The sequence below is a fragment of the Lissotriton vulgaris genome, chromosome 9 (genome assembly GCF_964263255.1).
Source record: "Lissotriton vulgaris chromosome 9, aLisVul1.2, whole genome shotgun sequence".
Lineage (NCBI taxonomy): Eukaryota > Metazoa > Chordata > Amphibia > Caudata > Salamandridae > Lissotriton > Lissotriton vulgaris.
The window spans coordinates 786784054-787360769 of record NC_141697.1 but is presented as its reverse complement, the minus strand read 5'-3'; the positions used below and the strand labels follow the sequence as shown (position 1 = coordinate 787360769).

Genomic DNA, 576716 nt, shown 5'->3' with positions numbered 1-576716 from the left:
TTCATTTGGATTTACAACATCCATGTTGTGAAGGTAGGGGCCAGCGTATGCCCCACATGTTCTGTCAATTGTCCTGTGAGTCTGTTCGTATGGTGCATTTCCCTTTGTGCCAGTATGTCATGTCACTGTCACGTTGCTTCCTCAGGGACGGTGGAGAACACTCTGGTGCAAGCCTTCTCGGTAAGTGGACGAGAAATTATATTTCCCATGAAGCCAAGAACTTGACGCTGATGACATCACGATGTTGAGCGGAAGCGCATGTAAACACTTCTGTGGCACCAGTTGGGTGCCGTTAATTCCAGGATTCTCTTGTGGCGTTCTGCATATCCTGGTCACGGTAGGGGTGCTTTTGCACCACCGCTCCTTGTTATTCTCTGTTGAATTCCGGCCCGGCAGCTTGTTCTGTTGGGCATTCCGAAGCCCAGTTGGACGAGCCGATGACTGGCTCTTGCGAAGCTTCCTTGTGTTTACCTAATTCCCACCCTTGTTGGACGAGCTTCTTAAGGCTCTTGCGGGGGCTGGGTAATATCCCTTCTTGACCCTCACTGATTCCCTGGGGGAACTACGGATTGTCCGCTTTGTGTGAGACGCGCAGCAGCACATTAGAATTACTGTTTATTGGACTTTATTTATGCACTGTGAATTTCAGGATTACCGCAAGGCTTTACTTGCGTTGAAGCAGCCAGCAGAGCGTTTTACCACTGTCTGTGAGAAGTTGGCCTGATATATGATGTTTCCAATTCTGGAACCACCTTGTATCAGTCCAAACAATCCCTTATGGTGTCTGGTTGTTAGACAAGCTATCTTAAGGGTAGCATAGACTAAGCAGCCTTAAAGGCTTAACTCAAGGGGTTGTGTTAAGCGAGCTGTTTTACCAAACACAAGACTGTAATATCAAATGAAAGGACACCACACAAGTATATATTATAAAAATATATGTATTTATTTCTAAATTAATCCCCAGTACTCTTTATGAGCAAAGGGGCCAAGCGTTAAATCAAAAGCACAGTATAACATACAAAGTTGCACAGTTATGGATGAGGGCGGGTGGCCACTCAAACCATATATTAAAAAAGTGGTATAAGAGATACCAATCGAACAGTGGTTAGGCCTAGGGCCTAGGGAATCACTGGGAGCAGTTGGGACAAGCAATGCTGAAGTCGGGAAAAACCAGCGGGATTCGGGTGCAGCGCTTAAAGCGCGGCTTGCACCATTGCAATGTCAATGGTGCGTAAAAGTTACACAAATAGAGTTTAAGGACACTTCCGCTGAACCTAGAAGAACCAAACTTTAGACACAGACCCTAGAGGTGTGTACCAGTGTGGGAACACCGGCGTTGCAATGTTACCTCACCCACAGGAAGCGGGTGCATAGGGTCGAAGTGGCATCGGGTTTTGACATGCAGGCTTTTGGTGCTTGAAGCTGAAGATGCTGCAGGCGAAGTGAAGGAGAAGTGTCCGGTGTGATCCAAGGGTGGATCAGAGTAGAAAAGTACCTGAAAGCAGAGGGGACCGAGTCTGGGTCACTCAGCAGTGACCAGGGTGGAACCAGGACGGAACCAGGCAATGTTGGGCGCAATCAGGTGGTTGTCGAGGAGTTTCTCTCTGCTGTCACGTGGACTCTGGGGCATCTGCGATGTCCAGGAGCAGGTAACCATCTGTCCCACGCAGGCTCTCACCGTCGGTGCAGTCGGCTTCAAGATTGGAGCAAACAACACTTGGCAAGAGCACTCCACGCAGTACCGGGGGATTGCTTCTCACTCGAACCAGGAGGGTCAGAGCGGGTGCTCCTTTTCAGAGGAGCTGGTGCAAGTTTGGAGCAACCAGAATCGCAAGTCGGTTTTAGGTTTTTGTTGGCACAGGGACCACAAGCCAGCTGGCAAGTGACCGGGCCAACGCGTCGAGCCAAGGCAAGCAGAAGGGCCCCACGCAGCACTCGTCGAGTGTAGAGGGGTGAGCTTCGGTGCAAGAGTGGCTCAGGGTTGGGGCTTCTCAAACCCCGGTGTACAGCTTCGAGGGTCACTCGTGGGCTGCACGGTCAGTGTCTCGTAGTCTTTTCAAGATGGCGTGCCCCACGCTTCCGGTCGCCTCCACGGGTCTCAGCTCTGCAGGGACTGTGGATCGGGCTGTAAGAAGGCAGGCAAGCTTGATCTCGTCAATCTCTGTTGCTCGAGTTCTGGCGGGAACTGCAACAAAGCAGACGTCAAGGTGCTGGATGGTGCCTGTTTGCACAGGGTGGTCACTCCTTGACCACAAGGGAGATTCTTCAGTCTTCTACGTTGAGTAGGATGTCGAAGGGTCCAGAGTTTCATTTCAAATGTTTCATCAGGATAATCTGAGTGCGTTGGCACTGCTCCCATTATTATACCAATCTAGGGGGCTGGATTACCTGCTAGGTCCCCTCCTATGGGTTGGACCCAGGAAGGGGGTGGATACACCCCTTTCCTTTGATCCAGGCCGCGCTGGGACTGGGGCTGGTGTGCCCCAGAACCGGTTTGGCTGGATTATGCAAGGGGCAGCCTTGTGCTCCCCAGGCAGTGTCTGGTTTCTTTCAAACCTCCCTGCTACAATCCACTATCTCCTGTCTGGGGTGGTGTGACACCTCCCTGTGACAGGAAACCCTTTGTCCAGGCCTCCTCTGCTGAGTTTCGGTCGGCAGCAGGAGGTCAGACTTGTGTCTGTGGCAGAAGCATCCATTTTGTGGATCTGAGGCGCTTTTAAAAATCAACCGCGTTTTAGCAAAGTAACATGTCGTCTCCCTCTAGAGGGGTGGAATGCTACCCCCGTCGCCAGGACTGGTGAGGGGGGTAGTATTCCAAATCGTATGACACCTTACACGACATGTTTTGATAAAGCCAAACCAAAGTTACCATATAACCGCGAGGATTATAAGGCACTTAAGAGTATATGGTATGGCATTATCCCGGAACAGCTTAGGGAATTGGTCCCGACAGCTGCAGACAGGCTCAGCTCATGCTAGAGCACCATCTCACATAAAACCAAGCACTCTGCCTCCAGGATTGTTAAGGCCTGCCATAGGAGTGACTGATAGGTATATATGTGTCCAGATAGGTTTAGATATAGGCATACTATATCTAAGAAAGGGGTGATTACACCACCTTGCCCCAGCTGAGTGATCAGCTAGTTGTGTCAATTTTAGATAGCCAGCCAGGAGTGGCAAAAGATATGCTGCAGCCCCTGGTAGGCCTTGGATGCACCTATGCCCTGGGCACCTATAGTGCTCTGTACAGGGGCTGATAAGGTGACCCAAGCCAATCTAGTTATGCACCTAGGGTACATGGAATCCATTTTTACAGAGAGAGCAGATAGCCTGGGTGTCAGGTTTACTCCACGGGATCCAGTCGATGCAAATATGGTTCCACCTCCAAATGTCACCAACACCCTGAAGTGGAAACACAGGGTGTTCGAGCCATTAGGCGAGGGAGAAAAATAACAAACTAAAATAAAAAATGTAGGATGGGTAAAGGTAGGGTCAGCAGGGAAAGGACGCCTGTAACAGAAGACAAGACAGATTTCAGTTAAGTGCTTAATAGCATGCAGTACTACTCTCATATAGTCTCACTAATAAAGCATGAAAACAGATAAGTACCTGAGCAGAAAGAAAACCCGACCTTTGCTAGAAAACACCTACAATCCTTCTGCCATAATCTGTGAGGAAGGCCTAAGGAACACATAGACATATGGTAAATGAACACAGTCCTGTCTTAACAGACACACACACGCCGTACTGAGACACTTAACCCAACACTCACAACATACCACAGAATTGCCAGAGGACTCAATGTACAAGGGGGTCCAAGGTATCCAAAGACAGTAAGTTCGCTCCAACACAAAGTAAGAGGGATACGGTAGTGTGTAGGAAGCAAAAACTACAACACTCCGCTCTCTAAATAATGACCCAACAGTGTATGCATGGATAATGCCAAACAGAAAAACGTAGTTGCGACCACCACTGAATTCTGTCAACAATACACCCAATGAATGACAGAACAATGAGACCTGGGGAACCTGTAGTTTCCTCACTACATGCCCAGCTCCTTATTTCCACATGAATACACTGTATATAACGGAGACGCGTAGTTGTCCTCACTACAGCGCCCCGCTATCTAAGTTCCAAGGAAATATCAAGGTGTACGGTAACACGTGGTTTCGACCGCCACAGTGTTCCGCCACATCCAAATAGCCCAATAAGTAATTGCAGTGCTATGACCTGCCAACTGTTAACGCAGTAAGTCTCCGAGCTCACGAAGACAGGAAAACAAACAGCTGACCGCGGAAGCGGCCAGAGAGAAAAGAACAACAGTACCTGCGGGCGCCGAGACTGTCACCAGCAGGGACAGTAAGCGGAAGCTCTCCCCACGAGCCTTAGGAGAGAGAGAGCCCACAGGAGTCACGAAATGGCTGGCGTGCAGAGCGGCCACTCTCACGCCGAAGGCAGAACAGAATCCAGAATAACGCGCAACCGGAAGCGCGTCGGGTCCCGAGATAAGCTTCCTGCGGGACCCCGCCGACTCATGGGAAATGTAGGTTTCCCAGTGCGGTAGGCGCGATGGAGCTGCGAAACCTGACAGTACATCCCCCTTTCCTAGCGCCTCCTAGGACCAGGGCGCTGGGGGCATCTACGATGGAAAGCACGTACAGCCGCCGGTGCATGAATGTTCCCCACAGGCTCCCAGGAATCATCCTCCACCGAGTAGCACTTCCATGACACCAGATACCAAAGGACGCCTCTGCACAGTTTGGAGTCCTTGATACACCGCACCTCGTATTCAGCCCCAGCATCTCGAAGCACCGGAGGGGTGGCCTTTCTTCTTGCCGAATGAGCTGGTTTCAGCAAGTGACAATGGAACACTGGATGAATACGCAAAGAACCAGGCAGTTTCAATTTGAAAGCAACAGGGTTGATACGTTTCACAATGGTATAAGGCCCAATGTATCGTGGATGAAACACACTACGCAACTTGAACCGAATGTTGCGAGTCGTCAACCAGACCTTATCACCAACCTGGAACGAGGGGCCCTCCTTACGATGTTTATCCTCCCATTTCTTGTACACTGCTTTAGCCTTCTCCAGATGCGCCCTGACCTTCTTGTGCAGAACACGGAGCTTCCGTACTTGTCCTAGGACTGTAGGCTGTCGAGACACTTCCTCCGGGATGCGCACAGGAAGGATGCGTGCATCAAACCCATAGTTAGCATGGAAAGGTGAGATCCCCACAGAACAGTGCCAAGCGTTATTATAAGCCATTTCGGCCATCATTAACAGGGAAACCCAAGACTCCTGGGCATCCTCAGCAAAACACCGCAGATATTTTTTCAATGTTTGATTTAACCGTTCTGTTTGCCCGTCCGTCTGTGGATGGAAACTGGTCGAGAGGGAAGACTGTATATGCAATGCCTGACACCACGCCTTCCAGAACCTCGCAATGAACTGGGGGCCCCTGTCAGACACTATAACCTCTGGGACTCCATGTAATCGTATGACGTTGGTTAGCAACAATTGAGCCGTCTGCCCAGCAGTTGGTAAGTTGACACATGGTATAAAGTGGCCTAACTTAGTGAGGCTGTCAACGACCACCAACACAGCCGATTTGCCCTGATCAAGAGGGAGTCCTGTGACGAAATCCAGACCTATGGTCTGCCAAGGTTTCCTAGGGGAAGGCAATGGCATCAACAACCCTTTTTTCTGTCCGGTTGTGTTTTTAGCCCTGGCGCATGTCTCACACTGCCCAATCCATACAGGGACATCGGTGTTAACTGACTCCCACCAGAAATGCCGTTTCATGAGCCGCATGGTTTTTTGCACCCCCTGATGTCCTGCCAAAGGGGACTCATGACACCACATGAAGGCCTTTTTACGCAATGCTGGAGAGGGAAGAAACAATCTGTTATCTTGAAAAGGCAACCCATTCACCAAAGTGCGATTTCCCCCATATGTGGCCCAACTGACCCAGGCATCATGATTCTTGGCTTGTCGGACAAGGTCCAAAAAGGTATTGGCCTGTATTGCGCAAATCACCTTCTCGGGACTGACTATTGACGCTTTAGCGTCTCCATTGTCCTTCTCCTCCGACTGGTCTCGTCGGGATAGGGAATCGGCTTTCAAGTTGTCCGTCCCTGGTCTAAAGGTAATAGTGAAGTCGTATTCCGCAAAGAAGAGCATCCACCTCATCTGTCTTTGCGTGAGGTGCTTTGCGGTCTTCATATACTGAAGGTTGCGATGGTCTGTATAGACGGTGACAGGGGATCTAGCCCCCCAAAGGTATTGTCTCCATTCCTGAAATGCTCGTTTGATAGCTAGCAGTTCCTTCTCGGAGATGGTATAGTTCTGTTCGGGAGGGCTTAGTTTTTTGGACAGATACGCCACGGGGTGGAGCTGACCTGTGTCCTTATCCCTTTGAGACATTACTGCTCCTATAGCTTCGTCGGAAGCATCCGCTTCAACAACGTAAGGATGTTCCGGTCTAGGATGTGCCAGAATTGGAGCCGTCGTGAAAGCCTCTTTTAGATACTGAAATGCTGCTGTGGCTTCGGGGGACCACGCAAACTGCACACCTTTACGTAACAATCTCGTCAAGGGAACTGCTACTTGGGAGAACCGCGCAATAAATCGGCGGTAATAGTTGGCGAAGCCTAAAAATCTTTGCATGTCCTTCACACAGGTAGGGGTAGACCACTCCTGTACCGCCTGTACCTTTCTATCTGACATTTGCAGTCCCTCGTGACTTAGCATGACTCCTAAGAACTCGACCTTGTCCACACTGAATTCACACTTGCTCAACTTGCAGAACAAACGGTTTTCTCTCAATCTTTGGAGTACCTCAGTTACATGTCGTGTGTGATCCTTGACGTTTTCCGAGTAAATCAGGATATCGTCAATGTATACCACAGCACTGATATCCACCACATCCTTCAAAACGTCATTCAAAAAGTATTGAAATGCCGCTGGGGCGTTACACAGCCCGAACGGCATCACAGTGTATTCATACAAGCCGTATCTCGTTTTGAAGGCGGTTTTCCATTCGTCCCCCTCGCGGACACGGACCAAGTGATATGCCCCCCTTAGGTCCAATCTGGTAAAAACCTTGGCATACCGTACTTGGTCCAGCAAAACAGAGATAAGCGGCAGTGGGTATCGATTTCTGATGGTGTTTTTATTCAGCATTCGATAATCCACACAGGCCCTTAAATCTCCGTTGGCCTTTTTGATGAAAAAGAGGGGCGAGGCAGCAGGGGACCTGGATGGGCGAATAAAGCCGATGTCCACATAATGGTCCAAGTACTCCTTCAAATGAGTAGTCTCAGGGTCGGACAATGCATAAACCCTACAGGATGGTATGGTAGCTCCCTCCACTAGATCAATCCTACAATCATATGGCCTATGTGGAGGGAGATTCTCAGCCTGACTTTCGCTGAAGACATCCCTGTAAGCCCTATACTCCAGGGGTAGACACACATCTTTCTCTGCTGCTGTTGCTACCACCAAAGGAAGAACAGACGGAGAGAACCCGACGCCCTCTTCCATATGTTTTTTGCATTCCTCAGACAAGAAACGAATCGACTTCTCCTTCCAGTCGATTGAGGGATTATGATGACTGAGCCAAGGCATACCGAGAATTATCTCGTATTGAGGGGCTTCAATGATGTTAAGTACCAGTTCTTCCCTATGCCTGCCGTCGATTACAGCAACAGAAAGTGTTACCCTCTCAGTTTGTTCCGTTATGAGTCCAGATATTAGTGGTTTTCCATCAACCGCCAAGACTTCCTCAGGGGTGTCTCTTGGTACCCTGTCTATAGACAAAGAGGTCACAAGCCCGCTATTGATGAAATTCCCTGTGGCCCCCGAGTCTATCATAACCGTGACATTGTATACCTGTAACTGACACTCCAGCCTCATGGGCAACAGTATGTGGGATTCAGATTCACGTAGTGTTAACACCGTTAACGATGGCACCTTCCAGGGCTGTGGTTCCTTCTGGTCTCTCTCTCCCTGAGTACCAGCTTCCTCTAGAGCGTTGCCCGCGGCTATGGCTACTCTTTTATTTCGAGACCATGACCCAGTGTTTCTGGATTTGGAAGGGCAGTCCCTTACATAATGACCCTTTTTGCCGCAGTACAGGCAAAGTCCTGCAACACGACGACTTTCCTTTTCTTCCCTGGTTAGTGGGGACCGAACTGCACCGATTTCCATTGGTTCAGGTTGTGCATCTGCAGAAGGCAAAGGCCTACGTGGACTCCATTCCGAACGGGGGGGGCCCCTGTCCCATCTTCTCCTATCCCCTCCTCTGTCTGTCATTCTGCCATCCAGTCTCAGAGTCAGATTCACCATATCTACGCAAGTGGTGGGTTGAGGATCAATCTGAGCGATGACGTCTTTAAGACCATCCCTCAAACCTTGGTAGAATAAGGACATTCTTTTTTCCTCCGGCCACGAAGTTTCAGACACCAGACGGTTGAACTTGGTAAGGTACGTTATCAAATCCGACCGCCCCTGCCTTAGTTCCAGGAGTTCTCTATCTGCACTGAAGGTGGTTGCCCTTCGATCAAACACCTTCTCGAACTCAGTTCGGAAAGTTGCCCAATCGGAGAGCATTGGGTCGTCGTTCCGTACCAAAGGTACAGCCCAATTGGCTGCATCCCCTGTCAGGAATGAAATCGCAAAAGCTACCCTGGAATGGTTGTTAGGGAACGAGGCAGGTTTACACGAAAAGTGCAACATGACTTGCGTTATGAACGCCTGAGTTTTGGATGGATCCCCGGAATACCTCTCCGGACTAGCTAGAGGGATAGGGGGAGGAACCGTTACTTGTACCTGAGGTACCGAGGTAGAAAAGGGATTCCTAGATAGCTTATCTACTTTTTCTCTGAGAGATGCTGCCTCTGCTTTAGAGGCGGCAAGCTCCTGCTGCACTAAAAGCAGAGCCTGCAGAACATCCTCCATGGTGGCCATATTGCAACAACTGGACCGGGCAGAGCAACGTTCGTGGGCGCGTTATTCTGTCAGGCTTACTCCACGGGATCCAGTCGATGCAAATATGGTTCCACCTCCAAATGTCACCAACACCCTGAAGTGGAAACACAGGGTGTTCGAGCCATTAGGCGAGGGAGAAAAATAACAAACTAAAATAAAAAATGTAGGATGGGTAAAGGTAGGGTCAGCAGGGAAAGGACGCCTGTAACAGAAGACAAGACAGATTTCAGTTAAGTGCTTAATAGCATGCAGTACTACTCTCATATAGTCTCACTAATAAAGCATGAAAACAGATAAGTACCTGAGCAGAAAGAAAACCCGACCTTTGCTAGAAAACACCTACAATCCTTCTGCCATAATCTGTGAGGAAGGCCTAAGGAACACATAGACATATGGTAAATGAACACAGTCCTGTCTTAACAGACACACACACGCCGTACTGAGACACTTAACCCAACACTCACAACATACCACAGAATTGCCAGAGGACTCAATGTACAAGGGGGGTCCAAGGTATCCAAAGACAGTAAGTTCGCTCCAACACAAAGTAAGAGGGATACGGTAGTGTGTAGGAAGCAAAAACTACAACACTCCGCTCTCTAAATAATGACCCAACAGTGTATGCATGGATAATGCCAAACAGAAAAACGTAGTTGCGACCACCACTGAATTCTGTCAACAATACACCCAATGAATGACAGAACAATGAGACCTGGGGAACCTGTAGTTTCCTCACTACATGCCCAGCTCCTTATTTCCACATGAATACACTGTATATAACGGAGACGCGTAGTTGTCCTCACTACAGCGCCCCGCTATCTAAGTTCCAAGGAAATATCAAGGTGTACGGTAACACGTGGTTTCGACCGCCACAGTGTTCCGCCACATCCAAATAGCCCAATAAGTAATTGCAGTGCTATGACCTGCCAACTGTTAACGCAGTAAGTCTCCGAGCTCACGAAGACAGGAAAACAAACAGCTGACCGCGGAAGCGGCCAGAGAGAAAAGAACAACAGTACCTGCGGGCGCCGAGACTGTCACCAGCAGGGACAGTAAGCGGAAGCTCTCCCCACGAGCCTTAGGAGAGAGAGAGCCCACAGGAGTCACGAAATGGCTGGCGTGCAGAGCGGCCACTCTCACGCCGAAGGCAGAACAGAATCCAGAATAACGCGCAACCGGAAGCGCGTCGGGTCCCGAGATAAGCTTCCTGCGGGACCCCGCCGACTCATGGGAAATGTAGTTTTCCCAGTGCGGTAGGCGCGATGGAGCTGCGAAACCTGACACTGGGGCCCTGATTAGCAGGGAACCAAGCCAACTGAGTCGAAAACCAGCTAAACACAAGGCAAAAAATCTGGGGTAACCATAGTCAGGTAGCCACCTTCCTGCACTCTCCACAGCTACCACTTGGATAACTTTCTAAGGTTATCTTTGACCTCTTAAATCATCATAAGGGCTGTTTGGACTGGTGCAAGGTGCCCACTTTAATTAGTGGACAGCTTATACCAGGCCAACTTCTCACACTGCAGAATAAGCATGATTAGAACCAATTGCTGGCTGTGCAGACCCATCAGTGTAAATTATACATTTATACTGATCAAGAGGGATTAGGGATAAAGGAAGAGGATGAACATGTTCATACTGTAACAACTCTTGTGTCTGCAAAGAAGGATCAAAGATAAAATTGACATCAGCCAAAGTCAATGAACTAGCCCATTATATCCAACGAGGATGCAGAGCTTTAGAACACCCTCCAAAACTGGCACAGGCGAGACGATGAAAATGTGTTTGCCCTGAGCCAGAGAGTGTTCTTTCAGAATTGCCTTCTGTACTGCTGTCAAAAACTTTTCGGTAGAAGAAAAACGCATTTCAGCAGGAGTATATAAATGCGATTTATAAGCAATGGGAACTGTGTCCCCTTCATTAAAAGTCACGTAGGTGAAACCTAATGTCCCTAGTACAATCCTTATGACCAAGTTTGTAATATTATCACGTGTCAACTAAAACTGAGTAGTAGGCAGATCTGACTGCAAAGACTGCAGTACTGGGGTGTGTTCCGGAAGCCAACTGGAAGACGAGAAAGAAGGTTGTATCAAGGCATACAGCTGTTTGATACGCTGACCATAATCTGGAATGTAAATTCTGCCAAAATTAAAGAAACCCAGCAAAGACTGTAACTTTTTGAGGGTAGATGGAGGTTGCAATTGAGCACATTTTTCCCAAAAAGTTGGGTGCTAAACCCCTACCTTCATTATTCTTTTCATAACCAAAAAAAAAGAACTGCTAAAAAGGCAATTTGTGATTTCGCAAAGTTGAATTTGTAACCTAAAACAAAAAAATGTGTAATTAGGCGATCTACACGCATCTATATTTTACCTTCGGTTTCAGTTTTGTAGCCTGTCTTAGAGGCACTGTGTTATTCACTAAATGGCCTTGGCGTGCATTTGCTTTTCTATGCTGAGATGTCACGATGACATGTTAGATTAATGTCTTCTTATGGCCACAATGTAAAGACATGTGCACACATAGGCTTTCAAAAATATGTTACAGGAATACTGACCCTTCACCAAAAGTATCTACTACACTAAATTATGTTGCATGTGCTTTCTAAGTTCATCACTTACAACATGAACATCATCTTCTAACTCCTTTAAATAACAGTCCTCTTGAGAGCACATTTTAGCTTTGCTACGGCTGTCTGTTCACCAAAGGGCACTTACTCTCACCTGAGGCCAACACGCACAAAGTTGCAGAAATAATAGCAAACACCTGTACTAAATATAAGACCAGATATGTTGGCTTTGCCTGTGCTTGCTCTTTTTGTTGGGTCGATAGAAGTTAATTCTCCTGTATGACAGTAGGTGATAAGCACTGATGCCCAACCCGCGCTCAGATACTTAGATTGTGAGCCTGGCTACATCTTATCTACTGCCCTGCATTACAACCACTAGGCCTGACTCTCTCCAACTGCCTACCAGACTGATGTTAATAGGTCTCTACTGCCCTGTAGTACAAATACTAGGCCTGCCTCTCTCCCACTGCCTACCAGGCTTATTTAATTGGTCTCTACTGCCCCCTGCAATACAAATACTAGACCTGCCTCTCTTCCACTACCTGCCAGACTGATGCAACCAGGTCTCTACTGCCCTGTAGTACAAATACTAGGCCTGCCTCTCTCCTACTGCCTGCCAGACTGATGTTAATAGGTCTCTACTGCCCTGTAGTACAAATACTAAGCCTACCTCTCTCCCACTGCCTGCCAGACTGATGTAACCAGGTCTCTATTGCCCTGTAGTACAAATACTAGGCCTGCCTCTCTCCCACTGCATGCCAGACTGATGTAAACAGGTCTTTACTGCCCTGTGGTACAAATACTAGGCCTACTTCTCTCCCACTGCCTGCCAGACTGATGTAACCAGGTCTCTATTGCCCTGTAGTACAAATACTAGGCCTGCCTCTCTCCCACTGCCTGCCAGACTGATGTAACCAGGTCTCTATTGCCCTGTAGTACATATACTAGGCCTACCTCTCTCCCACTGCCTGCCAGACTGATGTAACCAGGTCTCTATTGCCCTGTAGTACAAATACTAGGCCTGCCTCTCTCCCACTGCATGCCAGACTGATGTAAACAGGTCTTTACTGCCCTGTGGTACAAATACTAGGCCTACCTCTCTCCCACTGCCTGCCAGACTGATGTAACCAGGTCTCTATTGCCCTGTAGTACATATACTAGGCCTACCTCTCTCCCACTGCCTGCCAGACTGATGTAACCAGGTCTCTATTGCCCTGTAGTACAAATACTAGGCCTGCCTCTCTCCCACTGCATGCCAGACTGATGTAAACAGGTCTTTACTGCCCTGTGGTACAAATACTAGGCCTACCTCTCTCCCACTGCCTGCCAGACTGATGTAACCAGGTCTCAATTGCCCTGTAGTACATATACTAGGCCTGCCTCTCTCCCACTGCCTGCCAGACTGATGTAACCAGGTCTCTATTGCCCTGTAGTACAAATACTAGGCCTGCCTCTCTCCCACTGCCTGCCAGACTGATGTAACCAGGTCTCTATTGCCCTGTAGTACAAATACTAGGCCTGCCTCTCTCCCACTGCCTGCCAGACTGATGTAACCAGGTCTCTATTGCCCTGTAGTACAAATACTAGGCCTGCCTCTCTCTTACTGCATGCCAGACTGATGTAACCAGGTCTCTATTGCCCTGTAGTACAAATACTAGGCCTGCCTCTCTCCCACTGCCTGCCAGACTGATGTAACCAGGTCTCTATTGCCCTGTGGTACAAATACTAGGCCTGCCTCTCCCCCACTGCATGCCAGACTGATGTAAACAGGTCTTTACTGCCCTGTGGTACAAATACCAGGCCTACCTCTCTCCCACTGCATGCCAGACTGATGTAAACAGGTCTTTACTGCCCTGTGGTACAAATACCAGGCCTGCCTCTCTCCCACTGCCTGCCAGACTGATGTACATACGTCTCTACTGCCCTGCATAACAACCACTGGCCTGCCTCTCTCCCACTGCCTGCCAGACTGATGTAAACAGGTCTTTACTGCCCTGTACTACAAATACCAGGCCTGCCTCTCCCACTTCCGGTCAGAATTGTGTAAATAGGTCTCTACTGCACGGTGCAGTAAAAACACTAGCCCTGCCACTGACTGTCAGGCTGGAGTAAATAGGTATTTACAGTTCAGACGCCAGGGTTCCCTGCCTCCATCTATGTTAATGTCTGTTGGGTTGTGTACAAGGGTATTTCCCGCCCAGAAGACAGAAGCACAAACGCAAGACCTAACTCTCTGCCTCTCGCTGTTATACGGCGTGCATGGGTATGTCCTGTCCTTCAGAACAGACGCAGGCCCTCCCTCCCTCACCACTGCTTCTCTAAGGCTGATGTCATAGGTTCCTCCATCCCTATAAAAAGAAAGCGCCTGTCCTCGCAGTCTCCCCCTCCCCCTGGCTGCCTCTTTGTCTCGGAGGCTGATGTGATGGATATCCCCTGACCTGAACAACATACAGATGACCGGCTGTGGCCCCCTCCTTTCCCCTGCCTGTGAATCTCCTTCAGTGATGGATCTCTGCTGCTCCACGGTGCACGCAGGGAGCCCTCTATGAATCAAGACATGCTGCAGTGTCTTTAAGAGGCATTAGCATGTTTTAATCAGCTGGATAGGGGACGCCATGATGGATTCGCCTCAGCTGGCAGGGAACCGTTCTCTAGGGACATGGTGGAAGGAGATGAGGGTGGACGGGGTACACACAATGAGGAACGGATAGGAAGGAAGAGAAAATGAAGGGGAGATATTGGTGGAACGAAAGAAAAAGAAGGTTGGGACGACACGAGGGGAAAAGAAAGGCAATAAGAGTAGGAAATGAGAATTGGGAGGGGGTGGAATGAAAAGTGGGCAGGGAAGGAAGAGGAAGGAACGAAGAAAGCAGGGAAGGAATGAAAGGAATGTAGGAAGGAAAAGGGCAATGAAGAAGGAATAGGATGGAGGAAGGTGCAAGGAAGAGATTGAAAGGAAGACAAGGAACGAGAGAAAGAAGAAACTTAGAAGGGAATGACAGAAGGGAAGGGAAGCGGGTTGGAGGTAGAGAAGGACGTTAGATAAAGCAAGAGACGGAGGGAGAGAGAAAGGACATAACAATGGAACCATGTCTCTTCTGCCGCCAAGGAAGACCGACAGGAGCGAAGCCAGGGGGCTATTAACAGGAGGAAAGGGAATGAAGCGACTGCGAAAGTAGAGAAATATTAACTGAGATAGCCGGATCAATACACCAGAGATAAGGAAACGAAGTGGGGATTGAAGCTAGGACAGCGAGGATTCGAAGGGTAAGCACGAGACATTAATCTCTGCAGAAGAATTGTCAACCCACCCTCACTGGATGTATGTCGTTACTACACATGCTTTTACAACGCATGCCTTTACCACGCAGGTTTTACAACGCAAGTTGTTACAACGACTTGCGTTGGGGGGCGCTGGATAGTGAATAGTTTAATTTACTATTCCAACTCCAGTCCCCGTGGATAGTAGGGAAGGTTTTGGATAGTAAATTAAACAATTCCCTATCCTACAGCGCCCCCCAGCGCAAGTCATTGTCACGACTTGCGTTGTAAAAGTTGCGTGGTGAAGGTACTGCGTGGTAAATGTTGCGTTGTAAACGCTGTTCCCCCCTCACCCCTTCCATGGCCTTATACATAGGCAGACGTCCTCCAAACACTTAAATTATCCTAGGGTGCAGGCACCCAAACCTGGGTGCAGACCCAGATTGATTTTCTATACAGCTTCTAACACTGTACAGTTCACACCACGCACTACGTTGTCTTTAGGCGTGAATACCAAATGTTATCATTCGCCCAAACTCGGTGGTACTCCCTTCTTTGACATAGGAAGGTTGAAAGGCCTAATCCCCTCTGCTGGAATTAGGAACTGTGACCTGTAGGTTGTACAGAGAACCCTGGAGCGCATCTACAACCCACTGAGCCGTATCACTGTGTGTAGTGTCAGGGCAACCAGCAACTGTACTCAAAGGCAGGGAATCTGTAAGGCGTGCATTGGCTTGTTTCATATAAGGCACACACCCCATCTTCAGTTTTCTTCTTCTTCTTCTTCAACCCACAGTTCAACTAGATAAAGTCATGTCCTGACAAATTTATCCCACTCCTCCCATTCAGGCAGTCCGAAGCTGTGAAAGAAGAACCAGCTTGGGGTCCCATATCTGGGTAGCACAGTGGGGCATTGGAGCTGTTTTCGTGTTGGCTAAGGAGGGAGCAATTTGGGATACTAGGATTAGGGGACTGGTCCAAGGTTTAGGTATTTCTGCTGAGCCTGAATCCCCACATGCCTAGTGTGGTTCCAGTGGGATTCTGGTAAGGCAAATATCTGACAAAGTGTCCCCCACACCTTTATAACAAACCCCAAAAATGGTCTGCAGAACTGGACATTATATGTATGCCACCTGGATAGTGAATCTAGAATATTGATGTACCCAAATATAAGGGGCAAATATTGAACTTAAAATACTGAAGGGTAAGTATAGATTTTCTATACCTAACTTCACATTTATGCACCTTTATGATATCTATCTATCTATCTATCTATCTATCTATCTATCTATCTATCTATCTATCTATCTATCTATCTATCTATCTATCTATCTATCTATCTTCTACTGGCGGTCGCCATTAGATAGTTATAGTTAGGACCTAGATTTGATTGAAAAAAGTTTTTTGTTTTCCCATTAACTTTGGTGCCAGTTGACGAATGTTCATGAAATTTTCAAAACTTGTGTCCGGCTCCGGTCAGCTCCTAGCCTGGAAATGTCGGGGTGATTTGCCAAGCGGGGGCCGAGAAAAAAGGGGGTTCCAAAAGTGTTTTCTCCATGTTATTTTCCATAGGAAACTTTAGACACGGCTGCAACCCGAACTACTGAACGGAATTACACCAAATTTGGCAAAAAGGTAGCGCTTGGTTCAAAAACGCCCTTTTTTTTAAATGGTGTAAATCCGTTCAGTAGTTGCTGAGAAAATAAAAAAATAAAAGTTTCGATATATAGAGGTGCAGTGGATCCGCAGACCCTCCCGACCACAAGCTTTATTCTAATTGGCTGTCAGCACTCCAAACCCGGAAGTGTAACCGAGGCACAAGAAAAAAGAAAAACAAATGCGAAAAAGAAGAAAAGGGGGCAGGGTAGAAACACCCTGACCCCCTAGGCCAGCTCAAGGGGTCCCACAAGGACCCCCAGGGCCCAAAAAAGCATTAAAAAAAATAAATCAGCGAGATTCCCGCACCCAACGCGAATTTCGGCCGAAAATTAAAAAACGAAGCGCAGGCTCCCGCGCTTAATTATTATTTAGCCCCCGGGTGGGCCAAGTCCTGGGGGCATGCACCATTGTAATTGCAGAGGCCTCCCTGGGCTTTCCTTAAATAGTTGCGGGGGTACACGCTCCCCCGCAGCCCCGGGGACCGCCACCCCCAGGGCTTGTTTTTTTATGTGTGGGAGGCCTCTAAGGCCCCCCCAATCGCCGGGGACCACCGCCCCCGGGGCTTTTCTTAAATATTTGGTGGGGCACATGGCCCCCCAGCAGCCCTGGGGGCCGCCACCCCCAAGGGCCGGTTCCTGCAGTGTCCAGGCTTTCTTTAAACATTTGCGGGGGGCACATGGCACCCCCTGCCGCCCCGGGGACCGCCACCCCGGGCTTGTTTTTTTAATGTGTGGGGTGGCATCGAAGGCCCCCCAAGCCCCGGGGACCGTCGCAACCGGGGCTTTTCTTAAATATTTGGTGGGGCACATGGCCCTCAAGCAGCCCCGGGGACCGCCACCCCCTGGGGCTTTTCTTAAATATTTGCGTGGGGCACAAGTACCTCCGCAGCCCGAGGACCGCCACCCCCGGGGCTTGCTTTAAAAAAAAAAAGAACCCCGGGGACCACCACCTCTTCACGTTGAGAAAGGGGCAGCATAACACCCCTCCTGCAGCCCTTGATGGCCCTGGTGACCGCCACCGCTCAGGGCCGGCTCCTGTGGCACATTTTAAGTTGGGGGATTAAGTCCCCTTGAATCCTGAGGGTCCCTGGGGTACAAGTAGCCCAACAGGTACCTCCAGTAAGCGCCACAGACCTGCGTTGCAGAGAGGTGAGGTGTAAAAAGGGGTATGGCCCCTGAACCCCTCTCTGCAACACAGCTCCCTGGCACATACTGGAGGTACCTGGTGGACTAGTTGGACCCCAGGGACCCTCAGGATTCAAGGCTACTTAATCCCCCAACTTAAAATGCGCCACAGGCGTGTTTGCACAGTGGTGAAGGGAGGGGGTGGGGCCTGAGGTGACCTATGTGCAAACACGCCCTGTGGCACATTTTAAGTTGGGGTATTAAGTCCCCTTGAATACTGAGGGTCCCAGGGGTCCAACTAGCCCATCGGGTACCTCCAGTAAGTGCCACAGAGCTGCGTTGCGGAGAGGTGTAAAAAGGGTCGTGGCCTTTGAACACCTCTCTGCAACACAGCTCCCTGGCGCATACTAGAGGTACCTGGTGGGCTAGTGGGACCCCAGGGACCCTCACGATTCAAGGGGACCTAATCACCCAACTTAAAACACACCATGGGGCGCGTTTGCACAGTGGTGAAGGGAGGGGGTGGGGCCTGAGGTGACCTATGTGCAAACACGCCCTGTGGCACATTTTAAGTTGGGGTATTAAGTCCCCTTGAATACTGAGGGTCCCAGGGGTCCAACTAGCCCATCGGGTACCTCCAGTAAGTGCCACAGAGCCTACGCAGCGGAATTCCTGAGCTTTAGTTGCACACCCAGCACCCTTTCTCCTGCACTCTGCAAATGTGACTACTAGTTAAAATAGCATATTTCTGCACCTCTGACTTAGAGGTAGCTTTAATCCCCCTGCCCTGTTATGTACTAGGGCCTTACAGAGGTGGTCATGCTTATCACAGGGGTAACCCAACGCATAGCGTTCCTTGGTATATGTAGGTGTTTTCACTGTATTTTAAGTGTCTTTAGCATAGCACTGGCTCTAGGCCTGGTTAGTCAGATTCAGGGACCACCAGTACCCACCTGAAAAAGTTGTGGGCACAGGATTATTTTGCAACAAGGCCTCTTTCTGCTCCTCTGTTGGTTCTTTCTGTACATCTCTTCTTCTTCCTGCACTTTTCTTCATCTTTCTGGACTTCTGTTGCCTCATTCTGCATTTCTCTTGCTTCTTTCTGCGCTTTTCTTCCTCTTTCTTCACATGTCCTACCTTTGTAGGCATAGTTAGAAATTAGCATTTAAAAAACCTTTGAAATTCACAGTAAAAAACATAGGTTTCAGGCACAATATAGTTAGAAATTAGCATTTAAAAAACCTTAGAAACTTAGTTGGAGATTTCACTCGTAAAAAACCATAGAAATTCGGCTGTTATAGTTAGTAGACCTAACTATAACTTGTGCCCCCGCAATGCACTGCTGATGACGTCACATTTTACATCACTCATGACATGCTCAGTGACATCACTGATGACATCTCAAATGACATCACTGATGACATTGTTTTTTTGCTCACCATGCCATTCTCTTCAAGGGCTATCATCAGTTATGTGTCACCCGCATAGGAACAGATACTGAATCCCCATTTCTCACTGATTTTAGCCAAAGATGATACATAGGCGTTAAGCCTGGGGCTCAGGGAGGCTCCTTGCGGGACACCATAGCTGATGTTTTTTGGGCTTGAGGAAAACACGCCCATTTGTACAGTTTGTGTTCTGTTGCTCAAAAGGAGTTGAATCACTGAAGGGTTTTGGCATGTATACCCTTTTCGTGTAAGGTGTTCAGCAGCTCTCCATGTGAAACCGTGTTGAACGCCGCCGACAGGTATAGTAGGATCAAGGCTGTGGCTTTCCCCTGATCAATTAAAGCTCTTAAATTGTCTAGGACAGCCAAGAGGGTTGCCCCTGCACTGTTGGTGGCTCTGAAGCCAGTTTGAGGTGGGTCTAGCAATTCATTGGTTTCAAGATAATTGGATAATTGTTTATTAACCAGCTTCTCCGTAACTTTAGATAGGTAAGGGAGTTGGGAGATTGGCCGATAGTTTGCTGGATTGTGAACATCGGTGCCTGCCTTTTTCAGCAGAGGGATCACAATGGCTTTCTTCCAGATTTCTGGAAAAACTTCATTGTCCACGTCCTACTGCCCAAATCCGCAAACCACCTACCTATAGCACTAAATCCATGTCCAACTGAATCCCAAACACCTTCTGTTGTCAATCCACTCAATTCATTTTGTATGTAAGTAATATTCTTTATGTACTTCTGTAAGGTCTTACTTTTTGTCTGGGATGTAAGTACAACACTGTTTAAACTTCAACAACCGGCAGACTCTGCCCCCCTTTGCGAGCAAAATGTCTAACGGAAGACGGTTATTCAAAACCATAGCCCTGATAGCAACCATCTCATTATTTACAAGCAGCAACGCTCCAGCCATACTAGTAGAGAATTGATCAACTACTGTGAAAAGTTTTCTGATCGTAATGCCATTCATTATCACCCCTACATTCGGAATTATAGAGCCAAAAATATCTCCCAGAATCTCTCCCAAACTGGCACCTCATTTGGACCTCAATTTCTCCTCCCAAAGAGGATGATCAAAATTCTCTACATGATAAATCTTTGGAAACACTACCCCTACATACCTATGTTCCATACCATTTATTTGGCAACTTAAAATAAGCATTCTTGCCACAAATAAAATAAACCCCAGTAATCACAGGGTCAGTTCCATTAAAGAACAATTTACAAGATCCTCAAACCTCAAAGGTATGATCACACTCACTTTCCCCTACAGGAATAGTATCAAACTCATTCTTATCATTGGGTATGCACAATTAGCCTTGGTGTTGCCAATCTAATGTCAATGCTCTAGTATTCACTAGTGTTTGGTGATCTATCTCTTCCTGGGACCAACTTGTTACATAAGTTCCTTTAGCTGCATTAGTCTATACTGCTCTATATCTATGTTCTACTTGATGTAAAAATGTATTTCCGATGTCAGTAAGATCACAGGTCAAATTATGCATATGTGCATAAGTAGTATCTAACATTTTAATCTGTGCATAATATCTACTAACCGTTTCATCAACCTGAGCATATGAATGTATATTTAAATGTTTGAACAGCGGAACTTCTGAAAAGACCAAATCATAATTTGGGCTGGGCGTAGTTGCGAAGTGCCACTACACACTACGCAGAATTTTGGAAAAAATGTGTGGAAAACAAGGGCACGTCCTGAGGGTCTGTGTGTCCAGGCCAGGGGTCCCTCGTGCTTGGGCAGGCTCCCCTATCTCCCTGGCCTGGCTGGGTTGGAAAGCAGGGACCAGCCCCGGGGCCTGGGTTTCAGTCAGGGCCTGGGGTTTGGGAGCCCCCGTCCTGCGGCCTGCCAAGAGTCCATCTGCCTGGGACAAGGGTCCCTGGTGCAGAGCCCTGGAGACCTGCAAGGCTCCATGGGTCCCGGGCAGTTCTCTCCCTGGCGGCTGGGCCCCAGGAGCGCCTGCAGGCCTTCCCATGCCTGAGGCCCAGCGTGGGGTTTCAGAGCCCCCCTGAGCCCTGCAACCCCGGAGCCCTGCAGCCCCTGAGCCCTGCAGCTCGCGGGCCCTGCAACCCCCGAGCCCTGCAGCCCCTGAGCCCTGAGTGGGTAGGCGGGAGCCCTACTGCGAAGGCTCGGGCGGGCAGCTGGGAGTCCTTTCGGTCCCGGCCATCTGGTCGCATCTTTCCCCATCGCGCATCTGGTCGCACGCAATGCTTTCCAATGGGACGACCAGATGGCTGGGCTTCCCTGAAAGTCCTGATGAGGGGCCATTCGCCTCCCTGATCCCAGTGAGGGCTCCAGGAGGTCGGGTACCTCCGCGCCCTGGGTCCCCTCCGTCACTCGATGTGTGTGGGTTCCCAGAAAGAGGGGTAGCCTTCCTCCGGATTACTAGGGGCAGGGTATGCCGGGACACCCCTCCAGTGCTGGTGGTTCTCTGCTGGTGACCAGATGGGCTATGCTCGGACAACACCTCTCCTCTGTCCGGGGGTCTCCGGCCCACGGCGTGGCAAAGTGCCTGGGACAGGCTCCATGGGTCCCAGGCAGTCCACCCCCGGGAGTCCTAGCCCAAGAGCTCCGGTGGTCCTTCCCGTGCCTGAGGCCCAGCCGGGGCCCCCAGGAAGTGGAGCACCCGAGCCCTGCGTGGGCAGGCGGGAGCCTTACAGCGAAAGGCTCGGGTGGGCAGCTGGGAGTCCTTTCGGTCCCGGCCATCTGGTCGGACCTTTCTCTTCGGCCATATGGTCACATGCAATGCTTGCCACTGGGGCTACCATATGTCCGGGCTTCCCTGGAAGTCCAGATGAGGGGCCATTTGCCTCCCGGATCCCAGCCATGGCTCCAGGAGGTCGGGCGCGTTTGCGCCTAGGGTCCCCTGAGCCTCGCAGTGCGCATGAGTTCCCAGAAAGAGGAGTAGCCTTCTTCCGGATTACTAGGAGTAGGGTATGCTGGGACACCCCTCCCGGGCTGGCGATTCTCTGCTGTTGACCAGATGTGCTATGCTCGGACAACACATCTCCTCCGTCCGTGGGCTCCAGCCCACGGCGTGGCAAAGTGCCCGGGATGGGCTCCATGGGTCCCGGGCAGTCCTCCCCGGGCGTCCGGGCCCGAGAACTCCGGTGGTCCTCCCGGTGCCTGAGGCCCAGCAGTGGTCCCCAAGCCCCTGGGAAGCGGAGCGCCCGAGCCCTGCCTGGGCAGGCGGGAGCCTTACCGTGAAGGCTCGGGCGGGCAGCTGGGAGTCCTTTCGGTCCTGGCCATCGGGTCACACCTTTCTCCCTCGGCCATCTGGTCGCACGCAATGCTTTCGAATGGGGCAACCAAATTGCCAAGCTTCCCTGGAAGTCCCGATAAGGGGCCATTTGCCTCCCCGATCCAGAGAGGGCTCCAGGAGGTCAGGCCCCTCCGCGCCCTGAGTCCCTTCAGTCACTTGGTATGCGTGGGTTCCCAGAAAGAGGGGTAGCCTTCCTCCGGATTACTAGGGGCAGGGTATGCCGGGACACCCCTCCAGGGCTGGTGGTTCACTGCCGGTGACCAGATGGGCTATGCTCAGACAACACCTCTCCTCCGTCCGGGGGGCTCCGGCCCACGGTGTGGCAAAGTGCCCTCGAGGGCTCCATGGGTCCCCGGCAGTCCTCCCTGGGCGTCCGGGCCCCAGAGCTCCGGTGGTCCTCCCCGTGCCTGAGGCCCAGCCGTGGTCCCCAAGCACCAGGGAAGCGGAGCCCCCGAGCCCTACCCTGCATGGGCAGGCGGGAGCCCTACAGCGAAGGCTCGGGCGGGCAGCTGGGAGTCCTTTTGGTCCCAGCCATCAGGTCGCACCTTTCCCCCCTCGGCCATCTGGTCACATGCAATGCTTTCATATGAGGTGACCAGATGTGTGGGCTTCCCTGGAAATCCCGATGAGGGGCCATTCGCCTCCCCGATCCCAGCGAGGGCTCCAGGAGGTCAGGTGGCTCCGCGCCCTGGGTATCCTCCGTCACTCGGTGCACGCGAGTTCCCAGAAAGAGGGGTAGCCTTCCTCCAGATTACTAGCGGCAGGGTATGCCGGGACACCCCTCCCGGGCTGGCGGTTCTCTGCTGGTGACCAGATGGGCTGTGCTCGCACAACACATCTCCTCCGTCCGGGGGGGCTCCGGCCCAGGGAGTGGCAAAGTGCCTGGGATGGGCTCCATGGTTCCAGGGAAGACCTCCCCCGCGCATCCGGGCCGAGAGCTCCGGTGGTCATCCCCGTGCCTGAGGCCCAGCCGGGATCCCCGAGCCCCCGGGAAGTGGAGCTCCCGAGCCCTGCCCTGCGCGGGCAGGCGGGAGCCCTACCGCGAAGGCTCGGGTGGATAGTTGGGAGTCCTTTTGGTCCCGCCCATGCTTTCCAATGGGAAGCCAGATGGCCGGGCTTCCCTGGAAGTCCAAATGAGGGGACATTTGCCTCCGGGATCCCAGCCAGGGCTCCAGGAGGTCGGTCGCGTCCGTGCCTATGGTCCCGTCCGTCTTGCGGTGCGCACGTTACCAGAAAGGGGCTTCCCCTGTGCTTCTGGGCCTGGAAGTTCCGGCTGGGTCCACAGGCCCGCCGGGCCCTGGGTCGGGTCGGGTCGGGTTAGGTGCACCGGCCCTGGGCCCTGTACCCCAGGCTGCTGCACTGCCAAAGGCCCAGGACAGGGTTCTGTTGTGCCTGGGGAGCCTCCCCTTGCTTGGCTGGGTTCAGGAGCTCTGGATGGGTTCCCTGAGTGCCCAGGGAGGGTGGCCTCCCCACCCTGGGCTCCGTCCCTGTTCCTACCGCATGGCAGGGGGTCCAGGACAGGGTCCAGAGGGCCCGGGGAGGCGTCCCCTGCCCCTCCGGGCTTTGGAGACCCGGCTGGGGCCAGGGGCCTGCTGCTCCACCAAGGGTCCAGGACAGGGGTCCGTTGGTCCCGTGCAGGCCTCCCCTGCTTGTCAAGGTGTCCGCAGTCCCCAGGTCGGAGGGCCCTTTGGGTCCCCCCTCACAGCTTCCATGACTGGGCCCAACTGGGGCCCTGGGCCTCTGGTCCCCCATGCCCCAGCGCCCGCTCACTCTTTCTTTGGGACACATAGTGACCAGATGGCTTCCCTTTCGTGCCCGGCCGTCTGGTCGCACCTTTCCCCTCGGCCATCTGGTCGCACCGATCCTCTCGGCCATCTAGTCGCATCCAATGCTTTCCTATGGAGTGACCAGATGGCCGAGCTTCCGAGCGTGCAGGCCTCCCCTGCTTGTCAAGGTGTCCGCAGTCCCCAGGTCGGAGGGCCCTTTGGGTCCCCCCTCACAGCTTCCATGACTAGGCCCAACTGGGGCCCTGGGCCTCTGGTCCCCCATGCCCCAGCGCCCGCTCACTCTTTCTTTGGGACACATAGTGACCAGATGGCTTCCCTTTCGTGCCCGGCCGTCTGGTCGCACCTTTCCCCTCGGCCATCTGGTCGCATCGATCCTCTCGGCCATCTAGTCGCATCCGATGCTTTCCTATGGAGTGACCAGATGGCCGAGCTTCCCTGGAAGTCCCGATGAGGGTCCATTTGCCTCCTCGAGCCCAGCAAGGGCTCCTGGAGGTCGGGTACTTTGGCGCCTTGGGTCCCCTCTGTCACCTCATGTGCACGGATTACAAGAAAGGGGGGTAATTCTCATCCGGATTACTAGGGAGAGGGTCAGTCAGATCTCTTTGAGGTCCGGCGATTCTGAAACAGGGGAAGGCAGACCCCGGGCCCGCCTGCCAGGGCCCCCAGAAGCCCGGGTACGCACCTGCCTTTCAGCCCCTTGCCGATGGTCTTTTTTCTCCGAGTTTGCTCAGGCAGACCTCCGTGAGGTCTGGCGATACTGAAACAGGGGAAGGCAGCAGCCGGGCCCGCCGGCTGGGGCCCCCAGGGGCCCGGGTATGCACCTGCCTCTCAGCCCCTTCCCGATGGTCATTTTTCTCAGAGTTTGCTCAGGCAGACCTCCGTGAGGTCCGGCGATGCTGAGACGGGGGAAGGCAGCACCCCAGCCCTCCCGCCGGGGCCCCCAGGGGCCCGGGTACGCCCCTGTCTCTCAGCCCCATCCCAATGGTCCTTTTTCTCTGACTTTGCTCAGGCAGACCTCTGTGAGGTCCGGCGTTGCTGACACGGGGAAGGCAGCACCCGGGCCTGCCCGCTGGGGCCCCCATGTGCCTGGGTATGCACCTACCTCTCTGCCCCTTCCCGATGGTCCTTTTTCTCCGAGTTTGCTGAGGCAGACCTCCGTGAGATCCAGCGATGCTGAGACGGGGGAAGGCAGCACCCGGGCCCGCCCGCCGGGGCCCCCAGGGGCCCGGGTTTGCACCTGCCTCTTAGCCCCTTCCAGATGGTCCTTTTTCTCTGAGTTTGCTCAGGCAGACCTCCATGAGGTCCGGCAATGCTGAGATGTGGGATGGCAGCACCCGGGCCCGCCCACCAGGGCCCGGGTACGTACCTGCCTCTAAGCCCCTTCCCGATGGTCCTTTTTCTCCGAGTTTGCTCAGGCAGACCTCTGTGAGGTCCGGCAATGTTGAGATGGGGGAAGGCAGCACCTAGGCCCGCCCGCCAGGCACCCAAGGGGCCGGGGTATGCACCTGCCTCTCAGCCCCTTCCCGATGGTCCTTTTTCTCAGAGTTTCCTCAGGCAGACCTCCGTGAGGTCCGGCAATGCTGAGATAGGGGAAGGCAGCACCCGGGCCCACCTGCCGGGGCCCCCAGGGGCCCGGGTACACACCTGCCTCTCAGCTCCTTCCCAATGGTCCTTTTTCTCTGAGTTTGCTCAGGCAGACCTCCGTGAGGTCCAGCGATGCTAGGATGGAAGAAGGCCTCCACACTGCGGGCGTTAGAAAACACTATGACTATGCGCCATTTCACTTTGTGCACACACGCTGGGACCTCTTCAAGTCACCACACAGACAGCATTTATTTGACTTAAGACACCTTACACAACTTATCCCCCACTCCTGGTCAGTCATAATAAACACCAGTAATTACTAATATCTGCAACTTACATGAGAAGCAAAGCTTATCCGTGTGGCGCTATATACATCAGTGATAATGCCAAAGCAATACTATTTTTTCCAGCCTATGCATCCCACTGATCGTTTCATAAAGGAGTTCCCCGCCGCTGAAAAGTAACTAAATTTGGTATGTAATGCTCTAGCTCACCAATTGTATTTATCTGTAAAGAGTACACATATAAATAGTGTTTCACTAGCTGCTGATTTTTGATCACACAGGTACTACAAGTCCTCCTTGAGAAAGATTAACCCTGATGAAGACCTTTGCTATAAGAAGTGCCATCTAGAAGGTCGAAACGCGTTGGTCCATATTTTTGAGAGGCTCGCTCAAGCACCTAGCCCTAATTTTGGTCCCGGGTTTGGACACAATAGAGCCTATGGCGTATGGCCCTATACTAGGTTTAAGACATTGGTGCGACCTCCCCTTGGCACAAAATACTAGTGTACTTTGAGGACATTAATGAGAGGAGTCCCTGTACTGTCCACTAAAAAAGGACTTGTACTGTCCACTAAAAAAGGAATTGGACTATTATTGGCCTGGTGAATTGTACAGTCTTTGGTGCTTGACAGCATCAATATGTTTCATGTTTGTAAATTGTATAGATGTTTGTGCATTGTAAAAATTGTCCAGATGTACATAAAGTATGTTTTCTTTGTCTACACCTCATATACAAAATTAGACAAAAAGGTAATTTTCTAGCTAGTCCTGCATAGGGTGAATGTGTTTTGGGAAAAGTGACTAAAAAACGTTACTTATATTTAATTATAATCCAGGGATAAATAAAAAATCCAACTGGAGAAAAAGAAAATTTGGATCTATGGTGTCAGAGGTAATTTGTTTTTGCACATAGTTTAGGATTCCGACCTCTGTACCCCTCTGTACCCCTGAACCGAATCATTCCCCTGTTCTTTATCTGCTCTTAGAGTAGGCATGAGGGAAGCTATATACAGAAGAGTCACACAGCATATTGTAGATGCCAGCGAGAAGGTAGTTGTAACCTTCAGTTATAAAGTTCCCAAGACAGCCGTTGTTCCCCCTTTGCAGTACACATAACAAGTTAGGATTCATACACTTACCACTTCAATGTCCAGTTTTAACGTGAGCATTGCACCAAAAAACCTATAGACTAGAACACCAACAAGTCTACTTCAGGTCAGAATTAAAGACTCTAAGCATTGGGAAAGATGACATTGAGGAACTATTGAAGTGCCCCTCAAAACTCAACCCAAATAGTACTTCGATAAATCCTGGTCAACAGTCTGATTTGGAAAAAATCACCCGATTGAAGAAGAAACAAGTATGTACGGCCCTACATGGCGAAGTGCTGCTAGAACATCTAAGAGGAGGCAGAATACCAGCTGGTCTCCAAGTGAAAAATGTTCCGGTAATATTTACAGATGAACCCGACTACCTAGCCAGTCTCAGCCACATAGGGACAAAATGTTCACAAGACTGGATATTTCACTCTATTAAGACAGCGGAGCGATTGTGTCTAAAGGAACTAGAACTTATAAAAGAATTGGAAGAATAATTTCTAAACAACTCAGCAGTTCAAAAAACCCACGCACTCTTGGCTAAAATTAAAAAAGAGAACGAACTGGCACATGCATCAACAATGCCATTTGCAATTCCTTATTAGCGAAAAATAAGGATTCGCTAATAAGGAATAGCAAAAGGCTATGCATGAAGAAATCGCTTAAAATATAGCGATTTCTAAACATTCCTTAATTGCAACTTGCATATCGCGAGTCGCAATTAAGGAATACCTCCCCATTCATTCCTATGAGACTAGAGGCCCATAGGAATGAATGGGAAGACATTCTCAATTTGTGATTCTCAATTAGAGGATCGCAAATCGAGAATGCAATTTCAAGGGTACCACGGTGTCAAAAGGACACCCTATTGCACCCCTGAAATCCGTATATGAGTACATCTTTCACACACACATGCCCCACTTTGAAAAATGCATTTTAGTGCATTTTTCAAAGTTTTTGCAAATTACCATGAAGTTCAACTTCATGGTAATTTGCGCCCCTAATTAGTGAAATCGCTAGTATTTTGACTTTAATGCATTGCATTTATTAATCTCAGTTTGCAATTCCTTAAATGCAATGGCAATTTAAGTAATCGCAATTTAGAGATTACTTAAATAGTGATTTTTGCATTTGGGATGATGCATCCCAAATGCAAAAATACAGGTCGCAAATGGGAAGATTCTGAGAATCTGCCCGTTTGCGACCGTTTTTTGCTTTGATGCATGTGGGCCGAAATCTTTAAAAAGAACACAGAGGATATAAAGAGATCAAAACTTCAAAAAGATATCAGTAATTTTACAGAAAAGAAGACCAATCCTTACCTCGAGAAGGAATATTACAAACAGCCTGCCAACCGTGGTATGCGGCGGCAAGAAGGAGACAATACACCACATTCTCTGACGCCTCTTTGTATTCAGATAATTCGAGTGATTCAGAACCTTCAACCAGCAATAATGGAAACCAACCTAGACAATTTTACCAACCGGGGCCTTTTTTAGTGAGAGGACACAGACGACCAACAGGAAGAACAAGACCAGCACAGTGGTAGAATTGTCCACCCCCTCCTCAACAATACCAAGGAGAGATCACGACTCGGAGGAGAGTATATCGATGGTAGAAGAGGATAAGAATTCTATTTATAATTTGTCTAACTATACCTTATCACAGTACTCTAGAAAGGTTTGTCCTTCATACCTACAGTTAAACCAGACATTAGCCACAAAGCTGGAGATACTACAACTTTTCAGAAAAATGAGGCTGAAAGTCTTCTTTTCAGACAAACAAGAGACCACAACTAACAACTATTCGGAGCTCAATAATCCCTCGACGTTCCTCCCTGCCTCTGATTCAATGCCAATTGAATTGCTTACATTCAAAAAGAACTTAATGCTTGGAATTTAGTTTATATTCGTTAAAAGGGGCAAGAAAACGGAAATTGGGTCTTATGATTTGGGAACTTTTTTTGGCCCAACTGAATAACTGAGAGTATCAGTATGCAAATAGCAAGGAGGTATGGAATGTATCACAAGACTAACAGCAGTCGTAAACATAATATGCCAATTACAATGTTTAAGCTAAAGTTCAAATGGGGATATTTACAATTTTAAGGTAATTTCATTTTTTTGTCAGGCTGTTGTAATTTATGTTTATGCAGCGTGTTATCTTGATTACTTTTACTGAGAAGGTTCAGCTACATAATGTACGAACTTCATGCAAGAATTATATTGTGAAATTGTGTATTGTGTAATGTCTATCATGCCTTGGAAGTGTGGAATCAAAATAAATTAAAAAAAAGAAAAAGAACGTAATGAGAGATCTAAATATACTACATAAAAAGAAAATTTACACCAAATGGAACTTGAAAAAAAAAAGAGAAAACAACCTTGGATAAACTAATGGTGAATGAAGAGATCATAATAAAGCTTGCAGACAAGGGCGGTGCCATTGTCATTTTACAACGCAACAAATACAAATCAGAAGTTGCACGACAGTTGTCCCAGGAAGAACACTATAAACGTTCAGATGAAGATTTTACCAACTTGATTAAAAATAAACTCACCAACCTTATCACCATTGGAGAAATGGAAGGTTGGTTATCCAAAAAAGAAGCACAATATCTGACTAATGACAACCCTAGGACGCCAATTATATACGTCCTACCAAAAGTCCACAAGGATATCCAGAATCCTCCCGGAAGACCAATTATCTCAGAAGTGAATTCCATCCTGGAAAGACCAGCTAAATACATGGATATCTTTCTAAAACCTCTAGTAGAAGATACTACCAGCTATATAAAAGACACAATGCAGGCCATCACACTATTGGAGGGGTAACCGTTTGAAGAAGAAGAAGAATATCTAGTTACGCTAGACATCGTCAGCTTATATACAAACATCCCACAAGAAGGAGGGTTGGAAGCTATTGAATTCTTCTTGGAGAAAAGTGTACGTCCCCACAATGTGCCAACTACTTTTTTACAACAAATGGCTGAAATATGTCTAAAATTCACCTTTTTCAATTTCAACGGATCCCAATTTGTACAAATAAAAGGAGTCACAATGGGCTTTCCCTTTGCACCCGAAATAGCAATAATGTTCATGGCTCTATTCGAGGACAGATGGATTTACAGTAACAATCCATATGACTGACACATGAAAATGTGGTACCGTTATATTGAAGATGTTTTTATGTTATGGAGAGGCTCAAGAGAAATACTCATAGAATTCCTAAATTGGTTCATCAATAGGAACAGAGATATCCAGTTCACAATTAACTACAATAAAACTGAGATTAACTTTCTGGATTTGATGATAAAACACAAAGAAGGGCTTCTGTCCTCAACCCTCTACAAGTAAAAAACTGATAGAAACACCATATTTAATTTTTCAAGTTTTCCCCAACGGAACCTTCATGAAAATTTGCCCTTCAGTTAGTTTATAAGAACAAGATGCATTTGTATGAAAAAGGAGGATTATTTTGAGAACGCGAAAGTACTTCCACCTATCAAAGGACACAGAAAATGTGGTAACTGTTCTTCTTGTGACAGCACAATAGAAGGCTCTATGTTTACATACGGACACAAGTTTGTGAAACATGAAGCATTCACTAATTGTAATACCCACAACATAATATACTGTGTGGTGTGTCCATGTCCGAAAGCATACGTTGGAAAAACGACCCACGCCATAAAGAAGAGAATCACACAACAAGAGTCCAATGCAAAATTACCGATAGTAACACACTGTATGGAATATCAAAACGCCCCCAACGACATAAAATGGACAATATTAAAACATGTGTCTGGTAACAACATCGACAATCTACTATCCAGATTTGAAGCCAAAACTATTATGTATCCAAATACCATTGATAACGGACTGAATGATATGAGTGAGATAAACCACTGGGTATGATCAAATTACGACAATGGTTCTTCTTTCCTCTCTCCCCTTCTTAGGTCTTAGAGACAGAATTTTAATAGGGCGCCACCTAAGGAACTTATAGTAGCAAATATTCAAACGAGAACTTTGAAGGTCAAAGTGGAGAAGGGTTCCATGTGAACAGCAGTTGAATATGGGTCAGTTGGTCCTAAGAGATGGGCGAGCGCCATTCGGAAGGGACGGGCAATGGCCTCCGTTGCCCTCGGCTGATCGAAAGGGAGTCGGGTTCAGATCCCCGAACCCGGAGTGGTGGAGACGGGCGCCCTCGCAGCGTCCAGTGCAGTAACGCAAACGATCCCGCAGAAGCTGGCAGGAGCCCCAGGGAGAGCTCTCTTTTCTCTGTGTAGGGCAGGGCGCCCTGGAATGAGCATTTCCGGCGGCGTCCGGTGAGCTCTCACTGGTCCTTGAAAATCCGGGGGAGATGGTGTAAATGTCGCGCCGGGACGTACCTATATCTGCAGCAGGTCTCCAAGGTGAACAGCCTCTGGCATGTTGGAAAAATGTAGGTAAGGGAAGTTGTCAAGTCTGATCCATAACTTCGGGATAAGGATTGACTCTAAGGGCTGTGTCGGTCGGGCTGGGGTGCGAAGCGGGGCTGGGCGCGTGCTGCGGCTGGACGAGGCACTTCCCTCCGGGATGGCGGCGATTCTGGATGCGAGTCGGGCCCTTCCTGTGGATCACCCCAGCTGCGGTGGTCACCTCTCCCCGTGCCCCCTCCCCGGGGGCGCAAGGCCAGCGTTCTGCATCGGCTGGCGCCTAGCAGCTGACTTAGAACTGGTGCGGACCAGGGGAATCCGACTGTTTAATTAAAACAAAGCCTCACGAAGGCCCGAGGCGGGTGTTGACGAAATGTGATTTCTGCCCATTGCTCTGAATGTCAAGTTCAATGAAGCATGGGTAAACGGCGGGAGTAACTACGACTCTCTTAACCTATTCTCTGTTGTAGTGGCCTTAACCTCCCAGTTGTCCCGCCGGTAACTGCCTGTGAAGTGCTAGACTCTGCGTAGAGAAGCATATAGAGACAGGCCAAACAAGGTTCTATCATGGCAGCGAGCGTGATAGTGAGAAATGGCGAAGCAAACAAACCCAATTCTAGATTGGGTAGTTCCTGGAGAATAAAAACCCTGTTAAGATGGCATAAGGAGGTGCTGTCTTTCCCAGAAATCATTAACCTCCTCACCGAATTTGACAAACCAGCACCCGCTTCCAACAAGGCAACAGTGAACAACTATTCAGATCACGATATAGGCCCTAGTTCACCCTCCATAGTAGAAGAAGACACAACAATAGACCTTAGCAAATCCATCAAGTTTGTGGCCTCCTCAGCCAAGAATGACATTGGTACAGCAAACTTTGAAAATCTACCCGATGTATACGAGGTCAGCGAAAATGTAATAACAAAGAAAAGTGACTACACAAAGAAAGTCACTTATTGGAAGTACCCAAACGAAAAATATAAATGTGACTTATGTGGAGACACAATGGGAACTTTTAAAAAACTGAGAAAACATGTCTCCAACAAACACAAAGGCTTCTATCTTAAAACGTACTGTTCAAAATGTGATAAAGAAGCTGAATACCACAATTTTGCATGCCATTATGCCAAATGTAAAGGAAGACCTAAAAAAGGAGAGCTGCCATTCCTGTGCAGCTTCTGTGACCTCAATTTTGGAACAAAAATTGGTATTTCTCAACATGCTCGGCATGCACATCCAAGAGTGCAAAATGAGGCTAGACTAGCAGCTCTAGCAAGCAGCAAACCGTCAAAATTATGGTCACAGGAAGAAATACTGCTACTAGCAAAATTGAAAAAAGTATATGAAAATAAGAGGAATATTAATGCGCTGATGGTTCCACATTTTGACAAAAAAACAGAAAATAAATTGCAGAAAAAAGAAGAGATACAAGAGATAAAAGCAAAAAATCCGCAAAAGATGTACTGCAAGCATCAAATGTTTCGGAAAATGACTCTTGCGATGAACCAGAGGTTACAATGGAAGTAACAACAGAAAAGCGCAAAGAATTTATCAACCGCAAACTAGCTCAAAAAACCAAGAACTAAGATGAACTGGAAGACAGAATTACAGAAATCGAGAAGTACACCCAAAACGTAAAGCAACACGATGTTGCTATGGATCTGATGGATGAGGTAGTGACTTATATCGCAGAAAACACCACTGATATAAGTCCTATCCCAGCAAGTGTACCAACAAATGAACCAGCAAGAGAACTCAATAATGAGCCTATGAACCCTGCTCAAGATGAGCACCAGAATGCCTCAGTAGAGAACATGATAACAAAAAAATAAGAAAAACGGAAGGCTTAATCGGACGCACAAGAAAAATTATGCCAAAGCAAAGGGCAGCTATAAAGAATACCATGCAATGATTCAAAAAGACAAAAAGAAAATTGCCAGGATTATCACTGATGGGGCAGAAGATGCCACTTGCCAAATCAGTGCTGATGAAATCTTTCAATATTACAAAAACATAATTGAGAAAGAAAACAAGAAAAATCCTAATTTCATGCCGATTGATTGTATACCAGAGGACTATGAAATTAGAAATCTATGTAAAGAAATAACACTGCTTGAAATAACTCATGCCTTTAAGAACTCCAACTTAAAGAAAGCAGTGGGGCCTGATAAGATTGGTCTGAATGACTTGTATAAAGTACACAGCAAACAACTGAGACTGCTGCCCAGAATTCTATCATCTTGGTTGATAATGAGAAGAGTAAAAGAAATTATCAAAAAGAACCGATCAATTTTGATACCCAAGAATGTACTGATTAGTGTACTTAAAAAAATCAGTAACTGGCGTCCAATTACCATCGGTACTGCATTCATGAAGTTATTCACAAAAATATTAACTAAAAGACTTTCATTTTTTGTTGAATTGAATACGAGACAAAAAAGCTTTATAAAGGTGAGAGGTTGTCTAGAGAATCTGACACTCCTGCAAAATATCATAAAAGGGGCACGAAAAAACAGTCACTCATTAGCAGTTGTGTTCATTGATATATCGAAAGCCTTCGACTCTATCAGCCATGGTCACATTATACAGAGTCTCGCAAGGCAAAGAGTTCCATCATACATTAGAGACATAATAAAAGACTTATACACTGACTCAACAACATCTTTCAAGGGAAAGAACAACAAATCAACTCCTGAAATAACAATGAAATCTGGGGTCTAAGAAGGTGACTCTTTATCCCCACTACCATTTAACATTGCCATGGATCCTCTGATCTGTGATCTTCAGAAAAATGGTAAGGACTTCACATTTGGATCAGATGGTCTTATTGAGCAAATCACCGCTCTCGCCTTTGCCGATGACATCGCAGTACTCAGCAGTACCTGCGAAGGAATCCGTACAAATCTGAAAATCATTGAAAAGTTCAGTAAAACCACAGGATTAAAACTTAATGTGAAACATGGATATTATATTAATCACCATAAAAATAAAATCCTGTTTAACAACTGTAAACCATGGCAATTTGAAAAAAAAAATATTGAAAATATTCATCCAGGAGAAAGTGAGAGATACCTCGGATTGAACTTTGATCCACACACTGGTCATACTAGCAACAACAAAATTAATGAGGTTCTTGTCAATTGGGCTCAAAAACTTGGTAATCTACCACTTAAGCCCACGCAGAAAATAGAAATGTTGTGCCAGTACTTGGTACCTAAACTATCATTCAAACTGGAAATGACAGGAACAGAAGCAAAAACTTTAAATGTTCTGGATCAAACAATAAAAAAGTATGTCAAACACTTTCTACACCTTCCTGCATATACATGTGATAGTCTCCTATATTCGAAAAGATCATTTGGGGGCCTCAGTATTCCAAAACTATGTACACAAATTGGTCTCAATAAAGTCAGTAGTCTATTGTTTCTCAGGGCAGCTCCAGACCTGTACATAGCACATTCATTCATGTATGCAGGAGAAGATATGAATGAAAAAATTGATAACATCATCAAAACACACAAACTCAACATTTTAGACAGTAACTTTCTGAGCTATGATTTGAATTTGTTAGCAACATATGATTGGAGAAAAGAAGAGTTTGAGAAATGGGCAAATCTCCCTGTCCAAGGTGATGGTATAAAATACTTAGCAAGAAATCCAACCTCAAACTTCTGGATCGGCAGGCATAACAAAATGAAAGAAAACCAGTACATAGCTGCACTGTTGCTAAGAGCAAATGTTTTATATACCAGAGAAACCATCACTAGGGGAAGAAATCGTGCATTTGCTACATGTAGGTATTGTAATGATGTTTGTGAAACAATTTTTCATATTTCAGGCGCATGTCCTAAAACTAAGGACATTAGGATAAAAAGACATAACAAAATTCTGGAATTGCTCATTGATAGAGCAAAAAGGTGTGATTGGATGGCATACGGGGAACCTCATGTTAAGAATAATTAAGGAGAAATATGAAAACCAGATGTAGTGTTTACCAAAAATGGTACAGCTGTAGTGATTGATGTTTCAATTCATTATGAAAATTCTCAGAATTCCCTTGAATTAGCGTTTGAGAGTAAAGTGAAATACTATCAGGATCTGTCACAGCAAATCAAAGATCTCACAAAATGTAACACTGTTAAATTTCATGGCTTTATCGTTGGATGTTGTGGTATTTGGCCTCAATGTAATGATGTTGTTCTGGCTAAATTAGGTCTACAAATGGCATTTCCATTCAAGAAAAATATTTGCCTTACACATAATCATCACACATTGATTAATGATGTCCTGCTAATCATATTTTAATTTCTCAGGACTGTTCGTAGACAATCTTAAAATTGTTGGAATAGTACTGCAAGGTGTACTATCTCTGGCTCCAAGCGCCCAGCGACCTCCGGGCGCGATCCGCTCCGGGGACAGTGGCAGGTGGGGAGTTTGACTGGGGTGGTAACGCAGGTGTCCTAGGGCGAGCTCAGGGAACACAGAAACCTCCCACGGAGCAGAAGGGCAAAAGCTCGCTTGATCTCGATTTTCAGTATGAATACAGACCGTGAAAGCGGGGCCTCATGATCCTTCTGACTTTTTGGGTTTCAAGCAGGAGGCGTCAGAAAAGTTATCACAGGGATAACTGGTTTGTGGCGGCCAAGCATTCATAGCGACGTCGCTTTTTGATCCTTCGATGTCGGCTTTTCCTATCATTGTGAAGTAGAATTCACCAAGCGTTGGATTGTTCACCCACTAATAGGGAATGTGAGCTGGGTTTAGACCGTCGTGAGACAGATTAGTTTTACCCTACTGATGATGTGTTGTTGCAATAGTAATCCTGCTCAGTACGAGAGGTACCACAGGTTCAGGCATTTGGTGTATGTGCTTGGCTGAGGAGCCAATGGGGTGCAGCTACCATCTGTGGGATTATGACTGAACGCCTCAAAGTCAGAATCCCCCCTAAACCGTAAAAATACCGCTGTGCTGTGGAGCCTTAGTTGACCAGAGATAGCCGGCCTCTCTCGGGGGGCCAGTGCGTAGAGCCACTCGCTTGGGGACCGGAGCGTGGACGGAAGGGGGCCGCCTTCATCACCCATAGTGCACCGCATGTTCGCGGGGTGCCCGGTGCTAAATCATTCGTAGATGACCTGATTCTGGGTCGGGGTTTCGTAAGTAGCAGAGCAGCTACCTTGCTGTGATCTATTGAAAGTCATCCTCTGAGCCAAGCTGTTTCTCTCTGTGCCCGGGTGCCCGCGGACGCCCTCCTCCACCACACCCAGGGGTGGGTCCCTCTGCCGCCGGGCCAACGGGAGGGACGCGGATGGGGTAACGCAAGCCTGTGGTAGGCAGCCTCCACCACATGCACTCTGGCACCGGGGCCTCCCCCTCCCGTCCCTGCCCCACTGGGGTACAAGGATGGGGGCCACCATCCCTTGCAGGTGGGCAGGGTGACCAAATGGCCTCCCCTTCCCACTGCTCCCGACCTGGAAGCCAACTGAGGGTCCGGGCGCTGGTGACAGGGGTCCACCGGGGCCCGGGGAGGCTCTCTCCAGCCTGGCTAGGGTTCAGAAGATGGGATATAGCCCGGGGCTCGTGTTGCGTCCCAGGGTTCCAGGCTGCAGGAGGCCCCCATCCTGGAAGCCAGCCGAGGGTCCGGGCACTGGTGACTGTGGTCCACCGGGGCCCCGGGAGACTCTCCCCGGCCTGGCTAGGGTTTGGAAACTGGGACCGGGCCTGGGGCTTGTGCTCCGTCCGGCGGGCCCGGGGTGCGGAAGCCCCCCGTCCTGCAAGCCAGCCGAGGGTCAGGGCACTGGGGACGGGGCTCTCCCCGGCCTGGCTGCTTTCAGAAGCAGGGACTGGGCCGGGCAGCAGTGGTGGCTGGCTTTATCCTCTACGCTGGCAGAGAGGAGTTTTCTGCCTACCCCTATACGACCCTGTGGTGGGGGATCCCCCGTTCTGCAGCCTTGCGAGGGTCCAGGTGCCTGTGACGGGCTCCATCTGGCCAAGGGAGGGTCCCCAACCTGGCTGGGATCAAAAGCAGGGACCGGGCCAGGTGGGGGGGTGGCTGGCTAAGTCCTTTCCACTGCGTAGTAGGAATTTGGGTAGAGCTGGGCGTAGTTTGCGTAGCGCCACTACGCACACTGCGAAGAATTTTGGAAAAAATGTGTGGAAAATGAGGGCACGTCCTGAGGGTCCATGTGCCCAGGACAGGGGTCCTTCGTGCCTGGGCAGGCTCCCCGATCTCCCCGCCTGGCTGGGTTGGAAAGCAGGAACCGGACCAGGGGCCTGGGTTTCGGTCAGGGCCTGAGGTTTGGGAGTCCACGTCCTGAGGCCTGCCAAGAGTCCATCTGCCCGGGACAAGGGTCCCTGGTGCAGAGCCCCGGATACCTGCAAGGCTCCATGGGTCCCAGGCAGTCTTCTACCAGGCGCCTGGGCCTCTGGAGCGCCTGTGGGCCTCCCCATGCCTGAGACCCAGCGTGGGGTTTCAGAGCCCCCCTGAGCCCTCGGCCTTCCTTTGTTTCTGAAATCCTCCACCCTGTTGCATCGGAGACCCAGGCTGGTAGACTCCCTGCATAGACAATATTCCCTACATAAGGCTATCACTGACCCCCTTGAGCAGCTTTCATCTGCTTTACCATCAGCTTTTCCTTCTTCTTGTCCTTCATCTCAATCTCATCACAACAATATTTAGCATAATGCAGAATTTCATCAACTGACTTATTCTGCAAACAAATCAAATGTTGTTGTATCATCATACTAATTTCAAGTCCCAGCCTAGTCAGTCACAAATTGGGACATATTCTGTCCTATATTCTTGGGTTCTAAGGTGTCCATCCCACTATACTGCTTAAAAGCCTGCAATAACCTTTCATGAAACAAAAACAAAAAAGAATCATCTCCTTAGGTTCTTGAGTCATCCTATCAATCTTTACGCAATCAATATTCTCCTGTGGTACTTTAGCTTTAAACTAAGTAATCACCCACTCATATTTCTTTAACAATATAGGTGACGGACCATGCGTCACTGGATCTCTTGCAGGCTCACCTTTGAGCCATTCTGTAGCTATTTTACATGCTGGCCACAAATCACTGGGGTCTACAATCTTGACCAACATATTCAGGTCAATCCATTACTCATTCGAGATTTTCACTAATTGATCAACCTGTTCGTACCACTCCACAGGCTTCTCTCTAGACCTCAGGAAATCATTGGAAAATGCTGCAAGGTTCCCTCTGCTCTAGGGTACATACACATAACCTCCAATCAGTACATCCCACAAGGGGAAAGCCTTGACATTCATTCCTGTTTCTCCCAAAGGAGGAGGTTTTCCCATTGTTGTTTTAGAACCCTTTCTTTTTGCTAACCTTTCTTCCCATTTGTCCAATGTATTCAAAATCCGAATATTTCGAATTAATTCTCGGATTTGGGTCTTCAGTCCTCGTAATCCCAAATTCTATATGTCCTAATCACTAAATGCAAGTCTATGATTTTTCAGTAAAGCCTTTGTTTATTCTAAATCAACATCTTATCTCTGAGTCAATTCGGATAATTTAAATTTCTCGTGAACCTGTCTAGCTCTCCTAGTGACATATTTACTCATGAATAACAATTAATTTTGTTGATAGATATCTATTTGATTAAGCTTTAACACCTTAACTGCTTCGAACGTTCCGCGGCAGTGCAGAACGTTCTAAAAAACATGCGGGCCACGTCAGCCAACGGACGTGCGCAGCACTACCGAGGTAGTGCTCGCGACGGCCGTTGGCCGACACCCGCAGTGAACGGGTTAAGGGGCACATGCATCAAGCCCACATTTTGCGATTCCCAAATAGCTAATTTTACTTATTCGCTATTTGGGAATCGCAAAATGCTATGCATGTAGGAATAAAAAAAAATTGCAATTCCTACACATTCCTTATTTGCGACTTGCAAATAAGGAATGGCTTCCCATTCATTCCTACGGGCCTAAAGGCCCATAGGAATCAATGGGAATTGCACACGCAATTTGCGAGTACCAAAAAGGTACTCGCAAATGTCCATGCAATTCAGGGTGTAAGAGTGCTAAAAGGACTCCCTGAAGAACCCCTGAAAGTGCAATTAAAAAACTTGTTGCACACACACATGCCCCAAGGACATGTTTGTGTGCAACATAGAACTTTGAAAAATGCACTTTTGTGCATTTTTCAAAGTTTTCGCAAATTACCATCAACTTTAAGTTGATGGTAATTTGTGATTCTTAAAATCGAAATCGCTATTTTTTTTTGTTGCATTGCATTTAGGGACTCGCAATTTGCGATTCCCTAAATGCAATCCCAATTTAAGTAATCACAAATTTAGCGATTACTTAAATGCGATTTTTGCACCCGGGATGATGATTCCTAAATGTAAAAATTGCAGTCGCTAAGGGGCAGATTCTGCGAATCTGTCACTTTGCGACTACAAAAAAACAATGATGCATGTGCCCCTAGGCTCCCACTTATCAATTCATACAACACAGTGTTTAATTTAACCACATCTATCAAGTCTACGTTTATAGCCGATTTTATAGTTCCATGACTCACCTCTGCACTCTGATTTTCATTTAAATTATTATTATGTCCATCATCCATTGTTCTAGATCTTGGTCATCAAATTGATGTTAGCCCTCAGAAGACTTTTTCTGTGTAGTGATTTCTTTGGCGTCCTATTACATACATTGGGGAGAGTTTCCCATACAGGTAAATCCATACCTGCCAATCCAGGAAAAGAATTTACAGGTCTGAATTAATTCTGCACTTCTGAAGGATCTGCATTTGCGGAGCTAGCATTTATTTGAATCAACGGGACAAATTGCATTCTCTGGCTATCTATTCCTCTTTCTGATATATTGGCTTCTGTAGAAATAGGCATTCTCTGACTTTCGTTCCCAGCAGGACTGGGATTGTACATAGGGACTATAGGACCAATAGTAACCCGTACTGTAAGAGCATCCAGATGTTTTAAGGACAATTGGGGTTACAATTTCATGAAGAGCCTGGGACACACACTCCCATATTTACTCCTGCTATAGATTGCTATAGTTTGGGCCGTGCCAGTTGAGATAACCCTGCCAGTTGATATAACCCAGACAACACCAGAGCTAGAAGCAACCGGTGCTGAAGCACTTTCAGAACTACCAGTATTGCTCATATTTCCTCCACCTCCAAAGTGTGCTTGATTATATGGGGGTAGACATTTGGCTAGCAGTCCATCCAGAAGGCTGTCACTTGCATCACTGTCACTGTCCTCATGCCCCTTGTTGCAGTGATTATGGACATACCAAAAACTATGCACAGGATTATGGGACCTCGGTGTATAGGGGTACACCTTCCTACCGCCTTAGTGCCCACGAGCCCAGGACCGACTATCTATAGTGTCTCACTTGCTCTCTTACTCACAAATGGAGAAACCAATGATTAGACACCCCAGAACACAACACAACCGGATCTTCCAGGAATTGCGGTAACAAGACACACCTTTTCGCTCATACTCTCTTACTTGTCCACAATAAAATCTGACAGAGACACGAAGATAGTTTAAATATTTATTTTAACTAACGTGCTCTAAAATGCAGTATACGTGCCACAACCAGCAGCAAAATGCATAATATCAATACAGTTAGCATTGCAGCAAGGCATCTTTCATAAAGAGAGGTACCATTTTATAAAGACAGTGGATAAAGGACTATAAAGCCTAACCACCCTCCCCTTGTTAAGCAGAAGTATTATTACATAATAGAAGATCTCTGGGCTTTGTCAGCAGACCCCATACCTCAGGCCATAGGTCATATTTATACATCATAGGTGCGTACAGGGGGGTGGAATTTAATAAAATATCTACTTGTCCATGGGGCAGGTTGCTTCATAAATCTACGTGTCCTGTAACAAAATCCACTTGTCCCTCTGGTGCCATGTAGTGCGGCGACAAATTATGGCAGCAATCTCATTATATAAGAGCTCTGATATAGCCTTTCTGATTATGCCAATGCTCATACCATAGTAGTGTTTGAACACTTGTAATGCCCTTATGTTGCCACGTTTCTGCAGATCTACATACTGGGCTGAAGGTAGTGGAAAGCAGTAGTTCCAGGGTTAGAATCCCCTTTTGAGTCTGTGTAAACTTACTGACTTGCATGTTTTAAGGGTTTTCAACAACTTTTCTCTAATCTTTTCCCATACTGAGAAATGTTGGAAATGTACTCCTGACAATGGCAGACATAAACCTTCTTCCAGAGTTGGGAAAAAAGTGGTTTGGAGGGAAAGTGAACTTGCAAACACTCAGATTTTCGCATGAGCAAATCCACACATGCACATGTGCACATGCTAAAATGCAGTTCACAAATATTTTCTAGGAGTACTATTTCTTGTCCTCCTTCTGTAAGTTCTTGGGAATTCACGAAATCCGTATAACTGCACATAATGTAAGGACATATACCATGGGTGCACTTTTGAGACTTTCTTTAATAACTGGTCTCTAATTTGGTCTGGCGTTGACCATTACCTTTTGTGTTCATTAAAATTCTGTCTCTCTCTCTGTATCAACTGGCTTCACTGTGAGCCACAGCATTCTGCACTTTCACAAGGAGCATATCGGCACACAAAGTAGTTTTATTCAGTGGTTTTAACTATGGTGGCAGATTGTGCTTTTTGAGACCAAAAATTATTTTTGCTTTTGCGAATATTTGTTATAACGGTGAGGGCCTGGAAGCTCCCACACCAATAAGGTTTTACAAAAATCATGCCAAACAAGTCACATATTGACCAAAGTAAAAAGCTGACCACCAATTTCAGACCGAGTGGCTTCGCCAATGCTTGTTTATTTTTGTTTCCCATAATCTTATTCAAAACTGGTTACACGGGGGCGTGGCTAGCAGCCGGAGATGGCGGCAGCATAGAAGGCGAGCTCCGTGGTTGTAGCGGCCTCCTTGCAGATCCGACTACTAATCCGGCAATAAAAATTTCCCTGCGGGAAGGTACCGAGGCCCAGGACCGGGCGGCACAAACGGCGGAAAGCAGAACGAGAATCCGACGGAGGGAAGTGAAGTTCGTCGCGCAGCCCGCTCAGGCCACAAAGAAGAACTGGAGCCGGGGCGCTGCCTGGCGCGGCGAGCCGACAGGAAGTGCTGCGGGCTGGGCGAGGAGGCACCGGAAACGACCGCTCGTGGAGGAGCTCCGAGTGCAAGAGGGCACCGCGGACCAGCGCTGACTCCGGAACCCAGGTACCCGTGGTCGGGGGAATAAGCATCGCCAACCGCTGCCTGGCGAGTAGCGGGAATGAACCTGGCCATCGGAAGGCGGCGGACGGACCTACAGAATCCAGGTCCGGAGCCGCCATCTTGACCTCCGATCACCAATGTGCCTGGGGCACAGGATTGCGGAAGGGCCACAAAAATCAGCACGGAACCCTGATCGAGCTACAGGGGTCGGAGGGTGACATTGACCATACCACGGAATACCCGGTGAGGGGGCTTACCGACCCCGGGGCACCCATTGAACAGCGGCGCAGGGGCAAGAATTAGCGCACCGACACACGACTCCGACACAGTCGCCTTTAAAAGGACGTTGTATCCCGGCCACGGACCCAGTCTTTCAGGGCCCCACACCCCATCGTGTGCAAGCAGTGCATCGAACATTTCTATCGGGCGTGGGTGCATTCAGCCCCGCTCTCCTGCCCTACTGAAGGGCGGTTTACATCGCCGGCGGCGGTGCCACTGAGCGTGGCGGTTGGGAAACGCCGCATACACATCCACAGTAGCGGACACGTTTGCGCCTCCCTGCTGCGGCCGAAGTGGGCCCGGCCTGAGATCTGGGGCTACCGCGGACGGCGCCAACCATCAATGGCCTAAGGGGGACAGGGCGAGGAGGACTTCCGAAGAGCTGCATCACCCACGACACCTTTGCCACGGATAACTTGCACTAACTCGGAAATGAAAGTAAGTGTACTCTGCGGATCGTAAGGCGACATAGCCACTACCACACAAATCGCGACCGGTCTGCACCCTGAGAGCGGCAAACAGTGCTGGCCGCACCCACCAGTGGCCTGATAGAAGGAAGAGGGAACGCCATCGACTGGTGGCCAGTATAACTGCTCGGCCCAAACACATCTGAAAGCTACAAGAAAAGCTGCGAGCCTCCACCGGGGATACTTCCCGACAGACCCAGCTCCCTAAGGACACTATTCTGCTACGGGACGACACTGAAGTGATCACCAAAATGACCGGTAAAGGGCCGAAGGGTGGGAACGCACAGTCACGTCTTGAAAGGTACGCATACGATAAAACGACTTCCTCCCTAACGGACGCCAAAATGCAGGCGAGCAAAGCTGCCGAAACGGCGGGAGGTAAGAAAGGGACTCTGGATGATGTGATGTGGGCCCTGACACAAGTGCAGGCAACGGTGGGGTCGATCTCAGCAGAAATAACACTAATAAGAGGGGACTTCCACAAAATGTCGGAAAAAGTGAACACAATGGAGATAGTGACCAAATCTTTAGTGGAGGATGTATCAGAGCTGCAAATAAGTATGGAACGGATCTCGAAAGAAAATAAGGACCTGCGTGAAAAGCTGGATGATCAGGAAGGGCGCTCAAGACTGAATAACATCCGCATAATAGGGGTTCCGGAATCGGAAGACACAAGAGTGATGGACCTATATGTAGAAGAGCTGATCAAACAAGAACTTAAGCCTAAGGGTCTTTCCGATTTTTTCTCAGTGGAAAGGGCGCATCGAGTCCCGGGGGGACGCCCGAAACCAAGCGCTACCCCACGGCCGATCATTGCTCGGCTCTTCAATTTCAGAGACAGGGATGCGATCTTACAAGCGGCAAGAAACTCACCCCCCATTAAAATCCAAAACTCTACATTGGCGTTCTTTCCAGACTATACGGCGGAGGTCGCACGTAGGAGGAAAACTTTCTTTGAAGTGAAAAAAGAACTTAGGGCGAGAGAGATTCCTTACGCAATGCTCTTCCCAGCCAAATTGAGGATAGTGGCGGACAATAAACATGGTTCTTCGATACTCCGGAGGCTGCACAGGACTGGCTGGAAGGCTGGAGACCGACGGGCCTACCTCGCCGTTCCAACAGATCGAACAAGCACCGCGCTAACGGATTTCGTCCGGGCTCCCAGGCATCTGGTGGAGACATGGAACTACACTCACCCCTGAGTGAGGTTCAAGAGAATGAAGATAACGAAGATCAATGACTTCCCGATGTTACCATTGTAGACCAAATGCAACACTGACCGGGCGAGCCGCCAAGGACACTGGGCGGAGGTCCTCCGTGGACAAGGAGGGGGGCTGCCGACTCCAGAGAGTCCTTCACCACAGCGAGCAAGTACTGTGTTTTGGGTTTGGGTCAGGCACTCTGCTGAGTTGGGGGGGCGGGAAGTTCTAAGTCCGTCTAGCAGGGGGGCAGGGAGGGGGGAGTTGGGGGTTGGGAGGTTTTGCATCTTTTAGACTGTTCTACAGGTCAAGATTGGATTTACGAGGCACACGCACAAAGTATAGTGAGAAACCAGCAATTCATTAGAACGCACTTAATATGGCACGTAGGTACTTTCAACCACAGAAGCGATGGCACACACCACACGAGCTGACACAGGGAGGGGGGAACCTAGGATGGGGCCAGTGACACCACTGCAACTTATGTCTTGGAATGTGAGGGGACTGGGGGACAAAGTCAAACGAGGCTTAGTACTGCAAAGTATAAGAAGATTCAATCCGGCCCTGGTCCTACTACAGGAAACGCACTTAATGGGCACAGCAACACATGCCCTAGACAGGAAAGGCTACCATATGATTGTTCATTCAGAATTCACTAGGGGGTCCCGTGGTACAGGGATCCTAATGCACCGATCATCCAGGTACATACTCTAGTCCACGAAAATGGACACACAGGGGCGCTTTGCAGCGGCACATGGACAGTGGGAGGGGAGGCCGCTGAATGTGGTCTCGTGTATATTCCGCCGGCACTGCACGCAGTCGCTCTCCCAGAACTGGGGAAATTTCTGTTGGAACTCCCGGAAGGAGATCTCATCTTAGGAGGGGACTTTAAAGCGGTGGTACACAATACACTAGACAGATTCCCGGTACGAACACAGACCCCCGGGCCTTCCCGGCTGAATGGCTTCCTGGAAGCACAGGGTTTGGTGGACCTTTGGAGGCAATTCCACCCGACCGACCAACAGTACACATACCACTCAGCGGTCCATGATAGTCTATCACAGATCGACTATTTCCTGACACTGGGACACGGACTCTTCACTGTCGACGACGTACAGATTAGGCCGAGGGGTATCTCGGATCACTCCCCGTTGACACTGGTTCTCTCCAACCCAGAGCGGACCCGAAAGCGCATCTACCCGATCTACCCGGGATACCTTAAGGTGCCACAAGTGGCTAAAACACTTAAAAAAGCGACGAGGTGCTACCTCGCTGAGAACGAAGGATCAGTATCATCTCCCTCTGTCCTGTGGGAAGCCTACAAAACGGTTCTTCAAGGACAAGCTATATCCACTATAACGAGGTATAAGCGCACCCAGAAACAGGAACTAATAGACTTAGAAGACGAACTCGCTAAGGCTAACGAAGACCATATGGCTAATCCGACGAGAGGCACGGTGCACACGCTCCGGCTGTGTCAGCAACGTCATACCGATCTTATACGCCGTAGAGTAGTAGAGAATATAGCGGCCACAGCGCACAGGATATACGATGTAGGGGATAAAGCTAGCAAGCTCCTAGCCTGGCTAGAGAAGAAACTGGATGGACAGAGGACTATACTACAACTGAAGGACTCTGCGGGTGTGATACAAACCTGTCCTTCACTGATAGTTGAACTACTGGCAGATCACTATCAATCAGTGTATTCCCCTGAATTAGATGTTACACAGGAGATGGCAGAGACAGCTCTCATGGGAGTACCCACCCGCACCTTGTCACAGGACAATGTGGAAGAGCTGGAAGCAAACCTAACTGCTGAGGAGGTACAGACGGCTATCGCAGCGCTGCATTCAGGGAAAGCCTTGGGCCCCAATAGGATACCGATTGAGTGGTACAAAACCATGTCAGAGACGCTTACTACACCCCTACTCAACATGTTTACGGAAAGTCTGGAACAGGGACAATTGCCGCCTGACCAACGTGTGGCTACCATAATAGCGATCCCGAAACCCGGCAAACCACCTGAGGAATGCGGCTCATACCGTCCAATATCCCTCCTTAACGCCGAAAGCAAAATCTTGGCGAAACTACTGCCCAACAGATTATTGCCTCACCTCACACACCTAATACATCCAGATCAGTCGGGATTTATGCCGCACAGGAGTACGGCGTTGAATCTCAGACGATTGCATGGTGTGATGGCGCGGGCCCCATTATTGACGGAACCTGCAGCAATCCTCTCGCTTGACGCCAAAATGGCGTTTGATTTGGTAGAATGGCGTTACCTCTTCGGCCCAAAATTCATAGCATGGATTAGGCTATTGTATAAAAACCCTGTGGCGCGAGTGACGGCAAATGGCCACATCTCGAGAGAAATACCGCTAGCAAGGTGTACGAGACAAGGCTGCCCGCTCTCACCGCTACTGTTTGCCTTAGTGCTGGAGCCTTTGGCCACTATCATTAGGACCACCCAGTTACTGCTGGGCATAAACTGGGGGGACAACTGGGAGGACAGAGTGTCACTATATGCTGACGATATGTTAATATACCTAACAGACCTGGCAGTGGGAATTCCAGTATTATTGGCGCTGTGTGAGCGACACGGTGTAGCTTGAGGGTATAAAATCAACTGGACGAAATCGGTGATTTACATGCTGCACGGAACGCCGCCACACCTAAGCGAGGACTGCCCTTTACTATTGGAGACCGCCTCCTTCAGATACTTAGGGATCCAAATCACGCGAGATCACACGGCCTTTCAGGTCCCGAATCTAAGGCCGCTTCTCGACAGATTGAAAGCGGATGTAAGACACTGGAAGACCCTCCCGCTAACATTATTGGGCAGAGCGGCGCTTTTCAAGATGATGGCGCTGCCCCGTTTCCTATATGTCTTGGAAAACACACCGGCGATGGTCCCATTGTCTTTCTTCAGACAGATATCAGGTCAACTGTCAGGCCTATTATGGGGAAATCGACCAGCTAGGGTTGCACATGTGAAACTGATTAGAGAATGGTACAGTGGGGGATAGCACTCCCAAACTTGGAACTATACTATTGGGCGGCTCACCTCAAGGTGATCAACCAGTGGGTACATGCACCGCAGGATGACCCGGCATATTTAGCAGACAGACGGCAGCTAGGCACTAACACCCTTCTGGCTCCGCTCTACAACAAAGGATTGAAGGCAAAATTGATCGGCCCAACTAAACACACAGTGACACTATGGCATAAACCCCAAACACGACTGAAATGGGAGGGTGTGATTACACGGCTTACACCCTTGTGGGACTCCAAATCCCTGGGTAATCTGAGACACAGCAAAGGATTTACCCAATGGGACAGCATCGGGATCTCCACTGTGGGTGATATGTGGACAAAGGATGGGGTGGTTCAGTTCGAGACCCTGAGAGAGCAATACGAGCTGGGCATCACTGAAACGTACCGATACATACAGATTAGACATGCATTAATGACTGCAATTGAGCCAGGTACTAAGGTCCCGGAGTCGGCTCCATTGGAAGACCGACTGCTCACGGATTACATGGAAGCCAGCGCCACTTCCCTCACATATCGCAAACTGATAAACAATCTACCCAACCCATTGCAGAAACTAAAAGAGAAATGGGAGGACGAGATAGGGGAGTTAGATGAGACAAATTGGAATGCTGCAATGGCGTCACCTAGAGAAGCTGGAATCTCGGCGAGATTCCGACTAGTGCAATTTAAAATACTACACCGGGTATACTACACACGCACTACCCTACATAAAATACAAAGGGCAGACCACCCTTACTGCTTGAGAAACTGCGGAAAAGAAGGCACACTGTTCCATACCCTGTGGTCCTGTCCCAGCATGGTAGATTACTGGCGGCGGGTAACGCGCACTGTTGCCCAGACTCTACAAATCCCCGTCACGCCTGACCCTAGAGTATGTTTGTTGAATGTATGGGGCCCGAACAACCTGACACCACATGGACGGCAATGGGTGGTTATTGGAATGATGTTGGCAAAGCGGGACATAGCGCAAAAATGGGGGGCATCAGCAGCACCGACCTTAGCGCAGTGGTGCAGAAACATGGATATGCTCATGATGGTGGAGAGGGCGGTATATCAACAAAGAGCTAATCCACGTAAATGGAATAAAATATGGTCGCCCTGGAACACATATAGGGGGGAGCTGTGTGAGCCACTGCCGGAGGAGGAAGATATAGATAGTTCAGGGGAGGAAGATGATATAGAGTAGGTGTGGAAGAGGAGGTGGGGGTGCACAACGGCAGGAAAGACTCCAGGAATTCCCGTGCTCTCCTGGTATGGACAATAGATATGCGAACTGTGGGATACAAGGCCTTAACCGCTATACTGCTACAACTAAGTAAGGCGATATATATATTGAATGCTGCTGAATATCCAATCTATGAACCTAAAAGTTTAAAGTTATGTAGTAAACTGGAAAAGTTGCGCTAGCGGTTGGATGTAGCTGAATGTTGACGCTGCACCAACGAATGACTACTCCTGCTAATTTGTCTGTTTTGATGCAACAATAAAAACAAATTAAAAAAAAAAAAAAAACTGGTTACACTGATTTTCCAATAGGAATATTTTTGGGAAATACTAGTATGCATTAACACCTTACTAAATGATGCTGCAAAGAAATGGTACCTGAAATTTTACAGTAGTTTAGCAAAATGTTTTTTTTTCCTGATTACATTTTTTATGTACATTTTATTTTGAAAGCAAAGAATCACCAATCTTGCTTTCAAGCTTCTGCAAATATTTGCATCAAATCAGAGAGCATTAAGGGGCGCTAGGTGGCGCCAGACCGTGATGGCCGCACTGGTGTGAAGCTCCCAGGCGACCGAGCACGTTTGACCATCCTGCAGGGATCCTGACCGCAAGAATCTGCTTAAAACCATCTCCTACATCTGCCCCTCTCAGTTCTGATCACGGAGATACCACATTTGCCCCAATTATCCCTTGATTGGCAGAGTCGGCGACCTGCGGTAACCTGAACGACCCGAGGAGCGGCTGGCTGTACGCTCCTGGGCGGCCTTACCTGGTCAGGAGAGTCCTGTGCTTCGAGGCCTTCCCGGCAGGACTGAGTGGCCGGGCCCGCTGTGGTGTGCCTTCCCCGCCGCACTCCTGATTACGATTGCACTCCCGGGGACTGCTTCAGCCGCTGTGACAGGTGAGGGCTGCCCACTTGCTGTGATCCTCCGGAGCCGCCTCTCTCCCTCCGTGCGGCGCTGCCCTTGACTCCCGCTGAGCCCGTCATATTACTGGCCATCTTGTGCCAGCCTCATAGCCTTCTGCGAGCCGCATGTCCCGGCCCTCCTGCAGTGTGCCACCACTGCCGTCTGGAACTACCCAGCGGACATTGTACTGCTCCTTCAACCCCGGGGGGGCCATCAGTCATCGCAGCGGGTGAATGCTGCTCTCTCTCCGCGAGCCTCCGCAGCCCCGCCCCCCCCGCTTCTCACCGGGTGCTTCTCCTCACCGGCGCGCTACCCTGCAGTCAGCCTGGGCCGACCTCCTGGTCATCTGCGGGTCGAGCTTGCCGGCCTCCCTTCAGGATGCCTCTTCCCCTGGCGGCAAGGCCAGTCTAGTCACTTGCCGCTCATACCGCCGCCTGCCTCCCGCCGCTCTGAGGCCGTCATCTGCCAGCCTCTCTCCTTAAGGCGGCTGGCGCTACATTGCACGCACGTACTGGGCCGTTTCTGCTGGATTAACGGCGCAGGGGGTGACCTCCTAAAAATCTCGACCACATGACCGCCCACGGGATCCTATGGTGAGCTTGGTTATGCAAGTCCCGACTGTGCATTGACCCGTCCGTATCAGGGAGGCCCTACTATACCAGGCTGCTTAATCCTCCATCCTCCCTCCAAATCTGCGGGATGCTGCATGCAGGACGGGTGGTTTCCTGAGCACCCACTCCCTACGCAGGGAAGCGGACACGGCCGGACAAGAGACTATAGCTGCCTGGGGCCCCTACGTGGGAACTTGGTCTGCAGTGCAACTGTTCCCCCCCCGAGATAGCTGATCGCGCTGCCACTCCCACCGGGTTCCCAGTATTCAGTCTGGACTTTTAGCCATGACTCCTTACTTTATCAAGTGGGGGTGCATCTTCCCCTCTTTTGCTGGACCCCTCCAGCGCTCTGGCGTCCATTTCCCCACCACGTCGAGGACGCCCAGAAGAGACATGGGCCGCAACGATGCACGCCAGTCCAAAATACCCTTTGAATCCAAAAAACAGTCCAAAACATCGCCGGAGCCTGACGGTGGTCCCCCGGCCCGACTCCTCCGGAAGAGGACTGGAAGACATTGCTGTTGGGGATGAAACAAAGCCTATCCACAATCAACGCCAAAATAGACACCATCAATGTACGCATGGACAGCGTCGTCTCTAAACTGGAGCAACATGACACCAGAATCAAGGAAACTGAGGACAGAGTTTCGGTTCTTGAAGACGGGGCCGCCTCCACGAGTAAACAAGTCACTCAAATGGACAGGTTGCTTAAACTCATCGCTGACAAGAATGAGGACTTGGAAGCGAGGTCTCATCGCAACAATGTTAGAATTTTGGGCCTTGCGGAATCCACCAACACTGGTAAAATGGAGCCCTTCGTGGAAAAACTGCTTGTGGAACTATTTGGGAAGGAATCATTCTCCCCACACTTCATCATCGAGCATGCCCATAGATCTCTGGCAGCACGCCCGCCTCCGGGAGCCCAACCGCGCCCTATTATAGTGCGCTTCCTGAACTATAGAGACCGTGATGCTGTGCTCCAACGAGCAAGGGCAATGGGGACTGTGAACTATTCTAATACTACTCTCTCCTTTTTTCCTGATTTCACCCCCTCCGTTCAGGAGGCTAGGCGCAAATTTACTATGGTTAAAAAGAAACTTCAGGCACAAGAAATCCCATATGCCATGTTGTACCCTGCGAAGCTGAAAGTGTCATTTCAAGGTACAACTCACTTCTTTCTAAACCCGCAACATGTTGAAGATTTCCTTAAGCGCTGCAGAGGGGACCGTAACGGCGACGAAGCAGCTCGATGCAGATCTAGGTCGCACTCACCGATGTCGCAACAGGACTGAGAAACTGCTTTGTGGTATTATTCCCTATTAATAAGGCGTTCATCTGTCAGTTCCTAACAGATGTTTATATCTTACTGTGTTATTTTAGGAGCCTGATAGACACGGGGCTTATCGGTCCATGATTTTCCTTCGTGCTCGGTCACCCACCTCCGTCCCACTTTCGACGACTAGGTTTTCTTCCGGTTGTCCGTGGGTGTAAGTAGGGAGGTGGACTGGCAGGTCTGGTGCCCCCTCGTCTGGTCCCCAAATGGGCGTACCCCCTAACTCCCCTCCCCCCCTGTGGGTAGGGTTCTGTATTATGCCGTACCTGGGTTGTACTCTGTTTTATTTTTGGGCTGTTGGGTGGGGGTTGTATTCCCGGCCAGTTGGGGTTGCTGGTGTGGGTGGGAAAGTAGTCTGCTCTACTGCCTCTGACATTGTAATGTTCTTTGCGTTGTCTCGAAGGGGGGTTTGCGGGGGGTTTTTATGGGGGGACTGTACCATGCTGAACGTCCAATGTGCTTTAATGGTCGAATGTGTAATTTTGAGCTACAATATGACTTCGGTGTGTATGAATGGGTGACGTAAGAGATACACTACCATCTTACCAACTTCAGCTGATGTCGTGGAACATTCGGGGGCTGAATAACCCCAGGAAAAAGAGGCACATTTTAGGTTACCTCGACAGGCAGGGCATCTCAATTGCTATGTTGCAGGAAACACACTTAATGCTAGATGCCTCGTCACTCTTTGCGACCAGGTGGGCTTCCTGCAAAGTTTTCTCCTCCTACTCCAACTATGCAAGGGGGGTTACAATTCTGATTAGACGAGGTGTGAACTTCACGCCTGCCGGGACGGAAGTAGACTCCGGTGGCAGATACTGTATGTTGTGGGGTAAACTGCACTCACATACGGTCCTCTTTGTCTGCTATTATGGCCCCAACATAGATGACACTTCCTCGCTCCTCACGATGTGGGGTAAAATTCAAACTCTGGGCATTGGCCATGTGATACTGGGTGGGAACTTCAACTCAAACGTGGCACCGAGTATCGATAGATCCCAACCCCAGCCTTCACACTACTCCCATACCAAACGCATCCTATCTTCCATTGTTGGGGAACATCACTACATTGATTCATGGCGACACCACCACCCGTCCCTTCAACAAGGTACTCATTACTCCGCCGTACATTCCAACAGGGCTCGGCTTGACTATGTGTTTCTATCGGCAGGACTCACTCCCTGGTTTGTCTCAGCCCGACACCTGGCCAGGACTTTCTCTGACCATTCCCCGGTCCTCATCTCGCTACGCATTCCAGTTGAGACCTCCCCTTATTCGAGCTGGCGCCTCAATCCTTCCCATCTTACTGATTTCGCCTTCAAGGCGGACCTCGAACAGGACATCCGAGATTTTTTTGACAGAAACGTGGGGTCGGTGTCGGACCTTTCTGTAGTCTGGGAAGTCTTTAGGGTCACCGTTTGGGGTTGGTGCATCTCCAAGGGGGGCGGGGTCCTCAAATCCTTAAGAGGAGACCTTCGTAAACTAGATTCCGAACTCCGGGACTTGGAACGGATAAGTGCTCGCGAAGCACGGGACCTTTCTACGAATACCCTCCTTCGAGAGAAGTTGAATGAATACGAGGAAGCGGCTGATAGGGAGAGCAAATTCCTCGGCAAACAATGCTCTGCATGGGTTTTTGGTGAGGGGGATAGGCCTTGCAGGGCTCTGGCCTCCGCGGTCCGGCCCCCTAGATACAATAATTTCGTCTCTGTCTTGCTTGATGAACACCAAACCCCACAACGAAACCTTCCTGAGCAGCTTCGCATACTTACAAAACATTACTCCACTCTATACACTTCTCAAAGATCGGCTCCTATCAACCTACATCCGTATCTGGAAGACACGGCCATAGCGTGGCTTGGTCCATCCCAACAAAAATTCCTCCATCACATACTCTAGGTTGATGTAATAAAGGATGCCATTATGTCCATGAAATCGGGCAAATCCCCTGGGTCTGACGGGCTGCCAGTTGATTTTTATAAGGCATATATCCACATCCTTGCCCCAATACTGCAACAAGTTTATTATTCCGCCCTCGAAGTGGGAACTCTCCCGCCCTCGATGCGCGAGGCCCTTATTGCGTCTCTCTTGAAACCGGGTAAACCACCTGAACACTGTGACTCATATAGACCCCTGTCTTTGCTCAACACCGATGTTAAAATCCTAGCGAAGGTACTGGCATATCGCCTTAACCTATTGATGGAGCGCCTGGTCCTACCCGACCAGGCAGGTTTTGTCCCTAATAGAGCGACTTCACATAACTTGCGCACCCTACAGGCGGTACTACAGGACATTAATCCCAAGTCTGAGGCTGCAGTAGTGTTCCTGGACGCTACCAAAGCGTTCGATTCCCTTGAATGGGATTACCTGTTGGCCCTCCTTGAGCGCATGGGGATCCCCTTCAGCTTTCTGGATTGGATAAAGTTGTTATATAGCAACCCAAGGGCCTCAGTTTTACTCAACGGTGCCAAATCAGCTCCGTTTAACATACATAGGGGCACCAGACAAGGCTGCCCCCTCTCCCCTGCCCTCTTTGCGATCGCCATCGAGCCTCTGGCAGCCAAACTTCGCCAGCATCATAACCATCGCTCCTTTAATTATCCGGAGCGACAGCTCCTAATCGCTCTATATGCTGACGACATGACCCTATATGTCAATAAACCGCAAGAAAACCTTAACCCCATACTATGCGAAATCACCAAATTCTGCGCTATTTCAGGAATACAAATTAATTGGTCGAAGTCGGCTCTATTCCCCTTAACGGACAGGACCACACAATTTCCCCTGAACTATCCCTTAATTTGGGAAACGGAGGAGTTAAAATATCTCGGAGTTGTGGTGTCCCGGAATCGAGAGACCCTCATCCGGGCTAACTATGGTACTGTACTTGACAAACTGACCGACACCATCACCAAATGGATCCATCTCCCACTCTCGATGGCAGGACGTGTCTCTCTTATAAAGATGGTAGTCCTCGCCAAATTGCTTTACCTCTTTACCAACATACCATACAATCCGGGTCCTCATTTCTTCCGTGCACTCAATTCCCAATTGTCGAGGCTTATTTGGGGTGGTAAACAAGCCAGGATCAGTTTAAAGACACTCATGTTACCTTACCACCAGGACGGGTTCGACGTTCCTAACTTCCAGCGTTACTACGACTGTGCCCAGGGTCACTTTGTTGCGTACTGGCTACATCCCCCTCCCTTCATGGCCCATTTAGCGGTGGAAGATGGATACATGCGCCCTGTGCAACCATCGGGATATCTCTATACTACTCCGAGTGTCTCGGATCGTGACCCCATCACAGTCGACTGCACGGTGCAAGCGTGGAGGCGAATAGCGGATCACATGGTGGTTGAGTTTTTGTACTCACCATGCATGCCGCTAGTACAAGACCCTAGATTACGAGTCGCCTGTGAGTAGATTGGTCGTAAACTACTCTTGAAACTGGCGATTCACACGTGGGGTGATCTATACCTCCAGGGGCAGATCAGAACATCGATGCAATTCTTCGGTGAGAACCCCGCCTCTGTCATGGACACGTTCCTCTATGTCCGGCTACGACAGAATGTTAAGGCAGTCACTCCGAACTTTCCTGAGCCGGACACACTGGCCCCCCTACACTTGCTCTTACAAACAGAAAACCCCAAACACGTGGTTTCCATGCTGTACAAGAATGCCCAACCAGCCCCGACGCCTCCTCCGCTCAAAGTTTGCGGTGCATGGGACGATGACCTTGGCTCCCCACTGTCTGACGATCAATTAGAGGAGAGCTGCTCACATACTAATGCAGTCACCGGCAACACTCGGCTCCGGTTGATACATTTCAAATTCTTACATCACATTTACTTTACTCCTTCCAGACTATTCCGGCTTGGCCTCCGTGACACTGACCGTTGCCTCAGATGTGGGGTGGAAGGTGCCGACTTCTTCCACCTGGCGTGGACATGCCCCTCCGTCGCGGCATATTGGCAGGACGTTTTTCGTGCCCTTTCGGACATGGTGGGAGTTGCTATTGACCCCTGTCCTAAGACGGCCCTGTTAGGTCAATCGGTCCCTGCACTGAAATCACATAGAAAGTTTTTTGCACTGGGCCTCCTGTTAGCCAAACGTCATGTGGCCTGTAGATGGGGAGAGGCCGCGCTCCTAAATTCAAAACCTGGCTCGACACTATATCAACTTGGCAAGATCACCTCCACAATCTCCACAATTATGCCGAACTCTTACCACATAAGTCACGTCCCAAAGATATCTGGGGTCCCTTGACGGTCTATCTCCTCCGACAGCGGAGTGAAGAGCATTCTGATACCTGAATCCGTGCCCTTACACTCTATCCCCCCCCCCTGCTCTCTTATCGCTCCCTGTACCAGTAGATTGCCTCCTCGGTTTCCTGGCAGTTTTTGATGCTCTGCTTTAGGTTGGACCGCGACGTATGCTTTGCACCTTACTGCACGCTCGCGTCAAAATATGTTACATGTAGCACCACATACACAAACCTTGCACATTATTGACCTCAATGGTTTGGTTATGAATCTCCCCCCCCGCTTCCCCCCCCCCTCCCCCCTCTCCCCTCTTGCGCTTCCCATGCCAGCCAGAAATAATTAGTTGGTGTGGTACCCATTGCCCTAGATGGAGGTTGCTCCTCCCACTACTTCAGTGAAGTAGTATGGCTCACTGGTTAGAGGCGGCAGACCCGAGAGCAGAGGACAGCCCGGGACCAGAGTTCGATTCCTGGCGCGGCAGGTTTCTGGACCAGGGTCAGCGGACTCGATAATTCTCTCGCCTCGGTGCCCACTCTGATCAGCGATCACACTCGGCAACTCTGGGCATTAGCTTGCCTCATCTTCACTAACGGCCCCACCAGACCGCCGGGGATGCCTGGTCTCACCCTGGAGATACCCATTAAGGGACCATCTCTCAGGGAAGCCAGGAAGGGTTTCGCAGCGGTCGAAGCGCCTTGGGACCCTACGGGTAAGTAGTGCGCTATATAAATGCCTATACATTTACATACTCCATTAAAGTTCCTCACCCTCAGATCCTTTGATCCACATACATTGTATGGTGGTATATCATGGGAAGGACTGCTCCCCGTTGAGTTCGATCTCTGGTTGTTCTTTCATTAAAAATTGAAAATGAAGCCTCAATAACTTTTTGCATGTATACAATATGTCTCTACCCTGTAGATATGCCAGATGTATTACCTGAATAGGCCTCTTTTCCATCGCGGCCGGCCCAATGGGTTGTAGGCGGCATGCTGTGTTTAAGTAATATTGTTGTGCCCCCTTTTTTACTTATGAACCTGCTCAGGGCTCTATTCCATATAGCTGCTGGCCTGCAATTGCAGGTTGTAGGCGTGAAGCTGTGTACTGCCTATCTCCTTTGTCATCAAAAAAGGTTTAAAAAAAAAGAAAAAAATCAGAGAGCATTCTGGGTAGTCTCATATTGCTAAACTTCCAAAACGTGTATACACATTTTTATACTGGAACCACTGTCAGTAGTGCAGTCAGAACTTACAACATTTACTTAGAGCGATCACCCTAATAATAAACCATAAATCCAAGTTTGAACAGCATTAACATATGGACAAAAATATACCTTAACTGCAGACAGTGCCCTTTCCTGAGCCATAATGTGGTATTGCAAATTGGCAGCCAAAGGGTTTGTGCTGCAGGGGGTTGGGCCTACTTGTCCCAAGGACAAAATACACATGATAACTTGTTGCCCTTGACCCCAAACAATATGTCCTGGGCGTTGGGCTATAAGAATTCCACGTCCCTCTCCAAGTGTGTTTTACCTAAATGGGCATCCCCATAATATCAAAGTACGAGCTTCCAGCAAAAACAGCTGAATCGGTATGTTTTGTCTAAGTGCTAGGGCCTGACTAAACAGAATAACAAGAGTCTGTGTTTATTGACCTTGCTCACAATGTTCAGACTAAACTCCAGGAACAGTTAGAGAACGAGCATAGCAGAGAGTTCTCATGTGAGAGGCAGAAACAGAACTTCATAAAAATAAAGACATGTAGCATCGTGCACAAAAGCAGCATCATGGCTACCGGGCTCATGCTAACTTAAAGATGTCGACAATGACTCTAGCAACCACGTAACATCCTCTCCCTCATTTTTCTTTTCCTCTCTCTCTCTCTCAGCATCATTTTCTCTCACTTGTTATGGCAGGGTATAATCTCGCTCCCTCAACCATGTCTACTCTCCATCTCTTTTGTTGTTCATGCCATCTCAGGTCTGTGTATGCATTCATCACTTTCTTCATCCTCCCTTGATATTTGTCTCTTTGTTTTTCATGCGCTGCTAGTTCCCATGCATTAAGCGCTTCAAAGGGCGTGGGTCTAGTTAATAGTTTCATTGCAAGCAATTTTCCTCTCAAATGGTCAATTATTCCTAAATTAAAAGTACCATAGCATAGAAATGTTAATGCACTCTCTTTCTCTGTGACCTTGTGTCAATTTTTAAGCCAGATAATAGTATGTAGCCCTACATTTGTTGCCATATAATGAGCTTGTGTATTCTCCGGTTGTGCTCTCTGGTTGCGCTTCCTCACCAACTCTAGTAGTTACATCTACATCTCCTCGTACCATGTCCTGTATTCCTTTAACCAGTAGCAAGGTAATATTCCCTATGTTATTATTTCTTTAATTGGCTGCTGCTACCATATAACATGAACACTCTTCCATACAAAGCATATAAACTGTAACCCTTATTTTTAGTAAACATATCTCCTCCTTTATTGACAAAATAATCATATGTACACCATCAAATATACTAAAACTCAAGTCAATACATAAAAACCATTACAAAAAAGGGGGCCACAGATCTATTTGCATAAATTACCTTTCGTGTATCTCTTTAATTATCATACATTCCCCACTGTCTTTCTAGGCAGTTACTTACTTAAAATGTATCTTAATTATGTATATTGAGATTCATCTCATATGGTGCTTCTCTTCCTTAGAGTTCGATCCTTATGTAAAAGGGGGTTCTCCTCCTGTGATACTATCAATCTGCAATATTATATATTAATTAGTAAACCTTTGCTATAATGGCCCTATACTATTACAAATAGTTAGTGATTACTTAGATTGCTCACCCTTAGGTTCAGGCTTGTATGGCTTATTCCTTGAATTAAAGAGTTTGTTTTGAAGCTGTGGTTTTTAAACAATTCACGGTTCTGACATGGGACTCCTTAACTTCTTTGCTCAAATAACTAGTTTTTCCAGAACCACCTTTATGTTTGTTTTCTGTCTCCTAGTCAGTTAGATATAAAAAATAAAAAAACCTCATATAACATAAGCATTATTTTTCTCTGACTTAATTTAATAAAAGTTACAACCCATCCACCAACAACTGTTATTCTGATAATGTATCTTCTCATTGAAATGGATGTTGTTTTTAATCAACGTTAAATCTCCCAAGAGTTTATCATGCTAAACTAAATTAAGAACTCTTGGATGGGTTACCATGCACAACTCACAGGTTTGATTTTGTTATTAATAGAGATAGAGATTTTATGCTCCCAGCCTGAATTACGAACCCCCTGGAGGGGTTTCCATAAAAAACTCACTGCATTCGGATAGATGTGTTTGCTCCTATTGAAAATCCCTGTGTAACAATCTCTAGCGGTCAGCTATAATGCGTATATATCATCTAAATGTGCCTCGTAGTATCTCGTTTGGACCACCTTTTCCTCGCGGACATCTACAGGATCTTTCTCTTGTGACCCCAAGTGTTTATGGGGTCATACACACCTCAGAACTCTGCCCTTGACTCTATTTCTTGTGGTAGCATTCTTTACTTGTCATCTTATTTCCGATAATACTAATGCGGACTCACATTACATCTTGATAGAAATCAATTTATATCTGTTTAATTATACCTTGGCTCGTATAACATACATTGTTAAGGTTTCTGTTCGAGCACTTATATGAGTTCTGTTAATACAGCTATCTAAGTATGGGCGAATTTAGCAAATTAGCGATTCGCAAATTTGCGGATTTGCGAATTCGCGATCCGCAAAATTCAGGAATTTGTGGATTTTTTTTGCGTGTTCGCGGGGCGATTTGCGTGTTCGCGGGGCGCTATGCGTGTTCGCGGGTTTTTTTGTGCGAGACCGCTCGTTGTTGTTTCCTTCTGCCCTCTGCCCCACTCGTTTTTGTGCCATTCTGTCCTCTGCCCCACTCGTTTTTGTGCCCTTCTGCCCTCTGCCCCACTCGTTTTTGTGCCATTCTGCCCTTTGCCCCACTCGTTTTTGTGCCCTTCTGCCCTCTGCCCCAATCGTTTTTGTGCCATTCTTCCCTCTGCCCCACTCGTTTTTGTGCCCTTCTGCCCTCTGCCCCACTCGTTGTTGTGCCATTCTGCCCTCTGCCCCACTCGTTTTTGTGCCCTTCTGCCCTCTGCCCCACTCGTTGTTGTGCCATTCTGCCCTCTGCCCCACTCGTTTTTGTGCCCTTCTGCCCTCTGCTCCACTCGTTTTTGTGCCATTCTTCCCTCTGCCCCACTCGTTTTTGTGCCCTTCTGCCCTCTGCCCCACTCGTTGTTGTGACATTCTGCCCTCTGCCCCACTCGTTTTTGTGCCCTTCTGCCCTCTGCCCCACTCGTTTTTTGTGCCATTCTGCCCTCTGCCCCATTCGTTTTTGTGCCATTCTGCCCTCTGCCCCACTCGTTTTTGTGCCATTCTGCCCTCTGCCCCACTCGTTTTTGTGCTCTTCTGCCCTCTGCCCCACTCGTTTTTGTACCCTTCTGCCCTCTGCCCCACTCATTGTTGTGCCATTCTGCCCTCTGCCCCACTCGTTTTTGTGCCATTCTGCCCTCTGCCCCACTCGTTTTTTGTGCCATTCTGCCCTCTGCCCCATTCGTTTTTGTGCCATTCTGCCCTCTGCCCCACTCGTTTTTGTGCCATTCTGCCCTCTGCCCCACTCGTTTTTGTGCCCTTCTGCCCTCTGCTCCACTCGTTTTTGTGCCATTCTGCCCTCTGCCCCACTCGTTGTTGTGCCATTCTGCCCTCTGCCCCACTCGTGGTTGTGCCCTTCTGCCCTCAATCAATCAATCAATCAAAGACATTTGTAGAGCGCACTACCTACCAGGAGGGTCTCAAGGCGCTTGGGGGGGGGGGGTTGCTGCTACTGCTCGAACAGCCAGGTCTTGAGCTTCTTCCTGAAGGAGAGGTTATGTTATGTTATGTTAAGTGCGACTTATAGAGCGCGCTGACACCGAAGCTTCCTGGCGCTGACAGACAGAACAGGTGAGGGGGGAGTATAGATGACAAAAACTAGCCAGAGATGGGGAAGAGGTGGGTTTTTAACATTTTCCTGAAGTTCAAGAGGGAAGGGGAGGATTTGATTGGGAGAGGGAGGAGGTTCCAAAGCACAGGGGCTAGGTAGGAGAAACGGCGGCCGCCGAATCTCTTAGTTTTACTCCTGGGGGTGATCAGCAGATTGCGGTGAGCTGATCGCAGATTGCGTGTGGGACAGTGAGGGTGAATGAGGGATTTTAGGAAGGCGGGACCAGGGCAGTGAAGTGCCTTGAAGGTGAGACATGCCACCTTAAAGGCGGCCCTTCGATCGACTGGGAGCCAGTGAAGGCTCATGAGCAGAGGCTTGGCTGATTGCCATCTGGGGGTTCCATGAATCAAGCGGGCCGCTTGGTTCTGGACAACTTGAAGACGTTGTATCAGAAATTGCGGCAGACCGTGGTAGATGGCATTAGAAAAATCCAAACGGGAAAGTACCAGCGAGATAACGATTTGAGTAAGTGCCGCTGGGGGGAGAAGGCAGCGAACTTTGCGGATCCTCCGAAGTTGGTACATACAGGAGGAAACCACCGCTCCAACTTGAGCCCTGAGGGAGAGCTCGGTGTCAATGATGACACCCAGACTCTTTACTGTTTTTACTGGGGTAGGGGGGGAGCCGAACTCTGGAGGCCAGAACTGTGGGCCCCAGTAGGTGTGACTGAGCCCAGGGAGAAGGAGCTCAGTTTTACCGGGGTTCAACTTCAATTGGTTCTGGTTCATCCAGAGTTGGATGTGAAGCATGGCTCCATGGAAAGTTTTGATGGCATGTGGTGAGTTGAGAGAAAAAATGATTTGTAGATCGTCAGCATAATTGTAAGTGACGATGTCCCATTTCAAAAGTGTCTGAATAAGTGGCCGAAGATAAAGATTAAAAAGGAGCGGGGAAAGGGAAGAGCCCTGGGGGACACCACAGGAGGTGGGGGTTTGTTTAGCAGTGTAGGGACCTAGGCGGACCGCTTGGGTTCTTCCCGTGAGAAAGGATTTGACCCACTCAAGAGCAACGCCTTGGATGCCCGCCTGTTCGACACGGTGGAGAAGGATGTTATGATCCACCGTGTCGAACGCGGCAGACAAATCCAATAGGACGAGGGCTTGGGGGGTTCCCGCGTCCGCATTACTCCTGAGTGTATCGAGAACTGCCAAAATGACAGCTTCTGTGGAATGGGCAGGTCTGAAGCCGGCCTGAGTCGGCTCGAGATAACAGGAGGATTCTATGAAGCTTGACAGGCAGCGGGTGACATGGGCCTCCATAAGTTTGGAGAAGTAAGGGAGGAGGGAAATGGGGCGGTAGTTCGACGGCTCTGACATGTCAGCACCCGTTTTTTTTAGAAGGGGTACCAGGATGGCCTCCTTAAAGGAGCTAGGACAGATGCCACTGCTGAGCGATCTGTTAAGTAGGTGTAGAACACTATCTGGTAAGTTAAGGCAGATGCTCCGCAGGACAGATGGTGGACAACAGTCGTTCGGAGAGCCAGATTTCACGCGGGTGGCTAGTTCTGCCAAGGAGGTGGAATCTAGAGCAGGGAAGGAGGTGAAGGTCGAGGGATTGTTAAAGGAATTATCCGGTAGTGGTGATTGGGGAAGTGGGGGGATAGATTTTTTGATTATTGCAATTTTTTCTAAGAAGAAGGAGTTCAGGGTGTCACAGGCCTCCTGGGTGGGGGTCTGGGCTGGGAGGGTTCTGTCGTCTGTGGTTAGCTCATTCAAGACTCTGAACACCTCCTTAGATTTGTCGACTGCCAGGAAAATCCTGCTGGAAAAGTGTTCCATTTTGGCTGAGCGAATAGCTGTTTTAAAGTCTTTGCGTGCGGCCAAATAAGATTGCTTGGCTAAGTCAGAGTAGTCACGTCTCCAGATGCGTTCTAACTGGCGTGTTTTTAATTTCCGGGCTTTCAGGTCGTCGGAGAACCACCTATGAGAATTCCGGTGTCTAGTACAGGGGAATTTGACTAGGGGGGCAAACAAGTCGCTAGCCGACTCTAACCAGGAGGCGATGTCTTGTTCTAATCCATCGATGTCGTTGGGGTCGTGATTAACTGGGCAAGAGTCGGCTAGGGCGATGAGAAAGCCCTGGGAGTCGTATGAACTCCATTTACGGGAGAGGCCACCAGCCATCAGGGGGGCAGGCGTCTGACCGACGACTGTGATGGTGGTGTCCACCAAGTGGTGATCAGACCAGGCACATGGAAGTATGTCTGGTGGGGACAGCGCCAGGTTACAAGTCCAAATCTGGTCCAATATGTGTCCCTTAATATGGGTAGGTTGAGAGACATGTTGGGCGAGATTCAGATTTTTAAGAGTCTCAAAGAGCTCGGTGGCATGAGGGCCGGCATTAGTGTCGCCAAACCAGTAGTTTAGGTCGCCGAAAATAGCAAAACGGGAGTGCAGTGTAAGGAGGGAGGACAGTTGTTCACTCATAATAGTGGAAAAAGATGGCATAGAGAGTGGAGGCCGATATAAAAGAAAGAGAGTAAGAGGGCCGGTATCTGTTTGCACGTTGATGAGTAGGTTCTCCACCTCAGGGAGGGGAAGAGAGTAGGAGGAAATGGAATTCAGGCGTTTAGATATGATGGCCGCTACCCCACCCCCGGGCCGGTCGCCGGGACGGTCGGCGTGGAGAATGTAATAATCGGGGGGGAGGGCCGCCAAGATATCTGGCAGGGATTCTGAAGTGAGCCACGTCTCCGTGAGTAGGAGTATATCAGGATGAGAACTGGAAAGCAGGATGAAGATGTCCTCAGAATGCTTTACTAGCGATCGAGTATTCAGATAGGATACCCTGATGGATGTGGGGTTCCTAGTCAACGTAGCTGGGGGTGGGCGACCGTCGACAATGGATTGGTCAGGGCGAGTGAGACCAGCAGATGAAATATGTTGCAGAGTCAAAGGAGATGGTAATATGGCAGTGTTCTGGAAATCCCTGAGTGCTTGGGGTGAGTATCTGATGGGGTGATCAGCTTGGCATGCCCTCAGCCCCGTCCTGGCGCGGACGGGCGCAGACGGGCTTGCCTTTGGCGCGCCGCCGGCGCGCCGCCGGCGCTCCCGCTGCGCCCGCCCGCTGCGCGGACGTGGGAGGCACATAGTTAAATAGAAGAAAAACAGGAAGGGGCGTGGCCTGTTGTGAAGGGGGCGTGGCCTGACCAGGCTTCCCCAGAATGATGACACCAGCTATGGCGGCCCGCGACAGCGTTCAGATCGGCTGTGCAGGGTGAGTGCTAGCGAGGGTATTGGCAGGTAAATGGGGTTAAAAGCACACAAGAAATGCAATTTTTAAAATAATGCTTTTTGCTCCCGGCTTTCCGCCTCAGGAGTTCTTTCTGTCTGTTCGGCGCTCGGATTTTGGCACGTTATGAAGGCGGAGGGGCGTGGCCTGTTGTGAAGGGGGCGTGGCCTGACCAGGCTTCCCCAGAATGATGACACCAGCTATGGCGGCCCGCGACAGCGTTCAGATCGGCTGTGCAGGGTGAGTGCTAGCGAGGGTATTGGCAGGTAAATGGGGTTAAAAGCACACAAGAAATGCAATTTTTAAAATAATGCTCGTTGCTCCCGGCTTTCCGCCTCAGGAGTTCTTTCTGTCTGTTCGGCGCTCGGATTTTGGCGCGTTATGAAGGCGGAGGGGTGGTCTTGGGTCAGGCGCAGGTCAGTCGGGAGGGAGTTCCAGGTCTTGGCGGCCAGGTAGGAGAAGGACCTTCCTCCTGTTGTCGCTCTTCGAATGCGGGGGACGGCGGCGAGGGCGTGGTTGGTCGATCGGAGGTGGCGTTTGGGAGCGTAGAAGTTGAGGCGGTTGTTGAGGTAGCTCGGGCCTTGGTCGTGTAGGGCTTTGTGTGCGTGGGTGAGGAGACGGAAGGTGATTCTCTTGTTGACGGGGAGCCAGTGCAGGTCTCTCAGATGTCCGGAGATGTGGCTGCGTCGGGGGATGTCGAGGATGAGTCTGGCTGAGGCGTTCTGGATCCGCTGGAGTCTCTTCTGGAGCTTGGCGGTGGTTCCGGCGTAGAGGGCGTTGCCGTAGTCCAGACGGCTGGTGACGAGGGCCTGGGTGACCGTCTTCCTGGTCTTGGTGGGGATCCACCGGAAGATCTTCCGTAGCATGCGCAGGATGTTAAAACAGGACGCGGAGACGGCGTTGACTTGTCTGGTCATGGAGAGGGAGGAGTCCAGGATGAAGCCCAGGTTGCGTGCGTGGTCTGTCGGTTTGGGTGCGGTGCCCAGGGCGGGGGGCCACCAGGAGTCGTCCCAGGCGGAGGGCAAGGAGCCCAGGATGAGGACTTCCGTCTTGTCTGAGTTCAGTTTCAGGCGGCTGGTCGTCATCCACTCGGCTACGTCTTTCATCCCTTCGTGAAGGTTGGCTCTGGCGGTGGCGGGGTCGTTGGTCAGGGAGAGGATCAGCTGGGTGTCGTCAGCGTAGGAGATGATGTTGAGGTTGTGTTGGCGTGCTTTGGCCGCGAAGGGGCTCATGTAGACATTGAAGAGGGTGGGGTTCAGCGAGGATCCTTGAGGGACGCCGCAGATGACTTCGGTGGCCTCTGACTTGTACGGTGGTAGACGGACTCTCTGTGTTCTTCCGTCGAGGAAGGAGATGATCCATTCCAGTGCCTTCTCCTGGATTCCGACGTTGCTGAGGCGCTGCACTAGGGTGCGGTGGCAGACAGTGTCGAATGCCGCGGAGAGGTCTAGGAGGATGAGGGCCGCTGTTTCTCCGTTGTCCATCAGGGCTCGGATGTCATCGGTGGCAGCGATGAGGGCGGTCTCGGTGCTGTGGTTGGCTCGGAAGCCAGACTGTGAGGGGTCGAGGGATCCATTCATCTCGAGGAAGGCGGCCAGCTGTTTGTTGACGGTCTTCTCGATGACTTTGGATGGAAACGGGAGGAGCGAGATGGGGCGGTAATTCTTGAGTTCGGTGGGGTCCGCTGTAGGTTTCTTGAGTAGGGCGCTGAGTTCGGCGTGTTTCCAGCTCTCCGGGAAGGTGGCGGTGTCGAAGGATGTGTTGATGATGTCCCGCAGGTAGGGTGCGATGACAGCGTCGGCTTTGTTGAAGACGTGGTGAGGGCAGGGGTCGGTTGGAGATCCGGAGTGGATGGAGTTCATCATGCGGACGGTGTCTTCGGTGCTGATCGGAGTCCAGGCGCGGAGGGTGGTGGTGGGGGGCGGTGGTTCGGTCGTGGCGTGCGTCGGTTGAGTGCTGAAGCTGTTGTGTATGTCCGCGATCTTGTTGTGGAAGTAGGAGGCGAGGGAGTTGCAGAGGTCTTGCGCTGGGGTGATGTCGTTGTTTCCGGCGTTGGGGTTGGAGAGCTCTTTCATGATGTTGAAGAGTTCCTTGCAGTTGTGTGCGTTGTTGTCCAGCCGGTCCTTGAATGCAGTTTTCTTGGTGGCGCGGATCAGTTGGTGGTGCTTCCGGGTGGCAAGCTTGAGGGTGGTCATGTTGTCCGGTGTTGGTTCCCTTCTCCAGGCTTTCTCGAGGGCTCGGCAGTTCTTCTTGGAGCTCTTGAGTTCTTCGGTGAACCATGGGGCCTTCTTGCTGCCGGGTCTGCTGGGCGGGGTCCTCAGTGGGGCGAGTTCGTCTGCGCAGTTGCTGATCCACTTCGTGAGGTTGTCAGCGGCCTGGCTGGGGTTCGCTGAGCTGGCGGGAGGGTGCTGGCTCAGGGAAGCGGCGAGCTGGTCGGCTGTGATCTTGTTCCAGCTTCTTCGAGCAACCTGTTGCTGGTGGTGGTGGATCGTCGTTCTTTTGAAGGTGAAGTGGACGCAGCTGTGGTCCGTCCAGTGGAGTCCGGTGGCGTGGCTGAAGGCGATGTCTTTGCTGGATGAGAAGACGGCGTCGAGTGTGTGTCCGGCGAGGTGGGTGGGGGTTGACACCAGCTGCTTGAGACCGAGGTTGGCGAGGTTGTCGAGCAGGGTGATGGTGTTGCGGTCGTTGTTGTTCTCCAGGTGGAAGTTGATGTCTCCCAGGAGGATGTAGTCAGCGGAGGGGAGGGCATGCGGGCTGATGAAGTCGGCGATGTCCTCGCTGAATTGAGTGCGTGGTCCCGGGGGTCGGTAGATCAGGGTGCCTCTGAGGGTGGTTTTGGGGTCCGTGTGGATCTGGAAGTGCAGGTGTTCGGCGGTTGTCAGGGTGTCGTCGGTGTTGGTCGTGATGCGGATGGTGTCCCTGTAGATGATGGCGATGCCTCCTCCTGTGTTGTTGATGCGGTCCCTTCGGGTGATCTTGTAGCCCTCCGGGATGGCGATGGCGATGTCGGGCGCTGAGGAGTCGTTTATCCAGGTTTCCGTGAGGAAGGCGACGTCAGGGGCTGTGGTGTCGAGGAGGTTCCAGAGTTCGATGGCGTGTCTGTGGACGGAGCGGGTGTTGAGGAGGATGCACTTCAGGTGGTTGCTGCTGGTGTTCGGCTTGGCGGGTGTTGGTGCGGGACAGGTCCGGATGCAGGTGAACTTGCAGGAGTGGCAGCTGAAGGGTCCGTGGGTTCGTCTCGGGGTGGCTCGGTAGCATCCCGGGATTCGGCCGGTGTTGAGTGCGTTGAGGGTGGCGGCGTCGTAGGTCCGGCGGGTGGGCTGGTGTCTGCGGGGGCCAGGGGTCCTGGCACTGGGCGCGGTCCAGGCGCGGACGGGCGCAGACGGGCTTACCTTTGGCGCACCTTCGTGCTCAATCGGTGCTCCCGCTGCGCGCGTCCGCTGCGCGGTCGCTCTGGGGGCGTCATAAGAAGGGAGCCGTGAGGGAGGGTCAGCTGGGGGCGGGAGCGTCTTAGCCAATCGGCTGGCGGGGGGCGGGTCTGCAGGCAGGCAGCGGCAGCGGGAAAACCGGGTGCGGGCTTCTCTGGCGGCCCTGCGGCGGCTGGGGCGCAGGGAGCAGGCGTCGATGGAGATCGGGCGTCACAGGCAGCAGGAGGGCACAGGAGCAGGAGCGGGGATCGTGGGGCGACCAGGCCGGTAAGGGCGCAGTGGTAGCTCTGCCCCACTCGTTGTTGTGCCCTTCTGCCCTCTGCTACACTCGTTGTTGTGCCCTTCTGCCCTCTGCCCCTCTCCTGTTTTATTTTAGAATGGCGCCGGCAAGCTGCCAGCGCCATTCTAAAATAGTTACTAAGTTAGCTTCATCAGGAAGCACTAATAGATAAAATAAAGCAGGTGCTCGAATTCAGTTAAACTAGAGCACCTGCTTCTATTAGTGCTTCCTGTTGAGGCTAACTTAGTAACTATTTTAGAATGGCGCTGGCAGCTTGCCGGCGCCATTCTAAAATAGTTACAAGCTTGAAGCTTGAACTATTGCCCCCCGGATCCGTTCCGCTCGCGGATTCGCGGATTTTCGACAAATTCGCGGGAATTCGCGGATTGCGAATTTGCCGAAAATCCGCAAAATCCGCGAGCGGAATGGATTTTGCGCCCATGCTTACAGCTATCCAAGCCTCACCACCGTGTTGGTGGCCATCTTTGAACGTAGTGTATACATCTTTCGGTCAAGGAAGGATTAAACAGTATTTAATAAACTGTTACAATGGAATAATACCGTAACGATATCCTAATTATCTTGTCAACAATACTTTAGGATAGTATATTCCAATCACACTAAAACTAATGGTTAATAAAAGGGCAAATAAGGCAAATAAGCATCTTTGTTCATTTCCTGCCCCAGGAGTAGGCGCCTTACTCTGCTTAGCACACCATCCAGTTGCCTCTGTATATTCCAAGCAGCACCCAGGCAATGCCATCTCAGGGTTACCTTAAAGGCATCCCATTCTGTGAGTGTGTCTCCCATTGACTGACTATTATTCTCAAAGTAGTCTAGGATAGCCACTTCTAGTGCAGAAGCTGTGGGTTGCGATCTGAGTGCGTTCCCCCTAGGCACTCAATGTGCTTGACGAGTGGGTATAGGACCTGTGAGCCAACTATGCAGTCTAGGCGAACATGTACACCATGTACACACATGTGTTTGGGTGGAGGGCATGTAATATGTCTGAGAGTGACTGGTGTGCAAGCCATTCTGATGGTGTGTGCGCGTTGGATGTCGCTGTGGTTCTTGTCAGGGGCTGGTATGACCAGTCTTGGTCTGTGTCTAGCACTAAATTGAAATCTCCCTCTCTGAGCCAAAGGAGTCCGCTCCATCTAACTAGTACACTAGATAGCCTAACAAGGAACTCAACCTGCTCTACATTTGGTGTGTATATAGATCCCATAAGGATTATTTGCCCGTTCAGCCTGCCTTTCAGAAATACATACCGGCTTTCTGGGTGTGTCTACCTCCTCCTCTACAAAGGGTACTCTTGCCTTTATCCATATAAGCGCTTTGAGTGCCTGGGAGGAATAATTAGTGCTGTATACCTGCCCTCTCCAGCATTTTCGGAGGTGGCAGGCTCTACGTGGGTGAGGTGTGTCTCCTAAAAGGCTATTGTAGCTGGTCTGCACTGAAGGTATGAGTACACAGATTATCTGCAAGGAGGTTTATGCATACCCCTCACGTTCCAAGTAAGGATATTAGTCTGTGCCATGACTGGGTAGTGTGCCCTTCTGCATTGAAGGGGGGTTGGATCATTGTTGAGTGTCAGTTTATTACTAGGAACCACCAGGGAGTGTGAAACAAGAAAAAAAGAAAAATCTAAATAAAGTTGCACAACTGCGTGCTTCGTAACTTTTTGAGGCCGAACACATGGTTGTTGTTCGTTCAAACTACAATGCCCAATCGTGGCAACTAGCTTGTTAGTTGGGGTTAACTGCTCCGGTGTGTGTTATAGGTTTATGCCTGTTGGACATTCCCTCAATGTAATCTCTAAATAAATGGTAGCTCCTTTTTGGGCTTAGGGTGCCACCACGCCCTAGACATAACTGAGTCAGGAGAACATGCTGCACTGGTATGTTGGTTCCCACCCTGCTCTTGACAGGCTATGCCTGCACGCTAGTGCGGGGATGTCAAAGCGGGCTGCATCAGTTTCACGACATAGCAACAGAACATTTAATAAAGCTTTACTCAGGCAATAAGTTACTGATTGTTCAGATTATATCCGGCAGCTGCAGAGAGTCTAGGAAATCAGATCTGGCTGGTGACGACCCAGACGCACTCAGGGAGGGGACGGATTATGTCTCTAGATCAGAGGACTGCAGTTTATTATGGATTGCTGCAGCCACACGGAGGGCCTCTTGCTTTTCCAATTGTCTCAGCTCTATTTCGGGAATCGTTACTTGAGCTCTTGCTTGTCTGGAGCCTCCACCACCTCCCCGGCGTCGATTTTCTTCTGCCCTGTTGGGGGAGCTGCTCCACCGTGGCAGGCCTGGGCCCCATCAGTAGGCCCGATTCTTTCAGCTAATTCCAGACCTCAGATGGTGCATCGAAGGCGTGAGCAGTCCCTTTCACGGCAACTCGTAATTTGGCAGGGAAGATTAAGGAATGATGGATGTTTAAGTCACAAAACTTTAATTTCACCTCACTGAAGGGACCCTCTTCTTGCTTGTACCTGATGTGTATAATCCTGGAAATGCATTATTTGCTCTGAATTCTAATGTCGTAGAGTTTGCAGGCCTGCCTTAGTACCAGGTCCCTGTCTCTGTTAATTCAGCAGCTTGAAGAGGAACAGCCTTGGTCTGGCTCCCGGTGGTGGCCTGCGAGCCGGCACGCCATGGGCACGCTCTACCACAAATTGAGCCAATAGCATGTCCTCCAGGAGCAATTCTCCCAACCAGCACTCGACAAATGCATCGGGGTCTTGTCCCTCCTCTCCTTCAAGCAGGCCCACCACTCGGATGTTTTTCGGCGGGATCGGCCTTCCACGTCCTCCAACCTGTCTTCCAGTGTATTTATCCACTCCACAAGGTCGTGTAGGGCTACTGCATGACATCTGGTGGTCGGTTTCAGCTCCAGCAATGTTTGCTCATTGGCTTGTACCTTATCTGACAGTTTGCGATGGTCTGCTCACAGTAGCCTGAAGTCAGACACCACTCCGTCTATTTTGGTCTCTAGTGCGGTGCGGGTATGTTTCAGGACGGCTCCCAGTTTCTCCACTGCGTTCAGGACAGAGTTCATTTTTGTGGAAAGTTCCATGGACAGTACCTCTGTCCCCTGTTCCGATGTTGATTGTCAAGCCTCCTGTGCCCCTGGTTTTGCGGCAGCTAGTTGCACATTAGTCCGCATGTGACCCATGACCAGCTTTTGCACGGATGGCATGCGGTTGCCTGGCGCTCCTTGTGCGATCCTGGATCGAGGGGCACGCCAGGCCTGGGGAGGCATGCTGCCGTGTGGTGCCTTCTGCCTACATGTCTGCTGGTCGCCCCTGTGTGGTACCCCAGCACTTTTACTCTGCCAGTACTTCGCTATCCATAGGTGCTGCAGTCTCTGTGATGATGCAGAGGCCTGTTATGAGGCAACTCTCCATGTTCTGCTGTCAGTAGGCGTTTAGTGATCCTTTGCCCCATAGCAATCGAAGAGTGCGGGATGAGCTGTGAGGATAGTTGATCCTGCAGTTATCCTAACACAGGGTGCCAAGGTGTCTCCATTGCAATGTGTGCCGTCCCTGGGATTCTGGCCACCTGGTTGCTTCCTTCCCGATCAGTCCTGCACCACTGTGCTTCTGGCGTGGGCCGCTTACCTTGCCCGTAGCGACCAGGGAATCAGGCTCATCACTCACTGTCGCCCGCGTGGCACCATGACTCGCCCACACCTGCTCTGCCGGCTCATGGCCCTGATCGGTACCTCTCTGGTCCTCTAGCAGCAGCGCAGGTCTCTTCTCAACAGCTCCTCACAACCCCTGCCGCCACATACTCTCCGCAGGGACGTGGGATGTATGGATGGGGCGGTATGCCCTCCCTTTTCCCTTTCTGCTCCTTGGGCCACTCCCTCACTTCAGCACACAGCTGTGTGTTTTCCATAAACACTGCTGTAAGGCCCTGCCCCCTCCTGCCTCTACCGTGGCTCCCGGCTTTCTCTCTGTGTAGGCCTTTGCAGTGGGTGAGCCGGGGGGCCAACAACGTTCACACTAGGGGCCGCCCCAGTCGCAACGGCCCATGCCTACTCTTATGCTGTGGGCGCAGCGTGGCCGGCTCGGTCCTTAACTTGTTCCCCTCTCGGACTGGTCACAGCGCGAATGAGGCGAGGTCCTCTCACTCCATGGCTTCAGATTGTCGCGATCCGGGTGCTTTCGGATTCTCCACATCAACGGTTCGTGGGGCCCTACCCCATTGGTCACCGTTGATCCTAGGCTCCACACTTGTTTGCTTGTTTCTGCCCTTCTCCCGAGTTGGCGCCTCCAGGCGACTTCAGGGAAGGCCGCGTGGATGTCGGGTGACGTTAAAAGATATCGTCGGGTGACGTTAAAGATATCGTGGGGTGACGTTAAAGAGATCGTCGGGTGACGTTAAAGAGATCGTCGGGTGACGTTAAAGATATCGTCGGGTGACGTTAAAGATATCGTCCGGAGACGTTAAAGAATATAAAATGAGGTAATTATAGGATAATATATGTAATCCATTAGATGTTAGTGGTATCTTTGACTGTATAGGGCTTGTAAATAGCTCTTTTCACCTTCTCAGGTGAGTATTCTAGATATCATGTATATAGTGGCCTGAGAAGAGTATGGTTACGTGACGACTGGGTTAGCTACGGTTGGTAGTCTGCTTGGTCTGAGAATCCGGTCGTTACAGACCTCTTCTGCCAGCTTCAAGTAGATTTCCTTACTGGATGCAACTGTAAAACTGTTTGCCAAGAGCATACTTCTGCACCTCCAGGACTGAGCTTTTTAATAATGACCTTTTACCCACAGAGCAACCGGGGTTCCGTAATGATAGTGGCACTTTGGATGACATCATTGTCTTACAAACCTTGATTGAAAAGTATCCAATTGGTAAGGGAATGACCTTATATGCCACCTTTATAGATTTCTTCACGACCTTCGACCGGGCTGACCGGGGGACGCTGTGGAGGAAACTGGCCGCAATGGGGATTCCGGGGTATTTGTCAAGATTGATCATTGCATTACTCTACATGGACACAAAGGCTGATGGGAGGCAGCCAGGGCCTGTCAAGTAAAGTGGAAACTTACAATGAGCTGAAGCAAGGGTGCCTATTAGACCCTCTCCTCTTTTCTTTGTACATCAATGATTTGCTGAGCCGGTTAGGGCATTGTAAAGGAGATTCACCAAAATTAGGTCCTATGGAACTGTGTTGTCTACTTTATGTGGATGACGCTATCCTATTGGATTTAACTCCAATAGGTTTACAAAGGCAACTTAACGAGCTAAGCCAATACTCTGATGATCACTTTTTAAAAATAGATATTTAAAAAAATAAAGTAATGTTTTTTAAGTCTCGGGATGTAGGGTTAGGAAAAATATCCATTCGTTTTTAGGGAAAAACAAACTTGATGTAGTTAAGCAGTGCCCATATTTGGGATGAATCTTCTCGAGGAAGTGCTATATCAGTGATCAAATTGACCAGTGCAGAAGTAAAGCTATATCCCTGGCCTCTGCACTTGGTAGGCTATAAACTGTTGTGGGCAAAGACATTTTGCACATGTTTGATCTGTCTATAAAATCAAAATCCTGCCAGCATTGAGCTATGCATGTGAATCGGTGGATGCACAGCAGTGAGACCTATTTTAGAAGGCGGAAAGGCGCATTTCAAGCTTGTAATTTGAACTGTGCAGTCAGCATAGCGGCCCTTCGGCTTGAATTTGGGCTTCTTTCAATTTACGTGTTTGCCATGGCTTCATGTTAGGGGAGGGGGGTAACGCTTTATTGTAAAATGATGTAAATTCTATTCGGGCGGCGTTAAGACATGAATTTATTTTTAGTTTGAAGGGATAAAGCGTTGTTTTGAGAAACTATGAGAAAGCCTTAGACTTATTTGAAATCGGGTGCAGTAGTGCATGCTGTCACCCAAAACCTGTATTGAAAACTCTAATCCCCAAAAATAATTTATGAAGTCAGTCGCAAGAAAGATATTACTCTGTGTTAAAAGCATTTCAGAAACGGCGCAATAGGTTGGAGTAGTATGTACAAAAAAAAACAACAATTGTATGTCGTATGTAATCTCCCCCACGGAGTGCGTAGAAGCATTTTGCTGTTGAGGAGGAATCTGCTCCCTCTGCAAATTATAACAGTGGCATGGGAGGGATTACCTAGGATAACAGACTTTGTGACCTATGTGGAAATTGGGTGCAAGATTTAAATCATGTACTATTTGTCTGTCCCCCATTAAAACCACGACAACGCTGTTTATTAAGACCTGTATATTTAAAGCGTAACATCACTGCAGTGGAGGCCAGGATTTGTTTTTTGGCACCCCCACCCCTCTGAATTCGTATGATTTTAAAAAAATCTGCTTTTCAAACAATTTTTAAACATTCTTTAGAAAGATTTATAATGTTGTGCTTAGTTCCAGTATGTTAAACATGGTCCCTGATGGGTAGCATATTTTGCACAATATAAACTAAAATTTAGGGCAAAATTTAAATCAAGTGTTATTTGTCTGCCCCCCACTATGGGCCAGATGTAGGTCGCCAAATACCAGTCGGTAACGGCCAATTTCGGCCGTTACCGACCGGTATTTGGATTTTGAGATGTAGGGGGCTTAAAAATTACTGAATCAGTAAATTTACCGAATCAGTAAATTTACTGATTCTGTAAATTACCGAATCAGTATATTTACCGAATCGGTAATTCGAGTTGTAGGTGGCACTGAAAACAGTACCACAGGGCCTTAAGGACTCGTTATTTACCACCAACTATTAGTTGGTGGTAAATAACTAATACCTGTGTACATGCAAATCTGTGCATGTACACCTGTGCCTTACATACATGCCCTAAGGGCATGTATGTGTGTCACATGGCACACAAGCCTGAATCAGGGGTGTAACAGGGTGTCAAAGTGACACCCTGACACCCTTGACTATTCGGTAATTTCACCGAATCGATATTTACCGATCCGGTAATTGCCACTGATTCCTATGTGCCTCAAGGCATATAGGAATCAATGGCAATAACCGAATCGGTAAATACCGATTCGGTAATTAACGCAACTTACCGATTCGGCAATTTTTTACCTACATCCCGATTGCCTTTTCTTAAATACCGAATCGGTATGATTCGGTATTTAAGAATCGGCAATCTGGGATTACCTACATCGGGCCCTATATGTTTAGTTCTGGTAGGTCAAACATGGTCCCTGCTGAGTAGCATATTTTACACATTATAAATTGAAACTTAGGGTAATTGAATTGTGTTGGACGTGGCCCTTAGGGCAGGTTCACCCCTAGACTTTTTGCTTGTAATGGTGACCTGGTGATGGTGATTTTTGGGTTCTGCGCACTTTCACTGTGTCCCAGTGGAAAGTGCGTGCGCACTCTGAGTGCATGTGATGAGATAGGCCTGCCCTCCCATAGGAATGCATGGGGAATGTATGTGTCCCTGGTAGTTCCTGATGCGTGGGGTGTACAGGTTCGAATCTGATATGTGCGAACTCGTGAGAGTGAATGCTTCGCAATGGTGTGTGTTGCATGAGTGTGTCATATGTAGAAGTGCCACTTCTAGGAGTTGGCATATTAGAGTAAAATATGCCTGGCGTGTGATTGGCTGGAGCTGGCTGGTGAGCCAGGCTCCAGGAGTCTGGATGGGTCTGCCCCGGTGGTGAGTGGGAGATTAGCATGCTGATGGCTGGGGAGGAGTGTACCTGTGTCCTGAACGGGCTGGGCTTTTCCCTACACAATGCTGGCTCCGCCCCCTGTGGTGCGACTGATGACCCAAGCCCTGCCAGTGAATAGAGAGGGTGGTTGAGGTTAACAGAGTACTCAAGAACCAGCTGCAACTGGTTTCTCCCCCACCCTGCACCTACAGACAAAGGATTTAGGTGTATAAGAATGGGGCTGTGTCCCCACAGAATCTGTTCTTTCCTGATCCTACTTGAGGGGGGCTGCTGCTGCTGCTGGGGCCAGGAGGAACCGCCACTTGGACTGCCTCCCTGCCTGGAGGGCCAGTGAGCTGGCCCCTGGCCCAGCCTTGCCCCCTGCCTCCCTGCACTCCTGGAGGACTTTTGCTACACTTGTGGGCCTCTAAGCGCCTGGAAGCGCTATATTTGCTATTGTAGCGCTTGGGAGCGCTGCACCTCCCTGCCGGTGCCAACCCGGCATTTGGCCGCTTAATTGCCGCCCTCGAGCAATTCCCCGGCGTGGGGATCCCCCTTTTTGCACATTTGCGGCGCGGGAGCTCACCCCGCTTATTTGCCGACTTTAAAGTCCCCTGGCAGGTGCCCACCCTGCCAGGGACAGTGCCGCCTGAAGATCGAGAGCCCACCTCGATTTATTTGTCCTTTGAAAAGAGCCGGTGCCCACCCGGCATTTGCTGCTTATCCCCCGCCTACGAGTGCCTGGAACGGGCCGCCGCGCTGCCCGCGACGACCCGGAAGTGGTTGGCCGGCCGGCCAATCGGAGAGCGGGCCGACCGGAAGTCCCGCCTCGCAGCCGGCGTCCCTTCCCCGGGGCTCCCGAGGACGAGGGAGAGCCCGGGAAGCCGGAAAACAAAGAGAAGTGTGGAGAGAGACCCCGAGGAGCGGGAGCTCTCGTGCAGAGCCGCCGCCCAGGAGAGACTCGGCAGGGACCCAGCGCGAACCCGGAGACGCCGGTGAGTGAAGCCCGGGGTTGCTCGCATTTGAGGGGGGGCGTCGGGGCACATTGCCGGTGCCCGCCCCTCCAGTGTGCTCTCTCCGCATAAGAGAGCAGTTTCCTCTGTGGGTTTTAGGGCGGCCCCGGTTGACGGGGGCCGCTCCAAAGGAGGGGGCATTGTTGTTTTGAGCCATGAAGGCTCCACCAGTGGCCGCAGTCGTGCAGAGAGCCTAGCGAGGCTCAGAGGGGCATCTTGGCAAACTCGAGTCCCCAGAGGTGGGACTCCAACGACGGGCCAGTATTCTCGAGTCCCCCAGAGGGGGGACTTCCACAGTAAGGCGCCACAGTTGTTTTCAGAGCCCAGAGAGGCTCAAAGGCTCCATTTGGTCTCAAGCCCAGAAAGGCTCTAGGGGGCACAAGTGGTTTGGCCAGGGCCAGCGAGGCTCCAACGGTGGCCCAACTTTGCTACACAGCTGCCCAGCACTTTGTGGGCAGCTGCCACGTTTAGGCCCCTGACATTGGGACACAGGGACTGCCACAGGTGGTGGCTAATGTGGATTTTGCGCTATTGTGTTGCTGTTCCTTGCACCTCTGAATGTGTTTTTATGCGTCATGTGCTTTGTCCTTTTACACCGCTGAATGTATTGTGATGCATCATGTGTTTCCTTCCTTAGACCCCTACAGGTATAGCGATACTTAGGTGGTTTCCTTCTTGCTAGTACAGGTGGTACTAGTGAGGCCCAGGTTCCTTGTGTGATCTCCTAAGATAGTGAGGGTTGCATAGGTGGTGCTCACCTGGTACCAGTAGCGACTGGTTGTATGTTATTTTTGTGCTACAGTGATAATTCTATGATCTAAAAGTGCTGATTCCTGACAGTGGTCCAGGTGGCCCTGTCTTGTACATATCCCCTGTAAATTCTGCCCGTGCCCCTGGCACCTTGTAAAGTGTGTGTTTTATCTAATGTGTTTTGGTGTAATACAAAGGCTATTTTTATATATAACCTTGTGTGGAGTTTCCTTTGTGGTGGGCCTTGGGTGTTGTTGCAAGTTTAGCCTTGCTGCTCGCGCCACGTTACCTAGAGGGTGAGCAGGGGTTATCTTGGCGAGTAACTCCCTTGCCCTGACTTAGGAGTGGTGGTCTCTGACTGACTTTGGCGCAAGCCCTGGCCAGCCAGGGATCCCATTTCTAACAAATTGCATAAAGGAAGTTGTTAGAATATTAATTGGGATAAAGTATTATGCAGATTTTGCACTATATCATAACCAATTGTGTAAAGGTTCCTACATATGTACACTTGCACTTTATACATTATGTTTTGTGACTATATGGAGTCGTTTTTGCTTTTTCCTTAATACTGTTTTTTAAATTTTGTGTTGCATTATGGAATTATAACTGTTACTTCCCCAAACGTATTTTATTATTTTATTTAAAACAGTATGATATGATATATTTGACATTTTTTGTATTTTTTATGTGAAACGCATTGGAGTTCCGAATCATAAATGAAATCAATGGAAAATTGAAACTGAATATAGGTCTTCCATATGTGAAAAGTATTGGAGGATTTGTTATAGACATTTTGGGCCTTATTCACAAATTTAAACTTACGCTTTTGGTGTAAGTTTACTATATTTTTGCTATTCAGAAACTACAAGTGTAATTTTTACATGTAGTATTTTTACGACCGCAGTGACTGTCCTAAATTTTATCATGCAGAGTTCTCCACAATCGTAAAGATACTACATGTAAAACTACAGTTGCTGTTTGTAAATAGCAAACAAAATAGTAAATTACACCAAAAGTGTAAGTTTAACTTTGTGATTATGGCCCATTATGATCTTCCTAGTGGAAAGAAAGAGATGCATATTTGTTGAAATGACTAGTGTTCTTATTTCAGACATTTTAAAAACTACATCATCTGCGGAGCAGTAAAGAAAACACAAGGGAAGCAAGCCAGGAGTGCAGAGATGATGTAGTAGAGTATTGCCAGCTCTTTATATCACCTCCAAAGACTACCTTCTGACTGTGGTACCTCCTACTTTCTTTATTGGTGCTCCTAGTTTTCCTCCACATTTCCATGTAGATGTGTCCTGGAAATCATGTCCCTCTGGCTGTCTTTCTGGTTTCCCGAGGAAGAGACCTGAGGGTGGGTCAGGGGTTGTTCTCCTGTGGGAACAAATCTATGGGCACAGACATGGTGAGAGAGAGCTTAAGGCTATCTTCACAGCTGGCCTCTTCTGGCATACAGGGGTCACTGACTTGAATCTGCACATGGCAGTGACCCAATGGGTGCAGCATCCGTCTCCTCACACCTTGCACAGAGAGCCCACTCGACAGGGCTCCACACTGGAACTCGCTCCCTCCAACGTTCTCCTTTTCCTCACAAGACGCACTGCTCTTGGCAAGCAGGCAGGCACCTGTGCTCAACAGCAGGTAGTCTTGGTTTTCCTGGGTGATATCCTTTAACCCAGCAGGAAGACTAGTAGGCCTAGACCCTCGGTCCTGGTCACAGGCAAAAGTCCTGCAGAGCTTCTTCTCCTCACGTAGCCTGCCTGACTGCTTGTCAGATGATAATTATTGGGGTCTTAACCTCTACTTCTTATAGCCCATTTTCATACACCAAACATGATTTAGGATTTGGACTTTTGAAGTTTTATGTTGGGGTTCTGCTTCTTTGGAAGTACACACTTCTCCTCTCCCTCTTCCTCTTAAAAAAACTATCTGTCATAGCAGGAGAGACTCTGAGGCTGATAGTTCTACAACACTGGCCATGGGAGTGACTAGAGTTCCCACCTGGATGCCTGTCACTATGATATGTACATCAAAAGGTTAATCTCGGACTCCCAGACCCACTCTTTATGATTCCCTTATCAGCCCCATATCCTTTCTGAGATGTGCCAGGCCCTTTCTTTGTGATCTTGCACTGAATCAAAGAAAACCCCTTGAAGTGTACAGGTGGAGTCTCTCTCTCCTTTCTTCGTGTGTCCCACCCAGCTCACAAGAATACAGCAATATGCAAATCTGTCTGGGGGGAGTCCTCAACACTCTCACATTTTCACCAGTCTGGCCTGGGCTTCCCAAAATGAAACCCAGGGTCCTCTTTGTACAATTACAGGCACACTTGCACTCTGTGAATGTACACAGCGCACACACTGCCCAGTACTGTTACCTCCAAGTATTGTGCCACCCGTCACACCTACATTCAGGACAAACATTCAGTCTGTATGCACCTATCAATACTGTAGCCTTTTGTATTTTGCTACTTGCAGGCACACACACTGCCAGCACACACATTCACCATATGTACACTGTACAACACTATACCCTTCATGTATTGTACTTATCGCAGGTACACATAAACCCAGTAGATGCATTCACCAGGCACCCACTGCACAGCATCACATCTCTCATGTAATGTACTCCTCGCAGGTATACATGTTCCCAGTATATGTATTCACCATTCACACACTGCACAGCACTGCTCTGTTTCTGTTCTGAACCCTTCCCAAGCATACATACAACCAGTGCAGAGTCACCACTCCTACAGTGCACTCACTATACATCTAACTGATGTAGGCCAAGGGGCGAGTTAAGCACACAGGAGTGAAACTTTAAAGTGTGACTGAATCTGTAGGCCTTGCTCCAGTGACACAGGTTAAAAGGTACCTGTTCACTCCTACTGATCCCTATGCAGTATGCTGCCACTACCGTGCTCATGCTGATTAACCCCACCAGTATAAGTATAGCGCTTTGAGTTCCACTCCAATCCAGAGGAGAGGCCTCTGTCATGGCGCACACACATGATCCGTGTTTGCCTACAGCAGCAAAAATCAGCATTAGGGATCCAGACAACAGTACAGTTGAATGCTCAGGGCAGGGGTTCTCTTTCAGTACCACGCAGAGGACTTTTATATCCCAACAGGTGTATACTGGAATTCTTGTCCTTTTAGCTGTCTTTCTAGTTTATTGAGGCAGAGACTTGGATTTTTTATTCTGCTGTGGGAACAAATCTATGGGCACAGACATGGTTTCTGCCCTTTCCTGCATCGGAGTAGATGGCTCTGCTAAGAAGGATTGCGAGCACTTCAAAGTTTTCATTCTTTACTCTTAGTGGGTGATCACAAATGTTCACCCTTTAAACTTTCGTGGAATGATTGTGCCTGATTATGCTTATCTCAGATCTCTGTCTTTATAGGAAAATGAGGAGTGATGTAGAAGGAGCCTGGACCTCTGTTCTTGATGGCTTTGATATGTGATCCTTATATCCAGTGGCCAATAATAGAAGCCTTATGGGGCAGGACTGGCATGTTCCTACCCAGAGTTTTCTTCGCCAAATCCAACATTTTAGTTATAGGTCCAGCAAAACGATTGTTTAGGTACGCCTCGGGGAAATTGTTTTACAATAGTATACTCTATAAATCACCAGAGTATGGGTAAGTTCTGGGCAATATGTAGGTTCCGGTAGCAATAAGATTCTGATCAGCAAACACAGATGTAAATTGACCACTATGTATGTATTTTGTTTTGACGGAGTAGTCTGTGTCAAACATATTGCCCAGGTGCTTTTTTCACTTTAGTGCTCGGTCTGGACAGGTTCTGGTTTTTGTTGCTAATTGAAACAAAGACCTCCAATCTTGCAACCTTCCACCAACAGCACCGCTGTCTTTACACAGTTCAGACAGACAAACACATTTTCTTCATTACGTGTATCCATTGCTATGGCAGCTGGTGAATGTCACTTTGGGCCTCATGTACTAATATTGGATTCACAAAAAATGATCACAAATTGCACGCTTACTTTTTACGAATCCAATGAGATTTTTCAAACTGACCTATGTCTTACTGGGTCAGTTCGCAAAATTACTATTTAGATTGGGTCATAATCTGACCTGCCTCGTGAATATTAATGAGGCAGGTCATAAGAGTTGACATACTCCAATTGGATGCCATCACATGGATGCTGGCCTGCTGGGTTCAAAAGAACACCAGATCTACGATCTAATTTAAATAAAGTCAACTTTGTTTAAATGCCGCCCGTTTTCCTTAAAGGCAGTTTCAGATATTTATTTTGATTTTCTGAAGCAATGCTTCCTAATTCTGATGTGCAAGACTATCCAAATTGGCAGCTAAAGTCACCTTTAAGTAGGTTGGCTGCCGATGATAAAACTCAGCAACCTTTCTTGTGATAATACTCATTACAAATAACCTGGGTTATATCTCCATTTCACTTATATCCTGAAAGTTTTCGTTTGTTCTCTAAAGCACAACTTCTGTTTTGAAGAGATCTGGTAGAAGAGGCACTTGAAACAAAGTTGATCAGAATGTACCTACTGCGGAAGAGAGGCCTTTCAGAACAGATGAACTGCAGATGATAGAACACGTGGCTCTGCACTCCAGCGACCATTACAGAGTGACATCATGGAGGATGATGCAGCAGAAGGACACTGGAGTACAGTGACCATTTTACTTAGCTGAAATTCTCATCTTCAAGGTGACGCAGAGAATACTAAGAGGCACGCATGAAGCAGCTGTTCTACTTTGAGGAAGCATTTGTCAGTACAGCAACGCTGTAGAAGCCAGTACACGAACTTTTAGTCACCTGCTTGAAGAAGTCATCTAGGTTTATTAGATAGTGCTTTCAAAATGTATGTACCAATCTTATGTGCTGTGAGCGAGTGAATTAATTTACCTGCACTAAAAAATCAATCAAAATCGACGCCACTGTTAGTCTTAAATCTTGGTTTGAAAACATGTAGGGCCACATATACGACCGCTAAATAGGTCTGTGGCATGTGCAAACCCTATTTTACGAGTCTGTAACCTGTTGCCGACTCTCAAAATAGGGTTTGCAACTCGCTATTAGGAAGGGGCGTGCAAAGGGGGTCCCTTCCTAATAGCGACTCAGAGTGCCATGTACGAATGTTTTGTAACCGAAATACGGTTGCAAAACATTAGCATTTTACTGCCAATGGAAAGTTGGTTGTAGACCAGTCGCAAAGGGGAAGGGGTACCCAAGGGACCCTTTGCGAATGTGGGCACAAATATTTTTTAAGAGTAGGCAGTGGTCACATGGACCACTGCCTGCTCTTAAAAAACTTAAACTGAAACGTTTCATTTTTCAATTTGAAACGAATACCGTTTACCTTTAAGGAAAACGGGCTGCATTTAAAAAAAAAAACAGCTTTATTAAAAAAGCAGTCACAGACATTGTGGTCTTCTGATCCTAGCAGGCACCATCCCTGTGAGTGCCAGCCATTTTCAATGAGTCGCAAATTCGGTCCTAACTGATGAATAATAATGAGGCAGGTACCTTGAAGCCCATTTGTGAATTGCAAACAGTGCCTCAGATACTGTTGTACATTCCATTTTGCAAGTTGCAAAAAATGTCATTTGCGACTCGCAAAATTGAATAGTCATCTGACCCATAGTCTTTATAAGGAAAACATCTTGTGTAGTGTGCTTGCAAAAAGTACAATACACAAGGGATGAAATGTGGTACAGTGCAGGCATGGTAAATGTGAGTATGCTTACAGTGTGTGTTTTTAAAATAACATACTGTATTAAAATACAGAAATGCAGCAGTACTGAGCAGTGTGCACAGACCGAATGTGCTTGCTGCATGTAGTTATGCTGGTGTTGGCATAATACATGAGGATATCAGGATAACAGTGCTGTGCAGTAAGAGTCCTCTTGATGTACACTGAGTGCAAGTGTGCCTGAACTGGTACATTACATGGAAGACCTTGGATTCCCATGCCTGCCTGGTGGAAAGCATGAGTAGAAGAATCGCCCTGACAATTTTGTGTATTGCTGCATTTCTGTAAGCTGGGAGGGACATGCACAGGAGGATGGGAGAGTCAGGCTCTCTCTGTGCATTTCAAATGGATCTTTGATTCATTGGTAGATCCAAGGAAAGGGCCTGGGCACATCTCAGGAAGAGAGATGGGACTGATAACAGAGTCATAAAGAGTAGGGCTTGGAGTCCTGGATTAACCTTATGATGCACTATGGTTAACTTGCAGGTGTAACTTTTGGTCACTCCCTTGAATCTTTTTGTGGGTTAATCAGCTTCGGGCTGGACTGTTCCCATGAAGAACAGGGTCGAAATTGATTTGTATATGGCTGGGTCGGAACTGGGGTAGCATAGGGAGCAAAAGAACTATGAAGTTAACCCAGATCTCTTGACTGGAGATGAATGTTTTGATTTGTTCCACATTTGTTCCCTTGAACGGAGGGACACAATTCCTCCCCCTCATTTCTTTTAAAAACGCCAAGGTGATCGGCCACGCTGGTGTGAGCAGCGCGAGCTAGGCGCTGAGAGTGAGAGGTGATTTGTGTAAGCTGGCAGCAGCTGGTTGACCTGAAAACCGCGATACCTTCTTTTTAACAAATTTTATGGTAACTTGCTGGGATTTATTTGGAGCTCCGGATTATTTTTTAAACTGCGTGTGTGAAGTCGATTGGCAGATTTCCTACACACTGTTATTTGCACATTGTCTCCCCCTGCACTTACCTGGTAGGTCCCCGTTCCGTCACGGCTGTTGTGCCGCTTGAATGGAGGGACGGGACTCCTCCCCCTCTTGTTGTCTCGCTTGTTGTTTCATATCCGGGGTCCCGCCCATAAAGGTAAATGGGCATGCGGCCGCCCAGCGGACGGGCGCAGCGGGCGCGCCGATGGCGCGCCGAAGGCGTGCCAAAGGCAAGCCCGTCTGCGCTCGTCCGCGACCGGAGCACGGCCTCGGCCAGTTATGCTGCCCGGTCGGGGAGTGACAACGGAAGAATTACCTGGACAGGTGAGGACCTACTATCGTTGAAGCCAGTACGGCCATGTACAGCTGTTAGGGCTGATTTCTTGAAAGATTCCTTAACTCAGGCATGCTTGCATTGTGGGATGACCCTTGGTACATACAAACCCAAAGCCCCAGTTGGCCCTCTGGCCTGTAGTTTTAAAGCAGGCTTGTTGAACTGCAGATCACTGGCAAAACATGCTGAGGACATTTGGCTACTGTTGGAAAGTGCGGAGTGGGACGCCCTGTTTCTGTCAGAAACATGGCTGAATGATCATAACATCACTGCCATTTCCTTAGCCGTGCCCCAAGGTTTTAAAATGTGTTTCTCTAATCGAGATGGCGACAGAAGGGGCGGGGTGTGGCCCTCATTCTTAAGGACCGGTACAAACTTACATCTTCAGCACCGATTATGATCTCAGGGGTGGAAGGCTTGCACTTCTGTCTCCAAATTTCCCCTCAACAATCTTTGGCGGGTTTTGTTATTTACCGACCCCCGGATTGTTTAGAGGAGAACTCAACTGCTCTTATGGACATTATTGTCCAATGTTCTCTCCTCCACCCGCATTTTTTAGTGGTGGGGGATTTTAATGTGCATGTTAATAGAACTGATTGCCCCCAGGTGGAGCAGCTAATTTCCACTTTAAGCGCGGCCAACTTGTTACTCATGACTACTGGACCTACGCATACAGCAGGTCACACGCTCGACCTGATATTCTCCAACATCAGGGATATGTCAGTGGAGGCACCTCCGCCATTGCTGTGGACAGATCATGCTCTAATTCCTTTCGCCATTTTAGCACTGGGAGAGAGGCTGGAGGGGGGAAAACGTTCCGTCCTGCAGAGACAGTGGAAAAATTTGAGACCAGAAATTATTGGTCCAGCCCTAGCCCGGAGCCCCCCGGCCCTAACCTCCAATACTAAAACTGATGCCAAGGCTTTGAATCAATGGATTAGTGACATGGAGGAGGCTGTTGCTCCAGTTAAACGAGTAATGTCACGGAGGGAATCCCCCTCGGCCCCTTGGTTTTCAGAGGAACTGAAGGCAGAAAAATCAGCTTGTAAACAACTGGAACGGTTGTGGAGGGAAAATTACTGTGAATTGGCAAGTGCCCGCTACCGGGCAGCCATTCGTAAGATTCATAAATCAATAAGAAAGGTCAAAAAACATTTTATTGCCACCTCCATTCAGCAAGCAGATCACTCAAGTAAAGAAGTTTTTAAAATAGTACAGTCTTTTTTCAAACCCAGATGTATTGAGACAGAGGTTTTCCCTTCGGTAACACTCTGTGATAGCATCTCGGAATTTTTTGATAATAAAATTAAGAAAGTTTACAGTTCATTCTCCCTGCCAAGGCCCACAGAAAAAGTGGATGCGGCCGAGACCAGCGGCCCTTTGGCGTTCCTATGTCAATTCCAGGCGATCTTGCTACCTGAGGCCCTGCAAGAAATAAAAAGGTGTAAATCCTGGTCTCCTGATGACCCCTGCCCACCTAAGCTCTGGAGTTTGATGGCGGAGTCAATTGAGCCCGCTCTCCGGCATGTGTGGAATACATCGATTTCCTTGGGGGTGTTTCCGGATTGTTGGAAACATGCCACAGTTCTCCCTCTGAAAAAGAAATTGAATGGAGATCCGGAGTATCTTAGCAACTTGCGACCAATTTCACAAATTGGCGGCTCCAGGTAAAATGTTGGAGAAATTGATCCAACGTCAACTAAATAGGTTCCCAGAGGACAACAAAATCCTTCATGAAACCCAATCGGGTTTCAGGGCAGGTTTCAGTACTGAAACCGCCCTGATTGAGGTGGCCGAGTCAGTTAGATGGTCGTTGGATTCAGGGGCATCTGCTATGCTGGTGCTCCTGGATCTATCGGCCGCCTTTGACACGGTTGACCACGGCAGGCTTCTGCATCGATTGGCGGAGGCAGGCCTACAGGACCAGGCGCTCGGTTGGCTTCATTCTTATCTGACTAGTAGGTCCCAGAAGGTAGCGTTGGGAACCTTTGTGTCCAAACCTAGGCGGCTGGACTGCGGGGTACCACAAGGCTTGGCACTCAGCCCGCTGCTTTTTAACATTTACTTAGCTCCACTTTTTACTTTAATTGCTAACTGAGGTGTCACAGCAATTTCATATGCCGATGACACCCAGTTAGTTTTTCCTTACTCGGAGGTGTCAGAGGCAGCATTTGCTAACTTCAAGGGGTGTCTTCGCGACGTGGCACGTTGGATGAATACTAACAAACTGAAGTTGAACGCCGAAAAAACTGAGGTGATCTTCTTTGGGAAAGGCCCCCGCCCCTCTTCGGAGCTCTGGTGGCCTACAGAGATGGGCACAGCGCCTATCCCCAGCACTAAGGCTAAAAACCTGGGAGTAAAGTGGGATGATAGTTTATCTTTTTTGCCCCACTTCCAACAGGTGGTCGGAGGATGCTTAAGCAAATTGAGGAACCTACGAACATTTCTCCGGCTCTTGCCAGAGGGATGCCGTAAATCGGTAATCCATACTATGGTCACCTGAAGGCTGGATTATGCTAACGGTTTATATCTGGGCCTTCCGAAATATCTGATCCAATGGTTACAAACCATCCAGAATGCGGCTGCGAGACTGGTAAAGCATATCCCATTTAAGCAGCGCGTCTCTCCGCATTTGTACAGACTACACTGGCTACCGGTAGCTAGTAGAATCAAATTTAAGGCCTTGACCTTAGCTTTTAGAGTCTTACATGGAACTCGTCCTTACTACTTGAAGGCTCGACTCCCTAGATATGTACAGACGTGACTTCTTCGTTTCAACTCGTTTCAACTCCCTGCTCCAACTCCGTGTCCTGCCCCCCATCCGAGTTAGGCGGACTCGGATGGGGGGCAGGACCTTCTCGGCCTGCACGGCGAAGCTCTAGAACACTCTACCGCCGGTTATACAGTGGGCGCCATCTGAAGCTATTTTTAGGAAGCTGCTGAAAACGTGGCTTTTTAAATAATTGAGCTTTTTTCTCATCACGCGGTTTTTCGCTTGCACTGCATATTCAGCGCCGGGACACCTCTGGTTGAGGTAACCGTACACGCTTTACAAATTCTGTATTATTATTATTATTATTCTGTCCTTCAATTGTGTTCCGCATTCCGTCCATCAATTGTGTGTCTTTTGCTTTCTCAACCTAAGTGCGCCGGGTATACCCAGATGTGGATCCCGGGCTCACTGTGCCACTGGATTAAAACAAGCCTGGCTGATAAAGGGTGAAACCATGAAACCGGTGCTAGGATGCTTGTTTTTGGTCAAAGGAGTACCTGGCTTGGCATTTCCGGCTGGACCGTTCGTATGAAGAACAGGGTCAAGAGTGATTTGCATGTGGCTGGGTCTAAACTGGGGTCGGATGGTGATATAAAGAACAATGGATTTAACCCAGATCTCTTGACTGTTGGTGAATGTTTTGATTTGTTCCGCATTCCTTCCATTGACTGTGTGTCCATTGCTTTCTTGCCCTAAGTGCACCGGGTATGCCCAGACGTGGGTCCCGGGCTCACTGTGCCACTGGATTCAAGCTAGCCTGGCTGATGAGGGGGGAGTCCTAAGATGCTTGTTTCTGGTCCGGAGAGGACCGGCTTGGCGGTTCGGGCTGTACTGTTCCCATAAGAAACAGGGTCAAGACTGATTTGCGTATGTCTGAGTCTTAACTGGGGTGGCATGGTGAGCAAAAGAACAATGGATTTAACCCAGATCTCTTCACTGGTGGTGAATGTTTTGATATGTTCTGCATTCCATCCATCAAATGGGTGTCCTCTTGCTTTCTCGCCCTAAGTGTGCCGGGTATGCGCAGACCTGGGTCCCAGGCTCACTGTGCCACTGGATTCAAGCTAGCCTGGCTGATGAGGGATGAAACCCCGAAACCAGTACTAGGATGCTTGTTTCAGGTTAAGGGAGGACCTGGCTTGGCAGTTCGGGCTGGACTGTTCCCATGAGGAACAGAGTCAAGATTGATTTGCATACAGCTCAGCCTAAACTGGGGTGGCATGGTGAGCAAAAGAGCAATGGATTCAACCCAGATCTCTTCACAGGAGGTGAATGTTTTGATTTGTTCCGCATTCCATCCATCAATTGGGTGTTCTTTTGCTTTCTCGCCCTAAGTGTGCCGGGTATGCCCAGACCTGGGTCCCAGGCTCACTGTGCCACTGGATTCAAGCTAGGTTGGCTGATGGGGGTGAAACCCCAAAATCTGTACTAGGATGCTTGTTTCTGGTCCAGGGAGGACCTGGCTTGGCAGTTCAGGCTGGACTGTTCCCACGAGGAACAGGGTCGAGATTGATTTGCATACTGATCGGTCAAAACTGGGGTGACATGGTGAGCAAAAGAATAATGGATTTAACCTAGATCTCTTGACTGGGGGTGAATGTTTTGATTTGTTCTGCATTCTGTCCATCAATTGTGTGTCCTTTGCTTTCTCGCCCGATGTGCACCGGGTATGCCCAGTTTTGGGTTCACTATGCCACTGGATTCAAGCTAGCCTGGAGGAAGAGGGCTGAAACTCCGAAACCATTCCTGGGATGCTTGTGTCTGGTCCAGGTAGCTCGGGATGGACTGTTACCATGAGGAACACTGTTAAGACTGACTTGCATATGGCTGGGTCTGAACTGGGGTGGCATGGTGAGCAAAAGAATAATGGATTTAACCCTGATCTCTTGACTGGTTGTGAAAGTTTTTATTTGTTCCGCATTCAGTCCATCAATATTGTGTCCAGAACCGTAAGAGCAGCTGACGCAACAGAGTAAAAGTCATCAGTGAGGCATTTGAACTGTTAAGCATTCAACAAAATGTTTAGGAACATTTTAGGTCAATGGGATTTAATGTAATTTTAGTAAGAAAAGGGATTTTTTTAAAGTAAGGTTCTTGAAGAGACCTTGTCTGACAAGGAGGGCCAAGGAAGCTCAGTAACAAGTGAGGCAGGACAGGTGGAAGGGATAGCTGCTAAATAATGAAATAAAGATATCAATAGGAAAAGCTTGGACAACTGTCATAGCAAAGTGGAAAATATGGGAGTCCTTGGCTAAAGAATGCTGGCCTATTTCAGAAGGAGAGACAGGATGTGTGGCTAAAGAGAGGAAATAAGTAAAGTGTGAAAGGAAGAGAAAGTAGAATGTTGTGATTTATCAAAGATGGGTAATCATAGGACCGTGCGAAAGTAAGGTGTCCGTAGCAGCAAAAGAAGACGGGGTGCCTGAAGAGGCATGAAAGAGTAAAAAAGTATTTTCAATGTAGAGGAACATGTAAGAAATTGCATTAGAAGATAGATTTTGAAGCTTTTATCAAAGGAAGTATGGTCAATTATGAGGGTAGAGTGTTCAAGGCTGATAATTGAAGTCAAGTGTATGCAACCCCGAATCTGGATTCAGAAGTAGTTATTTTATTCTGACTTGGAATGCCTTCTGGAAAAGGATTGGAAAGATCACTGAAGCAGTGTGAGAATACATTATTTAAAATATTGGATCAAATGCTATGAGTCTTAGACATGGTAGAAGAGACATCGATTAAAGGTGTTGCGGTGGATGCTACATTGCATAGAAGATGGAGGCAGAAAAAATGTGTTTATTAAGGAACGCAAATGCGGATTTAATTTCAAGGTATGCAAATGTGACTTTGATTTTAGAGCAACATTAAGCTCATACACACAAAGATAGGAGGTTAGTGTAGAAACCAGGGAATTTCAATATGGAGACGGAAAAGTATGTAAACAAATGTGTTTCGACTTGTACAACATCAGACTAAGCGCAACATGCAAACTGCTGAATATTTGGAGGATGTACTGGTTTGAAGGTGCTGGGAGAATGTGATGTTTTCCCAGCTGTTGTACAAGCGCTATTATCTATTCCAGTTAAGAGAGAATGATTACTGGAGTTAGGAGGGGAAAACCATCCTTTGGTCGAAAGTGGTGTCCTGTCCCGCCTTTTTTGTAGGATATCAAGAGATCAGGGAGGGTAAGCACCTTTAGCAGAAGGCTTCAGGTTTTCTGAGAGTCTTGGCTCCAAAAATAAAGTGAAAGTGTAAAGGAGCATGAAGGCATGGGTATATTGGTGTCTGTGAAGGGGTGTAGATCCCATGCAGACTGATGCAGTAATATTGGTGAATTTGTTAATGAGATATTTGGGCAGGGTTGATCTTGATGATAATGATGTGACAGAATTAACAAAGGCAATGAGTGGGTCAATATTTTAGCCTTGTTTTGAAGAGCACCCAAAATGGTACTTAGTGAGCTTTAGATAAAAGTATAATGAGGAAACGACAGGGTTCAGACCAACCAGGGGGGTATCAACACGTACAACAGCAAGATGGGTAACAAAATTATGGAGAAATCTGGGGTGGACACGGCAAAGCTTAGGCCACATTGTGCACTTGGTGCAATGCCAAGTACGTCTTTTCTGATCAGGATACATTTTCAGTGAAATATTGAGAGTAGTTGATTGGTCACATGCTGTGTGTTTGCAACATATTATTTGGGGAAAATAGGCCATGTGATGAATATGAACTTGAAAGGCTCTGTGAACATGCACAATATAATCTTCTGGGCTTGCCATAAAATGACAATTTTCACGAGCGTGGGCAGAGAATTTAAATGTTATTAAAGACAGTAAAATGAACATTATTCCACCAGCCGCACCCGGTGAGACATCATGATATATAAGAAGATAAAGAAGGAACATGTTTGAGTTGATTAATTGTATGGGAAGATTAAACTGTAGACTCTACATGGGAGATCAGATAGGGACAATTGTTATTCACATTTACAGTAAATCATAGAGATATAAGAATTAACTGTACCTGGAAGAAAGAAGTTGTTTAGCTGAAAATAAGAGAAAATAGATAATAGCAAAAGCTTCTCTGAGCAGTCTAAGAGGAAGCCTGTTGAATGAGGGAAGAGATAAAATCATTGAACATTCCTGACTTAGACGCTTATGTTGTTGCAACAATATTTGTAGTACAACAGAGCTGCTTCGGTGTGGCATTGCAGGAGTAAATGTGTAAAGCTAGTCACTATGTCTTTATAAAAAATTTAGACTCTGTCATACTCTTGAGAACTGTATTCTCTGCTGCGTTATCATATCACATCTGAGCGAAGCTGGCAGACGTATTTGATGTCTGTGATATTCTTAGCCATCTTGGCATCTTACATCTAGATTGACCTTACTTACTAAAGTATATTCATATTGCTATAATCAAATGTTTTCCCATGTGTGCCACCTAATAATTTTCACAGCCCTTTGCCATTACTTCCACTTTACTATTGTTTTTCTTGGATGCCGAAGAAACACAGTCTGGACTTGCACATTCTATGGAGAAGTCATGCTGGAGCAACCTCTATTTGCTGAATATCTGTGAGAAAGTGCCATCTTTTCTTGCCTTGGTATGCCCCCACTTTTTTTCTGAACTGCTGATGTGCTTTGACTGAGTGTGCCCTGGTTCCCTGCCAATCAGGTACCCCGGGTCTGTGTTCCTTCCCTAAAAAGAAAAGCTATGCTGAAACAAAATACCCAATTGGCATCTCTGGCCACTTGTCAGCCTCTAGTAAATGGTACCCTAGGTACCCAGGGCATGGTGACAAGAGAAGACCCCTGAGGACTGCAGCACTTATTGTGCCACCCTCAGGGGCCCTGTACCCTGGCACCCACACACTGCCTTTGCAGGCTGAATGCCTAAGTGCAGAACTAAAACAAGAGTCGACATGGCACACACCGCTGTGGGCCATGCCCACAGACCCCACTACCCTGGCATACTTCACTCACCCCTCTAGCTGGGTGCCCTATGCCAGAGGTGAGGGCACAGGTGCATGAGCCCTGTGCCCCTAGAGTACCCAGGGCCATTCCTGGGCACAGTAAGTGCAGTAATGCCATTTAGGAGTATATGGTGCTGGGAGGTTGTCATTACGAACTCCACAGCTCCACAATGGCTACACTGAAGACTGACAAGTTTGGTACCAAACTTCCCAGCACATTAAACCCGCACTGATGCCAGTGTGGGATTTAATGTAAGATGCACGAGAGAGATGCCCTCCAAAACCCGAACTTACAATCCACGTCTGGGCTGAGTGGCTGCAGAGGCTGCCACACAGCAGACATGTTGCTGGACCCCTGGGTGGAGAGCCCCCCGCTCTCCTCGGCCTGCAACAATGCACATACTGGGCGAGGTGCTATGTCTCCTCCCCCAGGATAAACAGGGGGAAGCTTCAAAGGCATACTGCCTCTGAGAGCTTCTCCAGACCATTTGCTGTACCCAGCAACTGGCCCCCCACCCGTTCTACCCCCACTCTGGTGGGAAGACTGGCGGGAAAAACTACGTCAGGAAGGAGGGTGTGCCAACCTATGCCAACTCCACCCCTCAGGTGGAGGAGGCGAGGTGAAGCATGACCCCGGGCTCCGGCCATCTTGTAGATGGGGAGCCCTGCCCAATCCCAGCTAGGCTCCTGCCCCCCTCCCACAGGAGAGGAGCAGGCTAGGGGGTGTCCTCAACCCAGGACAGGGACCCATTGGTCCCTGCCCTTGCCCTACCTGTAACGCCCCTAAATTTAGTATTTAGGGGCTACCTGAACCTTCCTTCCTCAGATCCCGATATCAAAAAGAAGAAAGAAGATCAAGAAGAAGAAGACCCACCGCGCAGCTGCTAACAACAGGACAGCAACAACTGACTTGGCCCCAGCCCTACCGGCCTGTTGATCCTGGAACCTGCTCCTGCCTAATCCCGGCAACCTCCGTGGACAGCAACCTTGGGACACCCAGAGGACCTGCCTGCCTTGACCCTCTCAAAGATTGGGACTCCCATCAGCAGAAGCTCTGCTGAAACAACCCACCTGGTGCCCACCAGGAAGCTCCTGCAGACTCAGAACCAGGGGCCATCCCACCCGCGACCAGCCGAGGGTAAGCTTTTCCGACACCCAAAGACACCCCTGCACCCGGCACCCTACAGCCCCCTGTGCCTCCCTTTGGGGTACCTACCTGTGCTTCAAGATCCCAACTTACCTCTCGAAGTGTTGGTCGCCCCTGGAGAGTCTCTGTCCCCGAGCCTGCAGCCTTTGTTCCCTCTTCAAGATCCTCATTGGATAACATTGAGCACCCAACGGCTCAAAAGTACCCTGCACCCAGCCCCCACGAGTGCCGCTGGCTGTGACCCCTTTGTCCTATCCTACTTCCCCCCTTGCCCTGAGCAAGTGACCAGGAGCCCAGCTCCCAGAACCGCGTGGCCTGCTAGCCAGCAGCCACCAACCGAAGGCCCCCTTTCCCTCTTTGGATATCATGGGGCCTACCTACCTCTGCACCCGTCCGCCCCTGTGCCGCTGGGATTGAACTAACTGTACTTACCTGACCCTGGGGGACCCCTGAGTCTATACCCAGAACCTTAACTTCACCAACCAAGTACTCACCTGGAAACCGGGAATTCACTTACCTGCCTTTGGATAACATTGACCCATTTTGACTCGAAAATTTTGTAAGTGTGAAGTTTTGAAAACTGAAAATATTCCTATAAAATCAGCCAAAGTCCGAATTCCGAAGAACTCATCTGTGATCAGGAGAGGAGCCAGTACTGTACCTCTCAGCCCAGTTCTGAACCGTAAAAGTAATCCCTAGCGGGTTTACTAGTAATCTGTATTTTCTCCATAGGAACCCATTGACTGCTTTTCTATGAAATTTCTTCTGTCTACTTTTGAAAACTGCAAATATTCTTTAAAAATCATACGAAATACTGAAATGCAATTACCTACCTGTTTTGAGTTAAGCTCCCAGTGCTGGCCCTAGGAGACCAGTGCTGGGTTACAAAAGTAACGCGATTGTACTTTACCTGCAACCTGAATTTCCTCCCATTGAATAACATTGTCAGATTTACATTGAAAAGTTTCTAAGTGTGAATTTTTAAAACAGCATTATATTCATGAAAATTCACTTCAGTAACTAAAACGTTTTTGTTAATCTGGTTTCGGCTTAGACCCCAGGACTGAATCTAAGATCTAGTCCTGGAACTACCAAAGTAATCCATAAAGTAATCAACTGTACTTAAATGTAAAAAACCAATTGAGCTCAATGCTAAAGTGTGTTTTAAGATTGTGTTGCTTACTACCAATACCGTAATCATTGTGTTTATCAACCTTATTGCTCCTTTGCCAAGTATTTACATGAAAGTACTCATAACCAGAAAAGTATATTGTTATAACTGTTGGTTCTAAAAATAAAACAACTATATCTGTGGATATAAAAACAATTGGCCTGAAATTCAGTCCTTGAGTGTGTGAAACCTTTTGCTGACTGAGTGTGTACAACAAATTATTTACACTGTCCTCTGGTACTGCCTTACTGCTCGATCAAGCTACCACTTTGGAGAGTAAGATCAGTTCTGACTTTTTTTTTTGTTTAAGAAGTTTTTATTGGATTTTCAATTACAAGAAATACAATAGAAAAATAAAGACAATACAAATGAAAAAGTCATAATACAGAGAGCATATTATAAAACATAAAAGAAAGTAAATATAATAATGTTTCTAATATAAGTATAACCATAAGGGCATAAGAGAAAGGAAAGAAGAAGAAAAGGATGGGAAAGGTAGAAAAAAGAGAAGGAAAGGCAGAAAGGCATGATAGGTCCAAAAAAGATGAGAAGAGTAATAGAAAAGAAAAGAAAAAGAAAAAAAAGAATTAAAGTACAGAAGTGTGAGTAGATAAATATGATGAAAAGGGAAGCCAAAGAAGGTCAGATTTTACTTTTTGAGATATAGAAATGGAGGAAGTAGAAACAATTATATGTTTGTCACAAATAAAATTCCACCAAGGTATTGAGGATTGTGTAGAATGATCTTTCCAAGATGCTAAGATAACTTTAAAAGATAATGCAATAAAAAGATCAAATAACAATGAAACAGGAGATGAGTCGTCAACATCAGGCGATAAAGAACCTAGAAATACTTTCTGAAATGTTAATATAAGATCGCACTTAAAAATGTTCAAGCATGTAGACCAAATAGTTTTCCAAAACGTAAATACATTAGAACATTCATAAAGCTGATGCTTCAACGTGCCAGTAACATTAGAACAAGACCAGCATAAAGGAGAAAATTTAGAAATCCCAACAGGAGTTATAACAGCTCTATTATAAATGAAATATAAAGATTGGGTAATACGAGCAGCAGCAGAAACTTTAAACAGTTTAGACCACAATTTATCCCAAGTTGTAATGGGAATGAAACAGACAAGTCAGTTTCCCATGCAGTTTCAATAGGGGATTTAGGTCTCTCAGTATTATTTGATAACAATAACTTATATACATGAGCAGCTTTAGGTCTGTGTGTGGGAAATAGAAGATATAAAGGAGAGGAAGGGGTAAGAGAAGGTGTAAGATCTGGGAGAACAAAAGTACTTAATTTTGCTTGTAAAGTACTGGTAAATATGTTATATTCTTGAGCACATGAGTCCGGTAAGTGATATTGTACTTGTAAAGTAGAAAAAGGGATTATGGAGTTATGGGAAATCAATTGATGAACAAAGATAATTACCTTCTCTTTCCAAAATTTGTAGTAGAATGATTTACCTTTATATCTAAGATATTTGTTATACCAAATTGTGGAAGATAAAAAACATTGAAAGGGAGTGAAATCATTGAAAAATATATTATATAATAAACTCTGAGAATATTTTAAAATGGGGTTATTTGTCAGGAAAGTGCTGTTGGTCATAAAAAGCACATTTTGAAATGAAAAATCTTTGAGTAAGGAGCGTTCAAAAACAATCCATCGGGGAATAGGGATGTTAGCAAAATCATGGGATAAAGCAAAGGCTTGTTTGATTAAAAAGGCGGAATGATAAACTCTAAAATTGGGAAAACGAACACCACCCTCAGATTTAGGATGAATAAGCCTGGCAAGAGCAATGCGTGGGTGTTTCTTGTTCCATAAAAATTTTGTACATGCAGAGTTAATATGAGAAAAAAATGAGAAAGTAATTCGAAAAGGTAACATAGACAAAGTGTAGAGAACATGAGGAACAATCATCATTTTAATGGTATCTAACCTACCCCACCGGGAAAGATATAAGGGAGACCAGGCATGAAGAAGCAATTGGATTTTAGTGAGTAATGAATTAAACGTACATTTAAGTGTGACGTGCAGCGAAGAGGAAAACCAAATACCAAGGTATTTGATTTTAGTGGGGCACCAAGTAAAGTTATTATCATTAAACACACACTGATAACATATGAAGTTTAAAGGTAAAACTTCTGTCTTTGAGAGGTTTAATTTATAGCCGGAAATACTGGAGTATAATTGTACCTCTTCCAGAAAAGGTGAGAGGGAGTCTGTAGGATTCAACATGTAAATTAATATGTCATCTGCATAAGCAGATATTTTGGTCTCAATGGAGTTATGAATGAAGCCAGATATATGAGAGTTAATACAGATACGTTCCAGAAAAGGTTCAAGGCATAAAACAAAAAGTAAAGGTGAAAGTGGGCATCCCTGTCTTGTACCTCTGGACAAAGAAAAGAATTTAGAAAAATGATTATTTACAAAAATACTAGCCCGAGGACAGAAGTATAATATTTTAATAAACTAAATAAAATTAGGGCCAAACCCAAACCATTGAAGAGTTTTTAACATACATTGCCAATTAATGCGATCAAATGCCTTCTCGGCGTCCAGTGATAATTCTACAGGGAGATTTGTATATTTTAGCATATGAAATAATATTTGCGAACATTCGTGCATTACCTGATGCCAATCTACCCTTCACAAAGCCGACTTGATCAGTTTTAACCCATAAGGGAATAATCTTTTCAAGTCGTAATGCAAGTATCTTGGCAAATATTTTACAATCATAATTTATTAAAGAGATGGGTCGAAAAGTTTTACACTGGGAATGATCTTTATCAGGTTTGGGAATGATAATAATTAAGGCATCTATAAAAGAGGCAGAGGCCTTTGCATCCTTAATAAAAGAGTTAAAAAGTGCTAAGAGGTGAGGAACAAAAATGGAGATATATGCAGCATAAAATTCAACAGATAAACCATCAGTGCCAGAAGCTTTGGATTTTTTTAAAGAATTAACAGTGTTAACTATTTCCTGAGATGTGATCTCCCTTTCCAATGCATTGAATTCATCTGGAAAAGATGGGGGGGGGAGGAAGACCTGAGAAAAAATTTTGATTAGAGGGAAAGGTATCATCAGAGTAAAGAGATCTATAAAATTCATGAAAAACCTCTGCAATGTCTGTATTAGATGATACTATTTTTTAAGTAGATTCGTTAAAGATGGGATCAATATTTTTAGATTTAATTTTCAAATAATTAGCAACCATTTTACCCGCTTTATTTTGACCACCACGATATTTGGATTTAATTTTGAGAAGAATATTACAAGCTTCAATCGTTGCTAATTTATTGAGTTCAGATTTGGCCTTAATTATTCATGGAGAGTGGAGGGTGATTTAGAGGTGAAATACTTGTGTTGTAGTAATTTGAGATGAAGTAATTGGTCATCATATTTTTCCGCATGACCTTCTTTTTATTTGAGACATATGAAATAGTGAAGGCACGAAAGCAGGCCTTAAAGGCATCCCAATTATTAAAGACAGAGGTGTCCAGTGGATTATTAAGGTTAAAAATTTCAATAATAAACTTGGTGGCTTCTTTAATGTAAGCAGTGTCAGATAATAAATAACTATTAAGTTTCCAACGACTAAATTGAGGAGAGGTAAGCGAGAGGTCAAGGACAGCGTATACAGGAGCATGGTCAGAAATAAAAATGGAACCAATTTCTGAAAATTGAATAGAAGGGAGCAGGGATTTACTAACTAGAACATAATCAATCCTAGAACGAGTGTGGTGGACATTGGAAAAAAAAGTATATTCAAGTGAGTCAGGATTACATGTCTTCCAAACATCATAAAGTGGACGAGAGGTAATGGCCGATTGAAAAGCTTTGTGATATTTATCAGGGTTAAATTTGCATTTAGATAATCTATCAGAAAAAGGGTCTATCCATTGGTTAAGATCACCAGCAACAACAATATTAAGACAATCTATAGAGGATATTAACATTTTAAAGTCATTCCAAAACTTGGGATCTGGTTTAACAGGACCATAAATATTCAACAAGGCAAGAGTTTTGTTATGTATAACAACCTCTGCCATTACCCATCAACCATCATCATCATTCTGCGTAGATAAAATTTGTACAGATAACAACTTATGAAATAATATGGCAACACCCCCTTTTTTGTTAGAAGCAGGAAAATAAACAATTTGTCCCACCCACTGTCTTTTCAACTTAAGTGATTCCGCTTCAGGACAATGAGTTTCTTGGGGAAAAGAAACCTGAGATTCAAGCTTGGATAAATGAGATAGTACCCTTTGTCTTTTGACTGGGTTTCCAAGACCACGAACATTCCACGTGACAAACTTACACATAATGGAGGGTTAGGAGGGTAAAATAAATGCGCAGTTGAGACACAGCAGGAATACAGCTATAACAAATAAAACAGCACATATGAGATGAGTACAAAGAGAACATTGCAAAAAAAAGCACACACAGCACTATTATATATAAACAACAAATTGAGTATAGTGAACAATTGAGGAAAAATTGACGAGATGATTTGAAAAAAGGAGAAGAATACACATTACCAAAAGACAGGACTAAAAATGTGATTGAAAAATAAAGGAAAAGAAGAGAAAGAAGGAGGGAAGAGAAAAGAAAAAGAAGGAAGGTGTACGCAAACAGATCAAGGCAAAGCCACCTGATCTGTAAGAAAAGAAGAAATCGAAGAAGAAGGAGCATAGTGACGCAAGATGGTACGGACCACAGGACCATAAAAAAAAGAAAAAAGAGAAAATGAGAGCCATCAGCAATTTAAGTAATAATGCATATTCTAAAAAGAATAAATAGACAAGTAAATAAGTACAATGACAATCCTGAAAAATGAAAGAAGTCAGGTATTAGTGTCCATTCCATTTGGTGAAAGATTGTGAAGATATAGTTTGAGTTTTTCCGGATCTTCAAATGAGCGGGAACGACCATCATGAGTAATCTTGCAGAGACAAGGATGAAGTATCCCATATTGAATATTAAGATGCCTCATCTGAGGACGCAAGGCGAGGAATTCTTTGCGGCGTGCATTTGTTGCATTAGAGATATGCTGTGACAGAAAGATATTATGAACAGACCAGATAAGACGGCGTTTGAGTTTGGCAGCCTTTAAAACATTCATTAGTTCAGTAAACTCCAAAAAAAGCATTATGATGCCACGGGGTTTTGAAGCATTGGTGTTGAGACGACCCAGACGATGTGCTCTTTGTATGTTGAGAGGAGTAGTTGAGGACTGAAAATCCAGAAGCGCAGGAAGAAATTTCTGTAGAAAAAGAACCATGTTCGACCCTTCAATATTTTCCGGAAGACCGTACAAGCGTAAGTTATTCCTACGATTTCGATTTTCAAGGTCCTCTGTATGGAGTTTTAGTTTGTGAATCTCCTGCTCTAACATTGGAATTTTGGTAGAGACATCATGTAGATCACTTACATGTTGTTCCAGATCCAATACCTTGCCCTCCATAACAATCCATCTGTCCTCAATTTGTTTCAATTTTTCATTAGTTGCAGTCATAAAAGGTTGAAGACCACGACTTCATTGAAAATAGAATCCAAAACCGAGTTAGGAGATGAATGAATGGGAGACGGTGGGTCATTTTTATGCCTCTTAGGTTTAGTACCAGACACAGAGGACCTGGTAGCGTGAATATCATTAGCCATTATGTCAATCAAGCAGGCAAAGAACTCACTAGGAATAAAGTGTAAATAGTACAGCAAGAGTCAAATACACTTGAAAAGATGTAATGACAAGAGTGAAAAATGCCATCAAAATGCACAAATACCGATAAAAAAATTGTAGTTCCGCAGAGAAACACATTCACGAAAGGATGGTGCAGCATTTCCTCATTGCGTGTGAGGGCAATTGATATAACAGAGGTTATAATTATACCACTGAGAGAGATGTTCGATCATTGGCAGCATATGGCAATTGTCGTCAACTCAAAATACTGTGTAAGACATAGAAAATGCAATTGAGGACCGTGAGTTGAGTTTGCAGGTAGGCAGCACATCAACAAAAACGTGGGCTCAGCGGCTTGGTAAGGCAGACGCCCACATCTTCAATACACAAATTAGTGCCGCAAATGGACGAGATTTGAAAGAAGCACATCAGGTACACTTGAAATACTTTGCACACAGTATGCCCGAAAAGTTGTTCGAGACAAGTCTATTGCCAAAAGGGGGTCGAGGTATGAAGGATAATTGCCTCACTGGCAATGAGGAGCTTCCTGCTTGAACAAGAGAAACTATTCCAAGGAATAATCCCAAAATAAATGGTCATCCATTAAATTTCAACATAGGAGTAATTGGGCACAGTCATATGCAAGGCAGCGAAAGTATCTGGTGAAATACGAGATGCGGGCTCAGCGGCCTAAAATGGCAGCCTCCTGCGCCTCTGTGGTGAAGAAAATTACAGTGAACTGAAGCGTTGAGCAAACGGCGCGTAGGAGTCCGAAATACGTCCTTCAGACTCACCGCATGCTTGGAAGAGAAAGCCTGTCACTCCGGTAGCGAAGTGACGAGTAAATGGCTCAGTAGGAGTTGTTGAGTCCCGCACTGAAGCGGAGCTCACGCCGGGACCGCCATTCCACCTCAGCGCTCAAGCCACGCCCCGTCAGTTCTGACTTTAACCTCTGATATACCTCTGGGGTTGGTGGACTCTATACACACTGTACTTCATTCTAGTCCAGTGTATATAGAGTCACTTTCTCACAATATCTGCTTGCCTGAAAAGAACCTTTGGTAACCTTGGTGTTGTGCAATGTTTTTCAGTATTAACCAGTTTTTAGGTCTCGCCTAGTCAGGGCTTACACTGTCTCTTCGAGGCATGCTGTATTCAGGTATGACTTGAAGCTCTGCCCATTTTCCGCCCCTCTCTTCAATTGGCTCCTCTTACTTTCCTTTGTAACTTATGACTTTTGATTCGTGAATAGGCTTAATAGTCCCTCCTTGGTACCTCCTCTTCTCCTGTTGTAACCTCCCGTGAGGACTGCCCCTGTGACAAGTGTTGGTACTCGGTATGATTTATTTACAGTCTGTGAGCGCAATTTTCTTAAATGCCTTTCTCCTATTTAAAGCATGGCACTCTCTCCCACAACCGCCTGTTTTACTAAGCAGCGCAGCATGCCACACTTTATCTTATCTTTCAGCTTCAACAATCGTGGCTGTGCCTTTCTTTTCTTCTGCGCAGCTCACTCAACTCTATCTTAACACTGCACATGCCCTAATATATTTTCTTTAAAGCAACACTACACATCGTGCTTTATCTTTTGCTTTATTTAAGCCTCCATTTATGTTATATTTTTTTTCCACTAGCACAGCACGCTTCAGCTTTAACAATGGCGGCGGCGCCTTACTTTTCTTATGTGCGGCTCTCCCAACTCGATCTTCACACTGCACACTACCTAATATATATTTTTTAAAGCAGTGCGGCACAACGCTGCAGTGCTTTGTCTTATGTTTTATTTTCAGCAGCGCGGCACGCCGCGCTTCAGCTTGAACAATGGCAGCTGCGCCTTTCTTCTGTGTGGCTCGCACAACTCGATCTTACACGGACAAAGCAGACACGTTGGACTCATACTTACAACAGAAACAAAGCACCAGCACTAACCCTTGTACAAAACAACTATCCAAGAATGCTCTAATCAAGCCTCTCCGTTCCTTCCAACACATCTCACACGATGAATTTATGGACCTGGTCAAAGCAAGCAGGCCTGCCGGCAGCCCTTCTGACCCCTGTCTGTCACAAACTTTCAAGACAATTCTTTTAACAACCTCTGATGCCGTTCCACTAAGAAGAATCCTCAACGATTCCTTTACTACTGGAATATTTCCAGAAGAACTCAAAAAGTCATACATACGCCCTTTACTGAAGAAAACAAACTTGGACCCGCTGAACCCTGACAACTACAGACCCATTACAAATGGACCTTTCCTGGGAAAACTGATAGAAAGATCAGCATTCACCCAGATGTCACAATTCATTGAAGAGAATGAGATAATTTCAGATTTCCAAACAGGATTCCGTCCGGGAAGAGGCACTGAATCCGCCCTCCTTGCCAACTGGGATGACCTAAAGAATACAGTTGACCGCAACGGGGTTGCTGCCCTACTCCTCTTGGACTTCTCAGCTGCCTTTGGCACGGTTGACCATGACACTCTGAAATTAAGACTTTATGAAGCCGGCATAGAGGGAACTGCTCTAGACTGGATCGCGTCCTACCTTCGAAACAGAACTAATGTCATCCACACCCCACCTTTCTCGTGCAAACAGTACTCCACAAAAGCAGGGGTCCCTCAAGGTTCTATCATCTCGCCCATGCTTTTCAACATCTACATGAAGTCTTTACCAGTACTGATCAATAAATTTCACCTCACGTGCTACAACTATGCAGATGACACGCAAATACTCCTCCAACTGGAATGCCCCAAAGACATTGGAAAATCACCAATTTTCAGCTGTCTCAGAGCCGTGGATCAGTGGATGACTTGGAGCAATCTCAAATTGAATAATTCAAAAACTGAAATACTCACGTGTGTCGATTGGAAAAATTACAACCCGCTTGCCGCATGGCCTGATGAACTGGGATCACTGCCTAAAGTATCGAAGGAAGTAAGAAACGTCGGAATGACCATGGACTCCAAGCTGTCGATGAATGTCCAAGTGGATAAACTATTAAGATCAAGCTTTGCTACTATAAAAAAGCTGCAACTAATTTTCCCTCATTTGGGATTTCCACACAAGGTCCAAGCTACCATCTCCCTTGTTCTATCCGAACTCAATTACGCCAATAGCCTCTACCACGGATCACCTTTAACGACCATGAAAAGACTACAACAGATTAAGAACTCGGCTGCCAGACTACTCTTGCATATCAAACCACGAGACCACATCTCCCCTGCCTTGAAAGCCCTGCATTGGTTACCGGTTGCCAGAAGATCCACGTTCAAGCTGCTTTGTATTACCCACAAAGCAATACATGGAATAGGACCACTCTTCATCAGGATTAAAATCACCAAACACATTCAACAAAGGAACCTCTGCTCTAAAGGAGCATCTCGCCTCAAAATCCCACCATACAAGAAAAAAACCATGGGTGGCACATCCTTCTCTGTTCAAGCAGCCAAACTATGGAACTCTTTACCTCCCAACATAATATCCTCCGACAACCACCTTATCTTCAGAAAACTACTCAAGATCTGGCTCTTCCCCACATAAGCACCATACAGAAAAAGAAATGTACAGCATATCCCTCTGTATGTAAGCATTTGTTTTCAATATAGATATGTACCTATCTTTGTGTATTACTTTATAAAACATGTAAAATAATTATGTTGTTAAGAGAAAATAAAAAATAAAATAATAATAATAATATTCATCAATAAATAAAAATCATCTTTGGTCTACATGTACATACTTCCATTGTGCATCTATGTATCTTCCATGTACTTGGATCTGTGTGTCTGTTACTTTTCTCCTGAAAAAGCATATCCAATGCACTACCCTATTTCTCATCCTGTGCCTCTATCAATATATTTAATCAAAATATACTTACTTCCTTTATGTATCTATATACTTTCAATGTACTTATGGATCTATATATTTATCACTTTCTTCTAATTTAGCATTTCCAATGCACTAGCCTATTTCACAGCCTATACTTCGCTCTATATATATTCTAGCCCAACCTTCTGACTCATCGCAAACTTCTTTCTACTACTCCTTCTAATGCACTACCCTATCTCTCATCCTATACATCTATCAATATATCCTCTACATCCACTCTCTCATTTATCCCAAACCCCATACCACTACTATGATCGCCAAAATAACCCTTTCTAGACTCTCTCCTGCTCTACCCCTCCTTGCATCATCTGACATCTCTTTTTTACTACACCGATCCCCTAAAACAAACCTTTCTAAACTCTCCCCTCTGACTGCTTCCCTCCAAAACTCCTTTTTACTCATCCAAAAGCCTCTTCCTACTGCTAAGACCTTAAAAAAAAATCCTTCACTCTTTCATCCCTCCACCATCCTTTTCAATCAAAACTAACAGACTAACATGTTCACTTCTCAAATTCCATATTCCATATTCAACTATACTAGTATACTACCCAAATAACTGAATAACATATCTACTACTCAAATTACTTCATATTTATACTACACTAATTTTGAACACTAATCCTTTATGGGTTCCGGAGTGGCGTGCTACTCGCCAGAAAAGTGTTTCAACACCCATCAGGGGTAACAAGTGCTATATGAATGCAAATCTTTCTTCCCCTTTTATCCATCCGCTATCCTTTTCACTCCAAGTAACAGACTTATATCCACCACTGAAATTACCTCATATTTCACCATATTAATTCACCACTAATCCTTTATAGGCTTCCTGAATAGCATGCGTCAACAAGTGAGCGATAAATAAATGCAAACCTTTGTCCTCCTCTATCCTTCTGCTATCATTCCAAATCCAAATAACTGACTAACCTATCCACCACTTAAAATGTACTTGCATGTTTCACTATACTAATTCAACACTAATCCTCTATGGGTTCCGGAGTAGCGTGCTACCCGCCGAAAAAGCGCTTTGACGCCTCGTCAGGGGTAGTAAGCGCTATATAAATGCAATTACAATACAATACAATACATATCTCTGTGACATGTGAATGCCAGGCTGGAGTGTCTAGTCCGCTACTTTATCAAGAAAGCACATTTCGTGTCAACAGCCAAACTCCCACATGTGACACCCTCAGTCCATGCATCATCCAGTCATACAGGCATGTTCTGACAGGCAACAGATTAGATAAGGTACCACTGTAGAGAGTAGCTCAGCCCTTGATATCAAGAATGAAGTTTATTGAGAGGACAAGTAGGAGCCGCTCCTGTGCCTCCCAGAACTCCTACCAATTGTCAGTCTCCTAACCCCTTACATTCTAGAACCTAACCTAGAAAACACACATAATCGATCTTTTTCCTTTGCCCTTTCTTCTGTTTCTTTGGTAGTTTTGCTGTGGGTTAGAAAGCGCCGGGACACTCCTCGGAGTAGCCGAGCGCTATATAAGACACCCATAACATTAACATTAACACATCCTCCCTCTTAATAATACCAGATACATTTTTTTAAACTATATTTTATTGATTTCAAGCAAACAAAAAACATGCACTGTGTGTTGACAGTTCCATACATACTCTTTATGACAAATGCATATTAGAGGCTGCTACAAACCGCGAGTATACAGTATTCATGAGTGGGATTATCCACTGGTCCGATATTAATTAACAGTTCATACAGAGAAACAAGGCAACTAGCCAAGCATTATACAAGGAAGCACTAGTACACACTTGATCATCAGAAAGTTGGCACACGTAGTAATACTATTCCCGATCAATCCCCTACTTTAGAGCCACTCTCGGAAGACACATAACTGTCTACCTGAAACATACCCAGCATCTGAGCCCACAGCATTATGGCATTGGCTGCCCCCCTCATCAGTACAAGATATTCTCATGTGGTGTACCTCCGCCACCCCGCGTTCCAGTAGATTTCGTTACCAATCTGTCAACAGTGGCACCCTTGCACCCATCCAGCTAATGGCCACCCGCCTCTTCACTAGCAAGAGAGCCAAATGGGCAAGTTTATACAGGATTTTGTATCCCTTTGGTTGTGATGGTGAAGGTGGAGAAACTACATTTTGTGTACCCTCGTGAAATCACACTTCCATAGTTATAACTTGAACTAATTGAATGATGTGTGAAACTAACCAACCTAGAATTAAATTTCACCTACACAGACATACGTGGGAACTAATTGTGCTTATGTTGCAATCTTAATTAACTAATTATGTGATTCTGCAGTGTCCTAAATTAATAAGCAGCTTTGAAATAATGGAATGCGGTATTAATGTGCTTTTGTTTACGCACTTTGTGGCAAAATCCGAAGGATAAGTCAGTATAATATGCTTAAATGTGGCTATTTCATTAGGTAACTACTAATAGGGAAAACCTTAGAAAGTGGGAAGTAAACAGAAGGGCTAAAATTCCAAAATTAACGTTCATTTGTGTTTGTTTCTATGATAGTTCCTAATTTTGACTCGTGAGGCATAGCAGAAAATGGAGTCACTCGATTACTGTGGCCATAAAAGAAATACGCATGCGCGAATAAAGCCGAGAAAGAATGCGAGCTGACTGTGCTTGAACAGAGAGGTTCAAGGCCACAATGTCCCGAGAATACAGAAGACTGCCAACAACTGTGGATGTCACTATTGTATAACGTGGGAATATGTTTGGATATAACAATTTGAAAACGTGACTTGCCCGAACATTTTCTTAAACAAAGGACCTATTAGATTTTGCTGACACAACGGAAGACAAATATTAGAAAGATGAGGTTATGCTCATCCACCCCTAAACTGTCCAATCAGAACTTGAATTTAAGCTGAAAGTTACTTTTTTTTGATAGATAGAGCGAGTGAAAAAGGTATAAAAAGTGCTGATTTTACTGAAGAAAAAAACTTCCTTTCGATTTCCACCAGAGATGCTGTCGGAATGCTGATTTTCCTGAGATGTAAGACTTTGAATAATTTTTCTTTGAGCGAGATCTAAAACTTTAGGTGAGGCTGTTAGTCAGGGAAGTTAGGAAAGGTAGGAGAAGATGAATTTTGGGAACTATCTGGCTTTTACTAATACTTGCATTTCGAAATTTAACTAAAATGTCTATTTCTGAACTTTTCTAAATAAATGGAATGAACTGTTTGAAATAAAATCCATATTTTCCTTTTTAAAATGTCGTTTTGAATAAAGAAATAAATAAAGTGAATAAAATTTTAGGCATGCTAAATTTGCTTTTGATAACAATTAGATAAATGGAGAATTAAGCTGGTCTTGAGTGTTCATACGCCTAATTGTTTACTAGCAGATTCGTCGACCATAGTGGCTGTGTGTCTAAAATAAGTGTTTTGTTCAATAAAAACCATGGTAAACTCATCCAAACTGCAGGTGTAAATAGTGTAAATATTATGTTAGGGTTTTAGACACTCGCTATGATACAGCAGCTCTCCTTTGAATCTTACCGATCCATGAGGTAGGATGAAAGAGTTTTGTGAGTGACTCACAGTGTTATGGGCTCCACTGACAAGCAAATGTATGATTTTGTGCTTCAGGGAAAGGTGACATGGTATTAAAATGTATTTCCGGAGTAGCGCTGCATCAGTCGCACTACCACTCCTGGGGGACAGGTTAACAGCATCAGCCAAATACAAATCCTGGTAGCCATCTCTAAGCGTGGCACCACTTGTTCTCAATACTCTCTGACATTTTCACAGTCCCATGCTAAATACATGAAAGTGACCCGATCTCCCCACATAGCGTACATGTAGCTCCCCTAGTAGGATCTATTTTATTCAGACTATATGGAGTGATATAAGTACGATTTGGGAAATGAAAATGCAGAAGCTGTTCCCTCCCCGCTCCCGCCTCCCAGCTGCTCCGCCCACCCGCGCACTTCGCCTTAAATGGCGACCGTGCGGACGCGCAGCGGTCACGCGCAGCGGGCGCGCCGATTGTGCGCCGAAGGCGCGCCAAAGGTAAGCCCGTCTACGCCCGTCCGCGACCGGATCGCGACCAGCGCCAGGACCCCTGGCCCCCGAAGACCCCGACCGACCCGCCTGACGTACTCCGCCGCCACCCTCACCGCTCTCAACACCGGCCGACTCCCAGAATGCCATCAAGCCTCTCCACGACGTACCCACGGACCCTTCAGCTGCCACGCCTGCAAGTTCACCTGCATCCGGACCTGCCTCGCACCAGCACCCACCAAGCCGAACACCAGCAGTACCCACCTCAAGTGCATCCTGCTCAACACCCGCTCCATCCACAGACATGCCATCGAACTCTGGAACCTCCTCGACACCACAGCTCCAGACGTTGCCTTCCTCACGGAGACCTGGATGAACGCCTCTTCAGCTCCCGACATCGCCATCGCCATCCCAGAGGGCTACAAGATCGTCCGGAGGGACCGAAACGCCAACCAGATGGGAGGAGGCATCGCCATCATCCACAGGAGCACCATCCGTCTCACGACCAGCACCGACAACTCCCTGACCACCGCCGAACACCTGCATTTCCAGATCCACACCAACCCGAACACCACCCTCAGAGGCACCCTGATCTACCGACCCCCTGGACCACGCACACAATTCAGCGAGGACATCGCCGACTTCGTCAGCCCACATGCCCTCCCCTCCGCTGACTACATCCTCCTGGGAGACCTCAACTTCCATCTGGAGAACAACAACGACCGCAACACCAGCACCCTGCTCGACAACCTCACCAACCTGGGACTCAAGCAACTGGTGTCCACCCCCACCCACCTCGCCGGACACACACTCGACGCTGTCTTCTCATCCAGCAAGGACATCAACTTCAGCCACACCACAGAGCTTCAATGGACGGACCACAGCTGCGTCCACTTCACCTTCAAGAAAACAACGACCCACCACCACCAGCAACAGACCGCCCGCAGAAGCTGGAACAAGATCACAGCAGACCAGCTCGCCACCTCCCTGAGCCAGCACCCTCCTGCCAGCTCAGCGAACCCCAGCCAGGCCGCCGACAACCTCACGAAGTGGATCAGCAACTGCGCGGACGAACTCGCCCCACTGAGGACCCCGCCCAGCAGACCCGGCAGCAAGAAAGCCCCATGGTTCACCGACGAACTCAAGAGCTCCAAGAAGAACTGCCGAGCCCTCGAGAAAGTCTGGAGAAGGGAACCGACACCGGACAACAGGACCTCCTTCAAACTTGCCACCCGGAAACACCACCAGCTGATCCGCGCCGCCAAGAAAACAGCATTCAAGGACCGGTTGGACAACAACGCACACAACTGCAAGGAACTCTTCAACATCGTCAAAGAGCTTTCCAACCCCAGCGCAGGAAACAACGACATCACCCCATCGCAAGACCTCTGCAACTCCCTGGCTTCATACTTCCACAACAAGATCGCGGACATACACAACAGCTTCAACAACCAACCAACGCACACCATGACCGAACAACCACCCCCCACCACCACCCTCCACGCCTGGACCCCGATCAGCACCGAAGACACCATCCGCACGATGAACTCCATCCACTCCGGATCACCGACCGACCCCTGCCCTCACCACGTCTTCAACAAAGCCGACGCTGTCATCGCACCCCACCTGCGAGACATCATCAACACATCCCTCGACACCACCATCTTCCCCGAGAGCTGGAAACACGCCGAACTCAGCGCCCTACTCAAGAAACCAACAGCGGACCCCACCGACCTCAAGAACTACCGCCCCATCTCGCTCCTCCCGTTTCCAGCCAAAGTCATCGAGAAGACCGTCAACAAGCAGATGGCCGCTTTCCTCGAGACGAACGGATCCCTCGACCCCTCACAGTCCGGCTTCCGAGCCAACCACAGCACCGAGACCGCCCTCATCGCCGCCACCGACGACATCCGAGCCCTGATGGACAATGGAGAAACAGCGGCCCTCATCCTCCTAGACCTCTCCGCGGCATTCGACACGGTCTGCCACCGCACCCTAGTGCAGCGCCTCAGCAACGTCGGAATCCAGGACAAGGCGCTGGAGTGGATCACCTCCTTCCTCGACGGGAGAACACAGAGAGTCCGCCTACCACCGTACAAGTCAGAGGCCACCGAAGTCATCTGCGGCGTCCCCCAAGGATCATCTCTGAGCCCCACCCTCTTCAACGTCTACATGAGCCCCCTCGCGGCCATCGTACGCAAACACAACCTCAGCATAATCTCCTACGCCGACGACACCCAGCTGATCCTCTCCCTGACCAACGACCCCGCCGCCGCCAGAGCCAACCTGCACGAAGGGATGAAAGAGGTAGCCGAGTGGATGACGACCAGCCGCCTGAAACTGAACTCGGACAAGACGGAGGTCCTCATCCTGGGCCCCTCTCCCTCCGCCTGGGACGACTCCTGGTGGCCTCCCGCCCTGGGCACCGCACCCAAACCGACAGACCATGCACGCAACCTGGGCTTCATCCTGGACTCCTCCCTCTCCATGACCAGGCAAGTCAACAACGTCTCCTCGGCATGCTTCAACATCCTACGCATGCTACGGAAGATCTTCTGGTGGATCCCCACCGAGACCAGGAAGACCGTCACCCAGGCCCTCGTCACCAGCCGACTGGACTACGGCAACGCCCTATACGCCGGGACCACCGCCAAGCTCCAGAAGAGACTCCAGCGGATCCAGAACGCCTCAGCCAGACTCATCCTCGACATCCCACGAACCAGCCACATCTCCGGACATCTGCGAGACCTTCACTGGCTCCCCGTCAACAAAAGAATCACCTTCCGCCTCCTCACCCACGCACACAAAGCCCTACACGACCAAGGCCCGAGCTACCTCAACAGCCGAGTCAACTTCTACGCTCCCAAACGCCACCTCCGATCAGCCAACCACGCCCTCGCCGCCGTCCCCCGCATCCGAAGAGCGACTACAGGAGGAAGGTCCTTCTCCCACCTGGCCGCCAAGACCTGGAACTCCCTCCCGACCGACCTGCGCCTGACCCAAGACCACCTCTCCTTCAGGAAGAAGCTGAAGACCTGGCTGTTCGAGCAGTAGCGGCTCCCCCCCCCCCAGCGCCTTGAGACCCCACGGGTATGTAGCGCGCTTTATAAGTGTCACTGATTGATTGATTGATTGAAGCTGAAATCTGTTACAGGACACAGTGCGGAAAATGCCAGATGCACTCACCCCAATCTGAGATTGGCATACCCAGCTCTCTCTCATAGGCCCCACATGCGGGAAATTGTCGAGGTTGCATGTGACTCCGAAGGGCTCTGTAAAAGAGAGTAATTAAGTGATGTATCTCTTCCCACCGGATAACACCATCTAGCACCCCAGAGGGACGATGTGCAGCAGGAAAATTAGTCCAAATTTCCTTCACTCCCCAACTTGGCATAGAGTAAGGAATGGGCTGGTCCTATCCCAAAAGAGTCCTGTGCATCCTGAAAGGAAATAAACATTTTCCCTGGGTACAGATCCCCCTCCCTCCATTGCTCTATAGACATGGCTGTGTCAATATTCCTAAATGGAGCTAGATCCCACAGTTTTAACTCCCTGCTGAAGAGGGATCTACGGAGAACCTTTGGACTACCATCTCCCAGATTTCCACTGTGTGTTTCAGCAAGTATGGAATCGGAAACTCCGACCTGCGCCCTCTCATCAGCATCTGTGGCAAAGTGTCGCCTCTGAGCTCAGTCCCCAGTAGCAGTTTCTCCTAATAATTAGACTCTGTGAGCCATCTAGCTGCAATCTGCAAGTGTGCAGCATAACAGTAGAACCGTATGTCCGGGACCGCTAATCCCCCATCCTCCAAATCCTTCTTTAGAGTTGCTAGCGCCAACCTGCTGCACTTACTCACCCATAGGAGCGGGAGCAAAGAGTTCTGAACTAGGTACAAACAGCGAGGAAGTAAAAACATTCTATCCACGGCCACCCTTCCCATCACCGAAAGAGGAAGCCTATTCCAAAATTTAAAGGAGTTCTCTAAGCCTGTCAGCACCCTACCAACGTTCTGGCATTGATGCTGGGCCTCCGTTGGTGTGACCCAAATTCCCAAGTATCGAAATTCCTCCAATTCCTACTGGAGACCAATGTCTGGCAGCTGGTCCAGCTGCTTCGCAATCAAGGCACCCAAGTGAGAACAAGAGTGTCTTGCAGACATTAATGCTGAGCCCCAAGACCTCACCAAAGGTGCTTAACAACTGCGAACATACATAGACCAACATGTCATCAACATATAGCGAGACAACTTTAGTAGAGTTTCCCACCCTGATCCCCCAGGGCTTCAGCTCCGTACGCAGTAATATCGCAAGGGGCTCAATTGCTAAAGCAAGTAATAGGGGCGAGAGACGGCACCTCTGGCAAGTGTCCCTCCCAACTGTCCAGGCTTTGAAGAGTTCACCAACCACCCTGATATGTATATTAGGTTCAGGTATAATAGGTTCAGTGTATGAAAGTTGTATTCAAGTACAGAAGTTGGGGGTCTAACCCCATACCCCACAGAACTGCCATTAAAAAAGCCCTCTCTACTGTATCAAATGCCTTTTCATGATCGAGGGAGACCAAGGCCATCTCCCCTTCTCCATCCAAGGTGTCATGCAGAACATGGGCCAACCTCCGGAGGTTGTGAGCTGTGCTATGTGCCAGCATAAAGCTGTATAGGTCCTTGTGGACCAGCTCTCAGACCAGTCCTCGCAGCCTGGTTGCCAGTATTTTACACAATACTTTAAGATCTATATTAAGCATGGTGAGGGGCCTGTATGCGGAAGGGTCAGCAAACTCCCCTCATGGTTTCAGCATCAAGCACACTATTCCCTCTCACATAGTTGATGGGAAAATAAGTTTCTCCCCTGCCTACAGGTAGACCTCTAGTAGGTTTTCCTTGAGGACGGAAGAGTAGGCGTGGTAGAATTGCGCCGGGAAGCCATCTTGGACTTACTAAGCGCCTTCATGGCAGCACCCCCATCCTTCAATGGAGATATTCTCCTCCAAGTCCTGCATGACCTCCCCTGCAATTGAGGAAGTGCCGCCCTACCCAGAAACCTCTCTGTCCCCCCTCAATATCCGGCGGGCTTACTCTATATACCAGCTTGAAGTGGTCTAGTAAGGCCGATAGGATATCCTGCTGCCTGGTCTGTAAGTAACCCTGTGCATTCTGTATGGATAAGATGGGGGTATCTCTGTTTCTCGTCTGACGACCCATGCCAGAAGTGTCCGCTCGATGATTCCTCAGCAGCGGTTCAAAGCCAAAAGGGGTCCACCTCTCGACAGTCCCAACCCTGAAAGCTATAATAGCACATGTGAATGGGATGATCAAGGAGGGGAAGGAAAGGAAGGGGTCAGCAGGGAGGGAGATATGGAAAGCAAAATACTGACTGATAATTAAAGATAGGTATACTGTTTCTCTTAACTATACATGTGAGCAGATGATACCTGTAAAACAAATAATAAATCTCCACCCATTAGAGATAGGCAACAAATCAATAGTCCTGTAACTAACTCAGCAGTGGTGGGTATTGTGCTAAGAAAGGGATAGAGGTACAAAGGGAACATGAATTCTGTGGTCCACCAACACAATCATGCGCAGAAGGACTTCTCACTTTAATAGGTACCAAAGATCCATTCACACCAGCACAGATACAGGGCTCCACATCACAGGGGAGGAGCAGAAGGCCGCCTCTTGAACCCCCTGTTATAGATAAACCAAATAATAAACATCAAAATACTTCTTTTGATCCATTTACGATGTTTGCTTGTATCATTGTCATATCATATACATATGTGCATCCACATCCTTTTCCAAGGTGCCTATATACCTAAATCAAGTGGTTGTAATCCTGAAGGGACGTAATGTATCCCACACATGAAGGATCTGTAAGCATGATACTTGGTTTCAGTAAGCACCCAACTTAGTACGTGATTGCAGGCCCAATAGTCTCACCAAGTACGAATGCCCCCAAAGGTCAATTAGCAGCAAGTATAGAAGAAATAGCGATATCGGGGGGGGGGGCTCGAAGCAAGACGGTGCAAGTGCAACCTTGCCCCACACTGACTCGGCAGGAATCCGCAGCGCTAGGGCGCTACACGGCAGGAGAATAACCAGCAGCTTTATGCTCCCCAGAGGCTTCCTTTAACCGGTCTTTCCCTTCTGGTTCAGTTTCCATGTGTCTCCTGCACAAGCGGTCACTTTTATTGAGCCCCATGGGAGTTGTAGTTTGTGGGTCTGTAAACCGAACGTGAACCGCGTTGTTGTGCAGCCCAGCCACCGAGTTCCCCACAGGCACGGAGACCTCTTTCTCTGACCACCACGTCGCCAACCATGCCCAGGCCGTGCCATACTGGGTAAGAAGGAGCGATGCTTCACTGCCCTCATGCGTGTGTGAGAACGGGACGGTTTTTATGCAATGGCAGATTGTGTGTGTAACAAGAAGTCTACCAGATTTATCTCTTTCCCTATGTAACATCTGACAGTAGGATGTGAGTGCAGTTTTGTCTAATATAACCCAGAGTGACTAGAGCTCCCTATGAACCACTAAAGTCATCACATACACATTTGCCTTATGTACCTCCTGCTTCTGAAAATCAGCCAACTGGCCATTGTTGGTCTTCAAGTCTGCTATTAGTCGCCTATGGACTTCACACACATTCCCTATGCATTCCCCCAGACCACTGCTTTTAGTGCATCCCACGTGATTGCCCTGGTATCCATGGTCCCCCAGTTCTTGGTCATATCATTTTCCAGAGCAGTCGGCAAATCTGCCCTACACATGACATCTGTGAGGAGATCTGAGGGCATTCGCCAAGACCAGACCCCATTTAACCTCCCATCCCAGGGTAAAGTCAGCAAGGTCGGGGCATTATATGGGCCACCGTGCCTATCTGAGACTGATCCAAACCTCCCACCAAGAAACGGTCCAGCCGACTGTAAGTGTTATGGGTTCTAGAGTAACATGTATATTCTCGACGATCTGGGTGCCATAGTCGCCGCGTATCCAAGAGACCCAGATTCTGCATCACCTTCATCAATTAGCACACCATTAGTGGCTTAGTACTTTCCCTGGGTGGGTAAAGATCCCCACCCCATCCAGAACATAGTTAAATGAAGTCTCCCACCCAGATTCTGGGGGAACCTACACTGTCTGCTAACAAGTCATGCATCGCCTCAAAAAAACATCAGTCGTCAACATTGGGGGCAGACAAATTCAGCGAGTGATCTCCTTACCATATAGGGTGCCTTTATTCAGGAGGTACCTCCCCTTCACATCCACCTCACTAAGGGGGGGGCCTAAAGGGAACCACATGGGCCACCCAGATGACCACCCACTGGCGTAAGAAGAATAAGAACAAGAGAACCGTTGACCCCTCCAATTTTTTGCAACTTCTGCGCCTCCTCAATCCCCAGATGCATCTTTTGCAGACAAGCTATGTGAATCTTATGGGGTTTAAGAAATTAGTGGACCCCATAATGCTTGGAGTATTCTTGTAGCCCCTGAACATTCCATGTAGCAATGTTAATTGCCATATATAGCATTAGCCATATATAGCATCGCAATCTCCGCAAAGTAGTCCTCTCGCTCCGTATCGGTGTGAACAAGATTGGAAGTGTACACTTGCTCGTAAACACCAAGGATGTGTCTCAGATGTCAGCGGTGTCCGTTAAAGTACCCCAGCTCGGGAGCGAAGGCTAGTGATGTATGATTTGGAATATGGAGGTCTGAGTAATTGTGCTAGTGTGTGCCCCGGTCGTTCGCCTTCGCCATACTTGCGAGCTATTAGATATTTGCTTAGGAAATGTGTTTCTCTTTGTGCTGCTACCCGAAACTCTAACAGCAACGCCAAGCGGGATCGCTCTCCCTCAGCAGTGTTGGGAGAAACTAGCATAGCGGCTTCCACAGCAGTGAATTGCTGCTCAATGTTTGCTAGAGTTTTCCTCAGATCTTTCAGTACCCCAGTGTGTTTTGAGATGGCAATGCCCCTGATATATGCCTTGAGGGCCTCCCATAGTGTCGCCTATGTGTCCACTGACTTCGTATTCAGTTCAAAATAATCCTCAATAGCATCCCGAATTACGGAGTCAGATAGATCATCATTCAAGATCCTGCTCGGGAATCGCCACTGACACTCATGCCCCTCCGGTCTGGGAAAACTTAGTTGTAAAAGGACGGGGGGTGATCTGTGTAAGTCCAGGGAAGTATCATCATTGCATTATACCATGTGCGTGGGAGCGGGGCGAGCAACCAGAAATCGATTCTTGTTGCAGGTGTCATGTTGGGATGAATAGTGAGTGTACCCCGGGTTCTCCGGTTTGCGGACTTTCCAGATATCAGATAGTTGAAATGCCACGCACGTGTCCAACAACATCTGACAAACCCTTGGTTTTTAAACCGCCGCCTTAGAGGAGCAGTCAATGTTACGATCTAAGAGTAAGTTGAAGTCCCCGCCCAGTAGTATGCTGCCAGTACTCATACGTAATAGTGCAGCGTCCAGTTCTTGGAAAAATTCAGGGCTGTCAGTGTTCGGGCATATACAGATACAAGAGTAACAGTGTGGCCCATCAGACCCACTATTGTGTATCGACCCTCTTAATCATTGTGGCAGTCAGTTAAGGAAAATGGGAGTCTCTTATGTATTAAAATCGCTGTGTCCCAGGCATAGGTGCTGTAATTGGAGAAAAATCTGTGTGCACCTCATCCAGTCGCAAAATGAGTGGAGTCAGATCTAGGTAAATTTGTTTTTTGCAGGAAGGCTACATCCACATTATACCATTGTAAATAATGCAGTATGTGTTTAAATTTTTTAGGATTGTTTAGACCCCTGACATTCCAGGTTAGGAGATACAACTTTGACTGTGTAGCCAAGCCAGGGACAACTGTCATTGATGCCATGTATTAAAATAATGAAGGAAAGTGGCGTGCAGAGTGGAAACTGGAATGCAACATTTGGAGCTGGTAAAGAAATGGCAACTAACAATTTGAAAAATGCCCCATCCCCCTCCCAACTTCGCATCCCCGTACGCAAGGCAAACACCTAATTAACAAATAAACTAATACATCCTGTTAACACCCCAATTGGCAGGTCAGACTCGAGAACCATGATTGTAAAGTCCGGGAATAATGACATGGAGGATCCCTGCTACTTGAGCGCACCCTTCTCTCTGGCCAGGCGTAGAGCTGTGTCTCTGTCTCACCTTGTCACTGATCACGATCAGTCGCGAACTGCATCACCTACCACATGCTGCATTGTATTTGTACATTTTGGACAGCCAGTTATTTAGTTATATTTCTTAAAAGTAAAAAAATTAAAATAGGAAGTTTTCCTCTGAACTAAGTTGTGTTGTGTATGTTACTATACTACATTCAATGATTAATGTAATGTCATAAATCATATTGAGTACGCTTGATCTATTATACGTGATTCCCAATAGAACCATTGTTTTTTCTAGCATACCTACCCAGGTTCGGAGGGTTACTGGGTTACCCCATTATTGGTAATGGCTCCTACTCCATAAGCACAAAAGAATCCCCAACAACAATACTTGATCTTCAGTGTCGGGATCCAATTTTATTCTGAGAGTCCATTGAACCTTCCCACCCAGGAACGAAGACCCTTTTTCAATTTTACTTGAGATTTCCTGCCTCTGAACTCGTACGTTACAGACCTATACCCAGCCATAGGAATTTCCCCCGTTAAAGTAACTGGGTGCACATCAGTAGGGACTAACTTATTACTAAGCCCGGGCAGAGTTCGCGTAGCTATGCTACGCAGAAGTCTGCAAAGCAGTAAAAAACTCTGCACCGCTACGCGGAGTTCCGCGAGCATGCGGAGTAGCTTGTTCCGCATGCTCGTGCGTGTTCACAAGACGTTTCTGACATTCTGCAGTGCGGATTGTGTGTTGCGGGGGGAAATATCTTGCAAGCTTCACCACGCGGTCGCCAGTAGGTGCGGCCATCTTGTTTTTCTACTCTTTGTTTTGGTTCTGGGGCCTGTTTTGAATCCTCCCAATATCTTTTCAATCCTTTGATTCTGAAAAAAAAATTCTGATCTATTTTATTTATTATCCATCCCTCTCTCTTCCTAAGTGTATATTTTGCATTTTTTTCTACTTTTACTGCGTTATGGTACTGTTTTTATATTACTTGCTTTTTTATTTTTTTTACTTCCCTACTTCTTCTCCTGACTTTATTTTTTACTTCTACATTTTCATGTCCGCCCCCCCCCCCTCGCCTCCCAGAACCATGGCTAAGAGTACTAAGACGAAGCAGAGTGCAACCAGGAGCCAAGGGGTGCATCCCCGGGCCTTATTCTCGGAGGTGGCTGCCCTAGTATGTTTTTGTGCAGCGCCACCTCCCCTGAACTTGGCAGCAGGCGGCAGGCCTGGTTCACACTGTGGGATCTAGGAGCCGCCGGTGGGCAAGGGTAGGCCGGGCAGTGTTTCACTGCTCTGAGGTCTGGTGCACCCACAACCAACTGACTTACCGGTGGTACGACATCCTGGACTGGGAACAGGACCTGCTGGACCTGCTAGGTGTTGAGGTTATGGGGCTCGGTGAGTAGCTAATTTTTATTACTATTGTGTGTTCTGTTCTGTGTTATTGCGAATATTATTTTTTTCCCAAATTGCAAGAATGCTGCTGCTGCTTACATGCAGGTAAGTTACATATAAAAATCTTATATTATGTGATTGTTATTCTCCTAGACAGGTGTTCGGCGCTACTAATCTTACTTGTTTGCAATTTTGCGCTCGCTTGTGTTGATTATGTAAGAGAGGTTAGAGAACTTAAGTTACTTAATGCAGACTAGAGAGACTCCTTTCCTTTGTCCTGTCACTAAGATAATGGTAGGTAGGTAGTTATAGTTAATTACTTAGTATTAGTTGGTCATTTTTTAGTGGTCCTCATGACGTGTCATCCGTCACGTGCTGCTGACTCCTTAGTAGAACCTTTTGTAGTTTGTTAGGGAGTGAATTATATAGCAACTCAGCATCAGCAACCAACCAACAATTTGGTGTATGCAATATGCATGCGTCCATCTATGCATTTTTGAGGACTAATACAGACTTAGTGAATTGGCCAGTCAAAGGGGGTTGATTCATTGGTGATTTGAAATGAGTACAGAACTTAGAAGAAGCAAATATAATTGTTGGCAATGTATTCCAAAGTCTTTGGAATAGGCAGGCTAGGTGGTACTTAGTTTCAGGATTCTGGAATCGGAATGGAACAGTGGAATAATAAAGAGATGGGACCATCCGCGACCGCGATACTAGTCTACTACTACTAGTCGATCTGACTAGATTGGTCAATTTTATTGCAATTGCCGTTTCCTGTCAAAAAATCTTTTTGGGGCAATATTTGTAATATTTATTTTTGTTTCACACCAATCAATTTTGATCTCTTTATTATGTCTTACATGATAAGCATCCAGGGGCAAGAAGAACGACAGGGTCTGCCCAGGATCGCTCCTCTACTACATATGGCTCTGCTGCTGGCCCCAGTAAGTCCTCCTGTTGTTAATATTAATAATTATATTTCCCTAACTTTTACTGCACCTTATTATTTCCGTTTCCTAATTCTATTTTTCACCAAATCTTCTTCGCTCTATCTGTTTTTAAATTCTTGTTATCCCTGCATTACCTACCAACTTAGGGCCAGATGTAGGTGGCCCAATACCGGTCGTTAATGGCCGAAAATACTGATTCTCTGCCTTTACCGACCGGTATTGAGCCATCAGGATGTAGGAGTCCGAAATCCGTCCGAATCTGTAAATTTACCGAATCGGTAAAGTTACCGAATCGGTAAAATACCGAATCGGAAAAAATACAGAATCGGTAAATTTACCGAATCGGTAAAATACCGAATCTGTAAATATACCGAATCAGTATATTTACCAAATCGGAAGAGTTACCGAATCGGTAAAATACCGATTCGGAAAATAAGAAGTGGTAAAAATGATCATTGACATGTAGGTAAGCACAGAAATACCGAATTAGCCTCAAAATCGGTATTTAAGAGTCAGTATTTACCATGGATTGGAATCAGGTGGTAACCAACTGCAACCCATAAAAAAGGACCCAAAATGCAATTCTACTTGCACAATGGCAGCATTTTATGTCATTTCAAGATGGCTACGGCTACAGCAGGAAGGAGAGAGGGAATGGCAGAGAGAGGAGCAGGTCTACAGACAGAGGATCACCCTGTTCATGCTCACAGAGGCAGAGATCCTCCAGAGGTACAGGTTGGACTCAGACACCATTTTGGACCTCAACAAGGACCTCCAACCACTGTTGGAGCACACCACCCCAAGGGCACACGCTATCCCACCGCACGTGCAGGTGCTATGCAGCCTACACCTGCTTGCGTCTGGCAGCTACCTTAGTGTGGTTGCTGCAGTAGGTGGGGTGACCCAGAGCAGCCTGTCAAGGTGTTTCCACAAATTCCTTGACGCCATGTTACAGAGGATGGACCAATACATTTCTTTTACGGCAACCCAAGCGGAACTGGTACAAACAAAAGCAGACTTCTACCAGATGGCACGATTCCCCCATATCATTGGCTGCATTGATGGCACGCACATTCCCATTTGTCCCCCTGCTGACACAGAATACATATACCGGAATAGGAAGTCAACGCACACCATCAATGTGCAGGTGATTTGCAATGCAAAGTGCTCCATCACTGACCTTGTGGCAAAATTCCCTGGGAGTACCCACAACTCCTACATATTTCAAAGCAGCAGCATCTATGCACGGCTGACTGCAGGGGAATTTGGTGAAGGATAACTCCTACGTGAGACACAGTGTCAGACCCCCATTATACCAATTGCAGTATGAAGTACATGTATGCATGTGAGTAATGTCTTCCCTTTTCCTTCTAGGAGACAGTGCATATACCCTCCGCTCATTCATACTGACCCCCTACCTCAACCCCTCAACACCCAGCCAGAGGAGGTATAACCGGGCCCAAAAAAGCACAAGGAATGTAGTTGAACGGACCTTTGGCATATGGAAAAGCAGATTCAGATGCTTGCACAAGAGTGGAGGTGCAAGGCAGTACACCCCCATCACCTGCTGTAAGATCATTGCTGCCTGTGCCATGTTGCACAACCTTGCGGTGAAGAAGGGCACTGAGGTGGAGTTGTCAGACTACGAGGATCATGAAGACGACATTGCTGTGCCAGAAACCCAACCTGCTGGAGTGTCAACACCAAGTGATGGCAGATACAGACGTGAGGAGATTACAGACACCTATTTCTGAGTGAGTAAAGAGACACAGACAGGTTGTGAATGAGAATAACGAAATTTAATGTTGCCACAACGTTCATGCACTGATGTTCAACAAAAAAAAAATATTTAAACGAGGGGACTGCTAATGCCTCACCCACACTGTCAATGTCATTTGCGGACGCGCTTCCCAGAGCCACTGGGATGTTGCTCACTCCCTTCAGCATGGCCTGCAGGCTCAGCTGAGCGCCTGGTGCTCCTGCGTGGCTCCACAACAGAGCTAGCCAGGCTGCTGCGGCTACTGCTGTTGTCTGCCTCAGCCACGTCCAGGGCAGGATTCACAGCAGTATGGGAGATGATCATGGCCTCTAGGGCACTGGTGATCCTGGCCATGCCCCTGGTTACCTCCGCGGTGTTCTGCGTGAGGCTCTCCTGCATGTTGACGCCTCTACGGCATAGCTGGGATGTTGCCGTGGCCAGTCGGTTCATAGCCCTGTTGTGCACACGCGCATCCCTGCGCCTTGTGTGCTCCAGGGTATCCATTTTTGCGCACAGCTGGTTGATGGCGGTGGCCATGTGATGCATTCCAGATGCAATGTCACTGTTGGTCTTTGCAACCTCCCTATTGCTGTCTACTTACTCACTGATGCCCTTGCCCATGTCTCCCATTGCCTGATTTAGGATTCGGAATTGACGGTGGCAGGCCTGTATTGATTTCCCCTGCATGCGCTGGATGCGCACCATGCTCCCCTCAAGGCCACGGAACACAGTACCCTCTCCAGGTGGACCTGCACTGCTGGGAGTGCGTTGGCGTCTGCGAGTGCTGCTGCACTGATGGGTGGACTCCTGTGCAGCAGGAGTGACTTGTATGGTTGCTGGAGCCTCACCCTCACCTCCCGCCATGACTCTCAGTGGGGCCACGATTCTCCTCCTGGCTGGTGAGGTAGCAGGTGCTGGCAGGGACCGTGATGGGGAGTTCTCAGGTGAGAACACCAATGGGGGGGATTGAGAAAGGTGTGGGGAGTGGGGAAACATGAGGGAATGAACAGTGTCATCCTCATGGAAGATGGCAGTGGTGTCTTCCTCCTCCTGCGAGGCTTGTACGGTGCTTGGCCCTGCCTCCACACTCTCCTCCCTCGCTGGTGCAGTCCCTTCTGATGCAGATGGTCCACTGCCTGATGTTGCCCCTAGGTATAAAGAAGCGTATGTCAACTGAGTGCTAATGTGTCACAGTCACTACAATAAATGCTTTGCACATTTCACTTTCATTACTCTGATTTGCTTTCAGTGCCTTGCTGATTTCTGTGCACTTACATATGGTCCTACATTTGCTGACTACATTTCCCATAATGCATTGCTCCTGTATAGTGCTAGCAGTACTGGACTGGGGTTGGCCTGTACACAAAGGCTAAAGGGAAGCTGTTTGCTTTGGGCTGTCATGCTGCGCAAGCCTCTTACCTTTTCTTGTAGCTCTGGCTGAGCTGTCCACATCTCCTACTCCCACAACACTGTCAGGCTCGATGGTTGAGGCCACCAGTTCCTCCAGGTCAGTCAGGGGGGGCGCTGGGTTCCTGCCTCCACCGGTGACACCAGCCTGCTTGTGGATCTCTGCCATCTTTTTTTTGGTGAGGCTCGTGATATCGTAAAATCTTTTCTTCAGGTCCTCAATGCTCCTGATGGTCACACCCGCAGCATTTACCTTCTCTCCTATGGCAAGCCACAGTTTTCTTTTGGCTGACTCTGGTACTGTGAGGGACTGCCTGCCAAGTAGCTGTTTGTGGACCCTCACCACTTCCTCCACCAGTACCTGCAGCTCCATGCTGCTGAACTTTATTTTTCGTTTTCTCTCAGCCTTCTGGCTCTCAGTGCTGCTTGCCATTATTACTGTCTTTCACTACAAACAAAACTCTCCCTGCTGCTCTGTCTCTCTGCTCAGCTCTGACTGCCTCTCCAGAACCTTCTAATGAGTTGCAGCTGCCTGGGTAGCCACTCCCTGGTAGGGAGGGGGAGGGTGGTGACACCTGATTGGCTGTTTTCATTACTTTCACTTGCTTGCCAATTCGGAATTTACCGATTCGGTATTTACCAATTCGGTATTTACCGATTCGGTATTTCCAATGCATTCCTATGGGCCTTTTGCCCATAGGGTTGTATGGCCATTACTGAATCGGTAATTACCGATTCAGTAAATACCGATTCCGTAAATACCTAAAGTCCGATACCGATTTTTTCCGAATCGGTATTTGATACCGATTTTTTTCCTACATCTCATTTACCGATTCTTGAATACCGATTCGGTAAAATTGGCCTAGTTAATTATATTTCTAGTGTCTGGTTTATTTTTTTACATCAATCTAACTGCCTCTGACTCTGTACTACTATTAGTCTGTCTGTAGCTTGCTTTATAATGTATTCTGTTTTTTCAGGCAGCTTTCCCTCTCCCCTTATATTTTGTGGCCTGCTTAGTGGTGGTACTACTGTAAGACTAAGAGAACACATTGGTCTGACCTTCACTACTACTAGTACTACTACTCTGTTGTGCAGATTGCATGCCCAACTAAGGTATTCTATGCATGTTTGTTGAGATTAGAAGGATTTGTTTAACTTTCTTTCTCATGCTCATCCGTAAATAAAATGATGGTCACGTTAGACACCCCAAAGTAGTGTATTTTTACTTTTTCTCGTCTAGACCTAGTACTATTATTATTAGCTGCAATTGATTGTGAACAACTGATTGCTGTGCACCATGGCTGGAAGGAAGGATGAGGAGTATGAGGGCATAATTATATTTTCCAACCAAGAGAGAGGACTCGAGAGACCTCATGTCAGATTGTCCGCCCAGTTGGCCACTATTTCTCTTTCTAAAAAGTTTTCAAACTCACCAATAGCTCTAGCCACTGAGTCCAGCCCTATGGGTTGTCCTCTCCCTGAGAGAATTTTTGAAAATTGGCCCCAACAAAATGCCCAACCATATATTTTATTATTTTTGATAGGATGGGACATACTGTCAACTCTACTCTAGTTCCCGATTTGTACTAGTGATGTGTGTGATGTATGTATGTATTGTATTTTCAATCTTGCTAGTGAAAAAAATAAATAGGGGGAGGCGTATATGACATCTAAAAAATGTGTAATGTTTTTTCTAGGCGTCCCGACCACCAGTGCCGGGGCCAGCGGGGAAGGCAATGCCAGCCAGGAGGGAGCAGATGCAGCAGCTGGAGAGGGTGAGCCAGCAGCTGTGGCCAGCGGTGGTAAGTTATATTCTTTACTTATTGACAATACACACTCGCTGCAAGGGTGTACACTGTACTATTGAGGGAAACTAAGTTGTTGTGAACAACGGTTGAAGAAGCACCCTTTACTTAGCATTAGAAATAGAATTAGCGGCAGAATATGAGTAACTAGTGTAACTTTATTATGGTAACGTCTTTTATGATGAAATGATTCGAAATAAAGACATATGAAAATGAAAAAATGAGTAACTAGTGTCCTCTTCTATCTGACTTCAACTAGCTAGGAAAGTTTTATGAAGAAGACTAAGAGTCAGACGACCTTGATGGATGGGTTGAACGAAAAGGGAAAGAAGGATGGAAGGAGGCAGGACGGATGACATGTAATATATGGATAAACTAACAACAACGGGTTTTGGCTCTTATCAGTAAGGCTGAGCCCAATAACCAAAAAACCAACAGTATCCTGCCAATACTGATATTTCTTACGTTAATCCTTCATTTGGGCACAAGTGATCCACTTAATGTGACTAGCAACCTCTATTTCAATATACTTTATTGTATTTTTAAGAAAGCATTTTTCTCTTTTGTTTTTACTGGAACTATGTGATTTTCACATATAAATCTTTACAAACACCACAACCACAACTTGCACAGACAAAATATTAAAACACTATTGATTTTGACCAAAGAACACAAAAAATGATCAAAACATATACACCATACTACATTAAATGACACATTTTACATGTAATAAAAAACAAAGACAATACAATCAAAAACACAAACATCATGAGACAAACTTGCCCAGACAGGTTTTACATCACTTTAAGTTTTTTAACCATACAATAGAGCAATATATGACAGGCAGAGAAGGATGCGGGGGTGAAAGAAGGGGACCCGGGATGCATAGGTGGCTGATAGGATGCATGGGTGGTTGAAGGATGGGTGAAAGGTGAAGGAAATGATGCCTGCCTGGGTGGGTAAAACTGTATGGGTGATAGGAATCCTCCGGGTGGTTTGATGGGTCAAACTCAAAGGCAAGTAAGGGTACATGGATGGTGGTTTAAAAAAATTACAAATGTTTGTTGTTGGTGAAGGGTTTTTTGAGAGATTAAGAAGAATGATAGCCATGTTTACTTTAAATGGATGGATGCCTGGATGGTATTCAATCACAGCATAGGTGGAGACTGTCACTGGATGAAGAGAATGTAAAAGAAAAATAAACCGTGTCAGAGTACCAAAGCCAAGGGTGAATATTAGAATTAAAAAAAAATAATGCTAGAAGAGCAATACAACAACAAATGGAAAAATCGCTGAGAAGAAACAAGGACTGTTTTTTTTCAAGGTTTTTGATTCAAGGTTGTATTTCAGAAAACTCCCTTGACTCACAGTAGTTTGCAAGCACAACATATATATTGTGTATGTATGTACCAATACCCACCCATTATTAATTGCCTCCCTCCGTCTCCGAGGCCCACTCCCTACCTATGTCATTTCGACCGTGTCAGCCATGGGTGGCCTATCGGCTGCATTGTTACACAATCAAACAATAATAGTACCTCACGTCTTCTCATATGTAATCATTCATATCAGATATCATCTGCCTGGTTGTAGTAGTCAGGGTTAAAGTGAAATTGAGCAGTTGCCATTGATTTAACAGAGTATGGCCATAATAGAAAACTAAGATAATTGTGCAGTTGTTGACTGCCGCTGCTTTGCCTGCAGACAGTTGTAAATAACATGCGTCTGCGACTGCGACATGATTATGTCTGTCTAGGGCACAAGTTGACTGAGCTGGCATGCATACAAGCTTAATTTAGCTAAACAAGAGAGAGAAGAAGATGACTTGCCTACTCCATAGTGCCTAGTAATGCCTGAAACTCTCACAAAGGTTAGAGGCCGAGGAAGTGGGAGGATACCACAAATGTTATGTGCTACTGTGCCACTATAATTTTATGTGTATCATTTTGTGTTACTGTTTTGCTAAGAGTATGGGTTACAATTGTCTTTTTTCTTTCTTGACATAGCTACTCCTTCCCAACCGAAACAACAACCTAACAGTAAGGAGTTAGCAGCCATGGCCCGCCAATTGAAGCTGGAGGCCATCCGTGATGAACATCAGCGGCCAGTGGTTCTGGCGGAGGTGGAGGAGGAGGCAGCAGCAGCTGCAGCCTCCTCCAATGCCCTGGGCCCCAGCCAGGCCCCCCCCAGTGTCGTCAGTGGTCCGGCACCGTGGTCTGGCAGCCTCCCCGACGCACTTCTTTAAACACTGCTGCTCACCCCTGTTCGTGCAACTGCAAGACATTTCAGTGTCGCATGCTCCTCTGGATGGCGCGCCTAGAAAAGCGGATAAAAACACTGGAGAGGAAGATCTGGCCAGCCCGCCGCTAGACCTCTGTTTCCTTGCCCCTTTTACAATCTCTTTTTTTTGGTGGGTGATAATTGGGAGTTGAGGGATTTTTTTTTTTTTATAGATTTTTAATAGATAATTTTAATTCATGGACATTGGACTCTTAATGATAGATATTGTTTTTTTTTTTTCATTCTTGTTAGTTTATTTGCATGGGGAATACAATATTTATAGTTTACATATGATGTAAATCTTTTGTGGGGGGCTACTCTTTTACTTCACAGTGTTTCCTTTGCTGCAAGGCTGCAGCCAGTTTTTGATTGAAATCTGCCGATAGTGTAACACACCAACAGATAGATGCGGTACCCTCACTTGTGACTTGTCCTACTAGTACTATCAATCTCTCCTCCTAGTGTATGCAGCCTGCAACTAAAACCCCTATGGACTCGGAAGGGTGTGGGTGTGTGAATTAATTAATTTCCATAGAATATACATTATACCTCCCAGAACTTCTTCTCTTACCTGTGACTGATGTTTATCTTTAGGCGAAGCAATGGCTGCATGGTGATGGTTTGGTTTCCCAAGGTGCCATAGTGGTTTTAGTAGTAGTAGACACTGACAGTAGCATTTGTAAAAAAGAAAATGAGACAGTCAGTCACCTGAGGGAGATTCAGGAACGAGTAGTAGAAGTACAGTATACAAGAAGACTGCCAAACAAGAAACCACGATGATGATAAGCAATGCTAAAGTAAAAAAAGAAAATAGAATGCCTGGAGGGCTAGCCTAGTACAAGTTACAAACTGAAGTTGGTTCGAGCTATGTAGCAGACAAGCGGCTTCGTAAGCTGTAGTGCTGGAACTAGGATGATTGATGACTTGATTCTGGCAACCAATTATATTATTATGATGGATTATGTTCCTCTGGAAGAAAAATGTGAATATTGTGCATGGGTGGGCAATCTAATATTGCCAGTGTGGGCTATAATATATATGCTTAGAGCAGTAAAAGATCCTCGCCCTGCCTTGAGTTAGTGTTGACTTCACCACATCCGCCCCAGCAAGTGTGTGATCAATAATTGGTGTAAATTTAATTTAGTCACACCTCTATATAAATCACACAGCCCGGCAGAAGAGGGTTAGGGTTTGATGAATGGTTGGGAAGGGGGATTTGAGGGAAAGGTTTGACAAAGACAAATACTACACATGGACAACACACAAAATCTTGGCAGCCGACCATCATATAAATCTGTTAAGGAAGAAAAAGGAAATGCAGTCATGATGATGATGACTTGATGATTGTAGTACTAGACTAGTACAGGGCGGTATGTTATTAATTATTATGTAATTGCCTTGCCTGTCTGCCCCAGAGAGACCCTAGTTACATACATTTTATGTTCTGTTGTTGTACCGGGCTTCCTTTGAAAGATAGCAAAGAAAATTAAAAAATATCTGTAGGAGTCAAATATATAAGCAAACATAAACAACAACACACACAGTCATAATGATTGAAGAGAAAAAATGAATCAAATGAAAATTATACTATAATTATTGCCAAATTTGGAGTTGCACCTCTGCATTTCTCTTGGTCCTTCCTTGGGCTGTCTGTCCGTCAATCTTGGGTGACTGACTAGTGTTAGATTATGCTCACTGATGCTCTTTAAGGTCATGTATAAGTTAGCATTCGCTTCACCATTTTCTTTGACTCTGCCATTTCTCATCTAATGTTCGAAACAAATCCTGTTCATTTCCGAGAAACCCCCCTTGATAAGTTTTGTTTCTGTAACGGAGACTTGTCCGTGCCAGAGCATTGCTTTCGGTCAGCAAAGGCCCTCTCCCACCTGTCTGGCAGCTTGATCACAGCCCAGGGTGGAACAGCCTTGAAAGTGTTCTGAGCCGTACAAGATACAAGAGTAGAACCCGTTTTTTTCTCCTTTGCGCTGTTTATTCACATTCGCTTGGAAAATTCCACTGTGGGCGTGTTATGGGTTGACCATGCAATGCATATAATGTATCTTTATGCTTACTGTTCCTTAGTTTCCACTATGGCACTCTCTAGAGACTGTGCAGACCGGGACCCGCTCTGAACATATATAATAAATGATTATTGCTTTATATTCTCCACAGTTTCTCTGACTCTTCATTTAGCATGGAAGGCTGAGAGGTGGTCAGTGGTGACCCGGGTGGCCAAATCGGGTCACTTCCTTCACTGGCCGATGTGCTTTGGTAAGGTAAGTGTGAGGTGTTTTTTCCAGTATAGCGCAGGGTAAAGGCCGGCCTGTAGATTGAAAAACAAAAAGGATATTGAAAAATCAAGGAGAAAAGTTACATTGCATAAATTAAGGGAGAGTGCAACAAGAAGACTTTCAGAGGAGGCATGGCTAAATCATGTCTGTTTCCAGCAGTTACCTCCAACAACAGGAGCAGGTCCACCCATCCAACCTCCACTTAGCTTAGAATTTGAGCCTGGCAGCACTGAGCACACATACTCACACAGCAACATGGGATTTTCCAAATTAAGTAGCAAAATCAATGCACCGCTGTCAGTCACACCACCACACTTGCCTCCACCACTACACAGACATGTAGATCTGGTGTTGTTTACCTTTTAGGCCACTTCATGAAATGCCCTGAGTAATTCCATCAATCAGCTCCGATCCTACTGACTGACTGCGAGTATGGTATGGTCATGGGATTTCTGGTTGGCTAGGGAAAGCGCCTAAGCCAGGCAGAAACCACCACTCTAGTCAGAGCTAGGGAGTTACACGCTGAAGATAACCCCTGCTCACCCCTTGGTAGCGTGGAACGAGCAGTCAGGCTTATCCCAGAGGCAATGTGTAAAGCATTTGCGCAACACACACACACAGCCGCAACACACTAGGCACACCACAAAGGAAACTCCACACAAGGTTATATCAAAAACAGCCTTTGCATTATAATAAACACATTAGAAAATAATCACAAATGTACACTGTGCCAGTTGGCATTAGGTTATACATTTTTTTGTTTAAATTTGTTTATTGGGATTTAGCATTTCATGTTACAAGTTGACACATAATACCGTTATGTAATACTGACATCCGTCAGTAGACAGATGAAAAATAACTGCGGAGATTAGAATGTACAACATTACTCCCTAGCAAACACCATAGATAAGGCACAGTAAAATATTCTGGGAGGTACCCTCTTGCCTGACTCTGGTTCTGCAGTAGTATTCTTTCTGGAACCTGGCTGGGTTAGTTTCACATGAGCGTGGATTGATGTTGTATCCCCAAATTTAACTTTTGGTGCTATCACTTATAAAATGTTATGAATGCGTACCCGTTTGATATTCATCGGTTTCGGAACTGTCAATGAAGAAGCATAACTACTAACTTTGGGGGTGAACTGGGGAAGATGTTGGGGAGCTGCTGGAATGTATATCTGGGAGATCATTTGTGTGGTTTGTTGTGGGTTCATTTCATGGTGCGGTGTCGTGCGTGTGGGGGGGGTGGTGGTAGACCGTTGTGGCGCTGTGTATGAGACCACCTAGTGTGTCCCTGGCATATAGCCGGCCTTAGGTGTCTGGGCTCTGCCTTGTACTGTCTACTGTCGGTCCCATGGGGGATAGGGGCGGAGTCTAAGATTGAAAGGCTGCAGGTGATTCCGTTTGCGTTGTTTGATGTGTGAATTGATATAATAATTGTGCCCACTCCAGAAATATGGGATGTTTGCATATTCCCTTCACTCCCTCATACCTCAGCACCTCTTCTTATGTCGCACCCCACTTTTTCATGGCGCCTACCCAGGCTGCTTCTGGGGGTCCCGCTGGGGCCCGCCATGCACGGCTATTCCCCTTCTTGCTAAGAGAATGGCTAGGGATACAAAGCGACTTTGCATCTTTTTGGTCTTCCACCTGCGGAAGATTCTGAGGGCACATGCTTCCCATGTGGACATGGTCATAATGTTGGTCGTCGCTCGGAGTGTCCAGTGTATTTTGACCCAGTACTGTTGGATAGTGGGGCAATCCCAAAACATTTGCTTGAAGTCCGCCTCGGGGTCTGGCAACAGGAACATGCAAAGTGTGTGTCAGGATAAAAACGGTGTAGGCGGTATGGTGTTAGGTATGCTCTGTGAAGGATATTGAATTGAATGTTCTTGAACTGCGCATTCCTTGATACCTTTTTTGGATATTCTAGAGCTGCCTCCCATTCTTTATCATTAAATACCCATCCTACTTCATTTTCCCATGTCTCTCGTAACGAGTGTAGAGGGTTAAGGATCAGTTCCCGAACAGCTTTGTAGAGCCAGGTAACTAAATGTGTACCCGCTCCCATATGAAGAATTGTGTGTAGCACCGGGTGTGTCGGAGGTTCCCCCTCATTTAGATCCCAGTAGTGACGGCCGCTGTCTAAGAGTTGCCTGTGCAGCAGAACTGGCCCGGCGGGAGGTCACAGTGTTCAGCTATTTGGGCGTAGGTCCTAAGCTGTCCATATTCGATCAGGGATTCTACCTCCGTTACTGAGTGTTAGGTCCATACCTGAAGGGCACAGGTGGTATAGTATTTATCCTGTCGGGGGAACCCTACCCTGGGAGTAGAGGTGAGTATAGGGGTTTTCCTTTGGACATGCAATGGATTTTCAGCATGCACGTGCGGGCTATGGACACCTGTAGGGGGTAGGTGCGCAATGGCTTGGTCCCTGGCAAGAGCAATCTCCGGATTGCCGGAAGGGGTATATGACCCTCATCAGTAACTGTTCCTTCTATATGATGCTCTGCCGTTCAGTGTGATAACCACTGGAGTTGAGCCGCCAGGAAGTATGCTTCAAAGGATGGAGCTCCCAGCCCTCCCTGATTCGTGGGTAAGTACAATGTAGTTAAAGCTACTCTATGTGGACCTCCTCCCATATCAACTCGGCGAGCAGTGTATCCAGCTCCCGAAAGCAAGGGTGCAGTGGTATTACTGGGAGACTGGTGAACTGATAAAGTAGTCTGGAAACCATGATCATTTTGGCGAGGGCTACTCGTCCAATGGGGGCCAGGGCAGGGTATCCAGAAGCTCACCGCCTTTTGTATCCCCACTAACGCCTTGCGGTAGTTCCCTTCATATAGGTCCTCGGGAGAGTGGTACAGCCTCACCCCCAGATATCTAGGCGCCGAAGCACTCCAGGTAAGTTTCTGAGCTCCAACAGGTATGTCAGGAGGGGCCAAATGAGGGCTCAATGGATAAATTGTGGATTTGTCCCAATTGACTTTGAGGCCGGAGGCCTCCGCAAAGTCCCGTAACGTCTTCCAGATTGGGGTGAGGTCACTTGTGACGTCTCGGACATATATCAGGAGGTCGAGTACATACAGTGAGACACAATGTTCTGTGTCTGCTATCGGAATACCCCATTTCTTGCCCGCTAGACTTAAACGTATCACCAGGGACTCTACTGCCAGGGCGAAGAGGAGAGGGGGACAAGGGGCACCCCTGTCTAGTTCCTCGTTCTATCGAGAATGGAGCAGAAATGTATTTACCTATTTTCACCCGTGAGGTAAGGCCTTTATATCGGAGTTGTGTATACGCCATCAGGGTAGGTCCTATTTATTTTAGGGAGGACAGCAAATAAATATGGCCATAGCAAAGTATCAAAGGCCTTTTCGAGGTCTAGAATCAGACGCGCCCCATTGGGGAACTGTGTTATTGCCCTGTCTTGATTATGAAACAACATGCGTAGTTTCTGCATTGTTCAGGGTCGATCAGTGGTGTGAGAATTTGGGTATAACGGTCTGCTAGTATTTTACCAATATTTTACAGTCTGCATTTAGTAGTGTTATTGGTCTGTATGAGGCATGGACCGTTGGGTCTCTGTGTGGTTTTGGGAATGCAACTAGGATAGAGTCCCTGAGTGAGCCTGGGAGTTCGCCTTTTTCCAGCACGTCTTCGTACATGGATACAACGCGGGGGATCAGCCGGGCTTAGAAGGTGCTATTATATTCAAGCGGGAAGCCGTCCATTCCTGGCGCTTTGATGCGCGCCAATGCTCTGATTGCCTGGGCGACGTCCGGGGACTTGGTCCTTGCCTCCAATGCTTTTTTGTCTGTGGATGGAATGCGGGGTATGAGCAACGGGCGGAGGAACTGGGTTATCGCATGGTGTTCTCCCCGCGCTGGGGCCTGATAGACACCGGAGTAATAGTTGTGAAATATGTGCATGATATCTATCTGTGAATGTCGAGGGGTCCCGGTCTTGTCTATTATTTCTGTGATCAGTTTCATATCTGTGTCTTGCTTGGCTAGACAAGCTAGGAGCATCCCAACTCTATTGCCTTCTCGATGCACCTTGGAAGCATAGGCCCTAACATTATATTTGCGTAGGTCCCTCATTGCCTCTGCGTGGAATGTCTTGGCTGCTGCTACTTGGTCTAGGGTGGCTTCACCTGTATCCATTTTTTTTGTTAAAGCCGCTAGTGCTACTTCCGTGCTTTGCAGTGATCTTTTGAGTGTTCTACGTACCCCTACTATTTGTTGTATGCAATCCCCCTGGCTGAGACCTTGAATGCGTCCCATATATCAATCTAGATGTCGCCGTGCCAGAGTTTAGTGTGAAATGCTCTTGGATGTGATCCCCATGTTTGTGACAAAACACTTGGTCTGTTTGGTGGGTACGGGGGTGGGGTGGCTTCCACCTGAGGGTCAGTATGTGTGCATCATGATCCGATAGTACTCTACCCAAATAGTCCGTGTGTTGTACTCTCGGGGGTATTGTTGTGGAGCAGAGAAACCTATCCAGGCGCAGTTGCAAGTTATGTGGGATGGAGTGGAAGGAATTTATTTAGTGTCTGGATTCCTCTCCCGCCATGCGTCAGCCAATGCACAGTGCTCTACCCAAGTTCAAAATTGCTCCGTCAGCTTGTGCGAAGGCGACAGCGCTGACGGGGGTGGGATCTATCAAGATGGATGTCCAAGGCACACTTGTAATCACCCCCTGAGAGCCACAGGACCGATGTGTATTGAGTTAACAATCCTGTAAGGCGGCTCCAGAATTGGTCTTGTTCTACGTTAGGAGCGCATATGCTCCCTAACAGTATTGATTGACCCTCTAAAAATCCCTCTAACAGGGTGTATCCTCCTTCTTTATCTACAATATGTGTCTGCTCCCTGAAGGAAATCCCAGGCCGAATCCAGATCAGGGCACCCCAGCGAATGCTGAGTATGTTGTGGCACAAATAATACCCCGGGTTAAACAAAAAGTGGACAGGGTCTAAAGGGGGGTATGAGATTAAAGACCTGACAACACCCTACCCCTACTAGACTAATGAAAAACACAAAAGGGGTGCTAAGGTCATTGGTGGCCTCTACTGTCTAACGTGTACTTAAAGCATAGAGGTATAGACTGTAAGAGTGAGAGAGGAGAGCAAATGTGAACCCATCAGCCCACCCATTGGCAGAACTACATCATCTGGGTTTAAGAAAGACCAGTCTGGTGTCTACTAGGTGTCTCACCTTGAAGAGAATGTGAGTACAGCAGCTAGTATATAGTACACCAGTGATGGAAAAAATGGGTAGTAGTGTCTGAAGGGCTGTGGGAAGTGAAGAAAAGTTGCAGTGTAGAAAGCAAATGTGCTATAGAAAGAGTGGTGAAATAAAATTGACTAGCATGGTGCCTAATAAACCTTTATTCAGATGGTCACCATGGTGCCAAGATTAAAAGCAGAGTGTAAATGGATGTAAATATATATTACCATTTGTAGATGAATCAATTGGTCGACATGTTTCAGCCTCAGGAGGCTTTCTTCAGGAACTAATAAGACACTACTGCAACTGTGGTAGTAAGATTCAAAGTACATACCATGCCAGAAATATTAACCTACTATTGGTAGGGGATCTATGACGTTACAACGCGTTATTTTACAACGCAGACCGTTACAACGCAGTTTTTACAACGCAGGTACCATTACAATGCATGCCATTACAACGCATGTCATTACATAGCAGATACTATTACAACGCATGCCATTACATCGTAAGTATTGGTAAGTATATCTTTTTAAAAAAAATGTAATAAAGTTAATTTAATTAATTTAAATTAATAAATATAATTTAAAAAAAATTAAAACAGTAATTAAATTAATTTAATTTAATTATAGTAATTTAATTAATATTAAAATTGTAATTAATATAATATATTTAATATAATATAATTAATGAAATATAATAAATTTATAAATAGTAAATAATATAATGTAATTTATTACAATAAATATAATTTAAATAAAATTAAAATAATACTTAATATAATTTAATTTAATATAATTAAAGAAATGTAATTATTTACAAAATTGTAAATAATATTATTTAATTATAATAAATTAAATAAATAAAAAAAGTAATTAATTTAATTTAATTTAAGTAATGTAATTCAATTAATTTTTAAATTGTAAAAATTGTAATTAATTTAATTCAATGTTATTAAATTAATTTAATTAATTTAATTTATTTAAAGTCGTAATACCCCTGTACCCCAAAAACCAAACCCAGCCCTAAAACCTAAAAATACCCCTGTACCCCAAAAACCAAACCCAGCCCTAAAACCTAAAAATACCCCTGTACCCCAAAAACCAAACCCAGCCCTAAAACCTAAAAATACCCCTATACCCCAAAAACCAAACCCAGCCCTAAAACCTAAAAATACCCCTGTACCCCAAAATCCAAACCCAGCCCTAAAACCTAAAAATACCCCTGTACCCCAAAAACCAAACCCAGCCCTAAAACCTAAAAATACCCCTGTACCCCAAAAACCAAACCCAGCCCTAAAACCTAAAAATACCCCTGTACCCCAAAAACCAAACCCAGCCCTAAAACCTAAAAATACCCCTGTACCCCAAAAACCAAACCCAGCCCTAAAACCTAAAAATACCCCTGTACCCCAAAAACCAAACCCAGCCCTAAAACCTAAAAATACCCCTGTACCCCAAAAACCAAACCCAGCCCTAAAACCTAAAAATACCCCTGTACCCCAAAAACCAAACCCAGCCCTAAAACCTAAAAATACCCCTATACCCCAAAAACCAAACCCAGCCCTAAAACCTAAAAATACCCCTGTACCCCAAAAACCAAACCTAGCCCTAAAACCTAAAAATACCCCTGTACCCCAAAAACCAAACCCAGCCCTAAAACCTAAAAATACCCCAAAATTACTTAAATTAATATATTAATATTTTATTTTATTTTTAATATTAATTAAAATAATAAAATAATGTAAAATAAAATTAAATAAAAATAATATACTTACCTATACTTACGATGTAATGGCATGCGTTGTAATAGTATCTGCTATGTAATGACATGCGTTGTAATGGCATGCATTGTAATGGTATTTGCGTTGTAAAAGTTGCGATGTAATGGTAGTGCGTTGTAAAAGTTGCGTTGTAACGGTGCAATACCATTGGTAGGAGATGAAGTCACGGTATTCCGAAACCAACTGCTCCTAAAACATAAAAACAGTATATACACAAAAACAAGTACATATGTTGTAAATACTAACTCAGAATCAAGTGTCGAAAATGAGACATAGAGAACCACAGAGACAATACTCTATTACTATGAACTGATTAGTTAATTAATCACTCACCCGCACTTGGGCTGGGAGATGGCCTCACCTCACCTGGCACTCGCTCAGGATAATGAGGCCCCGCTCTAGTAAGAAATAAAGAAAAGGAAACAGACACCAACAGAATAACTAATTATGCTGGGGACCTATCTATTTTTTTAACCACTCAGTGTTTTTAAGGTAAATGTCACAGGACATTAGTATTCGCTGGCCAAAAGGAATTGATGTTGAGACAATGTAGCAATTTACAAAAGAATTTTTATTTTGAAGTTTCTGATAACAGTCTTGTAGTAAGTTTGTAATTAGTTCTGTATGTAGACTCTCCAGAACTTAAATGACAGGGCAAGAGAAGACTACACATTAAATCTACTCAAGTCCACTAAATAAGTTCAATAAGCTTAAGAACAGGAAAATAAAAGAATGAAAGGCATGCCAGTGGAGTCAGAGAGAAGAATAAGCATGCCAAAAAAAGGGGGGCTATGAGCCAAGAGCTATGGACCACTCACCTGTCCGTCGGTACCTCGAATCCCCTCTGAGTCGAGGGGAAGGTAACACGACGGATAGGGAGGACTGTTTAAGTATTATTGTGGCGGACCAGATAGGAAACACCCTATTGCTGTGTCTCCGCTGTGTAAACTAGGCCAAAAGCGCGCCTCTCGGGGTCCTAGTATACGTCCAGGCCGCTAACTGGATATGGCCGTGTATGCACAGTAGGGATTGGTTAAATCGTGAACCAATCGAGGAGCCTGCCCTACGTTATAAGACATTCCTTCTAACCGACAGACAGCCATCGATTTATCAGCAGTTAGAGTTCTCCGCTCGGATTTAGCCTCAAAACGCCAAGCTCTTTATTCAAGTTAAACGAAATGATTAGTAAAAGCGAATACGCACGCAAATGATGCCGATGCGCACTTTTTGCAGAGCTAGATATAAACAAAGGGATGTAACATGTACCCAGACGGCTTATTGGTCGAGGACACGTACTAGCAATCTGGGTTGGTTAGATCACCAACCAGTCAGAGAACCATACCCTCGATAGCGCTGGATGTATACAGAAAGACTACGAGATGCATCCTGACCGCTGATTGGTCGAGGACGCGAAAATGCAGTCTGGATTGGTTCGGTAACCAGCCAGTCAGAGAGCCTCGGTGTATACTCGTACACTAAACTGAATATGGAGACGGCTCTAATGTATTTACTGAGAGCATAATCATACACGAGTTAAAGCATGATATCGTATGATGTATATCGTTAAACGTAGACATAATTGTTTAAAAGGTTGGTGCACTTAATTCTGCTTAGAAAAGAGCGAAGCCTAGTAAACATGCCGGCTCAAAACCACCTTGTGTGCGTATAGTACATCGTGTACATCGTCTTACATAAAAAACCTATCTCACAAATGAACGTGTATAGAGACATATGTAGACAATGCATGGGTTACAAAAGCTGGCTAGTCGGCTGCCACAACAGGGACTGAGCGTTGGTAGGATCAGAAGCTGGCCAATCCTATCATGCAACTCGTCTGGAGATAGCCTCGGTAATATACTATATTCACCAAAGTTCCTCAGTATTAGAGACTATATTTCTATAAAACACGGAGGGAAATTATGTGTTTTACAGCCCTTAGGCGGCATTCATATGGAGAAACACACATCTTCAGCAGACATAAAAATGGTTGGTAAAAACCGTAGTCTGACAGACAATTGAAGCTAATATGTGCAGTGTGGTGTGCAGTCAGTATAGAGAGCACTCAAGGCATATGGGACAATGGCCTTGAAAGCATAGAAAGATTGTTATAAACATACTCTGTAAGGGATTGTCACACAGTGTGTTACACTCATTAGATTTGAATCCATGGGTTTTTAGATCCATTGACTCATTCTGTTCCACTCATTAAATTTGGATCCATGGGATCTCGTCGTTCAGCCCTCTTGTTGCGCAATTAAGCCTAAAGATCCATTTCTGGAGGCATACGCGGTCTGGTGTGTACTAGCCCGTCACGGAGATTTTGACTACGCTTGAATGAGAACATTGGGCAGGGTATAGAGACTCCAGCGGTGTTGAGAATACGCCAGTGTTTTCTAATTATCTTTTGTACTTGAGTCGAGGCAGTACTAAAGGTGGTTACAAATGTCAAGGTTTCAAGCGGAGGTTTAGGAACTGGTGGGGCAAGTAGGGCATCACGATGATTATTAGAAGACCTCTTTTTTGCTTTGTGTATGATGGATGGTGGATAATTTCACTCCCTCAATTTTGTGCTCAGATCCATAGATAGGTCAACGTAGTCACACATTTCTGTGCAGATATATCGACGATATTCTGGTGATATGTCGTGGGGATACTACATCTGTACTTGCTTTTCAGACCTGGCTTAATGCCCAAAATCAATTTCTCAAATTCACCATTGAATATAGCAAAACAGAGCTCCCCTTTTTGGATTTACTCATCTTTCCAAAAGATGGCCATTTGGCCAGCAAACTATATCGCAAACCCATGGCGAGAAATTCATTGCTTCAATTCCAAAGTCATCACCCACGTTCCCTTCGGGAAAATCTACCCTTTAGTCAGTTCCTCTGGGTTCGGAGAAACTGCACAGAAATGTGTGACTACGTTGACCTATCTATGGATCTGAGCACAAAATTGAGGAAGCGACACACCAGACCGTGTATGCCTCCAGCTGAGTCTACCCATACCCTATGGAACCTTCCGCCAGTTCAGGGTCACTATCCTTGTGGCGGCTGTTCCGTATGCCCCCAGACTGAAAAAACTCTAACAGTGGACATCGGCACAGCACGTCCCTGGATCTTGAAACATCACACCAATTGCAACAGCGAGAGGGTGATATACATGATTTCCTGCCTATGTCCCTTACGATACATAGGGATGACTACAAGAAAAGTGAGACTTAGGATACTAGAGCATAAGAGCACCATTAGGTGCAATCGCCAGGCAACACGTCTCACTAACCATTTTTTGACCATGAGACACAACGTTGACGACTTAAAGTGGATTGTGATTGAGAAACCTTTCATTCCACCACTCATTAGTGATGTTTCACACTACCTGTTCGTTAAGGAACAGAAATGGATCTTTAGGCTTAATTGCGCAACAAGAGGGCTGAACGACCAGATCCCATGGATCCAAATTTAATGAGTGGAACAGAATGAGTCAATGGATCTAAAAACCCATGGATTCAAATCTAATGAGTGTAACACACCGTGTGACAATCACTTACAGAGTATGTTTATAACAATCTTTCTATGCTTTCAAGGCCATTGTCCCATATGCCTTGAGTGCTCTCTATACTGTCTGCACACCACACTGCACATATTAGCTTCAATTGTCTGTCAGACTACGGTTTTTACCAACCATTTTTATGTCTGCTGAAGATGTGTGTTTCTCCATATGAATGCCGCCTAAGGGCTGTAAAACACATAATTTCCCTCTGTGTTTTATAGAAATATAGTCTCTAATACTGAGGAACTTTGGTGAATATAGTATATTACCGAGGTTATCTCCAGACGAGTTGCATGATAGGATTGGCCAGCTTCTGATCCTACCAACGCTCAGTCCCTGTTGAGGCAGCCGACTATCCAGCTTTTGTAACCCATGCATTGTCTACATATGTCTCTATACACGTTCATTTGTGAGATAGGTTTTTTATGTAAGACGATGTACACGATGTACTATACGCACAGGAGGTGGTTTTGAGCCGGCATGTTTACTAGGCTTCGCTCTTTTCTAAGCAGAATTAAGTGCACCAACCTTTCAAACAATTATGTCTACGTTTAACGATATACATCATACGATATCATGCTTTAACTTGTGTATGGTTATGCTCTCAGTAAATACATTAGAGCCGTCTCCATATTCAGTTTAGTGTACGAGTATACACCGAGGCTCTCTGACTGGCTGGTGACCGAACCAATCCAGACTGCATTTTCGCGTCCTCGACCAATCAGCGGTCAGGATGCATCTCGTAGTCTTTCTGTATACATCCAGCGCTATCGAGGGTATGGTTCTCTGACTGGTTGGTGATCTAACCAACCCAGATTGCTAGTACGTGACCTCGACCAATAAGCTGTCTGGGTACATGTTACAGCCCTTTGTTTATGTCTAGCTCTGCAAAAAGTGCGCATCGGCATCATTTGCGTGCGTATTCGCTTTTACTAATCATTACGTTTAACTTGAATAAAGAGCTTGGCGTTTTGAGGCTAAATCCGAGCGGAGAACTCTAACTGCTGATAAATCGATGGCTGTCTGTCGGTTAGAAGGAATGTCTTATAACGTAGGGCAGGCTCCTCGATTGGTTCACGATTTAACCAATCCCTACTGTGCATACACGGCCATATCCTGTTAGCGGCCTGGACGTATACTAGGACCCCGAGAGGCGCGCTTTTGGCCTAGTTTACGCGACGGAGACACAGCAATAGGGTGTTTCCTATCTGGTCCGCCACAATAATACTTAAACAGTCCTTCCTGTCCGTCGTGTTACCTTCCCCTCGACTCAGAAGGGATTCGAGGTACCGACGGACAGGTGAGTGGTCCGTAGCTCTTGGCTCATAGCCCCCATTTTTTTGGCATGCTTGTTCTTCTCTCTGACTCCACTGGCATGCCTTTCATTCTTTTATTTTCCTGTTCTTAAGCTTTACAATCTGAACTTATTTAAGCTTATTGAACTTATTTAGTGGACTTGAGTAGATTTAATGTGTAGTCTTCTCTTGCCCTGTCATTTAAGTTCTGGAGAGTCTACATACAGAACTAATTACAAACTTACTACAAGACTGTTATCAGAAACTTCAAAATAAATGTTTTTTTGTAAATTGCTACATTGTCTCAACATCAATTCCTTTTGGCCAGTGAATACTAATGTCCTGTGACATTTACCTTAAAAACACTGAGTGGTTAAAGAAATAGATAGGTCCCCAGCATAATTAGTTATTCTGTTGGTGTCTGTTTCCTTTTCTTTATTTCTTACTAGAGCGGGCCTCATTATCCTGAGCGAGTGCCAGGTGAGGTGAGGCCATCTCCCAGCCCAAGTGCGGGTGAGTGATTAATTAACTAATCAGTTCATAGTAATAGAGTATTGTCTCTGTAGTTCTCTATGTCTCATTTTCCACACTTGATTCTGTGTTAGTATTTACAACATATGCACTTGTTTTTGTGTATATACTGTTTTTATGTTTTAGGAGCAGTTGGTTTCGGAATACCGTGACTTCATCACCTACCAATAGTAGGTTAATATTTCTGGCATGGTATGTACTTTGAATCTTACTACCACAGTTGCAGTAGTGTCTTATTAGGTCCTGAAGAAAGCCTCCTGAGTCTGAAACATGTCGACCGATTGATTCATCTACAAATGGTAATATATATTTACATCCATTTACACTCTGCTTTTAATCTTGGCACCATGGTGACCGTCTGAATAAAGGTTTATTAGGCACCATGCTAGTCAATTTTATTTCACCACTCTTTCTATAGCACATTTGCTTTCTACACTGCAACTTTTCTTCACTTCCCACAGCCCTTCAGACACTACTACCCATTTTTTCCATCACTGGTGTACTATATACTAGCTGCTGTACTCACATTCTCTTCAAGGTGAGACACCTAGTAGACACCAGACTGGTGTTTCTTAAACCCAGATGATGAAGTTCCGCCAATGGGTGGGCTGATGGGTTCACATTTGCTCTCCTCTCTCACTCTTACAGTCTATACCTCTATGCTTTAAGTACACGTTAGACAGTAGAGGCCACCAATGACCTTAGCACCCCTTTTGTGTTTTACAAATAATACCCCGCCATTTCTTACATAGGTGATCCACCTCGACCGCTGTCAAGCGTGTCTCCTGTAGGAGAACTATCTGTGCCTGCTGTCTCCTTATATATGCACTAGAAGTCCGTCCCGACGTTGTCGGGGGATGAAATGTTAAGTGTGTAATGTTTGTAATGCTAAATTGTAATTTATTGTAAGATTTCACGGTATACAACATTTTCGGTCTCATTTGAATCCCTGCGCAATACGGAATTCAAAATGAGCGTCTGAGCAAATGTGTGTTTAAATAAAATTTGTTTCTACTAATTCCATAAACGCAAAGTGTGATTTACGCAGCATTACGTCAGTATGCCAAAATGCCAGAGTAATTTTATGGGTATTTTAACCTTGATGTTCCACGTGCTGTTTTACATCTTCCTATAGGCTAAGGTGAGTTTGTAATTTTTTTGGAAGGTCTTTGTCCGCTTGTGCATGCAGTGTTAGTAACAGCGTTTTTTATATGTGCCTTTTTAGCTGTCCCGTATTTGCATCTCCTTAGTTCTGTGTGCGTCCTCAGCTTTAAGTTTTTAAGCTTTTGTGTGTGCAAGCGCGTTATCTTTGACCTTAATGTGATAGTGCCCCTTCACTTTGTAATGTTTTTGGTAGGTGTTTGTCCGGTTCTGCATGCAGTGTTAGTAGGAGCTTTCTTTATATGTGGCTTGTTAGCTGGCCCGTATTTGCAGCTCCTTCGTTGTGTGTGCGTCCTCAGCTTTAAGCAGTGACCCGTGCTTGCGAGGGCTGGTTTGAATCTCCGTGCGTTGTCTTTCACATTAACGTGTGTACACTGAAAGTGCCCTGCATGATCCCGTGCTTGCGAGGGCTGTTTTGAGGCCCCGTCTGAGCCCTGGAGTAAAAGTAAATTGTGAAGTGTCTTTGATCGTCTTGTACGCTGCCTGCCTTCAGTGTCCGCTGGAGCAGTTGGAGCGTGAATGTCGCGGTCAGTGAATGTGGCGCTTGTGCAGACCTTTATTATTTTTCTTCCTGCAGCCACTTGTGAGAAATGTAACGTAACAAAATGAGTGAAGGTTTATTTTGTTAGTGTAAATTGTAGGCAGTATGTGAAGGATCTGTGAATGCAGCGCAGCTTGTTGTTTCTAGAGGTACGTGTGAGAAGTGATCAGAACGGCATGGCGGAGCGTGAATGTGAGCGCACATTGGTGGCGAAAGCAGCGCCCCTTTTTTTTTGTTAATTGTAGTGCAACCCCCTGTGACAATGCTGACGCCCACAAAGTTAGCGGCGCACTATATATCAGTAATGTCGCGTCATGAGAACGGCAAGGTGGAGCGTGAATGTGTGCGCACATTGGTGGCGCAAGCCGCCCCTTTTTATTATAATTTTGGTTTATCCCCGTGTGACAACGCTAACGCTTATGCCCACAAAGGTTGGTTCGCACTATATATGATTAACGGCGCCTGATGCGGCGCAGGTTGGTTTCAAGGTGGAGCGTGAATGGGCTTGCACATTGCTTCTGAAAGGCGCGCTACTGAAGTACGCGGACATTTTTTTTTTTTGGCATGCCCCTCTGACAACGCTGTTCTGCCACGCACCTCTGAGAACGGTGCATGCCCACAAAGTAATAATGTGAAGTGTAGTTTGACACGCCCACGACCACGACACGCCCACGCCAACGCCCAAGTGGAGTTTGACACGCCCACGCCAATGGACTACTTTACCCCTAAGGTTCTTTGACCTTTCTAATGTATATGGTGGCCAGCTGTATAGCCTATGTCCATTTGCTGCAAATACCCTTTACAATGGTGTATTGGGTGTTGTGATTGGTGCTGTACTTCTTGAGTTTACCCGCCTCAAAGGTTTCAGCTCTCTCTTTATAATAGTAGTATAGATATAGATAGATGGCATATCACTTGTTATCTGTGTGCATAGCCCTGACATTTAATGTAATGATTTTTATATCTGTGTTAGGGATCTTAGTGGCCATGTCATCTGGTGTCTAAAAGCAGACCGACTGTGCGTGCTGCCTAGCTGAACCCTTGTGTCCCTCCCCACTGGAATGTTAATCACCCACGTACATTTTACATTTCCGCTAGTTTGCTCCGCTAAGGGTAATTGGGGAACTTGAGATGGAGGGAAGAATAGAACTAGACAACAGGAAACATTCCCAACTTGGAGGACCTATCGTTCGGGGCGATACGTCCAAACTACACTTCATGCACTGTCTTTATTTTGTTGTTTGAGGGAAGTGGCCGTACGTTTCTGCTTGCCGCCGTCATCACGGCCGCCCGCTATTAGATGGTAAATTTGAGATGCCTAAGGGTTCCCCTTCACTCCATCCCGCTCGCAGCATTCCAGTCCGGCACAAAGTCTTGTAATGTTTGGGATACCGTACCACGGTGACCCGCATATTCATAGCAGTGTCCTCTTTCCGGGTACTGAGGTCTCAGAGGATATATCACTCTGTGGTCGTCTCACAGCGTAGTGATTGTCATATAAGCGTGTCCGCCGTTTGAGGGGTTACTATCGGAGGTGTGACTGAGCCATCACTGGAGATGTTCACATCGCTAACTTCCTCCTCTGAGGTGAATAGATGGGGGCCCTTCTCTCCATCTGATCTTTCCCCTGTCGATCTCACCCCCGCGGCTACGTGTAACGCTCTCCCGCACTCCGCTATGATTTGTTCGAGGTCGGGAGAGATTTTTGTAAAGGAATCAGATCTTGGGCTCAGTTGTGAAGGTGACTCTTTTGTGTTGCCGCTGTTGACGGCCAGAGGGCCGATGACTTTGTGTGTTTCTGTGACCATCTAAGCCCGCCAATCGTTGCTGCACCCAGTTACTTGCCTCCGCAGGGCCGGTAAAGAAGTGGGTGGTTCAGGCATGTAGATTTTTGAGACAAGCAGGAAATAGGAGAGCATATTGTATGTTCTTTTGGTGCAGGGTATGTTTAACTGCCAAAAAACTGTCTCTTTGTAGCTGGACAGCATAGGAGTAATCCTGGAACAGCATAACCTGTTTATCTTCCACTCAAAGTGGCCCTTTCTGTCTAGCAGCCCGGAGAACAATATCTCTGTCTTGGTAATGGAGCAGTTTCAGTAAAAATGGTCGGGCGGTGATCCCGGTGGTAGTTTGCGGGCCGGGGTCCGGTGTGCTCTCTCTACAGAAAAGAAAGGGGTCAAGTCTTTTGTCTGGTTAAACAGTTTAATTGCTGCCCCCTCTGGCAGATTCAGGATGCGGATATTACTACGGCTGGAATGTCCTTCCAGGTCATCCGCTTTATTTTCCAGGATCTTCACCCTAGATTGCAAGTCTTTCATGGTGTTTTGGTGTGCAGCTGTACTTGCGGTTCTATGGTTTTGAGCGTTTTCTTCCCCTATTTGACTTTGTCTGACAGTATCCTGTGGTCAACCCGAAGTAGGTTAAGGTCCATGGCCAGTTCTCCAAATCAGTTTTCCATGGTCACTCTTGAATGTTCGATTGCCGCTAGGACTTTATCCAGTTTGTCGGGCATGGACTCTGTGTGGGAGGGCTCCACTTCTCACACGGTGGCCTTGGGGTACGGGGAGGTTGGTCTCGTGGTCACCGGTGCTTGCGAAGCTCCTGTTATGTGCTGATATCCCATGTTGTCTTTGTACCTCGTTATCTTTGGCAGGCTAGCCCCTGGGCTGCACCCAGGTGACACGGGGCTGGATGGCGGTGGACTCCTATATTCCGCTTTCCGCGGTTTGTTGTTGTATTGCCCTGTCTATTGGGGTTCACCTGTGGTAGGCGCTGTTGATGGTGAAGGATACACGCTTTTAATATTTGCGGCCCCACGGATACTATGGGCAGAGGTTATGCCACTGGCAGTTTAGGGTCCACAGTTGCAGTGAATTCCCCGAGGGAGGGAAATTGGGAAGGCGGATATTGTCGTGTATCCCTGTCAATGTACCTGGGTGAGGCCTCACAGTCCCGAGTTCTTTGCAGCTCCTTCATGTCATTCCGTCGCGGTCCCTTGCCCCTTCGTAGCTTCTGATCGTATCAGTGCCAGCCCCGGGTGCCGCCCCAGCTGCTATTGACTTGTAGGCCTGCATAATTGTGGAGTACCGGCTTTGGCCCACCCGCGGCGCACCTTGCGGCCTGGCGCCGTGCAGACGGGGCCCACTGAGAAGACCTATTGCATCCAGGAGGGTCCCCTCTACCCTGTGATGATGCGCCTGGCAGATGTGTGGCTGCAATCTCTTCCACCACGGCCAAACGAGGCCGGGGCAACCGGGGTACCCTAGTGTCTCAAGGCAGCCTGCCATGACCAGGATACACCCAGCTCCCTCTGACCTCCTGCCCGCGTCTCGGGTCCCGGCGCCACGTGGGAGGAAGTCCTCCGTGTCTTGGCACTAGGTTATAATTTACAGGGGATAATATACATGACAGGGCCAATCGAGCCACTGTCGGAACCATTAGAAAGCACAAGTAGTAAATATGATGCAACAAGCAACTACTGGTAACATTCTGTTCTCAGCATTAGACATAAGCACATTACGCATAAAACACATTAGGTATATATCCTACATTAGCAGTGCACCTCAGTAGCACTTAGCATAGACACATTAGGCAAAATAACATTAGGCATAAACACATTATGCACATTAGGGTCTTGCGCCCTACCAGCACCTCAGGTGCTCACAGGCCAACTGGCCTTCCTCGGGGGCCCATCTCGGACTTCCCCGACATGCCCTATGTCCAAAATAGTCAGGGCTCTAAGCTGCCACTGCAGCCGGGTGCAGGCCCAATAGGCTGGCACCAGAAATGGGGGGACGAGAGTGTAACCCACCCGTGCCTCTCCTGAGACACCAAATACCCCCAACATTGCAGCTGCTGCGAACTGGGGGTACAGCTGTGTGTAAAACTCTAGGAACCAACAGTGCCTTGGGAGCCCCTCCTTCCCGGGGTGCCTCTCTCCGGGAAATCACACTAGTGCTCCCTTGCAGGCCTCACCCACGGGCCTTTTGAGCTCCTCTCCTCTGGATTCCTCCTTGGAGGATGCAACCCCCAAAGCGCTGGCCCACTGCTTCGGCCCGGGTCCTCCGTCCAGTCCGCAAAGACACCCAAAAGGCTACTTCGAGTTAGGGGGAGGGGAAACTCCGACTTGGTCTCCCCCTCATGAAAAACAGCCCTATGGCCGAAGTCAGCTCCACAATGGGGGCGTTAGGGGTGAGGGCTCTGTGCTCACTCACCCGCCTCAAGCAGCACCGACTTCATGCAGAGCTGCGGTGTCATCTGAGTCTTCCTGCCGATCCGTCCCTCTTCAGCACGCAGGACTTCTCTGCTTTTTCCGGTCCTCTCGCCACCTCTGGGGATTGCTTGTAGGTGTCTGCGAGGTGCCAGCTCCACCTTATGCCGTGCCCTGCCCACAACCAGGCGCGATCACGCCTGACTTCCTCTTGGGGGCAGGAAGAGCCCATGGGGCTCTGTCTCTCCTGCCGGCCGGCCCCGCCCACAGTCAGGCTCTGCCTGACTTTAGCCTCCTTCATGTTTGCGGGGAATTGTGGATCGAGGTCTCCGCCAATTTCACCACTCTACCCATGGTGCCCACCGCAACTTGCCAGATGGAACCCACTCCTTGGGGCTCAAACACCAGGTACCCACTAACCTGCTTTATGGACCAGCGTCTCTGTCGTTTCTAGGGCTCAGGAGAATAAATCCAGAAAAGCCCACCATGCGCCGTGGCACACAGGCAAAGTCTGTTGTGTCATCAACTCCACGAGATCGGAACGATGCTCAAAAAAGGTCCACATCTTGATAGCTACAAGTCTGTATGCTGTTATAGCACTGATGAGTGAAGTGATCGAGCGAGGGAAGGAAAGGGTGGGGACAGCGGGGAAGGAGACCTGAAATGACAGTAAATGATAATCCTATGAGTGACAGGGTGGATTGTAAGTATATAACTACTATACAGTTTATCAAGTACCTGTAAAGAAAAAGAAGGTGATCTTTTCAGATGAGCCCTTGAAGAGGATCTTTTCCTATTTACTCAGCATAGGACCATAACCATAAACCTTCTTGTAAGGGCACACCAGTTATCACCAAGCCTGGCATCACAGAGTAGTAAGAGATAGGAACAATGGCTCTTCTACAATTCCCTGCTATTGTGTGCGGTCTGAGCATAGAGAAACATATGTGATCAAGCATATAAATCATATATACATAAACGTAATTTATATTTCACTTGTCTTGCATTGAAATATACTATATGGATATGTTGTGCATGCTATGCATTCTCAACATTCAAACTCTTCATGTTGTGATGCACATCTCCAAATTACCAGGAGGAGCATGTAAAATACAAACAAACATAAACATGCAGTGTAGGGAAAGCGCACAAGTTTTTAGAAGTGCTTGTTAATGCCTCATTTTTAGTCCAGACATATGAAGGGACAAATGGTGAAAGGAATAGTCACACCTAGAAATGCTGGTATCCCTACCGCCTGCACGAGATGAAAAACGTGTGTCTCACCAACAGGGAGGAACACCGCATTATGAAATTGAGGCTGAAATGCCTTCCAAATAAGGTTCCTTCAACGGCGTGACCAAGTCCACACTTAAACAAATAATCGGGTCCCCAAACGAACGTAATGATGGTGTTACGACACCCTTACCGGACCCGCATAAGGATAAATAAAGAAGCAGCTCCCAAAGCGTCAGAACTCCTGGTAGCTCCTGGAATAATCGACAGCGCTGCGGGGAAGCAGACATACGTATGACTCCTTCCGCTCTCCCTAATGGCAGCGTGCCTTCTGCAAAACATCACGGATGTGTAGTCTGCCACGTATCACGGACAGAACGTCCTCGAGGACGCATGGAGTGTGTTGGGAAGGAAAGCACGTAACTAGCCTCAAGGTGAGATACGGTTCACGCAAGCTGGGAGGGGGGAATATGACAAAGTTAGAGTCCCACTCTTTTGGGCTCAGGCCATAAAGATGTAGCGCTTATGAGGCACTAAGTCCAAACCTCCCTAGAGCAGGGCTGGGCACAGGCAGACCAGCACGTAGGGACCCTCAGAAAGCAGCAGCTGGGTTTCTCCTTGCCCAGCAGTCCTTCCAGCCCCAAACAGGTACAAGTAAGCATCCACAGCACACAGACATGGGGTCACAGCTCCAATAGTTATATCAGGCTTGGTCTTTGTTTTGCCCTGGCACAGGGCTTGGGGTATCAGTCCCAACTGGTTCTGGAGGGTACTGAAGCCCTTTGTATCCGGTGCTCACACCCTCCTTTGTCAGGTTAAGGTCTGGCCCCAGACAAACCACAGGGGAGCAGAGTCAGTATTGAACAAGGCAGGCACAGACCTATTCAGAGTCAGAGGCTACTCCTCCCACTACTCAAAATGCAGATCTGCCTATTCAGCCTAGCGCTGATTCACCCTGCCCCTCTGGAGCCACACAACTCCTCAGCCCCTGTCACACCAGAGCCAGACATGCAATACACAAAGGCACAAAGATACACAGCCCACAGAAATGCCAGCTTCTAAAAGTGGCATTTCTAAAATAGTGATAATAAATCTGTGCACACCATTATGCAGCATTTATTATTACTATTCCAAACATACTAAACTTGACCACGCTGCTCCTCTCATATCAGAAATTACCACTGAAACACTTATCAGCGAATCCCCTATGCATTCCTATGGGAGGGCAGCCTCACAGCAGTGAGAAACCAAAATGACTGTTTGTCACTACCAGAACATGTCACACAATTATGGTACATGTCTTACTTTTTACTTACAATGCACCCTGCCCATAGGGCTAGCTAGGGCCCACCTTAGGGGTGACTGACACGCAGTAAAAGGGAGATCACAGACGTGGCACAGACTTTATGTGCCATGTCACAGCGACAGTAAACTGCACGCACAGGCCCTGCAATGGCAGATGCCTGAGACAGGTTTGAAAGGCTACTTTGGTGGGTGGTGCAAGCAGCACTGCAAGCCCACCAGTAGCATTTAATTTACTGGCCCTGGGTATCTGAGATACCACTTTACAAGGGACTGACAGGTAAATTAAATATGCCAAACAGGTGTAGACCAATCATACTATGTTTACCACAGAGAGCACACGCACTTTACACTGGACAGTAGTGCTAAAGTGCCCAGAGCCCTGAAACCACCAACACCAGGTCAGAAAAAACTAGGAGGAAGGCAAAAAGTTCAGGAATGACCCTGCTAGAAAGGTCAAGTCCAACAGTATCCAACTCTGTAGTGTCCCGTGTAAGTTCAAACTAAATAATGCAATGGATCAGCCTGCAGTTTTGTTATTGAACAACAAGAAGGGAAACATTGACTTCAGTCACTTTTTTGTTTGTAGATTAGAATATCAGTAGACATCATGCACAACAAACACCAATCACTCAGAGTCAGCGTGCAATGCATGCCATCATTTACCTGTTCTTCCGGGGCAGTCCCTCTAAGCTTGGTCAGGAGGATAGATATATAGTCAGTTTGGAGGGACTCTAGGTGGGCACACATTTCACATTTGTTTTACTATTCTTCATCCAGTGTCTGGCTTGAGGGAAATGGATTTAGGGTGAGTCAGGACACTGAGAAGTGGACTTCCTTCTTCACTGACTGCACACAGTTGCAACTCCAATCCGGCAATAAAAGAGTAAGACAGTGGTGATGGATTTGTTGTGATTCAAACCAGAAAGACAGTGACACATATAAATAATAAAGAAAATATTGAGTAGCTATATCTTTTTGGGGGGCTTTTTTTGGGCATCAAAGAGAGAAAGTAGCTCAAAAGTCTGGTTGTCAGGGAAGTAGAGCTCGTCCTCAAACTCTGGTGGTTCACACAGAAGTAGGTCACCTAACACACTACTTCAATGACCTGAGTCACTGTCATCATCTTTCTGCTGTGCTACTTCAGGGATGGTGTAATCCGGTGGTATAAAGTGCTGATTAATTTTGAACATGGTTAACCTCCCCACATTTTGGGGCAAGAGACTGGTCTTTCTCACTGTCAGGACGGCTCCAGCAGCACTGAAAACACACTCAGAAGAGACACTTGCGACAGGGCAAGCCAGATAGTTTATCGCCAGTCTGATGAGCACTGGCCATTGGCACCTTTTCCCATACCAATACAGCAATGGGTTTTGAACAAAGTAGACCTCTGTTGGGCCGTCCAAATAGGCCTGGACCATCTGCTCAATGCTCATGGGTGCTCTGCTTTGCTCAGCCTCTTTTGCCTTTGCCTCAGCACTGGGCTTAATCTAGAAACCATTCCTCTGCCGACGTTGAGTGTGATGCTCCTGTTCTTGTTGTTGTTGATGTTGTTTTTGGTGTTGTTGGTGGTTTTGGCTGCTGTGAGCCAACCGTACTGCACTCAGGGTCTGAAGTCAAACTTGAATGCTGACCTGCAGTACTTGTTGTGCCCTGGAGGAGCGGGCCTCCAATTCCCTGCCGATATTTTTTTAGCTGACTGGCTTGCACAGCTATACAAGTTTTGTAGCTGGCAACATCCCATCGGAAAAAAGGAATGAAAGTGTGCACTAATGGTTTGTACCGTGGATCAAGAATTGTGGCACTAATGTAATGGTTGGATGACACGATGCCTCTATGTACCCTTGAACTTTTAGATTAGAGAAGGGTTAAGCTCTCCACCAACTCATATGCTTCTCTTTTTTCCTCCACACCTGCATACATTGTAGACACCCCCTTCAGCTGTTCCTGTACCATGTGCAACAATGGGTTAGCTTGTCCCATAGTACAGTCCTCCTTGATGACTGCACGTGTGAAGACCTCTAAAGGAAGTAGCATCTGTCAGGCATTTAACTAGGCCCCATTGGTCCATCTCAATGATTATGCCTTTCACAGCAGCATCCCCTCTTTGCATGACAAATTCATTGATTGGTCTGTACTGCTCAAACAGATGTTCAAGCATGTTATAAGTTGAGTTCCAACGTGTTGGCATCTCGTGGATGAGTGCTTTAACTGGCATTCTCTTATCACGTTGAATGATCCTCAGCGGTGTCCGGTCGTTAAAAGAATGGCTCAAATGTGTGTAGATTCTTCTGCAGGTGGTCAGTAAGTTGCTGACTCAGTCTTCTTTTTTCAGAAAGTCTTGAACAATGATGTTAATGCAGTGCGCCAAACACAAGACCCTGAAATAGCCACCATTGGCCATGGCCTTAACTATATTACTGCCATTGTCAGTGGCAACATAACCAATGTTAAGCCCTCTTGATCGCAGCCAAAGACCTTGCTGTCAAAGTCTTCCAAAATCTTTGTAGCAGTATGAGAATTTTCCATGGGGAACATAGCTACAGTTGCATGTTTCCAAGCAGCATTACAAATCTCAGCAGTGTCAACAACTGCAGATATCTTTTCTCCAACGCTCACAAAGGAGATCTTGTGTATAGTGATGCACATGTAATCAATGGCTTGGCAACTGATCCACATATGTCTGTTGTCAGGTGGATAGTGTGAACAGCACTCTGCTGCAAAGCTTGTCCAATCAATTCCAGCGCGTTGTGATGTAGTACTGGAACAGCAACTCTGGCGAAATAGGACGGGCTGGAAACCTTCCATTTGGGGCAGATGGCTGCCACAAATTCAAGAAAACCCACCCTTCCACAAAGGAATACGGGATGAGGTTCAGAGCTAACATTTTAGCCACCTTCATGCTGGGTGGTTGTGTTCGTACTGCCCCTCCGACCTAAACATGCTGAGAATGGTAGCCTGGATTTTTGTCTTTTCTACTGCAACTGATGCATGTGACTTCTTGACACCAGGTGTTATGCTCAATGCATGTTTTTCTTTGCGGTACTCTCTTGCTTTGGACCCCTTGGTGTCTCAGCCTGACTCTTGTACCATTGCGATGTTGCTGATGATGATGTGGGCTCTACCACTGCACTGCAGGGGACAGGGCTGCTTTGTGTAACAGAGAAAATGTCTCCCTCTTGTTCACCTTCCACCGTGATCGGATTTTCTTCTTCTTCATACCCTCCACCAACAACACGTGCAGTTTTTGGGCTGCTAAGGAGCACCTCCCACTGGATCAAGTGGTGTTTTCTCAGATGGGTTGTTTGGCCTCCTATATCATATTATGTACCAAGCGTACCCCGACTACCACCTTGTCCACAAATGGAGCATATTGCAGTGTTCACCTCCTTCTTGCTAACCGAAAAAAGTCCCAAACTGGGGAGGCCAATTTTCTTGCGCTGCTGGTGCTACTTGCATTGTCAGATGAACTGATAGGTGGACCTGACATTTGACTCTCTGCAGTACCTACTTCAGAGGATTAATTTATGTCGCACAAGAACTTATGGGGGAAATCAGAAATTGTGTCTGCCATTGCTGTGTCCCGGGAGCAAGCTGGTAGCAGCACCTCCGCATCAGTGGACCCACCCACCAACCTAGGCCCAAGCACATGACTGTCGCAGAGGCAGCCAGTCTAATCATGAGTCCAACGCCGATGAGCAGTGATGTTGAAATTGACTAGTCGTTATCGCAAAGTAGTACCCAATCAATGCTGGAAACTCCGATAAGTGGGCAACAACAGCCACAACCACCCTCAATAGTATTTGTTCCTCCCGAAGTAGCAGCAGTTCAGGAGATCGAGCTACCTTCAGAGGAAGAAGAGCAAGCCACTCCTTTAGAAGATCCATTGTCTTCCAGATGCCCAACAAAGAAAAGGAGGGTTAGTGCATCAACTTTTTCTGCAAGCCCCTCTTCTGATGATCTAGATGCCACTTGGAGGCCACCTCAGTCTGAGAGTGAGACATGCCATGAGACAAGGCTAGGGAAAAGGAAGGTTCCAGAATGCCTTAGAGTTATGGAGGTAGATGTAGAAGAGGAGGATGATGACAAGCCAGTCATCATGAACATTAGTCCCGCCCCAATTGAGACCGACATTACCCCATCCCAAATTGCTGTGAGGGATGTGGCATGGATACCACCAACACAGATGATACCACCAACACCACCGCCAGCTTCCACATTTCGCTGGCTGTGACCTACATCCACCACCCGCAGTCTGTTCCCGTGGGGCTGTTCGAAAAGGTAAGGTACCTGCAAGAGAGGAACAGATACAGGCACCCGGAAGGTGTGCTGAATATAAAACATGCCAGGGAAGCGAGGCCATGGATGAATGAAGACACATGGCGGGGCTACCTTACCTTTTCGAACAGCCCCACGGGAACAGACTGCGGGGCCCTGTAGGGTTACTCTTAGGGTAAGCACGAATCCAGTCATCTACTGTTCTGTGATAATCTCTTCGTCCAATCATTTGAATTGTTCAATATGTTTTGATCCAATATTACACTGCCCAATTGTCAGGAATGGACGTACTACCTTTAATACGCCCACCAGTGTGTAATTCTGGAATATCCTTTTCATAATGTTTCATGTATGTGTTTTATGGAGCACTGAGGGAACTTAGTATTGTGAGATAATGCCACTATCAATGCTAATTGGCTTACTTCTACACATTTTTTCTAGGTCTCCCCTCTAGAGCAGGATCAATTAGCCTGCTCCCTGATTGACCCAGTGAGGTTGTATCTTTCTTCTTCATTTTTAATGTTTACCTTATTCTCACTGTGTAGTACCCAACACCCGAGGTCCTGAAGAATTGCCAGACAGGCAAGAAACATGTCGACCTTTTTAGAGGGTTGAGTTAGCCCACTGTAGACTAAGCAGTTCCTTTCTCCCCTCCCACCATTTTAACCAAGGGAGTCAGCCACGTGAATAAAGTCCCTTGTGGACTGACTCACCTTCTTTTAATCTCACTATTCCCTCACGACTACACCTTCACCAGACCCCTTACACGCACTCAAACCATTGGCTGGAACAAAAGATCTCCAACAAAGAGCGCCTAGGGCGCCCGTCAGACATTGCAGCGCCAGTCTGACGAGGAGCAGGAGACCAATGATGAAGCATGACACCTAGGTTTCTGGGTGTGTGAGGTCTTCTAGTTCCAACAAGGGAACACCTCATTCCCTGCTTTCGTTCAACCTCCATATCTTTACACATACTTCCTTAACCATAACCGCAGAACTTTGTATTCTTTTGCTTAATAGTTGACTGGACACATACTCTGGACCCCGTTAAACATTGTCCACCATTGGTTCCCAATTTTGTATCGAGTAAGGAAGGAGATTACCTTTATTTTTATTTTTTTGCCTTTCATTTAGAGAGACCTGATTTAATCCTGAGACTGACATTTCAGAAGTGAGTAGGGGTAAGCATATAATTTGAGTACTTAACATGTATTGCTGTCCTATATTTATGCCTGTTAAGCTGTCCTTAGTGTAACCATAGTGTCTGCTGTTTTGTCTGTTTTATGCAGGAGTACCCGATCTACTGATTATCCCTCCTCCTTATTACAAGAAGTTCTGGTAGTCCCTCCGGGGCTCTTCACTCCCTGAGGGTTTCAGTCTACCATTGGTGTGCCTTATTGGCTAGAGTTGGCTATACCCTATGGGCCAGATTCACAGAATGAACTTAAGACTAAACCCTAAACTTACTACTATTTTGTATTCACAGAATGCACTTACTACTTTCGGGATTCACAAAGTGAACTTACTACTTTCGGGATTCACAGAATGAACTCACTACTTTCAGTATTCACAGAATAGATTTAGGACTACTAACTTTACGTCCGAACTCGGGCCGTAAATTCCGGCCCGGAGGTGGAGTTTCCGGCTTGGGGCGGAGCTTACGACCCAGAGGCGGAGCTTCCGGGCCGGAGGCGGAGCTTGCGGCTTGGAGGCGGAGCTTCCGGCTCGGAGGTGGGTATTTAGCCATGGCTGAAATCTCCACCTCCGGGCCGGAAGCTCCGCCTCCAAGCCGCAAGCTCCACCTCCGACCCGGAAGCTCCGCCCCAAGCCGGAAACTCCGCCTCCGGGCCGGAATTTACGGCCCGAGTTCGGACGTAAAGTTAGTAGTCTTAAATCTATTCTGTGAATACCGAAAGTAGTAAGTTCATTCTGTGAATCCCGAAAGTAGTAAGTTCACTTTGTGAATCCCGAAAGAAGTAAGTGCATTCTGTGAATACCAAACAGTAGTAAGTTTAGGATTTAGTCTTAAGTTCATTCTGTGAATCGGGCCCTATGTGAGTGGAGAGGCGCAGTCTTCACTCCCGTGGATATTGGTTCTTCTAACCTCGGACAAGATCCGGACAACATACTGGTTTTGGTAAAGGCAGTGCTTTCTTCTCACTGGCAACTTTCTTGGTACTGGACCTGGTACCTTTCTTTGGGGCCATCTAGAAGATGTCAGCAGCATGCAGTGGCACAAGTTGAAGAGATGTCTGCGGTCACACATCATGTGATGTCGTGCACAGCAAGACTTCTGTCTATCAGAACAATGGGTGATGGTGTCTTCTCCTCTTTTGTGCACCTAAAAGCAAAGAAGCAAGAAGATCATCAGTGAAACGTGGCATTCATTGTTGTGGTTCAATTACTACTAGTACAAACAAACAAATGTAATATATAACTTAGTGTGTGGTCACACTTGTTAGTGTCATTAATATTATTAAATGTATTATCTCAGTTATTAAAAAAACATAACAATACAGTGTAGCCATTTGTGAGACTTTGACAACAACAAGGGCTTTCATGGTGTACTGTACAATACACCCAGGAAGGATAGGAAAGAAGAACAACAACAAAATTACAAATGTAACAGACCCGGTTTGGCATTGTGCATCATGTGGGATGCAGAATTCAGGGAGCTGGAGCTGACAATGGATGGAAGCAATAAGCCAGGAGGAACAAAGGAAAGACATGCGACGAGTCGACAATGTTCTCTTATACTAGGGACGCCCTTTTTAGCCTCTATAACACAAAAACTTCATGTAGTACGTTCTTTCCCCGTTCCAGTAGGGGCACCCCTAAATGTGCCTGTGGCTATATGCTCCCTAAGCCTACCGCTCTCCCCGCCTCAGCCGATACTAACTTACAACAACAGCTGCGGATAGCGCAACTTAACACCAGATCTCTGGCTAAACATCATATGGAAGTGCATGACCTACTTAAAGAACACTCACTAGACATCTTGTTCCTTACAGAGACTTGGCTCCAAGACGACATGATTCCTATCATCAATCTGGCCACTCCCCCAGGGTACTCTGCCTACGTTCTTAATAGACAGTCTAGGGGCGGTGGAATTGCGGTCATACTCAAAGCACAATATATATATGCCAATTTACGAAATTAGACATCCAGGGCAGCGAATGTGCCCGTTATAGCATTAAGATTAATCCTCACCTAACGTTATCTGGCCTTTTGATATATAGACCACCTGGACAGGATAGTGGTTTCTCTAAAGCCCTGGTAGAAACTGTATGTGCGCTAGCAATGGCGCCGGCCAATTTTAATATTTTCGGAGATCTTAATCTCCATTTTGACAGCATTACAGACAATAAAATTAGCAACCTACTAACTGATCTTGCAGCACTTCAACTCCGTCAGCTAGTCATGAGCCCCACGCATAGGGGAGGGCATCTCTTGGACCCCATTTTTTCAAACTTAGAAGTCTCGGTAGAGAGACCTATTCTAGTCCCCTGGTCGGACCATAGGTTGGTGACAATGTCACTTCCGATTCACAACTCGGCTAACAGGAACAACGCTCAACGAGTACTTAAACGTCCTTGGCGAAAGCTTCGTCTAGAGGATTTCCACACCTTACTTAAAATGGACCCTCCCGAATTAGGAAACGGCACAGAGCAGGACTATGATAACTTTTGCAACTGGCTGTCCCAAGCATTAGACTCATTGATTCCAGCTGACTGGATTAGAGCGCGTACTCGGGAGTCTAGTCCATGGTACAATGAGGAGCTTACTGCCCTTAGGAAGGAATGCAAGCGTGCTGAGCGCAGTTGGAGGAAAACATACGACCCTCTGTTAAAAACTCAATACCTGGCTGCACAAAAGAATTACCACAGAAATACTTGTAGGACTAGGGCTATTTACTATGCCAATGAAATCAAGGCAAGTCAAAACCCCTCGAAAACTATTTTCAAAATCTTGAAAGATCTCAGCGCCAAAAAAGCGGTGCCAGTGACAACTGCATCCTATCCACACTGTGAAATACTAGCCTCTTTTTTTATCGACAAGGTACGAACGATCTACAGCTCCTTCCCAGCCACCCCCAGATTTACCCCCGCTAGCTGCGAACCGAGAAACAAACTTATGAGTATACCGACCTAAATCAGGACGACTTCCTCAGACTCTGCGGGAAGATTAAGTCAGGCTCTCCTGCAGACCCACTAAAACCGTCCCACTTTAGGGAGGCCCCTGCGATTATACTCAATCCCCTTCGCAAAATCATTAATTCTTCCTTCACATCTGCCATCATACCCACCAGATGGAAGCAAGCCTGGGTATCTCCTATTATTAAAAAGCCCACGCTGGACTCCGCACGACCAGAAAATTTTAGGCCAATTTCACTGTTGCCCTGGCCAGCCAAGGTGGCCGAATCCCATGTAAATAATACTCTAACGAAATTCCTCTGCACCAATTCCATTCTGGACGCCTCCCAACATGGTTTCCGTGCGGGGCACAGCACGGAGACAGCACTCCTGAGTGTAACGGAACAACTGCGGACCATTATGGACTCCGGTCAGACGGCAGCGCTGGTCCTTTTAGATCTCAGCGCTGCCTTCGACACAGTCTCACACGAGGTGTTGCTGTACCGTCTGGAGACTGCGGGAATCTGTGGGCAAGCACTTGCCTGGTTTAGGGCGTTCTTGACCGGAAGGTCATTCCGGGTTTCCACCCCCCCCGTTTCTTTCTGAAGAATGCCCAATCGAGCAGGGAGTACCCCAGGGATCTGCCCTCAGCCCGACGCTTTTTAATCTATACGTCCAGCAACTAGCTGAGGTCTCTAAACGGTGGGAGCTTTCTATAGTCTCATACGCAGACGACACTCAGCTAGTGGTATTGCTGAGTGATGACACAGGGCTGAGGGCGTCCAATTTTAAATTGGGCCTAACAGCAGTCACCAACTGGATGACATCCAATTACCTACAGCTCAACGCCAATAAGACCGAGGTCTTACTGTTAGGTAAGGATGTCTCCGCCTGGGGTGACAAATGGTGGCCGGAAAGTCTCGGGAATCCTCCCGAGCCAAAAAATGAGGTAAAAAACCTTGGAGTCTGGCTAGACTCATCGCTTAATTTTGTACACCATTCAAAAAAGGTTGCCGCCACGTGCTTTGGGATTCTTCGGAACCTCAAGCCAATTTTAAAATTCTTTGACTCTCCCACCCGCCAAACCATAGTGCAGTCTTCTATTCTATCTCGACTGGACTATGCAAGCTCTCTGCTTCCAGGGGCCAACCAGGCGGAGGTGGGAAGACTGCAACGAGGGCAGAACGCGGCAGCGAGAGCCTTGATAGGACTCCCCCGCTTCCAGTTTCCACTACCCTGACCAAACTTCATTGGTTGCCCGTGGACAAGAGGATCAAATTCAAAACCTTATGTCTGACTTTTAAAATTTTGAAACTTGCCTCCCCTCCTATGTTATGCTCCCTTCTGACCCCTTACATTCCCCGGCGTACTCTACACTCAGAGGGCCAGCACCTGGTAGTGGTCCCTCGAATAAAGCTTGCGCGGATGGGAGGACGCTCATTCCGCTATTTAGCAGCGAAAATATGGAACGCTTTGCCACCCCAGGTCCGTGGTCTAAAAGACCTTCTGAGGTTTAGAAAGGCCATCAAAACCTACCTTTTTTGTTAACTGCAGTGTCATGCTATAGCCGTAAGTTCCATTCTCTACGGCGGCCAACTTTTTCCTGTCTACCAAAGCGCCGGGACGCCCCTTAGCTGGGGCAGCTGCGCGCTATACAAGACTTTATAACATAACATAACATAACATGCAGGCCTATGGCAAAAGCAGTAAAGCACACTAACTGCAACCACAAAATGGCCACCAGCCACATGGTCACTCACAAGTCACAACAACAACAAGCAGGAGGCCTGGAAAAAATAAACTCAAGCAGACCTATATGGAGTTGGACACAGACTTTACAAAAGTACCCCTGGCCCACATAGGGAGGCTCAGCCAAGGCAAATGCTGGCCCACTATTACATACACATTTACACACTGGCAAGACAAAGGAGGCATGCTAAACAACACAGCTGTAATACAACAATGCTAAAAATGAAAATCCACAGGGCTAAAAAAGCTTTGCAAGTTACAACCACACACATCCAAGAAAGGCAGTTATTTAACACAAATGAAAAAAAGTGAAATACCCAAAAAAAGTTAAAAAAACACATTTTTGCATTTCAATCCAATGCCATCCATGCCCTAAATGATGTTTAAATTCAACAAACACCACAGAAACAGTTGTTTCATGCACCCATGAGTAGCTCTGGGCCTATTGTTTGGAAAACCCATTGGCAGACTAGGCCACATAGTGAATCAATTCAAATCAATAATATTGCAAATTTATTAGAAAATGTAGTGAACTTTGCTACATTTTTTGCTGGATAAAAGAAAAAATTGCTTGCAAAACAACAATCAGCAGGAAGGCATGGCCACCACAAAGAAGGCTTGCAGGCCTTGCGTCCGCCTAGCAAATCTCATAGCGATTGCGACCGGCTTGGGAAATCTCGTCTGCAATCACAGGCACCCGGTAGGTCACTCCCGTATACACGAAAAATGCATTTTAGGCGCGTGAACACAAGAAAACCTCCGCTCCGTTGCAGAGTGCAGGGTTTTCCGGCAACTCCACGTTATACGCAGAATGCAGAGTTGGAAAAATCAGCAAATTCCGCTAGAGGAGTGGAGTTTTACGCCCAGGGTTCCTTCTTACCTAGGACACTTGCAAACTTGTCATTCCATACGGAATGCTGGACGATAGCATATGGCGAGCCAGAGCCCGCCACAATTTGTTGATTCACTCTGCCAATCCTCATCCTACATGATGGTTTCTTTTTTATCAATGCCATCAAACTCCAAAATAGTGTCATCAAAGTTTAGGATGCTGTCATCACACAATGATTCATTCCTCACTACCTGCTTATCCAACACACACTTCACAGGCGCACTCCCATTTCTTTTTCTTGCAGACCTTTGCCAATTGGCTGGAAATAGAGGTATTTATATCACCGTAAAAACCCAAATAACATGCAAAAGGATTTGGGCCTTCTGAATAGGGTGTGTGCACCTATGACAGATATGCTGACGAAGTACCAGTAGGATTAAGGTGTTCATTCTAGAACCAACCGCCTGGCAACCAGCTAATCTGGATACTACAAACATCATGTGAAGGCCACACCAGTGGCACCTCTACACTAAGCAAATACTAGGGAGAAGGTTACTTACACTAATTTAGGAAGACACAAGTGCAAGACCTCTCTCTGGCTCCAATCCTATCTGTCAAACTGGATGTGTGTCTCAGAGATGTGTTACTTCACCTGCAGACTAAAGATGCTTTGAAGGCACATTGGTATTACACCACATAGTTAGGGAAAGTATCTAAATGCTTGACATGGTTGCTACCTAAAGAAACACAAAAGTAGCCTCTTAAAAAAGGAAGGGGACTGATATACAATGATCAAGACTCTCCTCGTGTGAACCAGCACCCCTGCTTTATTTGGGCTTTCATAGTTAGTTCCCTGTTGAGCCAAAAGCTGAGATTTTTTATAGGCTTATTAGGGACTGATGGGTTGCCTAGACAAATAGGCCAGCTGATCATAGGCCTGGGGACCACATTATTTCCAAGCACCATGAGCTCGGTTTTATCCCCGTTCAGCTTAAGGCAGCTACTTGTCATCCATTCCACCACTCTTTCCAGGCATGGCGCTAAACAGTCTGCTTCACCCTTGGTACTGGGGTCGAGAGAAACCACCAATTGTGTGTCATCTGCATACGATATCATAGAAATATCGAACTCCTGGACTATCAGTGCCAGCGGCCCCAAGTAGACAATGAACAGTGTGGGGCTAAGCAAGGAGCCCTGCTGCACCCTGCAAATCAGTTGCATAGGTTGGAGAAAAGATTAGCTTCCATGACTTGAAAGGTTCTACCCTCCAAAAAGGAAGACAGCCACTCCAGGGCGTTGTCCTGGATGCCACTTTCCCACAGCCACTTTCATAGGATTGAGTGGTCCTCAGTATCAAATGCCGCACTAAGATCAAGAAGCAGTATAGCGGCTGAGCTACCTTGGTCCAGGGTTATTTTTAATTCTTCTGCCGCTACCAGCAATGCTGATCTTGAGCTGTGCTGTGGACGAAAGCCCATCTGAGTGGGGTGAAAGCAACAATTAGTTTCCAGGAACTCTGTTAATGCTCCTTTCACATGTTTCTCTGTTAATTTGCCAATAAGTGGTAAGAGTGATATGGAGCGATAGTTCCCTAGATCAGCCGCATCAAGATTGTCTTTTTTAATAGGGGTCTGATTATCGCATGTTTCCAAGCTTTTGATGATTTCGACCAATGATGGGAGCAAGGCCTCCATAACCTTCCCAAGCACGTGTGGTGAGGCTGGGCCTAAAGGTGAGCCTGATTTGATCTTTTCCATCAGAGATCTCACAACATTTATGTTAGTAGATGGGAAGCAGGTGAGGGCCGTCAGGGTGGAAGTCCACCCCTGATCCCTTTCCTGGCCAGTGGTAGTTCCATTCCCATCCTGGCATGTGTTAGTTTCATTCCCATTCTGAAAGGAGCTGTAAATATTCATGACTTTCTGGGAGAAGTAGGAGGCTAAGTTGTTACATTTCTCTTCCGAAGCCTGAGGGAATGGCTGTTATGTGTTAGGGAGGTTAAAGATTTGACACAACACATCTTCCCCTTTCCGAACAAAACAAAAGGAAAAGTCCGAAATAACCACTCAGGATTGCACTTGGTCTGGCACCTCTTCCTCTCATAACTTCGAATGGTGAGACTTCTAAAGCTACATGTGGTGTGGTCCTATACATCCATAGTGTCTTAAACACTTGCACTTCCCAATCATCACCATTCTTAACCCCTTCCATGCTCATGACGAGCTCAGCTCGTCATGAGGTAGCCTGGAGCTGTGGTCATGACGAGCTGAGCTCGTCATGACACCAGCAAAATGGCAATTCCCAGCACAGGAGGGGAATTGCCTTAGCAGCCATAGTGTTAATTGCTAACTGTATGGTATTTTTAAGAACTCTGTTGACTCTCTCTATCAAACCATTGACACTTGGATTCTGCAAAAAAGTAGTCCTATGTCTGATTCCTACCCTCTCAAAAAAATCTTTAGCTAACTTACACATAAATTGGACACCATTATCGCTAATAAGTTGTAATGGCATCCCTCAGCAATAAATATCTTGTCCGGAAATTTCAATACTTCCTCTGAATTTACCTTGTTCACAGTCTCTAACACAGGCCACCTCGAGAACACATCAATGAGTGCTAAAGTATATGTGTTCTAAATACCATTAGGTCCCATAATATCTACAGCTACAGTATGCCATGGTTTGCTGGGAATGGTAGGTTCACAGATTTCTGGTCTTAAAGTAATCAATGACTTATCAGAGTTAACGCACCATACACAGCTCCTCACAGCCCTCTCAATGCACATATCCATGCCCGGCCACCAGTACCACTGTTTCACTCTTTATTTTGTTTTAACAATGCCACTATGTTCCTCATGACACATTTTAACAATGCTCATTCTGAGCGATGAAGGAGGAATTATTCTCTCATCCCTTAGGACATTCTTTTGGAACACTGACAATTTATCAAGTATTTCCCACAATGGTTTTAAATCCTTAGGTACATCAAGTTTCCTAGGCCATACATTTGCAAAGTATTTGATAAACTGTTGCAAATTACTGTCCAAATCATATCATTTTTTCCAATCTTCTTTCTTAAATTTAGAAAGCCCCTGGTCATGCCTTAATGCTACTTGCATGTTTTCCCATTCATGATCAGAACCATCTTGCAGGTCTGTCTGCATTTGTGATTAAAAAAAAACAGGGACAGAGACAATCTTGTACATTAAATCCTGTAAGTACCATGACATCCTAGCAATCCTGGCAGAAACAAACCTTCTGCGGTTAATAATTTGACCAATGGTTTATGGTCGCTTCTCACTGTGCAAGGTTTTCCCCACACAAATGTACAAAAAATTTCTAACGCCCATATACATATTCTTCAGTAGGGTATAATGCACATGAGGCATACTCCTTTATACATCCCTTACCCTCAGAATTCATTTGGGAAAGCACATCCCCTAATCCTTTGTTGCTCGCATCTTCCGTGATTAAATTGTCTAACTCAGGATCAAACATACTTAAAGGCAGTGGGTCAACAATGCCTTTCTTAATATCTTCAAATTCCCTTTTACATTCATCAGTCCACAAACATTTTGTTTTATTTTTAAGTAATTGTCTATTCTCAAATATCCTCTAGAAAAATCCGTCATGAATTAAGAGCAGAACTCCACCAAACCAATAAAGGACCTCATTTCATCCTTGTTCTTAGAATAAGGAGCATTATTAATGGCTTCTACTAAAACTGGTTTGGTAGCGACACCTTCACCACTAATAACATGACCCAGATACATTATGGATTTCACAGCAATCTTACACTTGGTGTGTTCTACTGTTTTTTTTTTTAAAACCTTTTTATTGGATTTTATAGTTATCGTACAGGTTATATAACAGTTGATAGTGTTTATCCTAACATAACATTAATTGTCAACATTTTCAGAGTGGATAACTGCGTGTCCATTGAGGGGGGTGCCACTCTTCGTGTTTGGGGCACGCCTAGATGCATGCCTGTTTGGGGATGTCGGGGGGGCCTTATGGAATAACCATTCCCTGGGAGCGAGTGTTGGACCTATGTCGTCTATGTGTGATGGTGCAAGGGGCGATCCATATGAACAACCGAACTGGGGAGATAGAACTCGCAGAGAAGGGGGCGGGATAGGTGCGTTTCTCCTCGCAGGTCCATTATCAGCGAGCAGTGATTTCCCATCAGCGCTAGCGGGGTGACCTACTCAGGGCGGTCGAGGAGGTGGCCTATTATAGTGGGGGTCTTGTGAGGGCCGAGGTGTATTCGGACCTGACTCTGTTTGGATGGCCTGTGGAGTCTCGACCGGGGTGGCCTGTGTTTGTACAAAGTTATGGAGGAGCATTGACCATTCCATCGATATGGGGTTTCGTAGCGCGCCGCATGCCTCTTCCTGTCTGATGATGTCCTTCTCGGCCGCGCCCCGCTTCTTAACCGCCCCCCACCATGCGGCTATTGGGGGGACCACCCGGTGAGAGCCAGTGCATTGCAATGCTTCGCTTTGTGAGGAGTATAGCTAGTAATGCAAATCGGGTCTCTGCCTTTCTCTGCTTGTGTCGCTTAAAGATGCCTAAGGCACATGCCTCCCACATGGTGAGTCCCGCCAGGCCTGTGACCGTCTGCAGTGTTGTGTGCACTGTTGTCCAAAGGGCTTGCAGTGTGGGGCAGGTCCAGAACATGTGGATGAATGGGGCTTCAGGGATGTGGCAGCAGGGGCAGTCATACTGTGTCGCTGGAAAGAAGCGCTTAAGCTGCTCCGGGGTGAGGTATGCGCAGTGCAGTATGTTAAATTGGATGTTTTTGAACCTTTGATTGCGGGACACTTTTATGTGGTGTTCTAGTGCTGAGAGCCATTCTTTGTCATGGAGAGCCCTGCCGAATTCCTCCTCCAAGTGGAGTCGCAGTCGTGTTAGGGGTGCGCGTGAAAGTTCAATGATGGATTTATAGATCCATGTGATGAGGTGTTTCCCCGTCCCCATGTTTAGGAGCGTATGCAATAAGGGGTGTGTCTTGGGTTCTCCATCCGTGAGGTCCCAAGTCTTTCTGCAGTCGGCCACCAGTTGTCGATGTAAGAGGAACTGGCCGGCAGGAAGCCCACTCTCTTCAGTCAATCCTGCGAATGACGTCAGCTGACCGTCAGTGAACATGGCTTCTATCTCAGTGAGCGCGTGCTCTGTCCACACTTGCAGTTCACCTGTGACGTAGTACCCGTTTCCCTTGGGGAGGCCCGCTAGCGGCAATAATGGGGAGTATATGGGCATCGCCTTGGATAGACAGTGCATTCGTAGGGTGCAGGATCTGGCCACTTTGACCAATAGGGGGTGCGCCGAGTTGGGTTTGGTCCCAGGGAGGAGCCTCCGGGTCAGTTCCAGAATTAACAAAGCTCCTGTTTGTGTTTCCGTATCCCCCAGGTTTCGGCTTGCTGTCCATCGTGATAGCCATTGCAGTTGCGCTGCGAGGAAGTAGGCCTCGAAGGACGGGGCTCCCAGCACCCCCTGTCTCGTGTCTCCTGCAGTGTTGTCAGGGCTATTCTACGGCCGTCCTTCCCCCAGAACAGCGAGGTCAGTAACAAGTCTAGCTCTTGAAAAAAGGAGCGTGGGGGATAACCTGGACATTGACGAAATAGTAGAGGAGCCGGGGCACCAAGACCATTTTGGATAGAGGTACCATTCTGATTGGGGCAAGGTGCAGCTTGCGCCAAAAGTTGACTTGGCTTTTTACCTCTCGGAGGGCCCGATAGAGGTTGTCCTCCAGGAGGTCCTGAGGTGTATGATAGAGTCTAATTCCCAGGTATCCTGGGGCATCTCCCATCCAGGACAGTGTGGCGTCCCACTCAGTGACCTCCCAGTGAGGTACATCCGGATGCAGGGGGTAAACTGAGGATTTGGCCCAGTTTACCTTCAACTCTGCGGCTTTCTCAAAGTCAGTGTGCACGGTCCAAAGGGTTTGTTCTACTGTTAATCCCTTTTCCTCCAATGTCTTTAAACCTCTAAAAAACCTTATTGTGTTCTTCCCTATCTTTCCCAAAAATCAAAATATCATCTTGAAAACAGCATACATTCTCATATTTTCCAAATATTTGATGCATAAGTCTTTGATATATCGTTGCTGCTGATGTTAGACCAAAAGGTAATCTTTTGTACTGGAAATACCTTGTTAGGATTATTAATGCTATAAGGGATTTGCTTTCCTCGCATTGTGGCATCCGTTGATAAACAACCGATAAGTAGATGGTGGAAAACCACTTGGCATTTTGGGTAGTGGGAACCAATCTAGTATGTTATTGTTTAGATGACGCTGTTCAATCCACAACCTCAATTTGCTATTGCTGCGTTGGGCTACGACAATCTAAGAAATCCACTCTGATGATTCTATTGGTTCAATAATATCAGCTTCTACTAATTTCTCTAACTCCATCTCTACTGCTTTTCTAAGGAGTATGGGCATGTGTCTTACTTTGTGAACCTTGGAGCATGCATCAGACTTCAAAACAATACGGTGTTTGCAGTTGTTGAGTTTGCCAATCTTCTTGCTGAACACTGTAGGAAAATTATTCAAAATTTCCTTACACAGAGATTCATTATCATCCAAAATCATTGCCTGGATCAGGATTATTTGGCCTCAGGATAATTCCTAAATTACCCTGATCTCTCCACCCTAAGACAGCTGGACCTTTCTTAGCTACATAAAGTTTCCAGTAGGATTCCCTGCCCTTAAACCTGAATAGCAACTCCCTGTAACTTACCATATCATTTTTTCCCCAGAAACTCCTTCAGGGCAAATATCAGATTGTAGTAAACTATGTGCTAAATTATTCACAAATTTACTCTTCACTGTTTCTTCATCTACAATGATGTAAGGAGAAACAGAATCCACATACATTTGCACAGTTACACCTCCTACTGACATAGAGCACAATGGTTTTGTCTTATTCTCAATTGACTTATCAATAATAAATAACTCTTTAGAATCATAAATCTGAAAATCATCTAGGTCATCACAATCATAAGTAGTAAGTTTTCTAATTAAATACTCTTCATCACCAGAGCTTAAAACCTCTCCATCCACACAGTTGACTTTACACACCTGTGCGAAATGACCTATAATATTACAATTGGAACATTTCTGTTTAACTGAGCGGGCAGAATTTGCTAGATGCCAAAGGTGTGCTATTGTCAGAACGGTAAAACCAAAAGTTTCCCTTCATAGTGTAATCCTGTCTCTTAGGACTTTGTTTCCTGTGTTTTGCGAATTCTTTATTTCTTATTTTGCGAACCGTTTCTTCTAATTCTACTCTAGTATCTGATTTGAGGACTTTTGCACTACGACTGGGCAACTTAGCTTTCCTCACTATTGCTAGTATATCTTTTAGCTCTGAATCTCCATTAATTCATAACCTCTCTTGTATGGCAGGGTCTCTTGTGTGAATGACTACCTGATCCCAAATGAATTGATCTTGTAAATGATCAAACTTGAAGTCATCAGCTAACTTCCTCAATGCAGCAACATACTTATCTTTAGACTCATTTGATTCCTGTTACCTATGAAAAAACATAAACCTTACTATTCCTATGCAAACTTTGGGTGCAAATTAATAATTGTCAAAATCATATAAAATAGCCTGGAATACATTACTATCACCACCCCTAAGAGCTTTTGTCATTTCCTTGTAAGCCTTTAACCCTCCTGGACGCATTGAATGTAAGAAAATTATTTTTTTCTTTTCTGGGGACATTTTATCCTCTTTGTCAATAGTATAGATGAAATTTCAAAACATGACTTCCATTCTGTCCATTTCATGCATGTGCTGCCCCCTGCAGGCCAATATGCTTGAGGTGGTTGCAAGGAAAAATTCTGCATAGTCATGTAATGTAAGTAACTTATACAAGTGGCAGGGTTAAAATACGGTATCTCTTCTTCACCCACAAGGGACTAGTTCACTATAGCCCAACCAATGTGTGTTGATTGTAGAAGGAAATCCAATTTCCAAAAGTATTGACACTACACAGTAGAAATGTATAGTAAAGCAAAGGATTGCTTAAAAGGCAAAAAATGAATGTAAAGGCTCACCTTGTAATGTGCAATGAATTACTCTGCAATGCAAAAGAACACTATAAACTCATAAATCCAAAAGCAGTAACACTTGTGTGAAAGCAACAAATATCACTATGCCGTCCGTACTTGTGAAACACCTGCAAAGATCGCTGTGCCGCCTGTAATAAATTCCAAAATGGTGGCACATTACGTGACAGGCGCTTTGACCCCATGTAAGAACTTAATGATGTTGGTTACGAGGCCGCTCTGACTAGATGTTCATTCCTGATGGAGGACGACGGCTTGGAATTCTTCTCCAATGAATGGCCTCGTCATTCAAAACGTGCTCAAGATCAACCATGAGAGTACCGTGTAAGTGAGAGCCATAGTAGAAATGTCCCTTTGCAAGGTCCTGATAGTAAAATAGTCACGGGTAGAGGCGTCCCGACAAATTACCACGAAGCACTGTATCCATAAGTACGAGTGCGCTCCTCCTAGAAACAATTTAGCAAATCCAGATAAAATCCAAAAGTTGTGGGTTCGTTCCATGGCGTTGCAACACTGCTCATCGCCAGTTTCTAAAGACTCATAGAAGACAAAATACGTTTCCAAACATATTTATTTTAAGTTAAAACACCAAGGCAGGAGCTCCTTTTCTCCAACGCTCTCTCCTCACGGACGATCCAATACTGAATCTGAACCGTAGAGGAATGTGCAAGAGAACCAGTAATATGCTTTGAACACAAGCAATAAGGTATAGTGCGCGAGAGCGCATGTGCGCAAAAAATATATAAATATATTACAAAACAGTTGTGATTCAGTGAACCTCATAATTCTGATGGGGCTAGTAATACTGCCCCATGAAATTAAAAGGGACCCTGCAATGAGACCCTGTCTCATAAATATTATATAAAAATATTTCTCTCATTTGTTCATACACTTTTTGTGAATTTAACGTGTTCATCTGCTTTTCACTTCAAATATTATACCCTAAACCAGCCAGGTATCTGCAGTTTTGTTTTAAAGTTGGGAAATGATGGGGTTGTGTAATCAAGTTCAATAAGCAAAAAAAGAGGTGTCATATGATGTCAAAGAAAACACAAGAAGGAGCAACACAAAAATGGAAAAAACTGCCACATTTAGGACGTTTTTTAGGAAGGCCCTCACTCACCACCTGGTGATGACATGCTTCATCATTGGGCTCCACTTCCTATTTTTCGCACTTTTTTTCACTTTTCTTTTTACACGTACACGTTTTCAGAGGCAGAAACATGTTGACTGACTAAGGAAATAACCACACAATTAATTTGTGGACTACTTTCCTACATTTAATTTTAATAACATGTTCTAAGTGATCGCTTAATAAATCATTTCCTGATACACTAAAGACATTTTTAATCCCCTCACCACTATTTAGTTTATTTTTTCACTGCAAGGCTTAAACTCACATATCCTGCTCCGCAGTAGATCTGGCGTCGAAGTACACTGAAGAGGCACTCGGCCTCTTCAGTGGGGCCCAATGATGAAGCATGTCATCACCAGGTGGTGAGTGAGGGCCTTCCTAAAAAACGTCCTAAATGTGGCCGTTTTTTTCCATTTTTGTGTTGCTCCTTATTGTGTTTTTTTTGAAACCATATGACACCTCTTTTTTTGCTTATTGAACATAACCGGGGAATAAGAGTGTCTCAAAGTTCTCCCTACCTCTCCTTTTGTTGATATATGTTGTGTAATCAAGGCCATGGTAATATATGCTTTCTATCACAGGTTTCTACACAGAAACAGAAGAAAACATGATTAAAAACATATCACACAAATGAGCAGTCACCATTAACCTTAAAACATATGGCTAAGCTTTTATTTATTAATACCCTTGAGGCCAATGGATTTGTTTTGAAATTATGCAGCCTGGCTATGGACACCTGCTTCCATGGCTGCAAGTTGGGGGCTGTCCCATTGTGACCTCACATGAGAAGTAGGCTAGAATCTCTGTGATGTCATGCTGTTTCAGAGTTTTTATTATTCGAGATTTTCTTTGAATGGTAGAGGTAAAACACTTTTGTTGGCTTCTCACGCGTTATTCAGCACTTATCTTTTGCTGCTGAAGCAGTAATATTGTTTTGCCTAGCTTCAATCTGAGTAGCTGCTCATCATCTTCACTTCTGTGAAGAAATGGATGAAGAACCGGTAAGAGTAATTATTAAGCAGTAGAAAACAGAGGTTTATGAGGTTAAAGAGTGTTTTCAGACAAGGGATATTGAAATATTTATCAAAGTCTTTTTTAAGTTCACCCATTAGTCTGAAAAAAAGTAACCCGAAGGGACCAAAACTTTGAAATGGGTTATTCAAAGCTGAGATGTGAGCAGGGCACACTTTCACTTGAGAATTGTTAAAGACGTTTCACACTTTTGTTATATTGTCACATGCTATATTAGTGTGGCGTTTTGAAGGCTGCCTCCAGGAAAACAAGATGTAAAAGCGTAGGATTCAGTTTTAAACCCCACTGTTAAAATGTTCAAGCAAAGTGAAAATGTCCACTAGAACAATCACTTCTATTATATCAAAGTTTGAGGTCCACGTAAGGTTGACGCTGTTGAATACAGGCATGAGGGTACTCCATGTGGTGACTTTACATATTTACCTCAGGAACACCCCCTTGCACTTAGCACATTAGGGCAGTATTTGTTTTTCGTTAAAACAAACCTAAAAGTACTGCAGGGCAGTAAACCTGCACAGAAGAAAAGGCTTTATTTCATAAGATTTTGAAACGGACAAGTGGATGTTCCCCCTGAAGGCTTCTGCCCTTTACTCCCAAAGTGTGTAACTAGCAGAGAGGAAGAAATAGAAAAAAAAGACAATAATTAGGATTCTAATGTGGAAGAGGCTTGAGACGGAAATGTGTTATATTAACAGTATAATCCACTCGTTAGTGGTGCTGGATAAATGAGAATTGTCCAATCATTTTACTTCTTGCGGAGGCTTATTCAAGGCAGTTGTGTTCTTATTATTGTAAAATCTTCATTTTTCAAGGTCCACCCACTTCCAAAAACAGCTTTCTGAAATTCGTAGAAAGTGTTACCATCTTGCTTTGACTTTCCCTGTATTTTTCACTTTCTAATATCTCAATTGAAGCTCTTTCACTTTCCTCGCCTGCCATAAATGTCTCTCGAAGCTCTTTTTCGACTTCTCTCGCTAACAAGAAAGTTAATAACAATTACCTCTTCCTAGACCCATGCTTTACCAATCCACCATCTTCAAAACACACATTTTCTGAGGCGATGTCTTCCAGGTACCTACCGTAGCTTCCTCCTCTGCAAGTAACTTGTAAGAGGCCTCCTGGTCCAGTTTAGTAATAGGGTTTTGTTTACATGTGCACAGTAGCTGTTTTGCTTAGTGAGTAGGTTGCTTGTTGCTGAATCACATGCTGATGTACTCGGTCGCAAGTTCAAATCACGGTATGACCAGTTCAGTGATCAAACCGTTTGAGGTCATTACATATTGTATTCTAAATTTAGTAAAAGTAGCACTTGTTCTTTTCAGTGCATAGAAACAGCATAAGAGTGTTATGAAGCGCTATGAAAAAGAAGTCCTTATTATAGTTCTGTTTACAGTTTTCTTAGATTAGGTTTGGTATACTTATTTAAAGTAGAAATGTAGGACATGAGGTATAGGCAGGGCCACTCGAATTATGTGAATCTGCAGCTAATTTTCACATGATAGATTTGACGCATTTGCCACATACTCCATCTTCTGCTTCATAAATTGCAGATTTTTACAAAAAAATTGCTTCTAGCTCAAACACATCAAAAGTTACTAAAAACAGTGTGACACATGTTCTTGCACCTTGGAAGGCCCATCACAAAGTTTGACTGGTCTTTTTCAGCTGCTTATTGCTGTATCTAGGTGTTAAATTCTTACTATTAGGATGAAATATTTTCTCAGAAAGTATTACTATGTAGAAAAATGACAAAATAATAAACTAATAGTATCACAAAATGTACAGCATTGCGCCACATATGTTGCCTTTTCCCGCCATATAATTCAGTCAACCCTCCTGCATTATTTGGCCTTCCTCTGAAGCATAATTTCAGTGGCCCTGGGTATTAGGTGTTCTTCCTTACAAAGCCACTGCTACACAAAGTGTGACACTTTGCTGTAATGAAAATGGCATGTCCCTGGCTGCTGCTTTTATCTACTCAGATGGGAAGACCAACTGGTTTTAATACTGCCCTCATACACTAGATAGTGTCATGCTTCATCATAGGGCCACATCAACATCAGGATGCAGACCAATGTCATCTGATGGAGTCCCATTTTTTTTATTATCAAAAAACCACAACAATTGAGGGGATGATATCCCACCATTTTTCCCCAACTGGGATTGGGATCCTCTCAAAACAAAAAGATAATTAAAACTAACTAGATGGATGTTCATCTACTTTTTATTCCTAACTTCCCCTGGCAGGATTAAAACTAGAGATAGGAGATTTGCAGGGTTTTTAGTATCCATACCACCTGAGAAATTGTGTTATTTTATCAACATGTTTCGGCCTTCTCTGAGCCCCACTGTTGTGTTTACATGCTTAGAGTTTCTATTCAGTAACATTCTTCGTGAGGTATTTGTGGAGTTTACATAGGTCATTGTTAGAATGTTAATTAGGTCATGAAAAGAATGTATTCTTTTGTATGTTGTCAGTTACAATTTATGCTGGAAGCTGGATGCATGCTGTATCTGCTCTCTGATTTAAATAAAGGAAAAGTCAATCTTTTGCATCAAGAATCCTTTATTACACCCACTGGGGTCTTCCAGCCTTCATCAGGATTAGGATCCCTTTTGTATTCTATTGGGCTTGTTCTTGCCCTCCCCTATATACAACACCTTATTTTTGAAGTATGAATATGGGGATATATTAGAGGTTATTTCCTATCCGTATACTAAAAACCCAGCAATTCCCTTTCTCTAGCTGTTTTTACCACTTTAATTATAGGATAGGTGCATATCCTTTCCTACACTTACTGGGCTCAAGTCAAAATAGAGTCATCCATCACATATGGTAGTGAGGCTCTAAGAGGTATAGACGCGAGACAGTTGGACACAACCATTGCAAAGGCCTACCGACTTCTCTTTAACCTGCCAACCTACACCTCGCAAGCCCAGATCCGCCTTGAATTTGGACTGACCTGCCAAATGCTTGCAAGAAGAGGGTCATACATAAAGTGCTGGCAGAAAATAAAGAACTCGCCAGAAAACACACTGAACCATCAGTTATGGCAAGACTTAAGAAACTCCCCCAAACTGCCGGCGAAAATATTTCTAGAGGAATCTCTGACGATCACAGGCCTGAAAGAACTATGGGAAACTCCATTACCGCATGCGCAATTCAAGCATATTGTAAACAAGTGCATAAAAAGACTATCGCATGTGGAAGACAAAGCTACCTTTTCTCATAGGCGTCACGCCTGGATGACTTTGTCCACATACAAATCGCCGGGGTCACAAGCATACCTTGGTCTGGGGTACGGCAGGAAATCTAAAGAAGCATTCTTAAAACATAGGCTAGGAATTTTACCAGCTATTCCACATTTAAAACCATGGCTGAGAAGGGATTGTGGGACAAAATGTAGGCTGTGCGGTGCAGTGAATGAAGATTTCGTACATCTATTATGCACCTGTCCGAGGCTGAAAGAGGAAAGAGTAGCCGTGCTAAAAACTGCATTTAACGAACAAAAAATCCGCACACGCAGGCAAGCCGTTCTCGCTTGCTTTGACCCAGGCCTTCCGTCATTAAATGGGAAGTTGGTCAAATTCCTGAAACTTTTGGAACTGAAACTAAAAAATCAGGAAGTCGGCCCAGACCTGATTAATTGAACAACAGCCAAGCCTCCACACTATGGACACGCTCCCCATCAAACTGTTTTTTAACCAAAGCTTTCTTGTTTTTAACAACCTGTTTCTTATAACTTTTTACTTGATGACACGAGCTACTAATGTATCTTTTGTAATGGTTTTAATTAACCTAAGACAATAAAAACTTACTTACTACACTTACTGGGTAGCACTGCTTGTAAGACCAGCTTTGTCTGGCGTCTTCATTATTTGAAGTGCTACCTTTCAAGCTCTTTAAAGCTGGAAGTGTTGATACCAGCTCCTGTTTCATCATAATGGATTACATGAGTTTCCAATATACTTATTAGTTTGTATATAGCTTGTTTTTCATGCTACAGAGAGCTTTTGAGATATACGACTCTAATCTCATTTTCTTGGCCTCACCTGTTTATAACATTTCGCCAAAACATTTTGATCATATTCAAGGTGATAATATGAAAATTGTATTTCCTCTAAATTTTTTATGAATTCCATGACTATTGATAAGTCCAGAAAGCAGAGTAATTATGTGGGATAAAGAAAGGTTTTGTGTTTTTGATGAACTTCTGGATCAATTAAAATGATTCAAGATCATATCACAGTCTACTGATTCCAATGGATGTGGCATACCTGCATCATTCTCTCCTTAGTTACTATAGGAATTCTATGTTACATCATTTGGTAAGTGTTCCATGATGCTTCACTGATGTTATGTATTCTACAATAGTGGTACATTCAGTTAGCTGTTGGACCTGGTTGGAAGATTACCTGTTCCTTGAACCTGCTTGGATTAAACATATATTCACAAGATACCTGGATCAGTCATTATTACAATGGCGACAGGACGGGATACTTCGTAAGAATATCGAATCCACACTGCTTCGGATCATCGTATCTTCTAGCAAGTATTTTATTTGATGTTTTACTAACTTGCTCGTGAACTTATTGAGCAGTATATTCCAAGCAGAGCGTACTGCTCATTTTGCTAAGAATTTAAGAGAATTCTGGAAAATGGTAAAGGCAGCGTCTGGTCCAACAGACAGAGAAATGAAATGTGTTGTCAGTGAGGCAGCCTGGGAGGAGTACATAAGGGCATTGCATGGGACACGAGTTCCTCAAGATCATGTAGAGCCCCAAAAGTGGCAGGAAATATCTGAAGATCTTAAATCAGAGTTTAACGGAAAGCAAGTAGAGCATATAATAAGATAACTGAAGCTAACTTGTGCGGCAGGACCGGATAACCTTCCCGCAATAATACTAAAGTCAGAGGTAAAGTGGTGGGCAAGATTTTTTGCCCAGATGTTCCATATAATACTTTCACAAGGCATAATGCCACCAAATTGGAAGGGCGCAGTAATCAGGCCAATCCATAAGAAAGGGAGTATGGATGCACCACAGAACTACAGACTGATTAACCTCCTAGACATAGGAGAGAAGGTATTTTCAAAAATTGTGTTGAATCGACTCAATGCATGGGTTAAGGAGTTTCAAATCGTACCCATAGAACAGGGAGGATTTAGGGAGGGGCACTCCACGATAGTTCATAGCTTTGCATTGTGGGCAATGGCAAAGAAGTCAACGGAACAAAACGGCAAGTTATGCTGTTGTTTCGTTGACTTCCGAGCAGCCTTCGATTCAGTAGATCGGGACTGCCTATGGGAAACATTAATGAAGGAAAAAATCCCCAAAGACCTACTAACTATAATAAAGGAACTACATCGAGGAAACTGGGTTCAAGTTATCAGGGATACTGTGGGGTCACTGACACAAAAAATACCCATTGCAAACGGCTTGAGACAGGGTTGCGTTTTGGCCCCACAGTTATTCTCCATATTCCTGTCAGACCTACCTGCCTACTTAGAGGTTGAGGGTAGTGAAAGTCCCAGAATGGACGGAAAAAAGGTGCCCTGTCTACTTTATGCAGACGATCTGGTAATAGTAGACCAGACCGAGATAGGCCTCCAAAGAAAGCTGAACGCATTTAATGTATACTGTGCTAGCAAATTCTTAACAGTAAACCTAGACAAAACAAACATTTTATGCTTTGGTAAAAAGGCAAGTAAATTCATTTGGCATTTAGGTGACCTTAAACTGGAAACGGTTAAAGAATACCGTTACCTTGGGATATGGTTGAGAATACACTGAACTGGCGTACGCATCTGGAAGCACAAAAAGCAAAAGCTCATACTTCAATCTGTGGTCTAAAAATGTTTAATCGGGATTATGGTGATTTGTCGCACCGTCCACTACTAAATGCTTTTAACGCAATGATACCCCCACAAGTCCTTTACGGAGCAGAAATCCTTTATTTGAGCGGTAAGGGAGTCTGGGACTTGGTGGAAGGGAAATGCCTGAAAAGCCTCTTATCTCTCCCACAATCATCCATGGCCCAAGCAATAAGAACAGAAATAGGCACAAAGTCTTGAGAGGTACAAGCACAAACTGCAGTAATCAGACTTTGGAAACAATTGGAAGATACACAAGGTCAAAAAGTTGCACAATGGTGTAGGAAAGAAATTCAAAATAGTGACCTAAAATGGGCAAAATCTTGTAGGGAAAGAATGATGCAGGTTTGTAAAAGGCTAAAGGTGGAGGTGAACCAGGAAACGCAACAATTAGTCTATACTAAGAGTGAGCTGAAACTTAATGGGAAGGAAGTATCCAGAAAGACTGATATGGGCTATCTAGCAAAGAAAAAATCAGTAGAATTTATGATGAACGCTTGGACAAATGATAACTGGTTTCCCTACTTAGACATCCTACCAAATCGCTGTTGTAGGCAGGAGATACTAAGGTTGCGGATTGGGATCAATCCATGGTTAATAAATAAAGACCTTAAATCAAAAATGTTAGATCATAAGGGGTGCTGCAGGTTAATCTGGGCACCAAAGGAGACCTTGTGCATACCCTCCTCGACTGCCTAACATTACTAGCACAGCCGAAACTGTGGCTGCGTCCAATATTTTTAAAATACGATATAAGAACAAGCGCGCAGGCGGCCAACCTCTTAACAGAAATGCCCACTCTAGACATTGCAATTGCCCTAGGAAAATACATAAAGGAGGTTCAGTGCCTTCTAAGAAGCCAGGAATAATCTTTAGGATTTTATGAATTTTAACCTAATGTACTATATACCTGATCTAAAGAAAATGAAAGCGTTTTAAGGTGATAATACGTTTTATTATAAGTGCCATTTTATTGGTGTTAGTTTGTGATGTATAAGGTTGTGTAAGAGTTTTAACTGATAATGGAATATTTTGTACAACGTTTTTATTACCTTTTATGCGAATATTTTAAACTTGTGGTATCGCCTCTTGGACTTGTTTGAAGATTACGATCATATTAAACATATCTTTGACTTGACTATTCACAAGATACCTGGATCAGTCATTATTACAATGGATTTGCCAGTAGTAGACGCTGACCTATGTAGCAACTTGAGTAGCTTGAGGAAAAGATTGAAAAAATTAAACTGAACATCAACTTCCTAAAAATTGTGGCGGATGTTGTCCTTCCTATCTATCCTTCCACAGGTGGGGTGGGAGACTTACATGCTTCCCACCTCCCTCAGAGGATAATCTCAAAGAGTGCTCCCCGAGCTACAAATCAGGCTCTTCCTTAGACCCTTTTCCCCTCACATTTTACATCAGGTTATGGATATTATCTATCTCCTTGGCTCTGTTCTCTGCTTCTCTACGTACCAGAGTCAGGAAGCTGGAAGAAAGCTGATGTGGTACCCTTACTAAAAAGAAACAATACGGATATAACAATGTTATCCAACTTCCGCCCTATCTCCCTGCTTCCAGCCTCATCAAAAGTCTTAGAGAAAGTGGTAAATACCCAGCTATATGATTTTATCGACCAAGGTGCTACACACCTCACAATCAGGCTTCAGAACCCGTCATAGCACAGAGGCAGCATTATTGGAAATCTCTGAGCTAATGAAGTGGAACCTGGACCTTGGCTATAACATTGCGTTGGTCCTTTTGGACCCCTCTACTGCATTTTTCACGGTTTTGCATAAGGTCCTACTACACTGGCTCGCTGCCATTGGTATGACTGGGTCAGCCCTCTGTTGGCTCACTTCATCTCTTAAGTGCAGGGAGCAGGCTATTTGGATGAAACTGTTCCGATCAGAGGTGAAATCCTTGTGTTGTGGGGTCCTTCAGTGCTACGCACTAAGTCCAACCATTTTTAATATCTCTATGTTGCCCATTCACAGACGTGGTTAAGTCGTTAGGCATTTCAATGATTTCATACCCAGACAACATGCAGTTGTTGCTCTCACATAATGGAGCTTCCTTGGATGCACAGCTGGCTTTTTCAGACTGTATAAATGCTACTATGAGTTGGCTCATGGCCAACAAACATCAGTGTAATCCTGATAAAACCATGTCCTCCTTCATGGCTGGCTGCGTTGTTGGCCGACAGATTGTCCACCCCCTTCCCCCTCCAATGAATGCAGCTAAGAACTTGGGGGTTGTATTTGTTAGGTTTGAGGATGACTTGACCATGAAAAGGCAGACTGTATCTGCAGTCAGGTCTTGCCTCTAGATCCTGAAAACATTGAAAAAATGTCTGTTCTTCCTACCTTGAGAAGCACAGAAAACCGTAGTTTAAGCCTGTATTTTATCCCATCTGCACTATGTCAATGCCCTTTATTGTTGCTCTCCTAACTACCTGACACACTGCCTCCCAGTGATTCAGAACTCAGCAGGGCAACTTTTGTTTAAATTGCCAAAACAGTCGCCTGTGACAATCGTCCACAAGAAGCTACATTGGCTTCCAGTTTAAAAAAAATAGTAATTTTTAAAGCTCTAACAACTGCACATTGTGCGCTTCAGGAGACAGGCTAAGTACCTGAACGCAAGGATCCACATATCACCAGAAAGGAGAAAGAGGAGCCCCCTTGCCTTTTTTTCGTAAATGGCGGAACAGCCTGTAAAGTATTGCGGATGAGGCGCAGGAACAGAAAAGGCAGACAGGTGAGATGCCAGAAGAAGGTTTATTTTCCAAACAGCAGTTCCACAGGAGTGCATCATTCCTCAACGAAGTACAGGCTACCAATGCCTGTTGGAGACCAACATACTTCGTTGATGAAGAAGTGCACGAGGAATGCACTTTCAAACATACCCATGTTTGAAGTAGTAATGCTGATTTTTTTTTTACTCTCCAAAAGATAGAGAGTGGCCCTACTCACCAAAGGACAGGACTCAAAGTGACACTAAGTAAAAAAAAAACTCTCTTTGGGAAACCACAGATGCATACCAGGACAATTAATTCTCAGTCAAACCATATTCACATTAAGACTATGACAGTCGCCAAAGGACAATACATGAATGCTTTATTCACCAGGTGAATGCAAATCATTAAAACTATCAAATGAATACAATAAACAAGAATTATAAAAAATTCATATATTAAAATGTAATTTGACAATCAGGAGTTTTATACAATGTAAATCAAAACAATTTATGTACAGGATACTGCACAATTTAATAGATCAACATCAACATTTTATACACAATTAAAAAACATTTATATAAATAAAAAACACTTTTTGAATAACATCACAAAAAATGTGTACACCAATCTGATACAAACGAAGATCAAAAAGCAACGCCTTTCGGTGACAATGACAGGTCCAAACCACCTTCTTCAGGCTTTATATAAAAACATATCCAGGAACTTTGAAATCTATATGAAAAGAATAATATATATATATATATATACTTGGGCGAAAGCTGTGAATGTTTGGTGGCGGAGTGAGGGACACGTTAATCTGCAACACCGCCCTCCTGTAAGAACACGGTGAGCATGGTTGGAACTAGGGCAGAGACAGCCCACTGGGGTCTGCACTGGCACATGGATGTCTGCTACGTGAGAATCCATTCTGGGTTTTCACTTCCACCACGCTACTATCACCTGGAGGGTCCTGTCCAATCGTAGCAGGACTACTGACTTTAAAATGAGGGAGAAAGACTCACCTGGGTTAGAACCTCGGCAGCACTGATGAAGTTTGAAATAAACGAAACGCGTCTGCATATGCCGAAAAACAAAGGGTTTTATGTGCCGATTTCCCTGGAGTCCCGCTGGTGTTTCTCTCCTTGATCTTTCACGGGGATTGGACTTGATATATATATATATATATATATATATATATACAGAATATCCAGCTCCCGTGAAGAAAAACTCAGTGGAAGAAGGCACAGGCACAAAGTGGTTTCAGGATTCGGCATCAATTTATTGCATCATGTCGCCCTCAATCCCAGGTACAAGAAACGTTTCAGCCTTCACAGAGGCCTTTCTCAATCTAGTTTGGCGCCATTGATTGTGTATGTTAAATAGCCCTTCCCACTGGACCTCCCACTGGACCTTGCAATGGACATAGAAAACACATTTTGGTGTAACCAATCCTCCCATAGCCCTACAGATGCAAGTGTGTATGACAGTACAATACAGCTGAATGATTGCAACATTTGTGATAACGTAATGTGAAAATCACGAAATATATACACTTGACTGAGAGATTGTCTAGTTAGAGCAGACAAATAGAAAAACATAAATGCTTGGGATTACGTCACAGTGGGAAAACTGAAAGCAAATAAAATCTGCAACCAAACACTAGTCCCGTAGAGTCTGTACACTTAAAATGTGTTAAAAATCCACGCTGCCGAGCGGAACTGATAGTTCAAAAATGTCAGGCATCTATGTCCACGCAGGCTCAAATGAGCCGATAATGTTATTATTGTTCATCGCGTCTTAGGCCCTCAGCTGCATATAATCCACTTGTCTGAAAGATTGCCTGCCAAACTGCCATGATTCATGGTGACAAGAATCGAAGGGTTTCCAACTCGGGGTCACATATATATATATATCCAAGTTCCTTTGAAAAGTTTCACAAGTACGCTCTCAGGAAAGTGAGTCAGAAACCAGGTATGCAGGAACACAGGTTTATTCCACACAACGCGTTTCGCCTTGCGGCTTGATCACGTGTATATATATATATATCAACGCTCCAAACTTGCCCTCGCAAAAGCAGCACTCCAAACCAGCGTTCCTTCACAAGGCTTTATTCAGGTACAAACATCCACTGCCTCACGATACGGGTATCAGTTGCTCCATCCTTCATTGCCTGACGCGTTTCAAAGGAGTTTCCTTCTTCCTCCGAGGATGAATGGAACAGATGCGTGCACGCCTCCCACTTCTTTTTAAATGCATGTTTCCACACCCCCTGGATGGGCAGGTCATATTATACCGTGGGGCTTTATGGAAGACGTAGTTTACTCGGACCTCGATGGTCGCACTTGATGCTGGCCCTTAAAATTACAAACCCACAGATGGGCCTCGTGTGGCAGTGTCCGTTTTCAATCTTTCGCTGGTTTCCGCGCAAGGTTCCGTTATATACACAACCCGTGGCCCCCTTGTTGATGGGGTGGTGCAAGCTTGGCGGCTGGACCACCGCCTAGTATCAACCATCCAAACTTGCCCTCGCAAAAAGCAGCACTCCAAACCAGCGTTCCTTCACAAGGCTTTATTCAGGTACAAACATCCACTGCCTCACGATACGGGTATCAGTTTCTCCATCCTTCATTGCCTGACGCCTTTCGAAGGAGTTTCCTTCTTCCTCAGAGGCTGAATGGAACAGATCCGTGCACGCCTCCCACTTCTTTTTAAATGCATGTTTCCACACCCCCTAGATAGGCAGGTCATATTATAGTGTGGGGCATTATGGGAGATATAGTTCACTCGGACCTCGATGGTCTCACTTGATGCTGTCCCTTAAAATTACAAACCCACAGATGGGCCTCGTGTGGCAGTGTCCGTTTTCAATCCTCCGCTGGTTTCCGCGACAAGGTTCCGTTATATACACAACCCGCGGCCCCCTTGTTGATGGGGTGGTGCAAGCTCGGCGGCTGGACCACCGCCTAGTATCAACGCTCCAAACTTGCCCTCGCAAAAAGCAGCACTCCAAACCAGCGTTCCTTCACATGGCTTTATTCAGGTACAAACATCCACTGCCTCACGATACGGGTATCAGTTGCTCCATCCTTCATTGCCTGACTATGTTTTTTTTTTTAGAGCAACAAATGAACAGGAGGGGACGATTTAATGGGAATCAGATAAGACCTCAGCAAATATGTAGCCAACCTCCTCAAGACTATATAAGAACCAGGAACAAGAAATACTGGCGTTAGATAAAATTCCTGTGATCAGATAGAACTCTCAGTGATCATGAAACTGAGGATCTTGGGAGAGGTTTTAGCTTTGTCCCTACTACTAGGATTAATAAATTTCAATTTGAAAAGGATCGTAGAAGTTTTTTTAGGAAGATCCGATTAAAAAGGTTTTGGGACAATATATAACCGATTTTTAATAGCTGTGATTATGACAATAGGATTTTTAAATTACTTGATGTCCCTGAGCACTATGAGAAAATAAATGAGAATGAATTAATAATTTTGACAAGGAAATGTGTTGCTCTCGTAATGGAGGCAAAAGAGAATAAACATCGCCCAGAGGTGAACAGAAGTTGTCCAAACACCCACAACTCAAAATTGATTCGGCACAGAAAGCTCTCAAGGGATGAGGAAAATACCCATCAGTCACCATTCGGATCCGCCCTTCATCATTTGGGATTTTATCCGGACCACCCGTCTGAGAAAATCAATGCCACAATCAAAGGTAGACCCGGTGGTAGGGGGTCCCTTTAGTGGTGTTCATAGTAACAGTGTGGTCTACCACTCGATGTTAATGAGTGGACAAAGACATGGGACTGGGGTGTGCAGTGCAAGAAAAAAGTGAGTGAAGAAAGAAACCAAGACAAAAGGGTGTGTTAAAATTGGTTTAGAAAAGCACAGAATGCTATTTATTCTATGTGTGCCTTAAATACCAAGATTAAAAATATGTGGAGCCTAAAGCAGTCCGATTATGTAGACTGCCTGAGGTAAGGGTGGTCAACATGTTTCTGCAATATAGGGACTATTGCGTCCTTGCTTTCATCAGGACCAAAACTGAACACGTTAGAGCTACTGCACAGCGTGAGAAAATAAGTGAAGTGAAAAGGTGACAAAAGGAAATAAAAGACAAGTGCACAAGGTCACCTGAGTAATCCTAATGCCCTTACAGTCTGTGTCGATCACTTGATCTGTAAGGTGACTGGCCTCACCCCACCTGGCAGCGGTTCAGGGGAAGATGAAGCACCGCTCTTTCCGTCGGTACTCCAGGGCATGCATTCACGCATTCATCACGTCCCGCTTAGATTATGGGAATGTACTCTACCTGGGGGTCACTGCTAAGGGCCTTGGTAGACCGCAAGTTTTACAGAATGCCGCCGCTAGGCTGACTCTTATGCAGCCCACGAGAGCGCCTTCTAAAAAGGCACTAGGGGCTAGATGTAGGTAGAATAGATTTACCGATTTTTAATTACCGAATTTTACCGATTCGGTAATTAAAAATCGGTAAATCTAAGGGGTGGATATGTAGGTATTTCCAGATGTGGAAATACCGAATCTGTAACATTCGGTATTTACCGATTCTGTAAATACAGAATCGGTATTTCCCATTGATTCCTATGGGCTTTGAAGCCCATAGGAATCAATGGGAAATACCGATTCTGTATTTACAGAATCGGTAAATACCGAATTTTGCAAGGGTGCAGGGGGTGTCACTTTGACACACTCTGGCACCACACAAATAGGCATGTGCGCCATGTGGCACACAGACATGCCCTAAGGGCATTTCTGTCTGTCACATGGCTAGGTGTGCATGCACACATGTGCATGCACACCTGAATTCGGTATTTTACCACACAATAGGATTGTGTGGTAAAATACCGATTTTGTAGGGCCTTTGGGACTCAGAAGAGTCCCACCTACATCTGAGATTTACCGAATCGGTAAAAATACCGATTCTGTATTTTACAGAATCAGTAAATTTACCGAATCAGTAAATTTACCGATTCTGTAAAATTGTGCCCCTACATGCCAATTATTGAATACCGGTCGGTAACGGCCGAAAATACCGATTTTCGGCCGTTACCGACTGACCTACATCTGGCCCTAGATTCGTTGCATTGGCTCCCTGTCAAGAAAAGAGTACTGTTCAAAACACTGGTCATCTGCCACCGGATTGTCCATGACAAGGGCCCGGCATATTTAACAGATTTAGTCACCAAGTACGCTCCTAGTAGATGTCCCAGATCCAGCGGGGCGGGGCAGCTGGCTATTCCAAAAATAAAGAAGGCTAAGATGGGAGGTCGTTCCTTCCGGCGTCTAGCCGCTCGGAATCGGAACAGACTCCCGATCCCTCTAAGGTTGGAGTGTTCTGAAACCAAGTTCCGAAAGCTGTTGAAGACCCACCTGTTTGTAGCGTAGTTTTGGCACTTGCTGTCTTTCTGCTTGTCTCTCACCTAGCGAGGGGACACGCCGAGATGGCGTAACCATGCGCTTTATAAATTGTAATATTATTATTATTATTATTATTATTGCTGCTAACGAACTATCGAACTGTTGTATGACGCCTGACCTCATTTATGCCTGACAAACGTTATGCTTGGTGCCCTACGCACTGCGTTATTTCTCCCTTGCATATTACCTGATTGTAACGTGGTGCATTGCATTATTTCTTCAGTGCACAGTATCTGAGTATAACGTGGCACAGTGTAATATTTCTTCATTGCAGCATGACGCATTGCTTTGTTTCTTTCTGGTACAGGGCATGCTGGTGGTGATACGGATTGCATTATTCCTTCAATAACAAAGTACATGACTGTGGCGCTACGTATGGCATTGTTTCTTTGTTGCACAGTATAAGAGAATATCGTTACGAATTGCAGTTTTGTTTCCTTTTGCAACATGTGTGGTTCTAGCAATACGGATTGCCTAACCTTTTGGGAAACGGTTGAAGTGAGCTTAACTATTAGTTAGAAGTAGTGGTTGGGATTAGAACCTACCAACCTACCGGAAAGAATACTACCCATTCTTATATGTTGATTTTGTATCGTGTGGTCATATCGTATAATTGCTTATGTAAAGATTATACTCATTTTATCAATACTCGTGTGGAGTCTATTTGTGATGACATCATTGGGTTACTTGAGCATGGTTGCACATACTGAACATTCGTGCCTTGGAGATAAGCCTGACTGCTCGTGCCAAGCTACAAAGGGGGTGAGCAGGGCTATCTCAGACGGTGTCCTTACTTAGCCTAACGCCGAAGCGAGGGGTCGGGGACGCACGCCTCCAGCATTTGGTGGCAGTGTTAAGCGACAGGGACCTCCACTTCCAACATTTGGTGGCAGCAATGGGAATCAATCCTAATAGAAAGTAAACGCATATGTTCAAAATCACTCACAGTAGTTGGTGTTCATCATAACTTGATTGCAGACCACATGTTGTTTTTGATTTTGTGGTTCTAGTGTTGTGTAACCTTTAATCCACACATCATGACTCAATGGGTTAGCCAGATATCTGGTGAAGCAGAGATTGTAGAATTATAGTTTGACATTGAGGCACTGTTTACCTACAAGGTTAATCAGTTGAGGAAATTCTGCAGGGCTTTGGGATGTCCTATGAAGATTAGCGCCAAGAAGGAGTGGCTGCAGGTGGCCTTGAGGGCCTGGTGGGAAGCCAAAGAGGCTCAGGAGACAGGTGATGGTGAGGTGGATGAGGATAACCCAGGGAATAGATTTGGTCCTCAGGATTTGCCAGTGGAAGGATAAGCCGGAGGGGCTGGTAGTAGCCATTCAGGGAGGAGTTTTTCACCAGATGATTTGGTAGAAAACCAAAGGGTCAGGCTGCATGAGTTGGAGGTGTTAAAACTTAAAACTCAGCAGAGGAGAGCAGGAACGCTCTCAGGTTGGAGGAGAAGAGGCTTCTCTTCGCTCATGAGTTAAGCATGAGGGAACTGGACATTAAGGGTAGACAAGCCGAGCCCAGTTCGAATTGTGGCAGAGCACCACCAGTGCCAGGAGGGAAGGTGTATATTCCCAAGGATTTAGTGCGAGATTACCAGAGGGGTGATGACATTTATGCGCGGTTTACGGCATATGAGATCGCACTAAGGATGAATGAGGAACCTGAAAAGCATTGGGGTGGGGCCCATGGAAACACTTTGAGGCTTCAGGGAAGGAAGTTCTAACACCCTTAGAGAGGGCAGGAACCCTGACTTATGCCAACATGAGGGAGGCTTTATGCCTCCGGTATGGGCTCACTCCTGAACAATACCGGCAGAAGTTCAAGGCCACCAAGAAACTAGAATCCCGTGCTTGGGTAGAATGAGTGAATGAGTACCTGTGGGCACTGGTTGGTTGGATGTTGGGCAACAAAGTCAATGATTTCAAGGGCTTATGAAATGTAATCAGTTTGGAGCACCTGAGTAGCCTGTGTGTTCCAGAGCTGCGCCAGCATCTATTGGATAGTAAGTTGACTGATCCCAGTAAGCTTGCTGAGGAGGCGGACCGCTGGACTAGTACCCGGGTCCACAAGGGGATTGGGAGTACCACTGCCAAGAGTGCGCAGGGTCCCCGCCGAAGGTGGGGAAGGACAAGGGTAACCACAAGGAGTCCCCTAAAGGGCCCCAAGGTAGTTACCCTAAGAAAGGGTCCCAGTCTCCCAAGGCCAAAAGGGCCTGGGCCTTCAAGTGCAAGAAGGAGCCCAGCGGTCCGCCTACGTTTTACTTCTGTAAGGAAGTGGGTCATATCTCCCCTAATGTCCCAAACAGTCATCTGTACCCACTGGTGCTCCAACACCTGGTTTAGTGAGTGTAACGTTGGGGGAGGAACTGAGTCCTTGGAATGGGGAGGAGCAACCAATTATGACCCTGGTCTCCTTGGGAGACCAAGAGATGATCCAGGAAATCCCTCTGCCTGAGAATACTAAAAAATACAGGCAGTGGATGACCATCAATGGATGGAGGGTGGAGGCTCTGAGGGACACCAGAGCCAGTTTGACATCTGTCAGGTGTCAGTGGGTGCCTGAAGAGCAAGTAATTCCCGATGTGCTTCACCCTGTAATGTCATCAGACAATTCAGTGCGCCTCTGTAAGGTGGTGCTGGTTCCCTTTGAATGGGGCGGGGTCTCAGGTTCCTTTAAGGTAGTGGTAAGTCTGTCAATGCCTGTAGACTGTCTGCTCAGGAATGACCTGGAGAGTTCCTCCTGGAAGGAGGTGGAGCGCCAGGCACATTTGGAGATGTTGGGTCTACCTGAGTGGGCTTGTGTGACAACTCAGCCTATGGTAGCCAGTAAAGGTATTCAAGAGAACCGGGAGCCTGAAAAAGTGGCCCGGGTGCCTGCCAGTAAGAGAAGCGGCAGGGGGCACAGGAAACCAGCCCCCACAGTTCCCATGGTCCAGTAGGAGGCATCCTTTGAGGGGGGTGCCATGGAGCCTATGGGGGAAGAAGTGGCTGAACTAGGGGACCTACCAGGGCTGACCAAATGGCAGCAGGATGGGGGGCCTCCAGGGAGGAATTCTGTGAGAAGCAGAAGAACTGCCCTTCTCTTGTGGGTTTGCGGTAGCAGGCAGCAAACCAGGCAGCAGGTGATCAGTCGGGATCACACTTGATTTACTGGGAAAATGATCTCCTGTATAGTGAGCCAAGGGTGGCTGAGTCAGAGTCAGCCCCAGCGCTGTTGGTGCCCCAGCACTTCAGAGCCTTCCTATTGGGGTTGGCTCGTGATGTACCTTTGGCGGGACATTTGGGGAATGACTAGACCTTTGAGTAGCTTGTCACCCACTTCTACTGCCCCAGATGTGCAAGAGTTCTGATATTCATTGCAGGACCTGTCAGACTTGTCAGGCGAGTGGTAAGACTGGAACGAAGTGAAAGGCTCCCCTCCAACCCTTCCATGTGGTCAGCACACCCTTTGAGAGGGTGGGCATTGACATTGTGGGGCCTCTGGATCTCAAGACGGCCATGGGCAACAGGTTCATCCTGGTCTTGGTGGACTATGCCACCCGGTACCCAAAAGCCATCCCTCTCTGAACGGTGACGGCCCCCCGTGGTGGGCCGTGCACTGATGTGGATTTTCTCCCATGTGGGGTTCACCAGAGAGGTGGTGTCCGACACGGGTACTAATTTCATATCATGGTATATGAAATCTCTATGGAAGGAGTGCGGTGTAACTTATAAGTTCACATCACCTTACCATCCCCAGAGCAATGGTTTGGTTGAGAGGTTCAACCGGACCGTGAAGGGCATGATAATTGGTCTGGAAGAACCCATGCGGCGTAAGTGGGACGTTCTGTTGCCATGCCTACTGTTTGTCTATATGGAGGTGCCACAGAGAAGTCATTGGGGTTTAGTCCCTTTGAGCTCCTGTATGGGCACCTGGTCAGAGAACCTCTGAGTTTGGTGAAGGAGGGTTGGGAGAAGGCTCCTAGTAAACCCCCCCAGGATGTATAAAGCTACATGCTGGCCTTCAGGAACCAAACTAGGAATTTCAGGCAGCTCGCTTAGGCGAACTTTGATAAAGGGTAATAATTTGCCCTTCTGGTGTGGTCACAAGCCACCGTCACACTGCTTATCTACGAATAATGAACACAGATGTGAGATGAAGAAATAACGTTGAAGTGGCACTTTTATTCATCAAATCATAAACACAGCAGAAAGTATATTCATCAACTCATTGCCGTAGGAAGAATATTTAGAAAATCCGTCAGCAATAAAACACAAGTACACATTTATAATGCGCAAGAATCTAGAAGGCAAACCTTAAATGAGAAAAACAACCATGCAAGAATTACAATTTTAGGGTCCACTAAATGCAATGAATTGGGTGAGGATGAAAAACCGAGAATAAATAAGGAGATCAAAAAGTTAAAAATTCATCTAGATTGTGTTTTACCACCTGAGAGCAGGCTTGGGGGTCTCAATTCAGATAAACAGCCGGCCGGAGAACCCACGCTTGCGCATGGCACTGCAGAAGAGTTCTGAGTTCCAAGTGGGGTGCAGGACCTATATACCTGTTCAAAGCAGAACGGTTAAACCGCATTGACGTATGTACTGGCGTATGTGTTTGACCGCACTTCTACAGTGGTGTTGCTAAAGTCCTGAGAACACAGAAGTGGCAGCCCAGAGGGTCAGGTGTTTGAGCAAGTGGTCGGCCATGCTTGAACGCAAATTATAAACAAAGAATATTTCTTGTGTAAATGTCTCGATAAATATATGTGAGAGCGTAACTTAAAAACAGGTGTTACCATTGCAAGATGCCGTCTTGAGTTTCGTTTGAGCAAGCTTGGAAAGTTTCATACTAAAAAAATGAAGCAAACAATACTTATTAAATATCAAGGATGTACCAGCTGGTCCCGTGTGTGAGTGTGATGCGCTGTTCTTGTACCTGTGGAAAGTTTCTATGGTTCTGTGGTTGCCCAAGCTGCTTCGCCGTGTTGAGCACAAAAAGAGATGCATGTTCAAGAACATCTGGGCCTAGTAGATTTTAGTTATTGAAGATGGTAACATGAGGCAGTGAGCTTTTGGCTTGGGCCTATATGCAGGGGTGACGAGGGATGTGTGGGCCATCACTTACTGACTGTGTATGGTGAAAAAATTGTCAAAATAGCATATTTCCAGATTGTAGTTGGTGAGGCCTATACAGGGACCTTCATGCTGCAAGGGCCGAGCAGAATGCTATGTTGGGAAATTATATGGTAAAACGTGATCCTCTATCAACCTGGAAGCGAGCCAGGAGGATATGACCAAAATGCCACTCTCGTTGAGTTTCAACCTGGTCAGAAAGTGTGGGTGATGGCACCAGTGGAGCAGTGTGCACTCCAGGACAAGTGGACTGGGCCTTATAAGATGGTGGAGTACAGGAGCAAAGTGACCTACCTGGTGGACTTACAGCCTCCTAGGAATCCTTTGCGGGCTCTCCATGTGAACCACCTCAAACCACCCTTTGAGAGGTCTGAGGTGACCATGCTCTTGGCTACAGATGAAGGGGCGGAAGAGGAGAGTGAATCTCTTCCTGACCTCCTGTCAGCCAAGGAGACGGATGGGTCAGTGGATGGGGTGTACCTCCCCCCTACCCTGACCCGAGCACAGCAGAGGGATTGTCACCAAGTAGTGGGTAAGTTCAGCTCCCTGTTTTCTCTGACCCTAGGAGACACCCACTGGTGCGTCCATGATGTGGACACTGGAGATGGTCTGCCTGTGAAACAAACATTTTACAGGGTAGCTGATAAGGTCAGGGCCAGCATCAAGGATGAGGTTTCCAAGATGCTGGTGTTATGGGTGATTGAGCCATCCAGCAGCCCCTGGGCCAGCCCAGTGGTCCTGGTACCAAAAGCTGTTGCGCCGGGTGCCAATCCCGAACTTCGGCTTTGTATGGACTACCGTGGGCTCAATGCGGTCACGAAGACTGATGCGCACCCCATCCCCAGAGCTGATGAGCTCGTGGATCGGCTAGGAATGCCCGGTACCTCAGTACATTTGATTTTACATCTGGGTACTGGCAGATTGCCTTAACCGGGGGGGTCGTAGGAGAGCCCCTGGGTGAAGACCTTGTGCCTAGTTGCCAGCAGTGTGGGGAAGAATGCCTAGCGTCAGTAGGGCGTGGGGAGTCTGGAGCCAGAGCTCCTGCTGTCCTGAAGTTTGTGAGTGCAATTCCTAAGTGGCAGGCCCGAAAAAATAAATAGAAAGTTAAGAGAGGATTGTGTTCCCCAATGGGGATACCAATGGGACAGTGTCCAGCCAGTGCGGCTGGGTCCCCTAGGAGTGACCAAGGTAAGCCCACTCTTAACCTAGAGGACAGGATAATTGGAGGTAGTATCCTGACCGATGGGTCTCTCCAGGGTACCACTCCAGGGGGGGTTGGCATGGGTCCAGCACCCCTGGAGGGGTCCCCCTAGCAGGGAGGGATCCATAGAACAGTATTGTTGGCTCAGGGGGTAGTGATCGAGAAGTCCCCCTGGGGGTAGGAAGGTGAGGAACAGGAGGGTGTCCCTGTGGTAGAGGGCCTGCATCCTGGTTCTGTCACCCGAAGCCAGGAAGTCCATCACAATAATGGTTGGTGTACCCTGGGATGGGAGGGGTTGTGTAAGATTTGGCCTGTTGGTTAAAATTCCCTAAACTTTTTGCTTTCCCCCTAGACAGTTTTAATGACCTAGAGATGCCAATTTAGATGCTTTGGGTACTTTGCCACTGCTGATCAGTGTCAAAGTACAGAAGTTCCCTATGTAAAATGAAATGTGATTGGTTGGCCATGAACGGTATGTTTGCCTTACTAGTTAAAGTCCCTAGTGAAAGACACTGTGTGTGCAAGGGCTAGTAATGCAAGGGCGCGCAGAAAAGGGAACTCAGGCCTTCGGTGTAGGGCCTGCGCGCAGAATGTTAAGTTAGCATGTTTGTTTCACAGGCAGACTGTCTCCATTGTCCACATCATGGACGCACCAATGGGTGACTTCTGGGGTGAGAGTGAATAGGGAGCTGAACTGACCCAATACCTGACAAGTGTAACCACTTGTCAGGCCTGACTTTTCCTTTTACATACACATGGGGCACCCCTGCGGTAGTCACCAGGTAACCCCTGGGCAGTGTACAGTGTAGGTAAAAGGCAGAACGTAAACTGAGCTGTGTATTATGTTCTGACAGTGAAAAACAAAACTCTTAATTTCATTTTTCACTGCTGTAATGCCATTCTGCTCTTAGGACAGAATGGAGAAGGGTGGGTGTTGTGTTTGGTGGCCTAGTTTCCTGTCAGTTTATAATGGAGAGGTGAGGTTTGGTATGTATGGACTCACAGTGTCATAATGCACCTTTCTGTGAAAGTGGTTTTGTCACTGTGTGTTTATAAACCACTCTTTTGGAAAGTGGCTGAGTTCTGTGCTTTAAGCATTTCTGTATGTCTCTGAAATATGGATTGTCTGTCTGGAACTGAAAGGTGAGAGGAGCTGGGAGAGGTCATGACCCAGGGAGGGGTTGAGATGGCACCAGGCTGCCCTACATCTGGAGAGTAGGGAGAGGAGAAGTCCGGGAGGTGAAAAGGACTGGGCTGGTGCTATAAACCGATTGACCCATCTCCTGCTGAGTGATTAAGGATCAAGACCCCCAGTACCAAAGGAAGAGAGGTGACACTGGGATGGAGACATACAGAACTGATTTAGGGAGGGGTCGGAACCACTGCGCACATACAAACTTCAAAGACATCAAGGGGTATAACTAGGAGAGCTGAAGCCCCAGAAAGTTGGAATGAAACAGATATGGAGACTGAAAAGGCTTGGACCCATTCTATGGTCAAGAGGAACCTCTGCGAAAGAAGGAACAACTGACCAGACTGCTGTGAATAGACCAATCCTTGCTTCCTGATCTGGGGCTGGTCTGCAGTTTGCTGTTCTAACTAAGGAAGAGGCTGTTGGGAATGTGCTTGAAGGCGCTGTGCTGTGTCTTGTAACCCCAAGGGCCCGAGGTGAGCTGGCTGCCTGTTTGGAAATACAGGATCATAAAAGTTTCTGGAGAAGTCCCAAGCAACGCGGTGTGCACGTGCTTTTGACCCCTTGAGACCCTCAGAAGTTGTGCCTTGTGATCATGGGCATGCAGGAGTAAGCTAAGTCTCATACGCGCAGAGTGTGTGTCGTGGTGCAGGCCAAGGCGTTAGTGAGGAGCGTCTGGTCGTGGTGTGCACAGGGAGACGAGGCGAGGCTCGGACACGCAGTGTCCCTGTCGTGATGCAGCCAGGGCGTTGATGAGGAGCGCCTGGACATCATGTGCACCAACGGAAGAAGTGAGTCTTGGACGCACTGGGTGCATGTCGTGGTGCAGCCATGGCATTGGTGAAAAGCGCCTGGACATCATGTGCACCGGGAGAAGAGATGGGGCTCGAACGCTCAGGGTGCGTGTTGAGGTGCAAGCGGAGAGTTGGTGAAGAGTACTGGATCGTCGTGAGCACCAGGGAAGAGGCGAGTCTCGGACGCACGATTTGTGTGTCGAAGTACAACCTGAGGTGCTGGTGAGGAGTGCCTGTTTAGGGTGTGCACATAATTGAAGTAAAGTCTCCACAGTGCTGAAGGCGGGTCTTGGTGTAGACTGAGACCGCCGGAGTGAGGGCAAAGTCATTGGGACCCTCGGAGTCACTCAGCTGCGGCCCGGACCGGCAGCCACAGAAGCTCGTGACGGAGTTCTGGATCAAGGTCCAAGTCGCTGACGTCATGAAGGGGAGTGGGATCACGCCACCCCCCAGGTAACGTGGATCAACACCTGGGGTGGGGTGAGGGGTCCAGAGGGACACTCTCTTGGCCTCCCACTTCAGTCAGCTGTGCGAGCCGTTGCTTGGGCTTGGATTCCGGCCCGTGCTGACCCAAGACGGGGCAGTACTGGGGCCGGATTGGGAAGTAGTACTTTTTGAGTCATCATTTGATCTATAGCGGGGGCACTGTTAACGAAGCACGTAAAACTGTTGTATTACACTTTGCATTATTGCTGCTAACGAACTATCGTACTGTCGTATGACGCCTGACCTCATTTGTGCCTGATGAACTTTATGCTTTGTGCGCTACGCACTGCGTTATTTCTCCCTTGCATATTACCTGATTGTAACGTGGCGCATAGCATTATTCTTAAGTGCACAGTATCTGAGTATAACGAGGCACAGTGTATTATTTCTTCATTGCACCGTACAGGTTTGTAGCGTGACCATTGCTTTGTTTCTCCCTGGGTCAGGGCATGCTGGTGGTGATACGCATTGCATTATTCCTTCAACTGCAAAGTAGATGACTGTGGCGCTATGTATGGCATTGTTTTTATGTTGCACAGTATAAGAGAATATAGTTAAGTATTGTTTCCTTTCGCAATGTGTGTGATTCTAGCAATACGACTTGCCTAACCTTTTGGGAAACGGTTAGAAGTGAGCTTAACTGTTGGTTAGAAGCAGTGGTTGGGATTAGAACCTACCAACCCACCGGAAAGAATACTACCCATTCTTATATGTTGATTTTGTATTGTGTGGTCGTATAGTATAATTGCTTATATAAAGATTATACTCATTTTATCAATACTCGTGTGGAGTCTATTTGTGATGACATCATGGGGTTACTGTGAGCGTGGTTGCACATACTGAACACTTGTGCCTTGGAGATAAGCCTGGCTGCTCGTGCCAAGCTACTAAGGGGGTAAGTAGGGCTACCTCAGACGGTGTCCTTACTTAGCCTAACCTTGGTGAAGCGAGGGGTCGGGGACGCACGCCTCCAGCATTTGGAGGCAGCGGTAAGCGACAGGGACCTCCACTTCCAACACAAGCAATATCGCATGAACCGATTTCCAAGACGCCCGAAACTGTACATGCTGCCTAAGATACATAAAAGTCTAGTGAATCCCCCATTCAGACCAATTGTCTTAGGTTTTGAGTCACTATTTGAAGGTCCAGGACGATACATAGATGCTCAACTCCAACCATTTGTTCAGAGTTGCACCACATACATTGAAGACGCAACATACATTTTGCGCAGTTTAGCGACTATCCCTAAAGAAGTAACTGAAGATTGGCTTTTATGCAAAATAGATGTGGTGGCACTCTTTACCTGTATATCACATTTAAGCTGATTGGCAGCAGTGGAACAGGCCTTACTTAGGCAACAAATCTTAGACCCTTCAAAAGGTTTTGTGCTAGAACTACTGGAATTTTGCTTACAGCACAACTATTTTGAATAGAATGAGGAGTACTATATTCAGCTAAATGGAACATCCATGGGATTTCCTGGAGCGTCAGCTTACGGGAATACGTTCATTGGCAAATTTGAGCATGATCACATCCTAACAAACTCGATGTGGCAAGAAGGGCGAACATTTTTTCGGAGATACATAGATAACATATTCCTCATTTGGAAAAATTCTGAAGAATCATTGACAGAATGTTTACGAATGTTGAACATGAAGGACCCCAGGATACAGTTCACACATACTATCCACAAAAGTGAACTAGCATTTTTAGATGTATGGATAGAACTCAAATCCAATTAAATAATCACGGTAAAAACTCACGGACAAGAACAATTCATTGTTGTTTGAAAGTTTTCATCTGCTGTCATTAATAAGGAACTTACCAGTATCACAATGTCTGACAAGCCGACGGATATCATCTGACATAAATACATGCATAGAAACTCTGTAAAGTCAAAAAACTAACTATATGACCAGAGGATATCCTGAAGAACTACTGGACAAACACATAATCAGAACATTATCAACCCGAAAAGTGCAATTATTACAAAAGGAATAAAAAACAAATCTAACAGGGTAGTCTTTGCGTCGAAGTTTTCGACAGCTTCAAGAGAGATCAAAATGACTATCAACAACCGTTGTGAACTCTTGGAATCAGATTCCGACTTCAATGGTTTATTTCATGAAAAACCACTGTTCGCATATTTGAGAGCATGTAACCTAAAAGAGCTCCTATCATCTAAAAAAAGAAAAAGGGGACCAGCAGGCAAAGTAGGTACAAAAAATGTGGAACTGTATTCATTGTAATAACGTGATTTCATGGCAAGACCGGAGGCTAGCATTATGCTAGCATTATGCATAACCTTTTATTCAACCACTCCTTGCAGCACTTAGAAGTAATACATCATCAAACCAAACTTCTAGAATATAGAATGTTCTAAACACAATATAACTCTGAACACAGCAGCCATCTTCCTCTTGTATTTTGTTGCTCCTTGCAGATAAGTATAGTTGTGTTCCTCTAATATTTTAATTTTGATATAAAGAAAGATTTAAGTCGTATGAATGATTTTAATGAATTAAAAGTGTTGAGGTGAGCGCTTACATAGTTGATTGTGGATTGAGAGTGGAGTATTTGTGTACTTTAATGTTTTGTGCGTTTTATTACCCAATTTTCGGGTTTGATGTTAGCGTAAGTCTAATTTGCAGTGTTTTGTTTCATCGTTTAAAAAATAGATAAGAAAGGTATTTTCATTTTTGATAAACTGATCCGTTAATATTTAAATAGAACTCGTGAGGGTACTTACTCGTCTCGCGGTGGCTTTAGAATCTTGGAGTCGGAGCCCGCGAGGTGGGGGAGTTGTGGTAATTGAAGATGGTGCGCTTGCGTCATCGCGCGTGCGTGCGTGATGACGTTTGGTGGCCATCTTGAATGAGGACTAGTGCGCAAAGAGCGTTTTTGGTAACGCGATCGAGTTGACAGTTATAGCTGTCATTTGTGAAAGTAATTGCGCTAAAGAGAGATCGCGAAAAGGTTTTTTTTATTGAGGAGAGTAGTATTATTGGTTTTTAGATCTGGATTATGGACGTTAGTGTTGAGGCACAAGGAGAAGGGTCAGCGGAGCCTGATTTAAGAAGAATGGTTCAGGAGGAAATTAAGAGTTCAATGAGAGATGTTTTGAAGAGTGTTTTAAAAAGAAAAAGGAGAGTAATAAATGATGAAGAGGAGGAATTTTGGTCAGTAAATGAAGACGAGAGTAGTGAGGTTTTAAAAAAAGGGAAAAGAGCAAAGAAGCTTAAGAATATTGATATTGATGTAAGGTTTGTTAAAGGAGTTGGTGGTTCAAGCGCCACAAGAGAAGGAGGTGTCCAAAGCGGCACAAAAGAGGGTGTCCCTTGCGGCACAAAAGATATTGAGGAATCTTCTGAGGAGATTTCAGAGGAAGGAAGTGAGAATGAAGAGGATGAATTCTTTCTTGAAAAATATGATGACGACGGATGAAACATGGACAGTTATAAGTTAGAAAAGGATGGAAAGGAAAAGAGCTTAGTGAAAGATCCTCAGGGTGAGGAGATGTTTAGCCCAGATTTAAATAGACATCCAAGAAGTGGTGACTGGTGGCCTCTGCCTCATGTTGCGGAGTTTATAAAACAATCGATACGAAGACCATTGGAGAAAGAGGCTATAGCAGTCATGAAAGCTGAGTTTCAAGGCCTGTGGTGGATGGTAAGGCATGTTTAACTACTGAATTGGACCCTGATCTAATTAGTTTTTTTTTTAAGTTGGGTCGAGATCCTAGGAAAGGAATCGAGAAGGCTCTGAAACAGTGTGAAGACAGATTGTTAGACAGTTTAGTAAGAATTCTCGATATGGCGGAGGAGGCCAAGATTAAGAAGGTTGCGGTTGATTTAGACCTTTTGAGAGGTTGGTCTCAAAGGGCAGTATGCTTGTTGGGAAATGCAAACGCGGCCCTGATTTCAGAGAGAAGAAAAGGAGTACTTATGAGAATTAGCCCAAAGTTGGCTGATTTTTCAAAGAAAGTACCCACAGATGATCCGAAAGGGTATCTATTTGGTGAAGGGTTAGTGAAAGGAGTTGGCAAATATGTTGCTACTTTTACAAGTTTGGATAAAGCTCAATCCGATCTAAAAAGGGTCTTCAACAGAGGTGTTTTTGACAGGGCTGGGGGAAGAGCCCGTTTCCCTGGCCGAGGATTTTGGAGGGCAATATCAGTCAGGTGGAAGAGCTGCGTTCAGAGGTTTCCAGTCTGCAACAGGAATTTTCCCGCTAAGAGGAAGAGGATCTGGAAGAGGGCGGCAGCCAAGGGGAAGAGCATAGTTTACACAAAGTTCATTTAGTAAGTATGAAGACGAGTTTTGGTTCTTTCCCAGACAAGGTAGGGGGAAGGTTAAGATATTTCGAAGAGAATTGGAAAATGATTACAAGAGACAATTGGGTATTAGAAGCTGTGAGAGGTTATGTTGTGGAATTGATGGATCTTCCGGTTCAATTAAGAGAGCCAAATCAATTGGTGTTCAATGGGGAGGTAAAAAAGATTGTAGCATGGAAGTTTTGGAAATGTTGAAGAAGGGAACAATCGAAGAGGTTTCAGAGGAGTACACAGGATTTGTAAGTACAATATTTTTAGTGGAGAAAAAAGGAAAGGGTTGGAGGCCTGTAATAAATTTAAGGAGTATGAATCAATTTGTGGTTTACAGGCATTTCAAGATGGAAGGTGATACGCATTGCATTATTCCTTCAACTGCAAAGTAGATGACTGTGGCGCTATGTATGGCATTGTTTTTATGTTGCACAGTATAAGAGAATATAGTTAAGTATTGTTTCCTTTCGCAATGTGTGTGATTCTAGCAATACGACTTGCCTAACCTTTTGGGAAACGGTTAGAAGTGAGCTTAACTGTTGGTTAGAAGCAGTGGTTGGGATTAGAACCTACCAACCCACCGGAAAGAATACTACCCATTCTTATATGTTGATTTTGTATTGTGTGGTCGTATAGTATAATTGCTTATATAAAGATTATACTCATTTTATCAATACTCGTGTGGAGTCTATTTGTGATGACATCATGGGGTTATTGTGAGCGTGGTTGCACATACTGAACACTTGTGCCTTGGAGATAAGCCTGGCTGCTCGTGCCAAGCTACTAAGGGGGTAAGTAGGGCTACCTCAGACGGTGTCCTTACTTAGCCTAACCTTGGTGAAGCGAGGGGTCGGGGACGCACGCCTCCAGCATTTGGAGGCAGCGGTAAGCGACAGGGACCTCCACTTCCAACACAAGCAATATCGCATGAACCGATTTCCAAGACGCCCGAAACTGTACATGCTGCCTAAGCTACATAAAAGTCTAGTGAATCCCCCATTCAGACCAATTGTCTTAGGTTTTGAGTCACTATTTGAAGGTCCAGGACGATACATAGATGCTCAACTCCAACCATTTGTACAGAGTTGCACCACATATATTGAAGACGCAACATACATTTTGCGCAGTTTAGCGACTATCCCTAAAGAAATAACGGAAGATTGGCTTTTATGCAAAATAGATGTGGTGGCACTCTTTACCTGTATATCACATTTAAGCTGATTGGCGGCAGTGGAACAGGCCTTACTTAGGCAACAAAGCTTAGACCCTTCAAAAGGTTTTGTGCTAGAACTATTGGAATTTTGCTTACAGCACAACTATTTTGAATAGAATGAGGAGTACTATATTCAGCTGAATGGAACATCCATGGGATTTCCTGGAGCGTCAGCTTACGGGAATATTGGCAAATTTGAGCATGATCACATCCTAACAAACTCGATGTGGCAAGAAGGGCGAACATTTTTTCGGAGATACATAGATAACATATTCCTCATTTGGAAAAATTCTGAAGAATCATTGACAGAATGTTTACGAATGTTGAACATGAAGGACCCCAGGATACAGTTCACACATACTATCCACAAAAGTGAACTAGCATTTTTAGATGTATGGATAGAACTCAAATCCAATTAAATAATCACGGTAAAAACTCACGGACAAGAACAATTCATTGTTGTTTGAAAGTTTTCATCTGCTGTCATTAATAAGGAACTTACCAGTATCCCAATGTCTGACAAGCCGACGGATATCATCTGAAATAAATACATGCATAGAAACTCTGTAAAGTCAAAAAACTAACTATATGACCAGAGGATATCCTGAAGAACTACTGGACAAACACATAATCAGAACATTATCAACCCGAAAAGTGCAATTATTACAAAAGGAATAAAAAACAAATCTAACAGGGTAGTCTTTGCGTCGAAGTTTTCGACAGCTTCAAGAGAGATCAAAATGACTATCAACAACCGTTGTGAACTCTTGGAATCAGATTCCGACTTCAATGGTTTATTTCATGAAAAACCACTGTTCGCATATTTGAGAGCATGTAACCTAAAAGAGCTCCTATCATCTAAAAAAAGAAAAGGGTTACCAGCAGGCAAAGTAGGTACAAAAAAATGTGGAACTGTATTCATTGTAATAACATGATTTCATGGCAAGACCGGAGGCTAGCATTATGCTAGCATTATGCATAAGCTTTTATTCAACCACTCCTTGCAGCACTTAGAAGTAATACATCATCAAACCAAACTTCTAGAATATAGAATGTTCAAAACACAATATAACTCTGAACACAGCAGCCATCTTCCTCTTGTATTTTGTTGCTCCTTGCAGATAAGTATAGTTGTGTTCCTCTAATATTTTAATTTTGATATAAAGAAAGATTTAAGTCGTATGAATGATTTTAATGAATTAAAAGTGTTGAGGTGAGCGCTTACATAGTTGATTGTGGATTGAGAGTGGAGTATTTGTGTACTTTAATGTTTTGTGCGTTTTATTACCCAATTTTCGGGTTTGATGTTAGCGTAAGTTTAATTTGCAGTGTTTTGTTTCATCGTTTAAAAAATAGATAAAAAAGGTATTTTCATTTTTGATAAAGTGATCCGTTAATATTTAAATAGAACTCGTGAGGGTACTTACTCGTCTCGCGGTGGCTTTAGAATCTTGGAGTCGGAGCCCGCGAGGTGGGGGAGCTGTGGTAATTGAAGATGGTGCGCTTGCGTCATCGCGCGTGCGTGCGTGATGATGTTTGGTGGCCATCTTGAATGAGGACTAGTGCGCAAAGAGCGTTTTTGGTAACGCGATCGAGTTGACAGTTATAGCTGTCATTTGTGAAAGTAATTGCGCTAAAGAGAGATCGCGAAAAGGTTTTTTTTATTGAGGAGAGTAGTATTATTGGTTTTTAGATCTGGATTATGGAGGTTAGTGTTGAGGCACAAGGAGAAGGGTCAGCGGAGCCTGATTTAAGAAGAATGGTTCAGGAGGAAATTAAGAGTTCAATGAGAGATGTTTTGAAGAGTGTTTTAAAAAGAAAAAGGAGAGTAATAAATGATGAAGAGGAGGAATTTTGGTCAGTAACTGAAGACGAGAGTAGTGAGGTTTTAAAAAAAGGGAAAAAAGCAAAGAAGCTTAAGAATATTGATATTGATGTAAGGTTTGTTAAAGGAGTTGGTGGTTCAAGCGCCACAAGAGAAGGAGGTGTCCAAAGCGGCACAAAAGAGGGTGTCCCTTGCGGCACAAAAGATATTGAGGAATCTTCTGAGGAGATTTCAGAGGAAGGAAGTGAGAATGAAGAGGATGAATTCTTTCTTGAAAAATATGATGACGGCGGATGAAACATGGACAGTTATAAGTTAGAAAAGGATGGAAAGGAAAAGAGCTTAGTGAAAGATCCTCAGGGTGAGGAGATGTTTAGCCCAGATTTAATTAGACATCCAAGAAGTGGTGACTGGTGGCCTCTGCCTCATGTTGCGGAGTTTATAAAACAATCGATACGGAGACCATTGGAGAAAGAGGCTATAGCAGTCATGAAAGCTGAGTTTCAAGGCCTGTGGTGGATGGTAAGGCATGTTTAACTACTGAATTGGACCCTGATCTAATTAGTTTTTTTTTTTAAGTTGGGTCGAGATCCTAGGAAAGGAATCGAGAAGGCTCTGAAACAGTGTGAAGACAGACTGTTAGACAGTTTAGTAAGAATTCTCGATATGGCGGAGGAGGCCAAGATGAAGAAGGTTGCGGTTGATTTAGACCTTTTGAGAGGTTGGTCTCAAAGGGCAGTATGCTTGTTGGGAAATGCAAACGCGGCCCTGATTTCAGAGAGAAGAAAAGGAGTACTTTATGAGAATTAGCCCAAAGTTGGCTGATTTTTCAAAGAAAGTACCCACAGATGATCCGAAAGGGTATCTATTTGGTGAAGGGTTAGTGAAAGGAGTTGGCAAATATGTTGCTACTTTTACAAGTTTGGATAAAGCTCAATCCAATCTAAAAAGGGTCTTCAACAGAGGTGTTTTTGACAGGGCTGGGGGAAGAGCCCGTTTCCCTGGCCGAGGATTTTGGAGGGCAATATCAGTCAGGTGGAAGAGCTGCGTTCAGAGGTTTCCAGTCTGCAACAGGAATTTTCCCGCTAAGAGGAAGAGGATCTGGAAGAGGGCGGCAGCCAAGGGGAAGAGCATAGTTTACACAAAGTTCATTTAGTAAGTATGAAGACGAGTTTTGGTTCTTTCCCAGACAAGGTAGGGGGGAGGTTAAGATATTTCGAAGAGAATTGGAAAATGATTACAAGAGACAGTTGGGTATTAGAAGCTGTGAGAGGTTATGTTGTGGAATTGATGGATCTTCCGGTTCAATTAAGAGAGCCAAATCAATTGGTGTTCAATGGGGAGGTAAAAAAGATTGTAGGCATGGAAGTTTTGGAAATGTTGAAGAAGGGAACAATCGAAGAGGTTTCAGAGGAGTACACAGGATTTGTAAGTACAATATTTTTAGTGGAGAAAAAAGGAAAGGGTTGGAGGCCTGTAATAAATTTAAGGAGTATGAATCAATTTGTGGTTTACAGGCATTTCAAGATGGAAGGAATCCATCTGTTAAGAGATATTTTGCAGGAAAAGGATTGGTTAGTGAAGTTAGATTTGAAGGATGCTTATTTCACGATTCCTATTGCGAAGGAGAGTTGCAGATATCCTCAGTTCAGGTGGCTGGGTCGGTTGTACCAATTTTCGTCTCTCCCTTTTGGTCTGGCATCTGCTCCGTGGTGCTTCACGAAGGTTTTAAGACCAGTGGCGAAGTTTTTGAGGGAGAGAGGTGTTCGGATGATTATGTATCTAGACGATTTTCTTTTAAAGTCTCAGAGTCAGGAGGAGTTGAGGATTCAATTGTCGTTTTGTATGAATCTTTTAGAAAATCTCAGTTTTCTAGTACACAAAGAGAAGTCTGTTTTGGTTCCGACTCAATGTTTGGAGTTTTTGGGTTTCAATGTAAATACAGTAGAAACAAGTTTAAGTTTACCGGAAAAAAAGGTGCAAAAGATAAAGTCAGAAGTGAGATGTGTTTTGAGAAAGGAGTTTGTGAACATGAGGGCTTCAGCGAGAGTGATAGGTTTATTTGCTTCTTCCATTCAGGCAGTTTTCCCGGGTCCACTTCATTACAGAGCCTTACAACGGTTGAAGGCAGATGCTCTCAGGAAGGGATTGTGGTATGGAGATCGGGTTTTGATTTCAAGAGAGGCTCGGGAGGAGTTGGTTTGGTGGTTGGAGAATTTGGAAGCGTGGAACGGTCGTGCAATTTTTGGAATATGCACGGATTTTGTTTTGGAAACAGATGCGAGCCTTTTTGGTTGGGGAGCATGCTTAGAGGATCAAGAGACTGGAGGAAGGTAGTCCCAGGAGGAGAGATTGTTGCATATAAATGGTTTAGAGATGAAAGCAGGGCTTTATGCTCTGAAGAGTTTGGAAAGAATTTGAAGAATTTCAATGTGTTGTTGAAAATGGACAATGTTTCAGCTGTCCGTTATATAAATCGATTGGGTTGAAGAAGATCAAAGAATCTGTCTCAGTTGGCAAAGGAGATTTGGAATTTTTGTTTGGAGGAGAAAATAGGTTTAAAGGCAGAATATTTCCCAGGCAAGAGCAATGTTGTAGCGGATTGGAATACAAGATTTGTAAGGGATTACAGCAATTAGAAGCTGAATGTTCAGATTTTCAGGAGAATAATTAAGGATTGGGGTCCCTTGGAGGTGGATCTATTTGCATTGAGGTTGACTTTTCAGCTGAATCGGTTCTACAATTGGAGGCCGGATCCTTTGGCAGAGGAAGTGGATGCATTTCAGCAGAATTGGAGGAAGGATCAGTGTTATGCTTTTCCCCCGTTTGCAATGATTCAGAGAGTTTTGTTGATGGTGAGGAAACAGGAGTGCAAGCTGGTATTGGTGACGCTGTTCTGGGCTGGTCAGGTTTGGTTTCCAGGTCTTTTGGAATTAGCAGTAGAGGAGCCTATGTTAATCCCAGGCTCGGAGGATGTGTTAATAGGAGAAGGAGGAATGTATCATCCTTTGGTTATGGAAGGGGCGTTGAGCCTTCTTGTTTGGAAGATATCAGGAGAGAAGGGCAGTTCGGAGAGCTTTCGGAGCATGCTCAGGATTTGCTCAATGAATCATGGGCTCCAGGAACCAGGAAAAGATATTTGGGAGCATGGAAGAAGTGGTCATGTTGGTGCTTGGAAAGGGGTATGGATCCCGTGGAGGCATCTGCCATAGAGTTGGCTAATTTCTTGTCTGTTTTGTATGGAAAAGGTTTAGGTTATAGGACAATTAATTGTTATAGGTCTGCTATTGCAGCAGGTCATAGTTTGGTTGGAGGTTGTTCAATTGGTAGGGAACCTTTGGTTTGCAGGGTTTTGAAAGGAATTAAGTTGAGAAGACCTCCTAAACCTAAACCTAGATATATAATGGTATGTGGAATGTTAATAAGATTTTATCTTTGTTTGCGAGTTGGCCAGCTAATAAGTATTTGAGTCTTAAGCAGTTGTCGGGAAAATTGGCAAGTCTTTTGTGTCTCATTTCTTTTAGGAGAGTTTCAGATGTAAAGGCTTTAGATATTTGTAATAGATGTTTTACTCCGGATGGGGTTCTTTTTAGTGTAACTAAATGCATGTCGAGATAAATTTTTATCCAAGACTTTTGGATCATCCTAAGCGGTGTGTAGCAATGTGTTTAAAGGAGTATGAGTCAAGAATGAGTGAGTTTAGGAGGGATGGTGATGAGCAGTTGCTAATTTCTTTTGTTAAGCCTTTTAGGCCAGTTTCTTCAGCTACAATTGCTAGATGGGTGAGATTTTGTATGCTTGAAGCAGGTGTTAATTTGGAAGAGTTTGGTGCACATTCAGTTAGAGGCGCTATGGCAAGTAAAGCTTTCTTGTCTGGTGGTCGATTGGAGGAGATCTTGCGTGCAGCTGATTGGTCAAGTGCGGATGTTTTTGCAAAGTTTTATTTGAAACCTTTGGGGCATGTGTCGTCTGTGGTTTTATCACAGCTTTGAACATGCATAATGCTAGCCTCCGGTCTTGCCATGAAATGTAGATTCTCCAAGTTTGTGATGAGAGAATCTGGATTTCATTAAAGACACGGAGGCTAGCATTATCCCTCCATCCCTCCCTTTTTAAGGTGAGGTTTGGGGGGTAACCAGATTTAGAATGTTATATTTTTTTGAGGATTTTATAAAAGAAAAAAAAATGTGTTTATTTCAGATGCACAGTGAAGGAAATTTTTGGAGAAGATCGGCGTGAAGTTGGAGTTATTTTGTTTTTCTTCAGGAGCAGCGTAAAAGAGGAAGATGGCTGCTGTGTTCAGAGTTATATTGTGTTTTGAACATTCTATATTCTAGAAGTTTGGTTTGATGATGTATTACTTCTAAGTGCTGCAAGGAGTAGCTGAATAAAAGGTTATGCATAATGCTAGCATAATGCTAGCCTCCGTGTCTTTAATGAAATCCAGATTCTCTCATCACAAACTTGGAGAATCTACATTCTAGGAGAAACACTAATACACCCAAGAACTGGAGAACAAATAAGATTGACTGGTACTACAGATTGCAATTCCCAAAAAGTGGTATATTCAATAAAATGCCCGTGTGGACTACTTTACATCGGGGAAAACTGAGAGGAAAAGGAAAGTGCGCTTGACCGAGCACAAAAGTTAAATCAGAAATAAAAATATTAACTCAAGTCTTGCCACACACTGGGAGCAAAGTCGACACACCATCTCGCAACTGAAGTTCCAAATCATTGAACAAGTACCCACTTCAGAAAGCATTGATAATTCCCAAAAATGTCTACAGCGAGAGGCTTTTTGGATAAAAAGGCTAAACTCTCTAATGCCCAACGGGCTCAATGATAAATTTGAAATGGCCTGTTTCTTATAATTCTATACTCACATGAGCAATGATCACAAACCTCTAAACTCCCCCATATACACTGCCACCTTGAAGCACCTACACACCTCATGTTATCACATCAATACATACTCCATATTTAATACACATGAACGTGGGCAACTTGTTACAGCATGTGTTATAACAAAATGAGCATTGAGCTTTGAGTTACTTGTAAGTATTCGATAAACATTGTTGCATAAATGTATTCATTTTAAATGATGAACTGACATATATGTGCACTATCTGGATTCCAACCACACATTTCATCTTAACTACACCACTCCAAGATGGCGTCTGGGGTCAAGCGTCGCAAACAGGAAGTTTTTGGATTAGCATCTCGTTTTCCTGTTGTGAATACACATTTGTAATCTACGTCTCCGGTTGAACATAATTGTTCAACACATGCAGGATAAAAACCGCGGAAACCGAAGGCATCTGGAGACTGCATCTTACGGCCAGTGTAAGATGACGCGTATTTCCGGCTAGACAGTACTCCCGCGAGATTAGGAATCGTAAACTATTAGCAGCTTGCGAGCTCGGAGACGTGTTTGAATAGCGGTGAGGAAGTGTACTGTGCGGAGATCAGAAGGACTGGAAGCGGAGAGAACAAAACGTGTTGGTATAGAGAGAACTGCTTTGCAGTTAGTCCCTGAGGAGTAATGGAAGCTGTTTAACTTTTTTTTTGAAAAATATGTTTATTGCGGAAAGCATAGAAGACATTGACAAATAAATCTACTTATAGGCACTGATCGATGCAATGAACCAGATCGAACATACAGGAAAACACATGGCCATGTAGCCTACATCCCGGAGGCCAGGCGGCGTACATTGGTAAGTGCCACAAAAGGAAACATAAACATTTGCGTAAAAGACATGCGTATCGCCATTATCCGCTGTTTTTTCCCTCTTCGTTATATTCCCACCCATGTCTTCCGTTGATCCCAGCCCTCATCCGCCGCTACAGACACTTTTTCAATCAAGAACACAAGCTAATAACTAGCAACATAACAACGTCCCCCCCACATTTGTTTTTTTTTTTTTTTTTTTGTCCTCATCTTGCGATTACTGTATGTTTACGGAGTATCAGGTGTCTACCTCTTTTTTCTTTTCCGACACTGCCACTTGATCTCTCTTGACTGGGGAGTTTTGACCTCTTGTTGGTTTTGAGGAGTTTCCTTTACTCGTTACATATCAATGCTTCTGGCTTAGATCGAGGGGAGCTAGCCAGCTTGGCTACTCGGCAAGTACCGTACTTGTCCACCAGAAGATGTATCGCTTTAATCATAGGACTTAGGTTTGGTTCTTATTTGGGGTTTAAGAAGGTTTCAAAACTATCCCAGAACTTAAATCTTTTGCTTACATTTCTTAGCTTATCAAGTTTGTTGATTCTTATTGCCGAATTCAGCCATTCTGCATGAGTTGGGCAAGAGGATCCTATCCATTTGATGCAAATTTCTCTCCTTGCAAGAACTATTAACACAAAGAGGAGATTCTCCTGCTCCTTAGTAAGCCCCCCTTCATTACCTGAGTCCAAAATCCCAAAAAGAGTAAGAGTTATACTCACAGTTAGTTGCCTGGACAGGATAGTGCTCAGGGTCTTACCGACTTGATCCCAAAATTCTTTCAATTGAGGGCAGCTTTTAAACATGTGGATGTCATCTGATTTTTCTTCCCCACATTTAGGGCATTTCTTTATTCCGGCATTTTTGAATTTGGATAATTTTTTTGGAGTCCAATACGCCCGATGGATTGTATACAAATGATTCCTTTTCAAAGCTGCGGATTTCAAGGTTGACCAGCATTTAGCAACAGATTTTTCCCAGATTAAGTCTAGATCCGTTATTACAATGTCTTTCCCGCATATTTGGGTTTCTATGTTGACGTTAATGTCATTGGCCATTATCAGAGCCCAATACCACTTTGCTACTTGTTTTGGTAATCGAGTTGTTTTGATCATGTCATCTTCCAATTTAGCATTACCATTTATACTGGGTAGAGTCCTAGACCAACTTAATAATTGATAATATTTAAATTTAGATAGTGTATTGTTTGACAGTTCTTGAAGTTCTAACCAGGTTTTCAAGTTCGGGCCATTTAGTATTTGTCCCCAGTATTTGATGTCGGCTCTTTTTAGTGCAAGTGCGAGAGTGTCTTTTAAGCATTCTTGGGTACCGGGGGATTCCCAGATAGGAGCCCACTTGCTATAGTACGATATTTTTAGAATGCCTCTAATATGTGTCCACATCTTTGCTGCATCTCTTAATGTCTTAAGTTTTATTTTTTTGAAGTATTTGGGGTGTCCATACTTAAACAGCGCATGATCCTCTGATTTTGTGATTACTTGTAGATAAATTGGGTAGTATTCATGGTTTTTTAGTAGTATTTTAATATTCTTGAATTGAAAGGCTCTGCAATATTCCACCAGGTCTGGGCTGGCCAACCCACCATCTCTCTTGCTCCTCCTGATCTTTTTCCATGCAATCCTCGTGCCTTTTGCTGCCCATATGAAGCTTGTAATGTCTCTCTGTGCTCGAGCTAATTCTGCCTTTCCAAACTCCATTGGTATCGCATTAAATAAGAACGTAAACTTTGGCAAGACGGACATCTTGATTATATTCGATCTCCCAATCAGGCTCAATGGTAGAGAAGCCCATGTCTCAAGCAGTTTTCTTACGTCTCCGGCAACTTTATTCAGATTCCTGTTTGCAGTTTTCTCTATATCGTGATTTATTAGAATTCCTAAGTATCTGATTTCATTTTTTATAAAATTGCTTTGAAAGGCTGTATTCCATGTCATGATCTCTGTTTTCGTTTGATTCACCAAATATCCTGAAATTTTCCTAAATGTCTTTAAAGTTTTCTCGATACTTTCTTTAGCTTTTAGGTAATCATCAGTAAAAATCATTAAATCATCTGCGTATAGAGCAATTTTTTTCTCCCATATGCCATATTTGAATGAGGAGATTTCTCTGTTGTTTCTTAGCTTATTTGCCAGCGGTTCGATATATAAATTGAATAGTAAAGGGGAGAGTGGACAACCCTGTCTCGTTCCTCTGGTTATCTTTATGTTTTCTGTTAGACTTCCATTAATTAGGACCTTAGATCTTGGATCCTTATAAATTTGATTTATCATACAGATAAAGTGAGGTCCGAAGTTGTTCTTGACCATAACTTTCTCAAGAAAGGTCCAATTGACCCTATCGAAAGCCTTTGCGGCATCAACAGCAAGTATGGTAAGAGGAGTTTTCTCACTTATTGCAATATCTATTGCCATTAGAAGCTCTTGTGTTACTTCGTGTAAATTTCTTCCTTTAATGAAACCTTTTTGATCTTGATGCAGTAATTTTGATAATACTTTCCCTAGTCGGGCTGCACTTATTTTAGTAAATATTTTATAGTCAGCGTTCAATAATGATATTGGACGATATGACTCACATTTGCGAGGGTTCTTACCGGGTTTCAGAATGATTGTGATTATGGCATCATTCCAGGAGTCTGGTATAGTTTTTTGTTGTGTTAAAATTAAATTGATTAGTTTGGTTATATGGGGAAGTATAGAATATTTCAGTTTCATATATAATTCGTTTGGTAAGGCGTCCGGCCCTGCTGCCTTCCCTTTTTTCAAGCTTTTTATGGCATCTGCCACTTCTTCTTCTAGGACTTCTTTATCCAGAGCTTCTCTTTCGTTTTCTGTAAGTTGCAGGAGCGCTGCATCTTCTAAAAAGGAGTTAATTTTTTGATCTGAAGGATTTATATCTTCCGTGTATAGCTCTTTAAAAAATTTCCAGAATTCATGCTTGATAATGTCTTCTTCAGAGGTAGGAATAGTTTGATCATCCGGAATAATGGTTTCTACTTTGTTTTTAGCCAGATCTGTTTTGAGCTTCCATGCCAGCCATTTACCGCAACCTTCACCAAACTCATGTTTCGCCAGTTTGCTGGAATCCCATTTTTTCTGTAACCTCTCTTCCAAGATTTGGTCAATTTTATCCTTTTGCATCTGTTTTTTATTCAGAAGATCTTGTTTCCTTTCCTCCTCTTGTTCTGTGGACATAGCGATATCTAAGGAATTAATCTCTTTTTCCAAATCTAAGATCACTTGTTTTACTTGTTTGTTTTTATAAGCCCCTAAACTCAAGAGTTTACCCCTTATGACAGCTTTAAAAGTATCCCATGTTATTTGTTCTGTGGTACCTGATGCATTTAATTCAAAAAAGATATTTGTTTCAGTTTCCAGCTCCTTTATAATTTGTTCGTCTTCCAGCAAAGCTCTTTCAACTGTGAATCTGCTTTCAGTTATGTTTTCTGTAATTTGTAGTTCGAGTTGTACTGCTGAATGATCTGACAAGTGAGCTGGTAGGTGAGATACTCTTTTCACTATCTTTGATAATTCGTTACTGATCAAAAAGAAGTCAATCCTAGATTTGTGTTCCAGTTTTTTATTGTGCAAGGTGAATGAGTGTGATTTTTCTCCTTTATTTTTCCAGATGTCCACTAGGTTAAGATCCCTTTTATAAGACCCAATCCATTGTCTCATTTTTTTTTAAGTTGGTATGTCTTCCCGGTGCCCCCCACATTTGGCATCGTCAATAGAGTACGTGTAGACAGTTCGATTATCTTCACAAGGCCCATTAGGGTATAGACAGCACAGTTAACAGTAAACCATTGGGAATAAAGGCAAATGACATAGGTATAGCAAAAGGAACATTAGTGCGCACTCAATAAGGCACTACTCGGACCTCCGCCCACCTTCTCTCCACATCCTCCTTGGAACCAGACTTCACAGGGGTAAACAACTCGGCACTGGTGGCGTCTGAATCATCACTGGGCTACCCCTCAGCACACATAATTCTCCACGCTAATAAGTCGTCCTGAAGCTTCTCATCACGGCACGTGCGCTGCATGTGTGTTTCCTCAGCCAAGGACCATTCCCTGACATCCCTAAGCCACAGGGACATCTCGGGGGCCCTCTGCCCCATCCAAGTGATAGCCACACGCCTCAGCGCCAACACCAGAAGCAGTTTCAGCAGTTTGTAGGACAAATTCCTCTTTTTGGGCTTGGGGACCAGGGCCAAGAGGCAATGAAGCGGAGTCCGGGCAATCCGGAGGCCTGTGACGCGGCCAATGTGCTCTCCCCAGAACCTACCGACCAGCGGGCATTCCCAAGCCAAATGTAAGAAGCTGTTTAACTTTTACAGTTTTTTGAAGCGGGTGTTTCTCATATCGTTGTGACTAGTGCTGAATGAAACACAAGAGCTGATCTTTAGAAAGGTGAGCATCTTGAGGGGCATTGTGTAAGTTTAGTACTTCCTTCAGTAAAATGTTTAGGAGTAATAACAATAGGGTGCCTACATCATTTCAGGATCAAGATCAGTTCTACAGCTTATGGTGTGCTTTTAGGTACAAACAAAGAGAGGATTGATACTGTTTTTTAAGGTACGTGGAGATGGGAGAGGGCTAACAGAATGTAATGAGAAGTTTCAGCAGAGTACACAAGTGGAAGTGACATTATAGTTTTTTTACTATCAGGTCTCACTATTTCAACTGATCAACAGCATACCACAATTACAGGTGTCTCTGAAGACCTGCTTGGTCTTTCAAGGTACCCAGGATTTTAAGCAATTGAGAAATATGACCCAGATCCTTATGAGTTAGAGCAGATTAAGATATTACGTTTCACGTTTGTGTTGTCAGGTCACCTGGAGGAGTGTCCAGGAAACTCTGTTCTGTCATCTCGCAAGATATAAGTGTTTCTTAAAAGCATGCCACTGATGGGGTATCACTAGGGTATTTTGAGACATAAAGACCAACATTCGGTGTTTGGCACTATGAGATTCTGATTGTTGTAATAAACAAAGTATTTATGAGTAGACTATTATCATTCATTACTTGATTTGCACATCAATTTATGAGTTTCCCTTTAAATCCACAGGTTTGCCCTGATGAAGGGACAGCTTGTCCCAAAATGCATTGGACGTTGTATTTCTAAATTTGATCAAGGCATGAATTATTGAAAAATGCATGTATAATATATTTTTGCTTGTATTTTTGTCCAGACATTTAAATTGTATTATTTTGAAATGCTAAATGAGTTCAAGTAAAAAATTGTTGAAAAATCTGAAAAATTGGTATACAGAGTTGATTTTCATGCACATCACACATTGTAATGCATGTTAGAGCCCAAGTTTCCCATGGGGACTTGGCCACTTTAGACTTGAATTATGGTACTACCATCACCAAACTAAAAACCAGATAGTGCAATGGATATGGCTTCCACTATTGTTAGCCGATAGAACAGCACTAATAAAATGGTAATTCTCCCTAAATTTTTGTTTCTTTGTTAATATTCCCATACCTTTAACACTGGCATTTTTTAAAACATTGCAATCCTGTTTGGTCACCCTATCCTGGACGGGCAAGCAATCTAGAATTAGCTGGCAGAGCCTCACTCGTCCATACGCCCTCGGCGAATTTAACGCGCCGGATCTATATTTATATTACTTATGTGCCCAAACCCACTTAGCTCAATATTGGTATCAACCTCACAACTTTATTGCACATGTGGCGGTGGAGGCTGATGACGCTCACTCCGTTCCCATCAATGCGGTGCTTCTACATGAGCGCAAGGTGTCGAACCACAAGGCTGCCAGCCCAATAGAGAGCACAATCAGACCCTGGAACACGCTAGCGTCCACGAGCAGGGAAATTGCCAATATATGCACATAATTTACTGTCACTGTGTCACCCCTCATTAACGGTTACAAGTGAAAGAGGAGCATTAGCGATATTACAAGAGGGAGGTCTTCACAATATAGGGGATGTCTTACCCACGGGTGAGTTCCTATCACTAGAGACATTTACCAACGGCCACCCAGGTGACCTGATGCAACTATATGTATTCCATAGATTAAGACTTGCCACGAACACACTATATCCCAGCTTCCTGCGGGAACCGTCAGAGCTACTGTTGCTGAGAACCATGCTGGGGTGTAAAGATAGGAAAAACTTGATAACTAATCTGAACAGAACTGCACAAAAAGAAATGTCTACCCCAATAGACATTGCCAAAGAAAAATGGAATACAGTACTGAACACACAACTCAGGCCTGATGAGTGGGAAACATGCTACAAGTCATTAGATAAACTTACGTCTAACTGTAACTTAAAGATTATACATTTTAAACACCTGCAGCAGGCTTATTACACCCCATAACAATTACATAAGTTTAGGCTGCAGCAGGATGCAAAGTGTAAACGTTGTAAAGTGGATGTTGCAGATTTTATCCACCTCGCTTGGCTGTGCAAACCTATAGCAAAGTACTGGTTACAGATAACAGGTATACGGGCTGAGATGGTAGGGATGGAGATCACATGTACAATAAAAATAAATAATACATACAAAAGTAAATCAAAACAATAAAACTATTCCGCCTAAAACTTAAGGATGCCAACACACATACTGGGCATGTGACTCATCCCATGGAGATAAAGAACACATGTTCTTCTCCTGCCTGCACTTACACTCATACTGGCAAGATATCACCAAACAATTACAAAAAATATTCAAAACAAATATTCCGCAGTCCTGTCCACTCATCGTACTGAGAACACATCTGGCAGATCCCCCAACAGATCTTTCCAATGCAGATCTCTCCCTACTTTACCTATTACTCACCATTGCTATCGAAGTTTTACTTTTTGAATGGAAGTCTAGCAATAAAGTATCATATCACACTTAGTGGGCCTGGGTAACTTATCTGAGAAGCCCACACATAAACCTATCTAATACTAAAGGCTGCCCTGTAACCTCTCAACATATTTGGGAAACGCTAGACGCTTTTATGCGTAATTCACCATCCTAGAGTCACCAACCACAGGTTGCACCAATGCAATATCAGGATTGCTAACCCCCTCCCTGATACACATGACTCCTCCTTCCCTCTCTGCCCACCCCCTCTCATATCGGGCATCACACTAGATTCACGTCCGAGACATGCACAAAATGTACAGTCACTGACTTACTGACTTCCAGACCGATTTTAGTGCTAGCTGCTCCTCAGCCTATATCTTTTTTATTCCCTCGCAATCTACTCCTAACTACCACTACTTACCTTCATATTTCTATTGATTCTTGACTTGTTAATTTCATTTCTACCCCTCTTGCTTTCTTCTTGTGTATTTTGGCTATCTATTACAAAAACAAATAAAAACAAATTTCAACAAAAAAATACAAAACAAATTTTCAATAACAAAATACACTGAGGGACAAATTGGATGGAGCGTGATGCCTAAAAAGTGAGTCACTGCTATTTTAACCCCTTAAGCGCTGTAGTAAATATTTATTCTATTTGTAATGAGGGGGTGGTAAACCTCCATAACCCACTTTTTAAACATTAAGCACTAGTTTATCTTGTTTTAGTAAATTATACATACCTTTCATTAAAAAAATATGTCAACAAGCAACTGGTAATAATTTTGTTTATTTGGTAATAAAAACCATAAACGTAAAAACATGCAATAAAATGAACCAAGAAAATACATTAACAATTCTAAAAGCACATTAATGTGTTCTAAAACGGGCATGCCTTGACATTTCCATATATAGGCGTGTGAACAGCCATTGTATTTCAATCTTGAGGGTATTTCATTGTCACTTTGGCAGAAAGTAAAGTTTAGTTATGTGAAGAGTCGGGGCGTGGCTTACGCTCCGAAGGGAAATCGCGGCTCTTCCGTGAGCTCGGAATAGCCACGGGACTCCTGGTGTTCTAAGGACCTTTCTTTATACCAGAGGAGCCTGCTTCTTGGATTTCCTGCTAGCGGAACATGGTCCGCGACCACTGACGGCGGCTTTTGGATGTTACATGCCGTTTTTGCGGCTTAATTGAACTTCGGTGCTTCTCTGCAGTTACGGGACGCGGGCGGCCGCCATTTTGTGCCGCTGAGCCCGCGTCCTTTTCCTCAGGTTTACAGCACCTCGTTTTGCCGGTATGCATAATTTGCGAGGTTTTAGCAGCTTTGATCTGGCATGTCTCCTCTCAGTTGCCACTTTCTCAATGTTCCTCCCAGGCTCCGGCCACCATTTTAGTTTTTGGGACTGAGTTTTCTCCTTATCGAGTGCTTTCAAATACCATGTTCTGCTTCTCATCACTGACGCAAACAATATATTATTGGAATGACTGTTTTCCCTTTTGTGATTAATTTTATTATTTGAGGCTTTTTTTTTTTCTCTCTTCAATTCTGCTGCAATGATTCGTCCATTGTGCCTATACTGCCAACTGAGGTAGTGGTCAATGCCCTCATTATATTTTTGACCTTTTATGCAACCAATGTTAAATCTTCTCACATCGGAACAAAGCCTAAACATCTTAAAAATGATCCACCCTCCCCTATTCATACCTCTCCAAACGCAGTTTTGGACTCCATGCTAGAGGAAGTGAGGGGACTTCAACCATTTATGTCTGCTACTAATGAAAAACTCAAGCAAATTGAAGAGCGATGGGTCATTATGGAAGGCAAGGTTTTGCATTTAGAACAACGTGTCAGTGATATTCAGGATGTCTCCTCTAAAATACCTTTACTGGAAAAAGAGATTCAAAAGCTGAAGCTTCACACCGAGGACCTTGAAAATCGAAATCATAGGAAAAACCTACTCGTTTATGGTGTTCCGGAAAATTTGGAGGGGTCTGATATGATGTCCTTCATACGGAAATTCCTTCATGAGCTTTTGGATCTTCAACCTGCATCTCATCCTCTTAACATCCAGAGGGCCCATTGTTTAGGTCGTCTCATCTCCAATACGTCTAAACCTCGTGGTATTATCATTCTTTTTCTTGAGTTTACTGAACTAATGAATGTTCTAAAGGCTGCAAGAATCAAGCGTCGTCTCATATGGTGTGGACATAACATTTTTATCTCTCAAGACCTTTCAAATGCAACGAATGCTCGGCGTAAGGAGTTTTTGAATCTTCGCCCTCAAATGAGCAGTTGAACATCCAATATGGTATCCTACATCCATGCTTCTGCAAGATCACTCATAATGGCTGTACACGCACATTTGATGATCCTCAGAAGCTCCACGCATACCTTCAAAGTGTCTCTTCATCTAACATGGACACTAATATTTGATATTTTTCATCCCACTGAATGTACTAGTGTTGCTGTTCTGTTTTACTATGGCTCCACTCAATGTTTCCTTTTTGCGTTATTCTTTCCTTGAGGTTCTGTCGTTTCATCCTTCTTTCGAATTCTTTCTCTTCCCTTTCTGCTCGTCTGCTGCTTGCTGGAGTGCGTGTTCTCTTTGGCGTCTCTTCGCTCCCGATGTCTTGTTTTTTTCTTCCTTCTCAGACCAGGCATTTTTGTCTTGATCTGTTTATTCATCTTTCTCTTCTTATCTATCTCTTTTCTCTCCTTTTCCTAACTTGATTTTTCCTTTTTCATATTCCTTTCTTGGCTTGTATACTACTCTACTTTCCTCTCCTTATACAGTCTCTCTTTTTTCTTTGGTTTTTATTTCCCATGTTGTTGTGTACTTTGGGTGCATTTCATCCAGCCGATCTGATTATTTTGGATATTTTCTTCATATGTCATGTTTTTGTTTGTTGTCTTATTTGTAGTTATTCTCCTGCAGTGTATCCACTCCAAGTGTATCTCCCCTTCCTTGCCTTCCGTCATGTGTAAGTTTGTCACGTGGAACGTTTAAGGTCTTGGACATCCTGTCAAGCGTCAAAAGGTACGGTCTCATTTATCCAAACTTAATTTGCAAGTTGTTTTTCTCCAAGAGACTCACTATACTGATGTGGAATCAGCTATGCTAAAACGACAATGGGTGGGTCAGGTTGTATTTTCTCCTGCTGTTAACAAAAAAGGGGGTGTTGCTATCTTATTTCATAAAGGATTGTCTGTTCAAATTATCGATCTCTCAACATGATGATGAGGGTCGTTGGGTAATGGCTAAGGTTATGATCCAGAACAAGACATTGGTTTTGGTTAACATTTGTGGCCCTATTTGCCCTGACCCCAACTTTTGGAATAATATTAAAATTCTTATCTCCTCAATAGATTGTCCAAATATTGTACTTGCTGGTGATTTTAACCAATGGCTAGATCCCTTTTCTGATAGACTCTCCTTAAGCAAATTTCACCCTGATAGATCCCATAAATGCTTCCAATCTGCCATTACCTCTCGTATGGCAGCTTTTAATCAGCGTCTGACTGAGACAATTCCATCTTCTATCAACACAGAGCAGGATTTGAATACTCCCATTTCTTGTTGGCTGACAGATGCAGTGACTGCTCTCGCCCCACGCTCTAGTAGTAAATGTAGATCCTTGCGCCCCCCAGCACCTTGGTTCTCTGATGAGTTGAAAATCCAACGTGCCAAATGTAAAGCCCTGGAGAGGAAGTGGAGGGTGTCCTACTCCGCTCCTTCCAAAGTGACTTACAAAGAAGAGCTGAAATTCTATCATGCAAACTGCAAACGTGCCAAGGCCTCCTACATTGCCTCTACAATTACTCTAGTGCAAAATTGTCCTCGGACTCTCTTTGCCACTGTAAAGAAACTCACAGGAGCTGATACCACTCACGCGCTGCCGGCGTTAGATGGTATACAATGCAATGCCATTGCAGACTTCTTTATATCCAAGGTTGAGGGCATTTATCAATCTTTGGCCTCCCTTCCACCTCCAACTGTTTCCCCCCAACCTGGCTTTCCCTGCAATGTTTCTTTTTCTCCTACTGAGTTTATTCACAACTGGATACCATTTGATGATTCCTCCTTCCTGTCTTGTCTAAACAGCATCAGGTCAGGCTCCCCACGGGACCCAGTCCCTATGAAGATATTAAAACAACTTGACCTTGAACCACGGAGATTCTTAATGAAGCTACTAAACATCTCTCTTACCGAATCTCGGGTGGCACAGGAATGGAAACATGCCATTGTCGTTCCCCTGCTTAAAAAATCTGGTGCTGACATCACAAATCTTGCTAACTTTAGGCCTATATCCCTGCTGCCAGCTTGTTCCAAAATATTGGAACGCCACGTCAACACCCAGCTTAATGAGTTTGTTGAAAACGTGGGATATCTTCATCCATCCCAATCAGGCTTTCGCGCTAACTATTCCACCGAATCCGCACTCCTTGGGGTGACCGAGCGACTCCGACACGGTATCGATAGTGGTGAGATCTTTGCGCTTATTCTCCTTGATTTAAGCGCTGCTTTCGATACCGTGTCTCATTCCATTCTATTGGAGTCCCTCCGCTCCCTTGGGGTTGATGGATCAGCGCTTGCCTGGGTGGCCTCATTTCTCAATGAGCGCACCTTTCAGGTTTTCTCAAACAAAGCTGAATCTGCGATTCATTCTTCAGCTTACGGCGTCCCTCAAGGGTCTATATTGAGCCCTATGTTGTTCAATATCTACATCAGACCACTTGCTTCCATCGTAGAGGACGCCGGTCTGTCTATATATTCATATGCAGACGATACGCAGATTGTGTTTTCTCTTTCTAGCAGCAGGGTTCAGGAAACTTCTGCCCTTAAAATTGGCCTTTCTCGTGTTGCAGCTTGGATGCAAGCCCATCTGCTGAAGCTCAACGGAGACAAGACCGAGGTGATCATACTAGGCAAACATAAAGATCTGTGGGGCTCTAGACACTGGCCCTGTGATATGGGCCCGCTGCCTACCCCTGTGCCTGTTGCCCGTAACCTCGGTTTCCTGATTGACGATAAACTTTCGATGAGGCAGCAGGCAACTAAGGTCGCTGCAATCTGTTTCAATACCTTACGCTGGTTGCAGAAGATCATATGGATGTTGCCTGAGTCCACTCGAAGAACTGTTGTACAGGCCCTTGTGATGTCTCGCATCGACTATGGCAATGTGCTTTATCTAGGAGCGGATAAAGCAACAATTAATAAACTCCAAGTGGTACAGAACTCAGCCGCTCGCTTTTTGCGCAATGTTCCACGGAGAACGTCCGCAATGCAAGCTTTGCGTGACCTACATTGGTTAAAAATTTCAGATCGTGTGGTCTTTAAAACTTTGTGTTTCCTGTTTAAGATCCGTCAGGGTTCTGCCCCCATCTACCTGCACAACCTTGCCCAGCCATATCTACCTGGCCGTTCCCTTAGGTCATCTAACAATGGCAATCTCCTGATTCCAAGAATCCGATTGGCTAAAATGGGAGGCCGCTCATTCGCATATCTTGGACCAAAGATGTGGAATGCTCTCCCGCTGGTGCTAAAAACAGAAACTAATCTTCTGGCTTTTCGCAAAAAATTGAAGACCTTTCTGTTTTGAGTTCCCCTGCTATGATCTTTTCCTCAGCACCTGCTTGTTTTCTTCTTCAGTCTGTCCCTGGCGCCGGGAAACCCATTGCGGGTAGCTGTGCGCAATACAAATTCAATAAATAAATAATAATAGTAATATGATGTATGATCTATGATGTATGGAAAACGTGTAACGCTGACTCCCTTGAATATACCTTTTTTTCAAATGTTCACCAGACCCACTCCAGGATTGATTACATTTTGGTTAGTAAATCTTTACTCCCTTCCATTCAAACATCCGAAATTGGTTCCATATTTATTTCCGACCATGCTCCTGTCCATGCAGTCCTTGACCTTACCCTTACTTCTTCCAAATGTAATCGCTGGAAATTCAACACTTTTCTTTTGTCTGATAATGTTTTTGTAAAAGAAATTACTGTTTTTATTAACGAGTTTTCACGCTTAATAACCCATCGGACACCTCTATCCCTAACACTTGGGATGCTTTTAAGGCGGCCCTACGTGCTTTCATTATATCCTATGTCTCTAAAAAGAAGAAACTTAATAGAACTAAATATGAAGACCAACTTAAGAATATCAAACATCTTGAACACATGTATTTCTCCTCCAAATCTCCTGATGCCCTTCAGAACCTAATAAAAGCAAAAACCATGTTGAATAAAATTGCTACAGTTGAAGCTTGTACTACTTTACTAAAAATTAAATCTAAATTCCATGGGGGCCAAAACAAGGCTGGTAAAATGTTAGCAAATTATCCAAAAATAAAATCTGAACGTAAAAATGTAGGTCCTATTTTTAATGACTCTACCAACAAAGTGGTTACGTCCGATGAAGATATTGCAGAGGTTTTCCATAATTATTATCAAGCCCTTTATACCGACGATACATGTCCTTCTGCACATAATTTAACTTCGTTCTTTGACGGCTTACCCTCGCTTTTGTCTCTTCCTGATGAATTTGCCCAGTTAGAAAAAGATATTACCCCTCAGGAAGTTCTTCGAGCTAATAATTCTCTCAAAAAATCAAAAGCTCCAGGGCAGGATGGACTACCTGTTGAGTTTTATTCTACATTTCATGCCATCTTTGTACCAAAGTTGCTACAACTTTTTAATTCCTTCATCACTGATGCTAAGGCCTCTGGGTCCTTCATGGATGCTCTAATAATTATAATCCCCAAACCTGACAAAGATCACTCCCAATGTAAAAATTATCGTCCTATATCCCTGATTAATTATGATTGTAACATTTTTGCCGAAATCCTAGCTTCCCGTCTAGATTCTCTTATTCCGCTTTTGATTAAAACTGACCAGGTTGGTTTTGTGAAGGGGTAGACTTGCAGCTGATAATGCTCGTATGTTTTCTAATATTATTTCCCACAGTAAAAATTTCAAGGACCCATTAGCAGCCCTGTCCTTGGATGCTGAGAAAGTATTTGACCGTATTAATTGGCAATTTATGTTCCGTACACTACATTGGTTTGGTTTTGGTCCCATTTTTATTTCTCTGGTTAAACTCTTATACTCCTCCCCTAGAGCCAGTGTTTTTGTTAATAACCAATTTTCTAGATGTTTTTGCTTATCTCGTGGTACTAGACAAGGATGTCCTCTTTCCCCGTTGTTTATCCTTCGCCTTGAACCTTTTTTGGAACGAATCCGAACCAATCCTAACATTAGTGGTTTTAAACTTACCTCTATTGAAACTAAAATCTCTGCTTATGCTGATGATATTTTGGTTTATATGGCTAACCCTGTCACCCCTCTCCCTCCCTTTTTAGATGAAGTTCCTTTATATTCTTCCATTTCCGGATACAAACTTAACCTTTCTAAAACAGAAGTTCTACCGTTAAATTCTGTCTGTTATCAATACATGTTCAGTTCTACGGATTTCACATGGTGCCCTTCTAAAATCAAATACCTTGGAATTTGGTTTTCTTCTTCGCTTACTGACACACTCAAACATACCTTTGCTTCCCTTACACAGAAAATCCAATCCCTCCTCAATCTCTGGTCTCCTTTATTTTTTCCTGGTGGGGTAGACTTGATACTATTAAAATGATGATCACACCTCATGTACTTTATACTGTCTCTATGCTTCCTATAGAAATAGCCAATTCCTACTTCACTCGTATAAATTCTATTTGCTCTAAATTCCTGTGGAACAATAAACACCCTCACATTGCCTTACACAAACTCATTCGTCCTAAAAATGAAGGGGGTGTCCGTTTCCCCAATTTTAAAACTTACCACTCTCCTTTCCTGATTAAGCAATCCTTTTCTTTAGTCTATGACTTTGTGGATGCTCCGCTACCCAGGTGGGTTGCTTTTGAACGATCATTATTAAAGGATTTCTCGTTTCAACACATTGTTTTATGTCAAATTGTTCTTTTATGTCCAAGCACCCGGTTCTTAAGTATTCCCAAACACTACTCCATGACACTTTCTCTAAAGATCTATCACCTCTTCAATGTTTTTTGTCATCTATTGTGTGGTATAATAAATTCCTCAAATATAAGGGCAAGTTCTTCTATTATAAATATTGGAAAGAGAAGAACATTTTATTTGTCCATCAATTTTTTTCCAATAAATCTCTTATCCCTTTCCATGACTTGCAAACTTTATATCACTTACCCATAACTTTTCTTCCAGAATATACCAATATTACTGCTGCCATACAGTCTCACTTGCCCACTCTTTCTGCTCCTGACACCTTACCGTCTTTCTCTCCCTCTACTCCTCTATATCCTTTATTTTCACTACACCAACCTAAAGCTGCCCTTTTTTATAAAATTGTGTTATCAAATGCTATTGATAGATCTAAATTACCTATTGAGAATGCCTGGGAAACTGACTTATCTGTTTCTTTATCTGTTGATATATGGGATCGTTTATGGTCCAAATTGTTTAAAGTTTCTATTGCTGCACGCATTACTCAATCACTATTTTTTATCTATCATATAGCTGTTATTACGCCTGTTAGTATGTCTAGGTTTTCACCATCAGCTTCTTCATTATGCTGGTCGTGTTCTTTAGAAACAGGTACACTTAAACATCTTTTATATGAATGTCCTTCTATTTTATCATTTTGGAATTCCGTTTGGAATATTTGCATGCGTATGTTTCATTGCTCCTCCTCGTTATCATTATTGAACGTGTTTCTAGGTTCTGTTTCAACTGATATCGATATTGTACCATCTAATGCTAGACTGCTTGATCTTTTTATTGCTGTTGCTTTTAAAGTGATTTTATCTTGTTGGAAAGATTACTCCAAATTATCTGTAATTTCCTGGTGGAATTTCATTTGTGACGAGCATAGGATTGCTATTGCTTCATCCTCCTCTGTATCTCTGAAAATTAAATCTGATCTTCTTTGGCTCCCCTTTACTACCTATCTCTCGTCTAAATCTCCTAACTGATTACATTGTTATCTATTCTTTCATTGCATATATTCCCCTTATTCCTATTATGGATCCCTTCTTTTCTTTTTCTTCTGTTTGCCTCTTCTCCTTCTCTTTTCTTCCCTTTCTTCTTCTTTCATTCTTTACGTTCCTTCTCTTCTACTCTTTCTCTGTTTAACTTTTCTTCATTTTTTCATTCCACATATGCCTTATGTTTTATATTATTATGGTTTTACTTGTACCACTATAGGGCTTTGTATTGTGTTCGTTAAAACCTAATAAAAAATTCTTAAACTGAAAAAAAGTTATGTGAAGAGTCCTGTTCAGGTATCCATATCTTCAGGTTGTGCCATTAATTGGATCTTTCGCTTTGCATCACTGAAGCACAACACTGGGTGCTCCTTGGTTAAAACTGGCATTACTTCAATGTTAAGATAAAAACACACAAGCTGAACAAAGAGGACATGAGGAGTGGGGTGGGAGGGTAAGCAACAGATGAGTTTCGGGAGACGGAGCAACAAAAACAGCTTTGCAGAAAGTGAGGGGAAGCAGCACATAAGGAGAGAGTGCAAGAAAACAAATAAACTCCCATCAAGAGCTGAAAGAAAAATTCAAATATTGTTTGCTGAATGTGAACAGTGGAAGAAAACGAGTTAAGCAACCAAAAAGATCTTAAAGAAGTTATATTTGAGGGTTGAGAAACAAGACGAGTAACAGTAAATACAACCTTTGAATAAGCAGCTAGCAAATGAGATTGATAAGACAGTTAACAAACGGTAAGCAATGAGCAGGCGCAAACCCTACCTACAATAAGTTTTGGTACTGTCAGAACTGAAGATCTTTTCGAAAAACATAGCCGAGATCTCAAAAGAGGAGACAATTAGAGCGGTTCAATAATTGTTAGCCTATAACGATATCAGGCGTTCAGACTGTAGTGTATAAATGTTCCAATACTTAGAAATTGGTAAGTTTAATTGTTGGCAAAGCTTGTAGGTCGTACTGCGGAAGCCTGATTTGATTGGTTTCAATGAAAACAAAAGAGTGTTCAACAGAAAATTAAGAAAGGAGATTGACTGAGACAAACAAAAAAGAGACAGAGAAAGTCAAAAGAGAAACAAAAATATGAGCTAGAACAGTATTATAGAGGCAAACAAAGAGAAAGAAAATGAAAGCAACATTGGAGAGCCAGTAGATGAGAAGAGAAAGTCAGAAAAACACGAGAATAGCCACACAGAGATAAAAAAGAGATTTGTTAATAAAGTGGAGAGACGTGGAGATCAAAAGAAATAGGGAACCTGTGCGGCAGAGTGTCTCCGAAAGAGTTAAAGGGGATTTAAAGACAATAGGAGATAACTCAAGAGCGTGAGATAGAGCAAGAACGGGAAAAGACAAAGAGGGTAGGAATGGGGCATAAGTTAGGAGTAAACAAAGGAGAATTAGGTGAGGTATAAATAGATACAAGAATTGAGGTATTAAATTAATGTAGGGTCCCTGCAGTCCGTTGGGTGCAGCAGAGGGACCACAGATCATTTTGCAAGAAGGCGGAGATTTAAAAAGAGGAGAGAAATAGAGGAAGTTACAGAAGGGCATTAGGGAAGTAAACAAATGTAGGTGTGCAGGAAAATAAACAAAGGTGAAAAAAGAGCAAGATCAGGAGAAATAGGAGGAACGACGGAGAGAGGTAAATAAACATGATAAAGGAATTAGGAGAGGTCCATAGGGAGAGAGAGAAAGAAAGCGAGAATTAGGGAGTCAGAAAAGAGGAAGGGAAACTGCGAAAAAAGAAGAAACGGAAAGAAAATATAGAGAGTGGATGGAGGAGGGGAGGAGGGCGAGCTGCCTTATTTCCTTTCCCATGGGTTCGCCATCCTTATTACAAGCTCCAGCTCCTTCCAGCGCCCATGCCCGCCCCTCCCGTGCCTCGGTGCGTTCCAGCTTTTTCCATGTGCCGCCTCACCTGCATAGCAACAAAAACAGAGCCCGCTCCCCCCTCCATCCCTCCATCTCACGATCCATCAGACAGAGGGCGGGGGCGCGAGGAGCCATGGAGCCCAACAGGCAAAGAGCGAGTCCAATCCTGGACCACCTGCAAGCCCCAGTAGCCAATAGAGTGCGAGGGAGGGAGCGAGAGGCAGTCCTCTCCGGTCCTCTCCCTGCCGACGGCTCCGGGGAGACCCACCGTAACCATGTAAGCGGGGGCCGCTGAGCAAGAAACAGCAATGCGGGAGCATCCCTCCTGCCCGCTTCCCGCGTAGACCCCACCGGCGGATTCGGGCCCGCCACTGCCATCGGAGTGGGAGCAAGCGAATTGCGAAGCAGGGGCGCCGCGGACGGGAAGGCGGCATCGGGTGGCGAGGTGGGTGTCTTGGACAGAAAATGCTGCGCCACCTGCCTCCGGTCCGCCATCGTCTAGCTTCCGCGGATGGAGAAGGCTGGCGCCGCACCTCAGTCATGTTGTCTACTTGTAGGAAAATAAGTATTTAGAAATGTATGTTCTTTAAGAGGAGTGGGTTGCATCTTTTTGTGAGAGGTGGGAAGGACGAAGCCTTCCCTACACTGCTAGGTTCTTATCAAATGTATATAGCCCCATAGAACGCCAGATGCCATTATTTGACAGCGTATACGCATTTAAGACGTCAACAGCTGCAACATGGCTGAGGTTAGATCATTCGTAACGTCACTCACTGTGCAATCAGATGTGTCTCGCGGCCTCCCTTTCCCCAAAAGGGGAATGCGGGACAGCTCACTCGTCACCCCGTGTATCACCGCTCTTTCCATTACACATCTGGTCCGTTTCAGTTATTCCTGGTAGTGAACCTTTCATTTCACGCCTTCGGTTGTATTACCTACGCATTCAAATTGAGTAGGTCATTGCTGTGCTCCCAAACCGTCATCGAGCCCCAGCTCCCTAGCCTCTCAACATGCCCAGATATAACAAAAATAGCACCACTTCCCCAGCCATGAAAGAGAAAGGTGTGTTTTCTTTCTTGACATAAGACGGCCACACAGGTGAAATATGTCTGTGAGAGGGCAGAAGTTGGGGGCATTTCAATAAGAACACAGGTCCAATGGCTATTCCCTCGTCGTCGTCCCCCCCCCCCCCCCAACAGGCCAGAATCTCCAGGAGAATTGAGCATTATGGCACATTCACAATCTCACAACCACCTCCTATATATGTGTCCCCAGAAGACAGATTTGTGGGTGGAAGAGGTAAACACTGAGTGTGATTGCATACTATAGAAAAGAGGCAGTTTAGGAATGCTTGAGTAGTCTTGCAGATAACGTTCTTTTTAGAAGTGTTATGTTCCTGCCCATCATAGTCTTCGACACCCTGTCTATTTTTAGGCCTCTATCAACAAACACCTCCAGCTATCCCTGGTTTAGGCTTGCTTTGGAGTTTTGATAATAAAATACTTTTGCACATTACAAAATAGAGTTATACACACTTAAGCTGTTTCATTGGTAGATGAACTTCCAACTTACAGGCGCAGGAGTTGCTTATCAGGATAATCACAGCAGCTTGTTGAGTAGTGGGTGCATTGTTGATTTAGCGGAACAGGCATATTGTGGGTGACTGCCCTGTAACAACAGTTTAACACTTGAGGCCAACACGTGTGAAATTGGGGATCTTGGGGGTAGCTCTGCTGCCTGAACAATTTGCCTTTTTTTTTTTAGAATCTGCTCCTTGAAGGATAGCTCCACTGTTTAAGTTCTGAGCAGTTAAGATCTGCATCACGTGAAGCATATTCTTAAGGCCTCAAGCCATACCTTTTGTGTAATTTGAGCAATATTGCTGCTCTCAGAGAGTGGAGCTTTACGTTTAAGCCTTAGGGCCGCTCTGCTGTTTAAGGCCCGAGTATGTGTTTTGTACCATGAAGGACTGTTTATTTGTTTACGTCCTGAGGCAGTAAGTGCTGTTTTTCTTCGGGATAGCTCGTTCGTTTGAAGTCTGAGGCTTAAAGAGTTGCAGCATTGTAGAAAACGTTGCTGTCTATAAATCTTAACATGATAGAGCATGTCTAATTTAAGAGCTCAGGCAAGGCCTAACATTTTAGGAACTGCATTTCAAAACAGCAAACTGCTGTTTGTTTAGTGAACGTAAGAGATAACTATAATCTGAGGAACATCTTCGTTATAGCATGACCTGTGTAATCTGTGTACCTTGAGCAAGAGACATGCTGGTACATCCACGAGCCTGTAAGATTAGGATCACCTGATTTTATACCCTCGGGGAAGCTAACAGGCTAGAATTTCTCTCTCTCTCTCTTTCTCTCTCTCTCTCTCTCTCTCTCTCTATCTATATCTCTCTCTCTCAGCAGTGTGATCCCAGCAGATAAGAACTGCTAGTCCTGTCCATTTTGCTGTGGATTGGTGCATGGTTTTGCTTCGGTTTTAATGAGAATAAGCCTTACCAAGTAACAGTATGTGTCCAAAAGATACATTTGCAAATGTGATACAGTATACATTCTGCTCTTTGTTAAAAATGTATTGCTTTTAACAAGGATAATTAGTTTCAGTTATTCAAAATGTGCCTCCAAAAATTAACTCTGTATGACTCAGGGAAAACACTTTGGACTATATGACGTATGTGTTTCTGTCATTGACCACTGGCACATATTGAATATGTTGTACAATTATGGTACAAAAATCGTGGTGGTCATTAGGTATCTGGGCAACTATGTTAATTGCCTAAAAAAATAAGGCTTTAGCAAAGCTTATTATCTTTGACAGCATCCAGTCCAAGACCATTCCAAAATTGTGCAGAACAAAATAGTGATGTGTTTCGACCCCAAATTGCTGCTCAGTGGAGACTTCATCAGGGCAAAAATCTCCCACGAGAGCAGTGTATACTATTTAGTGAGGGTAATTCTAGATGGACAAGTTTATATTAGAACCCAAAGAAATTAGGAGTATAGTGTTGCCATTTAAGCATTTATATGCATACATATTTACAATGTGCCTCTCTAAAACACACAGTTATACCACAGGCTAAACGCATATCTTCTTAAATCACAACACAGAGTTTTTCATTTTTTTAAATTCTATTATAGGTGCTGACCCCTAGTTCTGCACTATTGATAACCTGTTCAGCAGTGGGTGGTTTAAATAGCAAAACGTTTGCCTATAAAATAACATTTTTTAATATTAAACTTGTTGCAGAGACACTTCAAGATCCCCACTGTTTTTGTACTGTCATTTTTAATATATGCTGCAGGAGATACATTTTTATTAACTGAAAATAGCTGTCTCATAACAGTGCTGTGCTCTTAACTAAGAGGCAGGGTGTTTATGATTGGCAGATTCAGTAAGATGCATATTTGCCTTGACCGTTGAGGCATATATTAGTAGCATTTGTTTTTTGCTCTCTGATTATTTCAGACAACTTTGGGCCAGGAACGTAAGGACATGATAATGTTAGGAGGCACAAAGATCCAGAGGAACTTTGGAAGTTTAGGCTTAACTGATTGGGCGAGCCTGAAAAATGTCCAGCTTGGGGATTTTTCATAACTTGGCTGTTGCTATTTTCACCAACCTAAGATAAGAATCAGCAGTGACAGAGCTGTGGACCCTAGTTTTAATTTATCACAGAACAATTGGTGTGTGAGAAAGTGGAATGTTTTGTGACCTGTTGTTAAAGCGTATTTAGTCAGTAATGTGTATACTGTAACTGAAGTCACAGACATAGTGAAAACATCGCAGCAATTGATCATCTGAAATGTATGTAGTGATTTACATGACTAACATGACTAACATAACTGATAACGTAACTAATAGGGTATAAACGGCCTTTGAATTATTATTTATTCCATATGACTGAAAGTGCTAAACGATTTTTTTGAGCATTTGGTACCCTGTTTTAATTCGCAAGTGCATAAGGACCAAGGAGAGGCAATGTAACCTTAACAGCCAGAGTTTTTGTACTAGAAACTGGAGTTCCAGCCTAGGCTCAAAATCCTGTGGTTCTGGGCATATCCCTTCTTCTCGCTGCGCCTAAAAATGCATAATGTAAGATGGTGCTCATGTGAAGTAGAGTAATGCCCTCGGGCCATGTTCATGCTATGTAAAAACTAATACAAATAAAAACAAAATCAGTGGGTGGTTGTATTGCTTCCTGTAGCTTCTATTCAGTGCCAGGATGATGGTACTAACCTGTTCCCTGAAGATATCAGGATGTACAAAGAGGTGACTTTGGACATTCAGTATAAACTGCAAGATGTTGCAAAATAATGTCAGGAATATTATTATCTTGGTGATCCCAGATTAAAGACCCTGTGGCTGACAGAAGATGACCTGTATTGGTGCGAGGATAAGACCAAGGAAACCATTTGAGAGCTGACGAGCAGGATAGTCTGAAGCTTTCCAGAAAAAATTGGTTCACCACAGGGTGCAGGAGATGTCACTAGAGTACACTGAGATGAGGAATTGACTTCAGTGGACCAGCATAGCTGTCAGGCCAGAAGGTTGTTAAGAAATTGGTCTGTGTCAGGATCTGCTGGCTGGGCTGTAGTAGTAAAGGGGAGCTAGATAGATCCTCCATAGCTCTCTTTCATTCTACTGGTTCAACTCTAGCTCATTGTAGAGTCTAGAAAGTCTTAGGGGCTCATTAGGATGACGGGCGGACTTTGTCCGCGCCATCCTGTCAGAATTCGGGACCACCCGCCATAAGGGCGGGGAACCCGTGGGGGGTATCAGGATGTGCCCGCCACAGGGGTTGGCACATCCTGCATTTTTAGCATTGTGGCGGGTTGTGCTCTCTGCACCGCCGCCACAATGCTAAAAATGCATTGATGCATTTGCATAAACAAAGCGGCAGGCACAGCGGCGTGCCTGCCGCTTTGTTTATGCAAATGAAGGGGGGTACTACAGGTACCCCCGTGTGCACCCCCCACCACTGCTTCACTCTGGGGCCCGCAGGGGGCCCCCGGAGTGAAGACCGCATGCCTTTCCGTGGCAGCATCGTTGCCGTGGAAAGGCACCTGCAGACGCCCATCATAATATGGCTGGCGGTGTCTGATAGACACTGCCACCATATTATTCCTTTTCCGCCCCGGGCGCAAGGCGACCGGGGCGGAAAAGCGGCGGATGGTCTTTCCGTCCGCCGAGGTCCCCCCCGCCATACTAATATGGCGGGGGGGAAAATGAGTGTGGATGTCGGGCGGATTGCCCCCGCCAGGCTGGCGGTGGCTACCGCCAGCCTGGCGGGGGCAATCCGCCCGACATCATAATGGGCCCCTTAGTCTCCTGCTTTAATTAATCTTTGGGGACATGATGAAAAGGAAAGCCGGATTCTGTAAAAGCTGACCTACTTGGCCAGTTTAAAAAACATGCATTGTTTCTTTATTTTGTGATAACACAGTAATTAGTCCATTAGAGTGATACCTGGTTGAGTATGTGGATAGTAGAATGAGATTTCATTTAGGAATATTTGTTTTTATTATATAGCCTTTACAAAGTTGAAGTATAGTGTCAGTAAAATGTATCTTTACATCTTCACAATAGTACATTTTTTATTCGTTTTTTTAAAATCCATGAATGAAATACTATTTTAAATGTCTGTATTTTTTTAACACCCTTAATAGTTTGTTTGATAAAGGGTATCTAGAATTATGATGTTAACCACCAAAAGCAGTGTCTTTAATGTTTATTCAGAGAGAAAAAAGATTGGCAATTGTTATCGGCTTTTCATGTTTTATGACATCTTTTATTCTTGTAGTGCAATACATTTTCTCTGTTATTTCCTGCTTGAATTGCAGGCTCATACAACATTTCTATTTGTTTGATTTAAAAATCTTGGGAAATAACTGCTTTAAATATTTAGGGCCCCATTAGGATGGTGGGCAGATCGCCCCCGCCGGGCCGGTGGTAGCCACTGCTGGCCCGGCGGGGGCGATCCGCCCGTCATCCATACCTAAAAGACCCCCCACCATAGTAAAATGGCTGGCGAGTCCGCGGCGGATGGGGCTTTTCCACCGGTTGATTCGTCGACCGGGCGGAAAATGTGTTTAATATGGTGGCGGTGTCTGCAAGACACCGCAGACACCGCCATCCATATTAGGATGATGGCGGAGATCAGCCTGGGAAGGCATGCGGTTTTTGTTTTTGGGGGCCCATTGCGGACCCCTAGGGTGTTGGGGGGTGGGGGTGCACATGGGGGGTACCTATGGTACCCCACTACATTTGCATGCACAAGGTGGCAGGCAACCCGCTGTGCCTGTCACGTTGTGCATGCAAATGCACAACATGCATTTCTTACATTGCTGCGGGTGCTGCTGACAGCACCGCCTGCCACAATGTAAGAAATGCCAGTGTGGTAGGGGCATCCTAATGAGAAAGGCGGGACTGCCGCACCTATGGCGGGTGGTCCCTTTAGCCATTGCGGTGGCGGGTGGACGGTGTCCCCCGGCCATAGCAATGGACCCCTAAGTTAGCTCTTATGAGTTGGCTTTTTCATGATAGAAAAGTATATTTACCACTTTTTATATTTTAGAGCACAAGAACTCCTCTGTGGAAATTCATGGGATTTTTAATTTTATGTGCGATCCAACTCAATGTTTTTGTTTTAAATTATGCTTTTCTGATACCTCACTCAGTATATTGAAATAACGGGATTGTGTTCTGGCTTGCAAAATAGTTTTGTAGGGTTTTTTGTTTTTAAAACCAAAGCTCAAATCTAATGAACATGTAAGTAATGTAACATTACAGCATGCAGTAGATCATAGGAATCTTGAGTATAACCCCTGAAGAGCCCAGGGCACTATCCCAAATTAAAGCTGTGGTATACTTGACAATGAGAAATACATTTTAGGCGTTATCATGGTTCACTGTAAACACTGGGGGGGGGCATCATTGCAGTTGACCCCTTGAATCCTCCCCACCCCGGTCTTTCCCCGCATCTGAGCCGTTCCCACTAGACGCAGTGTCACTCTGGTCGCCCTCCTCCGCCCCTGAGTTGAGGCCAAGCTATACAGTTCTCGCCACTCCATGAGGTCTGCCTGTGGATTATCATCCTTGCGAGTTAATTTTATGTGTGTTTCTTCCGCTAGAGCCCACTCTCTGACATCTCGTATCCATGTGGCTACATCCAGGCTTATTTGCCCCATCCAATTTATAACTATTCTACGTCTGGCCAGGACCACCATGAACTGCAGCAGTTTATATGCAATTTTTTTATTTTTAGGTTTGTGTACATGGGCCAGCAAACATTGGATTGGTTCTTCACGTATGGAGAGACCCCTGCTCGTTCGCACCTTTTCCTCTTCTGCGCCCAGAACTGCTGCCTCTCAGGGCCTGCCAACGCCAGGTGCTGAAAGTCTGCCTTCTCTGCGCCACAGCTGGGGCACCTGCCATCATTGTTATTTGAGATGCGCGCAGTTTCGCCGGGGCATGGTAGGTGCGGTGTAGGAAGTTATAGTGGATCAGTTTAAACCTGGCATTGCAGGAGACTCTGTGTGTAAGTTCGCAGATGGCCGTCCAAGTCCCATCCTCTATTTGCACATTTAGGTTCCGCTCCCTTGCTACCTGTGACAACAGGGGCTGGGCAGCCGAGTCCGGTCTCATGGCCTTGTATAGGAGCGATATCCTTCTGCGTCCGGAGCCACAGGTATGGAGCTGATCCAGGGTTTTTCTCGGCTGTGGAATGTCTGGTTATTGAGGCCAGGTAATTTTCACTACTTCCTGGATCCCCCTGTATTATAAGTAGTGACCCTGCCCAAGGGCGAAGTGATCACATGCCTGATCATATGTTAGCAACATCTCGCTTGGATAGAGATCCGCGAGGACCTGACATCCGCCCTCCCTCCAAGCTTGAAAGGACATGTGGGTGCTCATGTCCCTGACTGGGGTCAATATCCAGATGGGAATCTCTCTGTAGAACGGCGCATGTCGGGGCACCTTTTCTACATATTGCTGCCAAATAGTCGGACTTTGATGCACCATGTATGACAAGTTCCCCTCTACTGCCCTCCCCCTCATCATTGCCACTTGGAGGGCCTCCGGGTCTACCCGGCCCGCGAGAAGCCGCTTTTCCCAGTTGTTTCCTTTCTCCAACCACAGGACACGTGCTGGAGTTGGGCTGCAAAGTAGTATAAATCAAAGCATGGGGCCTCTAGTCCGCCTTCGTATCTATGTGTCAGTGTGGTGAGAGCTACTCTGCAACGCCGTCCAGCCCACAGTAGTGATATAAGAATTGTATTCATCTGCTTAAAGATTCGTGCCGGAACCGGACAGGGTGAGTTCTGAAGTGCGTATAGGCACCTGGGTAGCATCACCATTTTGGACACTGCAAGTCTACCCATCTGGGACAACGGTAAACTGTTCCAAAAAGTCACAGAGTGAATGAGAAGCGTCAGGACCCTGTCCAGGTTTATGGCTATTAACTGGGCATTGTCCAGAGCAATCTGGACCCCGAGGTACCGGAAGTGAGCTTGCTCCCATCTGAGTTCCAAGTCCGGGAGGGCCTCCAAAGGGCTAGCGGCTATTCCCAACAAGGGGAAAATCAACGATTTGTCTCGGTTGACTCGCAGGCCGGAGACCTCTCCGAAGCAGGTGATGAAGGAGGCTGGGTACGGACACTCTGGGGTATGTTAGGTAAAAAAGAGCGACATCCGGGTACAGGGAAACAATATGGGTCGTGTCTCCCATGCGGATAACCCTGATGCGCACCGCCAGGGGCTCGATGGCTAGGGCGAAGAGGAGGGGAGAAATCGGACACCCCTGACGGGTGCCTCGCTCTAGAGTCCATTCCCCGGACCAAGCCCCTCCGCAGGGGTGTGGAATTTTATAAAATATCTTCTTGTCCGAAGGACAAAATGTTTCAGAAATCTACTTGTCCTTTAAAAAAAATCTACTTGTCCCATTTGGTAGCAAACAATGAGGTTTCAATTCATGACCGTATTCTCATATAAGAGTTTGGATAGCAACCTTTCTGATTATGTCAGGGCTCATTTTACTATATTATTAGAGACAGCGGTCCCGGTCATGGGAAATATAAGAACATATCCATAAAACTGCAATCAGCGTTTGGTGTACTATTGTCCCAATGGAACTGATTACATTTATTGAATATTCAGTCTCTGTTTGAGTGAGCTCTGCTCAAGGTCATGGTAAGCCTCTGAATATATCAGCACTTTCATTATATTGAAGTTCACTGCCCTTATTGTATCAATGCTCTCTTTCTAGTCTGAGGAAGAGACTTGTGGACTACCCTGACAATTATATTTGTAAACATTCACTCATTTTCACAAAATGTTACTGTAAATAAACTTAGATTCTACTTCCAGTCCAGTGCCTCAGTTACCAACTGAGGATCAAGGAGACTGCCCCTGTCTGACACTATTCACATTGTAATTTGTGGACAGTTCCCTTCATCTCACTCTAGCTTGGTTCCCTGGTTTGCTAGAAATGTGATCATTTGCCAAGCACTATATCCAATATATAGACTTTCATAGATTGGCAAGAATTTGTAGGCAATCTAGTTAGAGTCAAAATGTAAGCTATCAATACATGTAAGTTTGGCTTAGACACACAAAGATTGTGTTTGTACCTATAAAAGTATTCACTAGCAAAAAGAGTTGTTTTTTCCAGACCTAGATTGCGGTGCAAATGTGTGCATGCGTGCAACATACATTGTTTAACGACACAATAAACTCCTCTCTAACCCCCTCTGCACCCTGAAAAAGGTAATACATTATATGTTTGTAAAGAGTGTGTTTACGAACATGGAACTGTTGTAGGTTTCCAGGCCAACTTAGGTAAACGCTTATGAATTTCGGAAAGTCTTAATTCTGCACCAATGCAATTTAATAGATCTTTAATGCAAATTTGTTACATTCTGTTATGAGTGGGGGGGCCTAATTATTTTTCTTTAAGTAGTTTTACTTTGATTTGCCTTTATTTTGTTATTAAAATATTGACATGCACCAAAGGTGATGTATTAAATGATTCCTTAGTGCAATGGTAGTTAATGTTTTCAAACTCTGCATTGTAGCTTTCTGCACACTACAACCATTTTTAGGTTGCAACTATTTTGCTCTCTTCGTCGCTTTTTCAAGGAGCACATTGTTTGGGGTACATTGGTGATTTTATTTTGAAAACAGACACTCTTGCTTCCATTTTTCTTTATACACTTGCACATAATAAAGGAGCCTTCTGGAAGCTATACACAGCCACAACTTGTAAATGTATCAGACCATGAACAACTGCTTTTATTGGATCCCCTATCAGTAATGCAAGCTGAAATTCCTGCTGACTGTGTTTGAATGTATCTGACTTGAATTCTCTGCTCGACTGAACTTTAATGCACTTGACCCATGAACATGATACACAATTTTGTTTAAACATTAGCACCCCGACAAGCCGAATAAACTGTGGGCGATCATACCCCTAGCAAACAAATGCAAATGTGTCACTATATTATTTCCCTGAGAAACTACCAATTTGTTTCAGAGGCAATGGGGGGATTTGAGGAAACCAGCAAGTAAAAATGCATCAGTTAGAAAACCCCCGAAGACGGGCCATTTAACAAACTATTAAGGTACTATGGTTACAGCAGGCACTGACTTGTCATTAAAGATGTTAAGAAGAAAGGTCATGCCTTTCACAGCAATTTACTTAGTTGCCTCTTCCAAGTCATACCATGCAGATTTCATGCACAGTAAAGCTCAAACTCCACACAGCTAGTGTTCTGCATAGCTCCTGCACAACCCACGCGCATGGCAAACCTCATCTCTAGAGCAACTTATATCCTCTATAGTGCATCTCATACACTTTACACCTTCTACTTAACAATTCACTCATGCACTATCCCTCCCCTTACATGAATCATGCACAGCACTGTTCATAACTATTATACAGCTCATGTCCTGCGCAGGTCACTGTAAAGATCATACGCAGTGTAGCTCGGGTACCATGTGGATCTCATGTAAGACATAGTTGAGCCTTGCATTACCATTGTTCCTAGCATCTTCAGTATAGTGCACAAATCAAGCTTTGCACAGGCCACGCTTGCACAGCTTATTCCATTTGCACAGGTAGTATCCTCTATGTGATGAGTGATACGAAGGTGGGGTTCTTATGAAAAGAAAAGATTATGGTGTGTGATTTACAGTCGTACTCTTCTGCTAAGTAAAGGGAAAAGCCCTTTGATGGTTTTATTTAAGGGAGTAGCCAGAAAGTTAAAATACCCCCCACTTTGAACAATACTCTGACAGCACCAAACAAGTGATGCAAGTGAGCTCAAACCTCCCTAAAATTCCTTTTTAGTCACTTCCATCCAAGCATCTGTCCATTATTCTTTCATGCTACATCTATCTGCTCATGTCCATTTCACATTTCCATTCTGTCATTCATTCACTCTTCCCCATTCCATCCATCCGTTGGCCATTCAATACATCTACCCATCTGTTCACCCATCCACAATCTATGCATGCATCCATCCACCCATGCATCCATCATTTGACTTACCCATCAATCAATAACTCCTTTCAGCCATCAATTTTTCCTTTTGCCATTCATTTATTCATCCATCCATCCGCTCAGATTTTCATTTACTTTGCCATACATCCATCCTCTCAGATTTTCATTTACTTTGTCAACCTTTCATCCACCCAGCTACACATTCTCTCACATACACAGAGCCACCCATTCTCTTACCTATCCATCTTTTCACCCACTCATCCACCCGTCCCCAATTATCCATCCATCCTTTCACACACCCATCCACCCTTTCACCCACCCATATCCACCCTTTCACCCACCCATCCACCCTTTCACCCACCCATCCACTCATCCATACTTTCACCCAATCATCCATCCATCCTTTCACCCAATCATACATACATCCTTTCACCCAGTCATCCATCCTTTTACCCAATCATCCATCCATCCTTTTACCCACTCGTCCATCCATCCTTTCATCCACCCATACATTCACCCACTCATCTATCCTTTGCCCCTCTTCCATCCTTCACTCCCTTTTCTAGCAACCCATCTTCTATTTTCTTTTAGTCAATCATCTCTTATCTGCCAAGTTGTAGATGAGAGGCCCATAAAAAACTCACTGCTGCTGTAGGCAGGGGTTCACTATAGCCCAGGTTTTATTGGTGGGGGTCCCTTAGTCAGTAGATTTAGCTTTAGAACCTCACGAGCTTTCAATTCACTAAAACTTTAAAAGTGTTGTCAAAATCCTATAAAATAATGAGCCCATGCTCACAAACACACACATAAATAGGTTTAGTGTGGTATTTTATCAGAGCTCAGTCCACTAGGTAAGAGAGGCAGCAAAAGCGTGGTAAAAATATAAATATAAATGCTTAAGTCGCATTTGTAAAGATGAATTTTCCATAAACTTAATGTTCTAAGATTGGGCGAGGCCCCGCATCAAAAAGTGGATTTTGACAACACTTTTTTGACGTGGGGCTGGGCACAATATTTTGTCTACCGTCAAAGTTTTTGGAAAATTCAACTTTACAAATGCAACTTTATCATTTATCTTTTACTACGCTTTTGCTGCCTTTTACCTAGTGGGCTGAGATCTGACAATAGCTCCGATGATCACATTAATAGCTACAGTGGGAGGGGGTTTGGGGGGAGAGCATCCGCGATCTCGGCTGCTGGTGGTGATGGGCCGCATGCTTTACACCAAGGACAATGACCTCTGAAGGAAGGGGCCACCGAGGCAGGCTTTGGGGAGCGCAGAGACTCGGAAACACAGGATTATTGTGAAAGGCAGTACTTGCACATTCTGCTAGCAAGCAACGGTGACGGGCCTAAATGCTTTCAGAGTGCAGTTGTGTGTGGCAGCCTTCATGCTAAATGAAACCGTAAGCAGAGTTTTTTTTTTCTTTCCAAAAGCGTAAGTCAGGCCGGCCCTGCAACCTTCAAAGAGATGTCAGTTTCCTTGCGCTGTGCTCAGAAAGGATGGAAGCATTTCTGGGCATTGTCAGTGAAGCAAAGGACTATTACGTCGTAGAAAGTTATCCCAATACACTCGGCACTCAATTGGAAGCAGCTTAGCAGGATTTTGAGAGTTCTGTTCTGGGAAAGGTTTCTGCTGCAGGAAGTTGAGCCTACTTGTCCGAGGGACAATAAAAACATAAAGACTTGTTGTCCCTGGCAGCAAACAATATGTCCTGGGCGTCGGGCGATATGAATTCCCCACCCCTGAGCCTCCCAGTCTCACCCGCGCCAGAGGCTCTGTGTACAGTATTTTGACCCAGCAGCAGAACTGGAGTCCAAACCCCACAGCTTTGAGGACCTGTAGGAGGTAACCGCAATCTATTGTGTCGAACGCCTTTGCTACGTCTAGCGATACGAGTACCATCTCCTCTTCCCGATGTTTCACTTCCTGCATGACATGCGTTAGACGAGGCAAGTTCATCGTAGTGTTGCGGCCTGGTATGAAGCTGCATTGATATTCATGCACGAGGTGCATCTTCTGGGGTCCCATATGGGAAGCAAGGAGTTTGCATAGTATTTTCGCGTCCATGTTAATCATGGTGCTTGGACGGTCAGAGGAGGGTTCACAGCTGTCACCACCTGGCTTCAGGATCTTACATATTTTCCGCTGTCTCATGGTAGGAGGGAGGACTTCTTTTTCAAGGGCTTCCTGGTATATCTGTAAGAGTGGCTGTGTCAGGGTGTCAGTGTATGCCCTAGATAATGCAGTATATATGAAAATAAACTGATATGTCTATCCCAATTTTGTTAGCAAATCTGAATACTTTTTAATTAAGAATCCACTATCAAGCAAGTTTCTAAAAGGTTTAAATATTCAGACCTCTTTCTCTGCCAGTTGAAATGAAAAAATACAACTGAGCAGTATTAGCATGTGGAATATTACAATGTCTCTAAAGGTGTCTAACTGTCTTGGGTAGGATTGTCTTCAGAACCATGCTCTGAGCTTATGCTAGGCAAGGGATACACTAGGGTGGTAACATGTTTCTTCTGGGTGTGTCAGCTAAGTCTGTGTACTAACTTGGAGTCCGGTTAGGATGATGGTGAGAATGCCACCGACAGCCCCTTTGTGGAGGTCGCACTGCCATTGAACCCATCATATCTGCCCGCCATATTTCAATGGCCGGTGGATGGGTGGCAGTTGGAAAGACCGACCACCACAAATCCGACGGGCTAATTAAGTGCACCAGTGTAGCGGAGAGGGCTGTATTCCCTCCAATGGTACTATGTCCCTTTCCGCCCGCCTGTTCATGGTGGTTAACCCCTCATGAACAGGCAGGTGGAAAGAGGCTTTGGGGGCCATAGCTGCCCCCCCCCCCGGCTCTCATATGTGGGCACGTGGGGGCACCTATGGTGTCCCCCTACATATCCCTGCACCTTGTGGCAGGCACCGCATGGCCTGCCACGTAGTGCAGGGATATATACAGGGTGCATTTTTAGGTCGAGCATCAGGCCGGGACTAGCCGTTGCGTGCACCGGGCAATCCCCCGGTGCGCTGCAAGGGTGGGGGTCGGTTTTGGGCCCAGGGGGCCGTTTTTGTTACAGGGCAGTTTTTGCAGCAAAAGCGGCCCTGTAACAAAAACCGCCAAAAACCGCCAAAAACCGACCCTGGCAAAGAGCTCGGTCGCACCCCCAGGGGGCCGGCCGAGCACTTTGCCAGTGTCGGTTTTGGTCCTCAGTCCGGCCCTGTCGAGCATTCAAGACCTCTTGTATATACTTTAGTATATACTTATTTGTGCATGTACTTTGTGGGCTCTGGAGATCAGCCCTAGGACTTGTCTGCTTCTGCTTAGGGACTTTTTTTTTGTTAAACTGCCTCTACTTAACTATCTTGATGGAAAACGACCAGTAGAGGTCAGTTAAGTACCATAATTGCTTTCTGCTTGTTTAACTGCCTCTATTTAACTGTCTTAATAGAAAACGACTAGTAGAGGTCAGTAAAATACCTGAATTGCTTTCTGCTGAGGGACTTTCTTTTTTTAATTTTTCTGGCAACAGCCTCTATTTACCTTTCTTGATAGAAAACGACTAGCAGAGGTCGGTAAAATACCAGAATCACTTTAGCATTCTCTAGATTCCAGTCCATAGAAATTGTCTTCCACGAGCACCCATAGACAATAATATTTTTTTCAAATCTTGCATTTTCAGTGATATGACCACTGAAGGCCCTGATTTTATATTAAAAACACAGCTTTGGACTATACCATTTCCTGCTGAAAGGCAATATTTCTCTCCATGTGTTGCCATACCTGGGGTGTCACGCCGTTTGGTGCTTACTTTCCCTCCATGTTAAAGAACAGTAGATGTTTCAGCACCCATGCTACTGTGCTGCATAGCTAAATACATATAAGGCCCAAAGGCGAGACAGATTGCATTGCAAATGCTTGTTTGCATTGGTGCGGATGCTGCAGCCAGCAGCACCTGCCGCAATGCAAAGAATACGCGGTGCGACTGCCTTGCAGACGGTCGGGACGGTCACATCGTACTCCTATGGAGGGACCGCCAACAGCTATCTGGTCAGTCCTGTTTCCGATCGGGTGGCAGGCGGACGCAAGTCCAACCGCCATCCTAATCGGGCCCTTTGTCCCTCAGTTGCACTCTCTTCCTATTTGCACTCTCCGTCTCATGTTCTGAGATTTAACATTTTCCAAAAGAGTGTGCAGACAGAATATCGAGTTGGAAATGTCGAACTACAGAAATATCAAGTCATAAATATCGTGAGTCAGAAATATCGACAGCAAGAATATTGTGGTCAACAATACACATTTCAAGGTAAGAAATATAGTTGGCAAAAATATAGTTGCTTAAAATATCGATTTTTTAAATTAGTGTTATGCATTTTAGTATATATTTTAACCCGTTGACTGCAGCGCGAATTCCGCCCCGGTGCTGGTGAAATAATGGGTGGGCGTGGTTCGGACGGCCCCCGGCCGTCCACCGCACACACCCACCGTGACGTCTGACGGCCTGGGCTGTCCAACGCACCGAAAGGGTTAAATGTGCGTGATGTATTTTTCTTGTATAAGAATAGTTTGTTTTTTAATATATGTGTTACATTTTTAGTAGTTCTCAATTTTATTTTAATCACTTTTTTGTTTTTTAGTTCCGTAGCAGGTTGTGGGTTTATAGTGGAATAGGGTGGGAAGTAAATTAATCACAATAAATTAATTATTATTTAAATTTATCGATATTTATTTATTTGAGATTTTATAGTGTTAGTTGTGATAAGTAATTTATAATTAATTAATTATTAATTGGTTGTTAATTAATATTTCATTAATTAATTGCTAATTAATTATTGTAATTGTATAATTTTTTGGGGTGCGGATTGTGGGGTTTATAGTGGTAAAGGGTGGGAAGTAATTTATTTTTAATTAATAATATTTGAAAATAAAATATGAAAATTGTGTAATTAATTTTAGGTGCGAGTTGTGGGGTTTATGGGGTAAAGGGTGGGAAGTAACATGTTTAATTAATAATTAGTTGATCATTAATATTAATTAATTGATATTTAATTAGGGTCATTGTTTATTTTTTCGTGTGTGGGTTTTAATTTTATAGAGGTAAAGGGTGGGGAGTACATACATTTTGCTTACTTTATAATTAGTTGTTAAATACTATTAGTTTCTTAATTGAAAATAAGTTTTAATTGTGTAATTAATTTTAGGTGTGGGTTGTGGGGATTATAGGGGTAAAGTGTGGGAAGTTAATTAATTTATGTGAGTTTTAATTTGTTTTTTTAATTAATAATATTTCTTTAATTGGTAATGAATTATGTTAATTATGGAAGTACATTTTTTTTAAATTTAGATGAGGGTTGTGAATTGTGCTGTGTTATAGGGTAGGTAATACATAAACTAAATGTATGTAATAATTCATGTTTCTAAATATTTTCCAATTGAAAATTTTTGTTTGAAAAGTAATTTTCTTTTATTTAATATAATATTTGTAGGTATTTGTCATATGCATTTAACATTAGAATATGTCTTAATTTTTTTAATTGGTAATATTAAATATATTAAAATTTTTAACGCAATGATATATATATATATATGTATATATATATATATTTTTAAATATTATTTTGCTTGTTTTTAATTTTGAAGTGACTGAAGTGGGAATATTAATCTGTAATCCAATACTTTCCCTACTGTTGGACTGATTGGAGTGGGAATAGTAAATTTTATCCCACCACTATCCAACACTTTCCCTATTGTTCCACTCACTGAAGGCGGAATAGTATTTTTTACCCCTCTACTATCCAACACTGACCCTACTGTTGCCCTCATTGGAGTGGAAATAGTAATTTCCCCTCCACTATCCAACACTTTCCCTACGGTTACACTCATTGGAGTGGGAAAAGTAATTTTTATTTCTCCACTATCCAACTCTTTCCCTACTGTTGCACTCACTGGAGTGGGAATAGTAAATTTTACCCCTCCGCTATCCAACACTTTCTCTACTGTTGCACTGACTGGAGTGGGAAAATTAAGTTAATTTAAAAAAAAATAGTTTAGTGTTTTAATTTATAATAGAATGTTTTTGTGTTAGATTTTATGATATTGTTATATATATATATATATATATATATATATATATATATATATATACATATATATATATATATTCAATGAAAAAACCATAGGTTTTAGCCCATATATAGTTAGGGATTAGCATTTACAAAACCTTATTTTACTCGCATAAAACCATTGAAATTCGCATATATAGTTAGTTGCGCTAACTATATATCGCGCACCCGCAATCCACTGCTGATGATGTCACATATTACATCATTCATGACATGGTCAGTGACATCACTGATGACATCACTGATGACAACATCCAGTGACTGTATGTTTCTGTAAAGTTAAAATATGTATTACATATTGAAGAATGAGTGGATGTATAAGTGTCTGGATGAAGGATTTAGTAGGTGCATGACTGACTGTATAAGTGAGTGATTAAATGTGTCTCACTGAGTGCATGGGTTAGTGACTAAACTGTCTTAATTTGTGCATCATTATGTCTGTTGTTCTGTAAACTGCTGCATGTGTTGATCAGTAGCTATATGAGTAACTATATGGGTTATTGATTGGTTGCCCAAGTATTTGTATGGGAGACTGAGTGTGTGTGGGGGTGGCTGGGAGGTGTATGACTCTGTGCATAGATGTGTGAGCAGTTGATTCACTAGATGTATGGGTTCAAAAGTGCATGTGGAAACAGCTGCATGGGCGGTTGACTGTGTGCATGAGTGTATTGGTGAGTGAATGGATATCTCAGTGCTACATGTCAAAGTAAGTACATATGTAAAACACAGTACATGTGACAGTTGACATATATAAATAACTGTGCATAAGAGCCAGTGAATGTGTGAGTGGCTGTATGGATCATTGTGAACTTGTATCAGGGATTGTATAAGGGAGTAAATATGTGTTCGTATATGTTTGAATAAGTAAGATGTGTATAACTGTATAGTTGAGGAAATGGAGGTGTGATTGATTCTTTGCATGACTGACTAGGTGTGTGAGTAACTCCATGGATGAGTGACAGTCTGTGAGTGTCTGTTTACACTGAGTGTATCTAAGGTTATATCAGAGTCTGAAGAGGTTCATCGTATAATCACATGAATGATGTCATCAGTGATGTGATCAGTAATGTCAAATGAGATGTCATCAGTGATGTCATCAGTGATGTCATCAGTGATGTCATTTGAGATGTCATCAGTGATGTCATCAGTGATGTCACTGACCATGTCATGAATGATGTAATATGTGACATCATCAGCAGTGGATTGCGGGTGCGCGATATATAGTTAGCGCAACTAACTATATATGCGAATTTCAATGGTTTTATGCGAGTAAAATAAGGTTTTGTAAATGCTAATCCCTAACTATATATGGGCTAAAACCTATGGTTTTTTCATTGAATTTCAATGGTTTTTTAATAACAAATATCAAAAGCTGTCAAATGTCAAGTACGTGATAGGTAAAAACATTTTCGTGTTTATGCACGCTGATGTGCTTTAAACGCTGCCCCCCCCCCCCTCTTTTCTCTTAGAAGTACTCTCTCTTTGCAGATAGTGAAGGGTAGTTAACGCAGGCCTTTGCCCCCGTTGTAATCCGTCGTGCCTGCTTGTCTCTCCATTTGATTGATTGTTATCCAAGCATTTACTATTTTAGAATTTATTCTCTTTGGTTCATTCTCTATTTACTAACAAGCACAAAGTCGCAATACTCTGTTTAGTCTTTGCAGATAGTGAAAAATCGTGTAAAAAAAAAAAATAATCGAGCAAAATCAGTAGGCCACTAATGGGATCTCTTTTTGACCTCGCTAAAATAGAAACATTAGGAATGAGAAATACGAAACTAGTGAGATGAACTGAGCTCCACACCATGATGGCTGCAAGACAGCTCGGCTCCGCCACCCACCCCGCCCAAAATAACGATAAACTCTATGCAAATATTATAAATATATACAACACACCAGCAAAGTAACAGGGTAAAACATTTTATTAAATAACTATTTACATAACTATTTTATACTTTTTGTTGCCTGATCCGGCTAGCTCAATCGATCGAGCATGAAACTCATGCACTCTGATAGCAAGCGTTGCTGCTGATGCTATGCAAACAAAAACTGGTTTTCAGTTTGTACATTCTTCAAGATTTTTCATCCAAGGCTGGATGAGAGTTTGTAGAACGATGGCTTCAGATTTTCAACATACGGTGTGGTGGCGCGGACTGGGAGGGTGCGCTTGACTTCTGCCCCCTCCCCAAGTCGTGGCCTAAGATCGCCCCCGACATAGGCGGCCGGCTCCCGGGGTCCGGCGGAACTTTTTGCCTTTTGATGACTCTTCCATTCTGGACCTTATCCCACAATCCGTTTGACCTGAAGACACGCTGTAGTGGGGCGCCCCTTTACCGTTTCAGTTGCCATTCCGCCCGCTTTTGCTACACTGTGCCTCTTCCGCCATTCAGCTGTTTACCGCCCGCTCTTGCGACTACATGGTGAGCGTCTCGCTCACCATGTAGTTGAGTTGCTCCCGCTCTTGCGATGCAACTATAGGCGGCTGCCACAGGACTCTCAAAATGGCGGCCGCCTCTTCAGATTTGGGCGTGGTCCACTAAAATGGCCATGGGACACCTTGGAACTCGGACGCTTGTCTGCTAGGGCTTGGGCCCCATTCTCGAAAGCGTCCACTGAGCCTTGAAGATTCTACAAAAGTCTTGGGGGCCCCCGACTCCCGCAGGCTTCTGGTGGGGAGCGGCTGCCATGATTGCTCGTGGAATGGCCACGACTGAGATACGAGATGGTGGTGCTCTCATGCTAACGCCAGCTTCAGTCTGAAACATCCAGAAACACTGTAGAGTACCAATTCGATCAGTTCCGGTAGCGCCCCAACGTGACCCGGTAGGGAAGAACTTGCCCTCCCCTCTTTGACTGATGGTTCTTGTTGCCTGTCCCTTCTGTTGTCATTTAACAGAACTTTTTAGACTGCTGAAAGGGGTTGTGTTCCGACCGCTGGTTGGTGGAGACATTTTGACTATATTCTGGACCTACGTTGTCGCGTAATGCGTTATATGACATGCCGCGTTAGCGCACCCGGAAGTACTCCAGTGCGCGAAGCGCAGTTTCCCGGAAGGGATCCGGGGCGCGGCGCGCAGCGCGTAACATAAGCATAACAGGTCATGTGACTTGTTAATAAAACTTTTCATTGGTTCATTTTACTTTTGTTATTCTAATGATGAAAGGCTTGGTCATATGACCTAAAAATTACGCTTTTTATTGCTTTCGAACATTATTTTTTCTTAAACATATATATTATAATGTTCCAGGCTAATGTATTTTCCCGGAAAATTTACAACTGTCCTGCAAGTAAAATATATTCCTTTTTCTAGAAAAAGGGCGTTTCTTCGTCCCATGACGGAGCCGTTGAGCAAAAGATGCTCGGCCTGCTGTCTTAGTCGCCGATACGCCTGAATATCAGATTCTTATCGATCACTTTATGTTGCAGGAGTAAAAAACACAACAGCCCTTGACCATTTATCTTTACTGCGTTCCTGCGTATTATACCTTTTATCCGTCATGTAATTGGACTGCTTTATTTCACTTGCCTTTTACTGATTCGAAAACAGTGACTAAAATGAAAAACTTTACCAATGTAAATACTACTACCATGTTTTGTTTTAAAAACCTTTATTGTGAAAATGTCAGTATACAAATACGGGCCTATAACCACGTGGGCCGGCCACGGAGCAAACTGGAATCGTATATGATGAGGAGACATTTACACTGTAGAGGAACGCAACGAGCGGGCCATTAGGTTGCAAGAACTAAGGTGTCTAACAGTTGCGGAATCGGTGGACGTACACTTTGTAATTAAAATACGACAGGGCCACTTACAATAAAATTATCTAGATATACATTTGCGGGCAAGTACCATGGGTGACGTTAATTCGAACTTTCAATAGTACAGTAATGAATAACACATCAGAACTTAATATCAATAGGGATGTCGAAATATTCAATCAATTCTCATTCCCGCCCGCCATGTGCTTCAAAACTGCATACTTATCTTGTGATATCAAGGTTGTGCAACCAGTACACAACAAGAAGTTACGAGTCCCATTTATACCGGCGCCATTTTGGGCGAGGCCGGGCAGGTCCAGGATATAGTCAAAATGTCTCCACCAACCAGCGGTCGGACCAGAACCCCTTTCGGCAGTCAAAAAAGGTTCAGTTAAATGACAACAGAAGAGATAGGCAACAAGACCAACAGTCAAAAGAGGGGAGGGCAAGATCTAAAGCCATTGTTCTACAAACTCTCAAGCAGACTTGGATGGAAAAATCCTGAAGAATGTACAAACTGAAAACCATTTTTTGTCTGTATAGCATCACCAGCAACGCTTGAGTCAGCTTTGTGTGAAGCCGCCATTTTGATTCAATCAATAGCGTCCCCCTGCACACATTCAGGGACCTGGTCGTGTCTAAAGGTCAAACGAATTGTGGGACAAGATGCAGAAAGGAAAAGGAAAAAAGTTCCGCCGGACCATGGGACTTTCGGTGCAGCATTGTAGGATGGCCACACCAGTGCGGCAACTTGCTAGACACCACCTCGGTGCCATCCAGATCTCGGCGCGTTGTGCTTCCTTCGGCCTACTGTAGCCGCAAGTGCGGACGCAACTCAGCTGGATAGCGAGTGAAACACCAAGGGGCGCCCCACTGCAGCCGAGGAGCCTCCATCTTGGGGGCGACGCACAGCATCACATTGCTTTCTCAAACAGCCCCCACTGACTGACGTGACCTCACAGGCCAACGGGGCGCCCCACGCCGACTTTCGGCGCAGCATTGTAGGATGGCCATACCAGTGCGGCAACTTGCTGGACACCACCTCGGTGCCATCCGGATCTTGGCGCGTTGTGCTGCCTTCGGCCTACTGTAGCAGCAAGTGCGGGCGCAACTCTGCTGGTCGGCGAGTGAAAAGATAAGGGGCGCCGCACTGCACATCAGGTGCCTCCACCTGGGGAGGCGAGAGAGGCCAGTTTGCGCCACCTCCCCCCCCCCAGGCACCCCACGCCGACTTTCGGCGCAGCATTGCAGGTTGGCCACACCAGTGCAACTTGCTGGACACCACCTCGGTGCCATCCGGATCTCGGCGCGTTGTGCTGCCTTCGGCCTATTCGCACATCGGTCCGCTACTGACGCCGCCTCACGTGCCAACGGATTTTCTACGCTTTTTATAGCAGCGCGTAACGTAAGCATAACAGGTCATGTGACTTCTTTATAAAACTTTTCATTGGTTCATTTTACTTTTGGTTTCCTAATGATGGAAGGCTTGATCATATGACCTAAAAATAACACTTTTCATTGGATTAAAACATTTTTTTTTCCCAAACGATGAAAGCCCCACCTTGTTTCTAGATGTTTCAGACTGAAGCTGGCGTCAGCCTGAGAGCACCACCATCTCGTGGCTCCGTCGTGGTCATTCCGCGAGCAATCATGGCAGCCGCTCCCCACCAGAAGCCTGCAGGAGTCGGGAGCCCCCAAGACTTTTGTAAAATCTTCAAGGCTCAGGGGACGTCCGAGTTCCAAGGTGTCCCAGGGCCATTTTAGTGGACCAGGCCCAAATCCGAAGAGCCGTCCGCCATTTTAAGAGTCCTGTGGCAGCCGCCTATCGCTGCACCGCAAGAGTGGGCGCAACTCAACTACATGGTGAGCGAGACGCTGTAGCCGCAACAGCGGGCGATAAACAGCTGAATGGCGGAAGAGGCACAGTGTAGCAAAAGCGGGCGGAATGGCAACTGAAACGGTAAAGGGGCGCCCCAGTACAGCCGACGAGCCTCCACCTGGGGAGACCCGTTCACGCCGCCTCCCCCCCCCCCCCCCCCCCCCCCCGGGGCGCCCCACGCCGTTTTTCGGAGCAGCATTGTAGGATGCCAAAACCAGTGCGACAACTTACTGGACATCACCTGGGTGCCATCCACATCTCAGCGCGTTCTGCTGCCTTGGGACTATTCGCACAACAGACCGCTACTGACGAGGCCTCCCCGCGCACCCCTCGGGACGCCCCACGCCGTTTTTCGGAGCTGCATTGTAGGATACCAAAAACCAGTGCGGCACCCAGGTAACATCACCTGGGTGCCGTCCAGAACTCAGCACGTTGTGCTGCCTTGGGACTATTCGCACAAAACACAGCTACTGACCATTGTTGCTTCTTTTTTCAAAAAAATGTTTAAATGTATTTACTGTTTTTGTTGCGTTCTATATATTTAAAAGTTATTAAAGTGTTATAATCCTACTTTGTTGGAGTGCTATATATTTAAAATGTGACACATAATTGTAAAAACTTTGATGTACAAAGAGGCATCCCTGGAATCTTCCGCTTCAGGCTCGGTCCCACACACCCTCACAGTGAGAATCCCCTCCCCAAGCACAATACAGGATGGTTATCAGATAGTAGGAACGCGTGTGGTGTGACGGATCTCATCGGGTGGGGGCCTTGATCTACTGTAACTCCTTTGAAGAGGGGTGATTCTCTACAGCTGGGGCCATAAACTACATCTGCAGGGCTAGGTGATAGCCTGGGACCGGCCTGAACAATCGGACACAGAGGAAGAGGAGTGTCAGAGGGTGCGGTAGTGAATAGGGTGAAAGGGTGGTGTCGGGCGGGCACAGGGTGTGATTCTCAGGGAAGAGCAGCGCACATGGGAGGAGGTTTCTGGCCCATGCATGAGAGAGAGAGCGGGGGTGACCAGTGCGTGGGGGAGATGCTTGCGAGGGTGGGGAGCCATGCTGAGGATCGGCGGCGTGCAGAGAGTCAGGTCTGGTCAAGGCATCTAAAATGGCTGCCGTGCTCAACAAAAGTGTGGCATTGCAAAAAAGACAAGATGGCGCAGACAGTGTTTATCAATAAGGATTAATTTCTAACAATTATTTAAAACAAAATATTTACTCGCAGTGACAAAATGGCGGTCAAAAGTTCCTGATTTCCATCGAATCGAAAGTTAACAGACGTCACGCAACAAACAAAAAAACGCTCACGCACAGCCGCTGGAAGACATGTATCAACATATATGAGCCTCCTCAGCCACCCTCAGAAAACAAAAGGGGTCAGGATACGTCTCCCATACCCCCTTATACCTAGTAATTTAATGAAATCGAAACACAAAATGGCGAATTCACGTTTCGCTACCAGTTTGCGACCCGGTTCGCGAGCCGAGAAGCGCTTCTACCGCGAAAAATCAAATTTTTATTATTTGCCCCACGGGACCCTTTAATAACCCCAACATCATTCCTAGGGGGTCAAGAGGGGGTCTACCTAGCCCCCTTTCATTAAATTCCCCCTTCGTTTTTCTCCTCCTCTTGTCTCTCGATCCTACCGACAGACAAGATGGCGGCCGCACCGGACTGTTTAGAATGTTGACAGACACCGGAAAGCCAATCAGCTTCGCTACGCAAAGCTCCGTTACGCGAAAAGTACGCGATCTGGAGCGCTATCTGGGACGCTGTCACAGATATACCTGTTTTTTAAACGTTAATTTCTCAAAATCCACTGGAGCACATATATTGAGACCCAGCAAAGGCACATCAGGCTAACAGTCCCTATAATTTTGCCAAGTTTCGTGCAAATCCATTCAGCCGTTAATTTGCGACCCGGTTCGCGAACCGAGAAGCGCTTCTACCGTGAAAAATCAAAATTTTTTTTTTTTCCCCACGGGACCCTTTAATAACCCCAACATCATTCCTAGGGGGTCAAGAGGGGTCTACCTTGCCCCCTTTCATTAAATTCCCCCTTCGTTTTTCACCTCTTCTTGTCTCTCGATCCTACCGAGAGACAAGATGGCGGCCGCTCCGGACTGTTTAGAATGTTGACAGACACCGGAGAGCCAATCAGCATCGCTTCGCAAAGCTCCGTGACGCGAAAAGTACGCGATCTGGAGCGCTATCTGGGACGCTGTCACAGATATATAAATTTTTTAAAACGTTAATTTCTCAAAATCCACTGGAGCACATATATTGAGACCCAGCAAAGGCACATCGGGCTAACAGTCCCTACAATTTTGCCAAGTTTCGTGCAAATCCATTCAGCCGTTCGAGCTAAAAGTGAGGCCAAACGCCCTATGGAAATTAACATGGGAAAAATGCGTTTTGGGACCCCCCCTTTTTTCTCGGCCCCCCCTTGACGAACCCCCCCCCAAATTTTCAGGGGCTGCTCAGAAACAAAATGTGCCATTTTCCTGAAAATTTCAGCCGATTCCGTCCACAAACGCCAAAGTTATTAGACATAGAATTTTCAAAAGTTCCATAGAGAAATAATCCTAACTATATATACCTACTGGCTATCGCCAGTAGGTAATATATATATATATATATATATATATATATATATATATATATATATATATATATATATATATATATACTACGATTATAAAGAGAGAACTGTGTCCTTTGAGCCAGGTAAACTCAAAAAGTACACCACCAATCGCAACACCCAATACAGCGTTGGAAAGGGGAGGTCCAGGAGATGGACATAGGGTATATAAAAATAAAAATAAAACGTAATTAAAAAAAATTACCATAAAAAAAAAGTAGTCCCTTGAAAGTAGCACCGGCCGCGAGGTGCGTTATGACATCAGGACCGAGGGGAGGAGCGGCGTACGCTGACGTCCGAGCATTGATTGCAAAGAGCGGAGACTGGAGGACTGGTGAGACCTGATTGGAGCAACCGACGCTGACGTCCGAGCATTGATTGCAAAGAGCGGAGACTGGAGGACTGGTTAGACGTGATTGGAGCAACCGAGAGACGAATAAAGGGGGACCCGATAAACAAGAGACGTGTGGCGAGTAGCAGAGAGGGTCAGGAAAGGGGTCACTCACTTGTGTGATAGTCACAAGGCAACAGCGCTAGGAAGGGGGCGGAGTGACGTGATGCTGAGGCAGCCAGGGAGCAGGTATTGAGGTACAAAGACTGAGCGCACGGGAAGGGGTGCTGTGACAAGGTGTAGTAGATGCCGCGTGGGAAGGGAACAGGTGACAAGGTGTAGTAGATGCCGCGTGGGAAGGGGTGCTGTGACAAGGTGTAGTAGATGCTGCGTGGGAAGGGAACAGGTATGATGTATACAGCCAGCTGGAGCGCAAGGGATATGGCAGAAGGCTTGAGAGGGCTGGTATGCGTAGACAGAAACAAATAGCGGCTTTTGCAGTACGATCATCCTTCAGCACAGTCAGAAAGTCAGTGAGCAAACTAACAAGAGTGGATATGATGCAGATGTGTTTACAGAAGTAGAAATAATGCTGCCCTAGCATCTAAAAAGGTGACCAGGAGGTGGAAAAGTGGGCTCTTATGCAAACCCAAAACATGGTCTGAAAGAAAAGATTTAAATACACCCAGAGCCTAACCGATCCCTTTTTCTATGTGCAGGCGGGGGATCTGAAGCCTAATTGCTCCCGGACAACGTCCGGACGGGCTGCTAGTATATATATATGTGAAATTGCATATCATTTTAAAAGTATAAAATGAATAGTTTATTAATTGTTTTAAAGTACATATATATGTATATAATAATTATGTATGTCTTTATCTTATTTTAATTATGTTTATTTTTCATATTTGTTAAAATGTATATTACATCTAATTTTTTAAATGTTAATTTTATTATTTAATATATTTAACATTTTATTTTATATATATATATATATATATATCGATATTTTGTACAACTATACGTTTTAGCTCAACAGTTTTCCCCCCGCTATTTTTGTACTTTTTAAGTGTACTATTTTGTACCTGTTTAAGTGTAGGGAGTCGATATTTTTGCATTCTATATTTTTACCTCAATATTTTTTACTTGTATATTTTTTAGGTTGATATAACGTCAGTGGACCTTACAAAAGTGTATAATGGTATCTGGGTCTTAAAAGTAATCAGACTTGGTAAAATAACTGCCCCTCTTGGTGCTTCCTATGTAGAAGGTGCTGATTTACCGGAATTGGTGCAATCGTTTCTTTTTACCAATACGTAGTGCTTCTGTGCTTGGCTTGTGATGGAGGATCTGTGTCACCTCGGATGTCACCAACATCTCTGAGCGTGGGTACAATAGCACCGTACTGCTGTAACTTAGCACTGGACTTGAGGAATTTTGGAGATGCTAAGCTCTATTGGGGAGGTACTAGGCACTGGTAGCAAACCGCATAATAGCACCACCACCAGACTGCCTTGACTGTTAATTTCAGAAGTCAATCGAACAGCCTCAATCAACATTTTTAGTTAAATGGCAATTTCAGCTGGCACACATTGAACATGCTAGTCATTGGGTCTTCAGGAAAGAGATGCCAACAGCTAGGCGAAAGTCTAAAGAGTTTTGTTTGTAGAGTATTTTGCCTCCTGTGCTTTTTAGGAAACAGGCACCAGGACTTGGTCGAGCTTTGGAAAGTCCCTCAGGCATCCTCTGTAATGGACAGAGCCTCCAACTAGCACTAGTATAATTCAAGGATGCCCCCATCCCCCATGCATAAAAGTTATGGACAAAGGGAAAGGGGTGAACAGTTGAAGGAAGCCAATAGAAGAGGGTAGATCTAAAGTTGAATTCCAAACATGTCTGTTGTAATATATTGTTATAGTGTATATCCTTAGTTCTGCTTTCCTTCCTTCCTGTCCTTAAGTTTCATGATACCACAATTGCCCTTTCTTTTTCCCCTTTTCTTATCTCCCGTTATCTTTCTACATATTTAGTCATCTAGATTAGAATGTTGTTGAGAGGAGAGAAAGAGCAGAGGCGAGAAAATTTGAGAGAAACAGGCCCCTCTAACTGGTAGGATACATACACAGAGGGAAGAAATGGTGATTACTGTATTTTCCTATGTCATGTATGGTTATTTTTGGTCACTGGTGAGGAAGTAGTCTGATGGATCGCAGGGCATTCTCGGAAGGAATATGTCAAGCACTCTTTCCCATTCTGTGTTTAGTAATGTGGCTCTAAACACAGTTTTACCTAAAGGGCGATTAATAGTATTTACGTTGGTCGTGCAAGTGATCTGTCTCTAACCACAATTTTACCTAAAAGCCAGTTAATAGGATTTAGATTGTTCATGCAAATGATCCTCCCAGAGGAGTGTGTCTGGCACAGAGAAACACATTTTGTCTCTCCCTGCTGCTGTTGGTAAAGATACAACGTATTTTTCTTTGGGTTAAAAGCGCACTCTACATTAAAGTTACTTTAATCCTTTCAAACTATTAATGAATGGCTTCTAAGGGTGAGCTTTGTGAGAGTTTGTAAGCTAGAATATTGTATCATGATGACATTTTATTATTGGTTAGTCTGATAAAAGAAATCAAAGCTGGAGTACGTATGATAAATATGAGCATTGTTGGTCCAAAGAGGCACCGAAAATTGCACATGGCTAAGGACTTTACACGCTTCCAGCACTATATTGAAGGCTCACTTTTTTAGGAAAGATAGTAACCTTTAGCTTATAAGCCGTATTTGCCCTAACGTGATTTATTGATGCCAATAAATGAATCAAAATTAATAGAGCTACAAAAAGGGCTGCCAGGAGGGTGGTATTGCTCTGTAGTCTGGTCCTTATCACCATCGCTGCTGCAGCAATTCTCCTCCTATGCTGACTAATATGTTTTCCCATTGTTCATGACGAGCTCAGCTCGTCATCAGCACAGCTCAACCGTGCCTCATGACGAGCTGAGCTCGTCATGAGCATCAAAGGGGTTAAGCGGCTGGACTCAAGAGAGGGCCACATGTCTAGTCATTGATATCCGACGACTAGAAGACCTCCTACAGTTCTGTAGAAAGAATAAAAACCTACCTAGTTAGGCTCTATCTTGACCTATCTTTTTAATTTTAGTATTTTCTTGAGGGATTAAGGAAAAGAAAGCGCAAAATAAAAAGAATGTTAAGTCCTCCAGGATGTACCTATTCAGATTCATATTGAATCTGAAACTGAATAGTAATAATTTTGGTAATAAATAGACATACTGATAATATAAACCTTTAGATAATTACCATGACGCATACATGTGTAATCCGTTCAAGCTTTGAATAAAGAAGAGTGCATAGTATTATTCATATATTAAGGAGTACATTATGTTAATACGAACTACCCATCATACAAATATTTATAGAAGCACTTAGGGGGCCATTAGGATGGCGGGCGGGACCAACCGCCTGTGGTGCGGCGGTCCCGCCCCGATGATTAGGATGCCACCGCCATGGTGGCTGTGGCATCCTCCATTCCCAGAATTGTGGCGGTTGGTGCTCACAGCACCGCCCGCCACAATGCTGGGAATGCACAGTGTGCGTTGTCATGCACAAGGTGGCAGGCACCGCGAGGTGCCTGCCACCATGTCCATGACAATGCAGGGGGGTACCTATGTGCACCCCCCACCCCCCAGAGTCCCTGGGGGCCTGCAACGGGCCCCCGTAAGAAAACTCTGCATGCCTTTCCGTGGCTGCAATGCCACCCCCATTGTAATATGGCTGGCAGTGTCTAGCATGTGCCGCCACCATATTAAACCCTATTCCGCCTGGCCGACTTGTCGACTGGGCGGAACAGCAACGAACGGTCTTTCCGTCTGCCGCAGACACCCCAGCCATCATAATATGGCGGGAGGTCTTTGCTGTACCGCCGGCCCAGCGGTTGCGATCCGCCCGCCATCCTAATGGGCCCCATAATATTAACATGTCGAATAAAAAGGAAGAGAAGCAGGCAGAAGAGAAATGGAAAGCTTCTACTTTGACTTTTGTTTTGTTAACTCTGCTTCTTAAACTACCACTCTTCATTTCTGCCTTGTTTTTGCCATCTCTGTCTTCCTTGACTTTGCAAATGCTGTTTTTCACCTCCTACTTGTCCTCGCCCTTCATTCCCAAATCGTCTCTGACTCTTCTCTTTTTCAATCTTATCCTCCCTCCACACTACCTCTTTTTTCCTTACCTCTACCTGTGTACTAGTTATTTTTGGCCTCTTCCTATTAAGATTCCCTTCCTTAATCATCTGCCATTCTTTACCTTCTCTTTCAACCTCCTTTTGTCCAGTTATGTTACCCCTACCACTGACTTTAACTTCTGTCTTAATTGGTATTTCACCCCCATTGCTGGTGCCAAATGTAACATAGCTCAAAGTTCATTGATTCATGTGCATGAAGAGTCCCAAATCTTTACACTTACGTGAAGAGATGTTGATCTCTAGATGTTGTTCCTTCTTTGAAGTGCACTGACACCTCACTAGGTTGAGTGCACCATATAAACATGTGGAATAGAGTATGAACACCAAAGAGTAGTAACCACTGTGTGTAAAGTACCTGCAATAGTTCTCTGAGTAATATCTTCTAACACTTAGGTAAAGCATGGGGGCAGCCGATAAAGTTGACAGACTCAACTGCAATCGATTTGGTAACCTTTACATTGAATGCAAAGATACTGTAGAGGAATTGCAACAGTCATGGTGAATGATATGTTTTGTGGTATACCCATAGGCATTTTTTGGCACCTTTTTAGACTTCACTATGTGCTATTCTCTACTTGTTGCTCTGGAAGAATAGCAAAACTCACAATAAACAAGGCAACTGTGACAAAAAAAATCTCAGATGCTGACGTAAACGGTTGGCCCGCACTTATACTATTTTTTAGTCCCTGAATATATCTTATGGAGGCAAAATTGCTTTAACCAACTGGTTATCATACCATCACCTTTTAATGATTATATTAGCCCTTTTTATATCCCTGATGCTTAGAACTGTGCAGTAAACTTCATGAAACAGTTGACTGTACACTGTTTTAAAGTGTTTAACCGGTTTTAATGTATGATGTACAGGCAAATCTACTCTTTTAAGGTGATTTAATAAGTCATTATAAATAAACTCTGATATTGATGTGAAATATGCAATACTTTATCAGGTGCAAATGCATGATTTTGAAAGGAAATGTCCCGACTCACAGGAAATGTATTGTTGAGATAAAGGTTGTCACCTCGTATACCTCCAAAAACACGTAATTGATGAATCATGATGACACATTCTCTCTGGCTCAGGTCGTACTCTACAGAACTTTTCCAAAAGTGTTATGGATCAGTCTTTGACTGTAGGCATCAGAACTTATCCTGCAAAGAGAACACCCAGAGCTCAGGCATCACGTAGCCGAGCTATCCCGCAGGTGAAAGAGAGCTTAGAGGTGCCCCAGACAGCAGAAATATCCCTCATATTGCATAGATCTTATTACACATGTTAGGTTATATAGCAAAGCCACCTCTCAGAATGTACAGATTTTACACATACTGGCATCCAGACATCATACCTATACTTAAAGTTGCATAACCCTTACAGGCTCAGAACTTACAAATCTGAGCTATCTTTCAAGTGAAATAGGCAAGTAACATTTGGCTTTAGACAGGAGAGCTATCTATCAGGGAACACAGAATGCAAAGTCTTGGATAATAGCATTTATCTTACAGGCTATATCCAATTTTAATGGTTATCTTTCCAGTAGAATAATCCGTTAGCTGAAACATAACATACAAGCTCAGGCCTCACTCAGGTAGAAGAGCCATCTTTCAATTTACACAGACCCGATGGTCAGTAGGGCTACACCTCCTGTAACACGGGCCACAGACGGTTTCTTTAGGCTGCAGGTGTACCTTTCATAGGACTTAAAACTCACAGAATATGGCCGTAAATAGCATAACTATTCCTCATAGTATACATATCTTACAGGTATGAGTGTTAGACACAGAGCAATTTCAGAACGTGCACAGCATTTTCAGGTGCTCGTTCTTAGCTGAACTGCAACACAGATGTAAAAACCTTGAAGGTTTCGACCTCCCATAGCAAAGCTATCTTTTGAGTAACACTGCATTTATGGATTGGCTTACAACAGCAGCACCATCTCTCAGGTTGGGTTGCTCAGAGCATACTAGCTAAGGTCTCTTCTAGCAGAGCTTTCCTTCATGTGGCACATAAGTTATGAGCTTGGACAGGAGAGCAGTCTCTTCGGTGATGCACGTATCTGGCAAAATGAGGTGCTAGAATTTACACACTACTCTTTGTACATTCTGGTACTCACTGTAATCCCTCTTTCTCTTTTTTTTATATTTCTTTTTATTAAAATTGTAAAACAGAAACAGTAAAGAAACAAGGCAATACAATCATTCAAATTGTGAAGCGTCCTGTGAGGGAGGAAAGCATACAATTTTGAGACGATCAACAACAGTACGGGATGGGGGAAAGCGAGGGGAATTGCAAATCAGGAGGCATTTTAGCTGAAACAGCAGTAGGAATGTCGGGTCAGGGGGAAGGTGGGGTAGTCACTACATGTGCGAAGGGAGGTGTACATATTTCACCTCGGTAGGAGTTCCACTGGCCCCAGACTTTCCCCCATTTTCGAGGCCTGCCACCTGCAACGTATACCGGCTTCTCTCTAAACATGCACCAGTCCATATTTTCCTTCCATGCCAGAACAGTGGGCAGCCTCTGGGATCCCCATAATTGGTCTATATCTCTCTTGGCAATCATATTCCCGAGGGTCACCCACTGGGTCTGCGCCACATCATAGTCAGTCGGCTCCCAAACATTCAACAAGCATCTCCTAGCTTCAGGCAACAACGCAACACCCGTGACCTCTTCCATAACTTCATGCACTCGATTCCAGAAACGCACAACCGCCGGGCACTCCCAGAGTATGTGGAGAAAAGTGCCCAAGAAACTGCACCCACGCCTACACATCCCGTCCGAGGAATATCCCATGCTAACCAGGCGAGGACCGGTCACGTAGATCCGGTGAAGGATTTTGAGCTGCACAAACCGAAGACGGGCCGGAATTGCAACCTCCTTCGGCGAAGATACCGCCGACTGCCAGTCCTTGTCGTCCAACTCCAGACCATCGCTGGTCCAGGCCTCTCTGAGACGATGTAGGAGGTCAACCCTTTTATTTATCAGTTTTTTGTAGATTAGCGAGATTGTACTGTCGGGGACGTACCCATCCAGTACCCGATCTTCAAGTGGGAATGCCTCCGGGACAGTAGTACCCGATGGAAAGACCGATGTCAGTGCGTGCTGAATCTGCGCGTAACGGAAAAACTCTCTGTCACTCAAATCATACTCCACCTTCAACTCCTCAAAAGTCTTGACCCTGTCCTTGGTCCATACGTCATTCACCCTGCATATACCAATCACGTCCCACCTGTCGAAGCCTTTCGTCTTCCACAGGGAGCCCAGTCTCTCGGATGCGTAAAGTGGAGTCGCTCGTGTCAATCTATCCTTCCATCCCATTGCGGCATTTGCACGATACCATACTTGCACCACTATCTTGGTTGGACCCGTGAGCATCTTTTGTATAGAGCGCCCTGTTGTAGTCCCCGCAAGGCAACAGCCACTTGTCCATTTCAAAAGCGGGATTCGACGCGGGACCATATGTACCATGATTAATCGCCCCCAGCTGGGAGGCCCAATAGGAGCGCCTAATATCCGGGAGTGCGATTCCACCATCGTACCACGGGAGTGTCAATTTGGCAAGGGCAATACGGGATCGTCCGCCCCATATCTGTTGTCTCTGTAGACTTTCCACCTCTCGAAAGTAGCTTGCTGGGATAGTGTCAAATGTATTCTGTAACGCATATAAGAACCGGGGTAGCGACATCATCTTGAATAATTCCGCTCGTCCGAGAGGGGACAACGGAAGCTTGCGCCGTGCCTCAACATCGGGCCTTAGGCGTTGAAGCGGGGGTAGCAAGTTACGTTCATAGCGGACCACAGGATCTAGGGTGATAAAGACCCCAAGAATTTAAACCCCGCCTGCACCACCTGTATGGGGCACCCACGTGGCAAGAGAGGAGACTCACCCGAAAGGACATATACACAGGACTTGGACCAGTGAATTACGAGGCCGAATTTTTCCCAAAAGAATTTAACACATCAAATAACACTATCAGCGACTTCCGAGGCGACGTGAGATACAGCAGGATATCGTCCGCATAGAGTGACACTCGGTCCTCGAAGTCCGGGGTCCATCGAATACCCTCATCGATGGCTCCCACCTCAGCCAGGCTGCCAAGGGTTCCAAAGCGAGGGCAAAAAGAAGCGGAGACAACGGGCATCCCTGGCGCGTACCCCTTCCGAGGGTAAACGAGCCAGAAACTCGACCATTCACGACCACCTGGGCCAATGGTTCCTCATACAGTAATTTCACCCAGCCGATAAAAACAGGGCCAAAACCAAACTTAGCAAGGGCTGCCCAGAGGTACGGCCATTCTAGCGTATCAAACGCCATTGTGGCGTCCAAAGAGGCAAAAATGGCCGCTCACGTAACAACGCCGCCCTCGCGAGGGTGCCATGCAAGCGCCGAAGATTCAATGCCGTGTTACGGTGTGGAATGAAACCGGATTGATCTGGATGGATCAGGTCGCCAATGACGGTTATCAAGCTGTTCGCGAGCACTTTTGCGAGGATCTTGGGCTCAGCGTTTAAGAGCGAAATGGGTCTGTACGATGCACAACGATCTCGCGGCTTCCCCTCCTTGTGAATCACAACAATAGATTCAAGTCGTTGATCAGGAGGGAGGGAACCCGCATCTAGCGACTCTAAAAACATCGATCGAAGATGCGGTGCTATTTTATCCGGGCACAGCTTGTAGAGCTCAATGGGGAGTCCATTAGGGCCCATGGCCTTTCCCGACCGCACGGAGCGGACAGCAGTCGCCACCTCCTCCACGGAAAGCGTTGCGTCCATCAGTTCCCTGTCTAAATCCGATAAGCGGGGCAGTGCAATGTCTCGTAGAAGCAGATGTGAGTCCTGCTCCGGCCTATCTGATACAGGGGAATATACAGTTCGGAAGTATTCCGAAAAACACTCCACAAGCTCAGTGGGGTCAGTTACTCTCACTCCATCCACTCTCTCAATCAAAGGAACCACACGACTAGCCCTCTCCTTCTTGTCCAGCCAAGCAATCAACTTTCCCGCCTTATCACCCACATCATACAGACTTCCTTGCTGCTCTCTGCTCATCACTTTGGCGGCATCCGTCACCAGCGCTCTATAGTCAAGTTGTTTAAGACTGAGGAGGTGGAGCTTGTCCTGGGCAACACCAAATTCCAATTCCCTTTCTAAGTCAGTTATTTCAATCTCAAGTCGGACAACTGCCTCGTATTTACGTTTCTTAGCGCTATTGATTAATGATAGTGCCTGGCCACGGATAACAGTCTTGTAGGCTTCCCATAGTGAGACAGAAGATGACCCAGACCCCACATTTTCCATGAAGTATTGATCCAGTGATTTGACCAACTCTGCACGGATCTTAGGGTCGCGGAGATACCAAGGGTTAATCGGGGCTATCCGGCCCTCAGTTCCCAGCCCTGTTTCCATGACAAGCCATAAAGGAGAGTGGTCTGAAATACCCCTGGCCAAATGTCTGATCTCTCTGACAGAAGAGGCCTGTGTCGTGGGCATCAGTATGTAATCGAGTCTCGAGAGACTACCGTAAGCACCAGAGTGAAAGGTGTATTGCAACTGCCCCGGATGAAGCAGTCTCCAACAATCTATTAATCCCAAAGTATCCAGGAAGCCACCCAGCCAGGACCGAGACTTCACGAGTTCCCTGGGGGGGTAGTGGTCGCTATTTCCGGATTCTACCGAATTAAAATCACCACCCAGCACCAGGATGCCTTCCGGGAGCCCCAGAATCACTCTCCCCAAGTCGGCAAAGGTCGTAGTCTGGAGGCCAAGCGGGACATAAAGAGAAAGCAGGGTGATAACCTTCCCCTCCCATCTTCCAATAATGGCGGCGTACCGCCCCCTATCATCAAGGATGATATCATCGACCTCCAGAGGGAGGGAACCCCTGACCATGATACCCACCCCCTAGAGCCGGTAGTGAATCCAGAGTGCGCCAGGAGACGGTAGCCCAGTCGATTCATAGCATGGCATGTGTTTCCTATCAGGTGTGTCTCCTGCAGCAGCACAACATCAGGGGAGAGGCGTCTTAATAGTTGTAACACCACACCACATTTTATCCTGTCCCCCAACCCATTAACATTCCAACATAATAATTTCAATCCCCTACCCCCCATCCTAGGAATGATTGCTGCATCCACCCCACAACGAACGCGACATCCAAGTCCAGAAGTCCATCAATACATTGCCTTGAAATGAACCAAACATCAACAACTCCCCCCCCCTCCACCCCCCAACAAACTCCCAAAACCAGACCCACCACCCTGCACTCCTGCGTTAGACTCGAATGCCACCCCAACTTGCAGTGTGCCTGTCGCCCTAACATCCTCTTTCTCTTTTTCATGTCTACCTTTTTCTCCCACTTGTTTTCCTGCCTATCTTCCTGTCTTAGGGTTGCCACCTTTTTTTGCTGATCTCCATAGAAAATCACTGACCAGGCCGGTAAAAACTGGCCGAGGTGGCATTCCTATTCTGTCCACATCAGTAATCTGAATCCTGTACTGTAAAAGGATACTTCTTGGAACCTACAATCCCAACTAAATACACCTGATCCGTGGCAATGCCTTTTATCATTTATTCTGTCCTTAATTTAAGGAAAAAAGAAATTGAAAAGATTAAAAGGATTAAAAGAAAATAATCATTGCTTCTCTCATTGGCTTAGCAGGTTCATAACTGCTTTATTGCTCCTTATTCACCACAATCTAATGGAGATGGCTACTTATTCTACAGAATACAGTGTTTCAGTCAACAAATTCAATCAAAACTCGTTATGTGGCAATCTTCCTGGTGGTCTTTTTTTTAATTACGTCACGACCAATAGCATCAAAGTAGGTGTAGATGGGATTCCCGGGCTTCTTTTTCTGCCCTTAATTGGTGATTCAACTCTAGGCCTTCATGCCTCTCATCCATTGCATATAAAAGACCATTGGAGCCTACCCTGTAATTCTCTGAACCTGGGTGAATTCAAAATAACAGAAACAGGGTTCTAAAAAATGTTTTTAAATGAAAATGGCCATGCAGTTCAACCTCAGCAACTTTTATAGTGAGAAATAGGAATTAATTACTTTTATATCCTCAAATTAAGTTTTTCAACACGTTAAAAAACACAAATGACAGGTCACATGAAATTTACTGTTAACATTTTATTGTTTTACAAGATTGATGATAAGCAACATGTTTTTAAACATCAATGGTTTTGTATGAGCTGAATGGTGCAGTGCAGTGCTCAGATGATGAACATGTGTTGAAGAACTGGTATCGCGAGTAGCATGTGATAAACACAAATCGATTGTCTGGTCTATCTAGGATTACTAAAACTGTCGCCAAATGATGATGGTTACACGTTTATGTCTCGTTATTGGTCACAGTGGCATAGACCAATTGTTAGAATTATCGACAAAGCTTCACTCCTGAATTATTTAGTTGAAGCTTCTTAAGGACAAATTCTGGTGACACTTCTCTATATCCTCCCTCATATGTGGCTGGAGAATCAAATCATATACGAAACCTCTTTAGTCTAAGTTGTCTGACCAAATCAGAGAAAACAGCATGAAATGAGCAAAATGCAGTCAGTCTGTCACTGTCACTTCCGGGGCACCGTCAGATTACTAGTGGAGAGCGGCAAGGGACCATCTCTGCCTACCTGCAAAAAAATGTCAAATGGCTCCCTAGAAACATGTTGTCTTTACCAGTCTTCTGAAACAATAAAAGATGCTAAAGGCAATTTTCTTGCTGGCTGGGTCCTCTGTTCCTTCATTGTGTGGAAAGTTGAGAAAATCAAATTTTTCACATACAATTTAATAGATTATATTTCTCACGATCTTCTCATTCAACCAGTTTATTGCATTTAAATATCACTGTAATTTTCTGCACTGTTAATTTATATTCGTATCCATTGCACTTTGGTAGACTGTGAGATTAATAGATGAATTATGGCAGAATAATGGGAATGCTGTTATTGGGGGCCCCACCCATTCCCATTTTATATTGATGATCCATGTTTACCCCAAAAACAACAAAGCTACCCAGTGGTTAGGGAGGTTATGCAGGCATTGAATATTATATTACATAAGATCATATATAAAACAGATAAATGTTACTGTATCCGTAGTGACTTCATCAATAACGTCATAGGTAAGGTGACATGTAATATCACCAATGATGTCATTGGTTTAATTTGTGTTGATTTCTCTCACATCATGTGTGAGTTTATGTAGGAGATGAGTTATCGTTTTCAGGAGCACGGGTTGTGATTAATGTTGCTGGATATTAAAAAAATGCAAATTTCAGGGGGTTTTCAGTTTGATTTCATAACCATCAATTCACTTTAACTATGGTAATTTAAATAGTTTTTTGTCTTTCTCGCTGAAACACCAAACATCCTCAGGGGATGCTCCTGCATCCACTTTACACCTTTTTCTGTGATTTTTTTTCAGGTCACTGTTCAGTGCCTGGTCTCTTGTATTATATGCAGCAGTCAGTATTTTCAGTGGATCTGACTGACGGATTGCTCAAAACTTCTTTGGAGCTGTAAATCCTGTATTGGGCAAAGGTACAAAAATGCTAAATTCTACAATTGGTGTTGTATTTTATTTTTCAAATGTAGTTTTTTATCAGGGGGGAGAAATTCAGGGATCCAATTGTGATAATAATAATCTGCAAATTAATAGACAAGAGTATACAAAATGTCCTGGATTGAAATCCAGTTACCTCAAACACTACTGAATGGATTTAGACCAAACCACTCAATGGCACTATTCTGAGTAAAGTTCTAGTTTTTTGTCAAGCTCGTTGTAATTAAGCTTACCATTTCTTTCAGTAGGTAGAAGCAAGGTTTTCTCTGGGAGTTAAAACAGAAAACACAGCTTTTATTTCACCCCTTTAGACCCTCCAACCCCATCATATCTGTGCAATGCTTATATGCCAGAGCTAAGCTGGGCAGGCTAAGGTGGTGCTAGATTGTTTGCGGTAAGTAGTTGGCACCAAACAAAGAAAACAAAGTAATTTTCAATGGAAAATTAAACTTAATCATAACTATGCAGTTATCACCTGCTGTGATATATGTTTGTGTAAAAAGTGTACTGTAAAAGGGGCTTGCAGGACTAGATCGCATTGAAGAGTCTTATGATCTGGATTTTATTTTAAATAAAGTTCATGTTTAAAAATTCAGCTGTTCTTAAAGTGGAAATAGTAGAAATGTTAGAAGAAAGAGAATTATTAAAATGATCTACCAAGTCATTGCTACTGGAACGGGAGATAATAAAACAGAGTCCTCCTTGTGGGAGGAGTCAATGTTTTTGCAGATCAAGGGTCTTAGTACACCTTAAGTTACGAAAGATGTGCACAGTACATTCAATTTGTGGAGTTAGAAATAGAAAAGCTGGGTCTTAGAGTAGGCATTTACATTGTTAGGATGAAGATATTGTACAGAAGGTGCAGTACTGTGGGTAAAATGTGCATTGTGTGTGAGGAACCTATTTTGTTTGGCTGGAGACATGGTAGTGAGTTAGGTATTACATGAGATCAGAATGTTGTTTATCAAGTCACAGTAATTGACAAAGGCATGATCTTAATAGATGCATTTGAGGTTCCAGAGGTTTTCAGTGTTGAGATTGGCGTTCAAGAGGACTCTGGTCACATGATAATTTGTTTTATTTTTTATTTATCTTTTTATTTATTTTAAAGACAAACTTAAACAAGAAATCGGGAGTATCATTTTTTCTTTGCAGACATGTTTGAATATGGCAGATACATTGAATTATTGGCACAAGCATGTGAATCAGCACCAGCGCATGTCATATACTCATGGGTGATGCTGGATCCTCATCTGGAGGAACAGTTGGCGCGACACAAATATCCCCCCGGTATGAATTCCATCTAGGCCACACTCATGACCATTTCCGAGGACAACCCCTTGCCACATACACAGTCTTCTCCCGGAACATGCAGACAGCATAAAATTGAAGGTAGGTGCAGTGCCTGTAACACCCAAAGTAAGATGACACCGAATTTGATGCTCATCCCTTTGAAAAAAAGAACTGTAGAGAATGATGATGATGGAATCATAGAAGTAGTACAGTCTTCAGTTTGGTTAGTTCCTGTAGTTTTGGTGACCAAAGGGAATGTGATTTGAGGATGTGCATGGACACAAGAGATCTAAATGCAAACATCTGGCTTGCCTGACATCCCCTTCCTAATATTGATAAGAGGAACAGACTGCTGGAGTGGCCTGAAGCTTTCAGTGTGATTGATTTGTCATCAACTTACCATCAAGTGGAACTCAACTAAGATTTATAATATTTTACTTTAGTCACACCTTTGAGTCCATATTATTGCTATTGCATGCCTTTTGGGTTAGCTTGAGTGGCAGCGTTTTTTCAACAAGTATTGCAAATTATATTTGGATGGTTAGATCATACTTTTTATTTTCAAAATGATATGTTGGTGTTGTGAAGGATATAGAAAGTTATGAGTAGACTGTAAAGAAGGTTATCCAGTATTAGGGTATCTTTCATTGATTCACATGCTTGAATCATTCCCCGTCATCGAGATAGGAGTCCCCGTACATTTGTAAGGTAATATCACATTAGACATAGAAGGTAACAGGCCTAAGGCCTTAACATTTAGTAACGTATCCAAGTCCTTATTTAAAAAGGACCAAACTTAAGAGAACAGCCAATCCGCTGACACCACTCTCTAGAACCTTCCTGGAAGGAGCTCCAGTCCCTCAGATTTTCTACCGCAAGTCGTGCTAAGGGACTCTCCACTGAGCTCTGCTTAGTTTTCCTCATTTTTTCTTGTTTACAGATATTTTCTTGGATTCAAGGTATTTTTCTTCTCAATTTCCATTGTCTGAGTGAAGTTCTCCAATTTCTTCATGCCAGCCACACTTAAAAAAGGCATTTTTAGGCCCTGTGGTACCTGTAGAAAAAAAAGGCTACACATCGATGACTCTCATAAAGACTGCCTCTATTACCTTTATCCGGATCACAACCCAAAGGACTGCAAGGTATGTAGTACCTTTTCTTCAAAATCATTAAAAGACCGTGAGGGAAGGCTTTTAATTTGGCTGCAGAAGCTTAAGACAGGGACGACCCGGTATCTTCTGGGGAGAGTGAAGGCTTGTCAAGATCTTCTTCAAAGGCGCCTCGAAAAAAATCCTTACAGCAACCAATTCCTTTGAAACCGTTTCCCTCTCTCCTCAGGATGAACCAGGGACAAGTTCAGCACTCGGATCCTGGCTCTCTGACATTATCGGCTTGGCTCTTGAGTTCCAGGAATTTCAAGACCTAAACATTCCTCAAGAGCAGAGGGAGATTTTGTCTTGTGCGAGAGCAGACAGTACCAACAGAATATATTCTTTCAAATGGAAAAGATGGTTCGGCTAAAGTGCATCCCCTCAAATCCTCTCCAGAGGAGATCTTGCCATATCTTCTCCATCTGGCAAATTCAGATCTCGCTCACGTTTCCATCAAAGTTAACTTGGCTGCAATCTCCGGTTTTCAAAGATCTTCCAAAGGTTCTTCTTTGTGGTCAAATAGACTGATAAAACAGTTTCTCAAAGGTCTATTCAGAACTTTCCACCCTGTCAAGTCCAACCTCCAACATGGCAACTCAACATGGTACTTACTCAACTTATGAAACACCCATTTGAGCTGATACATAGAGCTGACTTATAATACCTCTAATGGAAGACTGTTCTTTTACTAGCCCTTTCATCCGCAAGAAGAGTTAGTGAACTTCAGGCTTTCACAATACAAGAAGCATTTCTTCAATTCAGTAACGACAGGGTGATCTTACATACCAACCCGACATTTATACCTAAAGTCCTATCAGACTTTCACCTTAATGAACCGATTGTCTTAAAAACTTTCTTTCCAAATCCTCAAACGGCAGCTGAACGAGCTCTGCATTCTTTGGACTTGAAACGCTGCCTTAAATTTTATCTAGACAAAACAAAATCGTTCTGCAAGTCTAACCAGCTCTTTTTGGCCTACAGCTTACTCAGGAAAGGCTTTCCCCTTACGAAGCAGAGCATATCTAGATGGATCTCCAGTGCTATTCTCTTCTGTCACCAACAAGCTGGTCAACCTAAACAGTCAAAAGTGTGTGCCCATTCCACTAGGGCAGTATCTACATGTATGGCATTACTTGCTGGCATGCCCATCACAGACATTTGTAGGGCAGCAACCTGGAACACGCTGCTTGCATTCACCACTGCTTGGATTCCGAATTGACGAAGGATGCTGCAGTGGGACAAGCGGTGCTACGTCCTCTATTCCAATAAACGTTAGCCTTCCTTCCTTCCCATCAAACTTTTTTCTAAGGCACATTTCTCTGATCTTTTTCTTCGTTATGTCAAGATTGAAGTCTATTTGCTATTTTATATTTACGTGCATATTTCATTTGCATGTATGTATGCTTTTATTTTCATTTCTCAGGAAATAGTTTATGGCTATTTGTAGATGTATGGTTCATGTATATGACAAAATGTGCTCATTACTGCTTTTTATTCTGATTCAAGCATGTAAATCTATGAAATATACCCTGATACTGGATAAGAAATGAGGTACTTACATGTAACTGCAGTTATCCAGTATTGGTATCTTTCATAGATTCACATGCGAGCCGCCAGCCTCCCTTGGAAGGGCTCACTCTGTTGTACCTCTAAATACACACGGTCCTTACGAAAATCTGAGGGGCTGGAGCTCCTTCCAGGAAGGTTCTAGAGGGTGGTGTCAGCTGATTGGTTGTTCTCTAAAGTTTGGTCCTTTTCAAATAAGGACTTGGATATGTTACTAAATGTAAGGCCTTAGGCCTGTTACCCTCTATGTCTAATGCAACATTATCTTTACAAATGTACCGGGGACTCCCATCTCAATGACAGGAAATGATTCAAGCATGTGAATCTATGAAATATACCAATACTGGATAACTGCAGTTACAGGTAATTAACTAATTTCTTCTAGAGAGATTAATAGTTATCGTATTGGCAATTTTTCACTGGTCTGGTATGGGGCTTACTTCATTAATGAAATAAATATTTGTTGCTTACTTTGAGTGTAGTAGCATTACAACCCTTAATCTAAAGTGTAAGTGTAAAGTCTTCAGGATTTAGCAATCATTTCCAACTGGTGTTAATCATGTAGCTAACCATATTTTGTTCTTTTGCCCATGTCACCCCTCATATTGATTACTGAAGTCACATAAAACACGTACATACATAGAAGGGAGCTACATGAGATTAGTTTATAGATTGGTTATCGATTTCTATCAATAATCTGGTTGATTTTAATTTGGTAGATAACTGCTTCCAATAGAGAAGGTGAAATTTCTTTCCTCATACTCATTAATTAATAACATAATATGGGGCCTATTACGATTGCGGTCTTTCCGCATCCTCCGGGCCGGCGGAAGCCACCGCCGGCCCGGAGGATGCGGAAAGACCGCAGCGGACCCACCAAAGACTCACCGCCACATTAGGATGGCTGGTGGGTCCTGGTTTCCGTCCACAGCTTTTCCGCCGCGGTTGGCTTACAACCGCTGCGGAAAAGCTCTAATATGGTGGCAGTGTCTCTCAGACACCGCCAGCCATATTAGGATGGGCTTTAAAAAGTGCTTTTTCGCAGCGGGTTTTCCGCCGTGGAAAAAAATGTGGAACTTCACTGCGGGGGCCCGTTGCGGGCCCCCTGGGTGAAGGGGGGTGGGGGGTGCACATGGGGGGTACCTATGGTATTTGTATGCAGGAATCGGCAGGCACCGCACGGTGCCTGCCGCTTTCTGTGTACAAATGCAATGTATGCATTTTTACCATTGCGGCGGGTGCAGCTTGAAGCCGCACCCGCCGCAATGGTAAAAATATAGGATGTGACCGCCAGGGTGGCAGTCACATCCTAATTGGACAGGAGGGAACTCCGCAGGCCATGCAGAGGTTCCCTCCTCCTCTATGGTCACGGACGGACTCAAGTCCGTCCGCAATCATAATGGGCCCCATAGTTTGCAATTGGTGAGTGAAAAGCAAATGAAAATTAAATTATATATTGCTTATTTAGATATTGGCTGTATATTTGATAGAGTTGATGGACCAAAACTTTGGAAATACTTAAAAAATCTGAATGTCTCTGACCATTTACTACCGCATGCTCTAATTGTGAATGAATGAAGGGAAATGTCTAAAGCTCGCAACTGCCCGAAGGCATCTTGGCGCTAGTAAGACAGAGAGAACATTAGACTGCAATAATCTGAATTGAGACTGAGGCATGCTAGGATATCACTTAAAACTAGTACTTTGTAAACAGCCATGTTTTGAAAGATTTCCGTCAAAGAGTCAAGCTGTTTTGGCTTTTTAAGTGGAAAGGCAACCTATTTCACAGTTTTCCACGTCTGATTGCATGTTTTAACTTGCACTAGAAATTATTTTACAACACATAACAGTGTGGCAAATGGATGTAAACGAGGTTGTGTTCTTGTGCCACTATTAATTTCACTTTATCTATCTGACTTGCCAAATTTTATTAAATATATTATTCTGTTTCATTCGAAAATGGGTAGTCAAGAAATAAATGTTTTAATGTACGCTTTTGATCTAGTGCTGATTGATCTAACCCTTTTCAGGTTATAGCGTTGACTAGATGCATTAGAAAAATACTTAAGCATTCATAATCTAGTTGTAAATTAAATAAAAGCTAATATCATGTTTTTGCGGGCTTGAGGGTGACAGCTCCCCGCAAAGGGATGTATGAGAAGAGTGATCTTCAAATTGTGAAAAATTATATTTTTTTTTAGTAGTGGCAGTATCCAATAATTAATCTTAGGTTAATCACCCTAAAATTCTTTGGGCCAGGGGGCGTGGCTACGAGGGCGACAATGGCGGACGCGGCTTGCTAGAGCTCCCGCCTGCCCGTAATCCATCCGCACATTTATCCTGACCCCCGGACCTAAAATCAATCACACAACAACAGCTGCGGTTGTCGATGACTGGGTGCACCCTCCGGAGCTTGCATCTGGCTCCTTGGTCCCGACCCGGTGGGGTAGGCGGCAGCGGCGCCTCCGGGCCTACATGTAGCGTGGTGAGCCGGGGCCTCGATTTTGGCTGACCCCGACCGGAAGTTCTGCACGTCGGCCGGCTGGCTCGCCGACGGGGTCTGTGCTCCGGTGGCTGTGGGACAGGCAGTGCGGCTGGAGGAAGAGTGGCGGAGCATCCCGGCGGCAGTGGAGGTGCCGGCGCCGGAGAGAGCTGTGGTGGACCGGTGCCGACAGTGGGTAACGCTGGCCGGAGACTTTCGTCGCATTTCCCACGTTGCAGAGATGATCGCGCATTGAGGCTGGGAGCTGACGGGGGGGGGAGCCCTACCGGCGTGACCATCGGCACGCGCACTGCTGTGGGAGAGACGCGATCTGCCTGACCTCCTGGGTGAGTGCCCCCCCCCCCACCCGGGGCGGCCCCCGGTGCAAGGCGCCAAGGCGCTCTGAATCCTGTAGCGAGGAGCGGTGCCTCCGACCTGCCAAGTGGTGCTTTGGTGCTGGTTGTGCCTGATCCGATTCTGCCAAACCGGGGCATAGATTGATGTGACGCCGGGGCGGACGTCCCTGGGATGGTCCCCCGGTGTGCCAAGGAGTTGCCCAGCGTAATTGAGCCCGCTGAGTGTACGACGTTTGGACGCTTTGCAGCGCGCCTCTCGCCCTTCAGCGCTGGGGGCAGGAGGCCAGGGCGGCGAGAACAGTAGTGGCTGGTGTGGAGCCTGGAACCGGGGACTGGAGTTTCGCGACCCCCCAGAGTGAGGGACCGGATCTAGAGCCGCCATCCTTGGAGGGGCTGGGGCAGCCTGCCTGCAGCCTTGAGATTTGCCTTGGACGTCGCGCCGTGGTCCTGGCACGGGTGACAACTGCGGCCTAAGCTGATCGAGTGCCTGGATCCTAAAGGAGCTTTATGGTGGTGGTCGTGGCGCGGCGGTGCGCCCTGTGAGTCCCCCCGGCCTCAGATTCAGCGGGCCAGGCGCCATTCTAGTGGGCATCGGACCTAGACTGCGGTGAGTGGAGGGCCTGTTACCGCGCGGAACGTCCAGCTTCAAACATCCTAAAACATGACCAGAGGAGCGGGTGGAAGTGGCTCTGCCAAGCAGGGGCCCATCGACAAATTTACTGGACCCAGTGGGGGACCCGGGGCCTCCGGGGGCGGCCAGAGCACGGGGCCTGACAACGCGGCCTTGATGGCGGCCATCACCCAATCGAGAGACATGTTGGACGCTAAAATAGGTGCGGTGTGGGCAGATGTGACGCTGCTGTGACAAGATCTCCGCAACGCAGTTGCTCGCATCACGGAGGCCGAGACCAGGATCACGGGAGTGGAAGATGATGTGCGCACGCTGAAACAGAAAGTGTCTGAGATGGACAGAATTCAAAAAGGGCTGGCGCTCCGGGTCGAGGATGCAGAAGGGCGAGCGCGCAGGAACAACCTCCGCTTCGTGGGTTTTCCGGAGGATTGTGAGAAGGGGCCCATGGATAGATTCCTGACACGGTGGCTGGAGAGTTGGCTTCCTCCCGATGCCCTGTCGCGTTGCTTTGTAGTGGAGCGTGCGCACAGGGCCCTGACGCAGAAACCACCCATGGGGGAGCGACCCCGGCCGGTCATAGCCAAAATACTGAACTTCCACTACAGGGACGCAATACTGCGGGAGGCGAGGTCCAAGGAATCTCTACTGTTTGATAATCACAAAATTATGATTTTTCCAGACTATACCAAACCGGTACAACAGCAGCGTCACTCGTTCCTGGCGGCGAAGGCCAAACAGCGTGGCCTGAAGATTCAATATTCATTGCTGTATCCAGCCCGCCTTTGAGTCATTTTTCAGTCCAAAACCCACTTCTTTGATACCCCCGAAGCTGTGTTCAGGTGGACTGATGAGACGGTCAGACTCCGGCCGAACGCCCAGCCGGGCCTGGGCTCTGGCGCGTTGCGTGGCTCGTCACAGGAGAGGGATGGCTCTACTGTCAGGGGTAAACGACACCGGAAGTCTCGGTCTCGGTCACGGAAACGCTCTCTCTCCCGCAATGGTCTACCGGATGAGACGCAGCTCGACACGGATCAGTCGGAGAAAGAAAACTGAACCCGACAGGAGTCCGGCTCTCCTCACTTAGCACCTGTCCATTGCCGGATCTTATAGAGGGTCCTATGTGACCGCCCTGTCGGCGGAGCCGCGAGCATCTGGCACTGTGCGAAGTGGACCTTGGCTTGGAGCATAGGGAACAGTACCGATGATGTATGGCTGCCGCACCCTACTTGAGCTAAGAACATTGTGGTACAATGGGGTCTGGGGTACTGACTTGTAGGGCTGCCCAGTCCCCCCACGGAAGGGGGTGGCCCTGAGGGAGGGTATTGTTGGTTAGCGGGTTGAGTTGGGATCCATTGGCATGGTTGGCTTTGGGCGCTCTGTTTTGGGCCCGAGGCTCCCCATGCCGCGACAGGTACTTCAGTGTTCCATGAGGTATAGGGAAGGGGGGTGGGGAACGGGTGTTTGGGAGTTGGGGGGGCTGTGTTGGGAGGGAGTGGTGGGGGAAGTGGGGGGTGTTTTGGAGGGGGTGCACGTGATCTCTGCTGCATTGACGTATATAATGTTGGGTGCCTGGGCTGGGTACTGGGGTCCTCGAAGAGTCTTCCCTCGTGACTATGGCTGATGCGACAGGGCAGGGGCTAGCTGGGGATTCTATGCGGGTCGTAAGCTGGAATGTCAGGGGTCTGTTGGACAAAATTAAACGTGGGGCAGTCCTGCGATGGGGCAAGAGGGATACAGCTGATGTGATGTTATTACAAGAGACGCACATGATGGGGACAAAGGTGCTTAGCCTGCAAAGATTTGGTTACCAACAGGTATTTCATGCTGGGTTCTCCAGGGGTTCGAGGGGAGTGGCTGTTCTGATCCATCGGAGGTTGTCCTACACTCACGAGCGTCAATGGATTGACCCTCAAGGTCGCTATGTGTTTTTTAAGGGCATGATTGGTACAGAGCCGGTAGTGTTTGGCAGTGTATATGCCCCCCCCCCCCTTTACAATGGTCCCTGGCGGAGAGACTGTTCGAACTGTGGGCTGAGATCCCGGAGTCCCTGGCCGTGATAGATGGTGACTGGAATGATGTTGTGGATGTGCACCTAGACCGTAGGAGGCTGCAAGGGTCTGTGGTGGCTGCCTCCCCTGCACGGCTGAGAGCGATGATGGATGGTTTGGGTTGGGTGGATACCTGGAGACAACTGCATGCCAGGACGCGTGAATATACATATGTGTCTGCTGTGCATGGTTCCTTCTCACGGCTGGACTGCGTGTTCGTACCAGGAGCCTTCCTAGATAGAGTAAAACAGGCCACGATTCAGCCTAGAGGACTGTCAGACCACTCCCCTGTGGTGGTGCGCATTGAATTACACAAGAAACGTCAGCCATTCCGGTGGCGGATGTCCTCGTGGCATCTCCAACAAGTGGACTATACGCAACATATGCGCAGCGCAGTTGCTCACTACTGGCAGGAGAATCTGATTGAAGGGGCGGACGGGGTAACTGTCTGGGAGGCCATGAAGCCCACTCTGAGGGGCGTAGACATAGCATGGTGTACTGCTGCCCGTCGCCGCCATCGTGAGGCCATCTTCGCGGCTGCGGCGCGAGTGGAGGTATTAGAACAACAGTGTCAGGGGGGAGGAGACGAGGTGATGGTACGGCTGCTCCTGCAAGTACAGCAATCCTACGCCTCGGTCTTACTGGACGAAGCTAGGCAGGCATGGCTAGCCACGCGGAGCAGGGTATACCAATGGGGCGACAAGTCCTGCACCATGTTGCATAGGCTATGTTAATGTTAATGTTAATGTTATGGTGATTTGTATAGCGCACGGCTGCCCCAGCAAAGGGGCGTCCCGGTGCTGCGGACAGACAGTTTACAGTGAGGTGGAGGCGCAAAAAATGAGACTATTGTTGAAAGAGGTGAGTTTTGACAGCCTTTCTGAAGGCTAGGAGATCCTGTATCCCACGGATAGCTTCAGGTAGACTATTCCATAACTTGGCCGCCAGGAAGCTGAAAGAGCGGCGGCCCACTCTGGCCAGTCTGGTGCGGGGGATGATCGCAAGATGCTGCCCCTCTGACCGGAGCGATCTCCTAGGGATGTACTCTGACAGAAGCGGGCGAAGCATTGGGGGGGAGGAGGTTTTGAGAATTTTGAAAGCGAAGCACAATGCTTTGAACTGGACCCTTTTGCCCACCGGGAGCCATTGCAGTTTCTTCAAGGTTCCAGATACCGAGGAATGGCGCGGGAGACCTACCAGAGCCCTGGCAGCCGCATTCTGAACTCTCTGCAATCTAGTGATGTCAACGCACATTACAGCCGATCACACTGCCGGGCCTTCTCGACGAAGAGGGAACTGCCATAACAGACCCGGCGACTCTGGCAGCGAGCTTCGCCCACTACTATGCAGCGCAATATGCTCCCAGAGAAAGTCTCCCGCCGGACGCGATAGACAAGTTTATTGCTGACCTACCCCCCGTGCGGTTTCGGACGAGGCCAGGAAATCTCTAGATCTCCCATTGACGGCAGAAGAATTGGGGGATGCGCTAGGGCAACTCAACACGGGTAAGGCACCCGGGCCGAGTGGCTTCCCCTGTGAATTTTATAAGAAGTTCCAGCTACTGCTGGGGCCGCACTACAGACGGGCGCTGGAGGTGGCGCGGGAACAGGGTAGCTTGCCAGCGGACTGGCGCCATGCTGAAATTGTGGTCTTTCAGAAGCCGGGTAGGCCTCCTGACCGCCATGAGTCCTATCGCCCCATATCACTGCTTAACTTTGAAGCTAAGCTACTGGCCAAAGCGTTGGCAAACCGCCTTCTTCCATATATCACGGACTTGGTCCATCCGGATCAGGCAGGCTTCATGCCGCGCAGGGCGACACGACACAACATCAGACGTGCACAGGCAGCGGTGGAAGCCATGGGGGCCACTGAGGAACGGGCTGCGTTACTCCTGGCGGACATCGACAGGGCGTTCGACTCGGTCAGCTGGACGTACCTGTTTGCCCTCTTGCCGCGCCTCAACTTGGGCCCAGTCTTTATCTCCTACATCAAGCTGTTGTACACGGACATCACCGCGTCGGTACGAGTATCTGGGGCGATCTCAGAGAAATTCTCGGTGGCCAGGTGAACCCGACAGGGGTGCCCCCTGTCCCCCTACCTCTTTGCGCTGGTCATGGAACCGCTGGCCGCATGGGTGCGCATTGATGCGCAACTCCGTGGTTTTGTGTGGGGGGCAGGTCTCTCGGATAGGATCGCGCTGTATGCGGACGATGTCCTTTTCTTTTTGACGGATCTTAATCGATCTGGCCCTCGTAGACTGGAAATAATGCGCATTTTTGGAGAGGTATCAGGTCTCTTTCTCAACCCGCGCAAGTCGACCCTTTGGGTGCTGGGCGGGGAGACTGGGGTATACCCCTGGGCATCGGCCTTGCGGATGGCAGCCGGGGGTCTGAAATACCTAGGAATCTTTCTCTCAGAGTCCGCCGCAATCGCATGGGAGCGTAATGTGCTGCCTGTGTGGGATAGAGTCCAATCGGACATCAAAACTTGGTCTCGCATGCCGCTCAATATCTACAGTCGATCTGCCATCTTTAAAATGGTCGCCCTCCCGCGCCTCCTGTATCAATTGCAGAACCATCCATATAAGATCGACCCACGGTGGTTCCGCCATGTGAACTCGGTACTGGGCCGCTTTTTGTGGGCCGGGGGCGCCTCCAGGGTGGCGTTGCGGACTTGTTTTTTATCCACGTACTGTGGAGGTCTGGCCACATCGGACCTCCTGTCTTACTACCAGGCCTCCCACCTCTTGGTTCTGAACGAGTGGTGGTACGGCGATAGGAATGACCCTGCATACGCCCTGGAGCGCGCGCTGATGGGAGACGCCACGCTCCATACACTGCTGTACTCGGCCAGACTACGGAGGAAACTACCACAGGCCACACAATTGGTCTTCGTGATCTGGAGACAGGTGCTGCGCCGGATGGGTTGGTGGGGCAGACTAACGGCGGAAATCCCGCTGTGGAACAATGGACAGCTCCCCGCACTGGCCTCGCTGACGGGGTTTGGCGGTTGGGACTCTATCGGAATATCATCGCTCGGACATGTCCTTACTGGGGTTACACTCAAGTCCTTCCAAGACCTTAGCTCTGAATTTGGTATGCCCCGGACCCAATTCTTTAAATACCTGCAATTCCCTCATGCGCTTACGCCTAGTCTAGCTGGTCTAGATCAGCTTCCCGACTTTAGCCCAGTGGAGGCCAAACTCTTCATGGGAGACCTGGGGGATAAAAAAGTTTCCAGGATATATCAAACACTAGTCACTCATTGCTCCTCTTCCCTACTGTCGCTGAAAGACTCCTGGGAAGCTAACATTGGTCCATTGGATGAGGATGACTGGAGGGAGGCCCTGGAGTCCCCTCGTGGGGCGGCCATAGCCGTACGACTCCCGTTCATACAACTCAAATACCTACATAGGGCCTATTACACCAGAGAGAGACTGTGGAAGGCTGGCCTCATTGTGACTCCAGAGTGTCTGCGATGTGGAACCGAGAGGGGTACGCTATTACATACCGTATGGTCCTTTGTAGGCCTGTCCCGATTCTGGAATGGTGTGTGGGATTGTCTGTCAGAAGTGCTGGGGTGGGACCTTCCCCGTACACCCAGGTTAGGTCTCCTGCATATCCTGGAGAATGTGGGAGGGAACATATACAAGCGCCACCTCCTGTTGTTAGGTCTGGTAGTGGCCAAGCGGGACCTGGCGAGGGCATGGAAGAGTGAACGTGCTCCTCCGCTGAGCGCCTGGAAGGCTGGCCTGGATTATCTCATGGGGTTGGAAGTACCGGTGTTTGAAGCCAGGGGATGCCCCCGGAAACACTACAAGATCTGGAAGCGGTGGGCAGACTATAGAGGGTTGACCTTGGACCCCCCCATTGACTTGGAAGAGGATCTGCCTGCGGATGGGGACCTTCGGGCCTAGAGGGGCACTCGATATTTGCTGTGCTGTATTCATGTTTTGCTGCTGAAGATGATCACGTGCATGGGGTGGGGGTGGGATAAGGGGTGGGTAGTTGGGGCATTGGGTAGTGGGAGGGGAGAGGGGGCGCGGGTGGGGGGCGTTTGAGCGATTAGGCTTTGTGTATACCTTGCTATGTATTTGCCATTTGACAGTGTCCTCCTGATTGTGGTGACCTGTAACTATGATATGCCTAATCAATCAATAAACACAGTTGTAAAAAAAAAAAATTCATTGGGCCAAATCAAAATCAGTTGGAATGGGATTTCAGCTATTTTTTTAAGTCTGTTGGGAAGAGTGGTGCCAATTTTTTGAAGGTTTATATCTAAAAAACATTGGATTTTATGCTGGTGAGGTACAGTCACCATCTACAATTTGAAAAGTGAACAGTGATTGGATTTCCCACTATTTCCCAAAGGTGCAAACAAAAGTTCGTTTTTTAATGCTTATTAAACAGTGTGCAAGATTGTTCTTAAAAAGTTTTTGTCTCCAAATAGATTTTAGCTATTGATGAATAGAGGATACACGGGGTTGATTTCAGTTATCCATTCTTAACATATAGATACTCAAAGGAAAAAGAGAAGAGATTAGAGATAGAATAGTTTTCTCTGAATCTTTTATAAAGTTCACGCCAATTGACACTTTTCATGACAGAAGGAGGAGCTATATACTGTGCCACTATGGTAAAAGCACTATAAGTAATTGCTGTCAGACCCAGCTCCAATCTTAAAATTGTAATCTATGTGGATCATCACAGGTCTAGGTACAACATCTATAAATATGACTATTTTAATAAGCAAGCCTTAATAAAGAAGTTAGTAGATAATATTTAAATTTTATATTTTGGAATTTAGCCATAGGATAAAATGCTTGGTCAGTTAGTAAGGGCTGGAAGAATCATTTTTGGTGACCCTTTTTTTCATCTGAGAACCAATACTTAATACAAAATCATGATCTTCTTTTTTGTCCAGGCTGCTAGCTTATCAGAAATTATATTTCCAACTCCTGCTCAAGATAAATAATGTACAAACATTCTCTGAAGTACGGAGTCTACTGCATCACCCAAAGCTGGACGTTTCCTTCTGACTGTTAAGTTTTAGGTCTTTTTACATTTTTTATTGTGCTGTTATTACATGCGATTTGTTTCATACTTGTAAATAAAATGAGTATTTCTGTGGCAGTATTATAATGAATAAAGAAAATGATGATGGAATAAAAACATGAGAGTGGGTGTAGTGATGCATTTGGGACATGTTTTGTTGACAGAATAAAACCTAACATCAACTTATTGAGACAATGAAGAATGCACTCTCTCCTGGTAAAAAGGAAGAACTGAAATCTTCTGGGTAGCGTTGGAGCATTAGTCCAAGTTGGTAAAACGTTTTGACAAGAATGTGGATTTCCTGCAGCACTTATTTAAAAAAAAAAAAAGGGGTACTGTTCATTCGATCTAAAGTGTGACGGGTCCTGGAGAAAGTCAAGAGGAGTATGTGTAATCCTTTGGGTGTCATTGGGACATTTTGATTAAAGAAGACAATCAGTTCTAATAACAGATGCTATGAACAGAGGCTTAGGAGCAATTTATATGCAGATTGTGGATGGTAAAGATAAGACTGTTGCTTTTGTTTGAAGGAGATGTTGAGAAACACAAATTTGTAGTGAAGGGTTGGGCTGTAATGTAGAGGAAGGTGTTCGGCTGGTCTGGGTGGTGCAACATTTCAGTTTCTGTTTATAGTAATACCTTTTGTGATGAGTACAGATCACAATCTGCTGATCTATGCTTGCTCTTGCAAGGGTGCTACATCTGTCACTTAGAAGATTTTCAGATGAATGTTATGACTTAAAGGCCACAATTTTAAAATGGAGTACTTACCTGGGGTAAAAAATGTGGCTGCAGTGCAGATTACCTGTCTAGACTGTGGTAAGAAAAAGAAGATAAGGAAGAGTTTGATGACAGGCCTGCTGTGTTGGCAGTAGAGTAATTAGGGTTTAATAAAGAAGAGTAGTCGAGAATGATGGAAACGGCCATGTGTCCACGTTTGTAAGGCGATATATTGTGCATGGTTTGGGAAGGTGTCAAGATCTCTAAAGGTACAGAAGTAGTTTTGGAAAATAATTTTTCAGAGGTAGGAAATATCACCAGGAGAAATAAGAAATAGAATAGTAGACCAAGCGTATTAAGAGCATTTGTAGAGAATGTTGGCAAAGATTGGGATCAGAAAGTGTGATTGGTTGGTGGAAAGAAATGTAATGATGGAGGGAAAAATACAAATTGCACCAGCATCTGCCACCAGTGGCAAAAGGAAATAATCAGTAATACACTTCTGTCTCTAATCAAGATTCCGATTAGACTTTGGATTAAATTGGAATCTGATATATTTGAAGTCATTGACGAATACCAGCTGCAAGGAAGATTTGGCCAGAAGTTAGTCAGTTATCACTCGGAGGTTGTTAAACGTATTTGTGCTAACATTTTAATTGATATTTTTCGAGAAACGCTTTTGAAGAAAGCAAAGCCAGAGATTTTTGTACTCACGATGGGACATAATTTACTTCAAGAAAAAGTGGTTGGACTTTCAAAGTGACCATCAAACATTTAACCCCTTCGACGCGGATGACAAAGCCAGCTCGTCATGGGCGTTACCTGCGCTGCGCGGATGACGAGCTGGCTTTGTCACGTAACGCGCGATTTTTAAAAATGCCGCGCACAGCGGGAAAAGCCGCCGCGGCGAAGCGGTTAAGGACATATAACATGCTGTGGTCTTATTGTGCTACTCCCAATACAGTTAGACGTGTCTCCCTTTTGGCTTTGTTCAACCTATAGAAACAGGGATAAGATTGACACTAGGATGGTCTTGTGTAACAAATTGGAGAATGTAGAGAGGAAGAGAGCGATGGAAAGAGTTGAAGAACTTGAGGTCCAGAAAAAAGAGTACCACGATTGGAAGCAGAAGATGAAAGGGGTTGTCTGGTAAATAGATGATAGGGTGTGGGTGAAACACCCTAGAAGGAAGAGGTCCAAGTTAGTATCAGTAGGACCAGTTGAAATAATGTGAAGAAGTATGGTGTGGTTGAAAAATAAGTGTGGAGTACTAGTCAGTTGACTAGAGTAGATGTAAATGATGCAACTAATCATTTGGAATCTAATGGAGGGAGCATGTGTGTCAACATAGGTAAAAAGAGTGTTACCAGACCGCTGAGAGCATGAACTCAATTTACTGGACTAAATAATTAATTAATGTGTGTGAATATTTACATTCTGTTTTCTGCCAAACTCTGATTCCTGTTTATTATATTGGAGTGCAGTATTTGTAGTTCTCAATTTCTATAACCAGTTTGCATTGCGGTGATTTCTATCTTTGGATTAGTTATAATTTTTGTTAATTGTTGTTAAAGGGGAAAGATGTGTTGTGGTGTTCTAAAGACTCTTTGGTTGTCCTCATTATATCATCTGAAATCATAATCTTGTATGGAGTCCCTCAAGGCTCCATTCTCCCTGCCTGCCTTTGTTTTTATTGTGAAGCTACTTGGCACTATCTTAACAAAACAGAGAATCTCATTCCTATAATATACACTTGTGAAACACTGTTATATATGAAAATGTAATGTTCAAAGAGCCTCAAGGTCCTACCCTCGTCTCTTAAAGCAATACAAAACCAAACGATCAGCTTGCACCTCAACCCACAGAAGAGAGAATATACCCTGCTCTCCTCCTAACACATGTCAGGAATTGCCCACTGACTGAAAAACACAAGTTAAACTAGATAAATTACCATCTTGGCACAATTCCATGGCTTCAAATCACCAAATTACCCCATCTTGATCTATATGTCAAAGGGATGACCAACAGTGCCAGATTCCTGTCAAAACCGCTCTGTAGTTTGAAACCTTTCTTTCCATAACGACCTTAAATTGGCTATTCAAGCCTTAGTAATTTCATGTATACACCTACTAAATGCAGTACTGTCTGGCCTGTCCAAATATTTTGCACATAAACCTCGAGTCTCTGGCAGAAACACAACTTTAAGAGTTAAGCTCTGCGCAAATTGGATGCACTCAAGTTTGGAAATACCTCCACCTTCAAATATGATTTCTCTATAAATGCACCAAAGATGGATTGCCTCTTCAGTACCCATCAGCGAGACAACCCTTTCTGACTGCTGAGAGACCTCTAATAGCACTTTCTTGTCCTCTGGCAATCTACATCTATTCTGGATAATGCAGTATGTCTCTTACCAAGCTGCATTCTCTCCTGCCTCTACCGCTGTACCATTAGCCTTACTGTTAATGTGCATTTCTTTATTTTTGTTAATACTGTTATCATTTGCAATATGGTCTTGATAAGCCATTTTAGAAATTATAAACAGCATGTAATAGACTCTGCAGGTAACTTGCCAGGACATAATTGTTAAAGGATCTTTTTTGTTGCTTTGTTCATTTCAGGAACTCTAGCTGTGTAAGAAAGTTATATTTAATTACCTAATTTTCAAAGACAAGTGGCTTGTATCCGGGTCTGTCAGGCACCTCTGTGGTTACATAGACTACCCCCTTTTCCTCCATTAATTGTGCTTCTTGGGATACGCCTGACTGAGGCCAAGGCCACAAATAAATATTGTTTTGTGGCACTTTTAAGACACCCCCCATTTTCATCTTAGAGTAATGGGTACAGACCATGCTCTGTTAAATAGAACGTTTTGAGATTGACATTAGCTCTTTGCAAAACGAATTGCGGTTTAAGACATCATTGGAAATAATAAAATCACTATTGGCTACTTCGGACAGCTCGCAAACTCTCTATGTAATGTACAGAATCTAGACCTAATTGTAAAGCAATGTTATATCAAGTACATAGCTTGTGGGTTGGTTTGTTTCTGAAGCACAGCTCAGGTACTCTGCTGCTTTCTGTTGTTTGCATGTGGTGAGCAGTTTAATTATCAGAAAATTATAGAATTATTAGCTAGCGTGGCAGTGCATTTTTCCTGTGCCAGCTGGAGGATACCTGTTTTTGTCTTTTACCCGAGTCAGTCAGTCAGTCAATAGTCTGTATTCAGTCATAACAATGACCATAAAAATACAGATTTAAAATACTTAATACATCATATGATATTTCAGGATAAAAAAATACAAATTAGCACATATTTAAAAACACTATAAAATAGAATCTGTGTATAGATTCAACAAGTCATATAAAAATTGCATTATGATCACCCATGGAGGCTGACATTCATTTAAATACTATTGACGATCTCGTCAGGGCTAAAAGAAAGAAATATTCTTATGAAACATATCTCCTCAATTTTATTGCAGACAATATAGTTAAGGACAGAGAAGCAAATTGTGGGAGTTTTTAAGCTTTTTAAAAAGATCAGCCCCTCTTTGTATAATGTAAAGTGCTCATGCTTTAACCCTTTGCATGCTCGTGACGGAACCATTCCGTCACGACCAACGGTGGTGCTGTGCTGGTGACGGTATGGTTCCGTCACCGCCCGGCCGCCGTGCCTGCGCGGTGCTGATTTCGCGCCTGCGCTGAGCGTTCTATTGGGCGGGGGGTGCTGCAGAAAGCTGCAACTTGGGTAGGAATTTTGGTAGATCCATATCAGCTTTTTATCAAGCACCAACTGCCAGGGTATTAATCAATGGAAATCTGTCCTCGCCCATAAAAATCTATAGAGGCACAAGACAGTGCTGTCCTCTCTCACCCCTGATTTTTGATTTATATATAGAATCACTGGCAGAAAATATAAGACAAGATCAGCGCATTGTACCATTTAAGTATAACAATTGGGATAATAAAGTTTCATTATATGCTGATGACATGATGATATATACTGCAGATCCAATTAATGCTATCCCCTTTATTTATAGTGCAGCAGAGCACTTTGGCAAGATCTCAGGATACCAAATTAACCAGGCTAAATCAGAATGTATGATTTGGAATATCACAACACCAGTAAATATTTTATTTCTAAAGAAGGAAATAAGATATTTGAGTATCCAAATTACGCAGGATATAAATCTAATAGCGGAAAAAAATCTTATTAAAGTAGAGCGGGAAAGTGAGGAGGCATTGAAAGGCTGGGCACTGCTCCCTTTGACCTTATTTGGTAGGGTAAATATGAGAAAAATGATGTTGTTACCCAAATTAATTTTTATTTTTCAGAATATTGCACTTGCCTTTAGGGAAGCCCGGCTTAATAAGATTCAAGCTAAATGGAATACTTTTATATGGGCTTCAAAAGGCATAAGAATTGCATGGAAGAAGTTGCGCAGACGGAAATGTAAAGGTGGGCTTTGTGCCCCGGATCTGAAACTCTATGCCTGGACTTTAATAATTAAGGCAGGAATTACGCTATTTGACTCCTCAACCATGACAGAAACAGACATTATGTTCCAGATTATGCTTTCTGAGCTCCAGGGTGGGGCTCATGGATTTTTGTTTAAGTTTGGAGATACTCGCTTCTTCAAAAAGGTTCAGTTAAAAGTTCTTAGGGATATGGCATATGTTTGGGCTAGAATGAAAAGGGTGCTGAATATTTCATATTACTCCGCGACGGCTCCCATCTGGGATTCACCGTGGTCGCCAGAATGGACCAAAGACTCTTTAGCATTGCCCCTATGGGTAGCAAACTTGAATACATGGGGTCAGCTAATTTCGGAAGGAGACCTCTTGAGTTGGGAGTAGATTTTTACGCTTACTGACAATAACTTATCTAAGTTCAAATATTTACAAATTAAAAGCTGGGCCCAGGATAAGATTGGACAAATTGGTGTTAAGTCGGCTTTGGAAGAACTTTTATTGAATAAAGCAAGGAAAATAAAAACATCAGTGCTTTATTGGACTATCTTAGAAGCAGAGGATGGGGATTTTTCCCTACCGGAACAACTTTGGAGGAATCTAGTTCCAGATGTCGACTTGCATAATATTTGGCAAGTATCTTTTGATTTACTACACGCGACAGTCTCACCTGCCAATTTAAAGCGAAATCATCTCTTTTCCCTCCATAGAGTCTATTGGTCGCCGGCCAGATTGGCCAAGTTTTCTAAAGGCCCTATCCCGTTTTGTCCAAAGTGTAAGGTTGAAAAGGCAGACGACCTTCATATGTTTTTAACTTGCCCTAATCTAAGGATCTTTTGGACGGAGATAGAAGAAGGTATGAAAATACTTTTCAATTTCGATATACAGGTTAGTATATCATTGTTTTTTTTTGGAATGTGTGATAATTATGAGGCACTCCCTCAAGATATCAATAAACTATCTCTTTATTTAATAATTCTTGCTCGTAGAGAAATATGTAAACTTTGGGTGAGCGATAGTACACCTTTGTATATAGATTGGATCAGAGCGATTAGACACATACTTAAGTTAGATAAGGTTGTGTGGAAGAGAAGAAAGCATTTCTGGAATCCATGTATTAATTGGTTGGACAGGATGTGAACAACTATGTCCAATGATTATGCCTTTTTGCAGACGGAGTTACCCTAAGATCAGTTCATGGGCCTGGATAGTTGGAAGAACTAAATTGAACGGAAACTGTGCAGTTCTGTGTGGGACGCACTTGGGTATCTGCAGAAAGCGCACCAATAAAGATGGTCAGAGTTTAAGAAGGGGCCCCTCTGCTTTTTTGCAGAGGGGGGCAGGAATCGGTGACTCTGAAAATATCCTTATGGCATATGAGGACAAAAAAAAAAATATATATATATATATATATATATATATATATAATCTGTGTATAGATTCAACAAGTCATATAAAAATTGCATTATGATCACTCATGGAGGCTGACATTCATTTAAATACTATTGACGATCTCGTCAGGGCTAAAAGAAAGAAATATTCTTATGAAACATATCTCCTCAATTTTATTGCAGACAATATAGTTAAGGACAGAGAAGCAAATTGTGGGAGTTTTTAAGCTTTTTAAAAAGATCAGCCCCTCTTTGTACAATGTAAAGTGCTCGTGCTTTAACCCCTTGCATGCTCGTGACGGAACCATTCCGTCAGGACCAATGGTGGTGCTGTGCTGGTGACGGAATGGTTCCGTCACTGCCCGGCCGCCGCGCCTGCGCGGTGCTGATTTCGCGCCTGCGCTGAGCGTTCTATTGCTCTATCCCAGGCAATGTGGAAATGGACAAATAGTTGAGAAGTGAAATTGAATGGCTTGATCTTGCAATTCTAATCTCTTCATTCATCCTGAGTAATGTTTCCTTAATTATGGCCTTAGCCTGGGGACCAATACTATCTGGAAAACCAATGAGATTGGTCAGGCACATGCCATTAAAGCTTCTCCTAATGTATGCTCCCCAGGGGATGAAGTATCTATTTTCCAGCTTCTGGCAAACGCTCAGAATATCTCTCAAAAAGCTTGCTTGTGGGGTACACCAAATGTTATCACAGAGTAAAGGGGGGGGGGCACATTTTAACTCTGTCTTCCAAATAGCCTATAACTAATTTACTGTGGGAGCTAAAGCTTTGGGGCGATTTGCTGATGGCCAGTATCTGGCAGAGGAACTTATCTTCAAGGGTGTGCATTCTTGCTGGTGGTTTATGACCCCACACACCAGCTCTATATGTTTCCACTCCCAGACATTTATATTTATGTAACTGGACCATCTGTTTTATTGGCTTGTGTTCCAGTTGTTTTGCGAATCTAAAAATAGATCAGCACACTACTCCCATTTTCGGAATTCTCTAGTTAATCATACCATCCCATGACAAGTTTGCATCAAACAGAATAACTAAATAGTTGAACTATAAAACGTTAGTAATCGGAATTTCACCAATAAAAAAGGATTTTATTTTGGTCTTTCTTGGACCACAAACTAAAATAAATGATTTCTGTTTTTTACTTTTAAACTTGGATTTGTCATAAAACTGTTAAAGCCATTTAAAAGTTTCTGGAGGCCATTTGCTGTTTGTGAATTTAAACCTGGGTCATCTGCATATAAAGGAACTGGGACTAGCCGAGAGGCGAATCTAGGAGCATCGCCACAATATAAATCCAGGGCTTTGTCTAAAGAATTAATATTGAATAATAACAGAAAAGGTGCCATTATATATCCCTGCATGACCCTATCTTTTAGGTGGGACGCTTTATCTAAGTCTTCCACTGATTTGTCACTGATTTCCCTTTTCCTAATATCTAGCGCTTTTTTAAAATAACATTTTCAGACTGATTTTACTGCCTCATTATTGCTTGGGATTATATTGGTGGCTTTTTTTAGGGCATTTAAGGCTGTAGTATAGTCCGAATTGAACCAAGGATGCTGTTTATGATCTTAAGTTGGTCTGGTATTAATTAGCAATTGGGTAGCTGTCTTACACGTAGCTATATAGTTATCTCGGATTGCTTCTATTACTAATTTCTTTGCTTCCTATTAGCAAAACATTCCTTGATTTTTGCAATCAGATTTTTTTTCTGCAGTTTCAAATCCAGCCATGATTTCTAAGCACATCCACTCCGTGCAAGTTTTCTATTTTTCCCGTGGATTCTGCCTGTCTTTTTATGCTTCAAAGTGTTTTTATTGTGTGTGTGTGGCATTGTAGAAAACAATTTACTCTGATTTTGCTGCTTTCTCAGATAAAATTATTGTGCTTGAGTGTTGTGTATTGTTCTCTGTCAGTGTAATGATATGTTCAGGTGACCATGCAGGATCTACCTTAATGCTCCCAATGAAGTGGGTAGTATCTATGATATCATACAGGAGCGCTTGCTAATATACAATACAAGTGTAAACATATTACATTCTGAAAATTTGGCTTTGAAGGGCATGTCGGTATTTCCTGTTTCAATTCTAAGGTATCTCTGAGTACTGAATGAGAAGTAGGACTTTAGTTTGTAAGTGTCATTACATACATTTTATTTTTTGATAAATAATGTTTTTATTATTTTATAAGTATCACAACAAATCACTATGTTAGTCCACGAAGTGCATCACCCCGTGACGGATACAAATGATTGCAAAATGGCCTTATCATCTAGACTTGCACATTGAAGAATATTATAAGCATAGTAATGATGCAGCTCACACCAACCGAGCCTCAAGCTATTTACTCCAAATCTTTGCATGTTTGGCGGGACACTCCCTGGCCTCATAACACTGGCTTTTCCTGTTGCGCACACCAGTCTATTCCCCAGCGCCACAGCTCCAGTGTCGGGACCTAGCGGCTTTCTAGTGTGCAGCAATGTCTCTTCTAGCTACAAAAAGGCGGTACCTAGTAAACTCCTTTCAGCAGAGGATCCCCCATGCCTACGTCCATCCCTGAAGGATCAATAATGGGGAAAGTTCCAAAGTCAGTCCCAAAAAGCTCTGCCCCCACCGCCTCCCAGTAGTGTGATATAATGGGCCAAGTCCATACCATGTGGTAAAAATCTGCTGGCTCATGGGAGCATCAATAGCATGCAGGAGTGGCAATGAGACGCACGCGGGCCAGTCTGGCAGGGGTGAGATAGGCACAATGTAGATAGTACGTTTGTACCAAGTGAAGCCTGGATGAGATTGTGAGAACCCTGGGAGCCATCAGCTCATCACACCAGTCGTCTTCCTCTAAAGGCCCTATCCATTCCGGTCACCGGGATCGCAGGTCATCTAACGACCCAGCGGCATTAAGGATCAGGGTACGATAAATCTGGGACACTCCACCCTTACCTAGGGCCCCCTTCTTGATTGTAGCTTCCATGGGGCTAAATTCCGGGATGTTGGTATCTGGAGAGCTGTGTGTCCACAAGGCATGGCGCAGCTGCAGGAACCTGTGGAACTGCGTTTTGTTCAAAGCATATGTCTGTTGGAGGTCTTGAAAAGAGAGCATGTGTACCTGCCCAAACATTCCCTAGTAGTGTGATGCAGATGGCGTCCCAGTGTGCCAATCCCTCCACCACTTCCCCAACCACATGCTGTGCCACAGTGGGATGTGCTGAGTAAGTTTCGCCCACCATCCCTCATGCTTCTGGGCTGCCCTCCATCCTGTAAACGCTAGGCGAGTCACTCCAGGCATCGTGTTAGGTATGGCTGCACCATAAAGAAGCTCCATAATATGCAAGAAGCCCAGCGTAGCAAGATCTAGTCTGAAGGCAGAGGCCGACCCGCACCCAGCGAGGCAGTCATCAGCTAGCAAAAGGTGCGAGGCCAGATATACAAGTACAGGTTAACCATACCCAGCGCCCTTTCTTACATACATTAAAAAAAATATTTACTGTATTTATTGCCCTATTTTGCTTTTGGCAGGCAGATTACTCCACCAGAAATGTGACATAGTACCCTGTTCGCCAAACTCTTGACTCTCTCGCCCTATTTAGAGTGAGGGAACAATCATGTTCTACTACTGGGACCTCCACTTAATCCTTCAATGGAAACCTTAGATTGATAGCTCCACAGATATGGTGGTTATTTAGGATTTACGTTTGTCCATATGTTAATCCTGTTCGGGACCACCGTGGTCTCAAACAGGAACACACAGACATAACCTTACACTTTAAGAGAAAACTCCTAGTGTGTCATTGATTTTTTTTACAAGTCAAAGTCAGCTTAAAAGCTTAAAATGTTGCTGTTTAGGATGATTGAACATGGCAACCACACAGCAGAGTTACAATGCTTTCAGTGCAACCCCAAGGTCCGTGAGGGCTGGATTCAGTCAAACGTTTTGAGCTATCCATATCTATGTGATACATTTGCAGACAAGGGATCTAAATGCAATCCATGTTTCATTGTCCAAAATAAACTAAATTTATTTATACAATATCAAAAAGGAAAATCTATGAGTTGTCACAGAACCACTGCATCCCATTGTAATTGTCACTCCTTCACTGTATCATCAAATATGTAGGATTGTCTAAATGTTCATGTTCCTGGGTTTATCTGTTCATTAATCCTTACCATTCCATCTTGGTGTCTTTTCCAGTACCTGTAATATATACATATCCTTCCTGCAACTTAGTTTCAATGCTCTGCAGGTAACTTGACAAATACTTGATTGTTAATTGGTCGTTTATTGCCTTGCTTATTCAGGTAGTCTCGCTTTATAAGAACGTTTTAAAAAATATATTTTTCAAGGCAGATGGCAAGTGCCTCACTGTCTACCTCACTGTAATCCTTTTGCTTACAGTCCAAATGTATTGGGGCCTGATATAGAGTTGGCTACTCATACAATTACTACAGTTTCTCGAGCAAGTACAAAATCCATAGTAGAAGCCACCATTGTACTTTATTCCACCATTCTTATGCCTATGTTATAAGCTCTTCCTTCAGAAACTGAAGGATTTTTCTTATGAATCTTCAATAAATAAAACATTTTTGTTAATGCTGCACACCTTTCAGATAAATTGTTTACATTGTACTTGTCACACTTCACTGGATCTCTGCCGTGTCATTGTAGGGTATAACATGTACATATCTTTGTCCCAAGGTGAATTGGTAGTGACAATTTGATTTCTAGCTTTAACTTGGGCATGTCCTTGAGAGCTGCCATCTTCGACCTCTATCTAGAGTGCTTCCTTCCAGCACCATCCTTAAACACTATTGACCATTACAATTCAAACAAGCACTCTTTCCCAAACGTTTTTCTGGTGTACAAAAAGAAAGTTACATACAATTTCCTTCACAACTGCATGGTATTTTTGCAGAGCAACCATGCACCAATGCAGAAGTAGAAGTTGGATTTCATCACCAGGAATCAGTCATGAGTAAATGCAGAGTTTCTCCCACAGGGCCCTGATCAAGGGATTCTTTCTTATGGTCAGATAGTGAGACATCCACTGGGAGCATTTTATGATACACTATCGATGTCACCTTCACTGGCCCTGAAGAACGTATTGTTAGTAATATCTGGGATGGTGGAAGCACCAGGTTGTAAGGACATCTACCCCTTCAACAGTATCTGAAGAAATTATCCAGCTGGAAGGGTGTAAAGCTCACAGTAGCAGAGATCCCCTTTTATATACATCTCTTGCCCCAAAAACTCGTGCAGGCCCAGGGCCATGGTCTCCTGTTGCTTCAATGAATCTGGAGGTTGGTACTGTTAAGTCGAACCCAGTTCCTCCAGTGAGCAGTCTCGTTCGCTGTCATAGTCTGGCAACTCCTTTTCAGACTACTTCACTGCCTTTGCAGTGGAGCCTGGATCCTGTGCTAAACAGATGAATGTTGAAGACTAGAGTGCAGGCCAGGAAACCAACAGTGTGATACAGTGTGGAAATAAGCACAGCAGACAAGTCATTGGTTCTATTAGAAAAAAACAGTCCATCTAAATCATAGGAAGCATAAAACAAAGTAAAGGCACCAGGAAGCACCAGCCTCCTCTGAAGTAGCTGACTTCGGTGACCCACCATAATTCTATTGGGAGGTTGCCTAACACCAGAGGCACGCTGTAGCCACAAGTACATGACCCCACCTGATGCCTAGAAGCTCACTCCCTCTACAAACGAAACTCAGCACTGGGTTCTCCGATAAAGCCATTTGACTTTTAGAAGCCCAACCTGGTACCATCTCTGCAGGACACGCTCGCCTACAGCAGTCCCTCTTTAGTGGTAGTGGATTCCATGGCAGACAGGTCAAATTCGTCTGATCGTTCATACTCAGAGCATCTAAAGATGATGTCACACCCACCACAGTCTTCAGTACATCTGTATCCAGGATTTACCATTACAGCATCCAGAACACCAGAGCAGACAACCTCAGCAGATGTCTCTACTCATCATAAGAGTGAGAGATCGTACAAGAAGTCTTCGACTCGCATCTTCCAGGATTGGATTTAATCTCTCATAGGCGTTTTTGTGACTCACCAAAACAACAATGCAATAGGTTTGTCTCTTGGATGGGGAGAGAACTGGTTTCCTTGGTGGGACAGACTGGTGATGGACTTAGCGGAAACTTTCTGTACATTTTTCAACAGATTTCTCCCATACTGAGCCGGGGGGGCCCAGTTGCATGGTGACCCTAGGTGGCTCCAATTTCACCTTGCTTGTTCTGGTTTTCAGAATTGATTCACCTTCTGCAGAGGAAGAGCATTCCCCTTCCTCAGAGGAATGACCTCTGTTCCAAGAGGTGTCCTTTTCTCACCACCTGGCTTAGGCAGGAACTCGGGTGATTCCTCCAACATCTATTTTGTGGCCTTTGGACCATACTGCAACAGGCCTGTGGAGACAATTTCCTCAACCAACTAGGCTGATATACATGATGCAGCATTTACCTTGGTATGGCAACCTCTGTCTCAGGTGATTTAAATGTATTTGATTCTTACCAAGTTAATGCAAAAGCCTTTTGAGCCAATGGCGTTTTGCAAATTGATGCACCTTTCATAGTAAATCTTATGTAGTTTTTATAATGTTGGCTAGGAGTTTTAGGCCCTTTCTGCCGCAGAGCTATGCACAAGCTTTCACAAGGCTGTGGTGGTTCACAGGAATAAACTCCTCTTTCTGTTTGAAAATATTGTATAGATATACAATATTTTCAAACAGAAAGAGGAGTTTATTCCTGTGAACCACCACAGCCTTGTGAAAGCGTGTGCATAGCTCTGCGGCTGATGAACAGCGATACTAAGGCGTACTCGAAAATATTGGCTAATAGGCTGAGCTCGGTAATCGGAAAGGTGGTTTCACCCCGCCAACACGGGTTCATTCCAGGCAGAGGGACAGCCGATCATATTAGAAGGGTAATTACCTTGTTTGACGGAACGACAGCCTCACGAGACCCTATGTCCTTAATACTGTTGCACGCAGAAAAAGCCTTTGATAGGGTCTCGTGGGGCTTTCTCTGGACAACAATGTGTAAACTTAATTTTGGCCAAAAGTGTATAGGGGGATTGAAAGCATTATATAGATGCCTGGTTATAATGGTTAGAGTAGCAGGGGAACAGAGTGAAAATATTAACATCAAGAGAGGAACTAGGCAGGAATGCCCCTGCTCACCATTGCTCTTTGCCTGTTACATTGATTCTTTTATAAGACACATAGAAAGAAACAGGCTTATTTGTCCTATCGTTTTGAATGGTTATAAGACAAAAATCATGGGTTATGCAGACGACCTAGCAATTATGTCACCTACTCCAGCAACAGCGATAGGGGAAATAGAAAAAGAGGCAAAATAATATGGTCTTCTGTCTGGGTATAAACTGAACCAGACTAAAACACAGATAGTTATTAACCAATTTGCCGTAATAAATGATGAAAGAGTCACAGATTCAGCTGTCTACTTGGGCATAACGATAACATCCAATTTATCTAAGCTGGTTGAGGAAAACTTGACTCCGGTGATTAGAAAGGCCAAACAAGATCTGGATAGGATGGATAACTTACATCTTACAATAATTGGACGCTGCAATGTAATCAAGATGCTACTTCTTCCCAAAATGTTATATTTTTTTCGAACTATTCCTTTAATATTTCACGATAACTGGTTTAAGGACATTGAAAGGGTCTGCAATTGATTTATATGGGCAAAAGGTAAAACTCGGAGGTCCATAAAAATGTTGGCACTTGCTAAGGAAAAGGGAGGTTTAGCAGTTCCAGATTTTAAAAGATATTATCTAGCAGCTGCCTTGCAGTATCTTAGAGGACTTCTTGGGGGAAACATTAATGATAGGTGGCGGGATGGTAATGGTATACCAGATATATATGATTTACTGGTTAGAGATTCCAATAAAGGATTACTTACATTTAAGGAGTTTAATTATTACAAAAGAACAAAGTTTAAGGTTTTCGCCGCAGCTATATTAGTGTGGTCTACGGTTCGGAAAAAAATTAAGTTAGGGCGGATGAGCTATTACACACCCCTATATAAGAATGAGCTCCTCCCTGAAGTGTTTCATGATCAGGTTATGAAAAGATGGGATAACTCTGGGGTGTGCACTATAGGAGATAGTATAGATGACTCCGGTATAATTTCATTTGAAAGGGCATGCCAATTATATAAGCTAGATCGTAGAGACTTTTTTTAACTTTCTGCAGATTAGGTCAGTAATACAAAGGAAAATGCCCAGGGGAGCTAACTTTAAAAGAGAGGATCTGATGGAACACATTCAAAATGAGAAGGGCTGCTCAATTTCACAATTGTATGGGGTGTTGAGTGAATGCAAAGAAGATGATAGGATTAAAGTTTTTGATAAATGGAGGAGGAAGCTAAATTTAGCGGGAAATGAGGGGTAAAAATCGCTGCAGTTTACTAATTCTATTGTCAAAGTTGCTAATTTGCAAGCACAATGTTATAAAACTTTTCATGAATTATATTACACACCATATAAAATAGCACAATGGGGGGAATTAGTGGAACATCCTGTCCGAGATGCCAAAGTGCACAGGCTGATACTATTCATATGTTCTCAGCATGCCCAAATCTAAATCCCCTTAAACAGGCGATCAAAATATTTCTTAGTGATGAACTAGGGATATCAATTAGTTTAACAAATGAGATTATGATTTTGGGTGTTGGGAGAGAAGGGCTGGATATCCCCCACCGAGAATTTATATTTATTGCAATGGCCATAACCCGACTCTGTATAGCAACCCTGTGGAATTTTTTCTTGTTTAATGATTTATGTATCTTGAGGACTTTAATTATTCAATGATGTATATCTGGTTTATGGAATATGTATATGGAACGGAATAATTGGTTGGAACTTGTGTGGAAATGTATTATCTGATGATGAATAATAAAAAAAAATTTAAAAAAAAGAAAATATTGTATAGAGTTACACCTAAAAGGAGAAATCATTCTCCATACTTTCTTTGCACACCCTGACGCTTTCTTGGCGTAGGAGACTGTTCATAACTTGGACCTAAAACATGCACTGTACTCTAATCTGGACTAAACTCAAGACTTCAGTTTTTTTACACAATTGGTGTGATCTTTTTCAGGCAGTGAACCCTATTAAGAGGTTGATATGGCAATCTTTGCCAAATGGGTAACACTGTGCATGACCAATTTGCACGCTTTGCATGGAGCGAACCTTTAGATGGTGTCCGGGCACACTCGATCAGGCTAAGGTTGCTTCAGAGGCTTCCTTCAGGCATGTACCTGTTAAAGACGTATTTATTGTGACTATACAATCTGCTGTCACTATGCTCCTGAGGCTGCCTCCTTGTGCGATGCAAAATTAGGCCCTGAGTTGCTCCACAACCTTTTTGTCTATACCTTGCCACCTAAAACTGCCTTCTTGTTCCTCCCTCCTTATTCTTTATCCAATGCTCTGGAACCATCCACAAGATGAGAATGGGAAAGAGCCAGGATAAGGAAGTAGGATAAAAAGAACTTTATGATGACTCTGTACACCTCAGCCCGTAATACAGTTGGTTGGATTTATGAGTGGGGATACAGACCCCAGATTCCAGCTTGTTTCCCTGCACATAAATGTGGCCATTACAATACTTGGATGAGGATGACCAGATTTTCTGCGGATGCCCAGGCCTCTTTGAAGGGCATGGCCTGTGATGGAGCCAGGCACTTCAGGGATAAGATGGATTCTGCACTGGAGTACCTCACAGTCTGCAGGGTATTGGTTTGCCTTTTACGCCTGACTTGGCCTGCTTGTGAATACTGCCCCCAGTAAAGGAAATTCCAGATCTCCTCAAAGGGACTTTCCTATTGTCAGAGGCTGTCCTCGCAGACTGTCCAGCAATCTGTCCATTCTTTCAGGGTTACAGGGTCAGCGTCAGTGGTAGAGTTAGTAACCAACAACAAGGGCATAATTCCGCTTCATCTTTTCCTGCTGTAATCACTTCCAAGACTCTGAAGTTACTCCCTGTCCAGTCCTGTGAAGCCAGTATGGGGAGGGTTTGTTCTAGTTTGCCAATTCTCATCTCATCACTTTGTCCTTAATGTTGTTCAAGTTTGCTACCCTTTCCTCTGTTAATAACTCACCCTCCGATCCGCCCAGTTCTGTCTCCAGTGTCAGCTGATCATGCTGCCATCCTGTCTGCAGAGGTTCGATCTCTATTCACCCTGATCGTGATGGTACATGACAGAGAGGGCTACAGGCTTTACTGTCATTATTTCCTGGTCCTCAACCACTGTCTCGCTTCTGTTCTTCCTGGGATTTTCCTTCACTGAAATCCCACCCTCAGCCCATGCAGCGGATTTCCTTTATAGAACCATTCTGTACAAAGTGGCACAGAGGGCCTTTCCATTTGCCTTGCCCTCAAGGTTTTTTTGCTTTCTATCCGGGACAGGTGTTTCTAGGTCTTGACCGGCAACACAACCGCCATGTGATACTGCAATAAAAAAGATGGTTTGTGGTCCCGTGCTCTCCGTTTGAAGACTCTTCACCTGTCGCAGCGAATGGCCCCTCATTGATTTTTGTTACCACAAAGAATACGCAGCTTCAGGTAGAAAGCACGATTAGTGTTCTTACTTGAGGATAAACATTCAATTTTTCACACTTGGATCACCACAGGATACCTGTGTGTGCTGGAGGGAGAGAAGGGCATCCTTATGGAATAGGAAGCTTCACATACAAAACTGTGTCATGCTACATCATCGGCAACCTCTCCCCACCCTGGAAGGACAGTACCTCTAGGACGGACTCACCTTCCTGTTGGACTCAGCGCAGGAGAGAGTTCTTGGATAAAAACCACTGGACAGTGAAGGGATTCAGGTAAGTGAATTTAAAATGCCTTAATGTGTCCCGGCTACTTGCCTTTATTAGTGGGTGTAATGAATAACAACAATGGGAGGGGGAGTGCACCCATGCAAATGAATCCGCTTTAAACTCATGGAGTGGTGGACCCCAGTCCCATTTATGACCATGTAAGTGTGTGACCCAGCGGTGTGATGCTCCTGGCTTCCAGACTCTCCCTTACACCCAGGGATGGTTGACATGTGATTGTGGACCTACCTATGTAGTGTCATGGTGCAACTCAGGGTGGGCGTGTATCGTTTTTTGCTTTAACATTAGTGAAATATGTTTCTCAGCATTCACCACCGGTCCGCGAGTTAACCCTCAAACGGAGTGACTTAAGGGTGTTCACTGCCGTGCATTACCATGTCAGCAGTGTGGCCAGCCAGCGCTGGAGGTCCTTGGGGAGGTGCCTTCCACTGCATCACTAACTGCCTTTTAAACTGGACGAAAGCAAGGTCGATTAACCTATGGAGGTGCTTGTCGCCCTTCGCTCTGGGGTGAAGTCCCAACAGGCTGGAATTGGGTGAAGGCATGCTCTGCGAATTTCGGCAACTGTGATAGTGACCGCTTTCCAGACCAGGTGCAGCATTGGGCAATCCCATACCATGTAGTAAAACCAAGCATCCACCAATTTATACCCGTGGTGCTCAGGGGCCAGTGTCAGGAACATGCGCTTTATGTTCTGAGGGGAGAAGTAAGCATGATTTACGTAATTAAACTGTGTGAATCGGAATTTTGCGTTACGGGATACTTCCTTTACTTATTGAAGCGCCTTGGACCAAGCCTTAGCTGACATTGGTAGTGGCAACACTCTGGCCCATCTAGCAAGCGCTCCCACTGCGTAATCCGATAATGTGTAATTGAGAGACAAGTATAGATTAGTGATAGGATGACGTGTACATATCATGCGTCAAGACTGCATGTAATGTGGAAGATGTAAGAGGTTCTGCTTCTCCTGCATTCCATGTGACACGCAGTGCATGTTGTATGTTGTGGAATGCCAAAAAGTAACCAGCTCCCAATCCATAAGTATCCATGACATTTTGAAAAGACATGAGGGTGGCCTTATGATAAAGCTCACCCCGTTGGTCGACTCCTGCATCCTACCTCAAACCTGTGTCATGTCCCTGTGCCGTGCCAGTGAGGCGCAGCAGGTCCCATATCTCGATGGATGGGGAGTATGGAAGGTGAGGCCCTTTACCATGCAAAAATCTGTGCCAACAGACTCGGTCAATGGTCATCTGGTGTGTCTCATGCCGGAGGTGGATGTTTGGGTCAGACAGCCACTTATAGATGCCTGTGTTCCCTGGGATCTCACAGAGGGGTGCTATTTCGGGGCTCGCGGGTGTCTATAGCTGGGCCATTGGTCACTGCAGTTACGCCGTTGCATAATATAGCTCAAAATTAGGTGCACCAAGTCAGCTTTCGGTTAGAGGCCGTTCGAGTGTGGCAAGTGTGACCAGTATGTGGCCCTCACTCCATAGCAGTTTGTTCGAGCAAGAGGTCAGGCAGCTCATGGAAAAAGCTTTTGGGAAGAAATATCGGAAGTACATGAAAAAATAAAGTAAGCAGAGTAGCAACAGCATCTTGGAGATCGCCCCTCAACTCAATGGGGACATTGGCAATGATCGCCAGAAGGGCAGAAACCTACGGACAGAACCCACACTTTCTCCACATTGGTTTCCTTGATGTTCCTTTCCAAGTGGTATATTTGGACACCCAGATATTTAAAGGTGTCGAGGCACCACTGAAGACAAGGTCCCAGTGGGGCATCCCTATACAACTCGGGACTCAGTGCCAGGGGGAACAGACATGATTTAGGCCAATTCACCCTAAGTCCTGAGACATCCATAAAGTCATCCAATAAAAGCATTGGGCCCGTTACTGAGACCTCCACATCTACGAAGATAAAACAGGACACCATCCAAACTTATGCATAGTTGAACTCCAACATTGGTGAGTCTTAAAACTGGCTTCTCCATTGCAGTCACTTTCATGCAACGCGTCAGTGAGCTGCCGGCACTTATGGGGCACACCCCGACAAATTAGTGCTTTGGACTTGTGCATTCTTTATCCCAAAGATATTGTTGTTCTTGCATGTATGGCAGTCATATCATGCACCCTTTGTTTTTCTATCTGCCACATCCTTCTGAGGAATGGGAGAGACTACACAAGTTGGATCACAAGTGAGTCCTAAGCTTTTATACTGATATCAGACTTTGTTGAGAAGGATTGTCCTGTGTATCAACATATGTTACACGCTGGCCATGGAGGAGCCTCCTTATGGCATTTGCGTTCTTTTCACCAGATCCAAATTCACAGCTACAGTCCAGGCTTGAGGTATTCGTGTATGGACGTCAACTATGCTGCTACATGGGCCTCCATCCACACTTTCCCCACACATTATTACAGTGACTCTGTTCAAAGGGAGGGTCATTATGCCTCTTCGGTCCCGCAGGACGTTCATGTGTTAAGTCCACATCTCAAACCTTCTGCCTTTTTTCGGAACTACTGCTTTGGTATTGATCCATTAGGTAAGGAAACTGCAGTTAGAAGTATCCATCTGAAAAACAACTTACTTACCTTTGGTAATGCTTTTTATGGTCAATGCTGTCGCTACCCACAGATCTCATTCTTTAGCAACTTTAAAAAAATAGAAGAGAAGATAAAGGCACAAAAGAAGGTATAGATCTGTGTTTCAGACGAATCAGAAGTGGAGTTTGGTTGTTAGATTTATATAGTGCGGCTTATCACCCATAAGGGTTATCTAAGCACTGTCCATGGGCACAGGGAGAATAAGTGATTTGCCCAGAATCACAGGATGATGAGACGACGCAGAGTCAAACCCGTATTCCAGCTATTGAGTAGCTGTTCTGCCAGCTGCTCCACATCCTTCCTGTAAGATGGTGTTTGGTTTAGTGGATGAAATACTTCTGAGTCTTTACTTGGCAGTGACGGGCGAGGGATTTTGTATGAAATGAGTGTTTGCTTTTCCCCAGATATAGAGGAGAACCTGAATGAAATGACACAGATGCCACCCCACCCAGTGAACAACAGAACAACTTGTCAGACATCTAAGCGGGGTATAATAGGCCCTGATTTCAAGTGCTGACGGATTGAGTTGTGGTATGTTCTGCGTGCATAAAATATTCAGAGTTTTTCTCTAAGAATAGAATGTGGTATGGTGACTTGTGTGCAAAATTCAGTTTGTATTGCTTCAGTTACCGGTAATTGCATTACTCCGAGTCCCCCCCCCCCCTTCCTTACTCATTGAGGTATTCCTGCGTCACAAGACAACCAATATTAGCCTTGTCAAATTAAACAAAAAAGTTCCTCTAACCTCCACTATTCCCATTCATGAAACAAATTGTGCATACTTTTGTTGTATTTGGCCTGGAGTATCAGGAGGAAGGGAGGGACCTAAGGAAGGAAAGCGAGGGTAATGACTCAGAGTAAAGTAGATTACCAGTAAGTAATTGAAGTACTACTTGATCGTCTCCCCTCGCTTTCTTGCTTACTCAATGAGATGCACCAAAAGAAACAAAAACCCAGAACAGTTTAAACTTGTATGCTTGACCACACAGAAACTTTAAATTAAAGACATACCCCAGCCCAGAAACGAACCACCTCTTTTACTTCGATAGAGGATAAGATTCATGAACCAAACACATTGTCCAAATCCATCTTATGTGCAATCCTGCAATGATTCACAAAGGTGGATGGTGAAGCCTGTATCGACGCCCTGCAAATCTCTCAAATAGGTGCACTTAGTAATTCTGCAATGGATGCAGACATTCCTCGAGTAGATTTGCCCTTTACAACCTCTAGAAAGGAATGGCCTCTAGCCTTGTAAGCAAGAAAAATTAGAGATTTGACCCAAAACTTAACGAAGCCACTGCTGGTTTATATCCTTTCCAGCAGGACAAAAATTCACAAATAGGGACTCTGACATCCAAAAATCAGCTATCCTCTCATGATAGATCAGGAGAGTCCTCCTAGCATCTAAATTGTGAAGAACCCCTTCTTTCTTAGAAACTTGGGTAGGGTAAAAGTGAGGCAGACCATTGGTAAAAATAAAGGAATGAGATGCAAGATGATTCTGTCTTAAAAAATGTTGACAAAAAGGGTGACTGCATGATGATGCCACTAACTACCCCAGTCATCTACCTGTAGTGATTGCTACTAGAAAGAACGTCTTCGTCGATAAGGTTTTTAATTCACCTGTACTGGAGGACCGGGAACTTTAGTACTTCTAAAACCAGAAAAAGAGCCCAAGAAAGAAGCTGACAAGGAGGATCAGGATGAATGTTTATTTACCCTTTACAAAATATAGGCACCAAAGACTCAGAATCAAGCAGATTTCCCAAGGAGGACCAGAATAGTATAATAGAGGCCCATTGGATCTTAAGAGTGGAAATTCTTAACCCAAAAATAGCCCCCTCTTGCAGATAAAAGTCTGCAGTGGGTGATATGAACTGTCTTGTCCCACATCACTTACTGAATAAAAACCTGTGTCTGGAGTAAGGCTTCAAAGTCGAAGGCCTCCTGGATGCCTGTAAAGTAGGTACTAGATTAGGAAGACCTCTTCTTGTCATTCCGATATATACTCTCAGTCTCCTCCCTCTTCCTGCTGTAGAACTGGAAAAGATTTAGGTGATGGGTTGGTCGGAAGTCTTCATTCCTCCTCCTTTAAGGATGTCAGGAGACGAAGCCAAGATGAGCAGGCCAGTGTCGGTTGATTCAATATTGCAGTCCCTCCTTTCCGCCTGCCCTTACAAGAAACTTCAAAAGAAAAGTAAAGGAAGGAAAAGCAAAGAGAAGCCCTGGGGGTCACCTGCAGGAAAGAGCATCCGCATCCTTGCCTGATGTTCCTTCCTCCTGGATCAATACCTGTCGACCAGTGCATGCGCACTGGTTGTGAAAAAGTCAAATACTGGTAACTTATGTTTCCTGACAATTCGAGAAAAGATTGCTGGATGACGGCAGACGTTTGTTGAAGAGGGAATGCCCCTGCTCAGTGGGATGGGTATGTCCAGACATGGGTCCCTTGCTTGCTATACCACTGGATTTAAGTTAGCATGGCTGATGTGGGGTGTTACCCCGAAATCGGTCCCATGATGGACCCATGATGCTGATGTGATGACCAAGGGAGCATGAAACTCAAGTGAAACCCCTTTTGACAGGTTTGATGGGATTAGCCACCACTGAAAATGTAGTCTCACTTCCTGTGACAATTGACCCTCTGCCCCAGATTCATTGTTAGAGGATTAGAATTAATCTCACTAGATTCTGAAAGTGGGACTGAGCCAAGGGATGAGAAAGATGGTGGAAGCTACGTCTCTTTGAACCTGAATACATGAGAAAATGTTGAGAGCTGTTTAATCAAGGAGAGTTCTTAAGTATGACTGGATCTTTGTAATCCTCTGCTGAGACAAAGTAACAAATATTGGTCTGTACAGAGTTTAGCTCCTATAAAAAGTCGGTCTTAAGACAGAACTAACTGTTTATGAGAAATCTATGGTGCTGCAAAAAGCTCAAAGCGCTTGAGTGTGCAGCTGGACGAACTCCTCTGAACCGTGTTGATTAGCCAGTTGTCCAGATAGGGGGAAAGAAACTGCCCTCTTGATGAAGCAAGGTGACCAGCAAAGCCAGCACCTTTTGTTAATACTCTTGAGGCAGACGTCAGACTGAAAGTAAGAACTACAATTCAGAAATGATGCCCCCCTATTGCGAAGCACAAATTCATCTGACGCTCTGTCGCAATAGGGATATGGTGGTAGGAATTACGCAAATCTATTGTACTAAGAACCTCTCCTCTTATCATTGGGATCATTGACTTTTGAGTTAACATTTTGAAGTTGATTGCGGATCCAGTTATTCACTTTCTTTAGGTCGAACGCCGACCTGAACGAGCTGGATGTTTTTTGTACCAGAAGTAGATCGGAGTAAGACCCTTTTCCATATTCTGAGGAACCTGTACACTGGTCTTCTTTTTAGAAGATCCATAACTCCTGTCAGTAGAGCTTTGCACTTTCCTGGGTTCTTCTGTAGAGGTGTATGAATCATAACTGGTGGGATTTTGGATAAATCTATCTGGTAAGCATCCTAAGACCCACTGATTGCTAATGTATTGAGCTCTGCCATCTGAAAATAGATGAATCCTTCCACCAACCGAATCCCATTGAGCTACAGAATTGGACTAGTCAGGACCTTTCTTAGATCCGCCCTTGCATCGATTTTCCTTGTTTGCTTCTGTGGCTGAAATCTCCTTCTCGGATAAGGAGATCTTTAGTCTTTCTCGTGAGACTATCTTGAGGAATGACGCATAGACCTGTGAGGGTATGAAGATGAGGATGATTTGCCCTCATAGGGAATGGCATCCTTTAAAAGCTTTGGCTATCGTCTCATCTAATTTCTCGCGAAACAGCTCCTTGCCATTAAGGGTATCTTCAATGAAGACATGTTCTCCGATGCACCCAACCTCAATTCACTCATCCATATTGTTGGACTTGGCCCTTTTGGCAGGTTCACCCCTAAACTTTTTTCTTGGTGAATGTGAATTGGTGGTAGTGATTTTTGGTTTCTGCGCACTTTCACTGTGTCCCAGTGGAAAGTGCGTGCGCACTCTGAGTGCGTGGAGTAAGCTTTGCCTGCCCTCCAATAGGAATGCATGGGGAATGTCTGTGTCCCTGGTAGTTTCTGAGGTGTGCAGGCTCGAGTTTGGTATGGGCGGACTCATGTGATTGAATGCTGTGCAATGATGTATGCGGCATGTATGTGTCTAGTGTGGAAGTACCACTTCTAGACATGGATGTGCGTGTGCAGTGAGTGTGCTGGCCCGTGATTGGCTGGAGCTGGCTGGTGAGCCTGGTTCCAGGAGTCTGGATGGGTCTGCCCGGTGGTGAGTGTGGAGATTAGCATTCTGATGGCTGGGGAGGAGTGCACCTGGGTCCTGAATAGGGCTGGGCTTTCCTCACACATTGCTGGCTCCGCCCCCTGTGGTGCGTCTAATGTCCCTAGCCCTGCCAGTAAATAGAGTGAGGGGCTGAGCACATCAAGAGTGCTCACAAACCAGCTGCGACTGGTTTTTCCCCTCACCCTGAAGCCAGACAAAGGGAAAAGGTGTATAAAAGGGGGGCTGTGACCCCATGAAAATGTTCTTGCCTGATCCTACCTGAGGGGGGCTGCTGCTGGGCGCCAGGAGGAACCGCCACTTGGGACTGCCTTCCTGCCTGGAGGGCCCAGTGAGCTGGCCCCTGGCCCAGCCTTGCCCCCCCTACCTTGCTCTGCTGAGGGACTTTTTGCTGAAACTTTATGCCTATAGCGCTTGGGAGCGCTGTAATCACCCCACAAGCGCCTGTGAGCGCTTTATTTGTGACCTAGCGCTGGGAGCGCTTTACTTTCACCCCTGGCGCCTGGTGGAGCTTTGGTTTTGCCTTTGGCGCTGGGAGCGCTTCATTTCTTCTCTGGAGCGCCTGGAGGCGCTGTGCTCGTCTTTGGCGCGCGTTGTGTGCTTTTGCCGGTGCCCACCCGGCCTCTTTTACCCCGTGTTTGTTCTGCCGGGATTTCGCCCAACGTTATTGAGCCTCAGCAGCGCGACCAGAGCCGAGGCCAGAGGCTCGTCAGGGAGGCCGCACTGCCATTGGCTGCCGAGTCAGCCTATTCACAGAGAGAGGGGGGGGGCAGGAAGTCCCGCCCCCACCGCAGCCGCGAGACGAGGGAAGGAAGCTGCCTACCGGGTCCCCGGGGCTCCAGAGTGTAGGGAGAGCCCCGGAAGTTCTGCTGATCTCCAGGGAGGCCTGTAACCCACCCGCCTCCCAGGACGCCCCCGCCACGGAGGAGAAGACTCGAGCAAGGCACCGCAGCTCTGGAGAGCCCCGAGGAGCGGGAGCTCGCCCTCCGCAGACAGCCGGTGAGTGACTTGCAAGAGAGGGGGGCGTCGGGGCACATTGCCGGTGCCCGCCCCTCCCCTCCAGTGTGCGTGCCTGGCCTGAGAGAGGCCCAGTTGTGTTTAGAGCCCTGAGAGGGCTCCGGGGGCATTACTTGATCTTGAGTCCAAGAAGGACTCCAACGACACAGGCACATTTTGTTTTCCAGCCCCAGAGGGCTCCGGGGGCATTTGGTTATTTTTAGCCCACGAAGGGCTCCGGGGGCATATTTTGTTTGTTGAGCCACTGAGAGGCTCAAGCCGCCACAGTTGTTCACGGGTCCCCTGTGAGGGACCCCACCGCTCCCATAGCGAGGTGGCATAATTGTAGTACGAGCCCAGAAGAGGCTCTTCAGTGCCACATGTGTTTAGGAGCCCAGAGAGGCTCGCGGCGCCCCATTTGTCTTTAAGTCCAGAGAGGCTTCCAGCCCACAGTTGTTTTAGAGCTCTGAGGCTCTTGAGGGCCCTGTCAGTGGCACAGAGCCTGCGAGGCTCCAACGTTGGCCCTCATTATCTACACAGCTGCCCAGCACTTAGTGGGCAGCTGCTCCGTTTAGGACCCTGACTTTGGGGCACAGGGCTTCCTAGCCCTAGAGACGCCAGTTGGCCTAGTGACTGCCACAGGTGGTGGCTCATGTAAGTTTTGCGTAATTGTTTTCCTTCCCTACACCTCTGAAGGTGTTGTGATGCATCATGTGTAATGTGCTTATACCCCTACAGGTATTGTGATACTTAGGTGGTTGTTTTTCTCCTAGTACAGGTGTTGCTAGTGAGGTCCTGGTTCCCTGCGTGACCTTTTCCTGAGGTGTTTAGGGTTATGTAGGTGGTACTTACCTGTTACCAGTGGTTACTGGTTGTGTGCTTTATGTTCTAATTTGTGCTACAGTGATTTTATATTCTATGTACTAAGTGCATATTCCTGACAGTGGTGCCTGTGGCCCTGTCCTGTACATAATCCCCTGTAAATTCTGCCCGTGCCTGTTGGCACATTGTAAAGTGTGTGTTTCTATCTAATGTGTTTTGCAATACAAAGGCTATTTTTACATATACCTTGTGTGGAGTTCCTTTTGTGGGGGGGCCTGGGATGTTGTTGCCGGTGGGTGCGTGCGCAAATACTTAACTTACATTGCCTCCGGGGTAAGCCTTACTGCTCGTGTCACGCTACCAAGGGGGTGAGCAGGGGTTATCTTGGCGTGTAACTTCCTTGCCCTGACTAGAGTGGTGGTTTCTGCCTGACTTTGGCGCAAGCCTCAGCCAACCAGAATTCCATTTCTAACACATATGTTTCTTCAGGATGCAGCTACTGCTGTAGGAGCTACATAAGCTGTTCTCGGGACATGAGAAAAAATTGTCTTCTAAGAATTTTGCCTTGTGCTCCATGGCAACAAGCAAATCTGAACAATCCTTGCCATCTTGTATGGCTCTTGACAGCCCATCAAAATCCTTTATTAAATATTAACCTTAATAGGCTGCAAAAGTGTCAGATCTCAAGGAAAGGTTTTGAGCTGCAAACACCATCTTCATGTGCTGTCCACCTTTTTGTCAGTAGCATCAAAAGGAGAACATTCCTCTGGGTTTAAAGTGGGTCTTCCAATTAGGGTTGCCAAAATAGAATTCACATCTAGAGTATTGGGCAGAGTCATGTTTGTGTCATCCAGAATATATAGCTTCTCAGGAAACCTGGGTACTTCCACTCTAGCTCTTTCCATTCCCAAAAATCATGTCTTTGAACTTAGAATTCAGTGGCATCGAAATCACTGGTGGTTTCAAATATTGAGGCAACAGCATGCTTTGTTTATGCTGTCCTGGAAATGGCTGAACCCCCTCAAACTGTGCCTGATGTGGCTGAGCGTTTCTGGAATCTCCTCCCTTTTTGCGTACTTTCCTGAGGGTATGTCATCATCTTATGGAGAGGAAGATTCAGGAGAATGACTTCTAAAGCCTTTATGTGTCTTCTCTCTGTCATTTAGAGCTTTTTCTTAATACTGCATCAATCATCATTTGTACTTTCTCTTCCGTCGTCAAGGCAGTCATCCACCATAGGCTAGGGAGACACAGGAGACTTCTTCTGCCTGGCTGGAATGAGTCCACCCTCAACCGAGGAGGAGGACGACATGGACCTCCTCTGGCACCCTTCCATACTGACAAATAGCACAAGACACACAAAATTAGATCTGGTTAAATTAGGAAGTCTAATCCTGGAAATCAAACCAACCAGGTAAGCACATCCACGATCAACCAATAGATGTAGACATCTATATGTATGAATCAACATGTTAATACAGAAGTATAAGTAACAATATAAGCATCAAGAAAAGTTGTGACCACTATCGGCGACTCACTTCCTTTCTTGCCGGCCGCTTTCCGAATATGCGGCAAAGAGCATTCTAGGCACCCCTCTGCACAGGGAAGGATAGCCCTAGCCATTCAGGACTGGCCGGACGCAATGAAAACTGAGCCAAAGGGAGAGTTGCCAGGACTGCGTTGCAGGCCCTATGCAAGCGGTTCCTTGCAGGAAAACACACTGGGCTGTAGAGGATACCTCGCAAACCCTGGATAAAATAAAACACCATTGCTTTGACTGCAGCAATCTCATCCTACTAACTTGACTATTTATGATTCACCCGACATAAAGGCGCTTCCATGCAAGTAAGACAAAACAGAACAGGAGGAGTTGAGGGGAGAGGACTTTCTATTTTAATTGGACGTAGTTATTGGTTGCCTGGTGAGACAGGACTGCCTCAATGACTAAGGAAGGAAAGCGCAAGGGGACGATGAGGTAGGGAATTTATTGTGCATTAGAACCTCTCAACTATCTTCCCCAATCTTTCCAGTGAATTCCATTGGTGAATTTTGCCCTGCCAAAGTTTGCCAAGAGTGAATTTAATGGGTTGTTTGTGATTCTTGCAGTAGTTTGAATTTGGATCCCTGCTCAGGGATTTGCCAGGAATGACCCTATTACTTACTGATTATCTTCATTTCCCTGATTCAGAGTCCTCCTCGCCCCAGTCCCTATTTGTGAGGCACCTCCAACAAAGGTTCACCACACCAAGGATTTTCAATTCCAATAGCTTTAAGCTGTTTTCAATTTATTTTGGAAATAGAATAAATTAACCCTCACATATGTCTTCCTGTAGTCTTCTCTGTCCTCAGGAAGGTAAGCTGTGCTATGTTGTTTCTATGTTTTATAATTTAATTGTACTTGTTATCTCTTTGTCTGGCTACATCCTAAGACACGAAAAGGTCAAAACCTTTTACCCTTTTTTAAACAATTTTTTTTGAAATCTTTGACAATAGTCATGCATCCAGTTTTGACAAGATTGCCTAATAGGCCTTATTTTTACAATGGAGTAGTCATCGCTTTTACTTAATAACAATACCAACTGTATTTTCATTGCAACGTAAGTTTCCCCCTTCCCTTAACATGAGTTGATACCATTTTGCAAAGGAAATGTAATGAGGGTTAGCTTATTAATGGTCATTTAATCTGGTGTTTTCAGTATATCTCTTACAGTCAGGAGGAGGAGCATACACAGTATGAGCCATCAGTCGTGTTGGGATGAGCTAGGCACTCGGGACGGAAGGGGGGGTCGGCACCAGGCAGCCTTCAGGAGTGGGGTGACTACAATCGACGGCTCACTTCCTTTCTTGGTGGCGGCTTTCCGAAGATGCAGCAAAGAGCAATCCAAGTATCTGATTCTGGGTCCTTCAAGGAGTCCACTGATACCTCCCAAGCCTGCGCTACATCAATACTCCGAATGCCCCTCCTGGCTTCTCTAAGTAGCACTTCCTCTTCTTATACCGCCCATTTCTCTAGCTCTTTCCGCCACCCAGCTATTCTGGGCCCTCTAGGGGTTTTACAGTTTCTTGTTATTTTGGGCTTTGCCAGTATTAAGGCCTCTACTGTGACCTTCGTTTTGGCAGTGTGAAGGAACCAGTTCAGTATGCAGTGCCACGTAGTACAGAAGACCTCCCTGGAAATCGTGTTTGCCATCAGTGTTGGGACCTCCTCCCAGTAATGTACTAAAGAAGGACAGTCCCAGATCATGTGCTTTAACTATGCTTCTATGGCCCCACATCTCAGGCAGGCCGTTCACGCTGTGTGGAAGTACCTGGTAATATGACCTGGGGTCAAGTGTGCTCTATAAAGGGAAAAGTAGTTCATCAGCTTGAATCATGCATTTCTGGTTACTTTTGGTACTCTCGCCAAGATAGTGCCCCAGTCTTTTTCTGGTGTGGGGATTCCCAGATCTGTCTCCCTCTGTGCCTTCAGCATCTTTAGAGGTTGTAGTGTGTTTTTGGGTATCCCTCTATAGAGGTAGGTGACTGCCTCCCTTATCTTATGGTGAAAAGTGTTGTGTTTGTGTGGTTCTGACATACTGGTCTTCCAGTGTGTGCGGAGTACCACAGTCACTGCTCTATGCAGGTATAAATGCCCCTGAGGGAGATCAAATTTTTCTCTAAATTCTTAAAACGGGAGGAGCGCACCATCGTGAAACAAGTCCTATACTTTTTCCACACCTGCCTCCACCCTCTCAGTCAGGCCCTCCCAATTTCCACCATGTGGTAAGCAGGCAGATCAACATCTTTAGGGATATGGCCGGGGAGTAGGGGATCCGTGTGCGTGTTTTTTGCAAGCAGCGGGTCCAGCAGCGCTGTGTCAACCTGAATTCTGGTGTGTCCCCTTCTGAGATCCGCAGTTCTCAGAAATGCTCCCATCAACTTGGGAAGATTTTGGACAAACGTCCCCACTTCTCGAGTCGGTGTTTGTCGACTTGCAAGCCACTGAGTGTACCACTTGAGTTGGGCTGCTAGATAATAGGACTCGAATTTTGGTACTGCCAGCCCTCCATCATTAGATGGGCATTGTAGTTTAGCTAGTGCCACCAGTCTGCGTCCTGAGCCCCAAAGGATCAACGTGACTAAAGAATCAAGCTCTTCGAAGACTGCTCTGGGAATCCAGATCGGCAGTACTGTGCAGAAATAAAGTAGACTGGGGAGGGCAACCATTTTAAGTAGGGCCTGTCACGAGAGTGGGAGCGTTCGCCAAAACTCGGTGCAAGCTTGTAAGGATCTGATAGCCAGACCCACGTTACCGTTTAGTAAATTCTGCCTGTCATAATATATTTTTACCCCTAATTATGGTAGGAAGTCAGGTTCCCAGCAAAGGTTCCCTAGTCCGTCTGGCCAGGGAGCGTTGGCCTCTAAGGGAAAAAGATGCGATTTCTGCAAATTCACTCAAGCTAGGCCAAACTCCAAATTCTCATAACATAGGCCTGGCTCCCATCAGATCCACCTCTATGTCCCTGAGAAATAATATGAGGTCATCAGTTTATTTGGTGTCTGTGGTTGTCAACTTGGATGCCCCTATATATCTTCCCTCTTCTTGTGCCAGGCAGGCCAATGGCTCCAATGCCAAGGCAAACAACAGAGGCGACAGTAGGCACCCTTGTTGTGTTCCTTGGCCTACTTTGTAACTCTCCAATATTGTCCGCCCTGTTCCAACTCCGGCTGTGGATTCTATGTACCACAGTTTAGTCCATGCTAAAAAGCCCTGATCCAGTTTCATTTTGGACAGGAACCTCCATTCTGGGCTATCGAAGGCTGTTTCGACATCACATGCAAAGGCCGCTGCCCTGCCGTGGTCATGGGCCTCATACTCTAATATGGAGAGGAGCCGTCTGAGGTTCAGCGCTGTGTTTCTGCCAGGTATGAGCTGTGCGTGGTCCGGGTAACCTAATTTGGGCATGAGCGGGAGCAATCTAGAGGCCAGGATTTTACTTATTAAACCTTTTGCCTTTACACAGTGAAAATATAGCATGGATGAGGCAGCTTTTGTTTTAACCCAGCATGAAATCACCCACCTGTTTCATCACTAAAGATGGTTCATGGATTTGAGTGAATAACAGAAAATGTAAGAGATTAAAGGGAAGTAGCATGCAGTGACCGTCCATATTTACCCCGGAGACCGTGAATGGGTGGTATGAAATAACTAATCTTTATTATATTTTAGTGAATTGAGGGATGGCATTAATTGGGGCTGCATTTTTTAATTTATAAGTACTGACTTTGGGGCGACAGCAAGAAATTGCTCAGCATTTTTTGCCCAAAAGGGAAGGCTGGCAGGAAACGACCCTCTATTTGTATCCCGCAGTGATGTTAAAGGATAAACAATTTATTTCTGGGACAATTGTGCTTCTGCTAGCAGCCTCCTAAACCTCTCTTACACTGCTCACTCAAAGTGTGGATGGAATTAATCTGACATTTTAAATACAGGGGCAATTGAATGATAGCAGTAATCACACAGACCTTTTTTTTTTTTAAATCTCGGGGCCCAAGGTGGATGAGCATGCGATAAACAGTGCCTTTCATCTGAGATCCATATCTTCATGTTCCACAGTAAGTGGAGAGGTGGCACCCTATGAACCCTCCCTTTATTCTGCCCAATTTCCCTACAGAGACAGTTTAAAGATTACATAAAACGAACCCACGTTTCTACCCTTGAGACAGTAAAAGGTTTCTATTGAGTGAGTGTACTGTTTTCCTACCCGAAACATTAGAGTGATTTCAAGAGATTTCCTGCGAAGTAGTGGATAATTTGCATTAAATGGTAGTGCCATTCTTCTAGACACGAAGTGCACCATCCTTTTCCCCACAGACCAAAGAGGGAGGTTGTTAGATGGAGCTATTCTTTTTTCCTTCTCTAGTGTCATGTGTAACTTCTCCATCTTCTCCCTTTCTTGCAGGATGGTTCTGGAAGGGAGCACAGCTGACGCAGTGTCCTCACAGACCCTGGATCTCCGCCGTACCTGTGCCAAAGCCTCTCAGATCTTCTCGTCTCCAGGGGAGGCCTTCATTTTAAATAAGGATTCGGTGAAATATGGCGAACTCATCGTATTGGGGTAACGATCATCGACTTTGTGGAGTCCGAGTCTGTTGTAAATTGCATTCATATATGTAGTGTAAGGCTAACACCTATTTTGGGAAATTAATGAGTACTGTATTATGTACAACATTTGAAACTTTAGGAGAGACAGTTTTGATGACCAAGAAATAGAATGCAAGCCACATTAGCAATACATTCAGTCCAGTGAAGGGTCAAAACCCCCAAAATAGTTTACAAATTATTGCATTTGGTTCTGTGAATTGGGATATCTAAAAAGGGACAAGAAGTAGTGTGGAAGTATTTATGCATTAGATTTTATATCAAGGATATTTCTATTGTATGACCTTAGCACTAAGTTGGAAGCGAATCGCTTTATAGGGGCAACAGAGTTACGTGCCCTTATGTGTGTTACAAGTGCATAGGCAGACGTTGATGTGTAAAATCCAGTGACTTGGCATTTGTGGTGAGGGAGAGGGAAAAAGACATCCAAGTGCATATCTTTCTGTGGTTGCATCTTACTCCTCCATCTTGGTTGAAGTCTGGCTTGAGGAAGACAGCAGGCTTTTAACAGTAGACTAGGAACCAGGCAGCGACTTCGATGCCAGGTTTCAAACGAGATATGGATATTTGTCAACATACTAGTGTAGGTGATCTCGTAATCAACCTGCAAGACTGCTAAAGGTTCCAGGTAAAGCTAATAATCTTTTAAGTAAGGTTAAAACTTGGGAGGACGTGATACTTAACAGAAAAGGGTAAGAGATATGCATGAATGTGTAGGCCTTGAAAAATGTAAATTATATAGGCAGCTCTGAAGGTCCATAACTTAACAGATCTTACAATAAAGTATTCGACGTGTAATCCTTTTGTTATTCAACTGAACCAAATAGACAGACCTAATGTCAGTGATTTGTAAAATGACAACTCACAAATAAAAACGTGTGCTACCAAAATCGAGTGATCTGTTAATTCGAATGTAGAGAGCAGCAAACAGTTGACAGGTAATTATGTGATGTCAGTAGATCCTAGTAGATTCAAAAGTAGAGTCCGAGTGTTAAGGCAGCTTATTTATTCGTGGCCCAGTAGACCATTCGCTTGGAAGTTTAATAGCGCAGATTTTGTTCCTTATTTGGCAAACACTGTGCAATTGAGTATTCTTTGCACAGAACCAAATCAAATGTTTTACTGTCCAGTGGAAAAGAAAACTTGCATACGGTCACAGTTCTTGTGGTAGCACAGTTTTAGGACAAAAACAGACTTTACATGTATCACTCCCAGGCAGTCCCTATTTTGCACAGACTCATACAAGTATCTGCTGGCTGATCCACAGACTGCTGTCTGAATAAAATTACCGGATTCACTTGAAAAGACATAGAAACGCTGTGCTGTTACATTCTCGTTCATCTGTGATAAAGTAATCTTTTAAATGCGAGACGCGTTTTTGATCCTTGAATGGATAGAAAGAAGCCAAAGAAGCAAAGGCTTATGCTAGAGATGCTTACATATGGGGTAGATGGTGTTTAGAAGGACCATGTGATCAATGGTGAAGCAAGAGTCACTTTAATCATTGATTTAACCAAAGCTGTCAACCTGAAGTGTCTCTGCGCTACGGAAGGTTCAGAAGCCTAACTGGTAGGCTTGTAGAAGGTTGTGATTATATATATGTTTCCGAAAATGCAGTTTGCTAGCATGTGAAGGATGGAGTAATGCAGTTTTAACTGTGCATATAGTCTGGGTCTACGTTGCGTTTTTTGAAGAAGAGGAAGGTTTGTCCATTTTTCAGAAAGGAAAGAATATGCCCCAACTGAGAGAGGTATAGATGATTTTCAAGTAGGGTGTAAGCAGTTGTGAAAGCAAATTTATGAGAAAGGAAGGGAGTGTCATTATTTTATGATAAGACTTGAGGGTTGGATGATAGCGGGAAGCAATGCTCAGGGTAGTGTTAAGGGTGCAGATGGCTTTTTTGACGTCAAGATTTGTGTTGCATGTTACTACTATTTTTGATGCAATGGTTAATGTTTGTTGATTTGTTGTAACGATGAGGGCTTATGAGCAGCAAGAATTGATTAATAAAATGCTTGATCATCTGAACCATACTTTGGTTTTGTTTTCAGCTTCTTCAGTGGTCTTGAAGCAATATTTGGTTTTGTCTTTGAATGTGTGAAATGCAGAGTGGTCAGCATTGAGGAATAGGAGGTTTATGGGTGAGATAATGACATTACAAGTCTTCATGTTTCTGATGTTGCACTAATAAATGTTGGTCTTGTGAAGAGCATGATGTATTGACTTTTGGTTTTACATTAGGGATTTTGTGAAATTCATTTAGTCAATATGGTCAGGGATTTGGAGTTCAAGGTTACTGCCAAAGTTGCTCACAAGTCCAAACACATGGGATGTAAGCTTTTAGGACCAGGAGAGGTTCATTAAAGAGTTTCATAGATTAGACTTGACAGAGATGTTTTGTGAAGGATGTAGACACGGGGTTGGGTCAGGGCACAGTGATTAAGAGTGCCACAGGGATTGTGTTTCAGGAGAGCAGAAATGTCAACTGCACATTTGTGGTGGTGTGTATTTATGAACATTATAGGATTAAAGCAAGGGGGTATTATCCAGTATTATGGGTGTCTTTCATAGATTTACATGCCTGAATCATTCCCCGTCGTCGGGATGGGAGTCCCCGGTACATAAATAAAGTAATGTCCTATAGACATATAGAGAAATAGACCCACAGGCCTTAAATTAGTAACATATCCATGTCCTTTTGTAAAAAGGACCAAACTCTAGAAGAGAGCCAATCAGCTATCACCTCCCTCTACAACCTTCCTGGAAGGAGCCTCAGTCCCTCAGGTTTTCTACCACACGTTGTGCTAGGGAGTCTCCTTTGAGCTCTGCTCAAATTCTGTGTTTTTTCACTTCATTAAATAACTTTGTTGTCAGGAATTCTACTGGATTCTTTTCTACTATCTATTATCTTCAAATACATTCTTTAAAGAGGAGAAGAAAGGATTATTTAGAGCCTGTGCAACAAGAGGTTGCTCTACACTGATGATCCTCACACTGACTGCATTTATTGTCTATACCACAGGCTAAAGACTGCAAGGTATGTCTCACTTTCTCAAGTAAGTTTCTGAGAGGTCGCAAAGGGCGACTTTTAATATGGTGTCAAACGCTAAGACCAGAAAGGAGGTTTTTTATTTTCTCCAGTGACAGTGATAAGGCGTTGTCCTCAAACAACTAGGAGATCCCAAAAGAGGAGAAAATCTCCTCGAGCTCATTCCTCAGGGGAACGTCCTGAGAAGGCCCTCAAAAAGACCACTCATGGATCTTCTGGGCGCAGACCTTCAAAATCTCCTCACTCTGTGGTAAAGGAGAGTAAAGGACTTGCTTTTGGAGAAAAATCATGTGAAAAGACGACTTCTGAGCTGTTAAAATCACCTCCTCTGGTCATAGGACCCTTTAGGAAGCCGTCTTCTATACCTCCTGAGGTAAAGACTAAGAAACCAACATCGTCAATGGGATCGTCGACGAAGAAACCATCATCATTGCCTATTACAGCCTCTCCGTCGACGACGGCCTCGTCTACGACGACTCGTCTACGACGGCTCGTCTACGGCGTCGATGACGGTGTCGTCTACGTTGGCCTTGTCGAAGATGGCCTCGTCTACGATGACTCGTCTAGGATGGCTCATCTACAATGGCTCATCTACAATGGCTCGTCGACGACGGCTCATCTACGATAGCTCGTCTAGGACGACTCATCTACGACAGTTCGTCTACGGCGTCGCCGACAGCGTGGTCAACGACGGCCTCGTCTACGATGGCGTCGTCGATGACGACCTCGTCTATGACTGCTCGTCTACGACGGCCTGTCTATGGCGTCGACGATGGCTTCGTCTACGATGGTTCGTCTACGATGGCTTGCCTACACTGGCTCGTCGACGACGGCTCGTCAACAACGGCTTGTCTACGATGGCTCGTCTATGACGGCTCGTCTACGGCATCGACGACAGCGTAGTCGACGAGGTCCTCGTCCACGACGGTGGCGTCGACGATGGCCTCGTCTATGACTGCTCGTCTACGACGGCCTGTCTACGGCATCGACGATGGCCTCGTCCATGATGGCCTTGTCTAAGATGGCCTCGTCTACGACAGCCATGTCTACGACGGCCCTGCTACGACGGATCGTCTACAATGGATAGTCTACGGCGTCGTCTACGACGGCCTCGTCTACGACTGCTCTTCTACGACGGCATAGTTGATGACAATTTCCCTCGTCGACGGGCCCGTCGACGAGGGAAATTCCAAAATTAGAAATCATCAGGAACTCACCTACTTGAAGAGTAGGATTCATAGGAAGAGGAGCAATAAGTTAGGCTGACAACTCCTCAAATAATACACCACCAGAATCCGGTCACCACGGATGATGATGACCAGGAAGAGGGAGAAATAACAGATCCCAACAAAAAATGGGATGATTACTTGAATCCATCTCCAGCATCTCTCTCACCAGGACCGGTAGATTCTCCGCATTTTTCCATAATATAATGGAGAGAGCTTCGAAAGATTCCAGCTTCCTATGGCGACAATACAAACAGAATGCTTCCTATACGATTTCAAGGAGCTATTCCAAACATCAGTCCAGGCTATCCCCAATTGTTAACCATGTGTGGGAAGAAGGTTTCAAAGTGATGAAGACACCGGCGATAGTTACGTGTGTGCTCGCTAGGTCGGAGGAACAAAATAAAGCTCCTTTAGACGCACCAGCGTGTTTACTGGGCCATCCAAAACCTGATTCTGTGTTTTCGCAAGCGGTGCAACAAAAATCTAAGAGTCCCTCTGAGCCTATATCAATACCTCCTGAAGAGGGGAGATGCTTGAACAAAGCAAGAAAAAGATTCTCATCCATGTCTGCACTCTTAGTCAAAGCAGATAATGCCCTTGCTATTCTGGGCAGATAAGACAGGCATATGTGGTGCGATATGGCACCAAACATGGATCTCTTCCCAAAGGACAATAGACAGGAGGCGAGCGGCGGTACTAAGGCGTCAGGGGTGATTAAGTGCGACTGCCTTTAGACTGGAAGTCCAAGAAAATTGAGATCCTGAATCTCCGCTTCGATGGAGAAGTTTTATTGGGAAACAAGTGAATGAGGCATTTCAAGGTATCAAGAAAGATACAGTTATCCAGTATTATTATTGAAAGATTTCCCACTTTTCACAAAATTGGAAAAAGATTACTACGGACCTTTGGGTCCTTCAATTAGTACGATTCGGCCACTCTATGGAATTCATACAAATCTCTCCACAGACTCCACCCCGCCAAATGCATCACAACAATCTACGGCTGCTTCTACGAGAGATCTTGGTTATGCTGCAGAAAGGAGCAATAGAGAGAGTACCTCCATCTCAAAGGGGAAAAGGATTTTATTCCCGCTTCTTTTTGATCCAGAAAAAAAAAAAGTGGAGACCAATCTTGGACCACAGGGCCCTCAACAAATTCCTAAAAAAGCAGTTTTTTCGCAAGTCTGCACCTCACATATTCACGCAATCCGCCTTTCCCCGATGGCGGCATATCTCAGACAGTGCCATCACCAAGTCCTTCCGTATCTGGATGACTGGCTGATCAAGTCTCCATCCATAAAAGACGTGTCCAGGTCTTCTAATGCCTGTTTAAGGCTTTTTGATTGCTTGGGTCTCACACTCAATCAAGAAAAATCGGTCCTACAACCTTCTCAGTGCATCAGTTTCCTAGGTGCAACCCTGGACAGACGTTCAGCAAAAGCTTTCCCATCCGGAGAGAGGATGAACAAGCTCCTGGCACTAGCTGCTATAGTAGCCTCGAAGAAGGTCTTGACAGTCCGCCTCTTCAAATCCCTTCTGGGGATGATGTCATCGTGTATCCTCCTGATTCCTCACTGTCGTCTACGGATGCGACCTCTACAGGAGGCACTCTCAAAGCAGTGGGTCCAATGCACAGGGTCATTCGACGACCACATAAAAGTGAATCCTCGGATGGTCAGAGCCCTGCAATGGTGGATGTCATCTCGAAACCTTTCTCAAGGCTTGACATTCCTGCTCCCTGCTGCTCCTCATATTATCACAACAGACGCTTCCTTTGGAAGGCTGGGGAGCTTTTCTGCAAGAGCTACGGATAAGCGGGAAGTGGTCTCCTATGGAGAAGAAACTTCATATCAATCTGCTCGAACTGCGGGCGGTCTTCCTGGCCTTCAGGCTTTCCTGCCAAGGATCAAAAATTCCCTTGTGCTCGTCCGGACAGACAACACCACGGCGATGCACTACCTCAACAAGCAGGGAGGGACACGCTCGCTGACACTCTCTCGTAAGTCGTAGAGAATCTGGAACGGGCTAATCTCAAACAAGATATCCCTTCAGGCGGAGTATGTCCCAGGCATGGACAATGTACTCGCCAACTCCTTGAGCAGACAGAAAACAGCATCTCACGAGTGGGAACTGGATCAGAAGATACTCTACCAAATCTTCTCGAGATGGGGCATTCCACAGATCGACCTATTCGCAACAAGAGCCAACGCCAAATACCCACACTTCGCAAGTTGGCATCCCCAGTCAGGGTCTCTAGGGAATGCATTTTCGATCGCATGGCGCATCGTCTTTGCCTACGCCTTTCCGCCATTCCCGATACTTCCCAGAGTCCTCAGAAAAATGAAAGCGGAACCTTGTACTCTCATTTTAATAGCCCCAACTTGACTACGACAGCATTGGTTCACGGAACTCCACCGCCTATCTCTGGAGCCACCGATCCGTTTGAAGCAGTGTCCGTCCCTACTCATAATGAGCAACCGGCAAGTCCAACATCCGAATCTACCATCTCTCAGGTTAGCCACCTGGCTCCTGAGTTCCGAGAGCTTCGAAATTTGAATTTTTCAGCTGACTGTAGAGCCATCCTAGCTCGGGCTCGAGCGGATAGCACCAATAAAACATATTCTCTAAAATGGAAGAGGTTTTGTATATGGTGTAGAGATCGAGGAATACACGCTTTCACTTCCTCTCCGGAGCAGGTTTTACCTTATCTTTTACACTGGGCAACGTCGGGCCTTGCTCACTCCTCATCACTGTCCACTTGGTTGCAATATCCCGCTTCAAGAGATCTTCAGAGAATCCTTCTCTCTGGTCTCATAGACTGATCAAACAATTTTTAAAAGGATTGTGCAGGACTTTACCTCCGGTGAAAATGTTGCCACCTGCCTGCCTGGCACCTTAATACAGCTCTCCTTCTTGCGCTCACCTCCGCGAGGAGGGTGAGTGAGCTGCAGGCATTCTCGATTCAAGATCCTTTCCTACAATTTAAATAAGACAGGGTGATCTTGCGAACAAATCCGAAGTTGATTTCAAAAGTCCAATCGGATTTCCATCTTAATGAGCCTGTGGTTTTGCGCTCTTTCTTCCCGAATCCCAGTACGGCAGGAGAAAGGTCGTTGCATTCACTGGATCTCAAAGGTGCTTAAAATTTTATATAGACAAGACAAAAGCTTTCAGAAAGTCACATCAGTTATTTGTAGCTTATAGCACGCCCAGGAAAGATCTTCCACTCACTAAACGGAGCATTTCCCGCTGGATCTCGGCGGCTATCTCTTTTTGGTCATGAACAAGCAGGACATCCGCTGCATTCCAGAGTACGAGCCCATTCTACTAGGGCGATGTCCACATCCATGGCACTGTTCGCAGGTGTGCCTGTCATTGACATTTGCAGAGCGGCAACATTGAAGTCGCCAAATACCTTCACTAGGCATTACTGCTTGGACACAAAACTTATGAAGGGCGCAGCGGTGGGACAAGCAGTACTTCACCATCTATTTCACTAGAGGGGAGCCTTCTGTCATCCCTCCATCCTTTTCATGTACGCACATTCCTCTACTATGTAATTTGTTGGTACTTGTTGTTTGCAAATATTTGCTCTGGCTAGTCACTTGATATGTTATTATTAGGGCTCCCGGTTTTCCTTTTAAACGGATTTTTACATATAAATACAGACGGAAACATGTTTTCCTTTGTCTGTATTTATATATAAAAACGGGAAAATACTAGCACATTTTGCGGGCTGCTGTGCTCCAGCAGTTGTCTCACCACGCCCTCTTGCAGATTCTAGGGCTGTGGGGTGTTTTTTGCGCTCCTGTCGACCTTTTGTTACTTGCCCCAGCCATGTCTGGAACTCAGCTCCGCCCCTCGAGTGTACCTGGCCACCACTGCAAAAGAAAGGCAAGTACGTGCTAATCCTGTTAATTGTTTTTGACTTCAGTAAGTGCCTGCACTATGGGGGTCTTGGCAGGAGGCACTGTGCCCTGAGCTCCCAGATGATCCAAGGCTGCAAGCGCCAAGAGGCCCACATTGTTCTCAGCGCTCGAGATTAATCCCTCTCACACGCCGCATTCAGCCTCCCTCCCTTCCCTTGGCTCGGGCTGCGATCTCACTCTCAAGACACGCTTGGGGTGGACAGGGGGGAGTGGGCAACAGAGAGAAGAAACCCAATCCTTGTTTTTTCATCCCGGGCTGCGCAGGAAGGCAGGGCTCAGTCAGACACACACAGGGAAGCAGTGCTTAATTTGTAAAGTGATAAGTATCGGTACCCAAAGTGTTCTTTAGCAGCCTGCTGCCCTCGATCTCGTATTGATTCAGTTCCTTGCCTCGCTCACTCACTGGCATACTCTCCTTGCCGTTTTAATTCACTTTGGCACGTTCATTTTCATCCTTGTTTTCCTCCCCTGGCACCGTTTCTCCCTTTCTTCCTCCTTCTTTCATATGTTGATGCTTTTCTCTATATTTTTTTATTCCGCCTGGCTCAAACTAAGCACTGAATCCAGCAGGTTCTAAGGGTAAAGTGCCTTGCTGGCAAAACGCTCCTCTGGAGTTGTAAATCTGCTTGCCCGTTATGTCCAGATTGTGTGATCCTGGGCAACCAGTCTCAACTTAAAGTGCCTCAGCTCTGTTCTCTTACCACGCCAGCTCTTAGAAGCAGATTAAGCCACAGTATGAACATCTGAAGAAATGGACATAGAGAGAAGACTGTTGATGAACACTGTCTTATCAAACTGTAAGTGGAGACACAAGAAGCTACTGGAAAGTCTTACTGACAAAATAGAGAATATTCACAGTTCTACCCTCTGCAGAAGCCCTCACACATGTTTAAAGTTTTTATGCACTGAGTGCGACTGCTTTGACAACTTCTTTCTGAGCCCTCCCAAGTCTACCCTCCCACACTGTGCGTGTACTGTACTCCGTTCTTCACAGCTGTTCATATATTCTGTCGCTTTGATACAGGATTGTCAGATTTTATATGGCGGGGTCAGTGTCACACCATGAGGCTTGTTTGGCGGCCGCGGCCCAAGATATGCCACAGGCTGTGGGCAGACAGTAATGACTCCGCATTTATGGCTACTGCTATAATTTACTAATATTCGATAATACTGCTAGTAAGTATTTAGTACTTACTAACAGACTGACCGTTATGTGGTGGGCTGGGCTAGTGCACAATGCCTTAGACCTAGTAAAAACTGGACCTGGTTCTGCCTGCCGCCCTCAACGTCGTGGGGCTGCCTCCCTTAATGCAGGCTGATGAGGACTTGCGGGGTGCGCTCCCCACATGCATGTGTGCCGAGTCAGTGAGGAGGAGGAGATGGTATTTAATATCATTTAAGGCTGGTCAACAACATCATGCAAATAATGTGACGTGCAAGCAGCAGACGCGCAGACCCGGCCCTGATAACTAAGTGTCCCCCAGTCTCCCAGTAGTAAGTTGCACAAATTAAGCACTGGGAAGAGGGTGTAAGTGAGACTCAGAAACAGAGTACTTGTAGAGTCCATAACCATTGCGTTCTCTTCCTTCTTGCCCGGACACGACAAGACAAGGACAGTGTCCAATTCTGCTGCCCCTCCTCTTTCTTCCTCGTACTCCCTCTCTTTGTCGCGCTCCTCCTCACTTGCAAAAAACAGTGACTGTTCTTTCCTTTCCTTTCTGTTAAGTCAAGTCAAGTCAAAAATGCTTTATTCGAGTTTTTTCTCATAAAAGCACATACAATCACAAATATAAAAACATCATTAAAAAGAAAGCACTACAATTGGAGTTTGGACTTGAATAACAATCAGATAATTTAAAACGTAAAGAACATTTGCAAAATATAAATTTACAATTAAGAATTTACAAATAGAAGTATTCAAATAGTTAAAATACAGACGAACTTTGAATACAATATAAGACAATCAGCTGCCTAGAATCCTCTGTCTGATAGTCCACGTCCATCCTAAAAATTTGGCTGTAGCTATTACTAAAGGCAATAAAGTGCTAGTACATATGATTCTTAAAGCTACAGCACTACTGGCAGTACCTAGATTCTTACACACTGGTGATAACCAAATACGCCTGGGTTCTGCATAGAACTTACAAGCAAATAAAAAATAACCAGTTGTTTCCTTATGTGCTCCACAGGCTGGACAATTGCTATTAGATGAACTCCCCCACCTGCCTGTTAGAGATCTAAGGGGGAGGGCACCTGCTCTAATTTGAAAAAAGAGCTTCCTGTCCCTAGGCGTAGTTATGGCGTCCCAATAAAGTTCTAAGCTGGGATACAATTTTGCTTCTAGAAATCCTCCAGCCATAGACGCAGCGTTAGTACCTCTCCAATTCCGAGTGGCCACATACTCCCAATATATTTCCTTTAGGACTTTTTTGGTAGGGAATGAGGCTCCCGTCGGGTTATCCCAAAGCATTTGGAGGCCGAGATCGCCCAGCATTACTCTAAGAGCATTCAACCAGCCAATTTTATGGAACACATCCGCTTTAATTATATCTAAAAACCCCTCAGCATAGTGTAAAAGCTCTGGTGTAGTCCAGAGCCTCCGCCAATATAAGATTGGACTGAGCCTCGCCAGATCTACTACAGCCTTCCTACCCAGTTCGTACCTAAGCGGTAGCAATGGAGTACTTTTGGGAAGACCGATGATACTCCGGAAAAACGTATTTTCCGATGTTTGTAATGACTGTAGCTTCTCAAAGCCCCACAGCTCGGCACCATATAGTGCAGAGCCGGGGGCCTTGGCCTCGTAGACCTGCAATGCCGGTTTAATTGGTTTAGTCCTAGATTTCCTATGCTCTGAACCAAGAGCACCAGCCAATTGTCTATGTCTTAGGACTGCAATGTCTATATGCTGGGACCATCTAAGATCATTTGTTACATAGATACCCAGATACATGAAGGCGTTAACTATCTCTAAAGGGCGATCATTCATGACTAGCTTAGATCTAAAACTTCGATGGGGATTAAAAACCATAAGCTTAGTTTTGGCCGCATTAACTTCTAAGCCGTGCTCCCCACAGAATTGGTCAAAAATAAATAATGTTGCTGTAGGTCGCTTGGAGTCTTTGATAAAATCAAAGTATCATCTGCGAACATTAAAGTTGGTGTCTTAATACCAGCTAAAGAAGGAGCATCCACAATAACAGATAGCATACGAGCCACAACTCCATTAATAAAGAGGGCAAAGAGCGTGGAAACCATCGAACACCCTTGCCGAACTCCCCGCTCCACCGGGAAGTCTGCAGTGACCGCTCCCTGCCCTCCCCACTGAATCTTGGCAAAGTTTGCTTCGTGCAGCCTCATTAGCATTGACAGTAGTTCTTCAGGTAAACCCAAGTTCTTCAGTACCGACCACAGCTTAGACCTGGGAACCAGGTCAAAGGCAGCCCGCAGGTCGACAAAAGCTGCATACAGGCTGCCCTTGCCCAGTAACACAGTTCTGCACTGCAGTAAGGTAAATCGGAAAACCTGGTCCACCGTGCTAGTGGATTTTCGAAACCCCGCTTGGAATGGAGAAAGGGCGTTATTCTCCTCAGCCCAGTCCTAAAGCCTATTGACAACCATCCTCCCAACCACCTTTTGAATGGTGTCAATTAAGCTTATGGGCCTGTAATTCCCTGGTTTGGATCGATCTCCTTTCTTAAATACGGGTATTATAACTGCTCCTTGCCAAGATGTCGGCACAGGAGCCCCCTGTGGCACTGCATTAACAAGGAGAGAGATGTACTTAGTCTAGCGCTCCTTATCATTGATAAAGAGATCCGCCGGCACCCTGTCTGAGCCTGGGCTCTACCACTAGTCACTGTCCTTAGGGCCATCATTACTTTGTTGCTGCTGAAAGAGTTTTCTTTATAGTAGACCGGCCTGTAGCCAACCATCTCACTGCCAGGTTGTGTTTCAGCATACTGGGGCTTGAAATAGTTAACCCAATCCTCCTCTGCTATGTTGTTATTTGGAGGGCCGGGTACTCCACCCCTCCCCCATTTTACAATATTCCAAAAGAGCCTGGAGTCTTTTTTCCCACTAGCATCCTTTAACTTATTCCAGTGGAGCTCGTTCCACAGTTTCTTGGCTGTAGATATACTATTCTTATACTCTTTTCTAGCAATACGAATAGCCGCCAGTTCTCTCCTCTTAATTGCAGTACCTAAGGCTAAACGGGCATTCCTACACTGGATGTTATACCACTTTGCCGGCTTAATAATTTCCCCTCTAAACTTCTTTACCGGTTTCAGAAAATGATTCCTGATAGCAGAAAAGAGATTTTCGTGGATTTTAGTTACATTGTTCATATCTGAAACGTTATGTTAACTTGCTCCATGGCCTTTATAGCTTTGTCCACCTCAGTATTAATATTATCCATAGACTGTTGGTTGGACACAACATATGGCCATTTTAACCTACGCATATAATTTGTAGGAACAATCAAAGGGACACTATCCGCCTCAGGAGTCGGGGTCACATTGTTAAGTGTCCACCATTTGCGATCTACGCACAGCGGATTGTGATCACTTTCAATCATCCACTTAACTTCCATGTCACAGACTCGTTTCTAAAGTTTCATACTACACAAAATATAGTCTATTCTGCCCCTATGTCGCCCATTATCGAAAGTGCATGCCCCGGCCTTATCACTCGGGGTCCTCCCGTTTAATGCCCTTAGACCCCTTTCGAAGCAAATAGCATTTAAACAAATAATATCCTCAGTCCAACGAGTAACAGGATTCAAATCTAGTTTGGGGACCCCCCATTGCCTATCCTCTTCATCCCCAGCAAACTCATCACAGATAGCCAGAGGTTCGAAGGTACGGTTCAAGGAGGGAACTCAAAGCCGCTAAAACTTCTGACCTCCCACCCTAGTTACCCCTGGCATAGACATTGTAGATATCGAGCCATCCTAGAGAGCCCAAATCCACTTTAATATGTTGGATATCATTACTTCCAACGTCTACCACCTTAACAGTTAGCGACATACTCTGACGTACCCATATGGTCAAGCCACCCATGGGTCGCCCCTTGGGAACTTTTATTGCTGGAACCGAATAATTCAAGTACCCCTGTGCAAAAGATGGTTCACACAACCATGTCTCCTGAAAAATGCACACATCAAAAGTATTAACAAAGTTTAGCCAGTCCTGGGTTTCCTGCTTGGGACGCATACCAGCAATGTTCCATGAGACTAGCTTTCCCACACCATCCCTAACGCTGTCAGATTGTCCTGGGGGAATGGCTACAGGGGGAGTGGTAAGAGCTATGATATTAGGGATAGCTGTAACTGGGTCAGTGTTTCCATTCACCATGTCAGCCAGAGATGAAGGATGGGCAGGTAGGGTATTAAGGCCGTCCAGCAAGTGACAGCTAGCTGAGTTACCACCCAGTCAATCGCAGTCGTTAAGGTCCGAAAGAACATTAAATCTATTTGAGACCACAACATCTGCGATATCTCCTGGGCCATTTCTCAACCAAGCTCCATTGAATTTCATAGGTATTGTATTCCACCCTTCTGTTCCCCTGGAAAAACAAATGTTGTTAGCGGGCATCCTATTCATATGATTCCTGTTACTAAAAGTGCCCTGATTCCCTGGCCTATAGAAAAACCAGAGAGGCAATATTTCAATGCCCTGTCTCCCCAACATTGTGCTTCGCTCTGCCTCCCTAAGGATCCTAGCTACTGGTATCGAGCTATTAAAGTTTATGACTATACAGTCACCTTCTCTGGTCTTCCTTGAACGTCCCAACCACGCAACACGGCGGGCCATAATTATGTTTTGACCTACCACATAGCGGCCATCAGTATTTTGTGAAAGCCAATAAGTGACCTTGTTCTTCAGTTGAAAGAAGTTCTCTCTTTCTCCTTGTCGGAGAGGAGGGACATTGGCCAAAACTATCACTAGAGGAGTACTTTGAGGGGGTAAATCTAGGATAGATCGGTTACCTATACCCTGGACCGGCTTGTTAGAATGAATAGGGCCAGTCGCCAGTATAGCTGACTGTACACCGACCTTCTGATGCAACTGCTGGCCCCCTAAGGGGCACTGACTTCCCTCATTGCCCAGGGCTCTACCCCTTTGTTCTGTTGGTCTATTATCCCTAGTGGTCACAGACCCTTTATCTGTTTGGGATGCCGGTTCACGTGGGACTAATATAGGGGAATTGTTGTTATCTACCCGTTCACTTACTTGTATAGTGTCAACTCCCACCTTCTTGTTATCAGTTAGAGAGTGTAACATTTTAGAATTGTTAGTGGTGACTTGTTCCAGCTTACCTCGATTAACAGTAATTATTTTCAATCTCTCTATTAAAGAGAGTATTAGGGATCTAATTATCTGTTCTATCTGCCCTATCAAAGCCCCATCTCCATGTGCAGCAGCTATAGGTTTTAGCATTGGTTGTGGTTGTGGTTGGGCGTTTTTCGGGAGGAGGGGTATGCACTTATTATTCTGTAACAAAGTATCAGACTGAATATGGTTCACAACACCCAGAGATTTGGCCCCTTTATTCACTAGCTTTGGGATTTTTGCTCGTTTGCCTTTCTGTCTTCCACCCCCTCTTTTTCTTTTACCTGTCAACATATTACTTGAAGATGACAAGTCAGCTATATAACTAGCGGGTTTGATCGGGGGAGATGTCATACAAGGGTCAGTTTCCACCTGAATAGCACTACCTGTCTGTAAAATCAGTGAGCTATTCTCCAGGAAGATATTACTAAGTGAATCAGACTCTATGCTGATCTCAGGCAATCCTAAGTCACTTAACCGTTGGCTTAGACCGTTCTCCGGGGTTATGCAGTGCTGAATTAATCCCAGGGAGGACCGTTTGGAGAATATTTCAGTCGACAGTCTTTTTTCGACATCAACTATCTCTTGGTCCAGGGCGGCTGAGACCCGAGTAATGTAATTATCAAGTGTTCCCATAAGGCTCCCACTGATGGATTTAGCACCCGACTTTCCCCCTTTGACCGACTGAGCGGCCATGTTATTGGAAACGGTACCCTGGTGGGTAAATTGATGGTATACAAAATAATAAACGTATAACAAATTAGCCTTAATTGGGTAACGAAAAAACCAGATCACCTGAGGGAAGATCCAGTATGATGTACTGGATCTTAGGGGGGTGGCCCGTCCCGGCCTCTTCTGGCCCCTGACGGCCACAAACGGCCCGCCCTTTGCCCGGGCTTAGCCCGGCGCACACCCGTGCGCGTCCCGCTGGCCGGAAGAAGGGGTGTGGCTAAGTAGAGGAGGTTGTGGGCGGGAAGAGGGTGTGTACAGGTCCAGGTGCGTCTAGTTGACTCACGCACTGGCCTGTGGTCCTCGCAGTCCCTCCAACGAACGGTAGAGTCCCCTGCACAACTCCGCTTGCAGGTCAGCGTCCAACGGGGTTTTAAACACAAAGTCCCACGTATGTCTCAGCGATAGGTTTATCTCCCTTCACCAGCGGCTACGAGCGGCTCCCGCGAAGCGGGGGCCGCGAGCCGTAAATGCACTACCAGGGAGGTGGTGGGCGGGAAGAGGGCGTGTACAGGTCCAGGTGCGTCTAGTTGACTCACGCACTGGCCTGCGGTCCTCGCAGTCCCTCCAACGAACGGTAGAGTCCCCTGCACAACTCCGCTTGCAGGTCAGCGTCCAACGGGGTTTTAAACACAAAGTCCCAGGTATGTCTCAGCGATAGGTTTATCTCCCTTCACCAGTGGCTACGAGCGGCTCCCGCGAAGCGGGGGCGCGAGCCGTAAATGCACTACCAGGGAGGTGGTGTACCATCGGAAATGTGCTCTCTGCATTACTTGCTACTCTGATTCAGGCATGTGAATCTATGACAGACACCCATAATACTGGATAAGAAATGCGTTACTTACCTGTAACTGCAGTTATCCAGTATTGGCGTCTTTCATAGATTCACATGCAACCCTCCTGCCTCCCCTGGAAGGGCTCACCTAATTCTCTCAGTGGCACGACTACTTAGCTTTGTGCGTACGAAAATCCGAGGGACTGAGGATCCTTCCAGGAAGGTTCTAGAGGGAGATGACAGCTGATTGGCTCTCTTCTAGAGTTTGGTCCTTTTTACAAAAGGACATGGATATGTTACTAATGTAAGGCGTGTGGGCCTATTTCTCTATATGTCTATAGGACATTACTTTATTTATGTACCGGGGACTCCCATCCCGACGACGGGGAAAGATTCAGGCATGTGAATCTATGAAAGACACCAATACTGGATAACTGCAGTTACAGGTAAGTAACGCATAACACATTTCTTAAGGCATGTGTGTATCATGGCTGTCAATGGGTATGAGCTGTAGGCACTGCGTTTGAGGGTGTTTATGGATTTTTGTCTTGTGGGGTGGAGTCTGACAATGGAAATGGTGGAATACCTATGTGTTTCAGTTCTGGATCAAAGTGCAACAAGGCTCGTGTCTCAGAATGCAGTTGGAGACACAGAAGACTCAAAATGCATTTGGGTGCAGAAGACACAACATGCAACTGGCCTTTGATTACCCAAAATTCAGTTTGGTACAGTTAACATAGATGATGCAATATGTAATGGGGTGCAAATTACAGAGATTACTCAAATGCAGTTGGGCACAGGTGTTTCAGTTGTGCACTGATTCTTCAAAATGCAACTCTGCTCAGATGATTTTGAATTCAACTGTGTAGTGATGGTTCATAATACAACTGCTAACAGGTGAACAGAAAGAAATTTGGCAGAGAAGACTTAGAATGATTTCACTTAAAATGTTATCAGTACTGAAGACTCTTAGAGGCCCATTAGGATGGCGGGCGGATTGTCCCCTCTTGGCCAGCGGTAGTCACTGCTGGCCCGGCGGGGGCAAACCGCCCGCCATCCACACTGCAAAGTATCAGATTCCCAACAGTGTACCACTAACCTTTGAAGCCGGATACGGCGGGAGCGATGAATGAAGCTATGTAACCCTATCCCCTATTTGGAGTGACCCGTGAGGATGTAGTATTCACTCAACAGACTACTCCACCATAGGGGAAAGGGAAAAATGGGACAAAGGAAACAATAAAGATGCACCTGTGAAATCATGGAAGGAGGTATGTGCGGAGTTGTAGACCTCACTCCTGTCACTCCAACCGACTACCCCCTTACTACCTGTAGTAAAATATAAGCACAGCACACACATTAATGCATGTATTCAACCGTACCTACAAATGCAGTACGCAGCACCAGTGCTCTTTCCAGCACTATTCTGGCCTACAGGTAATGGAACATAGAAGAGTACTTAGTTGAAAGAGTTTGTGGAGGGTTTCTACAGATAAATCCTCAGCCGTGCAGTCCCAGGGGAGTTCTAATCCAAGACGTAGCTCAGGAGGAACCAGCATGTTTTCAGATCGTGAAAGGAACAAAGAATATATGAGGATAAATCCTGCACAGGCACAGAGCCCCTTGACGGCTCCAGAGATACACAGGTGCATGATTCCTATACGCACAAACGTAGGAAGGACGCAATCCGAGCCTTTCAAGCAGCTCTTGATGTGGTTCAGCGCCTGTATCCTCGGAAAGCCAGTGACAGCGGGGATTTAAGGTAAAGGAAATCCAAGCCTTTCAAACGACTCTGAACGCATGTGTGTCTAAAAGAATGTAGTTGACCTGGGCACTGCAGTCTGCTAAGAACGCGAACCCACATTGGAACCGAGAGGGAGCTGGAATTCCTCTAAGCGGGTGAAAATGGAGCTAATCATGAACAGCTGCTCCAAACGGCTCTGAGACGCGCACAGCGCGTGTGAGGCAGGAAATAGATCAGGAAACACCAGTTGTCTTCGTATTAGGGGAACGAAGCGTCCCATACTGCGAACAACAGCAGTGTAATACTGGTCCCAGATAAGAAGGCACTGTCCTTCAGCGAGGCAGAATTCTCGGCGTGTAGCTTTCTAAATTGACACGCACCTGATAACCTGTGGGAGGTGCTTATGTCGGGCTCTGCGATTTCAAAGCCAGGTGGTGCCCAAAGGATTATGGGAGATGGAGTGCAACCCGCCTTACACATTCATTCAGATCCCCACATTCATGCCTGGATGTATGCCTAAGGCCCCTATCTACGCCTAAATGTGACACAAAGATCCCCGCCATGTTAGGTTGGCTGGGGGGTCCGCGGCGGACGGAAAGACTGTCTGCCGCTTTTCCATCGGTCGACTCGTCCACCAGCGGAAAACATGGTTAATATGGTGGAGGTGCTGCAAGACACCACCATCCATATTACGATGACTGCGGAGATCAGCCTTTCCATGGCGGCAACGTAGAAAGGCATGTGCTGTTTGCCTTTGGGGGCCCGCAGCGGGCCCCCAGAAAGTGTGGGGGGGGGTGCACATGGGGGGTGCCTAGGGTACCCCATGCATTTGCATGCACAAGGTGGCAGGCACCGCGTGATGCATGCCTGTCACGTTGTGCATGCAGCTCACTGCACTGCCCGCCACAATGCTGGGAATAGGGTTTTCCACCGCCACGGTGGCATTCTAATTTCAGGTGCGGGACCGCCGCACCCCCTGTGGACGGTCCCGCATTCCGTTACGGTGGCGGGCGGACTGCCCGCCATCGTAATGGAGCCCTTAATGCAGTTAGACAAAGGTGGCTCAAAATGCAACTCAACTCCAATGACTCAAAGGTAGTTGACCACCGATGACGCAAAAAGCATTTGGGTGCAATAAAGGCCTCAAATTTATTTGGGCGCAGGTGGCTCTAAAAACCAAAAAGGCACAGATGACTTCAATGATTAAATGGAGTTTGACAGGATGACTAAAAATGCAGTTGGTTATAGATGCCATTGATAACTATGCAACAGGGCCCTGAAGACTTGAAATACAATAAGACACACATGATAGGAATGACTCAGTAGGCAATTGTGCATAGATTGTTACAGCTCATTGAAGAAGAGGGTGCTGTGATGAGACGGAGTGGATGAGAAAAGCATTAATTCTTGGATGCTTTTATTGGAGCAATAATTGGCTTTACCACTGTAGGTGTGGACTGGTTCTGGCCCACTGTCTGAACTTTGCCAAACTGAGAAGTTGCCATAGAGCGTCACCTTTAGCATTGTTCACCCTCTGCTGTAGATGAATTAATGAATAACAGTCTTGTAAAACGCAAACTTTGCCTAAAGGCGTCAAGGCGCTAGGGATAGAGCCGGTGGTCTTCAGTGTTAAGTCTTAAGTAAAGGTCTAGGCTGAGATGTCTTATGATAGCTAAGTAAGTAGGAGAAACCTAGATCAAAGTAGGGCAGATGTGGAGCTTAAATTAGAGCTTGCTGGCCATAATGCGCCAGACAGACACAGAAAGCAAAGGAGTCTTCTGTGAATGAGCACATAATGATGGGGACTTCTGAGAGAGTAGATATATCCATGCACAAGTTCTATGACAGTAAACCTTCACTTTGCAGGTCAGTTTTTAACCATTTACGCTGGTGCTGTGAGGGTCATAACAGTATGAATCTTGTGCTCATGAAGGGACTTGGCCAGCCTGGTAGTTGACCTGGAACTTCGTTGGTTCATCCTTGAAAAAATAAAAGCGAACCCTGGAACTGATCCCGTATGTTTACGAAAAAAACGGGAGGTGTTCTGGATCTTTTTCTTGAACACTGTGGATAAAGGACTGAATGAAGAATGTCCTTGGCATCAGGCATTTTTGTAAAAATGAGCTTCGTGACAGTAATGCCTGACCACTATATTCAAGAAATAGATAACAGCATGGGGAAATAATATCTCTGTATCTGGCAATACCTTGGGAATGGATGTACTCTGAATTCTTTATGGGGGCACTTCTAATAGATGCATATAAATGGAATACAAAACTTCCCTATGATATACCTTCTAGTCGAATGATAGTAGAAACAATCCCTTCAATATGATGGCTACTGAGCAGTTCAAGGAATTAAGTCTGTTATCTATATCTTTAACCCTCAAATAGCCTCTCTAAGATGGCCGACATATGTTGATTAGCAATACGAAGTCCGTCGTTGATATTTACTCCTCCATCACAGCTGATATTTCTCATCTGTGGCGCAAAGAACGGGCGAATTTCTGAAATAACGCTTACTGCATCTAATTTAGTTAGATTCTTGTTCAGGATATATTTTGATATATCCATCAGTTAAACAAACCTAAAAATATCTTTATTCCGAAATGGCAATTAACAAGCTATCCAAGGTATTAGACCCGTTCACCATCTCTATATTCCCAGAAAGTCCTTTCTAAGATGGCCGCCATTGATTTATCAGTAAAATTAAGTCCGCTATCGATGTCCACTACTTCCAAGCAGCTGACGAGCTTCCTCTATGGCGCGAAGAACCGGCTATTTAAACGCCGACAGGCTCTGTACCCGTGCGAGTCCTGCCTCCCGGTCCGATAGGTCGATACGGCGAATCAACGGAACCCCACTTACAGACTGCGCTCCGAATTACCAAGGTAAGTGTTACTGACCGATACCCTACCTCCCTGATATGTTACTGACCGATACCCTACCTTCCTGACGTGTTAAACCACATACTGATTACTGTCCCCCCCTTTATCTTATACCTTTCATTAGGTAGCGCCATCTACAGCTACGCGTCGTCTCAATAGCTGAAAACGCAGCGGCCTCGTACATCAACCCTTTACGGTGTGTATATGCGACATGTTACTGACCGATACCCTACCTTCCTGACAGGTTAAAACGTATACTGATTACTGTCCCCCCTTTTATCTTATACCTTTCATTAGGTAGTGCCTTTTGCAGCTACGCATCGTTTTAATAGCTGAACACGCAGCGGCTTCGTACATCAACCCTCCACGGTGTGTATATGCGACATACACTTTGACTGTATACTGTCTAGAGGATACCCTTTATAGTGTATATTTACCAGTCTATCCTCTATTAGGGATTTTTCCTGATACCTGCTGTCCTACACACCATAAAGCACGGCGGACCTACATCCTATCCACCGCTTAAAATTTCCCAACCCGCTACGGTGTGTATATATGACAGGCATCCTGACTTTGCATTATCTAGAGGATAGTCGTTATATTGTATACTTACCTTATTATCCTCCTTTAGGGATATTTTCTTGACACCTGCTGTCTCAAACTTCCTAAAGTACGACGGACCCTCATCTAAATCGCCGCCACAAACTCTTTGACAGAACCAGTTTCCCAATAACTTGCCTCGTGACAGTCATCATATACAGGTAATGGAATAAAACCCCTCATCCCCAGTTAGGGTTATAACCAATTAAATAGGCCCACCTATAATTAATGTTCCCTTTTTGCTTACCAGGATCTCTATTCCATCAAAATAAATTAACTGCGCACTACATCTGAAGAACCTCCTTAAGACCATATCAGGTAACCTGAGTAATATACTGTCTGAACACAGGATTGAGTTTAATCAAGCTCATAAATCGGAAAAGATATTGAATGATATCACAAGCCAAAAACGGAAGCTCATTCTTGTCAAATCTAGTGCTGGTATAAAAACTCCATTTGAAGTATAGGTCCTCTATTGCAGTATCCGGCGTGAAAGAAAATTGAAAATTTCCTCCTACACACGCAGGACACCTGGCTTTGAGCATCTATGTCACTACTGACTAGAAATCCATAATAGGTAAAACTTTATTCATCATTTTGTATTTTCGACTTAACACTGGTTTGTAAAAAGAAACGGGGTACTATTCTAAATATACTGCACATACCCCTGATTGTTGTTTTCCAAAGTCTAATAACAACTAAAAACCCATCCCAATAAAATGCCAAACCATCCTCCCACTATATTTGAAAATAAATGACTTCACCTGAAGGTTGGGCTCTCTGACACTGTGGCCCGGGACCGTTAGTATGATGTGCAACAACCTTTCTGCACTTGGTTAAATGTGCCCCAGAATGAATGTATGTAATAATGTGATATATGAAAGATGTGATATTATTTTCTCGATTGGTCACTTAGTCTAGGCTATCTTTGTGCCTTTAACAGATCTCACCTAACCGGGAGTCTGTCTTAGGGAGTGTCTCTAGGTAGTTTGGTACTGCACAGTCTCAAAATGTCAACCATATAACCATCATATTAATAACCATTGCTTACCTCTGTTAAAAATGTATAAAATAGTGAAAAAATATGTCTCAACATTTCATGTGTGTAATTTTTTTATATAGAACAAAAAACTAAGATATTGTGTTTTATTTTCAGATCATTATTCTTTTTCCCTCCCAGTCAACAATCCCCAGCCCTGACGAAGGTGTGGCCTACCTGGCCTGTCACCGAAACGCGCGTCGGCTTGTGTCTCCAGAAATACGGCATATTGTGTTACATTAATTAGGAGCCGTATTATGATCTTTTTATCTGGAATAACATTCTGACGTATGCAACATACTTACCATCTATGTGTTGCATACACCAGGACTGTATGATAGGAATGAATGCATGGAAGAATGAAAGTTGAATGATAGAATTTTAGGCAGACTAACTAGGAAATCTGTGAGCATGAGAGTATGACTGAAGTGTGAATTATCACTGGGTGGGCTTTAAAGTAGAATGAATTTCTGTTATTCTTATCCCCTATCTTTTGCTTATGTATGTTGTTTGGTGTTCTAAAGATAACCATGTGGATCCAAACAAAATGTTATTTATTTATGTAAGTTTTTTCTACATCAAATCTAAGAATATATAAAAAAATAAAAATACATATATATTTGCTAAAACTTTTCTCCTGAGTATAATTGGATTGACCTAATTTTGTTATGTGCAGTGTTAACTCCTAGGCCTATCACCCCATATATATTGGGATCCTATTGTTAGGACCACCACATCATTTGGCGGGGTCTCGTTTCTTGTTCTTTGTTCAGCCTGGTAGTTGCACTGCACAGACTTTAGTGTGTTAGTGAGGTCTATTTTTTTGTCCTTTGGTATTTATTGTACACAAAAACATCTAGTGGATTCTGCCACTTACCACAAATTTTTCTTGGCCACAAGTTCTGTTGCACTTCGAATTAATCCCCTGAGGCACTTCATTGCTTCATTGGTGTAGTGAGTAAATGAGTACAGTTACTTTCTCTGCGTTTCATTCCCTGCCAATGAGAAGGTGGCCCGGTATATGCTGTCCACTAATTTAAACTCGGCACCGTGTACCAGTACACAAGACCCTTATGATGTATGAGCAGGGGTGTGGAATTTAATAAAGTATCTACTAGTCCATAAGGCAGGTTGCTTCATAAATCTACTTGTCCTGTAGCAAAATCCACTTGTCCCTTTTGTACCATGTAATGAGGCGACAAATATGGAAGCAATTCATTATATAAGAGCTGTGAAATAGCCTCTTTGATTAAAACAGGGCTGCAACCATAGGAGGGTTTGATTACTAGCAATTCTCTTACGTTGCCACGATTCTGCAGATTTGCATACTGGGGCTGAAGGTAATTGTAAGCAACAGTACTAGGGTTGTATGCCCTTTTGAGTCTGTGCAAACTTACTAACTTGCATGCTTTATGGATTTTCACCAACTCTTCTCTAATCTTTTCCCATACTAAGAAAGGTTGAAAATTTACTTCTGACAATGGGAGACATAAAACTTCTTCCAGAGGTGGAAAGAAAGTGGTTGGAGAGAAAGTGAACTTGTAAATCTACACCTGTATATTTGCTCATGCTAAAATTCAGTTCGCAAATATTTTCTATTTCTTGGCTTAGTTCTGTAAATTCTTGCGAATTCATGAAATCGTATATCTGCACTTAATGCATGGACATGGGTGCCCTTTTGAGACTTTATTTAATAATTTGGCCCCTAATTAGGTCTGACGTTAACCATGAAGGACCTTTTGTGTTTATTACAGTGCTGTCTTTTTCTCTCTGTCTATCGGCTAGCTTCACTGTGGGTGACAGCATTCTGTTCTTTCACTAGGAGCATATCGACACACAGTTGTTTTGTTCAGTGCCAGGAATTACTGTAGCAATGTGTGCTTTATGAGTCCAAAACCCTTTTTTGCTTTTGCCAATGTCTCTTATAATGGAGAGGGCCCAGCAGCTCCCACACCAGTAAAGTTTTATAAAAACCATGCTAGAACAAGTCACGCATTGACAAAACCAAAAGGCTTACCAACAATTTCAGACCTACTTGCTTTACCAATGCTTGTTTTTTATGTTACCCATAATCTTATTAAAACCGGTTACACTGGCTTTCCATTATTAATATTTTTGGAAAATACTAGCATAGACCATCATTTTACTAAATGATGCTGCAAAGAAATAGAGAGCATTCTGGGGACGGTATACATAGCCTCATATTGCTGAACATTGACAACGCTTGTTCACATTTTTATACTGGAACCTCTGTCAGTAGTGCAGTCTGAGCTTACAACATTTACATAGAGCGCTCACTCTAATAATAAATGCTTTGCATTAATGAACCATAAATGCAGGTGGTGAAGAACAATTGTTAATTACCTGTAAACAGGTGGTTCTCCAGTATTGGTGTCTTTCATAGATTCACATGCTTGAATATTCCCCGTCGTCGAAGTGGGAGTCCCACGGTAAATAAAATAGCAATAATGCTAATAAATATATATATATCTAGATATATAAGTATCATATAAGTAGTAAAACTGATAAAATATGTACTGAAAAACCTTTACAAAGGTTACTACATAGGAATGCATTAGAGAGAAAAAACTCATTTGCAACATATCAGTGTCATTATGTTAGTCCAAACTGCAGCCAATCAGGCTCAAGCACCCTCTAGAACCTTCTCCTCAGAAGCTCAAGCCCTCAGATTTTCGTAGCACTAGTAACAATAGCGCATGAGGAGAAAAGAGCCTCTGAGGGGAGGATGGGTGGGTCGCATGTGAATCTATGAAAGACACCAATACTGGAGAACCACCTGTTTACAGGTAAGTAACAATTGTTCTTCTCCAGTATTAGGGGTGTCTTTCATAGATTCACATGCTTGAATAGAATAGATAGCAGTAACCTCCTAGAGCTGAGATTGCAATATTTCCAAACAATTGAAGAACAATATATAGCATAAAAGCAAAGCAATCTCAAGAATGGAGGAGGGAAAGAGGCTCACCTTATTTGAAAAGATGACGAAGCACTGCTTGCCCCACTGCGGCATCCGCTTCGTTGACAGCTTCCAAACAATAATGTCTGGTAAATGTGTGCCTGCTGGACCATGTCGCTGCACGACAAATCTGGTGTAGAGGCACTCCGGCAAACAATGCGATGGACGACGCCATCGCTCTCGTAGAATGTGCTCTCACTGGAGTAGGTAAAGGCCTGCCAGCCTGCTGATGGCAAAACGATATGGCTGAAGAGAGCCATCGTGTTATTGTCTGTTTAGTCACTGAGTGTCCTTTGCGCAGTAGTCCATATGCTATAAATAGCTGATTGGATTTACGGAAAGGGGCTGTCCTAGAAATGTAGAATTTCAGACACCGTTTGATGTCTAAGGAATGTAGTCGCTGTTCCGCAGGAGATTTAGGATCCGGGAAAAAAGTCTTTAAGAAAACTGGCTCGTTCAAATGGAAGTCAGTAGGTACTTTAGGAAGAAAAGAAGGATTGGTACGAAGTGACACTCCATCAGGTTTAAACTGCAAATATGGAGGTTTGATGGTGAAAGCGTGTAAGTCACTTACACGACGAGACGAAGTTAAAGCTAAAAGCAAAGCCACTTTCCAGGTTAGAAACTTGAGGTTTGAACGATGAATAGGCTCAAATGGAGGTTTCATAAGTTGTGATAACACTACGTTGAGGTGCCAAGCTGGAGGAGGACGCCTTAACGGAGGGAACTTCCTGAAAAGTCCTTTAAAGAACTGTCTGATGATTCTGGAAGAACAGAGAGATGTAGAGCCGTCATGACGGTAGCGTGAGATGGCCGCCAAAAAGACTCTCAATGTGGCATGTGAAAGACCAGACTGAGCAAGACTTAAGAAGAACGGTAACAGCTGTTCTGGAGTGGAACTGATAGGATGTACGTTGGATGCTGCGCACCAATGACAGAATCGCTTCCACTTTAACCTATATGTTTTGATTGTTGATGGAGCTCTAGCTGACGCCAAAATGTCTCTACAGTCCTGAGGTATACTTAAAGAGGCAAACTCCATGAACTCAGGTTCCAAGCCCATAATTGAAGCGTTGTCGGATCTGGGTGACACACTTGTCCGCCGTCCATAGTCAGAAGATCCGGACGTGGATGGAGGCGAATTGGTTTGCATTGGGACATCAGAAGGAGTTCTGAAAACCACGCCTGTCTGGGCCAACGTGGGGCGATTAAGATCAAGCGGCAGGGTTGCCTGCGCATCTTCCATAACGTCCTTGGTACCAGTGGGAGTGGTGGAAACGCATATGCAAATAGGCCGGTCCAATCCATGAGTAGGGCATTGCCGCTGGATTCCGGATGTGGATGCCAACTGGCAAAAGCCTGGCATTTTCGATTTACTGGCGTTGCAAACAGGTCGATCTTGGGATGACCCCATTGGAGGAACACGAGGTCTAGAGTCGACTGGTTTAACTCCCATTCGTGAGTGGATGACGCAGACCTGCTTAGGGAATCTGCTAGTATGTTTGATGCTCCCGGCAAATGGACTGCTGTCAAAGAAATGTGGTGACGAAGTGCCCATTCCCAAATCTTCTGGGCCAGACAAGACAGGGGCTGAGATTTCGTGCCTCCCTGCTTGTTCATGTAGTGCATGCTGGTGGTGTTGTCTGTTTGAACCAGCACCGATTCTCCGTGCACCACCGGCAAGAAGGCCTTCAGCGCTAGGAAGATCGCCAGCAATTCCAGCCTGTTGATATGCCAGGTTTTCTGAGTCGCCGTCCACTTTCCTTTGATGGAAAGATCCAGGATATGGGCTCCCCATCCGTCCATGGACGCATCCGTGGTCAATGTCAGATCTGGAGTCTGGACAAGGAAAGAGACCCCTTGGTTCAGATTGGTCCGTCGCTCCCACCAGAGTAGACTGTTCTTCATGCCAGCTGTGACTGTCACCTGGTCGTTGAACGACCCCGACACCTGTCGCCATTGTAGGTCCAATTCCTCCTGAATAGGACGGGTACGTAACCTGCAATTCGGGATCAGTGCGATACAAGATGATGCCATCCCCAGAAATGACTTTAACATTCGCACTGAAACTGACTTTCTTGATCTGATGGTGGAGACCAGATGAACTATCTTCAGTCTCCGCTCGGGGGAGATGAACGCTTTTGACACGTCCGTGTCTATAACAGCTCCGAGGAACGTCCTGCTTCGTAGAGGGGTGAAATGTGACTTCTTTACATTGATGGTCAACCCTAGGGAATTGAAGAGGGTGAGACACAAGCGTGTGTCGTGCTGCAGCTGACTTGCGGATTGGGATTTCAACAGACAATCGTCCAAGTAAGGAAATATCTGTACTCCCTGAAGACGCAGGTAAGCCATGACCGGAGCCAGAACCTTCGTGAACACACGGGGAGCTGATCTGAGACCAAACGGTAGGACCTTGAATTGATAGTGGTTGCGTCCTACTTTGAATCTCAAGTACTTCCGATGTTGAGGAATGATTGGCACATGAAAATAGGCGTCTTGCAGGTCTATTGTAGTCAAAAAATCGCCGCTGCAGAGAAACCGCAAGACTTCTGACAATGTTAGCATGCGGAAGGACTGTTGTTTCAGGAAGAGATTGAGACACCTCAAATCCATAATGGGACGCCACTCCCCCGTCTTCTTCAGAATGAGGAAGAACCTCGAATAGAAGCCTTTCTCCCGCTGTGATAGAGGAACCACTTCGACTGCACCCTTTGTTATTAATAGTTGAACTTGATGTTGTAGTTCTTCGAGATGGGGTGGTGGCGGACCCGAAGGCGGAGATGGAGGAGGAAACTCTGTGAATTCCAAGGCGTGACCCTTGCGCACAATGTCCAACACCCATTGGTCCGATGTTATTTGAGACCACTGGGAGTAGAACTGCGAGATTCGACCTCCAACATCCTGCTGAATTGGCAAGTCATTGTCTTTTGTTGGTGTTGTTGGCACCTCTATAATTGGACTTCCCTCTATAGGGTCTGGATTGTTGGCGAGCAGATTGAGGATTCGAGTACCGTTGGTTTCCTTGATTGTACTGGCGGTACTGAGACTGTCCTCCTCTGTTAAAATTGGACGAGGTGCCCCGCCCCCGTGCAGCACGAAAGGGCTGTTTCTTAAATTGTAATGACCCAAGCGACTTCGCTGTGTCGGTATCCTTCTTTATGGTTTCCAAAGAAGCATCGATTTGGGAACCGAACAAAGAGTTGCCATCATACGGCATGTCAATTATCATTGACTGGACCTCTTGCCTGAAAGAAGTAGACTTTAACCATCCCTGGCGTCTGAGCGCCGCCGCACTGGCAAGGATACGGAATGCAGTATTCGCCACATCTACAGCACAGTCAATAATCTCCTCCGAAGCCCTTTGACCATCTTGAAGGACCTGGAGCGCTTCCACTTTCGATGACTCAGGAAGTTGCGCAAGAAAAATGGACATGTCTGACCACATTTGGCGGTCGAAACGACCCAAAATTGCAAGAGCATTCGCAGCACGGGCTGAAGTTGAAGCCATGGATGAAAATTTCTTTCCGATCGCATCCAATCGGCGTCCCTCTCTATCGGGAGGGGAAGTGACAGGCGCTGTAGGATTACGTGCACGACGTTGTGCTGCTTGAGTCACAACTGAATCTGGCTTTGGGTGAGAGAGCAGACAAACAGGTGAGCCAGTTGGAGCCTTGTACTTCTTCTCCAATCTAGGTATCTGGGCCGGCAAGGAGTTAGGAGCCTTCATAATCTTCTGCCCTTCCTTCCAAATAAACTCAATAAATGGAATTGTATGCACCTGTTTATACGGCTGATTTTTGAAATCATACAGAAAACAGTCTTCATCCCGTTGGGCCCTTGTCAACTTGAAGCGGTCCGCCGCCTTGTCCATAAGTTTATGAAAACTAGCAATGTCCACAGGAGGTGAATCACTTGAAGGGCCCTGTTGCGGCGAAGGTGTTTGCACTCGATAATCATCAAACTCCGCCAAATAAGGATCCTGCTCACCCTCTGAGTCCTGACACACCTCTCCTTCCTCTCTCTCTGGCTCTGAGTCAGTGTCAGTAAGTGGATTATGTGAAAAACTGAGAAGAGTAGATAAGTTGAAAAGAACTGAGCAGAGCTCAGGGAGACTCCCTTCACACGACGTGCGGTAGAAAATCTGAGGGCTTGAGCTTCTGAGGAGAAGGTTCTAGAGGGTGCTTGAGCCTGATTGGCTGCAGTTTGGACTAACATAATGACACTGATATGTTGCAAATGAGTTTTTTCTCTCTAATGCATTCCTATGTAGTAACCTTTGTAAAGGTTTTTCAGTACATATTTTATCAGTTTTACTACTTATATGATACTTATATATCTAGATATATATATATTTATTAGCATTATTGCTATTTTATTTACCGTGGGACTCCCACTTCGACGACGGGGAATATTCAAGCATGTGAATCTATGAAAGACACCCCTAATACTGGAGAACAGCATTACAACATGGACACAAATATTACCTTAACTCCAGGCAATGCCTTTGCCTGATCCATAATGTGGTACTGTAAACTGGCAGCCAAAGGTTTTGTGCTGGAGGGGTTGGGCCTATTTGTCCCAAGGACAAAATACATATGAAAACTTGTTGCCCTTCACCCCAAACAATATGTGCTGGGTGTCGGGCTATAGGAATTCCTCGTCCCTGTATGAGGTCAAAGAGAACCTTATTGAAAGCTTTCCTAGTGGTAGCTATGAAGAGCAGCCTTCAGGCTTAATCTTGAAGGAATGTAAAGCAGCTTGTTTTACCAGAATATTACCTCCTAAGTGACTAAATGAAAGGAGAACCACACAGTGTTTATATAAAATTATGTATTTATTAATATAACACTCTCTACTAGTCTCTATACGAGTCTAGGGCACGAAGCACACAATACTGAATCAATGGAACATTCGTAAATAGCACAATACACAGCTGGCTCCTGGGGGAGACCGAACCATATACTAAAAAAATGGTATGACAACAACAACTTGACTAGACACAGTGCCTAGAGCAAGTAGAATCGCTGGGACCCCAAGGAACCACCCAGAGGAGTGACACAGGGAGCCCACGGAGTACGTGTGCAGTGAGGAAACACAAACAAGTGCTCCGTACAACTCTATGTGAAAGTCGCGGTTGGAAAATTACAAGTTCAGGACACTTCTAAGAGGAGTTCGAGCAAACCCTTTGGAACATAGGAGTTTCTAAATCCAACCCACTAGTGAGTACCGAAGTACCCAAGTTACCTATCCCAGAGGAGCCAGATGCATACGGGTCAAGTGGTGTCGGAAACCTTCGTCATTTTCAATGGAAAGCTACAAAGAAGTCCTGCTGCCAGGAGGGCGAAGACTGTCCGGTGGAATCCAAGCCTGGATTCGAGGTGAGATGAACCTGAAAGCAGAGGCAACAGAGTCTGGGTCACTTCAGGTGACCTGAGGCCTGGTAGTCAAATGCCCACCATTGTCGGGTGCTTCAGGTGAGAAGGGTTGCTTGACTCTGCGGCCATGGGATCCAGGAGACGTTGAGGACTACCAAAGTCTGGAGGTGAGATGTCCCACGAAGAATGTCGAGAGCTGAGGGGTTGATGTCTGGCTGGACCCCAACAAGCCTTGGCAACTGCAACCCACGTGGTCAGAGGAAACAGGTTACCCTATCGACCAGCAAGGTCCAGGGAATTCTCCAGTCAGGGCACGTCTGGAGCAACCAGGTAAGCCCAAGAATTAACAAGGTGACCCTCGCTAGGACCTACAAGCCAATGGAACAGGGATCGCGAGGAGACCTCAAGCAAGTTAGCAAAGTACCAATCCACAGGACACTTGTGGAGTGGAGGCCGGAAATCTTCGGTACAAATACTGCTCGGGGTCAGGACTACAGGGAGTCCAAAGCACAGTCTCAGGAATCTTCACTAAGCAAATGCAAATGTACGCGGTGCACTTGGGTTCGGATTGCACGGTCCACACGAGGGATAGTGGTCTCAGAGAGGGCAGATCGACCTCAGGAACCCACCTCCTGTGTTGCTGAAATCTTCTGAGTCCTCAGGAGCTTGGGAGAAGCAAACCGGACAGATGCGTTTAGGTGCCAGCTTTTGCAGGTGAGTAACTCCTCTACTCCAAGGGAGATTCTTCGGCCATCCAGCGTTGTGCAGGCAGTCAAAGTAATTGGCAGAATCTTGTCCAGGTAAAATCTAAAGTCCTGTATTCAGGTAACCCACTTTATACCCATGGAAAGGGGTTGGAAAGATTCTGTGGACCCTCCTAGGGAAGGGGCAAGACAGAGGGGCAGCTACACCCATGTCCTTTGTCCAGTTTTGCGAGAAGTGTGGCTCAATGGTTAGAGCGGCAGACACTGATGCATAAGTCTGGCCCGAGACCAGGGTTCAATACCCGCCTCGGCGGGTCTTGGGCTCAATTTCCTCGGACCTGTTAATTCTCGCCTCGGTGCCTATTCTAATCATGGGTCCCACTCTGCAACTCTGGGCAATAGTTTGCTTAATCTCCACAACGGCCCCAACAATGCTAGGATGCCTGGCTTCACCTTGGGGGTGCCCAGGAGTGGGCACTTCACAGGGAAAGGCCAGGAAGGGTTCCTCAGCGGTATTCGTACAAGCGCCGAGATGCCTCTGGGTAGTCGTGCGCTATACAAGTACCCCTACATTTACATTACATTTACAGATGTAGGAAGCCTAATACCGGTCGGTAACGGCCGAAATTACCGAATTTCGGCCGTTTCCGACCGGTATTTGGCATTTGAGATGTAGGTGACTACATTTCAGATTCGGTAATTTACCGATTCTGTAATTTATGGAATCGGTAAATTACCGAATTCCTAAATACTGATTCGGTAAATTACCGAATCTGAAATGTAGGAAGCACTCAAGTGAGTGCTTTTCACTTTTAAGGATTCGTTATTTACCACCAACTACAAGTTGGTGGTAAATAACGAAGACGCTAAAAAAAAAATTTTAGACATATATGCAACATGTGCACCCATGCACTATACAGGGGTGCAACAGGGTGTCAATGCGACACCCTGCCACCCTTGTAGGTCTTTCCCCTCTTACTGATTCGGTATTTACCGAATTGGTATTCCCCATTCATTCCTACGGGCCTGGCCCATAGGAATGAATGGGGAATACCGATTTGGTAAATACCAAATCGGTATTTACCGAATTTTACCGATTCGGTAAAAATTAACGAATGAATACCTACATACCATTTACCCATTCTAAAATACCGAATGGGTAAAATTTGGTATTTTAGAATCGGTAAATGGTATTTACCTACATCTGGCCCTTAATCCTGTCTGGAAGATGGTTACTCCTCCCTGTGACAGGATGCCTATTGTCATGCCTTCCTCTGCACGAGCTTGGCTCAGCAGCAGGAGTGCAGAATCGTGTCTGTGGCTGATAGCATCCATTTTGTGCTGCCCAGGTCCAGAAAGCTCGTACTGGGTAGACCAGTAACCCACATATGTCCCTTTGGAAGTGTGGAATCATACCTCCCACACCAGTTACTGGTGTGGAAGTATGATTCCAAGGTGTTTGATACCAAACACAACATGTTTCTAAGCAGCCGTTTTAAAGTTAGCATTTACAGCGAGGTTATAATGCACTTAAACATATGTGTCTGGCAACATCGCAGACAACCCCGGAGAATGGTCTCAGAAGGCTGCAGAGTGGCTCTGCTCATGCAGGTAAACCCTCTCACGTAAAACCCAGCACCCTGCCTTCAGGATTGTTAAGGCCTGCCATAAGGGTGACTGATAGATTTTTAAGTGTAGTAATTTAGATAGATATAGCGAACCTATATTTCAGTAAGGGGTGCAAGCACCATCTTACACAGTCAGCAGTAGCAGGCCTGTCGTGTCAATTTGGATGGCCTCTCATGGATGGCATAATACATGCTTCAGCCCATGGGAGGCCTCTGGGGTACCTATGCCCTGGGTACATGGTGTACCATATAATAGGGACTGATAAGGGTACTCCAGAATCCAATCTGGAGTGTACCTAATGTACATGCATTGCAATTTAAGGGAGAAAGCAGATAGACTGGGGTCCTGGATAGCAGGATCCCAGTCAGACTAAGCCAAAAACAGTGTGACATCATCAAAAAGTGTGGGTAACCATAAGAAGTAGATACTACTTTCCTACAATTGCTTCATTGGTGTGAGTAAATAAGTACAGTTACTTTCTCTGCATTTCATTCCCTGCCATTTCCTCACAGATTTTCCCTCATCTGCCTTTTCTTCGTAGAGGTATATTTTTCCTTATTTTAACAATCTCCTTATCTCAATCTCCTTGTTTTAGTTATTTCATTATAATCTATTTCATCCAGTTTATTTTGTCGAATATTTATATACTTAAATCAACCATCTTCTTAACTTCAACTGTAATCCTTAAAATCTCTTATTTTTATTTTATTGTACATTAGATTGATTTAATACATTTATAAGTTGTCCCTGAAACTAACTCTAAAACTCTTACCTTTAAATGCTGCAATTAGTATTTGATTTAACTGATGTGTAATTATGTAATATTTTAAAATTGTGATTATTGTCGGTAAATTAGGGGACTATTGATTTCATTTATATGCAATTTAAATTACTGCACTTTGTTATTAGTATCACATGTGACCCTCACACCCAACTTTTTTTCTAACTTCATTGGTAAGAGAATATGTTGCTTAATTATTTTAACAATTAAATGAAATCGTTTTTTTTTTTACACATCAGGGACCACCTGGTTAACTGCCCTTTTAAAAAAGAATGTCTTCTAATCCACCTATGACTCTAATTGGTTCAAAATACACGTAGCCAATGTACTACTTATATATGTATACTTAATTTTCGTGAATGGTCAATTATTAGAGGACATATAATGAAATAGTCTCTTCAAGGAAATGCCCACTCAGAAGTGGTATGACAATTACATTTTCTCAAGCAAATTATATGATCTGATAGAGACTTCTAGCCGCAGGTTCCTTTCCATAAAATTATCCCCAGGCGTCAGACTGGATCTGGACATGTTTCGTTAGCAGTACCCCTGCATGCCAGTAGGTAGCTTCGTCCGCACTGGAAGTGACATGTCCTGGCCTATATGACATCAGTTATTTTCTTTTCATGCTAGTCAGCATAGATCCAGCTAGAGCTACCCTCAGTCCCTTTTTGACTGTCCTTTTTCAACTTTTTGTTCTAGTTTTTTAAAACTTGTCTCCTGATGTGGCAGCGGGGTCCACGAGGAAGGCTGGATTCAAGCCCTGCAGCGCCTGTCTCTGACAAATAGCGGTGACAGGCCTGCATTGCATCTGGTGCCTTGAATGAGGCCAAGACCTGCATCAATTGTCGCACCATGCACCCCAAGGCCTAGGAGGAGCGATACCTTAAGCTCTATGCGATTCAAAGTGCGATGCCGCAATGGTCTCGATACTGATCGAGAGGACGATCCAAAATTGGTCGCAGAGCCAACTATCTTCATTGAAGTAATCCCATTCCAGTAAGTCCAACGAAAAAAGAAGAGCAAGAAGTCGCAGAGCTCTTCGACTTCGCCCCATCACTCGAAGTCATCCGACTAGGGATCATTGATGCTCTTTTTTTAAAATATATTTTTATTGGTATTTATTTTAATACCTAATCATTATCATATTGTTCAACAAGTTTTCAACGTATTAGTTCAGCTCTTCTATGACATGCATAAATTCTTTACAGGTGTCCTTTAGTTACATTTCGAATAGGCCATAGGAAGGGTAATCTATTAGTTTAGATATATGTAATGCTTAATAACGTTTGCTGCAAGCTCATTTTGCCTGTATAGTTAAGGAGATGGTAATTTTCGCTATACATATAGTCACGCATTGTGTACCATTCTATAAATGTCCCACATTTTTAATCAACAAAAAGGAAATTGTGTAACTAATAAAACATATTAAGTATCAGATTGTGCAGTGGGGCTAGGAGTCACATAGGTAATATTAAGTGAGGTGGTGTGCCTGAGTCTCACAAATGGGGGGGAAGGGGCAGGGGGAGGGTTTACGTGTGCCACCTTCTCCATGGGCCGTCCTCCACCCGTCAGTTCCTGAGTTCACAATGCTCCCAGATTGAATGTGAAAGCGGAGCCACACATTTAGTCTCGCGGGATGGCTATGGACTAGCAGTGTATCAGGGTCTGTCTGCAGCAATGGTTCTATGTGGGACGACGCAGTGCTATTTGAAAACGTTTCCCCCTTAATCTTCTTCGCCGCTCTCTGAGTCCTCTCCCCGCTCCCCCATTTGTCTAGTGTATCCCCCGTCTGGGTTTTCCCATGCCTCCAGTATTTCTCTTCAGAGGTCAGCAAAAGGGCGTTTCCTCGGTCCTCGCAGCTCCTCCCTTGTCAGTAACCTACTCTCTGCACCAGCCCACTGATTGACGTCTTGTTTCTAAGCTTCTACAGCTGGTCCAGAGACAGACTTCCAGGCTAACGCTATCCGTCTTTTGGCTAGCACCAGAGCCAAGTCGAAGAATCAATTTCCTGCTTTCCTCTTAGGGGGGCGGGATAAAAGCCCCAGCAAGCACGTCCCTATTGTAAGCTCCAGCGTGCGCCCCAACACTGTTCCCGTAAGTTGCAATATTTCTTCTCAGAACCACTGTTTTGGGGCGCAGTCCCAAACCATATATATGAAGTCTGCATCCACACGATCACATCTTTGGCATTTACATCCAGTGCCTCCAAAAGTAAGATGAAGTTTATGAGGCGTCATGTACGTCATGTGTATGTAGTTGAACTGTGTATACTTCAACCTGGTATTACGTGAAACTTTGCTGGGGTATGCCAGGATTTTGGACCATACCGGGTCTTTAACGGTTCTGGCCAGAGTGGTCTCCCAACGGGTACGCAATTTCGTCAGGGGTGTTCAGGCAGTGACAGCTCGTAATATCGACGAGTAGTGGGGCGGGCACACACAAGCACACTCCCTTCTTCCCATCCCAAGCACCCACACACACATACTCACTCCCACCCATCTACATGTGCACTCATACCCATCCATTCACAAGCGCGCACACATACACCCATCATTCGCTAGCACATACCCATGCATTCACCCATTCAAAGCACACACCACTAATTCACATACATTCTGTCTCTGCACCATGAGCGCCTAGATAAATTATGAATTGGAATGATTTACAGAGGCTGCGCTGCGTGCGATACGTTTTCAGTGGCGCTGTGGTGTCTTTCTGACTAGCCGTGACATATTTGCCAGTTACCTTGTTCCTTATTCTGCATACTTCAATCTGGGGATGCTGCAGTACTCTCGCTGCTTCCAATTGACGTTTATTTTTTGTAGCTATATAAATAACCATGTAACTATCTTAACACACTTGCAGTCGTATAATTATGTTAAAATCTTGAACAAATAAGTTGAAATTCAATCGCTTTGAATATTTCAGTTTCATTGTTGTGAAATACGTCCCTAAATTCTACTTTTGCCAATCTGTAAAGGGGTGAGGATTCCGTAACAGATCTAGAGCGCCCACAAGAGCTTTAATGGCGGCCGGGGTACTGTTGTTGTACAAAATATATTAGAAGGTACTTCAACTCTTATTAGTGCTGCCTTGTGTCTGCTTTACCTGTTTGAAATAAAACGATTTAAACAACTTCCTTCTGAGTGAAGTGGGGACTCCGACTGATTCATACATGGCGTGGGCTGGTAGCGCTGCAGGCTTGCTACAGATGGAGAGACGGTCGTATAGAAATACGGTTATCTATGTGACAGAATTCGGGAGAAGTGGCGCGTTTTGCATAGGGTATAGGGACTTATATATTACATATATATTTTATTTTTTGTAACCAAAGTTTGCTTCTTATTCTGGCGGTTGGCCACAAACAGGACCAGCCTAGCACGTGAGGATCTAGCTGTGTTGGGGGCGGGGTGCCTTGGGCCAGAGGAGATTAACACCCCCCACCCGCTCCCGGTGGAATCTCATCTGAGAGCTGAATCTGTTGCCTGAAACGCCTCGGATGCCTCGCCACGCTCGGAGACACACACCCGCCTTGCACAGAACTTGCTGCCTCTCACAATATTGCCAATAATATGATATTGGGATGAATGCCACTTTGCTGCCCTTCTAGGGAACTCGTTTTACCGATTTTCAGTTGAAAAGTCAATTTATAAACTTAACTTACCTATACCTTCCCCGCTTCCCGCCTTCAAGTTCCGACTCGGACTCCACTCCAGACTCCCGCCGTCCTGGTAATTCCCATGGTGCTCGACGTCGTCACGCAAGAAGGCTGCAGGCAGCCTCCCTCCCCTCCCCTCCCCTCCCCTCCCCTCCACCACAGCACAGCGCAGCGCTGTGATTGTTTTGGCCGGCTGCCCCAAACACACGTCATTTCTCTGTATGCTGCAGCATACAGAGATCAGGGAGAGTGGGAGGGGTTACTCGAGGGCAGGGGGGAGCGGCTTGCCCACTGTTACTAATACAGTTAATACTGTCTGTTTGGACAGCCTCTCAGGCTGCCCAAACAGACAGTATTAACAACAGTGGGAAAGCCACTCCCCCCTGCCTTCGAGTAACCCCTCCCACTCTCTCAAGCAGGAACTTCTGCTTCCTCGCCGTGCGAGAAGGCAGAAACAAATGGTAGTTCTCTACTATTTGTTTCTGCCTTCTCGCACGGCGAGAAAGCAGTGAGGCGGCGCCCAAACGCCCCCATGGAGGATCCGCCACTGTTCCCATCCCACTTAGGGCAACACATAAAAGTATACAAAAAAGTGATGGATGCAATGCTTGAATTAACATGAGTCACTGGTAATCAATCCTATTCAATGCTCCTAAAATTAGAGAACGATGAATTGATATTTCGTGTATGTACTTTTCTGAGAGTTATCTCTTATACACGTAAAACCATGGAATGCCCTTGATTTATTTGCTCTGCAGTTGCCAAAGCATTTTGCACTTTAATAACTGGTTTTATTTGGAATGTTTGTACCTGTGTCTGTATGCACTTTTTTGTAGTATATAGTTCTTGAAATGAATTTTAATTCTTATATTTTAAATGTACTGCTTTTATGGATTTGCTGAAATCCGAATAAAGATTTTGAATCGAATCGAGTCACTGGTAATTGTTCAGGTTGTGTCCCAGTCCACCATTATTTTTCACACCATGCCACCTCAGTTTGGACCCAGCCATATGCAAGTCAGTCTTGATCCTGCTTCATATCAGGGGGTTGTTTAGGACCTGGCCCCTTATGCCGTCCTTGAATTATCATGAATTGGCAGCATAGTAGCATATTTTACTATTACAAAATTGGTAGAATTGAGAAACAGGACAAAAAGAATATTTTATAGCATCACATTTTTTTCGGAATCTCTCTTGCTGCTATTCTAAATGCCTGTGTGCAGACCTCCACGAAGCATGTAACTTAGGCTTGTACCACAACAATGTTTCTTGTGCATTGTGCCTCACCTTCCAATCCAAAAAGATACAGAGGTAATGAAGGGAATACTGCTGGGCACACCAGAACATTTTCTAATACAGCCACTTGGTGACCCCAGACACTTTAGACAGAGAAAACCCCTATGGCAGCAAAGAACAGTAAGACGCACTAATGCCTAGAGGTGAGACGCTGCCATCAGCCACTAAGGATCCTTCCAGTAAGCTAGGGCCTAAAAATAAGTCCCACGCCAAGGTAGAGCACCACTCCCACAGGAGTCGGATATTGAGCCCCAAGCACAGATGAAAATAAAAGCCAAGCCAAAGCCCCCTCTAGATTTAGGCTCCGGTCGTCACTGGGAAAATATTCTAAACCAGGGCATTGACCATCATCAATGGTTGAGCCTAAGGTGCTCCTAAGTCGCCAATCACCAGAGGCTCCACATAAGCCTGTGCACAAGACTCTGTCAGTCCTGAAACTTTCCTCGAGGCTGAAGTCATGGCGATGCCAAAGTAGAAGCTGACCGTAAAGTCTTCATCAACACTTGGAGGAGAGAATATTGAGGCTCCAATCCTGAAAAGACTGCTAAAAGAACTTGATACTAGGTGGAAGTGCATGTGCATACACCCTGTTACGGACATGATTTCTGCACAAGCGCCTCCAGAACCCGTTCCTTGAAAGAGGAGACTGGCCTACAAAGGATAACCTTCTTCCAAATCTTTATCCACTGAGCCGGCATCTAAAAAGAGGAAAGAGAGAGCCAATATTTCTCTTCCTCTGCCACAAAGCCTACCTCTCCCTCCACCCCCACTCCACCTTGTTCACAACTCTGACACCGATACCACCCCACTGCTTCCACCAGAGCTGCCAGAGGGGACCCCTGTTTCATAGGCCAGGCCCTTCTGAATCTTATGTCCATCCATCAGGTCCAGGACCCGTTATGATCCCGGGAATTACTATAATATAGATTCCCCCCCCCCCCCCCCCCAAAGGTGATCTTAACTTGGAGCTCTAGCAAATGAAGGCCTTACTCCATGATAAAGTAATGGTCGATCATGAGGTAATTCAGAGAGCTGCAGCATTTTTTATGGACAACTTCCACTTGGAGACGCTCCCAAAACAAAAGTGAACCGTGCAGTTTTTGCCAATGTTAAAAGGATAGGATCTCCAACCGTCAAGAAAAAAATGTTAAAGCCCTCCCCTAGTGACCCTGCATATGTCAAGGGGTAGGTGTCTCCCTCCTCTTTAGTGGTACAACCAACCTCAAGCTTACCTCTGCCTTGGCCACTGCAAAAAGATTGATGCAGCGGGTAAGAGCGTAGCAGTTGGGACAGCAAAGTATTGGCACATAGCCAATTCCCTGAAACTCCTCTCTAGCTATGATAGTATAGAGAGTCCAACCTATTCCACCCATTGTGCATGCCACTAGTAAGAAAGGAACGACCATAGCCTTCCTAGAAAACTTTCCACTAGTGGATATTTGTAAGTCAGCCACTTGGTCGACATCACACACCTTTACCAGGTGCTATTGTCTGGCTGTCTTAGCCCGTCATAAGACTGTGGTTGGCCAGAAAATGTTATGAGCATTCTTTTAGACATCTGCTTCGACATGCTAACCACCCCTTTCTGGCCACTGCTTTACAATCTGTACTGAGCATGTGCAAGGACAAGCACACATACTATGAACAAGAAATGCTACTTACGCTGTAAGCATCTATTTGTAGCATGTAGTGCTTTAAATTCGCATGTGCCCACTCTCCTCCCCAGAAGTCTTTTTTGTTGCAGGTCTGTTGCTTATTCCACTTCGCTGCACAAAGTGGTTGTAAAGCTTCCATTGCAAACACCTTAATGCTGTTGGATGTCACACAAAGTAATAACTGGCAGAATTTTCTCAGATCCATTCCTAGTTGTGACAATCTTGACAAATGCTCTACAATGGGTATGCTATCTAGATTTCAGTTTTCACTGAAAAGGCATGGTTTAAACCCACAAAACTAAATATTTGCAGTTTCCTTTAATCCCTTAATCACCTTTTGTAAGCATCAGAGGCACTGTAAGATGGCCCCAAGCTCCAACACAGACGGGTGCACACTGGTGAACAGGTGCATACCTGTTGGAGAGTTTGCATGAAGGACGTCTTATTTGTGATGTTTTGAGCTTAGAAGCAGTTACCTTTGCTTCATTCCTTTTGATGGGAGGCTTGGGCTAGGAATGATATGGGAAGAGATAATTCTCCGCCTCATAGCTGGAGTTTGGTGTTCGTGCTGAAGTAAGGACAGAAGGCAGCACTCCAAGATGGCACCAGCACTGATGGAGACAAACACACCCTGGAGAGCATGCAAACAGCTATTGGAGTGCATTCTCGCAGCGTGGTATGTTGTTGGTGTCTCAAGAATGTATGCAGCCACCTATGCTCTATTCTTTTCAGTGGGATACTTAGACTAGCCAGGGCTATGTGAGAGATGTTTCCCTGCAGGGCGGCCTGAGTTTTGGTTATTGTGCTGTTAGAGGGCTGAAGAAGGGAAAGAAGGCAGAGACCACCGAGAAGATGGAGTATCTCTCCAGATGATATTTGCTTCTCTTAACAGCCTGTCTTTGACCTTTGCATTTTTCCAATACTATCCAGAATTGGTGATTTCTTCGACATTAGTTATCTGCTCCCCCTTGATCTTGGTGCTGCACCAGCTAACAAAGTACCGAAGGAGGTAGTGTAAGTGTAAGTTACTGACTAACCTGTGTGCTTCTATGTGTCATCGTGCATGCTCGTACTGCAAGTCTGTGTGACTCCATCTTGGTTGTCATACGTGATACCCTAATATTTTATATCTCCCCATCTGTTGATAATTACTTCTAGATGTTATGAATTTCGGCATTTCCAATAGCTAGGTGCTTCGACTGCTCTGTCCTCTTGATCCTCCTGAAATTTTAAGTAATTCTGACATGTGGGGTGGTGAGACGTCATGTATGGCTTTGGAACTAGTGAGCGGATTTTGAATTGTATTACTGTTGCGCTATGGAGGCAGTGGATGTCTCTCTGAAGGTTATGCAGGCAAATTTATCTTCTGAATTAATCGGTTTGGCATGGTATTGTAGGACTTCTATGTAAGGGGTGATGGAATTTCTTTGTATACCTACTAAAATGGCTTTGCCGAAATCTTTTCCAGAGACTATAAGTACATGATTAGTTATTTTAAGGTGTTGGGTTGAGTATAAGTGCTGAATTCTCTTGAAATGATGCGAGTGACGATGGGCTGCTTTAGCAGTACTGCCGATGTGTGGGATGAGTGAGAGGTTATAGTCCAATCTGAACCCCAGTGAGTTCACAGAAGGGGAGGGGTTTGGACGGAACCATCTTGATTTAGTGCATTGAAAATGGAAGGACCTAGCTTGTTTTTGTGTTAGAGTTCAATAGAGTTAGGGATTTAAGAAGCCGTAAATTGTCTCTAATCCACATTTTACATTGTATGAGATATTGGTGTTGATTGGTCATGGCTTGAGTGTGGAGGATATCAGATAAATCTAAGCGTTATCAGCATACATGGTTACACCAGAGTCTTTTAGTATTAGACTCTGAACAGGTTGCTCAGCAGATCCTGAAAGATTAGGCAGGCTGAATGTACTCCGAAGGGAACACTCCTGAAATTTCGCAACAACTATTAATGACTAGGTTTCAGAATGGCCTATTATCAAATGGCATGAAAACGCATCATTGTTAACATCAACTTTGGGATTTTTGGAAAGGATAACGCAAACATTTTAGATAAAATATCGAACTGTTCCTTGTTAATGCGCATAAGCACTCAACTAATACTTCTTTTTAGCAGCCCCATGCTCGGGTTTTTGCACATACCCCATGTAGTTCTACTGACTCTCACCTCAATCTACTTTTATTTTTTATTGTCATCTGTCCCTCATTTTGCGTCATGATCAAAATATGTAAAATTGTTCTCAATGCCTACTGATTGACTAAAATCTTGGTGTCCTTACAAATTAGAAATTCAACACATAGAGATGCAACAGCAAAATAACCAAGAACACATATGTGATTATTGGCTTTATTTTCCTTTGTTCTTGTTTTTGTAAAGTTTCACATATGTGCAGTGATGACAGCCAATGCATTTCGTCCAAAAGGTGGACTTCTTCAGGGCTGTAATATGACAAACATGTACAATACATAAAAATACAAATACATTTAAATACATCAAAACACAGTTGATCCATAAACCAAACAGAAGACAAAGGCAATAAATATAATCCCCAAACATAAGACATGCAACAAAGAATACTCTAAAGACCAAGTACCCTTCACTAGTGAAAAACCATATGCCCACTCCGATAAAAAAGACACACTCGACTTAATAACCATTAAATATAGACACACTGAGACCAATGTGGAGTATGACCCAGAACAAATACAACTAACTCAAATATATATGGGAACAGGCAAGTTATAAGACAGTATGGGACATTAAAAAACAGATAATATACACAAATATTCTAGACAATACATATCACATTAATTGATACTCCATATATGGATTGCTGTACTAAGGACAGAGAATTTAAAAGCACAGAATTTCCCAGAGAGAGGAGAGAGAAAAAGAAAAATAAATATTAAAGATAATACCGAGGAAGGAAGGCCTGTATGAATAAAGACAGTGGGGGCAGTATGAAAGAGCAGACAGGAATAATGTCATGTTCCACTGTCTTTCCTTCACTCTGTACTGCACTTACACATTACTTATGTTTTTCCTGCATGTTTTCATACTCAATTATAGTTGTAATACAGCCCATAAAGATTATCCTCATGCAAGCCAATGGTCATGGGGAGAGTAAAATGTCAGAAAGATTAGGATTTATATTCCACCATGGCACAATTCCACAGTGACTCGAGTCTGCATTTAAAATAGGAAACCCCTGATATTGAGAATCAGGTTGTAAGTCACCTTAGACTTTGATGTCCCTTTGATATCAGAACCTTCTTCAACATTGAGAAGGCCGTCGACCCTAACACCTTCGACAACATTATAACTTCCAAAGTTGACCCATGAATACTCTTCAGATTCTCTATGCTCACCTGAAACGTCAACTTGTAAGTAAAAAGAAAAGGTACAAAGATTATGGAAACACCGCCATTAATGCAGTCATTTTCATTTGTGCCAAAGAAGCCACCTCTTTCTACTAAATTGTTTTTCTTATAAGGAGGTTATCAAAGAAAGAGCAATGTACCTTCTTCACACTCTTCCACAATGTTGTGTAGTTCCTAGGAGTCCCCCAGGACTTGGGCGTTTTGGATGACCTAAACTGAGGGCTTGGTGTCCCAATCGCTTCTGGACACCCCCACAGGATATGCCAGCCATTAGACCAGCTATCTCTACAGTGTCACTACCCCCACCCCCCTGTATTCTACAGTGGTGTTGGTAGTCTCTGGCAACCACTGAACATGACAACCCTGATTCCTCAGGGATCATGGAAAACAGTACAGTACATTTCGCTCAGACACTCGTGCTTGCTTTCTCTCAGAAAATACACAGGATGGCGATTGGGATGTTTCAATAAGAATTTATTGGTCCAGCGACAGACTTGTGAAAAACATATGTGCTGAGACAATTAGGAGACAGAAGCATACGGAAGAGATTGCTAGTACCAATATAGTGAATAATAGATACATTTCTACCATAGTGCTAATAAGATGAACAGAAGCAGTTCAGATAAAAGCAGTAGCACTTGCATATTCCTAAAATGCTCACCCTTAGTAATTTGCCTAAATGTACCTAGCCTAACCTGGATGTGTAGGTGTATATGCGTACAGCTATGTATATCTGCAGCCAAGAAACCCCTAGGGAAGAACCTGCCCCTCACCTGATGGTTTAGAACGAAGGACCCGTCTCTGCATTGAGGATGACAACCCGCAAGGGATGTCAGACTACTGTGTGTCAAAGATTCGGCATGCAGGACCCCCATCTCAGCTTGGAGGGAATTCTCCTCTAATTTGTAGGGGGAGTGAGGATCTTTTATACTTAAAGTGATCACTCCAAGGTTTTCTCTAGAATCGATATGTTTTTAAAACAACCATAGTTCATAAATGTTTTGAAAACAATCACCAATGCTTTTCTAAACAAGTGTAATCACGCACAGCTGGCTGTTGGCCAAGGATGAAAAAAGTGGTGACCCTTATACAGAATAAATCTGCTGTGCCTGAGGACATGTTTATGTTGTCGGTTACAGGGATTCAGTTAGAAGATTGAGTCAGGTGTCGAAGAGACAGGAACAAGCTATTAAGTAAAATGTCACCTGTTTAGAATCGTTATAGTCATGTGGATGGGATAATGTATGAAAAATGGGGTGTACATGGCAGGGCTATCCTAAAGGACATGACAGCACCAAGAAGTTCCAGATCTCTGCATCATTTAGGGTCTGCTTGACCACTGACATATCCATCTCGTCCAAGATCTCCTACCAAGCTTAGGTATTTAAGGTCTCCAACTTATTATATATGCGCTGATCGGAGGTCCACTATGAGTGAATCACATTTACCCAGACTGTCTTTTACCTTCAGGCTTCCGTAAGAAACTCAGCTCCGGAATTCTAATGACATACCTGTAGGTTAATATATCAGTGAATATTTGAACTTCTCAGAACTTTCTGATGTTGCAGCAACCAAACTGAATATTCTGTTGGTCACTCTACAAGAGAAGCCCTTGCTTATTTTCAAGACTTTACAATACCTTGCCCCATCTAAGCCACTGCTCTGCATGCTTTCTCTGTATATAGAACCAACAATGGCATTTTTCTAACTTCCTTACTACTTAGTTAAAGGACTAAGTGGAACACATAGTTTAGGCCTGCATATGAATACTCCACTCTATAAAGAAAGCAGATGGCTTGATGCTGGAGGTTAGAAAATGTGTAGGATATATGTTCTGACTATGAAAGCGCTCAATTATGCAGCTTTTTTCAGCATTACTGCTTGGGAGTTTTTTTTCAATAGAGGCTAACAGTATTAAAACCTGTATTTCTGATATGGCAACGTATGGCTAGACCCATAGACTCTGCTTCGCTTGCCATCTTTACACCTCTTGGCCATCCTAGTACTTGATGCTCTGAATATTTTTTTGTACTTTACTATTTTGTGCTTATGCTGCTTATAAGCTTCATCAGATGATAGGAAGGCTCAGTGGTGTTATAAAGAACAAGCATTTGCAATGCAATAGGTCTTGTGTTATTAAAGTTTGAGCTATTGGCATTGCTAAATAATGCAACACCAATAGCTCAAACTTTAATAATGCGAGACCTATTGCATTGCAAATGCTTGTTTGAGAATGCGTGTTATATAACTTGGATTCTCAAAGTATGGCCCGGGGGTCACTTTTAGCCCTACTGACGTTATAGGCGGGCCCACTTTGAACAGCAGCACTGGGCTGCTGTTTACTTGACAGAGCGCTAAAATTAAATAGCAGCACTAAGATGTTCATCCTTCCGAGGTCGATAAAATGAGCACAATTCTTCATCTATAAAAAAAACAGCTACTTTACGTGAAGGTGCGCTTTAAAACTACATGCAATTTATGTGACTTACATGTGTGTAGACACACACATGTATTCAGAGTCGCCCAACGGGATCTGCAGTAGTTTCTTAAAAGCAGGACAGTTTTCAGTCGCAATAACTTCACGAGTGCGCACTTACGCTTGCGTTTTTGGCCCTGGTCCGCGCTGTAATAAGTATAAAGACACACACACACTTGAGCGCACACACTGACACACGCACACACACTGACACACGCACACACACATGCATACACACTAACAACGGCACGCAGACAAGCACACACAGACAGACACGTACACACACGCACCAGTACCTGTTGGGGATCAGCTGTTGGTGTCCACACGCGGGTCCTGCACGTTCCTCACTGGTGCACAATAGGGTGTGCCCATATATACCATGCATCGTGTGTTGACACAGCCTTTTCTCTGCACACAAATGGCCGTTGTGCTGGGACTAGGAGTGTGCTTTCTTCTTTCCAACAATGCGCCGGCCTTGTTCTCTCCGAGTAAACACCGCCTGAGCGCTCCTTTTGTTAGCGCCTCGAGGCGTCGGGTCTGCTCTCCAGGGGTCTGTGTGCTGCAGACAGATGAAACCCCTGCTGCTCGTGCACTCCCTGCCAAAGTGGGAGGCTCACCTTATTGTTCACTGAAGCCTCGAGGCAAGATGGTCATCCTTCCGAGGTCGATAAAAAGAGCACAATTATGTATCTATTAAAACAAGACTTCAGCGAGAAACACCCCTTCTCTAAACATTACCCCGAGGAGCAATGTAGCACACCGAATCTTCGCAAGGCTGGGTGGTGGACTTTGGTGAATGGGTCTCGTTGCAACATTTAAAAAACATCCTCCAATTGATATTCAAAGTTCGGGTTGCTCAACGAAAATCAGTAAACACTTTTTCTTGATGCGTGTTATAGAGAGGTTAATGTGGATATTATTCAGAGGAATCCGGCAGCATTTTACAACATCTGGAGTTGTATGCCAGCTTTTCACTTTTGCATAGCGCTCATTTTGGATAATAGGCTTTACTCTGACTTTGATCTTTTATCTCTACGTGATATACATTCTGAACTCATTGCGGAGTTGAATGCTCTGCGTTTTATTTGATATATTTCTCACCACTGTGTATTACTTTTAATCGTATTTAGGCAAGAACGGAATCATTTTTTTTTCGGTTGCCTCCATAAAGTATGAAGATTGTTTGTCTAATTGCAGCACTGGAACCCTGCTAAACTTCTATTTTCGCTTGATTTCTTCCTCAAAGTAACATATTAATTCATATTCCAAAACGGCATCCGTATGTATCCCACAGGCACAATGAAGAACTGGGGTCTTAACATCCGAAGTCAGGCAGCAGTGGACGCCATATTGCTGAACCAGGGAGAACCGCTCGAATCCCAAAAACCAACAAGCATTGGCTGCGCAGCAGTAAAGCTGCACGGCTGTGAAAGGATCATTTGCACATTAAAAAAAAGCCGCGAGCGTGCACTCTCCCGAACTTCCGGTCTCGGGATGTGCACGCTCACGGCAGTCGTGGGGCGGGACTTCCGACTTTGCGAGAAGCCCGCGCCCTCAGAGTGGATGGCAGCAGAAGTCAGGAGAGGCGGCTGAGGCGGTAAGTGGGGCTTGGCACCTGTGTGTGAGGTGTGTATGGTGTGTGCGTATGGTGTGTGGTGTGTGCGTGTGTGTGTGTGTGTGCGCGCGCTTCTGTGAGTGTGGCTGTGTGCGTGATTGTGAGAGGCTGCCGCTGTGAATGTGGAGCAAAAGATGTGCACGGCTGGGGGGGCGGGGCATGATGCGCGTCCACGATGTGCAATCGGCGCTCGTGCACCAATCTACGTCCCTTGAGGAGCAACTTGGCCACAATAGGTCGAGAGAGCTCGACCTAAAAAGGAGTACCATGAATTTCGTTCCTTTCCTGGGTGTAAAAAAATCAACATCAGTTTAGTTAATCCTCTTAGTGTCAGCCTCAACAGCCACAGTCTGGCCATCAGAAGTAGCCTTTTACCTAGAGAAGATAAGCCCAGTGTAGCTACTGGGTAACATGCCTGCATGAACGAAGCAGTTACTCCTTCACTCCCCTCTTCCTTTGCCGATTCCTTCAGTGCTCCTTTCGGCCGTTGGTCAATGGGAGCACTGAAGGGGTTAAAAGGCATGCTTAGGCATACTAATGACATATTTAACGACCCTATTAGGGCTATGGTTGTAACACCAAGAGTAGATAAAAAACACAAACCCAGTTACCACCAGACTCCCTAGTTAACACACAGCACGCAAGCATGCCAACTTTCAAGCCAATGGAGACACCTAGCTTCCTGAAAAGGAGAGTAAATGACTGAATGCAGCGGGGAAAAGAGTGGCAGCCTTTGGCATATTGCCAACTCGCAAGCTCTCTTTGCACGCTGTGATCAGCCCATTGCGACAAAATGGAAGAGCATCTTCAATATCTCCCAGAGAAAAAACGCGGCTAACAGTTTGTTTCTGAGAGGAAATTATTACTAACCCCTTCATACGGTGCGCTTTAGATGCTGCTGACACCGCAGCTGGAGGAGTCAACACAAGTATTTTACTTTGGTGACACACTTGACTTAGAATCTCTCGGTTTAAACCTGAGGTTCAACAAGCTGTGTTAAACATGCCCGTTGATGAAGATCATCTTTTTGGTACTCAGGTGGACTCCACATTAGAAAAGATAAAAAGTATACTGAGATGGACAAAGCTATGGGAGCCCTCCAAACACCTGCTAACCGTGTTTTTTTTTCTGTCGCCCAGGTTATCGTGGAGCTTCAATTAAGCATGAAAAATTACTCAAACAAGAAGTACAATCTCTTCTCCTCAAAGGTGCTATAGAACCTGTCCCTCTTCAACATCAGGGTTCAGGGGTATACTCTTTGTACTGCCTAATCCCAAAATAAGGATGGGTCTTTATGGCCAATCTTAGATCTGAGGCCCTTAAACAAGTACATCCTATCAGAACACTTCCTCATGGATACCTTACAGGACATCATTCTCCTTTTTCACGGGGCGACTTTATGGCAACACTAGACCAAAAGGACACCTACTTCCACATACCAAAACACCCGGCTCATTGCAAATACTTCAGATTTGTCATAGCGGGCAAACATTACCAGTTCAAAGTTCTGCCATTCAAGGTAACCACCACACTTCAAGTGTTCATCAAATGCCTAGCAGTGGTTGCAGCGCATCTGCGCAGACAAAATGTCATTGTATTTCCATACGTGTCCGACTGACTCATCAAAGCCAGCACTCTTCATCAGTGCCAACAACACACTCAGATGACAATAGATCTTCTCCACAGTTTAGGGTTTACTATCAACATTCCCAAGTCTCACCTGCAACCATTACAAGTTCAACCATACTTACGGGCAATCCTAAACACACAAATAGGATTAACCTGCCTCAGTCCTGTAAAAATTAAAAACCTTCAGGCACTACTGCCCCAGTTTCAAAGAAACAAACAACTCACAGTGAGGATGGTCATATGTCGACTAGGGATGATGGCTTCCTGCATTGCCAGAGTTTCCCAAGCAAGATTACATATGCATCCGTTACAGGAATGTCTCAGGGGTCTCCATCCAGTAGCTCGTGAGCTACTGTAACTGTAGGGGAAGTAACATATTCCTTATTTCAAAATCAGGAAGGGGCTCAGTTCGGTACCTTAATCAAGGTCATCGTGGAGCACCCACTACACCAACTTGAGCGGAGGTGTCTATGGACAGATACAATTGTTTTTATAGCAGTTTTTACTTTGAACTGCGAATTCCAGGTCACAAGACAGAAGCAGAAGCCAGTGAATTACAGAGCAAGACAAAAGGTAACCTGGCAGTTGTGTGGTGGGAGCCAAGTGGTTGGAAAGGAACCAAACATGCTTACAGAGAGAAATATTTTTTTTTGTGATAGGCAAATCATGTGAGTGCTAAAAGCAGCCAAAAGAGGATTGCAAAGAAGCAAGGACAGATGGAAGGAAAAAGGAAAGGAGACAAAGATTATTGTATGGAAGGACAGCAAAATCGAAAGTAGAAACGAGAAGTAGAAGAAAAAATAAACTTTCCTTGGGGAATAATTCTAGCAGACCTTCGTTAAAGGGTAGAGATTGCATGATTCGCTCAATCAGTCAATATTATCTTTATTCAATTTTCTCATAAAATCATACAATACTTTAAAACCACATAAAAAGAGAAAAAAGCTCTCTGAATAAAACAGATATCCGTAATATCAGATCACAATGACATGAATTCAAGATAAAATACATTAGCCCTAACGTAGTAAAATACAGTGCAGTATAAGCACCACAAAACAAATGCTAGGTTGCTAACTATGGCTCAGGCTTATTCAAAAAATCACATAGAAATACTCAGTGCCAATGAAATATAACAGAAAGAAAGCGAGACACCAAGTAACAGATCCTAGGCGCTTGTAACAGTTGTAAGAACAAAAGAGAAGGTCTCACCTGTCTGAAGTTCATGGGTATAAGTAACAGACGAATTTACTGGTAACGTAAGCTATTTAATCTGGGACAAATCATAATGATGTGTAGAGTATCTGGGATGGAAATATTATCACAGGTGCAGGCTTGTAACTCTGATGCATTAGTCCAGCCTCCCTTATGTAGTAAGAGCTGATGTAACACATTTAACCTAAAATAGGTTAACAACCTGTGGTGGTAGATTGTCATCCGCAGATTCAAATAGGGTTCCATCCCAATAACCGATTTGACCATAACAAATTGGGTCATCATACGCTTGCTAAAGGCCTCTCTCTTGGCTGCCACTCTAAAGAGGAAGGCCTGCTTCAACCAAACTATATCCCTTTCCACAATCCCCTTCAGATCTACAAAGAGTTCAGGATGCCACAAAGCAGTAAAATTACATCTAATTAATGTTAACCAGGGAATTCCAGTCAAATTGTCCAAGTTTAAGCAGTCATGAAATATAGCTCTGTTGAGGTTTAAATCTTCCTTTAGCCAAATGGATAAACATAAAAGCAGGGTACGTAAACCAATAGAATCAGAAATATACCCCGGACCCAATTGCTTATGCACCACCTTACTAGGGGTACCCTGAGGGACCTTTAAAACACCTTTCAGAAAGATATTCTCGAATATCTATAACGAAGCTATAGATGCATACCCCCAGATCTCACAACCAAAACTAGCTTTCAAAATGCATTTGGCCTTCTAGACTTAGAGTATTGTCTCTATATGAGTTTTGCCTAAGCTTCTAGAAAACTAGCTAATGGCATAAATTGCCCTTTTAAACATCATGATTTTTTTTTTAAGCAGAGGTTGCCATGTAAGGTTGGAGTCCATTGGGATCCCTAGATCCCTAAAGTGCTCAACTTTGCTGATGACATTATTCTTTATCACAAATATTCTTGTACTGGTATTTCTGGGGCCAATCACCACGCCTAAGAGGAGAGAACTGACTTCAAAACATTGATGTCAGAATTAAAAGGAAGGGGGGCAGTATACACCCCTGGTGCACCCCCCTCCTAAAAACTAAAATACTTGGTACCATCTTGATTTGTTCCGCAGTAAGTTCCTCGTGAAGATCACACAAGGCGGCGCCAGCTCCGGGACGACCCCCATGGAACCCAGGGTGGTCCAGCGCTTCGCTCTGTTGACCCTGTGAAAGGCCGAGCTGAGGTCCATGAAAGTCAAATTAATTCCCTTCCTTTCTCCCTTGTATATTTGGAGATCTACAGAAAGAGATTCAGATTCTGTTCGACAGTCATGCACCCTGCCCAGAATCCATATTAAATCTCTGATAGAGCATTGTTATTTTTGGCCCATGAAGTAAGGCAGTCTAAGAGGACACACCCAATAATTTTAATCTCACTATCCACCAAGGAGATACGACGATAACAGGCGGGATCTGATCTCAGACTTTTAAAAAAAAATGGACACAATGACAGATTGGCGCCAACTAGAGGTAAGCGAGCTACAGATGGCTGCATTAAGATGCTGAGTCACTACAGGGGCCTGGAGATCAACCTTAGACTTACCCCCCCCCCCAATGCTGAGTCACTATAGGGGCCCTGAGATCAACCTTAGGTTTAAACAGACCCCCCACCCCCCGGTACCCCTTCTACACCTGGGGCCTTATTAACTGAAAGAGACATGATAGTTTTCTTGACTTCATCCAACTGAAAGCAAAGTCCACTAACCTGTCAGCCACTGCCATGTAGATCTTTATCGTTCTCGGAATCATAAATGGCCTCAAAGTGATTGCGCCAAGCCTGGGGAGTGATAGTGAGGGTCTGCGGTGATTCCTGCTCAGGGTCACTCAGGGGATCGTTCACAACTTTCCAAAACGTGGCACAGTCCAGTGGGTCACATGCCTCCAGTAAATTTTCTCATAGCTCTTTTTTAAAATGTGTCTTTCTTACGTAATGCGCCATACAATAAGAGGTCTTGGACATCCTCACCTCCTCACGTATACAGGGCTGCCTTTGCAGAGAAGCCACAAGCGCCCTATGGGCCTCTAACATGCCTTATCAAACCATGTTGCAGGGGCCACCCTTTGTGTGTCGCTGGGCAAGGTAAGAGTGGCTTTGATGCGCCCCATGAGATAAAAAAAAGGCAGCCAAAATATTAGTGTCAGTGGCTCTTTTCCTCAAGGCAAGTGTTAAAATCTGAGTGACAGGAAGATTGCAGATCGAAATTGAAATGAGACGGAACTACAGTGGGCCACTTGAGTCTTCGTCCCTGATCTTCAAAATTAACTGGTTCTTGGTAAAGGCTGTCCTCCTTACTTGGGGTCTGAGACCAACAAAAAGTGGCCAGAAGGGGATTATGATCACTCTGTATGCCAACATACATTGAACTTAATTAAAACAGGGAATAGACAAAACAATACAAAAATATAGTCATTTATTGAGCTTGACACTGCCCCTTTAAAAGTTGGAATTTGTATTGTGCGGTTGAGATTCTCCATGCTAAATAAATTAACCCGGGTATGTTCTAAGATCAAGCTTTTAAAAAGGTTCTCCTGTTGCGAATGTTTATGGTGCTCCTCATCCATACCAGAAAGATCATTTTCATGGTCCTCATACAAGAAGCAGTCGGGCAAGGATGCAGGTTAAAGTCACCCTTCAACATAAAAGCTGAATTTGCTACATAGTCATCCAAATAATTACTCAATTCACTACCCACTTCGTGCTCCTCATTAGCTAAGGTTGAGGTATATATGTTCACCACCAAAACCCTGAGAGAATTGGAAAAGATGAAGAGAGCCAGATTATGTGGTGAGTGAGAAGTGATGCCCTCCATTTTGCAGCTGAGGCTCAAATTGATAAAAGTAGCTTAACCTACAATGAGGGGAAGGAGTAGCATGAGAAGCAAACGTGGCAAAGCCATCTAGCTGAAGACTATTCCCACCCTCCCAGGTCTCCTGTAAACAATGTCACGAGAGCTGAGTGTGGTGAGGCACTCCTCGGCAGGTAATTTGCCCCTAACCCAGCAGTGTTCTAGCTCAAGACCTTGAGGGTACTAACAGTGCGTAACTGATGATTTGTTGCAGAATTATCCTACCCAGGAGTGAGTCAGTCCGGAGTATTTAGCTCACTAAAGGGTTCAAAACGATAATGCAGAGGTAGACTGGGGTTCTGAGCCTGCTGAAGGAGATAACTAGATCTCACCAGCTGTAGGGCCATTGCGGCTCTCGCCCACCCCTCCTCTCATAGAATAAAAAAGGAGGTTTGAAATTACGGGGTAGTAGTGAGCAAACTGGAAGACGACATAGCCGCCTGGAGCAAGCTTCCTCTTTCTCTGATGGGGCGCATTGCCATAATGAAAATGGTAGTTTTACCGAGATTTTTGTTCCTCTTCAGCGCCATCCCGATTGTACTGTCCAAGTCTTTTTTCCAACGATTGACACAGCTGATGGTTCATCTTTCCTGGGCGGGCAAACAGCCCAGAGTAAAGTGGACGACCCTTATACTTCCATATCCCAAGGGGGGCCTCTGTGCCCCTAACTTAGAACTCTACTATCGGGTTGCGCAGGCGTTGCATTTACACACATGGGTGCATAGCGATCAGCACATCCCGCATGTAATCCTGGAAAGACTGTTTGTGAAGCCACTTGCCCTCCCGGTCACGGTATTCCAACCGCTGGACCGCAGAACTGGGATACTTGACTCCATCACATCCACTAACCACGCATGGCACTCGCTGCTGTCCCGGCGGGGGATGGTGCTGCTGTATTCGCCTCACATGCCCGTGGACTGGACAGTGTGGCTGCCCCCTATCTGCGAGAGGGGAGTGGTCCGAGCTCTGAAACAACTCGGCATCCACCTCGCAGGTGACTTCTTCAGTGACGGCACGGTTAAAACATGGGAGCAGTTGACAGGTGAGGGAGTAGCCCGCACATTGCTGCATCGATTCCAGTATCATATAGTCCGCAGCGCTTTTCTAGACTTGCTGGGTCCTGACCTGGCGGAACCACCGGAGGTTCCGGAGCTTACATATATCGTCAAAACGGAATCTCCTCGTAAATTAGTTACAAATTTGTATAAGAACGCTTTGGTACAGGAGGAGCATCAGTTTCTCAAGGCTAGAAAGGATTGGCAGAGGGATCTAGAAATTACTATAGACGACACTACGTGGCAATACTGCGGTCTCAACACTAAAAGGATTTCCCTAAATGGGAAGCACAGATTAATACATTTCAAATTCCTCCAAAGGGTATATTACACCCCTGAGAGGCTGAACAGATATGGTCTACGACCTACGGCGGCATGCGAGAGATGCCGCGCACCACTGGCTGACTTTCTGCACTTGGCCTGGAGTTGCCCGGGAGTGCGGACATATTGGGAAGAGATCTTTACTGAGATGAGTAGGATCCTGGATGTGGAGCTGGCTCCGGACCACTCACTGGCGCTCATTGCCCACTCTCAGGGACTCCCAGTTGCAATCCGGCGATTAGCAGACATGGGCATGTTATTGGCACGAAGAGTGGTAGCTCTCTGTTGGATGAGAGGACCGCTCCCCACTGTTGCCCGTTGGGCTCGGGACATGCTTTATTGTTGCACTCAAACCGAACACTATAGTGAGCTCTTACCCCCCACGAGTCGCCCTAAAAATTTCTGGGGATTATATCAAACCTACTTAAGTGATGCCACTCGGGGGGGAGACGCTGCTGCGGAAGACGACACCGAGGCAACCCAAATAAGCCCAGCGGTGGGAACGGCGGAATAGACGCTGATGAGGGGCCACCACATACCAGACATGGGCACCACCATGAATGCTGAAGGGATGAGCAAGTGTGTTTGAGTGGTGAACTGCACAGCGGATACGACCCCTCTACCTTAACTACTGGAGAGTTCAGTGGAATCTTGGGGAAGGGTAAAGTCATGAGTGGAGGATGCTAGTGAAGTGCGTGGCATTACGGTGCATGGAGTACACATACGTGCAGGTATACCTGGCCCTTATAAAACCGTTTTTCAATATTGTCTAGCCTGTGCGTGGCGCTGTGTGCGTGAACCGGGTGGGGTGGATGTTGGGTTATCTTACATTTCACACTGGCATAATTTGTAAGGTATTTTTATTTACCAAGTTGAGCTACCTGGCTAGGGCAGATTGTAGCGTCATCGAGCATATGTGAAATTTCCTTCTCTACTCCAAAGGTATTGCCTGCAATTTCTATTCTTTGATGACGTAGCTCGAATTATGTACATCTGTATTTGTTACGCCGCCGGACCTCAGGGTTGTCGGCTGATGGGCTGTGTAACTATTGAAGTAATTTGCTACACAATGGATGCCTGACTCCGGCCCCAGGGTTGTAGGCGCTCTGGCTATGTCTCCTCCTTGGTGCGAATAAAGGTTTTTGAAAACTTTAAAAAAAAAATAAAAAAAGGAAGTTTGTAAAAGAAACCCAAAGGCAGAAGAGTGATATTACTGCTAGAGGAGGGACCATCAGTAGTCCTAGTTAAAATGTCACCCGACCCCAAGCATTATAAAAATGAATAATAATGCATTCGCCAACTGCAGTTTTTTCCAAAGGGCCAATCAAGCTCACCCACCGTGCCATAAGGATGCCATTACAGAAAGAGAATTTAAATGGACTCTGCTGAACAGCCAATGTGTAACTTTACTTTTGAGTTGCTGGTAACTCTCAAGGGTCTCTTGCTTTAGGACCAAAACATAAGGAGTTGAGGCTGAAGGACGTTGGCTAACATCTTTACATGGGAGAATGCCCACTGTGGACTCTAAAGTTGTAGGGCGACCTCTCCCTATGTTATGTTATGTTATGTTATGTTATGTTATGTTATTTAATTTTTTATATAGCGCAACGGTTACTCAAAAAGAGAATCCCGGCGCTTTAGGTAAGGTGAACAGGTTTCAAGATAACACAACACAGATAAAAACAGTTCAAAAGTCCACACAAGAAACGGGGCTACAGGCAACCTATTGAGAAAACAGCCAGGTTTTGAGGCCTTTCCTAAAATCAAGAAGAGTAGGCGCCCCCCGCAAAGGGAGCGGTAAGGAGTTCCACATCTGTGGGGCCAGCAGACTGAAGGAGCGGCCACCTAGGCGAGCCCTCTTCACACGCGGAACAGCCGCCAGACGTAAAGATTCCGACCTCAACGCGCGAGTAGGATGGTAAAAAGTGAGTCTCTTTTGAAGATGTTTGGCTCCCACCGCATGGAGAGCCTTATAGGCCAAGGTCAGAGCCTTAAAGGCAATCCGTTTGCGGATGGGTAGCCAGTGTAGCGTCACCAACAACCCAGAGGCGCTGGTGCGTCTACTAAGGCCAAAGATGGCCCTGGCCGCCGCGTTCTGTGCCACTTGAAGCCTCTGCAGCAAATACTCTGGCAGGCCCAGGTACAGACTGTTGGCATAATCCAACCTGGAGCCTATCAGAGCCTGCACCGTCAGCCTCTTGTGTTCCTCGGACAAGAGAGGCAGAAACTTCCGCACCATTTTTAGCAGGCCGAAACAGGTGCCAGTTACCCCCAGAATCTGGGCTTTCATCTACCACAGAGCTCAAGATTAATTATGTACCAGAGTATAGGACCATCAGTAGAATTATATCCCCCTCATGACTGGGACACAACCTGTATAAGAGGAGACAACGGGGGGGATGCCAGAAGAATGGATAGTAGGGAGGCAAGCACACCTTGACTCCTGTCCCCCATTCCCTCATCTCCTAACTGGGATGGACTAGGCCTAGATATATGAGCAAGGGCATAAGAAAGAGCACATGAGTTACCAACGGGCTTTACAGAAGATGCACCAGGTTTATTAAGGCGGGTGTTAGGAGCTAATGAATTGCAGCCAAGGAAATTCCCAGATTTCTCAAGAGCTGTTCTGTCTTGGAGATACTGCTCCCCTGATCGTCAAAGTTTGTCTTGATGAGCCATACCAAATTCTGAAAATAATCAAAGTGAAATTCCTTTGTTGATTCCTCTTGTCATCTTAGAGCATGCTAGGTACCCCCAAAATTAAATTTTTGGGCTTGCCACCTCCCTCTGATTTCTTACATGTTGCGTATATAGGTTGTGTGTAGCAGTAGTCTGATCTTGCTTGTGATTAGATTAGGAGACCCTTTCAGGATCCTTAACCAAGGGGTTAATCAGGGAGCAAGGCTGAATAGAAATACCATCAGGGGAACTGATTGAAGGCAATGATTTGCTCACTCACTCAGTGGCATTTATCCTGGGCAGAATTTCATTTATTGAGCTATTCCCTTGACTTTATGCTCCAAAATCAAGATATACAGAAGAAACTGAAGCCCATCATAGACCTTAAAACAACAAACAGAAACGTGCTGCTGTTTCAGGGATTTGCATAGCATCCACAAGAGGCTGATCAACTAATTTACTTAACAACACTGTCAAATTCAAAATCCAGGGGAGGAGCCCAAGTTGGTCACCCAATTTGTGCTTGGTGATCCTGTTCCTGTCTTCAATGGTTTTTGCTGCTTCTTCGCAGGATTACTTGCCATTATGGCCTGTGGGCCTGATTCACAAAAACACTAGTGGTGGAGTCTCCGTACTTGTGGTGGAATCTTTTCACTGCAATTCTCATTTTGGAGAATCCACCATGACTGCTGAGACTCCGCCACGACTAAGGAGCCTCTACCACGACTGCAGATGCTCTTTGTGAATCGACCGCGTTTATGACTATCAAAGAGGCTTCCATGTAACCCTATTTCTCCATCAACAACCTGTCATACTTTGCAACAGTTTACAGTGTTTATACTCTTAAAAAAACACTCAGGAACCTTCTGTCTTGCAAGAAATCCACTGAATACCAACTGTCAATGCAATGTCATGATGGCCAGGGACATCTTATGGATTTTGGGGGCCCAGGGCCGAGCGCATTTTGGGGGGCCCTGTTCAGAACAGTTTTGAGTTTATGATCCAATTTCATCTCTCATATGCCTTGTTTGGCCAAGTCATTGACAGTGCACAGACACACTCCTCCAAATTCTAAATGTGTTTACATCTAATATACAGGGAGAGTGACTTGTGTTTTCAATATTGTAACACAGCATCAGCTCACTAATATTACTGCAAATAATCTCTGTGACACCCTTCCATTTCTCATGTCCTGTCCTGATCCAAAAGAAACACTTTTATGGATGTTGCATGAAACATAAACAGAACATTTCTCAGAAAAAGGTCTGCAATAGACTCACACATCATCCATATTAAAAATAAATTAAAGGAAAACGGTATTTAAAACAATCTGTTTGAAAATGTTTCAAGGAAATCCGGGTACGACTCTGTGGAACAAAGCTGGCTCTATCAGGGGGGCCCTGGGCCAGAGCCCACTTTGCCCATGCCTTAAAACGTCTCTGATGATGGCACAGTGGAAATGAGCCATGCCTTAACAGAGCAGTATTATATTTTCCCGGACGTCTAAGCACACTTATAATTATTTCACTATGGCTTGCGTTTATAAAGGATTCCTGTTGTTGGATTAGAAATCTGTTTCCAGTTTAGGGTGTTTTGCCATTTCTTTTTTAAAGAAAAAAAGAACCTAATTTCTGTTTTTGTGCCTATAGATAGGCACTTGATTTTTTAAACAATAATATCTCTAAAAGTGCTATGAAATCCTATATGTGGTTGGACTATACATTCAGTGTTTGGCTTCAATGTACATTTCCCTCATAGAGACCTAGAGTATCAAGTAAATAAATTCTCCTTGATACGATTTTACTCCCTGTTTTACAGAATCTCTTATCAAACTTCTAAAACAATTTTAAGACGCAAGGTCGGGTAAAACACATTTAGTGGAGCTTTCTGTGTGTTCTAACATAAATGCTTTCTTTTGCAAATTTCTTACATGGAAACCTCCCTTGTGCTACTCGCAGTTCATATAGCAAAATTTAAAACTCAGCACATGGCAGACAAAGCATTCCAGAATTAAAACAAGACCTGGACTGTGTGACATTATTCTGTGTTTTTGGCTTTTCCTCTGACACAGTGATCCTTTGTGTTTGTATGTGAAGATTTTTTCCCCATTTTGTTCCTTTGTCACCATATCCCTGAGCATAGACATAAAAACTGAGCTGTATTCTTTGTGAAATTTTATGTCAGTGTAGTACTTACGCTGAAAGTGAATTAGGGGAAGGCAGAAAGAGAGAAATGCGACTATTACTTGTGTTGCTGCCTGTGGGTTATGGTGAGGGAAGAGGTAGAGATTGAGGACGAGACTAAGTGCAGAAATTAGTGTAATCTTACGAAAGGTAAAGCAGTTAGTCATCTTCTGTAACTCGATAAAGGTTTAAATAATTGGAATTACTTCCATCTTTAGTTAATTTCTGGATTAAGTAATCGGATTGAGCTCCTTTATTCTAATGCAAATTAACACACTTAATGTAAACCCGTTTTGTAATCCAGTTAACCCCAGTGGCTGGCACACGCACTACCTCTCCAGTGCGTCTGTTGGCCATTGGCCGACACTAGGGAGGGGTATAATGGCCCCTTTGATGCTCTGCACCAGAAGTATTCCTTTGTTTAATTTTGAACTCTGGCTGCTCGGGAAGAGCTTCCAGAGCAGTGTGAGTATTTATTTTTAGGTCTTTGCTAGACAGAGCATGCAGTGACTTGAAGAGACGTGTTGTGTTCTGTCTGTGGGCTTACAGCCCGCCCATCTCTACCATTGATAAACTTCAGCTTTGCTATAATTGTCTTTGATGCCATTCGTCATGGCATGGGGGCGTCATACCCTCTTCTTGTGTTTGGCCTTTCGTTTTGTTTTTTTGGTTTGATCTGTTTATTAAAGATTTTGTCATTGTGAACATAGAATCACAAATTAGCTGTACATTAGCATAGTTACATCTATCAAGTTTACATGTATAAGCTTTACACATGACATTTCCCATTCATCATATGACCTCCACCCACATTTCAGAATAGTGCACAATCTCATTATGATACAATAAGACTGGATCTAAACAATACTCTTCTATCCCAAAATCAGTACTTATGGCTTTACTCCGCATATTCGCATTGATCCAGTTAGTACGCCAAACAATTGTGTATAAAACAAACCCCTAACATGGGAAAAACTATCGGGAAAGGGGTGGGAAGGGAAATAGGGCCGTAGAGAGGTGTGGAAGGGAATACAGATCCCGGTGAATCCAAAGGGGGGTCCCAACAGCCATCCTACAGATGCTCATCGAAATGACCGTCTGGTGTGGGGGTTTGAGGACTCCGTCCATGCAGTAATTCAAAGCACAGGTCACAGACCCAACCAAAGAGAGCACTACGTATCTGTTGTGGGGATGTCTAGTTGGTCATCTGGTAGCAACAGCCCCTGTAGTACGCACAGCATAATGTTCCTTGAAGCTGAGGTAGGGAATTCACGTAATCCCATCGTGTCCTCTCGAACCCGAGAGACCGCTTCAGCCTTCGCCTAATTCAGCATGGAGAGGAACCAGGCATTTGTCGACGGAGGCTTGATCGCTTTCCAGCGGCGAGTGATCAGTCGCTTAGCCACAATGAAACCCAAATCCAAAAATCGGGTGGACGCTTTATGCCTTTTGGTTCTGGGGAAGACGCCAGTGATGCATGTCTCCAATGTTTTCGATACTTTCCTGTCCGTGCATGTGACCTATGCCCCGAACACACCCTCCCAATAAGCCCGTAAAGCGGAAGAAGCCCAGGGCATATGCAGGAGATCCGTATCCGCCATATTGCAGCACGGACAACATGCGTCCTGTCTATGGAAATATCGATTAATCTTGTCTGGGGAAAGATAAGCCCCAGTACCACAGACCATTCTTTCTCCGAGTAGGACCTCCCTCGGTCAGTCTCCCACTTGGCTTGCAGCTGTGGTAAATCCGCTGATATTCCCAGATCGACTCTGTGAACCACTTCATCAAGTGGCGCCCCGTACCCATAACGTGCACGTATTGCATCATAAGATGCATCGGGGGTTCCTGCGTGATGTCTCCCCACCAGCGTCTCATTGCTGCCGTCCAGAGGGCATGATTTAGAAATTGATACAGGGAAACCCTGTCCTCATCTACCATGGTCAGGAGGGGCCGCAATACGCCCTCTCCGTAGAGGTCCCCCATGGTGGTGATGCCTGCTCCCTCCCAGTCGATAAGGTCCGTACTCCGCAAGCGTCCTTGCGTAGTCGGCATACCCAATAAAGGTACTGCTGGTGCATACGGTGTGATGTGCCTAGTGAGACGTAACGCCCTTCGGAAACACTTCCGCACCGTCGATACTAGCAATGGGAGAGGCTTGTTCGAGCTATTGCAGGGGTTAGAGAGGGAAATAATCCTGTCCCGAGAGTACGGGGGTCCCACTCAGCCGAGTCAGAAAGATACAGCCCCTCTACCCATTTTGCCACCCACAGGATTTGTGACGCTAAAAAGTAGGTATCTACAGCCCCCCCCTTTGAGCGAGTAAGGTACAACTTCGCTAACTCCACCCTGCACTGTGAATTGTTCCATAACAAAATCACAGACGATCTTTTCCAGAGTGCGAAAGAAGGACACAGGTAACTGGAGCGGCAAATTATCAAAATAATAAAGAAGACGTGGCAGCATGACCATTTTCATTAACTCCACCCTAAAAATGACCAAAAGCTTAAGCATCTTCCAAAATTCAATCTGGTACTTTAGCGCTGTAACTGCCCTCATTACGTTACTATCTAGGAGATCTTGATCGTTGTGCTAGATGCGGATCCTTAGATATCTAAATGCCACAGGTTGCCACTGCACTACTGTGCCGTCGACCTCCCAGCCTGGGTCTTCCGTAGCAGGGTGGAAAGGATACAAACATGACTTACCCCAATGTACTCTCAGCCCAGATATGGACGGGAAAGACCATAGTGTTGCAGGAATTACTTGAGGGATTGATTGTCAAGATTGTCCTTGACATATAGCAAAATGTCATCCGCGTAAAGCGAAATTGCATAGGTACCGTCTCCAAGACGTATCCTCCAGTCCAGCGCTGAGGCCAGTAGCGCCATTGCCAATGGTTCGATTACTAAAGCAAAAATTAAGGGGGAGAGTGAGCACCCCTGGTGGGTCCCCAACCCTATCAATATCGGGTCGGAGAAGAGAGTACTGGACCGGAGTCGAACTGTGGGAGAGCCATGTAGGAGCTTGACAAGACATAAAAAATAAGGCCCTTGCCCGAAACGACGAAGCACAGCAAACATGAAAGGCCATTCAACCGTGTCGAAGGCATTTTACAGGTCTAGCACAACACAACCGGCCATCAGCCAGTGCTACGTAGCACAACACATCACCCTGAACGGCCGCCGTATATTATGGGACGTGTTGCGGGCTGGTACAGACCAATTTATGTCCTGATGAACCAATTGAGGAATCAATGGCACTAATCTACCAGCCAGAATACCAGCTAGGATCTTGTAATCCCCGTTCAGGAGCGCCAAGGGTCTATAAGACCCCATAGAAGTGGGGTCCCTGCCTGGTTTAGGGTGCATAATCAACGTAACCTCTGTCATCGAGGCCGGGAGGGCAAGGGGCTCAAGTCCCTCAGTGTAAACTTGAAGCAGCTGAGGACTGAGAGAGTCTGTGTACGATTTATAAAATTTGTGTGGAAAACCATCGGGCCAGGGACCTTCCCAGACGGAATGCCCCAATAATCCCCGAACTTCCTTCACAGCCAGGGGGGCGTCTAATTCCATCCATTGTTCACTCGATAAAACTGGGAAAAAGAGGCTGTTCAAAAACTGATTCCGCGCCCCCATCTTATACAGTTGTGTGAAATGTACAGACAGTTGATTATGGATTTCTAGCTGTGTATATCGAAGATCTCTGTCCTGAGAGTGAACAGCTGTGATTACCCCCCCCCAATTGTTCTTGTTCAATTAGCCACGTGGGGAGGGGGCCCAAGCGATCGGCCTTAGCGTGCACAGACGCGGAGTGCACAGCAAAATTAAAGCAGCGTTGTCGGTCCAAGAGTTCCGCATGTTTCATGCGCGCCTCCTCCAGAATAGCCAATCCGCCGTCAACCATCGCCGCCCTTGTTTCCAACTACAGCAGACGTCACTATAACTCAACGCCACCTGTTGTTGCAGCTCACAGCCCAGCCCCAACCACTTTCCCCTCAGGGTAACCTTCATCGTCACCCATTCTACCAATGCAGAGGTGGCAGTGCCCGCGTTATGTGTAAAATATTCACCGATAGCTTTCCCAATAGACTCCCAAAACACTGCATCTTCCAGCAGGGCCAGTTGCAGCCTCCATGTAGAGATTCTCGGGATCCCGCCCTCCCAGGCCAACACAACGCAGTGGGGGCTGTGATCGAAGTGCGTGCGCCCCAGTATTCCGAATTCGAGGTGTATGGGAGGAGGCAGGTGTACCCAAAGAACCTATCAAGCCAGACATGCAGATTGTGAGGTGCTGAGAAAAATGAGTACACCTTCTCTCCCGGGTGATGATGTCTCCAGACGTCTACCAGTCCCCAGCCCTGAGCCCACCCATTCAGCACCACAGAGTTAGCCGTGGCCGCCGTCCCTCGGAGTGGAGTAAAGGATTTATCAGTCCCCACATCTAAGACGCTATTAAAATCTTCACCCAGTAACCACGGGATCCCACACCACCTTTCCAGAACAAGAGACAGTTGAATGAAAAATTGACCCTGATCCACATTTGGTGCATACACGTTACCCAATAGTACACGGCGTCCATCTAGTTTACCCTTTGCCAACACATACCTGCCCTCCCAATCAGTAAGAACCTCATCCAGAGCAAAGGGCGTCCCAGGCCACACCCAGATAAGGGCTCCCCTAGCGTACAGAGAATAATCTGTGGCATATATATTACCCCTCCATCTTCGTTGTAGTCAGGAAACCTCCAGAGCGTTAAGGTGTGTCTCCTGCAGTAGCGCCACGTGCACGTTATGACGCTTCAAATAGGAGTACACTGCATACCTACGGGAGGCGTACGGAGACCCCGAACATTGCAGGTAAGGATCACGTGCCCCATGACAGAGTTAATAGCAGCAAACACCAGTGGCCAGTGCCCCTCCCCCCACCCCCCTGTCCGGACCTCAGTAATAGGCGGACGGATATGCATCACATCATTTCCACCTACCCCCCACAAGCACCCGCAAGAAAAGGTAGAGGGGAGAAGCTAACTAGGGAAAGAAAGAACCAGATAAGGGCAACCCCCAGACCATAGGGGTGTCATACTGCATCCCAGCTGCATGTCCTACCAGCCCGACAAAGTTGGGAAAACAGGGGGTTGTGCAACCATACAGGGTAGACCCACCCAGTCCCCCTCACACTGTTAACCAGGCATTGCCATAGCTGGGATCCAAAAGTCCGCACCAGTGCCGCCCCAAGGCGCAGAGTTACCCCCACCAGACCAGCAACCTTCATCCTGAGTCACATTAAGACCCTCAAATTGGCAATAGACAGAGACCCACACAGCATCAGGAACGCAGCATTAAAAAATATACTTCTATACTTCTATAACCGGCATGCTCATACGATACCATCCGCCGTCTGCGGTGTAATGTCCAGCATTCTCATGGACGCTTTGTCAGATGAGTCCGCTATCGAGGAGCACCCCCCCCCCCCCGACGAATGAAAGGAAGTGTCCTCTTTGGCCATCTTTTCGGCGATGCACACCACCTCCTGTTGCTTCTTATGGATCTGGTTGCGTCCCGGTGCCGCTGCAGAACCAGTGAACCTCCTGCCAGGTCACCATCGCCGGGGTCCTCTACCACCACCTTCCCCTGTCCAAGCTGTAGGCCTTGGACCAGAGTACAGGCCTGATGTCTCCAGCCAGTCCCAGACATCCTGAGGTTTATCAAAAAATCTGGATTTCCCACATGAAACAACGCTGAGCCGTGCTGGAAACAACAGAGAATAGGATAGATCGAGCTGTTGGAGCTGCCCCTTGACGGGCAGGAAGAACCCCCTCTGGCGCTGGACCTTCATGGTATAGTCCAGGGTAAAAAACACCTTGACATTCTCATGATGGATGTCGTCCAGCTTCCTGGTCTCCCGAAGGATCACATCCAGATCCCTAAAATGTAAAAGTCTGAAAATGAGTGGGCGCGCCCTGTCGCCGGGAACCGGCTTCCTGCCCGGGACCCGGTGAGTCTGCTCTATGGTGAAGAAAGAGTGTGGCAGGATGGTCTTGAGCCAAGTTTCCAGGCAGGCAACTGCGTCCTGGCCCTCAGCACCTTCCGGCAGCCCAATCAATCAAACATTGTTCCGCCACGAGCGGCCCTCTGCATCCTCAATACGGTCCTCAAGATACCGAAGCCGGGCTTCAGGGCTTCATGGGCTTTCTGCTGCTTCTCCTGAAAATCCATAGGTGGTTTCAATTCAGCAATCTTTTGTTTGACTGCCACTACTTGGTCCTTCAAGTTACGTTGATCTGCGTGCAGCAAGTTGAGGTCCAGCGCCACCTTGTCTAACTTGGCTTCCATGGATGCGCTAGATCATTCAATAACCTGCAAAATGGCGTCTAGCCGATCATCCGGAGCCATTCGCTCACTCACCGACTGTGGCGGGTCAGCATCACTTGCACCCGGTGTTTGTGAGGAGGCCCTCGACCCAGCTCCTCTGATGCGCCCCTTTATAGTGGAAGCCCCGAGCTTGGTTCCCAGATCGTCCCACTGGGCACCACACAGCTCTCCTAGGCTCGCCACTAGGCCGCACAGTCCACAACGGTAGGCTGCAGCTTGCTGCGTCACTCACGCTTACTCTTATTTGGCACCCTTCTCGGCGATGCCACCGCTTCCAGGTGGACATATGCAAAAGAAACAATTGATGGACGGAATGCTGGACAGTGCAGACATTCACCCCCAGTCACAAGGATCTGGGTTTAATTTATCATTATTTTGCTCACCACACCACCCCAGTTTGGACCCAGCCATATGCAAATCAGTCTTGACCCTGTTCCCTTGTGGGAACAGTCCAGCCCGAACTGCCAAGACAGGTCCTCCCTGGACCAGAAACAAGCATCCTGGGACCGGTTTCAGGGCATCACCGTTCATCAGCCAGGCTAGCTTTTATCCAATGGTGTAGTGAGCATGGGACCCACGTCTGGGCATACCCTTCCCACTTAGGAAGACATTTGCAAAAGAAACAATTGATGGACGGAATGCTGTACCAGAAACAAGCTTCCAGGTTGAGCGCCAGCTGCACTGTGACATAGGGTGAACCACACGATCACTCACTAGAGGATTCCTTTATATTCATGTCACACTGAGTAATGTTGTGTTTCTTTCCCTGCCATGTCCACCTCTGGACAGCCACCAACACCTCCAGACCGTCTCCTGGTTGGCCCCGCTTCTGGCCATGCAGGGGCCACGCACCAACAGCGCGAGATCTAGTCCAGCCGTGAGCACTCCTACATCTTCTGCCAACGCACAAGGGGGCAGCACCCAACCCCCCGTGGCCACAGCTCCAAAGAGGGCATCGCCCCCAAGCTCCTTACAGTTCTGTTTCCACTCCGCACTCCTCGGCCTGAAATCAAGTGGCGGCCATAGGCATCATCACCCCAACCGACGTGGGGGGACACAGCTGGCACCAAAATCCCGGGCCCTGATATTCAGCCTCTGCCCAAGCGTGTCTCATGGTAGATGTGATGTGGCCCCTCCCCAACCTACCGATGCTCCTCCGGCCGCAGCCAGGCCTTTAATCTGCACAGTAGAAGTTGCAGGGCCTCCCCATTGCCCCGGAAAGCAGCAGCGGCCTCCACTGCCCTGCGATAAGGGCACTGCGTAGTCCTCCCTCAGGGCCAGGGACTAGGCCCGATCACCAGTGCCCGGCCCAGTCGCTCAGCCGAGCCGCTGTCTCTCTGGGGCTCACCAGCGCTCCTCCATAGCCCGCATTGCGATGCGGCGTCACCGTTTGGCAGCGGTTGCCGGCTGCCCGTTAGAAATATGTCGGGTTATGGGGAAATTGACGGAGCGCTCTCAGAACTCGTCCAGCATGTTGGCCATGCCCACCTTGTGTTTGGCCCTTTCATACGGCATGGCCCAAGTACAGTGCACAAGTCCTAAAAAAAGAAATGAGGGGATGCTGACGTCCCGACAGGAAGTGACGTCACGAAAGGTGGCTTGCAACATCAGACTCATTGCCTCCCCTCGCTCATCCCTTAGAAGCGATTGCATCATAGAAGCCAGCGCGTGAGCAGCGTTCTGAATGAGCTCCGATCTCGCCCCAGAGAGGCCATAGAGTGAATGTGTGGCTCCATTTGCTCCACTTAATGAACTCCCAGTAAAATAAGTAGAGGGACGCCGTCCACCCGCGTGGTACCCCGACTCGAGCACTGCCCAAGTATATGTTTCCTTACACTGCTCCTGGTTTTTTGAACTATTTATTTCTTTGATTTCAAGCACTCAATAGAAGTTCTTGTGTTTTCAGGCCGTTTCCCTTATCCGTGGTGCTGCTTTTCTTTTTACCCCCCTGCCTCCATCTGTTTTTTCTCCTTCCTCCCTGAACTTGTAATTTTAAAAAATACAGCTCTGTAAGAAACCTCTTTGGCAATCGTGGGCACCGTAGTCTGCAAGGCTCGGCACATTCTCATGGAAAAAAAAGAAAACACAGTGAGTGGTGTTTAGCAAAGAACAGCAGCTGTCTGGCTAAGTCTTATGGGAAGAAAGGGAGGCCGCCAGGTAAAGGAATTAACAGGTTTTGCTCTGTCCAGTTTGTGCCATTGTTTTGTGAGTGTTGGGGTAACGTTCAATAGATTTCGCTAGCATTTCCCAAGTTGCAGGCACTGGGGGGGGTTGGCACTTAGACTGATGGGCAGACAAGGCCGATTTTAATGTCATACATCAGATAACTCTCTACTGTAAGCACATATTTCTCGCTTTGCGCTTGACTCGGATATTTGGATTAACTTCACAAGAGAACAAGAACCATGCTCATCATTTGGATCAATTTCGCAGGGGAACAAATTCAGTAGATCCACTTCTAAAGGGGCCAGTGGCCTGCAGCCAGGGCCTGGGTTGTCATAGTGGGGGAGGTTAGCATGGCGTGGGGTCTCAGCACAATATACATAACACCAGACTAGCCTTATATCCCTTACTATTGCAGAGAACAAGGCACCAAATCACACATGCTTGTATCCATTCCTATGTGTGACAAATGTGAAAGGGTGGGATCTATGTCTGTGAATGATGGACAGCTCCTCTCACCAGTGGTGGTGGGTGGTATTTGAAGGTGGTGTGCCGTAAAAACGTGGTATGACTTAATGGACGGACAAACGTGGGGTCCAGGTTGGGTCCTCCCCCAGAGAAAATATTGAAAAAAGATTGGTAAATGGTGCATTTTAAAGCAAGTTATTTAGTGATAAAGCAAAGCTTATAAAGCAGTGGGTACATATACCATTAAAATAATAAACACATTAAAAACTGCCCTATATCTTACTGCATTAATATGTTCAACAGTTATTGTAATATGCAAATTGCACAGTGTGACAAATTCAGCGTTTTAAAGTGCGTGCTTGCCCAGTGTCTTGCACTGCATGGGTCATCAACTTTGGAAGAAAATGCTCTCACCAGGCTTCAGGAAGGACCCTCATCTGCTGACTGCAGTCTGTCATATAGAAATATGTGAAGACAGGTCTTTAAGTGGGATGAAAAATGTAGGGGCTCTCTAAAAAGAGACATGTTCATGTAAAATAAAAATGTGTGTTTCCCATAGTGTGTTCTCTCTGAAATGTAATTGCATCCAGATATAGCACAACAACTGACCTACACCTAAAAGTTGTCATTCGGATTGGCTTTGTCAATGTTTGTTAGTTGTTTAAGATAAATAACAACAAGACCTTGAAAATGTTTCAATTCTGAAATGTCAATAGTTTTGAGGCCTGTGGAAGGAGTTTTGGCCTTCAGTTAGGTGTGTTTTATGTTAGATATGTATTCCCTTTTCTCTGCACATCTTGTCCATCTGCACATCTTAAACCACATCTTTCCTCTTAAGCACCTTCTTTTCACTCTTCCCTGAATGCACTTCCTCGCATCTCCCTCCCTTCACCACTTCCAATAATACACTGCACTCACTCACATTTATAATTTACCTCCTTCTGCTTTTGTGCTGTAAATATTTTGTTATCTCGGCACCTCTTCACACACATTCCCACAGATTTGCAATTGTAACTAGAATACATGACCATTGTTCTCTGCAGAGAGCCCAACCCACTGACAGGCACTTTGCTTTGGCTTCAGTGTCAAATCTCTTAATCAAAGCCTCCCAGAAACACTTGGCACGGTTCAAAGTAAGCAAGAAAAAAATACAGAACACAATATGATTAAATCAATAACTTTTGAGGAAGGCAAGATGAAGTAATGTGAAAGAAGTGAGGAACTAAATTGTTGGCATACATTGCCGTAACATTTTTAACAATCATTGTTCGTAAATCAATCCATGTTTTTGGAATTAATGTTGTTAAGGGCATGAAGAAAGGGCCAGTGTTAATATTATACCGCAGATAACTGTCTACTGTAAGCACATATTGCTCTCTTTACACTTGACTCAGTTATTTGGATCAATTTCACAAGGGCACGAGAACCCTGACCTGCTCGTCTTTTGGATCAATTTCGCCAGGGAACAAATACTGAAGTTCTACTTCTAAATGGGCCAGTGACGTGCTGGCAGGGCCTGGGGTGTCACAGTGGGGGAGATTAGCGTGGCAAGGGGACTCAGCACCATATACATAACCGAAGATTAGCATTCTAATACAATTACAGAGAACAAGTCACCAAAACACATGTGCTTGCATTCACTCATATGTGTGAAGAATGGGAAAGGGTGGGATCTCTGCCTGTGAATGACAGACGGCTGCTCTCATGCAGGGACGGAGACTACAGTGCCCGAAACCATGGCGTTGAAAGCATCACTGGCTTATAGTGGATTCTGCCAAAGACAACAAAGGCAATGAACGGCTTTAGAACAGTAAGCCCTGCGTCATGCGTCACAGTTCAGAAAGTTGATTTACTGCCTGGCTTCCATCTCCTGCTTCAGAATAAGGGGGGCAGGCAGCCTGGGACAGACAGCTTAGACTTGAAAACATTGATTGGTTTAGATATACGATCTTATCTCTAAATAAACCGATCTATATAATATGTTTTTATGTAAATATGTAGCAATTTCAGAGGGGTGCAGCCCTTGAGCCCTAATTGAGAAACCGCCCTTGCTACCCTCCCTTCGCTCTTCCCGAGCCGTGTAGAACATACCTGTAAACATGTTAACACATAGCCCATTAGCGTAAATTATGCATATTTGTACACATACCACTAAAATGCATGAGCATGTACATAACCGAATGCATTTTAAAAAAGTGGTTAACTCACAAATAGCACTTGCTGCCCAAAATGAAAAGGGAACTATATTTTACATAGAACACATAGGTGCCTGAATAGAAATGTGTTAGTGTTATCATATTACGTTTGTTGTTGATAGCAACCACTTACAAAGTTTGGCTCCAATGATAAAACTTTCCAAAACTCCACCAACACTTCAGCATTTGCTCAGAGCGAGTTTTCAAAGAAACAGCGTTCCCTGATTGCATTATATAAAATGTTTTTATTATTTGTCCAGACATGCTTTCTAATGGGTGTGTCTCGCTGTTTTCAGTGATGTAAGGGTGTAATTGCCTCTTTTCTTCTCGTGTTTTTTTTATTAGTGCAAAATATTACCGCAGATTATTAGCAAAGATTTTCTTAAACAGCTTCCTCTCCCACTCACTGACTGCTGCCCGAGCAGCTCTCAGCGAGCTACAGCCTTTTCAGAGATTCAAAGAAGTTTGTTGCCCCGGGCCTCGCATTCAAGGCAGAGTTGTAGGCTGACTGGGAGCCGCAGTCACAGGTGTAATGCCAGCTTTGCCACCTCCCTTATCTGTGTTGCTGCTTTTCTCTTTCACTTCTCGGCCCTAGTCTGTTTGTTCTCTACCCTCCCTCCCCCACCCCTGCCCTCGATTGTGTTAAACTTTTCCCCGCCCGCCCGTCTGCTTGCCTGCTTTTTATTACACCTATTGCTGTGTGAAGCACTTCTCCGCTATACGATTGGGCAAGCCCAGTTTACACCGAGCATCAGTTATAATCCAGCAGCATATGTACTGGGTAGAGTCAGCTGTAAAGTCATGTTCCATACATGTGGTTAAAAAACATTAACATTCACAACACCAATAGCTTTTGAATTGGCGAGACCTATTGGCTTTGCCAATGCTTGTCCTTTTTACTGTAATAGCAATCATCACGCAGGGCATGCTGACATCATTGCAGTAAATTGAAAGTAAAACAAGCCAATGGGCTCATTTTACTTTTACTGAATCAGTGCTCGGAGGCCTATGTGAGCAAAGATTTTCTTGGGAGATGTATTGTTGGAAAGAAGAGAATCTCCTCTTTCCGCTGGTACCTCTAACCAGTCGATTACTGCTTTAGGATCGCCACCAGAAAGCGCACTATGCACCAGGGATAGGGTGTGCGGCCCCTTATGCAAGGGCTTATGCTCCCAAAACTCAGAGGGGCAGAACGCCTACTAGACACCAGGGATTTTTCTTTTTTAAATATGGAGGTGGGGGCTGCGCCAATAGACATATCCATGCCTCCACCCCAACAAGAAGGCATACAGTCTTTCTGCCCCCCATTGAAGGACGGATGAGTGTAATTGCATCTGATTGTTCCCCCAGGGGAGCAAAAAGCCCACTAGACACCAGGGTCTGTAATAAAAATAAATATAGACATGGGGGCTGCCCTCTATAGGCATGGTCATGCCCCCCCCAAAACAAAATCTGACAATCATTCTACCGCCTAATCCTCCCAGGGATGGGAGTGGGGTGGGGTTGGAGGGGGAGGTTGACAGGGTGGTCCTCCTGGTCATGGGCTCATGCTCTCCCCTACCACGCAGCCCAATAGACTCTCTGCCCCATTTTCCCATCCAGGGGGACAGAAAGCCCACTAAACACCAGGCATTTCAAAACAGAGTCAAAACAAAATGAGGGTGCGGCCTACCCTGGCATCAATCCATACCCTTCCACAGAAGGGGCAATAGTGTCTTTCCGCCCCCCTAGTAGGGTGACCAACCGTCCGTAAATTTCACGGACCGTCTGTAATTTGGACCTCACGTCCGTTGTCCATGAGGATCCCTTTTACGGACTCCCTTTGTCTGTAATTTTGGGCATTGGGGAATAGCACTGTTCCCCTGCATGAAGTCTCAACTTCCTGTTGAGGCCCCCTCGTACTCCTCTTCGTAGCACAAGAGCAGCTCCACCCTGCCCTTTGTCATTCTGTATGCAGCTGATGATTGCCACATACAGAATGGCAATGGGCCAGTCTGGCCTGTTAAAGCATGTTATGGCCTCCCTCAGCCTCCGTCTAGGGCAGGGCATTCTGTCAGATGGAAGAAATGTGCAAAAACGTCAATGCTGCTACGTGAGAATTCAGTCCATCAAAAGCAGGCAGTGAAAAAGGTTAAAAAGAAGGGGCTGGAGTTCTTCCACAGTCTCATTTTTGAACTGGTAATTTTCAATATTATATTCAACGAAGCGATGGTTGCTACTTCTTTATTTTATGCAACTAACAACCATTGACAGAGCCTGTAGTCATGGTTTGTTGCAGGTGTAACGTTACTTCTTGTGTTATATATCTGGTCCTATGAGAGAAGAGGCAAAATACCAGTCGGGCAGTACACTATACTAAGCAAAGATTTTTAGCTTAGGTGTTTTAAGCCACGCTCTAAATTACATCAAACACCCCCTTTGGAGAGACCTCCCAGATTTTTCATCCAACTTAAAGCCCTGGTAACAACACCATGTCACAGTCACCACATAGCGTGGCACTGTGCATCATGCCTGACTCAGGACTTCCACTTTTTCAGATTGCCTATGTGCAGGGGCATAGTGAACCCTAACCTTACCCCTCCCCTTGCTTTAGGAACTACAGCAACCGGGAGGTTCTTGATGTGCCTCTTCTGTCTGCAACTCTACAGACAAATGCTAAGCTCATAATTAATATGAAAAGGTGGGCGAGTGAGTAAGTGAAGGGATGGGTGGATGGCTGGATAGATTAGTGAAAAAGTGAATGGATGAATGAACAGTTGCAATGGATGGATAATGAGGATGGATGGATGGATGAGTGAGTGGAAGGATGGCTGGATGAGGTAAAAGGTAAATAGATGGATGGATGGGTGGAAAGGTAGATGGATGGGTAAACGGGTTGATGGATGAGTGAAAGGATGGATGGATGGACGGATGAGTAAAAGCATGGATGTAAGGATGGATGAGTGAGTGAAAGGGAGGGTAGATGGACAAAAGGATGGATAGATGAGTGGAGTGAAAGGGTAGATGGATGAGAGAAAGGATGGATGAGTGATAGGGTCAATGATGGATTCAGGAGTGTATGAGTAGATGGATTGGTGGGTGGATTGATGGATGGAAGGAAGGATGGCTAAGAAAGTGAGGATGAATGGATGACTGAAAGGGTGAATGGGTGGAAGGATGAGTGACTGGGTGACTGGATGAGTAAGTGAAAGGATGGCTGGATGGGTGAAAGGGTAAATGGCTGGATGGATAGGGTGGATGGATAGTGGATGGATGAGTGTAAGGGTGGATGAGGGATGGATGAGTGAAATGATGGATAGAAGGATACAGATGAAAAGGTTTTCAAATGGTTGAATATGCTTGGATATGGATGAGCTTACTTATATACTATTGCGCGACCTCCTCTGATGTGTCTGTAAAACTAACCTTCTGTCCTGAATTTTTGTCCTGAATTTTGACCCTTTGACCTGAATTTTTACACTCACCGTCCTGAATTTGCACCAGTGCCAGTTGGTCTGCCTACCCCCTAGGGGCAGGTAGAAGGTTTGTCCCAATTGAGGCGTCTTCACTAAATATGTAAACCCCACCCCCTCAGAGTGGGGTATAAAGTCCACCAGGGAATTTTTCTTTTGGTGCAAAAGAAAATGATGCGAGTATTCCACGCTGAAATTATCCATAGCACCACCACCTAAAAAATAAACAAACTAGTCCTTTCCAAAATACGCAGCTACCCAGTTTGCAAGAAAAGGGTACTTTTTGAGGGGAAAAATGTTATGTATCCATGTTGCGGTCTGGGCTGTTTCCTGTCACAGGCAATGATCCTACCCACACAAGTGAGGTGCCATTTCTATCAGGAGACGTACGGGAATGCTGGGTGGAAGAACGTTTGTGGCTTCCCCAGAGATTCCAGAACTTTCCATCACAGAAATATGAGGAAAATTTGATTTTTCAAGTCAAGGTTTGAGGTTTGCAAGCGATTCGGGGTTAAACAAAACGTGGTGTGAGCCACACAAGTCACCCCACCCTGGATTCTCCCATGTGTCCAGTTTTAAAAAACGTACAGGTATGCTACGTTTACCTAGATGCCGGCTGAGCTAGGGCCTAAAATCCACAGCTATCCACATTAGAAAAAAAGACCTCGTTTTCAGTGGAAAAATTTGATGTGTCCATGTTGTGCTTTGGCCCTTTTCCTGTTGTGGTTACTAAGCCTAGTCACAAAAATGAAGTATCATTTTTGTCGGAAGACATGTGGCAGCATAGAAGAGTAATTTGTTATTGCCAGTTAGATTTCACTGCCTTTGCGTCTTCCAAATGTAAGTCAGTGTGTAAGAAAGAAGACATTTTGAAAATACCCTTTAAATCATATGCTACTGAACGTACCCACAAATTCAGAGATGTGCAGATAACTGCTGCTCCTAAACTCCATATCTTGTACCCATTTCAAAAATACATAGGTTTCCTTCATACCCATTTTTCACTCTACATATTTCACCATATGAATTAGTGACTATGAAAAACATTGTTTTGTGCAGCTCAGTTGTTGGCTCTGGGTACCTTGGGTTCTTGGAGAACCTACAAACCTTATATATCCTGCACCAGCAGGGTCTACTGGACGTAATGGTATATTACTTTCGTAAATCGGATATTATGACAAAAAGTTACAGAAGAAAATGTCACAAATGGCAGTTTTTTGGTACTCATTTTCAATATTTCTTTATTTCAGTAATTGTTATGTTATGTTATGTTATCCCGGGGTTTTATATAGCGTACGGCTACTCAGAAGAGTGTCCCGACGCTTTGAATTGCACACAATCTCATAACACAACAAGGAGAGTAAATAAAAACAAAGAGAAAGAAACCTAACAGGGCCAGGAACTAAGAGGTAAAAAGCCAAGTTTTGAGCCCCTTCCTAAATGTTAACAGGTTAGGGGAGCTGCGCAGGGACACAGGCAGTTTATTCCACAACTGGGGCGCTAGTAGTTTAAAAGAACGGCCTCCGATGCGGGCTCTCTTGACACGGGGAACCGTAGCAAGAAACAAGGCTCCTGACCTGAGCGGCCTAGCAGGGTGGTAAAGTGTTAGCCTTTTCTGAAGGTATTTTGCTCCGGAGGAATGCAAGGCTTTGTATGCCAGAGTAAGGGTCTTAAAAATTATCCGCTTCCGGACAGGAAGCCAGTGCAGAGCCTCCAGGAGACCCGAGGCTCTAGCACGGCGAGAAAGTCCATAAATGGCGCGTGCTGCCGAGTTCTGGACAACCTGTAACCGTTGGAGCAGGTATTCTGGCAGGCCGAGATATAGGACGTTGGAATAGTCAATTCTCGAACCTATAAACGCCTGAACCGTGATCTTCCTGTGTTCCTCCGATAACAGGGGAAGGAACTTGCGTAGCATCCGGAGCAGTCCAAAGCAGGTGCCAGTGAGCCCGATTACCTGTGAGCGTAGTGTGAGGCCATTGTCGATCTTGATCCCAAGGTTTTTTGCCACCTGGGACGAACTTGCTGGTGGAAACATGTTCTCAGGCCACCACACTTTCCAGTCCGGATCCGAGCTGCATCCAAAAAAGAGGACCTCGGATTTATCCGAGTTGCACTTGAGGCTGTTATGTTGGAACCACTGAAACACAGCCTCAAGGCAACCCTGGATCCTACCTCCATCGAAGTCCGCCCCCTTCTCACAGGTGAAGAGGAGCTGGGTGTCATCGGCATAGGAAACGATCTGAGCCCCGAAAGACTCCGCCAGTGCCGCCAGAGGGGTCATGAAGATGTTAAAAAGAGTAGGGCTCAGTACTGAGCCCTGAGGAACTCCGACACCCAATGGCGACATCTCGGCGGAGCAAGCAGAAGCCCAGACCGTTTGTCGACGGCCTGCCAGAAAAGATCGAAACCACTGGAGCACCGTCCCCCGGAGACCGATCTCTGAGAGTCTTTCAAGAAGACCCTCATGGGGGACGGTGTCAAAGGCCGCCGACAGATCTAACATCACCAGCATCGCTCTCCCACCCGAATCCAGCACCTCCTTTATCGCCTCCGAGACTTCCAGGAGAGCTGTTTCGGTGCTAAGATTGGCGCGGAAATCGCTTTGGGAAAAAATTAAGGGATCTACACATATAAATCATTGCTAAATTTGGAATTTTGTGTACTTTTCAGAAATCTATATCTGTTCTGGATCACCCATGAGTCTCACACTGGTTTCCACCAGAAACTGGAAGTAGGTTGAGAGCACAATAAATAGGAAAAATGGGCTACCACTTAGAAAAATGCCAAAACTGTGGTAAATAAGGTTTTTTTGGGTGTGTTTTTTTTTTTCAGCGCTGCCTAATTTTTGCTTTTTGCTTCACTGGTTTATGACTTAATGTGGCTGTGGGCCTGCTAATTAGACCTGCAGCCTGCTGTTCCCACTCTAAATTACTGCCAATGCACTCTAGGTGCATTACGAATTGGAAATGGTTCACCTTATAGGCCCCTGTAACAGTGTACCATAGGTACCCAGGGCCTAGGTGTAGCCAAGGCCTACCAGGGGCTGCAGCATGTATTGTGCCACCCCTGGCCTGGCCTCCATATTTGACACAACTGGCTGATTACTCAGCTGGGGTAAGTTGGTGTAATCACTGCTTACTTAGATATAGTATCCCTATATCTAACCTTAACTGGACACATGTTAACCTATAAGCCACTCCTATGGAAGGCCTCTGCAATCCTTGAAGCAGAGTGCGTGGTTACATGTGAGAGGGTGCTCTAGCATGAGCTGAGCCTGTCTGCAGCTGTCGGGAACAACTCCCTTAGCTGTTCCGGGATATTGCCATACCATATACTCTTAAGTGCATGATAATCCTTGCGGTTATATGCTAACTTTGGTTTGGCTTTATCAAAACATGTCGAGTAAGGTGTCATACGATTTGGAATACTATCCCCTCGACAGTTCTGTCGACGGGATAGCATTCCACCCTTCTAGAGGGACACGACATGTACATAACCTGAACCCCGGTTAAAGTTAACCAGAGCCTCAGCATCACAAAATGGATGCTGCCACCACAGACACAAGTCTGACCTCCTGCTGCTGGGAGTCCTTCCAGCGATGGAGGCTTGGACAAAGGGTTTCCTGCCTTGGGAGGTGCGAGCACCACCCCAGACAGGATTTTGTGTATTGGGTAGGACAGGGCTGAATAGAATCAGACATGCCCGGGGCACACAAGGTGTCCTCGTGCATAAGCCAGTCCAAACCGGTCCTGGGGCTTTCCAGCCCCAGTCCTGGCGAGGAGCTGGACAAAGGAAAGGGGGTGTAACCGCCCCCCTTCCTGGTCCCACCCAGAGGAGGGACCTAGCAGGTGATCCACCCCTCAGATTGGGAATAAGAGTGGGAGCAGTGCCATAGCACCTGAGATCATCCTGAATCAACTTGAAACTAAGAAGACGACTGGACTTCGACATTCTGCTGCACAGAAGACTGAAGAGCATCTCCCTTGTGGCCTAGGAGTGGCCACTCTGTGAACACAGGCACCATCCAGCAACTCGACGTCTGCTTTGCCGCCGCCTCCTGCCGGAGCCCGAGCCCAGAGCCTGACGAGACCCAGACTCCCAGACTTCTCACAGCCCGATCCACAGTCCCTGCAAAGAAGGGACCCGTGGAGGCACCGAGAGACGTGGGACCGGACATCTCGAAAGCACCCGAGGCACCCTCGACTCTGTGCTTTGGGGTTTGCGAAGCCCCACAACCGAGCAGCCCTTGCACCGAAGATCAGCCCCCCAGCATCTCCACGATCTGCGTGGGGCCCTTTTGCATCGTGCCACTCGACGCGCCATCCCGGCCACTTGCCACGTGGTCAGCGGCCATCTTGGCGACGAAACCTACGATTTACACTGCGGGTCTGGTTGCTCCAGACTTGCCCTCGCTCCTGTAAAAAGGAGCACCCGCTCTGACCTTGCTGGTCCGAGTGATAAGCTTTTTCCACTTCCTGCGTGGCTTGCATTAGCCAAGGCCTGTTTGCTCCAATCAAGTTGCCGACACCGCCATCAGCTAGAGCCTTCGTGGGACAGCTCGTGATCGACTCCTGGACATCCTCGACCTCTTCGTGTCCACGTGGCTGAGGAGACAAGCTGCACCTCATCGCCTGTTTGCACCCGACATCGCCTGGTTCCATCCTGGTTCCACGGTAGTCACTGGCTAGTGACTTTGAACATTGTCCCCTCTGCTTTCAGGTCTTCACCACTTCAGATCCACCCTTGGATCCACCGGAACTCTTCTCGTCTCGACGCCTGCAGCATCTTCAGCTCCAAGCACCATCGACCTGCGTGACGAAACCCGACACTACTTCGCACCTGTGCACCCGATTCCTGTGGGTGAGGTAACTCAGCAACACCGGTGTTCCTACACTGGTACACACCTCTAGTGCCTAGGTCTAAAGTTTTGTTCTTCTAGGTCAGCCGGAAGGTTCCTTAAACACTAACTTTGTAACTTTTATGCACCATTGACATTGCATTGGTGTATGCGTGCACTTTCCGCACTGCACCCGAGTCCCGCAGGCCTTTCCCGACTTCTTCACTGTTAGTCCCGAACAGCTCCAGCGATTCCCAAGGCCCTAGGCCTACTTCCTTTCAGCTAGGTGGTTCTTATACCACTATTTTAGTATATGGTTTAGGTGGCCCCTAGGGCTCATCCATATTGTGCAACTTTTGTATATTTAAACTGTGTTTTGTTTTAACCCATTTGCTTCTGTGCTCATAAAGAGTATAGGGGATTTTGTAGTACATAAATATATATATATTTTCAATATATACCTGTGTGGTGTCCTTTCATTTGGTATCCAAGGGGATTGTGTATGGTAAAACAGCTTGCTTCACATGCCTTTACAGAGTTTAGCCTAAGACTGCTTTGTCCACGCTACTAGGATAGCTGGTCTATAAGGTTGACTTACAACCAATCATCATAAGGGTTGCTTGGCATGGTGCAAGGTGATCACTAGAACTAGTGAGCATCATATACCAGGCCAACTTCTCACACTCATCACCGGGGGGGGTGGGGGGTCGGGTGTAGCGGTTAAGGGCAATAAGTGGAACAATCTCCTTTTGTGATCTAATAAAGAATCAACATTCAAAATAATCCAGCAAAGAGAAAAATAATTTAAGTATTTTACTTCTATTTTAAAGTGCAGCTTATAGTTGTGTATCATTGAATACCTTCTTTGGTCTAATAGCAGGTAATGCAATAGTGATAAATCCTCTTGTCAAATGATATCATAAGTATTTGATATGGTATAATGTAATATGAATAACCATCTTTTGTAATCTATATCTAAAGAATACAGTAATTAAAGTAATCTATGGTTATAAACTAATTCAGGGTGAACACATTTGAGTAATCTCCTGTAATCAAAAATTGTCTAATTATTGTAAAGGAAAGTTTTAATTCTATTAAGGATGCGGAGGCAAGGATTAGGCTGTTCTTTTTTTACTTTATTACTCCAGCAGCAATTAACAAAGAACATAACAAACTACATTTCCCATGAGCCCAATGAGGGTAGAGTACCGAGGTTCTGGTGGCCTGGATAGCCTGATAACTCTCAATAGTTTGCACACTAGCACGTGCTCCCTAATTGGGTGACCGTCCACCGGCATATGGCCCCCTGATATAGCAGATCGAAAGGTATTGACTGACCTGTAGGCCAAGCCTTCTGTAGCCCGAGAAGCTAAGAAATTGGAGACATAGACAACAACCGCCCCAATTGGATCAGCCTGTTGTTGAAGACACCAACTTCCCCATCTAGACCAAGCGGACCGGTATCTCTTGTTAGTGCCCTCTGCCCAGGATATTGCGAGTAACGAAGCAGCATCTTCCAAAAGCCTGGCACCATCCAACATTGCCTGTAACCCACCAGGCCATCAGCTGAAGGCCTCCCTAGAGGAGGAGGTGATGGGGATTCCCTTGTGGATCTTTGAGGAGATCCCAAAACTGGGGTAGACAGATTGGAAAATACCAAGAAAGTTCCATCAGACCTGGAAACCAAACTTGTGACCGCCATATTGAGGTGATCATCACCAGATCCGCCAGCTGTCTTCTTATCTGGGATTGATTAGAATGGGATAAATGCACTGCTGTTTGTGATTGTTTTACTCCTAGTTGGTCAGGTTAGTTGGTGCACCGGAAGGTAACGTCGAGAGTCCAACAACGTCAAGTGAATAACATTCAAGAAGTGGGTCTAGAGGTGCTCTAGAACCATCCCTTCACAGGCCAGCTCGTACGAAGGAGAGGACCCGAGTGGAACTGACACTTCCATACACTAAGATCTCACTCCAAACTGGATACCCCAGTCATTGTCGTTTTCCCTGACGAAGGGCATAATATTGAATGCCCGAAATGCATTGGATGCTTCATGATGACAATGTCTGAAATATAAAATATGACAATAATCATGTAAAGGATAAAGAAACATGTATTCAACGGATGATATCTAAATTCAATGAAATAAATACTTAATGAATGATCTGAGCAACAGAGTGAAAGTCTTCTTACACATGGGAGACAACCCTATGAGTGCCTGTGAAGGGATGGTTCTAGAGCACCTCTAGACCCACTTCTTGAATGTTCTTATCTGGGATGACACCCTCATTATCATCGCGAAGGGGGGGAAAGGCTTAGCCCTGCTCCGTACTCCAGTCGTGCAGGAACGCATCCATCGCCAAGGTCTCCAGATCCGGGTGCCAGCTGTAGTACCTCTGCAACTGGGTGTCCAGCAGAGAGGCAAAGAGGTCTATTGAGATCGGCCCCAAAGGGATTGAAGCACGCTGAATACTCCAGGATGTAATTGCCACAGGCTGGTGTCATTGCAGTGGTGGGAGCACCAATCCGCAACTTGATTGGATGTCCCCGGAAGGTGTTCTGCCGAAAGGGAAATCTGATTGGATGGCAATACATCCAGAGGCCCCGTGCTAGATCAGATAAGGCTCTGGATCTTGTTCCTACTAAATGGTTGATGTAACGTATTGCTGCTACGTTGTCCATCTTTAGCAGGATTGGGCCTTGTGCTTGGTCCTGCATTTTACCGCAAAGGAGCCCGCCATCAGCTTCAAGCAATTGATATGAAGACTTTGCTCCGCGGAAGACCATTTCCTCCAGTAGAAATAGCCCTGCGGCGGGCACCCCAGCCTGAACCACTTGCACCGGACTCTTTCACTAGATCGGGTTGCGATCCCAAAATCGCCTGACAGTTCCAACCCTCCATGTGTGAGATCCACCATCGCAGTTCCGTTTTGGCCTCCTCCGAGAGTGGAATGAACTGGGAGTAAGGAAGGCCCTTGCAAAGATGAGTGGCTATAGACGTTGAAGAGCCCTGTAATGTAAGGGGCCCGGAAATATGGCCTGGATGGACGGCAATAAGAGGCCCACTACTCTGGCTAGTTGGCAAAGACATATTGTGGGTTTGGCTAGAGTGTGTCTCAGCTCGTGCCTGATTTTTGCTAGTTTGTGAGAGGGAAGGCTTTGAGTAGCCTCGTCTGAGTCCACCGAAAACCCTAAGAATTGCATCTTCTGAGAGGGTCCGAGATCTGACTTCGATTCGTTGATCACAAAACCCAGGGACTCCAAGAGGCTTACCGTCTGTTGTAGTTGGATCAGCAAAAGGTCGGAGACCTCCTTGTCTTTCAGATCCCTCTGTTCACTTGAAAAAGAGAGCGGCCTTGGGTAAACTAGCTGAGTAGGATATTGGACATACTCTATCTGAAAGCCTTGCACTGTTTGTAACACCCATGCATCTGAGGTTCAAGAAGCCCAATTGTGGTAGAAACATTGCAGTCTGCCCCCAATTACCACATCCTCCGAACTCTGAATGCTCACCTTGTTGGTTATTGTAGCCACCGTTTCCTCTTCCTCTACCCCCTCTACGCCGTAGCTGTGGTCTGGTAGGGTAGAAGTTTCCAAACTTGTTGGGGTCCTGCCACTGTCCTCTGCGTGGTTCTGCAGACTTGGTTGTAAGGACAGCCGGTAGATCGCCCCCTGCCACGACCGTCTGTCCCAAAAACACACAGGGTGAAGATACGTTTAATAGAGGATTGGGCCTTTTCAAGGGAATCCAATGTATTTACAAATTTTCCCAACTCCCTGACGAAAGGATCCCCAAAAAGATTGCCTTCCCCCACAGACCCGGCCCCTGAGGTGGCTAATTCCCCTAACTTAGTGTTGAATTGAATTAACAAGGATCTGCGGCGTTCCGTGAAAATGGCCACATTAGCATTTCTGAAGATAATGACCCCCCTCTGGGCCCAACTAGAGTGTGTCTTAGGAGAGATGAGCGTGCCTGAGGATTTTGCGTCTCCTGCCATATCCACGATTTATGCTAAAGGGCCTGCCGTGTCCAGGAGCTCATCCTGGCACGCCCTCCAGGAACCCTAATAAATTTGGCTAGGAGGATGGCCATCTTATGATCCACTTCAGGAGTGAGGGCGACCTTTCCATCAAGTGTCGGTCTCGGACATTCTTACCTAAGGCAGCTTTTAGCCTCCTTATCCAAGGGCTGGCAAAGCCTTGATGCCATGTACGCAGCCACTTTGCGGGCCGAAACCCTTTGCAGCTGACCAGGAGTGAAGTAGATCGTCCGGGTTTAGCATATCGCTGCTTACATTCGGCTCCAAAGGTTGGTCTGGCCTCGCCGGGCGCCATGGCCTGCCTGAGTCACCATCCCCATCAGAGGTCTGGGGGAACTCGTCTGGATCCTCCGTAGGGAAGAGTATCGGGGAAAGCCGAGGGTCCCGCCAGATCCTCTGAGGGTTGGGGAGTAGTTGGAGGAGGGGGAAGGGATTGGGCATCCATAAAAGCCTTTTTTAAGTGCACAAATGCATCAGAATCCACCCCTGCATCATCGGCGCGTTTCCTTTTGGGGTCAATGGCGGCAGAGGAGGCCTGCCCTGGAGGTAGGGGGATTTGTGCCCCGGATTTAACTTCCCTGGAATCCAGGGGTTTTAGGCACTGCGCCTATAATTGCGTAATCTTCTTCTCCTAGGGCGCCACCACCATTGAAACCGCCTTGAGGATGGAGGAGTCCATAACCTGACAAATGTAGTCATCAATAGGTAGGTATGTGACCTCCTCCTCCTCCTCCTCATAATATTGGTTCTCAAAATCCTCCATAATGCTCGAGGATAAGGACAATAGTTACTTGATAGGGTTAATTATAATTCCCTGCAAGTTTAGAACGACCCTTAGGGTGTAATTCACGTAAGCGCTGGGACCGTAACTCCCTACTCTTAACGAGGGTAATTATCTTGCCTGGACTGGTCCCTTCATTCCAATGAAAGTCTTACCCGAGCGAGTCTTTTCGCGTCAGTTGAACTCTTTGAACTGAGCGGAAAACGAGACTTGCAGGCCACGGGGGGTAACGACGCGGCAAGGTGGGCTGTGAACAGTGCTTTAAATGGGAAAAAATAAGTGCAGGTACTCATTAAAATTAGCTAGAGGTGTGGCAAGTGGGCGGGGCGAGGGGCAGGGCTAAGGGCAAGACATGATGTACATAATGACTTCTATACCAGTTGCAGCGCATATTAAAACACAGAAAATGTGTTTAAGTAAACAAAACAGGTTAACTCATTACACAAAATGAAAGCCAAACAGGATGATATGTTAACATTTCCTTGTATATAAATATATACGTTAACAAGAAATACAGCAGAGTTTCAATTTTACACACATTTGTGTAAAAATGCCATTTCTAAGCCCCGATTTCAGAACTGAACAAATATCTGGTATTTTTAATCTGAAAAAGTGTCGACCCTAACTTTACCTGTCACTTCACTTTTGTGCATCCCCCTCCCCCTTGCTTCTATGCTCACCTCGTTTTTCCCCAAACCTGACCCACTGCTCATCTCGTTTTGCCCCCAACCAGACCCACTGCCAGTTGTCACAGGAGCTCGTTCCTGGGGTGCTGCAGCGTTCCCTCCCATTCATTGCTCCTTGGGCAGGGCTACCTTCACACCCATGGATCCCTCCCTGTGATGTAAATGCAGCCATTAGTGCGGGAGGGGCACACAAAGGGAAGCAGCTCCTGTGTTGAAGAAAACAAAAATGAAAAGAAAACCGGCTTTGGGGAAGGTGTAGGATTGTGCTGCACTGCCGCTCCCTTTAGTAAGGCCAGTGCAATACCCTAAATAGGACTGAATTACTGACCACAGCCCTAGCCCAGGCCATTTCATGCAGGAGTGGGCTGGGGGCGGGTGGAGGAGGGGAAGGGGTTAAAGCACTGGCACCTGAATGGTCGTTGAACGCCTAATTAACAGTGCAGGGTCTGCCTAGGCCCTGCACTGTTAATCACAGTGTGATCCAAGCACGCTCAAACCCCTGCAGAGTGGGGAAATTCAAAGGGGCGCCTCTGGACTTTAGTAGCGTCCCTTCAAAAGTCTACTTCAGAGGATGCTCAGTGCAATGTAAGATCCCGGAAGCAGAGCGGCATCTGTGCTGCATTGGAGGAGATACCGAATTCGAGCGTGCCGTGCCATCAATCAGGGTACCGGTACTCTTCCCTGACTACAGAAAAGTGCCGGTACTGATGAGTAGAAAATTTAGAAGAGCCGGTATTCAGGACCGGTGAGTACCGGCCCATTTAAAGCACTGGCTGTGAAGAAAAGACACGGTCCCCTAGCGGCGGGAAGGCTACACACGTCCAGAGCCTGTCAGGTAGAACAGCGCGTAAGGAGCTAGAGCAGAGGTCTTCAAACTTTTTGATGCCGAGACCCCCTTGTAAAACCTTTTTAGGAGTAAGGACCCCCTTCTGACAAAAGTTTCTAGAAACTGGTACTCCTCATCATCATCTTTTGACAACCATAAATGCGCCTGTTAGACCTCATCACATCCATCCATCATTCATCCACCCACACTTTCACACATCCATCCATCCTTTCATCCATCCATCCATCCACCCTTTCATCTTTCCATCCATACATCCATCCTTTACCCATCCACCCTTCCATCCATCCACCCATCATTCATCCACCCACCTTTTCACACATCCATCCATCCATCCATGCAACCTTTTATCCATCCATACATCCATCCACCCTTTCATCCTCCCATTCATACATCTATCCATCATCCATCCACCCACCCTTTCATCCATCCATCCACCCATCATTCATCCCCCCACCGTTTCACACATCCATCATTCATCCATGCAACCTTTTATCCATCCATACATCCATCCATCCATCCTTCATCCGTCCACCCTTTCATCCTTACATCCATACATCCATCCTTCATCCATCCACCCTTTCATCCTTCCATCCATACATCCATCCTTTACCCATCCACCATTCCATCCATCCACCCATCATTCATCCACCCACCTTTTCACACATCCATCCATCATTCATCCATGCAACCTTTTATCTATACATACATCCATCCACCCATTCATCCTCCCACCCATACATAGATCCATCATCCATCCACCCTTTCATCTATCCACCCACCCACCCACCCTTTCATCCATCCTCCCATCATTCATCCCCCCACCTTTTCACACATCCATCCATGCATCATTCATCCATGCAATCTTTTATCCATCCATACATCCATCGTTCATCCATCCACCCTTTCAACCATCCATTCACCCATCATTCATCCACCCATCTTTTCACACATCCATCCATCCATCATTCATCCATGCAACCTTTTATCCATCCATCCACCCTTTCATCCATCCACCCTTTCATCCATCCACCCTTTCATCCACCCATTCATCATTCATCCACCCACCTTTTCACACATCCATCCATCCTTCATCCTTACATCCATCCATCCACCCATCATTCATTCACCCACCTTTGCTGTGCCTTTCTCATGGGGGAGGGGGGTCAGTATCTCTCCGCGTGTTTTTCCTTCTTTCCCGATCATGGGAGGGCATCTCTGTGCCTCCCTGCTGGTGGCGGGGGATGTGTCACAGGACCCACAGCTCCAGGCGCCGCAATATCCATTGACCTCAAAGGGCAGGCTACACTACAGCCTGCTCCCCCAGCCCCCCTCCCCGACTTCCCCCAGCTCGAAACAGCTTCAGGGACACACACAGACACACCCGAGTACTTGAGAAGTCTTTTACTTGTTAATGAGGCTTCGATGTTTTTCACACCTCTGTGTGAATTAGGCCTCGCCATGAGCACCCTCATCAGCCCAAGCCAGGGACAGAATCTGCGACCCCCTTTAAAGGACTCCACGACCCCCCTGGGGGTCGCGCCCCACAGATTGAAGACCTCTGAGCTAGAGACACTCTAGCGGTCAAAACCATCAAATAATGCTGCTCAAAGCTGGAAATACACAAAGCCTGTCACACGCTTATGAAAACCACTCACGCTAGGCACAACAAACACAAATAACCTTGCGCATCATATAAATAAACAAAATTTCAGTCAGAGAGAAAATTGACTTAACTTGGTGCTGCTGGAGCAGCGAAGAAAGAAGAGGGTAGAGCGTTCTCAGTGGAAGGTCACCAGCCATCCTGGCTCAGGATTGGACAATGTGTTGTTGGACTTTTTCTCTTTCCATTTTCCCATGGACTCATGGGAAATGTAGCTCGTTATGTTCTTTGTTAGTGGCTGCTGGAGTAATAAAGTAAAGAACAGCCTAATCCGAAGCCTCCAGGGCAAAGCAATGAAAGCAATCTTATGTAACTCCTAAAGCAAGTAAACAATGGAAGCAGTTTCCATGACATAAAACAGGGTAAAATAATCGGAATAATCTTTAATACAATTCAGGATGAGGTAATACCATGCAGTCTGATGCTAGGTACACTTTCAACAGTAATCTCATTTGGTCATCTAACTGGATGTGGTATTCAAAGAAAAGTAATACAGTACGAGTAGTGTCAATTTGTAGTTCAGAGCAGGTGAAAAACCAGTTAAATTCTGTCAACTACTGCAGCAGGATGTAGTAATTGTCATAATCTTCTCTAATATGATGCTGTTTCTTCTTTTGCGTACAAAAAGTGATGGCTGGAACGCTTGAATTAATCTCAGCCACTGGTAATTTTTTGGGCCACCTTCCAGTCCATCGTTATTTTGGACACCATGCCACCTTTGTTTGGACCCAGCCGTATGCTAATCAGCCTTGAACCTGCTCCAATGGGAACAGTTCAGCCTGAATTGCCAGGCCTGATCCTCCCTGAACAGTAACACAAGCAACCCAGAACTGGGTTTGCCCTAGTTAGAGCTCATCAGCCATGTATAGCTTGCTTACAGTGACAAGCATGTTATCCATCTCTTTGTTTTTGATACTCTAAGTTTGACAGGTATACCCAGACGGGGGTCCCATGCTCACGGTGGCACTGGAACCAAGCTAAAAGCTAGTCATGGAATTGTTTGGGGAGCGAGATACCCAAGCCACAGATCAGTTTCTGCTAGCAGCTGTGAAGTGGGATTTAGGCAGTGGTCTATTTGTGCTTTCAAACTTTGATCTCCCCCTGAATCCAAAGATGCAAAATATTGGTTTAGATGGTTTTGAAATCTTGACAATGCCTTCTCTAACATGATACCTGCCCATAAACTTTTTATGAAGGCAGAAAATCACTGTACCGTTCTATGAGTAGAAAGCGGGTGATGCAATTGCCCACAAAGTCATAGGTAGGTCAAGCTGACGTAAGCTATTCACTCTTGCAGACCGGGATGTTCTTCTTTAGGTCTTCAGTAATCTTGCAAAGCTGATTTCTTGAGTTTGGTTTAGGTGAGCTGGAGGGCAGTGCTCCTTTGGTTCTTGGATGGCTCACTCCTTCCAGGTAGATTTCCATCCACTGGGCCTTGCCTTTGTTCTGCTGATCATATGCAAGAACTATCTCTCCTAAAATTGTTTCTAGGTAATCTCTGATTTGATACATAAAAGAATGGAGCAATTTGTGTTACATCAAAAAATGTGATTAGTGGAAAAGCTGTGATCTTTTCTTCTATACGACAAAACTGATTTGAAGTTCCTCATGAGGCTCAAAATTCTTTATTTCAACAACTCTTATTTGGAGCTGCAATCAGATGTGGTATGTTTTGTTATCAGCAAAATTTAATTCATACTGAAAACCACATGGGTATTGAGGTGCTTAGAGAATGAGTGAAGTTGTAACATTTGCTAAATCCTTAAACAGTATTATATTTTTTTATCAGCTCTTTATTCCGTTTTGTACAAAAGGTAAGCCAATGTCTCATTTTCCACCATCATTGTGAGGGCAAAATTGATTGGCAACAGATCTCAAATAGGACATGCATCAAGTTTCCTCAAAATACCTGGAAAATGTTTTACACGTGATATGGCATTGGTACTGCGAAAGCAAAACATTTGTGCTGGACATATAGTATCTTCGGTGTAGTTTAATTATAGGCAATCAAAGCAAAAGGTTCCACCTAATACAATTCTGGGCTGCTATTTTGTGCTTTGCAATAATTTAATACATTATTTTTGTGCACCCACAGCCCCTCCCTCTCACAATGCTACAACCGCTGAGGTCCCAAACTTCCAAAGCATGCAGTCTACAGCCTTTAACCAGGGTCTACACCACTTACCATCTCTGCGCTCTGAAGTAAGAGAGAATGAGGCCAGAGGGATCACAAATCCACAACACTTTGACCAGTAGCTTTTTGTAGAATGGCTTGGGAGGGTTGGGTGTCTAATTGAACTTCTAGCATTAGTACAAACGTGTCTTACAGGTTATACTTGCCTGCCTGACGCCCCAGCCCCCCCCTTCTAATCATCAAGCATGTCCACTTCAGCCCTGGTCCACATCAGCAGATCCCCCAACCATAAGCTCATGTTGGAGGCCCTGAGGGATTTCCATGTCCTTGCTATGTGACGTTTGGCCAAAACAAGGACGAGGACGATAAACCTCATGAGGTATTTGGATCCCTTTGCTCGGGGCATTAGAACCATCAAACAGGACTTTGGTTCCAGGGCTGTCGTTTTCATAGCCAGCTTTGCAAAGACCTCCAGGACTTTCTCCAAAAAACTGCAATATTACGGGCCCTACCACATCATGCAATAAAATTCTGCCTGCGAATGCTGGCAACAAGGACATCTATCATCCGCTTCTTCATACATTTTGGCTATGCATTTGGGGGGTAAAGTAAGTCTGGTGTAGGTAATTGAATTGTGTATACTTCAGGCTGGTGTTTCCTGAGTGTACAAATTCCAGCACTCTGGTCCGGTGCCTGTCTTGAATGCCTGCCCCGATATTCTGTTGCCAGCTGGCCTGCAAGCCCAAAGTTTAAGTGGCATGTAGAGTCTGCAGTAAGCTGTACAATGTTGCAACTGCTCTCCTCACCTGACCATGAGTGAGCGCTGACTGGAGCATGGGGATCTCTGGGGATTCTAAGCCTTCTGCCCCCCACTTCTTTCTCAACATGGTCACTAGTGCATTATACGTTAAAAAGTGACGTGGGCGCAGTTTGAATTTGTGTCAGAGTTCCTGATAAGTGCGAAAGGTCCTGTGTATGTAGAGATCACCCAAAATAGGCACACCAGCCTTTAACCATGGCATCTTGTTGTGCGTGTTAGTTAAAAATTGGAATGGTGGAGTAGACCAAAGCGGCAGGCCCAGTGCATGCCTACAGTAACTGGGATGTATGTACTGTTGCCACAGTAACCAGCTTTCTCCCCAGACCTCAGGTCTTTCCCCTCCACCCCCCGGTGCCAGCAACCAATGAAGCAATTCTGGGATCAGGAAATCCTAAAAAATTTTCCCTCTCCAGGTCAGAAATATGGCGCAGACTGGGCAGCAGCATTACACAATTCTTAATTAGGGACGCCCAGATCATCCTTCATAGTGGGCCACTCACCTCCTACCATACCCCCAATTAGTTTAGCCAGTACCTTGTTCAGGTCAGTAAAGATCTTCTTGGAGATTTTAACCAGTATAGTGAGAAAACCTAGAGCAATCTGGGAAGTATCACCATCTTGGAAACCACTGTACTGCCCACTGGGGATGGGGAGACCCATAAATCAAGATTATCTGGCAGCTAACTCATAGACATATTCCCCAGGCTACTTCCCGAGTACGCAGTAGATAGGCCAGTGGTTCCATAGCTATGGCAAAAAGTGAGGGACAACAAAGGCACCGTTCCCAAGTATGTCTGCTGATAGAGAATTGTTTTTGTTAACACCCTGCCATCGGGCTTGTATGTAACAGCTGTAGCCACTATCAGAAATTAGGTCTTATTTCCAAGCATTCTAAAACTATCAGGAGGTAAGGCCACCCTAGGAGTTGGAGGCCTTCTTGCTATTCAGAAAATGCAACGTGTGACAGGAATTATGTGCTTGGGATTGTCTATCAAAGTGAAATGCAGCATAGGTTGGGGAATATATTTCTGTCTGGAACAAAGCTATTCTGGTCAAGATGTATGATCTCCTTCACCACAGTGAGGAGCCTGTTCACTAGTATTTTCCCCAGGATTTTGTAATCCAGATTTAGTATTGCCAGAGGACGATAGGATTTTACATCAAGAGCACCTCTCAGGGGCTTCGGAAGGACCAATAGACGTTGCTCATGCAGCAATCTCGCCATATGCCCATCTGGTTAGAGTATGTGTACATCTTAAGATGTTTACGGGCTGGTGCACTTCTATACGTTGCATAGAATTCAGATGGGAACCTGTCTGTACTGGATGCTTTATTCCATGCCATCTGATCAATTTGCCTCCCTTACCTTGTCCAGGGAAGTGGTGCATCCAGTGTAGACCTCTGTAGAGGGTTCAGGCAGGTCATAGCAATGATAGGTAGTCTAGAAAAGTCCAAAGTTCAGCTCAGTCATAATCAGGGAGTGCTGTTTATAGGGTTTAGTAGTAGTCTGTAAATGCAGAATTGATATCAGCCTTCATGTTGACAGTGGTCTATTAACTAGGCTAGTTGCACCTATTGGTGCCATTTCAAAATCTATTTGCTGCCGGCTCTTTCACCCTCAGCATGTTGTTGCCTCACGTAGGCTTTGTGGTACACCCTTCCTAGCCTCAAGGTCAAATCTTAATGCCTCTTCCTAAGGTCATTAAGGGCCAGTGGTCAACAGCTATTGTGCAACCCGTAACTCCTCCCTGCCTATTGTATTTTTTGTATCCAAGATTTAACTAGTTGGGCCTAACTTGACCCCATATGCAGTCTTAATGTAAATCCCACGAAGCACCACTTTCTTTGCCTCCCCTCTACAGTCGCATTGCTAGTAGTGCCCTCGATTTCAGTGAATTACCCTGTTATAGCTTTGCTCAGCGTGTCTGAATGGTGGGTCAGCGAGCGCGCAGAGATTTAATTTCCATGTGGGTATTTGAGTGTCTAAGCCTCTCCGACCTTAATACTACTTTGAGAGGGTTGTGGTGCCAAGTTCAACGCTGGTACTCAGTAGACTGCACCCCGCCGCCATCCTTAAATTGTGTGAGAAGAATCAAAGCATGTTTGCAGTTTATGTACATCTAAGTTATACTTGAACTTCCTGTCATGTGAGTGGGTACTTCTCCAGCCATCATGAAGGCCCTATCTCTTGGTCCAACCCTGAAAGTAGGACGCCGATCTTGCGCATTAGGTACACGGGAGATGAGGGACCCAATTGAAATCCCCTTCCAGAGGGCAGAGTGCCTGCAGATTGTTAATCAGGGATGGCTGAGAGAATCTAGAACTAGAAGGCAAACTGATTACTATTAGGAGCGTAGACAGTGACCAAAACAGGTGGCTCGTCATGCAGCGTGCCCTCTACTACAACAAACATGTCCTCTGGGTCTGTACATGTAGACTGGATATGCATTGGCACATCTGGAGAGACCCACATCAGAACACCTTGGGCGTATGCAGAATACGGGGTGCCTATCACGTGACTCCTCTACCTCTTAGTGAATGTTTGCAGTTCAGAGCTTTTCTAATGTGTCTTTTTCGGATGTACACTATGTGTGTGTGTGTCTACGTCTCATAGTTATATATTTTGTGGCACTTGGCAGGCTTGACAATACATATACTTTCCATGTCAGCACATTATACACCGTTGGCATCAGTTGTTGTCCAGTAGATAAATAGGATTCCGGGCACACAGTATGAATGCCACCAGATGGTAGGAGTGTAAAGAAGCCATTTTCTTAGGAAGAGTTCCTTGCTAGGGCCGTCATCCGATTCGGGAAACCCAATAATCCTGACATTGTTGTGCCGGGAGCGCCCCTCTGCATCTTCAGCTTGGGATTTTAAGTGCCGGACCTCTACATGTAAAGCTGCCATTTGGGACTGGGGCTCCTTAACTGTCAGTCAGTCAACTGTAGGCGTGGATTCATTTGTATCCACTTTGTCCACCTATTTTCTATTGTCTGCCTGCAAAAGGCCTACATTCAGTACCACCACATCAGTATCACCTTTGAGCCGGGTCTTGGAGTCCTGGATTGCTTGTAGTATCTGATAAAATTTACCGGTATGTTTCGGTGTGGAGCCCATCTGTATCAGGGGCCACCTCGCAGCTTCCTCTCGGTGATCTCCAATGGTCCCCACAACCTTTCAGGAGACTTACTCTCATGTCCCGTCTCTCTACTATGTGCCTGTTAACTTTGTGAAGCTGCCTCAGGAAGGGCCAATCATAATCCAAGGGCAGCAAATGCCTTTTGAGAAGCCAGGCCTGGTTGTCTGCAGGAGGATCCAGGGGAGCTCACTTGCCTTCTGTTGAGACCATCCAGGAGATCCGCTGCTCTGAACAGGGTCTGAAGCGGCAACCAGGGGAATAGGTGGAAGTGCCTTACTGCCTGGGCAGACTTAGCAGTCTCGTCCTTTTAACCTCCTTGGGGCCCAAGGTCTGTTGTGGCTGGGGCAAGGGTCACCTTTTCCCTCCCTCCAGGCTTTACAATAGCTAGAGGGCTTGCAGGCCTAGTCCACTCTCTGCAGTGACTGGTGTAGAAGGCCTTGCCGTTGCCAGGTTTGTTGCCCCCCCTGGCAGTGAGGACAAATTCCATTGTGCTGGGATTTAGCTGCACCACCAACAGTCGCAGCACCACCGGGGCAGCTCACGGCCCTGGACGCAGTGAAGAGGTCAGTCGGGGCCTGCCCATTCAGTAGGATAATTGTAGTGCTCGTAGGGCCATGGGGGACTTAAAGTTTATGTGTCCGACTTCACTGTCATCTTGGTCACGGCCCCTAACAGAGTATTATAGTCCATCTCTCAGAACTGAGTGAATGATTTGTGTTTCATTTTGTACAGACTGCTTGTGTGTGCAAATTTGTTACACATTTCTTGCTCACATTGCTACAGCTAGAAGGAGTTTTTCATTCATGTAACATCTTTCCCAGCCAGGGTACCCCCCAAATGACAACCCCACACACAAAGCTTAATTTTACATGTCTTTATTCATCTGCGTGTAACTGCGAACTCCACATTCTATACCAGCCTTCAGTGCATTCTGCTCAAGCACTTATTTCACAGTTCTACAGAGTCCCTCTGGAGCCAAAAGGGTTGCATAATTTCTAACTCCAAAGCACTACATCTCCCCATCTGTTTTTGACAAAATATATACATAGACATATACAATTAAATCTCTTCAGTCAATCTTTTTGGAGTTTCAATTATTCAACCTGATCTTGTCTGAAACTGGGAACTGTCATCACCAATGTCCAGGATCTTTGTCGGCGGAGTAGATGTAACAGTAGTCACTGATGGTTCAGACCCAGTCTCTCTTTCAACAGTTGCATCTGATGAACGATTATTTAAAGTGATAAGAGTCTCTGCTAATAGACATCCCAAGGTGCTGGGCAGCCACTATGTGTCCCCTGGTAGACACCACTTGAAACGGTTCTGCACTGAATGGCACATCAGATTTTCTTCTCCGCATCCGTCATGCGAGCATTCGATCTTGTTTGCTAAAGATGGGGCTCTTCGCATGTTGTCTTTGGTCAGCATCTGTTTTCATCTTTTGTTTGTTCACCAAGTCTTTCTCTTGAGTCGCTTTCTCATCTCTCTTTCTCTGATTGGTCTATTGAGGCAATTTGGTGTTTACTGCTCTCACTTACATAAATGAGGCATACATTAATGAGGCAGGACTTTCACCTGTGCTCTGAAGATAGAATTCAACACAGTTTTCAAATCGAGCTTCTCAAGATTAGCACGCTACTCTACTGTCTTCTGTGTACTAATAAACTGCTCAACAAGTCCGCTGACTTGCGGCCACAAAGGTATACTCTTTTGATAGTTTATATTCAAATGCTCCAAGAAATCTGTAAACTCTCGACTATTGAAAGGCAGACCATTATCAAACTTCACTATGGCTGCAACACCCTTTGTCGCAAAGATGCCATCTAGCCTTTCAACAACTCGTTCTTGTGTCGTAGACGAAAGATCTTCAATTAATGAAAATCGGGAATAATGGACCATAATCACCAGCAGGGGATGTCCATAGTCGAGTGGAGCGAAAAAGTCAATGGCTGTTCGCTCCCATGCATGCTTTTGTAGTTGGTGTGGTTTGGTTTTGAGCGTAGTTTTTGTAGAAAGGCATTTGAATAGATGACAAGTTTTTAATTCCTTCTCAACCGTCATCAAGATAAAGAAACCAGACACTGTCTTGGAGAGCTTGTTTAGTGGCAACGATTCCACAATGTCCTTCATGGGCCACATCAATTATTTTCCGTCTCAGACTCTGCGGATTCAGAATTGTCGATCCTCATAGGATAACTCCTTCCTGAGTTATAGACCGTTAATCCTTGACATTTTTTTTTTATATTTACCATCACTGGTGAGCTGTCAAGGGTGTTGGTTCCATGACTGATGTGTGATTATATCCTTCAACTTTAACATGTCACTATCATGGCTTGTGGCGGGGAAAATCTATGCTAATTAAATAGCAGCTGATGTGTTCTATTTTTCAATGAAATTGATATAGGCCTCAGCTGTCTTGGATGGAGTACTGTGACCTTTTATAGATACTCTGGAAAAGTAGTCAGCAGGGTTCTGATCTTGGACAATGCACAATAAAGTAAATATAGACGGTAAGCGTAAAAGGCTTTGAGTACAGGAACGCCTGGAAATGTTCACAAGCCCATACCACAGCTAAATTTTCTTTTTCTGGTTGTGAGTGAGCGTGTTCTGTTTGAGACAAACATCTACTTGTATATGCCGCAATACGCCTTCGAGCATTCAAGTGTTCCCTGTGCTGTGCAAGGATAGTGCCAAAACCGACGGGGCTAGTTTCAATAACAACCTCTGTATGAAGGTTAGGATTGAAGAACTCCATTTCTGTAGCATTCTAAATGGCTTGTTCAATTCTTTTAAATCTTTTCTCACATTATGTGACCAATGAAATTAAACATTCTTTTTCATCAAGTCTCTCAACAGAGCACTTAGAGTTGCTAAGTCTTGTTGGTATCTGGAACAGTAACTGCCCATGCCAAGAAATGAAGGCACCATAGAAACATCTTGTGATACCGCTTGTACTTTAGCAGGATCTGGCACCATATCCCCATCAGAAAAGATATTGCCAAAGAATTGTAGCTTTGTCTTATGGAACTCACACTTGTCTGCATTCAAAGTCCAACCTGCTTCATCAAGGGAATGACACACTTGTGTAAGAGCTTTATCATGCTCTTTTTGTGTAGTTCCAAAAACCAATATTCATCATTGTATTTGAACATAGGTCCTAGTAGTGAAGAAGTTTAACTCAGAAAATGATTTATAGACTAGAGTCAGTACAATAAATAAAATCCCTGTGCCCAGCCGGACAAGGAATATTTATTATACAAATGAAGTAGCAATCATGAGCAAGATATACAAACACAAGTGATAGGGCAGTCCTGTACCTATCAGTCGAGAAACAACACAAATTAGAAAAGGTAGTGAGAAGTAAAAGAAAAGAATAACAGGCAAAACGAAGGAGCCAATTTGTGGCTTGCAAGTAGTTACATATCATGGCAAGCTCTCACACTTGTGTTTGTATATCTTTTTTTTTAAAATATTTTATTGGTCAAAAGCAGAGGTAGTATTTATCAAAACAATCACAGTTACAATCTTGTCACAGAGCACGTTCATTACAGCAGTATATTACAATCACAATTACAGGGGGATATTAGGCCCGGTCATTTTCATGTCTGCTGAGGGGGAAGTACACAATTCGCCTCTATAAGCATTCCATCGTCCCCATTTCTTATCCCAAACTCCAGGACATCCCCTGATCTTATAAACCTTTTTCTCGGACAGCATGCATACATCCATAGCGGCCACGCACCTAATCAGGAGCGGTTTAGATGGTGAACCCCATTGCATGGCTATCTCACGCTTCAGTAAGAGGAAGCCCAGAGCCGCCCATTGCTGTTCTATTGCAGTTAGGTCTGTGGGGTCCCATACATTAAGAAGTGCACATTTGGGGATCAGGGGAACAGGTTTCCCTATTGCATCAGTCATTTTCTGAATGGCGCGTTTCCAGAGGTCCTGGACCGCTGGACATTCCCACAGAATGTGGTAGAAGGTACCAGTTAGACCACAGTTTACGAGACAGAGGTCAGATGAGCATCTGCCTATTCTGGCCAGAAGAGGACCAGACATGTATGTTCTGTGCAATATCTTTAGCTGTATTAATCTAAATCTATGATTGATAGCTGATTCGCGCGGGGACATCAATGCTGATTGCCACTCAACTTCATCTAAGACTCCGATGTCGATCTGCCATTTATCTCGCAGAAGGTGGAAAGTGTTTGGCATGTTGTTACATAATTTGCGGTAAGTGCAGGATATCGCTTTGGCCTGAAGGGGTTCTGATAGTAGTCTGTCTTCGAGGGGCGAGGATTGTAGGAGAGAAGAGAGGTCCGGGACGTTGGTGAGTATGGCGTGTTTAATTTGGAGGTATCGGAAAATCTGAGTGTGCCAGGTCATATGTGTTTTGTAGCTCTTCAAATTTCAGCAATTTGCCCTTGCGAAGCATGTCGCCAATAGTGGATATGCCAATTGTGTCCCATTTATCGAAGCCTCGATAATGACATAGGGTGCCTAGCTTGTGTGAAGTCCAAAGTGGGGTGGACAATGTGAGGGTGTTGGTCCATCTGAGTCGCTTGTTCGCACGGTGCCAAATTGATATTGTGTGGGACATCGGGCCTATATATCGGGTTCGGGAATGCTTGCTGTATAGAGCCTCGAGGTAGCCACCACGGCCCGTCTGGTATCTCTCTAAGTGAAAAGCAGGGTTTGTGGGCGAACCGTAGATCCATGAATTGGTGGCGACCAGTTGAGTGGCCCAATAGTAGAGGTGGACATTGGGAAGGGCAATACCTCCATCGTACCACCCCTGCGTGAGTGAGATGAGAGCAATGCGGGGAGAACCGCCATCCCATAGAAGGAGGCGGAGGTCTCCTTCGAGTGAGTTGAAATAGGAGTCAGCTATGGGAAATGGGCAATTTTGTAGGGCATACAGAAATCGAGGGTGTGCTAGCATCTTAAATAGGGCAGCTCTACCCGGGAGAGAGAGGGGGAGTGTTCTCCAATGCGAGATATATCGTTATGGAGTCTCTGGAGTGGGCCTTTTAGGTTACGGTCATGAAATATTTGGGGGTCCGGGGTGACAAAAATGCCCAGATATTTAAATCTGTCCCGGGCGATTTCAATTGAGTAGCCTCGCGGGAGGGGTGGGGGTGGGCCATGTAAAACATAGAGTACCGATTTAGACCAATTAATAGAGAAGCCCGAGTATTTGCCAAAGTTGGTGACAACATGTAGCAGGCTGTTGAGGGAGGACTTGGGGGAGGAGATCTATACGAGGATGTCATCTGCGTACAGCGAAATCTTGTCGATCGTGTCAGCATTCCATCGGAGGCCTCGGATGGAATTGTCGGTTCTAATCCAATGGGCCAGGGGTTCGAGGGTGAGCGCAAACAACAGGGGGGACAGAGGGCATCCCTGTCTTGTACCTCTGTGTAAGGGAAAGTGCCTGGACGTGTGTCCGTTGACGTAAACCTGACCCCAAAGATCAGTGTATAGTAGTCGGATCCATTGTATGAATTTGGGACCAAAGCCATAGTGGAGTAGTACCTCAAAGAGGTACGACCATTCGATAGAATCGAAGGCAAGTGTTGCGTCAAGGGAGAGGATAGCTGCGTCTTCCTGAAGGTGTGGCATCTTGCTCATGACATTGTGGACTCGACGGAGGTTAAGCGCAGTATTGCGGCCTGGTAAGAAGCCCGACTGATCTTCGTGTATCAAGGCGGGAAGGACTGTCATGAGTCTGGTGGCAAGGAGCTTAGCAAGGACTTTTACATCAGCGTTGATAAGAGGGATTGGTCGGTAGGAGCTACAGTCATCAGCCGGTTTATTGGGCTTGCGAATGACCACTATTGATGCCAACCGCTGGTCCAGCGGTAGGCATCCAATATCGCGGCTCTCTTCAAACAATGCTTTGAGGTGTGGCAGGATCTCACCCGCCATGCCCTTCAGGAACTCAACTGGGACACCACTGGGCCCATAGCTTTGCCTGATTGGATGGCAGACAAGGCATTTCCAACTTCCTCCGCCGTGAGGTCTGCCTCCAACTCCTGTACGTCAGGCTCGGAAAGAGTGGGAAGTCTCATTTCGGCTAGGAGTAGTTTAGATTCTTCAGCTTTGTAGTGAGCTCTGGCTGTGTAAACCCCTTCTAGGTGGGTGGCAAAGGCCTCCACTATATCGCCCGGATCCATGACAGTAGTCTGATCTGGCAGGGTCAGTTCTGGGATCCAACGAGATCCCTGTTCACGCTTTTCGAGCTATGCGAGCATTTTACTTGCTCTGTCCCCCAGTTCGTAAACGCGATGACGCGTTTTCAAGAGCTTGGCTGGCGCCTTTTCGAGAGCCAATGCTTTATATTCGAATTGTTTTGTGAGGCGGGCCGCTGTCACGTCCGTGGGGCTTGTGTTGTGGAGAGATTCCAGGTTGATACGGTCTGTTTCTACTTGTAGTAGGTGTTCATTTTGTTTGTGGATGTAGCCAGTTTTGAGGGCTAGGGCCTTACCCTTGATCACTGCCTTGTATGCCTCTCATATTGTTATGGCCGAAGTCACGGAGCCCACATTTTCGGAGAAGTAGTATTCGGTATGTTCTAGCAAGCAGTCTTTTATGTCAGGGATTTTTAAGAGCCAGGTCTTAATGATTATGGGGCCGCGTGTCTTTTGACGGTGGTGCGTGAACTTCACAGTGAGTGGGGAGTGGTCGGAGATCCCTCTAGGGAGCCCTTCCGGGTGACGAAAGAACTCCAGTTCACTGGTAGGAGAGAATAAGTAGTCTATACGAGAGCTGCTGTTATGTGCGTTGGAGTAGTGCGTAAAGTATGAGGTAGTTGGGTGGGACAGGCGCCACAGGTCTTCGAGCCCCATTGTTTGTGTGAAGTCAAATAGGTCTGAGCTCGACTTGTGTGAAGGACGCTGGGGGTGCCGATCTTGGGCATCATTCATCGTCATATTGAAATCGCCTCCGATAAGCAAGGGTCCCTGTGGGAGATCGAGCATTAGTCGCTGTAGGGTCTGTAGTGCGGCTGTGCCTAGGGCTGGAGGGATGTAGACCAAAATGACATTCAGTGGTTTGCCTTCCCAGGTGGCTTCCAGTACAGCGAAGCGACCCAGGGGGTCGGCCCACGTGTTTGTACACGTCAGGGCCACATTCCTCCAAACCAGGAAACCGGTCCCTCTAGACCCAGAGGTGAAGCCTGCGTGTAAGAGTAATTTATAGCCTCCCCGGTGTAGTGCTTGGCACGCGTTGCCCATTAGATGCGTTTCCTGGAGGAGAACCAGGTCTGGAGAATGGCGTTTGAGATATTGCATGACCACCCCTCTTTTTATTCTATTGCCAAGGCCGTTAACGTTCCATGTCATGATGGCGAGGGACGTTGTCAATGGGGGTGTCATGGTGGCCTAAAGAATTGAGATTGTGCACGGATCAATGATTTGTGGTGCAATGAGTGTAGCTTGTAGGAAATGACTCTTAAGGAGGGGGGTACGGTGGAGCATTTGCGGGGCCCAGCATACCCAAATTTTGTGCAATAAGTGTACTGTGATGGCATATGGCGACGTGTAGCTGGGCTTGTATTTGAGAAGTCACAATAGGTAGCGCGTAAGGATGCGGCCTGCTGTGTGACACGCTCCATGATCAAGAATCCTCTGCAATGTGTGAACAAAAACAAAAACAGAAACCATATCAGTTTCTTCATCAACTTCCCAACAACCCCCATCCCTCCCAAACCCACCCCCCTTACCATTCTCCCCCGCCAACCCCCCTCCCTGCCCCCCTGCCAGCGGACTTGAAACTATCCACTCCCCAACTAGGCAGAGTGCCTGTCGCCCACCCGAACATTGATGAGGTGTGTGGAGAGCCGAAGGTGCCCTCGTCAGCTATTGACAGGATGATATTGTCTAGTGCAATTATAAACAACTGAAATCAGCAGTAGCATTCACATAGTAGAAATTATTAATAACATGTAGGCCCAGGTCAGCCCCACGCCCAGGGTCTCGTGCAGATCAGTCCAGGCGAGGGACATCATCTTAAAGTGCCGCTTAGTGTACCCAGACAGTATTTAACAATTAACGTGGGAAGGATAGTCAGAGTCTGTATCAGTTCACATCTTTCTGGAGCATATCGTTTATCACCTCTTCATATATGATAAATGGCTTCTGGGGCCAAGATTCGTTCCCCCTGTAAGGGTACTAGGAGAGTAAGTTTAGCCCACCTGAGAGTAGGCAGTTAGAACAGTATCATTTGTGTTTGTATATCTTGCTCATGATTGCTACATCATTTGTATAATAAATATTCCTTGTCCGGCTGGGCACAGGGATTTAATTTATAGTACTGACTCTAGTCTATAAATCATTTTCTGAGTTAAACTTCTTCCCTACTAGGACCTTTGTTCTTTATAGTGCTTGACTACCCATGGTCCTAGTATACCCATTGGGTCCTCTTGTTTGTAAAAAAAAAAGCCATTGTATTTGAATGCATTCATGACAGGCTACATGGTACAGCAAATGACACACCAAAACATAGTCTTTGGTATCGAAACAGACCAACCTGTGTGAAAAAGGTTGCAATGTACCTGCAATGTTCTTCAAGTTCTAACTGATGATAACCTTTATTTAAATCAAGGTGAGAGAAGACGTTTGTAACATTTAATTGTGCTATCATGTCAGTAATATGTGGATGTGGATGTCGTTCTTGTTCAAGTGGTTTGTTTGCCTAAAACATGTCTATGCATATGCATACAGCTCCTTCACTGTCCTTTTTAGGCACTACCACTATGGGGGAAACCAATGGCATTGAACCAGTTGAAGCACATGGATGGGTCCTTGCACTTTCATTTTCTTGTGTTTCATCGTTACTACAAATGAACCTTGACTTTTTAATAGCGCTCGATGCAGCCCAAGTGTATACTTTGGTTTTCGATGGCATAAGTTGCAGCAATGGCGATAGCTCATTGTATTTCTTCTCAGGGATAATGTTTATCGATGCACCACTGTTGATATTGAAAGGTAACGAACAACTATTTGCTTTCAGTGTAATCTTTGGACAATGTTTGAATGACTTTGGTGCTTTGGTATGTTGATCTTTCTTTGACTGACATTTTTCTTCACAAGCAGCCAAACCAACATGCACATGCTTTCCTGACATGGCACAATGATTTTCATCACTTTCACTTGATACTGATAAAGAAGAACAGTTTGACTATGCATTGGATGACGATTGACTTCGTTCAATGACGATCTGTCTCAACTGATGTTGCCGCTTGGCCTTTTGGGTGTACGTCGGATTTTGCTTCTGGAATGTTCTGGCGGACATTTTGTCTTTGCGCCATGGCGCACTTACTTTTTCCTTCGCTTTGCAAACTGTCATAAAATGGTTCTCCTTCCCACAGCCTTTACATATCTGTCCAAAAGCAGCACATTTACCTTTGTGTGCAAACGAGAATCCACATCTACAACACAGCTTCTTTTTTACGTTTATACATCACTGTGTGTTCTTCAGGCAATGGTTTGGCTTACTTTTTATACTCATGGCTGATTTACTCTGGGCACCTCTGTCCTCCATTCCAGCAGCTGGTATTTCAGCACGCTCCTCAGCTCTGGCAGCCCTCAACACTCACTCCAGACTAAGAGTTTCTCTCAGCATTTGTCCCCTGAATGATTTGGGCACGCAACCCCTGATAAAGTTGCAAAGCTTCTCCAGTATTAGGGGTGTCTTTCATAGATTCACATGCTTGAATATTCCCCGTCGTCGAAGTGGGAGTCCCACGGTACATAGAATAGCAGTAATATATGCATGTATACATGAAAATTACCATAATTACATATATACATACATATAATGCAGTAAAATATCTAAAGTTTAAAAGTACCATAGAACAGAATAGGCCCATAGAAAGCCTAAGGGAGAACTCACTTTAGTAACATATCAGTGTCATTATGTATTGGTCTACATTCTAGCCAATCAGGCTGTTGCTCCCTCTAGAACCTTCTCCTCAGAAGCCCAAGTCCTCAGATTTTCTACTGCACGTCGTGTGAAGGGAGTCTCCCTGAGCTCTGCTCAGTTTTTTTCTTCTTACATAGCTGTTTTTCTTCTCAGATGTCTTCCTCAAGGAAATCTTTGTTCAAACCATGTCCATCATGTGGAAAATTGCGTCTCTTTCATGAAGATCCTCACAGTAAATGTATTTACTGTCTCTACCCGGACCATGAAGTGAAGAACTGTAAGTACTGCTGTACTTTTCCACCTAAAACTTTAAGGGACTGAGAGGCCCGTCTCCTTCTGTGGCTACAGAAGTTGAAGACAACTGACACTGTGGTCTCGGAGGTTGAGAGTGTCTCTTCTTTCCAGTCAAAGACCTCTCAGAAGCGTGGGTCGGAGACGGAGATGCCTTCTCCTTTTCTCAAGAAAAGTAGACTTGTGGAAATCTCTAAGGATGTCTCCCCACAGGATTTACCTCCAATTACGCCTACGGGACCTGGCTCTCTGGCGTCACTGTCCAAAGCCATGCCATCATCCTCAAAAACGAGCACTGGCTCGTCGACGCATCCATCGACGACATCGACGACGACGAAATCCGTGGATGCTGTCTCCACGTCGACGACGACATGCTCAATGTCTTCGAGAACTACGTCGACGACGTCCACCTCGTCGACGACGACCCATGAGGTGAGACCCATTACCTCTATCTTGAAGATCTCGTCGACGACAGTCAAATCGCCACCGTCGACGCGTCATTCGTCGACGCGCTCCTCGTCGTCAACCAAGATTACAGCATCGTCGACGGGCCGCCGTCCGTCGACGGGACCCTCATCGTCGACGACAACTTCGTCGTCGACGGTTGCCACCCCGTCGACAGCCCAACCTTCGTCGACGGGACCATCTTCGTCCACGAGCAAGGCTTTACCCTCGTCGACGACGGTGAAAAAATCTTCGTCGACGAAGGCTAAATCACATCCGTCTACAGTTACGGATTCTTTGTCCGTGGACACGGCACAGACGTCTCAACCTGCTTTTGGATCTTCCACCACGTCAACGGGCTCGTCGACGTTGCACCATCCTTTAGCCACGGCTACCACCTTCACAGTGGTCACTGCTTCCACGCTTAAAAGGGTGCCTCTTATACAGTTGAGTCCTATAAAGAGTGGTTCTACCTCTTCCTGACCAATTGTTTCAGTCTGCGGAGGAGGACTCCAATGATGGTTCAGAGGTGGAGAATGTCTTTAGACAAGCCTCTAGCCCATCCGAGCTACACATCAAGTGCCAAGATTATGATGAAGAGGAGGAAGAGAACGTCAAAGATGGGGCAGATCTATTTCCTATAGACAATTCAGTGGCACCTATGGTGGAACAGACGACACAGATACCACTGTCTTTGGTAATGAATCTGCAGCACATGCTAGACGATTATAATTGCAGATTGCCACCATCTAGGCCTGTTTCTCCAGTGCCGCACCCTCCTCCACAGCCTCAAATTCCTGCACCAGTTCCACCCAGGTCACCAGTGCGTACCCAGCAGGATACGGATAATGAGGATCAAGACCCTCACAACACAGATCAGAATGATGATGATGATAACGGCCTTCAAGAGTGGGACGATTACAGGGCTCAAACACCTTCAACCCCACCAACGTCGCCATTAGCTTCGCCTCCTGTGGACATGGGCAGTTTTCATAACTTAATGGTCCGCGCTGCTAAGAGGTTTCACCTCACTTTAGAAGTCCAACAGACTGATTGTTTTCTTTACGATTTCAAAGACTTACCTCAAAGGCAAGCTCACACTATTCCGATAATCGACCATATCTGGGAGGAAGGTCTCAAATTGATGGAGCGACCAAATTCGATCCCAGCTGTCTTACCAAGGCTTGATAAAAAGTATAAAGTGCCAGCAGATTCTCCGGCATGCCTAGTGTCACAGCCTAAGGTGGATTCCGTCATTACTCAGGCAGCTCAAAAAAGGTCCCGCAATCCTGCCACACCTCTCACATCTCCCCCTGATCAGGAAGGCCGCAAGCTGGACTCCATAGGGAAAAAGTTTACCACCATGGCAGCCACGACTGTAAGGGCGGCTAATTCCTTGGCTATTCTTGGGCGGTATGACCGCCAAATGTGGTCCGAAATTGCAGCATTAATTCCACAATTACCGGATGCCATCCGTGAGGAAGAACTAGCCATCATTTAGGAGGGAGAAAAGATCTCTTCAGAGATCATTGACTGCGCCCTTGATATCTCCTCTACGGGGTTCAGGCAATTGGCTGGGGCCGCTGTTTTGAGGCGTCAAGGCTGGTTAAAATCGACATCATTTCGCCCGGAGGTTCAGGCTAGACTACTCGATCTACCATATGACAGTGATTCGCTCTTCGGCAAACATGTCGACGATGTCCTCGAATCAATAAAAAAGGATACAGATACGGCCAAGGCTTTAGCAACCCTCCAGTATAGAAAACGGCCATTTCGAGGAACACGTGGTAGAGGCGGCAATTCTTCCTCTTTTCGTGGATCAAACCAAAATCGCTCTTACAATGAAAACCGTCAAAGGAATACTTACCAGTCCCAAAATCGACAGACCTCCTCCAGACCATACCAGAGGAAAACCACATACAGAGGTGGTTCAAATGCAAAGAAACAGTGACAGTTCCAGCGTCAAACTTCCACCGACTGTACAAATTGCAGGACGAATCTCCAACTACATCTTGAATTGGTCCAACATTACCTCCGATCAATGGGTCCTAGATGTGATTTCAAAAGGACATACCCTGGAATTTACAAAATTTCCTCCCAATCGCCCTCCTACTGGTCCGCCCCCTCCTCATTTCGAGGAAGTATTGACTCAAGTCAAATTAATGATCAGAAAAGGTGCTACCGAGGTGGTACCGCAAGGCCAGCAAGGCAAGGGGTTTTACTCCCGCTTCTTTTTAGTCAAGAAAAAGTCGGGAGAGTGGCGCCCCAATTTGGACTTACGGGCCCTGAACAAATTCATCACGTCAAAAACATTTCAAATGTTGACCTTGCTTCAAATTTTAAATTATCTCAACCCCGGAGAGTTCTTCTCCACGATCGACCTCCAGGACGCATACTTTCACGTGCCGATTCACCCCAGGCACAGAAAATATCTCCGTTTTACAGTCGGACACCTACACTTTCAATTCAGAGTTCTGCCGTTTGGCCTACGCTCAGCATCGAGGGTCTTTACCAAGATCATGGCCCCGGTAGCTGCTTTTCTGCGCCTACAAAGCATTCAATTTTATCCATACCTGGACGACTGTCTTATAAAGGCCCCGAACCTCCAGCTGGCAAATCAGCACACTCAGGTTTGCATCTCTCTTTTTCAAATCTTGGGCCTTTCCATCAATTGCCAGAAGTCACACTTTCGCCCGTCTCAGCGGCGAGATTTTCTAGGAGCCTCACTAGATTCTCGGCTGGCAAAGGTTTTCGTCTCCCAGGAACGACAGGACGCATGCTCAAGATGGTACGATTCCTGCAGTCAAAGCTGTACGTTTCAGTCCGGATGTTGAAATCATTCCTGGGCATGGCTTCCTCGTGCATACAGTTGATCCCCTACTGCAGGCTCCATATGAGGCTCGTACAAGAGGAACTAGACAAGCAGTGGAAGCAGATTTCAGGGTCGTTCAACTACAGGATCCTTCTCACGCCCCGCATTCAGGTAGCACTGGAGTGGTAGTCTCACCCTCCGAACATATCCATGGGTCGGTTTTTTCAAGACGCAACTCCGACTCTGACGCTTACAACTGATGCGTCCCTAGAGGGTTGGGGAGCGCACCTCGAAGGAATGTCGGTAAAAGGGAAGTGGACTGCAATCCAGCGCACTTGGCATATAAACCGCCTAGAGCTTCTTGCGATCTTCCTTGCCCTGAGATCTTTCCAGAGGATAGTGCAGAGCCAATCTCTGCTGGTGAGAACAGACAACACCACCAGCATGCACCACCTAAACAAGCAGGGCGGTACGAGGTCCCTTCTGCTCGCCCGACAAGCACAGGAGATATGGGACTGGGCGATTCATCATCAAGTTCATCTTACAGCCATCCATGTGCCGGGTGTTTCCAATGTCCTGGCGGACTCACTCAGCAGATCTCTCTCGGGCAATCACGAGTGGGAACTCAACCAACCAACTCTCGAGTTCATTTTCCTTCAGTGGGGCCAGCCGCAGATAGATCTCTTTGCGACTGCCGCCAACAGGAAATGCCAACGCTTTGCAAGTCGTCATCCCCACAGATAGTCGAGCGGAAATGCATTTTCGATCAACTGGTCGAACAAATTCATCTACGCTTTCCCTCCGCTTCCTCTGATTCCGCGCCTGTTGCACAGGATGAGGCTTCAACCCTGTCATGTCATCCTGATCGCACCCAAGTGGCCACGGTGCCCATGGTTCTCGGACCTTCTTTTGTTTTCCCAGAACGAGCCAATATCGCTTCATCCTGTGCCTCACCTCCTCACGATTAAGCAAGGGCAGATTTGCCACCCAGATCCGGCATATCTTCAGCTCCATGCCTGGAACCTGAACACAATGAATTTGCACGTCTAACCATCGACGCAGATTGCAGAGAAGTGTTGGCGCACGCTCGCGCTCCATCCACCATTAAAACCTATCAGCTGAAGTGGAAGCGTTTCTGTGTCTGGTGCCACACCAAAGCATTGGATCCAATGACCGCCAAACCGGAACAGATCCTGCCTTTTTTCCTATCCCTTGCAAAGTCAGGACTTTCTCACTCCACTCTTAAGGTGTTTCTGGCAGCACTTTCCCGCTTTCGTCATGATGGTTCCACATCAATGTATTCCTCTAGAGTCATCCAACAGTTTTTCAAAGGCCTCTTCCGGATGTTTCCACCCATTCGTCGCCCTCCACCTGCTTGGCGCCTAAATCTGGTTTTGTCTCAACTCCTCCTACCTCCTTCCGAGCCCATCCACTCAGCAGGCTTAAAATTCCTCACGTGGAAAGTTGCTCTGCTGCTCGCCTTGATATCATCTAGGCGTGTTAGTGACATTCAGGCATTCACAATTCAGCCTCCTTTTCTCCAGTTCTCCAATGAGGCTGTTACGCTACCTACTAATCCAAGATTTATCCCGAAAGTTCCAAGTGATTTCCATCTCAATGAACCTGTAATTCTAAAGACTTTCTTTCCTGATCCACAAACTCCTGCTGAACGTTCATTGCATTCATTGGATGTGAAACACTGTCTCAAGTTTTACATTCAGCGTACTACACCATTCAAGAAATCAGACCAACTATTCGTGGCCTATGGCCCGATCTGCAAAGGACAACCTGTTACCAAACAGACTATTACTAAGTGGATTTCATCTACCATTACTTTTTGTCATCAACGGGCTGGCAAGCCCCTTCCTGCTCCAGTACGAGCTCATTCAACTAGAGCTGTGTCAACTTCTACTGCCCTCTTTGCGGGGGTACCTCTACGGCACATTTGCAGAGCTGCTACGTGGTCGAGCAGCCATACTTTTACGAAGCACTATTGTCTGCAATCAACAGACGCCGCAGATGCGGCAGTGGGACAATCAGTGCTGCGGAATCTTTTCCAATAAAGGGGAGCCTCTGTTGCTACCCGCCCCCAGTCATAAAGGTATTTTCTCTTAATTTTTGATATATTAAGTGATATGTTCTTGTATGCTTGGAGTTTTATGTTACCTTTATGACTTATATGATGATTTACTGCTTTCTACTCTTATTCAAGCATGTGAATCTATGAAAGACACCCCTAATACTGGAGAAGAACATAAGTTACTTACCTGAAAACTGTGGTTCTCCAGTATTGGTGTCTTTCATAGATTCACATGTGACCCTCCCTTCCTCCCCTCAGAGGCTCCCTTCTCCTCAGGCACTTTTGGTTACTTTGTGCTACGAAAATCTGAGGACTTGGGCTTCGGAGGAGAAGGTTCTAGAGGGAGCTACAGCGTGATTGGCTAGAATGTGGACCAATACATAATGACTCTGATATGTTACTAAAGTGAGTTCTCCCTTAGGCTTTCTATGGGCCTATTCTGTTCTATGGTACTTTTAAACTTTAGATATTATACTGCATTATATGTATGTATATATGTAATTATGGTAATTTTCATGTATATATGCATATATTACTGCTATTCTATGTACCGTGGGACTCCCACTTCGACGACGGGGAATATTCAAGCATGTGAATCTATGAAAGACACCAATACTGGAGAACCACAGTTTACAGGTAAGTAACTTATGTTCTTCCTCACCATTAAATTCAATAAACTTACCATGCTTGATGAGTGTATTGTGTCTCTCCACAAATTTGTCAATGGTTTCATCAACTTTCTGCCATTCTTGGTTGAAGATGCTTGGTTCGTAATCAACATTTGGCATCGGATTCAACACTCCTTTTATTTGATATGTGACGGCTTCGTCAGTTTGCAACATTTTCTATATGACTTGTTTTGCCCCATCACCTAAAAGATATTTGAAATACTTGATAATCTTTTTGTAATCAGTCTTTTAAGTGCATTAATAAAATAATCAAAGATCTCTACCCAAGCAGTCCATCTTTTGTCAGTATTTTGCGTTTTTGGCGATATCAAACGGTGGTGGTGGTTTCAGGAAAGCGACAGCGTTGAACCATTTCTGGGAGTGGTTGATATTGAATGTGGATCTCTCTTCGTCTCCCTCAGTAGTTCATCCTGAATCGGTTTGCGTGAGCCATCTCTACAGCCTTGAGATGTGCTGGCCTTGAATCTTCATTGATGATTTTTGAAATGACAGCATCGGTTTTTGCCTCCATTGGAAAAGCAGTGTTTCAGTATTCAAAATATATCTGTGACTGTTCTGATTGTCGCCCACTGCTATGTTCCTGTTCTGACCGCCTTCATGTCCCTTCAGTCAGCTTGACAGGACCCACCAGTGCATTAAGCACAACCCCTGTGCTATGCCTGGGCGTGGCATCTGCTTGTGAGTGTACTGGCTCACCTTACTCACGTTCTGGTGAGTAAATAATTGTTTTATTCTTTTACATCTCTTTGCGTGCACTTTGTCTTCACCACTTTCAAATTGTAATGTTATCTTGCAACTTGTGATTATTAATAGCGGCTCTTTGAAAACCTGGTTGTAACGGCCTTTAGCGTTAACACTCCGGATTACATATGACTGTATATTGCGTAGTAGCGCAGTATAATAGTGTAAGGTCTGGCAAGCAGGTATTTGGTCACTTATTTCTAGATTTCTTTGCAATGCATTTGTTGTTTTCGACTTCGTTACAGCTGCTGGAGTTTTGACTCCACACGAGTTAAGCATTGATTCCATGCTTCGACTGCAACAAACATGTGTGGCATGCACCAGCAGTTTGCTTGGACCACGGCAAACTCTCTGGGAGAGCACTGTCGATCTTCGGGTTACTTATCACGTAACTTGTTGCAAGTTGTAGCGTCTTCCCCATTCAAGCTACCCGCCAATGACTACGCCACATATGGAGCTTAGTTGTTCGAGGCATATGAGCTGTAGATCTTATGCTGTGCATAGATCGCCATCTAGTGTTGGTTCTGGATGTTTGCACTTAGTTTTTCTTCGAAGAAGTCTTTCCAGTCACGAGGTAGGTGACACCTTCTTTCGGTGATAGTGCACATGGGCATCAACTCCATGGTTAGATTGTTTTTTTCCGCCATCGGGCTCGGATGCTTATAGTTGCACTCCGGTTCAACACTGTTCCTTCGGTTATCCTCGGCGCGCAAGATACTCACCCTCTACAGTATTGTTTTCGATCGCGTCTCCTTTTCTACCACACATCAAATAATCTTTCGATCCGGAAGTTCGTGGAAGGCCGTCGGGCCTACCTGCAGTCGATCGAACAAACTCCCTTCAAATTCTGCCCTCGGTGGCACACGAAATACCCGCGCACCGAATCACACAAAGTGTGTAATCTGTGTTTGTCCTCCGAACACAGAGAACAAGACTGCAATGCTTGCCAGGCTTTCCGCTCCAAGAAGACATTCCGCGATCGTAAGGCTCGACAACGCAACATGCAGAGCCAGCATACAAGCCCCATTCCGGACATCTTCGGTCAACATTCCGACAAAGAAACCGGCGAGGCCATGGGAACCGAAGAGGAACAGGAACCAATCGCTATCTCAGAACTCGACTCCGACCAAGAGGAAGATATCCCACAGATTCAACGTACTGTGAGTACAGCTCCCCCCTCGTCCCAAGAGACAATTCACAGTAAAAAATAGGCTCCGGTCCAACTCTGGCCCCAGTCGGTACAGAGATCACCCTTCTGAAGCCCCGCCCTCTGGCTAGTCATCGAAGCCATCCAAAAAGCCTTCCGGCTCCGAAAAGACCTTCGGGATCAAAGCACAAGTCCGGCACCGACCCCCACCATTCGGCCCCAAAAGAATCGTCGGATCTGAAGGCATAAGCAGTTTCGACTGCAGCACTGAAAATTTCTGCGCTGAAACAGACAGAAATGCAAAAAACAACTGCAAAGCCCAGTTTCGAGGCCCCAACCGAAAAAAACGGATCAGAAACAAAAGATTTTGTATATCCATCCACAGTCTGGCCATACCACCACTAAAGTGACTCTCAAAAGAAAGGCTGATGCAGAAGAAGAATATCACATCCCTCTAAAGAAGAGATCTGTTGGAACTAACCCTTCCCCTCCTCCTTTTCCTCCACCTATTCTTCCTTCATCACCACCTTCCCCTCAGCTGCACCCAATTTCACCTGAACATTCACCACCACGTACACCTGACAACCAGGATGGTAGCGACGATGATCAGGATAGGGATGATGATTCAGCCATTACAAGACCCATGGGACAATTATAACACCAATTCGCCCACGGGCAATGGTCCAGACCTGTACCCTACCTAACCCTCTCCACCAGATGATAGTGTAGGCTACATTGAGTTACTTGGTAGAGCCGCCAACTACCATGGGGTGCAGCTACAAAAGGAGTCATTAGAAGAGGATATCCTCTTTGAAACCCTCAGTACCACACAGAAGTCATCACATACACTACCCATGCTTAAAGGGATGATCAGGCATGTAGATGACATTTTTTATGACCCAGTTAGAGCTTGTATTCTTACCCCTAGAGTGGACAAAAAGTACAAGCCAGCACCATCGGACTCAGTATATATAAGGGGACAATTGCCACTAGACTCTCTGGTTGTCTCCAATGCGAGAAAAAGAGCCAACTCCCAGACAACAGGAGAGTCTCCACCTCCTGATAAGGAATCAAAACCTATTGACGCACTGGGAAAAGGGTAGCTTCTCATGCAGCCAATTTCTGGCACGTCTCCAACACTCAGGCACTGTTAACACAATATGACTGTGCACACTGGGATGAAATGGAATAACTAATACAATATTTATCCCAGGAACACAAATCAATAGCACAAGATCTGGTTCATGAAGGACAACTTATTGCTAACAATCAGATAAGATGCTCTTAAGATACTGCAGACATTGCTGCTAGAGCTATAAACACTAGTGTCCATCTAAGAAGGCATGCCTGGCCTCATATATATGGTTTTAAACCTGAGGTTCAAACCTCCATTTTAAATACCCCATTCGATAAGGAACATCTGTTTGGCCCAGTGGTAGATTCTTTAACTTGAGAAAATGAAGAAAGACACTGAGGTAGGCAAATCTGTGGGAGCCCTTCAGTCCACAGAGGGTTGTGCTTTCTTTCTACGCTCCTTTTACTGAGAAGGTTCCAAGAACACCTCATCAGAGGCTACCTCACACCTATAAGGGCAATAACCAACCCTCTTCATCTAGGGGTCATTTCAGAGGAGGTTACAGGGGTAACAACGGTAAAGGTAGGGGCCGGGGTTCAAACGCACGCACCTCCCCTGCCAACACAAAGCAGTGACTTGCCTGCACTACCCCGACCACTCAACACCTGTTGGGGGAAGACTGTCAGATTTTCTACCAATCTGGCAATCAATAACAACAGACAATTGGGCACTCCAAATTATCTGTTCTGGTTACTGCCTGGAATTTATCAACACGCCTCCAAATATTCCACCAAAGCCACACAAACTATCACCTGACCATCTACACCTCCTCAAACAAGAGGTTCAGTCTCTACTTCTAAAAGGGGCTATAGAGCCTGTGCCGCCCCAACATCACGGGTTGGGCATATACTCCTTTTATTTCCTAATTCCCACAAAAAGACGGTTCTCTCAGACCAATTTTAGATCTCAGAGAACTCAACCGGTACATTCAGTCAGACCATTTCCACATGGTGACACTTCAACAGGTACTTTCTCTACTACAAAAAGGTGATTTTCTATCTACTTTAGATCTCAAAGACGCCTACTTTCATATGCCAGTTCACCCTGCTCATTGCAAATTCCTCAGGTTTGTGGTAGCGGGTCAACACTATCAGTTCAGGGTACTCCCTTTCGGAGTAAACACCCTCACCAGAGTCTTCACAAAGTGTCACCTAAAAAAAAAAATCACATCTTCCCGTACTTAAAAGACTGGCTTATCAAAGCCAACACATACAAACAATGTCTACAGCACACTTTCAGGAAACTTCAATGTCATGTTAATAAAACCTTTCTAAACTATTCGTGTTGACCACGAACGGGCTAAATGATAAAATGGAAATGATTTGCTTTCTGTAAATAGTCTCGAAATAGGACCCTCGAAGGACTCGAACCCACCGTGATATGTATGCACACTCAACTTAAACAATACACCCCACACACCCGTAGACTACACAAACACGAATAGTTTAGAAAGGTTTTATTAACGTGACATTGAAGTTTCCTCATACAAGATTGTAAATAGGCAGGATGATGCATGCTAATCAATGTTGACATTAAGTTTGATTTACAATTTATCAAATTCCTTTTCTTTTTTCTTTCCTGTTCTTATTTTATTCCCTAAGTGCATATTCATAAACCTAGTAGCGCGATCTTTAGATTACATCAATAAAGCAAGGAGCTACTTAAGATCTTAGGAGTCTAAGTTTACCTTTCACTAATGGCGCCCGTGCAAACTCTCATTCGGAATAGTCCGTTGTCGAATACACTAGCAACTAAGAAAGGACTTATAAACTAAGCCCACGGTGATCCGCACATTCAAACCGGGACTTCATACACAACGAGACGCTGTCTCTAAAGCTATAAGCTCTGCATTTTGAGCAAATATCAACTTGTATCTTAACAGACTCGCGAACATCTTTTTCTAAATACGTTCCTTGTATCCACAGTGGAACGCGAACACCGTGAGATCTCTACACCCGCTGAAGAACCTTACAGGTACTCTTCATCCTCCATAACTCAGTATTATTTTAATTTAGACTCGTAAAAAATCGGGTCAAGCTGATTCAGCATTGGCATTCCTTTATTTTGCACAGGTTTCCCGCAGTAAACATCGGTAAAACTTTATGCAGGTGAGCAATGTAACCCGCTTTCCTGCAGGTTTATATTTTCCATAATCAATCAAGTTTCGTTATCGTTCCTTTTCTGCTTGTAACGAGTACATTAATATATTTTGTTACAGCCACCCGGTTGGTAAAGAATACACAGGTAAATTTATTTCTTGGTCAGATAACTATTAGAGACCTATTCTTTTCTCTATAAAATAGGCATTAAAGCGATATTTTCTTTGTAGATGTCACGTTGATGCACAATTAGTTCCGCATAAACAAGGAGTCGTGTGACCCTACACTCGTGGTAAGAAACGTTTAGGTGTATAAATATGAAAAAGACATAGTGTCCTTCTAGGCATTAAGAGTAACTGAGTTTCTTTTCTCTCTTTTTTCTTTTACTTTTTCTTTCCCTTTAACAGACCCCTGACGAAGGGGCCCAAGCCCCGAAATGCATTGGGTTTTCGTCTATCATTGTTATTGTTTTATTGTGCATATCATTTTAGTGGGATTAACTACATCAGGAGAATGTAAATTGTTGCTTGTGGACAAAATCATGTTTGCAAACAATGTGAACTTGTGATGCTTTTTCCTGAATAATTTGATAAAATTGATCTAAAAGTTATATTGGAGAATTTGAATTTTTCGTAGTGCGCACTAGAGTCCTGCTTACCTTGGGTCCCAGGCCGTAACTTTACTTGATCACCAGTGAGCAGGCACTAATCTAGCGCAGCACACTTATCGCACAAACATTCAAAACAAGAGTGATCTTGAGTGCAATTCCTGTACCCATTCATCATATAGAGCTGTAGAGTCATATGCTCCCACCCGCCTCCCCGGGTACCTATACCTGTTGCAGTAATGTCTTATTTAGATACATGCATTCATGTACATCTCTTATTACTTACCATTGAGTTGGGTAACAATAAATATCTGTTATTCAGCGCCAAGACACCTACGGGTAATTGTGCGCTTTACAAATACACATGTTATATTATGTTACTAACTCCATTATCACCCTCTGTGGGACAACAATCTAACAATGGAGTCGATGCCCATGCGCACTATCACCGAAAGGAGGAGTCACCTACCTTGTGACAGGAAAGACTTCCCCACGTATTCAGGAGACATGGTAGACGTAGCCGAGTTGAGTTTCATGTAATTCATTAAGTCCTTAAGAAGTAGTTACAGCAAGCCCCACAAGGAGCAGCCTGCTAGCTGCTCAGTCCATCTTCCAACTGACAACACTCACACCAGGCACCCAAGCATTTAACTCCTGTCAATCACACCAACATTCTACACGGAACACTCACACTGTCTGAGCAGCTAGGGACAAGGTGAAATGAAAAATTACAGCATAACATGATAATACTACAACTTCTTCGAAGAAAAACAAAGTGCAAACATCCGGACCCGACACTAGATGGCGATCTATGCACAGCATATGACTCTACAGCTCTACATGCCAAGAACAGATGCATACTGGGTAAGTAGCATTTTCCTTATTCATCTTTATACGCCTGTGTGTGACTGCAAACTAAACCTTCTAAACAAGCCATCAATGCATTCCGCTCTAACACTTATGTCACAGTTCTATGGAGTCCCTCAGGAGCCAAAAGAGTTCTATAATTTCTAACGCACAAGACACTACAATTCTCTGTTGAATTTTTGCGGTGCCTACGTCTTTGAAAGGCTTCTGCATATTGACCTTATGCAGCTTTGAGCTTGCAGAATTCAAATGTTACAATGGTTGTTGCTTCATTACATCCTAATACTTTTAAAAGAAGCATTGCCTCCCTCTTCAAGGCAAACACTGTTCTGAGCTCAAATGCACCCACCTGCGTAGTGTTCTGATAGGGAAAAAGGTATAAAAAGTACTTGCAATTGAGGTGCAGAAGAAAAACTGGTGGCTGGGAAAAGTGCTGTGAAACGAGGTACCAATTTAGAAGTCTCCTTCATTACAGTTATGCAACAGGTATTGTATGGAACTATGCAGCAATGCAACTGGAAGTGTTCATCCTTCTAGGTTAGTGATATGTGATTAACAGTTTGGGATATATCTTGCACTCTTAAATTAATATTCATTGTTGAGGTATTCCTCAAAATGACGTTATTTCTTACTCATATGTTAATAAAATACAGATATTTGCTTGGCTGATATCATTACACAATACCAATCTTTATGTATGCACCCTTAGTTTTCACTTTCAAGAACACAAGATTCTCTGATAAGTTTGTCAACTTCCACGCACCCCTAGCACTGTAAACATAACTCAGATGAAAGAGTGAATAACACCTGTCTTCAGAGGTTATAGTTTCATCCGGGTTCCGGGAAAATGAGCCAAAGTGTGACCCACACACATTTTGGAATACTGATGAATATAAGATAGGATAATTTCCGAGTAGTATTTGTTGTCAAAAGAAGTCTGGTTGGTAGTCATTGGGTCAGCTAGCTGATTCCAACCACCAAAATGATTGAATCCCATAGAGAAGGTGGATGTATGGTATCTAAATCGCTTAATTAACGTGGGGGATTTGCAGCTCCCTACTGTGAGGACTGCTGATTTTGGAGAATCAGATGGAAAATTGCATAATTAAGTCATTACATGTGCAAGAAAGAACTTGGCGACCTCACTTAGCTGCTCTGTTGTTTGTTCTTTGCGTCCTGTTGTACTCCTTTGTGTTTTCAGCACAATAGTGTGACACTTAAAGACTGTACATCTTTACATCTTTTCAACTCACATGCTGTATATCTGTACAATCCTTGTCTCTGACTCACCTTCACTTGGGCAATCTTATTATTACCTGTAGATTGGTTTGTCTGTCTTCTCCTTACCTATGATCCTAGGTTGCATTATTATGGCTGAAGAGTTTTGAACATTTTTGTAAACATTTTCCGCTCACTGTTGGTAACCTAGAGCCTTTTAAGATCTCTGTTTCTTATTATATATGAAATGTGAAGCTGTATACCTGCCACTTGTGTGAACTGTTTTCCTTATCTGTTCCCATGTGCCCATGTAAATCCTCTGACAGTCCTGCAAAGGGAGGATGACACCTGTACCCAGTGCTGAAGTTGAAGATACTGTAGCCTAGCCCCCTCTGAAAGCTTTAAGTCCTGTTTGCATTGGTCGAAGGATTTAAAGGAATTCCCCTTAAAAAGCTCTCGGAGTGTCCGGCACCCCCCTTCCGACCAGGCCGAGAAGGAGTGTGAATGCAAGGCAGGCGGGAAGTGTGGGTTGCGTGCAATAGGGGTGAGGAGATGGGAAAGAAGTGAGACCACTGGACAATGCTAGCTTAGCCCAGATATCTAGTACAGATTTTGTCGGGACGGCCATATAGCCGCTCCGCGGCCGAACCTCCCGTGGGAGCCAGGCAAGTTCCCATATGGGTCTGCAGGCCACCGCCCTACCCATATGAAACCAGACCTTCTCGCTCTCCCACGCTGTCCTTTACAAAATAAAACGAAGCTGAGAGGCCCAATAATACTCCCTTAAATTGGGATAAACCAGCCCCCCATCTTGCGGAAGCAAAAGTATTTTATTAGAGAAGCGTGCCCGATGCCCTCCCCAAAAGATGTTAGTAAGTTCACCCTGAAGGCCCTGAATCTGGTGCTGCGGGAAAGGCGTGGGTAAAGTCTGGAAGAGATATCTTATTTTCGGTAGCACCGACATTTTAACTGTGTTCATGCGGCCCAGCCAGGAAAGAGAGAGAGACTTCCACGTGCGCAAATCCTCTACAACGGCCTTTTTACATTCTTGCCAATTGGCTTGCGACCACATGTTAGGGTTAGGGGTCAAGTTGAGACCTAGGTACTGAATGGAATGGGAAGCCCATTGATATGGGACAAGAGACTGGAGCACGGGGTCTCTGATTCAGGGAATGTGAGATTTAATGCCCACGATTTAGCGTGGTTGATTTTGAGACCGAAACAAGTTCGAACGACTGAAGCAACCCACGAAGGGTGGGTAAAGAAGTTCACAGGCGGGACAATGTGAGGAGGAGGTCATCCGCAAACAAAGCTATTTTATGGTCCACGCCTCCAAGAGTGATGCCAATATTACCAGGAGACTGGCGTATCATGACGGCGAGGGGCTCTACAACAAGTGCAAATAATAGGGGGGGATATAGGGCAGCCCTGTCGGGTGCCCCTATGGACAGAAATGCGACCCGTAAGTTGGCCGTTGACCCGTACTTGGGCTAGAGGTGAGATGTAGGGAGCCATGATCCTAGCAATCATCCGAGGTCCCAGCCCTATTTTATGCAGGACAGCCCGGAGAAAGGCCCAATCCATCCGGTCAAATGCTTTTTCAGCATCGAGTGACAATAAGCATGCGAGTATGTTCCAGTGGTGAACCTTCCCGACCAAGTGAGCGATGCGCCGCACATTGTCCGTCCCCTGCAGATGGCGAATAAAGCCATCCTGATCTGGCTTAATAAGAACAATAGTTACTTACCTGTAATCTGTGGTTCTCCAGTATTGGTGTCTTTCATAGATTCACATGCCTGAATCATTCCCCGTCGTCGGAGTGGGAGTCCCACGGTACATAAAAAAGCAATAAATGCTATAAATATACAGTAATACCAATAGAAATGAACCAGGAAGTAAAACAGCCAATGGTACAGTAGGCAAAATAAAACTTCCCCTCTATGACTATCATAGTCATTTTGTATAGTCCAAACTACAGCCAATCAGGCGCCAGCACCCACCAGAATGCTCTCCCCAGAGGCTCAGGCTCTCAGATTTTCTCGCAAGGAGTGAAGGTAAACCATAATAGCCTAGAAAAGCCTCTGAGGGGAGGTGGGCGGGTTGCATGTGAATCTATGAAAGACACCAATACTGGAGAACCACAGATTACAGGTAAGTAACTATTGTTCTTCTCCAGTATTAGGGGTGTCTTTCATAGATTCACATGCCTGAATCAGAGTAGCTAGCAGTACATATATATTTGCTGAACAGACGCTCATAACACTCTGCTTGTCAGCTAGTCATGTAAATAATAATAATGCAAAATGAATAAACACATATCATATAAAGCATAACATAATGCAATCAAGAAAATATGTGAACACATAACCTAAGAATCGTCTGACAGCATAAAACAAGGAGGTGGGAAACAGAGGCTCACCTTAATGAAACAGGTTCCGTAGAACAGCTCGACCCACAGAAGTATCAGCCTCGCTGATGGACTCTAGACAGTAATGTCTGGTAAAGGTATGGCGACTCGCCCAGGTTGCCGCCTTGCAGATCTGCTGAAGTGGGACTCCAGCGAATAAGGCCGTAGAGGAGGAGACTGCTCTTGTAGAGTGCGCTCTGGGCGCAGATGATAAATGTCTCCCAGCCTGTGTATGGCAAAAGGCAATGGCAGCAGATATCCATCTTGCAATAGTCTGTTTTGATACTGCCTGCCCCTTACGAATCGCACCGTAGGTAATAAACAACTGGTCAGAGGTGCGTACAGCAGAAGTTCTTTGTAGATAGAATTTAAGACATCTTCTAATGTCAAGCGAATGTAAAGCTCTTTCCGCAGGAGTTTGCGGATCTGGAAAAAATGATCTAAGAACAACAGGTTCGTTCAGATGAAAATCCGAAGGTACCTTAGGAATGTATTTGGGATTCGTGCGAAGTATGACAGAATCGCTAGTGAATTGGAGGAAAGGATGATGAATAGTGAAAGCTTGGATATCACTAACTCTCTTGGCGGATGTTAAGGCTAAAAGCAGTGATACCTTCCATGAAAGATACTTCAAGTCAGCTCGATGGATGGGTTCAAATGGGTGACGCATGAGTTGACCCAGGACCACATTCAGATGCCACAAAGGAGGTGGACGACGTACTGGAGGGAACATTCTAAAGAGGCCCTTAAAGAACTGTTGGATAATTCTTGATGAATACAGAGAATTGGACCCATCCTGTCGATATCTGGATATTGCAGCCAGAAAAACTTTCAAAGTAGCATGGGACAGACCTGTTCGTGCCAACTGCAAGAAAAAAGGAAGAATTTCCTCAGGCTTTGCCAAAAAAGGGTGAACACCTGCTGAACGGCACCAGATACAGAAGCGTTTCCATTTGAGACTGTAAGTCTTAATGGTTGCGGGTGCTCTAGCTTTGGCCAACACCTCTTTACAATCTGCTGGGATGTTCAAGTGTGCGAACTCATGGTGTTCAGGAGCCAAGCCGCTAATCTCAGCGATGCTGGGTCCGGATGGAAGACTTGACCTTCCTGAACACTGAGCAAGTTCGGGATTGGATGTAACTGAATTGGTTTGCTCTCTGATAGTAGGAGGAGCTCCGTAAACCAATACTGGCGCGGCCATCTGGGCGCGATCAGGATCAGTCGGCAAGGTTCCTTCCTCATCTTCCGCAGAACCCTGGGGACCAACGGAATCGGTGGGAAAGCGTACGCAAACCTCAGGGACCAATCGAGGGAGAATGCGTTCCCCAGAGAATTCTTGTGGGGGTGCCAGCTGGCGAAGCTCAGGCACTTGCTGTTGGTACTTGTCGCAAATAGGTCCATGTCTGGCCAACCCCACCGATGAAAGATGTGGTTCACCGTGTCTTGGTGAAGCTCCCATTCGTGGTTGGTAATTGTGGTCCTGCTGAGTGCATCCGCAAGGACGTTTTCCGTTCCCGGAACATGCACCGCCTGCAACTGTACATTGTGGTGAAGAGCCCATGTCCATAATTCCTGCGCCTCTTGAGACAGGAGAAGAGATCGAGTTCCTCCCTGTTTGTTGACGTAGTGCATACTTGTTGTGTTGTCTGTTCTTATCAACACACTTGTGTTCTGAATGATGGCACAAAACGCCTTGAGGGCAAGAAAAATGGCTCTCAGTTCCAAACGATTGATGTGCCACCGTCTCTGTTGCACAGTCCATTTGCCACTGATCGTGAGGCCTTGCAGATGAGCCCCCCAGCCCTCGAGGGATGCATCTGTAGTGATGGTGAGACTTGGTGATTCTTGAAGGAATGCATGGCCTTGACTGAGATGACACCTCTGTGTCCACCACAGAAGAGACTCCTTCATGAGCGGTGTGATTTGAATGAGGTCCTCGAAAGTGCCTGAAACCTGTTGCCACTGCAGGGCTAGTTCCTCCTGGAGCGGCCTCATTTGAAACCGGAAATTTGGAAGTAATGGTATACAAGCCGATGCCATCCCCAGAAAGGATTTGTATAGTCGGACAGAAACTGACTTTCTTTGCCTGAGATCTTGCGCTAACCGACTTATTTTCTTTTTTCTCTCCTTGGAGACGAAGGCTTTGCATTTGTGAGTGTCCAACATTGCTCCTAAGAATGCTATTCTTTGAGACGATTGCATTTGGGATTTGGAGAAATTTATTGTCAGGCCTAGAGACTGAAACAGGTGGAGACACTGGTGAAGGTGACGTTGAACGGTGCCATGAGAATTGGCCTTTATAAGGCAATCGTCCAGATATGGGAAAATTTGTATTCCCTCCAGCCGGAGGTGCGCAGCTACTGGAGCTAAAACCTTCGTAAAAACTCTTGGAGCTGACCGTAGTCCAAAAGGAAGGACTTTGAATTGGTAGTCCCTGCCAGCCACCCTGAAGCGAAGGAATTTCCTGTGGCGAGGTAGGATGGGGATGTGGAAATATGCATCTTGGAGATCTAGGGTGACCATGCAATCTCCTGGTGATAAAAGATGCAAAATTTCTTGAAGAGAGAGCATCCGGAACGTTAATTTCCTTAGGTATTTGTTTAATGCTCGAAGATCGAGGATCGGGCGCCACTCCCCGTTCTTCTTTCTGATCAGGAAGAACCTGGAGTAAAATCCCAATCCTCTCATCCTCTGAGGAACGCTCTCGATAGCTCCTTTTTGTATCATCAGCTTGATTTGGGTAAGCAGCTCCTTCAGGTGAGCTGGAGGCGGGCCCTTTGGTGGTACATTTGGGGGAAATTGTTCGAATTCTAGGGCATGACCCCTGGCGACAATATCCAGGACCCATTTGTCCGTTGTTATCAACTGCCAATTGGAGTAAAATTTGGAGATTCTTCCGCCAAGTCTTTTGATGGGGTGAAAAGACGGTGGTGGCAGGTGAAAAATATCATTGTCGCTTGTCCTTGCTGCGGTATGTAGCTCTACCCCTGTTTGGGGTGTATTGAGATCTTTTCTGTCCATAAGACTGGTAGCGCTGATTTTGGTAGCGCTGATTACCCTGACGGTATGAGGATTGTTGATGTTGCTGCTGGTATCCACCTCTATTGAAGGACGTTCCTCGTCCTCTCGCTCCTCGAAAGGGCGGCTTGTGAAATTGTAGAGTGCCTAAAGATTTGGCCGTTTCGGTATCCTTCTTGATAGTCTGTAAGGCCTCCTCTACCTTGGGGCCGAATAAATATTCGCCATCAAATGGCATGTCTAAAACACGGTTTTGTACTTCCTGTCTAAAGGCAGTGGAACGTAACCACCCCTGTCTACGGAGAACCGCAGCCCCTGCTAATTGGCGAAAACCTGTAGATGCCACATCAACAGCTGAATCAATTATCTCTTCAGAGGTCCTTTGACCTTCATTGAGAATCTGGAGTGTCTCTGCCTTGGATGGTTCAGGTAGTAGATTGATAAATGGTGAGATGTCAGACCACATTTGACGGTCGTAACGACCTAAGATGGCTAATGCGTTGGCAGCACGGACAGTTGTTGCAGCCATGGTGGAAACTCGTTTTCCTATTGAGTCTAGGCGTCTGCCATCTCTATCCGGCGGCGCCGCAACTGCAGAGGACGGATTTCTGGCTCTTTTCTGAGCCGCCTGGACAATTACCGAGTCAAGTTTTGCTTGTCCAATGAGACAGGCAGGCGTCTTGTCTGGAGCTTTATATTTCTTATCAATTCTTGGTAAGACTGGAGGAACGGAAGCCGGCGTTGACATCACCTTAACACCTTCCTTCCAGATGAAATCCACAATGGGTATTGTCCTAATTTGCCGTCTGGGCTGATCTTTAAAATCGTAAAGGAAACATTCTTGTTGAGTATGCTCCATTTTCATATGAAAACGTGCGGTTGCACGCTCCATCAGCAAGTGAAAACTTGCTACATCAACAGGAGGGGAGGCCGACGCAGTCTGAGGAGATGTAGAAGGAGATTGGACCTGATAGTCCTCCCACTCCGATAAATCATCCACTTCTCCTTCTTCCCGTTGGTCGTCATCTTCCGAGGATTGCGGGTCCTCCTCGTGAGCAGGTTGTGGGTGTGAAGGTGGGCACCCCGATGGAAGCACGGGTGGAGGCGTTTCCGAAATTGGAGTTGCTTGTCTAGAACCTGCCGATTCCGAAGGTGGAAACCTCCGATAGTAATCATCCAGCATAAATTGTAAGTTGGATATTAAATCCAAAGGCATTTGAGCAACAGGGGTAGCGACAGGCATTGACACTTCATCAGAAGAGTGAGGATCCTCATATTCCTCATCTTGAAGTTTAATATGTAACTCCGATGGACTAGTGGCTTGTCCAAAAGCATTCTGGACCATCTCATTGTCACTGTCAGAATCCAGTAGTTGGTCTGGGACTTCAGAGGACACCTTGTGAGGTGAAACACGCAGGGGTGAAAGCCTCATTACAGTTTTGCCCAGCTGTTCTGCTGCTTGACGTGGTGTTAAAAACACCGTCGACGGAGACCACACCTGTAGTGCCATGCATGAGGAGAACTGCGGCGTCGTCGGAGGGTTAACTTCCGATGGATTTGTCGTCGACGGATCACCTCTCGCCAACGGAACACTTTTCGGCAACGAAATAGTCGTCGTCGACGGGATACTCGTCGTCGACGGGAGACCTTTCGTCGACGGGACACTCATCGTCGACGGGACACTCGTCGTCGACGGGACACTCTTCGTCGACGGGGCACTCTTCGTCGACGGGGCACTCTTCGTCGACGGGGCACTCTTCGTCGACGTGGCACTCTTCGTGGACGGGACATTCTTCGTCGACGGGATACCCTTCGTCGACGGAACACTCCTCGTCGACGGGACCGTCTTCGTGGACGAGTCACTCTTCGTCGACGGTGGTATTTTCGTCGACGGCGTAGAACCTGACGACGAGCTCGTCGACGGAGTCTTTTTCGTCGGCGGTAAAGCCTTTAAAGACGTCGACGACGAAGTGTCGACGACGGACGTCGACGAAATAGGCCTCACAGAAACAAAAACCATCGTTGGAGATGCCGTAGACGAGGACATAACCATACTAGGTTTAGGAGATGAAAATGTCACCGTAGCTGTCACTGAAGTCGTCGTTCTCGTCGACGAGGAAGCGGAAGAAGACTTCACAGGAGGCGGAGATGAATTCTGTGGCAAAATCCTGTCAGAAGACAGGGGAAGCTTGAGTCTTTTCACCTTTGAGGAAGCAGAAGCGCCTTCCATGCCCCTGGAGGTGGGGACAGCCTGAGAAGTGGAAGGTTGATCCAGTCCTTTAGCAGGTGGTTGTTTTTTAGGCAGTTTAGCCTTGGGAGATGACATCCCCTCAGGCGCAGATCTCTTCCTGGAGGCTGAAGTGGAAGCAGAGGCGACACTGCTTACTTCGGAAACAGGATTAGAAGAATCCTTTAGCCTCTTCAACCACAGCAGTAAACGACCCTCTCTATCTCTGAGAGTCTTCTGAGGCATGGTTCTGCAGATTTTACAAGCAGAGGCCTGGTGGTCTGGGTAGAGACAATAAATACACTTTTTGTGTGGATCCTTCTCAAAAATCCGAGGCTTACCACAGCAGTCACAGGCCCTGAAGAGAGATTTCTTTGAAGACATCCTGGAGAAGACACAGATGAAGTAGAAGACAGAAAAAACTGAGCAGAGCTCAGGGAGACTCCCTTCACACGACGTGCGGTAGAAAATCTGAGAGCCTGAGCCTCTGGGGAGAGCATTCTGGTGGGTGCTGGCGCCTGATTGGCTGTAGTTTGGACTATACAAAATGACTATGATAGTCATAGAGGGGAAGTTTTATTTTGCCTACTGTACCATTGGCTGTTTTACTTCCTGGTTCATTTCTATTGGTATTACTGTATATTTATAGCATTTATTGCTTTTTTATGTACCGTGGGACTCCCACTCCGACGACGGGGAATGATTCAGGCATGTGAATCTATGAAAGACACCCCTAATACTGGAGAAGCCTGGGTAGATGCGCGTTGAGTCGTTTGGCCAGAATTTTGGTATAGAGTTTAGGGTCCGTGTTTAAAAGCGCAATGGGGCGGAAAGAGGAACATAACGTGAGGTCCTTCGCTGGTTTGGGAAGCAGCGCAATCTCTGCCAGCCCCATAGAGGTGGAGGATCCTCTAGTATCTGAGAAAGAGTTGGAAAGGCGAAGTAAATGCTCTTGAAGCTGTTGAAGAAAAGTGCGATGAAAGGAGACCGGTAGGCCACCCGGACCCGGGGATTTACCAAGAGGGAGGTCCTTTTAGAGCACCAGTAAGTTCCTCCAGCATAAGGGGGTCCTCAAGGAGTTGTGCATGGTGTCGGCCGATCGGGGACCAATTACATTCCCCCAGCACTGCCTGGATCTGGTCCAGGTTGGGTGGATCCCGTGCGTAGAGAGATGAGTAGTAGTCGTGGAAGGATTTCAGTTTAGCAGCTTCAGTGGTAGCCCACGTGCCGTCATCCGATCTTATTTTAGCAATGTGTGCCTTTGCGGCCCGCTTCCGGAGGCGACGAGCCAGAACCATTCCCACCTTATCCCCCCCCCCCATAATATTGTTGCTTCAACGCCAGAAGAGCATGCTCTGCCTTGTTAGTTCTATGGGCCCATAGCTGGCCACGGAGCATGGCTAGGCGTCGCTTGTGGAGGGCTAGAGGATGTTCCTGTTCCAGTTTTTCTAGCGTTTTTATGTCACGAGACAGAGTGTCCTCAAAGAGGCGAGTTGCCCGAGCTATCACTATAGAGGTGATACAACCCCGAATCGTGGCTTTAAAAGCACCCCAGACCACGGGGAAAAAGTTTCAGGTAGGTCATTGTACAAGAAATAGCTACTTCCATGGGGTCCCGGAGAACCTGGGGAGAGAGTCGCCAACTTGGAGGGTGATGTGAGTGGGATGTGTGTTCATGCAACAGACGCTCAACATGGGCATGGTCCAAGATGGAAATATCAGACATAGACGCCGAAAGGGCTTCACGTATCAGAGAGTGCCAAAGAAATAGATAATCAGTGCGAGAATAGGAACAGTGGACATGTGAATAATAGGAGTAGTCTCACGCGGCTGGGAAGTGGTAGCGCCAGATACCTATTAAGCCAAAATCAGTAAGGTTTTTTTTCAAAGAGACATGGCCTTCACCCCATGAAACGAGCCATCACTACGATCTAGTCCCGCATCCCATACCAGATTGCAATCACCCCCCAGGATAATCAGATGGTCATCATGTGTTATCTGATCCTGTAGGAATTCCCTGATGAAGAGATCCTGCGCTTGGTTGGGAGCATAAATATTGCAAAGTGTGAGTGTCTGCGGCCCAATCCTGACCTCCAATTTAAGGAATCTACCATCTTTGCCACAGACCAGATTGGGGACCCCCTGTTGAATATATACCCTGCAGAGGAAAGCCACTCCAGCTGTTCGGTGGGTGCAGATGCCCATTATTGGAGGGGCTATCTAGGATGAGCCATACAAGGAACGTCTGCCTTTAACAGATGAGTCTCCTGTAGGAAGAAAACGTCTGGGTTCTGTTGTAATAGATAACGCCAGCCTGGCGGCGCGTGTTGGGGGAGTTGAGTCCTTTTCCTTTAAGGGAGAGAAGTTTCAAGCAGGGTACAGCAGTCATGGTAAGGGCAGACTACACACAGGCGACATCATGAGTAAGGAGAATAGATTATAAGGCAGCACCACACAACTTCCCCCGTCAAACCCCTATAAAAAGCAAACACAACAGGTATATATCGCAATGCCCGGCGCAATGTAGAGAGGATTGCAGATTGTTGTGGTGGCTCCGGTTTTCTAAGTCCTCCTGCTTAATTTGGAGCTCAATATGTTGTTCCTGCAAGAGGGCCACTCGTTGCCAGAGTTGCTCTTGATCCTCAATGCGAGCGTCGAGTGTCTTCTCAAGGTCGTCCACTCTCCCACCAATTTTCGTCACGTCTCTCCTGAGTTCCTTAATGCAGGTTTGTACCTCAGTTTAACCGGGTCTGAGGGGCCCCCAGTCGAAGAAGCCATAGCCGCAGTAGAGGTAGAACCAGGTTTGTTCCACAGGACTATCACAGGGTTGTCCTTCGGAGGTGCGGCTGTGTCTTTCCCAGCCTTGGAGCGTGGCATGACCCCTATGGTACCCACGTGCCGAATGTGGAGCCAGGGCAGAAGAGTGTAACAGGAGGCCGGGTGCCTCCCCCGTGTGTAGTAAAGGCAGCCGCTGTACGGAGGAGCATGGCAATCTGCAGCAAAGGGGCGAGTATCGAGAGCTTGTCCCCTCAAGAGTCTGGTGCTCCCCCCAGGCCCCTCCCGAGCCACGTGAGGAGGCCGAGGTCACTGGCGGGATGAGGGAGAGAACCCAGTTGGTCCTACATGAAACCTCAGCAGATGCTGTGGTTCCCCAGCCCCATAGAAGCCAGAGCCAGGTATGTAGCAGGAGGAGGAGGCCACTTGCGAGGGTGCGCGGGGAAGAGCACACCCAGGCCCTCAATGTGATGTACCAAGAAGCCCAAGCGCGCTCCGGCAGCAGGGCTCAGGAAGCTAGGAGCGGGAGGGCCCCCAGCAGACGCGACCCAGGCAGAAGTTGAGGACTCAGCAAAAATCCAATGCCTCAAGAGCTTGCGGGTATTGAAAGATGCTCCTCCAGCAGGCCTTTGAGAGGGAGATACCGGGGAGCAGCAAAGCCAGTCCAGGGTCCTGGTGTGGCGCGGGCTAGAGGCAGAGAGAGGAGATGGGCCGAGGGGAGGAATCCGGTGGAAGTCGCCACTCACCTCAGCGCGGGAGGAAGCCGCACAGTGTCTCCAAAGGGCTGATTCTGTGTCAGAGAGTTCGCCAAAGGAGCTGCAGCCCCTTCTCCCTCCCCGCGCTGGAAGGCCCAAGATGGCGGTGCTCCCAAAGGCCACGGGGCGACACACACTCCGTTCGCCAAAAAGATAGGGCCGAGCCACCAGGACCTCGCTCCAGTCCCCAGGGAGTCAGGCAGGGTCCCTCGGAGTGTCACCGAGAGTCAGTAGCGGGCCCCTACTATCCGGCAACTCGCTGCAGCCAGTGTGACACAAAATGGCGGCCGCGTGTACCCATAGCAGGCTCCCACACCAAAAGCACCAGCAGCAGTCCAAGGAGTGTGCCGGACAGGCAAGCGATGTCCAGTTACCTCCGGCGCCCAGGCACACCAAGCGACGTCACTGAGAGGCGGCGGGGAGGCAGTCAAGGGGTCCGCTGCTCGTGTGCTCGCGCTGCGTTGGAAGGCTCAAGATGGCTGCCCTCACATCAGTCGTTGAGCAACACATCCTCTGTGTGTCCAAACAATGGGTTTGGGCCGCCGGACCTCTCCTCCGGACCTCAGGAAAACAGGTAAGGCTCCCCAGGGTATCGTGGGAGGACGAAGGAAGAGACTCGCTGTCCAGGGGGGGCTCCGGGTCCCGGGGGATAGAAATGGCAGCCACAGGCACTCGAGCCAGGCCTCAGCACCAAAGCCGCTAAGGGCACCGCCATCAGCAGGCCAAGGCGTGTGTCAAACGGGCAAGCGATTTCCTGTCATGTCACCTCCGGCGCCCAGGTACCCCAAATAACGACGACGAGAAAGCCTTGATTCCGCAGTAGAAGCTTATGAAGGCAGCGGCGGACCGGAGCTCCCGCGGCGTGCATCTCATTCCATGTTTAGCGAGACCACACCCCCCCCCCAAACTGCACTTTTGAGTAAGTTTAGATTTTTGTGCAAGTTAACTACTTTTCGATATTCACAAACTGTACTTTTGTAGTAACTTGCACTTTTGTAGTAAGTCCAGCAATACACATGTCCAACTTCTGGCACTGCAACATCCATTTTTTTCTATGGGAGGTTTTTGCAGTACCAGTGGTTGGCCAGGTGTAGTCCTGGACTTACTAATGTTTTTTTTTGGGGTGGTAGTAGTAACTTGTGCTTGGAGTTTGTGAATACCAAACTAGAGTAAACATATTTAAAAACGTAAGATGTTTGTGAATCTGGTCACATCTGTTTTTTTTTGTTTGGTTCATCATATTAAACGGCACGCCACAGCCTCTGCATGAATTATTTACTTTACAACAAGAACTGATGAGTAGAATGGTTCTCAGTGGTAAGTTTCATAGCAGAAGGTGAGATTTATGCCACATTATGATTATCTCCCCTTCAATTCTCAAACATGACACACAAAATGTACATCCTTGTAAATTCAATCTTGTTTCCGAAAATTCTGCAGATATTGTGCAAGCGTTTCCCTCTATGTACCAGTTGAACCCGCCTCCCCCCCCCCTACCACCATTGAAAAGGAAAACTGATCATTTATTTTGTCAAATGGCGCGGTTGATGAAACATCGAACCTCGAAATCCATCTTCACAGCACTGTTACGGGATAGGTCTTTCACAAAAGACAACTTTATGATGGATACTTTTCACTGCAGATTCCTTACCTTGGAATAATCCTCCAGGCGCCAAACTGGATCTAGAAAACTTTATCGACAGTAGTGACCCCCTGCGCCACTAGGTGGCGCAGTATGGCTCCATCTTGACTCCTCACTGCCCTGGAAGTGACGGATCGGAGCTGCATATAAGCATAACTCCTGTGTGCTTACGTCAATTGCTTTCTTCAAAAGGAAATCGGAGCCGTGCTCCCAACGTAGTCAGTTTTCTGACGACTTCTAAATGATTTCAATCAGTGTGATAGGGAAGATTTCCCTATCCAGCAGATGTTGGTTACAAGCCCGCACAAGTTGTGTCTTTGGTGTCTGGGACTCAGGCCAGGCCTCTTAAGTAGTGCAATGAGTGGGCCCTCATGCTCTTGAAGGCAATCTGAGCCCTAGATGCGCAGCTGTATGTCACCAAACACAAGACGTTGCATCCTTCAAGTAAGTTTGGTTCCTGATCCAAGGCACAGACCCAGTCCTGGGCCCCAGGCCTCTCCTGTAACTGCTCGACTTCGCTCTCTAAGTTGTGTGGTCAGTCCAAGTGCAGGTGTAAGAAAGCCTCCTTTAATCAGGAACTGTGTGAAAATCGCGCTATGGTTATATGGCACGGCTGCTCATACGACGGCTGCAAACAGTCAGCTTCTGTTTGCAGCAGTCGTATGAGTATATTAAAGGACTCTATGCCATTCCGGTCCAGGCGATTCACACTGACTTGGATCTTAGGACTGTCGTGCCTTGTACTTCTGTCTTGAGAAAGACCCGCCGCAAACTTAAACTTGGGCGCCGAAGGGTCGAAACGTCGACATTTCTTCACAGGCCCAACAATTCCAGAATTCTAGCGAACTGAAAGAAATAAATAGGATATTGGAAAATCGTATCAGCGGATGGCCTTTAGGAAATAAAAACTTGTATATATTTGTATATATTGATTGTATTGGAATACATCATTATTGTACATATTGTTTTTATCTCGTGATCACTATTCACTATTGTCACTTGTTTGTACTTCAATTATTATATTGACAGTCACTGTATTTATTGTATAGAAAATCAATTTGAATGAATTTAATTCAGATAAATACAAAATACAACAAATCACGTACAGGTCTTCTTTTCATTCAGTGTAAGAACCTGATTTTACTTTGCTTTTCTCAGAGGGTGGTTTCTTTCTTTCCTTTTCGTGGATTGCATTGAATAGCATTTGTAAATCATTTGTGTTGTCACCCGACAGAACCACTCTTTATTTAACCATTGATTACCCAGGTTCTAAGGGACACAGGGTCACCCCTGTTTTTCTTAATAATTGCTTTATTTTCGGGGCAAACTATATATAAAAGTTTATGCAGGTGACACACGAAAAAGCACTGTCCTGAAAAGTCTCTTTTCTTTCATAGCTACAATGGCTCCCTGGCGAATGGGGACAAAGGTCGACGTCGCAGTCGCTTGGCACTGTCAAGGAGACCCAAGGCAAATGGGGTGAAGCCAGATGTCATCCACCACATCTCCACGCCACTGGTGTCCAAGGCAAGGGTTGAAGTCAGTTCTTCCATGCACAACTTCTCCCCTGTATGTCACCCTTCAGACTCTGTGGGCATGTGTTTCCTTACAACTGGACTGTACTGGACAAAAGTGCTACTGTATTAAACTGATGCAGCGCCGGGAATGTAAAAGTACCATTCTTTAACTGTCTTAATTGTTTTGCAAACAAACATAAGAAGTATTGCGGGTAAACAAATTATTTCCATTTCCTCAGATAGTTTAAGAAGTAATTATTCTCTTGTGCATGAATTTCAAAGGTATTTCCAAATCATTTTCACTTGAACTTAACCTAACAGGTTGCTTTACTTGAAAAGTATATCCAACAGAATTTAACCTTACATTAGTCTTTATGGCGGCAAGTCATCAGAAGGATACCACAGTGAGTTTAGCCGAACATTTTATTCACTGATCTTCTCCCAAGTTTCCTACGATTTGATTATAACATCACATTCTACAGTAGCCCAATATTTCAAATCACTAATGCTGGCCATGAAAGCGTGGCTGGTCAAACTGAGCACCCTCCTATTGGAAAAACTGTTGCTAAATCTGTGTAACCATGGCCATTTTGTATTTGTGCCCTATTAATCGAGAACATATTGAACTATATAGGTACTTTAAAGGGCTTTGGCTCAGCCTCCTTTGGCTATCACCTTACTTTGCTTCATAGTCATCAGCCATTGGTTTGAGACACTGTCAATCATATCTACATTCAGCCCAGTGTAGTATTTTAGTCGCCCCGTTTTTCTGTTGACTGGTCTGATGTGTCATTCCGCCTCTATGTGAATGCTAGAGGGAGACAGTTACATCTAAAATTGGTTGTCAAACTTCCTAGCACCACTGCAGTGCAAGTGCTGGAAAAGGCATCTAAAAAATGGATGCTACACAGAACAAGCATTTGCAGTGCAATAGGTCTCACATTTGCAAGAGTTTAAGCTATTAGCATTATAAATGACAATGTCTTTGATTTATGTTTTAAAAACCAAAACATAAATAAAATGCATTGTCATTTACAGTGCCAAAAGGTCAAAGTCGCGTAAATGCGAGACCTGTTGCATTGCAAATGCTTGGTTCCTGATGTTACTTGACCGCTCCTTATACAACAAGCGTACAGACTTTTGAGCACAACTTTAAGTAAGTGGTGAGGCCCCGAAGCGATCACCCGTGACCCCCGCTGTGCTCTCTGCCTCCGAAAGTGTAAGTGTTCTGTTGTCTGCATTTAACTAGCGCTCCCCGTGGGACGTGCAGGCCGTGCCAAACACGGGGCTCTCAACAAAGCGCTTCATAAAGATGTTTCCCCACACTGCTTTAAGTAAGTGTAACCCTCCTAGGCTAACCCTCTGTCAGTGTTTTGCTCAAGCTTCGACCCACTGACTCCAGATCCGCACATGCCACATTTAGCAGACTCCCTATCCCACTCTCTGTGTTTTTCCTCAGCGTTGAGCCACATGAGTCACATCCAGCAGACGTGGCTAGACCTTTCATCAATGTGTTGCAGGCATACACCCAGGCTTTCCCAACACCAGGTTCCTTAGTAAGACACCAGGTGGTATCCTCTTCTGCATCTAATTAGCAGTTAGCGAGCCACTCGAAACGCATTTGAAGCAGTCAAATTGCCTATGCAAACAACTGGTAATTGTCCCAGCTGCTTGGAATGCATGGCGCGCTGAATGTAAGGAAAGCACATGTGCCTGCAGTAGGGCAAAACCTGTTAAAGAAAATAATGCTTACAGACCAAATAAAACATACCGTGTCCCAACAGAAGTAAAAGGGCCAGTCGCCATGGAGGTTTCAAGTGAAGACAAGGCGGTACTAAGGAGTGACTAACTAGGCAATTAAGGAATTAGAAGCCAGCATTTACAAAAGACAAGGACACAAGTCAATGAAAAATATGGGCGGAGCTTCAAATCCCTAACTCAATACAACATGGCTCGCAGCGCATGCACTGCCCAGGCTCGACCTAAAAAACGTTGCATCCATTTTACAGATGCTTTCATGTGTTTCCTCACCAGTGCGTCTCTGTAAACAATCATCGCAACCTCGATAGTTTGACATGTGCATGAAGTGTGCACACCTGATCTGCATTCCATACAAATGTCAATGCCTTTTCTTACTGGGATAAGATGCAGTAAACATTTGTGGGATGCGCACATTCCCATTTCCCTGAAAAGGTCTCAGCTTGTTCCTATAACTTTTTCCAGAACATTCCATTTACATACCGTATGAATTCATGTTGTCGCCAGTGAATCTTTGGATTTTCTCTGACCGTATTTGATGTATTTTTGTAGGATGTATGTGTGTTTTGTGCAAGTAATTACATTGTTTTAGTTTATTTATGGACACTTAATAGCCATTTAAAATGCTTCGTATCACTGCCATTTGTTACCCATGTTCTTCAGTTAATGTCTTTTCATACCATTATTCAAATGCTTTTACAGTGATATCATCCCTGCTCCTCCCCTCCAATCCACTTATATCTATGACAGATTTTCAGGATATATATATATATGAATTACACATACCTAAAATCCATCTAAATGCCAATCGTTATATAATGGGGGGTATCCTGAAAATGTGCCATTGATCAGGCACTCATGGACTAATGGTGGACACTCCTGAGTTTAACATTCCATGAGAATTTGTCCACAGGGTGTGGGAGAGTTGGCATTCATATGTCATCACTGGGATATGTATGTCCTAGTTTGTATTGTACATTTTATACTTGTAGAATTTGTCACCCCCAACAGGGCCTTCATAGAACTAGTTTCTGTAGTCTGAGGACTCATTGTTCAAATTAAATTTTCATTTACTAAGTATATGTATAATGCCTTAATTAATTGTAACCAGGCAAATTCATGGGCACCACTTGCGGTTGAATTGTATCCTGGCTTTAGGTTATGGACCAGGCTAAGAGGAAACATCTTTGCTGTTTGCCTCCATTTTGCAATATCAGTGAACAAGGTTGAGACATAAAGTTCCTTATATGTACCAACCTTGCTAGATGGACCTGCCTGGTAGTTGATGGATCCAGCGACTTGTTATAAATTATACTTATTCCTACACTGAATCCCCACCCCATTAAGGCACTATCCTTTTTTTCTGTGCTCTCTGCCCCAGGCGCTGAGCAACAAAGGACAGCACAGCATCTCGTACACATTATCCCGCAGTCATTCTGTAATCGTGGAGTACACGCATGACAATGAGACGGACATGTTTCAGGTATGGAATGAGAATTGTAATGATCACACTTGGTAGGCCTATGCGTCTTTATTATATGTGGCCTGTGGCTTTTGTGTTCAACAGTGGAAAAGAGGAGCAACAGCATATGGCGGTAGGTGGGGTGTTGCCACGTTGAGATCTAAATCCAGAACATTAAAAATAAAGATGTTTACGCATACCCAGAAGCTTTTTATACCTACTTGAGAGTTTGCTACACTATTTTTCATGAGGTTATATTTTAGATATATGTTAAGAATACACTCGAAAAATATTTTTTTTTAAATTCCAGCCAGCAGCATATGGGAGCCCTCATTGATGGTTATAAAAGAGGAATCTGCCTTTGTATCTTCTGCCAAGAATATAGGGCAGTCCTCTATCCCCTGGGAAACCTGGTAAATTAAGCAAAACAAAAAAATGCTTACGTGTATGAATACAACTTCATTGTAATTCACAAATAACAGATTTGTGTGCTTTACATATATAGCTTTAAGCTATATAATATAATAAAATATGTTCTGGTTTATTTTTCATACAGAAGACAGTTCTATGATGTACACATATTGTGTGGTGCTATTAAGTGTGATCAAACATATAAGTTGGTCTGTGCAACCAGTGCAAATGTAAATAAGAGTATATTTAGTTTTGATGGATACTTCTGACTGCAGATTCCTCACCTTAAGAATATCCTCAGGCATCAGACTAGGGGCCCGATGTAGGTAGGGCTTTACCGATCGGTATTGGCCGAAAATACCGATTTTTGGCCCTTACCGATCGGTAAACAGCCATCGAGATGTAGGGAACCAAAAACCGAACGAATCGGATAGAAAACCGATTCGGAATGAGTACCGAATGGGAAAGAATCCGATATGTACATACCGAAAATCGGATATGTAACGAATCGGAAAAACACCGAATCGGTTACAAAGACCGAATCGGTCCTTGTACCGATTCGTTAGTGACACCGATTCGGAAAATCACCGATTCGGTCCTTGTACCGATTCGTTAGTGACACCGATTCGGAAAATCACCGATTCGGTCCAAGAACCGAATCGTAAGTGACACCGAATCGGAAAATCACCGATTCGGTCCAAGAACCGAATCGTAAGTGACACCGAATCGGAAAATCACCGATTCGGTCCATGTACCGAATCGGAAAAAATACCGATTCGGACATGATCCGAATCGGAAAACATGCCGATTCGTATGAATCTCCGATCGGGAAATTCCCCGATTCCGACAGTTGGGGAGATGTAGGGAGGCACAGAAACACCGAAATCGGCTCAAAATCGGTAGAATTCACTCGGTATTTACCATGGATTGCAATCAGGTGGTAACCAACTCCAACCCATATAAACAGTCCCAAAATGCATTGCAACTTGCAGGATGGCAGCTTTCTATGTCATTGCGAGGCGGCTACGGCTACAGCAGGAAGGACAGAGGGAATGGCTAAGAAATGAACAGGTCTACAGACAGAGGATAACCCTGTTCATGCTCACTGAGGCTGAGATCCTACAGAGATACAGGCTGGACTCTGACACCATACTTGAGCTCATCAGGGACCTTAAGCCATACTTGGACCACCACACCCCAAGGGCACACGCCATCCCTGCGCACGTCCAGGTGCTATGCAGCCTACACCTGGTAGCGTCTGGCAGCTATCAAAGTGGAGTAGCAGCAGCAGGAGGGGTGAGCCAGAGCAGCCTGTCAAGGTTCTTCCACATATTCCTTGACGCCATGATAGACAGGATGGACCAATACATCTCATTCCCTGCAACCCACGCAGAACTGCTACAAACCAAAGCGGACTTCTACCAGATGGCACACTTTCCCCAAATCATCGGTTGCATAGATGGCACGCATATTCCGATTTGCCCACCAGCGGACACCGAATACATATACCGCAATCGGAAATCTACACACACCATCAACGTGCAGGTGATCTGCAATGCCAAGTGCACCATCACAGACCTGGTAGCAAAATTTCCAGGAAGTACCCATGACTCCTATATATTCCAACAGAGCGGCATATATGCACGGCTGATGGCTGGCGATTTTGGAGAAGGATACCTCCTAGGTGAGCCACATCATCAGACCCCCATAACACATAGTAGGTAGGTGTAATACATGTATGCATGTGTCTAATGTGACCCCTTTCTCTTCCAGGCGACAGTGCATATGCCCTCCGCTCATTCATACTCACCCCCTACCTCAACCCCTCCACACCCAGCCAAAGGAGGTATAACCGGGCCCACATACGCACCAGGAATGTTGTCGAACGGACCTTTGGCATCTGGAAAAGTAGATTCAGATGCCTGCACAAGAGTGGAGGTGCAAGGCAGTATACCCCCATCACCTGCTGCAAGATCATAGCTGTATGTGCAATGTTACACAACCTTGCGGTCAAGAAGGGCACTGAGGTGGAGTTGTCTGACTACGAGGACTATGACGACGACGAAGCTGTGCCACTGACACAGCCAGCTGGGGTGTGTACGCCATGTGATGGCAGATACAGACGTGAGGAGATCACTGAGAACTATTTCTGACTGAGTACAGATGCAAAGACAGCTAAATGTTGCTTGGAAAATATAATTTTTAATAGTGATGCACCACAGTTACAGCACTGAAGTGCATCAAAAAATGGAGTCTGTAAAAACAAATAAAGTCCAGGGTACTGGTTTGCTCATCCCCCCTTGTCAGGCTATTTTTTGGCCCGCTTGGCAGACCCACTGGGGTGTCCCTCGGCCCCCTCCGAATGGCCAGCAGCATCAGCGGATCGCCTGGTGCTCCTCCGCGGTTCAGATGCAGCGCTGGCCGGGCTGCTGCGGCTGCTGCTGTCTCCAGCATCACCCAGGTCCAGGGCAGGATTGGAGGCGGCGTTTGATATTAACATGGCCTCCATGGCCGTGGTGATCCTGGCCATCCCCCTGGTGAGCTCAGCCGTGTGCTGACTGAGCACGGATTCTTGATTTGCGCTTCGATGGCACAGCTGTGCGGTCGCCGCTGCAAGGCGGGCCATGGCCCGGTTGAGCACCCGGGCATCCCTCCTGCGCGCAACCTCATGCTCCTCCTGCCTGGCAGATGAGTGGGTGATGGCAGTGGTCAGCCTGCCCAACCCTGCTGCCACCTCCTTGTTGCTGTCCACAACAGCCTGGAAACCCTTCACCAACTCCCCCATCTGCATGTTGTGCTGCAGGAGCTGGCGTTGGCAGGCCATGGTGGATCTGGCCTGTTGGCGCTGGATTTTGACCATTTGGCCCTCCAGGCCCAGGAACACACTGCCCTCCCGTGCTGGTGCAGCAGTGGTGGTGGTGGTGGCACGGCGTCGGGCACTGCTGCTTCCGGCCTGCTGACTGGGCTGGGGTGCCACTGGTGGGGGTGTGGTGCTGGCAGGTCCCTGAGCCCCTGCTCCCAGGACTGGTTGGACAGGTGGCAAGGCCACGATTGTGGCAGGAGCTGGTGTAGGCGGAATGATCTGCCTTGTAGGGGAGTTTTCGGGTGAAAATTGCAAGGGGGGTGTGCTGGACAGTACTGGGGAGTGCACTGGTTGGAAATCAATCACCAGGTCTCCCTCCATTCCAAGCCCTGGTGTGTCTCCTTCCTCATCCTCATCCTCCTCCTCCTGGCCAGCCTGGCTGTTGCTTGGCCCTGCGACAGCAGTGTTCGACGTTGATGCTCCCTCTGCTGTCACAGTGGTGCCGCCTGATGGTGCCCCTAGGTACAAAGAAGCATTTGTAAACTGAGTGCCGATGTATTACAGTCAGTACAATTATGGCATTCCACATGTCCTTGCATCTCCTTACACTGTGTCACACTGTTTCCTGTCTTGTGATTCTGCACTGACATATTTGGCTAACTTCTGCTGACTACATGTACCATGATGCTTGTCTCTTGTATGTTGGTGACAGTACAGTGCTGGTGTTTGCCTATGCATTGTGTCTAATGGGGAGGTGTCTGGTAGGGTGTGTAATGATGCGCATGCTTCTTACCTGTAGCTGTGGCTCTCGCAGTGCTGTCCAGGGTCCCGATTCCTACTATGCTCTCCCTCTCGATGGTGCTGGAGACAATTTCCTCCAGCTCGGTGAGGGGTGGCGCGGGGTTCTTGCCTCCTCCGGTGTGTCCAGCCTGCCTTTGAAGGTCAGCCAGCTTCCTCTTGGTGAGGCTGCGGAGGTCGTAAAACCTTTTCTTCAGTTCCTCAATGGACCTGGGGGTGACACCAGCAGCATTGACCTTCTGGGCGATGTCAGCCCACAATCTCCTCTTGGTGCTGTCTGGCACGTTGAGGGACAGCTTGCCAAAGAGCTGGCGGTGCACCCTCACCACCTCCTCAACCAGCACCTGAAGTTCGGTGGTGGTGAACTTGGGCTTCCTCTTTTGGGAGGACTTCTGGCTTCCTGCCTGATCTGCCATTTTCTCCTGCTCAGTTTGCAACCTCCTTCTCCCACTGCTGCTAACTGTGTGTGTTGGGCTCAGGCAGGCTTTCCAGAAACTTCTAGAAACTTCTTAATTGGCTGCACCTGCCAGGGTTGCCACTCCCTGTTTGGGTGGGGGAGGGGGAGCCACCTCATTGGCTGAATCGCCTATTGCCGAATCGGCTTTTACCGATTCGGTAATATCCGAATCGGTAAAATCCGATTCGGTATTCTCCGATTCGGTAAAAGCCGAATCGGTTCATGCAATGCATTCCTATGGGCTTTTTCGCCATGGGTCTATGATTGCCGATTCGGTTTTTACCGAATCGGCTTTTACCGAATCGGTATTCGCCGAATCGGAAATATCCGATTCGGTGGTAGCCGATTCGGTGTTTTCCGATTCGTTGTTGGCCGATTCGGTAATTTCCGATTCGGACCGAGCTGAATCGGAACGTACCGAATCTCATTACCGATGCCGACCGAATCGGTATTCAATCGGTATTTTTTTCCTACATCTCGTTTTCCGATTTCAGAATACCGATTCGGCCCGCCTCGGTATTTTGAATTCGGAAAATCGCGTTTACCTACATCGGGCCCCTAGGGCCCGATGTAGGTAGGGCTTTACCGATCGGTATTGGCCGAAAATACCGATTTTTGGCCCTTACCGATCGGTAAACAGCCATCGAGATGTAGGGAACCAAAAACCGAACGAATCGGATAGAAAACCGATTCGGAATGAGTACCGAATGGGAAAGAATCCGATACGTACATACCGAAAATCGGATATGTAACGAATCGGAAAAACACCGAATCGGTTACAAAGACCGAATCGGTCCTTGTACCGATTCGTTAGTGACACCGATTCGGAAAATCACCGATTCGGTCCTTGTACCGATTCGTTAGTGACACCGATTCGGAAAATCACCGATTCGGTCCAAGAACCGAATCGTAAGTGACACCGAATCGGAAAATCACCGATTCGGTCCAAGAACCGAATCGTAAGTGACACCGAATCGGAAAATCACCGATTCGGTCCATGTACCGAATCGGAAAAAATACCGATTCGGACATGATCCGAATCGGAAAACATGCCGATTCGTATGAATCTCCGATCGGGAAATTCCCCGATTCCGACAGTTGGGGAGATGTAGGGAGGCACAGAAACACCGAAATCGGCTCAAAATCGGTAGAATTCACTCGGTATTTACCATGGATTGCAATCAGGTGGTAACCAACTCCAACCCATATAAACAGTCCCAAAATGCATTGCAACTTGCAGGATGGCAGCTTTCTATGTCATTGCGAGGCGGCTACGGCTACAGCAGGAAGGACAGAGGGAATGGCTAAGAAATGAACAGGTCTACAGACAGAGGATAACCCTGTTCATGCTCACTGAGGCTGAGATCCTACAGAGATACAGGCTGGACTCTGACACCATACTTGAGCTCATCAGGGACCTTAAGCCATACTTGGACCACCACACCCCAAGGGCACACGCCATCCCTGCGCACGTCCAGGTGCTATGCAGCCTACACCTGGTAGCGTCTGGCAGCTATCAAAGTGGAGTAGCAGCAGCAGGAGGGGTGAGCCAGAGCAGCCTGTCAAGGTTCTTCCACATATTCCTTGACGCCATGATAGACAGGATGGACCAATACATCTCATTCCCTGCAACCCACGCAGAACTGCTACAAACCAAAGCGGACTTCTACCAGATGGCACACTTTCCCCAAATCATCGGTTGCATAGATGGCACGCATATTCCGATTTGCCCACCAGCGGACACCGAATACATATACCGCAATCGGAAATCTACACACACCATCAACGTGCAGGTGATCTGCAATGCCAAGTGCACCATCACAGACCTGGTAGCAAAATTTCCAGGAAGTACCCATGACTCCTATATATTCCAACAGAGCGGCATATATGCACGGCTGATGGCTGGCGATTTTGGAGAAGGATACCTCCTAGGTGAGCCACATCATCAGACCCCCATAACACATAGTAGGTAGGTGTAATACATGTATGCATGTGTCTAATGTGACCCCTTTCTCTTCCAGGCGACAGTGCATATGCCCTCCGCTCATTCATACTCACCCCCTACCTCAACCCCTCCACACCCAGCCAAAGGAGGTATAACCGGGCCCACATACGCACCAGGAATGTTGTCGAACGGACCTTTGGCATCTGGAAAAGTAGATTCAGATGCCTGCACAAGAGTGGAGGTGCAAGGCAGTATACCCCCATCACCTGCTGCAAGATCATAGCTGTATGTGCAATGTTACACAACCTTGTGGTCAAGAAGGGCACTGAGGTGGAGTTGTCTGACTACGAGGACTATGACGACGACGAAGCTGTGCCACTGACACAGCCAGCTGGGGTGTGTACGCCATGTGATGGCAGATACAGACGTGAGGAGATCACTGAGAACTATTTCTGACTGAGTACAGATGCAAAGACAGCTAAATGTTGCTTGGAAAATATAATTTTTAATAGTGATGCACCACAGTTACAGCACTGAAGTGCATCAAAAAATGGAGTCCGTAAAAACAAATAAAGTCCAGGGTACTGGTTTGCTCATCCCCCCTTGTCAGGCTATTTTTTGGCCCGCTTGGCAGACCCACTGGGGTGTCCCTCGGCCCCCTCCGAATGGCCAGCAGCATCAGCGGATCGCCTGGTGCTCCTCCGCGGTTCAGATGCAGCGCTGGCCGGGCTGCTGCGGCTGCTGCTGTCTCCAGCATCACCCAGGTCCAGGGCAGGATTGGAGGCGGCGTTTGATATTAACATGGCCTCCATGGCCGTGGTGATCCTGGCCATCCCCCTGGTGAGCTCAGCCGTGTGCTGACTGAGCACGGATTCTTGATTTGCGCTTCGATGGCACAGCTGTGCGGTCGCCGCTGCAAGGCGGGCCATGGCCCGGTTGAGCACCCGGGCATCCCTCCTGCGCGCAACCTCATGCTCCTCCTGCCTGGCAGATGAGTGGGTGATGGCAGTGGTCAGCCTGCCCAACCCTGCTGCCACCTCCTTGTTGCTGTCCACAACAGCCTGGAAACCCTTCACCAACTCCCCCATCTGCATGTTGTGCTGCAGGAGCTGGCGTTGGCAGGCCATGGTGGATCTGGCCTGTTGGCGCTGGATTTTGACCATTTGGCCCTCCAGGCCCAGGAACACACTGCCCTCCCGTGCTGGTGCAGCAGTGGTGGTGGTGGTGGCACGGCGTCGGGCACTGCTGCTTCCGGCCTGCTGACTGGGCTGGGGTGCCACTGGTGGGGGTGTGGTGCTGGCAGGTCCCTGAGCCCCTGCTCCCAGGACTGGTTGGACAGGTGGCAAGGCCACGATTGTGGCAGGAGCTGGTGTAGGCGGAATGATCTGCCTTGTAGGGGAGTTTTCGGGTGAAAATTGCAAGGGGGGTGTGCTGGACAGTACTGGGGAGTGCACTGGTTGGAAATCAATCACCAGGTCTCCCTCCATTCCAAGCCCTGGTGTGTCTCCTTCCTCATCCTCATCCTCCTCCTCCTGGCCAGCCTGGCTGTTGCTTGGCCCTGCGACAGCAGTGTTCGACGTTGATGCTCCCTCTGCTGTCACAGTGGTGCCGCCTGATGGTGCCCCTAGGTACAAAGAAGCATTTGTAAACTGAGTGCCGATGTATTACAGTCAGTACAATTATGGCATTCCACATGTCCTTGCATCTCCTTACACTGTGTCACACTGTTTCCTGTCTTGTGATTCTGCACTGACATATTTGGCTAACTTCTGCTGACTACATGTACCATGATGCTTGTCTCTTGTATGTTGGTGACAGTACAGTGCTGGTGTTTGCCTATGCATTGTGTCTAATGGGGAGGTGTCTGGTAGGGTGTGTAATGATGCGCATGCTTCTTACCTGTAGCTGTGGCTCTCGCAGTGCTGTCCAGGGTCCCGATTCCTACTATGCTCTCCCTCTCGATGGTGCTGGAGACAATTTCCTCCAGCTCGGTGAGGGGTGGCGCGGGGTTCTTGCCTCCTCCGGTGTGTCCAGCCTGCCTTTGAAGGTCAGCCAGCTTCCTCTTGGTGAGGCTGCGGAGGTCGTAAAACCTTTTCTTCAGTTCCTCAATGGACCTGGGGGTGACACCAGCAGCATTGACCTTCTGGGCGATGTCAGCCCACAATCTCCTCTTGGTGCTGTCTGGCACGTTGAGGGACAGCTTGCCAAAGAGCTGGCGGTGCACCCTCACCACCTCCTCAACCAGCACCTGAAGTTCGGTGGTGGTGAACTTGGGCTTCCTCTTTTGGGAGGACTTCTGGCTTCCTGCCTGATCTGCCATTTTCTCCTGCTCAGTTTGCAACCTCCTTCTCCCACTGCTGCTAACTGTGTGTGTTGGGCTCAGGCAGGCTTTCCAGAAACTTCTAGAAACTTCTTAATTGGCTGCACCTGCCAGGGTTGCCACTCCCTGTTTGGGTGGGGGAGGGGGAGCCACCTCATTGGCTGAATCGCCTATTGCCGAATCGGCTTTTACCGATTCGGTAATATCCGAATCGGTAAAATCCGATTCGGTATTCTCCGATTCGGTAAAAGCCGAATCGGTTCATGCAATGCATTCCTATGGGCTTTTTCGCCATGGGTCTATGATTGCCGATTCGGTTTTTACCGAATCGGCTTTTACCGAATCGGTATTCGCCGAATCGGAAATATCCGATTCGGTGGTAGCCGATTCGGTGTTTTCCGATTCGTTGTTGGCCGATTCGGTAATTTCCGATTCGGACCGAGCTGAATCGGAACGTACCGAATCTCATTACCGATGCCGACCGAATCGGTATTCAATCGGTATTTTTTTCCTACATCTCGTTTTCCGATTTCAGAATACCGATTCGGCCCGCCTCGGTATTTTGAATTCGGAAAATCGCGTTTACCTACATCGGGCCCCTAGGGCCCGATGTAGGTAGGGCTTTACCGATCGGTATTGGCCGAAAATACCGATTTTTGGCCCTTACCGATCGGTAAACAGCCATCGAGATGTAGGGAACCAAAAACCGAACGAATCGGATAGAAAACCGATTCGGAATGAGTACCGAATGGGAAAGAATCCGATACGTACATACCGAAAATCGGATATGTAACGAATCGGAAAAACACCGAATCGGTTACAAAGACCGAATCGGTCCTTGTACCGATTCGTTAGTGACACCGATTCGGAAAATCACCGATTCGGTCCTTGTACCGATTCGTTAGTGACACCGATTCGGAAAATCACCGATTCGGTCCAAGAACCGAATCGTAAGTGACACCGAATCGGAAAATCACCGATTCGGTCCAAGAACCGAATCGTAAGTGACACCGAATCGGAAAATCACCGATTCGGTCCATGTACCGAATCGGAAAAAATACCGATTCGGACATGATCCGAATCGGAAAACATGCCGATTCGTATGAATCTCCGATCGGGAAATTCCCCGATTCCGACAGTTGGGGAGATGTAGGGAGGCACAGAAACACCGAAATCGGCTCAAAATCGGTAGAATTCACTCGGTATTTACCATGGATTGCAATCAGGTGGTAACCAACTCCAACCCATATAAACAGTCCCAAAATGCATTGCAACTTGCAGGATGGCAGCTTTCTATGTCATTGCGAGGCGGCTACGGCTACAGCAGGAAGGACAGAGGGAATGGCTAAGAAATGAACAGGTCTACAGACAGAGGATAACCCTGTTCATGCTCACTGAGGCTGAGATCCTACAGAGATACAGGCTGGACTCTGACACCATACTTGAGCTCATCAGGGACCTTAAGTCATACTTGGACCACCACACCCCAAGGGCACACGCCATCCCTGCGCACGTCCAGGTGCTATGCAGCCTACACCTGGTAGCGTCTGGCAGCTATCAAAGTGGAGTAGCAGCAGCAGGAGGGGTGAGCCAGAGCAGCCTGTCAAGGTTCTTCCACATATTCCTTGACGCCATGATAGACAGGATGGACCAATACATCTCATTCCCTGCAACCCACGCAGAACTGCTACAAACCAAAGCGGACTTCTAGCAGATGGCACACTTTCCCCAAATCATCGGTTGCATAGATGGCACGCATATTCCGATTTGCCCACCAGCGGACACCGAATACATATACCGCAATCGGAAATCTACACACACCATCAACGTGCAGGTGATCTGCAATGCCAAGTGCACCATCACAGACCTGGTAGCAAAATTTCCAGGAAGTACCCATGACTCCTATATATTCCAACAGAGCGGCATATATGCACGGCTGATGGCTGGCGATTTTGGAGAAGGATACCTCCTAGGTGAGCCACATCATCAGACCCCCATAACACATAGTAGGTAGGTGTAATACATGTATGCATGTGTCTAATGTGACCCCTTTCTCTTCCAGGCGACAGTGCATATGCCCTCCGCTCATTCATACTCACCCCCTACCTCAACCCCTCCACACCCAGCCAAAGGAGGTATAACCGGGCCCACATACGCACCAGGAATGTTGTCGAACGGACCTTTGGCATCTGGAAAAGTAGATTCAGATGCCTGCACAAGAGTGGAGGTGCAAGGCAGTATACCCCCATCACCTGCTGCAAGATCATAGCTGTATGTGCAATGTTACACAACCTTGCGGTCAAGAAGGGCACTGAGGTGGAGTTGTCTGACTACGAGGACTATGACGACGACGAAGCTGTGCCACTGACACAGCCAGCTGGGGTGTGTACGCCATGTGATGGCAGATACAGACGTGAGGAGATCACTGAGAACTATTTCTGACTGAGTACAGATGCAAAGACAGCTAAATGTTGCTTGGAAAATATAATTTTTAATAGTGATGCACCACAGTTACAGCACTGAAGTGCATCAAAAAATGGAGTCTGTAAAAACAAATAAAGTCCAGGGTACTGGTTTGCTCATCCCCCCTTGTCAGGCTATTTTTTGGCCCGCTTGGCAGACCCACTGGGGTGTCCCTCGGCCCCCTCCGAATGGCCAGCAGCATCAGCGGATCGCCTGGTGCTCCTCCGCGGTTCAGATGCAGCGCTGGCCGGGCTGCTGCGGCTGCTGCTGTCTCCAGCATCACCCAGGTCCAGGGCAGGATTGGAGGCGGCGTTTGATATTAACATGGCCTCCATGGCCGTGGTGATCCTGGCCATCCCCCTGGTGAGCTCAGCCGTGTGCTGACTGAGCACGGATTCTTGATTTGCGCTTCGATGGCACAGCTGTGCGGTCGCCGCTGCAAGGCGGGCCATGGCCCGGTTGAGCACCCGGGCATCCCTCCTGCGCGCAACCTCATGCTCCTCCTGCCTGGCAGATGAGTGGGTGATGGCAGTGGTCAGCCTGCCCAACCCTGCTGCCACCTCCTTGTTGCTGTCCACAACAGCCTGGAAACCCTTCACCAACTCCCCCATCTGCATGTTGTGCTGCAGGAGCTGGCGTTGGCAGGCCATGGTGGATCTGGCCTGTTGGCGCTGGATTTTGACCATTTGGCCCTCCAGGCCCAGGAACACACTGCCCTCCCGTGCTGGTGCAGCAGTGGTGGTGGTGGTGGCACGGCGTCGGGCACTGCTGCTTCCGGCCTGCTGACTGGGCTGGGGTGCCACTGGTGGGGGTGTGGTGCTGGCAGGTCCCTGAGCCCCTGCTCCCAGGACTGGTTGGACAGGTGGCAAGGCCACGATTGTGGCAGGAGCTGGTGTAGGCGGAATGATCTGCCTTGTAGGGGAGTTTTCGGGTGAAAATTGCAAGGGGGGTGTGCTGGACAGTACTGGGGAGTGCACTGGTTGGAAATCAATCACCAGGTCTCCCTCCATTCCAAGCCCTGGTGTGTCTCCTTCCTCATCCTCATCCTCCTCCTCCTGGCCAGCCTGGCTGTTGCTTGGCCCTGCGACAGCAGTGTTCGACGTTGATGCTCCCTCTGCTGTCACAGTGGTGCCGCCTGATGGTGCCCCTAGGTACAAAGAAGCATTTGTAAACTGAGTGCCGATGTATTACAGTCAGTACAATTATGGCATTCCACATGTCCTTGCATCTCCTTACACTGTGTCACACTGTTTCCTGTCTTGTGATTCTGCACTGACATATTTGGCTAACTTCTGCTGACTACATGTACCATGATGCTTGTCTCTTGTATGTTGGTGACAGTACAGTGCTGGTGTTTGCCTATGCATTGTGTCTAATGGGGAGGTGTCTGGTAGGGTGTGTAATGATGCGCATGCTTCTTACCTGTAGCTGTGGCTCTCGCAGTGCTGTCCAGGGTCCCGATTCCTACTATGCTCTCCCTCTCGATGGTGCTGGAGACAATTTCCTCCAGCTCGGTGAGGGGTGGCGCGGGGTTCTTGCCTCCTCCGGTGTGTCCAGCCTGCCTTTGAAGGTCAGCCAGCTTCCTCTTGGTGAGGCTGCGGAGGTCGTAAAACCTTTTCTTCAGTTCCTCAATGGACCTGGGGGTGACACCAGCAGCATTGACCTTCTGGGCGATGTCAGCCCACAATCTCCTCTTGGTGCTGTCTGGCACGTTGAGGGACAGCTTGCCAAAGAGCTGGCGGTGCACCCTCACCACCTCCTCAACCAGCACCTGAAGTTCGGTGGTGGTGAACTTGGGCTTCCTCTTTTGGGAGGACTTCTGGCTTCCTGCCTGATCTGCCATTTTCTCCTGCTCAGTTTGCAACCTCCTTCTCCCACTGCTGCTAACTGTGTGTGTTGGGCTCAGGCAGGCTTTCCAGAAACTTCTAGAAACTTCTTAATTGGCTGCACCTGCCAGGGTTGCCACTCCCTGTTTGGGTGGGGGAGGGGGAGCCACCTCATTGGCTGAATCGCCTATTGCCGAATCGGCTTTTACCGATTCGGTAATATCCGAATCGGTAAAATCCGATTCGGTATTCTCCGATTCGGTAAAAGCCGAATCGGTTCATGCAATGCATTCCTATGGGCTTTTTCGCCATGGGTCTATGATTGCCGATTCGGTTTTTACCGAATCGGCTTTTACCGAATCGGTATTCGCCGAATCGGAAATATCCGATTCGGTGGTAGCCGATTCGGTGTTTTCCGATTCGTTGTTGGCCGATTCGGTAATTTCCGATTCGGACCGAGCTGAATCGGAACGTACCGAATCTCATTACCGATGCCGACCGAATCGGTATTCAATCGGTATTTTTTTCCTACATCTCGTTTTCCGATTTCAGAATACCGATTCGGCCCGCCTCGGTATTTTGAATTCGGAAAATCGCGTTTACCTACATCGGGCCCCTAGGGCCCGATGTAGGTAGGGCTTTACCGATCGGTATTGGCCGAAAATACCGATTTTTGGCCCTTACCGATCGGTAAACAGCCATCGAGATGTAGGGAACCAAAAACCGAACGAATCGGATAGAAAACCGATTCGGAATGAGTACCGAATGGGAAAGAATCCGATACGTACATACCGAAAATCGGATATGTAACGAATCGGAAAAACACCGAATCGGTTACAAAGACCGAATCGGTCCTTGTACCGATTCGTTAGTGACACCGATTCGGAAAATCACCGATTCGGTCCTTGTACCGATTCGTTAGTGACACCGATTCGGAAAATCACCGATTCGGTCCAAGAACCGAATCGTAAGTGACACCGAATCGGAAAATCACCGATTCGGTCCAAGAACCGAATCGTAAGTGACACCGAATCGGAAAATCACCGATTCGGTCCATGTACCGAATCGGAAAAAATACCGATTCGGACATGATCCGAATCGGAAAACATGCCGATTCGTATGAATCTCCGATCGGGAAATTCCCCGATTCCGACAGTTGGGGAGATGTAGGGAGGCACAGAAACACCAAAATCGGCTCAAAATCGGTAGAATTCACTCGGTATTTACCATGGATTGCAATCAGGTGGTAACCAACTCCAACCCATATAAACAGTCCCAAAATGCATTGCAACTTGCAGGATGGCAGCTTTCTATGTCATTGCGAGGCGGCTACGGCTACAGCAGGAAGGACAGAGGGAATGGCTAAGAAATGAACAGGTCTACAGACAGAGGATAACCCTGTTCATGCTCACTGAGGCTGAGATCCTACAGAGATACAGGCAGGACTCTGACACCATACTTGAGCTCATCAGGGACCTTAAGCCATACTTGGACCACCACACCCCAAGGGCACACGCCATCCCTGCGCACGTCCAGGTGCTATGCAGCCTACACCTGGTAGCGTCTGGCAGCTATCAAAGTGGAGTAGCAGCAGCAGGAGGGGTGAGCCAGAGCAGCCTGTCAAGGTTCTTCCACATATTCCTTGACGCCATGATAGACAGGATGGACCAATACATCTCATTCCCTGCAACCCACGCAGAACTGCTACAAACCAAAGCGGACTTCTACCAGATGGCACACTTTCCCCAAATCATCGGTTGCATAGATGGCACGCATATTCCGATTTGCCCACCAGCGGACACCGAATACATATACCGCAATCGGAAATCTACACACACCATCAACGTGCAGGTGATCTGCAATGCCAAGTGCACCATCACAGACCTGGTAGCAAAATTTCCAGGAAGTACCCATGACTCCTATATATTCCAACAGAGCGGCATATATGCACGGCTGATGGCTGGCGATTTTGGAGAAGGATACCTCCTAGGTGAGCCACATCATCAGACCCCCATAACACATAGTAGGTAGGTGTAATACATGTATGCATGTGTCTAATGTGACCCCTTTCTCTTCCAGGCGACAGTGCATATGCCCTCCGCTCATTCATACTCACCCCCTACCTCAACCCCTCCACACCCAGCCAAAGGAGGTATAACCGGGCCCACATACGCACCAGGAATGTTGTCGAACGGACCTTTGGCATCTGGAAAAGTAGATTCAGATGCCTGCACAAGAGTGGAGGTGCAAGGCAGTATACCCCCATCACCTGCTGCAAGATCATAGCTGTATGTGCAATGTTACACAACCTTGCGGTCAAGAAGGGCACTGAGGTGGAGTTGTCTGACTACGAGGACTATGACGACGACGAAGCTGTGCCACTGACACAGCCAGCTGGGGTGTGTACGCCATGTGATGGCAGATACAGACGTGAGGAGATCACTGAGAACTATTTCTGACTGAGTACAGATGCAAAGACAGCTAAATGTTGCTTGGAAAATATAATTTTTAATAGTGATGCACCACAGTTACAGCACTGAAGTGCATCAAAAAATGGAGTCTGTAAAAACAAATAAAGTCCAGGGTACTGGTTTGCTCATCCCCCCTTGTCAGGCTATTTTTTGGCCCGCTTGGCAGACCCACTGGGGTGTCCCTCGGCCCCCTCCGAATGGCCAGCAGCATCAGCGGATCGCCTGGTGCTCCTCCGCGGTTCAGATGCAGCGCTGGCCGGGCTGCTGCGGCTGCTGCTGTCTCCAGCATCACCCAGGTCCAGGGCAGGATTGGAGGCGGCGTTTGATATTAACATGGCCTCCATGGCCGTGGTGATCCTGGCCATCCCCCTGGTGAGCTCAGCCGTGTGCTGACTGAGCACGGATTCTTGATTTGCGCTTCGATGGCACAGCTGTGCGGTCGCCGCTGCAAGGCGGGCCATGGCCCGGTTGAGCACCCGGGCATCCCTCCTGCGCGCAACCTCATGCTCCTCCTGCCTGGCAGATGAGTGGGTGATGGCAGTGGTCAGCCTGCCCAACCCTGCTGCCACCTCCTTGTTGCTGTCCACAACAGCCTGGAAACCCTTCACCAACTCCCCCATCTGCATGTTGTGCTGCAGGAGCTGGCGTTGGCAGGCCATGGTGGATCTGGCCTGTTGGCGCTGGATTTTGACCATTTGGCCCTCCAGGCCCAGGAACACACTGCCCTCCCGTGCTGGTGCAGCAGTGGTGGTGGTGGTGGCACGGCGTCGGGCACTGCTGCTTCCGGCCTGCTGACTGGGCTGGGGTGCCACTGGTGGGGGTGTGGTGCTGGCAGGTCCCTGAGCCCCTGCTCCCAGGACTGGTTGGACAGGTGGCAAGGCCACGATTGTGGCAGGAGCTGGTGTAGGCGGAATGATCTGCCTTGTAGGGGAGTTTTCGGGTGAAAATTGCAAGGGGGGTGTGCTGGACAGTACTGGGGAGTGCACTGGTTGGAAATCAATCACCAGGTCTCCCTCCATTCCAAGCCCTGGTGTGTCTCCTTCCTCATCCTCATCCTCCTCCTCCTGGCCAGCCTGGCTGTTGCTTGGCCCTGCGACAGCAGTGTTCGACGTTGATGCTCCCTCTGCTGTCACAGTGGTGCCGCCTGATGGTGCCCCTAGGTACAAAGAAGCATTTGTAAACTGAGTGCCGATGTATTACAGTCAGTACAATTATGGCATTCCACATGTCCTTGCATCTCCTTACACTGTGTCACACTGTTTCCTGTCTTGTGATTCTGCACTGACATATTTGGCTAACTTCTGCTGACTACATGTACCATGATGCTTGTCTCTTGTATGTTGGTGACAGTACAGTGCTGGTGTTTGCCTATGCATTGTGTCTAATGGGGAGGTGTCTGGTAGGGTGTGTAATGATGCGCATGCTTCTTACCTGTAGCTGTGGCTCTCGCAGTGCTGTCCAGGGTCCCGATTCCTACTATGCTCTCCCTCTCGATGGTGCTGGAGACAATTTCCTCCAGCTCGGTGAGGGGTGGCGCGGGGTTCTTGCCTCCTCCGGTGTGTCCAGCCTGCCTTTGAAGGTCAGCCAGCTTCCTCTTGGTGAGGCTGCGGAGGTCGTAAAACCTTTTCTTCAGTTCCTCAATGGACCTGGGGGTGACACCAGCAGCATTGACCTTCTGGGCGATGTCAGCCCACAATCTCCTCTTGGTGCTGTCTGGCACGTTGAGGGACAGCTTGCCAAAGAGCTGGCGGTGCACCCTCACCACCTCCTCAACCAGCACCTGAAGTTCGGTGGTGGTGAACTTGGGCTTCCTCTTTTGGGAGGACTTCTGGCTTCCTGCCTGATCTGCCATTTTCTCCTGCTCAGTTTGCAACCTCCTTCTCCCACTGCTGCTAACTGTGTGTGTTGGGCTCAGGCAGGCTTTCCAGAAACTTCTAGAAACTTCTTAATTGGCTGCACCTGCCAGGGTTGCCACTCCCTGTTTGGGTGGGGGAGGGGGAGCCACCTCATTGGCTGAATCGCCTATTGCCGAATCGGCTTTTACCGATTCGGTAATATCCGAATCGGTAAAATCCGATTCGGTATTCTCCGATTCGGTAAAAGCTGAATCGGTTCATGCAATGCATTCCTATGGGCTTTTTCGCCATGGGTCTATGATTGCCGATTCGGTTTTTACCGAATCGGCTTTTACCGAATCGGTATTCGCCGAATCGGAAATATCCGATTCGGTGGTAGCCGATTCGGTGTTTTCCGATTCGTTGTTGGCCGATTCGGTAATTTCCGATTCGGACCGAGCTGAATCGGAACGTACCGAATCTCATTACCGATGCCGACCGAATCGGTATTCAATCGGTATTTTTTTCCTACATCTCGTTTTCCGATTTCAGAATACCGATTCGGCCCGCCTCGGTATTTTGAATTCGGAAAATCGCGTTTACCTACATCGGGCCCTAGATCCGGAAACCTTTACCTACCAATGCTCCTGCGTGCCATTAGGTGGCACTATGTGGCTCTGCGTAGGCTTTGTTCCGTCCAGAAGTGATAACTGAGCTGCCTATAAGCCCTACTCCTGTGTTCTGATGTCTGTTCCTTTCTATCAACCCTTTCAAATGCAGATCCAGAGCTCTGCTCCCCTTATTTCTTTGTCAGTTTGATAAGATTTTCTTCTCAAGAATTCTCCATCCAGTGTGCAAGGGAATAATGTCCCCTCCTAAATCTGCAGCATGGCAACCTTGCTGGATCTGTCACAAACAAATGCCTGAGACAAACCCACATGAGGTATGCCTTTGGTGTTTCGGCTCAGTATATGCCTTTAAGTTGTTTCAGGAATGTGCCCTCAAGAATCCAAAGGCGATCTGGAAACAGGAAGCAAAGCTACATGTTACTAACTACCGGAAGAATCCATGTAAGTCCCCTTATAATTCTAAGTTGAGAGAGCAGACCTGCTCCAGAGTTCATTCCAGTGAATGGTCTTCATTGTGTTCAAAGTCATTTAATTAGACCAAGTTGAAGTCAAAGAGGAAACACAAGGAAGCCAAGCAGGACTCTTACCTCAATCCACCACTTTCTTATTTCCAGAGAGGTACAAGGGCATCAACATGCTACTCTGTCTATCTCCCGATCCATTGAAGAGCCCATTCTTTAGTTAGTCTTGAGTTTTCCAGATCATCTTAAACATTGCAGAAAATTGAAGCCTTTAGGGAGGCCACTTTGCTCATCTTCGGCACTCTTCTTGTTCCCTGTGGCGCACATTTGGTCCACAAGGACCTGCAAGGGCCTCCATTTGGATTCCTGCCTGCAGATTCGTCCTCGGTGCCGTCTGTGCCTCTCGAACCTGCTTCTGGTTCCATCATGTCTCTGGAGCCAATTTCCACTTTTGCGCCACAATCTTCGTCAGCCCCTTCAATGTTGACACAGACCCTGAACCACCGGCGCTGGAGATGTGCACCTTACCAATATCGGTGTCTAACTTTGAGCCAAACTCGTCTCACTGTCGACCAAGGTTGTGTCTTGATTTATCTCTGATTCACCTGGTCCCCAAACAGTCAGATTCAGACACAATAGAGCTGCAATCAGGTTCTATATCTGCTTTTTGGCTCCGACTCAAATCAAAGCCAACCCACATGTGGGAATGGCAAAGGAGATGATCGGGATTAATTTCCCCCTCATTATATTGACATACATCCTATACATTGATCTAGAAGATGTCCGTGAGCTTGATACTTCCACTGATACCGGGTTGATTTCCCACAGGAGTCACCGATAGAAGAAAGTGTTTCCTTTGCTGTTAGTGATTAAACATGCAATGAAGGTGTTGGACCTAAATCCCCTCTTAGGAAGTTAAAACTAATGTATTTACAGATGTTTTTTAGCCTGGAAAGGCATTTGTGTCCTCACTATGGTTTAATATAGCCCTAAATGACACATTAATCGGAACATGGTTAAACCCTGTTCTTGCCCACTGGTTAACTGACAAGTAGCCAAATGCCACGGATCGGCACCATGCAACCCAGAGTTTTTGACCCTGCATTTACTTCTGACAGTCAGGTGGTACAGGCTGCCACCAGCAAGGTAATCTTCAATCCTGTCCCCACAACCCCTGGACAGAGAATCAAAGAGGATCGAGGCATTTGGGAAATGGATGTTCTTGTGGGCCAGCCTGGCCACAAAGCCTGTCAGTGTCAGCTGCCTGATTATTAGTGTTACACATAAGCCCTCGGGCACTTGGTTAGCGAGATCGTGTCGGAGATCCCTGGCTCAAAGTATTCAGGATGGAGTCAAATATCTAATTTATTCTGGATCTACAAACCACAGATTGCTTGGGACGAGCAGTTGGCGCTAGTGTGGTGCTCCATCACCATGCATGCCTGTGGTCTGTGGGCTTCTATGGAAATGACCATACAGCCCTTATGGATGTGCCTTTCGATGTGCCTCGTCTGTTTGGTGAGAAGGCTGTTTCTGCCCTGGAATGCTTCAAGGAGCGTCGGGTTTAAACTATGGGCCTGCCATGGACAGACTTGCACTGCAAGTGGAACGCTGTATCAAGCAGCCACTGTCTATGGCTGGCCGCATAGCTCTCATTAAAATGAACGTTCTTTCCCGATTCTTATATTTATTCACCAATATACCAATCCCATTAACTAAAGCCTTTATTCTGCAGCTCCGTGGGTTGCTGATCCGTCTGTTCTGGACGAGACTGAGACCACGATTAGCCTGGGACACTCTGAACCTCCCTTACAAGAGAGGGGGATTTGTTTTCCCTACCTACATTTATATTATCTAGTCGCACAAGCCCAATTTGCCTATCACTGGTTCTATCCTGACGCTCGCATACCAAACGCCAAACCCGAGCAAGATCTGTCTGAGCCTAACCCACTGGTAGCAATATTCCCAGTGGGCATGCAATTGGATCCTAGCGACATACAACCCTTATCTACGACTTGCTGGTCCTGGCGAAAATTGAGCCTACTTTTAGGCTCCGGCTCCTTATGTTCACCCAACCTTCCTTTACCACAGAACCCGCTTATCCCACCCAAAACTGAGAAAGTGGTCCAGCGCACATTACTTAAGTTACAACATCACACTATTGGGTCCTTATTCCCTAATGGCCACACAGTATCACTGACGGAGCTGGCAACACAGACCGAGATGTCTTACATGGACAATTTCATAGCGACTAGAGTACTTGCTGCTCTCCGCTCTATGATTCCCTCCTTCTCCCTCTCTCCAGAGGTATTTACGCCTCTTACACTGCTAATAACTGATCAAGACGGCTCACATCTTGTCACTAAACTATATTGGGCATGTATGGCACTCAAACATGTGAGGGACCGGGGGGCTCAGCGCCGCTGGGAAGAGGACCTAGACCACCCCCTATCCGATAGGGAATGGACATGTAGCCTTGAACAAATTAAAAGGGTGTCTCCCAACCACAGACACAAACTGCTTCATTTTAAATTCATTCATGGAATACACATCACACTGACTGAGCTAGCTAGATACAATCCCTCCAAATCACCCCTGTGCCCAAAATGCGTTTTCCCTGACACCGACTTTGTTCACATGAAATGGACTTGTCCCTGTATATCCGCTTACTGGACCACAATATTTCAGATTTCAGATATAACCTCCATGATGCTCTCCCTCCCTTCCCCAAACTAGCCCTGTTAGAAATTGTCATCGATATCCCGCTCAGCCACTAAAGATTCACTGCTATAGCACTACTGTTAGCAAAAAGAGAAATTGCACTACACTGGGGCACTAGACAACTTCCCACGAAGGAAGCATGGCTCAGCAGCATGACATTCTGTGATATGCACACTGAGATATACTCCTCGATTCAGCCCCTTCCCTCATGCCTCAACGATATTTGGCATTTATTCCGCCTCTTTTTACACCCGCTACAACTCGTCTCTCCTGCACCCATAATTGATTCGACACCCACAAATGTTTCATATCAGTAGCAAGAACCGCCCCAAATAGGGGCACCAGCCTGGTTCTAACCTGCCATACATGGAACGTATCTACACAATCCAACGCCCCTCCCCCCCAGACTCTCCTCAAAGCAGCCATGGCCTCTTAGGTTGTTACGCCTAGTTATCTTAGAACACTAATGCGGTTCTCTCCCCTCTCACATTGCCCCTCTACTCTTCCTCCTCTACTGTTATTCCCTCGTGACCCTCCTTTTCTTATGGGGATGCTCCAAATGTTTATTATGTGTACAGTGTTTGCTGCTGCGACCACCTAGAACAGAGAAAGACATTAAGGGTTTTATGTGCGTAATACCATGGACTTGCATCTGGGAGTCAACATGAAAAAATATCTGTCTGTATAACCAGCACCCCTCTTGGCATTAGTAACCCCCTTTTTTATCTATTCACCCCTGAAGATTCTGTTTTTCGATTACCTTCCATCCCCTGGGCTGTATTGTCCCCTTTAATTGTTCCTGTATTTGTTTACTAAATAATAAAATAACAATTTAAAAAAAGGAGAGTAAGGTCACAGAGCATACTTCGGGCCTTTCGACCCTTGCCAGACAATTCCCTCAACAATTTTGACCCTTCTAGGTTATCTGTGAAGTTGGGTGTATAGGCAACGCCAGCGGTCCCCAAAACACATGACCAAGTCCCTTTGAGGGTGGGGATGGGGTTGAGGCACTCAACGTGCAGGACCCAAAGGGCAGAGATCCTACCAGTCCCCCTCTCCTGTGGAATCAGTCTGCAAGCCACTTTAGTTTGCTCTTAGTGGCACACAACCATCCTGTAGGAGGTTGAACCCAGTACTTTCCCCAAGGGTGGCAAATGAATCCTCCAGATATTTCAACACAGCCCTCTATTCCAGCCCACTGCATATTTTATCCACATCAGAACTGTTTTCAGTGGAGCACATGACCATTTTGTTTGCAGGAGGTGCAGGCTCTGTTGTCCAAAAGGGGCATAGAGAGACTACCAGCCTCAGAAATTGAGACTGGTTGTTACTCCCGCTCTTTATCCATGCCTAAGAACTACTGAGGCTATTGTCCTGTTTTGGAACTGTGCCCTCTGAACACCTTGCTGCTGAAGGGCAGATTCAACATGCTCACTGTTGCCCAGATTCTGTTTGCCTTGAATCCGGGTGAGTGAACCATAGCACTGGAATTGCATGATGTGTATTTTCATAGACCCATCCTGAAGTCCCACAGATGTTACCTGTGAGTTAAGGTAGGCAAGCAGCATTTTCAATTTGTTGTGCTCCATTTCAGTCTTACCAGTGCCCTTCAGGTATTCATGAAAGGGATGGTGTGGTAGCTGCACTGCTTCGGAGGTGGTGGGTTCCAATTATTCCCTGCCTCCATGACTGGCTGTTGAAGGTGGGCTTGCCACAGTCAATTGTAAAACACCTTTAGATGACAGTAAACCTCCTGACATTGTTAGGGGTTTACATTCAAGAAAGCTGAAGTCACACCTGACTTCTTTACAGAGGCTCCTTTCATGGAGTAATTTTGAATATGGTGCAGTACCAGGCCTTTCCTCCAACATATGACAAGGATATTCAGGATATGATCAAGAGGTTTCATCCTCATGCCTGAGTCTCAGTAAGAGGGGCTGTAAGCTTCTTGATTTTTTGGTCTCTTGCTTCCCAGTATTCGATTATGCTAGCTGGCATAAGCAGGCTCTGCAGTGGAATCTGAAGGCTCAGTATCCCCAGCATGAAGGGAACATATTGTATTCCATCCAGGTTTTAGAGGAGACTGCAAATGTTCTCCAGTGGTGGCTGCTCAACGCTTTTATGCCAGCAGCAGACCCATACCCGTCCCCATCCAGAATTGAAGGTAGTGACAGTGCATCACTGCTGAGTCTGGGAGAGGTGGCAGTCAGAGACTATGGCCTCTGGTGGAAACCCAACTTTAACATCAGCTTGTTGGAGTTGCAGACCATTTGCGTGGTATGGAAGACTCTCCTACTGTCCATCGAAAGGAGGCTGGTACAGAATCGCACAGACAACAGCATGCCATGTGATCCTGTAACATGCAGTGCGGTGTAGGGTCTTGAGTTCAGTGCCCTGAGGCCTTTCACCTCTGGAATTGACTGGAAGGTCTGGGCATTTCTCTGGTAATTAACTCCTAGCAGGCGTTTTGAATGCCAGGGTGGATGAGCTCAGCTTATGATGCCTAGTAGATCACAAGTGGTGGTTGCACCCTGAGGGGATGCCGGGCATCTTCCACCAGTGGGCAGAACCCTGGCAGTATTGTTTCGTCACAGTCAAACACTCAGTGACCAATCTTCTGTGCAATGGATTTCCTAAGAACACTCGCTATAGGAGATACATTCAGGCTAGAGCACAAGACTCCTGTACACCCTTCCACCTCTTTGTACTCTGCCCTGAGTTCTGCTGAACATCAGGAAACACCAAGCCCAAGTTATCCTAGTGGCTCTGGATGGGGCCAGGAGAACTTGGTACTTAAGAGGCTTGGCATGCGCATCTGCTCCCTGATCAGGCTTCCACTTTGAAAGGATCTGTCAGAGCAGCAATTCTACACACAGGTCTTCACAATCTACATAACCTCCATGTGTGGAGATTGAGAGGCAGCGGTTGACTGCATTGGATCGTCCTCCTGAGGTTCCGGATTTTTTCCTTGCTTCTTGGCACCTCTCTATTAAGTGCAATTACGGCAAGCTCGGGGACAAATTTGTGGACTGATGTGGTGTCCACAACACGTACTCATTACAGACCAAACAGTCAGATGTCTTATCCTTTGTTTTGTCTTTGACCCCACAAGGAATTGCAGCGGGCACCCTTTTGGCATTTTTACATTTGCCAGAGCAGATGTCCTTGTTTAAATCACCTATTGTGATGAGGTTTCTAAAAGGTTTATTATAAATGTTTCCCTCCAAACCCATTGTGATGCCACAATGGGACCTCAGTTTGGTCCTAATGATCCTCATGGGTACTCCATTTGAGCCTATGTACAGCTATTCATTGCGTCTTCTGACTTTGAAGACTATGTTTCTTGTTGTGATTACTTCAGCTCTCGAATTACTGAGCTTCATACTTTCTTAGTGCAGCAGCCTTCACCACCTTTTTCCCAGACAAACTGGTGTTAAGGATCAACGTGGCCTTATTTTGTCAGGCTGCGACGTGGCATCCATACACACATTCATGATGCAATACTACCTTGACAACCGCTCTTTAGGAAATTTTGGTCTGGGCCTTTTCCACAGACCTCCGCCTTGAGAAGTACTGCTTCGGTGTCTATTTTAAAGGGGAGGAATATGAGGTATCCCTCAGAAGAACATATTTCTTACCTTCAGTAACTCTCTTTCTAGCGGATACTCTGGCTAGCCACATATTTCTCACTGCCCTCCCACCTCCCTGTTCTGTGGAATGGTTTCTGTCCATCTAAAAAGGTCTCAAGCAAGAGATCCGTACATTGGTATTCTGATTGGTTTGTGGGCTCAGCGTCCGAGGGCACGGACAGAATGAAGAATGTAACTGAGGTCAGCAGCACTGCGCCACGTACAGGTGCTTGGGAGCACTAATGTGTTTCCAAATACAGTATAGAGCTTAGGTATATTCTAGATGTGTGGAATCTGCGGTGGGATATAGTATGCACCATGAAGACAGTTACCAAAGGTAAGTAACTTGTTCTTTCGAACCACATTCAAACGGAAATATTTGAGAAATAAGAGAAGAATATGTATACTTTTCTTTTGGCAACAGAATTATTTTTCCTTTATTTTTTTATTGTTTTTGTTACAAGTGATGTCATTTAGTTTTACGAGTCCCAAACAGTAAGGACATATTTCGATGTACATGCTTTTCTTCAAAATATATTCTCTGCAGAAAAATGTAGTTCCTTGCCAAAGTATTTCTTTCTGCATAGTAAATTCAGCGGCAAGATTAGCAATAGTTTATTTCATAATGTGGCACAGAACATTTCATTTTTACTTGTCCTATTGTGATGATATTGGCTCAATTGAAATACTTTTGTTTTGCTCAAGGATCACTGTAGACTAGTAGATGAGTGGTTACATCGACAATATTGCCACGTGTTATGTTTTCATTATATTATATTGAACTTGCCCCCTTTCTATTATGCTGTTGTTCCCCCATCCCTCTTTTCTTTCTTCCTAATGGTTGTGCTCTTCTCGTGCTACGAACGCGAGACTGTTTAAGATTCCAAATATGACAGTTGGACTATTACTGGTAGAGTATAGCTGGCATGGGCATCCGCAGAAATGTTTCCAGGGGGGGGCAACCGACATGATTGAGCACAAGTATTAAATACATTTAAAAAATCTAATAAGACAAAGAGCTTAAATAAACAAAGAAATCCATAGGGGGAAGAGAAAAATCTTGTGAGGCGCCACATCAGACAACCTGGCAAGTAATAAAACAGAGGGAAAACTAAAAATGACCGGAAAAAAACAAAAACATTCGAAATCAGGTTGATGCGGTTCTAGAGCATGGGTACTCACAAACTTTCTCTCAGGGGCCAAATTTACAGTGTGGTTTGTGGCCGAGGGTCGCACTGGTGGGGGCGGGGTCAGGGAGGGAGGGGGGTGGGGCTAGAGCAACAAAAAAACTATCACCATGAGGTTGAACAGGTCCCTGCAGCGGACGCCTTCATCTGCTGAGCCACCAGACCCGGCATAAACACATCTTTCTTTCTCTCTCTCTCTCGCTCTCTCGGTCTGTTTCTCTGTCTCCCTCCCTCTCTCTCTGTCTCCTTCCCTCTCTCTCTGTCTCTCTCCCTCTATCTCTCTCTCTCCCTCCCTCTCCCTCTCTCTGTCTCCCTCTGTCTCACTCACTCTGTCTATCTCTCTCACCCTCCCTCTCTCTCACCCTCTCCCTCCCTCCCTCTCTCTCTCCCTCTCCCTCCCTCTGTCTCTCTCCCTCTCCCTCTCTCTGTCTCCCTCCCTCTCTCTCCCTCTCCCTCTCTCTCCCTCCCTCCGTCTCTCTCCCTCCCTCCCTCTCTCTCCCTCTGTCTCTCTCCCTCTGTCTCTCTCCCTCTCTCTCTCGCCCTCTGTCTCCCTCCCTCTCTCTCTCTCCTCCCTCTCTCTCCTCCCTCTCTCTCCATCCCTCTCTCCATCCATCTCTCTGTCTCCCTCACTCTCTCTCCCTCTCCCTCCCTCCGTCTCTTTCCCTCCCTCTTCCCCCTCCCTCCCTCTCCCTCCCTCCCTCTCTATCCCTCCCTCTCTACCCCTACCTTTCCACCCCTCTCTATCCCTCCCTTTCTCTCCCTCCCTCTCTCTCTCTCCCTCCTTCTGTCTGTCTGTCTCCCTCCCTCTGTCTGTCTGTCTCCCTCCCTCTGTCTGTCTCCCTCCCTCTGTCTGTCTGTCGACCTCCCTCTGTCTGTCTGTCGACCTCCCTCTGTCTGTCTGTTGCCCTCCCTCTGTCTGACGCCCTCCCTCTGTCTGTCGCCCTCCCTCTGTCTGTCACCCTCCCTCTGTCTGTCACCCTCCCTCTGTCTGTCACCCTCCCTCTGTCTGTCACCCTCCCTCTGTCTGTCTCACTCCCTCTGTCTCCCTCCCTCTGTCTCACAGTCTCACTCCCTTTGTCTCACTACCTTTGTCTCACGCCCTCTGCCTGTCACCCTCTGTCTGTCACCCTCTGTCTGTCGCCCTCTGTCTGTCTGTCGCCCTCTGTCTCCCTCCCTCTGTCTCCCTGTCTCTCTCTCTGTCTCACTCTTTCTGTCTCCCTCCCTCTGTCTCCCTCCCTCTGTCTCCCTCGCTCTGTCTTCCTCGCTCTGTCTTCCTCTCTCTGTCTTCCTCTCTCTGTCTTTCTCTCTCTGTCTTCCTCTCTCTGTGTTTCCCTCTCTCTCTGTCTCCCTCCCTCTGTCTGTCTCCCTCCCTCTGTCTGTCTCTCTCCCGGTCTGTCTCCTTCCCTCTATCGTCCCCATCCCTCTGTCTGTTGCCCTCTGTCTCTCTCCCTCTGTCCCCAGCCCTATCTGTCTCCCTCCCTCTCTGTCTCCCTCTGTCTGTCTCTGTCTCCGTCCCGCAGTCTCCCTCCCTCAGTTTCCGTCCCTCAGCTTCCGTCCCTCAGTTTCTGTCCCTCAGTCTCCGTCCCTTAGTCTCCGTCCCTCAGTCTCCGTCCCTCTGTCCTCCTCCCTCTCTGTCTCCCCCTCTCTCGGTCTCCCTCTCTCTCGGTCTCCCTCTCTCAGTCTCTCTCTCTCTCTCTCTCTCGGTCTCCCTCTCTTTCCCTCTCTCTCGGTCTCTCTACCTCTGTCTGTCTCTGTCTGTCTCCCACCCTGTATCTCCCTCCATCTGTCTCCCTGTCTGTCTGTCTCCCTCCCTATGTCGCCCCCTTCCCTCTGTTGCCCCCTTCCCTCTGTCTGTCTCCTTCTGTCTCCCTGCCTCATTGTGCTTATCTATAATAATGTCCCCCCTCGCCTCTTTCACTATCTTCTCTCGTTAATTATTTCTCACTCTTTCTTCTCCCCCTCTCCGTTTGTCTCTACTCCCCACTCCGTCTCTTATTTTTCCTTTTGGCTCTGTCTCTCTCTTTTATCTCTCCTCTGCTCTTACGTCTCCCTTAGCCTCAACATGGGGGTTAGTTACATTTTTCCACTACAACATTGTCAAAATCGAATTTTCATTTTTTGCCATTTTAAGTCATATTGTTCTTTAATGTAGTTATTTCAGTCCTTAGTGTTTTTTCCGGAGTATTTCCACTCTTAGCTGTATTAGCACTCTCCCCATTGCACAAATTCATAACAATGAAACTTTCAATTTCAATCCGGTCTTTCACTTCACAGTTTTTAAACTAAGAATGTTGGCACTAACCCCGCTCCCCAAACGACGCCCCCCCCCCACGCCCCTTAGCTTTGTATCTGATCGTTGTGGCCTGCTGTGAGGGGCTAAAGCTCACGGCCCCTGCTAATTGTGCTGCTTGATAGCATCAGCAGCTCCCCAAGAACTCAAGGTCATCTCCTGAGGCCTGGGATGGGGGGAGATGCTCCATGCTGTGTCTCCTCTGCCGGCCCATTGACATACTGCCCATGACAATGGAACGGCTGCCTCTGTGACCTGCTGGGACTCACACTCGGGCTGTACTGTAGCAGCCTTTCAGGTGTCGCCCCAGCAGGAAAGTTGGCCCAGGTATGTGGGCCCATCCTCTAGAACCGGGCCTGGATCCAGGGGGGGGGGGAAAGCGCCCCCTCTTGCCCCCCCTGCGGATGCCAATGATAGCTGGAATGTGGTTGCTTAAATAAACCGTTCCTGTCGGAATGATTTCCCCTTGTGGAGTCAACTTTTCAATATACAACACCAGTCCTGATTATGACTTCGAAAATAAAAAAATTCTTGTTACAGAATAGGAAAATCGTTCTATATAAAAAAAAGTCCAGCAGTAGAAATGCTCTTCTCTTGTTTCGCTAATTTTATTTTATGTTTTAAACTAAAATATGTTTAACTTTACACTTGCACTGGGTTGCATGCACCATCTTGTATGTTCCATTAACTCACATTTCGCTATTCAATAAGTGTATAACATAAAATTGTGATTGAATAGTTTTTTCCTTTTCCTTTTTTAAAATTTAAGGCAGGTTTTACTGTGATAAATTGCTTTTTCTTTATAATCTGCGTGTACCTAACAGTTAATTTATTTAGGAACTGATGCTTGAGGGTATTGACATCCATAACACCAATTCGTTGTTATTGAATTATATATAACATGTATGTTCCAATGGGATTCATACTTATTCTTGTTTGTTTTTGATCTCACCTTTCTTTTACCCCTTATGTAAGAGCATATCCTATCACCCTTACTGTCAGAACAGTGTGAGTTGGGAAACAGTCTTTATTACTCAGCCAGAACTATGCAGTACCATTACAACGTGGGCAATACACCGAACGCATTGTTACTATGCATTCCATTGCCATGCAAGTCATTACAACGACTTGCATTAGGGAACATGTTGTTGTATTTTAAATCCAACACCTTCCCTACTGTTGCACAGACTGGAGTTGTAAAAGTAAAATATACTATTCCAAAGTCCAGCGCTTCCCTAAGGCAAGTTGTTGTAACAACTTGTGTTGTAATTGAACGTGTGGTAACACCACGTTCATTGTATTGCCCGCTTTGTAATGGCATGCTTTGTAAAAGCATATGTGATTTTGACATACATCCGTGTGAGTTATGTTCATTTTGACTGCAGTTTCTACTTTCTGTCACTGGAAGGCAAAACTCCTTATATATGAGCGACTTGTGTACAGCACAATTTTAGGTAAATCTATCATTCCTACCTATGAAAAATCTGCCAATGTCCAGGATGCTGGTGCGAACACCATTTTGATCTTAATGGAAAGAAGCAAATTAAATCCACACTGCGGATGCGCATGTATGGGGATAAAAAGTGCACTGCGTCCACTTAGTTCTGGGAACTGACAGAGAGTAGCCAACTTGAAGTGAAATCTTATAACGATTGAAGCACTCCACTTTCGATCATTCAGAAAGATTACTAGTTGCATATAATGAAATGTTATATGCTTTGTTAATCCAGTTTAAAAATACTAAATCTTCAGGGTTACAGTTTATATGCATTGTATTATCTTAGCATACAGTTTCTGGTTTGCACATTTTTTGGAATCTCTTTATGTTTGCCCTCTCAGTGAAGTAACTACAATCTTGGTTTTTCATTTAAAGATTGGCAGATCCACAGAAAGCATGATAGACTTTGTGGTCACGGACACAGCACCTGGGGGAACCGGCAACAGTGATGGTCAGTCTGCCCAGAGCACCATTTCCCGCTATGCCTGCAGAGTCATCTGCGAACGTGGTCCCCCCTACACAGCCAGGATTTATGCGGCTGGCTTTGATGCCTCAAGAAATATCTTCCTTGGAGTAAGTCAGTCCTTAAAGTGTCACAAAGCCACCATTACCAAACGATTTAGGCAGTGATGTTCACTGAGATGTTAGAAATGGTGAGCTATATAGTGGAACTATGGTTTAAATAAAAAGAGTGGTTGATGATAATTGTGCTCATCTAATCTGAGGCAATCACACCACAGTCAGGCCATACTTAGACTGTGAATGTTGGGTTTGAGTGTACCGTCTATTAGAACATTGGAATGTTGGGAGCTCCATTTCAGACAATGGAGTGCTCCCTGCTTCTACGGGCTGGTAAAGGCCTGCAGCGCAACATTCCAATGTTCTACAAAGGCTTCTCGAAGCTCGAGGGGATTTATATCCCCTCGAGCTTCGAGAACCCTTTGTTTAATTTGTTAGAACATTCTGCCCTCTAGTGGTAGAATGTTCTAATAGCCCTTTGTAGCAGGGCTATATCGGCAATTAAAGTCCCGCTGTCTCGTTAAAGTCCCTCGCCTTCGGCTCGGGCCTTTAATAGCGGTATAGCCCGCTACGGCGGGCTATAAGTCTATATTACACATCTACTTTATAATGCTTAACATCTGGCTGACAGGTCCTTTTTTGGTTGATGGGGGGTGGAAGGGTCCTTTTCCCTAGTGTTTATGTTCCCAGCATTTAAAAGAGTCCTTCAGTAATCTTCAATGGCTTCAAGTGCTCCCCATATATGACTTCATGAAGCTCTAAATGTATGCCTTTATGATCTGCACCAAATATAGCATAACAGCCTGACATAAGGCAATAAAGCTACTATAGTCCTGCACTTTCCTCTACAAAAAGTGAAAATTCATGAATACAAATGTATCATTAAGACAAATAAATGAAGTTTGCAGATAAACTCACCGGTTGATAGTGGTTGGGCACATCACTCCACCAAATAGTAAAATCCAGTCACTTTTTCTGACTGCTTCAAAAAAGGGGGAGGTAGAGGAAAAATTGAAAACAGGAGGGCTCGTCCTCCTGTTCAAACACATATTTATCATAGAGAGCCCCTATGTTAAACAAAGGGTTTTTTCTTTCCACTTCGATGTTTTGGTTGGAAAACTATGAGTTTTCCTTAAATAATGCTCACCCACCAGAGTTATCCCTTGGTGGCATGCTTCATCATCGAGTTCTTCCCATCCTGCTGCGGAACAGGGCGTGCTACGACCTACGGAGACGAGGGAGCACTTATAGTTGGTACTATGTGTAGATGAAGTGTTGAGAAAAGAATGGGGGGGATTAAAAATACCTGGCTAGTAGGAAAAGATTCTTTACTATTACCTCTATCGGGTATGGTTAAAATATGGGGAAAAAATGTAACTTGAAGGAGTTGATGTGCCTTGGTTCGCTGGTCGACATGTTTCTAACTCTACCCCAAGGCTATTCTTCAGGACAAAAGACTAGTGAGTTCCCTGGTACCACTCTTACAAACCCTAATAGTTAGGAGGAAAAATAAAAACAGGAACAGTAAATGTCATAAATGTATACATCACCCATCGGTGTAAATATCTTGATAGATTAGTATCACATATTAGTTGCCTCTTAATTGCAACATGAGACCACACGGGGGAAGGGACTCCTGTAGTCACACTTGCCTCAAGGCTACTCTCTTGCTTTAAGGTGAGCGCAGGCCTGTGTCACCAAGGGGCTGCCCTGATGGTTGAGGGTTATTTAAGGAAAACGTATTGTTTTCCTAACAAATATCTAAGTGGGAAGAAAAATCCCTTCATTTAACAGAGGGGCTCTCTATGATTAATACTTTTTCAGATTGACTAGCAAATATGTAGATAGACGTGACTGATATTTCATTATATATACTTTTCCTGATACCTATTAATTTTGGTAGTATTCAAATCCTGGCTGTGTTTTCTACTATAAGTAAGGTCATAGAACACAGTTGTGTGCTTTCCTAGACCTATTCCCCTGTGCTTGACTGTGTCTTCTCTTTGCTCTTGGTTGCCAAAATGAATACATTGAGATATGAAAGCAGGAATCTGAGAGGCATTTGGCTGCAGAGTTGCAGTGAAGTTCACTACAATCTATTATCCAAAAGGCTAGCAATCTACGCATCCTACTGGCTGCAGTATTCCTTGTGCATGATTGCCAGCACACCTTTTAAATTATAGGTCTAGGAGTGTCTGAAATAGGATTATTCAGGAATGTATCCTATGTGAGAGATTACATCTCCCTCTTCCTAATAATATATGGAAATCTTTAACATAAGGTCTTTCTTGTACTTGCAATTGTATAGCCGATTCGTTTTGCAAGTTTATCAGTATCAGACCAGAAGCACCCTCTTTTTTCTTTACTTGGAGTGACTTAGACTTGATTGAAGGTTGGGGACGAGGACACTGTTTTAACCCCTATTCCAAAATCCTGTAGTCATCTGTTGGCTTTTATATTATTCAGTGGAAAATATTTCTTTATGTGAACAATATTTCCTTTTTGGTGCATACTATACTATCAGTGGCCTGTAAGATGGTTCAATTCGTTGAAGGATCTTCCCTGTCATCATGTGTGACCTGCCGGTTACACGTTCAAAAGCTAGAAGAGCCACCCATCCTTTTGAGACCAGCCGGGCAAAACTATGATTGTTAATAAAAAATATTTGTATTTCATCTTTACAGTGCTATAGGTTAGCATTCCTCAAAATGCCCCCCTCCCCTCCCACGCATCAGCATGGTTCACCCCATTACTCTCTAAGGATTGTCACTGTCAAATCATGAGATGCTTTTGTTTTAGATGTCTGTCTTAAGACACTCTTCTTATTCCACTCGTTGAGTGAGTGGGTTCATGCCATAAGATCTGCTTTTAAAGTCGATCTAAATACTCTACTTTCATCAGCAGGTCAGAAGCATATTTGCTAGGCCCACTATTTAGTTTCCTGGATTTGCTTTATAACCCCATCAATTTTCTCATGTAGTAGCATTGCATATCTGCAGTGTAAACTAAAATCCGTGTAGGAGTCTCTTGCCTATTCATATTGCTAAAGTCAGAGAACGGGATAGTTTTGGGTTACTCTAGTGGTGAAGAATTTCCACCATCCAGAGTTTCTTGCTACTACATAGGTCGCATTTCTTGGAGTGAAAGGGTCCACAATTCCTTCATTGCTTGTAGGCTCATTTTCTGCTATTGATATACCACTCTTCCTCTTCAAAGGAAGATGAGAGTAGGACACTTGCAGGTACCTGATTGGGCTTAAAAAAAGTGGCACATTCTTTGTATCAAATATTGCACCATTTTATCTTTCTGCGTATTAAAGCCAGTCGCAAATAACAAAATATTGATTTAGATTTCTTTTTATAATTCTTCTGACTTTTCTTCATATCAGTACAGGCTTAAACATCAGCTGATGTTATAGTCTCACTGAGATTGTAATCCTAACGATTGCTTTATATTAACATGAAATTAAGTTTAAATACCCAAAAGAGGTCTTTGTTGGCGCCAGAGACTGAACAGGGCTAATCAACATACTTTGTCAATCAGACAAAAAGACCTTGTACTTCACAGTTGTCAAAGTGCCAATTAGACTGTGTGATTTTGCCTACATGATACAGTACATTTGCATAGGTTTCAGGCTGTGTTTTTCAGTGATAGTTGGTTAGATTATTAGCAGAGCCATAATCAAAGGTTGTCAGAACCCCTAAATTCTGAGCCACCTGCTCCAAATGCTTTGTTATCCGGGTGGACCATGGGTTACGTTGGTATCCTGATGCAGGTAGGGCGTGGTAGAAGCACGTTTTCACCCTCTTACACCCCGCCACAAAAAGTATTTCTTGGACCAGTCCTTCACGTGTAACCCATGTGTATAATACCAGAGCCTATAGTTGTTCCAATGATGTTTCCCTTTTCCCATCATGGGTGCCGAGAAGCACAGAATGTCACACCCATTAGGATTTCATCTTCCCTCAGAATTGTTTTTCGACCCCTGTAGCCTCACCAGTTCAATGTACGTCAGTAGAGCCAACTGGTGCTGCCTTCTAACTAGATGAAAGCCAGTTTAGCTTAGAGGTTGATTTTTTGCATGTTCAGAAATGTATTCTATGTTCATTAAAAAAGCAGGTCCTGACTGATACCTTAGTCCTAAACTAAATAAGGTATGTCTAGTGGAGGGAAGACAAAGGGGAGCAGGCGATTTGTATAGCTGTATTTGACCAGCTTTAACTTCTTCACTACTGTAAGTCTTCTGGGGCATATTGTCTTGTGGTTTGACAGAGCCAACGCTTAATTCTTTTCATCCATAGTCCACATTTTAGAAAAAAACAGACGTCTTATTCCCCCTTGTTCCCTCTCGCAACTCCCCACCCGCCAGTGGAACTGATATTCTCATTAGCAGGAAGTACTTATAAATATTTTATATTCCCAAATAGGAAACAGTTTACAAACTGGATACCTGTGAAAATAAAGAGTTCAAAATATTTAGGGTAGAACATTCATAAAATGTTTACAACCTACGGTTTCAAAAATGTAAATAGATGGACTTCAATATTTTTTTGTGGAATACGTTAAAACATGAACTGAAGTTCAAAAATGTTAATGCTTCATAAAAAAAAGAGAAATCATTGTGTACACTCCTACAGTGAGAAATGTTTGGCTGCCCATTGCTGACGTGTGTTGTAGAAATGGAGAGAAGAAGATTATTGTTTTAGTTTAATGGTATGAACAGTTCTATTTTTTGAATATCCTTTAACTTGTGATGTCACACTGGTGTCTACAATCATTGGCAGGAGAGGGCAGCAAAATGGCGGACTCCGGATGGCTTGATGGATGGTTTAACCACTAACGGTGTTCTGGTGATGCACCCCACTGGTGGCTTTTCGGAAGACTCCTTGCCGGGCGTGTGGAGGGAGATATCTGTTTGTGGAAATGTGTATGCTCTGCGGGAAAGCCGGTCAGCTCAGCAGAGAGGAAAGCTGGTATGTAGCATGGTATGGACTATCTGTAATGTTTTGTCTATTTTTCCCTCTCCTCATTTTATTTGTGTGTTGAGTGTGTGTGTGTGTGTGTGTGTATATATATATATGTATATATATATATATATATGTGTGTGTGTGTGTGTATATATATATATCAGCTTCCAGCCTTCTTTACTTTCAAAAAGGAAAAGCACTCACGGGGGCAAGTCCATAGATGTTTTATTTCGACTCACAAACGCAACCAGACACGTTTCGGCAGACGCCTTTTTAGATGGTGATTTGGCGCGCCGGAAACAGCCTGTATTTATGTCACTTTTTTCTTGTATTCTGACACATACATTGATAATGAAAACGGACACAAATCTTTCAGCACCATCTTGGAACATGCAAAATTACATTGAAAAAACATAATTTCATAACGTACTTTCCTGTTCCGCATTACGGTACCAATATCCAGCAGATAAATTCATAACTGCCATTATTTACAACTATGTACAAATGTAAATACATCTATACCCTACTTCTGCCCACAGATGGGCATGTGCCTTAAGTCGATTATTGTTTACCTATTGTGCCCCCAAATGGGCTAATAATAATCAGTGATATTGCTTCGAGAATTTACTATATTGTCATATAGCCCTGAATGGGCAATGTCATTCTGTAATTTGCAAGTTCAAAAAACTGATATGCTTCTAGTTACATATTTGTTTACATGGTCATGGGTTCTCTTCATGTTCGCATCACAGCACAATGGGTGCAAAATAGGTAAACAATAATCGACTGGATCTCTATTAGAGCCAATAGCTAACTTCATTGATTATTTTTTTAGACCTTATGTGGCCCAACTGAGCAGGATATAAGTGATTTGTTGAGACTACTGCAAAGTACACGATGGCTGGGACAGGGGCGTAGCTAGAGCTTGTGGCGCCCGGGGCTATCCCTCAGATTGCCGCCCCTTGGGGGGGGGGGTGGGGGGTGCTGGGGAAAAAGGACGGAGAGCACTTGAAAGATGGTTCTGGTATTCATATGACTTTCCTTCATCTTTATTGAGTGATTTTAATGTTTGCCCATGAAAAAGTGTGACTCATAGACGTTGAAATGTCACTCATAATTACAATGAAATTCTGAAAGTGCCACACATAGCAATCTGAAACCTCGGCAGCTATGGAGGAGCCACACACTCAGCTACCCACCCCTCTGAACCTGCTGCTGCTCTCCTCTTACCTCACTCGATCCAGGCAGGGTCTCTATGGCAGGCAGGGGTGGTTCGGTTCGAACTTTGATCCCCTAATAACTTCTGCTGTACTGAGTCTGTAGTGCAGCAGCCAGACTCTCAGTCCAGAGAGCCAGCAAAACGACGCCAAAAGCTGCAAGCACCAGGCCAGAATTGACTCCTCACGAGAGCGTAGCGGTGAAGCGCATAACGCGTCACTGCTACGTTCTAATCACGAGGGCTGGCCAAAATGTCACTACAGGGCCGTCATAGCTGCCAAGGTTTCAGATTGCTATGTGTCACATTTTTTAAAATTTCAGTGCAATTATGAGTGACATTTCAATAATTTATGAGTGACAATTTCTCGCAAGCAAAACCAAGCAATGAAGTCCATGGGAACGGATAAATATTACAAATTATACTCTTTTGAGCTGTGAGAAACTCTAAAAAGATCTTGAAACTGCTGCAGAGCACCTGAAATTAAAGTTTCCTATTGATCACCAAATGTCTGCTTTTTATACCTAGGTGTTCTTTGTATTCTGGGGTTTGTATGCCCATGCATTATTATAGGAAAGGAGAAAACTATTATTCTCAGATTCCAAAGTATTTAGGATTAACAAATCAGAATTCACAGTGTTACAATTCGCATGAAGCACACAACAGGAAGCAGCTACGGATAGGTCACATTATAGTACTTGTTATTATGTGACACAGAGAGCCAGCCACCCTTTGACACAAATGTAACCTTATAAGTAATGTAAACCCTTCTCCCCACCATAATAACAAAAAGATACAACCAGGCCTGGACAGGCCCAAAAGCAGCAGCAGATGCTGCTCAGTGAGCACATTTATCCTCCTGCCAATAACGAGGATTACTGCCTTCACTGTTGCTCTCTATTCTGCAGCAGATCACATGTAGTTCCTACTGTACCAGTCACTTACTTTCAGGGTTACCATCAGGCTCTGTTTTACTGGCATGACCAGTATTTTATTGTTCTGGCTGTTACAAAAATTCTGAGAAGCCCTGAAAGTCGATATTTTTCACCTCATAAGCGAATATTTTAAACAGTAAAAACAAAAACAAGTTGCAGTGTTCTGGAGCTGAGAAGTTAATAACTGTCTCATAAATAAAGTAAAGACAGAAAGTAAAGCCCCTATATACACTTTAGAAAGAAATTTTTTTTATAACTCGCTCATGCTTGAGCCTTAAATCGACATGGTCTGTGGTACAGAGCAGAGTGCAGTAGCGCAATGCTGTCTTTTAATGACAACTCGGGTACCTGGTCACAGCGTGACCGGACAGGTGTGCCCCAGCAGAGCGGCCGGCAGACAATTAAGTAACAGACCCTGCTTTAGCCAGCCTTTGCCCACTGTGCCCCTCTGGGTACTCCCTGGCAATCAATGAGATGCAGAGCAAATGTGCACTGCAGACCACTCTGTCCCACGTGGGACCCTGCCAAAATAGGATGTGAGGCCCCAACAACATGGATGTTCTTCTTCAGTTGCTGAAGTAATTAAAATGAAATAGTCAACAGTCTGCTGACTATCGGACTCGACAGCCGAGCATCGAAGCCTCAGGCTGAGGAGCAAAACATACATAGGTCACAACCAAGGTGCACGCTATGTCAATCTTTATTTAAATAATGACTCAACACTAAATCAGTCACCCAGAGAGCTGCGATCGTCCCGATCAGCGCGCAGCTACCAGCCCAGGCCCGCAGCCACCAGCATGGTACAGATGATGTCGCACGCAGCTGAAAATGAAGTACTCGCACAAAGAAAGTCTTCAGCTGTAAACGCAGGGTAGGCAGGCTAAGATAACCCACATGATAAATAATATAAATGAAACCACATTTTAGAAGATTGAGGATATCTCACTCTACTTACTTTGAGAGGTGAGCTTCAGCGGCTGCAAACTGGTACGGGCCCAGCCTCCTCGTGAACACAACCACTCACGCGGCATGAAAATTCAACAGCCGAGTGTGTTCTGGGATCTAGATGTCACGGCGCCGTTCCTGTGCTTGAGGTTAGTAGGTCAAGTTTGCTGCTGCTAGTGCTGGCCGCTTTTGCAAAAATCGGGCAAGACCGCTGCTCCTGTCTTCTCTTCAGTGTGAGTTGGAAAAGATTCATTGGCGATTTACTTAAAATCTGGAATGGCACAACTGCAGAATTCCAGGAATACTTTGAAGTCATCAACAACTGCAGAAAAAATCTGAAATGTACTGTAATAAGCAAAGAAAGAGTAGTGTTCCTGGATATTGAAATTTATATTAGGGATAACCAAATCCAAACAACGCTGCATAGGAAGGATACAGCAACGAATGCCACCCTGGAGGCAACTAGCTCCCACCAACACTCTCTGATTTCCAGCATCTCATATGGGAAATTCTTAAGAATTCGAAGGATTTGTAGCGAGGAGGAGGAATAGAGAGAACACAGTGAAAAAACAGCAGAACGCTTTAAAAGAAGAAAATACAATCCAGGGGCGGTCAATAAATGCTGGGAGAGAACAAACAGAAGAAAACGAGAGGACTGCCTAGTGGAAAAGAGCAGAGAACAGAAGGAGGAATCAGAGGCAATCCGATTGATAACGGATTATTCACAAGAAAGTAATCAAATTGTGAAAATTCTAAGGAAGAACTGGAAAATCCTCCAATTGGACAATACTGTGAAAGAATTAGTGGGGAAACATACCACGGTGACATATAGAAGAGCAAAAAATCTAAAGGATCAACTTATTCAAAGTCATTTAAGAGGCAAGAAAAAGAAAACGCGGTTGAAAACAAGGGGCTTCCTGAAATGCCATTCGTACAAAATGTGCCAAATAGCCAAACAAACAAAAGAAGTGAGAATGGCTAACAATAGAATGTGGGAAATCGGTCAACTAATCACTTTTAAAACACAATATACTGTATATGTAGTGGAATGCCATGTCCACAGAGATACGTGGGAAGTACCATCTGTGACCTGAAGAAAAGAATAATGGAGCATGTGAGGGCAACCATACATAAGGACCGTACAAACGCTGTTTCAAAACATATGGAGCAATTCCATTAACACCTTCCGAGCGTCGAACGTTCAGTGCCCAGTGCTGAACATTCGAATAACGAATGCTGACCCGTCGGCCAACGGTCGTGCGCAGCACTGGCAAGGTAGTGCTCGTGACGACCGTTGGCCGATGGCAGCACTTAAAGGGTTAAGGAGATTGGAAGCAATTAAAATTCTTTGGAATTGAGACAGTCCCAAAAAGAGAATGTGGTGGTGATAGAGAAAAAGTATTGCGCCAGAAAGAATCGCACCATATCTTAAACTTGACAACATTAAGCCTGCATGGCCTGAATCAATCTGAGGAAATGTACATTCATTTATAAGAAAAGAGGAATCCTCGAAAATGCTGAAGAGAAATTCTTACAAAATGAAGTGAATGGGGGTGACAGGAGTAGCCCACCTGGAGGGGGATAAAGCGGGAGCTATAAGGAAAACAGGAGGCATAAAACAATAAACAAAGAGAACAGAAACAAAAAAACTGAGATTGGCTTGCCCAAGAATTGGATCACAAGGACAAATAAAGTTGTATTAAGCAAAAATAACAAAGAGTGAAAAAAAAGAAGAAAAGAAAAAATAGATATATGAAACTCAAGATGTGAGATAAATTGAACAGAATATGTCGGAAAATAAAGGCATTGTAGAGCCAGGAGAAAAGGAGAGAAATATGCAAGTCACCATAAAGACATTCACTTCAAATGAAAGAATAATAAACTACATTGTCCAGAATGCAAAGGGGCACTTGTGACACAAACAGAAACATGATGTCTATCTCAATATTTGAATAGAGACTTGGCAAGTGAACAGTTGATCGCGAGCAAGGTATCAGGGATACCGAAACACGTTGATCGGATCTCGCTGAATAAACCCTTAAAAATGAAGGAGTAAGATAAAAGATAAAAAATGAACAAAAATCGCAAATAGTACTTCAGGAGTGCGCCCCATTTTTTCTTCCTGCCGGGAAGGATTGTGTGGAAATAGGTTGTTACAAACCATCAAAGTATATGTCCACAGTAAAATAAAAAATGCATTAGTAAAATAATCCATAATCCATAACTCAATTATCGTACAGTACAAATTAATTAATATAGAATACATGTCAGCCCTAAATGTTGGTAATTCATGCAGGTATATAAAGTGGCCTCTGCTTAGCAAAGAGAGAACTGTGATAACAGTACCAGAACAGTGATAAAACAACTACACAATCCTAGCAGTAAGAGGTATCAGTGTAATCAACAACCATCAGCACATAGCAAAAGATACAGTGGCAATCTTATTACAAGGTTCAATGGGTTTTAGAAATACAGTAAAAATCAATAACTATATGTTAAAACATTTTTAAAATATGGAGACACCTAAAAAGATGTACAGGATCGTTAAACAGTAACTTTTAAAATATTGTTTCTCCTGTACCAGGCTGCCTGTAAAAATGTGTGTGCTGAGTAAATAGGGAGGTGTTCACAATATTGTGTTATTTTGTTTGAAGTCAGTAGTGAGTTTGAAAAATATCATGAGTTTTATTACTGAGAAAAGCTAAAACCAGGCATTTTTAAAAGAACTCTGAGTTAGTGCTATGTTTATTTTCTTTATTCTTCTTGCCCCAGCCTAAATTGATTGAAAATGTTGCTACATATTTCCTATTTATTGCCCATGTACCAGACATGATCAAAACCACATCATTTTATAGGCATATTTTGGAAAACTATAGCGCTTTAGGACAAAACAGTTCCCTTACTTTATATATTTGCTTTCACAATTGCTCATGATTCATTCACATTATTGCAAACTGTGTTAGTGAACATCAATAGAAGATCTTAAAGTTAAGCCTTTTTGAACTGAAATCTCTGTTTCCCTGGATTATTTATATCTATATTTGATGTCTGAGGGCGGTTTTCTGCGTTTTTCAACTGTTTGTTTCTGCCTTTTTGTTTTGGTGTTCTCATCTTCTCCTCTCTGTAGAGATGCCAGAGTTTACATACCTCTTCTGGGCTATCCTTGACCTGGATGATAAGCTCTTAAAAATAAGGCATTTAGAACTGAAATCTGTTTTTCTGGATTATTTCTACCTATATCTGATTTCTGAGGGCAGTGTTCTGCATTTTTCAATTGTTTGTTTCTGCCTTTTTGTTTAGGTGTTCACATCTTCTCCTTTCTGTAGAGATGCCAGAGTTTAGATACCTCTTCTGGGTTTTCCTTGATCTCGATGAAAAGCTCTTACAAATAAGGCATTTTGAACTAAAATCTGTTTCTCTGGATTATTTCTACCTATATTTGATGTCTGAGGGCGGTTTCTGCATTTTTCAATTGTTTGTTTCTGCCTTTTTGTTGAGGTGTTCTCATCTTCTCCTCTCTCTAGAGATGCCAGAGTGTAGATACCTCCTCTGGGTTATCCTTGATCTGGAGGATACTCCCATCTCGCCCACGAGAATCTCTGAAATTTTTTGTGACAACAAAATACCAAGAGAAATATAGGGGGGTTGGGAAATGAGCAGAGAAAAACTGCAGAACCTCTCCCTGTTCAAAGATCACTACAGATGCATTCATATCACGATATGGCTGACCAGATTGCTCCAGAGGGCTTTCAAATATTGATTTAAAATTGGAGCACCCATTCCTCCTCAGTAATATGCGAATCTAGAGCTCCCCCAGCTTCATATTCAAAGAGCGGTCTCGTAACAATGCTCCAAAACCTAGAGCTATTCCTGAGGGTACTGACTCAATCAACTCCCTCCAAGCCTCCTCCTTCAGGACTCCCTTCCGTTTGGCCAATGTTGTTTTATATTCTTTGCAACACCTGCTAACCTGAGATTGACTTCTCGGCTTCGCTGACAGGGCTTCCCTCAGCTTTTTCACTGCATGGGAGCAAGAAGAATCAAATCATTTAGGGGTAGAGGACGCTGTTCTGTGGGCCCGTGCATTTACAAGTTCTCCAACCTTGATGGAGATGAAATTGTAGGAACTAATAACATCGCATGGGGATGTACCTACAGAGGTACACAACGCTAACTTTGAAGCACAGGACTCCCTTACTGCACGATAAAAGTCAACTGGAGAAATCTGGGACCATTTAAGCCGACGTGTGCCATCAGTTGGTCTAAGCGTACCTTTATTTGCCGCGCTGATAATTCGCGCTAAAACCGGACCACACATTTGGACACAGAGTGGGTTATGGTCACTGTAGACACTCTCCACGATGTTGAAACCACAGAATAAAGTTTGTAAAGATGATGACATTAAAATGTAATCTATAAAAGACCCTCCACCTCTCCCTTTAAAGGTGAGGACGGGAAATGTACTATGCGGGTCAGAGTAAGACATCAGGCACATCATATCAAATTCATTTAGTAAATTATTTAATTGTGCCCCCTGAGCAAGGTGTTCAAAGAGTAACCCCTTCATCTGAGGGCAACCTAACTCAGCAATGCAGGTTGTCCTTGGGTCTCCACAAGGGTGAATTTTAAAATCACAGAGGACCAGAAGGTTGTGTAGAATGGAACCATAGAACTGCCTTATCAATGTATCCAGGGCTGTAATGTTACAGTCACCTGAAGGGCATGCCACAGAATTATAGAAATTAATTAGACTCAATCTAGTAACCCACCTTAATAACAATGCCAGTATACCTGCGTTTGAAGACGGCACAACCTGAATATGGCAGTCGACTGCCAGGGATAAGTAGGTAACTAGACCACCCTTAGGTCTTCCACTCACCTAAGGGGAAGCAAGCGGAAAGAAAGCTTTATAACCTTCCAAAAATAAATCACAATCCACCAACCACGTTTCCTGTAAACTAATCACAGGAAATTGGTTCACGAATTGCAACCAGGTTGGGTCGTGAAACTTGTTAGCCAGGCCCGCAATATTCCATGATAGAATATTGTTAGCAAACACGCAAGAGTCCCCCTCAACTACCACTGGTGAGTGCTGCTTATTTACCTCAGGAAAGATGCCAGAGATTGAAAGGCTCCTGAGTCAATCACACTCCTCCAATCCTGCTAATGGCAACCTGTCGCATGAACTGCAGGTGTAGGCAGTTGGGCGAATGCAGGCGGAAATCTGTGTATCCACCTACCACGGGGAGCTTCCCTGGAAATGTTCCTATCAATATCCCCTGGGGGGTCGGGTTTGTAAAAAAAGTCCAATGGTAGGGCCCTAATGACAGATCCAGGTTTGGTAAAAGCAGGGTGTGTGTCCCTGAACAGTATTCTAATAGCAAGGTGAAAACTATCAAAGGTAATAATGACAATATCGCCCGTTACCGTTTTTCAAGAACTACCAATCCAGCTAACTCTGCGGACCATGATATTTTTAGCCACCTGTGCCCCCAAGGTGGTGTTGTTTGATAGCCAGTGAAGTACTTTGTTTTTTAACTGCTCGTAATCTTCGTTAACCCCCTGCTGGAGAGGTGGGACATTCCCTAGGACTACAACATAAGAGGTGGATTCAGGTGGTAGATCAATTACCGGTAGATTCGATGGATGAGCCTCTCTGCTGATCAACCTCCTGGCCCTTAAACAATGACTTTCATCTGTGGCTCTAGCATGTACAGGTATATCCCTTCTCTCGCCTGCATCTAGATTTATTGCTCCAGGTCCCCCCTGTGCTACAGGCTGTTTTTGTTTCTGAGGTAGTGGTTGTGACAGGTACAAGATGGAGTTCATCGGGTTTGTCCTCATATCAGAGTTCTTTGCAGATCTCTGGTTCAAGTCGACACTCGGCGCTCCTGTTAGAGGCGGCATGTCATTCATGTTCCGAGATCCTAAGATTTTCTCGATCTGAATCAGCCTCTCCAGGATAGGCCATAGTTTTGAGTCCAGCATGCTGGTCATCATTCCCTGGAAAGCTTCCAGTGCCCCAGGTAGATCTAAGGCAGGAATGATGGTAGGATGTGCTGTGGCAGGTGCTGGGGGCTTAGAGACCATGTTAGGTTTAGGTTTCTTTGCCTTACCCCCCATAGATTGAATTTTCCTTTTACAGTCCACACCCAAGCGCATGTTCCCTTAGCTGCCAGAGTTACATCTTGACTTCTACTGGCTGAAGATGGTTCCAACGGCTTACTGATCGTGTGAATAGCATTTCGCTGTGTAGAAGTATGGTCATGACCCCTCTTGTTGCATATTATAGGCAAGAGAGGCATTGGCATAGGCGTAGGCGTTTGCTTAGAGTGGGCAATCACCAAACTAGTTTCCCCAGCGCTAAACTGTGAGACCGCAGAAATCCCAGGGCTACTGGACTGGCTCAAAAGTTCATCATCACCCTCTGTCTGAGTTGCAAGAGTATCTATGAGGGGGAGATGAGAGATTCTAATCGGAGACCTCGAGTGGTGCCTATTCATTAGCTCGATCTCCTTATCTATCACTGCTGTAGCCCTCTGCAAGAAAGAATCCATAGTGGTAACCGTAGCAGAGAAGCCAGTCTTTCCCTTCACCAAGGCTGTTTCTTGCGAAACCTTGCGCCTAACCATGGCTAAATAATCAGAAAATAGAGACGTAAAACCGGACGCCGGTAGACACTGGTAAAAGAGGGAATAAAGCAGACCCTCTTAATCCTCTGGACGAGAAATCAGCCACGAGCAATGTTATCGGGGTGTTATCAGATTCAAACAGTCATAAGCAGTCATGAGACAAGACTAGTCCACCACACTAGACAATCCTACCTCCTTTGTCGCTGGCGATATCACTCAAGATGGCAGGTAATGGGTACTGGGGAGATGCACAGCTCTTCCGGTGGCCTAGATCATCATAGTTATCCTGGACATAGGCGAGCAAGAATCCCAGGACAACAGACCGAGAGGGGGGGCCCGGCCTTAACCAACTGCGGACGGGCACAGACGCGCCCGCCCTTGACCCAGGTTTTGCCTGGGCACAGCCCGGACATGTACGCGCTCGTCACACGCGGTGGGAGCCCGGCCATGATTTAAGCGCCTCCTAGCGCGTTAAGGTGTCGTTGGTGGCTCTGGCCCTGCTTGGAATGCTGGGACTAACAGTCCGGTTGCTCTGCCTCCCCCTCGCTGGACCGGGAAGACCGCTGGAAACAGGGCACAGCGGCAGACAGCAGGTACGATTGGGCTATTATATTACGATTGTATATTACGATTCTACAGTTGGGGCCGCTGCGCGCTTTACAAAATACACAAATAAATAAATACATGTATGCTTCAAATATCTGAAAAAACAATAATATCCTTTACTTCAGTTTCGCAAATCCTGATCACATATATATATATGTTAGCATGTTAAAACAGTCTGTGATACTAAAAATGAAATGTGTGTCAGTGTTGAAGGAAGCTGCTGTTTCCTCTTAGCAGCTTTTAGAATCGAAACAAAAAATACTCTAGACTTCCTCAAGCTGTTTTACAGCACAATCCTTTCACATGCTTTAGTACATTTAGATTGCAAATCTTACAACAGAATCGGGGACTTGAGGTATCAGAGGGTTTTACCTTTTGTGTGTCTATGGGGAAATGCGTTGTTCCATAGAAGCCCCTATTCTGGATAATTGGTGGCGTTGATTGAAACCCTGGTATGCACAGTCACAAGGAGAGCATGCATCAGAAACAAAAAAAGACAAAGTGGCATGCTTGAATGTAGCCCATTGCTTTGTTTTTTTAGAATTAAAACTACATTTTGAAAAGCTTTGTGTACTTGTTTGATGTATACTTGTTATTGTATTCTTGTGGATTGTTTTGAGGTTCAAATCATGGAATGTACTTAGGCTGGAGTCCTTGGCTTCGAGTAGTGATTCAGATGGGGCCCGCAGATGCCAAAAGATTAAGTATCTGCACCTGTAAATAAACCTTTTGCTTGAGATAATAGGTTTCCATAAACATCCAGCAAATAACTGGAGAAACAAATGTACCTGTATGTGGTTTCCTGTAGTTCTAGCGAGGGCTTGTCCTGTGAACAATTCTTTGAAGATGGAGAGTCCATACAGAGGGATTGGGAAGCGCCAACAGGATGCCCCGCACACTCATATACAGTGAATGAAAGCAAAAGCTGGCGGCTGTACTGGAAGCCTAATTAATTCTTGGGAGAATATAAAATCTCTCCAGATGACAGCCTTCATATGAAATTGAGAATAAGAACCTTGAGTAACATATGCTGTACAAAACAATGTCATCAGTGTTGGTACATGAACCAAATAATATCGAGGTAATCAAGCTTCATTCGTCTCTGGTGCTGTGATAGCTGCTATCAATAAGTAAAGAGAAAAAAACCAAGCCAACGGTTATTCCTCAACAGAGCATTGCCGTATATCATTCTCTGGGTAAAACCCGTCCATTTGCCACCCTAGTTTCACTCAACCGGTAAGCTGCATATAATTGTTACTTGAGACCATTTCCCGTGCACTCCCCCTTAGCACTGTTTTACACTTCCACGGCGCTGCACCCTGCCGATGCTTCGTCATTTGCACAGTTATGCACCACTGCTCTATCTTCCCCATGACCATTCAGAGTCACTTGATTCACTATTGGGACGCAGAGCCTCTAGCATTACTCCACCAGTTTTGCACACTGTTTGTATGTAGCATGCAATACACTCCGCTGCCGTCGTCACTCTGGCATGGTATGAGTCATGCATGGTATACGCAGTTGTATCAATGGATTAGTGTTTTAATGACATGTTTCATTCTTTTTGTGTCTCCTTTTCATTTGCATTTTTTCTACGGTATGGCATATTTATATCTACATAAGTGAGACTACTGTAAAATTGAACTTTTAAGGCAATTACCCTCTGTCCTGAGGATGAACCGATTATTAATGTGGTTCGAAACGTCGTCGACATGAATGCACTAAATGCATAGTTGATTTACATTTTTCATGCATATGTGTATAGAAAAGATTGTCTGTTATATGATTCAAAATAATCAGATGACCTGTTATTGCCTACTATTTCTTCTTTGTTCATGTTCTTTCAGTGTGTTAGTCGGACATCGGCTGGTGTCCCACCTCTATCACACGTAGTGTTTTATTATGTTTTGACTATTTTGTATTAAGCTCAAATTCAGTGACACAATCAGCCCCAAATTAATTCATGTCAGTTGAGGCAGGGCAGGTTTGCTTTTCCCCCCATAATCTACAGTGATGAACCAGAGGGTGGCAGTGATGTACCAGAGGGTGGCATGGGTGAACCAGCGGGTGGCAGTGGTGAAACAGAGGGTGCTGTGATGAACCAGACGTAGAGACAACATGGTCGCGACCTTTGCGACCCGAGAAGTAAGTTCGCGTTTGCAAACTGGTAAAAAACCCTCACAAACTGGCAGAAACCCTTGTGAACACAAAAAAAAATCCGCGAAAGTTTGCGAATTTTGCGGATTGCGAATTCGTGAATACGCAATTTCGCGAATCGCGAATTCACAAAATTCGCCCATACTTACAATAAAGGAACAGAGTGCTGACTGAGATGTCCACGGGGTACAATATAAGCAAGGTATAAACAATAGAAGGGGCACTGTGTGGCTGGGCGCGAATGCTCAGATGAGAGGGAGCTAGTACTCATGGATTACATGTGGAACAATGGGGTGGGTCTAAACTTTAGCACCTCTGCAGAGATCTCATCTTCCAGAGTTAGCAGTTAATCATGTAAAGGTTGCCAAATGTCGTTGCATCTGGTCGCTGGCTGTTGCAATGTAGCATGGACTTCGCTGGTAGTGTCCCAGTAAATCAAGTCCTTTAATCAGGCAGGGGGACGCTAGAGGGCGCCAAGCAATATGACCGCGCTCATGTGAGGCTCTTGCAGTTCGGGCCCAAATCCTTCTAATATCCTGGCCATCGGGCACTAAAACCTAGCACTACTGGCCACATATGCATGAATAACATTTCAAGGATTGCCTGGGTCCAGGAAAGGCGGCCTCTCCCTACCTGGAGGGTCGTGGCCTGCGGCAAGGACTGCTGAGCTGCTGCTCCCGAAATGGCAATGGAGCTGGCTGCCTAGGGAGAGGATTCAGTGATAAACGCTTATGCCCGCGATCGGCACTCCGTCTGGATCCTGCCGTTGTGCTGAAGACTACCACCCGCTGAGTGGCTACTGCGGCGGACGGCTCTCCTGCTGCCGAGTCGGTACTGGTCCTGCTGCCCTCCGTCCTGCTGCGTGGTTTCCTGGCTCTCTCTGCTGCATGAGAGGAGTGTCGGAGCTGGGGCCGTTCCCTGCCGGCCTGGAGGAGGGACGATGCTCCGAAGACCTGGCTGCTGCCTTGAGGGAGGACTGCGAGGGAGATCCGCGCTGTGGGGACCATCTGTGAGGGCTCGCCCCGGGGATCGGCTGCGCCTCATTGCCGCTTCTGCTTGACGGGCCTGGTGCGCTCCCATCTGCCCGTGGCGGCTGATTAACGCTGCGGGTGGGGCGGAGGCTGCTGGTGGCGCGGGCGGGCCTGGAGAGGCAGCCCGCCGTCTCACCCTTCACCGGCTGCGGGCCAGGTATCCAACCTAGATGCACAAGGCCTGACTGCTGGAGGGAAAACTGCGGGTAACAACGGGAAAACAGACTGCCGAAAGGGAGATTAATTGAAGATAGCGGGAATTACAGTAAGTGCATGCTGAGCAAAAACGTGGGAAAAGGCCTGATTAAGTAATCGAGTCAATGCACAACACATGTCAATGTAAATGTGACGAAAGCATCGGCAAACGTTATTAAGGTGGCGAGACCAGATGCATAACTGGCTTTAACTGTGCAATGTCCGGGAAGGTGCTCTGAGCAAAGGATTCATCTCCAAATGTAACTGTAAGCACTAATAGAAAAACGGGCCTTTTAGTAACCCAGTGCTTCTGACCCTGCGTCATTGCTGTCAAGGGACTATATATACCAAAGGAGAAACAACAACTAACCATTAACACAACAGACTGTCATCTAGCGCCCATTTCTGAGATCGGCGGCCCGCACTGACTGCCTGTGATCCCCTCCAGCCGCCGCAGTCTGGGAAGCCTGGAGTGACCACTCCTGCTCAATTAGTCTGCTGCTGCCAGGCAAGGAGCGTGGAGGCGGGAACCCGTTGCGGGGAGCTGCAGTCGAGGTGAGCCTGGGCCTAGCAACGCAGCCCTATACACTCCAGTTATAGTGCAGGTCCCTCCTGGCCTGATGGTCGCTCTGAAAGACCCCCATCTGTGACCTACTGCGCTGTGCGTACACTTAGCTGGACCTTTCTAGGATGGCAGCTCTGCATACTTTTGCTCCTGGTTGGGAGGAGACGCCCTGACGTGACGTATCGCTTCGGCGCTGTGGGCTTCTGTGGTGGCGGGGGCATCCGTGCCCTTCGAAGAGTGCGACCCACACGCAGCAGCTGTCGCCTGTGGCTACTGGACCGATGCCGGGGACCTGGCAGGACCAGCTGAAGGGGCAGACGAACTGGTGGTGGCCTACAGCGCAGGTGCGAGGGACCGGAGGTTCCTACTGACCGTACAGACAAGACGCACACCGGAGGCCGACTGTCCTGTGCCCACGGGGGCGCACTGGAAGCGGGGGATTCGGACCCCCCTGACGTCCCACTGCATCGCAGATCCTCCCGTCTGGCCATGATGGGGAAACCAGACAATAAGCAGCCAAAGCTCAACTTTGATTCCAGAAAGACCCCCCGATCCCAGACGGAACCTGATGGCGCGCAAGCTGAAACTGCGACCACATCAACGGCGGACCTAAAAGAACTACTCCTTGCGATGCAGTCGAGCTTGACTTCTATTGAATCCAAAATGGACTATATGTCTGCCAGAATGGATGGGCTCACGCATAGGGTAGAAAAACATGATGACCGATTGACAGAAGCGGAGAGGCGGATATCGGATCTAGAGGACACCACTGTCGCCACTAACACTTGCACACTCAAAATGGATAAGGTGCTATGGGTGATTGCCGCTAAAAACAAGGAGTTGGAATCGTGCTCAAGGAGAAACAACCTCCGCATTCTGGGGATACTGGAGTCAACTGCTACCGGGAAAATGGAAGACTACGTGGAACGCCTCCTTATAACGCTGTTTAGCAGGGAGGAATTCTCTGCAGTTTTTGTGGCCGAGAGGGCACACCGCTTGTTGGCAAGTCGCCCTCCCCCTGGCACTCCCCCTCGCCCCATAATAGCTAAAATGCTAAACTATCGCAACAGAGACACTGTCCTCCGCCTCTCCTGAGAGAAAAGTCGCCCTGTTCATGAAGGGTCGGAGATCTCCATATATCCGGACTTTACCATGGCAGTACAGGAGCAAAGGCGTAAATTCCTTTTGGTCAAAAGGAAACTTCAGCAGCTTGGCATCCCCTATGCCATGTTGTTCCCGGCCCGCTTGAAAGTCACAGCCCAAGGGAAGCAACGCTTCTTTACAAATCCGCAACATGATCAGGACTTCATCAAAACTCTACCTAAACCGACGGAGGGGCGCCCCTCTCCTAGGAGGCAAGAAGATGAGAATAGGGGCGCATCGGACATTGAATAACTGGTCTTATCATCGCACATGTACAGTTTCCTTTTTCGATTGACCTCATCCGCAAGGCGGTTTAATGGGAATCCAGCTGTAGTAGCGGCGGTCGTGTGCACACTTAAGATGATGGACTTAACTCCCCTTTTACGATGTGACTAACTCTAGGACCTTGACGGAGGAGAATAGGAGAGCATCGGACATTGAGTAAATGACCATACAAAGTTCTGCGGCTGGGACTTCCCACGAACGGCACTGTGAACCTAACCGAAAACTCGGTCATTGGCTGCAGGAAGTACAAATCATGCGCAGGATTTTAACGACGGCCCTCACCCCTCCGGCCGTAGAAACATGACCCTTGGTATTGTTGGAAGCCCACATCACCTGACCAGGCCACATTCTCCTTTTGCCTCAAGGTGAGAGGACGGCTCCCGAGCTTGGCCTGCAATGTCCAAATTGACCAATGCATGCGATACCCGTTGTTGCTTTAGGCCTGCTCTGTCCACTCACCTCCACTTTTTCAGTCATCTGGATGGACCTGCACATTTTCCACCCGAACACCCTCGCCTTTCGCGAGGAGAACCTGGTTGCCCTCTTGAAGCCACCCACCAAGTAAACCCTATTACGTGACTTTGTGCGACATGGTTGAAATGTTTTCTTTTTGTCCCCTGTTGGGACTGAGAATTGTGGGACTAATGTTAAGGGGGAGGTTGCTATCCACGGCAGGTTGGGGTTGCCGTTGTGGGAGGAGGGGGAGAGTGGGTACTGTTTTTCAAGTTCCTTTTATTCCAACATTAGTCGCGATTCCACTGCCTAATTTATCCGCATGCCACTACACACACTATAGCCCATCACGTATTCTTTTACTGCGACCATGACAGAGATTCGTCCCACCGTGCTTAAATATAACTTCCTATCATGGAATGTGAGCGGCTTAGGTGAACCCCGTAAACGTCGTCACATTCTTGCCTATCTAGACCGCCATAATGTTCATTGCGCTATGCTACAAGCAACACATCTATCCCCTAACTCTTCCCCTACCTTCGCTGCCCGCTGGGTGGCTCACAGAGGATTCTCCTGTTACTCCTCATATGCTCGGGGTGCTGCTATATTAGTACAGCATACATTCCCATACACTCCTATTGGCTCATACGTAGACCCTCAAGGAAGATATATTGTTATGTGGGGGAGGCTACAAGGGCAGTCCATTACTATGGTATCATGCTATGGCCCAAATTCAGATGATCCGGAGTGTTGTGGGGAAAGATACAAGAGGTAGACACCACTCACTTACTCTGGGGTGGAGACTTTAATGTTGCGCTTAACCCCAGCCTGGACAGATCGCACCCCCAGTCGCATCACTACACGGCTGCGCAGCGAACCCTCCGAGATATAGTGGAGGAACACAGACTTGCTGACCCGTGGAGTACTCACCATCCAGCGACACGGCAGGGCTCCTGCTACTCCTCTGTACACGCCTCCTGGTCGCACATAGATTACTGGTTAGTGGATAGGGGATTAGCGACTTGGACATCACACACCACCTACTTATCACGCACGTACTCGGACCACTCTCCAGTATTGCTGACGCTTACCCCGCCGCAGGAAGAACCCCCTAACCTAGCCTGGCACCTCAATCCATAATCATTACTTGACCCTGTCTTCAAAGATGAGGTAGAGCAAGAAATATCAGACTTTTTCCTTCGTAATGAAGGCTCTGTCCCCCTATACTCCACCATATGGGAGGCTTTTAACGCCACCATCAGGGGTGTCTGCATCGCAAAGAGTGGCGGGATACTGAGAGACATAAGAAACACACTCCACAAATTAGAGGTAGAGCTGAAACACACTGAGACTGTCCTCCAGTCTGCACCCTCTCCCACATTACAAGCACGAACACGTGAACTGCTTAATGAATACCAAGAAACTGCAGAGCGTGAGTGCAAGTTCAGGGGGAAAAACCCTAAAGCCCGGTGCTATGGAGAGGGCGAAAGACCGGGAAGAGCGTTAGCTTCCTCTATCCGCCCACCCGCTTCACGAACACAGTCCTGAAAATTGAAGATGAAGACGGCTTGCTACGCCGCAACTCTTTGAACATTCTAGCGGCATTTAGGCAATTTTATAAGGGTTTATACTCTACTCACCGACACACCCCAGTGGATTTTGAATCCTTCTTTGACGACACTGCCATAGCCTGGTTATGGAATGGCCAAAGGGAATTCCTACTAGCTCATCATGAAGATGGTGAAATTATCACCGCTATCATGCAGTTACAATCAGGCAAAGCCCCAGGGCCTGACGGCCTTCCGGCCGAATTCTGTAAATTATATAAGCATCTCATTATTCCAGTGCTGCTGCACGTGTTCGAAGAGGCCCGCGAGTCTGGCATCTTGCCCCCCACAATGCGAGAGGCCCTTATTATATCAATACCCAAGCCGAACAAATCGCCCACGCAATTGGATTCATACAGGCCCCTCTCCCTAATAAACGTGGATGCCAAAATTCTCGCCAAACTAATTGCTAACCGCATCAGCCCCTTGATGCCAGTGCTGGTCCTCCAGGACCAATCGGGCTTCGTCCCGACCAGGAGCACCGCTCATAACCTGAGAACCCTATTTGCCTTACTTCACGATATCGATCCTGAGGACAATGTGGCTGCCATATTTTTCGATGCCACAAAGGCATTTGACTCCCTAGAGTGGGACTACCTTTCCTTTGTATTAGTACGCATGGCTTTCCCCCTTCCTGGCCTGGATAAACTTGTTATATACTGGCTGCGCGCCACTGTGATGGTGAATGGAATGCGCTCTTCCTCTTTTCCATTGGCGAGGGGCACAAGACAGGGCTGTCCCCTTTCCCCTCTACTGTTTGCATTGGCTGTAGAACCTCTCGCTGCTAAAATCAGGCAACATTATCGAGATCATGCTATCCTCAACTGGTCTAAGTCCCAAATCTACCCACTTACTGACTCTACCACTAGATGCACCCCGGACTTTCCTCTTAAGTGGTGCGATGTTACTCTCCCCTTCCTGGGCATCATTGTGTCCTGGACACGCTCTAAACTTATGACAGCTAACTAGGGGAGGGCTCTAGACTCCATCACCGATAAAATCACAAGGTGGATTGCGCTACCTCTATCCATGGCCGGCAGGGCAACATTGATTAAGGTGGTTATCCTACCTAAACTCCTATACTTATTTGTTAATATCCCGTATTCCCCTAGCCGACATTTTTTCTCACTATGAAGTCCCAATTGATACGACTATTATGGGGAGGGAAACAGGCCAGACTCAGATGGGACACACTCACGCGCCCTTATAAAGCGGGAGGGTTTTCTGTCCCCGATATCGACTTGTATTCCAGCTGCGCGCAGGCACACTTTGCCATATATTGGATGAAGCCCCCCATAAAATGCCTCACCTGGCGATTGAGCATGGATACATGCGTCCCACCCCCAGCACGGCCTACATCAGCGTTCCTTTGATCCCCAGACACAATGCATCCACCACCGTTCAATGTACACTTAGCGCTGGCCCGACCTAACTACACAGACCAACTGCACACCACTATATTCTCCTCTTCTGCCCCTTCAGGGGCGGCAGGACCTCCCAGTCACACAGGAGGGCGGATGTCGACAGCTTCTTCGTAAACTCTCCATACATACCTGGGAACATCTATACACCGCTGGGAAGTACAGTAATAGCGACAAATTCTTTAAAGACGCAGACCCCACTCCATTAGATCGCTTCTGTTACATCAGACTCCGTCAGGACATGAAAACTGCCACACCCTCTTTTCCTTTAGAACCTCCAGTGATGCCCCCGCTACATATCCTACTACAACAGGACTCTCCTGAACATGTGCTGTTCAAATTGTTTTGCACCGTCCAAACCAATAGAGTGTACGACCCACCACTGGCCCAGAGCAAATGGGAGATAGACCTTGGTCACCCTATAACCGAGGAGCAATGGTCATACTGCTGCGCACAGACGGGTGAAATATCTTCCAACAGCAGATTTAGGATGATACATTACAAATACTTTCACCGTCTATATTACACGCCAGCGCGACTGTTCAGGCTGAAATTACGTGATAATGACCGCTGTGATCAGTGTGGGAGGGGTGACTCTGACTTTAGACATTTAGCCTGGGATTGCCTGCCTGTACAGTGTTACTGGGCAGAAGTGCTTGCTGCGCTGGACCTTATGATTGGCTTGCATGTCCCTACTGACACATTCACTGCTCTCTTGGGGTATACCGAACCCATTGCTGCTAAAATGCGGAAATACACCTCCATGGCTCTACTACTCGCAAAAAGGAAAATCTCCTGTAGATGGGGGAGGGGGAGAGCGCCGAAATTTAAGGACTGGCTCCAGGATCTGGTATACTGCCAGGAGCAGCTGCAAATATATGCATAACCCCAACCCACCTCATCACGTCCAAGAGATATATGGGATCCGCTGCCGACCTACTTAATAGAACACGCTGCGGCTAATAGCGCAAATTCCTAATGATACGTATCATCTATTCTCTGACGGTCAACACCCTGCAACACGGGCACCTGCCGTACATCAGTAGGCTTGAGACGGTGTAAGCCGCGGATATAGTACTCATGGACCTTGATACCTATTCATCACGATTACGACTTTGCTGACATGTGATATATAAGTGGAATTAGGGTTTTTTCCTTTTTTTTCTTTTGCAACACGCCTTTGTTTATGCATTATTGTTATAAATACCATATATGCTCACAATGATGACTCAAACTTCAATGTCGAATACTCCCAATGACGGGGCCGGCCCGAAGGGGTTGTAGGCGACTTGCTGTGTATCCCCCAAACTCCGATACTTATCCGTCTTTTATATAAGCAATGTCGCCATGCCGGCCGTGAAACGGTTGTAGGCAGTAAGCGGTAATGTACGTATATTGCTGGTCCTTAGTAAAGGTTTTTTTTTTTAAAAGTCCTTTAATCCGGCATACTTAGTGGGGGCTTCTCTACTACCCCAAAATATGGCGATCCAGCATTTGGCCAGCAACAACGCAATGGCAGTAGAGTACCTAATATTAAGCAGGAGAGGCTTTACATAACCCAACAATGCCAGCAAAGGGTTGGGTTCAGCAATAAGATCTGTCATCTCCGAAATCGATGCGAGAACCTCTGTCTAATATGATTAAATGACCGAACAGTTCCATGTGAGGTGTGCAAAGTCTGTATGGGTAAGATCGCACTGTGGTCAGTTATGCAAGTGTGTGGTATACATTTTTGCTACGCCATGTGTAGTAGTGTATGCGTGGTGTTGCCACGTATAATGCAGCAATTTATACAAGTGGTTTGGAGAGACAAGTTTTGTTTGAGTGCAGCAAAAACACAATACTTTGTCCAGTATGGGGTGAACTAAATCAGGCTCCCAGTCCATTTGTGTACCCTCCACACCCACCAATATCACAGCCAAGGAAGACTGGTAAAGTCAGGATACTAGCGGAGATCCATATATTGACGAGATCACGAGCGACAAGAGTGGGAAGTCATCAGGCTCCACCGGGTGAGATTTTAACCTGTCGCTGAATGTGCCATATAGTTGTCTGAGGATGAAATGATCCATATGGGTGGATGCTCAGAGGTCTGGAAAGTTGATAAAAATGAAAAGCATCATCGACATGTGCCCAGTTGACATTTGCAAATGTTGTTAAAGACCATGGCTTTGCTGTCAATAGCCTCAGCCTGACATGCTTGCTGTCGAAAACTGGCTAAACATCAATGACGAGGCACCATCACCACCACCACTCTATCAAGACTTCAGTGCCAAAGCTCTTAAAGCTCAGAACAGCATCACAATCACCAAAGAAGCCTTCCAGATGCAAAACAGCATCTCCTTCACCATTTAGCCATAATATCCAGTCCCTTCCACTTCAACATTCATTGAATTGCTACCACTGCCACATTACCGCTCTACGTTGCCCAGATCAATATCAAAATCTTCACCAATGTTCTATCCTGAGCTACCTAAGAAAAGACAAACTATCACCAGTAGGAGAACTGTCTCCTAACCCTTGTGACCTCAGCATTTTGTCTTCCTTGCTGAGGACCCTGTGCAGATAGTCATTGAGGCTGCTTAACCGCCCTCTTCCAAAAATGGCTTTACAGCAGGCATCAGTGTTGCTTGTACGAAATAAGCCGCTATCACCATGCTGCACCTCAAAATCCTTATTCTTATTTAGGGGATTCAGACTCCCCTTACACTTATTCACCTATGTAACTTTAGTTGTGCTCATATGATGGGGATTCATGGGTCTTCATGCACACTCACATCATGCACACTCACATTTCCAGCAAGTTCTTCAATAAGGGTTTCTCCAATGGAGGACATAACCACCTTCCATGATGTACTTGTAAGAAGAGTCTCAAAATTGAATATCCCTAAAGCGACGCTGGATGATGTCATGAAGGCCCTGACGCAAGTCCAAGCAACGATAGGCACGATATCCACCGAAATTACACTCGTAAGGGTGGACTTCCACAAAATGTCTGAGAAGGTGAGCTCCATGGAGGTGGTTACAAAGTCTCTGGTCGAGGATGTCTCGGAACTTCAAATAGCGGTGGAGAAGATATCAGCGGAGAATAAGGTGCTGCGTGAAAGGTTGGACGATCAGGAAGGGCGCTCTTGGAGGAATAACGTGCGGATCCTAGGGGTTCCAGGGTCTGAAGGCACCAGAGCAATGGACCTCTACGTGGAGGAGCTAATAAAGAAGGAACTCCAACCTAAGGGCCTGTCCGCTTTCTTCTCCGTTGAAAGAGCGCACCGGGTCCCAGGGGGACAACCTAAGCCGGGTGCAGCCCCGCGACCAATTCTAGCCAGACTGTTCAACTTTCGGGACAGGTATGCCATTCTACAGGCGGCGCAAGTGTCGCCACCGGTCAAAATCCAAAACTCCACGCTAGCCTTTTTCCCGGACTATACGGCGGAGGTGGCCCGCCGTAGGAAGACGTTCCTGGATGTAAAAAAGGAACTCAGAAAGCGTGAGATTCCATACTCGATGCTGTTCCCGGCCAGGCTGCGTGTAGTGGCGGACAACAAGACTTGGTTTTTTGATAATCCTGAAATAGCCCAAGATTGGCTGGAAGGATGGAGGCCGGCCACCCAACCACGCCGCTCAAACAGAACAAACAAGACTCAAGGAGCAGGAGGGCATCGAAGCTCACAAGATTCGAGACACGAATTAGAAGACCACTCGCAGGTGAGAGACAGCGCGGACGAAGAAGCCAACGAGGAACAATAACTCCCGGTGATTATAAACATTCTAAGAACTCAGCGGAGTGCCTGACGGACTGCCACTGGATACCGGGCTAAGGGCACCTGGAGAGAGTGAGAGAGGCTGCCATCTCCGGAGAGTCCTTCGCCCCATCGAGCAAGTATAATTTGTGTGGGGAAAGGGTTGAGCACTCCGCTTAGTTGAGGGGCGAGTGGTTTCATGTCTGTATAGCTGGAGGGCAGGGAGGGGGCGAGTTGGGGGAGGGATTGTTCTCAATGTTAACAAACTGTTTACACTGTTTGACTCGAAAAGATTTGATATGGCACACACACAACAATACATGGACTTCTATACGAATGACACGACAGGGTAAGCTCGGGCAACACATGGGTTTAACACTGCAGGATGTCAATGGCGCACTACACTCGGGGTGGACCGGTAGAAGGGGGATCTGATCGAGGGCCAATACCACCTTTACAACTGATGTCCTGGAATGTGCGGGGATTGGGTGACAAGATTAAGCGTGGGCTGGTCTTACAGGGCATCCGGAGGCTAGGTCCCACAGTGGTTCTACTACAAGAAACACACCTGGTGGGTACGGCTAGCCGGGCACTGGATATGCGTGGGTACCATATGATTGCGCACAAAGAATTTTCTTCAGGATCACGGGGAACAGGCATACTACTAAAAAAGTCGTCCCGTTTCATATTACAATCCACTAAAACAGATGACCAGGGCCGTTTCGCAGCGGCACACGGACAATGGGAAGGGAAGTCACGGACTCTAGTATCAGTATATATTCCGCCAGCACTTCACACAGTCGCCCTTCCCGAATTGGGGAAATTCCTACTGGAACTCCCAGAGGGAGACCTTATAATAGGAGGAGACTTTAATGCGGTGGTGCACAACGCGCAGGATAGGTTTCCGCTTCGCACGCCGAGCCCGGGTCCCTCCCGATTCGGCGATTTCCTAGTGGCGCAGGTTCTGGTGGACCTCTGGAGACAGTTTCATCCCGAAGATAGACAGTACACATACTACTCTGCTGTCCACAACAGTCTGTCCCGTATTGACTACTTTCTTGCCTTGGGAGGTGGTCTCCTCACCGTGAGTGACGTGCAAATTAGACCCAGGGGCATCTCAGATCACTCGCCACTGACGCTGACGTTATCCTGCCCAGAAATAGCTAGAAAACGAATATACCCGATCTTCCCCGGTTACCTCAAGATACCGCACATACGTAAAGAACTGAAAAAGGCTACCCGATATTATTTTGCGGAAAATACGACCTCGGTGACATCACCGTCGGTCATGTGGGAGGCTTACAAGACGGTCTTGTGAGGACAGGCAATAGCGTCTATAACAGGGCATAAACGCACTCAAAGGGAGGAACTGACAAAACTGGAACTTGAACTTGAGCAAGCAAACTTGGCCCACATGACGGACCCAACCATAAATATACTGCATGCACTACAGCTCTGTCAGCGACTTCATGGAGACCATCTTCGTAGGAAGACGGTCGAGAACATCACAGCGACGACACACAGAGTCTATGATATTGGGGATAAGGCTAGTAAACGCCTGGCCTGGTTAGATAAAAAAAAAGGGAGGTGCCAAACATATACTGCAGTTGAAAGGCTCTAACAGGGAGGTGGATACACGCCCATCAGTGATAATTGAAGCCCTGGCCGATCACTTCCAAGATGTGTACGCCCCTGAGGTGACCATAACACAGGAGGAGGCGGTAGTGGCGCTCCACGGGGTACCAACGCTGACCCTGTCACAAGAGGCAATGGGGGAGCTTGACGCAGACCTGTCAGCGGAGGAGATTCAGCTAGCCATTAATGCATTAAATTCTGGTAAAGCTATGGGCCCCAATGGGATCCCAGTAGAATGGTATAAGGCTATGTCCGAAGAGTTGAGCACACCATTATTAGATATGTCTAATGAAAGCCTAGAAAAGGGAGTTCTGCCCCTTGACCAACGGGTAGCAACAATTGTGGCATTCCCAAAACCAGGTAAACCGCCAATTGAGAGCACATCCTATCGTCCTATCTCCCTCCTTAACGCAGAAGCCAAAATTCTGGCAAAACTGTTGGCTAGCAGACTGATGCCTCACCTCATGCAACTGATCCATCCGGATCAGTCGGGATTCATGCCTCATAGGAGTACATCGCTCAACCTCCGTAGATTGCACGGAGCACTGGCACGGGCCCCATCTCTGACGGAACCAACGGCTATCCTGTCGTTGGATGCCAGGATGGCATTCGACATGATGGAATGGCACTATCTTTTTGCAGTCTTGGACCATATGGGCTTCGGCCCCAGGTTTATCTCGTGGATTCGATTGCTGTACACTGACCCGGTGGCGCATGTGGCGGCGAACGGACATGTCTCCCGGGATATATCCTTGGCTAGGGGGACACGGTAGGGATGCCCGCTCTCGCCTTTACTGTTTGCTTTAGTCCTAGAACCACTGGCAGGAGTCCTTAGAACATCCCAGCTGCTGAGAGGGATACAATGGGGGGAAAATTGGGAAGACAGGGTCTCCTTATATGCAGATGATATGCTGATCTACATGTCGGATCCGGAGAGGGGTATCCCGATGTTACTAGCGCAGTGTGATCGGCATGGTCGCACCTCCGGATATAAGATCAACTGGACTAAATCGGTCATTTATGTACTTAAGGGCCCCGCCCCGAACCTGCCGGCCGACTGCCCACTGACGGTGGCGAACGACACATTCAAATACTTAGGGATACACATCACTCGAGATAGTAAAGCCTTCTATGACCTAAACCTACTGCCGCCGCTCGCACGGCTTCAGGCAGACGCGAGACATTGGAAGACGCTCCCGCTGACGTTACTGGGAAGGGCGGCCCTATTCAAGATGAAGGCGTTGCCTCGTTTTCTATATGTGTTAGAAAATGCGCCGATATTAGTGCCACCTTCATACTTTCGTAGAGTGACGTCGGTAATAACTGGACTGTTGTGGGGGGACCGTCCAGCTCGAGTGGTACACAGGAAACTGGTCAGGGACTGGTACAGTGGTGGGATAGCCCTGCCAAATGTACAACTATACTATTGGGCGGCTCACCTCAAGGTTCTCAACCGATGGTTACATGCGCCGCAGGACGACCCGGCCTATCATGCAGACAGAGCACAGTTAGGTACACACAGTCTCTTGGCCCCGCTGTACAACAAGGGTCTATTGCCGCAGCTCAAGGGACCTACTAGACACACAGTGGCGATATGGCACAAAGCCCAGGCGAAACTGAAGTGGGGGGGTGTCATAACTAAACTTACGCCTCTATGGGACACTAAGGCCTTGGGACAATTAAGACATAGTAAAGGGTTCACACAGTGGGATAATATTGGCATTTCCACAGTAGGAGACCTGTGGACGAGAGATGGAGTAATCCCCTTTGAACAGCTACAGCAACAGTATGGCCTGGGAGTCAACGAGACTTACCGCTACATCCAAATACGACACGCACTAATGACAGCGATTGAGGCGGATACGGATGTCCCGGCATCATCCCCGCTAGAAGATCGCCTATTGACGGACTATATGCAGACAAGCGCCACCTCCCTCACGTATCGGAAATTATTGAATAATCCACAAGACCCATTACAAAAACTGAAGGATAAATGGGAGAGTGAGATAGCAGAGATGGATGAGACGGAATGGAATGCGGCGGTGGCCTCCCCGAGGGAAGCCGGCATCTCAGCGCGATTTAGGCTTGTGCAATTTAAGATACTACATAGGGTGTATTATACGAGGACCACACTACACAAAATCCATAGGGCTGATCATCCGTACTGTCTCAGGGGATGTGGTGGGGAAGGAACACTATTTCACACACTCTGGGAATGTCCGATAATTGCGGAATATTGTAGGCAGATAATGCGTACAATTTCACAGACTCTAGAGGTCTCAATTACACCTGATCCACGAATGTGCTTGCTGAATGTCTGGGGGCCTAATGATCTGACGCGCCAGGGACAACAATGGGCTATTATAGGTTTTATGGTGGCCAAGCGAGATATAGCACAGAAATGGGGGGCGGTAGAGGTCCCGACCCGAGCACAATGGTGTAGAAATGTGGATATGCTCATGGTGATAGAGCGGGCAGTGTATAAGCAAAGGGCTAATCCTCGAAAATGGAATAAGATATGGCTTCCGTGGAATAGCTATCCGGGGATATATGTGAACCGCTATCAGAAGAGGACATGGACGATTCAGAGGATGAAGAAGATGTAGATTGAGACCTGAGCGGAGGGGTAACAGTCAGGGTAGGGTAGGAACAAGGGGAGTGGCGGGAGGCTAGATTGACCATGGGGGACCCTGAGCTGAGGGATGTATGGAAGTACCAGACAGGGCTTGCTCATATAATTCCTAGAACGTGGGATACAGTGATGTGAACTGCATATTTGATCTATCGAGTCACAAGTTGAGTTAAGTTTATAAAATTATAAAAGTAAGACATAAACTAAAGCTTTTGGTGCAGGTTGTTACGTTTCTGATAAATGCTTAATACAGTGATGCTAAACTGCAAATCGTCCGCTGGAAAGAAATGTCCTGATGTATGTATATACTAAACAAGTAGCAGCCGGCCTCAGGGATGTAGGCAAATGCTGTGTACATTGCACAGACGTCAATAAAGTCTTACCAAAAAAAAAAAAAAAAAATGAATATCCCTATGGAAGCACCTCAGACATCAGTGCCTGTGATAATGTAGACTCTTCAACTGAGTTTGCAAAGGCCGTTCCATTGATGCCAGGTCTAAAGTAATAAGTCAAAGAGAAATATTCCTACCACTGTTAAAGCAGCAAGCCCACAGCATTGACTTAAAGAAATAACAACACTGGATTTCTCAAAAGATATGCAAAACCAGGACTACAAGTAGGTAACCATTTCTTCTCCACCAATCTTATTCTCGGAGTTCATAAATATTGAACATTCTGCCTGCGTCCAAGAACTTGGATGGCACATGAGTCTTCTTAGGTCCTTCCTCATATTGATCTTCAAAAACAAACTGCCTCACAGATCCTCCTGAACATGATGGGACAGTCCAACCTCTGAAATTCTTGAAAGAAGCAGTATGTTATTAATTTCTACAACAGTCTTTGCAAGGAACAACATTTTTTCTCTTTCTGTTTTGTTATGTTTTTGCACAAAGTGTTTTTTGTAACCTAATGTACCCTATGTAACCAATTCAGGTTCATAGGCTTTCTTGAAATGTAGACTTCTCTTCTAAATTATGGTCTAACTACAGTTGTATGACTTTAAGGGTTTTTTACGAATCCTATTCACAGGGATATATTGGAGAGAATACCTTTGGTGGAGATTTAGGATTACAAGTGAGTAATTTTTCATTAGTACAGTGAAGATCTTTTTATTTACTTTTCTGAAATACAGTTAATTAATTTCCTCCAGGATACGCAGTACCTTGCTTCTGTGTTGTCGCAGTGAAAGGAAGAATAAATGTATAAACCTATCCCATAGACAGTAGCTGAGCCTACAGTGCGATATTTGTAGAAGAATTCATCCATTTCTCAGATCTCATTCTGCTTCTGGCTGCAACACCTGAAAGACCATTATGAAGGCTTACCAATCTTGGTGATCTAAGCTGCTTCTCCCTTTCCCCGTGGCTACATCAACAGAACACTCAAGTAGCAACATAAATCTGATTGGGATTCTTCTTATAAATGGCCCAAGTGAACAATATTGGAGCTCAAGGGGAGGAGCCAGGCTAGATTTTCAACATAACCATTGACTTAGTAAACAATTTTATAATAAGCAAATCTTTCTTGTGGGTATAACGAAAATTTGATATGGATCCAGCACTCTTGAAACAATATTGGGTACACTAGAACTAGGGGGTTCCTAAATAAAGAATAGCTTATTTTCCTTTTTCATTGGGTCATAAATGTAATTTTGGTATTTAGGGCCCCTGAGCTTAAATTCAAGTTCCGAGCCCAAAGGCACATATATTCATTTTAAATCATGATCTTCCATTTAGAGGCCACACCAAGGTTAGGTTCTCTTGCCCCCAAAGGCTAAACACAGTGTTCAATTCAGGAGGACTTGCAAGTTCAGTTTAGGCTCTTCATTACCACTCTGAAGATACAGCCTGACTTCACTCTGGCAGGCACTTCTGTTTCTGAGGCCATAGCAGACGTTGCCTACAAGGAGAATACATGTTTTATGTATGTTAAAATGTTTAATTGCCTTTCTCTAATTTTGTAACTTGATCTTTGATCTCTCGGGGATTCTTTGAAATGAACTTTTAACTGTTTGTATTCTTTGCAGGTGGAAAATGAGTCCAACGTCCTCCAGGATGGCTCCCTAATTGACCTATGCGGCGCCACTTTGCTCTGGAGAACAACAGAAGGCCTGCAGCGCACTCCAACACTGAAACAACTAGAGACCCTTCGACAAGAAATCAACGCGGCTCGGCCCCAGTGCCCTGTGGGTTTCAATACCCTTGTCTTTCCCAGCTTGGCACAGAGGGAAGTTGTTGAAAAGAAGCAGCCATGGGCATATGTCAACTGTGGGCACGTGCATGGCTATCACAATTGGGGGTTTCGGAAAGAGAAGGGAGAACACGAGCGGGAGTGCCCGATGTGCCGTCGTGTGGGTCCCTATGTGCCCCTTTGGCTGGGCTGCGAAGCTGGGCTGTACCTGGATGCCGGGCAGCCATCCCATGCCTTCTGCCCCTGTGGGCATGTCTGTTCAGAAAGGACTGTAAAATATTGGTCCCAGATTCCACTGCCGCATGGTACACACGCGTTCCACGCTGCCTGCCCATTCTGCGGGACCTGGCTGACAGGGGAACAAGGACAGATCAAACTCATCTTTCAGGGGCCTGTCGACTAATTGGGGAAGGCAGAGGAAAGAACATAAATAAATGGAGAAAAGAAAGCTATTTTACTTGTGTCTTTATTTCATGAAGATATTTCAAATGACAAGAGATGAAGAATACATCTCATGTTGAAAGAGCGCAGACTTCCAAATAGGGAGTGATCTTCAGTACCGCCCATTATAATAGAGTCACTTTTACTTCAAATGAGGCAAGGTAAGAAGTACAGCTCTAGTTAAAGATTTGCTGCTGATACTTGAGAGCAGTCAGAACTGCAGCTTGTGATACAGAATTCCTACTGTTGATAGGGTAGAAAATTCATAACTGAAGTTCAATTAAATGGATTCTACGATTTGGTACTATGAAATGGTCAGACCTGCGACACGTTTAAAAGAGCTTAGACAGCCTGTGGTGGGAAAAGGTAAGCACAGCAGCTCTGGTGACAGAGCACCAACTGCTTTCACTCAACAGGGAGAGGTCAGACACAAGAGGTTAGACACTTTTTTCCCACGGAGGCAGAATAAATTCCAGACTTTCAGAGAGGCAATTAAGTCTTTAAACCTTCAGCAGGGGTGTGAAATCATTTTATTTGAAATGTGTGTATATTCTGCATTGGAGCATACTTGAAGATTATTTCCCAGACAGGAGAATTCTGGTAATGCCACCATTGGTTTGCCTACTAAGTGAAAGCACAGATATAAGTGAATGTATGCTAAAACAACGTAGATACTTTTGTGTTGTAAACTATTTGTACATAAAAATGCATTTTTCAAGGTAACCCAAGAATGTAAAATTGATTTCAGGCGAAAAGTGCTCCAAAAGGAGCGTTTCTTGCAGAACTAATTTAGACCACAAAGTGGTTTGCCTACTCCAAGCTGTTATTCTACAGTTGTAGACAGTCGTATGAGATATGGTATGATACTCATTTTTGGGGCGAAATTTTATGTAACTAGATACATTTCATGGGCATATACAGTCAAAATAAGCATCATTGATTGTTACCCCATGTAGAAGTATTTTTTCCAGTTCCTTTAGAATTTAGCTGTGTGAACTTTCTGTGCAGTTGTTTTAAATGTTAGTCCAAGTCCCTTTACAATGGATTTTGTTCCTGGACTATACCTGAAGTTTTGTATTGTAGTATTACCAGTTTTGGTCTTCTTTAGCAAAAGTTATTCGTTGGAAGTAGCCCGTCCTCTTTAGAATCATAATAAAATCTTATTTTAGTTCAGTGTCTTGAAAGCATTTCACACTTTGTTAGATTTTGTCGTTTCACTCGCATTATGTTGCATGATCCTGTGGGAATTCTGGATATCCTCTTGCTACAACTAATAATATGCTAAACTGTATAATGAAACTCTCAAAATAAAAGTAATATGTCTTTCTGGGCAGCGCGCCTGTGTTTGAACTTAGCTGGAGAGGGGTATAACATTTCCCTGACCAGATAATGGTCCACTTCTGGCCAAAGCTCAGGCTCAATTTTAGACTTCCTTACCTAGTCCTGGGGGAAAGAAGCAGAGCTAAAGGCACCAGTGTTGGCCTGCAGAGATGGCAACACCCTTAATGAGTGGGACAGTGGTCTCCTGAACCCAACAAATAACCTTCTTCTTACAGCATTTACTGCCTTCCTGAATTTCGAAATGGGGGTTCATGGCGGCTGTTGCATGATTTCATTGGATCACTTGGTTGTCAGCATTGTGGCAAAAGAAGGCCCTGGTTTTGCCATATTCCAAGATAGGACATCATTGTAGTTTGTTTACCTCTTTTGAACAGACAATTGATAAACTAAAGATAATGGCTTTGAAAACCCTGCTGCATAATTTGAGTTCTCCATTGTTACTTAACTCAATGACCCTGATTATGTTGAAGCTCGACAGAGTGGTTTGGCTCATGCCATGATGATGAAGTCCATATTTTCCAGGGGCAGCTGGAATATTTTTCAGACTTCATGGGTCCATATGGTTTAAGGATTTTCGTACCAAAGCATTTTGCGCAATAAAACACCAAAACAAATAAAACACCAAAACAGGATTGATCTATCTCTCTCTCTCTCTCTCTCTCTCTCTCCTCTCTCTATATATATATATATATATATATATATATATATTAATATATATATATATATATATATATATATATATATATATATATATATATATATATATATATATATATATATATACTGTGCTCCACAGAAAAAAGATTTGCACTCACAGGGGGTTTAAATCCGGATCGGAATTTATTTTCGCACACAAGAAATAAAAAACAGGACGCGTTTCGGCGCTACGCCTTCGTCCGTATCAGGCGGCCGCCATGACGCTACACAGTATAAACAGGAACTACAACATGAAACCTCGTGTGATCTGTCCCTTTTGGACGCCATTGCAGTGTCAGGCAACACAAATGTTAACGCGATGAGAACAAATGAAGTATGTACATTATATGTGTGCCTAAGAAACATGAAAATGGCGCAATCATAGTAATGAGGACATGAATTGTATACATTCACTGGGTTCTAGATTGGGAGATCAGCAGTTAACGAAAATTAAAATAAAATAAATTAATGCATTCCATGAATTCCTATTACGAATGCAGGTAACAATTCAATCCAGTCCCTGAATTGGCTTTTGTGTCGCAGTGAACACTTATTCAGACCTCGTCTCCCACATTTGAACCAAACCAAAATTTAACCCTCAGATGGGCTGAGAGAACAAAATTAAACCATGCAGAGATATAAGGTTCAAAAATTAAATTAGCAGCATGATTACTCTCATCTCCGATCCAAACTACACTGAATTAATTGGAGATGGATTACTACAACCATTCATGTAAGGCACACTTAATCTTAGACTTCAAATCATCGCATATAGCCTGGGTTTCCACTACTAATTTCAAAACTCAAAAAGGAAAAAGAAAAATTAATTGATACAGATATTATATACAATATTTACAGGTGTACTCTCAGTTCCTCCCCCATGTTAAGTCCCAAGTGTGTTTTTGTTGCCATATCAATAATGTAACGAGACTCAAGTCTCCTAAGGCGTTTTTCTCTGTCTCCACCTCTGGAGTCTCGTGCTACATTGTCTAGACAGAAGTAGCTCAAAAGATTGAAATTGCTATTGTGGTGAGTCAAGAAATGACGCGCTACCGGGTAGTTGCTGTCATTGTTTTGTATTGCCCTTTGATGTTCCAAAATGCGGATTTTTGCTGGGTGAATTGTACTCCCTACGTATCTAAGGTCACACGAGCAAATAAGGCAGTAAACTACGAAGGGTGTCAGACAGTTCATGAATTTCTTTATAGCTACAGGATCACTCCTGCCTAGTACGGGGTAGCATGTGATTTTCTTACTATCTGCACATGCCTTGCATTTATTGCATGGGTAAAAAACACTTATACCCTGTTTACCTCTAGTAACAGGGGCTAAATGGCTCTGCACCAGGTGATCCTTGAGTGATCTGGTCTTGCGGAATGTTACAGAAGGATGTGCTGGAATATTACGACCAATAATTGGATCGGATTTTAATATATTCCAATTGGAATATTTAATTCTCTTAAGGCTCTTTGCCGCATTAGAGAAATTTGTGATAAGCCTAAGATTGTTAGTTCCCTCACTTTTCTCTTTAGGAGTTTCCTTGATCAAATCCGTTCTACTCTTGACCTGGGCTTTCTTCCATGCTTCACTCAGGACCCTTTCTTTATAGCCACGCTCCCTGATCTGTTGAGGCAAGCTGTCCCCGCCTCCTTGTAATCTTCAGACCTGGAGCTGTTGCGTTTAATACGCAAAAGTTCCCCATAATGAATACTATTCTTAAGGCTTGTGGGGTGGCTGCTTTGTGCATGGAGCACTGAATTGCCCGCTGTTGGCTTCCTAAAGAGTGCTGTCTGTATCCTGCCTTCCGCTATGAATACTCTGACATCTAGGTATTTTACCTCGGTATTGCTGATCTCACCAGAAAATTTCAGATTTAAGTTGTTAATGTTAAAATGTTTGATGTATTCCTCGAATTACTCTCTACTACCTCGCCAGACAAGAAAGAGGTCATCAATATAGCACCTCCAAATTACGGTCTTGTCGACCCAATGGCCGCAGGAGTCCGACCAGGCAACCCGCTTCTCCCACCAGCCGACGAACAAGTTCGCGTAGCTGGGGGCGAAGCAAGCTCCCATGGCCGTCCCCCGCTTTTGTTGGTAGATCTGGTCCTGAAAAATAAAAATATTATTGAACAGGCAGAAACGAAGAAAGTCAATCAACATCTCACTATGTTCTCTGTATTCTGGTGGTCTTTGTTGTAAAATCTGGCTAATCGCATCTATGCCTTGTTCATGTGAGATACTTGTATATAGACCGGCTATATCCAATGTCACCATCAGGAAGTCCGATTCCCAAAAGTAGGAGGACAATTCCTCCACAAAGGGAAACAGGTAGAAGTCTATAAACCTCAACATGTACTCCAAAAGACCCCCAAAATATATATATATATATATATATATATATATATATCTATATATATATATATATATATATATATATAGAGAGAGATAGATAGATAGATAGATAGATAGATAGATAGATAGATAGATAGATAGATAGATAGATAGATAGATAGATAGATAGATAGATAGATAGATAGATAGATGTACAGTCGTGGTCTTCACTGTGTAGTTCTTGTTAGGACCAAGTTACCATAGAAAATTTAATTATTGGCTTTGCTAATAACTTTTGTACCATTTGACGAATCTTTACGAAACTTTCTAAAAGCAAAGTTCAGCCACCTCAGCTCCTTCCTTGGAAGTTTTAGGTTGGTCTGACAAGAAGGGGCTGAGAAAAAGGGGTGGTCCCAAAATGCAGTTTCCCTTGCAATTTCCATAGGGATTTGTGAAAGCCCCACAGCAAAAACAGCTGAACAGAAATACACCAGATTTGGTAGAAAGCTACATCTTTACTCAGAAAGCATGATTTTTGTGATTTGGTGTAAATCTGTTCGGTAGACTTTGAGAAATTAAGACTCATAATGTATAGATATCTATGTTTGAGTATGTGGGCACATAACTTTAGAAAACAGAGTGATCCAATTGGGCATGGGGACTTTTTTCCAGTTGGCCTCCTCGCTCTCAGGGGAGAGAGAGGATCCCACGAGAACTCATGCTCTGATTGGAGGCCGAAACCTGAACAATAATGTTGCAGCTGCCATTACAGAACTTGGGGACTTGGTCCCCATGTCCTGAAAATGAAATACAGTAGGATATAAGGGTTAAAGTAGGAGTACCCTGACCACCTGCAACTTGTGAGGGGGTCCCAAAAGGACCCCCTAAATAAATAAAATTCAAAATGTTTTTTTACGGGACGCCACTTAGGTGACAGGGCCGGTCCCTAGACTCACGCACTATAACAGCTTGTCCCCCTGGTTCCTGCGCGAATCCCATGGGATCTAGAAAACAATTTCTAACAAAAAAAGGGGGAGTTGGGTTTCTGTTTTGGTTGAGGCGGTTGGCCACCTGAGGGACGGTAGGTGCAGGGCCTGTACAATTGTGGCTAACCGCGCCGCAGATCAGGCCCCTAGCCAACCCTATTGGCATGCACAGCCAAAGGCCTTGCACGGCAGGGGTTGGGTGCAGGGCCAGGTCACAGGACAGACCCTGTAGCCAACCCTATGCTGTGCACGGCCAAAGTGCAAACACAACAGGTGATGGACCGAATGTGGATCAATGTCACACACTCACCCCAGTCCAAAGATCTGGGCCCAAATCCATCGTTTTTTTGCATTCCACACCACCCTGGGTTAGACAATGGCGATATGCAAATCAGCTCTGACCCTGTGCCCCATGGGAACAGTCCAGTCCGAACTACAAAAGCCATGTCCTTCCCAGAACGAAATCAAGCATACGAGGACCGGACCGGTTTCGAGGTAACACCTCTCATCAGCCCGGCTAGCTTGACTCCAGTGGTGTGGAGTGCCTGGGACCCACGTCTGGGCATCCCCAGCGCACTTAGGGCGGAATATGCAAACACAACAGGTGATGGACCGAATGTGGATCAATGTCACACACTCACCCCAGTCCAAAGATCTGGGCCCAAATCCATCGTTTTTTTGCACTCCACACCACCCTGGGTTAGACAATGGCGATATGCAAATCAGCTCTGACCCTGTGCCCCATGGGAACAGTCCAGTCCGAACTACAAAAGCCATGTCCTTCCCAGAACGAAATCAAGCATCCGAGGACCGGACCGGTTTCGAGGTAACACCTCTCATCAGCCCGGCTAGCTTGACTCCAGTGGTGTGGAGTGCCTGGGACCCACGTCTGGGCATCCCCAGCGCACTTAGGGCGGAATATGCAAACACAACAGGTGATGGACCGAATGTGGATCAATGTCACACAATCACCCCAGTCCAAAGATCTGGGCCCAAATCCATCGTTTTTTTGCACTCCACACCACCCTGGGTTAGACAATGGCGATATGCAAATCAGCTCTGACCCTGTGCCCCATAGGAACAGTCCAGTCCGAACTACAAAAGCCATGTCCTTCTCAGAACGAAATCAAGCATCCGAGGACCGGACCGGTTTCGAGGTAACACCTCTCATCAGCCCGGCTAGCTTGACTCCAGTGGTGTGGAGTGCCTGGGACCCACGTCTGGGCATCCCCAGCGCACTTAGGGCGGAATATGCAAACACAACAGGTGATGGACCGAATGTGGATCAATGTCACACACTCACCCCAGTCCAAAGATCTGGGCCCAAATCCATCGTTTTTTTGCACTCCACACCACCCTGGGTTAGACAATGGCGATATGCAAATCAGCTCTGACCCTGTGCCCCATGGGAACAGTCCAGTCCGAACTACAAAAGCCATGTCCTTCCCAGAACGAAATCAAGCATCCGAGGACCGGACCGGTTTCGAGGTAACACCTCTCATCAGCCCGGCTAGCTTGACTCCAGTGGTGTGGAGTGCCTGGGACCCACGTCTGGGCATCCCCAGCGCACTTAGGGCGGAATATGCAAACACAACAGGTGATGGACCGAATGTGGATCAATGTCACACACTCACCCCAGTCCAAAGATCTGGGCCCAAATCCATCGTTTTTTTGCACTCCACACCACCCTGGGTTAGACAATGGCGATATGCAAATCAGCTCTGACCCTGTGCCCCATAGGAACAGTCCAGTCCGAACTACAAAAGCCATGTCCTTCTCAGAACGAAATCAAGCATCCGAGGACCGGACCGGTTTCGAGGTAACACCTCTCATCAGCCCGGCTAGCTTGACTCCAGTGGTGTGGAGTGCCTGGGACCCACGTCTGGGCATCCCCAGCGCACTTAGGGCGGAATATGCAAACACAACAGGTGATGGACCGAATGTGGATCAATGTCACACACTCACCCCAGTCCAAAGATCTGGGCCCAAATCCATCGTTTTTTTGCACTCCACACCACCCTGGGTTAGACAATGGCGATATGCAAATCAGCTCTGACCCTGTGCCCCATGGGAACAGTCCAGTCCGAACTACAAAAGCCATGTCCTTCCCAGAACGAAATCAAGCATCCGAGGACCGGACCGGTTTCGAGGTAACACCTCTCATCAGCCCGGCTAGCTTGACTCCAGTGGTGTGGAGTGCCTGGGACCCACGTCTGGGCATCCCCAGCGCACTTAGGGCGGAATATGCAAACACAACAGGTGATGGACCGAATGTGGATCAATGTCACACACTCACCCCAGTCCAAAGATCTGGGCCCAAATCCATCGTTTTTTTGCACTCCACACCACCCTGGGTTAGACAATGGCGATATGCAAATCAGCTCTGACCCTGTGCCCCATGGGAACAGTCCAGTCCGAACTACAAAAGCCATGTCCTTCCCAGAACGAAATCAAGCATCCGAGGACCGGACCGGTTTCGAGGTAACACCTCTCATCAGCCCGGCTAGCTTGACTCCAGTGGTGCGGAGTGCCTGGGACCCACGTCTGGGCATCCCCAGCGCACTTAGGGCGGAATATGCAACACAACAGGTGATGGACCGAATGTGGATCAATGTCACACACTCACCCCAGTCCAAAGATCTGGGCCCAAATCCATCGTTTTTTTGCACTCCACACCACCCTGGGTTAGACAATGGCGATATGCAAATCAGCTCTGACCCTGTGCCCCATGGGAACAGTCCAGTCCGAACTACAAAAGCCATGTCCTTCCCAGAACGAAATCAAGCATCCGAGGACCGGACCGGTTTCGAGGTAACACCTCTCATCAGCCCGGCTAGCTTGACTCCAGTGGTGTGGAGTGCCTGGGACCCACGTCTGGGCATCCCCAGCGCACTTAGGGCGGAATATGCAAACACAACAGGTGATGGACCGAATGTGGATCAATGTCACACACTCACCCCAGTCCAAAGATATGGGCCCAAATCCATCGTTTTTTTGCACTCCACACCACCCTGGGTTAGACAATGGCGATATGCAAATCAGCTCTGACCCTGTGCCCCATGGGAACAGTCCAGTCCGAACTACAAAAGCCATGTCCTTCCCAGAACGAAATCAAGCATCCGAGGACCGGACCGGTTTCGAGGTAACACCTCTCATCAGCCCGGCTAGCTTGACTCCAGTAGTGTGGAGTGCCTGGGACCCACGTCTGGGCATCCCCAGCGCACTTAGGGCGGAATATGCAACACAACAGGTGATGGACCGAATGTGGATCAATGTCACACACTCACCCCAGTCCAAAGATCTGGGCCCAAATCCATCGTTTTTTTGCACTCCACACCACCCTGGGTTAGACAATGGCGATATGCAAATCAGCTCTGACCCTGTGCCCCATGGGAACAGTCCAGTCCGAACTACAAAAGCCATGTCCTTCCCAGAACGAAATCAAGCATCCGAGGACCGGACCGGTTTCGAGGTAACACCTCTCATCAGCCCGGCTAGCTTGACTCCAGTGGTGTGGAGTGCCTGGGACCCACGTCTGGCATCCCCAGCGCACTTAGGGCGGAATATGCAAACACAACAGGTGATGGACCGAATGTGGATCAATGTCACACACTCACCCCAGTCCAAAGATCTGGGCCCAAATCCATCGTTTTTTTGCACTCCACACCACCCTGGGTTAGACAATGGCGATAAGCAAATCAGCTCTGACCCTGTGCCCCATGGGAACAGTCCAGTCCGAACTACAAAAGCCATGTCCTTCCCAGAACGAAATCAAGCATCCGAGGACCGGACCGGTTTCGAGGTAACACCTCTCATCAGCCCGGCTAGCTTGACTCCAGTGGTGTGGAGTGCCAAAGGCCATGTCCGGTGAGCAATTGCTAAAGTTATGAATGGTAATAAAATCTTACTTTACGTTAAAAAAAATACAAATTCATTAAAAAAGCAAAAGGTTAATGTGACATTATAACTAGGTATGGAAATAATCTTACTTTACCTTAAAAATACACCTCAGAAATTCACTGAATAAAACAAAGGTAAAAGTGACTTTATAGTTTGGTGTAACTTTCAATTGAGACATAACGTTATGTTAGAGAGTTATGACCACAGATTCCTTACCTTACAGTGTTCTCCAGGTGTCAGACTGGGTCTGAAAAAGTCTTGAGCAGTACCTCTGCATGCCAGTAGCTGGCACTGTTCTGCTCTGTTTCTGAAGCGACATTGCAGCCCCCTTATAGGCACCACCCCAGCGTGCTGATATCAGTTCCTTTCTTTCCAGGCCAACAGCACGAATCTGGAGTGCTACCATGGTCATTTTTTGACTATTTTTTCTCTACTGATGGTGAAACATTTTGAGCTTTTGCTCTCAGTGAGTTAGAGACATGTCACCTGTGAAACCTTCAGGGTTCAAACTTTGGGGGAATTGTCACAGGCAGAACTTTCTGCCCGATCCCCACTTGGTGTGTCTCTGGTGCCTGGGGTTGGAACACGACCTCACGGCCGGTGTCGATTGTGAGTCAATGTACCTAAAGGTAATTCACAAGCAAGCAACAAATCTCCTGGTGGTGTGGCAAAAGAATGTTCCACGTTGTTCCTGTGGAAGACCTCGGGCCACTCCTAAAGCTGCTCCTGCTAATGATCATCTTCCTACTCCAGGACCTCCTCGTTGGAGTCAGGTAAGTCGAAGAAGCACAAGCAGAAGAAGTTAAAGTGTACTTCGGCTTCACTCTTTTGCCCTTGTGCTTCTAGGCCCTGCTTCCACTCTCTACCTGAATAGCTGGCGTCAGGGCCTGCTCAATTCTATCCTGAGTGTCCTGATGCTGGGACAACGCCTCCCCAACTTAAGGAATTATATGACTCGAAGCATGCCATCTTTAGGCCACTGACTCTTTCTGGCATGCCTTTGAGCCCACTGAGCCGAGAGGTGCTCCTGCTGGGAAACCATTAGCGGGTTCGCCCTCGATGGCAGCCGGTTCCTCTGAATCCACTCTAGGATCCGGAGTGACGCAGCCAAGGTGCCTCCATCCACCCTGGCTTCATCCCACCCAGCGCCACCCCAGGCTCTTTAGAGGCGCCTCTCGGAGACAAGCCTAGTTTTTGACAGCATTGTTGGCACTGCATATTGTTGCAAGCGCTTTCCAGCCCCTTCTATTCGCTGGGCTTTTCACTCATTGACTGGCTCTGTGTCCCTGAAGAGGGAAACAAGGAGGTGTATCATCCCCTAGTGGGCACTAAAGAGGAAAACTGGAATGGTTCAAGGAGTTGGGTGATGGATGCCTCCACAGACTCTGGCATGCTTTCCTTTCCGGGCCAGGCTTCAGAGGAAGGCACTTCTTTTGCCACTGTGATGTGCAGGGTGGCAGAGGTCCTCAATCTCCAGCTGCCTTCTGTTGAGGTAAAGTCCAATGACTTGACAGAGGTGCTTCAATCAGATGGGCTTGCCTGAGCCCAAGCTCCCCTTTAATGAAACCCTCACCGATGTGCTCCAGTTGGGCTGGGTGAAATCCTGCACAGGGGCTCCTCTGCATTAACTGATTGACCATCAACACCATTCTGCCCCAAGGGACCCACCCATCCTTTCCCAGTAACCCTCCCTTTAGAGCCATGGTGGTGGAGGCCTCAATGGCGCAAATTCAACTGAAGAACATTTCTTACTACTCAACTAGATAGGGAACTCGAGGGACTGGACATTTTGCCTTGTGGTGGGTGAACAGCACATGCCGCTTGGGCCGACATTTCCATGCATTGTGGGACTTATTACCTCTACTTTTGGAGGCCCCCGCCCTATACTAGATTTGTAATCTCTCAACATTTTCCTAAGGAAAAAGAAATGTATGATGTTCATGTTGGCTCAGGTTTTTTCTGCCCTGGATCCGGTAGACTGGGTGGTAGCTCTGGACATGCAGGGCTCGTATTTCCCCATCCCCGTTCTGCACTACCTGCTCTTAACGGTGGACCACAAGCATTTCTAGTTTGCTGTGGTCACCTTTGGCCTCACCTGTGCCCCTCGGATGTTCATGAAAGTGATGGCATTGGTTGAAGCACGTCTGCATAGGCCAGGGGTTCCAGTCTTCCCCTACTTTGACAACTGGCTGTTGAAGGTGGTCTCGCCCCAGGCAGTTGTCGCCCAACTCCGGACTATGGCAAACCTTCTGCTTTTGCTGGGGTTCACCATCAACTTGCCAAATTCACACCTGACCCATTCTCAGATGCTCCATTTCATCATAGCCATTCTGGGCACAGTGCAGTACTGCGCCTATCCTCTGGAAGCGGCCAGTTAAGGATATACACGCAGGGATACCTGTTTTTTGGCCTTTATCTTGGATTTCAGTGAGACTGACTCTGAGGCTAATGAGTCTCTTAGCCTCTTGCATCCTGCTGGTAAATAATGCGAGATGGCATATGTGGGCTCTGCAGTGGGACCTGAAGTCCCAGTGGGCGCAGCATCAGGGAAGTCTTTCCGGCCTGGTCCAGATATCGGAGGAAACTGCAAAAGATCAGTGGCAGACACCTTTCCCTTGTTATGTTAAGTTATGTTATACTTTATTTTTATAGCGCACGGCTACTCCAACGGAGTGTCCCGGCGCTTTATTTTGGCAACTCAGAAAAGAGAAACGTAGCAGAAGAAAGATTTCCAGACCAACACAATAACATAACTAAAGAGTAAAAAGCCAGGTTTTTACATTTTTCCTAAAGGACAACAGATTCGAGGTGCTTCGTAGAGCCAGTGGCAAGGTATTCCAAAGCTGGGGCGCCCTCACACTAAAGGAGCGCCCCCCCCACACGGGCCTTCCTGACCCGGGGAACCACCGCAAGAGACAGAGACTCCGAACGAAGAGCTCTAGTTGGACGATAAAAGGCAAGTCTGCGCTGAAGGTATTTTGCTCCCGAGCCAAAGAGCGCCTTATGGGCCAGCGTCAGTGCCTTAAAAACTATCCGCTTTCGGATAGGCAGCCAGTGAAGTGACTGTAGCAGGCCGGACACTCTGTCTTATTGCGGAGGCCAAAAATGGCGCGCGCCACCGAATTCTGCACAACCTGAAGCCGCTGCACCAGATAATCTGGGAGACCCAAGTAGAGAGCGTTGGCATAATCTAATCTTGAGCCAATCAGAGCTTGCACCGTGATCTTCCTATGCCCTTCAGTGAGCAAAGGAAGGAACTTTCGCAGCATCTTTAAGATTCCAAAACATGTGCCCGAGAGGCCCAGAATCTGAGATTTCATTGTCAGATTGTTATCGATGAGTTCACAGTGGTGACTGATGCCTCACTTCTGGGGTGGAGCTGGCTGCCTGGTAGAGATCAGGGGACTTTAGTCTCCGGTGTAGTCCCAACTCAACATCAATTTGTTGGAGTTGAGGGCTATTTGCTTGGCTGTGAAAAGTCCATCAAGTGAAAGCTGGTTCGGGTGTTTGTGGACACCACCACTGTCTGTGGTATTCCAACAATCTTCCTTGTCATACAGCACCTGGCGGGGTCGCTGACCACCAGGGCGAACAAACACAGTTGCGGATGCCTTGCGGAACATGAATGGTATCTACTTCAGGAGGTGGTGTAAGGTCTCTTCAGCGACTGAGAAGAACCTTGACACAGTCTGTTGGCCACTGATGAGAACATGCAGTGTCTGCACTTCTGTATGCTGGTGTTTTCAAAGCAGCTCTCGTTCTGAAACATGTTCTGCTTTGAACCAAAGTCATACTAGTGGCTCTGGATTGGGCACAGAGAATATGTTATCCCGAACTCTTAAACATGAGCATCTGCCCTCCTATCAAGTCAAGTCAAATAGTGCTTTATTCGAGTAATTACTCATAAAAGCAGAAATACACACAAATATAAAATTGAATTAAATTTACAGTCAATCACAATGACACAGCACTATTAGATCAGTAAAATACGCTCAATTAAAAAATGTCATTTCAGTACTTGACAAATGAATAAAAAAAGAAATTGATACATTTGTTAAAATTTTTACAAAGATATAAGACGTTGGTGATCTAAAAAACAGTATTAAAAAATTGTTCAAGAAATCGAATATTACAGACAGAGAATAGTTATCTAACTAGCTGTCTCTGGCTGAATACAAAAACATTGAGTAGTTAAAAAAACAATATTACCAAGTTCATGGGGACATATTTTTCAGACAGAGAATAGTTAACTAACTAGCAGTCTCCGTCTGATCGAGAGAAATTTTTCAGACAGAGAATAGTTATTTAACTAGCAATCTCCGTCTGATCGCCCACGCCCAGCCAACATATTTTGCAGTAGCTATCAAAATCCAGGTAAGGGAACTTGAACATATAATGCGCATGGCTACAGAGCTACAAGTGGTCCCAAGGTTCCTGCACATAGGGGCTAACCAGACACGCCTTGGTGCACAATAGGCTTTACAGGAAAACAAGAAGTGACCCAGTGTTTCCTTCCACATTCCACAGGCTGGACACATATCAGTTCCCCCTGCGCCCCATTTAACAGTCAATGCTCTTATAGGGAGTGCTCCAGCTCTAAGTTGGAATAAGAGCTTCCTGTCGCCCGGCTTTGAAACAACATCCCAATAAGCCTCCAAAGCAGGATACAGTTTGGCCTCAAGGAAACACATAGACATGGACCCGATGCTAGATCTGCTCAAACTCTTGTTTGCAACATTTTCCCAGAATATATTTTTTAGGGCAGACTTTGTAGGGAACAATGCACCAGCAGGGTCCAGTCATAGAGAACTCAACCCAAGCTCGAACAGTATTGCTTTCAATGAATTAAGCCAGCTAATCTTGTGGAAACCATAAGCCTTGATGACGTCCATAAAACCTTCGGCATAATGTGAGAGCTCGGGTGTAGTCCATAGTCTTCGCCAGTACAAAATGGGGCGTAAGCTGGCCAGATCACTAATTTGTTTCCTGCCGAGGTCATATCGTAAAGGCAACAACGGGGTGCTTTTAGGTGTACCAGTCAGTACCCGTAGAAATTTATAAACAAAGTAAACAAGGTTGGAGCCATTGAGCACCCTTGTCTAACTCATCGCTCAACGGGAAAGTCAGCTGTGACCATCCCATGGCCGCCCCACTGAATTTTTGCAAAATTAAGCTCGTGGAGGCGTATTATAAGGGTTAGTAATTCCCCCGGGACCCCAAGCTCTGTAAAACTAGCCACAATTTGGCCCGCAGCACCAGGTCGAAGGCAGCCCTCAGATCGACGAAAGCCGCATACAGGCTGCCTCCTCCCAGCACCACGGTCTTCCATTGTAGCAGTTGGAAGCGAAACACTTGGTCCACCGTGCTTGTTGCCCTTCGAAAACCAGCCTGGAAGGGTGATAGGATGTTGTTCTCCTCTGCCCATTCAAGGAGCCTATTTACAACCACACGACCCACTATTTTTTGCACAGTGTCGATGAGGCTGATAGGCCTATAATTGCATGGCTGGGCACTGTCGCCCTTTTGAACACAGGGATGATCACTGCTCCTCTCCATGAAGCAGGGACCTCAGCTCCCCTGGCAATAAAATTAATAAGCAAATGGATATATTTACACCAACGATCTTTATCTTTTAGGAAAATATCAGCGGGGACACCGTCTAAGCCGGGAGCACGCCCTCTATTTACTGAGGTAATAGCATCCATAATCTCTTTGTGAGTAAAAAGATTACCTTGAGAAAAGGTCATGATAAAACTATCCTCGTCTGTAGCCTGAGTGTTAAGAGTGTATTGTGAACTAAAGAATTCTACCCAGGCCTCTTGAGGTACGTTATTATTTGGAGATTCTTCAACTCTCTCACTGCCCCATTTAACAATATTTCAAAACACTCGGGAATCCTTCCTATCGCTAGCCTTTTTCAGTTTGCACCAATGTTGCTCGTCCCATTCTCTCTTGGCTTTTGCTATGCATGCTTTATAAGCCTTTCTGGCAAGACAGATGTACTTGGGCTCTCTCCTCTTGATAGAATGACCGAGGGCAAATCGTGCCCTCCTGCATTCACTATTATACCATTGTGCACCTTTACGGTCCATTGCCCCATTTCGCTTAACGGTTTTAAAAAGTGCGCCTTAATCTTGGCGAAGAGGGTGTCATGTATGATGACCACATCCCCCAAGCCAGAAGGAGTGTCACTAATCAATTCCATAGCTGAAATGGCTTGGTCAGTTTCATAATTAATAGTGTCAATGGCCTGCTGATTATTGACTACAGTATCCCATCTAAGCCTGCGCATATTATTCTCTGGGATAATCAGAGGTGGTGCAAGAGCATTCGTACAGGTAGAGTTTGTTTCCACGGCCCACCATTTATGAGTCACACATAGGGGGTTGTGGTCGCTTTCTGGTCTCTCGACAACCTCCATATCACAGAGAGTTGGCCACAGCATTAAGCTACAGATTACATAGTCAATTCTACTTTTGTGTCTCCCATTATCAAAAGTCATAGAGCCGTTTTTGTCCCGTAGCGTCCTTCCGTTCATTGCTCTCAAATCTTTTTCGAGACACATTGCATTGAGGGCTATTATGTCCTCAGTCCAGCGAGTAACTGGCTTCAGTTGTAACTCAGGGATACCCCAGTGAGAGTCCTCTTCAGCTCCGGTGGAGGCCTCTCCCGAAACCAAAGGCTCAAACATCCGATTGAGGTCTCCTGCTATAACAATATTACTCCCGTGTGAATGTACATCAAGGAAGTTGTCCAAGGCTGTTAATACTTCGGATCGACCCCCCTTAGCACTCCTGACATATATGTTATAGATATCGAGTGACCCTAGGGTATCAGTAGTTATCCTGATCAACTGAATGTCGTTATGACTAGTCGCTGTACTTTTGATTGTGAATTTTAGGGTCTGTCGAATCCAAATGGTGAGCCCCCCCATTGGTCTACCTTTTGGGCCCTTTACCGCTGGCACAGAGAAATTCAGGTATCCTAGCACAAAAACAGGTTCACATGCCCAAGTCTCCTGAAATATGCATACATTGAATAGGGTAACAAACCCAAGCCAGTCACCACAGTCTAGTTTAGAGGGCAACCCAGCCAAATTCCAGGAGATTATGTTAGCTACCCCAGTCATGCAACCAACTTGCGCTTCAGATGTAAAGTTCTGGATACTAGTCTCCCCTGCTGCTACTATCACTACTGGGTTGTTCATCTTCCCATTCTTTGGCAATTGACATTCTGGGTAGGCAAGCTAAGTAAGCTGTGATCAGCGTTAACTGGAGGTACTACACTTCTGCCCTCATGAAGTCAATCACAATCATTTAGATTAGAAAGAGCTGAGAACCTCTTTTCCAAATTTAGTCCCCACTCTATGGGCTGCTCTACCCTCCTCCCCTTCGTTGAGACAACATTCCACTTCGTTCTTAACATACAGCGATTAGAAACTCTCCCACTACGATGGTAAAAGAAATCTAAGGTGAGTGGGATGATCTCGGTGGATCTTCGCTGTGGGGGTAGGAGATTGGGCAGTATGTTGGATAGTACCTCTGGATCTGAAAAGTGTAAAACAACACAGTCACCCCGGAATCTTTTTACACTGTTTCCAATCCACTCCACCCTCCTGGCTTTGACTAGTTCTTCTGCCAGTTGTTGCTTACCCCAGGGAGTTATCACCATGTTATTTGTCAACCAGTGTAAGGCTTTAGACAACAAGGAAGATGTAGTTTCAACCTGCCCTGGAGCCAGTGTGGGGACATTAGCAAGGACCAGGACTAAAGGAGAAGCCTCAACTATTAGCTCTACCGAGCCATTCACAGGTTCTGGGACAGAAGATGCAACTGGAAGGACAACTTTCTCTTGCACATCATCCAATGAGGATACCAGGGGAGATGTTTGTATCCAGCTATCAGCCACGCACCACGCCGGATCCGCCGCGATGTGGCTCTGAAAGCGCAATACCGAGAGGCTTTCGCCCAGAACACATAACTACGAAACGATCTAGAAACTAGGGCACTCTCCTTATAAATTGATTGCACCAAAGACCATCGGGTGGATGAACAACTCTTCATTGGGTTCACCGTAACAAAAAAAGGCAAAGCTGTGTAGAAACTGACCATCTCCCAGGCTAACTCCTCCAGGACCAAGGCAGCCACTACTGCATTAGCGTGCTTGGTCCCTCCTAGAAATCTGCTGAGCTGCCACGTAGACGCTCTCCACACATTCACGAAGCACTACTGCTTGGACAGTCAGGTCCGTCGTATTGGGCTTATTGTCCATTTGGTCTTCCAGTACTTTTTGGTCTAAGCCAGTTTGCAGACCGACCTCCAGGGAAGTATTGCTTGGGTATCTGTTCCAGGGTGAGGAATCTTTCGGTTAAATGTCTCTATCAGAAGTACAAGATACTTACCTTTGGTAAAGCTTTTTCTGGCAGAGACTCTAACTGCAGATTCCTCACTGACCCTCCCATTCTCCCTGCTCTGTAAACTAATGTCTTCATCCAAAAGACCTCGTTAGATTCTGCACACTGGTCAAAGCAGAAGCATTGTTTTTTTATATGGTTCCCTGTTTTTGGTGCGGAAATAGTCACAAAAGAAACTAATGGCAGCACACCGGGGTGACGTCTTTATGGGCACTGTGATGTCACGTCGAACTCGGACGACGCTGACATGGAGCCAAATAACACCACTTATCGGCGTGCAGAGGGACTGTTCAAGATTTTCCAGAACCAGTCTACTTCCTGGGGATATTCTAAGGTGAAGAATCTGTGGTTAGATAGTCTCTACCAGAAAAAACAATACTGAAGGTGAACTTTAATAAATAAATAGCTAAAGTTATATATGGTAATAAAATCTTACCTCATGTTAAAAGCCCTAAAATGTCAAGGACAAAACAAAGGCTGTAGTGATGTTATTATTAACAAGCATTTTCAATGCAATAGGTCTCGCATTATTAAAGTTTGAGCTATTGTTGTTGCATTATTTAGCAATGGCAAAAGCTCAAACTTTAATAATGCGAGACTTATTGCATTGCAAATGCTTGCTCTAAACTGGTGTGGACTCCTTTTATAGTGTTTTTACTGTGTTACTGTCTGGGTATGCACAAATACTTTACACATTTCCTCTGAGATAAGCCTGACTGCTTGTACTAAGCTACCAGGGGGTGAGAAGGTGTTATATTAGCGGTGTAATCCCCTTACCCTGACTGAAATAAGGGTCCCTACTTGGACAAGGTGCAAACCTCTGCCAACTAGAAACCCCCATTTCGCCTATTATGCAACTTGTTACCTTTTGAACTGCACTGCATTTAACACTTTGGACAGTTCCACAAAAGTTTGAAATGTGTTCTCGTCTGCTAATTCAGAAACATCAAGATGCAATGACCTGCTCTGCCATACATTTCAAGGCATTCACACTGCCTCTTCTGCCCTTCACGAAACTGCATGCAAACTGCCCCTTCAGTCAAGCACTGTCATGCATGAAGACTGAGGTTTACATCCATCCAGGGCTTTAAGTGAGATGGAAATATTGGGGGGGTTTCTCGAAGGGGCGTGGTCAATGTAATTAGGGGCGTGGCTTAAAACATGTAAGCTAAAAAATCTGTGTTTAGCATAGTGTGCCGCTGGTCTTGAATTTTGCTGTTTCTGTCATTGCGTCCAGATATATGATACAACAAGTAACATCATAAATACAACAAGTCAGGACTATTGGCTTTGTCACAGGTTATTAGTTGCATAAGATAAATAAGCAGCAACTATGGCTTGTATATAATATTGAAAAAGCTTCCTCTTAAAGCCACGACAATGTTGCTGCTCCCGAGATTCAAAAACAGAAGGGAATTCCAGAGAGAAAATGACTCTCTTTAAAGGATTTCCCTTCCCCCTGCAGCGCTCAACTGGCATGACATCATGCCGTAACTTGTGTACTAGTGAGAAGTGGGCAGTGTGAGCGCGGGCACACTCATGTGCCTGCTGTCACTGCAGTGTGGGGAAAAAATGGGACACAGCCCAATAGAGAGCCGTTACGAGGCCCCCTTTAAAAAAAAACTGCCGGTGCTCAGCACCAGTGAGGCCTGTCCCACTGAAAGCCCTGCGTCCATCGTCTTTTTTTAAACACATAGTATTTCCCTTGGCCACAGCTTCACATTAGCTGTCCCTAAGAAGCTGCAGTTAATGAAGAGCACGTTGCCAGCCCTGACAATAGAGTCCGAAGGCGCAGCGCTGCATAGACTGAAGCCACAGTCCACATTACCCGCTTTCTTTTAATCACCCCCTCGTACTTATGGGATAAGTCGGTGCTCTGCAGGCAGGAGATTACCTGACTTGCGCTGTAACTCCTGATATAGGCACCGGACCAGGGACGTAGGTTTCATTGATGCAACAGGTGCAGTGGCACCGGGTTCTAGATGCCTGTGGGGCCCAGGGAGCCGTGATTATTGCTATAGTTTATAATTGAAACAACAGTCAGATGCAATTCGTTCCTTGCACTAGGGCCTGTGACACACTGGCTGCGCTGTGTTCTCCTAACATGAACCTCCGAGCACCAAACTGCTCCGGTGACACAAGTTATGACCCGTCAGACATTCCATCAAGTAAACCTCCGTTCCTTTCAGAGGCGCGGGAACCGTGTTCTGTGTGAATTCCATTGTTTGCCAGTCCCCGCAAGACTATCCACTGATGCTGTCAGTGTTGCAGTGCTGAGCATGATGGACGCCGCAGTAAGCAGTTGCGTGCCGCGTTGTTTCCTGTGGAGCAGGACATGCTCCAGTCAGAGCGCGGTTGCTGTGGGCTGGGGAGTCAGCACCATTTTCCAGGTGTGGGAGGGGCCGCGCGAGAAGGGAGGCCTGGTCAGACTTCTAGTTCCCGACCTATCGTTCTGGGCACTCGTTTCTACTCGTTGCTCGCAAACTGTGTGATATAGGACATGGCGGCTAGGACCCTATGCCTGAATTTCTTAACAGAAAGCCAGAAGCGCTGAGAGAGTGAGCGTCATTGCTGAACAAAAGCTCACAGAACCAGTCGCACAACTAACCAGGCAACCAACCCCAGATTCAAACGAGCACAGGCGGGCCCGCGGCCCTTGTACCTTGTACTTCCATGGCCCTGGTCTGCCCGCTGTCCTCGAGCTCGGTCGGGCGCAGGCGCAGCTGATATTAGACCCGGGTTGCTCTTTCCGCGGCGGGCGGGCACGCGCGCGCTCACTCAGTGCGTAGGAGCTTTCGCAGCTGTATAGGAGGCCGAGAGGGGGCATGCGCCGGCAGTCAGTCAGACAGACTGACGGACCGAGTGCCATGGAGCCGCCGCTGCTGCTCACTGCCTGCCTCCTGCTGCTCGGCGGGGCCCGCGCCGACCTCTCCGGTGAGTGTGAGGAAAGAGGGGGGGGGACATCTCACCCCTGGGCGGGTGGGGGTGGCGGCAGGCGGGCGGTATGTGTGCGTGTGTGTGTGTGTCTGCGTGCATGTGCGCTCGTGTGTCTCTCTGTGTGTGTGCTCGTGTGTGTGCGTGCGTGCTTGTGCGAAAAGCTGTGGCTGTGTGTGTGTATGCGAGAAGTGCATGAGGCACAAACTGTAGAGGGTCGCGTGTAAAACTGAAACTGACATGCTGTTCACAGTTGACGCGCGCGACCTAATCCAAGTCGAAGATCTGCACGTTCACATCTCTTGTCTCTTGTCTGTTCCCCTTGAGTCCTTGAAAGATGAAATGATCACAATAAGTCTCGCAGCGACGGATCGCTTTCGCGATCCGGTTCGCAGTGCGAGACCTAAAAAGGAAAATATTACTTTCCCTTTAAAAAATCTGAAATTCGCTGAAAAAACATAAAGGTTAAAGTGACATTATATTTAGGTGAACATTTATGTTATAACAACATTTTAAAAAAGTGCTAAAGTTATGGATGTTAATGAAATCTAAATGTTAAAAAAACTAAAAATACACTGAAACAACAGATGAAAGTGACGGTAAAAGCTAGGCATGGAAATAATATCTAAAAAGTAAGAAATTCACTGAAAAAACAAAGGTTAATGTAACATTATAGTTAGTTTAAAAATTCAGTTAAAATGTAACATTTTAAACTAAAGTAACCACTAAAATTCACCCTTTATAGTTAACTCAAGCAACTATAACTTGTGCCCTCGCCATGATTTGCTTTTGACCTCCCATACTGCAAAACTCATGACATGTTCTGTGACATCATTAAGAACATTACTGATGACAACTGATATTACATCATTGAGGACATCACTGTGGGTGGTGAGGATGCAAGTAATAGTTACTTGAGTTAACTATAACTGGTGAATTTCAGTAACTTGTTTAATTTAAAATGTTATGTTTTATCTGAAATTTTTACGTAAATATATTGTTACTTCAGTGAAAATGTATACAATATAAAAAAAACAATGAAACTCATGATGTACAAGGTGCAGAAGCTATGTTTTGGTTAACAAGGAATTATTAGCTACAGAAAGCCATTAAAAAAACCTTATCCCTGAGGAAAGCCAAGATGGCTATTGAATCGAGTGTTCATGTGAATGACAACATTGAATATTCTGAGTGACTTATAAGGTTTTTTTGTTTGTTTTTTTGCACAAAAATAGCTTGATACAACCACAGTGAGCACTGAAGGATGGCACTTTTCTTGGGCTGTGCAGAGTTGCACTAGTTTGATACAACCACAGTGAGCACTGAAGGATGGCACTTTTCTTGGGCTGTGCAGAGTTGCACTAGTTTGATACAACCACAGTGAGCACTGAAGGATGGCACTTTTCTTGGGCTGTACAGAGTTGCACTAGTTTGATACAACGACAGTGAGCACTGGACGATGGCACTTTTCTTGGGCTGTGCAGAGTTTCACAGCACAGGCACTTCAAAAAACATTGATGGGGGCATTCTCTCTGAAAGGAAATAGCGAGAAAGCAACAACACTTTAAGTTCATAAAGCTGTTTCATCCTTACTAATAAAGATTCAAGATTAGAACGAATCCAGTGTTTTAATAACTTTATTAGCGAGTGACTATGTTTAGAAAAAATGTTACGGTGGTTTGTATCTCTTAGAACACACTGCACCTTCTCTGCAGAAGAATTGCCACATCTGTGACACGGTTTTCTCTGAGGTTGCCAATTAAAAGATGTAGCTGCAGTCATTGCGCGTTTATGAGGAGGATCAGAAAACACAGTAGTGACAGCCCACCAGTAAGAGTTTGTCACTATTTTCTGGATAAGCACTAATACGAGCTGTCCATTATTTGGCTACGAGCTACACATAAAATGGGAAAGTGCGAGGGAGGAGCTGCTGAGCAGGTGGTAAAAACATTTATGAAGATGAAGTGCATTATCTGAGTAGCAGTTAACAGTGAATGGTAAACAGAATTAACTGACAGCATATGGTATAATTTCCAGTGCCCAGTGCTACCAGAACTGAACTACATAATGATCAAGGGTAACACTGCAGCTCAACCTGGCAAGTAGTAAATACGTTCTGTCATTAGAAGTGAATAGACTTCAAATGTGCCACATAAAGAAGTACCTTCGGTGGAGGTAGCTACTCAACTATTTGATAAATGCTTAACCAGAGAAAAAAATAAATTGGAAGCATTCGAGCACATCAAAAAAATTGCAACCAAAAAAATGGACCTTCGTGGTATTGCATAACATGCAATTTGTAGCTAGTGCTAATCACATCAAGCCACGAATCAACTGAAATAAAGGAGTACATTCAAGCTGTTAGGAATGCCCAGTGCTGTTTTTAATGGGCAGTGACTGTCCAGTACAGATTACCTGCACTTCTTATTACCGCTACAATGAGTTTATTGAGAAAGTACCAGCACATTATAGGAACAAGCAGGTACTCTGTAGAGTAAGTACCTTCACTTCTGTATTCCCATTTAACGCACCGTAAGCGGCCATTCAAAGCACTGAGAAATATATCAAAATAGCATATCAATACAAGAGCAAATTGTGGTCCTCCTCTAAACAGATATGAAAGCAAAAAAACAAGAACAGGGTAAAACAAAATATCGGCTAATATGAATAAGCTTTTAATTATTTGACGGAGAAATAATAATAAAACTTTTATGACATTAGACTGATTTACCTTGTGGACATGTATACACCTTTGAGAATCGCTTTGTATGGGAAGAATCTAAGAGGAAAGGACCAACAAGAGGGTGCACCTAAAGAGGAGTTTATTTGGGAAAGCTCAGATAGAGAATCAGCCAGTGGCTGTTAATGTTTAATTAGAAATTAGGCTCATATGTCCCGCCACAGCCACCCCTGTGGAGAGGGTGATAAAATGGGAGGCATGAAAAAGATCACCAGCAAGACAAGGAAGGAATTCCAGAGGAAACAGGATGATACCATCCCAGAGACTAAGTACATCATCACAGAGGCAAGAATGAACAGAGATAGAGACATGTGGAGTGGTGTGGCTCACTGTTTAGAGGCGGCAGACCTGTAAGCAGAGAATGGCCCGGGACCAGGGTTCAATTCCCAACACGGCAGGGTCGTGGACCAGGGTCAAACTGACTTGATAATTCTCGTCTTGGTGCCTACTCTAACCAGGGAACACACTCGGCAACTCTGGGCATTAAGCTTGCCTCATCTCTACAACGGCCCCCAACAGATGCCGGGGATACCTGGTTTCACCTTGGAGGGACCATCTCACGGGTTCCCCAGCGGTCTTCAGCGCCAGGATACTCCTTGGAGTCACAGTGTGCTTTACAAGTACACCCACATTTACATGTCAAAAACAGAAAAAAACAGTTATTAACACCTCAAGAAGACTTCTGAGCAACATAAAATGTGAGCTCCTTGGTAAGCCTTAATATTTTGCCCTTTTACCTTGTTCAGCTGTGCGAATATCCAAATTGATTCGCATCAATGCATAAGTGAGATTAAATTATGTAAATCTTTCAAGCTCAACCTTCTGCAGATGAATAAAAAGACAATGTCTGACTCAGTTAGCAGTTTAGAAGATCTGAGGCATCGGGAGAAAAAAATGTGTGCTGGAGATTCAACACTCACACAAGACACAATATGAGACACTAGAAAATATGTCAGACAACAAAGGGGGTTGGATGTAGGATTACATCCCACTTTATCTAAGGGTAAGGCTATAGATATTTTCCATGAACTGGTAGTGAATGATATTAAGCTACGTAGAGACTGCGACAAGAAAGATCGAATTGTACATATGAACAGAGAATTGCCCGTTTGTTATTCCATTTCATACATGCTGTGCAGCTCTACTTGCTCATTGTGCTGCTCGCTCTGACCGGTCTCCTATTTTGTTTTTGCTAAGATGGAGATCTTGTTATACCTACTTTACTTACTGTATGGATGGACTGCTCGTTTTATCATCCAATTTTAAAAAAAATGAATGGCCATCTAAAGTATACAAGAGGGCAAGAGTTTGCCCAGTAAGCTTTCAGACACTGGTAATTGATATCGGCAATGAATCAGCAGTGGAAAATACGTTGTTTACGCATCACAATAGAAGAGAAAGACCATCAAAATGAGTCGATGATGTCCATCAGGCATAAAAAATATGAGTGATATAATTAAGCCTTAAGCCAATGTGCTCTTGATGAACAAAAGTCAAACTAGAGTAAGCGATGAGGCAGCGAATACATTGTTATGAAGAATTAGAGACAAATCCAATTAATAACCTTAAAGCCGAATACTTTGCCGAACAACTAAAGAGAAAATAATTATCCGATGAAGAGGAAATGAGTTACTTAAAACAGAGTAGCTGATAATAACAACAATACATTTCATACCAAAAGTCTATAGTAGCATAAAATGTTTGCTGGTGAAACTAATTGTCTCCTTGGTAGAAGCTTTACTAGAGAATATGCCTTCTTTGATATTTTTCTCTATTCATAGGTGCAATGTTTTAGATTCTACATAAAAGACTGCTGTTAAAAAATGCAATAGCAAACAGTCTTATGCACAAAGGCACTTTGCATTCCGATACTTACATACAGGTTGAAGGTGATACATTAATCAAACTGCTTTGTTCTTTGGGACCGCACCGAGGCTCCCAGGAAGGTGCCAACCTGTTGACATACCTCCTCATCAGGCAGAGTATCACTCTGCCTGCTTCGTTTGCTCCAGCTCATCCTTCCAAGGAGGAGAGAGACCATCATATCCCTAAGAGGGCTCTCCTTATGTATTGATTCCACTAAAGACCATTGGATGGATGAACAACTCCTCATTGGTTTCATCGTTACAAAGAAGGGCAAAGCTGTGCAGAAACAGACCATCCCCCAGGTTTCTCATCCAGGGCCAAGACAGCATCCAGGACCTAGACAGCAACTACGTTAGCATGCTGGGTCCCTGTCCTAGATATCTGCTGCACTGCCACGTGGACGACTCCACACATTCACAAAGCACTATTGCTTGGACAGTCAGGTCCATCGTGATTTGTTTTGCGTCCATTTGGTCCTCCAGGACTTTTTGGTCTAAGCCAGTTCGCAGACCCACCGCCAGGGAGTTATTGCTTGGGTATTTGTTCCAGGATGAGGATTCTTGTGGTTAGAAGTCTCTATCAGAAGAATCAGTTACTTACCTTCAGTAAAGCTTTTTCTGGCAGAGACTCTAACTGCAGATTTCTCTCTGTCCCTCCCAATTTTCTCTGCTTTGTAAACTGGGCTCTTCATTCAAAAGATTTTGTTAGACTATGCACATTGGTCAAACCAGAAACATAGTTTTTTACATGGCTCCATGTTCTTGGTGCGGGAATAGTCACAAAAGAAATGAATGGCAACACGCTGAGGTGGCGTCTTTATGGACACCGTGATGTCACTGACATGGAGCCAAACAACTAAAGTGTTTCCAGTCATTAGTTAGTTAGTTTTCCTTCCCTTCTTCTACCAGGCACATAACCCGGTGCACTTTTGTTCTGACCTTACCCCCACATGCTGTTTCCTTGCCAGGGTTCATTCGATTAGGCAGGGGCCCCCTTTTTTCCTAAACTATTATACTCGAGGCCTGTCCTTGAGGGGTCTTTCTCTCATTATAAACTGCTGATCCTAAAGGACTAGTAAAATAACATATAATTAAATTGAGTGGATCTTTCCATGTTCACCTAGGTGTGGTCGGTGTCTAAGCTCAGGTTCCCATTTTAAATCCCTTCCCTTTTGTACATTTATTGTGTTGTCTCACCAAATTCCTGCGCTACTATCCTAATCATCATGGCCAAACTACCTACGTTTGGTTTCTCAGATGAACAATTCGCAAACATGGTTGGCAGCACTGTTTCCTTCAGTGATTCCACCATTACTAGTCAAAACAAAAATGACGACATAAACATTTTATTAGGACTCAGAAAAAAACTCAAACGAATAGAACAACATGGACATTTCATGCTACAGTATTTGAAAGCAGGCGTCATTCCACAAGGCCTTAGGGTACGCAATATACCAGGCCTTTTTGTACATATCAAAGAGTTTTTGGAACGCTGGGCATTGATATCTAACCGCTATTCCAGGGACTATATGATGCTAATTGTTGAAACATCTAAAGGCATCCTACATGAACTAGCCAAAGAAATAGCAGACCTGGAAGAAAAAATCAAAAGTTCAGGTATAGTTGAAGATGTGAAGAAAAAGCTTGAGGAGATAGAAAAAGATGTGAACTCTTACTCAGATTATCTGATCAAAAGAAAAACAGATACATTACAAAAGGATATTCACTTTTTTAGAAAAGAGACCACCTATCCTTATCTAGCTGATCAATATTTTGCCAACTCGGAGGGACCAGCAGATAATTGGGGTAACAAACAACCAAGATATGGCAAAAGAGTTAACACGTTTTCAGAATCATCAGGGTCTGATGGAGATGGGGCATATTATGAAGACTCATATCAACAAGGTAGACCTAACACCAGATATCAAAATAGACCCCCTTTTTTAGGCAATCGCCACATGAGACGGGGCAATTGGAGGCCACACTATCAACCTCGATTTCAGAGTGCCCCGATGCCAGATTACAGCCAATTCCCAGCACATCAACCAATGGTATACAACCAGTATCTGGAAACGAGAAACAACCGGTACTGGAGAAATTAGATCAACTCCCCATTTTCAATCTGAGTGCCAAGAAACTTACCATGCCGGCCATTGCTGTTTTGTCTAAAGGATTAACATTTGCACCACATTCTGGTCTGAATAAGTTTGATTTATTCAGAGACTTACAGTCCTTTTTTCGCAAAATCAGACTTAAAATGTTTTTCTTGGGACAAGAAGAATCACCTGAGGTGCAAAATCGGTCAGGATTACGACCTAAATCTACCTTTACCCCTAATATAGATCAATTACCTCCTCAAGTTGCCATCTTTGAACAAATCATCTATGACAAATTCATGAATATCACCAGCCATACTCCCAAAACACCTTTCAATTTAACTGTGGCAGAGCACAAAGCCCTTAACATTATCAAAGAAGATAAGGACATCACAGTGAAAGCATGTGATAAGGGAGGAGGCATCGTAGTCTACGACACTCCTAGTTATGTATCTAAAATGGAAGACATGCTAAGCGATACCCGCTTCTATGCCCAGATATCTAGAGATACCACAACCCAGACTAAGAACAAAATCAAAAAAATCACAGATAAAGCCCTCAAAGATGAAGAAATATGTAAAAAGGAATGGGAATTCCTAAATGTTACGAACCCCAAACTAGCAAGCATTTATGGAATCCCAAAGATCCACAAGAATAGTCTCGATCCACCTTTGAGACCTATAGTGACTACCATAGGCTCAGTTACAGAGCCTTTGGCGAAATACGTTGATGCTATTCTGTGCCCTCACATATCCCGTATCCCGGGGTATGTACAGGACACTAGACATATCATCAATCTAGTGGAAGACACACAATTCTGTAACACCTCGCAACTGTTAGTGACTATGGATATAGAAGCGCTATACAGTAATATCCCCATTATGGGAGCGTTAGAAGCAACCCACTGGTTCATACAAAAATACAACGTCCCATGTCCAACAGTGTTCGTCCTAGAATGTCTCAAGATTGTTCTTAAGGACAATATTTTCGAATTTAATGGCATTCTGTACAAGCAACAGCAAGGAGTCAGCATGGGGGCTTCATGCGCTCCGACAATTGCCAACATTTACATGTCTCTCTTTGAAAACCAATTCATCTTTAATGAAATTGCACCATTCTATGAATCTGTGACCTCCTGGTCGCGATACATAGATGATGTATTTTTCATTTGGGCAGACAATGAGGATAACCTGGATCAATTCCTTCAGTGGATAAATCTGTGCGATAATAATATCAAGTTCACCCATCACACAGATAGGTCACAGGTCGAATATCTGGATGTCCTCATAAAACATCAGAATGGACTTCTGGCAGTGGACTTATTTGTTAAGCCCACCGCAAGAAATACATTACTGCATTACGACAGTTTTCATCCCACCATACAGAAGAACAGTGTTCCGTTTGGTGAATTCCTCCGGTTACGACGTAACTGTACAAATCTATCCGACTATGATAATAAATCTACAATCATGAAGTCTAAATTCTTGTCTAGAGGATACCCAAACAAAATAGTTCGCGATTCATATAAGCGGGCTCGCTTTTATGATCGACAACTATTATTGGCACCAAGTAAAGAGAAAATCAACCCCAGCTTAGTGTTTATCACTAAACACTCAGTACTGAATGAACGTATTCGACAAACTGTTTGCGCCCACTGGCCCATATTAAATGTGAACATACCCAAGGAAAATCAGCTAGCAAAACCAATGTTCGCTTATAAAAGGAACAAGTCTTAAAAAGATCACATAGTACGTTCCCGCATGGCACAAGGTACTCCCAGTAGACAACAATCCATAATGAATACACTTCCAGTTACTGGTACCTTTAAATGTTCAAATTGTAAATCTTGTGCAACAGTACTACAAGGCCCGACTCTGACCTTCAATAAACAACTAATCAAACCAATAGATCTAAATAATTGCAAGACCTCCAACGTGATCTATTTAATTATCTGTCCCTGTCTTAAAGGCTATGTGGGACAAACAAGTCGAGCGTTGCATGTAAGACTCACAGAACACAGGTCGGCAATTAGGACACAAAAACTCACAGCTCCCATGGTTTCCCACTATCTAACACAGAATCATGAACCAGACCAAATGTCTTGGTACATCCTTGAAAGAATACATCCTAAAACAGGCATAGACACAGATAAAATAAGAAAACTTAGAGAAGTCTATTGGATTTTTATATTGGGAACAGCTGTGACAGGATTAAACGCTGAGATACCTTGGGAACAGGCCATTTTATAATGGAAACTGATAATGCATATGAAAAAATATGTTCTTTACCGTGTACACATACTATGTTCATGTTGTTAATGATGAGTGCCATTCCTAATGCATATTGACTACAGAGGACTTATGGTATTTCCCTCTTCCTCATCCTTCAAGATTCCCAAACATTTGAGCCATAATAGGGATTTTTCATGGCCCCCCACCAATCTTGGGGTCGATTTTAATGTCATGTTACAAACTTTAATTTCATGTTACACCTTTATATATACAGGACACCCCAGTTCTAACATATTCTTTTTAAATACATACTAGATCTTATGTTGCACAAAACCAATAATTATAGTCTGTTGTAATTCCACAGCAATTGTTTCCCAATCCAAGATGGCGGCCAGTGCAGTCAGAGTGCCATACATTACACATACACATACCAGGCCTTGCAGGTATTGTACGAACCCGTATCCATTAGCACACCTTAACGCTAATATATCTGCAGCTAGCGCGTTGTTTTGGTTGGACAAATACACATAATATGCTTCCTGCATATTATTGGGGGGAAAAAAACGGCATGTTGTCAATTTTTCCCAAATCGCGATATAAGAATATCACAATAACATCAGGTCCACATTATTATCGATCATGCGCGGAATTTCATAATCCCTTAGTTTTTCTACGATGAACAGCAAACATTAGCAATCTTAAAAAGATTAGTCATCCATCTAAGATGGCGCCTCAGTTAGTTTCATCCACCAAGGCGTCCCTACATGCTCCAACACTCGGTCTGCCCATCCTCTCGCGAGCTTTGCAGCCGTCCATAACACCGCCAAACTTTAAAAGAACGGCACCCTGCAATCACTTCAATTGGCGGACCCTGCTGACAGACGATCGGGCGATGGACGGATTTTCAAAAATATAGGTAAGCGCTCCCTCTCGTGCAAGCACCCGATTATGTAGCCGTGAGCACAAGTTTCTTGCTCGTAGCGGTTACAATGCAATTAGCGACCTTTGATCTAAGATGCCCATACCTCCGGTCTTAGGCAGCATATATCTTTCTAGACTCGAAGGAACACCAGATTCCAGATATCCAGGGCATTAATTATAAATAGAGTTAAATATGAGTATTTATCTCATATAAGGGAGTATACAGCCTATTATTATTATAACAGCATGCAGCGTAGTTAAGACACAGAAGTATACCTAGCCCACAGTATCGACTCACTGTAAATTTAGATATAAGTTAGCGTAGTGTCTTTGATCTGTCAGTATATTTATTCAAGCTGACACACTATAAACATTTACAGATGGAGTCCTCACTGGATCCATGAGGGTCAACACCTCATCCGTATAAAACCAGCGTCTTCTGATTGATGGTACCATTTACCTTCACATAGGTAAGATACTCGACACGAACATGCTAAACCTATATTACTCCACTCAAATAGTTGGTACATTATTCATTAGTTTTTGTTTTTTCTGGCTCTACAGTTAGTTCAGTGGAGCGTATACCACGCTAATCAACCAATATAATCAGTGAACATAGGAGGACTGATCGTTTACGCATTCATAGACCACCGTCAGGTATACAATTTTATCATCAGTATATTTAGCCTCAAGTAGTGCACCCCTACCTAAATTAACTACCATATTTGTTTTGTTGCATCTGTCATATAGAATACTTACCCGACAACTACAATCCAGCAGGTGGACTGATTTCCTTATCATACTCCAGTATACTAGCAACCGCTCGTGCTTCATCCGCCAGTAGGTATAACATGAGTTACATACTTTCTTATCTTTGAACGCTAGACCTAGACAAAAGGCAGTCTCATTGTGTGCGGTTATCAGAGGTGCCCTAGATTAAAGTATGGGAAACGTTTCTGACCACCTCATGCCATTCATCTTCATTATTATTGTTCCCCATATGTCCGGTCCATACTATCATATATACCCCACACTTACCTGTATTTTTCACCCCCTGCTCCTCCCATCAGGGCCCACCTGCCTCTCACTCCTTTCCCCCCATACACGATCATGTAGCCACACTGCAAAAATTAGTCTAATATGCATTAGAGGATGTAATCATCAAAGAACTCAAAACACTAGTTCCATGTTTCTGTATTATGAGTCAGTAATATATATAAATAAAATGTATATAAATGTATATAGAGTCCACAATGCTTATAATTATACACTAATAGTATGTAGATAATGCACTAAGCACTTAGAGTTTTAAAGAATTTAATTTGTGATTTTGTTGATAATTTTTGACATTATGTATATAAAAAAAAATATGTTTATTCATGTCTATTTTTAATATGCGTGTATACACAGGGAATTCCGGGTTTAGTTCAGCTGTCACCAAAGGGTGTTACTAGAGAGATCCATTCAGAGCGAACAAATCATCAATTGAAATGTATTTAAAAATCATGTGAGGTATGAAAACGATATATCAGACTAATGACATGTAATCTTTGTTTCTCAGTTTAAGATATTGGTGCATGAATACAGACTTCCTGAAGAAGGCTCACGCCGAAACGCGTTGAAAAGGAATGCACTTCTGTATTTTTTAATAATCAATCAAATTGTCTAGTCTCTCACCATTTGCACATGTTTTGTCTTTTTTACCTATAATAATTTGTACGTATAATGAATTAAGAAAAACAATTGCTAAGAAAAAAAGATGTTATAAAAATAAAATATCATAAGAAATCAACACTAAAGTGTTTCCAGTCATTAGTTAGTTAGTTTTCCTTCCCTTCTTCTACCAGGCACATAACCCGGTGCACTTTTGTTCTGACCTTACCCCCACATGGAGCCAAACAACACCACTTATCGGCGTGCAGAGGGAGAAAATTGAACTCTGGCCCTGGATGCCTGAATTTCTGCAATTTCAAAAGGGGAATTGACAATTGTTTAGTATATTTTGTATTATAACATTTTCAGAATAAAGTAAAATGAAACATAGTTTGCCCAATCTACCATCACATGCACAAAGAATAGTGCCCAGACTTTTTTGATATCCCAGCGGAAAACACAGTAAATATTTAACTGGATCTGCCCTAAAACATAATTGTAAATGACGAATTAAGCGCCCTTGTGCGCTAAGGAGATAATTATTCAATGGGCTACCTGTGCTCAAGCATAGGTAAGCTGCAACAGTGAGTTTTTACTTTTCTGCAGTTAGCCTCAGGCATCAGGCTTGGTTAAGCAGTAGCGATTGCAAATACTTTTTTGGGGCACACCAGTAGGTGGGGGGGGGGGGGAAGCACTGACACGGACACCAACTTAGTGTGATAAAGGCCGCTTTATTTGGAATCAGGTGCACCTACACAACACCCACCTGGCCTGTGCCGAACAAAACTAAAGCTCGCTAAATAGCAACTGCCTAATGCCCCCCCACCCCCACCCCTAAATGTATCCCCAACAGTGCAACAAAGTGTCCACATCCGCTTGGCAACCTACCCCCAACTGCAATGACCTCAGTGACCTTCCTGACCTCCGCTCCCCATCTGCCCATACAGCCCCAGGCCTCCTGTGACTACCCCCCTTTTTTCTTAGGGAAAACGCCACCCATCCCAGCACCTGCTCCAGCGACAACACAACTCCTGACCCTCACCTCAGATGCACCATCAACCATGAAAGCCCCTCACGCCCCATGACCTCCCAGGCCTGAACTGGACAAACCCTTCCCCCCCCCCCCACCCCACGGGAAAACAGGGAGGGTGGGCGGGACAACGAGCTAAAGCTACCACCCCGGCTGCTGTGTCACTGCACCTGAAATGGTGCCTGCCCTTCAAAATGTCCGCCTTTATGTAAAACCGCCCAAGGGGACCAAAAAGGAGCCCAACCAGCCCAAAGCAACCAAACTACGGGAGCCCTCAGTGCTCACCTCTCCCCCCCCCCCTGCTGCCCCAAATTTCCCCGGGTGGGCAAGCCTCCCGCTGGTCGGCTGCCCCCCCCCAAATCCCCATTGGGGCACACCAGTAGGTGGGGGGGGGAAGCACTGACACGGACACCAACTTAGTGTGATAAAGGCCGCTTTATTTGGAATCAGGTGCACCTACACAACACCCACCTGGCCTGTGCTGAACAAAACTAAAGCTCGCTAAATAGCAACTGCCTAACGCCCCCCCTCCACCCCCACCCCTAAATGTATCCCCAACAGTGCAACAAAGTGTCCACATCCGCTCGGCAACCTACCCCCAACTGCAATGACCTCAGTGACCTTCCTGACCTCCGCTCCCCATCTGCCCATACAGCCCCAGGCCTCCTGTGACTACCCCCCTTTCTCTTAGGGAAAACGCCACTCGGAAGCCGCTTACGACTTCCGCCCCCCCCCCTAGGACTCCTGCCTCCTGGGATACCTGAGCACCCCCAAAGCCCCGTCCAGCGCCTTCTTCAACTGCACTATGTACAGTTCCATGCCATACCTGGAGAGGTGGACCCCATCCTCCCTGGAAAAATACACAGCCCCATAGCGTAACTCCGGGTGAACCATTCTCCCTACCCCTTCTCTTGCACAGAAATCCCCCATCTCCCGGTGAATCTTCCTCCTCGCCCTGTCAATCGCCCCCAGGCGCTCAGCTCCCCTCCACACCCGCCTGGGAATCAACTCGGACCAGATCACATGACACCCCGCCCATTGCTTCTTGACCTCCCTCAGGTCCCTCTTCATTTGTTTGACCAAAGCCAACCCCTTGCACTGCACTAAGTCGTTTTCACCTAAGTGAATCACCACCACATCCGGACACACACCTCCCCTGACCACTGTATTCAACAAAGGCAACAATTCATGCCAACGCATGCCCCTTTGCCCCTCCAATGACAACGGTACAATCCTCCATCCAATCCCAAATTGAGTGCACGATGCTTTTCCCACTCCGCCTGCTCGGCCCGCTTGACAAATGAGTGTCCCACCAAATACAAATTCAACACTGCCACCTCTGGCCCCGCCACAGCACCTGCAAAGAGACACATATCAGAATTCGGAATTACAGTAACGACACCCCCTCAACCTCTCGCAGCCTCACATACGTCCGGTAGCAGTCCGACTTCCACCGTCCCAGCCTCTGTATCTCCTCCTTCCCCCACCCGCTACGTGCCGCCTCCGTCGCCGCCCCAATCCTGAAGGAGTGAGTCCCGAAAGCTAAGGGGTCCTCACCCAAGCCCCGCAGGGCGCGCTGCAGCACCCACAAAGCCTGTGCCGCCGTTACTCCGCCCCCACCGCCCCGGCCAAACACCTCCCCTACTCCCTCCCGCCGGACCGCCATCAGCCTCCTACCCCACGCCGCGGGACACACTCCCTCCCGCACCCCCGGGCCCAGGACAACCCAGGTTCCGACCCCCCTCTGATCAGTTTTCGAGCGCCGCAGCCGCACCGCCACTTCACGTGTCCGCAAGTCCACATCCTCCCACACCACGCCTGGCACCCCCTTCGTGCCCAAAAGCTCCGACACTCGAAACGCCCCATAAAACAGCCAAGACATCAGGGTCGAGAATCGCACCGTCTCGCCTTAATCCCTGCACACCGCTGCCAGCGCGCCAATGATTCCCTCCAACAAGGCCACTGTGATGGGACGCCACAAGCGAGCCGCCGAGCCCCTCTCCCTCGCCCACCCCTCCAGCAGCCGGGACCCCAGTTCCCCCGCCGACGGGGTGTAACCCCACCACAACTTCCCCATGAACGCCACCACCGACAACGTGCCCGCAATAGTGACCCGTGACAATCCCTTGTCCATGAGTGCCAGCATAAACCGCACCACCTGTTCCTCGCGCTGCCACCGGTCCCCTCGCCTTACCGCGCCAGACAGCAGGAATTCCTCCCATGCCTGTTCGTAGGACTTCCACGTGGACACTGCTACGGACGTCTTCACCAGCTGAAGGACCCGGGCTCGCTCACCGACCCCATCTCTCCCGGCACCTGCGTCCTGACCTCCTCCGCCTCCATGGCTAGCCCATGGAACCTCTCCCACTGTGAACGAGACAAAGCATCCGCAATGTCATTGTCCACCCCTGGAACGTGGCGCGCCTGAAACAGGATGTCGTTCTCTAAGCAGCGCAACACAAAAACCCTCATCAACTTCAACACCTGCGGGTCCCTGGCCGACTGCCTATTCACCACCTGCACCACCGCCATGTTGTCCACTCGAAACAACACGCGCTTATGTGCCAGCTCTCCGGCCCACACCGTGACCGCCACCACCAACGGGAACAATTCCAAAAAGGCTATGCTCCGGCCCCCCGCCTGCCAATGCGCCGGCCGCTGCTCCGCGCACCATCTGCCATCCCAGTACAAGCCGAAACCGCCTACGCCTGCCGCATCCTAGTACATTGTGACATCCCACTCCCAATCCTCCGCCGGCGCCATGGGCACTCAGTTGAACCGTTCCAAGAACGCCCGCCACATGCGTAGATCCTCCTTCATTCCCACCGACAACCGCACATGGTGGTGAGGCAACGACAATCCGGACAACGCCACTCCCAAACGCCGGCAGAAAGTTCGACCCGCCCGCACCACCCGACAAGCGAAGTTCAAGTGCCCCAACAGCACCTGCACCTCTCGCACCATCACTTTCCTTTTAGCCAGCATGTCCGCCACCAGCCCCAGCATGGCCGGTTTCTTATCGTCCGGTAGGCGTGCTTCCATGGCGACCGAGTCGAGCTCAATACCGAGAAAGGACAACACCGCACTGGGACCGTACGTCTTCTCTGGCGCCAGGGGAACACCAAACTCCCCCATCAACCCGGCCAAACCGTCCAGCTGCCGCTGGCAGTCCGCCGTACCGGGCCGCCCCACCAGGAAAAAGTCATCCAGGTAGTGCGTCACTGACTCCGAGCCTGTGCGCCTGGAAAAGACCCACTGCAGGAAGGAACTGAAATGCTCAAAAAGCAAGCACGAAATGGAACACCCCATCGGCAGTGCCTTGTCCACAAAGATGAGTCCCTCAAATTGAATCCCCAGCAGCTGGTGATCCGCCGGGTGGACCGGAAGGAGCCGGAAAGCCGACTTGACATTGCATTTCGCCATCAATGCGCCCCTCCCTGCCGCCGTAACTAGCCTCCGCGCCACGTCCACCGACGAGTAGGTCACCGACGCCAGGTCCGCCGCGATGTAGGCATTGACCGACTCCCCCTCCGGCCATGACAGATGTTGTATCAACCGGAACTGCCCCTCCTCCTTCTTGGGCACCACCCCCATGGGGGAGATGATCAAGCCAGGCATCGGCGGCTCCGAGAACGGGCCCGCCATCCTCCCTTCTCTGACCTCCTTGAGCAGCTTCTCCCGCACGATACCTTTGTGCGTGTTCACCGACTTCAGATTGTCCGCCCAGCGAGCAATCCGGGGGCCCTCATAGCCCAGTCAAAATCCTTCCCGAAAACCGCGACGCAGCACCTCAGCATCCTCCGCCCGCGGATATGCCGCCAACCAGGGCTCCATCCGTTCCAACCTAAGCGGCGTACGAGCCTTTGCCCATAGCGCCTGCTCCCCCCCTCTGACACCTCCCCTCCCTCCCCTCCCTCCCCCCTGTCCTCCCCCTCCTTGGGGACCTCCATGCCCGGGCTGCTGGCCTGGCGGGCCCCCAGCACCGCAGCGCTGGGTGCCGCCTTCTGCACGTCGAGCACTCATGCCTAAAACGGCACACCGCCCGTCCGCACGAACCTCTTTTGAAGTCCCAACAGGCCCCGACCGTGGCCTGGCTGTTGGACTCTCCCCGCCCCACCCCCCCTCGGGTGGGGCGCGCGGCAAAGGGGGGCGGCCCAAGCGGCAAACCGCTGGCCGTATAAACGGTGTGGCCGAACTTGGCCCCGCCCATCGTCTGCTGGTACAAGTCCGCATCCAGCTCCCCTCACACCGCCTCCGGGTCAGCCGCCATGCGCGCCCGGAACTCCTCGTCATAGTGCGACCACGCGAACCCGCCTTATGTCACCTGCGCTCTCCGCACCACATCCATGTATTTGAAGAGCGCCACGGAACGGTCAGGAAACTTCTCGCAGTACACACTCGCGTATATAAGGAAAGCCGCTGACCAGTTGTCCAGCGTCAACGGCACTTTCGGGCGCCTGGCCAACTCCTGCTCTTCCTCCTTTGACCCTTCCTTGGACGTCAACTCCCTGTGGAGAAGCTTCAATATGTCTATGTACTCCCCCTTCCATATCTTTTCCTTCGTCGCCAGCGACAGGTGCGCTCCCAGCGGCTTTGACAGCCCCACGTACGGTAACTTACGCACCGGCACCACGCAGCTCTCTTTCCCCCCACCGGCCGTGCCTTTACCGGCGATCGCCTCCGGCCCCGTCCGCGCGCCTGCCTCAGCTTCCGCCGTGCCGTCCGTGCCCACTCCCGCGTCCTGCACGTACCGCCCACGCACCAGCCGCCAGCCGTCCCCCCCTTCGCACCCTGTCCCCACTGAGACCTGAACACAGCGCCGCTTGCCACTCCCCGCTCCGTCTCCCGCCTTACCTGGCGCCAAGGTCAGCGTCCTTGCTGGATCCCGCCGCCTAACCAGTGGAGCTGAGGGGGCCGTCACTCTAGGCACTTCCCGCCTCGCCGGTACCTGTAAAATACTGCCAACAACATTACTCGTCCCCCCTTCCTCCCGAATCTCCCCTTCCTCCGCGGACTCTCCATCCGCCACCTCCACAAATTCCCGGGCCCCCCCTGGGGGTTCCATCCGGCTCAAACCCGCGCTGTCCCGACACCTCCTCATCAAGTCACCCAAATCCACACTCCCACGCCTTCCAACTGCGCACGCATCCGACTCATAAGTATGTGCATCCATCGTCACTCCCCTGCCCCCGGCGGCCGTAACAACCCTTCGGGGAGGGGTCAGCGGAGATGACTCCCGCCGCCAGCTGCCGCGCTCCAGTGCTAGGTCCCTCGTTGGAGCTCGGCCGCCCGCACAAGACAGAGCCGGCCCATCCTCTCGGTGGTGCGGAGCCGCATGCTGCTCACCCGAGCGCCTCGCAAACAGCTCCTGCCAAGGAAAGAAGGTGGAGTCCAGCATACCGGGGTGAAAAAACCCGCCTTCCCCCCCCAAGCACCCCCTCCACCCCCGCCCCCCTACTCCCCCATCCCAATGGCGCCCCCCGCCCCCACCCCGCCGAGTGACCGCCGCGACGCGAGGGGACCCCTCCGCCCCCCCATGCCCCAACCACCCTCCCAGTCCCAGCCCCCCGGGCCCCCCCCACCCGCTCGACCCCCAACCGGGCCCCGCACCCCCTCTGTGCTGTTGAAGGTGAGCCCATATTACTATCGATGCCCGGGCTGCTGGCGCAAGTCGCCTCTTAGTTCCCTTTCTGAATAGTTACCAAATAAAGAGACGGGCGCTGGAAGCAGGAATCATAAGAACAGGATTTATTACTCATGAGGAGAGCCTGTCATTTCGGACACGAAACACGGTGTCTTTCGGGAGGTGCTCTAACAAGTGAGCTGAGACATCGTCTTTTATACCTTACAAAACACTTGGCATTACAATCAATACATTGTGACACAAAGAAAAGACATCCCCATGATCCTCGTGTCAATCCTACCCCACATATGCTTACAATAGAGACCCTTGGACTGTCGATAAGAGAAGTGGCCGTGACGCAGCTGAGTGTTCTGCTAATTATTAGGGTATGTGCGCCTGATCGTATCCCAAGGGGTGGGGAAGCCAGGATCAATAGTGGGTTCTTTGAAGAGGAGTGACTCCATACAATAAGGGGCAATAAACAGTATCTTCCGGCTTAGGCGATGGCCTCGGACATGTGGACAGTCCATCGCGGAGGGAGGGTTTACTAACAGAGGGGTTATTCACGAAAGGAAAGGAGGTGCTGGTCAGGTGCGGCTGTGACTCCCAAGGACGGGGTCTTGCAGAAGAAGGAGGTTTATGACTTGCCCATGCGAGGGAGGAGGGGAGAGCCAGGGTGCTCACAGGGACAGAGTCGCACAGAGAGAGATCTTATGACCCGTATATGAGAGAGCGGGGGGGGCAGTCAGGTGCAGCTGGGGAGGGCTATGTCAGCTGAGGCGAAGGATGCCTCTTCAAGAGGAAATGGGGGGTTTGTGTGGGTCAAGCAGAAGGGTTGCCTTTCAGGGCAGGGTCGCGCAGAGGGGAAGCCGGTGATCCTAATGAGCGGGAAAAAGGCCAGGGTGCCTAGAATGGCTGTCATGTACATATGGGTACGGGCTTTTACTGGCGGAGTGATGCGGTCAATATTTTATGGTATTCATGGTGCTTACAGGGAGAGGAGTGGAAAAAGGGAAATGAACGCTGTTTATGTACATCAATTTCTCTAATTTTCCACAGTGCCCCTCCCCAGACCCCGCCGCGTCAATCCTGCCACCGTCACCCCCGCTGCTGTTCCCCGCCCCCCGGCACCCCCCCACCACCCCGACGCCCCACCACACCCTCCTTCGCCCCCGCCCCTCCCGCTCGCCACGCCACCCCTCTCTGCGACACCCCGCACCCCCGTTGTCCCCGCAGCACCCGCCCCGGCGAGGGAACCCCACTCGGTCCCCCAAGGCCCCCACCCTCCTCCGCCTCCGACGAGCTCCAATCCAGCTCCGTGTCTGACCCCCCCTCCCCTCTCCTCCACCCCCCCACCCATCTCTTCCACATCAGTCTCCTCAGTTAACAAGGGTGAGACCGCCCCCCCTGCATCCCCCTCCTGTCCTGCCTGCAAAACTCTCCGCCTACCCTGGGGCATCCCCCCCGGGTCTCTCACCCCCCCGGACCCCTCTGCGCCACCCTCTGCCCCCTGCCCACCCTCTGTCTCCTCGACCATCGGCCCGGCCTGCTCCTCGTGGCCCGCCCCACCCCCCCCTGCCCTCCCGCCCCGCGTCCGGCATTGCGTCCGCCCCCTCCTCCACCGCACTCCTTCCCTCCCTCCCCTCCACAAATGCCAGCGCCTTCTTTTTCCCTCGCCTCCCAGCCCTCGCGGCCCCTCTCTTCGGCGCCTTTCGCGGCGCCGCCTCTATTATCGGCCTTCGCGCCTCCGCTCCCCCTCCCGCCCCCCCTCCCACCTCTCTGAGCCGTCCGCGGTCGCGACCGGGCGGCTCACACGCCCACACGGCTGCCGCGGCGCCGTTGGCAGCGAGCCGCGTGTGGAACAGGAGCCCATATTACCATCGATGCCCAGGCTGCTGGCGCAAGACGCCTCTTAGTTCCCATTCTGAATAGTTACCAAAATAAAGAGACGGGCGCTGGAAGCAGGGATCAAGAACAGAGTTTAATTCTCATGAGGAGAGCCTGTCATGTCAGACACGAAACAAGGTGCCATCGGGAGGTGCTCTAACAAGTGAGCTGAGACTCTGTCTTTTATACTTTACAAAACACTTGGCATTACAATCAGGACATTGTGACGCAAAAGAAAAGACATCCCTATAATCCTCGTGTCAATCCTACCCCACATATGTTCACAATAGGGACCCTTGACCTGCTGATAAGAGGGGAGGCAATGACGCAGCTGAGTGTTCCGCTGATTATTAGGAGATGTGCGCCTGATCGTAGCCCAGGGGGTGGGGAGGCTAGGATCAATAGTGGGTCCTTTGAAGAGGAGTGACTTCATACAATAAGGGGCAGTAAATGGTATCTCCTGGCTTAGGCGATGGCCTCGGACATGTGTGGTCAGTCGGACTCGGGGGAAGGGGTCATCAAAGGAGTGGTATTCATGCTGCGTGGACAATCGAGCGCGGAGGGAAGGCTTTGTCAACAGAGGGGCATTCATGGAAGGAAAGGAGGTGCTGGTCAGGCGCGGCCGTGACTCCCAAGGACAGGGTCTTGCAGAAGAAGAAGGTTTATGACTTGCCCATGTGAGGGAGAAGGAGGGGGTCAGGGTGCGCGCAGGGTCAGAGTCGCACAGAGAGAGAGAGGTCTTATGACCCGTACATGAGAGAACAGGGGCAGTCAGATACAGCTGGGGGGCTATGTCAGCTGAGGCGAAGGATGCTTCTTCAGGAGGGAAATGGGGGGGGGTGCCTGGGTCAAGCAGGAGGGTTGCCTTTCATAGCAGGGTCGCGCAGAGTGCTGGGTTTCATGGTCTCTGCATGTGAGAGAGAGAGAGGGGTTTCAAATACACGCAGAAGGGAAGCCGGTGATTCTAATCTTAGGCGGGCAAAAGGCCAGGGTGCCTAAAATGGCTGTCATGTACACATGGGTACAGGCTGTTACTGGCAGTGGGATGCAGTTAATGCTTTACGGTATTCATGGTACGCGCAGGGAGAGGAATGGGAAAAGGGAAATGAACGTTGCTTATGTACATCAATATTTCTAATTTTCTACAGTCGCCCCTTTTTACATAGCAAAAGTTCATTTTCGTAATCGATGATGGTACATATAAACAGGCACGGTCGCAGAATTAGCATTGTCGATATTAGCATATGGCATATAATCATGGACAGTTGATGTGTTTGGCAGAATGCAGCACATAGGAGATTGCATTTGTCAAGTTCCTATCGTTTCAAAGCACTACATAGCATAAATGTTTCTGACTTAAAAATGTGACCAATGAACATTTTGACCAAGTAGTTGAGGGCGGAATTCAGTTCAATACACAAGATCTCTTCGTCACAGTGTCTTTTAGCAGTGAGCCATCACTGGTAGGCTCTAGTCCGTGTCTTTTCGTTGGCGCTGTTCAGCACCGGCGGTGGAGCTATAGGTCCAGCTCGGGTTTGTCCTTACGCGTTGCAGGGTGCGGTCAGTCCTCTGCTGTTAGACCACAGTCCTGTTCCCTAACCAATCCGTTTAGTGGCGCCTTATGCTCGGCACCTATATTTCCGTGGCAACACCCTATTCCCACTTGAATGCAGTTCTTCCTTTTGGCAATAAGTCACGTGGAAAAGAGGGCGTGTGTGGTTCAAATAGTCGATAGGAGAGGGGGCGGAGTTGGGTCAGAGTTCCTGGGACACACAAAAGGGACCAAGGGAGCAAAGGATAACAAGCAGGCAGGCCCATCAATCGGGCCCAAAGAAGGGGGACGGAGACTCCAGGCACACGTGGGTTAGCAGACGGAGGGCTTCAGGGCGGCCCGTCATTTCTCATTTTCCACGTTGAAATTGCTGTCTCGTCCCGTATCTTGTTGCTCTGCAGCTCCACCTTTGGTCGAGGTCACACGTGTCTCAAGATCTGCAGCCAGGCTGTGCGTCACGTCCGACCCTTCTCCTTCGGTGATCGTATATCTTTGGAATAGGTACAAAACAAGTTTTTAGAGAACTGGCAGAAGAAGACATCTACGCATGTGAATTCCTCCCTCAATCCTACATACTTGGGAGATACGCTCATCGGTCACAGTCAGAGGTCTATTACCAAGCAGTGCATATGTCGGCATTCCTACTGAGTTCATGCCAAGTTTATTCATCGTCCTATCTATAACTCAAGTGAGGATAAATAAGATTCCCATCAACTGTGCATTTCATCATATTCAACATTTCGGAACATTTCCCTTCAAGGCTGGCTAACCTTTTCAAACAGGGCGAGGGCGCTATCATCGAGAGTCAGGGTAAAACAGGTTTTTCTCGAGGGACGACAGTTACTCATGGTCATCATGTTTATCTCCGGGACAGCAGCTGGGGTCAATCAAGTGGGGCGGGGATGCTTCGGGCATTCGCGCTTGGGTGCAAAAGGGGGTGGGGCAATCTGGGCATTGGGGGTCAATCTAGACGTTGGCGTTCGTCTCTAATGAACAGAAATGAGGTGCCATTGACATACAGTTCCCCTATAAATGGCCAGATTGGGGGACCTTAGTCGTCTTACCTGTCCTTTCCTTCTCAGCCAATTCAAGTTCATTCATTTTGCAGAAAGGAGAGGTAGTAATATGGCGAGATACAATCACTTTAGTTTTGGTCAATTTCGCTGAACACCTTCGCGTTCAATAAGTTTCCAATCAGACTAGTGCCAGCGAGGCACGACTTTACCATACAAAGGAAGAGGAAATAGGGAGACTCCCATAGAGAGCGAGAGTCATCCGCAATCTAAACGAGCCATTTGGTACACGTATGACATGTAGAGAGAGAGAGAGAGAGAGAGAGAGAGAGAGAGAGAGAGAAAGGGAGAGAGATATAGAGAGGAAAAAGGTGGGATAGAGATAGAGAAAGACAGAGAGATGTGTACAAAAATAGGTCATTTAGTGCGTTCACAACACAGAACAGCAGGGGGTCAGGTAACGGAGAGACGCAAACAAAGGGAGAACATAAACCCCTACAGTACACACACACGAACTCAGACAGAGGAAGACAGTACATGTATTACATATATATAAGATATTCACGACAAAACAGAAAACAATAGTTGGCCAACAAAATCCATATTATATATATTTTTTTTTTTTTTATATCCTTCCTATCTTTACTATCCTATTTATCTACATGCTTAGTTCTTTTTACCTTTCCCTCCTTTTCCCTCTCGCTTGTTATTTCTTCGAGCGTTCTCAATTGCCAATACTTACACCTCGGTTAGTCGATCAGAAATTAACCTGGTCGTGCTATTTACCCATGGTTGGATCTTAAACCATTTTTCAGTTCCTTCCTTTGGTGGGAAGTTCTCCAGGCTGAGGCAACGGCAAGTATTGATCGGGAGAACAGTCGGACAGCTTGGCTATATTTATAAGAGTGTGAGAAAAGGGGGCAGTGCATTGAACATCAGCAACATTTCTAACTTCCCAGACGGGTGGTGCCGTGGTAACCCTTACCCACACACTTTTCCTTGTCCTTTCCCTACCTAGTCAAACGTCTAGTTACATTGTCTAACGTGTTATTTCTAGTCAATTTTCGTCATACAGTACCCGTCAAGTTTCTATGTCAGTCCATCCTCCCAGTCGCTATGTTCTAAGGAGGAACAGTCATGTTTAAGTCTACGTCTTGTTAAAAACTTATCGTCATAAGGACTATGCACATATTCCCTCCTTCCCTTTTCGTCGGTGGTTCGATCATCGCTCTCCCATGCTTCAGCCGACGTTCTGACGTGACCTGCAGAAGGGAGGAGAAAGAAGGGGTGGGGGCAGCATTCAAAGCACATCAGCATGCAGTAGTCCGAAAATGTTTTTACCTACCACATACTCGACCTATCTCCACGTACTGCATTTCTTTACCATCTCGGCGTTTAAGCCCAGAGGGACCAGTAATGTCAGATAGATAATCATTAACGATCCGCGTATCTACATGAGTTTCTTGGTCGCAACCCCTTTTGTTGGGTGCAAGGGTGGTGGTCAGGTGGCATTTCTGTGGTGTCGTTCTAAGGGCGTCTAAAACACTTTTCCGGCTGCCTGTGACACATAATGTAGCTGCTAAATATCTGGTAATTTTTAACCTTCAGCTTTCATCATACTTATTTTTTGCTCACAGTAGCAAAACATCCAAAACTCATTAATGCAACCGCTACAACTATGCTTTCTTTTTCAAAATACTTTTAATAAAAAGTGTTGATGTATAAATACAGGCCTACAACCCAGTGGACCGGCCACGGAGCAGGTTGAAACTGTACATAAGAAGAACGAAGTTGGTGGCAGTTCATTGCATAAAGTGCAGCAGTGCAATAAAATCGTATTAAACTTCCCTACAGAGCAAGCATGATGCATGTCAAGAATTCAGTTTTTCAATTGATTCATTAATTCATTATCCAAATGCTCATTCACTGTCTAAATTACACCAATTCATTTTCCAAATCATAATTAGTACCCACCCTAAGTCAGTTCATTGTCCAAACATATGATCAATATCTGTATTGCTTTCTTCTCTAAGCACATAATCACTATCCATCTTATCAACTTTCATTGTCCAAAAATGCACACGTATCTCAGAGCATCAAGATTCGAGCAATTCGGGTGAACAGGGAGTTTGAAAGTTTTGTTTCATGTATCGGCGCCATTTTGGGCGAGGTCAGGCAGGTTCCAGCATAGTCAGAATGTCTCCAATGACTCGTGGTTGGACCAGAACCTTCCGTTGGTAGTTCAAAAAGTTTTGTGCAATGTGGTAACAGTCTAACAATATGGACCATCAGTCAAAATGTGGGGAGGGCGGCAACAATTTTCCTACCGGGTCACTCTGGTGTTCCACCGGAACTGAACAAGTCTGTGCCTTGGCTGTATGTTAGCCATTTCCAAACTGAGGCTGGCGCTGGCAGGAGTGCGCCGATGTCGCGGTTCCCAGTGAGGGGGACGGGGGCGCCCATGCGGAGGAATCGGGGTGCCCCCCGGCTCTCATAGAATCTTCAAAGTTGAGGAGAGAAGGCATGGGGCGTGTGCCCGTCCTGGGCAAAAGACCGCTTTTCGATGTTGACCCTCTTTAAGCAAGAGCATTGGGGTGCCGCTGGAAGCCTCCACCTGGAGGGAGGTGGGGGAGGCTCGTTCGCGCCGCCTCCCCCTTCCAGCGACCCCGCGCCGTTCTTCGGCTCCAGCGCTTCGGTATGGGCCGTGCCAGGCGATGAAGATGGGGGGGGGGGGTCGGTGGCTGAGGCAAGACATCCCCCCCCCCTTTTTGACATGTGGCGGGACTACCTGTAATTGTCCAGGCGTCGACATGTGGCGGGACTATCTGCAACTGTCAGGCGTTGGGTGTAGTTGCAGCCATTATAGCTCAAAGAAATGCCGCCATCCTCGCCTCGGCTTCGGCCTTCGACGAAAGCCGGATCAAGCGAGAGAGAGGGGTGGTCGGTGGCCGAGGCAAGACAGCCCCCTCTCTCCCCGTGGCCTGCAGGGCGGCAGAAGAGGGAAAGGGGAGACTTCCATGATTCCTCGGGCCGTCCGCCCTACAGCCTCCCCTTTCGACCGCGGCCAGCCGAGCCCTGCATGCATCGAGGCCTCGCCTTCCGGATGGGCGTAACCGCGGACCTGTTGCACTTCGGGAGCTTCCGGAATGGGGGTAGGTACCTATTGATTTGTATCTATTTCATGTGACCGTTATTTGGGCGTGGTGGGCAATGAGGCAGACATGTTTGGAGCAGGAGTAGGCAGCGTAACCTAGCTACCGCGTGGCTGTCTTGCTGTCAAATCTCCGCCATTTCATGTTTCTTATTACGAACTGTGTCTAATGTTTCTTATTTTTAGTGAAGTCGATAACTCATCAGTGGCCTACTGATTTCGCTCAACTCTTTTTCTTGTATTTTTATGCCATAACCTATTATAAGCTATAGCGACTAGTCCACACTTAATGAACATGTCCTTATTAGGTGTACCCTCCAGTGGAGCTGGATGGTTCATCTCTAATAAGCGGTCCGGGCTAAACAGGCTACCAACCAGTGGGGAGAAGATAGGCATGACGGATTACAACGGGGACAAAGGTCTGCATTACCTATCTTATCACAGCGGGCAAAGACTAGGCAGAATATTTCTATTCTCCGTTGTTTGGCGGCGGTGAATACCTCAAAAGAACCAATACCGAACAATCGGTCAATCAAACAATCAGTGGGGAGAATAAGTGGGCACGAAAAGTTATCGTTACCCACTCTTTCTCTACCTGCAAAGAGAGACCTTGTTCTTCCCTGTTTGCAGACAAAGAATCTCCAGACAATAATCCACGAACGACAGTTCGGGAAACAGTGGGGGAGGAAGATAGGCACGACGGATTACAACGGGGACAAAAGTCTGCGTTACCTATCCTTCACTGCTTGCAAAGGGAGAGCCTGTTGTTTTCTCCGTTTGCAGACGGTGAATCTCCAGAGGTTTCAACAAAGCGTAATACTAGTATTATCCAAAACAATCATTTCACAATTTGTCGCATTTACGCGACCTTACCCGGACCGGACCGTGTGGGCAGTTCTTCGCCTTCCTCCTTCCAGCGCCCGATCGTTCTCTTACTCCATGATTTTACCGCAGCAGTCCTGTGGGATTCCAGTCAGGACAGTAGGTCACTCGAGAGAGGTCCGTTCAGAATCGGTGAAGTTCATTCAATCGGCAGCCGGACGAGGGCCCTCTCAAGGCAGGTATACTCCGATCATTTAGATATTCACCTCATCGTCTGGATCTCTCTTACTGGACCTTATGTCACTGATGGACCCCGCGTTGGGACGCCAATTGTGGAACAGGAGCCCATATTACCATCGATGCCCAGGCTGCTGGCGCAAGACGCCTCTTAGTTCCCATTCTGAATAGTTACCAAAATAAAGAGACGGGCGCTGGAAGCAGGGATCAAGAACAGAGTTTAATTCTCATGAGGAGAGCCTGTCATGTCAGACACGAAACAAGGTGCCATCGGGAGGTGCTCTAACAAGTGAGCTGAGACTCTGTCTTTTATACTTTACAAAACACTTGGCATTACAATCAGGACATTGTGACGCAAAAGAAAAGACATCCCTATAATCCTCGTGTCAATCCTACCCCACATATGTTCACAATAGGGACCCTTGACCTGCTGATAAGAGGGGAGGCAATGACGCAGCTGAGTGTTCCGCTGATTATTAGGAGATGTGCGCCTGATCGTAGCCCAGGGGGTGGGGAGGCTAGGATCAATAGTGGGTCCTTTGAAGAGGAGTGACTTCATACAATAAGGGGCAGTAAATGGTATCTCCTGGCTTAGGCGATGGCCTCGGACATGTGTGGTCAGTCGGACTCGGGGGAAGGGGTCATCAAAGGAGTGGTATTCATGCTGCGTGGACAATCGAGCGCGGAGGGAAGGCTTTGTCAACAGAGGGGCATTCATGGAAGGAAAGGAGGTGCTGGTCAGGCGCGGCCGTGACTCCCAAGGACAGGGTCTTGCAGAAGAAGAAGGTTTATGACTTGCCCATGTGAGGGAGAAGGAGGGGGTCAGGGTGCGCGCAGGGTCAGAGTCGCACAGAGAGAGAGAGGTCTTATGACCCGTACATGAGAGAACAGGGGCAGTCAGATACAGCTGGGGGGCTATGTCAGCTGAGGCGAAGGATGCTTCTTCAGGAGGGAAATGGGGGGGGGTGTCTGGGTCAAGCAGGAGGGTTGCCTTTCATAGCAGGGTCGCGCAGAGTGCTGGGTTTCATGGTCTCTGCATGTGAGAGAGAGAGAGGGGTTTCAAATACACGCAGAAGGGAAGCCGGTGATTCTAATCTTAGGCGGGCAAAAGGCCAGGGTGCCTAAAATGGCTGTCATGTACACATGGGTACAGGCTGTTACTGGCAGTGGGATGCAGTTAATGCTTTACGGTATTCATGGTACGCGCAGGGAGAGGAATGGGAAAAGGGAAATGAACGTTGCTTATGTACATCAATATTTCTAATTTTCTACACGCGGCGGCCTCACCTGCAATTCCGGCCTGATAATATCCAGTCGGCCCGCCTCCCCTAAGAGCCGCAACGCTTCCGCCACTCTGGGGTCTCGATCCGCCGCCATCCCGACCAACGCAGTTCCGCCAAAACAGTATCACCTCCGCCAACGTCCTCCGCTCGCGCCGCCTGACACCCGCAGTCCACGCCCCCCACACGCGTTCCAGGCCTAAATTGACAACGAGCTAAAGCCACCACCCCGGCTGCCGTGTCACTGCGCCTGAAATGGTGCCTGCCCTTCAAAGTGTCCGGTTTTATGTAAAACCGCCCAAGGGGACCAAAAAGGAGCCCAACCAGCCCAAAGCAACCAAACTACGGGAGCCCTCAGTGCTCACCTTTCCCCCCCCCCCCCCTGCTGCCCCAAATTTCCCCGGGTGGGCAAGCCTCCCGCTGGTCGGCTGCCCCCCAAATCCCCATTATGTATGCTACTACTAAAGCTAGGCTCAGTAAATGTATGAGGCAGCCCAATATCTTGGAAAGTTTTCTTCACATAGGCTATCCAAGGAATAAACAGGCCCATGCCATCGCGAGGCCATCATTAATAATGTTTCTTGTTAAGGACGCCTCCTCAGTTCTCCGGATATATAACCTTAACGGGGGGGGGGTGTCACTCACTGATATGTACGCCCAAATATGACATACCAAAATCCTCATGACAAATTAAGTGAAGGGTTGATAGAGGTACAGAAAGGGCTTTTCTACAAAATCAATTTTCCTCCCCCTGAATAGCTCCGCAGTTTACAACTCCTCATATTTCAGTCCCATATGTCGCAATCGGAATGCATTGAGTTGCGTAAATCTGTAGCAGCGGAAGAAGAGCCTTATCCCCCGTAGGTTGAGGTAGAGTAAAAAGAGAGCCGTCTGCCTTAGATAGCTTCATCCTGCACATTTCTATATCGTGGGCCTTGGAAACAGCTGCATCAAATGTAACCCATAGGTATGAAAAAGTGCTAGCGTTTTGAAAACAATTCGTGACAATGGTAAACATGGAAAGGTGGGTGTGCTTAAGGCTGCAGGCCATAATATACGATTTGGAAAAATTGGTTTGCAAATCAAGAGAAGTCATGAATTGCACAAATGAATGCATCACTAAACACAGCGCTTTTGGGGTAAGGGTCATTAGCACTGTGTCATCCGCATACGGTTATGTGGGGAGTAAGGCCCCTTTAATCTTTCGGACAGCCGGTGTAATAGCAGTCAAAGGATTAGGCTTGACTATGTATAATATGAATAGTAAGGCTGCCGCTATCCGCTGGATTAAAGACATAACATACCTAGGAACTGAGCATTTTCTGCAGAGCCACAATGGCAAACCTGCAGGATTTATGCACTATATAACTGATGTATAACTGATCATGTTTCACAGCCAAGATTGCAATAGAGAATTGATGCAAAGGTATATGGAAAAACAGTATAGGATTCATCTCAAATTCATGCAGACTAAAGGGCACAATGTAGATGTGGAGCTGTTTGTCCATGTGAGCAGAAAGGAGGAATAGTAATGGGAACACTACATATATGTCTGCATATCCTAGTCAAACTAACAGGAGTAGAATGAATTATATAGAAACAGACCAAATATATAAGAGGAGGTACCTAACCAGAATTATGATGAAATATATTTGAGCCCATTGTATTGTGATCATCATGAATGTGGAGGTTATGCAAGAGGCATCTAAAAAGACATGAAAAAGACGTACCTATGATATAAAACATTGTACTATTAAGAGGGCAATTTAGCTAGTCAAGTATTCATGATTATGAACTTGCCCTGCATTGAGTGTACTCCTGATAAAAAGACAGGAAAGGAAATTTCTCCTTAACCTTGGCATCTGAAGCATAGACTAGCAAAATCAGGGCAAAGACGTCTGTTTTGGCTAGTTGAAGTATTTATATTCAATTCATTTTTAAAGCAACATACTTGAATATTTTACGCCAAACTAGGATGGGTTATAATTATTCTTATAACCTCCACAATCAAGGAAAGATCTTCATTATTTTAAAGGACCTAATTGTTTAATCTCAAACGAAGTTGAACAACTTCAAATCATTTTCAGCATGGACTCCCTCATTCAGAGGCATGTCTACTAGGCTACTGGAGGTTACCCACACTTATTCAGGCGTGATTTGGATAAACAAATCACTAACTTCGAATCCCCCACAATATTCCTAACCACAAATGAATTGCTGCTCACACTCTCACAGACAGTATTATAATCTGGAGGGCTCGCAGATGCCTGTAAATGACTAAAACCTATAAATATCTGTGATACTTCCAGAGAGCGTAGCGTAGCTGTTTTTTATTTAGATAACTGATAATTCAGCATGGGGTGTCCATGGACATGTGCCCATGTCCCTAGCAGTGTGTGATATATATTGTCAAAGTAATGAAAGGTGGAGTTGGGAGTGAGGGTTAGGGACTGCATTATTTTTTTTGTTTGTTTCAACTAATCGGCTACCAATACTATGTGGAGCCTTGAACATGGCATTTGTGTTCTTGGTTAATTATTCTCTTTTACTGTTTTATTGTATTTATTATATACCACCTTGAGACTACATAACTCCTGTAACTGCAAACATGAGAGGATACCATGGCAGTAATGAACAGTTAAAACATACCTATTCTGTATCGCACATCCGGCTAGCAATTGCTAGCACTCTGCTATATGTTAATTATGAAAGTGCTAATAAAGATTGTTTTAAAAAAATCATTTGTGTGATTGAAAATTAAAACCGGTTGGAAGAAGCATTTATTCCTTTGTTCATGATCTCAGCTTTATAACTTTAAATAGAAGACAAGCATTCGACCATCACTTTTCACACGTTCCGGGACCAAACGGAATTCGGATTGCTATTTTAAGTATAATCTTACCTCACAGAGTAAATTACTAAAACAACTTTGTACAACTGTATTACATACAGATCTAACTCCATCTGCCTGGAAAGGATCCTTGATACAGCCTAGTCAAAAAAAGGAGCCAAAGTCTGAACCAAAATATTATCGCCTCATTGCTCATTTGGATGCAGCTGGTTAAATGTTCGCAAAATATTTGCTGCAAAAAATGTATTGGGCTAACAAGCACACGATTATTAAACTGTATCAAACCGTCATTAGACCGACTTTTTCCACAATAGACAATATAATAACCCTACTACTTGTAAAAAAAAAAGGCAAAGGGAACAAAAGGAAAACAAAATATTTGAATACGTTATCAATTACTCCTCCCCAATCAATAAAGGTAATAAAAACCATCTGGCAAAAGCTATATTTGTAGGGAATTTATATAGCACTCTTTCACTTGGTAGAATCACATAAACACATGGGTGCACGTGAAACTGTTGAACGGGGCTGGCTAACCCCAAAAATGTTCACTCATAATGGACTTAAAAAGGGCTGTATCATTGCCACATTATTATTCTTTTGTGTATTGTAAATCTATCAGAACATCTTGATTCTCCACAAGGACATGCTCCAAACTGGCTCATTATAAAAATCAGCCATCTTGCATAGACAGATGATCCTGTTATTTTCTTACAACACCAAGTGGATCTCCATTGACAGTTAAATCTGCAGAAAAAGTAAAACCATAATAACATCTTATCCATAATTCTCACAAAGACAAAAGTATTGACATTCGGTGGGTCAGCTATACAATCTACTTAGAAGTTCAGGAACTGTTTAATTGAGTAAGTAAAAAGCTATCATTATCTTAGTGCAGTTATGGACAACAACATTAATTACCTAGAATATGTTATTGAACTCAATAGTAAACGTCCTGGCATTACAAATGAAATGATATGAGGCGATATTTTCAAGACAATTTGGAGAGAAAGCCATTGGATCAACTATTACGACTGCCAACTTAATATTTGCCTCTGTCCTGCATTACAGATCTCTGGTGTTAACCACAAAAATTATCCCTGTGACATCGCTCCCTGTGTATCTGGATAATTTCTATACAATTCTCGTAACTGACATGAAGCATGAAGATCAGATGTCGGCTGCCACAAAACTTGATACAGTTTTCATCAAAACATGTAACAGATGTACAGTCTAAGACCATCCACTCTGCACTGCAGACAAATAGTTGTGTCCTAGGAAAAGAAGACATTGTAAAGTAATAGTAATACATGAAATCCAATTATCTGTATAATTTAGTTAAATTGTCAATGTTTAAGTACCCAACTTTGATTCAAGATCCATATAAAACAAGAACAAAATCGTATTTAGATAATAACCCCAAGATCAACACCAAGAGAATATATTTGAGACAAAGTTTATTCTGTATTTTGATCTTTCAAATAAGTGTCTGGAGAGATTTAATGAAAGATCAGAAATTGTGTTGGAGATGAAAGTAGAATGGAGAAACTCAATAATATTAACAGTTGGTGTTCCAAAGTGTTAGATTATTGCAAAAAATACCTGCAATCCTTCTTCAGGGATGTCAACATCTGCACAGTGAAAGAGACTGCCCTCTTCTTTTTCAAGGCCTAACTGATGGATTCATTGGCTTTTAAGGTACATTTGTCAATATAGCATTTTATCATTTATCAATGGCAAATTCATTAAATTATTGTAACTTTTAAGTAAGGTATATGGTAATTTGTTGATGCATTTATATTGTAATTGATTTTATTTAATTTATACCATGAATGATTACTACTACTACCACAATAAACACAAGACAGTATTCATGTTAACTGAAAAGCAGATAAACTTTCCACTATTAGTCTTGGGGGCAATTAAATCTGATGGAAGCTGCAGAATGTCTCCTGTTGGTAAGGCTACAAGAATATCTGGAGAGAGTTAAGTAACAAGCAGTTACACCACCCAAGGAAGGACATGAAAACACAGAAAGAGGAGGGCACATAAAAAACAGTGGCCTGGAGAGCAAGCTTGTCATTAGCCGAATAATGCATTGACTATGGACATTGCCAGCATATACTAGAAGGCAACACTGGTTTAAACTCTGTCAGAACTCCTTTCACAGGGAAGTGTAGGATCATCGACACAGAAATTACTGATGGCCATTTTAGATTGGAAAATGCTCCATTAAGAAAACGGCGATTCTGAAAAGACGTTAGCCATTTTGCATCAGGTAGTACTCTAACCGTGCACAAGGCACAGAGCATGATGGTCAGTCTCCATCACAGTCCTAGTGACCATCGTTGCCATACTCCAAAAAATGACAAGTGAGGACCCTTACCACCCTATGCTGAGAAGAAGCAGGTTGCAATGTTCTGCCATCCCTGGGACCCCAAATTCCCCAACTATCCCCCCTAATGCCCAGTAGGTCCTGACAGTCCCCACCTACCATATTCATACGCTTCTCCTCTCCACAACTTGGAAGAGAATTTCAGATGTAGGTCAACCAGCAGTAGGGTAAGAAAGAAAGAATCTGGTTCCTATGAACTATCAGAGGAACTGTAACCCTTCCAGTGATTGGAATATTTGAGTTTACCCCGGTTGGAATCAGGGGTAGTTCTTATTTAGGTACATAATCAACCAGTATAGGGTGGAAGGGCAGGGGAGTGTAAAGGCACAGATGGTGACAGATAGAGAAAGGAAACATGAAGCACCAGATGTATATGCTATTTTGACTGCAATGTTCCCTGTACAGCCACAGAATTGAATGCAGCAGACACCAAAAGTGTGGGCAAACTTTATTGGAAACCCAGGAGTGTGCAAATAACATGAAGACAGCCATACAGAATCTCCAAACCATTCCATGGCACCAGGAATGCAAAGAAAGTCTGTTAATAGTTTGTATGTAGCTTTGACATCCATGAGGTATTGTACAGGGGTGGCCGGGGCCGAAGAGATTGAGTGGAAGACCTTAAGTAGGGATTTCAGAGAGGGCTTTATTTTTATATAGGATCTCCTTTTTCTGCTGATTTTTCTCTCTCGAGCAAACGCTGCCGGGTCTGTTGCGGGCCTCCGTAGCGGATCCAGGATGTCTTTAGAAGGGTGGATCCGTCCTCCGTCAGGCACGGCAACCGGGAGAGAAGGGAAAGAAATAGGGTCGAGTTAGGGTAGATTTCGGGGCCGGGTGTGAGGGAAACCAAGTGCGCAAGTGCATTCAAGCCTCAGTAGGTGCAATTCGCTAGTGCTCGTGAGGAAGGAAGAGAAGGGATTGCGACTATACAGGGGCTTTACAATATGTACAGGTTACTCCTTAGGTTGGACACCCCGTCCCACCCAACCCACTACTTTGCCCCGTACCTGTTGGAGCCACGCTCCTCCCGTGGGAGCGTGGCGGGGCGACTAGTGAAGTCGGTGGCCTCTTGGCTTCTCGGGGTCCCCGCCTATGTTCCTCTTCGGGTCCGTCTCGTACTTCTCGCCCTCCTCGCTCAATCTTCTCCAACTCCTCCGTTCGCACTGTAGCACTCTCTCCTCCTGGGAAACGCCGTTCGTCGCTTCCGGGGTTCCTCCTCCTTTTGACGTGGATCGGGTAGTGAAGCGGGCTAGGGGCTGGTCCTCGCCATATGTATCCTCCCAGTTAAAGGGACCATGTTCCAACTCCTCGTGCTGCCAATGGTTAGTGTCATCTTCATCCGGCCAGTCCTCCCGGAGGCATGGATCGGGCTGCTGCCGAGAAGGGACAGAAGTAGGTAAAAGCGGGGCCACTGTCCACCAGTCCGAGTCCGGGGTATGTCCCTCGGTCGTTCGACCCGCCCCGTCACAGGTATGAAAGTATGAAAGTATGTAGAGACTGAAGAGAGGAGATGAAAAAAGAAACATATGGGAAATACGAAGTAGGAATATATCCAGGAAGGAAGTATGGATAAACTTTAGGAACAGTTACATTGATTGATATATATATATTTATATATATACACTGGTGCCGAGCGCCGAGCAATTGAGCAGCTGAGAGGCCGGGAGGCAGAGTGCAGCTGTTTGGCCGATCAGCAGAGCCGGCTGCAGAGCCGAGCCGAGCCGAGCCACCAGGAGTCCTTGTGAGGAAGCGGGACTCCGCCGCCGTGGACGAGGAGAGGACGCAGCTGTCGCCGACTGAGCTGGACTGACCTAAGTCGCGGCAGGGAATGGATTACACAGCCGCAGACAGCAGAGGGAGAGAGTGCAGAGAGACTGCTGGGCCGGTACAGACTGCCTCAAGTCCATTACTCTTTGCGGCACCTGTACAGGTGAGCCTTTTGGTGCATCGGGCAGCGGGTGCCCCCCCGGTGCGATGGGAGCTCTCCTGGCAGGAGCAGCCAGGAGCTCTCGTTCGTGAATAGGGGGCCCGCAGAAGCCGCCACTTCATTACTTTTGTTGCCCAGCCGCCACCCTTGACTGCCACTTTTAGCCGTTTGCGTTACGGCTTCTCAATTAGGAGCCCGATTGTCTTGAGTGGGGATACGGGCACCCCTCCTCTCTCGGGCGGACGGACTTGGGCGCAGCTGTGAGTCAGCTCACTGGACCCCCGCAAGGAGGGGCTGTGGTCTTGAGTTGTTCAAGTGGAGGCTTTGGGAAAGCCTTGGGGGGGTCAGGGCAGCTGGGGGGGTGCAAAACAACGTTGGTGCTGTAAAGCAGTGTAGCATAGCAGAGAATCAAAGCACTGAGTGTAGCAGAACATATCTACAGCCACACCATTTCATAGCAATTAAATAATCTAAGGAACATTGAACAATAGTGAATGATTATAAGAAGGCAGCTACTATCAACCTGCCGGCACTAGTAGAGGAGGAATAATAGAGCACCTTCCACAGCCGCAGAGCAAGGTCCTTGTGAGGTTGTCGCCTTAGGATTGCGGATCGAAGATAGTGGATTGGGGTCGTACTATACATTTCTGAACAATCTCGCGGCGGCTCGTAAACTATAGATCAAATAACACCCTTAGGCCACACCAAAGGGCACGTCAAGGGCGTTCCCAATAGCCACCATGAGATCAGGAAGAGAGCGATTTACACTCCCACTAACAAAGAGGAAAAGGAAAGCTCAAGGACCTACGGTAAAGAATAACAACAACACAGCCAAACTAGACGGCGGGGTGCAACCCCTGATTTCACTGGTCTACAGAATGTTTGCTAAATCAACTAGCATACCAAACAAATTTAACTTCCTAAAAAATGGAGCAGAAGCAATGCTATTCGCACCAGCGCATTTGAATGGAGGAGAGCAGCGTTTACCAGACCCGATCCTACCTACCATTCAAGAAGGGGCCCCAAACTTGAAAAAAAGTAATAACTTAGAACTCACAACAACAGCAGGCTCCCTGACGCAAGACCACACGGTTCACATGGAACAAAATGATGAATCCTAAGGTTCAATTAAGGATTATGATTTAGCAATAAATGAAGAGTCACTGGATCCTCTTGAGTGTTCCATCAAAACCACGTCATTAAATAAGCAAGGCCAATTTAACACCGGTACGGCCCAACATCCAATCGAGGTAGAGGTCAAAATCATCAAGCTGGCCTCAAGTGTCCCACAACATGAGCATAAACTTAAGGCACCAATCTCTGATATACAGAAAACAATCGTGATAGCAGCACCTCAGAGGATACAGAATACTGCAATAAATGAGAGTCCAATAGAGCCAAACTACAAAGGCGATGGAGCTGAACGCAACTACAGGGACACCCACTTGCCAGATTCCACAGTCCCGAACAACAAAGAAAAGATACCACCTTACCCGATGGAGTTGACAGCCAAAGATGTGAGCCCTTGCAACAATTCCATGACCAGGGCTATTCCAGAAGCAAGCTCAGATACAGGATCAATATGGGACTTATTCTGTAAAACATCTCAACTCACACTCGAGGCACTAACGTACCAATCAAATGAGATGGACGTCCAAGTAGATCTGCTGACATTATGTCAACCACAATATCGGGGACTGATTCAAAATTAGCCAATTTGAATAAGCTGATAATACAAGCTCAAGAATATGCGTTAAATACAGACTGTGCATGTGGGCCTACAATCGACAAACTTGCATCCATCCCAGAAATGCTTACTACTTTAATTGATGATTTAAAAACTCAGACACCTCAAATATTTTGCAATAGAATAATGGAGGCTAAAAAACAACACGTCCAAGACAACATCATAAAAACAGTCAGTGCAAACCCAATTTCCAAAATAAATATGGATCCAACAGCTATCAAACAAACAACTGAAATTCCAGCATTTCCGGACAAGGAAAAAGATCCTAGAGAACACTATAAAAAAAGTGCCCTCAAACTCAAATCCAGACTTAAGTACCACAAACTCAATATTTGAAATCACAAGAACCACTGAGGAGGATAGGACAAAGGAGAATTCAACTAGTAACACAGAGACAAAACTCTCACGACGTATGAAGAAAAAACTAAAAAAACAACTAAAACGTCAAAAGTCTGTTCAAAATATAAGAAACATGGCTCGGCTTACAAATGGGCCCACAGAGGGTACAGATAAACCACCGCTCAGTCATTAAAGGCCAACACCATGCAAACTTTACCCGATATTTATCAAAAATAAAACTCAAATAACTCCACGAGTAAAGACGAGCACACAGACAAGGCAATATCAAGAGCATCATGGTCGCAGGTCGCGCAATACTCAAGAAGCGGCAGCTTAACAAAGGAAATTTCACCAATATTAAATGAACAGGAAAAGAAATCCGAAGATGGGGCCGATAAGGAAACTATAAATTGGGGAAGTAAAAATCAAAGAATTGTGCAAACTACCTCGATCATGCCACAGAGACGACAGAGCCCAATGGCATAACATGGATGGATCCCTCGTTTAGAACCACACCAACTCCACCAAATTCCAGTAACAGCTATACAACAATCCTACAACCACAGTATAAATCAAAGGGGAGGCATGACATCTTAAACAGGGGGAACCTTTTACGGCTCCTACAACACATACCGACACTATAAGATATAGTCTCTATTCAATTTGAATCAACGAAAGAGAACACTAATAAAGAAGATACCATAGTCACCTGGTTAAACGAACACACGGCGGCAGTAGTATTGAGAGAAAAGGATATTTTCAAAAACTGGGGAATTGGGGTGAGTCAATTAGAACAAGAAAAGTACCCATCAATTCTTCAGGAGCCAGCTAACTTAAGAACTAAAAGCATGAAAGAGCCCGCCCAAGGAATACTTAGAGGGATACCAACAATAAATGAAGACAAAAACTATAATAAACTGATAATATCAGTCAGGAGACAGGAGGATGCAACCATAAGTAGGACCGTAACAGATGATGGCTCACCCAGAACGTATACGAATGCTCCCGCAAACAGAATAAGCCAAGAGCCACAAAGATCAACTCGATACTCCTGACACCCATGGGGGCACACTAGAATTGAAAGGGCGGACTTTAATCATGAAACCGGCAGTACCGGAACCGTTTAGGGCACCCCACACTAAGTATAAAACGTTCTCCAACCTCAAAATTATCTAGTGGAATGTGGCAGGGGTACACAAAGCACTTAAACATGAAACCGTCCTACAAATTTTGCAGGAAGGAGACATAGTATGCCTACAGGAAACTTGGGCCACAGATCACGTACACCTCGAATGCTCTGCTGGTTTTCATAAACTAGCAACCAAAAACAACCACTTCGGTAGACCATCGGGGGGCATTTCGATCTACGTAAAACATCAAAAGATGATGACGGTAAAAAGGGTAAAAATAGATTCTGACTCACTACAGGCGCTCATAATAGAGGGTGATAGGACCCGAAAAGATAGTGCACCCATTTTACTGATAAATTTATATCTCAATGCACAGAGAAAGTGCAAATTGGACGCCACCAAACATATTATAACACTGATAAAGGAAATATTATATTCCAATGCGCCCCTGGCCAAAGTTATCACAGGAGATTTTAACCTGCATCACCTGCATCACCTGGGTGCATACCAGAGCAATAGGCTGGGGTTAAGCAGCTCCAAAAGGGTTTTTAACTCCTTCCTAAAAAACTACGACCTAAAATCTGTAAGTGACACATGGAAATCACCAGACTCCAAGCTCGTGAGTGTGGCCACAGTTAGGGATTGTTCCACCATAGATTACATATTTTTGTGTAACCTCTTATCCCAGAAAATTGTCAATACTAAAATAATAGCACATGAGACCAGTGACCATAAACTACTGCAGGTGGACCGAAATTTGTGCCTACTACAGAGGGAACAAGCCAAGGCTATATCGCAATCAACAGGGACCGAAGAACACTCCCTAGTCAAAAGGATAAAATGGAACACGTCCCAAGCCAAGCGGTTCAACCTTTGGAAACAAAAAACAAGAGATGGGCCCGGGGAATCCACCCACTATAGAAAACTGGACAAAGTGGATAGGAAACCTGAAAGCCAAATTGGTCAACAATCCTAATGTCAGTGGCCCAGGAAACATAATGCTTACATCAAGGTTCAGACATAATATAAATTTGACTACATTGTTGCGCTAATTAAAAAGAGCAATACGATTACACAAAATTAGAGGAACACAAGAAACAAGGGAGAAATGCACAGACCTATCAAAGAAGAAGAGACACTTAATATGGTCACTCAAACAGGGAAAACTAGAGCATGACTGGGTAACAATACACGAGCTTTCAAAACCCAACAAACAATGACAACTTTGGTAACACATTGCAAATTTGGAGAACGGCAAAGTGGACAGGCGCAACTCAGTACACGTGGATGTTTGGGTAAGGTACGCTGCCTCAATCTACACTGATAAAGCAGCTATCGCAGCCCATGAAAAACAAGAGGTCCTACTTGTAACTGGAGAAGAAACTGATACGGAAGCCCGCGCAGAATCACTTGGGAAAAGAACAAGATGGCACCTCAGTTAAACAAGAGATAAGTAGGATAAGAAGAGATGGGGCTCCTGGGCCTAACGGCCTCCCCGGGGCAATCTTCAGAGAAGATCCAGTTTACTGGAGTAGAATTCTCTCCACATTGTTTACCGAATGTAGACTAAAAGCACAAGTACCAGACTTGTGGTGAGTGTCCTACTTGCATCCTATCTTCAAGAAGGGGGACAACACAGACCCAAAAAATTATCGACTCATTGCCCTTCTGGACATTGAAGGGAAAGCCTACGCCAGTACTCTACTGAAGGAACTAAACAAATGGATTGAAGAGAACGAAATCATCCCCCACTACCAGACTGGCTTTCGTAAGGGATGCTCCACAATTGATAACATTGTGGCCATGTCATACTTGAGCCAGCAAGCAAACTGTAAAAACAACAAACCAACTTTCACATGTTTTGTAGACTATTCAGCTGCCTTTGACGGGGTACCCCGAAATAAGCTTTGGAAAAAACTGAGCAATTGGCACATCCCAGCAGGACTCCTTAACGCTATCATTTCATTATATAGCAATACCTGGATCCAAGTAAAACTAGCAGACAATACTAGAACAAGTGTCAGACAAATCGTGGATTAAAACAGGGCTGCGTACTCGCCCCCACGCTGTTTAATCTTTACACTGCAGATCTGGGGAAGAAGCTTCTGAATGCCAGCCTTGCAACCCCAAAAATCGGGAGAAACAAACTGCAAATTTTACAATATGCTGACGATTTAGTGGTAATGGACCACACAAAAATTGGGCTGCAAAGAGGGCCTTAAATAAGTACAATGAAATCAACGAGCTCATAATCAACGCGCAAAAAAAGCCTCTGAAATGGCACGTGGGGAAGGAAATCATCACAACCACGCGCTCATATAACTATCTCGGGTGCTGGCTAAGTGAAACTGGCAAAGCTACATTACATACGCACAAAATGAAGGCCAGAGCACTGGCAACAATTTTTTCGATATGCAAATTAAATGAGCTCATGCAGAGCCCAACGTCAGCTCCCATTAGAAAGGTACTACAAGCCAAGATCAGGGCAACCGCAGGATATGCACAACAGGCATTCCCAGGCATAATGGAGGCAATGTTGGAAAAAGTACAATGCCAGGCCTACAAACATATTTTTAAACTTCCCAAACACACTCGCCACAGTCTAATTCGTTTGGAGTTTGGCCTAAAGCAACAAAGTAAGGAATGCTTGGGAACACATGCTAAATACTTTTACCAAGTTCTAACAGCCCCAGCTGGAAGTTTAAAAAGTATGCTTAAGCCAATTTACTGAGAAAATGGTAACCCGTGGCATAGCTACAAGGAAAAAGCAGTGGAAACGTTGGGGCTGGCAATTGAAAACTGGAAAGATGCACCAACAAACTACCTGGCGATTAAAAATGCAATAAACAAACAATGTTTTTATTCGTCAAATACAAATGACCTAGCAGAATTCGTAACAGGAAGAGGACCACCCGGGTTGGCAACATCATATATAGGGCACAAAACACATCCCTACCTCAGCCAAGCACTAGGAAGGAAAGCACTCAAAAACATCATATGGGCCAGACTAGTGCCCCTCCAAATTAAAGAGCTAAACCCTGGGTGGAGGTCCCTGGAACACAAAATAAGATGCAGACTCTGCAACTACAAAAACGAATCTCTGTTACACATGATTTGCTGCTGCCCTGAGATGCTCTTGCCCCGACGGATCTTTTTAAAACAAATCTGGCTACGACACGGGGTTCGAACAGTAAAAGAAGCTATTTCGGTACTTTTCTCCTGCATTCTTCCATCAGACCTGGCCAAGTTTGGGAAATACATGGCCAAGCTTTGAAACAGGCTTACGGAAAATGAAGGGTCAGACATGATGAAAGTCACTTTAGACCAATAAGCCAACTTGCCCCCCTAACCAGACGGATAAGACATTATTTGAATAACTATAATATCTTAACTTACGCAAGCAACTTACTAATGTGGACACTCGTATATGCTTGCTGTTTTTATTCACGAATGTACAGATACAAATATTAATATATATATTGTTTTTTCATATACTGATTTTGAAAGTTTCGTATACAAATGCATTTTTTAGGATTGCCTTTCTTTTTAAGATGTATTGTAAATGGTTTTAAGTAACTGTGCAATATAAATAAATAAATATTAATTAAAAAATATATATATATGTGTGTGTGTATATATATATATATATATATATATATATATATGTATCAGTTCCACATCGTACCAGCGAAACACTCGCCTTGGTCACGGGTAATTCAATGCTGTCAAACCGACATTTAAATAAAGATAAATAACGTGCTAAAAAAACACAGTGCGTGGTAATCAAAATCAAAACAGGACTTCAGTGGTGTCGGCCATCTTTGAATGGTAAATCACGGATATGATTGTACTCTATCGCAATCTGTTATTCTTCCATTCAATCTTCTATATAGAGTTTCCAATGTCTTGTTAACCTGAGACATTCCGTGATATACATTTTCCAAATTATAATAAGTATGTCATATTTTACATCATTTACTTGCTACAGTGAGTTACAAGAAATTTCATTCAATTACTTATTCGCAATATCAATGAGATTATTCCATGTGCAAATTACCTATACGTTTATCATCATTAATGCGGTTATCCGCAACCCAAAACAGTTTGTCAATCCTATTAGGGCAACTACGAGAGAAAGTAACAATACAAATATAAATCCCCAGTGGGTAAATGTATGTAAGGGCAAATGATTGCTACATCCAAAAATCATAACATTCCTAGCCCCTGATTATAGCTTATATTTCACAGCCTAGCAATCCATCTTTACATTGATGTATGGATATCTGTATGACTGTCTTCATGTTATTTGCACACTCCTGGGTTTCCAATAAAGTTCTGCTGCAGTCAAGTCTGTGGCTGTACGGGTAACATTGCAGTCAAAATAGCATATACATCTGGTGTTTCATGTTTTCTTTCTCTATCTGTCCCAATCTGTGCCTTTACACTCCCCTGCCCACCCATCCTATACTGGTTGATTTAATACCTAAATAATAAGCTTGTGCTACTCCTGATTCCAACCGGGGTAAACTCAAATATCCCAATCACTGGAAGGGTTACAGTTCCAATGATAGTTCATATTAATATATAAAATAAATAATATATATATATATATATATATATATATCACAGCAACTCCTCCAGCGAGCGAAGAAGCAGAGGCCACAGCAGGGAATCTAATGGAAGCACTTTATTTGATGAAAAGTCATAATGTATTTCGGCCGCAAATCGGCCTTCCTCAGATGCCATCAATGTTTCTGGAGACTCCTTCACCCGTTTTAAATTCACCCTGCCACTGTTCCATTGGATGGAGATCGCCACACCCCCTCATAGGATATCTGCTCACTTCTTGTAGTTCATTGGAACTACAAACCCCAGAGTCCCTTACCCAGGTAAGTGCTGCACATAGTGTTCCCGTGTGGATTTGCGATGTGTGGGAGGTGATAAATATAAATATTATATATATATATATATATATATATATATATATATATATATATATATATATATATATATATATATCCACAACGATTGGCTCCCACAACCTCCAATCCGACCGCATTTTATTTTCCTCCACACCACACAACGCGTTTTGAGCAAAGCTGCCTTTGTTCACGTGTAGTCTCCACATATGGCCATTACATATTTATAGCAATTATCACTGCCCCCTCCACCGTCACATGGTCATAGTAATAGATAGAGGACTAGCATAGTATAGAGGATTTATACAAGCCATCTTAAAATGCGTTTACAAGTAAAATCTATCACTTGATTATTTGGCCAGATAAAATGCATCACATAACCCTGTTAAGTTTCATGTGCAAAATAGCAATTTTGTTCATTAGCAAAATATAGAAATATCTTAAGACATCTCTTCATTTTATATTGCTAAATAAAACATATAATTGGATAAATCAATTAAATGCCTCCTCAATATTTTTGTTTCGTCCTAGATAAAATTATCCAATGGATAAATCCATTAACTAACCATGATCAAAAAAGTTGTATGTGCAATACATTATAAAATTTACGTGATTAAATCACTGTGCAAAAAGTAGGTAGAAACATGTGCAAAAAAGCTATAAAGTGCAATATTAAATACAAAGATCTGTTTTAGTAAAAAAATGCACATATACACAAAGCTATTAAAGTGTTCACAGATACATTTTCAATAGATAAAAAATCACTTTGTAAAATCTATCTTATTAAAAAGCTTTATATTGCATTTAAGAGAGAACTCAATTCATCTCAATACCAAAAATCAGATCAACGAGAAAAAAGAGAAGAAATGGAAAATGTCAAACATATTTAGGTGTACTTATGCGTATATACAAGATGCCAAATACCGGATCAGAAAAATACATAAGACACTACAGATACATGCACCAAACCATGGAACTAATTATTCACCTTCTATTATAAAAAGTTGTGCATGTCTTCTGTGTTGTTTAAGCCATTAGGCCAGTTGCTATCAACTTCACAATAATTGTAGTCTCCAGTTGTCTCAAGAGATGTTCTCTATTACCCCCTCTCCTACTTTTAAGGACTGCATTGATGACATAGTATGAGAGGCAATTTATGTTATTGTTGTGAGTTCGTTTAAAATGTCTCGCCACAGGATAGGCTGGATCATTGTGCAAGATGGCCCTGATATGCTGCAAAATTCTGACGTGCACCTGCAGCTTCGTACTACCAACGTAGCTAAGCCCACAGGTGCACATCAGAATATATACAGCATATTCTGTCTTGCAATTGTAAGTTCCTTGGATAGTGATCGGTGTTCGGCTAAAGGGAGTAGAGTAATGCGTCATGTTGCGACCAAATTTACACGCCCTACACGTGGTACATTTTTTTAAACCTTTTTTAGGTTGTAACCACGTAGACGCTTTTCTTGTTTCTGGCAAAGTTTTGTCCAACACTGTGCCCATGGATTTCCCTTTCCTGAATGTAACAAGGGGAGATTTTTCCAATCTACTACCTAGGACATTATCTGTGAGAACTATTGGCCAATGCTTGTTGACAATTGACCTGATGTTACGTTCTTGATTGCTGTATGTAGTGATGAGCCTAGGGGTAACTGC

General features: G+C 45.9%; 1 protein-coding gene across 6 annotated transcripts; it reads left to right on the top strand.

Moving 5' to 3' along the window:
* Nucleotides 1-225135: 225135 nt before the first annotated feature.
* On the top strand, nt 225136-511052 carry PELI3 (pellino E3 ubiquitin protein ligase family member 3). 6 transcript variants are annotated; one of them, XM_086938519.1, is made up of 7 exons: nt 225136-225384; nt 310759-310914; nt 442647-442788; nt 445906-446007; nt 476106-476303; nt 481034-481222; nt 510441-511052. In XM_086938519.1, exons 2-7 carry the CDS (start codon nt 310760-310762, stop codon nt 511005-511007), a joined length of 1353 nt encoding a protein of 450 aa, XP_086794645.1. In that variant the 5' UTR covers nt 225136-225384; nt 310759; the 3' UTR covers nt 511008-511052. The 6 variants fall into 6 exon arrangements, with proteins under 6 accessions (XP_086794645.1, XP_086794648.1, XP_086794646.1 ...); XM_086938522.1 differs by having other exon boundaries at nt 225184-225384; nt 442647-442776; XM_086938520.1 differs by having other exon boundaries at nt 225241-225384; nt 442647-442776; nt 481034-481234.
* The last annotated feature ends 65664 nt before the right edge of the window (nt 511053-576716 follow it).

Coding starts and splice junctions, on each gene's coding strand:
- PELI3 (XM_086938516.1), top strand. CDS start 310,760: ATGGTTCTGGAAGGGAGCACAGCTGACGCAGTGTCCTCACAGACCCTG. Junction 446,008..476,105: donor ATGAGACGGACATGTTTCAG/GTATGGAATGAG, acceptor TTTCATTTAAAG/ATTGGCAGATCCACAGAAAG. Junction 476,304..481,033: donor CAAGAAATATCTTCCTTGGA/GTAAGTCAGTCC, acceptor AATCATTGGCAG/GAGAGGGCAGCAAAATGGCG.